Source organism: Acanthochromis polyacanthus, chromosome 13, assembly GCF_021347895.1.
Source record: "Acanthochromis polyacanthus isolate Apoly-LR-REF ecotype Palm Island chromosome 13, KAUST_Apoly_ChrSc, whole genome shotgun sequence".
Classification (NCBI taxonomy): Eukaryota; Metazoa; Chordata; class Actinopteri; family Pomacentridae; genus Acanthochromis; species Acanthochromis polyacanthus.
This window is the reverse complement of record NC_067125.1, coordinates 37,605,591-38,170,387: the sequence shown is the minus strand read 5'-3', so window position 1 is coordinate 38,170,387 and position 564,797 is coordinate 37,605,591. Positions and strand designations below refer to the sequence as shown.

Here is a 564,797-nt window from a genome sequence, read left to right as displayed (position 1 = left end):
CACTGTAAACATCCTCTTCATTTGAAGTACAGATGAATTATCAGAAACAAATTCTCATTCAACGTAGTTCAGTTTTAATTATTCTACGAACAGTTAGGTAGTCTAATTCAGTGGTTCTGGTCCCTCTAATGGGAAGAGGTGGAAGAAGTACTCTTACATACCATTTTTTAAATTTTGGTTCAGAAACATACAAAATGATTAGAATCAAAATATATATGTGAGTAAAGCACCAAAAGGAAAAATACTGAGGTTGCAGGATGAGATATTTCAAAATAATGTGTTTTTTATGACTGGATTATTATTAATGATGAATTATTGTGTTTAAAGCCTCCAGGCTGACACACATATTACTACCTTTAAAGGTTTATCTACTTGTGATAATTTACATTTTTGTTGATTATATTTTGCAATATTAAACTAAATCTGCAAAGTAGTAAAGTAGTAAACCAAAGTGTGGAATAGCGGAGTAAAAAAAATGTAATTTTTCCCTCTGAAATGCAGTGGAATGGAAGTGTAAAGTATCAGAAAATAGAAAGAATCAAGTGAAGTACAGTGTTTAGTCAATTTGCACCAATAAGTTACAAGATAAACCTGCAATGGGAAAGAATACATTTTGCTTTTACTTTTTTAATGTAAAAAGTAACTAATTAAAGGTAAAACTGTTAAGTAAATGCACAACAGAAACGTGATTTGAAAGTATGAAATACTAAATTACATAAAAGTAAAGTACAAGTATAAACACTTCAGCAAATCCACTTAGTTACTTTCCAGATCTGCCGGATTAATCAACTTTGATGAGACATTTTTATTAATAAACTTCAGCATCCAGGCTCCTGGTTTTTATTCCCAAAGGCAGAGAACTACCAAAGTAAATACCAAACTGAAAAAGGCTGGAAAATATTCATTTTCCACTGGATTCCCTGTGTTTACTTCAGCCTAATGATTCCACCAAACGCTGTAAGTACCTTGACAGACTCACAAGCTACTTTTCAGCAGTGTGAGCTGGTTGGTGTACGTCAGTTGTCTTCTTCTTCTCGTCAGTACTCATGGTAAGTATTATTCCTCCAGTTCACTGAGATGAGCCTCTCTCCTCTGTCTCTTGACAGTTTTCTTGAAACACAGTTGTTTATTTAGTGGAGTAAATTCTGACAAGACCAGAACCCATGAAAGCCTTTCTGTGTCTGTCAAACACACTACCTCAGACATGAGGAAATGCTATTTTCCCCTCACTCCCCTCACTCCTACACATAATTAAGCTCCAAATATATCCTCATAACTATTCCCTCTAGGGTGGAATGAGAGATCCAAGGAGTTAATCAATCTTCCCTTGGCATCAATCAGTTATTTCCATTAGTTCAGTGCCTGTAAATCACTCTATAAATGCTCGGATGGCAAGGCAGACAGTGACATCACTCCTTAAATGCAGAGTGGGCGGGTGTCTGTCCGGGTGAAGGAAAATAAGGTGACACTTTGACATTTGGATTAAAATGTCGTTAGAGATAGGGTGTAATGATGGTGAAATGATGAGGCTGTTAGAGATGGCACTGTGTACATACACAGTAGAGAGGCAGGGTCATAGCAGAGATTTTAGAAATGCTGAAAGCAAATATCCTCTGGCTGAGTATCACTGGAACATGGGTGGGTCTGCTCCCTAAAAATATCTCCAAGACATTTTTTTCCTAATCCTGTTCATTAAATAGGGTTAGATCCTATTAGTTTACATTAGTCTGTGTTTTCTTGTGCGTACATGATGATCTTAAAGAAACAGCCTCGTCTGCTGAGTTTCCGATCCAGTTCACCAGCAGGCTGCTGGTTTTTGCTTTGATTAGGAAACAGAAGTGCAACTTGAGAAACTTTTTTTTTTAATGTTTGTGTTAATTCGTTTTGAGTGTTGGAGTTACTGGAAGACAGATTCTGTCTGTGTAGATTCTCTGTCATTCAGTCATTTTAATCCTACAAGAGTCACTAAAAATCAACTCGACTTTTTTTTTGGTTCTTGAAAACGAGAAAATGTTTCTCATCCATGAGGCTTCATCAGTTCTAACTGACTGATGAGGAGTCCCAGATACATATCATCAACAACAAATCTCAAGGTTAATGGCATTCTAACAAACCAAAACTAAGATGTCTTGTGTCTTGATGGATGTTAATGGTGGTGGAACTTTTTAAGAGGAAATCTGATCTCAAGACTGACTTATAAGTACCTGATAAGTGGTACTGTAGGTCCCCTTGTTGCAGCATAGCATGGATGGTTTCATTCACTTCCTGCTCAAACTATTCCTTTTCTCTGTCCAGAACATTAACATTGTTGCCCTCTAAGGAGTGCCTCTTATCCTTCAGATGTAGGTAAACTGAGTCTTGTCCAGAGCAGCTGGTTTCTTCTGTATTTTCCTCCTATATGTAGGCCACTGCATTGTACTGCATATACAGTGTTGCTTTACTTGTCTTTAGGAGTTTCATCCTTCGGGTGAATCAGTTTTTATCTGTGTTACTGGGTGAAAGTTGTGCCAGTATGTTATGTTTGTAGAAAATTCCCCTAATATATACATTTCTCAAACATCGCTGCTATTACAATGGATGACGATGTTGTTCCGCCTGTTCTTCTCTTCTCTGTTCGCTATGGTGCCATTTTTCCTCATGTTTTTGCTGACTTGAAGAAGGCCCAGTCAGGAAAACCACAAGTCCTTAGTGCGCTCTTAATAGGAGTGTGTTTAATTCCTTTTCTTTCTGTCTTGGTAGGGACGTTCTCAGCCTGCTGCTAAAAGGTTCTGATGACCTCCAGTTTGTGTTCCAGTGTGGTGGCAGTCAAACAGTAGCTACTGGTCTCTCTCTCTCTCTCTCTCTCTCTCTCTCTCTCTCTCTCTCTCTCTCTCTCTCTCTCTGTGTGTGTGTCTTCCAGTAAACTTCAGTGTTCAGGCTTCAAGCACAACCCAATTCTGGCACCTTTGAACAGCGTTCAGTTTGTCATTTTCCTCTGTTTTCAGTCTTTGTGTGAAGCTAAACTAACCTTCTGCTGCCTGTCACTTTACATTTAATGCAGAAATATGAGAAAGTTGAGTGAGCTTCACATCCATCTCTCTGTAAGAAAGTAAACAAATATATTTCCAAAAATATCAGACTATTGCTTTAAGGTCTTTTCCACACTTTCATGGTCGTATTCTTGTTAAAAATCCTTGTGCAATATCGTGATTTCTTTTAATACTAACTTTAAAGATGTTCAAATAACATAAAATAACAACAGGATCAGCTATTACAACCCACCATGTGTACATCTTGTTTAATTACTGAACACAAATTGCTCCTTAGGTCAAATTCCAGAGACTTTATCATGACCTCGTGGCTTCTCATTTGAAAATGTAAAGCTTTAAAATGTATATGATGGTATTATGTGAAAGCAGAATATAAGAAAAACGAACTCACTTGGAAAAAAATATTAGAAATATCCATAATGAAGACAGTGAGTCATCCAGGTTATTCTTTCACTTTCAGCTTTTATATTCTGCATTCTACTAAAGTTGATGGTGCTACTTTTTCTCCAGCAGGGGGCAGTGTTGTATCACTGATCAGCAGCTAAAACACTGCAAACAAGTGTCGAGTATCCTCTCTCCAGACTGCTCGTGCTTCAACCAACTGTATCAACAGGCCAGAGTAGACTTTATGATGTGTGGATATTAAAATAAATCTAAACGGGACTGAGAAGTACATCAGGATTTTATTATTCCAACATCTGTCCCAGTAGCTACTTTCCATCATGTCATAAAGGGATTCCAGGATTTACTGAGCATATTCCCTTTAAACAGGATTTAGAGATGACAAGCTTAAAAAAAAATTAAGTGATTTATTTGAAAATCTGCCCCGATCTGCCCTTTAGACATTACTAACAAAAAATCAAAGGCATTCGGCTTTTTAAAGATTATTGTTATTATTATAAAAAAAAGATTATTTACAGTCTTAACTGTCAAAGTATCTGCATACAAGTGGACAGAATCCTCTGTATTCACACATAATATCTGAATAACAGTAAATGCCAAACTAGATGGATTATTTTCTGAAAATGAAACCACATTTATGATGCACCTTAAATGCAGAGTGGACAGATCAATAAGAAAACCAACACTGATCCGCTCTGTCCTTTTCTAGCTTCATTACAAATGTATGAAAGTTAGCGCAACATTAAGACTGCTGCTTTGAAAAATTGTGAATACTAAATGAAGTTCTGAACTCTCTGCATTGAGCCACTGGGAGCGGTTATATTCTCCACGCATTACCAGATTACATCAGCGGCTCTTAAACGCCTCCTCTCACGGTTTGTGTCACGGCACCATCCGTAGCCCTTATTTACCTTGTAAGGCAATCTTGCAAAGGAAATGATTTTTAAAAAGAAAAACTGTGCAATAACTGGAGAGTAGTACAGAATCTGATACTCAGGGTGGTTTCATTTTGAATTGGTGGTCAGAGAGCTACATTGGTCTTTTTTACTGCACACATTTAAACCCAAAATTGTCTTTAAATCTGCTATAAAAAGAAATGTATTTATGTATTTCCTAGAGTAGCTTACATTCTTCCTGAGTGGGTTCACTGGACATAAAAATATACATATCTTGGTGTGTTTTCTCTGCGCTACAGACTCATTTTAATGTTTTTAATAAACTAAATAACTTTAAACCCATTCAGGTTCATCCTATTAAAAAAATTAATGATTTTAAAGCATATATTTTGTATGTTGGATTTGCATTGATTTAGATTCACAACGTTTACCTAAAGGGTTTGTTTTCTGTTGATCAGTGCCAAAAGAAGTTCCTTTCATTCGATGTTATAAAACACAGAAGGGGTGAAAGATTTTTATAAGGAACTGTATGAAAATCAGCAACTGTAGATCTATTTATCTTTCCTTTTAGTTTTCATCCAGCCTCTAGCAATCCTTCTTTTTATGCAGAAACAGTGCATCGTTTCATTGCTTAACATTTGGCTCAGTCAGAGGGTGAAAGTTTAAGTACTGTGGGAGCTGCTGATGAGCCCTTTGACCTGATGACTATCATCCAGCCTCCTAATTTAAGAGTCACTGCTGCCCAAACATCACACACTGCATTTATCAGGATTATGTGGATCAGTTACAACAAACTCTTAATTACAGTAGAGTCTGTGTTGGGTGGAGGTCAAGTTTAATGAGCTGCGTGCCGCTTCTTTATCTCTTTCAAGTTAAAATGATTCCAAATCTCCTATTTTTGGGGTTTTTTTATCCAATAAATTTAAGCATCTCTTGAACTGGTTATTTGTCTTTACATCATGATGGAGTGCCGTGTCAGATTAGTCAGTGTCAAAACTAGAAAACGCTCCTCTAAAACCCTCTCAGATCATCTTTACAGGAATATTCTCCTGCTGTTAATGAGCGCTGTCAGAGAGAGAGGATGTCAGGGTCGACTCCGGAACATCAGTGTTTCTAGCTGGTGCCAATGCTCCATCTTTGACATTTTAACAAGGCAGAAACTTGCTGTTATATCGGCCTGAACTCTACTGCTTTAGCAGAAGTTTTCTCATTCATTAGGACACCAAGATTAAAGCTGAAGATGGACAAATAAAGGGTCAGAGCAAGAGATAGGGACAGTGCTCATAAACAAAAAAAAAGAACAGAGCTTGAGCGAGCTGGAGATGAGTGGACTGGAGTTTGACATTTTCCCACACTGCTCCCAGGCGGGACCAGCCGGGTCACAGCAAAGAGGTCGCATCCCCGGAGTAAAAAGCTCTCCTTGGTTTGCTCCTTCCTGCTCCTCTCCCGACATTAAACTTCCTCTCCTCTGTTAACACCATCCTCATTTGCAACCAACATATAAACACTGCTGGAGGTCGCACTCAGAGGCCAGGGGACAATAAACAGCCACTGGACTTGTTTTTGATCTGTAGCAGGGTGTTGAGCTTGTGGTCACGCAGCACAAACCTGCACACACCTCTGAGTTTAATCGATGGTCAGATTTCACGTCTCCTGTTGAGTCAGAGATGACATAAACTGTCAGTAAAATGATATAATAGCAAGATGAGTTGCACTATTACTGGACAGAACACACTGAAATATAATGTGTATTTTATATTGAGGTCACTGAGCACATTTTTTTTTTTTTATCTTAGCAGATGTTTAGTGTGAAGCTGGGAATATTTTTAGAGTCAACATTGGGAAAGAGAAGGAAGGCTCTGAAGCTGTAAACCACAAAGCTCTGATGAATCATCATGAGATTGTGGAAGTGGTCCCAGCTGACCATTAGGGGCCCGTCTCCTCTAGCCCTGCAAGCCCCAAAACGCTCATCCACAAAGCGACGCCATTATCTTCACAGAGGCAAGATGTGAAAGCTTACATATCTCTGGACACAACTGTTGCATTATGCCTGATGTCCACAAGTAAAAGGAATCTGCAGCGTTATGTGTCTAATCCCTGCGGAAATCCTTTCCACATTCCAGATGGTGAATTCTGCATCTAACATACATGATCCCCTGGGTCATACGAGCTGTGTGCCGTCACAAAAACACTCGTAGGAATGTGCATTCCATCTGATGTCTAATGAGGCCTTTTGTTACTTGTCGCATTGTGAGAAAAGCACAGGTGGCAGTAATGACAGTAATGATGGTGTGAAAGTGAGCCGCGATGAGCACCAGAAAGCCAAATGTAATTCAGTAATAATTTTATTATTTGCACCTGTGCTTTCTCTACTGTGACATGATGATATGTCGTTCTGTAATACAGGCCGTTCCTGTCCTGCTGTTCTGTTGTTTCTGGACTGTAAGCGACACACCTGCCTCATGTAGCCTCTCTGTTGTTTATGATGCAGCATGTTTACGCTCATTCAGTCCGGAAAATACATATATATGTGTTATTTTTACATCCTTGACACAGAGAGTGATCGGGAAACCTTTTATATTTACATTTGCCGTCGTTTTTTTCATTTATTTAGGCCAAACTTTCATCCACAGAACCACCATATTGAATAGCAGAAAATGTCCATTCACAGAATTTATTAAGCTTTATCTATATTTTTTTAGATCTATTTTGACTTCGGTGTTTGCTTACTTGCTGGTTTTCACACCTTCATGGCACACTTAGATGACTGTTTGGAGGCATGAAGTTTGATTATAGATGATAGTTTTCTTGATTATTGTGATAATTTCAAAGTCTCAGTTTGATCATTGGTGTCACGGCCACCAGTATTGGTGTGCCGTCTGGTTTCTTGATGGCTTTCTGCTGGGCCTTTGTGTAGGGAAAGTCCATGTGTGGGGTCAGCTGTAGTTGTTTTCAGAGTCTCTCTGGAACACCAGCTGCCAGCCATTCCACCTAATGGCTAAGGAGTAGATGACCTGCACTGCAGTCTTGTTCTCCCTGCCTTCTGACCGTCCTGATTGGGCCACCCTCCAGCTCCTCTCCACCACTATCCAACCAGATGCAGCCAGTGCCACAACTGCAGACTATATATCTGCCACCATGTCATTAGTCTGGGCGGCTGGTATTCATGACCAGTCCACCCTGGTGCCTCTGTGTGTGATCATTTGTTTGCATTTTGATGAGTTCTGGTCTGCAGATACATGTGGTTGGGTTGGTGGGTTCCGCAGACCACTTTGGTCTGTAGACACTCGTGGTGAGTGCTACAGACACTGTGGGCTTAGTGAAGAAGCCATTTGAGTTTTGAGTCTTTGTTACCTGTGTGGTCAAATGTGTGAATGTGAGGCACCAGTTTTGTTTAGTGTATCTTTCCACTGTTGCATTATTGTTCCTGGTGGTGGGTGTTGCTGTTGTACTTATGTTTGGCTAGGGAGTTCAGTTGCTTTGTTTTGGGTTTAGATAAGTTTGGGGAACTCTGTTAGCCATTCGTTTTATTATATTATGTTCTTTGATTTAGCAACACTCACCAGTCTTGTGTTCATTGTCATTTTCATGTTCCTTTGCCACTAAGCAATAACTCCCTTCACCTAAACCAACAACATCCTGGTTATTTTTGTTACATCCAGTCACCCCCTAGAGGTTGGATCATAACAATTGGTTAAACACGCAAATTTGCTCATATTTGAAGCTTTTGTCACGAAAATAATTCCCTTCTGTCTTCAAAATGGCCACAGTATAACTCTCAACTGCTGCTTTTTTTCCAGAATGTACTAATCTACATAGTTTTTGTCTTTTTATCTCTACAAACACTTCCACTATTTGCTGCAGCTCAATCACACCAGTTCACTTCTGACAATGTAAAACTACTCAACACTACACAATGGCAGGTTGTAATATTGGAGTAGTTCAGCCATACGTGTTCAAACCCCCAAAAATATTCTAAGGAAGGATAATGATACAGAAAGCTTCACTCCACAAGTTGACAGGTTTTGGTTTCTTCTTGCTGACTGAGGAAACTGCACAGAAGGACGATGAGGAAGTTGCGGAAATCAGCAGAAATTTTTAAATACCACTTGTGTTTCTTTTCACCAAACACTTGAGGATTTTCAAAAAGCTATATTTTCTGTAATTTTCTTTCTGATGCAGTTTTTAGCACAGCTGCCTCACGGTGAGGAAAGTTTGAGTCGGCTGGTTGAAGCCTTTCAGTGCAGATTTTGTGTACCTGTGTTGGTTTTCTCCAGTTGCTCCAATCTAAAAACATTCATAGTAGAGTAACTGGTGATTCTACGCTGGCTGTGTGTCTGAGCGTGCATCGCTGTGATGAACTGACTGACCTGTCCAGACTGCACAAGCAGCTGCTGGGTTACTAATGCTGCTGATGTTACAGATTTGTACTTTTGATTTACTACTCGGGTGTAAACTAAGCTTGAAAGTTGAAACTATTGTTCTATTAACTAATGGATTAAATGAAATTTAAGTGACAACTATGTTGATAATTGCTAAATAATTTTTAAGCCAAAAATCTCTTCTTTTCCCTTCGGGGTCGCCACAGTGAATCAATTGCCTCCATCTAACCCTGTCTTCTGCATCCTCTTCTCTCGCACCAACTACCTTCATGTCTCTAATCTGAGCTTTTCAGACGGAAATGTTTTTCTGTTTTTCTCATTGCTATAGGACAAAGCTCATCAGCTTGTGTGACCTCTGGTGGTGCTCACTTTTGTCTGACATTCTACTGTATAGACTAGAAAAATGATTGATTATACATGAAAATATTTGTAGGTTAATCGTTCGTTACAGCCCAAAGAAATGAGTTTTCAGTGTCTGTGTGTGGCTGAGAACATTTAACAGAAGTGTGTTGGGCTGATTAAAAAGGTCCCAAGACAGTTTCAGTGATTGTTGTTTTATTACGAACAGAAGATTTGCCAGCTGTGTGGCAGCCATTGCATTTTATAAAACACAACTTACATTCACGTCTTCAAATCACATTGTCCCTCACTGTTCACAGATGATGGTCACGTGAGCTGTTTTCAGTCCACTGCAACTTTTAGTTAGGAGCGCCATAGGTGTTTTAGAAATACCTGAGGGGAGGAGTCTGTAGTGAAGAAATCATCCATCGACAAACTTCAAAAACTGACATTCAGACCACTTCCATAAACAACGTCTGGGTAACACAATGTCAGTATTTGATATTACATGGCATAACTGCAGTCACAAAAATGTCCTCTAATCGTACAAAGTTATTTAAATGGGGGGGAAAAGCTTTTATATGCATCCATATAACAGATGGCACTTTCTTTTCCCTAAATCAGACTCCACATCATCCATCATCAATAATAATGACACATTAAGTGGTGTCACAAAAATGCCCTGTAAACTTTAAACACAGATCAATATTAACACCTTGGCTTAGACAGCAACATATGAGAAACAAAAGCAAATTAAATTGTAAAGCCTTATTAGTTTATGGTCCTTTTATGCAACAGAAATCAGTTCTATTACAATGTCAAAAGAAAGGGAAAACCATTTATGGATTATTTGTTGGTGGTGGCAGTAACACACCTCTGGTGGAAGACTGGAAAAGCCCTATCAATAGAACAAATTAAAGTAACAAAGGCTGACTGGAAAACCATACATCACTTTCCTCACATACCCAAAATCTGTGTTACTCTGTACACAGGGTTTTATGCAAAAAGTGAAAACGCAGCCAAAATGAAAGTGGTCATCATTTACAGACAGAGATTGAACTGGTGGAAGCTGGAATACGCTTAGATAGGTACAGCGTTCATACATACAGCATGTGTGGAATCATCGTTATACTCATGCAGTAAAGCACAGTGTGAGCGCTCCTCCTTCACAGCATGGCCCGCTACAAGCACGTTTTAAGACATTAGCGGTGGTAAACATTTCAGCATAAGGGATACCAACGGATTACCAGGGCTAAGACACCTGAAACTCAACGTGGCAAGACTGGAATATTTGACCAGGTGGATCTTAGTCTTAATCCATATTTCAAAACAGGATTTGAGCATACTAGAAAGCAAAAAAACAACTGTCCTATTAACTAACTAGTAACTATTTTCCCACAATGTAATTCTTAAAGTAAAGGCAAGAACTGTTCGGGTTGGCGGTGAAAAAGTTTAGTTCCATTTTTGAACAAAAAAACAAAAAAACAAAAAACAAAACACACACACAGATGAGCCACAACATGCAAACCACCCGTCTACTGTTTTATGTCTCCCCTTGAATTGAGTCCAGTCTAGGCATGGAATCAGGACCTGTGCAGGTGGCCTGTGTTGTTTGGCACCTGGATGTTGGCAGAGTAATTTGGGTCCAGTGGGTTGTAGAATGGAGCCTCTGGGGATTGGGTGAGCTCTGGTGCATCCCACTGACACTCAGCTGGATTTAGATCTATGAGTTTGGGAACAGGGTCTACAATGCTGGGGGAAACAATGTTCAGGTTGGTGGCGTGTGTCAAAGAAGCATCCACATGAATGCCTGGACTTCAGTTTTCCAAGCAGAACATTGCAAAATCATGAGATACCAGATGTTATAGAACTGTCAGTGGTTTTAATGTTGTGGCTGATCGATGCACACTAACTGCAAAACCGGTAAAAAACATTAGTGTGTAGCATATAGTGTATACAGTTAGTATATAATAAGGAATTGAGACATAGCATGTGCTTTCTTTTGTTTTGCTCTACTGCACTCAGAGGACACAAAGCTGAAACCAAAGTCTATGAGATCTACATATCTATCTTTGTTCCACTTTACGTTTTAGTTTGTTAACACGTGTCTAGTCAAAGTGCAGTAGTTTCCAATATTCACCACTTTTTCATTAATATTTTTTTTAAAAAACCCAGAGCTCAGCTGTTGCAGGGAAAAAGCGTTTTAAAAATAAAACAACATATTTATGAAACCGCCAGCTTCAGTAGGAATGGAAAGGTTTGAGGCTGAATGCTGAAGTCAGAAGAGGAGCGTTGCTATTTTTGGTCTTGACATGTAACAGCAAATAAAGTATCACTACGCTTATTTTTTACATGACTTAGTAAACACATCCCAAGTACTTCAATATGATTTCAGTGGTGGTAAACACTGTATATACTGATAAGCTGTGAGGCTCCTTAGACCTGCTTCTGTCGGTCCCTCATAGATACACGTCCATGGTGTTGAGGATCATATGACGACAGAGTGGGCAGTTCTGTTGGTAGATGGGCTGCCTCAGGAGGATGTTTGTACAGTCTCTACACAAGCAGAGGTGTCTGCATGGCAGCAGCACCACCGTCTTAATACAATCCTGGCAGATCACACACTTCTTCCTGTCCTCCTGCTCCTTCAGTAGAGTCAGCAGATTCTCGGCAGGCAGAGGTTTACCGTCTTTGCCTGAAGCTGACTGCTTCTTTAGCGGTCTGTCTGTACTGGATGAGGGCAAAACTAAATCCAACAGCTCTTGCTGGGCTCCATCTCCTGCCCTTCCATCTGGTGGGTCCCGCCTCTCCTCTCCAGGATCACCGTCGCCTCGCACTCTGTTGTTGTTGTCCCTGTGGAGCTGCGCCCGCAGTGTGAGGCCCAGCTGGCTGCTGTGTCGAGAAAGCTGCTGCCAAAGTCCTCTCTCCAGTAGGTAGAGGTGATGGAGTATCCTTTGCAGGTGCTGCACGTTAATGAGTACAAAACGTGGGATGTGCCACAAGTCTGAAGGGAGGCGGTGCAGAGCCACATACAGCCTGCGCAGTACTGGAAAGGAGTTAATGTAACCCATAATTCGAGCAGCTGCCTGTCGGGTCAGTCCTGGGTTCAGGTAGGCGGTGGTCGTCAGAGCGATAGCGACAGTGAGCAGAAGGCCGTAGATGTTCAGGATGAAGATGCTGATGAATATGTGCACCAGTGACACCAGGAAGTCCAACACCAGTTTACAGGGTGACCACAGGAAAGCTGACGTACCCACCAGGCTGCTGTACAGAAAAGTGAAGGAGGTCAGCGCCAGCTCAAGCACCTTCTGCAGCGGGCTGGACACTGTCTGCCACACGCTGAGCACCGCCAGGTAGATGTTCTGGGTGGCAATGAGTGCAAAGTTTACCACAGTGTTGGCGAAATACACCACCAGGCTGACAGCGATGCCGCAGCCCTCCAGCACTGACAGCAGCCCTCGACAAAGGTGCTCCTTCCCCCGCAGCAGGACGTGCATGGACAGGTAACCCATCATCTTCAGGCTCTCCAGCAGCCCCTCCAGGGCCAGCACCAGGCTCCCCAGCATGGCGACTGTACTGTGGGCCAGGTCTGATGTTGCCTCCGCCATGGACATGCCGCAAAACAGGATGAAGTTCCCCAACTCCAGCACCGAGGTGAGGAGGAGGGTGGGCAGGTTGTTTATGAAGGAGATAACCCCCAGGAGAGTCCGCACCACGGTGTGGACGATGACAAAGTTCAGGTCCAGCAGTAAACACACAGCGTCCAGGCATTTTCCGAAAGTGGAGATAACAAAGTTCACCAAACCCATCATCAAATATCCGTAACTTTCCCCTGTTTACCTCTCAGGTTGTTCCCACCTTCAAGTCCATCTCTTGTTTTTTAGTTCAGCGTGAGAGACGTTACATCTTGTTCACAGCGTTACCTCTTCAACTGGCACAGCTGCCTTACATTAATGTATTTCCCTCATGTTTTATCATCCTCGTGTCGCTGCGTCGACGACAGACGCATCATAAACACACGTTACAGAGGCGGATGTTTGGTTTTAAACGAGAGGCAGGTACTTCCGCTTATTTTGCGGGATTCACGGTTGTTGTCCGTTAATATAATTCCTAGCAACAGTCCACTAGTTAAACCGTAACTTTACAAAACGAGTAATCTGCAAAATGCCGGAAGGAAAATCAAAGAAAAGAAGGCAAAATGCCTCGCTGTGTTTACCGTCGCGACTGCAGCCGCCATATTTGTTTTGGTCGAGTCAGCTGACCTCCCACCTCCTTCCGGTAAGTTCAAACACCGAGGAACCGTTAATGAGTCATGTTTAAAATACATAAAACAATACTGTTCATGAAATCAATATAAAATGATATAAAATATAATATAAATGCACGTAGAATAAATCAAATCAAATTAAACTATTAAATTTATATTCTACGTTGTTTATTGGCAGAATATCATTTTACCAATACTGCCCCCAAAGCATCAAGGGAAATGTAATTAAAAACAAACAAACAAACAAACAAACAAATAATTAAATAAATAGTGCAATGTATTTAGCAAAATTTTAAAAAAATCAACAAAATGATAAAAGAACAAGAAAGTAGCAAAAATATATATTTTTTCAAAAAATATAATTTGAGTTGTTGTCATATATGTACAATAATAGCCTATTACTAAATATTTGTCATATTTAGTAATGTTTTATTTATGTGTCCCTCAACCTTTGACATCCCCTCGTATATGCTGGGCGTCTTTTTCCGAGCAGAATCTGTTACTTGCCAGACATTGGATAGATAAAAATGACAGTTTTACAGTCATTTATAAAAGTGCTGAATTTTCTTGATCATTCAAGATCAATAAATGAGTAACATTTTTTAAATGTGCTTAACAAACCTGACCATGATATCCACGGTTTTGGAAGAATCTTCCTTAATATTTTTATATTTTAAATCACCCCTCACTCTTTGCTGTCTTCTTTTTTATTCTGTCTTCAAAAAATATAATAATGTAACTGCAATTAATTCATACAGGATAAATTTTGCTTAAATATAACTTAAATTCATGATAGTGAATACTATTACTCAGTATAGTACGACTATGAGTACATCTACTACTACTGCTACTAATAAACAATAATTTATATTGTCAAATAAAGTTACCCTTGTGTTTATAGCACATTTAAAGCCATAGCTGTTACACCAAAATCCTTTCCAGCAGAAAAAAAGTAGGTTGACACTCCACCGTGTTATCTATGGAGTGAATTTGCCTGAATAATTTAAATATTAAGGATTACAACGCTTCCAAAAAAAATGACACAATACATTTTATTTCATAATAATTATTATAGCTAAGGCCTGGGATCTCCAGACATCCTATTTGACTTTGTTTAGACCTGAATACTGTTGAAAATGGGAAAGCTGAGAATTAGGAACCATTAATGGGGCCCTAGAAGAGGATATCAAACAACAATCATGAGACGTTAACAGACCAGAGATATACATAGACAGGAGGCAGACCATTCAGTGTTTTACAAACAAGCAATGCTGATGCAGTTTAATAATAAATATTTATATGATGAATGATAATGACCACATTCACATCAGCAGTTGGCACATTGTGTGTCCCACACTGCTCACTATTTTTCTGTTTATAATTTTTCAAAGAACTTATTGTTTGTTTATGCAGTATTTTAAAATCTCCTCAGGCAATAAATTACATTTTTTTTGTGGTTTTCTAAACTCCCTCTGTCTCCATGTGTGTGTCTGTTTCTGTGTGTGTACTTGCTGTACTTGCACAGTCCCATTGTGGGGGGTGTGCCGTCTCCCTTTTGGGCACAAAAAGCAAAATGTACAAGTAGTATGTCCCCTCTGAAGTGTGTGTGTGTGTGTGTGTGTGTGTGTGTGTGTGTGTGTGTGTGTGTGTGTGTGTGTGTGTGTGTGTGTGTGTGTGTGTGTGTGTGTACAGTGAAGTGAAAATGGTGACCACTCTCATCAATTTCAGTATTTTGACCTTTCATGCCAGGTTTTCCAATTTCCTTCGCCCATTCCATTTACATTAACACAGTCTCACTTGTTGAGATGTACTCTCCCATTACATCAGCTACTTCAGTGACAATGAAACACAAAAGCTCTGCAATCCTGAACAATATCAACAGCATTTCCTTCCTCACCTTGTGCCTCATCCTCCCCATCTGAGTTGCTCGGTGCTCGGCCTCTTTCTCTTGCAGAGGGGAAACTCTGATATGATCATGGGAAATCCTGTTCTGAACCTTTGGATGCTTGACAAACAGCATTTGTTTAAGCATTTAATGATGCAGCAGGGATACATAGGGGCAGTGCAAGGAGCTATAAAAGGTCTTGTGCATTACTTTGTCTCTGGCTACTAGACCTGCTCCTTTTATGGTAGCTAACCTTCCCTCTGGTCCAATAGCAGGCTAGCAGTCAGCTTCCTCTGTTTGTTTTCTGATCAACCAAATCCTTCCTCTGTAAAACACAGGAGGCTTCAAGAGGTCTCCTTTTATCTTCTGCAACCTTTCTATACGTTTCCTTAACAGACACTACTTACTGATGACTTCTTATTTGTCAGCAGTCTTGATGTTAGATTCATTCAACAGAATGACCAACCAGCAGCCGTAGATCCCAAGTCAAGGTTTCAACAACGTCAGTGAAGACAAATTCTGCAGTCAGTCTTGAACTCACACCTGAAAACCGTCCCTTCAGAACTGTGTCGTTAAAGTAAACTAAATATGTCAAATAGGAAAGGCAGATTGAAAAAAAAATCATACAAGGGCAGCAACATGGGAAACTAGAGGATCTTACAGGATGAGCCGGAGACAAGAAGACAAACCAACTCATTGACGTCTTTCCTACAAAGAGCCGAGGGTCCACAGATGACTAATTTACACCAATTAGGGCTTCTCACCCACTGGGAACTCGACCCTGCAAGGAACTTCTGAGAACATCCGCCTCTTTGTCTGTTCTCAGCCAAAAATAACTCTTAACAACACTTTTACTCTGTTTAACAGCTATACTTTGTGGAATATCTCTTATGTAAAGTTAAATTTTTTAACAGAAATATCACTCTGTTGCACCAATTTTCTTCAAACTTTAGATTACATTAAATCCCTGGATAATTTTCTTTGGTCCAATTATTGTGATATTTCCAATATATCTCCATATTGCAAGAGTATATTTAAAAGAATAGCCTGATATTCTGGAGCAGAGATGTTCTGGCACTTTACCCCCTCTAAAATGGAAAATTATTGGTTTTGCACGTCAGATTTTACACTGCTTAAAGAAACAAGATGCAGCACATCATATATGAGCTCCAGTGGTGCAAGTAAGCAGATTTTAATTCATCTGAACAAAACAAAACCAGCTGTTTCACCTTGTTTTCAGTCTTTGAAAGTTGGCCAACCATCTGCTGACCTTCTATTTACCAGACTGCCTTGAGTTTTTGTCTTTTCATCTTTCTTCTGAAAGCGAAATTTTTTTTCACAAACCCTGACCATAACCCAACTTGTTTGCTTGCATTGAAATTGTGCTTGATGTGCTACTTTAACCTCTATAACCTCACTGTAAAGCTCACTACATTAAAAAGGAGGCTGACTACTTCGCTTGCAATGGATGTAAATCATGAGCACCAATACGGACATAATCACAATTGTAGTGGATTAAAATGTAATCATAGGAGCTTCAGTAAAAATCAACCAGACTTCTCTTGTAGGTTCTTGAAGACGTTTCACCTCTCATCCAAGAGGCTTCTTCAGTTCTGATTAAAATGTCGTTTTGCACATTGCATTCAGATTCCTGTTTGATCAGGTGTGAACTACATTCAAGTTTCTGCAGATTATAGAACATACAACATGATGTCTTTAAATGGTCTGAGGTTCATTTTAGGAGACAAACTCCAGCACACAGGTGTTTCCCAGATAGTTTTTAGACTAATCTTTGTGTTCCACCAGCATTTGCAGCGACTGCTTTCTCCACAATCTTAAAGATCTGTCATTGCGGCTGTGACTTCATCTTTAACGTCGTGTTCCCAGATTTTTGTAGTTTATTTTGGGACTTAGAGTTCAAATCCCTTGCATCAGTGATGACTTTGGCTGCCAGCCAGTACACTAGACCCACATAAATTTGCATTCAGAATACATCTGTGTGTGTGCGTGTGTGTGTGTTTTAGAGAGAGGACAGAGGGTATGCGGCAGACTAGAAGCTTCTCTGGGAAAACACAAACTCCAAACAGTAGAAATCACTGGAGTGCAGACTGGTCGAGACCCGGAGCCAGACCCTGCATTCCTCAGTAAACCTCCGCCTCGAGCCTGTGGGCCTCTGCTGCTCGCTGAGAGGGCGAGCGAGGCGGCGAGGGAGCTCTGAGAAAGAAGGTGAGATAAAAGAGTCAGTGATGATTTTCCTCGTGTGACTTAGAGAGATATGAATAGGATGACTAAGATGGTGGACGTCCCTCAGTGTAACATTCCTGGTCTTTGAGTTGTCTTCTCAGGACCTCCGTCGGGGCATCTGCAGGATGTCTATCGCTTTACAAGCAGCAGTTGTAGCTTCCTGCTTCATGACTCATTAGTCTGCATCTGCTCCAGAAGATCCTTTGTGTAGTCCTGAAATTGATGTTTCTTTTTATTACAAATAAATCTTTTAATATTTTACAGTCATTAGATTGATTAGTTGAAGTGTCAAACAGACAGATCACATCACCAGATGTCATCCATCAACTAAAAACGCTCCCAAAATTTATAGCAAATACATCTGCAACTAATAATATTCATTGTCATTTTATCTGTTTGTTGTTTTCTTAGTTAATTGATTTATTTGTTTGTTCACAATACATCACAAAATAATGACAAATGTCCATCACCGTTTCCCAGAATCCACAGCAATAAGAGAAAAACTGTTTCTACCATTTGAAAACCCAAAAAACATAAGCAGTGATGGAAAATGATTTCAGATTATGTTTAATGTAACTAAATTTACCAGTTAGGGGAAACAAAGAACAGTATGGACTGCATTGACTGAAGCTGGAAACATCCAATGTTGCTAATGCTTCTTCTACTTCATCCTCTGAAATATAAATTATGAAAACTAGAATAATACAATCGATCAGTTGTTGAACAGTGGAGTCATTAAGCTACTTTCTAAACTGATTGATCATGAATCACCAGCACCCTTATAAAGTTCTTCTCCATTAGAGGAAACCAGATGCAAAACAGAAGAGAAGAGATCAAAAGTTTTAAGGAATGAAAATTACACTGCAAACCGACTTTTTTTTTGGATCTGTGTCACTTTGTACAGCAGCTGTTCTACAACAAGTGTATTCTGTTTGAAACAGGTTGAAATATTCTCTGCATTGGTTTTTGTTAACAGAAATTATTTGATCAGTTTGGGATTCTTTGCAGCATAAGCAGATGTTAATTCTCAGTAACTGGATCTTCCTTCAGTTCCAGATTGCCCCAAGAGATGATAAACTGAAATCATTAACATTTTCTTGCTTCCTAAATCTCTCTTCTTCTTCATACCAACATGTTCCCATGCTGAAACACTGAAGAAACATGTCAGTGGGTGGATTTATTGTGATTAATGCCACTATTAAACATAATCACCATGGAGAAGCAGTGTTTAATTCTTAGCTCATGAAGTTATCAAAGTGTCTCTTTGTCACAATCCCTGCTGTTGTGACGGAGTTAAGCAGAAATTCAAATTTCTCTCCCACTCTTTCCCCGAGCCCTCTCGCCATACCAGTGTCCACTGTAAAGCCCCCCGTCCTCTGGAGTAGCTCGGACAATAGATGCCTCTCATGCCGGGCGGACTACCCCCAAAACAACTTGGTCCTGGGTCTGGCTTCAGTGGCTCGGAAAGAATGACTTCTTTTCCTCTCTTTCCTTCCTTCAGGCTTTCCTTAGCCCATGAGCACAGCACAGTGAGCCCTGCTGAGATAAACAGAAGTCGTGTGTAATCATCAATCACAGAGGAATGGCACATACGGGGGTGCACGGTAGGGACAGTCCAGTCAGGAGTGGAAATCTTAAAGGAGCCGGGTTCAAGGATTCAGCTAAGTGTGAATGCTGCAGTTAGAGATAAAGGTAATCATCTGATGAGCCAGAGGGATATAACTAAATGAAATACGTGTTTAAACATTATACATTTTGTGTGCAGCAGCTAGTCCTACTTAAAGACATTATTTGACATTTTTAGAAACACATTTATTTTCATAGATCTAACATCTCTCTTTTCTCTGTAGGTTGAGTGTGAATCTTCTGCTGCAGGTTGGCCTCATAACTTGTCTTTGCATTAAAAAAAAAGGAGAAACAGCAAACCTGGCTGAGAAAAAGAAAATCAGCATCTCTAAATCTCCTGGATTTACTGATTTAATCTTGTTTGTTTAACCCTCTGAACCCCAAAACCCACCAGCAGGTTTAGAACATGATCTTTAAGAAACAGCCCAAACACACATAAATCATAACAAGAAGCTTTACAGTAAGAATCTCCAGATTTTCCACTATTTGACAGTTCTTAAACTACTCATCCATAATGCTGCATTCCATTGGAAGACATAGCCAAATCTATGCTTTAAATTCTACTGAATTCTACATGTCTCATTAAAAATTTGCAAAACAAAACAAAAAAATCTGCAGTCCTTAGTGAGACTGTGAATTCATTAAGGACTCAACTTCATGTGACAAAGATTCAGGAAGATTTCAGCTGAACTGCAGGTTGTGTTTACACGGAGCAGAGAGGGGACTAGTAGGGAAACAAATTCAAAATTTAAGTTGTAAAATATCTGTGGTGCTGTATCTAGAGTCACCATTTGAGTGTGTGACTTGTTGCAGTGTCCTCACAAATTCCCACAGTGAAATAGAAAACGTCGCTACTAACAAAACCATCAAGCTATCTTTAAAAAAACTTTTCATAGATGTAAAAACTACTGACACCAAATTTAAAGTCACATGCCACTTTACCACAAATGTGCCGTCCTTCCATTCTGCTGTGCTGTGATAACTTGCTGCATGACATTTTCCTTATCACTTCACCCACATTTCTGTTCTTGCTCCGCTATCTTGGCCAAATGAAGAAATTTAACTTGTTTATGTAACTCAAGTCTTAATTTCAGCTTACTCTAGATCAACTAACAGTCAGGAAACCTCAAATGCAATACTTTCACAGTTTTTGTATCAACTAAACAAAAAAATCCTGGCATCCTATTAGGGAAGTTTAATATCCTAGTAGGCAGATTTTTTTGACCTTGATAAACCCAGAGTAGTCCTGTTCCTCTTTTTTCAGTTTTTGTTCTGTGAGCTGCTGAAATTTATTTCTGAGAATGTCAGACAAGTCCTTTTAAAGACGCAAAGCTCAAGGGTAGGTAAGGGTGAGTATCTGATGCAGCAGACCGATAAACTTCAGTGTCCCGCTGGCGGTACACTTACTAATTTGCATAGGAATTTAAAGAATGTCAGAAGGCTGCAAACGCGATTATACAAACATTATACGCCGATGGAAAGCTTAGATTCTCATGAATCTGCCGGTATAAACCACTTTCAGATGTGATTACCACAGCGGGTGAGAAAAACACATTTGTCCGACAAAAAACGAATATCCATCCATCCGTTCTCTATACACAGCTTCAACGTACACAGCGCGACTCACATTTGCGGGTTCATTATTACACACAGATGAAAATATTCCACAAAAAACGGCCATAATCCAACCTTTTACATCCAGACGACACAAGCCAGTAAAATATTTTGTCCAAAACATGTCCTGAAGTCGGTATATAATCCACGAATCGGTCGTTTTCAAGGAAATGCACCTCGCGATGCGCGTCCAATATTCCCTGTATTTCTCATCATATTTTTATTTACAAATAGAATATTAGCGATTTTTTTGTACTGAAAATGGCTGGAATTGACTGCAGCTTAAAGGGTTAATTGGGGTAGTGTAACAGTTATAGCTGGAGGTTTTCCCCTGTCAGCAGGTTGAAACATACTCATATAAACTGTTTGGGGCTTTCAGACCCTGGGAACTTGATGGGGAGGGGACGTTGCTTTTCCTGCTTCTGTTTGCCTCATTCCCAAACCCAACGCCCCCCTGATATTCCCAAATGCCCTGTCCAGGATGTATCATATTAAATAAAGGGTGAAAAGGGGACATTCTTGCAATTTGTCCACAAGGATTTTTTTTTTTTGGGGGGGGGGGGATTCCCTAATTTCTTTAGGTTTATTTATATACTGTACTCTCTGTGCCACACCCAAGTTTGCAGCCCCGAAGAATCAGTCATACAGCCATGGCCATAAGTTTGGACACAAGTACCATGACGCTTGTGAATCTTAGAAAATACCACAAAATTGTCACTTACAATACAGTACACAACTCCTGAGAACTATTTTAAGTTTCATATTTAAGAAAAACATCAAAAGAGTTTGGTGTCATTTTGTTATTCTTACCAAATTCGGTTGTGAAAGTACTGCTTTTTTTTGTTATTTTCTTCTAATATTATGTTTTGGGAACAAAGTTGTTCCAGTTGTTGGAATTTATTGATAATATTATATCCCTTGTTGATTTGTTGACTAATTAAACTGGTGCTGTCAAAAAATATTAGTTATGTTCTGTAATAGACATCAAAACAGACATAGTAAGTCATGCTGTGTCCAAACTTATGGCCATGGCTGTAACTTACCGACCTTGAGTGGCAGAACAATGTGGTTGTTTTGAGAACAGCTAGTTTTCCACTATCAATGCAAACCATAAGGATTGTGCTTCACTGTAAAGGAAATGAAAGCATCAACACAAGTGGTTTACACCCTCCTCTACTTTAACATATGATCAGTTTTTAAATAGCATCCAGCATGCGTTGACTGAACACTTGCTGTCTTCTGTTGGTTACTTGGTCATTTTTAGATAAACACCGTTAGAGCTACATAGAAGTCTTTAATGTATGTTTCACAGGAACTCCACTGAACAACATTGAACTTATCTGGTATAAAGCGCATTGTAAAAGCCAAACAATCACGATTGTTTCCCGCTCTGCGATACAGCAATCCGGAGAGGATGTTGTGTTGAGTTTCCTTCAACACAAGAGCCAATCAACACAACATCACAGCAGGGTCAGAGACAGATGTTAGGAAACAGGCAAACTTCTGATGATGAAACTGCTGTGATGAGTTAGATTCACCAAAACAGAATTGGGTGAAAAACAACAATCCACTAGAAATAAAAAGGTAAAAATGAAGCTTCACCTGTACACTATAGTATGTTGTCATGTCAGCACAATCCCATGACATTTTTTAATGCTGGGATTACACCATTCCTGCAATTATTACCCTCCCTGATACAGCACAGTCTCACACAGAGGCCTTTCACATTTACTCTGCAAGAGTCTGGCAGAGAAATATGCAGACAAAGTTCCCTGAAGCTCTCTCACGGCCTCTTTATTTAGTTGCCACCAAATAAAAACAAATAAAACACATATCTAAAGAACACAGCTCGACATAGAGCAGAGAGATGGATGTGAGCACAGCAAGATCAAACCCAAAATTTATGATAAAGCAGAAACTACACACAAACTCTTCTGATCCTACCAGAATTAAATAAAGTACATTATCTGCTACACTCTGGACAATGTCCTTACTGTATTTCCTCCTTTCCAGACAAATCAAACCTTTAAAAGCCTCCAGCAGAAGTGCCCTCCTGGAAAACTGTCTCCTCCCCTGAGGACTGTCACTGTCCAGTTGTTTGCTGTCAGAAGCAGAGCTCGTGTCTGCTGCGACTCCTTAGCGGTGGTCAGTTTGGTATTACTGCCTGCTCCTTCCGATCTGGCTCTGACCTGCAGCCTGAGGCGAGCACTTGGCAGGCACAACAGATGGCAGACACGCCGGTGTTTTCCAGCAGTGAAGGTTACAGAGATCAGTGTACATGACACGTCCCACCATTCTTTGATCTGCTTCCAGCGGCACAGGCTGTGATAGTTCACACGGGATCAAATAATACTAGGATTAAACGACGGCTGTAGCTGCACTGACAGTCGGAGGTTTTATCACCGTCTGTGCAAAGTCTGGGGAAGTGCTGGATTGTTTATATCACACATCAGTCCCTCAGGTCTTCTGATTGTGATTGTACCAAACACCAGCGTTAACCTGGAGATTTTTTTTTACATCTGCAGCTCTGGATAATCAAACAATGCTCTGAAATATGTTTAACACCACCATTCCAAAATCATCTGGACTGATTAAGGTCTACAGCACTCTTTTCTGTGTGTGTTTTTTTTAGACTGATTCCACTTTATTTGTGTTCCTGGTTTGAAACAGTCTTCTAATTTTGATGTTGTATAATGTCTAAGCTGATTTCACCTTGTAGAAGTACTTTAGGTTGTCTTGACAACAGTGACTAAGACAATATTCATCATAATTAGAGCCACAGCAAATTAGGTTTAACAATGAAATGGAGTATATTGGTACATATGTTGGCCAATAAATGACAAGAATTTAAAGCACAGATATGTCAAAGATACTCAATGGACAAAAGTTTTGGGACACCTGGGACATCCTATATTAAATCCATCCCCATCTCCCTTTTACAGCTGCAGCAGCTTTGGACTCTCAGGAAGGTTTTCCATAAGATTTTACAGCATGTCTATTGGAATTTTTAGCCGTTCATCTCGAAGAGCATTCGTGAACTCAGGCAATGATGTTGAACAAGAAGGCCTCGTGTTGTAGCTCATCTCAACGGTTTCCGATAGGGTTGAGTTCAGAGTTCAGAAACTCATCAAACCAAATCTTTTTGGTCCTTGCTTTGTGCACTGGGGTGTAGTCATGCTGGAACAGAAAAGGGCCTTCCCCAAACTGTTCCCACAAAGTAGGAAACTTTGAAATTGTCTAAAATGTCTTGGTATGCTGAAGCTTTAAGATTTTCCTCCACTGGAACTAAGGAGCCTCAAACAACTCATGAAGAAACAATAATATACTGCCATCCCTCCTTTACCAAACTCTACAATCGGCACATTGCAGTCAGATAGATAACATTCTCCTGGCATCCACCAAACTCAGATTTATTGCTCAGGCTGTCTGACATTCGTCGCTCTATAGAACACATTTCCACGACTCCAAAGTCTTGTGACTGTGAGCTTTACTAGGTTCCATCTGATGCTTGCCGTTGAGTTTGGTGGTTAAAAGCTTTACATGCAGCTGCTTTGCCATGGAAACCCATTTAATTAGGCTAATGGTACAGAGTTTTTGTGGTGGTGTTAATTCCAGAAGAAATTTGGGACTCTGCAGTTTCTGAAGCATCGGAGCATTCAGGATTTTTACGTGCTATGTGTCTCAGCACTCAGCGACCCCAATCTGTGACTTTACGTGGGGGAGTTGCTGCTGTTCCTTAATGCATGCACTTCTCAGCTATACCACTTACAGTTTACTATGGCAGAGAAAAAAACGACACGAAACTGACTTCCTGCAAAGGTGGCATCATAAGACATCCTCACTGAGCTCTTCAGGATGACCTGTTCTTTCACAAATGATTGTAAATGCAGACTGCACAGCTTAATGTGGGATTTTATGCACTTGTGGCAATAGGTCTGAATGAAACACTCGAATGCATTGATTAAGCGATGGGTCCCATGACTTGACTGGGACATACTTACTACATGTTTTGTTTCAACTGTATGAAAATCATCAACATTTTTAAGCTCCTAAACTATTTTTTGTGTATATTTATGTTATAAAACAGATATTGTTTGATATGTCATCATAAGAGTTTATCAGTCTCACATATTAATATCATGTCAAGCTCAAAAATGAATCCATGATCAGACCTCCTGCACACAAACGCTGCCCCACAGTTTGGTCTGTGGCAATCAGGCCAGACTAAAATTTTGAATTGTTTTCACTCTGCTTAAGCAAGCCAGAACAACCTGGTATCTTGCCAGAGTGTCAAAGGCACGGCATTTTGTGTAATTTTCTTTCTGCCCTCTGGTACCCTGACAATTTCTTTTCATTGCGATCACACCATTGATTTGTGGGAGCTCTCTCACAGTTTGCAAATACTGCAGTTATCTGACATTTAAAACCATGTCCATGGTTAAACTTCTTTTTACTTATCAGAGAGTGCAGCCCTGCAAAGTAGTGCAGGTCAGTGTAAATGATATGATGTCCTCTGGCAGGCTCGCTGTTTTAACAAGGTTTGCTTTGGGAGTCAGTCTGATTCAGCTCTCTTGTTGTGTCCATATTAAGCTTGGCATCTCGCACACAGAAAGAGTTGTATACACAATTCGTTTGAGGGCCTTGATTACAGATAAAGATTATCTTGGTAATTGTAAATGATGCAGAGCATAACTTTGTGTATGTTGATGAGGTGCAAAGCATTTAAGATTACACAAAAACAGCTTCAGGAAGTGCTGCATATTCATGTGCACAAGAACAGCTTGAACTCAAATATCATTTAACAAACTCTGAAGATGCACATATACAATATCTGCACTAAAACCATTAGAAAACATTTGTGGATGAATGTGATGCATACAAATATTATTCAACATGACAAATATATTCTTATATAATAATAAAAAAATTACTGTAAGGATAGACCCATAAGAAATTTTTAAAATTTGCCTTGTTAACATGTCCTGATGATGTTTTTCAGTGTACTAGAAGGCCATTATGCACCCAACAAGCAGTCCTCACCACAGCTGAGCATTTCCCATTTTATCATTTAATTATGGTCAAAATGAAACGACTTTCTTGGCAAGAATTACAAAGAAAGACTCTTTTGTGTCAAAGTGACGGCAGATTTCTACAAAGTAATGTCAGTTAATTAAAAATAGAAAATGGTAAATAAGTGAGAGTCCATCCAGGTTTGACTCTGTGTTTTCAAAGCAGTCTGTTGACAGTGTACTGTGTGTTCCAGATAATTATGCAAATGAGATTTTTCATTATTGTGAAGAGGCTTTTTGCTTAATTTTACTAAATCTGCTTTTTTTTACTATTGCAAAGGCCTTATTGTGAGCATTATTTGGTAGTTTTGGAATATTTTTATTATTTAGAGGTGTAATAATCCAATTTTCTAGAATATGACTGTTCCAGATAATTATGCAAGTCAAATAAAAAATAAACAAAGTTCAGTTTTAAAAGTAAACATTACATGTATTTTATACCAACAAGTATATAACATGATAATCTTTATTTTTAAAACAATATTCAACAATGGTATAATAAAAAATAACAATTTTAAACAATATTTAATTGAAAATGTGGTTATCATGTTGATATAACCGCCTTTCTTCTGCAATACTTTTACCAGTCTAGAATCAACTGAGCATGTGAGTTTTTTGATGGTTTTAGAGTCAATGTTCTTGCTTGTGGTCAATATTGCTCTCCAAAGAGTGTCCTTAGAAGAAAACTGGCGGCCATTGGCGTACAAGTCCTGTTTGAGAATTAGCCCAAAGATTCTCTATTGGGTTTAGATCTGGTGAAGCAGGGGGCCATGTCATCAGGCGTTTGTCCTTGAAATTCTTCTTGGCCAGCCACTCTTTTGTGTACTTGGAGGCATGACTTGGCGCATCGTCCTGCATGAAGATGATGCTCTTCTTGTAACTGGCAGGCTTTGATTTGTACCATGGTATAAAATTTTGTTCCAAGAACTTGGTATAATTTTCCGAGTTCATTTTTACTCCTTCTTCTAGAGAAGAAGGAGTAAAAATTAACCTCAGCATGTTTTTTGACTGTGGGAGGAAGGTGGCATCCCTGGAGCAAACCCACGCACACACAGAGAGAACATTCAAACGCCACAGAAAGATCCCAGGCCCAGGACATGAACCGGGGATCTTCTAGTTGTGACACGGTGGTGCTAACAACTGAGTCATTCCTGATATCATCATTGAACAGTTAAAAAGACATTAAAGGGTATTAGGGTAGATTTTGGCAGCGACACAGGGGCTATGTCCCCCTCATTATTCAGAGCTGTGCACAGAGGTCACCAAGCTTACACAGCTGCAGATAAAACACACCACATCATCTGACTAAAGAATGCATGAAGTATCTGTACATTAAAAGTTGCATGATTGATTTAACAGAAATTACTCACATAGCGCATGATTCACATGTGTGCTTCTGCATTTGTCTTTTGGATTTGCATTGTTGTCAGTTAAGTGAATTCATGTAATGTTGTTTGGAGAGAACGCAGTGAATTAGCAAACCTGGAGCACATTAGACATGTAAATAAAACACATTTCCCTTTTTTTATTCAACATGTTTATTGAAATTGGACAGCTACTCAAGTACCAAAAAAGTCTGTTTTCATCATAGAACATTTGCTTAAATATGTTTTTAAAATTTACACTGTATGTAACAGGAAAATTATATATATATTTTTTTATTGCTGTAGGCATATCACTGACCTAAAAGGTCTGGATTCATTGCACCTTAAATTAACAAATTTAAATTTGGTTACAAGACACAGTCTGGGTAACTACGTGGCTTCATTTAGATTTACCAATAACAGGTAGTGTCCTACTTTTCCTACAATAGATACACATTTAAAATAGCAAATGTCATTTATAAAAATAATACGTTTACCATATAATACCAAAATAATGATAATATTTAGTTTTTTTGATGGGACAAAGACTTCCATTTAATGCACTGCCAGCAGGGTAAACCCAACCCAAAGCAAACCAGTCTATACTTCATCTCCTGACTACTAGATATAATCACTTGCATTGCAGGGGTTCTCTTGGTTGGTAGTGGCTAATCATTACTTTTTGGCATTTTGATGTAATATTTTGACAGCACATACAATATAAGCTTTCATTTATTTTATAAGAATAAGCATATACTAACTTAAAAAAAAATCTTTAACTATGAGAGTAATACTGAAGGCTATCCATTAGTTTAAACAAAAAATAAAGTGATTGAGGGAAGACGCCTCCAGATGCACATCAATGATTTTCAATATGCAAACTCATATTTCTTACAAATTATATGTGTAATTATAAACAAATGTATTAATATGTGCCATTAAAAGCTAACTAGATTTTCTTTTACCCAAGTGCAGTTACAATTATTTTACAGATGTGTTCCTCAGAGTGTAGTTAATAAAAGGCAGGACAGGACAGCTGCCACACCTCCTCACCCTGAACGCACCATCATTCATTGAAAAGTTTTGCTCAACCGTTCTTCAGCACTCACAGTTTGCTGTTGACAAAACATAAGTTATTGCACTGTTGGTGAGGAAATGCATCATGTGTGAGTGCAGGCAACAACAAATAAGCTGTAAATTACAACTTCACACTGTTTTAGCTCCAGACCTCCGCCCTCCTCCTCATCTCGATGAAGTTCCTCCTTTTTTTTTTTAGTTTCCCACTGCAAAAAATGTCAACCTGGATAACTCATTTACACTCAGATCTCCAGTTATCTGCCGTGAATCTGTGAATAAATACGTCGTGAAAGATTTTAGACGGGGTTATTTCAAGCAAATCTAAAAATGAAGAATAAACTTTGAAGGATTGTCAGACTGAGTGCATGTGTGTCTGACTGACTGCAGCAGACTGTGGTTTTCTTACAGTGCAGGATCTCCGTCTCTGCCCCTCCTGCATCATTTGCCTCCCCACGCTGCCCGCCGTGCCTCTTTCTCGCTCTGCTGCGCGTCTCGGACAGTTTTTCCAGCGGCTCCGCTTCTGTCAGACTCACCTCAGCTCGGACATCTGCAGCACCGACCACCGGCCATGGCTTTACGGGACACCGGCTCTCTCCTCGTCGGACTTCTGCTCCTCTTCCACACCTGGGGAGGTGAGACAAATTTGAGTTTTGATGGGCACAGAGACGCGCAAAAGCTCCTCAGAAACAAGATGTTTGCCATTAAAGATGTGAAACTGCAGTTTGTGAGCAGCTAATTAAGGTGGGATTCAGAAGCTTCTAAAGGGGCTTTTAAGAGTTAAATAAGTCAACAGTTGCCTGCACAGTAACTTTCCCTTGCAGCATTGCTCTCATATCGTTGTCCAGCTCCTGTGTCAGCTGCAGACACTGAGCAGTCCTCTGCAGCAGCAAACCTGTGTTCACTCTGTGACTTAAAATCCACACAGTAAACAGAGATTTTGCTTCACCTCAGTGTGCAAAATGTGTGTTGCCACTTCCACCCCTCCTTTCTTAATTGCAATGCTTCTCTTTTGCACACTTGGTTTGCTGATTGCTCATTTGCGGTGCATATAAATTGAGGGATTTAAAGTCTGATTAAAATATTTGTGGCACACAGGCTCAGTTTTGTTCACTTGCTGTGAGTAAAACATACCAGGATTGTTGGACACCTTTGCTGTAAAGATTCTCATTGAAATTTCTACTCTGAGACATGGTGATTTATGTTGATGTGTGAAGTTATGGTCAGTTTTAGCAGTTTGTATTTTTAGATGGAGCTGTGGTTGTAGTGAAGGAAGGAGCTCTGCCTCTGCTTTCTGTCGGCTCTCCCCTGTTCCCAGCAGTGATCAAGTGGCTCAGTGCTGCCCAGGCAGCGGTGAATAGCTCGACTTTGTTTCTCACACAGAAACATGCAGTCAAACACATTCCTAGAGTGAGATCCAGCTCTAACTGTGCGACATTACCGTGAGATATTTGCATGAGAGAAGGACAGAATAATCGATTACTCCTATTAAATCAGTCGTGTGACGCTGCTATAAAGAAGGCTGTGAGGTGCAGATGTATGTTTATTTTTAGAAAGCATATCAGTGTAGATTGAGTTATGTGGGTGAGAAGGTCATGGTACCTCGGCTGTCCACAGCACAGCTTCGTTTTAAAGCACTTCTCTCATGTTGGTGTGTCTTTTCTTGTTTGTTTAAACAGGACAGGTCCGCGTGTGTTTTTCCTTCTCAACCCTTCCTCTCTCTGAGCCTCACTTCCCTCCTCTGCTGCCCTCAAACTCCTCTCCCCGCCTTTACCTTTCCTTATCCGTGTTGGTCACTGTTAATGTGAACCTTTCCTACCTCATCACTGTATTGTGCTGATCTCCTGTTTAAGTTCAACCATTGTCTGTGATCTCTTCACACTCACTTTGCTCTTATCAATCCTCTTCCTGTACTTGACCTTCTTTGGCTTCTTTTTTTTCTGCAGTCACCACGAACACATTTCCACTCTTTACTTATTCTTCATCACTTCAAAAATAACGGTTTGACCAGAGAAAGATGTTTAAATCTCATTCAGAAGTTTGTCATTTGACCCTTTTTGGAGAGCTGATTCCACCATGGATTTGAAAATTGGAAATTTCTTGATAAATCTCTGAACAACGCAGGACAAAAATGATCCATTTAAGGTCTGCCAGTAATCCTCAGTTATTTGGTCTATTAATTAATTAATGATGTAGTCCTTATAGTGTGAAAAACATCAGGAAACTACCTGTCACGGTTTTGTTAATTTGATGCCTTGATTCTTCTTTTTTAGTTTCTGATCAACCAACAATCCTGAAAACCAAAGATCTTTAATTTGCTTCCAATTAATACAAGGAAAGGCGGTGTATGTTCACACCTGAGGGGAAACTAAAATGAAACCATTTCATTATTTACCTAAAATGGTGAATGTCTCATTTTAAATGCTAAGTAAAGTTATTTTAATTGAGTTGGATCAACTCCATTTACGAGTGCAAATTTTAGTGCTGGAAAATAAGTTGGATCAGTACAATTATTTGAAATTAGACCAACCCTTGGAAATAAATTCAGTCAACCCTAATAACTTTTGTTGACTCAACGCAACTACCTTACATTGAACCAACAGCATTAATTAATGCTGAATGAAAGATGTTTAATCAATCATATTTAGTATAATGTGTTGATTGACTACCTTAATCTTTAGATGGTGTTGGTTAACGCCCACTCAGACCTGCTGCATCTGCAAAGACACTCCGTTTGAATACGTGCACATGCACGTGGAGATTGAATGAGTGTGATTGTATCTTTGCTAAAGCTTCACCCCCCGATGACATCAGAGGAGAGTCGGACTTGCTGTTTAGCGCTGACCCTCGATAAGGATAGAATTCACTTCCTGTGACATCAGCTAATCAAGCTGGGCCAAAGAGCGGACGTCTTAGACCTCGCTCATTTAAAGGTCAACACTTTCTGCTGCGACTGAGGCGCTGTGACTCGGTTTCATGTGCTCAAAACAACTTCTGCTCTGCAGAAGAAGCAAGCTGGTCGTGGACAATAAATGCCCTTGTTGTGTCTCAACCGCAGCCTAGAAAACTGAGGCCCATAATCTGGCAGAGGATCAGCAGAGCACAGCAGTTAGAAATGGAAGTCCCTAAATTCAGACTTCTCTTGCAGCACATTTTTACTGTGAGGACTGTGACTGTTTGATTTCTGTGCATATGAACAGCCTGTAGTTTGTGCAGGAGGTCAGACATTGTTAGAACATAATGAAGTTTGGAGGTACTGGATCTTCTTTGCCCTGATTTTGCCACTCAGTCTTGCCATAAATATCATATATTCTAAAAGCCTCGTATTTACCTGCTGATGGAAATATTTACGATGCCCTGCAACCATGTCCTTGTCTGGAAAAAGCTTGTCATGGGCGCATGGTGTCTTATCTTTGTCCTGAGCTGTTCATGCTATGTTTATGTGTTCCCATGCAACAGACTCCTCAGGACACCGCAGAGGAAAGGAGCCGTCCTCCGCTGTTTTTGATCTGAGCCGTGACAGTGCAGCATCAGTCTGGAGATGTCTAAAATTGTTTTAGTGAATTTATGGTTGTTAGGATTAGTAAAACATAGTCCAGATCCCCAGTGAATCCTGGAAAAGAAACAGAACGAGGGCTAATTTTAGTATGAATATTACAGCACAGTGGAATCGTATAGGAGGTGACTAAATAATGCTTAAAACTGTTTTAAAACGAGAAAATCCTGTACAAATATCTTGATTGAGTGTTTGTATTCATAGTTTGTTTTTTTAAAAAGCTGCTAATGGACCTGTTGATGTGAACTTGTCAGTACAGGCTATATGACCTGCAAAAATAAGACAAATTGAAAAGTGAATGGTGATTTAAATGGAGCCTGGGCTTTCTCCCATCTCTTTTGTGTTTGTGGGTCACTGATTGTCCTGTTTACACCCACCTGTGACTCAAAGCAGCCACAGCCTTAACTGTGCAAAACTTTAACGATAAAGACAAAAAGAAAATTAGCTAAAGAGACCAAAATTGATGTCGTCCCAGACTGTTACCACTCATTTCCAATGTGACGCGGGACATTTTAACATGGGGGTCTATGGAAACGGATTCACATTTGGAGCCATCCTTTAGTAGACATTCGAGCAACTGCAGTTTAGGCTTTATTTTTAGGCCCCCGAGGTTGTTTCTTGGGTGTAACATGTGACTGACTTTGGCTTTTCAAGACTTCTCCTTCTGTGCATTGGATGCACTGCTTTAGCAGGTCAACATTTCAGGTCATTTATAAATCGTTGTTGTCTCCTGTCTGTGGTCTTCATCTGCATCATGTCTTAAAAGAATCTACTGTAATGCGGTTTATTCTTATCCTATAATCCAAACAACTCTGATTGCTACAACTCAGCAAGCTGTTTATATGTCGACTTTAAAGGAATTGCATTCAGAATAAGAACCAGAAATGCTTGTTTTCAAGTGTTTTGATGCAGTGTAGAATCTCCCAGCTGAACCATATAATGGGCTGAATCTCTACACGTGGGAGCACGAGTTGTAGAAGCCAAAGGTTTCCTTTTACTGTTTGATCTTCCTATTGATGCGAATAACATCCATTATCACCATTACCTGGGTCAATAGAGCAGACCAGCGATGGAGAGGGTGGGGGTCTGTTTCTACCGGAGGAGGCTTCCACGACTTTGTGCTGTTGTCATCGAGGCCATTTTGTTTGCTGAGTAGCAGCAAATGATTGTTTGTATAATGTAGCCAGCAAAGAAACATTGTGCAGTCAAACCTTGTTGAATGATATCTTAATATCAACACTTTCTGTTGTTACAGCGAACGCTTTAACTTGTGTTTACAGTTTGAAGGGAAGGAAGGAAGTTGATATCAGTCGTATCTGAATAGGGTAAAATGCAATCTTTTGTCAACATTTTCTGCCGAAGAAAAATACCATTTGTCTTGAATATCTGCAAGGAAAGCAATTTCACAACTGGCACAACTGGATTAGTTCGAGAAAAATCTGATTTGTTTCAAAGCTTCTTGCAACATTTTTCATCACACATGGATTTCACGAGAAACGCACCCTCAGCGATGCCCAACAGAAAGCCTCAACAGCACAGCGGCCAAGTCTGCAGATGTGCAGTGAGGTGTTTCATCTGTAAGTCATACTGGTCAGCTTCAGTGTACTCTGATGAATGGCTCTATATTTGACTGCAGGGCAAATCCATTCATACCAGGCTGTCTAGAAATCACCTCAGCTACACAACATCTGAACATCCAGCTCTCCTCCGACTGTAACCGCTTACTCCTGCTTACGGCCTTTTGAAGTTCCCTGATCAGACGGACAGCTGCGTACACCTGGTGTCTTCACAGCCCTGACAACACACTCCCACTCACAAAGACACATACAGACACACGACTTAACGACCTGTTGTCATCACGTGTTATTTTTGTTAAAGCGGGGTTACTGTTTCACTGTGGGTGTCACAGACAGACTGTGGAGTCTGGCTGTCTCAGACGTGTGCAGTTTAAAGTGTTTAGTTCCTGATTGTGACCGCTGTCTTTACGGTGGCTCAGGCCTCACCTTGTGTTGTGTTGTAAACGAAACACCGTCCAATCTGGAGAGCCAATAAATCCAGCTGCAAACAGTCTGTGCGAAAAGGTTGGTAGCTCTAATATTTACATAGTTAATAAAATAAGCAAACTAAGATTGAAGAGAGTCCTTGTGCTGCTCAAATGGTTGCTCGAAAGGGAATCATTGGATTTGTCTGGTTTCTCTCTGTAGTATGATGCTGTAAAGTCTTGACCTTACTGTGTGAAGTGTCTTGAGATGACTTATATTGTGAACTGGCACTATATAAATATAACTGAATTGAACTGAGCCATACAGAAATTAATTTTAACCCTTTGAAACCCAAAACCTGCCGGCGGGTTTGAAATACATGTAATTGCTTTAAAAAATTGCCAGAATTACATAATTTATAGCAGAGCCAGAAACTGTACAAACAAAAAAATAGGATTCTCAACTCTCCGGTTGTTTTTAAGCTTTTTTTGTGACATTCTGGGAAATGTAACTAAATCTAAGATTAAAATCTTGTCTCATTAAAATTTTCCAAAAATTGACTATTTGCTCTCACTAGATTCTGTAAAATACTTAAATTCTGCACTCCTCGGTGTGACCCAAATGCTGTTAGTTACTCAGCTGTGGTCAACAGTCTTATGACAAAAATTCAGGGACTTTTTGGCTGAACTGAGCTAAACTGCAGACTCTGTTTACACAGAGCAGATAGGAGACAAACATGAAAACAAATTAAAAATGTAAGTAGAATCCAGAAGGTGCTTGTGGTTAAGAGCATTAAATGGTAACACAGTAAAGTCCTGTTACTCCTCTGCTGGTAGAATATACACATTACTATTGCTTATATTACTAGTTGGTTGGTTTGCTCTTTGTTAATGTGCGTAGAGGTCTAACGACTAATAATTTCAGCTCTGATTATGCAGCAAACTTATAATTTCCTACAGAATTTTAATTGAGTTTACTGTATTGCACTGTAGCTCAGACATTTTGGCACAAAGTTGATCAAAAACCCAAAATTTGACAAGTGAGGTGTCACAATGCATGAAAGTAAAGACTTGGCTCCTCGGTATTTTGCCTTTATCAGACTGTTGATGGTAGACAGAGGCAGAAAGCGTGTAGTAAGTCCATATGGTGACATGGGACAGTGAGCAAGCTACATGCAGACTCAATATGTTGGAATCTTTATTATTTTTTGCAAAAAATGATACTTTTTGTAATGCACAATGTCTACCCATTTAGACACAGATGGTCTTCTTATTTATAAAGTCAGTAGTTGTATCTGAAATGGACAAATATTGAAGATTTTATTAATTCCCTGTTGTCACATGGAAGCAGTCAGAGCAGATTAATACATCTACAGATATTAGCTTAAAAAAAGTTAATTCAAAACTCTGGTGTAAATAGAAGCACTTTGTGAAAAGTTTCAGACTAATGAGCTCAAAAAACAGAAGCTGCTGTGACTGGATCTGCTGCTTGAGCCCTCAGACATCCGAAATCTGAGCCGAAACGGAACAAGCTCACCATTAAACCTGTATGACCTGGGTCATAAAAACTGCTTTAAGTTTGTGTGACTCTGGGAAAGCAGAGGAACTGTCATTAAAGTGACATATCGCTTTAATTTCTTTCAGCGACCTCAGACCTTTTTTATTGGTGTGCGAGAGCTTAAGAGGCCGGTTAGGTGGTGCGTAGAAAGTCACGGGACGAAGGGTTTTGTTTCATCTGCGGGACTCATTTTCTTACTTTTTTAAGTTTTAAAACAGTCTGTAGCAATCAATCTGACACACTGAGTTCAGACCAGACTTCAAGTGCAGCAGGACACTTAATGTGATGCTTTTATATGTAATTTTTAGGTCATGATCTGTTTAATGAGGTTGGCTTTGAAGTGGAGAGAAGTGAAATCTATTCTTTCAGGTCAGTCCATTATCAAAATGGACTCAGTTCTTTCTAGCAATTATAAATAAGATAATTGTTCTTTCTATCCCTCCTGATTATGTTCTGCACACTGAGTGCACTGTGGTTGCTGTAATGAATGCAACTCTGCTCTGTGGGATGGTTTGCTGAGTTACAGTTGGGTCATGGCTGAAATAACAAACCAAAGCGTTCTGTTGTATCAGCCCTGAAATGCACTGAAGCCCTCCTGTGAGGTTTTTTTGTCTGTAGACAAATTGAGAAAACTGTCATCAGCCAAAAACATCCACACCATTTGGTATGTCATGGAGGAAACGTCTGTGCTTATGTAAGAGGTGGAGAAGAACCAGTGTTTGGTCAAGATCTGCGTAAAAGATTGTTCTAATTACATTGTATTTAACTTTTTATTTAAACTGTCTCCTCCAGCAGTGCAAACGATAGCGAAAGATGCTGGCAGTGTTGTGTTTTTCTTCCCCACAAGTATGCTGTTTGGGTTTTTGGTATGTCTTTCTGCCTCACTCTGTTACACAAAAGCATTAACAATTATGGGTTTGTGTTTGGCCACAGCGGTCTGTATCGCTCCTAAAAAGTGGACTGATGGGATATTTGTCCAAGAATAGATACAAGGAAGAGAACGGGTGGTGATTGTTGTGTTCTGTATCTTTACAGTCATTAATTAAGAGCCCAGACAGTGGTGTTAATAAGTCAGTGCACATTAGGGTAGCAGCTGCACAAACAAACAAGACGATGTTGGCAGCTTTTAGTTACAACTCTGAATTTATTGGGGCTAAAAAGAAACTCATTGCTTTGATTTACACTCATTCCAGAGAATATTTTACTGTTAGGGTGTAATTTTACCAATCTTACATGAAATCTTTCCAGGATTAAGAGTAAACATCTTCATCCGTTTACTCCATTTGTTTTCATCATGAAGTACAGAATTGTGCAGAACAATTGTACAGTAATTCTTATGGATACTGATTTGTCAAAGTCATACAACATACAGATAAATGTACAGTTTCACTTACAGCAGAGATGCAGAGATAAACTAGCAACTTAAATTCAACATGTGGTCACCATTAGGGCTGAACTGTTTGTGGGAAATATCTGATTGCAATTTTTCTGAGAGATATTGCAATTGGATTTGCGATAAAATTCCTTAAAGTCCTGCTTCAGTTCAATATTCACCGTGGATAGATTTAACACATGATAGAGCATTACTTCATGAGATGCCATCAAAAGCTTGACTGATTTTACCAAAGCATTGACACGACAGTTTGGGTCAGACCTCTTGCATAATGTTTCATCGAAATTGCGTTTTTTCCAGATTTAGTAATTGCATTGTTTTGAAATTGCAATTTAAAATCGATTCATTGTTCACTTGTTGGTCACAAAAAGAGCTAAAAGCTGCAGCAATGAAAGATAATTCTGGTTGTTACAAGAATCAAAGATGGAGCATTCATTCGCAGTGACACGTTTTTGTTTATGTGTAGTTTGAATGTCATTTTCAAGTGTTGCATCGGTCAAACACTTGTTTTTCTTGAAAAAGCTCCAGTAATTTTCTTCTCATTCTGGGTCAGAGGTTGCGTCGTGACCCTCAGCTGTTCCTTCTTGTCAGTCACACTGACTCCGATGTCACAGTGGCGGTTTTACATGATTCTTCGGCTTTAAGAAGTAATTAACATTCTTAGGCGTTGCAGGGTTTTCACCAAAATGTTGAAATCGACACTGTTCCCTCTGCCAGATGGGACATGTGATGGTTGATATATGGGCCATGTGTGTACTATAAAATGTTTCCTAGCCAGAATTCAATAACTTAAGTGACATTGTGTAACTCATTCTTTGCTTAATTTGTAAGAAAATAAAGTCATTTATTTCCCAACATACCACAAAACCTCCACACTGACATGACGAGCATAAACCATTGTGTTGCGTCTCCACAGCTGGACAAAATACTTTTGATTCGTAACTCTTCTTTGAGGATATTGTCAGCGCGTCTGTAGTTACTACTCTGCTGTGAGTAACCTGAAACCTGAGATGGAAATAATCAACGAGATGTGTGTGCAGCATCCTGGAAAGAGCCGCCTCGAAGTCCTGAATGAAGACATTTTGGCTGCAGCGCCTCCACTCTTGTTCTCGTCTCCAGATCTGCTTTCATTGATCAGATATTGTTTGCGCCAGACTAATTAAGGAATAAAATGTGGTGAGATTTTATGAGCCAAATTAAATTCTGCTCTGATAACGCAGTACCGTGCCAAGATCTGAGAAACTGCACAGTCAGAGCTGCAAGCTCAAATAGTCAACCTGCACACACAGTGACATGCAGAAGTGTGTTCAGAACATCTACTAATGTCAGTGGATAGGTGATGAGAAGATGAACTGATTTCCAAAAGTTAAAGATGCATTCTAGTCAGCATGTTCTGCAAGTTTATTGTATTATAGAAAAGAAGGGACCGCCATGAAAACGTTTCCCAAAAGAGACTCTCAGATAACTGTTATCGAGGTCTCAGGCCTCAGTCAGCTTTTTAAGGTTATTACTTGTTCAGTTAAGGCCAGATGAAGCAAATATCAAAGCATTATATAAAAACAGCCATCAGCTCTTTTAGGCTTAAAAAAATCAGAGGGAACTGTGTGAATACAGCAAAGCTTTTACAGATACAGCTTCCCTCATGTTGCAATGTCATTAAGAAATAACAAGAATGATGGCGGTCAAGTTGTGGTGTGAAAGAAAAAGCTTGTGACAGTGGAGTGCACAGCAGATCAGCACACCAACACCTGCACTAATACATAAGAATTAAAATCTTTCCTGTGTCCTCACCATGAAATTCAGCATCAGAAGTTTGTGAATGTAAAACTCAACAAGGCTGAGGAATTCTGGAAACAAATAAGAAGAGGTATGCTTGTCCAAAAAGGTGCAGAAAAGAATACATTTCCAACTTTTAAGCACAGGGTGGATTGATCATGCTTTGTTTCTGCAGTATTGACCAGGAGTTTTCAAGCTGTTGCTTGATACTGGAGACAGAGGCAGATGTACTGCTTCAGAACTAATAGCCACTTTATCTGAGTAATGAATGAATTAGCCATTTAAACATGTTTTATGCATATGCAGGTCCATTAGTAGACCTATAGTAGAGAGGACATAAAGGATAAGATAAGGCATGTGTGTGACAGGGCTGCACAGTGGGTAGTGGTTAGCACTTTCGCCTTGCAGCAAGAAGATCCCCGGTTAAACCCTGGGTTGGGCCTGGGATCTTCCTCCCACAGTCCAAAAATATGCTGAGGTTAATTGATAACTCTAAACTGTCCGTAGGTGTGAATGTAAGTGTGATTGTCTGTCTGTATATGTAGCCCTGTGACAGACTGGTGACCTGTCCAGGGTGTCCCCTGCCTTCACCTGAGTCAGCTGGGATAGACTCCAGCACCCCCAGGAAACTTCCAGCAATTCTTTCTCTATATAGAACGTTATAAGTGCCTGTCAGTGTTTTTTGTTTCTCAAAAATATTACCAAAGCAGAGTAGCTTTTAGCTTGAGTATCCACAGAGCTACAGACCATCCAGGCAGTGAATATGTGACCCTGGAAAGCATCAATAAGACGTTAAAGCAGCAGAATCCAAAACAGGATGTTAAAACAAAGCCAGATCCTGAGGAAATGGTATCTGATTCTGATAAGATGGGACCAAGTCCAAAAAAAGATGGGCTTGAATTGTCCAATGTATGAGATGTGGTTTCCAGACTTCACTGTGAGCCACGCTTTCAAAGCTGAAGGAGTACACCTGAAAAAAAAACACCTCTCTCTGTGGGATTGATTTTATCTATCATGATGTGTAGAGTCTAGTGTGTTTAAGAGATGGCAGGAGAAAAAGAGGCATGTGGTTTTGATTTGTGATTTCTCAGGGATGCCTTTGGGTTTGAAAGGCATGTTATTTTAAAAAAAATTTCCAAAATTGCACCACTTATCAGTTCCAGAAACTGTAGAAATGGAACAAATCATTAGATTTTCAACTTTCTAATGACTCTTGAACTAATAATCTGTGATGTGTGATTATATCGAGAAACGTAAACCAAATCTAAGCTTACAAGTGTTACATTCCAGCAAAATAACTTTTTTCATGTCTTATTTAAAAATTTGATACAAATAGCTTGTTTGTTCTGATTTGATTTTGTGAAATACACAAAATTGTGCACTCCTTAGTGAAACATGACAAGCTATTAGTGAGTCGACTGCTGTCAACAGTCACGTGACAAAAATTCAGGGACTTTTTGGCTGAACTGCAGGCAGTGTTTACACAGAGCAGAGAGTGTGGAAACAAACTGTAAATGTAAGTAGTTAAATATAAAGTGTTAAAATATAAATATGCTGTTCTACTTTTCCAGTACTGGTAACAACTGCACTTGGAGAAATTTGTGCGTGTTGATTACAGGTTTTCTCCATTTTTGCAAAATGAATAAACAAATGACATGCAACTTTTGTCTTTCTTTTTTCAATGATTTTTAAAAAAATATTTACTGCATTGAAGACATTTTTTATTTAGTTTATCTTTTTGCCATGGTTGCACTGCTTCCATAAAGGTGCAGGAATTTATGTTGTGTAAGTAAAAAAATGTGACCGGAGCAGAAATCGCAGACTTGTGAGGATTAAATGAATCGTTGTACATTCTAGAAAGCTTTGAAAATCTTATTTAATTGGTTTGAATAAAGATCATTGATCAGTAGCCATGGCTGCAGAGGAATGTAGTCAAATGACATCATCTCTGTCACAGGCTGCTCCTCTGGTTTCTCTTTTTCTTTCTAAAGGCGATTTATGTGCTGCTCCACCTCTTATATCAGCTCCGAGGTCAAACACACACAGAGCTTCTCTGTCCCTGTGCTAAGTTTTACCAGTGTGTGAAAAACACAGAGGCTGAGAGGCTTCTCCTGTTGCTGCTGGCCTCTTTTACTTTTTAAAGTCATGGAGATGAGACTGTAGTGCTGCGTGTTTACCAGTGACAGCAGCTTATAACTGCAGAGAGGCAGCTGAAACTGATAAATAAACCATCATCTGTCCTCCTGTGCCTCTTGTTCAGGGAAGTAACCAAAGTTATATTAGGAGGGAGCAGTTAAGTCTGGATAATTAGTCTGTGGTGTGCTGATGGGACTAGGAAGTGAGTCTCTCCTTAGACATGGGCTTTATTTAGTGACATGAGAAAAAGAGCAGCTAAAGCTTCAGACTCAAAGGGCTCAAACTGCTGTTGGTCTTCTATGATATTCTAGCACATAAGTACAGTAGAGCTGAGAGCTGAGAGCTCAATGCATTGTAACATAACAACACACCCTGGTTTGACAAGTGCAACTTTTAGAAAAAATACACAAAAAAAGGGAAATTTAACACAAGAAGTAATCTTACACTGCAAATTCAAGCCACACAACCAAAAGCAGAAATGCTGCATGGAATAAAATTAAGATAAAAAAAACTAAGTGAAAAAGCCAAAGTACAAATACGATGTTATGGATGATCTGTGGTTTTGTAACTTATTTAGGCTACACCCATCCTGCAAAAATAGCTGAATCATGCAATCAAAATGTAAAATCTTTAGTAAATGTACTTCATCTTAACTCGTGTGTGTTTTGTTGTGCTTTATGCATTTTTTTTGTTTTGGTAAATGTGAATTTAAATTTGAGGCATTTCCTTTTCTCTTTGAAATACCACTCATGCATGTTTCAAATTGATGAAGGTTTGTCTGTTATTTGCTTGCATTTTGTCTGTTTGTGTATGTTTTTGTGAGTCTTGCTCATTCTCACATCCAACATAGAGATGTGCTACAAAGACCAGACAGATTCTTGCAAATGTTTGAGCTCTACAACTACAAAGCTGGAGCTGCTCAGATTCTGCTTCATCCTTGGATCTGAAGTCTCTCCTGGGACAAGTGGAGACAAGAGGCCTGTTGGGTTCTCTGTCTTTCCTCTGTTAGTTCAACAGCCTCCTTAATAATAGATGTTGTTTTTGTGAAATAATGCTCTGTGCTGATCTAATGCACATTAGGATCCTTTTAACCTAATGCAACCTATCAGCCCTGAGACCGTGCAGCTGACTCCACAGAGCAGACTGCTGTGTGTGGGCAGTGGCTTCAATGTTTAGTTACAGCAGGTCACAGTTGCTAGTTAAATCTGACGGTTTGCTCTTTTCTCAGGCTTAAGTGTTGGTCTAAGTGATCATTTTGGCCTATATATGTGTTCTTTCTCTCTTAATGGGGTATTTCTGCAAGTTTTAGTTAAAACATCAGTTCTATTTATCCAGTTACTTCATTTCTTTTGATCAAAGTTTTTCTTATCTGATGATACTGAAGCATTTTCTCTATTTGGGTCACATCAGACCTCCAAGATGTAGAATAAGATTGGACTCGGTTTCATTCATTTCATTTTCTTCACTTCAGCCTTTTACAAGTAGGAACAGCTGATGCAGATCGAAGAGATCATTGTTTTTATCTCTCTGGATGTATGTGGGACAGTTTAAATCGACCTTGTTATTTGTGCTGCGATAAATAGGAAAAGCTTTTGGCAAAGTAAATCATGTGAACAAGGGATGAGTCCACATCAACACTGGTGCTGCTTTTGTGTCAGACCCTGAGATGACGTTGATGAGTGTGGTTAAAAGCACGTTCCTTCGGGCAGTTTGCACACGTCCCATTTCAGACATGAATCCTCTCCTGCTGCAGTGGAGGTTTGTACTTGTGCAGTAGAAGCCTTAAGTGGTGCCCTTACCTCTATGATGATGTATTTACCCACCGAAACAGGATGTTGTGTCTGAATGCAACGCACTAACAAATCAATTATTCATTCATTCATTCACTAACATCAGCTGTTGTGAGTTGTCAAGTTATGCAAATACTTGCAAGTTGTAAACACGGGAATCTCTGCCTCACACCCATCCGTCTCCTATGATGTGAACATAGGCGTGAGTTTAGCACTGAAAATGCACTTTTTTTTTGATGAAGTAACCATTTTCCATAATGTTAAAGAGCCCATTATATGAGTATTTAACTCTTCCAGCACACTAAATACATTAGAATGTGTTTAATTTTGAGTTTTTATTTTAAAATCCAAAATGCTTTTGAGTGCTATGGCTGGACTCAGTGTCGATGCATCGACTGCTAATGTGTCAGGAAAACAAATGATGCTCGTAACAAATCCTTGTTATATAGAGAGGCTATAGCATCTCATCTACACCTTTAAAATTTACAATTTGAAATTGTAATTAAAGTAGTTCCTTTCTTTGTACATGATCAAAAACAGTGCAAAGTTTTAATTTCTCCAGGAATCCTGTGTTGTGTCCACCCAGGGTGTTTGGCACACATGAGGAATAATCACATTAAAACGGTACAACAGCAATCTGTAAGTAGCTGCTGTATCCTGTAAACAGTGCGGCTAAATGGTCTGCACTTATAAAGCACTTTTCTGCATTAATGGTGCTCAAAGCTTTTCATGTGTTTCTCAATCACTCATTCACACACACATTTACACACCAGTAGTGACAGAGCCGCCATGTAAGGAGCCCGACGCATGTCTATTGTAGAATGAAAGAACCGTGTGCATGTTCACCGTATGCTTTTAGAGTCCATGATGGTCAGAACAGTGGATCAAGGTCGATTACAGCATTTTTTTTAAAATCTATGCTCGATCCTTTGCTTGCATCAGCTGTTACACAGGTGTCAGAAGGGAGACTAAAAGTTGTGGAAAAATGATATTTTGAATTAAATACACCATACTCTGGTCAGAGGACATTAAGCGTCACAGTTGTCTCTGTCATGGTGCCCATTGTAAGCTGTCCAGAGTCTCAGTGACCGTTTCCTCCTGTCACTGCGGTGTTTCATTCTCTGACATGTATGTAAAACAGAATACAGGTTTTTATTACCTCGATGCAAAGTTTCAATGATTGCCCAACTTCATAGCAAGTTTTTTGATCTTGATATACACTCAATGGATTCAGCAGATACTAAATATTAAATGACTCTAATCAGGACATCTCTAGTCTGTGCACACAAATGCAGAGAGCTTGAATTAGTCAAGAGATCATTTGTTTTTGTAACACTGACACTTTAACAGAGCTGAGTATATTATCATTATTTTTTTCTTCATGTTTGTTTTTATTAATAATGACTGGAAATCCAAGCAGGAGGTGATGTGCAATAGCCTAGCCGTGCTAGACCCAGGTCTGAAGACACAAGGGTCTAGGAACTCTCGACAGGGAGGGAGGCGGGCTAAAAGGTTGTCTATCAAATCACTCTGCAGCAATTGGGTATGTATACAACCAATCAGTGCGACGAATAGGCTGACGTAGTTCCTAGAGCGCCGGAAATCAGAGGATGCGGGAGTTCGGTGAAGCCTTATTTATACAGTCAATGGGTGAAGCTCAAGTATATTACAGACATGTTAACAGAAAGATTATTCAGAGTCGGTGCTAATGGAGCTCAACGACTGTTGTCGTTTTTGTTGTCGACCCTGGCAGAGAATTAAATTCGTTGCTGTGGGTTGTCTAGCACGGCTAGGCTAGTTGTTTCCGGTTGTTTCTGTCAGAATCGCCGCGCCTCTGTCGTCACTTAGTTATGCCCGCCTTCTGACTCTACACTTCATGGTGATTCATCGGCCAGTTTTAGGAGCATCCAACTTCGAGCCTTATGGAGGGTAACTGGACCCACCCTGGCAGAGAATTAAATTCGTTGCCGTGGGTTGTCTAGCACGGCTAGGCTAGTTGTTTCCGGTTGTTTCTGTCAGAATCGCCGCGCCTCTGTCGTCACTTAGTTATGCCCGCCTTCTGACTCTACACTTCATGGTGATTCATCGGCCAGTTTTAGGAGCATCCAACCTCGAGCCTTATGGAGGGTAACTAGACCCACCCTGGCAGAGAATTAAATTCGTTGCCGTGGGTTGTCTCGCGCGGCTAGGCTAGATGTGCAGCAGATTTGCACCCAAATTACTCAACAATTGTGTAATTTTAGCACGATTCACCTGAACACAAAGGAAGCAAAGGTGCTGTGAAAGAGCAGAAAACAACTTTATATTTCATTTTTGAGTTCTAATACCCTAAGTGAATGGGTAAAAGGCTTTGAGTATGTGTGTTTGAATGCGTGTGTCTGCAATCTATCTTTAGCCATAATATGCCAGCAGCAATGCACATCTCATACTTGTGAAGCCATGTCATGAGACCTCTCTCTCTTTCTCCCTCCCTCCCTCTCCATGTTTCTGTATCGTCACAATCAGCACTGAACAAAAATACTGTCCCTGTTGGCCTTTCCCATACTTCCAAACAGCTTGAGTTATTTTATTTCTGACTGCTCATGGAGTGGCTGATATGGAGACCATTTTGCAGTCTGGGACGTGGGAAAGAGGATGGAGGGGGCGTTTGTACCACCATGGGAGCAGGCATGAGGAAATGGCCCACAGAGATCCAGTCTAACACACACATATGGACACACAGTAACACAAGTAGGCATAGATTTGTGCGACTGTGAGACTGTTTCGACAATGTTTTCTTTAATATTATGGGAGTTGCGGAGTTAGACATGGGAAGATGACCTCATCCCACGTGAAGTCAGAAGTCATATACTGAACACATTTTTTTATGTGTGTCTGTGTGTGTGGGCACAGCGAAATAGCTGAGTGTGGAAACTCAGAGTAAAGGGGAGTAGGTCCTGTTGCAAAGTAGTTATCAAAAAGCTAAAGGAAGAGGGTGAACTCACTTTGAAGTGTAGCTGCTGAGAGAAGACCAAAGAGCTGCTTATCAAAGAGGGATTAGCCTCGGGTCAGAGGAACCTGCGCTGCTTCTCGTAGCTGAAGGCCTGAGCTCGCATCTTACAGCTGTGGTCAGAGACAGAAGAGGAGTTTTTAGCACTTGCAGCTGTCTTCTTTTCCCCGGGCTTTCACTGAAAACCATAAAACAATGCTGCACAGCATGTGGGGTGAAGCATAAAATTAAAGACTTTTTCACTCCAGATATTTTTTACTTGTTAACCAGAAGTGTAATTAATACCATTTTAATTGTTATTGTCATTATTATTGCTATTATTATTCTTATTGCTGCAGCAGAGACAATATTACTAGAATTAATTTCACTTGTGTTTTTCCTTTAGTGAAAAGCATTCACTGATCTGTAGACGATCAGTGGATCCAGTGTTTCCAGAGGTCTGTGCTATGAAGCAGCGTTTTGGTTGGTGAGGTAGATCCAGGTTTAACTCAGGGTTAATACAGTGGCTGACCTCTAACCGGGGTGCATCACCATGCTAACTTATGCAGTACACCTTACCTCCAGAGTGGATTATGCTTGAGATCAGCTCAGCATGTATAAAAGTTCTGCCTTCTGACCAACCTTTGGAGCCTCGATGTGCAGATAGTGAGAATGCCTCTTAGAGGAAAAGAGCTTTTAGCATCTAAACCCTTTTCTATCCTCACCAAGTATAGATATAAGAGATAGAGATTCTCAGTGAAGCACATTCCAAACTTGCTTCATTTTTTTTAACCCGTTGACAGCAAGCAGTTTATAAAGAAATTTTATTTTTCTGTATGACTTTACACAGTGTTATAATCTCAAAACAGAGGCTGATAAAGCCCTAAAACCTTGTATTTGTTGACCTGATAAGATTTGTAGTCAGCCTACGTATCAGTTTGATCAATGTTTTAATATTTGTTCTTTACTCTAAGACTGTTTAAGAAATAAGGTGAAAATGGTCTTTTAGGCTGTAAGAATAGGCAGCATGTTAACCCATAACAGTTTTACAACTGTGAGTAAAATATGAGTAAAATAAGTTGTCAAATTCAAACCATGTTGAGGCTTATCTCACATTCAAGTTCATTGTCAGTGTAGCAGGAGTTGTCCAGTATTGACAGAATTGTTAAAAATACATTTACTATACAAATCGGTTTAAGTGGACGGAAACCTGTTTTTCCAAATAGGAACATGGCAAAAAATATTGAGGAACCCCTGGCATTAAGTTCAGAGAAAACATACAGAAATGCTTTTTATAGCAGTTGTACAATTGGGTGATAAAATGAGACATTTAATCAATAAATTGAATGATTATTTTGATGAATTTTACTTTAGTGTGTCAGATTCAAATTGCAATGAAGAAATGAAAATACAAATTTCAGTTTCAAGAACAGATTCCAAGTTGTGTGGTGGCAGCAGAAATCTCAGTGGTGGATGTCACATGTTTGAGTGAACTTAAATTTAAATTCACCGTGCAGCTTCATTCTTCCATTGGTGGTCAATCATTGGTCTACTAGATCTACCGGACACTAATTGCTTGATCTTTGGCACCTTAATGCTACTTCTTGAGGGAAACAAAAGCATTTTTTTAAATTTCCAACATCCTTTAAACCTGCTTCTCTTCCCTCCTCTGACCTGAGCTGGACCACCACAGCCGCTGTCAGAGGGGACCTGTCTGGAGCCTCATTACCGTGCTGTTGTGACAGTTGTGAGTCAGCAGAGCCCCCCGTGAACGCTGGAGTCTGGCGTGTTGAGAACTGAGCCAGGTCTGGCCCCGGCTGATCTCTGCAACAGGTGGTCCGTTGAAACGGAATATAACGTCAGATCAGCAGGAGAAATCAGAGAGCAAAGTGGCTCCCTCCCCACCTCCCCTGCTGTGTGGTCCACTCTGATCCTCTCCACTGTATTTACATTCTTTGCATCCTTCGTCTCCTCTGCCTTTTGGAAATCGTTAATTCTGACTGCACGTTGGGTGGACGCTGCCAGCATTCGGCTCCAGAGCCCCGGGGATGTGTGTGCGTGTTTTAGGGAAAGTGTCTGGCAGGTCAGTGTGACAAGTTGACCTTGTTTTCTCTGAGGCATCGTGGGAATGTGCAGTTTGGTTGCTGCAGCTGCCACCGTCCGTCTCTTTGTCTCTGCACGCAGCAATTAAAGCATCACCTGAACCCCACGGAGGCTCCACACAGACGAGCGCTCTGTCTGCACTGACAATGCCGTGTACTGTGACCGCGTCTAATGGTTATTTGTATTAGCAGTTTTTCCATTAGTCACATCAGAGGGTGGTTAAAGGGTAAATCTTGTCGACCCAGGAGGTTAAGATGCACATCATATAAGTGCAGTGTGTCCAGTTTAGTCCCACTGAGCATCCTTGTTGTCATTCACTGTTCTCTTTCTGCACGTTCTCTGTCTAGTAAAAGTAAAAAATGCCTACATACATTAAAAGGAAGAAGGAAAAAGATGTCATGCATAGTTTCTCAAAAAAAACCCAAAGGAATCAAAGTTTTGCATCATTTACAGCAATAAATTCAAATTATATCATTCGTTCTAATCATTTTGCAATGAGAGAAAAAGCTGAGAGAAGCAATGAATAAAACATTTACATTCAATATACACCCCCCTGCCCCCAAAAACCTGAACAAACAAAAAAAAATCAAAACTTTAACCCCCCCCCCAAAAAAAAAACAAAAAAACCCACTGCGTGTTATCAGTATTGTATCAGAGCCAGAAACAGAAACATTGAAGTAATCACCAATCAGAGTTTGTCTGATGATCCTCGCATGTGTGACTTTTGGTTGCATCAGGAAAAATAGCCAAGTCTGAGCCTGTAATCATAATATTTCCTCAAAATCACTTTAGTCTACCTATCTCATTTAAAATTTTTACCCAAAAAAATAACGTTTAGTCTAAACAGATTAATGAAAAAAGAAAATTCTGTTACCTCAAAGCAACCGAGAAGCAATCGTAAGTGTCTCGGCTGCAACCAGCAGTCATGTAACAGAAATTCACAAACTTTTTGGTTGAACTGCAGGCAGTGTTTATATTGACAAGAACGGCAACAAATAGAAAATATATGTATTCAAGTCATACTAGCGAAACGACCAGAAACTAAGGGGGTTCAGAGGGTTGGATGGGCATTATTTGTCTTTTTTTTAATGAGACTTCAGTCTTCTTCTACACTCTTTGTTGGCGCCTTGCTGTGTGTCTTCAAATGTAAATGAGTGGAGTAATGTGAAACCATTGACAGGTTGTTTTTCATGTTGCTTCGTGCACAATGCAAAAACCAAACAGGTGGCTACTTGTAAAAATATTGTTGCTATTGATCAAAAATCCCTAAAGCTACTTTTAAAAACTGAGTAAGTGGACCCAGTGTTTAATTTTGTTTGATGAGTTAACCGACGACTCATTTCAGCACAAACTACTCGTCTGACATTTGGATTTGCTCATATTTGTTTACTGTTGCCTATTGGTACATTAAGTATAGTTTGATACTCATCAGTTACGACCGGTTTACTATTTTGTGCTTCATTCACGCCTACAACTGCTGCAAGTCCTCTGCAGTCCAGTTTCTAGATGGTATTTCTGCTTGGTGCTGTTGGCCCGTCCTCAAATCTTCAGGAGAGTTACTGTGTGCAGCCAATGTAGCAGGAATGGATCCATCCAGGCAGCCAAAGGTCGCAGCAGCAAGACGAGTTTCACAACTGTCTCCTCCTGATTGTAGCCTGAACTAGGTCACTGGAGTCCTCATTAATCAATGAAAGCCGTGCTAACTTGTAACAGATAATGCAAGCGAACAAGGATAAAAAGAAGCATGCATATTTATGAGGACAGACTAAAGAAACACTCGGGTCAAAGAGCTGGGGGGCATCCGGGGGGTTTATTAGAAAGATCACTAACGAGCAGCTTCATGCACTGTGGATCAAAGAAAACATGAATCCTCTGCAGAATCACAGCTTACATGAATGTTAGCTGGATGTGAAAAGTCTTCGCGCTGGAAAATAATGGCTGCACATCATGTTTATTTAATCATCTTGACTGTGGAAAATCATTCTTTTAGTTGGTGGCTTATTTATGGCGTTATAAACTCTGCTGCTGAGGAGAAATGTTGTCTCCTGTTCCAGGAGTTGTGTGGGGGATTCATGAGTCACTGAGTCTTTTTGGTTTGTCGTGGTGTGTGTGTGTTAAAATGCCTCGGGGTGCGTTACAGGACTAACGTGATTGATGAACGTGTGACAACGCCTTTAGTGTCTGTGTTTTCAAGCGTTTCTCTTAACATTCTTCTGAACCATTTAAATGAGTGGAGTTGACCCAAACTAAGTGGGGCTGCTGTTCTGCGTGAAGAGGGAACTACAGCCGGTCTGCCTCTGTCCATCCCTAAAATATGTCTGTAAAGATTATATCAGGAACTATGAAGTCAAAGACAATTAAAGTTGCATTTCAAGACCAAATTTGGGCACGTTTTTGTCAACCAATCCCTTATATTGCTCTTAAATTTCCTGTAAGTGCCTTTAAATTAATTATAATTACCTGCACTTTAAGCTTTAACATTAAAATCAGTGGCTAATATTGTATAAGTGCCACCAAAATCCATCAAAGCATTGTCTCTGAAGGTGTTTTGTGGTGTCAGGCACCAGGATGTTACCTGGAAGTTGTAAGGTGTGCTCTCCAAGGATTGTTTTTTCCAGCACATCTAACAGATTCTTGATCAGATTAAGATTTGAGGAGTCACCACTCTGGACTCTTTGGACAGTTTAGCAGTGAGCATTTCCCTGCTTAAAGAGTCCACTCCCATCAAGGGAACACTGTTGCCATGAAGGAGTATGTGTGATCTGCAGCAAGGTTTAGACACGCGGTACGTGTCAAGGTAACACTTACACTACCAGTCAAAGGTTTGGACACACCTTCTCATTCAATGCTTTTTTTATTTATTTTAATACTGGAGATTCACACTTCTTAGTTTACAACATAATTCCACATGTATTATTTTATAGTTTTGATGTCTTCAGTATTAATCTACAATGTATAAAATAGGGATGGGAATTTCGACTAATTTCCGAACCGACTAGTCGCAAATTTGCGACTAGTCGTTTTGGAGTTTTGGAGTTTACAGAGTTTGAAAACTGAGGAGACGAGACTCCCCGTCGGAGCGTATCAGAACGCAAGACGGCACATTTTAGAGTGAGAAAACTCACCATCCCGAGAGGTCTGGTCAACGCTGACAAAGTACTTTGTCAAGTAATGGCTTACTCATATTCTGAAGAGGAATATTCACCCTCTGATGATGTTCAGTCGTCCACTGAGACAGAAAGTGCCGCTGCGTCTGTGCATAACGGCAACGGGTCGGTGCGCCATGACAGTCCACGAGCAGCACCATACTGGAGCCGATGCTTTGCTTCACCGGGTCCGGGGTGGCAAGAGGGGACGTGGTGGGTGTAGCTGGAGTGGTCAAAACACCGCTAATGATGAGGGGGGATAGCGGGTGTTGGAAAAAAAAAAAACAACGCGGAAATAGCAGCAGACACGGGAGAAAATGCTAACCTTGCCAGCAAGTTGATTTCTCGCGATATTTGTGAGTTCACAAATCTCTCAAGAAACCATCTTGCTCCGCTCCCACATTCACTGTTCGTACAGAACCAAGTTGGTTCGGGCCAATCACGCAGCAGTATTCGTGTGTGGGGCGGGATATCCGGGTGTGAAGACGACACCAAGCGCCAGTATATCAAAACAAACATGGCAACGGAGGACAACGATCGTGTAGATGCTGCTATTAAGTCAGTTTTAGCTGAATCTCCTATCGCTTCTTTGAAGGAAGAACAACGAGAGGTGCTTTGCGCATTTCTGGATGGTAAAGATGTTTGTGCTTTTTTACCTACGGGTTTTGGTAAGAGTTTAATCTACCAATTGGCTCCGCTTGTTGTGAAGATCCCGCGATTGGCTAAAAACAAACCTGTCAGAGGCGGGACATACTGTTGCATTGTCCAATCCGTGCCTCTTTCCTCCGAACGGATTTACATGGAGCGGTCCCAGATTGATATTGTGGAGTACTATCAAGTACTACACAATTATTAATCTGGCTATTGCCAGGTTAAGAAAATGCACGGATAATAACGATGGAGGCTGCAGTGGCGTTCACGGCCAAGTCATAAATGACGATGATGATGGCTGGGTTTGCATGACAGATGAGGAAGAGTTTCACAAGTGGATCAGACATTTTGATAAGCCTGTTGGGTATCGTTGAGAGAGCGATCAAAGGAACCATAACTGATTTAATGAGCCATTCGCAGTTTCACTGTACCGGCCGTGTGTACTTAGACTTGCACGGCTTAATCTTTGAGACAAGCATATGCTGCTGAAATGAAATGAGCGTGTCATCCAGAGGTCGACCGCCCCCTGCTACGTGTGCGTGTGAGGGGAGGGGAGGAGGAGCAATTCTCTCCCTGGCTGCTCAGCCTGTTAACAAAGAAGCTGATGCAGAGGTACGAAGAACAAGGTGCATGATGCTTAATGCAGCGTTTAACCGACTAGTAAAATACTAAACGTTTAATAAATGAGTAGGCGGTTAAACGATTAAACGACTAGTCGCGCACATCCCTAGTATAAAGTAATTGCATCAAAAACCATTGAATGAGAAAATGTGTCCAGACTTTTGACTGGTAGTGTAAGTGCCAGAGAATCACACTGGCTTCACAAGTTTACCTTCTTCCCATTGGGCATCCTGCTGTCATCTCTCCTCCAGGTAATCAATGCGCACATCCAGTCATTTACATTATGTGACAGATTCGTCAGACCAGATCACCTTTTTCCATTTATCAATGGTTTATTGCTTCAGCTTTGGACAGTGGTCAGCACGGGTCCTCTGACCAGCCTGATGTTATGCAAATTCACTGCGATTCGGTCTGTTTATCATTGTCAGCGCTAAGGTTTTTAGCAGCTTGTGCTACAGTAGCTCCTCTGTGGGATCAGACCACATCATCAGTCCACTTCTCTGAGCCTTGTCCCCATGACCTTGTTGGCGGTTCACCGGTTGTCCTTCCTTGAAGCAGTTTTGGTAGCTACTAACCGCTGCACACTGGGAACATCTGGAAATGCTCTGATCTAGTTGTCAAACAATCCCAATTTGGTGCTTGTGAAAGTCACTTAGATCCTCATGCTACCCATTTTTCCTGATTCGTATTTGCTTAAATTGAACTTGAATGGTGTTTTGGTGTTCAGAGGGTTAATACCAGTTGTCTAAGTGTTTGGCACTGAGCTGCCGTTAGTGGAGTGAATGCAGCCTTAAAGAAGAAGGTGACATGACTAGAAAAAAACTTTACATCCCACAACTTGCCAGAAGCAAACAAAAGGGGAGAGATAGGGACGTTTTGGCATTTTGAAAGCCCTTTCTGCATCTAGTCTCACAGTTTGTGTCTCCAGCTTGACTGTATTTTCTTTTCTCTGCAAAATACTGTAAGTGTGTCATTTAGGGATTAGTGTGCGATAAATGTCAGAGGCCACGGCAGCTCTGAGAGAACCAAACAACTTCTGGCTGCCGGTTTGATTTCTCCCCTCACGCCCTACCTCTCTTTTCTTTTTCCAGCCTCTTTTATCAGTTTTCTCATGTTAACTCTACCCTCTATTCACTCTCCTTGGACCTATTTACATGCATACAAAGGGCAGCTTGACAGAGGCGCTGTTTTCCCATGCTCCCGCTCTTCTCACATCTCACCATGCTCTGAAGCAGAGCTGCTATTTCTGGTGCCAGTCGGGTCAGTGCACTGCGAATCTGCTGTATCATGTAAGCAAACAAGCCTGATAGGCCATTGTTATTCTTAGATGTGACAGGGCTGGAGACTTGTCCCTGAGCTGTCACTTCAGTCCACCAGCGTGTTTAAAGCTGAATATTTTTTCCCAGAAATACATGACATGTATTCTGGGTTTCAGCGCAGACTGCCAGGCAAGCGAGCAGATGTGAATCATAATTAAATGAAACGCAGGCCTCGTTATTTTTTAATATCATTATAGTTACAGTCCCGTGTGCTGTCTGTTTTTTAGTCCTCATTATGTTCTCACTGTCTGCCAGCAGTGTTGTCACCTGACAGAGCTACAGCTAAAACTGGACTCACAGAGACACACAGACAGGAAGACTCAGCTGTCCTCATATCTGTCCTCCCCTTCAGTAGAACATTCACAGTTCTCCTTTCATGTCTTTGTTCAACGGAGTGGAGTCTTTCCTCTGGAGCCTGCGCCAGGAGTAAATTTAACAGGAATCACAGACTAAGCAGGGGAATCCTTGCTATGTAAATATTAATATAGGACCTTAGAATCTAACCTCGTGATGGAGGAAACCGATTATATAAGGACACTCTGTAACGCAAACAAAACGGCATACTCTCTCGTTTAGATAAATGGAAAAATTTGCCCGTGTCTGATTTAGAGAGAGCAGAACTGATTCACTAAAATAATCTCTTGGAAAGCAGTGAATGAGACGCAGCAGAGTAGGACGTGTGTCATGTGCTTGTTGCAAGCCATGGAATAATGTGTTTAGTGCTGCTGGCAAGTGTCAAGTCCAGGCCAGCAGTTAGACACAGTTCAGTGTGTCAGCGTGTGTGTGTGTGTGTGTGTGTGTGTCCAGACTGAAAAATGTGAGGTTTTGTGTGTCTGCTTGGCCTTGACCTCAGCGATCATCCGTTCAGTTGTTGCCACTTTGATCGGATTTTTGTCTTTTTTACCGAAAAGTGCTTTCTTACCGTTCTTGCCTCAGTAGCAGCAGGATTTGTGTCCATCTGTCCATCCGTGTGAAAGGTGTTTTGACAGCTTGGGGCCAGATTGACCTGAAATTTAAGTAAGAGTGCAGTTGTAGACAGCAGGAAAGAAAAAAAATCACTGACCGTATGTTTAATTTTCCATACAGTGTTTGCTTCAGACGCACACAACAACATGAAGGAAATGCCGGATGAGAAGACTTAATTACATTTAAACTAAAAGCATGATATTTCCTTTAAGCTTGACCATTTTGTTGGTGAAACCTAATCTCAAGCAGGATGTACAGCCAGTGTTACAGTATGTATGTGCGAAGAGCATATTGATGTCATTTTTAGGAGGCAGGACAATCTTGTTTGGCCTTATGCAATGTTTATCAGAATTGCGTAATACTGACTTTTAGGCCAGTTGCTGGTTTTGACCGACTCTATGCAGCCAGGCACAGTCACACTGCCACTGATCGGTTCAAAACCCTCGACTCTGCGTTGTGTAAGTTTTTATATAAGGAAGTCAGAAGGCTGAGACGTCTTCTCTGTGCCATTTGTTCTGGTAAAATAAGAAAACCTCTGGTCAGCGGGCTCAGGCGTCCCATGCCCAGCACACTTCTGCACGCCTCTCAGGAACTGACAGTAAATTTACACAATTATACAATACAAGTTAATAAAACCGAGTATGTACCTGGTAAAATAAGAAAACCTCTGGTCAGTGGACTCGGGCGTCTGGTGCACAGCGCACTGAAAAGGGCTAATGCTCGCAAGATAGCTGGCTCACGGAATGTCTCAAGCTCCCTAATTACATATTTAAACAAATAAAAACATTACATATATGTCAACACACTCCAGTCAACATCCGGACAGATCATAGTGTGCAAATACTCATAAAATAACCAAAAGAACAAGAAAGTAACCATTTATGATCCCGCGCTGTGTTCTCTGACCTACCTCGTGCACGCCTCTCAGGAACCGACAATATACCATCAGTGTCAGTTACACACTACAGCTCCAGAGATGGCGCTATTGAGCCAACAACAATAAATGAAACCAAACTGCAGCAAGTGGAACTATTTATCACATATACGATGTTACATCTACACTCAAACCAAAAAGGGTTCTACACAGTTATGACATAGAAAAAACACTTTTAGTTCCAGAAAGAACCTTTCAGCAAGAATGTCTTTGAAGACCTATCTCTGAAAACATTCATTAAAGATCCCCCAAGGATGCCTAAAAAACCCCCCAAAACATAAGAAGTGGTTTCGTTATGTAGCATAAATGATTCTCCAAGGGACTTTAGCCGAAGTCAGCTCTTTATAGATTCTTTGTTGACCCACCTGATTCAGTAAAGAACATATTAAAATTGTTCTGTATTAATTTTTCAAAATACATGGTTCTTCGAGCATTTTAAATCAAATAATTATTGAAACACGAGTCTGTAAACGTGTAAATGACAAACTGAGGCATAATATTGTTGAAATTGTATTTATTTTTCTTAAGAAATTTCAGGTTGTTCATGTTTTCTAAAAAGATATTTCAGTAAATGCAAACATTTTCAGATTGTGCTTGGATTTTTTTTATCCTAAAACAAAGGGAAAAGTTCAGAGTTATTGTTGTTAATGGCTACTTATGTTATGAATGTAGCGGTCCGGCCCACGAGAGCTCAAATTAGCCTGTATGTGGCCCCTGAACTAAAATGACTTTGACACCCCTGCTCTTGATTTCCACTCATCATTTCTGGCACCAAGTTCTGAACTTCAAAGGAGCACAGAACAGTTATTCAGTGTTAACACCAGTTAACGTATTAAAGGTGTGCGTCATCTAATCCCTCCACCGTTAACCATCTGTGGTCTGGGCCTGCTGCCACAGCAAACAGTGGGAGTCTGACAGCAGCCTGTCAGTGAATCCATCTTGGTGAGAAACTCAGAGCAGATTCCATCCTTTGAACGACCACATGCCACATCTCATCTGTCTACTGTACCTGTCAGCCTGCAGCCTTTAAAATACCCTGTCACAGGTGTTTAAAAATACCGTATCCTGAATTAAGGCCATCACCTGGAAATAGTTTACTGTGTTTATTAGAGGTGCATGCTCTCATAGTGAGAGTTATAGAAGAAAATCAGGTTTATAGGGTGGATAAGCCTCCACAGACACTCCCAGTCTAGCAGGAAACTGTGTTATCATTCCTCCCCACAGACAGAAACTGATTGTTGTGTCCACAATGAAATCAAAGCTTTCTGTCAGGACATACAATGTCTTTGATACGACTTCCCCTTCAGATTATCTTATCCCATCTTATCCTGTCGGCCTGTATGAGGGCCGTGTTGTGGGCTTTATTTGATCTTATCTCTAAATGTGCCTAATTTTGTGCTTGAATACAATCCTCCCTCTCTGTGGGCTGTTCGGAGGGACGGCTGAGCCTAGACAAGGATTTCTGTTGAGGAATCACCTGCGGCTCCGACTGCAGCGTCCCTTTACGAGCCTAGAGAGCTCTTTGAAGATCCATTATCAGCGCTGACACACTTATTTAGATGTATAAGTGCATGTGTGTGACCCAGAGTCAGTTAGCTTCACAAATCAAAGCAAAATATCCCTTTTTATCATTTTTTTCTGCAGCAGCCGTCCTGTTCTTGTGAGGCTTTTCTGTTTTAGTGATAGTTTTATTAAATGATTCTACTCTTGGTGTTAAGTTGGGCCTTAATTCTAATTGAAGTTTTCTGCACTCTTTAAACAAATAAAAGCATTTTTACAGCGTGACAGTCCAAAAACTCCAGCCTGCCGCCTGTTTTCTTGATTAATCAATTAGTTGCCAATAGCCGTAAAATGTCAGAAAAGGGTGACAAATGGCTATCAGTGTTTCCCAAAGCCTAAGAAAATGTTTTCTCAAATTATTCACATTTCAGAGAGAGTCAATTTACTGTTCTAGAGGAGTAAAAAACCTAGATAATATTTAAGTTTAGGAATTGAAGAATTTATGCTCTTTAAAAATTACTCAGACTTTTTAATCAGTTATCAAAGTAGATTGTGATTAATCTAATAGTTGACGCCTAAATGATTTATCGTTGCAGCTCAAGACTCCAGGGTCACTTGGTTTCTTCATTCAAAAACTTTTTTTTTGCACAAATTTCCCAGAAAATGTCTGTGTAACTCTTGAATACATTTACTAGTGGAGTCAAGAAAGAAGCAAGCAAGTTTATTTATGTTGCACTTTGTCATGCTTAGCGGTTATTCAAAGCTCCTTACAGGCAAATGTCAAAAATAAAGTAAAATGCAATGGGTGACCAAAGTTGAATTCCTAAAATAATCATAAACACTACAGAGAAGTTTGGTAAACTGCACACAGATTTATAGAATAATTAAAACTGATTGACTAAAACAACTAAAAAAAAACAAGAGATGAGAAGGATGAGAGCATCTAAGAGATAAAGTGTACAATAGTAAGAAAAACTAAATTCAATGAATCGGTGAAAGTAGCGGAGTAAAGAACAGTTTTGGCTACATTTGGGGCAAATTATAGGAGACTTATAGCCGTTGAAAATTCATTTCTATGTTTAACAGGAAGCCTGTGCAGGAAACTAAGAATCAGAGTAACTTTTTCTCTCTTCTTGGTGTTGGTCAGTATTCCAGCAGCAGCATTTTCAATAAGTTGTAAATGTCTGAAGGTCTTTTTAAGAAGTCCTGTGAGGAGTTTATCACAGTGCTCCACTCTACAAGTAGTAAAAGAATTAATGAGTTTTTCTGAATCTTGCCGGGGCCCCAAATGTCATCAATTTGTTTTTAACATGCCGGAATGAGGATTTAGTTACAGCTGCTGAAATTCATGCAGTTAAGAGCTAAACAACTTCGTGCAACAGACAAATTTAGATATTTGACGCTTAATTGGATCTAAATAACAATCAAAGTCTATCTTTGTGAAACTGGAGCTGTGTCGCATGCCAACTGTTGCACGACTCCTTCATGTTTTTGTGGCTGAACATAATTCTTTATGAATCTGGCTGTTTGTCTGTGGCTGTTGTTGTCATGCTGAAACATGAACTTAAGACTGATCAAACGCCTCTCTGAAGATACTGACAGATGGACGGACTCCAAGCATCTAATGTGTCTGAGAGCTTCGGGCATGACTCTGATAGCAAGGATGAAACAAATACACTGAAATGGACATTTTCTGTCTAGTTTTTTTGATTATTTGAACAAATAATCAGCAGATAAGTGGATAATGAAAACATCCATTAGTTTAATTTCTGCATTTAATAGCGTCACATTCAAAGTCGGACTCCTCAGGGGAAGGAATACCGTTTTTGGAGGGAAGCTCCTGAAACTGGAGAGGACCGGCATTCCCAGCATGCTGCTTTCAGATGGGATGCTCAGCTTTTTGTCTGTCATTCTGATTTGAGGCTATTATCCAGTGTACATGGACTCGAGTATCTGCTCTCTCATCATCAGAGAGGATCGATGTGAGGCCTTGCAGTGCCAGCTCCTCTGACGGATGCACCGCCGAGATGAATACCGGTCAAATGGGATATGATTAAGATTCCTGTGAGGAAAGACACTCCAGCTGTCAGCTGACAGGATGGAGGGGAAGGAGCTTGTACATTCAGTCTGGGCTACACAGTAGAATCTGAATTGCTCGCCTTCATGCCCCACTGAGTCCCACTTACTGTAGGTGAGTCCTCAGGTGGGGGAGGGAAGGGGTGTTGCGGGTGAGTCAGCGTTGCCCTTCCATCGCTAATGGCCAGGAAATGTCTATGTTGGAGAAACTAATTGGATTTCTTTAACAGGAAAGCATCCATCCAGCTCCATTAGCCAGTAGTAAACAGCAACACACAGCAGAGGGAGAGGCAGGTGGGAGAGGATAAAGGGGGGAGAAATTCAAGGAGGGAGGTTGAGAGAAGAGACTCGAGCAAGAGAAGGGGGAGGCATGTTTGTTGCAGTAGTGAGAGGTTTAGTTTCAGAGGAAATCGGTTCTGAAACTGTGTGTTATCTGTGTGCATGATAACAGGGTGAAAAAGTGGGAGTGGAGCAGGGATGTGTCTGGATAATCAGCTCAGCAGCAGGCAGGTCTGCCGTTACTGTAATTCACTGAAACTACGGGACCACACACACATCTGGCACTTTATCCTGCAAGAAGTGTGTTTAGAGTCCAAACCCAGTTTAAAACACATCCATCTTCTCCATTTGGAGCATCAGTTGAACAGTTCTCCCTTTCAAGAAATACACAATGTGAAATAATTTGAACTTCAAAAAAAATTATAATTTTTCTTAGTTTTTAGCGAGAGTTGGATACTTAGAGTCATTTCTCAAAAAAATTCAGCTTTGCAGGATTCTTTTTTTTTTGTTATCTAAGTAGAAAAAAATATTTCAACAAAGAAGAAAAAAATAATCTGAAATGAGCCACAACCAGCGGCTAACCAACTATGACAGGAGCACATGTAGAGAACTATTGATCCTTTAGCTACAAGGATGTGATTAGTACCTGTTGTTTTGTCTTTTACCTCCTCATCCAGTGTAGTGACATGTTGCGTTGTGTAGACTGACATTTTATGCTTATCTTGTGATTGTGATTTGGGTTGAGATCTTTGCAAATATCTTTCCAGAGATGGACCGACAGAGCTTAAAGAAAGTGAGACTTTCTCTGCTACCCATTCATTCACTTACAAAAGAAAAAGGCAGTTCAGTACAACATAAAGACAAAAGTTTCCAAACTTTTGAATGAAAGGGAGCAGAAAGAAGAATATACTTATCTAATCTGACTCTTTAGAACGAACAATCAGTTTCCAGTGAGCATTAAAAACAAACCACAAACACACGTTCACCTGCTCGGTTCTGGCATCAGCTGGTCATTGATAATGACCGGTCAGAACGTTGTTGTATTTTTGTGTTATTGTGTGTTCAGCAATAAAATATTACGGTGGACGTTATCTGTGTTTCAGTTCAGAGCATCTAGTAGTTACACTATGAGTTATCTATGACATGAGCTTCTTATTGTGTACCACGCTACTTATTCCAAATTATATTACCAGTACAGTGTATACTGCATGATATAAACCTGAAACTTATGAATAATGTTTCCAACTAAGTTCCGCGCCTTTATGGAAACAACACAACCATGGCTGGAAGCAGAGATAACAGAAACATGTCAGTTATGCAGAATGACACAGTTCTAATGTTATAAATCATATAAGAGAAATCCATCCATCCATGAACCACCGAGCCACCGTGCAGCCGCACATAAGAGAAATCAAAAACAAAAATGGAACTTCTTATCATTCTCGTGTATTTTACAAAATTAAACAAACCTTACATCAACATGTAAACAGTGTCCACAGTTGTTACCAATACTGAGAGAAAAATCCACGTAGTAGAGATATTTTGCTTCTTATATTTAACCACGCCTGACGTACGTCAGCAGGGTTACTGCATTCACTTTGGTATCTGGTTGGGTGTGTGTGTATGTCCGTTCAGATATCTCTGCAAGTGCTGAAGTCAGGATAATCAAACTTGGCACTGAAGATCAGTCTAAGGTCCCCTGCTCAGTTATGGAGTTAGAGGTCAGCAGATCAAGTAGGAAGGCATATACGTAGGATGATCAAAATTGATAGAGTATCATGCATGGGCGTGGTTCTGCCCTCTAGTGGGGGCTCGTCTAGTTTTAATTTGTGTCCATCCTCGTGTCATGCTTGCTCTGTTAAACTCAGTTGGCCGTTTAATTCAGTTTATTAAAAAAAGTAAATAAGTTTTTGTCATTGGCTTGTCAGTTACAGCTGAGTCAGTGATAGCTTCAGAGTGCAGAATTCTTTCTTTTATACAGATTCTAGTACCGTCAAATGTTATTTTTTCCTGAAAATTTTTTAAATGAGGCATGTAAAATAAAGCCATTTCAATAAAATATGACTGAAAAGCTAAAGATCTGATGTTTAGATTTGTTCACTTTTCCCGACTGAACCAGAAGTCACATGGAATTAGTCCAAGAATTCATGTAAAGTTAAAAATTCAATGCTTCTTGCAGTTTCTGGGTCTGATAAATGATGTAATTTTGGTGATTTTTACTAGACGTTACATGCCTTCCAAGCTTGTTGGTGGGTTTTCAGGTTCAGAGGCTTAATAACTCTGGCTTGGGTTTACTGGAGCTGCCAATAGAGGGTGAACAAAGGAAAGTCACAAACATAAGTAAATACTGATGGTAAAAATGGATGAGTTGCATCAGACCAATACCGCCAGATGTACCAAAAGTTGGCTGAAATAACCACTGACTTCTGTCTTTTTATTATTATTGACAAATGAATAAATGTCTCTTTCGTTTTAAGTGGATAAACACATAATAACGTTCTATTCTCATTTCATGTGCTGATAACTGAACTAGCTCTGAAAACTCAGGCTACAAGTTGCAATCTGTTTGTGTACAAGGTCAGGAAAAAGCTTTTACACTCTCAAAAAACAAACTGTTTCTAATATACATTAATATATGATGAAGAATATGAGGCCTAATAGTGTGTTGTCTGGGATTTATTACTCGCGTTGAACACAAGCCTATTTAAAAACAATTCATTCCTCATCAGAGTAGAAAAATGGAAATGGTTGCTGAAGTTAAACTGAATCTGAAAAAAGGTCAGAGCAGGACACAGACGAGCCGCATTTACATTCTCTGGAGCAGCGCTTTACATAAACTTGGCCATTTCCCACCATCACTTCTCTTTTTGCTGTGGGCAACGCTTCCAACGCAATGAACAGACTCTCAGGAAAAGCCTAAATCAAACCTGTCAGCCTCCAGGCTACATCTCTGGCTGGCATCTCATACATCTGCTGAAATACTGCGGAGTAAAGAGTGACTGGGGTTCCTCCTATAGACTGATAGGATGCGTCACGTCAAAAGAGCCTAGAAGGGGAAAACCAGTCGTTCCTCGGAGACACATCATGAAGGAACAGTGGAGCCACTATGCTGCCTGTAAATTGGGCCTTTCTTCCTGTGAGAGGGTGACATGTTGGAATGCAGCACATTAATGTGGACATGGGTGGGCTCCTCATTCCTGTCATAGCATCTCTCTCTTCCCTTTGACCCACCATGGCTTTCTTCTCTTGCTTTGCCTCCTTTGAGTTTGTGGATGCAGAAGTGCTCTTTCCTCAATATAATCCAGCTCCTTGTCGAGACGATAATCATCAGTGGTGGATGTTAACGTCGAGGTTCTGTTGTATCACCATCTTGTCCATTTCAGGTTAATTGAAATGAAGCTTTGTAGTTTGGATTGGCCAAGCTGATACAACAGCCAGTGTATTGGTATGGTTAAAAAACTGTAAACATTTGGTTTATTGGCTGATATATCATTATCACATTTGTTTAAACTCTTAAATATCCACATCAGTGTGCTGGCCTCAAAAATCCAGCGTTGGTCTGGACTTTTCTCATGGAAGATATGATGACATGTTATCATAGGAAAAGCCAAGATATAAACAATAAAATTAATAATGGGGCTTTTTAGCTCACTGGTTTATTCAGTGGTGGCAGAAGTGTCTTCATCCATAAAAGTACTATTATGAGTAAATCATGCATCAACAGTGTGACTTAAGTCACAAAAATGTACTTAATAAAAGGTGAAAATACTCTGCAGAAAATGTCTCTTTTGACTATTACACTATTAAATATGGATTTTACTGTTGAACTATTTTGTATTAAACTTTAGTTATTATTCTCATTATGGATAAATCTCATTTTTTTTCTCCATTAATAAACAATCCTTTGGTTTGTAAAATTCTGAAAATAGTGAAAACGCTGCTCTAATTATCAAAATTTTTCAGTTCTACAGTGTAAAATGTTGGGTAGTTTAATTAAAAACAATATTTCATGTTATTTCCTTACCTGTGTTGTCTGCAAAGATCTTATTTTGTGAATTAACTAAAGCTGTCACATAAAAAGAGTAATGGCAAGAAGTACTACATTTCCATCTGAGATACAGTGGAGTAGAAGTAAAAGAGACATGAATAGAAAAGTAAAACACATTTCTTTAACACTTCCATCAGGTGTAAGCCCAGCCAGTGAGCCCTTACAGGTTGAAATGTCTGCTTTGAACAAGGAAGCGTAGCATCAAAGCTTCCGTTTTAGCCTGTAAATGTCAAGATTCTTATTTTCAACTACTGCTAGTAAAATACACACCTGTCCATGTCTTGTAAGCTGCAGTTACCTGTACATTCAACTGTTGTTATGGCAATGGAGTGGAGAAAATTTTCTGAAAAAGCCAAGATATTAATATGAGGTTTTAAAGTTTGACAGATAAAATGATGTGATGATAAAAGAAAATTCGACAATGGAAAAAAAAACCTGATAGTTATTATCTAGTTGAACTAGATAATGATGCATTTTAAGTACTGAACTACAACATCCACTGAAGAGACAAAATATTTTGTCAGACAGCAACAGCAAATCTGTGGAGCAACAAAAGGACAGTAACCTTCATCTAACAACATGAAGCACAAATGAATGAGGTCCATCACATTATCAATCATTTCAGGTTTGACTGGCACTCTTAATTATCTTTTCATCGACTGAAAATTTTGACAGGAGCTGACCTTGGACAGGAGCATCTGTGTTCTGTTCCATTCTATCTCTGTGCCTAATGAGAAATGTTCAAATATTAAACTTACTTTGACATGATTTTTGACTGCAGAAAGGAATGACTAATTCTCATGCAGCTGAAATAACAGTTTTTAAGTGAGAACTTCTCAGAATTAAAAAAAAAAACAGAAGGAAAATTCACCACTTTTCTCTGTGCAGTCACGATGCTAATAGCGATAAACAACTAAAACACGTTGGACACCTTCAGCAGCACCTGTGTTCTATTTCTCTCTTTCAGCGTGGTCCAAGGTAATGGTGAGCATGGAGGACAGAGTGGAGGTTTCCTTGGGACAAACGGCTCACATCACCTGCATGTTTACATCGGATGACGGCATCGGGGGCATGACCATACAGTGGTCCTATGTGAGTTTCATCAAGTCTTATACTCACACACACACGGATAGATGGGATGTTTCTGCACATGTGATGTTTGTTTGAACTCTGACCTTTAGGTGACACGTTCGGGTGAAAACCATAGGATCTACCACCAGGACTCTCTAATGACCAATGTGGAACCAGGAACACCGTACACAGACCGGATCAGCGTGACCAGCGCCGGAGACATCGTGCTGTCAATCAGAAATGTGAAGCTGGAAGACGAAGTGGAATTTGTCTGCCTTGTTTCAAGTCTCACAGATGGGAGTTCAGAGGGACGCACAAAGCTGTTGGTGTTTGGTAAGATTGCACCTGAGAGAGGGTGTTTTTTCTAATCCAAATGTTTCAATAACGGTAAAGACAGTGGCACTTGATTTATGCAAACATGGTTGCCATTTGAAAGGTATGTGCTCACTTCAACCCATTTTTATATCTTTGTATTTATTCCTCTGGGCACTTCACTGCAGCTTTCTTTCTCAACTTTCTCTTGCTGACTTCATCTAACCCTCCAAACTCCAGGAAGCTTCTCTCATTTTTCACTGCACTATAAAGTCCTGCACCTCTATGGAAACAACACAACCATGGCTGGAAGTAGAGAGAACTAAAAAATGTCTTGTGTGCAGTGTGACACAGCTATAATGCCGTCTCTGCATGTCATAGATATTTCACTGCTGACCTTTTTAATTTACATTCATGCTTGTCTGCTATTGGCTTTGTGTAAACACAGCCTGCAGTTCAGCCCAGGTCGGTTGAAAAGTCTGTATGTTTTTGTCATATGACTTTCTGTGTCAGCTGACTTACTAATGGGTACATGGTTATCCTGAGTGTTTTTTTTAACAGAATCTGGTTAGTACAAATGATGATTTCATTCCTTTGCAGCTTTTTCATTGTTCTGTTTCATATGCAACTCTTAAACATTCAACTTTTCACTTTTCTCAAAAACATCGCCACAGTTTTTACACTTTAGTCTAATTTTATGCATCAAGAAGTTGAAACACTCCTCCTCCATCACATTGATTCTCAACCTTTTTTCAGTGACGTACCCCCTGTGTACTATTTTTTCATTCAAGTACCCCCCAACCAAGGCAAAGCATTTTCGGCTGACAAAAAGAGACAGACATAAAATACAGCACTACGTCATCAGTTTCTGATACATTAAATTTTATATCAATGCAAAAAAATGCTAATTTGTAGTGGTCTTTCTTCAACTACTTGGAGAAAAAGACCTAAAAACTTCTTGAAAATAAATAATTGATTCAACTGTAAATAAAGATTTCTACACAGAAATAATCATAAACGTTAAGTGTCCTCTTACACACGTGGACAAAATTATTGGTACCCCTCTGTTAATGAAAGGAAAAACCCAGAATGGTCACAGAAATAATTTGAATCTGACAAAAGTTAAAAAAAATAAATAAATTCTATGAAAATTAACCGGTGAAAATCAGACATTGCTTTTGAACCGTGGTTCAACAGAATTTTAAAAAATAAACTCTTTTGTCTAAACTCTTCCATCAACTGGGTTCATGGTAATAAAATGGAATGGCCTACTTGATATGAAATTCAGTTTATGAGCTTTCATTTGTTGAAAAATTATTGAATAAATATATTTTATAAAGGATTTTTGAATTGTTGCTAGTTACCTCCGCCAGGAGGTTATGTAATCACCGGAGTTTTTGTCTGTCCGTCTGTGTGTGTGTCTGTGTGTGTGTGTGTGTGTGTGTCTGTTTGTCTGTTAACAGCATAACTCAAAAAGTCATGGACGGATTTTCACCAAATTTTTACAGGATGTCCAGAAGAGCAAGAGTAAGAATTGATTAGATTTCTCTGTCCAATTGAGAGATGGCCTGGCGGCCATCTCTCAATTGTCCTTCGACCTTCAAAAAATTCCTGGATCCAGACGGTGATTCGGATCACCTCCAAAATCTAATCGATTCTTACTCTTGCTCTTCTGGATATCCTGTAAAAATTTGGTGAAAATCCGTCCATGACTTTCTGAGTTATGCTGTTAACAGACAGACAGACACACACAGACACACACACAGACGGACAGACAAACGGCATGGCGGAGGTATGCGCTCTCCGAGTGCTTTTCTAGTTTTTAATGTTTTTTTTTTTTTTTTTAATCTCACGTACCCCCTGGCATACCTTCAAGTACCCCCAGGGGTATTCGTACCCCCATTTGAGAACTGCTGCTCTATCCTCTATCACACAGTGTCACATTTTGGGCAACATGACTTGTTACTTTTAAAACAACAGATGAATAAATCCACTCTCTATTAAAATACACTTTAACTAACATTTCTATTACTTGCCTAAAAGTAGACAGGTATTTTTGAAAACAGCTTTTTCCATGCGTTTGTACCTTTCGTTCACTCACAAACAAAGACATCCCTGAACGCTCTTTCCAGGGTGAAGAAATTCAGAAGCTCCATATGCTATGCTGGCATGTAGACAGGGACAATTGTGACGTAGAGTGTGCATTGGCAGCTGTGGCTAGAATATTGCAGATGTTTACTTTGCTAATAGGACTTTTACCAATAAATTATTTTAATGAATAACTTCACTTTAGTTCCATCTTTCCTCAATACACTTTTGTTGATAGCTTAACAAAACCAGTAATAGTAATAGCTTTATTTCTAGCTTCTGATTGGTCAATATTACTTTACGGTTAGGTAGTGTCTACAGATACGGACCCGCATCCGTAGCCCACAGGCTACGGGTACGGCACTTTCCATTTGCCAGACAGATACGGACCCGTACGTGAGTCTCGCGAGTCAAGAAGCTGCTAACCACTGCAAACTGTTGAAAGGTAAGCAAAGGTTAAGGTTAGGGTTAATGTTAGGGTCAGGTTTAGGGTCCGTACCTGTAGTACCGATGCTACGGGTCCGTACCGCTAGCGTCTACCGGGAGTCACGTGACCAGATCTCGCGTATCTGATTGGCAAATGGCAAGTGCCGTATCCGTAGTCGACAGGCTACGGGTACGGGTCCGTACCTCTAGCAACAACCTTAGGGTTTTATCGGTGCTTGTTGGTTAGAAGGATCTTTTTTTAAAGTATTATTTTTTTTGGCCGTTTTCTGGCTTTATTAGATAGGTGCAGTGTAGAGAGATTGACAGGAAACGAGGGAGAAGACATGCAGCAAAGGGCCGCGCGAGCGGGAATCGAACCCGGCCTGCTGTGTCTGAGACCAGCCCCTATACTTGGTTCACCCGCTTAACCTGTTTAGCTTCAACTTTAATTTTACATTTTAATTTGGACAAAGATTTTTTTGAGACCCATGAAAGAAAAAAAATGTTTTAAAACACCCCATATACATGTGGAAGAGACTTAACATTGATTTTTTTTTTTCTTATCTGATGGTCCAACTGCTCTTATGTGTCACACCTCAGTAAAATTTCAGCTGCTTTTAGTTTACACAGTTTAACTGGCCTCAGCCCTTCCTTCAGCTTAAATGTATTTCCTAGTCTGACCACCTCTGTTTGATGTCTCTTTTTTTTTTTATTCAATTGACACTTCCGTGTGTTAAACTGCTTTCAGTAACTAGTAAACTTCAACTTTTCAAATAAGCTCAGCTGTTAAACTCAAAACTGCTTAAATTGTTACACGTAAGTAGTACCTTCTCTCCTTTCAGTGCTTATAATAAGACTTCAAATGACACTTTAAATCCTCACAAGAAAAAACATCAACATTGAAAATATAACGTGCTTATGTTTTTACATTGTTTCAATTGACTCTTCAACTGCTTTTCTCCGTTTAAAACTGCCAGTTGTTGGCTGCCAGATGACATCAGTGTTCCTGAGGGAATGTATGTTTTTTTAATTCCTCTGCAGAAGCACCAAGCCAACCCACGATTGAGGGTGTGCAAACAGGAATCTCTGTCAGCGAACATCATCCGTCCGTGGTGAGCAAAGTCGGAGTCATGACCATCGAACGTTTAACAATTCTAAAATCCCAGTGGGGCTACAGCTTTATTCTTTGACTCATTTCTCTTCCTTCCCTCCCACAGATTGGGTCTTGCGAAGTTAAAAATGGATACCCCAAGCCAAACATCACTTGGTACAAAGGCAACACTCCACTTCACAGTTATCAAGATGGTGAGGCAGACAGACCTTTGTGTAATGCACTTTGCTGTTTTAGTTTGTGCCTAATGTGGTTTAATAGTGTTGTTTGTTTGTGTCTTCCAGTGGTGGACGTGATGTCCAGAACCACCGTTGAATCCAGTGGTCTGTACTCGGTCACGAGTGAGCTGAGAATGAAGGTGAAGAAGGAGGACAAAGATGCTCAATTCTACTGCGAAGTCACCTACTTTGTTCCTGGAGAAACGATGATGACTGAAACCGTCCGGATTAACATCACTGTCAACTGTGAGCTTCTCAAGTTGAAATATCACAAAGACCGTTTCAGTTGCAGTGATGCAGCTCTGTGAAGTTCTTCAACACCAAACTAAAAAAAAGCCTTTCTTTCTAGTGCTTGTTTGTGTTTAGTGGGTAATGCTGAAACAGGAAATGGCCCTCAAAGTGTCTCACAAAGCTGGAAGTGCACTATTTTCTAATATTAAAGCATATTAAGCCTCTTGCAGACATAGGATATGTAACATCGTTGGCTTCATCGCTCTGTTAAAGTGAAGACATTTTAGACATTTACTCATAAGCCACTTTTATGTTAGTCTTCCTCACAACTTCATTCAGATACCCACAACAGTGAACATTTGTCATACATGTGGGATTTAACAGTACATATTAATGCATTAATAAACAAATGAAAAACAATCTACACCAATAGCAGCTTATCAAACTGTCCAAATACATAAAATCCTAGATTGTTTAGGTTTTCCTAAACAGTGACAATTCCATGTGTGATAATAATCTAACTTCTACTTTACCAACAGTAAAATAAAAATATCCTGACAGCCATGATGGAGCTCAGGACTCAACCTGAAGATGCTGCTAAGTAGCAAATGATTCAAGTTCAGGTGATAAACTAACTATCTGTCTGAAGTGAAGAAAATTCTACAATGTGATTTTGACCTAAAACAAAATGAAATCCCATTCCTGCTCAAAGTTTCTGTTAGATTTGGCCTTGGAGTTGCTTGTCTGTAACTTCAGGGACGTTTAATCAGGAGGGCATTATGCCTTTAGACGCTCAGGACATCCAACTCACTGTTGTTGATTGAGCCAGAAGCTCTGTAGCTAGAGTGTTTTTAGACATCGCATTAACCTACAACCTGCTATCTTGCTATAAAAGTTCAGGTTTGTGGGCTGACCTTGAATTCCTCTCTCCGTTTCAGACCCCTCCACGGCAGTAAATATTTGGGTTGAGTCACCAAAGGGCCGAATCAAGGAAGGAGACACGATTGAGCTTCATTGCAGTGGCAACGGGAATCCTCAGATAGAGTCCTTTACAATCAAGCACTTGCTAGTAAGAAAATGAACGCTTTTGCTTTCATGATTCATGTGCCAAAGACAGCAGCAAAATTAGGGTTTACTTTCTCTATTTATTGAAGAAAACAAAATCAGCACAGAATCCATTAGTGGCTGTTTGGCAACTTTTAACTGCATCACACAGTCTTTTTCATTTTCCCGAGCCCTGTAAAGACTTCTTATTCATGATGAGTTGAAAGTTGTGTGTATATGTTGAGATTACTGTGGATGTCTGTAGGATGGCAAGACTTGGGATACCAACATGTTGGTGCTGGAAAATGTAACCCGTCAGAACAGCGGCGTTTACGAGTGCTCCTCTATGGACATGGACACCGGGGAGGAAATCTCAGCGAATACCTCTCTATTTGTCAACTGTAAGGAAAATGCACTGCAATGATTTATGATTATGGCTATAATAAAGTTTTACGCATAGGTTGTCTGTTAGATTTTTTCTCTTTACCCTGTATTTGTTTGTGCAGATCTCAGTCGGGCTAATGTGATATCAGAAAAGAATGAGGTTTACCAAGGAGAGGAACTGAACGCCACCTGCAATGCCGTCGCTTCTCTCAAGACAGAAACAACTTGGCTTAAGGTCACACAAAAACACTGCAGCACAATTACACAAATGAATCAACGTGCATGTACAAAACTAGATAGCGTCTACACACAAGCAGGGATCGATCTTTCCAATTTGGATACTGATAACAATTGTTGGCAATAAAAAAAGACCAGTAACTGATATTTGGAACCAATATGCATGAAATGTTTTATATGTTTGTATGTTTATTTACTTCGTTCATTTGTAAAATGAATGAAATAAAAAGAATGAATGAACTCACTGGAGCTGCTTTGCTTTGCAAATGTGCTCATCTGTCTCTGTCTGTATACTTAGCTTTCATTGTCTAATTGGCTGTTACCTGCTACATATAACAGCCAGTCAGACCATGCTGTGGGCAGGACATCGCTTGAGACCTCAAAGTGACTTCAGACAAAGTGAGCCGGCTGTACTGGAGCCAAACTAGTGCATTTGATTTATTGTTATCAATAATTGATGAATAGAAATAATGATACCAATAATCTAAAAAATGCAGAATATTGGGCCTGATAATTGTCAGGCTGATAGTCACTTGATCCTTACACAGAAGCTTGATGAGCACAGTGGCAGAGAAGTAGCAGCAGCTGCATTGATTGATGACGACTGTTTCCTGTTAGAGTCCAAAAGCTATCACACTGGTAACCTCTGTTTCATTTCTAGATGTTCACATCAGTCTGTGAGTTAATTGTGCTTTTTCTGTCATGGCATGCAGGATGAAAAGGTGGTCGCGAAGGGTCACATTTTGACCCTCCAAGACGCTACATTTGACACCGCAGGGACGTATACGTGTAAAGTGACTGTTCCTGACATGGAGGGAATGGAAACCAGCGGCACACTTCGTGTTTATGTCCAGGGTGAGTCCGATTACAGACACTGTAGGCTAAATGCTGCATTGCTTTCAGATCAAAGGCCAGTCTGTTCTGTAATGTATAATTTCAGTTTTAATTGTGGGTTCATACAAAGTTTATGCTGAGTTCTTAATTTTGTGTCGTTATGGCTTTATTTTTTAAGGAAGGTATAGTCAGTGTGTGTGATGTGCTGCTAATCAGAGGGTTATTTTTTTGTCACTCATCTCTCTGTAGGCCCACCAGAGATCATAGGGGAGGACTTCAAAGCGATAGAGACTTTTGAGAGTACAGTTGACCTGAGCTGCAAGGTCAGAGGCTTTCCGGTTCCCGAAATTACCTGGACCAACACTGATGGAAAGGTACAGCAGAGGGAAGTCTGTCATTCTACGTTCACTAGATTGTCCCTGTAGTGTCAGTTATCAGGTCCATGATGACAATGTCATTTTGTTACTCCGCCACGGCTTAGTTATGTGACGATCGGCATCTGTCTGTCTGTGAATCTGTCTGTCTGTCTGTGTGAAACATTACTCAAAAACGGACTAACGGATTTGGATGAAATTTTCAGGGAAAGCCAGAAATGACACGAGGACCACCTCATTAAATTTTCAGTGATGTGGCTTATAGTCTGGATTCACAGCTTTGTTAAGTATTTCCCATTGTCAGATATAGCTGCCGGCACGTTGTCGCTGTAACCATGACGTCAAAGTCACAGTTTACTATGTCCTCCAAAATGTGATGAAAACTTCATAGTTTAGTGTGTTGTCCCAAATGTCACCAAAAAATGTCGTAGTTTAGTATGTCATTCAAAATGTGTGAAAAAAAAATAAAAATTTCATAGTTTAGTATGTCGTCCAAAATGTGTAAAAAAAAATAAATAAAAAATTGTCAGTTTATTATGTCGTCCAAAATGTGTAAAAAAAAAAAATAAAATTGTCATAGTTTAGTATGTCGTCCAAAATGTGAAAAAAAAATAAAAAAAATGTCATAGTTTAGCATGTCGTCCAAAATGTGACAAAAATATCATAGTTTAGTATGTCGTCCAAAATGTGACAAAAATATCATAGTTTAGTGTGTCGTCCAAAATGTGTAAAAAAAAATAAAATAAAAAAATGTCGTAGTTTAGTATGTCGTCCAAAATGTGTAAAAAAACAAACAAACAAAAAAAAAAATGTCATAGTTTAGTATGTCGTCCAAAATGTGACCAAAGCATGTCATAGTTTACAGCGGTTCTCAAATGGGGGTACTTGAAGGTACAACATGTTGCAAAAACATGCCATATGAAGAAATAATGTAAAGTAACACGTGAAAAACACTATAGAGCAGTTTTCTTTGAAAAATAAATCATCATGAATTTTGTCAAAAAAAAAACGTCATAGTATACTATGTCGAAAAAAATGTGATTTTTTTTTCAACATATCGTAAAAACATGCCATATGATGAAATAATGTAAAATAGGCCATGAAAAACACTAAAAAACTATTTTCTTTGAAAAAAAATCATCATGTCCAAAAAAACCGCCAAAATGTGACAAAAACGTCATAGTTTAGTATGTCGTCCAACAAATATGAAACAGGTGCACAGGTAGCTCAACTGGTTGAGAGGGTGATTCATAAACAGGACTATGTCAGAGATGCAGGTTCAATTCCATCTTGTGGCTCTTTACTGCAGGCTGTCTCTGTTTTCCTGTCTACTTACCTACTGAATAAAACCAAAACAAAAGGACCCAAAAAATGTCATAGTTTAGTATGTCATCCAAAATGTGTAAAAACAAAAAAACAACGTCGCAGGCTTGCCAAAAGTGATGAACTGATCAACCGATCTTTATAAAAGTATTTTACACAGAGTTCGGTATCCATACATAATCCACACCTACCTGTGCTCAGTGCAAGGTCATTTTTATTAAATACCTTATCCGTTGGAAATGATGCGTCAACTGAGCAGCCTTGGCAGAGTACTGCGCTCTCTGAGTGCTTTTCTAGTTAGAATATGTGACCTACAACACAACAGATATTTTTTATTTATTTATTTATTTAAAAGCCATTAATGGTGACGTGTAATTGGTACGTCACTGCAGGTATAGTAATTTACCTGACTGAGACGTTATAATTTAAGTTGAAGTGTTTTTTTCAGCACGAGCAGGTTGACTCTGTGAATGACCGTGTTGATCAGTCAACCACTTTCGTCCAAACTGAAATATCAGCGACTACTGAATGGATTGCCATGAAATTTTGTTCAGTTATGCTGCTCAATGCATTGCAATGATTTCTATCCATTCCCCCATGTGATGTGACCTTTTAAACCCCCCAAAACCCAGCTGTGGTCCATTTGTCAGAACCAGAAACTGGAAAAACCAAAACAATCACGAGATTTTCACTTTTCTGACAGTCCTCAAACAATTCATCTGTGATCTGCCGTTTTGTTGGGGGAAAATATAAGCTTAAAATCAGGATAGTTCATCAAAATCATGTAATTCTGCTTGTCTCATTACGTTTTTTTGCAAACATTACCTGTTTGCTTTTACCAGATTCCGTAAAAAACATAAACTTCTGCTCCATAAACCCAACAATAACTCAGCTGTGGCTTAGTTATGTGACAAAAATTTAGCGATTTTTTTTTTTTTTTTTGTGTTAACACAGAGTAGATGCAAGACAAGTATAGGAACAAATTAGAAATGGAAGTAGAAACTGGAAATAGTATGCAGAATCACCATTTTTCTCTCATTGATAACACCCGAGGGGACTTGCAAATATGTTGTGCATGTTGATTGGAGGTCTTTTTATTTTTCCTAATTCATACATTAGATTTTCAACTCTCCAATGGTCCTCAATCAACTCATCTGTGATGTGCCATTCCATTGCGAAAATTAACCAAATCTAAGTTAAACAGGTGAAATATCAGAGTATGGAGAGCCACTTTATTGTTCAGTGTTGATAATACCCGTGCAGGAACAAAAAATTGCCCAGCAACTGTTAGATGTTCAGAGGATTAAACGTAAAAACTTTCATAATACAGATCGGATTCAGATAATTTGTGTTCTGTGTTTATAAAAGAAAAAACTCGCCGGCCTGAGAAAGCTGCTGTTCATGGTTGGTTTAGGTGAATTTCAGAAAGACGATGCACCTTTTTTCAGGATATATCAGAGTTGTGCTCAGTTGTTCGACTCTGACTTGTGTGCTGGTGGGCCTGCTGTCCTCTGTGTCTTTAACTGTGTGCTTGTTGCAGAACATCAGTACAACACCTCAAACCGTGACCGAGGAGAGCGCTGAAAGTGTCGTCAGCGTCAAGGTCACATCTGACATGACCGTTTTCTGCAACGCCACCAACGAGCACGGCACTGAGGCGGTGACCTTCAGCATCAAAGCCAGTGAGTTCCCCGCTGCTCACATTTCCTGTTTGTGCTCTTTGTCTTGCTGTTTGTGTGTTTGTCTCCATTTGTTCACTTCCCCTCCAACCCCTTCTGTTCCTCCCCGTCTTCTTTGTCTTTGTTTATTTTTCTTTCGTCCTGAAGGCCTTGAGCTCTGTCATGTGCCGCTGTATGGTGTTGCCTGTGATTCTGGTCATTTAAATGTATATTTGTTGCTGTTTCCAACAAGACAATGTGAAGCTGTGTTGCTGTTAAATGTGCACCCCTCCTCCCCCACTGTGGTAACAAGGAGTGTCCTCCCTTCTGTGCCCTCTACCTGCTTTCAGTTACACACAACAACACCACTACTACAACCACAACAGCCACAACAACCATTTCAACAACAATTTCCCATGTTCCAGGTAAGACCCGTCTGACTGCACCTGCACCGCTCGAACCAAATCAACAACAAACAGTAAAATGAAATGAAAAATCTCGATTGAGAGGGCGAGATGATACTTCAGGAGTCAGAGAAGTTAACTGTCTGCACATTCCGTGTTACATGGTTTATAGACTTCTTTTTCATTTAGTTGCCCGGTGCCTGTTTTCTGTGAGTTAGACAGAAAGAATGAGAGCCACAAAGGAAAACTTAGAAGGCTCTCGCAGGTACCACAAAGGCATAACTGTTGGGTCATTACAGCAGTTTTGGTTTGTGTTTGCTCTGATTAAAATCCTGTGGTTTCTACGGGGCATTTCTGATTTTAATGGGTTTTATCACTGAAGTCTGGTACCACTGCGAGGCGTCTTATTGACTCATTTGTTGGCGCCGCTGTTATTTTCTGCTTGTTAAGTCTTTACATGATGAAACTTTTTTGGGGGGGCCTATAAATATGAATGAATATTTACATGTTATGTGAAAATACAAGAGAAGGTTTCTACTTCCTAAAAAAGATCAATTAAATTAGATAATCATGAAATGTCCTAGCCACCTTCTAGAAAGAACAGTGTTATGAGTTCTGTTAAGGCCTGCAGATACGTACACGTTACACAACCACAAACGCACACATGCATCAGTGTGACTCAACGAAGGAGCTAATGCTTTAACTGCACTCAGAGGAAGCCTCCTGACTCCCATTATGGCGCTGCCTTGTGTTTCTCCTCTTTCTTCCTCCTCTCTCTATCTGTATGTCAATGCCAGCAATTTTCCAGCCCCTCAGAGGAAAACTGTTCTGGGTTGATATTTCTGAGATTAAACAGGGCTGCTGTGTTGTGCTGCTGACCACAGTTTGCATATCTGATTAGATATTTAGCTTCAAATCACAGTTAGGATTCTCTTAAATTAAACATTTATTCAGGCCTCTGTGGAAGTAGACCACCTGTGTGTGTGTGTGTGTGTGTGTGTGTGTGTGTGTGTGTGTGTGTGTGTGTGTGTGTGTGTGTGTGTGTGTGTGTGTGTGTGTGTGTGTGTGTGTGTGTGTGTGTGTGTGTGTGTGTGTGTGTGTGTGTGTGTGTGTGTGTGTGTGTGTGTGTGTGTGTTGACCTGACTATTTGCTATAAAGGTGGGGACTTGTCTTACGGTGGGGACCTAAAATGAGGTCCCCACGGGTGGCAACACTGTTTTCTTGGCCATATTGTTGTTAATAAAAAATGTAAAAGTGCAAAAACGTTTGTTTAGGGTTAGGCATTGATTTGGTAATGGTTAGGGTAAGGGTTAGGAGTTAGATATGAATGGGAGTCAATGGTAAGTCCCCACCGGTATAGAAAAACAAACGTGTGTGTGTGTGTGGCCTGATGATATGAGTTATTTACTGCATCCCACTGATAACTGCTCATTTGGTTTTTCTCAATCAAAACAGCAACACCTATCCCACCCAAGAAAATCAAGAAAGGTTTGTATGTCACGTTGCTGCAGTCTCCCACCTTTATGCAAAGGCACAAAAAAAAGCTTCCTTCCACTTCTCCGCCAAAGCATCTCCCTCGCTGTCGCGTCTCCCAGCATTCACGAGACTCCCTCTCCCCCGATGAACAAAGCATCAAAATCATCACTGAATTGTTCATCCCCTTTCCCTCTTTCTGTGCATGTTGTCATGCCGTTGTAAGAGCACACCTCTCCTCCTCAGTCCTGAACAACTTTGCACCTTCCTTTCTTTCGGTTGCCAGGTTTAGGTCACGTGAATGATGCTCGTGCTACACTTTCTTTCTACCGTACTTCACCTCTGTCAGACTCTGCTGCTGTCATCTCACTCATAATCCAGCAGCACAGAGTAACGCTGTGGATGTGTTTGTGCCTCTTCCCCACCAGAGGGCAATGGTGTTATCATTGCGGTCATCATTATCTGCATCCTTCTTCTGGCCATTCTGGGGAGTGTGCTCTACTTCCTCTACAAAAAGGGAAAGCTCTGCGGCCGGTCCGGCAAGCAAGACCTGTAAGTACAAGATGTAATAACACAGAATATATATAAAATAAAAGGACATATTAAAGAATAAGGTGTGGGGGAAATTAATTTCATAGCTTCGTGATGGCTCAGTTTTCACAACAGAGATGCAAAGTCCTTTATCCAAAGTGCAGTTTAGTACAAAACACTAAATGAAGTGGTAAGTTGTCAACTTATAATCACCTGGAATCCAGTGAATCCAGGATGTACTCTGCATTCTTGGAACTACTGACTTCTGTGTAACAAATTGCACTTTTTTAATTACATATTTAAAATCCCAAAAGTGTCCATTGTCTTTTGTATTTTTATTTTAAGAAAACAAGATTTTTTAAAAATGATTAAAGGTACACAGAGCATTAATATAGCAGCAAACTACCTTCTGCTGTATAAAAAGTGAGTCAAACAATGACTTCCTTAGCAGAGAATGACATAATGCTCACTTTATGTGTTGCAGTCTGAGTTTGTATTTATTTTTATGTTTCTGAGGCCAATTTGTTCACGTGGATATTGGTGCATCTTTGTGCATGTGAGTCCCTCCCTTTGAAACTCCCTGCATATAAACAGGCTGTGAGCGACCTCCCACATCCCGCTGTGAAAAGGAAAGTGCATCAGCCAATGCCCCAAAACCCAAATAATTTTAAACCAAAATATGTTATTATACTAAATTTATATGCACTAATTTCCTCTTAGCTCAGTGTGAAAGTCTGTACTGCTGTTTCACATCTCTTCTCTACTTCTTGTTCTTCACTATGTCTGTTCAGACCACAGTGGAACAGACACTACACAAATGAAGATAGCATTAAATAGGATGACAGCCAAGTCTTGTGACTGGATTCTTTCTTGTTAATTTTCGTGTACGCAGCCTTTCTGGGTATAAATTAAACGTGAAGGGAGGTGTTACAGTATGCCTGTTTGTTTTGATCTGAGATGCTTTAGCGCTACACCAGGTGGATCTAAAAGTCACATACAGCACCTTTAAAATTCTGTGATCAACTTTGCTTTTTTGTTGTGGTGTTCAGATAAAGATGTTTTGACCCAATTCTCTGTATATGTTTTCAGTTTGTGTGCAATACTGCAGGGGATTTGTGGGCCAAAATGAGACGTTTAGCTTTTTGTGGACATTTAGAGTGTGTTGATTCTAGATAAATCAAACCAGAGCCATTGTAAAACACTGTAATGCAAATGCTTTTTTGATATAGTATGGAGTAGAATAGGGAAGAAGCAGAAAACATGTAAATATGTGCTAATCTGTTGTCCACTGTTATAAGACCACCTTCAAAAATACAAAACATACATCATTTTCCAGAAAAAACACCATTGAGCATTTTTCTTTGGGGAAAAAATCATCATGAATTTAGTCCAAAAAAAAAAAAAACCCACCATAGTATACTATGTCAAAAAAATTGCAATACTTTCAACATGTCGAAAAAAATGCGATTTTTTTTCAACATGTCGTTAAAAACATGCCATATGATAAAATAATGTAAAGTAGGCTATGAAAAACACTACCCAACAGTTTTCTTTGAAAAAAACAATCATGAGTTTTGTCCAAAAAAACCGCCATAGTATAGTATGTCGAAAAAAATACGATTTTTTTTTTCAACATGTTGTAAAAACATGCCATATGATAAAATAATGTAAAGTAGGCCGTGTAAAACACTATAGAATAGTTTTCTTTGGAAAAAAAAATCATCATGAATTTTGTCCAAAAACACGCCATAGTATAGTGTGTCGAAAAAAATGCAAATTTTTTTCAACATGTCTTAAAAACATGCCATATGATGAAATAATGTAAAGTAGGCTGTGAAAAACACTATAGAACAATTTTCTTTGAAAGAAAACAATCATCATGAATTTTGTCCCAAAAAAATGCCATAGTATCATATGTCGAAAAAAAATGCGATTTTTTTTTTCTCAACATGTCTTAAAAACATGCCATATGATGAAAACACGTGCTTTTTTTGATATAGTATTTAGCAGAATAGGGAGGATGCAGAAAACATGTAAATATGTGCTAATCTGTTGTCCACTGTTACACACGTGGACAAAATTGTTGGTACTCCTCAGTTAAAGAAGGAAAACCCACAATTCTCACTGAAATCACTTGAAACTCACAAAAGTAACAATAAATAAAAATTTAGTGAAAATTAAATAATCAAAATCAGCCATTACTTTTGAATTGTTGATTAACATAATTATTTAAAAAAACAAACTAATGAAATAGGGCTGGACAAAAATGATGGTACCCATAACTTAATATTTTGTTGCACAACCTTTTGAGGCAATCACTGCAATTAAATGATTTCTGTATTTGTCAATGAGCGTTCTGCAGCTGTCAACAGGTATTTTGGCCCACTCCTCATGAGCAAACAGCTCCAGTTGTCTCAGGTTTGATGGGTGTCTTCTCCAAATGGCATGTTTCAGCTCCTTCCACATATGTTCAATGGGATTCAGATCTGGGCTCATAGAAGGCCACTTTAGAATAGTCCAACGCTTTTCTCTCAGCCATTCTTGGGTGTTTTTGGCTGTGTGTTTTGGATCGTTGTCCTGTTGGAAGACCCATGACCTGCGACTGAGACCAAGCTTTCTGACACTAGGCAGCACATTTCTCTCCAGAATGCCTTGATAGTCTTCAGATTTCATCGTACCTTGCACACTTTCAAGACACCCTGTGCCAGATGCAGCAAAGCAGCCCCAAAACATTACTGAGCCTCCTCCATGTTTCACCGTAGGGACAGTGTTCTTTTCTTCGTATGCTTGGTTTTTGAGTCAATGAACATAGAGTTGATGTGCCTTACCAAAAAGCTCCAGTTTGGTCTCATCTGTCCAAAGGACATTCTCCCAGAAGCTTTGTGGCTTGTCAACATGCATTTTTGCAAATTCCAGTCTGGCTTTTTTATGAGTTTTTTTCAGCAGTGGTGTCCTCCTTGGTCGTCTCCCATGAAGTCCACTTTGGCTCAAACAACGACGAATGGTGCCATCTGACACTGATGTACCTTGGCCTTGGAGTTCACCTTTCATTTCTTTGGAGGTTGCTCTGGGCTCTTTGGATACAATTCCAACGATCCGTCTCTTCAATTTGTCATCAATTTTCCTCTTGCGGCCACGTCCAGGGAGGTTGGCTACTGTCCCGTGGGTCTTGAACTTCTGAATAATATGAGCCACTGTTGTCACAGGAACTTCAAGCTGTTTAGAGATGGTCTTATAGCCTTTACCTTTAAGATGTTTGTCTATAATTTTTTTTTCGGATGTCCTGGGACAATTCTCTCCTTCGCTTTCTGTTGTCCATGTTCAGTGTGGTACACACCTTTTCACCAAACAGCAGGGTGACTACTTGTCTCCCTTTAAATAGGCAGACTGACTGATTATGAGTTTGGAAACACCTGTGATGTCAATTAAATGACACACCTGAGTTAATCATGTCACTCTGGTCAAATAGTTTTCAATCTTTTATAGAGGTACCATCATTTTTGTCCAGGCCTGTTTCATTAGTTTGTTTTTTTAAATAATTATGTTAATCAACAATTCAAAAGTAATGGCTGTTTTTGATTATTTAATTTTCACTAAATTTTTATTTATTGTTACTTTTGTGAGTTTCAAGTGATTTCAGTGAGAATTGTGGGTTTTTCCTTCTTTAACTGAGGGGTACCAACAATTTTGTCCACGTGTGTATAAGACCACCTTCAAAAATACAAAACATACATCACTTTCCAGAAAAAACACCATAGAGCAGTTTTCTTTGGGGAAAAAATCATCATGAATTTAGTCCAAAAAAAAAAAACCACCATAGTATACTATGTCAAAAAAATTGCAATACTTTCAACATGTCGAAAAAAATGCAATTTTTTTCAACATGTCGTTAAAAACATGCCATATGATAAAATAATGTAAAGTAGGCCATGAAAAACACTACCCAACAGTTTTCTTTGAAAAAAAACAATCATCATGAGTTTTGTCCAAAAAAACGCCATAGTATACTATGTCGAAAAAAAAATTGATTTTTTTCAACATGTCGTAAAAACATGCCATATGATGAAATAATGTAAAGTAGGCCGTGTAAAACACTATAGAACAGTTTTCTTGAAAAAAAATCATGAATTTTGTCCAAAACACACGCCATAGTATACTATGTAAAAAAAAAAATGCGATTTTTTTTTTCAACATGTCTTAAAAACATGCCATATGATGAAATAATGTAAAGTAGGCCGTGTAAAACACTATAGAACAGTTTTCTTTGGAAAAAAAATCATCATGAATTTTGTCCAAAAAACACGCCATAGTATAGTGTGTCGAAAAAAAATGCGATTTTTTTTCAACATGTCTTAAAAACATGCCATATGATGAAATAATGTAAAGTAGGCCGTGAAAAACACTATAGAACAATTTTCTTTGAAAGAAAACAATCATCATGAATTTTGTCCCAAAAAATGCCATAGTATGGTATGTCGAAAAAAAATGCGATTTTTTTTTTTCTCAACATGTCTTAAAAACATGCCATATGATGAAAACACGTGCTTTTTTTGATATAGTATTTAGCAGAATAGGGAGGATGCAGAAAACATGTAAATATGTGCTAATCTGTTGTCCACTGTTATAAGACCACCTTCAAAAATACAAAACATACATCACTTTCCAGAAAAAACACCATAGAGCAGTTTTCATTGGGGAAAAATCATCATGAATTTAGTCCAAAAAAAAAAAAAAACCACCATAGTATACTATGTCAAAAAATTGCAATACTTTCAACATGTCGAAAAAAATGCAATTTTTTTCAACATGTCATTAAAAACATGCCATATGATAAAATAATGTAAAGTAGGCCATGAAAAACACTACCCAACAGTTTTCTTTGAAAAAAAACAATCATCATGAGTTTTGTCCAAAAAAAATGCCATAGTATAGTATGTAGAAAAAAATGCGATTTTTTTTTTTCAACATGTTGTAAAAACATGCCATATGATAAAGTAATGTAAAGTAGGCCGTGTAAAACACTATAGAACAGTTTTCTTTGGAAAAAAAAAATCATCATGAATTTTGTCCAAAAAAACCGCCATAGTATAGTATGTCGAAAAAAAATTTGATTTTTTTCAACATGTCGTAAAAACATGCCATATGATGAAATAATGTAAAGTAGGCCGTGTAAAACACTATAGAACAATTTTCTTTGAAAGAAAACAATCATCATGAATTTTGTCCAAAAAAAATGCCATAGTATCATATGTCGAAAAAAAATGCGATTTTTTTTTCTCAACATGTCTTAAAAACATGCCATATGATGAAAACACGTGCTTTTTTTGATATAGTATTTAGCAGAATAATTCAATTCAATTCAATTCAATTCAATTTTATTTATATAGCGTCAATTACAGTCAACTCGTCTCAAGACGCTTTACAGAACCCATATGCCTGACCCCCAGAGCAAGCCCAAAGGCGACAGTGGCAAGGAAAAACACCCTTTTAACAGGGAAGAAACCTCGAGCAGAACCCGGCTCTATATAGGGGGGACCCATCTGCCTGCTGGCCGGGCGGGTTGAGAAGGACAGAAGAGGGCAAGGGGGAGGGATGGGAGAAGAGGGAGGGGTGGGAAAGCAAGGAAAACACAACACACATTTGGATACATGTATGACAGGATATGTGACACAGACAAAGTATAAGCTAACATTGAAAACTGACTCATAATTTACTCTTATGATGTACGGCTCTGACATTAAACATACTCCATATATAGCTAGCAGTAAAATTCAAACAGTATGTAAGTTAGCATAACAGTATAGTGAAGGCGATGCAGAGTTGACTGGTGGAAAAAGGGAGTTGGAAGCAGAGGGCTGGAGGAAGGTCAGCAGCAGCATCCCACAGTGGACATGGTGGAGACTGGACCAGCTGGTGGAACATCAACCGCAGATCTGAAGCATCCAGCTCTGGGACCAGGGACACTCGGAGAAATAGCACAGGGGGAAACAGAGTGAATGTACTGCAATAACGGTATACATATTAAATGTAAAGGTAGATAGAGAAGGGCTCAGTGCGTCAAGAAAAGTCCCCCAGCAGCCTATAGGCCTATAGCAGCATGACTAGAGGCAGAACGAAGGGACGTCCAAGAAGGAGAATAGGGAGGATGCAGAAAACATGTAAATATGTGCTAATCTGTCGTCCACTGTTATAAGACCACCTTCAAAAATACAAAACATACATCATTTTGTAAATAGATAACACAATGTGATTCCACTGATAGTGGGTGCATAATGATATTGAATCATCTCCCAGTCTTTATCACTCGCTATGGTTCCACAGTTGCATAGCTTACAGCAGTATTTCTAATTTGAGCATGTTCTCTGTATTACAGCACCAAAGAGAAGTCCAACAAAGATAACATTGTGGTGGAGATGAAGAGCGACAACACAGAGGAGGCCATTCTCCTTGGAGTCAATGGAGAAAAACAACCACCCAACGACCAGGTACATATCTAATCTCAACTGAAGTGCTTCTATCCAAACACAATACTGGTGTGATTATTACACCATTATCATATTTACACATCCTCCTCTGAGCCTCTCTTCATCGTTGCCTCTGTGTGTGTGTTAATGTGTGTGATTTGTAGTAAAGGGCATCGAGTACCTCCTCGTACAGAAGTGAGGAGGTGACTGCAGGCAAACAGACAGCTGCTCCGATTCTTCCCTCTCAGGCTCAGACCTTCATGCCTTCAAGCTTCCAGATTGGCTTCTTCTTCCAGAATAATGTCATGGAAACGCTCAGTTATCTGTCAGTGAGTGTCAAGATGGAGGACTGAGACTCAAATTATTCCAAAGCTGCAGCTTTTGCTCACCGTCCTTCACACCACAGCACACTGTTTCTGTTGGAATGCAGCTCCGTCTCATGACTCTGCTACTAAATCTTTCACCTTCAAAAACCAAGGACAAACCTTAGCCCGCACTTCTTGTTACTGCAAGCCTTGTATACTGCTGATTGTCCATAGAACAGTAATCTGAGCACAAAGTTGACCAGGGACTGTTTTTATACCCAACTAAGCACCACCTCAGGCAAAGCAATCACTGAAGAGCAGCCTGAATCAGCTCAACAAGTGTACATATTATAATCTATGTATATATTTCTTTATTTAAAATAACACAATAGAAAAAAAAACAACCAAAAAGAAATGACCAGATAGTATTTTTTTTTCATTTGGATACTCTTTAAGAGAAAGAAAGGGGAGCTTAGGTAGATGTTGTGTTTTTACTTTTTTTTTGTCTTTTTCTTATTTTGCTTAAGTCTGTACACTGAAATTTTGAGGCTCCAGCAAAGCCTCACCTCTAAAGCCACTTAACAGCCTCACCAAATGTTCACCTTTTAGCACCGAAAACAAACCTGGAGGTCATTTAATCCCATATCAATCACAGACATTGATTTTTTTTCTCTACATCTAACTCTCAGCTTTTCCACTCCCCAGCTTGTGTATATTAATGAGGATATTTTGTGAGACGGGTGAATAGTCTGTTCAGGATTTGCCATAGAACTGTTAACATTGTTAGTATTTCTCTCTGCATTTTCTGACCATCAGTTTAGTTTTGATATTTTACATGTGTTTTAGTTCAACTATTGCCAGCAGCCAAGTTACAGATGCCTTACAAATTACATTGAAAGCCATGTAGAAAACTCCACATTTTGTACTGTTGGTTATATTTAATGTTCAGTGCACTGATTTCTTTGAGGTTATTCTTGCAGTTGTGTTGTTGTGTTTCTCTTATGTGAAACAGCTGTTTCTTATACACACGTGGACAAAATTGTTGGTACCCCTCAGTTAATGAATGGAAAAACCCACAATGATCACAGAAATAATTTGAATCTGACTTAAATTTCTGAATAACGTGCAGCTGTAGTCACAGGGACATCAAGCTGCTTGGAGATGGTCTTATAGCCTTTACTTTTAACAAGCTTGTCTATAATTTTCTATCTCCTGAGACATCTCTCTCCTTCACTTCCTCTGGTCCATGTCTAGTGTGGTACACACCATGTCACCAAACAGCACAGTCACTACTTTAACCCTATAAATAGGCCGAGTGACTGATTAAAAGTTTGTAGACACCTGTGATGGTAATTAGAGGACACACTTTGATTGAACATGTCCCTATGGTCACATTATTTTCAGTCTTCTCTAGGAATACCATCATTTTTGTCCAGGCCTGTTTCTTGAGTTTATTTTTTTTTAAATAATTCTGTTCAACCATGGTTCAAAAGCAATGTCTGATTTTTATTGGCTAATTTTCATAGAATTTTTATTTATTATTACTTTTGTCAGATTCAAATTATTTCTGTGACCACGGTGGGTTTTTCTTTCATTAACTGAGGGGTACCAGTAATTTTGTCCGCGCGTGTGTGTGTGTGTGTGTCTGTATGTAAAGGAAATATTTCTCTCACTACTTTTTTTTTTTTTAAATGAAGGATGAGGGAAGAACAGATTATTGGTCCATGCTAATTATGGTTCACAGCATGAAGTTGCCCTCGTTTTAAGGAAAAGACAGTTTTCTGTTTAATAAGTGAATCACTTCATGTTTTGACTGAAACTTGAAATAATCTGTTGGCGCCCAGAGAGACACAGAATCCCCCTCAGACGTGATGCCTTAAATTGACGACCGCTCCTCGCTTACATGTAATGACAACTGATCTTCACACTGGTAACTACAGGATGTGACGTCTGAGGAGGGGGAATGACAGTGACTCCACATATGCAAAATAAGTCTGAAGACAATCAAGCAGCTCTGTGCAGCTGCCATACATACCTGCCAACCCTCTGTTAGTTTGTTTTTCTCTCTGCTGTTTTTAAGAGATACCACTGTTAAATGATTTTGAGTTCTGTTAAATGAATTTGCAAGCCTCGGATTTGTAAAGAGCATTGTAATTAATGTCATTCGAGACAGTCAAACCAATTTCCCAACACATTTATTGTTTGTAGTTTTTGAAAATTATACCAAATAAAGATTGACTGGCAAGAGAAAAGAATGAAAAGTGTGTCTGTTTGCTTTAGAAAATGTTCCTCAAACAGCTCGACTTATTACTTGGGTTAAAGATGTTCTATTTTTATTACTTTGGCAATTTAATCAAACATATCTTTAAAATGTTCTAGGCAATTTCCCCAGAAAGAGCTACTGTATATAACTTAATAATGATTACAGGATTTATTGGAAAAGGCCAGGTCAAGATGAAAATTATGACATTTATCTTCTTTCAATGACATAATTAATGTGTGATTGTTGATATGGGTTGAGAAAACTTTATAATTCAAATAATTAGACATTTTCCTAGAATTAGCACCAAACTGAAACCCTCTTTTCAGAAAGCTTCCCAGGAAATTCATGGAAAATACAGAGCTGTAAATAAAGTGCTCCATGGTCTCCGTCCTGTAGACAGAAACAGAAGTCTGCAGCAGGCTCTTTTGTAAACAGGCAGGTTTATTAGGTTACATAAGAGTTTTTTATGATGGTGATCTGATCTACCGGACGGGCAGTCAAATCACATTTTGGTTTTTAATGCAGTTGCCAAATGCATCCCAATGCATGCTGCAAGACGATCAACTGCAAGAAATGAAACTACAGCGCCGAAGTATTGAATCTGTCTGCTCTACAGACTACTTACAGATTTCTGCAAAACTTTAGCATCTTAAGAACTTTATCTCAGAGGCGGATCCAGATTAATTTTAGTGTGTGTGTGTGGGGGGGTACAACAGATATTTTGGGGGGCCATCGAAAAGCTGTAAGAAAAAATTAAAGCTGCAACCGACCTCTCGCTTTTACAAAGTATTTTTCATGTCTTTTGTTGTTTTTTTTTGGCTCTTTAACCCAATAGGAAAGCTGTATGTGACGTTTTCATTTGGACTGTTAACATTCAGATTATGATGGACTTGTTTCCTTGTTTATGTGAATTACAGCATCAGCTGCAAGATCTGCCTGTTATGTAAAACTAGTAAGCTCAACGACAGCATCCTGAGGGCAATTAAGTGACAAATAATGTGCAAGAACAGCACTTTATACAACCCTGTCAATTTCCACTTCTTAGAATGTTTACTGACAATTATCACACCTAAAATAAGAAATAATATTCTGTACTTGTAGCAACCAGTTCTCAGCTGTAAACCAGAAACATCACAGTGTTCTGTATGCTAATCAGTCTAAATCAAAATGAGGACTACCCAATACACAGTAAATGACAATCTGAACCTTTGATCTGTGGTAAAATAATCTGAATGTTCTGTGCGGTGATGTAAATTTTAAAATACAGTAAGTAGCACTCTGTACATTTGAGTAAACCTGAGAACAATAATAAACAGTAACAATACTCCATATTCTTAAATCATTTAATAGTGCACAGCTCAGCAAACATCATAGTGTTCTGCATAGAAATCACATAAAGCTGCTCTCAGTGATCTTCCACAGTGAGCAAATGTTCTTGTGTTGCAGGTTCATGGTCCAGACGTGGCCATCGAACAGGCCGGGGGGGTCTGGCACCGTGGACTTCCTAGAGCACCTCCTCTTTTTGCATTCTTCATATTTGATGGAAATAAAGTAACGTTGGTTTAGCACGTCCATCAAAGGCCTGCAGGTGTGAAGCAGGAAGCCCTCCACAATGAAGATGTGAGTCTCCTCCTCCTCCTCCTTGTGGTCGGACTTCAGGACAATCTCTGTGTCCAGGGTGTTATTAACGCCATGAGATTTCTAAAACTTCACCAGGTTCTCCAGCCACGCGTAGATCCTCCTCATCATGGCGTCCATATCCAGAGCAGTGATGACATCATACTGCTTAAAGCAGGGGTGTCAAACTCAGTTCCTGGAGGGCCACTATCCTGCATGTTTTAGATGGCTGAATCCCAAACCGCCCCCTACACACTCCCCCTCCACTACCGAGTGTCACTCCAAAAGAAGTCACACTCGCAGCTGTGGAGGGCACCTATTATTGAAGGGGGAGGGTATAAATACGATTGTCAGGAATGGGACGCCCTGTCGCCTCACCGGAAAACGGAAGACGTCATCGCCATGGTAACACAAAGACGCCTACTGTCATGGCTGTAGCGCTGTGGTACAGGTTGCAACTAACAAGGATCGCTGCTGCTTCCAGAAGACGAAAGCATCCCACTTTTTTTCACTCACATGTTTTCCAATCCTCTTATCTGGCATTTCAAATCCAACAAATGAATAAATGAATTCTGTCAGTTGTGTTCAAATTTTAAGGTGTCAGGGGGTGCACAATTAAATCAAACGTCAGCAGAGAAGAAGATTAGTTTCTTTTGATTTATCTTTTTACACCACTCTTTTTGTGATGTTCTGTCAGTGTGAAAAAGGCGTGGGAGAAATAAAGGACGCATGTGGAACTCACATCAATATGTTTGTTTCCTCCTCAATTTCGACGTTGCACTTCCTGAAAAAGTTGTCCAGAGTGAGCATCGATGCAGACTCGCTATTTAAGGGCTGAACAGTCCACTCCCCCTCCGCACTACGTGGTTTGGGACGGCCCTTAATATGGAGGACCCTCCACGGGAACGCGCAAACGGAGGAGTAGTGTGTAGGGATAGTGTGTAGGGGGCGGTTTGGGATTCAGCCTACGTTTCCCTCTTCCAACACACCTGATTCAAATGATCAGCTTATCATCAAGCTCAGCAGAAGCCTGATAACGAGCCTGATCATTTGAATCAGGTGTGTTGGAAGAGGGAAACATCTAAAACATGCAGGATAGTGGCCCTCCAGGAACTGAGTTTGACACCCCTGGCTTAAAGCCATCTTCACCAACTTCAATCTGATCTTGGGGCTTGAAGAAGTCACCCTGATGGACCATGCAGCAGTTGGGCAGATTCTTGATCAGGCGGTTGGTGAGGGTGGTTTTCCCTCCATTGGTTACGCCACCGATGTCGATGATGTACTTCATGTTCTGGGATTGGTCAGAGCTCAGAAAAAGAGTTAAAAACGTGAACAAAAACCTGGTCATCAGTGATTGGACGTGGAAGCTGAAAAAGAGAAGGTTGCAGCAGGAAATGTCAACTACTGGAGTCCTCCATGGCACTTGAGTTTAGTGATTAAGGTAAGAGCAGAAAGGGAGCTGCCACTCGGACGCGGTTCTTCCACCCAGAGAGGACCTCTTTCTGCTGTTACACATACTGCCCTAGTTGAGGTTTTAGGTGGAATATTCCTTTTAACCAGCCCCTCAGGTCTCTTTGAGGATTTTGGATGGAATACTGAGTTAAACCAACATTTTAGGCGCATGTCCAGGGATTTTTTGATGGAATGTTCCTTTAAGGTGGACGCGTGAGGACCTTGTAGGTGGAATACTTCCTGAAATAAATAAAAATAAATAAATTATATTTAAAAAAGCAATTAAATCAAAGAAAAAGAACTTCAAACTTTCAAAAAGAAAATTAAACATTAAATACAGTTAAATTATATTAAACAGACAAAATCTTTAATAAGATAATTAAACAGAAGATATGAAACATGTAATTATGAAATTAAACATATTTTTCAACAAAAATATTAAACATTAAAGATGAAATATTTTAGATAAATCACTGAAAAATTTTGTACAATTAAACAAGAATATTAAACATTTAAAAAATGATACACTTAATTAGATTATTAAACCTTTAAAAAGACATTTAATTAAAAAATAAATGTTTAATTCGAAAATTAAATCTTGAAGACAAAACTTTAAATAGGAATTAAACCAAAAATACAATGAAGCATTTAAAAAGAAAATTAAACATTAAAAGGTGATAAAACATTTAAAAAGAAAAAGCTTCACAAGGATTTCATCTTAAAATTAAACACTGGGAAAGAAAAGGAAACTTTTCAAACAAGCCGATAAAACATTAGAAAAAAACAACAATTAAACATCAAAAAGACAAAATATTTCAAAATCAGACATTAGAAAAGAATAAAAGGTGAGAAAAGAGCAAAACTAAACATTTAAGAAGAATCAAACTAAAGACAAAACATTTGAAACGACACCAGTTAGACTTTAGAAGATCAAATTAAACAGAAGAGACGATAAAACGATCAAAAAGAGCAAAAACAGACAAAGGTCTTCAAGCGTTTTCTAGTCTGAAATGAAAACATCAAGTTGTTTCTTCAAACATTTCCTCTTTCTGTGTTCTTGGTCTGACTGTGGACAGATTTACTAAGAACTCATTTCAGAAAACTGCTTTCCAGATAAAGTCTACTAGTAGCTGAAGGCATCGATCAAACTAATGTTACCTTCTGATCTCCACAAACTTTACTGTTCAGTGAAGAGAATCAAAGTTTGTTCAGGATTTCTAAAGAACCCACAGGTGAAGGTCTGAGAAGAACTCAGATGGATGGTCTAAATGTGAAATCAAGACTCATGGTCACAAGTTTTAAGGCTTCTGTTAACCACAAAGTTCAAACTAACAGTAAAGTACTGAGAAACTTTTCAGTCCTCAGACTGTCTGAAGGTTCAAACTAACAGCCATCTACTCAGGAACTTCTTAAATTTCAGTCCTCAGACTGTCTCAAAGTTCAAACTAACAGAGATCTACTGTGGGACTTAGAAAATTTCAGCCCTCAGACTGTGTGAAATCTCAGGTTCTGAGGACTCGGGAGGTGTGGAGGCTTTGGAAAGTCTTGGAACTGAGGGTTCAACCCTCCAGCACAAAGGCTGAAGTCCAACCTCCTGAGAAAAACGGTCGAGACGAGACTCGAGTTAAAAAAAAAACAACTCGAAAATGACAAAAAATAGATGATAAATATGCAAAAAAAGAAGACTTAGTATCTGAGCAAGTAGCTCAGGGGGTAAGAACAGAGCCTACCAAGTGGAAGGTAGTAGGTTCAAGAACCACCACTGGCACTTTTCTTTCTTTGTCTAAGTTTTTCAAAAAATTTAAGAAGGGTCAGATCTTGAACCAACGACCTGCAGCTCCATAGGCAAACCCTTAAGTCACTGAGCTACAGATCAGATAAAAATAAATAAACTCGTCATCCCTTTGACATCGTAGTTTCCGTTCCTAATAAAGTGACCACATGGGTGGAGCCAAGGCGGAGTCTGGGTGGAGTCAGGGCGGAGAGTAGGAGGGGAGGTGGGTGGCAGCCTCCCCCCTCTACCCCCCCACCTCCTCCCACTGCCCCCCTCTACTCCCCCACCGCCCACCACACCTGCCCGACGAGTTTTAACAAAATCTGAGTTTCGACAGGTTTCCCGAGTTTCTTGAGTTTCCAACAGGTCGGAGGCAGAAGAACTTGTCATGAAGAGGTGTTCAAGTCGGTGAGGATGGAGTAACTTTTTACAGCGACTAGAAGGAAGATGACTAGAAGAGCAGGTCTTTAACCATCCATCCATCCATCCATACACCGCTTTATCCGCACTAGGGTCACGGGGGGTGCTGGAGCCTATCTCAGCTGACTCGGGCGAAGGCAGGAGACACCCTGGACAGGTCACCAGTCTGTCGCAGGGCGGTCTTTAACCAGCATTCCTAAAATCCATGGAGTCAGCTCCAGAGAAATGAAGGGAGGTCAACTTCTATCAGCCTCCATCCAGATGTTCAACTTGATATCTTTACTTTGAGATTTTTAGCACCACAAACCTTTAGTATCACACTTTATGATCATTTATTAGGACTTTAATAGAATCCACCAACAGATTTAGTTTTTGTTGAGAAACTTTATTCTTGTCATCGTGGGACTGCAGGATTTAAAACTTTTCCTTCTATTTGACCTCGTGTTTATTAGTTTTAGTGGAGAAAGTTATTTTAGTTGTTGATTAGTCTCTTAAAAACCAAATAATAAATTGGATTCGTCAAGAGGATTAAATTTCTTACTTTGTCATATTTTAAATATGACAAAAAAAAATAAAGCGTCTTGAGACAATTTGACTTGTAATTGCCGTTATATAAATTAAATTGAATTTAAATTGTATGCATCGTGTAATGTTGGAAAACAAATTTTCTTTGTCCATTAATCTGTTGATTGTTTTCTCCAGTAATTCATTTCTTGTTTTGGTTTATAAAATGTCAAACCCAAAAATATTCAGTTTACTGTCATAAAAACAAAAAAGATTCACATTCACAATGTAGGAATCAGGCAGTTTTTCACTTTTATATAAAATATACTGGACATCAAATAAAATGTCTGCATAGTGAAATATATTTAGTCCATCTGCATTTATACATCATATTGATGTTTAAATAACGGGAACTGCAGCCCATGTTCAGTGAAGTTAGCGGAGTTACGGATAAACGACGTTTCCAGTTTTCTCTGACAAAATAAAAGCCGTGATTTTTTTTACGGAAAAATTACATGATTTCAAAAATATGACTTTGAAAATGTAAATCAAATTGTAATAAGCGTTAGCTAGCTGCTCCACTTGCTCTGAATATTTTTGTTTTCGTCTTTGTCAAGCCCAAACGAAAAATTAATCCATATTCTTTCTACATGTAGTGACCGGAAGTTAGCCGACCTAGAGGAAGTGCTAATGAGGTCTGCTTTGGCACGGATTATACCGTCACACTTGCAGCTTTTAAAACAAATCCTGTCCAAGACACAGAGCTGTAGCTCCGTTTCGGTGTGAAGCCTCATGTTTCTCTGTGTGACTATGTCTGACTTCCTCTAATGGGGATGGCTAGTGTGACGTCACGGACCACTTCCGTGTCCAAGCCGCGGCGCACCGAATGAAAACACAATGGCAGTAGCGAAAGAACCGGTCACCTTTTTCACTGTGACATCTTATTTTGCGGATTTTCCGAAGTCGGTAAAGCGAGGTCTTAACTCTTACAACTCAAACAGAGTTGTAAGAGTTAGTGTGCTGGCAGGTGGTTTTAAAGGGAAAGTGCAGGCGTCAATGAAAAGGAAAACGTACAGTGTTGAGGTGAGTAGCTAAGTAGCGTAAGCTAACAAACACAGGATGTCAGAAATAAAGCTAGCTTTATCATCTGTGTGAGGTTAAATGTCGTTTACTTGGCTTTGTTAGAGTTATGTTAGATTTGAAAAGTATACTCTGAAGATTCCCAGCAGCGCACTCTAGCGCTAACTTCTGCCGGGAGCACATGGCTAATTTGCATATGTAAATAACTACGCATCTCTTTACACTAATCATGAATCCATAACAGTTAAAATAATCTTAGCCAAACATTTTTAGCAAGTCAGTCCAAGTATTGGACTCAATTAAATCCAAGTCACATAGACCCATATCCTAGTCAAGTCGAGTATTTTGGGCAGATTGGTCAAGCAAGTCCAAGTCCCCAAAACTGGGACAAAAGTCTCCCTCGGCAGACTTTATTCTTATAAATTAAAAGTATAAACTTATTATCAGAGACTTTAATCTCGACCACTTTTAGTTTCTTTTGTAATGTGGCCCAAACACTCCTCATAACACAAAAAGACAACATAATTCAAGCGGCTAATACTTGCTAGCGCACGTTAGCTCCCGGCGCTAAATGTATTTTCTAAGATTAGAAATCCGACTTACCTTATCAGTGTCAGCCATCTTCTCTTCTCCTTTTCGTCCAGAGGAAAGTGGTAGAAAGATATCGTTTTATTTACATCATTTCTATTGTTGCAACACAGGACACAACACAGCACCATTATATCGTTGGTTTGGTAGGACACGGAAGTGACGTTTTTGGAGACGATGACGTAGTTACTAGCCATCCCCATAAAATCCTCCTGTTTACTGGGAGCTGCAGCCATAGCTATATATTTATCTACTGATTCATATCTATGCTCATTAGTCTGGCCCGATGCAGTCTCGATGATGACGTTTCACGAGTACGTGAGAACACAACGATGGACAGTTACGCACTGAGAAACGGCCACAGTCTTCTTAACGCAAAGATACAAAGCTGCTCGTCTTCTCCTCTGGCATTAGAAAACGTCTTCAAAACTTCTTCAAATCCAAATGAAATACAATGGAAAGATCATACTAACGTCATTGTTGCATTCAGGTGCAGTCGGACAACGAAGTTGCGTTCAGGAGCGTCGGAAATCGGAGTATCAGTAAAGTAAATTTCTAACGAAAATTTTGTGGGAGCACAGGGGTGGCCAATTAGATTACGGGGGAGGGGGGGGGGGGGGGGGACAACTGACCCCCCGTGCCCTCACGGAAGATCTGCCACTGCTTTATCTACAGTGTTGTGTTAAACACTTGTTTTTGTATCCATTTCTTCATGGTGCCTTCTGCTCGAGTCGTTTCTGGTGATCTGCGGTTTCTCCTCTTTTCATGGTCACTCCTTGCTCAAAAGGGAAAGTTATGTCATAGTATTTCAATTTTACATTATTCACGTTTTTAAAAGTCCAGTTTCTCAGTGTTGTACAGCATCTACGTACTAAAGCAAAGGCAACTGGACTTGTCTTGGTTTTATTACTTAGACATACCATGACCTGGATAGAGTCTTCACAACGTTGTATTTCAGATGTTATACTTCTCAAAATTACAAGTGTTTTGGGACTTTAACATGAGCAAAATACTTATTTACTTTATAAATGTTGTATATTAATCCCTAAATGTTTTTAATCTACAAGCTAAACATCCAAATAAGCATGATTATAGAGAAGCCAGACAAGTGATGGCTTTTGCTTATTTTATTAACAGCAATGTGCATACTTCCAAAGTGATATGAGCTTTAAAAACCATCAAAAAAATTAATGAATGCCTTTTACTGATGAGAAGCAACGCAGCTATGCAGAACAACTGCTCCCTCTTCTGGCAAAAAATTGAAATACCCCAGCATCAGGGCTGAGGGCAACAGAGGAGGGGCTGGTAAGCATCAGGCATCTCCGAGAGACTGAGCACTGATCTGGTAAAGGCGAACAAAAAAGATGCTCAGGCCTTTCACAGATGAGCGCTTGCACTCCGAGATGAGTCCCGATGTGGCAGAGGACAGATTAACACAAGCAATACCGCACAATCTCACCTTCAGAGATCAACAGGTACAGATCAATACCAACAGACTCTCTTCAAAAACAAAGGCCTTATTCTAAACATGGTGAGGATCTCTAAACATATGGCACTGCTCACAGAATTATTCACACAAGTAAACAAAACCTTTGGAACAAAATACATGTACAGGAATGCAAAATGAAATAAAAACAGCCATTTCTTTCCTTTTCATATCACTAACTTTATACAGTTTGCTTTTCTTTAGAGTGACAGTATCAAAGCACAAATTGGTATACTGTGCAAACACAAAATAAAGGTAATTAATACATGACAATGACATGCTGTCCTTGAAACATCAACAAAACATTGGTACAGTATTGAGGATTGGGGACGTCCCCGTCCATCACCCATCATTCAAGAAGTTTCTCAAGGCAACTAGGAACAGAAACAAAAGAACTAGAGGATGGCCAGACAGCGTGGAGATTGCTTCCAGTCAACACACAGCATTACCGAGAACAAGCTAGGGCTGATTAGCTATTGATGTGATTGACTCCCTCCCGAGAAAAACATTCTTCATATGCTGAGAGTGGTTCAAGTCAATGTACCTAAAAGCTCCTCGCATTAATTTTTCTTATTCATTCATAGTACCTGGAAATGAAGCTGCTGACTCTAGTCCTGCGAACACTGGAAATAATACAAAAAAAATGTGCAAGTTATAATGTGACAAAAAAATAGTAATAGGCTACTTGTGTGACTTCATTAAGCGGATCCTTTTGGCTACATGTCACCTGGATGAACAGACAGCTGAGCTGCCGTCTATGCCAGTGAGTCTCCTCCGGGTTTTGACAGCCAGGGTGAACGCCACAAACATTATTCCTGAGTTAGTTCTTACAGTTGGCCCAAACACTGATTTTTAATGTAGACTTGGGGGTGGGCCAGCAAACCCATGAGCCTACCATTTAAAAAAGCCTCAGCAATCACTCCCCCTCTCAGTGGGGCTAAAGCACGGAGAAAGGGAACCAATGTGAAGGAAGCCTGAATCTGTTACAAAATGGCTGGTTTCCATATCCAAAGCATTTTGTTTGCTTTATTACTGTTGCTAACAGAGTCTACCCACGGAGAATATACAACAAAAATGTTAAAAACACTGAAGAGTCGACAGCTTGAGAGGGCTGCAGGCTCACAAGCCGCTTGTACTTTCAAGTATGCTACATTATGGACTGGAGAAACAGATGATACTGTCACTTTAAAGAAACAAGATGACGATTAAACACAATATTCACAAATGTACACTTAAGGCTTAATTGTTTAGCACTAACAATAGTAGCAGCAGTGAAGCACTTCTGAATTAATTAGAATAACAATATTTATGATCATATTACAATAATATATTACCAAAGTAAATCAATGACTTTTTTTTGTTGTTGTTCTGTAACACCAGACTCTGCTGGAGGCAGAAACCCACCCGAACCAGCCAGCCAATCAAGTTAGACAAAAGACAGAACAAAACGTTTCAGCCGCCACGGATCACACAACACTAGCCTGTCTGGTACTGCAGGGTCGTCAACATTAGTACGTCCTCTAATAATCTCACTGCCAGGCTCTACAGCTACACTAAGCCCTGCCATATGAGTTAGAGCAGTAGTACGTTTACAGAGCACGAATCTGAGTATACCGACTGTAATTCCACATTCATGTTGTACAGGAGCAAGGATTCATTTAAGAGCAGGCCATGAGGAGTAGGTCTGGCAGGCAGACACACGCTCACATACACAATCACACACACTGCCAGCACAACAGCCCAGACCTCAAACCATCGTCATGCTACTTTTAAAAATACAACACGACAAAACGAGCATGTTTTTCTATAAAAGAAAAAGTACCAAAGCAACGTTGTTAATCAAAGGCCATAACTTACTGAATTCTCATCGAAAAAGTTCTGCTGCATGTCTTTTTTTTTATCCAAGCTGCTGCCGACCAACACATCCTGGTGAGGAAGGCACCTCGACTGGTCCTCTTCCTCACATGTGCTACTGCAGTCTCACAACCCTCAACCTGACAGAAAAGCCAAAACTCCATTTAATCTGGTCCCCGTCTACCCATGTCGCTTGTACCAACAGCGACCCTCAAAGCTGAAATCATTTTCACATACTATATATGCACGTACTGTATATATATTACACACATTTAATATATATTTACTCATATATTAAATTTTCATATAGACATACATTTTTAGTTTTATTTGTGAGGTGTTGGTTACACTTTTCAGCAAGAGGCTTCAACAAGAAAGATAAGAATCTGTCTTCCCAGGATCTCGACAAAAACCTTGCGCCATGTGGCGTCCCGTCACTGTTCCACACGCGCTCAGTCAGTTCCGCAGAGACGTTCTTGAAAACAAAGAGGCCTGCTGTAGCAGTTTAGAGAAGGCCAGACACTGTTGAAAGCGCATGGAGTGCAGGGCGCAGAGTCCCAGAGAGGCTGCGAGCTCACTGGAGTAACAGCCAGGTAAAAATCCACAGGGGCGAAAGGTTTCAGCCAGCACTGGAAGTAGTGCTGCAGGCAATGGGCTTTGGGTTATGGGTTGGTCTGTACCAACCTAAACCAAACCAGGCTTGGCCAAGCTAGGGCAACAGAGCAAACACATGGGCAGCACAGGGGTGTGCTATGTAAGAATATGCGCGGTGGAGGGAATGGAAACAAACTCGCGTAAGATATTCTTGGCCATTTCAATATTGTTCTGTGCAATCATCAGTGCTTTCTGGATGTCCTGGTAAGAGTATCCCTGACTCATGAGGTGCTCGATCTCGCTACTGATGTGAGGGTTGGCTTCTCCTCCTGTTGCTCCACTGCTGGGTGGAGCAGGGACGGGTGGGACGGGGCTGGGCCGGCGCTCCGAGTTGATTCGTCTGGGCAGGGGCTTTGGCGGTCTCTCTGGTGCTTCCACCGGCTCTGAGAAGGCTGAAGATACAGAGAGAGTGAGTGCACACGCTTTTGTCTGGAGCACTCTTTGGTTTTGGTTAAATTGGAAACAACCTACGGTAAAAGAAGACACCCAGTAATCATTTTGTTGGTAGATGTTAACTCAAAACAGAAACAAAATTTTCTTGGATAGAAGTGATTTAATGAGGGAATTGCTTCAGACCTTTAAGCACTGTGATTGTCAGTGTCTCTGTCACCAAAATCCTCTAAAACTATTGTTGCCTTGGAGTCATTTTCTGAATCCGCTCTCTGTGGATTCTTCTTCCTGCACCTGCTTTGCCCTTCTTGCACAGTGTGACAGGACACTAACGCTGTGGTAACTACAGTCAAACCTCCACACAGCCTTACAGTCCAAAGTAAAGGACATCTTAGTGGTCAATATGAGATTCCAAGAACACAGCAGGTCATTGCACATAAGGTGTGTCCAACATCCTGGAGGCATCACTTAGTACTTCTCTAGTTTAAGGTCACTAATGTTACAGAGCTCTGTAATTATTGGTCTTTACCCTTTGTTGCACACTGTGATTGCACATACTGGACAGCAATCAATCCCAGGCAATCTATAAGAGTCCAACTTTAAATCCAACATCAGAGACCTTCTGGAAAATCAGTTGTATGTTTAGGTCCCATAGCAGAAATAAGCAAAATGCCTTGGTTGACTTTTTCACTACTTCAGGGTATTGATTTATCAGCAGGACCTGCACATAGAGGCTGCAGCTATAAAATAGATATATCCAAGGTGTTTTATGAAACAGACACACAGTTCTCCATTTTTACCAAACATATTCTGTAGATGCCAACACTGATGTAACATTTCTACTTTTTAATGTCAGATCTCTCGAAGGAAGCCCACATTTGAAAGCGTCAGTCGACTTCAATCACATTTCCCACAGAGACTGATGGTATTTAACTGTTCAGACAGTTAACTCCAGACTAACAAGGTTCTCTCTCACCTGAGATAATGTTGGTCAAATAGGTTGTTATTAATTACCAAATAATCTGGACTTGTAAACAATACTTACTGCTACTTTGCTTAAGCTTTGGCCATAAAAGCTACAAAATGACATGTTCAGAAACACAACAGGCTGTTAGATACCCGTTAAGCAACAACACGAACAAGTTCTGCAGACAGTGAATGTCAATGTAAGAAGTTCTGTGACATTTTAAAAACTACTTGTAAGTTCATAAAGACGAGTAAACTTACATGCTGCAGCTCCGGCGTCTGAATCTAGAGAAAGGCGATTGAAAGCAGCTGTGGAGGACGAAGAGGATGATGAAGAAGAGGAGGACAAAGACCCTCCCATTTCTGACAGAGTCCGTCGGGCCGGGGGCAATGGCAGCCGGGGTTTTGGGAAGTCGTAGCCGTTCTCCTCCTCTTCCCGATCCTCAGCTGCATGGTCTCTGGGACCATTGGTCATCACCAGAGGGGGCAACTCTGAATAGTCTGCAAGGACCGAAGACAATATGTGAGCACTAAAGCATATAATATATACACAGTTACATGGAATTAAATAATTATGTCCACTATGACAGCTTCAGATGACTCATAACTGTAACCAGAAACATAATCACATTCATGCCAACACAGAGTAGGAGTATTTGTTCATCCAGATTTAGTTTTAGCTTAAAGTTAAAATGCAGACTGACTGATTGGAGTCAGTGTTGCTCCACAAGTGGCTCATTTTGAAGGCGACAAAACTAAATAAATATCAGCAGTATGGTAGACTTAGAAGTTTTCAAGATGGTGGCATAGAAATTTGAAACAATAAATGAAAGTGATTTGTGCTGCTTATCTTAAATATCCATGTGTTATTCGTACTGATGTTAGTGGGTTTAATTACCTGAATCTCTGGCTTGTTGTGACCTGGACTGGATGTTGTACATGGCTTCATACATTTGAGGTCCATCCTCTAGTTCAGCCAGTGCCAACCTGCAACAATAAATGGCTGTAAAATTAGCAGCAACAGACAAAACCCTGCATTACATAATAAAACACTATCACTCATTTGTGATATGCTGGAGGTGGATTCATTGAGAGGTCTGAGTACCGTGAGTTGAGTGTGGGGGCTTGGGTCTGTGTCTGGAGTGCCGATAGGGCCTGAGGCTGTGGGGGCCTTGGGACCGGTGGGGTCTCCCCTACAGGTGGTGCCGTGATCGGGGGCAGGACGGGGCGAGAGGAGGGGACCATGTACTCGGACTCCTCCTCACTGTCACGTGCCTCCTCTCCAGCCACTTGCCTCAAGGCTGGAGACGGTCTGGGAACAACCAAACCAAGAATATTTAAGTGGAAATGGAAATACACTTTTACAAAACAGTAACATTAAAAGGGTAAATAGTTGGGGCTGACTGGGTGACCCACAGGGGTTCGGCTTGTGTCTTCATTGCACAGCTGACTTCCTCTTGGACGTCCCTTCGTTCTGCCCCTAGTCATGCTGCTATAGGCCTAGGCTGCTGGGGGACTTTTCTTGACGCACTGAGCCCTTCTCTATCTACCTTTACATTTAATATGTATACCGTTATTGCAGTACATTCACTCTGTTTGCCCCTGTGCTATTTCTCCGAGTGTCCCTGGTCCCAGAGCTGGATGTTTCAGATCTGCGGTTGATGTTCCACCAACTGGTCCAGTCTCCATCATGTCCACTGTGGGATGCTGCCGCTGACCTTCCTCCAGCCTTCTGCTTCCAACTCCCTTTTTCCACCAGTCAACTCTGCATTGCCTTCACTATACTGTTATGCTAACTTACATACTGTTTGAATTTTACTGCTAGCTATATATGGAGTATGTTTAATGTCAGAGTCGTACATCATAAGAGTAAATTATGAGTCAGTTTTCAATGTTAGCTTATACTTTGTCTGTGTCACATATCCTGTCATGCATGTATCCAAATGTGTGTTGTGTTTTCCTTGCTTTCCCACCCCTCCCTCTTCTCCCATCCCTCCCCCTTGCCCTCTTCTGTCCTTCTCAACCCGCCCGGCCAGCAGGCAGATGGGTCCCCCTATATAGAGCCGGGTTCTGCTCGAGGTTTCTTCCCTGTTAAAAGGGTGTTTTTCCTTGCCACTGTCGCCTTTGGGCTTGCTCTGGGGGTCAGGCATTTGGGTTCTGTAAAGCGTCTTGAGACGAGTTGACTGTAATTGACGCTATATAAATAAAATTGAATTGAATTGAATTAAATGTCTGACGAGTAAACAAGTCTCTTAAAATATGTATTATACAAATTTGTGATTGCAAGTCAGCAAATGTCAGTCAGCAACGGGATGAATCCCTATATTTACAATGCTAGTACAATATACCTGTTTGCCAGTGAGTAGATGGCGTTGGCTGAGGCTGAAGGTTTGACTTTGGGGTTGTCATATTCCTGACCAACTACAGCAGCAAAACTCTGAAAAGGAAGCGGAGGCCGACATCTTAGAAACTTTAAAATGAAGGGAGTCTAGAAATCAAATGCATATCACATTTAGAAGACACACTGGACCGTTTAGTAAATATCCTAAATTTGCTTCTTGCTGGGAGTTGGATGGGAAGACTGAAGCCACATCCCTTTGAAGGTGATGCCAGCAGGAGGTTAGCATAAAGTGGCTTACTATAAAGACTGGAAACTGAGTAAACAGCTTGCCCAGCTCTTTACAGAGGTAACAAAATGTAGCACCTACCAGTAAATCTAAAGCTCATTAAGACGTTCTATCCAGTTTTATTTTTACTCTGTGCCCAAAGTGAAGTGTAAAAACGACCAGCTTTGGTTTAATGGGAGCTTGTGTGCCAGACTATTTTTTGACTTCCTGGGGTTTGTACAGGTTGTCTTATCTTCATTAAATTCTTACTTCTTTTGTCTGGGACTAAAATATGTCTGTGAAACTGGCTGTTGATATTTTAATTAGTGAGCTTTAGAGGTGTACTTTTTATTCCATTTGGACAGCTGTTTCACAGAGTTTTTAGCTTTGATGCAAATCTAAGCCAACAGCTCCTGGCAGTATATTCCTATTTAATGCTTCTGTCCAACTCTCCGTATCAAAAATATATCCACATATTTCTAAAATGCAGGGAGAAAGATGGCAGGAACAACATGTATTTTATAAATGTTCATAAAGGTCACAAATCCAGCTTAATTTCAAGTTTGGCTGTACAGTGACCCGTCAGGAATCTCCTCATAAAATTCAACACTGGATTATTTCAGTTTTGTTTGGGCAGTTACTGCTAACTTCACCGCTCTGTGTGCTTGTAACTGCAGCCAGTGAATCAAATAGCAGCTAAGTGTGTTGTGTGTTGTGGTTGCTCTGACCAGCTGGTGGTCCAGACTGAGGGAGCTGTTGTTCTTCTGTGGATCTGAGCGGGTGTCCAGAGCGGAGGGCAGCGCCAAGGGGAGGGAGTGTCTGTTGGAGAGCTCCCTGACACCTGCTCGAATGTCCACTCCCAGACTGGAGACTTGGGTGGATGAGGAGGAGGATGAGGAGGATGAAGAAGAGGAGGTGGGGGCCTTAGGAACAGGCCTGGAGTTCCAGTCAGTCAGGGGTCGGTTTGGGGGTGTAGGAGGGAGCTTATCTCGAGGGGGCTCCCCAGGAGTGCAGGGTAAGGGCCGTCTCTGGAGCCGCCCATCGGGGGCCGTCCCAGCTGTGTGGGGGCGGTCTGGAGGAGGAGGAGGGGGTAGATCACGCAGAGCTGGAGGAAGGGGAAGAGGCTTGTCTTTGTGGTGAGATGCTGCCTGGAGGGGCGAAACAGAGATGGAGAGAGCTCATTTAGACTACATAAAATATTGATGTGAAAGCAAAGAAAACTCCAAGCTCTTATCTTTTGCACTGTGAAATAATCCATTTAGCAAGAAAACCACTGCGTATGCATTTGTCATCACAGTCAACAATATATGTAGCTTAGACAAGTAGCACCATGGAAAAATGTTTATCCTCTGCAGACGATTGAAGCAGCTGTGCAGCTTCCATTTACCTACGTTTAAGCAGAAATATGTGGCAATATGGATGTTTGAGTGAATGGAAATGCACTCTAATATTTATTACATTCAGAATATAAAATACACGGATTATTGCAGCAGTCACTTCAACATTTTACTTGTATCAAGGGGGCAGTAAGAGCAAGCATTCCTTCAATAACAGAACTGGGCTACAAGTGAATATAGGCTTTTTGTATTGTGCTTTGAGTCCATAAAAGTCAATCTACAGACCAGCTGCAAAGCCGAATGTTTGATTCGTTTTACTAGATATCGCAAAGAAATGAAGCCACTTGTTCTGAGGTAAAACTGAAATTGCTTTAATATTTTGAGATAACACAGTCCACAATAAAAACGACACGTAAAATCCATCCATGCTAGGACAAATATCAACAAAGTCCCCTCATCTTGCTATGACAGCACCATTTCCTCTTGTCCTGAGGGCTATTACACACATTTCCATACATAAATGCATACTGCATGATTGTGAAACATAAAGACACCGTCACCAAAGTTACATTCTCTCCTGCCCGCACATAGTGTTAGTTGTGTATGTTCAGTTACCTTGCTAGTAACTCCAGGGCTGGAGGCACCGGGCGGGTTGGGAGGTCTGTGTGGTAACAAGTCTAGTCTGGGCGGCACTGGGGGAAGAGAGGACTGAGGAGGCATGGACATGGGTGACGGGGGACGCTCCACCTAGATTACACAGACACACACAGAAGAAGCCAAACACCTCTGATCAGTGACACCTTAGCACGATCAAGTTTTGTCTAAATGATACAAAAAAAATTCACAAGTCTCAGTGAAGCTAAAAATTTCAGTCAAACTTCAATGATTTCATTCTAAAATTTCTGGCAACTATGTGGTTAAGCTTTGCTACTACTAATATTTTGTGCAGACACTTGAAAAAACAACAAGAGCAAAAAAATAATAATCTAAGACTCGTTTTGATGAAACAAACAGCAAGTACACAAGTACATTTAAAGCACTGGTCAAAGAGGCTGGGTCAGCAATCAAAGCCAAAGAAATACCTGGGAAGACATCAAAGTGTATGTGATCTCAGGTATTCACCTCTCTATAAACAGATTAATGCGCAGAGTTTCTCAGAGGCACATAAAAGATGTAAGGTAGGAGAATGCCCCACATATCAAATATCAAGAGGCACAAAAAAGCTACTACCTTGGCACCATGAAAGATGGAGATGAAAGACTTCAGATGCAAGATGTAAGCTTCAAGCTCAAAAAAGTGAAAAGGGCAAGACAGGGAGTGTTTCATCTGTACAGGGATGGGTCTTTCAAAAAATACAGAAGATAAGAGGGCAGTAGGAACCCATGAGGTGCACCCAGGGTGCTAAGTGCCTCAGAGTTTTATCAGTGGAAAATAGCAGAACAGCTTGCCCAGTGCCATGACTGCAAACTGAAATAACTTCTGTTTCAATTAAGCCAAGGTATTTCCACAATCTTACTTTTGCACAGGCAAGTTTGCTCATCATGAGGTGGGGGTCTTCAAGTCTGTCGTCATCATCGTCATCATAGCTGGGCGACGGGGCACCCTCAGCCCCAAACGTGGCCCTACAGGAGCCCCCGCTGTTGTCTTTGGGGTCAAACGGATCCACAACAATTGGCTCTGTACCCTTAATCTCACAGCGGCAAAAGGGACATCCCGTTCCCTGACCTTCAGACTCCTGTAACACAGAAAAAAAGCAGATGTAACACCGCACAGAGATGAAAGAAGGTTTCGTGCTTTTATATGTCTGCTATGTCTGCAGAGAAGAGCACTTCAACCGAGAGTTCTTCTCTCATCAGGTAAGAGTTATGACACTTAAACCAACCCACACAAACCCCTTCCATCCACCCACTCTTGTACCTGCCAGGCAGTGAGACAGGAGGTGCACATGAGATGACCACAGGGCTCAATCTTCACATCCTTGTCATTCTCGGCACAGATCTTACAAAGCTGGAAAGTGGAGCCCATCTCACAGTAGAGCTCATATTGCTCCTGAGGGGAGAAAACATGACAAAACTGTAACATCATACGGAGGGTACACCACCTGAGATCATTTTTGAAAAGAGCCTAGAAGTATCTGAAGTGTTAGTTAAAATGTGTGGGCGTATTTTTAGTTTCAGTCCTCTGCTAAAGCAAAATAAGTGCACAACCTTTGCAAAAGTCTGAGAAGATAAGCAATCGGCAGAGAAAAAACTGTCTGATATACTATGGTTTTAAAATAATTCAGAAGTACGACAGTGATGCATGCTTCAATGTAATAGCAGCACAGATGGGATTTATTAAAATGACAAAAGGACTGATGTGCTTTAACTAGACAGCATTTCAGTTCAGAAATATGTAATTTATATATTTACAGCTGCTAAGAGCAGTGTCCAGCACTATTTAAATGAACAGTGACATAGCTTAGGAAAAGTTAACAGCTTCAATCTTAAAACAAGAAGCACAAGCTTTATATGTACACACACGATTTAATAAAAACATATTTTTGCATTTATAAGGACCATGCTTCTTAAAATCATAAAACATTAAGTGCTATTCTTTTAAGTCTTCTGGTAAGTCTGCTTGCTTGGCTAACTTAGTTCCTGAGGGCGGGTTTCATCTAATTTTCCTTCTGTTTCCTTTTGATCATACATTACACTGTCACATCACTGTTTTTACGTAAAATCTTTCCCCGGCTTTCACAATAAAATGTAAAACACAAAAAACACCAGCGAGAATGTAAGAGATGGCTGACTATGCAGACTGAGCAGCACAGTCCTCTGACCTGTGTGACTTTGATGTGGTCCTGAGGCGACGGCTCACACAGTCCTGTCAGGTCGGGGTTTTGCGTCCGCCCATCAGGGAATAAATAGCTGGAGATGCAGAGGCACGTAGAATTAGAAATTATGCACAGAAATCTTTTAAAAGCGTCCTTGAGTGGTTCGACAGTCATTTTAATTTCAAATCTATTATCATTATTAGTTAGTATGATTAGGCTACATGTATACCTAACAGGCAGCAGTAATGAAAACATCTGTTCAGTCTATTCATTCACTACCAGTTGATGCATGTACACTACGTGACTACTTTACAAATGGGTCAGAAACTGTAATTAACATTTGATAAATGTTTCATAGGTGCAGGCGATATACCTTACAGTTTAAATTAGCATTTGATTACCGGTTGGGACAGACCAACCGTAGCTTTTGTATGCATAAAAACATGAGTTTCACAGTCGGTTAAACCACTGACTGAGGTTCACATTAGAAACCAACAGGTCTATTCTGGTTAGGATAACACGGCAATGATGGAAACAAGCAAACTGATATGACTGGTTTGGTTTAGAGCTGAAAGGCAGATTCCATCTACAACAAGGCTAAATAGTTTACACAGAGATGCTTGCTTTGTAGAGAGGGCAGGGAGGAAAGCAGAAAAAGAGAAGTCCTGTGTATGAAATTGCATCAACGAAAGACCACGAACCAGTCGCAGAGAAACAGAACAGCAAACCAGAAGAAAAATGACAGAGTTAAGAGTGCAACACAAAGTGCCAATCTACTTACAATCCTTCCCTGAAACCATCTATGAGGGCCTGGAAGAGGGGTTTATTATGGGGAATGGTCTGGAGTATATTTCCATCTGCTGTCACGTAGCCGATGGCCCACTGGCCCAGTCGTGTGCAGCTCAGTCGGAAGATGTAACTGAAGAGAGAAATGAGAAATAAGTCATGATCAAAGGTCACACTCAAAATGTGATGAAATGTTAGACTGAAAAGATGAGCCATTTAGAGATAAGGTGACATAAAAGCAAATAACATGAAAGGCATTTTACCTATATGCGTAGGACATAAAAGTACATTAGCGTAAGTCACAGGTCACATAATACAGACACTACATTATGTACTGGAATGGAGCGAGTGTGGAAACAAGAAATAAGGTGCAGTTACAGCTTCATCATCAAATCTAAAATAACATGATCTGCGAGAAAAAGTGAAATTGTATCCTCGGTTTCAATATAGAGACAGATTCTGGTGCAGGAGGAGCATCCAAAGCAAAGACACATGAAAACCCACCAATGCTCATCAAAATAAAAACAAATAACCAACCACAAGCACAATTGGACTAATAAAACTGTGACAATGTTGTGGTGTGGATGGGAGTGCGTTCATCATAAGCCGGAGGTGAAGAGGAGAATTGGTTGCTCCTTGTTATATTTGCCTGTTGCACCATGTCTGGAGTCATTTAAAACACAGCTGCTTGAGCGAAAGAGTGGAAATGTTTTTTTCAACAGAAGCTGCAATGTACAAGATTTGTACTAAGAAATGACAGAAATATTAATCAGCTCTAGGAGGTATTGACTACCCTCGCAAAAGAAGCAGTCTTTGCTGGTATTCTGGCTCTAGCATTAAAGGCAATCTTGAGGTCTATAGTATGTTATTTGTGGCAACAAGTTAACTGGCACGAGATCAAACAGCATGATTAAGAAACTCTATCAATCATGGGCAGGATTGGACTGAGCAACAAAACATTCTTTGTGACATTACTGTTGTTTAGCGTAGAACGGGGAACCACTGCTGTACCCGCAGTGCCAACAGAATTCTCCTGACAGCAAGCTGTAATTTATAGTGTCAAAACTCAGCAATCACAGCAGGCAGGAACTGTTCGGATGTCAACGTGGCCCTACACAGGCCAGGCCTAAAGAGTGACATCAGCTTTCAGCATACAATCAGACCATTGATGCAAGGTACCAGTGCCACGCTGCCCTGGGTCCTTCGTACACAACACAACACAACACAACACAACACAACACACACACACATAACTGCATAAAACGGAATTTGAATCTGGCACCAACTTTGAAGTTATGTCATCTCTGTCTTATTGATAATGTAAAGCCTAATTTTGATAATTAACCCTTAAAAAGCCGGGACCGAGTATACTGAGTTTGAGTTTATTTCTAGCTTTTTTTTTTTACAAGGTAAAGTTTATACATGTTGTGAACAGTACTTTGGCAGTTTTTCTACTATTCCAAGATGTTTTGATACAATTTGTTTGAACCTCATAAACATATCAAACATGTCAATACAAAAAGAAAAAAAAACTAGAGAACTAATCGGTTCACGCTTACTCGTAGACACAGCCGAAACCGAACATTCTCGGCTCAACACGTGTGAGTGACTCGTTTATGATTGCTAATTAACATAAAATATGCACACACCCGTATGTTTGGTAAGATATAAACATTGGCCCCAAATTTGCTTATTTCAAACGATAAAGCCGTATGAGCCTTTATAACGAAGCCGCAATTACGAAGCTCTTATCGGGGCCGCGTACCGGCCGAAATTCAATATGGCGAACGTCTACGACAATGCGACCTTACAAGACTTGGAGGTTTTAGTATATGTACTTCTCCAGAAACATGGCCCTGTAAGGGTTAACTACACTACTATTCAAAAGTTTGGGGTCATCCAGACAATTTCATGTTTTTCATGAAAACTCACACTTTTATTCATGTGCTAACATAATTGCACGAGGGTTTTCTAATCATCAATGAGCCTTTCAACACCATCAGCTAGCAAAATGTAGCATTAGAACACATGAGTGATGGTTGCTGGAAATGTTCCTCTGTACCCCTATGGAGGTATTCCATTAAAAATCAGCCGCTTCCAGCTAGAATAGTCATTTACCGCATTAACAAGGTCTGAAGTGCATTTCTGATTCATTTAATGTTATCTTCATTGAAAAAAAAAATGCTTTTCTTTCAAAAATTAGGGCATTTCTAAGTGATCCCAAACTTTTGAATGGTCGTGTACATCATCTTCTGAACAGTGACAAAAATAAATTGTTTAATAGTTACAGCAAACCCGCTGCTGTGCTGTTGCCGATGGAAACACATCAGCACGTATATGTGATGCGTCTCGTTAATCTCCAACAACGTAAATGAAAGCCTCTTGCGCTCTGCCCAAACGTGTTAATAGAAGCTGAGGACAGACACTGAACATTTATTTCGAGTTGATGGGAGGTCACTGTGTCAGCAGAGCTAATTAAAATATGTATTTTATCCATATATTACAGCACTGGCTGAACCACATCTTGAGTACTGACAACAAGCAGATTTAAGCTGCAGCAGAGTGCGCGTCGGTATCTTTGCATGCATATGAGGTTGTGTATAATTATGTCCCACCTGCCAGGCTTGTGAATGAACTTTTGCAGCCGAGCCTTGACCTCATCGTAGGTGAGGAAGGCCATGTACCCAGGGTGAGTAACTGCCAAGCTGTTCCAGTTCCGCAGCAGTGACGACCAAGGCTACACACACACACACACACACACACACACACAAGAGAAAGAGAGAGAGAGTGAGTCATCGGATGTGTGAGTGAATGGACAGCAATAACAGTATGAGCACAGCAGTGGAGAAACATACTGCATCATGGGTGACGTTCAAACAACTGTTTGGCGAGAATCAGTGTGATTTATAACGGTTGTTCCAACCAGGGTCAAGCAATGTAAAAAGGTAGTTTAAGCATAATTTGCAATACTTAAAACAGCATGCAGCTCATTTGGCACCATCTGGAGTCACAGAATGATGAAGGTGAAATGGACAATAGACTGCTTCCAAAACTGTATATACAGAAGGCGAGTCAGTTTTATAAGTGCTTATGTTTCTTACTGTAGAGGCTACTTGATCCAAATCCAGCAGTCTGAACAATGAGGGGTAAAGACTTGAGCAAAAACTTTAAAACAATTCATATTACTCCATACCACGCTGACTGAATGCGGTAGCGAGTAGGTGGTTCCGCAATTGCTGTCACCAGTCTGTCTGGTGTGTGAAAGGAAGTAGAATTAACACATACGACACTGAAAATGAGCTGCGAGAGTGATGAGCTGAAAAAAATGTCAAGGGCAACTTGTTCTGTCCCATTTTGGCTTCACAATATTTGCGCAAATTACAATGTGTTGCTGGTTATTTATACTTTTCGCACACAGGAAATGACAAGTCACAAATGCCTTCTCTGTTGGACTAGATGTTGGATGCTCTGTATCTCATCAGTCTCGTGTGCATTTTTTTTATAACATCATCACATAGTAACTGGGCGAGCAAGTAAAAGAGTGGCGAGTAAAATATTATTTGCTAACAGTACATTTATTTTCCAATCGTCTCTTATTACCGTTTGGATGTCAACTCATTCTAGACCAGCGCAAACAGCCAACAGACTTTCTTAAACACAGCTTTATTCACCTCCTCATCTTTCGGCCCAAAATTACCGCATGGAATGACACATTTGAGGGTCTCTTAGCGTCATAAAAAAACAGCATGTCACCCCTCATCTTCTGCATATCAAGGACAGAGCTTAAAATGGCCACAGGCTCACTTCCTCTTTTGAGTTTGAGGACATTTAGAGGAGGACTTTTTCTGTATGAGGGAGTGTCATAGGAAATGTCTAATCTGTTTAGGCTTCATTAAGCCTGTCGGTGCCATGCACACAACTAGCCAGGGATAATGTCAATCAGGGAATACACAATGCTGCATACACAATACAAGAGGTTTTAGATAATGTAAATTAAAAGGTGGTGAGTATACTTATGAGATCAGCGGTTTCCATTTGAGACAATGCTAATTACAATGCCGCTACAAAATGCTTGCTCCACATAATATAGATAAGCTCTGAAGATGATGGTTGATAAACCCACCCTCTGCCCTCCCTTTCTCTATCTTTCCTTTTTTTTTCTGATCTGCCCTCCTTTCTGCTTCATTCTGTACTGATGAGAAGGAGTTTTTGAACTGCGGTGCAACACCTGCACCCCATAAATACACACTAAAATACTCCAAAAACAAATTGGCTGTTTCCTGCTGCCTTGTGTTGATGATTGCAAATTATAAATGACTGGTTGCATTTAGTGCTTTACCAAAATCCTAGCACATAATTTATGTGCTACTACTGTGGTCTATCGATTACAGAGTTAAGTTGGGCTTTGGCAAAATGGCACATTTCAAACTAAGCAGGTACTGACGCCCCTCCAGCACAAACTGCATGATTAGTATAAAAAGAATCTGCCAAAGAAATTATTCCACATATTTTCATCATTGCCATTTAATACTCATCCACACGTAAAAAGTACAATCTAAGCGCAACTCTGTAGTGCACATGGATCGTCTATTTCTCAGAAAGCAATAACAGACACCTAATAGAGTACAAAATAAAGCCACACATTTGTATTTGTACTGTGCAAGCAGAGTGGAGGACATTTGTTTTAACTGCAGTCCTGTCTGACTGTAAATAAGTTAACAGGCATCCTTCTCACAAGCTGATAGCTGAAAAATGATGTGGCTGATCAGTTTGAGGTCATTGTGCCCTGCTCAAATTGAATTTGTGTCCTACACCAAGGCTAATGGGTCACTATGAAGTACTCTCCATCCCTGTTTTCTCCATCGCTCTCTTTCTTTGCACATTTCAATTCCCACTAACTCAATATAAAATCAGAACCCAAAGAGGAAGGCTACCTGGAACAGCCTGGTGAAAATGTCAAATTCAAAGACAGAGATGTAGTCGTTGCAGGTAAGATCTATGGTGGACTTCAGGGCCATGGCTTCCAGACCGGAGCTGATGGGATGAAACTCATGGAGAGACTGACGGAACACCTTCCAAGGCACAATAGTTCTGTAGAGCAAAAATTAACGACAAAGCAGATGATGACATAATCAGAAAAACTTAAATACAGCATAAAAAAAAAATCAACACAGAAATAATGATGGTTAAATGCAGACTGCATCTGCATGCATGTTCTAAATAAAGGTGCAGTGACAGCTTTTATTCACACTTTGGGTTTGCTGGTCTCTCAAATGCTTCTTCAGTCTTTCAGTCTGCATCTAATATACCTTCAAAACTTCTGAATACAGGAATGAACTTCACTTCCAGTATAGCGGCCATGATTCATAAGTGATGAAAAAGAAATAGTATTGTGTTCAAGCAGTTTCTGTACTCCCAATTACAGCTTAGAAGGTCACTGCTAAAAAATACTAATGTGATGCAGTCTTTTAAAAAGTATGCTACAAAACACAATAGAGAAGAATATCAATGCATTTAAGGAACAACTGCAAAGTACCAAAGTTTCTAAGACGTGACCATGTTGCTGATCAGTTCCTGCTGATGATGCAAGAAACATAAGCCACATTGTTCTCTAATAAATAGGGGAAATCCATGTAGTTTTATATAATATTTGGAAAACCCAACTAATAAAAGTGCGATTATATTGACTTACTGTCTGTCTTGTGTCTGCATAGGGACTGATTCATGCAAATGTGTGCAATAGCACAGCACATGGGTTCCTACTTTTACACGTCAAGGATCAGTAACCCACCATTTATCCAAAAAAAGACATTTAATGTCTGTTAAGCAACAGCAAGGACACTAAAACTATGGTTCCTAAATGTCAGTTACATATTCTTTTTCTGTTAGCTTCTATTTAAGAGAATAAATTTAACATTTTTTCTTGAGAACACCCTCCAAGCGATCCCTCGGGGCTCCTGGATACCCATTTGGAACTGCTATTGAATTCCATGGATAAAAAGTAACATAATTGGGCTTACTTGTCCCCGAAGGCGCGCCTCCAGAACTCTGCAGCATCTGCTTTGGTGATGCGGAAGTTCTCGCCCTGAAACTGACCGCTGGGAAAGATGGCCTTCAGCTCAGCCAGCATGTGGCTGAAGATCAACGACAGCTTGGTAAGATTCCGCCTGTGGAAATCAAGAACAGAGGAGAGAGTGAGAGATTTCACATCTTTGTCGCTGCATTGCTGTTACAAGGTCATCAGCCAATGCAACGACTTCAGAGAGAAATGCAGAACAGCATCACGTTCATTTATAAATTTTTCTCAATAACCCCCAAGGCTAGCATTAGGAGAAAACAGTGTGTCACTAAATACATATGCATAAACTGTAGCTTTAATGTTTAGAAAGTCAGAGCCATGAACCATTTAAATGCATGGGAAAGTGACAACACAGTGAATTGTAATAATATTAGTTAGTTTACATGGTTATAATAAAGGATGAGCATTTTCTTGTGATGAAATACTAACAAAAGGAAGGTGAAAGAGAAAAAAGTAAGCAAAAATCCCCAACATTCAAATGCAAACATCAAGTTTCCTCACTGAACTATTAATAATAACATGTTTAACATTCTTGTTGGCTCAGCCATCTGTATCAATGCAAAAAATGCAATGATGCGATGTAGCTGACTGTAATTGATGTGTAAAATCAGCTTCCCAACTCATCTTGCACACAAATGTTACATGTAATATGAATTTACTTTTTTAATAGAGCAGAAGCAAGAGGGGCGTCTTTTGGTTTACAATAGAGAAAATAGTTCATCTGAAAATAAATACAGACATATATCAATACTAAAAGTGCACAAGGAACACATCAGCAAATAGAAATGATGACTCTAGTTAAACATGAAACCCTCATATCTCTTTATTTGGGTATGCTCTCTGACTACTTTTCATCTTTCCTCATTTGTTTGTGAGCTAGTTTCTCCATTACTTCCAGAGGAGATAAAAAACACTACCACTATTTATCTGTGGGGTGGATGACAGTTCTGAGATATATCATTTTACTCATGTTCCACTGGTAGCTTTGGAAAAATGCTCAAGCTGTGCTTTCAGTTTGACCTCCGCCCCACTAACACAAGTTTATTTTATCTGAATCGAGCTGAGCAACATCACAGTGTAAGGCAAATATCTGGCTGTCAACATCCACATGATCTCCACAGTTTAGTCAGACAATGACCATAAATACGGCACATAAAAACATAGCAGATTAAACTGATCACCATAACCATAAAAATGGGAGTTGCACAGTAATTGTCTATTTACAAGAAGATAAGAACAAAGTGACTGGGTTTCACACTTGTTAACTTCCGAGAAAGATACAGTGTGACAAGCTCAGCTTAACCTCTTAAAAAAATAGAGAGAGATTTGAATGTAGGCCGTACATTTCTATAAGAATAACAGGTTATTGTCTTCAAAATATGCAGTAAGCAGGACAATAGCTAACCGAGGAGGCTCTGAGGTGGAAGTATTAAAGCAGGAAATAAAGACATTTTACTCAGGGATGGGTTTTGCTTGGCGCTTTTTTTTTTCCCCCACTAAGAACTGTCCTTAGCCGTTTCCACAACAGAAATAGTCACAGGTTCAGGGAGAAAACACAGCAGCGCTCACAATCACACACACACTCAGAAACTGACTGAGATGTAGAGGCAAGGACTTCTTAGTGTACCATTCTGAATGCAGTTGCAAGGGGCTGGTCAACAAGTGACGGCGACAGGAAACGACTCAAGGGCAGAAGACGAAAAAAAGAAGACACAATAAAGAGAAGTGCATAATTGAGGAAGACAGAAGCGAGAAGGGAGAGTACGAAATAAAGGGGAGACGAGAAAACGAGAGAATGAATCCGCACAATGTCACCACAGCCCCGCACCCCATCACAGCATCAGAAGTGTTATGCTGAAAAAGCCATGATTTACGAGGCAGCACAGAGGGAGATTGTGCTTGGCTGTTGGGAAGGGTGAATTGACATGCACGAGAGAGACAGCAGTGAAAGCGTGGCTACACTGCAGCTGCCCGACACTACAGTACACACCCTATGAGCAAAGGGGGGGGGGTGGAAACAGCGAATGAGGAAGGAGGACAGTGACTGAAGATGGATGAATGAGATGAGTGTATATTGAGACCTTGCCAAAACAGACCACTGCGCGTTAGAAAGACAGCTTACCTCAGAGGGAGCATGCAAGAATCTGAACGAGAAAATGCAATGCTCGCAAACTGAAAAATCGTTGTATAAGTGCACCCTCTCAATGGTAGATGACCCTCAAACAGTGAACACTCTTGTAGTTGGATGTCTTATCTTTTGAACTGTCCTGCCCACTTAAAATCTACAGCAAAGACTAAGAGCTGGATGCAGCGACTGTTGTGGTCTTTGAAGTCGGGGCTACCCTCATCAGTGATGCAATGTGGCAAATGAGACCTTCAATTACTCGCAGCCGTTCCCTGAAGAGCTCGTGCGGCTGTAGTCAATAGCATCTTCCCCGTCCAGTGTCATCTCGGGAAATACAAATGTTTGTGACACTGCATTTCTGCATTTTTTTTTTTCGGCAGCTATCATCTCAGCATGAGGTCGCCCTTGTTTTCTTCTGCTTCCTGGCCACACTGGCCTACTGAGCCTTAAAGCTGATATCTCATCCACTCCCCTGTCAACATCTCTCTACTCTGTGCTTTAATCCGAGTTTCAACAGCCCCCCTGCTGCTCCACTGTTATCTACAACATGATAATATGAAGACAGTTTTCCTCTCTCTCTCTCTCTCTCGTTGGTGCAGAATTAATCTCTCCCTACTCTCAGCGTTCATTTGCACATCTGGGTGAGGTTGCAATACTATGAATCTACTTATCCACTCCTCATCTCTAAACTTGAAACATTCATGGAGGCTACTTAAAACTTCAAGCTTAAAAATTCATCACTGCAAACCCACAATTTCATTTTATTTCTAATTCACCAGCAAATGCTAATGATATGTTTGAAGACTCTCACTTAAGCGGCAAACTATATGGACACAATATGAACTGATATTTTGTAATCGAGAGAGTGCAATTGATTTAAATAAGTCTAAAAATTCTTATGGGCAATATTATATGTGTGGGAGCTCTGTGAGTAGGAGCTACAAGAAACCAATCCCAGCCAGTTCATCGAATCCCACAGTGATCTAAAGATAAGTTCAGACTGAAAGCAAAGCAAAAATAGGCAAAAAAATGAAACAGACAGGCATTCCTTACAGGAGGGCAAACTGAAGTTATGTTTAAGTCAATATTTTTTCCAATTGAATGAAAAGTTCTTATCCAGTTCTGGCTTTCGTACACATCCAGAAGATAGAAAACAACGCTATATGTACACGTTCTGGTGACTGTTCTTAGCTCATAGTGCTGATAATTAATATTATAAGGAGAGGCTGAAAATATAATAAATTATATTTTCACTGTCATGGCAAAATGAACATGGATACATGCGGTTTGCTTTCACACCATTTGGCTGATCAGATAAAGTCCCTGCTAGCCATCAGCTGGAGAGCAAGGAACCTGACAGGAAAGGGTTTTGTTAAATTGAGAAGAAAAAATATTTTGAAGAGGACAAGGGAAATTAAATATTTTTGTGCCACTTGTGTTCAAAATGTTCTAAATTATTCATTTCATTTTTTTCAGGTGGCAAAGGCTATTTAATGTTTGGGGTCGATGTTAGCGGTGTACTAACTAAAGAAAGAAAGACGAGGGAACTTTATAGCTAAAACACTTAAATATTGTTTGTGTTTATTCCAAGTTATAGCATCATCAAAATACTATCACACATTTTTCTCCTATTATACAGGTCAGTTAGCGCATATAAAAGCAAAACAATGACTTAGAAGGGCCTAAAAAGCTCCACAGACCTCTGGGAATTTCAAAACCCAAGCCTTCTGCATTATACAGGTCATTTCAGTCAGTGTTAATGATTCATAAGTGCAGCTTTAAACCCCCTCAACATTGATGCTGTATTTTCTTAAGACAATAAATATTTTGACTGAATTTGAAACAATTAAGTCAAATTTGAAAAATAATTATCTTCAGAAAACAGTTACGAATTTAATACTCAGGATTATGTGAGTATGACTTTATCTAAATTGATTAACAGTTCTGGAATCATAAGGAAACAATGTCTTGACTGTCATTACAGTTTAACTTCAGTGTTGCTAAATATCCACTTCAAATCTCAAAGAACATTAACAGTGTTCATAAAAAATAGATTTTTATGAATCATATCTCGTCATGGTTATGTAGAGGGAAAAAAATCATGAAAACGAAACAAATGAATGAATCATTTTTAAGTCTGAAAAAAAATATTTCCCCCACGTCGCTCAGTCATACTTTCCTGAGATAACCAAAATTGCCATAATGAGAACCAGCATGTAGAATCGCTCATAATAATCGGAATCTGACTGAGAAAACAGGCTTTCATGGCCTTTAAAGTAAGAAGAAACAAACGTAAGAAACGGCAACAAGCCTGGGGAGGTTGACACATGCAGAAGGAGATGTTTAGGCAAAAGACAGTCAAGCTTCAATACCTGCAAAAGCACAGGAAGCTTTGCACGAAATGGAATCACGTAATTGTTCCGTCAAAAAAATCCCCTAAACACGTGACTAAACACTTGTTTGTTCACTATGCGTGTGCTGGTAAAATCGAATCAAGTTTTTTCAGCTAGCACAGCCCGCCAATCAGGTCGTGATCCACTGATTTAGATTTTTCCAACCATAATGCACCCACATCGGTATGGCGTTTATCGTGCCATCACACATCCATATCATATGTGTGACTCAGACACTGGAGACTGAATGTGAAAGCCAACAACTGGCTTCAGCTACAGCCTGTCACAGCTGTCACTAGCTTGATATTTGCACCGTGAAAGAGACTCAGTTGTGTCTTTTTGTCGGGGAAACCATGACCAAAGCAGACCGAATATTATTTTTAAAAACTACGTAAAAGGTTACAGGATGCTGGTTCAAATCTGAACTCATACGTACCAAGACATGCTGATATCTTTTTAGCATCTTTCAGCTCCTCTCTGTCCTTGTCCTTCAACATCCTACAATAGCAGCTCTGTACTGTGTGTATGCTGGGCAGTAGCCAGCACTTCAATGGCCTACCCCTACAACTGTTACCGCTATTTAAGCCGCTGTGCCAACAGTGACAATGCAGAGTCAGTGGGCAACTACCGAAAAGAGTGGTTTGCTGACCTACAGTGGATTGTTATGTCTATACTGTGCTTTTTAAAGTGTCTTGCTGTCATTCCTAACCCCAACCACAGTAAAAAGCCAAACCTTTTTTCTGAACACTAGGTTTTTGTCCTCCATCCCCCTCATGCTATAGAGTGACCTCTGACCTTGCAGCTGGCTGCTCCCTTCCTGTTTCCTGCTGGCTGTGATAAAGTAGCGCAGCTAGCCAGCCAGCACCGCACTGCGCTAATACACCGCAGCACAGCAAGCAAGGGTCAGCCTAAGAGAATGAGAGCCTGTCTGGACTGGCAGAGTCACAAGTAGCTGTAATGTTATCATGCAGCTGTATTATCTTTTCTGCTCAAGACTAAAAGGGAAATGCAGATCAAACACAAACTGAGCAACAACAAAGCTACCATAAAGTTGTTTACAACATTTATTAGGATGAATTAAGTTAGATCAGGACTAATTACCTTGAGGTAACTTCATAAGCAAAATACAGAGACATGTCAAGGACCACTACTCCCCAGTAATTCCATTTTTATGTAAAGCAAGGATTTCTTTAGAAGCCACTGACTTAATTGCAATAAATCTCTCAAGATGCTTGTAAATCCCATTTGAGGAAGCAAGCACAGTAATAGAACCATGCGTCATATTAACACTGAGTCTATTATGATTATTACTAATAATTATTAACATTATATGCATAAATGTATGCTAAAATAACTCAGTATGTGAATCTACTGAATCAACTCAACCTTTGCTGTAAAAAAGTACAGCATAATTGAAGATTATTCATGCACTCATTCAGCCCATAATTACCTGTGTGTGTGTAAAATTCAACACTTTCAGTGGACCCTTTAATAATTAATTCACAATCCTCTAATTTCTGTCACCGCTTCTTTCTGAAGCAGCATACAAAGTGAAGATTTCCTATCTGTGCAATTAATGCAAATCTTAACGTGTTTTCATCAATTATTTTGATAATATTTGTAAAATACTGTCAATGACTCTCTGGTCTCTACTCTGCACAACACAATATGTCAGCCAAACACACACACGCACACACACATTCATACAGAGTTTGTGGTCAAAGAGGAGGCAGACGGATAGGCCCGTTTTTCTAGCATTGTGCTTATATTGTTGTAAAGTTGAGGCAAGTGGGGAAAGCGAGCACGTTCTTCATATGAGCAGGGTTAATAATATCTCAGGAACTGAATTTAATAATGTTGGGGAATGGTTCCACAAAAACATACACATGAAAAATGAACGTTGCTGATCTACTGGGAAACACGGTGGGTTATGTGTTTGAAATTCTGGCTTACCATTTTGCTCTAGTCATCACTTCATAAATTTAACTCTCTGGAACTTGCTTAAATCCAGATATCCATCAGGAAACAGTCATGACAGCACAAAACACACATCCACATGGCTCTACACTTAATCAAAAGATTAAATAAAATAATAATAATAAAAGAAAATGCTCCTTCACACAATTATTTTGTTTTAATGTGCATTATATTTTAATTCATCTCTCTTCCAAATAGCATTATCCCACTAATAAATCAGATAGGCTTACATTCAAACTACTGTAAAGAGGAAATAAAAGATTGTATTAAAAAAAATCTGTCTTAGCATAATTCTCTGAATACAGTTGAATAACCATATCTGAGTGCATATCAGAGCTCATTTATCTCTGTGTGCATAAACAGCTAGTGCTTGTTGTTCCCTGCAGGGCAGAGAAGATAGTGGGTTGCGTCATGCTAATCACCATAATCTAATAGTGTGAGGGCTACATGAGTCGGCTGCTCACTGATACCACCGCGACATAAATAACCACGATGCGCTGCTATTTGTGTGTGCGTCTGCATGTACATAGAGCCCCAAGCTACATGTGTAGGGAAATGAAGCCGAAACACCCACAGCCTCCGAAGTGTGAAGTGTGTTTTCCATTCCAAGCACCAATAGCCATTTGGCTGTTAGGCTAACCACTAAAAGCTCACCTTACTTTAATCCAAACTTCCTCACAAGCAACAAGCGAACTGGCAGGACTCCCTCTACAGCAGCAGACAGACGCAATACAGGAATGTCAGTTCAGTGTAGCAGGTTTCTCATTGAGCTATACAGCGACATGAGACCATCTGAAACATGTCCAAACTTATCAACATCTATTCAAAATTTGACTGGGTAGCTAAATCATAAAACTATCCCAGCAGCTACTGATAAGATGGGACTAAATGATATGCATGCAAATGTTTGCTTTTTATCACCTTGATCTGTAATGCACTGCTACATTTCCGCATGACTCCATTCAATGCTACAAACACAAAGTTTTCCTACAGTAATACAGCAGTACAGATGTGATAAGATGGATTTGCAGATAGTCAAAGTTAAGCGCGGTGCTCTCAGAGACAGACCTTTGTTTCACATGATGTCAGGTAAATTTGCAGAAAATAGGAAGTCATATTGGAGAATGGGGCTCTCTTGCTAAACCAAAACAGGAATAGGTGAAAATGACATTTGCTAATACCATAGACACTTTACTGCACAGAGACATGCCTTTTATTGTCCACGAAGGCTCGACTGCATCAATCATTGACAACTTTACTGTAAACACTTTCAGAATGAATTTCATGCTGTGATATTTTTTTATCCAGGTCTGATATCGTTACAGAGATGTGCTCCGTGCAACAAAGCTCTAAAACTAAAAATTATACTACAGTGCAGCCAGCCAGATGTGTCAAGCAGCAGCCAGTGCCATTATACAGAACAGTTCTAAGCACCTGTCCCAACCGACTGAAAGACTAGTGCTCCTGCAGAGCGTGCACGTCACCGCAATGCTTCAGATGCAAAAGCTCTTGGGGTTTTTTAAAATCAAAATTAAAGTATAACACAGAGAAGCCAACGATAATGATGATCGACAATTTCAGATGATGATATTTGCTCAAAAAAAAAAAAAAAAAAAAACACTTCTAATGTTCATCTCATTTTTTGTTATGCCCTCAAATATTCATCTGTTGTGAAGCAGCAAATACAGAAACATGGATAAGACAATTGAAAGATGTTGTGATGGAAAAAGAAATAAATCCAAATCATTGTTGAATGAAAGGCTGTACAGTAATTCACACGCAGAGCAGGTTGAATGAGCAGAAGCTTGAGGAAGTTGTTCCTGCTGACTATTGTAATAACATGACTGAAGCATGTCTGGAATGCATTTTTCTATTGTGAAAAGGATTGGAGGAATATGGCGTCAGTAAAGGAAGGTAGAGAAGTTGGAAACAAGTAAAGACGGGGAGGAAGCAATGAGGTGTGAGGCTGAAGGGTTTGTGTATTAAAATGTTAACTGTTAGTATGTGTGTAGGTACTGCAAATGACAAATCGCATGATGACAACTGTGATATCAAATTTTAGGAGAAAAAAAAAGAAGAAATCCTACAAAGAGACGTAGATCTGCTAATTTAACTGTTAGTTTGGGACACTCTTCACATCACAATTCTGGTCTACACAGAAACAAAAGAGGGGGTGGAAACAAAGAGAAAGAATAAGAACATGAAAATGTTGACACTGCTCAACCCTAGTGAGGAATGCTTAAAGGGTTTTCAAACAAAGACAACAGCCATAATGCCTCTCCAGCAACACATTAGGTGACTCAAGATAAAGCCTCCTTCTGCAAAAAAACATTCATGGCAGATCATTCGTCCATGGCCCAAGTGGTAGAGCGGGTTGTCCACAAATCACAAAGTTGGCCTGTCCACGTGCCGAAGCACCCTTGGGCAAGACAAGGTGTACGAGTGTGTGTGTGAATGGGTAAAGGAGGAATGCATTGTAAAGTGCTTTGGAATCTCAGGTAAAGAAAAGCAATACATAAGTGTGGACCATTTACAATTTACATGCCTATGACTTTCTGCGGTACAGTCTGTCCTTCAGTGCATCACCACATCCTGTATCCAGCTGGACCTATCAACGGTGGTCAGGATGCAATGGCAGCTTAGCCCAGGAAGATGATCACACAGACTCTCACAGAGAGGTCAAAGTAGTATCTGGTTTGATCCTAGGGAGGCAGGGAGGGATTTTCTGAGGACACATTGATCAACTCAGGGACTGTGTAATGTGTAGCATTGAACATGCATGTGTTGTATTTGACTGTCGCTACATTAATACAGTAGCCTAGCCGCGCTAGACCCATGTTCTGAAGGCACAAGGGTCTAGGACCGCTCGACAGGGAGGGAGGCGGGCTAAAAGGTTGTCTTTCAAATCACTCTGCAGCAATTGGGTAGGTATACAACCAATCAGCGCAACGAATAGTCTGACGTAGTTCCTAGAGCGCCGGCGGATTGTGGCTAAGTCCCATTAGCTTCCCAACCAGCGGAGCCAACTGGTATATTAAGGATTTGCCATATCTCGTCGGCATAAGTCCAAATACGTCTTTCTTCTCAATGAAACACTTCAGTGCCGTCCTTTGTTTATCTTTCAAGTTGAATTTTAGCTTCAAATCTTTAAGGGCTGTGGCCAAAGCCGAGTCGAAAGATAACTGTTTATTGTGCGCCGGTTGTTTCTGTCAGAATCGTCGCGCCTCTGTCGTCACTTAGTTACGCCCGCCTTCTGACTCTACACTTCATGGTGATTGGTCCGGCCAGTTTTAGGAGAATCCAACCTCGAGCCTTATGGAGGGTAACTAGACCCACCCTGGCAGAGAATTAAATTCGTTGCCGTGGGTTGTCTAGCGTGGCTAGGCTATTGATACAGTGGCTCTGACAAAACAGCAGTATTACCCAACAAGAAGCTTCAATCAACCAAACCTAATAAACAACAACTAGTTTCATCAAGATCTCACAGCTTCCGTTAAAGCGGAAGTCAAAAAAATGTATTGCACTGACATGCCTCATGTGTTTATAATGTCTAACTGTTTTAGCTCTACTTGCAAATGTGAACAATTTTTCAGGATAATCCGTTTAGGACAAACATCCTACTCTTCTAGCTTCACTTAAGAACAGACAGAAAAGAAAAGATTTTTACACTTGGGCAGAGAGAACAAAAAAATTGATTAAAGCTAACTCAATTCTGTGTGGGTCTTTGTCTACACTTCAGGCCAGAAAACGTCTCTGCTTCGCTGTGTAAAACCAGAAGAGGAAGTAAGTGAAGCGAACAAGGAGGAAGTGCTGACTGTGTTATGCTGATTCTGACTGAATATAGGCTCTCAGTGTTAATAATTAAGTCTTTCCCACAGTAGACTCACTTTCATCCAGATACTCATCCAGTGTGCAAAACAATGAACTCCTTTTTCTGACCTTCCGTATGTAAAACATTGTAAATATATAGCATCTCCAACCCACACAACTCAGCTGCTACTAAAGTTAAGATCAAGCTCAGCTGAGTGTTACTCAACAAAAAACAAAAACCCTGACTTAAACTGCACTACCTCAACTCTACTTCATCTCCAAAGCTAAACAATCCGTGCGGCTCATAAGGGAATAGGGGGGCTAGATAAATAGGGTCTCAATCTCTGGGGGAGACACTGTGGAGAAGTCTGCACGACAGCACAACATAGTATATCCACCCACTCTGTATTTACGGCTCCCATAACACGCTTGCATCCTTCGCTCATATTTGTGGAGTTCCAATCACTTGACTTTTAACTCAACAACTACCAAGTACTGATACTGGTTGAAATAAGTGTCAGTACTCTCATATTTCAATTGATTGAAGAACACAGTGAAATCAGTGTTTTATCTTTCTCCCTGTGTTCAGGCAGTGAGATTAGCTTTATCCTTACAGCTCGACTTTTCAATCCAAGTCATGTGCTAAGCTCAGCTGCAGCCTGACTACATACTAGTCTCTCTCTCTCTCTCTAGTGCCTCAAGGTCGTTGGTTAATTCTATAGCATTCTTAAGTGGGCTGATACCCATTGGTTAGTGTCACTGCCACTGCCTTCTCCATTCAGACAATAGCAGTCTTTGTGTGTAATGCCTGGCTACTGTGTGTGTGTGTGTGTGTGTGTGTGTGTGTGTGTGTGTGTGTGTGTGTGTGTGTGTGTGTGTGTGTGTGTGTGTGTGTGTGTGTGTGTGTGTGTGTGTGTGTATTTCCTCTGCTTCAAGCAGGAATTTCTTTCTGCAGAGCCTCTTGGTGCAATGGAGTGATGATGAAAGTGAATTTCACAGAGAAATTGCTACAATGCCTAAAAACAACTTCATTGGCTGATGATGAATACAGGAGAAGTTGAAATAGAAGCTTCCTCTTCTCTCTAGCCGCCTTAGTGCTTTTTTTTTGCCTGTAAGATTACGGTCATTGTAGCTGAGAAAGAACAATCTCAATGAGGAACCGAGCAACAAGATGAGGATGTATCTGTCAGGACTGGATAGATAAAACTGTTACCTAATTTTGTCGAAGCAAGAAACAGTATTAAAAAAAAAAAACAAGGTTATGTCAACACATGAAGAAACGGTCCAAATATTTCTGATTCCAGGCAGTTCAGAGGAAACGAAAAAAAGCCTCTACATTTCAAATTGTTTTAGTGGCATTAAAAATAAAAATCTTAAAACTCTACTTTATTGCAATAATTGAAACTAGAAAAGGTAATAACAGTATTCATGTTCTTTGTGCAATAATTGCTTCAGGGTCACTTTTTCCTCACCGTCAATCAGGTCTAACAAAAACCACAGACCATCATTGAAGACTTTTTAATAAATCTCCAAAACTCTTCCTCTCCTCGCTAAAATGGTAGGCTACTCAGATTTTTCTAGCAATTATCTCCAAGTCGTGATGGGAGTCCATAACAGTTACTTTGTTGAAGAAGGACTCCGCTTGAGAGTTTAGCTCGTTCATCTCAATGGACTTACTTGACTATTTCTTAACTGCTTAACCAGTTAATTCCACAGCGTCTACTTTCTTTGTCTTGACTGGTCACAAATCAACACATCAATTTTTGATAACTATGACACATTTAGACTATTATTCTAAAACATTGTTATTTACCAAAACGCTAATTGGACTCAAGCCTAAAATTGTGGTAATTAAATTTTGTATTTTAAACGACTTAAACTTTCAAGGGCTTTTACTTTGCTCCTTATGTATCAAAAGACAAAGACGTGGCTAAGGTAGGTGGTGGCCAAAAACTGACGATATTAGGAAGCTACGATGGGCTGAGTTAGAATTTCTTGCTCATGAAATTAGAAAATATTTTGCAATTATTCGCTCATTTGTCTTGTGCTATAATCTAAGTATTGTGTTTTCGGCCTTCCCTAAAAGCCCAATAAACAGTTGATGGTTAAAGGGATTGTGAGCTGGTGCTTTATGCTACTGATGATGTGTCGTTAAAACAGTAATCCAGCTCCGAAAGAGAGAAACTGCAGATTCAGACTTTTTTTTGGTGTATTTGCTAAGCTGAGGAGCTAATGTTGTGAAATTTCCATCTGTGAGATTATTACTGAACACCTATAAGTGAGAATCTTGACTAGATGTGATGATATCGTAGCACCACAGACCTTCAGTTGGTCTTAAATAACCAGCTTGCGACAGTGTAGAGCAACTGAAACGCTTGCAGATGACTTGGTTTAACATTTTTTCAGTTGAATTATACCTAAATGTCAAGAAAGTTTATGAGTTTTGCTTTCTTGTGATCTTATAGTGCTGCATTGTTAAAGTCTGACAACAATGATGAACAGTAAAATAACTCAAAACTACACAAAGCTGTGTAAACTGCTTTTGATTAGGTTTTGTTTCTTTTTTTTTTATCTCTGCTTGAAATATATGTTTAGAAAAGCTACACTTGGCACATGAATTTCAGGTTCTTATTTTGCTGGCTGCTGCTCCCCTCAGGCTATGGTTTATGTCCACTAGCTCCACATCCACTCAGTGTCTTTGTCTGACAGGCAAATCCAGAAGCTCCTGAAGACAGCAGTCAAACATAAAAAGCTACCTGGACAATACAAAGGGTTTTAAAAAATCTTTTGCAATTCATCTTGTTCGCTGCCAGCAAAAGCAATAAATCCAGAGGCAGTGGTAGTTTAGAAAGCCCTTCTGGTTCACATCATGTATGAAACTCTCTCTAAGAAAACCCAATGGAGGCTGTCTTACTATTTCATTTCATACTGTATATGATGACTGTTCTAATGATGTCTAACAGCGTTTCCTCAAAGCATCCAGCAAATCAAAAGGGATTTGGAAGGATGCAAAACAAGAAGGTAAGAGCAGCTCATCCAACATCTCGTCTGCACCTCAGAGAGGCTATTAATTAACACTAGTTTTGCTTTGAGTTGATGAAAAACTCCGGTAAGCCTTTAAACATTCTGCTCCATCTTTTGTCTTCAAAGGCTGTTCTTTCTCATTTGATATTTTTAAACAGGGAAAACAAGAGCAGTGTCTTATCAATTACCCAAGTTCCTCCTAACATAAAAGCAGGTCAACTGTGGCATTTTCGGTACAGACTGACTTCCTTTGTGCGTTTTCAGATGGCCAGGGAAAGATTACTCAAAGCAAAGAGGAAAAAAAGATAGCGAGTGAGGCACTGTGTGATTTTCAAACAGTAAGTCAGCTACATGAGGAGAACATGTTCAAGAAGATGGTGGAGATAAGGAGGCACAGAAACAAAGTGACAGGCAGGCAGCTGTAGATTAAGCGCCATCCTGACCACAGACGCTCACATGCTCAAACCACAACACGTCTCTCCTCTTGTTTTGATACATCTTGAGCTACAACTACCCTGGGGGCTGAGGATGGGTGCAATTGTTCACTCTGCGCCTGTAGAGTCATAATTATTCAGAATGAACTCCTGCATTACAAATAATTCACACCTCAACCATACCCATTTCAGATGGGCTCATTAAAGGAAATCAGCACAGAGGACCAGCACAAGAGTTTAAAAAGAGAACAGAGAAACCAAATGGAGCTATTTTTACACCATTCACCTCTAGAACCACTTCCTCTACGTTAATACTAGGACAGGTACTTTTACTCACCTCGGTTGTGAATTCTCCTCATACATGCGTTCCTTGCCCTCCTTGAACAAGCTAATGGTCTGCTTGGTCTTCTTAGTTAGATTCTCCATGAAGACCCGGAAGTACTCGTTGTCCCCCAGAGTCTCCATTTTGCCCTCGTAGCGGGACAAAATGGTGCGCAGGTACTGGTAGGTGTCTGGCAGCAGGTCCAGGATGTAAGGGGGGCTGTTCTTCAGAGCCAATTTGGGGTTTTGGCAAAGGCGCACCACCTGCAGAAAAGGGAGGATGTGAGGGGGAGGAGAAGATACGGTTAGAGACAAGAAATGGGTGCGAGAGGATAGACGAGAGAAAAGCAAGCTAAAAAGATGTGTTCGAAAGTGAGCGGTGAAAGGTGGCTGTCACAGAAACAACCACAGAATTATCTCATATGTCACTATGCATTTTCATTCTGTAAGCCTTTATTTATATAATTAAAGAGAATTTTGCAAAATAACTCCGTTCTGTATTAAACCACTTATCTTTATGGCACAATATTGTCAGTGGGCCCTGACAGGAGACATGCAGAGTGGAGAATGCCAACAAAGTTACAGAACGAGGAAAAAAAAGCCCATAAAAGCTCTGTCAAGTTCAGAGCTTTCAAAGGTTGGCAGACTTACACCTTATGTAACGGAATACATACAGTCAGTATGGTGGATTTAATTCCTTATGGCAATGTGAGTTTATCGTTTATACCGGTCACACTACATCCTTGTAACTATATGAAAAAGATGAAAGCACGCCTGCATTCATCCATGCAGAGTTTCTGCTCTCACTGTGAAGATGATCACCTTCATTTTTTATTCATTTACTATACAGATGATGCTTTGCAGACATCTCTGCAATCGCACAACTGGTCAGCTCAGCCTTATTCTCGCCTTCTTCAGCATGTTTAGAGAAGCTGTTGATGCATTTACACTTTCCTGTTTCAATCTGCACATTCTTTGCCACTTCTGCCTTAAAAACAAATTCTCTTTGCTCAACATTTGAATATGACTGCCTTGCAAATTTGAACAGCTGATGCACCGACTGTACTGAAAATGTGGATGAAAGCTTCAACTAAACTTCTTTGAAAACACAGAGTCACCCGGGCTCAATAACAATCATCACTACGGGGTTGTATAAAACATAACCTCCACTGTAAGGATTCAACTTCATGCTTGAGTGAAACAAGCACACTGGAGTGTATGAATTCATTCTTCATCCTCAGTAATGTTCAACCATTCCTCACTCATCTCACTGTTCTGCTGCACTGCCTGAGTCACTTGGTTGACCATTACAAAAGACACTGGCGGACAGCCTAGAACACTCTGTCATTAAGCTCTGTATGGACACGGTTGCTGTCATTTACCACTGGACACATTCAAGTCAAACTCGCTTGTCTAAGTTGGAGCGGCACAAAACTCCACTTCTGTTCAAAACTTCATGGTGTCATGTCCTGATTTGAACCTGAGCTGACATCGAGCTTGGCTGTCAGCTTCACTGGTGACCAAACAATTGCATGTCGACAACAGGACATGGCCCATTCTTTATAGACCAGGCCAAATTATTGTCTACAAATCACATGTAAAAGTAAGAAAGAAATATGGCAGGAACAGCAATACAAGAATGTCGTTTAGAATTCCCTTACCTCTACTACTTGTGAGATATTAGGTGTCATTATGGGAAAATTAAGACTTTGAAAGACTTAGAAGGATGTGGTTTTTCAATTATCTTCAAGGGTAAAACAACTTCTGAATGTAAACTACAGTGACCTTTAGGCTTTATTGTGACCATACCGACAATTTTCTGCAATTCGATGCCTCGACGATTTAAAAAGTAAGACTAAGTGTGAAATTATTTGTGCGCCGTATACTTCTTTTTAACACTCCATGGATCAACATCCACACAGATCTGCAATGATTAACTGCTTTATAAAGCTGTTGATTAGAGGACTGACAGAAAACTAAGAAGCAGCCATTTTCACAACCAATTAACTGTTGATTTTTGTCTTGTTATAGTAAATTGAATAATCTAGGATTTTGGCTGCATGGTCAGACAAAATATCAATATGATCACCATTCATCTTAACCATTAGGAAATTGCGATGACATTTAACAACCCAACCGATTAACCGGTTAAATGAGGAAGCAAACAGCAATTAATCTGTAATAAAAATATTCATTAGTTCAGGCCCTACATGTAATTATTAATCATTACTGCAATTTTGAGTTTTCCTGTCCCATTCAAATCTATGGTGTATGTCACGAGGAGACCGCTCATAAATCTAGACGTCCAATAAGCCATGCTTCATATAGTCAAAGATTAAATGTGGTGGGAATATTTGCTCTCAGTTTCTACGGAGCTCAGACCAGTCAGCTCATCATCACTGTATCAAATGCCTCTCAGAAAGAATCAGGTCACACTTGAGCAGTAGGATATTTTAAGCATTAAGCAGTACTAATTTCAAAACGTGTGAAAACTTTGTAGCTTGTGGTCCTTCTTCAAAAGGTCAGCTTTATACTGATACCGAATGGAAACAGACCATAGGCAAAGTATTTCTATGTAACAGCATCATGCCTAATTAATAACATTTTATCTCTTTAGCTAATTATAATGATCACATGTGCATAGTGGTATTCAATTGATAACAAGGATCACCAGCGCGCATGACAGATTAGCACCAGGAAATGCAACTAGCACAGTCTTCAAAAGCCTTGTCATATAAATAAAAACATCTTGATGGCTCTACCAATTGAAATAACTTCAATTGTCAAACTGAAATGCAACTGAAGTAAATGGAAGAAACTCAACAACTTGTACTGAATTGCATGATGGTTTTTGTACATGCTGCATATTGGAAAATTTGAGCAACTGAACTGAATACGCCTTCGGTATCATTACCAACCATCTGTCCTAATTCCTTTACCCCTTCTCTAGGCCTCCAAATGCAGGTGATCTATACTGGCTATGTCTGAGACCAGATAAGACCATTGCCAAGGTTACACCACTAACATTATCATCTGCCACGCAAACACATGTACCCATAACTCAGTCCAACACACGTTCATGCATGCACACGTACAAAGCCACAACAAGTGAGCGCACTCGCACATCAACATAAGTTAAGGCTTCGGTCTGGAAGTAAAATGCTGACTGCCTCCAAGCTAAACTGCATTCCACTCTGCTTTTTCTGTCTTCTATCTGTCTGAGTCTCTGTTGGCTGATCCTACACCTGGCACAGACATGGTGGATTTTCTGCATCAAGTGCAAGTCATTTAAAGGTTAACCAGCTGGAAGAAAACTTGGCTCTGGTTGAATTTTTTTTTTTTTTTTTTTTTTAAATTTAGCTGTAAACAAGCACTTTTGCATTCCCTTAGAAAGCTCTCCTGGAAAACATATTTTGCCTTCTGTCTAACAAAGAGAAACGGCACCTTGTTCCTTCCCACAAAAGTTTTCAATTTAACAATACAGAAAATTACTTTAACTACATGAGAAAATCTTGTGGAAGTTGTAATTGTTATTGCTGCCTTACTTCATGTTTAGACACAAAACAGCCACATGACAAATTAATAAGATCAAAAAGTCACACTTCAGCTTATCAGACTTTGTAACTCCTACAACACAGACTTAAAATGACACTTTTCCGTATTTTGACGGCCAGAAGCATTGGAGACAAACTAAAGATCTATACTTTCTACTACGCACCATCATACTGGCACACATACAGTACTTCGTGAAACAGGACAAAGTTCACGCCAGAAACCTATATTTGAGTAGCATTATGCCCTGAAATTCCCCAGCACTTTTCTGTGAAAATGTCTGGTTAAATGACAAGCCTAAGCATTGACAGCATTTCCTTACATGGCTGGTGATAACACTTTTCCAAGTATGACGTCACATTTAGATCAATGAATATCTAACTAGCCCGAGCCAAGTAACAATGTGAGAGCAGAGACAGAAATGCAACATCTACTTGTTAAACTTTGTACTTTAAACTTTAATTTGGAAGTTTAGAATTGACTGAGGAAGCTAACCTAAGACAAAATCTAAAATGCTGCACACTGCTAAATACAAGCTACATACAAAACAGGTGCAAACGTGCATAAAACACAAATACGTGACTGTATTCCTAAGCGACAAAACGCACTAAGTGGTGGTCAATAAAGTGGTAAACCATACTGAAAAACTGAAACACGAAAATATATTGAAAAAAAAACAGATGTCAAATGAGGAAATGTCCATCTAATTTATTAACACTGTCTTTGTTGCACATCTGGACTTTATCTTTCATTGGTTCAGTTCGTCTAACGTGCTTTCAACAACACACCTGTACTCAGCATTATGAAGAGAATGGTAAACTCAACAGCGTGAACAGAAACATTTAATTATTAACACTTTATTTGCTGATCTGTTAAAAAACAGGTAATGCATGCTACTGTGATGGAAAAGTTACTCAGTTTTTTATAAAATTTAACTTAAGTCCTGTGTGGGAAGCTTTTCAAAGAGAAACTACATTATATTTCTGCTGGTGTTGGTCTACGGTATGCTGGGCTGTGGTTTAACTTCCGATAGCGCTGAGCAATATTTCTTGTGCTATTTTAAACCATCTGGAGGGGTAAAAATACTTTTGGTGTTGTAGCCATTTCAAAAAGGGGAGACCCTCATTTTTCTTTTATCTTCCGGATGCTACCCCTCAACCATTTAACTGAGTCAGAAGTACATGGTAAATTATTCCCATACTGTAAAGTGCAAAAGTTAAACTAACTATGCAGGTGGTTTAAATGGTGTCAGGTCAGCTGTCCAGTCTTGTCAGGATTGTTGTTCAAGATGTACCGATAGATTATATTTCTCGAGGACTGTTAAACATTCACTGAGAATAAAAAAAATTAAAAAGACTTCTGTTTCAGTGTCACTTCTGTTGTCTTATTTGTATAAAATACATAAACTCCTAAAATGGTACCTGTACCACAGACTGCGATGGAGCAAAATTAACAGTAATGTGATTGTAGTAGTTGAGTAAATGTCTTATTACAGCTCAATACTAAGGCCTCAAATAGAAAGAGGAGAGTCAAAAAAAACTGTGTGAATCTCACAGGAAACTGAGGGTCAAACAGTTACAGCCTTTTTTTCCGAGAAGTAAAGCTGTGAAATGAGTCGTTCCTGTTAAAGAGCATAATTGGCCTAGTTTAATAGACATTTCTTTTTTTCTCAGTGATTTGATAGTTTCTAAGAGCTGACAGACAGCTGGCTGTGTAGATTTCTCAGCAACAATATACAGGAGAGACTGTTACACTGTTAGCACCAGTTATACTTTCAGAGCACTGCCATAAATCCATTAAATTCAGTTCTTGTAAGACATGCCTTCAAGCACAATAGCTTCCTAGTCAATGTAATGTAAGTACAGACTGATTAGTCAATGTAAAAGTTAGTGATACACATAGTCAAACAAGCTAACGCTGTGTGTCACGGTATGGTAACTAACCAAGTTAGCAGAGAGTGTTAACAGGACTAGCAAACAGGTTAAAGAGTCTTCCTCCATGTCTATGAGGTAACGTTCTTGGTTAAGTGCTGTAAAAGTCTCGATCTGGACACATACGATACAATAGAGTTTAGGTTAGCAAATTAGCTAAAGTTAGCTAACCATGTCTTCTCCCAGCTGACTAGCTAACTTAACGTTAGCATCAACAGACCAGCAGCAGAAGATTAGCTAGCTTATCGCTAGTTAGCTGCGGTTAGCTATCTGTCGCCCAGGGCGTCCAATGCGTAACTTCACGACTTGTTAACGTTGATCAATACAAACCTTGTCCATCAGTTTCCAGCATTTCTCCACCGTCTTTTTGTCCACGGCCCCGGGCTGGTGATGGGAGTGGAGGTGGTGATGGTGTGGCTGGAAGGCATCCTTCATCATTCCGATGAGCCCACCGCCTTTCTTCAGGTTCCCTGCCATGTTCGGGCTCGGATAGGGGCGGCCAGAGCGGCAGACAGGCGAGGCAGGGCAGGGGTCAGGGGGACCGAACCGCCGCCTGGAGTTAGCAGGGCCGGGCGGTGGTGATCCGGTACCCCCCTGCGAGGACAGCGCCCGACTGGCGGATCCAAGCCAGGGTCCGACGGGGGGTAGACGGAGGGAGGGAGGACTATCGGATAAAGGCTCCCATCAGTAAAGCTAACGTCAGTTTGCCAGACAAATGTCACTAATTGTGGATAAAACGAGCCCAACTCACACCCTGCGCAGGTCGCTGTGCTGCAGCTAGCTGCGCTGCTCCGTCTCTCTGCAGGGACCCACGCAGGCTAATTAGCGGAGCAGCAGACCTGTCTCTGCTCGCCCTCAGCTGGAGAACAAAGGCACCGTTTCTCTGACCAGACGCCTTGTTGACTCGAGTGTCCTCCTCTTGACAACCCCGACGTCGTTCCTCTTTTTTTTTTTATCAGCAGCAGCAGCGGCTCTTTTCGGCTGTGTGCCTGACGGGAAGTTCAACGGCTGTGACAATGTCAGCGCTCCTCTGCGGGTTGACGACACGGAGCTACTCACCGAGGACACGAAGTCACACCGAAACCTGTGGAAGCTTCACGCACACGGGAACGGAGGTGAATAAATAATTGTGGGAATTAAACATTGCCCAGCATTTGTCTATTTCCCCCCGTGACGTGTATGTGCGGCCCTTTCCTTTCCTGTACGTCCCCTTCCGTTCACCCCCCTCACAAACCCGAACTCCACGCCTTCTCAGTGCGCGTTCACGAAGCATGAATGTGCGCGCCTCGGCCTTTTGCAGCATTCATAAAACGCTGAAGAGATGCTGAATGCAGCCCTGGATTCTCGCGCCGCGGACCCTGGTCTCCCCTGACGACAAAGGACGCTTTGACATGTCCCACTAAACACAAGGGTCCAATGACACGGCCTGTGTGCGTGAGCTGTCCACACTACAGTGCAGTTGTGATTGGCTGCTAGTAAAGTCAGTCAGCTATCAATTTAGCTGGACAGTGGGTGTCATGGCAACCTACCCAGCAACAAGTGCCCAGCAACAAGGACTCATCCTCATAAAGTTAGTGTAGGCCTCATTTGCGTGTAATAGTTTTAGCCTTACAACAGCCAAACATGCCTCCAAAGAAAAAGACTAAAAAGACTCCGAAGAAGAAAACTGCAGAAAAATTTAACTTTGCATATGAGATAATTCCACATTCTTTTGATGTGCATTTCTTAAAAGCATTATTGCCTTGTTGCAGGTGAAAATGACTTGGAAGAGAAGTACAGGCGCAGTGTTCTGGATATAGCCGTCCTGCAGGATCACATCAGTGAGCTTTTAAGTTCAGTTCTCTCATGAGTAATGCAGGACAGGCTTTAATTTATAATTAGGACAAACTACTGTATCTCCTCTTACTTACAGGGTCAAACTGAAGGTGGCTCTTATTTAAGTTAAAAGTGCAAAAATCAGAGCTTTAAGTGTTCTAAGGCTGCAGCTAGTTTTTTGTCATTACTCCTTTAATCTATTAAAAGGTTGAATGAAGTAAAAAGATGCCTGAGGTAGTGTCTTAAAATGGCTTATTATGTTCAACCAAGAGCCCACAGTGAAGCAAATTTACTCATTTGAGAAACCAAATACAAAGAAGCGTTTGGCTTTATTTCTTAATATGTGCCTTTACAGCTGCTGAATTTTCTAAATGTTAGTTGGTGGTTAATTCTCTTTCGATTGACAAATTCAATAATTGAATACTCGCAACTCCACCGTTTTCTATTTCTTTAAATTGCCTGTCTGAGTGTGCTCTGAAACCAGGAACTACAAGAAAAGAGAAATCTAAATATATTTGCTCAGTTTCCATTTGTAATCTGAATTTATATGATTATGGAGTTTACTGTGTAGATTCTCAGTAAAAGGCAACTGAACACTATAGCTCTTAAGGAAGCTTTTTCAGGTCTAACTGTCTCATTAGGGGTTCTGTGGCATGTATAGTGACTCCTGGATGACACCACTTATTAGGTACTTATAATGCAGTCTTGAGATGTTTTCCCCATAAAGTTTCACCACCACTAACACCTTGACTAATTCCTCAATGCATGCAAGTCTTGGAGTGTTAATGGGCCATTTTGGTGGTGTTCAGGGTGGTAATATAATATACTTGGGACTCTCAATTAGTCAATTAGAGTTGAAGAAGCTACTTGGATGAGAGTTGAAATGTTTTTAAAGAACAAAAAAAGAAGTTCAGTTGCTTTTTATTGAAGCTCTTTGCGTAGTTGTGTTACTGTTACTGCATATGGCACGCACAGAACACCATTAAGTCATATGTTACTGATTAAAGTAGTCAGAAGTCAGAAGTGCAGTTACTTCCTGCTTCTATTTCGCTACATTTCAGACATGAACATAATTCTCGACAGCCACAGTCACCATTCAGGTGCACACAATGTGATCGGTTAGATGTATTCTTATAGGTCACATTTTAGCTTCACCTCTACCAGCTGCAACAGTAAAATGTAGCTTACACATATTTATTCAGTAAAAGTAGGGGCCATGTTTCTCCTTCAGTCCTTTAACTTTAACTGCAGGATTTAGAATGAAGTATTTTGACTTTGGTGTAGTTTTGCTGCCACAAAAGTAAAGTAACCAAATATTCACACACCAGTGGAAGCTCGACAAGCACAATGTGTTCCGGTTACAACAGTAAATCATCGCTCATATGTTAAAGCTTAACTGAACTTCAGGCAGGTTTTATGAATAACAACGGACTATAATTGAGTTATTGCCACTCCTGCTTAAGAACAACAATCTCCCCCAGGTCTGTGCGCTCATGCATGCATGTGCTCCTGTGATTAATCACAGCCTTACAGTGCGAGTCGGTAAGAAAGGTCCAGGCTGACAGAATCGACCTGAGGAGTCGTGTGAGAGACATGGAACAGAAGCTGCAGCACGAGAGACAAGACCACAGGGACGTCAGCTCCGGTACGTACAGACGAGGCAGGAATCAAAAATGAATCACTCTTTTATTAACCTGAGCAAAGTGTGAATCCCTTCAGGAGGGAGGACAAGGGGCACATTTGCCAAGGTTAGGGTAATTTTTGAGGAACAAAAAGTCTAATTAGCTGAGTGCTTAAGCTGATTGATGCATTAAACTTACGAAGCAAATCTGCAATGAAGTCTGACATAGTTGACATGACTGTCACTCCAGACCTCAGTCGCCAATACAAAACCATGCAGACAGAGCTGACCAGCAAGGTGGAGAGGCCTGAGAAGGAGGCGAGCCAGCTAAAGGAAGAACTTGGTACGCCTAAAGCTAATTTTAAACTCTGTACTTGAATCCAATTAAAAGTGGTGACCTGTCTGTATGTGCTTGTCCAGTCTTGAGTCAAGAAGAACTGAGCAAAGAGAAACAGAAGCGTGAGCAAGTGGAGCAGGAGAAGGACGCCATCATTGTAGGTCTTCAACACAAGCTGGACAACCTGGAAACAGATTATGAGAAGATCCTGATTGCGAGTTCCAACATCAGACAATTCAAATTAAAGACAATACAAACTACATCTTTAAATCCTGGTCAGATATGTGCCATCCCATTCAGAAAGCACTAACCTCATTGCTCATCCATTTTTCTGTGGTGACCTCATGAGGTTTGCTATTTTCCTTAGATCAAACCTCATGCGAACCTGATCTCTGTTTTTGTTCTGCAGAAGTGATGGACAGGGATTAGCACTTCTACATAATGGTTAGGCCTGTATCTGGGAATGTTTTGCAATGAAATCACGGAAGTGTGACAGATTGGTGCAGCACAGTCGACCTTGTGTGAGCTCTGTGCCTTTAGCGACAGTCGGGCTTTAGTTACTGGATGTCTTTTTTCTGAGCAGATAACTTGGTATAAGATGATAGAAGAAGCAGTTACATGGTAAAGGTTATCATGTGAAGACTTTTTATATGGTTAGAGAAACTTTCAAATTTATGTGATTTCAAAACTTTTTGGTTGTAGAATAATGAGACAGTTCTAATAAAAACTGTCAGAAATACTATAATTATATACGTGTGCTTTAAGACCTCAGCAGGGCTTTAACAGGTTGGCTCCATTTAATCCAAAGTATGTGTCAAACACAAAGATAGCTACATATTATACCTGGTACGATAAACACGGGTTCAGTGTTGTAATCAGCATCCCGTCTGTTCAGCTCCTCACACGAAGGGGATTTTTTAAGTTTTAGTGTCACAGTTCTGTGCAATTAACCTTCAGGTTAAAGACATTATACAAACCAACATCACTTGCTGAGAGCATGCTGAGAGTTTCCTGAGCCGTTAACAAACTGCCAAATGCAGGTAGTTTGAAACCAGTGCAAAGGTGAAAATTAAAAGTTGGTTCTCTTATAATTTTTCAGGACTGTGTAGCTTTGCAGAGCCGCAGAATGCCAAAACGGTCTGGCCAGCACAAATGAAAAATTCAGTAAAAATGAGAAGCCAAAGGGGGAACGTGTTAGGATTATTCATGAGTGCTCAGTAAATGCTCAACACAATCTGACACAATTTCAAGTAATACAGGTTGCACTATTTAAAAGTAAGAGCAAACAAGACGTGCTCTGGTTTATCAGCGCAGTGCAACAAATGTAAACTCAAGCTGGCACCATTACAAGCACATTCGGACATGAGCCAGCCTCCACTCATCCTGGACCTCTGTGTTTGATTTCCACTCACAAGCATTTGATAAGCAACAGCAGCCTGACTCACTTGTGGCCATTCTGGAGTGACACTGTTCTGAATCTAGTAGTGAGAAAAGGTCGGTATGTGTGAGCACTGTGTGAGTTACAAAGTGAATTTTGCGAATATAGAAGTCTGATCCTTTTGGGATGTGGCTGAGAGAGCTAACCAAGAGCCCTGATTTGAAGCTAAGATTCAAGATTGCAGGATAGAAGAGAGTGTTTATTGAGGAATAGATTGATGTTGGCATATTTAAAGGGAAGGTGTGGGATGAATGATTGACAATATTAATCCTGTAACAGTGGCAGCTGATATATATGTTTACTTATTTGTTTTATACACATTTTCCCCTCTTGGGTTTTGCTTGTTTTCCTGCATGAATCTTGTTTTTAGCTACTTTGCCTATCGATGCCTAATAATTATAACTTTAGGTTATTTTATGCCGCTATAATGTTGTTATCGAAAGACAAAAGGAACCTACTCATGCGTGTACCAATGTGGTTGGGTTTAAACGGTAACCTGCAATAAAGGTAGTCTTTAAAAATAAAATGAGAAGCCATATAAATGATGCAAATGAAGCGCAGGAAGGCCTTCACCTGTCATAGGATTGCATTGTCTATTGTAGAGCAGTCAACACAGTGTGCAAGTTTATGATACTCATGGAAATGAAAACAGACAATTCAATACAAGGTGCAGATAATTACTGAAAAGCAGGACATTAAGACTCGAGAACTAAAAAGCAGAATTTTCCATTAGGGTGTAATGAATGAGGAATGGGGTCACTGTTGACCTTTTATAGGTGCAGCCCAACTGGCAGTGAATGCAAATTTTCAGGGCTCAGATCTTCAAACGTAAGTGGTCGAGCCTGGAGCCCTGTTAGAGGGATCATCCAGCGATTGTAGAGATAGCATTTTAATATGCAATTAACATTATTTCTCTCTTCCCCAGCATGACACAGAATCTAATTAAGCCTCCTCTCCATCAGCTCACTCCTGAAACTCATCAGAGATATAAGTGGTTAAGAAGAAGAGGGGAGGAGGGAGAGATATCAGGTTAGACAACTGGGTGAGTTAAAGGGAAAATCTTAGCTTGCATTTTAATTTTACTGATGTTTTCCTGCAGGAGACTCTCGACAGCCTGACATCCCAGCTGTCTGTGGCACGACGGGGATGGGAGGACAAAAGTACAGCGCTTCATCAAAACTACAAGGAGCTGCTAGCTGAATTTGGCCTGAAAGCACTGGACATTTAAAAAAAAAAAGTTCTTCTCAGTGAGACGCACTTGTTTGAAGTTGTTTCTACAACTTCACTCTATTCTGTCAAACTGCTGCTTGAGGTTTTGGCTCAACTGAAAGTGAACTCTGCAGCAGCATCAATTTGCAGCCCACCGTTTTGATATGCCTAACACATGGATGGATGCTGTCATTATATATTTTACAGTCAGAGAACTAAATCAGTTTAGTTACCTGTGCATATATGCAGTAGTTCATCATGTAGTGTCTGTAATGTCATGTAATGCCCACTAGATGTAGCAAATGACTGTTTATGGTCGGGAGTTTGCAGTCAGAATACCCAATGATACCCAGCTGCTTCTACAGTGTGTGTTCTCTGTTTTATATGTTTCGATACATAGTGTAATTGGTTGTTTATGTAATGAAATATTTAAAAGTTAAATAAAAGCATGTGAGGACTACACTAACGTGGTCTGAAGTGAATGAAATAGTGTAAAATAATACTGTCTGTTAGCAGGGGAGCATGCTAGTAAAGGTGACAATGTAGATACGGCTTTCTCTGGCTGTGTTTTGGAGGCCAACAGACAAGAAAGCAAAAGGTAAAAGTGGCCATGAATAAATATAAAAAGTAATCTCAAAGTAATGTTCAATATGAAACAGACTAACAATAGAAAATAACAAGAGAAAGGCAAAATAACAGTTAATGATGCAGGAAATATGATTTAGCTGGCCAGCATCAATAAAACCTGACTTCCCCCGCGGGGAGCAAGATAAACAGATTTTACTTCCAAGCCTGTCATTTGTGCATCTTTTTCATGGCCCAGTGCAGTTTTTTTAGCCTCTCATCTGCAGGGTAATGAATCATTTACTCAGGGATTAAGATAATTCTGTGCTCTAACGACCAATTAACACAGGAACTCAAGAGGCCTTTATCAGAAAACCAATATTTTCTCCTCAAACCACACCGAGTTGTTGCCTTCAGAGGGTATGTGTTTCTGTTTGTTTAGAGTTTAATGGGGTTGACTGCAGCCACTTAAAATGAGATAAGCACAGAGGGGAACAGAAAAATGATTCACTAGCAGTGTGCCTTACAGTAAAATTTGGGAAAAGTTACTATAAATACACCACATGGTAGTCAGTGATGGATAAACGGAGAACCCAAAGGTCCAGCGGGTGGGAATTTTGGGGAGATCTATTGATAGAAATGAAATCTAGTTTTTCGTAATTGTTTTCATTAGTGTATAATCAACTGAAAATAAGAATTGTTGAGTTTTTATTACCTTCGAATGAGCCCTTTGAGGACTCAGTCTCAGAGCTCGTGTTGCAACACCATGTAGCCCAGATTGGACAAACCAAACACTGACTATGGAGAGGACCTTTGGTGTTTTCAACATTTTTACCACAACAATAGTTTCTCCTCCATATCTGGAATGTGAGGGTGAGGTAAGAGATTGACTGATACCTACAACCTGACTGTTTAAAGTAAAAGTACCAGTACAGAAAAAGCAAAAACGTACTAAGAGTTAAATGTAATTTAGGTATCAAAAGTATCTGTATGACATCTCCCTATCAAACACAGAAGTATAAAATGTCACATATAGCACAATACTAGTTAACATATCCTTAAGGTGAACATGATTAATGAACAAATTCTAATTTGAACTCTGTCATCGAAGCTCAGAGACAGATGAAGCTCTGTAAAAGGTGCAGTCATTATGTAAAGTGACTGATGTTTCCTTCAGTCTTTGGAACTTTAATCCAAGGTCAACAAACTCCAACAATGCAGCCGACATTCAACAGCACTGTGTTTTGTGACTTTTCTATCTGTAAAAAAATATCTGATGTGGTTTTCTTACGAGGCAGCCAGTTGACTGATTTCTACGATAAAAACTGGCTGCTTTCGTTTTCTTGGTGAATAATTGAGAAAGAGTGCTGGCTGCAACACTTCCAGTGGAAATGTACTTGGCTGTCTGTCTAGCTTTTGTGTAATGATGCAACAAAACGGCCTCCAGTGGATGAATCAAGATGCCAACACTGCCATTGTTCATAGAGGCACATATACATGGAAACACTTATTCTAAATCACCTGCCCACACACACACAGACACACACATGCACAACCAGGTAATTGATGCTTCCTGATCTGTAAGCTATCGATCAAGGCAGGAATGAAAAGTGAGGCAACATAAATGAAGCTCCATTTTATTTCTCTGAAAGACAAACAATGTCAAGATGTTTTGGTCAATATGTTCAACAGCCATCAGTGAACAAAAGGCTGTATAACAGCCTTGACAGCTTCTCACCTTGTAGAGAATTCTTGCACTCTGAATACCTTTTCTTTGAGCACACAACAACAACAAGAAGAAACTTTTTTGCAATTAATTGCCAGTAAATCAATAGGAAAGCTCTCACTTAAAATGTGCACCAGTCTTGCTGTGAATTCGGTAGTTTCCACTCCTAGTTGGTTACGTCTTACATTTGGCGTCCTCAGATCCAGAGCTCATTAGTGGCTGTTATGAGGTGGATGTATACACTGTATGATGTTAACCTTGAGAAATGATCTGTCGTAGAACACAAAGGTTGTGTTTCACAAAGGGATGCAATCTTGTGACAAATGCGATGAACAGATTCAACAATTTCTGTTAGAAAAACAATAAAATCACACTGACTGCAGGGTGAGTTACGAACCCACAATGTTTGAAAGATTTCTAAATATCTCAGGTTTAATGTTTTGGTCTCCTAAAACTAGACACAGAGCTTGTGAGGTTATACATTTTATGCCAGCAACAAAAAAAGAAAAGAAAAAAACACATGGAATGGGCAGATTTGGGAAACAAAAACACCCTCCCTCCTCAGGTACATGGGATGTGAGCTGCTGGCGAAGTGAAATGCATCAAACTCACTACACTATAACTCCTAAATCCTTGCAAAAATAATAATGAACCACGAGTAAATTGGTATTGCTATGTGCTACAACTGGTTAAGCTCGAGGAGTGAAGCAGATTTTCACACACCTCTGCAGGCACTCAATGCTCATCATGGGCTCCATAAATCCAACAGCAGCTAGGCAGTGGTGGGTAGAGATGCACTTAATTTATGGACCTGGAGCACCAGAGGCAGAAGGAGAAGCATGAGCACAATGAAATAAACTTGACACGGGAGTGACTTACAGGTGGGGGTGAGTGTTTGCGTGTTTGCGCTTTAAGACTTACGCAGGCAAGTGTGTGTGTGTGTGTGTGTGTGTGTTTGCTGGGGATATGCACGGTGACATGAAGCTCAGTGACACACTGAAAAAAAACACTTGTCATCTGTAATGCTGCAGTGGTACGATTGTGAGACAGGCACTCAGAGAGGAGAGAGAGAGATGAAGTGTGAATTAAACTGTAAATCAGACGCCGGGTGTTGTGTGGTGTTCACTCACTATCCTGAGGGGACAGAAATATCCACAGAAAATCACAGTGATAGATGGACTACGGGTGAGTAGATGCTTATATAGCACATGAGTGAGTTGTTAAACTCATTAGCCTCCCGTAGACTTCCTGCCCACACAAATTCTCAGCTGTTCAAAGGATTTCCAAGTGTGCAGATGCTAATTCAGTTTATGGGAGAGAAAACAAGAGGTAGATGCATCGGATCCTTCTGGTTCACTCAACAATAATGTTTCCTCAGCCAGAAAACCATACATCCTCATACAACTTCCCCAAATGCGAACATGTCACAACAAAACAGGTGCACCGTCTGAATATCTCTCCCACTTGAATAATAAAAAACTTGAAATAACAAAGTGCACTCAGAAGCTATTTAGCATGACAGATCTAAACAGCTGAGAAGGTCAAATACATCAGAGTAAAGAGAGGACAAAACCAGAAAAGCCCACAGAACGGAGGTTGTAATAAGAAATGTATTTATAATGGAATAAAAATGTCAACATAAGAAAATAAAGCATATAAAATATAGCAGCCAAACCCTGCCATCTCCCTCAGTGGTCTCCCAGAGAAGGTCGGCCAGTGTTTCTGAGGGATTTGTTTTAATTCTTACTCTACTGCTCTTCATGCCTTCAAGGTAATTGGCAATCTCATTCCAACTACGCTTGATTTAGCACCCCTGTAAATGTTTTCAGTGTTTAATAGGTTAGCATTGAGAGCAGCGAGCGCCTTCAAACTCTCATGAGTTTCTTAGTGACATTTGGCAAATGGATAGAAACTTCTTTTATAAAACAGTAATGGAATGTGGGCCTTTTTTTTTCTTTTGCTATTTGCTAGGCAATTTGACTTTAACAAGTTATTATATAAAGAAATGTAGATAGTTTACATTAATGGTCCGTGAAGACTGTTTTTATGCTCACTGTCTGTGAATGTGTTCGTGCTGCATGAGCGATAAATGTTCCCATATGAACACATGTAAGTGTGCACCTCTCTGCTCTATTAACACAATCAACATCAAATGACTTTTGTAAAAACAACACTTCAGACCATTACTGTGAACCCTGTCGATCACACTCTATTTACACACGTCCCATGGATCAACAATACTGAAGGATTAGATGCATTGGCGATGACTGAAAAACACAGAGTCAGTTGAGGAAAATGTTACTGTGCATATGGAATGGTAAAATAAACAATAGAATGATTTAACCACAACTGACAGTGTGACAGCACACACACAAGCGTGTCTAAATAAAAAATTATGTGTTATTTCTTCTTGATTTTATGTAAACACACTTAAGCATCGATCAACATGATGGACGTCTCCTCGAAACAATCACCCGTAATGAAAAGAGCAAATTCTGGGAATTTCTAACCATGACAACCTGCGGGGTGAAAAATGATGGAGACAGAAAGTGAAGTTGGCTAATAAAAGTACAAGAGAGACTGCAGCGAGACCTTGGAGCTGCGTTGAGATGGTGGCCTAGTTCTGAGAGACGGTGATTGACAGAACCTGATGGGCAGATTTAAAATGATGAACACATCAGAGATAAGCGAGAAGCAGTGTAGAGAAGTGGGTGACCACTGTTTCTCACTGTGCAACAGTCAGACTATCATACAGTAACACCAGCACGAAAACAGATAGTCATGTGTCTCTGCAGTCAACACACAAAGTAACTGGATTTTGAAAATCCTGCTGCTGGTGGTTTGCTGTCACTGTTTCACTCCTGGAGGTATAGCTGATATGCAAATCAAGACAGCGGCTTTCTCAATAAATACAACCAAATTGAATTATTTCAAGCAGTCATTGAAAAGTAAAGTTTCATTTTAACTTTAAATTATTAGATTATACTAACTTCAAATGCTGCAGTGAAATGGAACGGAAAAAAGACTGACTAAACCATTGTTGAGCCTTTTTCTGTGTCAGTCTGCATTAAAACTCTGTTTCTTCTGAATATAGAATTAATATATTCCAAGTTTGGGTTGAGGTTTTGTAAAAATAAAAGTATGAAAATGTCAGAGCGTAGCTAGGCTGATCTGAACTGAAATACTCCTCAAAGCAGTGCGTAAAACATCACATTCAATAAAAGTTTAACTGTCTTGACATTTAAAAGAACCCAAGCCAACTGCTGAAAGAAAAATCCCTTTACTTTACCAGAGACTATATGTTTTTGGTTGGTTCTAATATACGCTGGGTTTCATTCATACGCAGGCTTGTAATCATGAAATTGGAATCAGTCCTGAATACGTGACCACGAGAAAAAGACTTTTACAGTGCACAAGACTATGTATCTATTTTAAGTGAGAGATTATAAAGGTGATGGGACAACAAATGTGCTAAATATGGAGGATGGCTGGAGAAGAAAGTAACGCCAAGACACGAAAGAAAAGGGAATTAAGTGGAACTGCGTTTGTGTGTGTGTGTAGCCATCATGTGTATAAGCAGGTATTCAAAATGGAAAATCCTTCTTTCAGTTCAGCTGCCACTTCAGCAATGAGCACCTGCCAACACCTCTGGACATGCATCGCTGTCTTTCAGAGATACCAACAATTAAAACATTTTTTTAATAGAATATCACTACTATAAAAGAAGTCTGTATGTTTGTTTTCTTGGTTCAGTTGAATTTGTTGTCTTCTCAAGGCCGTGGTGCTTTCTTCAGCCACAAGATAATACTTATGGTTTTTGGCACTTTCAAAATAAAAGGATTTGAAGGATGACCTTGCATTAGTCTGTTCATCTTTGAAGCTCTTCAGAGGCAATATACGTTCATACAGTAAATTGTCAGATAAAAAAGGAACTTGTTTAAAGTTTTTTTTTCCTTCCCAACAATAGAATAACAATATTCAGTACTGATAATCCAACAGAGGACAGAAATAATTTAAAAAGGAAAAAGAAACAGCACAATGATAAATGACTGAAAATACTGCATAGTACAAATGCCCCATAGCTGTTTGTGTCCGTCCTGTTTTACACGGTACAGAGGGCCAACAGGGACAGACCACAACGAGACAGACTCATCAGTTTTTCCTATGACCAAGGAAAAATTTCACCCAAGGATATCCAAAAACTGACTGCTGGCTGTTGCCTCTGGGGTAAAACAAAGTCCACAGCATTGTCCTGCCCTTTAAGAACAAGCTCTGAATGGCCTGGTTCAAAATACCACACAATCTTTGATCCCTGGAAAGAAGGGAGGCGGCTGCTGGGGAAGTCAGTCCTTCTGGAATTGCTGGGCGTTATTCAGGTTCACTGCTATTTGTGGTCTTGTCCCACTCTATGCTCTCCTCACTGTGTGTGGGAGACGGCAGGGCTCCGGTGGCCCCTGCAGGACGCATCCTCAGTCCCTGGAAACGTCGGCATTCCGGGCAAATGCGGATGTGACTGCACCCCCTGGCGACCAGGGCAGCCTCCTGCGCCAGTCTGTGGGAGAGGGGTTCAGGCAGTCCGGTGCCCCCGCACAGTTTGCCATTGCTGAGGCTGACGGCGGCGGCTCGCGCCCGACGCTCCTCCAAGGGTAAGGGCCGCGGCCGCAGCATCGACGCAGACCGCCGACGCCTCACCTGCAGGCTGTCGCGACACAGAACAATCCCCTGGAGCTCCCGCAGCATCTCCTCACAAACCGACTGCTGCAAGCACACACACAGGAAGAAAAAGATAGGGCAGAGGGGGATAAGAGAGGGAGAGAGAGGGAGAGAGGCCAGACAACTCACTGACTGACTTGATCAGGACAGACTGATGGACATCGCAGACACATGTCATGGTTATATAATCAGTGAATAGTGGGGACAGCAGAGAAATGGCTGATGCAGAGTGAATAAACCAGCAGTAAAAATAACAACACATAAAGTACATATGGAACATTAAACATACTTCTCATATACACACACATTTTATCTCCTGGACTGATGATCAAGCGCTCCACTGGGTATATATACAGAACATAAACTCAAATAATTACAATCTCAGACATGGTACCACAGCTCAAACATAAGACGGGAGAAGCTAATTATCAATCCACACAGGCTGCACATACGCACGGTGACTATACGGATGTGCACAGGTATAAATACACACATACACACACATATATACACACAAAAACACACACAGGGTGCACAAGTTAGAGTGAAACTTCAGTCTGTGCTGCTCAAAAAGAAGAAATCACATGAGTTGGTTTTTGACTTTCACATTCTGAATGTTTATTGAATTAAAATCACAGTGTGGAGGCCAGACAGTTGTCAAGTATCTTTGAGAAGAATCACACCAGCAGTAATGAGATCACTACATGCACATCTTTCTCTGATTACTCAACCATTTTTTGGAAATAATGGTGCTCACTGACACTAGCCTGGCCTTTTCCTGATAAAAATGCTCCAGAGAGCAGCATATCTGGACACTTAACACACTTCTCATCTTGCTTTCTTCTTACTCCAGATGCAGCTACATTGAAATCTATATGATTATATACTTATATAATTTGTATTTGTCATTCATACAGTTTTTTTTAGGATTATAATAATAAGACATTGTCACAGTAAACTACTTTAAACTTTTCATCTTGAAAAAAGACTTGTAACTGTTTCTTGCTCTAAATGAAGTAAATCTTTCCTTCTGCTTCCCACATCTGGTTGTAGTCCAGTACTATGGTTGTCTGCCACAATTAGTCCATTACTGTCCATCATTCATCCTCTGACGGAGTGAATGAATTCTGGTCTCTGACAAATGGATTTGGAGTGCAGACGTGTGAATATGCCAGGCATCTTGTAAATAGGCAGGCGACTGGATTAAGGCAAAGAATAAACTGTAGTTATGAGCAAATGATTCCTGGCAGCACCCACAACCAGTCAGATATAGCTACATTTGAGATTATATTATATTTTAAGTACATTATTAAGTATGTTCTGTGCACTATACAGTACCCAAAGGTACTTTATAAAGCTCTCAGCCTCACCTGAAAACAAGGGGTGTAACTCCCATTTTGGGGCATAACTGTATTCTATAAAGCCGTATATCACTGTCCACAGAAAATCTAATGTTTGAAGCAGTTAAAGAAAAAAGAAAAGGAAAGCTATGGGCTAACGTGCTGTTACTCCAGGGCAATGTGTCTGTCCACACAGCACAGGTGACAGAAGCAGCGAAATGTGTCTGTGCTCCGTGAACCTCACTCGCCCAACCTGGGGTGAGAAAACTTCTCAAACTAAAATGGTACTTGGGTAGTCGCCATTTTCAGACTGATGATGAAGCCACCCACGCTGCTGAGAAGTATCTGGAGCCTCAAAATGTTACTTCATCCACAAAGGTACAGTGAAGCTTGAGCATCAGAGCATTAAGGTATAAGAGACTATGTTGAAAAATAATGTAACCAGAAGATCGATCTTTCTCTTGTGACGTTTTGTGGTGAGACTGAGAACGTCTTAAAGTACCCTAGTATGTTTGAATTTTTCACTGTTCTAAATAAAACATAGACCATATATTTATGTACTCTGAGAGATAAAAGTGAGGTATATCTTTGCTTTGTGCTGATTATGTCTTAAAGGCTGTATGGAGGAAGGCAAGTGGAACCCAGAGAAGGAAGAAGACCTCTGCTACATTCCTGTCAAAGCTGAGCACTGTGGGAAAACCTAGCTGCTCCGCGGGGGGAAGGTGCCAGGGAGGGGAGAGGGAGACAAAGCAGATGCAGGTTAGATAGCCCTCTCTCACCTCATTTCCTGGCGCCTGCCTTAACATCCAGACAAACTCCAGCACTGCCATGAAGATAGCCACCAGCAGGCCACACACCAGCACCACGAAGATACCGCCGATGTTCTCCATGCCCAGACCTGGAGAGACGCCAGGAGACATGAGGGAAAATGGACAAAATGCGCGATTGATGATCAAACAAGATGAGGATTAGGTGGAGACAAACCTTTGGCGCGGTGGTCCTCTTCTTTTGGACACTTGCCACCATCCCACCACTTCCTCTTGAGGATCTCCAAACGATTGTCCTCCTGCAGTTTCAGGATGGCGAGGTCAAACTCATCACGGTACACTGACCCTGGAAGGAAGGGAGAGGGAAAAGTTGACAATTTTTTTTCTAATGGCATAGTCACAGTGAAACACCCACGTGCTCCCAGCGCCAGCATGCTTATTTGTCACATCAAGTCACATTTTCAAAACTTCTCCCTGTGATTTGCTTTGCTAAATGTGGATTTATGTCACTCCATCACTTTTTTTTCAACAAAAAGCAGTCTTCAAAGATAAGATTAAAGGGTTTACAATGATTTTGCAGAGTTGTACGGCCACATCACAGTATGGAGTATGAAATATCATCCACTAAAGAATTGGTTTATATCCTTTAAACATCAAAGGGATTCAAATTAATCTTGTTTACTTTAAAGGTGTGTTTTTCCCCCTGTCTGCAGTTTGACTCAACCTCAGATCAAAGTGTAAGTAAACCCTGTGTTTCTACTCTCAGAGCAGCAAGCCAGTCGTACAGAAACACTTTCACATTCAAGTGGAACAATATTTCAGATTCCTTTTCTCTTGTCCTAACTTCCCCCATCACAGCATGGAAACCGCTGCTCTATTAAAGTCCTGCAGTAAGTCTCTTTTAGTTTCTCCCTTTTTGCATCATTTTGCCCCATGATACAGCTAATAGTTTGGCTTTGCTGGGGCTTTGCTTTTCAATTTAACTCTCCAATGTGACGTTTATGGCGTATCCTCCGACTAATGCCGCTGCTCTTCATTCCTCTTTCCTAGCTTCACTATGAATTATACAGTGCATTTAAGTGAAACCACAAGCTCTATTTTACAGCAAACTTTTCCCCGCTTCCACTTCGCTAATAAACCCATCTTCTGTCTTAGGATGTTACACCCATCGGATCTCCAAAGTGCCTGAGTTAAATTCTCCCATAAATTCTCCTTACCTCCCTCTGGCCCTCCACCTATAGTTCTTCACTCACCCAGTGGCATGCCGATGCCGTAGCCCTTAGTGTCCAGCAGTCCTCCGATCTGCGTCAGGTTGCAGTTCCTCTGGCGGTAGTACTCGTTCATGGTGCTCTCCAGCAAGTAGGCATAGTTAGAGTTGAGGACGCGAGCGATTCCTTCCTCTGTGCTCTTCACAAACACGCTGGGCTGCTTTGAGTGCATGAAGTTCCACATACGCTGGTAGGTCTGATAGCGAGAGTTCTGCACGCCGATCAAGAAACAGATACAGATAGATGTGGCAGATAATCAATAAAAGTTGCAGATACGTACTCCCCACTTTTGAGGTTTGCACTAGCATTCATTTGTTCTTCATTTTCTAGATCGATTTATTCAGATTAAAGGGATGCTGTTTCTTTAGCAGACATTTTCCAAGTAGAATAGCTGCAGATCAGAACAGACACTTCACTTAACACCCCAAACTGTCTTCTACTTTCTCTTGGTCTGTCTTCTTTGAGTTATTCAAGGTCCAGTGGATGTAAAAGCGCCAAGGAATACAAGGCCAATGTCTCTCTTCCCTTTCCCCAATATCATCCTTCACTGTCTCTCTCCCCCTGTAACACCCTCATTCTCTGTTTCTCACTGTCTGTTTCGTTCTCTCTGAGGTCAAATCTTGAGAAGATGAAAGAGGATAGCGTGGGACCTGGACAGCGTCCCATCTCCCTGAGGAGAAGGATATTGAATGGTTGTGGCAAAGAACAGACAGGAAGCAGATAAAACTCGTAGTTAGAGGTGGAAGACAGGAAGGACAGTGAGGTGATGAAAAGGATAACATCACTGATGGCCCACTGATTGTAACAAGCTCTGACATGTGTTTATGTGAATGTGTGACCTAAGATTTAAGAGAAAAAACAATGGATCATAAACAGTGATGTGTGCACCCGCTGACCTGGAAGAAGGTCATTGTGGATCCTCCGTGCATGGTGCCGTACTCTATCGCCGTCTGATCCGCCAGGTCGTCCACCGACTCTATCGGCACCTCCATCCTCTGGACTGTTAGGAAGGCAGCCAGGTTGGCAGTGTAGGATGAGATGATGATTAATGTGAAGGCCCACCTGTGCAGGAGAGGGAGAGGACAGGAACATATGTGTTCACCTATAAATGTATGTAAATGAGCAAGGGGATGTATGAAGATAGATTATCTGGGTGAAAGTGTGGGAGGATTAAAATAACTGCGCACCTGAGTGGAGGAGACACGACAGGGTTTTCAGTGGATACTGTGGTGGATGGATGAATGAGTGGGTGTGTATGGAGAAAGGTGACAATGGTGGGTTTAGATGAAGTTTTAACTGTAAAGGTAGACATACAGAGATGAACGCATGGACAAAAATCATCACTGGTCACTTGTCTTGAATGCTGATGATCTGCAAATCTGGAATGAAGCTTCAAGATCACATAAAAGATGAAATGCATTCCATGGCATGACAGAACTGATTGTGGATGTGAAAGCTGAAAACATGCAAATGCATTTGTCTGTGTGCAAACACTAACCACACTCCACTGACGCAACGCGTGGACAGAGCTCTAGGAGCAATGGTGGATCCTTGCTGCATGAAACCTCCAACAGGGAACCAGAAACTGTTGCCCAGTGAGTACTGGTTGATCAGCAGGTTACAGCGGCCCTTTAGACAAGGGTGGGGATTGTACCACTCGTAAGGTGTCAATCTGGGGAGAACGAGACAACAGGATGAGACAACAGAGGGAGTCAGGAGGGACCTTTGGCCAAAAACAGCAGGAATAAAAGTGGGATTTAGTATTCAAACAAGAGCAAAACTCAAGAGACAGCAGGAAGCGAGAGAACTGGAGACAGAAAGTGGAGTGAGGGACAAGGAGCCAAACAAACTCTAACACTCAACTGAGTGCAAAGTCACCTTGGCTCTCTAGAGAGAGAACCAACCTGCTTTTCACTCCCCAAGTGCTGCCTACTTTAACAGTGGGGGTACAGTCGGTGTAATTGGTGTGTTTGAGTGTTGCTGCATGAAGCTAAAGTCGTGCAACAACTCTTTTATATGCTGGATTGAGGCAACAATTCATTTGTCTCTGTCTTGAAAATGAACAGAAAAAAGTTGCACAACACAAAGTAAGACTGTAAAGAACATGGAAATTGAACATATTTTCCACAAAGGAATCTTCTTCTAAGGAAACACAAGCAAAACTAACAGTGCACATATTACAAATCACTTAACTGCCATGATCAGATCACAGGGACTTTTCTACTGACTATTCTACAAATGTTGTTCATATATATACGGTGCACTACATACCACCTATACAACAATCTTGGGAGACCAAATACACTTCCTGGTCAGTGGACTTCAATTTGCATGTTTGCATTGCAGTGTTACTTAGTAATATTACTATACTGATGTGCAGCAGAAGTTTTACTAGTTCCCTCCCTGAGCAGCAGGTGGCACTGTGATGCTGGAGACCCATCAGTGGGAGGAGAACGTCTCTTTCACTGTGATGTGGAAGATCAACTGCAGAGACCGAAGGAAAGCGAGAGCGCAGACACCTGTTTCCTCCTCTGTATACCCCCCAAACAAATATTTTCGTGTTCTCACTCTCTGTACCCAACACCTTTGTTTGTCTCTCACTCTTCTCTCTCTCTCTCTCAGATCTGTGCAGGCTGTGTTTTTCGGATTCTCTCTTTTACCTGGCTACCAGAAAGAGGACGCAGCTGACAGCCAAGTAGGCCAGAAGCATGAAGAGCCAGACACCAGGGGAGAAGGGATCCAGGAAGGAGAAGTAGCCTGGCCTCCGTCCCTGAAACACAACACGCACACAGCACAGAGTTGAAACCATTAAAGCTTCCTCAGACCAAGTAACCATTTGATACCATGTTCAAATCACACAAGCCAGTCCAACAGGGGCATTTGTTGAAGGACGAGGTAAGAGGTTGCTTGTAAAGGTGATACTGAACTAAATAGCATGCGAGAAAACAGGTTCCTACCATCAGCTCCATATAGTCAGCGCCAAGATTAATTAAAACACAAAATGTTGCTGAATTTCGTGTTGATTCCTTTGCCCCAGTCCAATTTGGTCTGCGTTAACCAACATTTACTGCTGCCTGTGTAATTTGGAGATGATGAAAAAGGTGACTGTGACTGTAAATAAAGGGATTGTAATGTGATATGCATAGATTTCCCTGTCCTAAACTGATAGCACTGCAATTATATGAATCTCATTTGCATGTAAACACTCAGATCAACACTGTATGAAGCACAAACTCAATCTCCCATGAATTGTCAACAGAGTGGCACAGGGCTGTGTACTGATACAACACCGCAGATAAGGGGTTTTATTTCCCAGATTTGGGCGCTAAAAAAACAACTAAATATAAACAAAACAAAAAAATACCGATAAAAACTGACGACTGTTTCCCGTTAATTGGTATTTATGACGCTTTTACATAACTCTGTATTAAATACGGCATTATGTCCAATCACACAAAATAATTAGAGGTCAAAATGATTAAAATAGAAAAAAAAACCAACAACAGTTACTGTTAGCATTCTCTGCACGGTTGCATGCAGTAGAGAAAGGTCAAGTAATGACCTAAACCATTACAGCTACATTAAATAGAAATTCATTTTTGTGACCTATAGTTGACTTGCAGTAAGACTGGGAGTGCAATGTCCCAGCTCGGAGAATAAGAATAAAAAAGATTAATAGCTTTGGCTTGAACAAAAAAGGCTAGCAGTGTCGAAACAGCTATGTATCATTTTGGACTGGCAAGCGGGAGATAAAGTGGCTAAAATAAGGTTGGCAGCCAGTGGACCAATGGGAATATAGGGCCTAATTCCTAAGGTTTCATTGCCGAGCACCAACAGCTATTGTCCTCTAAATGAAACCAATCACTGATGAACCAGTGTCAGAATGATTGTGCGCGCCTATTTATATTTGTGTTTATGTTTTGACATATTTCTTGCGTTCATGTTCGGCTCATGGCCGGTTTGACTGAGCGTCAGCAAGAGAATATTATCCATTTACACACACATGCACGTCCACCATCTGTTCATGACGATGAAATGAAGGTGGCTGTCAGGGGCCAACAGGACAGTCAGATAGCGGAGGTGATCAAACAACTGTCCAAGTGTTGTTATGAGAAGAACACGCTCAGCCGTAGAGGAATTCCTTATCGTCTATTTCTGCGTCAACAGGCAGCAGCGTGGAGCCAACCTGAACAAGCCCAAATCACTTTTATGCAAAAAAAATACTCAATTAGGTACTCCTGGGAGACCTCACGCATGCCAAAACACTGCAGTAATACATTACCGAGGCCCTGCAAAATTTAATTTGAGGCAAAGAGGGTGAAATTATTTTGGTGGGCATTTGTTATGATAAACGAATCCCCATTTAGACTTGTGCAGAGATGAGAATTCATTAATGCGTCTGTAATCACTTGCATATTAGCCCGACTGGGTAAAGTAGGAGTGGTGCAGAAAGCAGCAGAAGAAAGTGAGATTCAGAGGAATTTTTTTTTTATAGCAAGATTCAAATCAGCCTGCCAGTCAGAAGATATGTCAGTCTATCTATAGCATGTAATTGCTTATGATGATGATGATGATAATAGCTGCCTGAAAATAGAACAGCACAGAGCTCAAACACACAGTGGCATTCTCAGAGGTAGAGTGCTCGATGTAAAGTGAGTATCACGGCCAAGGTGCTTCTAGTTGGCATGACTCGGGTAACAGCATTATGTGCTGACATGAATCCTCCTGTTTGCTGGTCTGGTGTGGCGCATGCTGAACCAGCGCTTTGTGAACTGCTCGCCCCGCTTGCCCACATCTTAAGTTTCCACCAAGGTGCTATTATTAAGATGAAGAGAGCTGCAGACACCCGGGACTCCCATGCTAACAACAGATGGTGGAGAAAGAAGTGAAGGTGCAGGAGAGCAACTCAGAAATAGAGACAGAGAGGAAGGCAGGAAGAGACGAAGAGTACAAGGACAACAGGAAAACAGTGGGAGTTGTGCTGCTCAGAAATCTTGACTTTTGAGTTGTAGTATATTTGCTTTCGTACTCAGAGACAAAGTTTGCATGAGTCGAAGGGCAAATTAGCCATGGCGAGGCTGCAGCAGACACACTAATGAGCACAGGGATCCAGCTAGATGGCAACTGCACAAAATTTGTTCAATATCTGTGCACAGACTTCCCAAATATGTCAGGATATTTTCTCTGGAAACGTTTGTTTTTGCAGGACAAACTGAATGTTAGAAAGAACAGACTAATGAAACTGTCTGCAATGATCATCTTGTGACAACTAAAAACAGGATCATTGTTGTCTATGATGTCTGATGTAATTTAATGTTTTCAAAAGCTGCTCTGACAAGCATTTTACACTAACAATGGAAAAAATGACAAAGTGAAAAAAGCTGCTCATGTTGAAAAACCAACAGATAATCAGTACCACCTCTTATTCTAAAGTGAGCCTTGATGCTTTCAGCCAATTGATTTGATTTTATGGTGGCCACTTTGCTGTTTTAGTTTTACTCTCACTCTTACCGGCCCAATTTCCACTCCACTCCCAGCAGACACACAAAGTTAGTGGATGTCTGGTGAACACAGCACAGAATTTAAAAGGCTGCAGGAAAGAACAAGTCAAGAGATGCTACTGTGGCTCTCTGTATCTGCTGAATGCGCAAATAGGCAACCGTTTTCTAGCATGCTAGCCCTAAGGCGGCAATATGTCAGCGATGGGTTTGTAGTTGTGCATCCAGAAAAAATCAATCAGTGCAGATTTTAAGTTGCTTTGCCAAAGCTTCCCAAGTTCACATAAAATTAAGTGCCCTGCTGAAGCAAATGTGCAAATACAGAGTGTATTCAGTAAACAGTCACATTTTGGATTTTTGAACAATTGATCGTTGTTTTTCCTGTTTTGTTGAATCACAGATAATAGCAAGAAAAATCACTCCAAAAACTATTGATTGACATGTTACCCATAAAAGAAAATAACAACAATGTAAACAAATAGAAATTAATTTTCAACTGATTTTTCTCAGGTATTTTATGGTAACACTGTTCTAAAGGGATTCTCTCATGTTAACTTACAGCTTTATTTCTTCATTTTTCCAACAAACTCTCAAGTATTGACAGTATTTTGTTGTTATTCTTGATGATGTGCAAGCTTGAATTATTTGTCATTTCAAGTAGTAACTATTGTGAAGTTGAGAATTTTCTCTTTCTGTTCATTTTTCATTAAATTATAGTAATTACCTGGCTAGAGAAGAGCTCTAACTGTTAAATAACTGCTAGGCACTGTATTCAAGGTAAATATAGTCACTGTTCTTTATCAGTTTTTTTAATGCACTGTTTTCACTGCTTTTACATGTTTTTCTTTTATGGTGTAATTCATTAATTATCGGTGATACAGTGGCTGTTGCACTGACTTGAAAGAGCATTTTAATAAAAAAGAAATACCTCCAAGTCTATCCAAATGGCCTGGGATTACTGTTTAAACAGTGATCTCAGACAGGTGGTCTGCTCTCTCTTTATTTTGGAAGGTGAGTCTGTGTGTGCAAGACAGACTGTCAGCAGCTTTGTGTTTGTGTGTGTGCCTGTGTTTCAAATCTTGTCAGCAGCTGTCTATGCTGTCAGTCATCTGCAGCAGGGCCGGTACGGTACGTGCTCGGGCAACCCGGTGCGCATGGAGCATCGCTGCTGAGCACAGAGGCAGAAGGTAGGCGACTGCTGGATGGGGAAAACACAGCAACCGGAGCTCATCTTGTCGTTAATGTTTAATGGGAGATACTGTAAACATTTGGAAGAGCCAGAATACTCTAAAACAATGACATAATGACCAAACTAATAGCTGCCTGGGTGCATGAATTAGATAGTAAGAGCAAACTCGTTTCAATAAGCACCAAATGTGATTATGCAATCGGAGTGTACACTATAGCAACATAATACTCAATGTTTCCCAACCTAAACATTGGCTGCCATGTTTAAATTACTTTTATTAGAGGTTATATCAATGGTTTATCATCATGTTAAGATGACAAGAGGCCGTGAGGCAGGTCAAAGAATATTAAAGAATGCAGACGCGGCACAGGGGGTGAAGCATCCTTTATGGCCTGCTTTTACGAGTTCATCTCAACAAATAAAATTGCAAAGAATTGCTGCCTATTACAGTATGGGTATGTCCCTTCCTCTTCTTATCTTGCAGATGAAGAGCTCATTCATTTTACCTTGCGCTGCCCTTGTCTCTCAACTTCCCACTGTCCCTTACTCCATTCCCTCTCCTCCTCCCCCTTCGTCCCTCTCAGGGGGATTGCCTTCATGCCAGGAGGGTGGCTGAAGGAGCTGGTGAGGTTATCCAGTCAAGGATTTCACCTAGTCATCCTGCCTCTTGGTATTCATACCACACAGTTGCCCCCTGAGGCTGCCTGCCTGAATACTGACTCAGTGAAGGAGACTTCCCATTGTCATTTCAACTCTCGCACTCTCCTGCTCGCTTCTCTGCTCTCATTTCTCCGTCCTCCCTTCACCTCAGCTGCTTCTCTTTCTACCCGTTTCCTTGCTCATTCTCTTTTATGTTGTCTTTCTTCCTGTCCCTCCCTGTGTCTCCCTACCATCTGTCTTTTATTCTGTGCTCTATGATAGCGTTCACATTTCTAATTGTGTCAGAGCAGATGCTGTCAGCTGTTACGGCTGTTGAGATGGCCGCAGGGGCAATCTGTGGAGAGCTGTTGATTTGGCAGAGGTCACAGGGTCGTATTCAGAACAACATCTTGCTGCCTCCTGGGCTCACCAGGTTGTCTGGCTTTACGTCTGGGTGATTTGTACACGTGTGCGGCTGCGTGTTACTGTAGGGTGTCGTTGTACTGTATGTGAAGTGTGAAACTGTGTGGGTGTGTGTCTACACGCGCTCGGCAGCACGTGTTTGTGCAATTTTCTACGAAGACGTGTGTGGCCAGAGAGTCAATAAAGCTCGTTATGTCACGCTCTACCCTCAGGGCAGCTGCTCAATCTGACACAGCTTCCACACACCCCTAATTAACTCCTATGTCTAATTAAGCACCACTCTCTCTTTCTCTTATACACACAGAAAAAAAACTCCGCTTTCTTTGTCGCACAGTCCCCAAATTAATGGAGATGTTTAAATGATGGAATTGGCGCAGACATAAAGTACCTCAGAGTGCTGGGATCTTGAGATACAGCTGTTTTTTTGTAGTACAAATGATGAATGTAATGGGAGGGGAAGGCTTTTTTATGAGATGAGGTTGACAGTAGCTTTAGGTAGTGTCTGGGTTCGTAACTCTGATGTCTGATTTTGGCCAGCAGTGACACATACAGCACTGGTTGCTCTTTGATAAGTGTATGAAAGCAAATCAGTTTTATATATATAGCCTCAAACCACATGCTTGTCATGCATCACACTAAGTAACAAACACCATCTTATGGCTGCATATAGTACCAAAATATACAGAACTAGACACCAAACAACCAGGCGAGACAGCTGAAAAACTTAGACAGGTAGTGCTTGTCGTCTGCAGACGAGATGCAAGCTGTGTGAGATTTGTTCCTATAGGTTTTTTTTTCTGCAGAGTCAGTGCCCCAGAAATCACACAACAGAAGAAGCAGACAAGGTAACAGTGGTCCCCTCCAGAGAATCAGGTCCCCTGTCTTTGTGCAGCGTAACACACCAACGCAAAATCATGCAACGGGTAATTAAGTGCTGTGATTTACTGCTGTTCTCAACACTCCACAGAAAGCTTGACGATGACAGTTGGCAGTTTTCACCGTAGAGGAAGCAGTGGAGCTGTAGTTCAGATCTGCTCCCTGTGTTTTGCAGTTTCAAACAGGAAATGTATTTATTTTGTTCTGCTGCCTTTGGTCTGAATTTGTCTCAAAGGTGGCCATATCTACAAAAGTTTGAAACAGCTTTGTAATACACATGAGCAGTTTCACCACAACAAGATTAGGCCTTATACTATTTACTGTCGCAAGAACAATTCTCTGCATTAATCAGACGGTGGATAAGAGTCATATCCTTAATAAAAATAAATAAATGACAAGACAAAAGGAATAAACAGCAATAGCAACAATAAAAGAGAAAAACAGTGTTTGTGAGAGAGAGAGAGATAGAAAGACATGCATACTGACAAAGAGGAGAAATGGAGATTAAATGGCCAATAGTCTGAGGGTAATTAATACCCAACAGGCAGCTTTATTTTATTGCATTCGCCATTGTTATTGATCAGACTGAAATTTTCATTTAAAGTTTGAAATAAGCAGCAGACCCCCTTGTAGAAATCACTGTGCCTCAGATCAATAGTCAGTGGATTAGAACTAAACAAGTGCAGTCACAGAAATTCAAATATCGAATTTTAGAGCATGCTGAGGGACTGCTCTGAATCCGACCTAAGAAAATGCCAAGAGGCAAAGGGAAAGTTAAGAGAGCATGAGGAAATGAGGGACAGAGAAAGAGAGAAGGAGAGGGAGACAATGACAGAGGATACCTGTCTATAATCCCCCTTGTCTTTTACTGCCATCTTTTCTCTCTAACTCTTCAAACACTTCAAACACCTTATCTTCGTAACAACTGCTTTCTATATATCTCTCTTATTGACCTCTTAACCAGGAATTTGGGTCAAGCCTGTGCTAATTCAACTCTTGGACATAGTGTACCAGCCCTGCAGGATGCCAGCTTCACATCATCTCCTCAGGCTGCCACCCGCCTGCCTGCTTCCCACTTCAGAGGTCATACGCTGTCCGGCAGCCCATTTAACACTGCACCTACTGCGAGCATCGATTGATTCTCCCCAACTGTTGGCACTTAATTGAGTCCCTCACTGCTACACCTATTGGTACTGTGCACAAACTATGGGATGGTGAGAAGGAGGGAGGCTTACAGGGAGTGGGGACAGCAGCACGATGGACTGGGAGTGTGAGTAAACGCCCTTCTGGGATTCTACACTAATGTTAGCTTGCGCAGGCGCCAGAACACCTCGGTGCGGACTGTGTCCAGTGTCATACTGGGCCCCGCTGTGTCACCTTGGGTTTTGGGGGAGGACTGATGATTAATGGGCCACTGACTCTGCAAACACTGGCTCATTTCCACCTGCACTGCTGTTGTTTCACTGTTTCTTGCTTGGGCTTGCGCTCTGTGGAACATGGAGGGCATTGATAGTGTGAGTAAGACGGCAAAATGCAATCAGAGAGCAAGCAGAAAACAACTGTGAAACTGCGCCATTCATCAGGAAGTTCACACTATATATAAAACAAACAAAAAAATAGACGGCATGTGGTGCTGGCAGAACGGAGGGCAACAGCAGGAAGAAAAGGGGTGGCCACAGAAGAAGTGAAAAGAACCGGACACTGATGAAAAGTTGACACTGCAGGGAGAGAAGAGGACAGATGAAGAAGCAGAAAAGTATAGGTTATAGGAGCAAAGCAAGAAGAGTATAACATGAAAACACACAGATGAAGAGGAAAAGGAGTAGCCGAGAGGTGAAAGAGGGCGATAGAGTGCAAAGGAAGAGAAGTTGCAGAAGGATTTCAACAGGCTATGAGAGAGAGACTCTCCAGACCAGAGGGGAGAGTGGCTCTTTTGCAGCCATTAGACATGGCTGACAGCTGTGGTATGTCCACAAGCTGTATGAATGGCAGCTCAATTGTTTAGAGTGGCTGTGTATGTGTGTGGGGGACTCAGGGGAGGTAACTCACCAGGTGGACGCGGTACATGATGCTGATACCGAGGGTCATGAAAGGCTTGGAGAAGTCAATCACCTTTTCACGCTCTGCTGTGATGGTCAGGCCTGCAACTGCCAGGTCAGCTTTCTGAAACACAGAGCGGTGAGTGGTATCACATGGTGTCAACACAAACTGGAAGGCACACTGGCCGCAGCTCTGAGGAGCAACATAATGTTTGTGACATAACCCACGATTGGAGCACTTAAAAAGAAAAGATGACATAAGAAGTGGGCTACTGGGTGCTAATTCCCTTATAATGCCCTTTTGTATCCCATTGCCTCTTTGTCCACCAAAAGCGATATCTGTGGTGAGGATAATCCAGCATTGGCTCTCTGTGTGTGTGTGTGTCTATGTGTGTGTGTCTATGTGTGTGTAGGGCAAAAGAGAGCTCAGGGCAACCATTGTGGTGGGCCAAGGGAGCACTGTCAAGACAAATCACTTGACAAAGCAGAGGCTGGTGAAACACACTTCCACACACACATATAGAAATGGTCAATGTAGCTGAATACTGGATGGCTCTCTACTAATAATACAGGCCAGCAAAGTGCAACTGCAAGGGATTTTTCAGCTCCCCGAGGAGCAAAGAGTGAAAGCAGCAATGCATTGCTCTTTGTCTGCTGCAGGAGGACTAAGAGGATTGGGGAGACGGAGAGGAATGGGAGGATGCGAGTGAGGAGAGGGGAGCTCTGCAGCAGCACTGCAGACGCCACTCAAATCCACAACACACTGTTCAAGGAATGAGCCGGACATCTGACATACATGAAAGAGTTTTTTTTTTACTACAACATCCATTTTGATGTGGTGTCAAAATGAATATGTTTTTCCACAATCATTTGAGCCTTCAGAACAGGTTTAAAATGCTTCATCAAAGAGCGGCAGCCCCACTACGGCTGTATTTCAATTAGCGCATTACGCTAAAAATTTCCACCTCTTTAACCTCGCCCCAGCCCACGCTCCACACTGAGGCTGATGTCTCCTGCTGCCCTATCCTCAGCCTGCAGGCTCCGACCCTCCATCATCAGCTGTCCCCTGCCTCTTCTCTTCTTTTTTTCCTCCTCTCCGTCGTTTGAAAGTCTGATTCGCCCGCCCCCAGCGCCGGAAGGAAGCCACGCGCAGGGGGAACGACCATGCAGGCAATTTTAACAAAGAAAGTCACTGATCCTTTGAAAAATGAACACAGTCGTAACAGCCACTGAAATATTTATGTGATGATGGAATATTAATATTGATTACTGGATTCCTCTCCCTGCCTGCTGTTATACCTTCTAGTATTACTGAAAAAGGACAGTGTAATGTTTCTGTTCAATATTGCATCATATCTGTTTCCACTTGTATTCAATCACATCATGCTAACCCGGTAAAAAGGACTAAAGCAAAAGTGGTAAATGTGAGAGATGAATTAAACATCACCCTCCAGGAGATAGCATTTGACTTCAAAAGTTTAGATGCTGTATTCTCTAAATGCAGCACTGTGGATTAAGGAAGCAGCATATATTGTACTTGGACTTTAGTCCTGTCAGACTCATTGTTAGCTCAGGCTGTCTGACACCCATCAAACTAATCACCCCATACAGTGAAATATCGTTCAGTCTGAATGGTACTGGCAGGGACACAGGTATCTGTTGTCCAGAATATCCTCAGGCTGCCCTCTTTTGCTGCTATATTTCATATCCCTTTCAAAGTTGCAGGCGTGGCTGCTCCTTTGTTTTGCTCCATCTTTGTCCTCTGCCATCTTTCTTATTCCTGTCTAAGCCTTTAACCAAACAAGCTCAAGCCTTTCTGTCTACTGTGTAACATCCCTCCAGATGTTCCTCGTCCCACGACAAATCCCTCTTAAGCACGTCTCGACTTTTTGCCTGCCCCCCACCTTGCCTCTGCACACTGCTGTCAGAGACACATGTTGGCTTCTGCAACAGCCCTTCAGAAGGTCAACCTTCCAGACGCAACATACAGGGGGCCGAAGGGGGTGGCAGGTTGCGACAGTAACAAGTGCAAGCACTTCATGCTTTACATACTTAATAGCTTTGCCCTCCATTAGCCCACAGAATTAAGACAGATCACCTCTTAGGAGCGACGTCTTTTCTATTCCACTTCTTCACACTTCTTTCCCTCCCCTTCTTATCCCTTCAGCTCCCTTATATAACCTTATCTGCCTGTTAACAGCTATACAGCACGGCTCCAAGAATGTAAGACCTCACTCAGAGATTTAACTGCAACAACACGGACTGATTCAGGAACAAAGCCTGCTAAGGTCAGTTCAGACAGCTTAAGGAAAAGAGCTGACAGGAAACAAGCCACCAACAAGCTGTGACTGTTTGGAAAAATATGATGTTTAAGCTGAAAAGGCCAACTGCTGAGAGGAAAGAAAAGGATGTATGACATGTAGGAAGTCTGCTAGGGGTGAGCCAAATGAAAACTGAGCGATACACTTTGTGTATTTGTGTATATGAGTGCCTCTAGGAATTGATGCGCTTACTTGTACATATGAAACAGCGAATATGATAATTTAGGGTTGCACGGCTTGTTTGTGGGCTACAGTCTGTGTATTTATTTACATACCCTTGAGATGAGCTCTCCGACCATGCCAGTCCACGTTCCATTAGCTCCGGGGACCCCATACAGCCCGTCCCCCACCAGCCGGATACGATACTTAAACTTGAGAATATCCGCCAGCTCCTTCAGCATATCCACACAGAAGCCTTCATAGCGGTCATTTCCCTCAAGCTCCTGGTGGTTTTGCCGCAGCATCACATACGGATTCTCCTGAAAAACACACACGGTTTGCGTTGCATTAAAACTGTCTATAAATGCTAAAGCAATAGGGAACATAAATGAGAAACAGTAGACGAAGCTTGTGTAAATGTAAAATATCTCCCGCTGTTGCTTCAATTTCAACAATTCTTCTTATAATCTATCTACGAAAAGTTGACAATGGTGCATCTCTGCACCATTAAAGTGCCACATTAATGTTTAATATGGCTGTTTTACAGGATCAAACTAAAGATTTAGCAGTAAAGAGGAATGGTGGAAGCATCCCATATGTCCTTTGGGGGTCATGGTTCACATGAGGTTTACTGCCTTCAAGGAAAACTTCAAATTTGTGGATTTGGAGCAGAGCCAGGCACTAAAACCAGGACCACGGCAGGTGTGTGCTAATCTGTTGGATCCAGTGAGAAGGGGATAAGAAACAAAAGCTATTTTCCTCTAATCACACACACACAAACCAAAACACACACCTATTTACAACCTGTCTTTGAGAGAACCAACTCTCTGTTCAGCTGACTGTTTATTTATGTCTTGTTTTGTCATTTAGCTGAATTGTAGGAAGATTTAAAGAGCCCTGCAGTAATGTATTTTGGAGCCAACCTTATTGTGCTATTTTTCAAATAATGTAACTGTCAAACCGGCATGCTCAGGCTAAACTAGATCACAGAAAAGACAGCGTTATGTACATTGCTGTTGTACCATCCCTCCACTCAGCTTGTGAATTCAGATACACTATCTTACTTTGCCCCTCTTATATTAGATAACAGATTATTAAGTCTAAACCTGTTCTCAAATCAAAAACTTTTTAAAGGGGAACTTCGTTTTTTTTTTCAACCTGGGGTCTGTTTTCATATGTCTTTTCATACATGTGAGTGATGGAGAAATGAATTTTCGACATAGCTCCAGTATTTAGCCAGGCAGGCAGCTTAGCAGCTCAGCTAGCAGCTCAGCTAGCGAAAAGTATGGGGCAATTTTCCCCCCTCGTCAAAGTCCGCCCTAACGTGCTTTTTTTCCCACACTGACCGGCTCAGATAGTCTCAATGAGTGTCCCACAACATAGTAGAGATGAGAAGTGAACGAAAACCTCCACATTACCTGGCGATCGCTCTCTGTTGTGGTCTGTATCCAAATCTCGAGACCCTAGAAAGCAAATCTCGTTCCGAAATCGCGCGACAGCTCGCGCCAAAACACTGGTGGGGGAAACAGCTGTTTTGGCCACCAGTGTTTTGGCGCAAGTTATCGCACGATTTCGGAACGAGATTTGCTTTCTAGCGTCCCGAGATTTGGATACAGACCACAACAAATAGCGATCGCCAGGTAATGTGGAGGTTTTCGTTCACTTCTCATCTCTACTATGTTGTGGGACACTCATTGAGACTATCTGAGCCGGTCAGTGTGGGAAAAAAAGCACGTTAGGGCGGACTTTGACGAGGGGGGGCAAGTTGCCCCATACTTTTCGCTAGCTGAGCTGCTGAGCTGAGCTGCTAAGCTGCCTGCCTGGCTAAATACTGGAGCTATGTCGAAAATTCATTTCTCCATCACTCACATGTATGAAATGACATATGGAAACAGACCCCAGGTTGAAAAAAAACGAAGTTCCCCTTTAAGTGAAAACCAAAGTTCTGCTTTCTTCATGACTGGGATCTTTCTGCATGGAGTTTGCATGTTCTCCCTGTGCATGCGTGGGTTTTCTCCAGGCACTCCGGCTTCCTCCCACAGTCCAAAAATATGCTGAGGTTAATTGATTATTCCAAATTCGCCCGTAGGTGTGAATGCCAGTGTGATTGTTTGTCCTGCTTTAAGTTTCTGTATTGTTTTTAAATTATTTTCTTCCTGTTTTTTTTTTTTTTTTTTTTTTACTGTGAAGCACTTTGGTCACCCTTTGGGCTGTTGTAAAGGGCTATCTAAATAAACTTTGATTGATTGATTGATTTTTAATTGTTGAGAACAGTTTTATTCAGTGTTTTCCTTTTTTTGTTTTCCCAAAACAACTTTATGTGGTAATATAGTAGTTGACTAATTTTTGTTGAGCCACAAGCTTGTTAAAGAGATTGTCGACGACTTGTGTTAACATAAACGCCTACAGCGGGATGTGTGTAATTCACCACAGAGCTTTGTGTATGTGTAATCCTTTCAAAGCCGACTGTGACAGCGTTCAGGAGGGTAAAGCATCAGTGGTAATGATGTGGGGTGCTGTATTTTGAGAGGTGGAATAGAAGAGAAATTGTTTTGTCATTGCCACAGCTGGAAATACTTATTTGTGTGGTAGCTGGGCTTGACTAGTGATAGATTTGCCTCACAGTGAAAGCCACAAAAATAGTTACACTGAAACTGGGAACATTTGAGAACTTGCTGCACATACGGTATTACTGTGATTTGCCCTGTTGTTGTCATAGCAACAGTTTGGTTCCACCTGTAAGGGAGCAGCGGGGGGCATCACTTTGACACCGTGGACTGAACAGCTTTGCCTCTTTCTCGCTGCATCACTGGACAGTAGAACTGACACCCTCCTGCACTGCTGTGATAAGAATGAGAATAAAATGACTGCTGATCAACTCTTGCTGCCTGCATCACTCTGCTCCCGCAATCGGGACATGCAGTCATTTAATCTAACCGGGCTCACAGTTCGATTTAACGGGCATGCTGTTTATTATTGACGCAAGAAGAAAAGGAAGTTGACAAAGACTGCATTACAATATAGAGTAATGTGAGAGCAAAAGGGCTGCTGTGTTTATGACAGGAAAAACGTGGTAATATTCCTTATTTTGTTACTGTTGAGAAATCCCAGAAAATCACGAAGCTCCACTGTAAATTGATAATACCAACAAGTATTGTCACAGCTAGCAATAGCTTTGGTGTAATACATACAACAACTGTATGATTTAGTCCTCCGAAGACAAATACAAGTATTTTCTGATCTGGAACGATTGTCTACAGGTTTCCCTTCATCCATACATAGACCTGCTTTGTACTGTGGAGTGTCATTGGAGTTGCAGACTAAAGGGTGCGAAGTAAGAGCCCATCACAGAGCAAACATAGGGAGACAGACAAGCATAAATCCTTACACCTTCAGTGAATTTAGACTCATCAATTAACCAGCCGTGCATATATTTGGACTGTGGGAGCAACTGGTGAAAACCGATGCTCTTCACAGGGAGAAAAAGCAAAACGGCAGGTTTGAACCAGAACCTTAGCGCTAACCAATGCACCACAATGCCACCTTATTTTCAAAAGAAAAATCTTTTCTGATTTCATCCTGCTACTGTTAAGATTTGGCTGTATTTGAGCAAAAAACCAATCTGGTTAGGGCCCTAGAAAAATCATGGTTTGGTTTAAAGTAACAACTTTGTTAACACAGAAAAATATTGCTGTTCAGAGGACAGACCCTGTGTTGGAGTAATTTTCAACAAAAACCTGCAGTGCTCAGCTCTTTGAGAATGAGATTTGGGCATTTATAAAAACAAACTTTGGTATTTGTGACCTGTTTCTTTAACACTTATGTCTTAAGTAGGAAGCCTGGTGTGGATTAAGAGCCACAGACACGCTGGGAAATCAGAAAATATTGAAAGATGGACTGAAACCTTTTTGGTTTGTGTGCTTTTACTGGTTATGTTGACAATAAAACTATGGAATATCATCAGCTTTGTCCTTTTGTATCTTGGCTCAGAGTCAGTTGAGCTTTTAGCCAGCCACTGTTTGTAAATGGTCTGTACTTTTATAGCGCCGTTAACCTTAAAGTTCAACAAAGCACTTGAAAATTTGCTTTTCATTCACACTCTCACACAAGTGGTATGGAGCTGCGATCAGGAACAGCTTGGGGTTTAATGTCTTGTCCAAGGACACGTTGGCACATGGAGATGCCAGGATTTGAACCAACAAATGTGCAAATAGTGGACAACCTGCTCTACTTCCTGACACACTTAATAAAACAAACTAAAGCCTTTCAGCAAGTGAAAATGTCACCTCTCTGGCTTGACTAACATCTATGTGTGCTCATGTTTCAGCATGCACGAGGTAAAATACACACTGCTGAAGCTTTTCCAGAACGGACTTGCAGTCAAGCCAAACTGAGTTGCTTTCACTTCACACCTCTTTACAGCTGCACAGCAGAGGACCAGTAATGTGAAAGGATGAGGGTACGTTTGTGTACTACTACAACGCTTAATTATGCAAAAACTAATTCACTTTGCAGCGTCTTGTTGATTTATGTGTGTGAAGAATGGTGAAGCATTCTGTGTCTGTAATATATAGCTGTTGTCGTTGGGAAACTCAGCCTCTTGAATCAAGGCTAGAAAATATTGCCTTTCTATCTTGTATCTCTCCATCCCTCTGTGTTGACCTGGTTAAGTACAGACTAATAAAATCAGACCTGGAAACATCAATCACACCGGTAAAAATCCAACAACAATCAATAACACAGGAGCTGTCTGACTGTTATGTGCCTTTTTCCCCCTCCCTTTTACACCTTAGCTTTTTTCTTTGTCATTCGTTCTTAGTTTCAATTTGACCCTGTTTCTCTGAGCTTCAGTTGTTCTGTAAAAATGTCCAGTCAAAACTAGATCTGTGCTGAGCTGCAGAAATGGAAACACAGCTGCTATTAAAAGTTGATACTTGTCCTAAAACTTCCACCAAACACTGACAAGAACCACTTCTACCAGAAGTCTTTGTCAAGTTGAGAACAAAATCATATAAAAATAACTATATAAAGGTATGAAAGGTCTATACAGGGCGATAAAAGTGCTGTCTTCCATGAAGGCAAAATCACAAGGAAATTCCATCTACCTTCTTTTGCACACCACAGCAAAACAGCAATAAAGCTATGAGTTTGAAGCTATAAAGAAATGCAGACTTTTAAAGCAGCCTCTTATTCCCAGGCCATGAGGAGTCTGGTTGTGGACTGATAACTTTGGTGAAGAAGCACACTTAGATATGCACAACCAAGTACACACACACACACACACACACACACACACACACACACACACACACACACACACACACACACACACACACACACACACACACACACACACACACACACACACACACACACACACACACACACACACACACACACACACACACACACACACACACAGAGCGCCAGGTGCACTGGTGGGTGTTGTTCACATTCAACTTCACACACCACAATGGAGTTTCCCCTTTTAAAACCTCGGGGTGTTCAAGATGTCTTCACACAGCCCTCCTCGCTTTCCTCAACTGTTTTCTTATCCTTAAAAACTTACTCTCCAGAGCAGAGCAAACTGGCAGCTGAGATATAATTCTCTCACAGGGCTCTGTAGTCCCGTTTGAAGAGGATTCACAGATGCTCTGACAATTTAATACTAGGTCAACAGAAAGAAGGTCAGGTCGTGTTAATTTTTAATAGAGCAATTTCTACAAACTGTTTTGTGTTTCCCGATAAATTCACGGCAGATGATACAAATACAAACGAGTTGGAAACACAGAGCGAACAAGTATACACAAACTTTGAAAAATGGGGACAGATCTAGTGTCAGTGTGTGCAAATTCATGTGCACATGCCTCAGTGCCTCTGAGCCCGTGTGCCAGAAAATCTGCCACCGCGTCTGCTTTTATCAGTCGGCACTATGAGCACTGTTGAAATCTTACCAATACGTACGCGAGTGGAAATGAAAGCACTCAGTGACACAAGGGTAGTCTGAAGGGAAACCGAGAGAATGGCCGCAAGTGCTATAGTTGAAAAAGGCAGAAAATGACTCTTACAGGAGAGACTTAAGGCATTAACAGCAAAAATTGCTCGAGCTGGAATGTAGATTTTGGAGAAGTTATGATTTAACTAACAATGGCAGCAAGCCGGCATCAAACACAGATGTCTTTGCCAGGTAAACTTTGGTTGCATTTGATTTGGAAGTTGAATTCTGTTCAAACTGAGTGTGAGCAGCATTTAGCCTAATTAAATGAAACATATATTAAAACCCAAGGCTATTAAATGATTTGCTGCTGGAATAATAACTACACATATTAAATGAGGCCTGTGGAAAGAAAAACTGAATTTATTTATTTTTTTTGCTAGAGGCTGTTTCAGTGGAGAGGGCTTGAAATCTGCACTAAACTGTATACGGTGCTGGTATTTACTCTCTATACTGTTCGTACATATCAAACCCTGTGTGGTCAACCACAGGCTGGAGACTATGTATGATCTGTGCTTGAACCTGGACTGATGCTTATTGATTGCATGTTTAACCTTGGAACTATTCAATGGAAGAGAGTTCTCCTCAAAAGAGTGAAAGAATCTGTTCCTCAATCTGTTATTAAAAAACTGCACTTGATAACTTGTAGCTCTGAAAACCTATCAGGAGCAAAGTCACAAATCAGCTGTGATCAGAAAGAAGTGAAACCAAAGAAATGAAAACAGATGGTTCTACTGATTGACAACCCCCCCCCAACAATACAACAGGCAATTTAGAACAACACAACCAAGAGAACAGTCTTTTTTTCTATTACATCAATGTGGCTACTGTGGGTGTAAAGACATTTTCACTAAGACCTTAACAGTACCTGTAACAAACTCGATCAATGATTACAAACACATGGCTTGTGGCCCTGCGGTAAAGTGATAATCAATTCTATGGCTTTTTTTCTTTGTTTCTGGAGCTGTACGTGAAATTGAAGTGGGAAGATGACAGCCATGTGTAGGTAATGAAACTGCTTCATGCAGGCCAGTTGGACGAGTGTACAGAAACACAAACACAACCGATGTACACACACAAACACTTGGAAGAGAGCATCCATAACTACGGTAAGCGTTTGTGCAAGCACGCACCAAAGCACACACACGTTCTCCCAAGCCGGCGCTACAGGTAAGGAATTCTTATGGAGGCTTTCAGCTGTGGTTCGTCTGCCGCCCACAAGCGAGATAACAGCGACACAGCAATCACACCATGATGAATGAGCTGTGATAGGCACTGAAAATTGCTCCTTGGTGGCTTCCGAAGTTTGGTCCAGGGACTCTATATATCCAAAGTGAAATAAAAGCTCTGTGCTTGGCCAATTCTCTCTTTCACACCCTCTTTCTGTTGTGAAAACATTGTCTCATTTGTACTCCAGCTCAACCCAAACACACACACGTCTCCATCCTCCCCCCCGCCCTGAGTCCGTTCTCTCCCGTGTGAAATGAACCGTTCCATCTGAATCCCAATCAGTCTCAATGAGACCAGTGAGTTGCTCAGTGGCGAAATGTGGCAATGTGTCCTTCCCTCATTCCCACGGCTCGCAGCTGATAAGCCAGCCACTCAGAATAACACAGTGGGCCAATTGCCTCTGCTTACAAGCTACTTTGTGCCTTATCATCTGATTCATCAGCGAAGAGGAGGAGCTGGACGGGTGACAGGTTTGTGTGTTGATGCGTTTGTGCAGAGCGACGAAGAAAGCCACGGAACATATGCAGCCGACTGCAAACTGGACTGGTTTCAGGCACTTTCAGCATAAATCACTCCTGATGATCTACAGTAGTGCATCACAACACACAGAACTGATATCAAAGCTACTGAAAATACAGAAAATGGTGGGCTTACCAAGATCATTATAATATTCTCAAAAGCTCTGTGAATTCCTAAAGCATCTGCTCGGGTAATTAAAAGAAGTAGGCAATTATTAATAGGGAATTTATCACTGTTAAGGATTTGATCAAGAATTTATTAACAGCAGCTTTTGAGGATTGCTTATGAATTAGAGTTTCAGGGGCTGGATTTCTGCATATATATATGCTAAGTCAAAGATTTTGCTTTCCTTGAAGACATGTTGGAGGTTTAAGATTATTCCAGCTGGACTAAGTACCTTTTGCCTGCAGCTTTCCATTCCTCTTTTGCAATTATCTATTCCAACACCTTCAACATTTTTTAGTCGTGTGAAAAGCTAATAGCTCACCACTAACGATGCTCATCAATAATAACCAGGAGTTGTAGCTGGTGTATCTATAGACATCTGCAGATTACAGGTATTGGCCAGCTTTAAACGAAGACTATGGAACAGCGTTTGAAGCCTTTAGGTGGCTGCATATGGTGATTTTTTTTAACTTTCTGAAGGCGACAATCTCACTAACATGCCCTCTTCATGCAGCGCTTAACTACATGTCAAAACACAGGATTTTTGAATTTTTCTTCCAAGACTTTTCTTTACACAACTATTTCAGTGCAACTTCGTGAATGCTTTAATGAGGAGACTTCACCAGTTTAGTGCAGGAAGCCAAGAAAAACATGCAGAACTGTTCTGGAGTGATTGTGGAGGCAGTGAGATGCAGGCTTTTTGCTGCACCTTCAAGCTTGTCCATTTAGATGAGCTACCAACACTTTTGCTTTAAGAAATGGTTGGATGAAGCGTTGTATGTTGAAGTTCCAGATAATTCCCGAGTTTATTTCATTTGTGTCTGCAGGGTTTCCCATTTACTCACTCTTCTGTCAATACGGATCCTGTCAGTCCCATCTGCCCTGCAGTAACCCCAGACTTTACCGCTATTCCCAGTCATCCACCTTCTCACCTGCTCTGCTTGCCTCCAGTAGCAGCCCCACAGCACTCATACCGATCCAGTTTGATTAATTCCCTGCCAAATAGCTTTTCAGACATTTTCTTGCCTATTTTGGACTCTGCCTTAGCCGAGCCTCTTTGAACTGTTCTCCTGTGGACTTTGATCCCTTGACTCCCCGCTTCTTTTTTGCCAGCAAAGATTCCAGTAAAGGTGAACTGCTTTAAACTACTCCCGCGTCTCCGTGCATTTGATTCAAACCAGCTTCTCTGAGCCGTGAAGGTACAAATGAGTTTGCTTTAAGCATTTTGAACCTCCATCTGCCTGTTCATTAATAAAAGAATGTGTTAGGCTATGTTTTAGGGGCCCTGCATGCTTAGTCTTGTTTAATTAAAACCAGTAAGCTGCATAGAAATTTTATGATCAGTCACTTTGAAATACGTACAGCCATTTGTTAAGTAGTGACAATCAGTGCAGTACCACATTTTCTGTGAAAATATTGTTGCCTTTCCTGTCTTATTTAAACGATTTACTTGTGTTTGTTTAATTATTCATATATCTAATCTACTCAGGTCCTGCTGCTCACGTCAGTTGTATAAATAATGCTTTCATTGCAAAATGCATGCATTTTGTTTATTACTGATTATTGATCATTGAACATGGCAGATGATTAAGGAAATCACAGAAAGACTGTTCCCTTATAGGAAGTGAGACTAGAGAGAACTGGCGCTTGCTGGATCTATATTTACAACACGGGCTGAGGATGGCTGACGTGGTAAATTATTTGCCCCTGCTGATGCATTGTGACGCATCCTCATCTGAAATTCTCAGGGAGAAACAATTGCGCAGCATCAGTTACTTTGATCCCAAGAGGGCTGAGTTGGGATCTGAAAACACAAAATGGGTTTTTGATATGGTAATTGTCTGTCAACTACAGAATGTCAGCCACAGGTAGATCAGCAGAGGACTGGAGCTAATAAAATGGCCCCGACTACTGATAAGTGTGTGCCAGTATGCATACAGTACTCACCAATATTGTCGTGATGGTAAGAGTAGTGTTGAAGAGGGTGTCTGTCACATTGATTGATGGAAGCTTTTTCTCCATGGACAGTCCATCTTCGGAGTGCCACAGGCCAATCTGCAAAGTGAGCGCGCACACACACATATGCACACACAGATATAAACAGATCAGTCACTAAATCCATCAACTGGAAAAGGCCAATAGAAGCAATCTGTGCTTAATTTTCCTCCCTCTTTTCCAAAGGAGAATCATTGTGACCTTCACAAAGGACAGTGCAGGACAAAGAGGAAGCAGTGGACGGATCACCACGGCGTGAGACAAGGTGACAGCCAAAGTTAGTGAGACGGCAGGAGGAAACAAAAATAATGTGTGTGGCTCCTCAAGGAGCGTGCACAGGGCATGTGTTCAATCAGAGGCAACAGAACGCATTCATTAAACCAATTACCGGCAAATCCTGTGGCGCAGAGCCACATTCTCATTACAGCTTGAGTGGGACTTCACACCTCCACCTCACATGGCGTCTTTCATTGCATCCTCTTTCAATCTGTCTCTGCCATCTCCTGTTCATTCATTTATTTGCTCGAATCAAGTTTGTCAGCCCCAAAGTCCGTGATGGCAGCCTGTGTAAACATGAGTATTTGGTATATCAGCTTTACATCAAGCTACTGTCTCTTCCTGTTACCCTTATTTTACCATACTGGTATTGACAGGGAAAGACCTTGATGATCGGAACGCACTGACCTTGAAAGACTTACATGGCTGCTCTAATGGTAAGAACTAAATTTATTAAAATCTATCCAAGTAAAGCTGCTCTGTAAAGTGTAGTGTGTTACTTAGTTTTGACCTGACATCAGAGGTTGGACTTTTGTGTAGCTGGTTTACTATCTACTGGTGCTGTGCTGTAGGACATCTTGAATATTCATTCAAAACTGAAATACATATTTCTTGAGGACATTAAGGTGTAAGGTAACGTTATGTTACAGTGGTGACACAACAAGGGCGGAACTATCAGAAGTTTTGCTTTCCTTATCATTGCAGTTTCACAAGTAATTTTCTATTTATGCGTCTGATACAGAAACCTAAATTTCAAGGTCAATAATAAACGGAGGAGTTGACGTACGTGTCCAGCAGATAACCTGAAGATAAATTAAGATCAAGATAACATGCAAAACATTTTTTTTATTAGTTTGTGTAACTTTTATTGATTCACCTTATCTCTTGTTTAGATTTAAAGAACTTACGAGGTCAATCCAGTCCACTGAGATCACATTTTGCCTTATTGTTATGGAAACTAGATTCAAAAAAAGCAGCAGCACTATAAGCATTCATTAACCATTTCTTAAAACAACATGCAAACCTCACTGATGAATAAAATGATGACTCAAACATGCTGTTTTTAAGTCATTTACATTCAAACTCTGTAATCTATCTCATTGCATAAACATTGCCACCACTATCTCAAAGGCTTTAGAGAAATAATAACCCTTATCACAATAATCAAGTTCCCTCCATTATGAATATTATATAGGATGAATCAATGAGAGAATATCGCATCTAGTTCAGCTATGACATTTTATTGGTACGATCCAAACCATGTCGGTGTAATGAGCTCATTGATTACATTTTATAAATGCAGTGGGAATATTCTTGTTGTAAGTGGAGAGGATGAACTGTTAAAGGATGTCTGATTGAAGCATGATTAAAAACAAAAGAAAATACAGTAAACAAAGCTTTCCATCTTGGCTATGGTTTGTTTCAGGGCTAAATTGACAAAATTCTCAAGAGATTTCTTTCTACTGATGTTGAAATGTGCTACATTTGACGCCATTTAAAGACTCTCCAAACAGTGAAGATGAAGTCTGATGTGATGCTACAATTAGTATATTATATGTTAATACTTATAATATTGGATATGATATATATTATATTATATTATATTATATATAAATAAAGTAAAAGAGAGAGTTCCGTGAAACAAAGATTTCCCTCTTGAGAGCCCATTTATGATCTAAAAAGATTCTGGCCTTCCATTTCCTCTGGGTGTACTTGTTGAGAGAAACAAGCACCTTTGCTCACAATAGACTACAAGTTACCCAACTCTTCCGCAACATGCCACATTCCACACTCCGCTTCTGATGGCCTCAAGAAACAGAGAGGTGGAAAAATGTGAACATACTTGCAGCACCAAGGAAAGGGACCGGGCGAAATACGCTGCCTCAGCATCAGGCGTTACACAATCAGCTGTCGGAAGCCTGCGGAGGTGGTGGGAGGTGGGAGTCTCTGGCCTGGCTGGGCTCAGCGGGTGTCAACAAAGATCTGAGCATGCGGGTGACTGAGAGGGTAATGGGATGAGGTGGCACCATGACTTCAGCCCGGGAAGAGTAGGTGGAGAGAGAGGGAGACGGGGGAGCAGCGAGCAGGAAGGGAGCACAAGCATATGCTGGCGGGGGAGGAACTGGCCCTTTGGTGGCCCTCCCGTCAACTCTGTTTGAGCTGGAAGGGGGATAAAGTAGAGCTGTACTGTCTGTGACTCACCTCCACTGAGAGGAAGGAAGACGTATACATTAGCAAATGCAAGCAGGGAAGCACGCTCAGGAGCAAACACACTGTGACATTTATCAAACAGACTGAAAACCCTAAATGCTGTAATTATTCTTTGCAGACATCTCGCAATAAATTACACTTGTTGCTATTGATTCGAGCAATAAAAGTGGGAGACGACTCATTATATGGCACAAATAGGATGAAAAGATGACAACAAAGTGTCTGAAAGTTGGAGAGACACTAATACACAACTAATTAAAATGATGAAACATTAATCAGTGAGCAAAGCAGTTTGCCATTAATCTGAAGGCCAAGGAGGAACATTAGTAATCTTACATGCCATTTCCCTTGAAGCACATTTTACTATAATTGTACAGTTCACACAAACTGTGAAATGAAGGAAACCCTAAGCATCGCATTAATCCTGGTGAAGCAGCAACACTGTACCATTGCATAAAGCCTCATTATACATGCAGTGCAACCCAAGAATCTATTAGGCTCATGAGCTTTATCATAAAGAGAGGAAGCTGCTCATTGCTATACACCAGACTGTGTTTGTGTACAACAATACAAAGAGCAGTATCTTGATATTTCTCATTTGCAGTGTCATTAATTGGTATTTACACTGCAGTTACAATAAATACATACTGTGTGGCGCATCCAGCGAATCTAGGAAACTAATTCAGACTAAGTTCAGACTGTTGATGATGAGTGCTTTGCACTGTTTACTATCCTGAGAAACTCAGAGGCAGCAAAAAGAACAGGGTTTAATAAGGGAGAGGGGAATAGTAGAGGAGTAAAGGAAAAGACTCAGAGAGAAAAAGAAAGAGTGCATGGGAATGTCAATCACTTACTGAGTAGGTGCGGTGAGGCTGGCGAATGGAAAGAAAATCAATGAGAAAGTATGAGGAGCAGCCAGCTAGGGAGCCAGAACATAAGGTAGAAAGAACAAGGGAACACGACAGCAACTGAGAGACTGAAGAGAAACAGAGAGAGAGAGAGAGAGAGAGCGAGAGAGAGGATGGGGTGGATATTTATGTGGGTGCAAAATAAAGTGAAAAAGAGAGCAAGGAAAACGGAGAGCAAGAGTGAGACAGTGACAACAAGTGGAACGACGCATCCTGTGAGGATTACCCAGGGTTCATTCTGCAACCTGAAATTACAGCATGAGGAAAAGATTAGGGTGGCTGCTCACTGAAGCGTCAGGATTGGCTGATTTTCCTGTCAGAAAATGCCGTATCCAATAGGGTGTAGCAGGACTGTGCTGTGACAGACGCATCCATCATATATGAGAGAAGCAATAGCTACCATTATCAAGCATAATGTCATACAGCCCACTTACACCGAGGCTAAAGCATTCAGGTGTCACAGCGGAGCAAATGAGTTTGAGGCGAAGCAGAAATGTGTGTCTGTATGCCTGCATGTGCCTGTTTGTGGCTTTATGTGCTGCAGGAGTAAAGAAAAACCCTCACAGGCCCCTGAAGATGGACCTTTATTGCTCTCATAGCAGCATTATGCCGCCTCAGCTCCAAGAGAATACACTGAAGTAGATGCAGTTTCTACCTATGAGCGGACATTACCACCAGTTGAATCAGCAGCTAGTGCCTGGTTAGAACTAAACAGAGGACAGTTATATTTAGAGCGCGCTCACTCTGCCTCACAATGATCAGAGTGTTCAAATGAAATGTGTGCATTGCGTGTTTGTGTGTAGCTGTTGTGCATGTTGTTCTCTATGGAATAGCGAGTGGGAAAAAGGGCTATCTTTTTACAGAAGCTCTCTCTGGTATGACTCATCATCAGCAGGAATGAGACTAATCAGGGTGGCGCCGCAGGCAAACTTCAGGGGCTAGACAGACACAGGTGGTGGTGTAGGTGGTTGGCACTGCCAAACAGTAAGGAGAGGATTGGGGAAGGTATACATCGTGACTGTTGCTGACTGATGAAAACGAGCCTCAAACTGTGGCTTTTCTTGCTAATATTTATTTCTGGTCAAGAAAGCTCCAAAACCGGTGAAAAAGTCAGTCTGGTCTCGTTTTTCGAAAAAAAAAGTTGTTTTATAACTATATAAATTGTGATTTCTGCTGCATTTCTTATGTCTGAACACATAAAAAGTGAATGTGTCGTGTTTTTTCAGATCTGGTAATTCATTTCAAAGTTAGTCAGCGCATTCATTATTTGGCATTATGATGGAGAATGGCATTGCTAGTTCAATAGCTGTAATGAGACAAGCTTTGGGTTGAAGAGAAGGTCTTTCGGCGAGCAGAGCAGATCTTCAAAGCGGTGCTGCATGTTCTCCAAGTGATACATCCCCTGTAGTGACGATGGCTAACAAAGGATGCCCTGGCAGCCACAGTCCCTGCTCAGCCTGCACACCCAGACACTGCGGACCGCTCAAATGTCTTCATCGCTAACGATCACGTTAGTGGAGATGTACCCAAATGCTGGGGACAAAGGAAGACCTTTAGGGGTGCGTTCCAACCCCAACTTGCTCATTACATCCATTCAGTCTTGCTGTTTTCTAGTTTTTCACTCTTGTGTGAGTAGAGTGGGAGATGAGCGATAAGAATCACTAAAACACTGAGGGGTCATGGCTGTCGGACATGGAGATGTAAGAACATTTACAGCAACTAAAAAATGAATTGTACAAGTCTGCTCTGATTTCTGTATCTAAGTTTCAAAGGCTTCAGAGCAAGAACAGATTCTAAGAGGCTGCATTCATAAAGCTCTGATATGTGTAATATAACCTGCTTAGGTCCTTCTGAGGTGGAGTTGTAGGCTATGAGTAGCTAGAAGACCAACTTTTTTGCTGGACTATAGCATTCTATTTGCTTATTTGCTCTTTTATATCTCTTTAATTTGCCAATAAATATGTTGCTTTTGTTGAGATTAGTCCCAGCATAATTTTGAAGCAAGCGTACACTGCACAGTGTAGCAGAGCAAATGTAAATGTTTTATTGACCTGTGAAAAGTTACAAAATAATAAAAAGCAATGATCACATAGAATATGATATCAAATGGGAATCCTTTGAAGAATTTAAGAAGAACACGGATGAGCAGACTGTGCCTAGAAGAGAGAACAAATGGAACAGTACCTATCAGGGTACAAAGGATCGTTGGTAGTTCTGCAGCTACATTACAGTATGTCGAGAGTCTTGGTAGGAATTCAAGGGTGCACTGTGCAGACTGATAAAAACTAAGACACAGAGGCAAACTTGCAGGCACACAGGCGCAGAGGCACTCAGGCACATACACATAAATTTGCATGTACATGCATATTACACACACTCAAACACTCGCGCACACACAGACACACACGCACACCCAGCCAAGCAACACATACACAGCCTCACCCAGCCTTGAAATCCGTTAAGACTGGGGGATCTTGCAAAACAGCTCATCCATTCTGCTTTTGATCTATTCCCCATCTCCAGCCTGCAAAGTGCAAACTGAGAAAAACAAAAGAGGAAAGGGGACTGCTGTACGTCTCTGAGAGACCAAACAAAGGAGAGAACTAGAGACACACACAAAGGATGCCGGTGTGTGCAGACTAGTGATGTGAGTCTCTGCTTTGACAAATTCAATATGAATTTCAATACGTAGTCACAGATTCAGTAGAGGGAAAATCATTTTGAGAAGTCTGATGATTTGGTAGGAAACACATTGATTTCTTATTTGATTGGCTGCAATTCAACATGCTTTGCTTTGACGGGTGTCAAAAAATTTGTGTGACATAAACATACTGCTTTGAACTTGCTTTGTATACACACAGGGGAAAGCAGCTGCATTAAACCTTGTCTTTGGCCAGCTGAAGAATTCCTCCAAGGTTTGAAATGAATCAAGAAAAAAAAGTGAAGCACAAAACGTCTCGAGGGAGAACATGTCAAAAGACGACTAATATGACTTGTAAACAATGCTGCCGAGCTTTCCCCGAGTCCCAAACATTTAAATCAACAGCTGCATCGTGAATCTGACACAGTCTCCATGACTGCTAACATCCCCGATGAAAATGGCTGCGTGCGTGCAAAGTCTGAGCAAAAGAAATAACCGCGTCAGACAGCATTAGCTTATAAAGTCTATGCATGCACATGGTGTACAAATCAGAATCAGACCCATTCATGTTCGGCCAGACATTCTAATTATCCTTCAAAAGCGATACATTACATTACATTTATGACTTTCAATTAGTATTCATTCAAATTGGAGAAAATTAAACGAAATGAAAAATGAAGAAATCTAATAAAAGTAATGTGTCTCTTTTGCTCGTAGACAAGTTATTTTTATTTCATTTTTTCTAAAAATTCATAGCTTCTCTGACCTCCAGGACTGTCTGCAGCATTCAGGACATTTAACTCATAACAGAGACAGCTTTGTGTGCAATAAACCAGAGGGGACAAAGCTGCTCATAAACTGATCCGTGGCTTTGTGGCTGAGCTTTACTGACGTTACCGGGAGGGCATGTGGCTTTTACGCTGTCACTAAACTTACATACAACAGCTATCTACATCAGGATGCTTTTTTGAAACATGCCTAAAAATAATCAGGATACACTGAACAGAGAGTATCAGGAACACCAGAGAGCTAGCCCAAGAATGAGTGATTATGCAAGAATGAAGCAAGCATGCAAAAGGCTGTTTGAGGAAGTGATAGAAAAGATGATGGTGACTTCACACATTTAATCCCTGCTACAACACAGACTACTTTGAGTCACCACAGTAAAACAAAGGCAGACAAACACGGTGCACGAGAATCTTTAGAAGTTAATGTGGTCTGACATGGTGTAGTTCCAGTGGCTCGAAAAGTAAACTACACACACACAAACTGACATATTCACACAAAATACACACCATCTATGCTGGTATGACAACTAAATGGTACTGTAATGTTCAGTCCTGATGCACTTGAATGTGGTTACTGGGATGCAGCTTGCAATAGATAAAACAATGCAAGTAAAATATAAATCTAAAAAGCCTTTCCAGTATGCAGGCTTTATAGCTCCTTGATGTGATCCTCAGAGATGCTCTGCCGGTTCTCAGGGACAATTTTATTTAACAGTGAAATAATACATCTGCATTGCATACCGACAAATAAACACCAAATTTATGTCACACCAATGTCTTTTCCCCCTGCTGGCAAATAGCACTTTTATCTCTGCATAACACTTCTTTGCTCGTTATTACAGATAATAAATTTCATTTTCTGTTCAGGACCATTTTGTCCTATTAAATTGTGACCCTAATAAAGTGCCCGATGGAACGGGAAATGTCTATATGACAACACATTCTGGAGCCCTTTCACTTCTGTTTGACGCTGCCACTATTTGTGATGTGACAGTTGTTGTAATTACACCACTGTAACAAAGATAACACCTATTATTCTTGGATATCTGGCTTCCTTAAACAGATACAAGGACACATGCAGACAAAGACTGCAATGTATTTAGCTGGCATAGTTGGAGGAGATCTAAAGGCCACATCAGCAACAGCTCTGGCGTATTTAGACCCTGTACGTCTATCAGATCTGGTTAAGATGTACTCATCTCTGCTGGAGCCAGAGGCACAGACAGAGATCCAAGCCATGTCATGGTGTGCTGAGCTACACCAGGCTCCTATGATAATGTCCTTCAAGGAAAGGAAAAAAGGGTGGAGACAGTCTTGAATCTGTCAACCTGCTGTGTGAAACCCCACACCCCTCAACCCCTTTACATTTCCCCCTCTTTCTCTGGCGCCTGCTCTATCCGACTGTACCTGTCCCTTCCCTCCCTCCTTACCCTTACATTGCTGCAGTGGATAGAAATTGAATTGAGTACATCTGCATCTGCAGCAGCGGGGGCAGCTAGAGTAATAGTGTTCTCAGAGATGGGTTGGGAGTAAAGAAGAGGGGAGGGGAGGAAAAAAGCAGATTCCCGTAATAAACATAGGAGCAGTGCTGACAGGAAATAAATAAATCCAATAGAAAAGAGAAAGAAATTGAACGAGCACATCCACCCTTTAACTGGAGGAAGTCTTGTGTGAATAACACAGCTCAAATCATTTCATGCAAATCGAAGTGGTGCACATGCAGCATGTGTGCATGTCCGCAAGAGTGGAAACATTTGTTTGTGTGTGTCTCGGATATTCCAGGAACTCGGCGTCCCCTCAGATAGAGGGACGCAGACGAGGATATAAAGGCCTCCTCTTACTTCATCACCTCCACTGTTTGGCTCCACCTCTGAAGACCTTGACACAAGGACACCAGGGGACTAAAGTTTATTAAAAAAGCAATCTGGCTGTAAATGTTTGAATGACAATTCTGGAAATTGGAAAGGATATACAAGGGCAGGTCCAGATGGTTTAACAGTGTATTGATGATCTCTTCACAAAGATTCACTATGGCGATATACAAATGCACAGAAATGGACTGGAAATAAAATGTGTGGGAGGAAGACAACAAAAAAAACAAACAAACAAAAAGAAAATCAATATCCAAGATAAAAGAAAGTGTACTACACACACGGATTGTTTATTTACATCTGATGAATAGTGCTTGCTGCACCTGTAAGGATGAGAAATGAGGCAAAATAACCAAATGAATTTGATTGCAGTGTCAAACAAGACGAGAGTATTCTCTACCTGAGCTAGAAATCTAATCAGTTCTTTGTATTTAGACAATTCATTCTTAATGCGGCAGCAAATATAATCTACCCTGATAAACCAGAAGACACTTGCTTTCTATTTCTATTTAAATCTGCAGGGGTTGCCAGCTTGTGCAGTCGCCTGGGTGGGGGGGTTTCTGTTATTTCAGTGAGAAATGAAAAGAATGATGAAAAAAAGAACAACACATTTTTTATGTTGTGTTGACGGGATTAAGGAAGCAAAATTGCAGCTGCAGAAACAGTGGTACGGTAAATCCCAGACTCCATAAGAATGCCTCAGATGCTCTCATTCCTCTTTGACCTTTGTTTTATAGCTACGGAATTTCCGCTCAATTCAAAGCCTGATAGCCATCAACCTTTCAAGCTTCAAACAAACACATTATAAGTGTGCCAGAAAGTCAGAGTCAAATCTATTCCCGCACATCGAATTTTGCAAAGCACCTGTGGACTCAATAATGAGAACAATTTGCTTTGAGTCATGCTGCAGTCGGCCTTTGGCCTTTTCTGCTCCTGGCTGGGGCACACTGCTGTAACTCACTCATAGCTTACTGCATGCTTTGTGGCCTCTTACAGCCTCATCAACTGACTCTAGAACTGGAAATATTTCTCTCTTTTTCCGTTGTTTCGCTTTCTTTTCCCTCTCTCTCTCTCTCAGGTGGTTTCTATACCGAAGGAGTGATTAAGTGCCTCCATTACAAAACTTAATTAGTGACTCTCCTCTCTCCAGGAATTGGCCAACAGAGTTTGCGGCTCACCATCCTCCTGCTACGCACAGCAATGCACACGTGTGAATGGAGAATGCGCACGCACAAACACTGAAACTCTTGCAGCTTTGATAGCAACCTCTTCTGCACTCGCGCACTCTCACACACACAACACTGTTACAGACAACAGCTTGCCTAATCCAAACTGCAATAATTACTCATTTTACAGCTTCCTCCAATTAACCGGCATGCTGCTGTCAATGAGCTCCGTGCTGAAAATGAGGGCCAGTCCACGGAGGCCAGGGGGGCTGCAGAGAGGCTGGACCGGATCTGTCAGCATGGCGTGTGCTGTGGTGCAGTTGGCTGGCAGGCTGCAGTGTGTTTGTTTTGGAGGAGACTTGAGCCTCTGCTAAACCAGCATAGATGGCGGTGGGCTTGTTGTGTGCAGAGCTGAGAAGCAGGCAGCAGGGGATGGTACCAACCCCATCAATGCTCACACATAAGCCCTGACGCACACACAAGTACAAACATAAAAGGCAGGCATTCAGATGAACAGCCACACGAGAGCACACGCATACTGTGGACTGATGTCAGCTGGATCAGTCAGCGGTCGTACAGCTGCGACGAGCCAAGTGTCACAATAAATGACACTCTGATATTTCTGATCCAGCCCTCCCCCATACAATAAATGCTTCAATCCATTCTAGCAACGAGGGTGTGAGTTAGGAAACTGCTCGGCCCTTTGTGATGTTCCTGGAGAGAAGAAAGCAGCCTGTGTTCAGAGGAACAGGTTGAGTCATGTTATCCATTGGTATATACCCAGAATGATACTGTTTTACAGCGTAACCCTGGTGTTCGCACCATCTGGAGAGTACACCCTCAGAAACATGTTCACATTCAAGCACAAGCCAAGAACTTCTTCGTATTAGGCTCCTTTATCTAACTCATTACACAGACTCATAGAGGGATGTGGTATAGGATTCAGAGGATTACACTCACTTCTCTTCAAATAATAACATGATTAGTCACTCCGGTGAGAAACAGGGGTGAAGGTCACCATTGTTGCCTTAAATATTAGGTCTGGCGGGGCTTCCAGATAGCTCAACTGGTTGAGTAGTCGACCCACAAACAAGGTCTATAGATCCCAACGCAGCAGCCTAAGTTCGATTCCAGCTCACGGCCTTTTGCTGCAGGTCTTTCTCCCATTCTTCTGTCTGCCTCTACTAACCTGTCTAATGAAGCCAACGAAAGACCAGAAACTATATATTAGGTCTGGTAAGGTTGGCTGTTATTTTCAATACAGAAATATGATTATACTGTTTGTAGCTTTATAGCTTCATCCTCTTTTCTTTCTGCTCAATTTTTTCTCCCAAGCGCCCTTTCTGTCTCATTTACTTTCTGCCTGTCATCATTGCATCCTCCTCCCTCATCACTCTTTTCTTTCTCCTCTCTCTCTCTCTCCGCCTTCCTCTCTCATCTCATCTGTGGATTGTTGTTGGTTTACAGGTACCAGTGGTGCCTTTGCCAGAAAGCAGAAAATGCCATTCCAGCTTCACCATCAACACTGGCCCACCTGACTAGCGGCACAGGAGCAGCTGGAAAATTTTACTTTGCCTGCCAAAACTGAACAAATAACGATTATTGCATTATGCCGCCAGATCATCCAGTCATCTGGACATGAGGCAGGCTAAGTGTACTCTCATCTGAAATGGTTATTTTCAAGCTTTATGCAATTATTTGAATTTTCGGTTTATATCCTGTACAGGTATTGTGCTCGAATGAGCCGATTTTTAAAGCACACATGCATCCTTCAGTGAAATGAATTTTGCACAAAACACATTTGGTCGAATGTACTTTTCAATACTCTAGCACCAAATAATTCAAACTAAAAAACAAAAAGAATCTGGTATCTGGTTCTCCAAATTAAAGTTGAACATTAATAATAACGGAGCAGCTACATCACCCTTTGGTTTCTGATGAGGCCAACACTGTCTATGTCAAATATCATATTTCACACTAAATTAGCCCTACAGTTGATCTAGAGGTTGTGTGATTTGTTTTGTCTTTTGTAACAGCAGGAATGAGTGTAGACTCACTGTTAGTCATTATTACTGATATGGCGGATGGATGCTTAAATAAAGCATGGAAGACTCTTTCTAAAGCCGGTCGTTGCACCAAAGATGCAGAGGATGCTCATGATTAGGTATAAAATAATGCAGAAAACAAGTGGATGGATGGATGGATAGATAGTCAGACAGATAGTGAGAGCAGATCAAGCAGCAGGAAACTGTTCTAATGTGTGAAAATGCCTGCCAAAGAAATTCAATTTGTGACGGTGATTGGCTGAGCAGTGCTGAGCCCCCGGGGAGATGATGATCGCATGTGAGCAGATCCTCACTGCAGCCACAGAAATCACAGGAAAGAGGGAGAAGTGGAGAAGGGTGCAGGGCTGGAGGTCAGTCTGTGTACAATACACCTCATTACTGTCTGATGGAGATGTTCTTTTTCTTTTCCTTTCACATTTTGACTGAAACACCTCTTCTTTCAAAGCCGAAACACATCCCAGGTATTGTAGACAACATCGTCGCTATTGTATTTTAAGCAAACAAAGATGTGAAGTATCAACTTGTCATTTGCTGTTTTGCAAACATTCTGTTTAAGGTCTGAGTGTGTAGGTGTGACTGTGTGTGTGTGTGTGGGCAGGGAGCCATCTTCCTTATCGCTGCCAAAGCCCTGGCACCTCCAGTGTCTGCCTGGCTGAAGCAGCCCCAACCCAACATCATGTGGGAGGTGTTAGTCAACAAAACAAACAACACACCCATCCTGTCACCCGTCTAACACCTTGCCTCTTCCCATTAACATAACTGGCAGGACTGCTTTATAATACTTCTGGTTGGAATCGTCACATTAGGCCTGATAGTGTTATCCTTCTGCTTGACTGGCTGCGAGCCAGTATAAAGAGGGGACATGTGGAGACACAGACAAGGTTAATAAAGGCAGATGGGCCACAGTCTGACTGTTTCATGGGCTTCTTGGGCAGGTCCTCGCTCGCCTCTTTCATGGAGATCATCTCAGCTGAAAGGGTCAGATGCTTCAAAGCCCTGTAAAACCTGCTCTTTGTATGACCAAACTGTGTCTTGTCTGTGGCGCAGCAGAATAACAGCAACCACTGAAAATTCTGCAGATTGGAAACACACATATATGCTACAGAACAGTGGTGACAGTTTGTTGGATTACGGATAAGTTATTAACTGCTCTGCATAATGCAGCACCGACAGAGAAACACAATAGTTAAGCAACAGGGAAATGTACACTATAGCTGTCAGAGTAAGAGACAGGTATATCCAGGGGAAATGCGGTGCACACTTTGCCAAAACATCATGAAAAAACACAAATAGGAAAAACGCATGTAGCAACTAAAAATTTAAGGGGGTATTTTAGTTGGACAAAAGCAAAGGTGATAATGTTTTCTGGCCTGTTTGTCTGTGTGTGTTTATACTCAAGTCATTGTTATTTATAGAACATTTAAAACAGTACAAGCCGACCCTAGCAGAGCATCTACTGGCCACAAAACCCTAGATACAGAGAATTTATATAATGGGACTCACTTTACTAGATGCATGCTCTGCCAAGCCATATACCATTAAATCCCTGAGGAAATTACGATTTGTTTTGCTACCACAGACATCTGTGTATATATTCAATCATAAACCTGCCACTGTTTTACTGTGGTCTCACATATAGCACTGACGTCAAAAAATGCCAAAGTCACCAAAAGATAATCTGGTATTTTTCTTTTTGGAAAATGAAAGATGTGATTTCTCAGTTAAGTGGATAAAGTTAGGAGCACTTTACAGGGTTTATTCAAGAAAATATAAAGCAGCATATAATAGATATGCTGTATGTTTTGTTCTGTATTTGAAATGAATGCTTATATCTGCATTGACACATACAAGCACTTCATAGTCTTTATTCTGTAGGCTTCTGGCCTAAAGCTCAAGGCCACAATGAAGCATAATTTATGCTTGATGGCTCTCAACAATCAAGGGCTGTGCTTTGGGAAAAATGACGATTTTCTTTGAAAACAATGTTGTAAGGCACGACTGTCACTTTAAGTATGTGTACAAATTTGTTATGTCACAGAAAATATCAGACTGTTGCACAACAAGGTTAGATATTTTGTTTGCAAGAAAAACGTCTTTAAAATGGACTCCTTTAAGAAACTGAAAATATATTTTTGTTTACAGTTCATCCATATACATCCCCATCCTTTTGATTTTATTTTCTGTATTTTTCCCCATCGTTTTCACAACGTGAACCAATATAGTCTTGCTTATCCTCACATACACCACGATCTCTATCTGTCACAACACATCAGTAACCAAAATGAAAATTTTACCTGTTTTGTGACTCATATGGAAGATGGTATTTTTTATAAATATTCTAAAACCCTGAGTTATCCAGCTATTACCATAAAAGTAAACATGACCACAGACAGACTTTTCATCTTAATGCACATCTCCATCAGTCATCTTTTCAAAGGCCCCGCACTTTTGTGCTGATGTTTACCTGCAAATCCTTTTTGCCTTCCATCCATTGCTCACAGACAACTGAGATTTTTACCTGGGAGATCAACCACAGATTTTCACAGCCGGTGACAGCTCAGCTCCGCTGGGGCATTTGGAGATGTAGTTGATGGATGGAGGAGTACTGGGTTATCACTTTGCCCAAACAGATTTTCCCCAGACACTCCTGAATGGTCTTGAAACAATGTTCTTGTCTTTACCTCATTTACTAAACCGTTGGTCACTGGTTCTCCGTCAGAGGGTTCTTAGAAGTATTCACAGTTATTGCAATTATTTCAATATTTAGGAATTGTTATATGTCCACAATGTACAGTGGTGACAATTTAGATTATGGTTTTATGTCTACTGTACACTAACAACCAATTTTTTTTCAACACGGTTATTGCAAATCAGATATTAGAGAGCAGAAGCCTAATGGTTGTAAATTTCTGAATCCTTGTAACAAAGAATTAGAAACTCTACAATTCTACAATTTCATTTGGCAGACGCTTTTGTCCAAAGCGACGTACAACACAAGCAAGAATTCAGACATAAGGAAAAACCTGTAGTAAGTGCAAGAAGTGCTTCAAGTGCGATTGGTCAAAGGTGTTGCCATCAAGTTGCAGAAGAATTGCCAACCACGCCCCCCCCCCCCCCTCCACACACACACACACACACTTTTTTTTTTTTTAAACTTTGTCAGCGCTAAATAAGTGCTGGGTTTTGGACCACCTGACTTATTCTACCTCTAAGGTGGAGTCAGATTAAGTGCCAAGGTGTTCTCTAAACAATTGAGTCTTCAATTGTCTTTTAAAAGTAGAAAGGGACTCAGCAGAATGCACAGAGTTTGGTAATTTGTGCCACCATTTGGAAACAACAGAGGAGAAGAGTCTGGCTGGAGATATCGAGGGTTTTGGACCACCTGACTTATTCTACCTCTAAGGTGGAGTCAGATTAAGTGCCTAGGTGTTCTCTGAACAATTGAGTCTTCAATCGTCTCTTAAAAGTAGAAAGGGACTACAATATCACATTTCCCAACAACAGATAGAGCACATAGCAGGAACGTAACAGCAGCACAGCCATCCATCCGCTAACAAACAGTTCTCTAAGCTGCTCAAAGCCTCTCATCCCTTACAGTTTATTACTGTCTACTTCCACCTATTATAATCCTTGTAAATGTTCTTAATCTATGACAAACTGTTAAGTATTTCAGACTTTGTCCTCTGATGCAAACCTGTGGTGCTTGGGGAGACTCCACTCAGGGGGTGTATGTAGAGTATTTTCACTAAATGACAAAGCACAACAGGACTGCTGTGTTGGAGGCTTGAAATCCCAGCACTCACTGAGGCACCACTGGAGTGGTGGATGTTGACGAATACCACCTACAAATCTCTGCTGACACATTACAGTCACTTTGTAAAATAAGGCAGCAAGACATGACTAATTGCTCTTTTATTCCACAAAGAATCCCAATCCCAAATTTGTATCTAATATTTATCCGAGGACATAGTTGTAAAACCAACAACAGGAAGAGCAGCAGCAAAGTGACTTCTGCTTCAGGACTGGCTTCTGTTTTAACCTTAATTTATTTTCCATAAAATTATCCATCTCTCTCCTTCAAATCACATCTCTAATATTTAATTTTTGTCCTCTGGCACCTCCACTCTTCTGCTAGTAGGATAATGGAGATTGTTTGCACCCAGAGATGTCAGCTGAGCAAGTGTTATCGCCGCTCCCTGCTGTACGATCCAGCTCCAGTTACCTCAACACCATAAAGACAAGTGCAACATTTGCCAGAAGTAGTGCCCTGTTGGGAACAGGACTGTGCCGGAGAGCTATCAGCTCTGTAACGGTATAGCCAGTGTCTGAAGCAAATCTGTGTGGGTCACTTCAGAAATACAAGATGATTTATATGTAAATTCTTCAGCCAGTCACATTAACTTCATGCTATTGCAAGGCTGTTCTGGTATTGCCTGAATCCATAACACAGGGTTTGTTTGAAGACAGATAATTTTAAAGGTTAGATTTGAAAGACTGGGGGTTACTTTACCTGCCTTAGGCCATCCTTGCTGTTTTGCATGATCCTCAGGGCGTAGTTAGACCGCTGTCCTTTGCTGTTGAATTCAATGTGGCCTGTTAGACCTTCCAATTCTACCTATCCAACACAGAGACAGCAACATGTTTAAAGGTCTCATCAAGAAATCCATCTTGCTTCCCATAATGGATATGACTTGAGGGTACATTAACTCCATCGGCTCTGCTTCATCCTTTGAAACACTATATGTCACATTTACAATAAGAACAGTGAGACAAGGCTGTAATAACTTCAATTTACAGTAAAAAGAAGAGTGATTAGTCATGCCGTCTTTCTCTGCGTAAGTAAGACAAACAGTCTGTGTAAAATGTGTAACACTTAAGCATTTCAATCACTTACAGCCATTTCTCGCTAACAGGAAAACACATTTTATTCAGTGACAGCACATCTTTATCTCTCCTCCTCCGTTGTCTCTCAGTATAATGCCGAGATGAGATAAACTGACCGAGTGGATAGGAAGTATATCTTCATAAGAGATGACAGTTCAGACGTTATCTGCTGTCAGTGAAACTATCTAGACTCTAAAATAACCAATTAACATATACGAAGAGAAGCGATGATGAAAATCTCAACAGGCTTGGCTATCTGACAATATCTAATTAAGGCTACTACCTGACGAAATATAGGCGCAGTAAATATGAGATGGCTATTTAGTGTAGCTTAATGACTGGAAATACAGGAAATGTCGATTTTAGCGTTCTATAAAAGCAATAAAATCCCTCCACCAGAACCTATAAAATTAATTAATGCACTATATCACATTGGCTTAACCCTGTCAACCCCAGCATCCACCAGTCTGTCTGAAATGCATGTTGTCTTTTAAAAAAAATCACCAAAATGATGCCATTTATCAGAGCCAGAAAGTGTGATAACAAAAAGAATAAAAGGATTTTTTGCTTTCCTTAAACTACTTTGAATTATAAAACTTTTAGTAACTCAGCTGGAACCAGCAGTCAAAGAGACTTTTTCAGCTAAACTGCAGGCAGTGTTTACACAAAGCAAAGCAAAAATGTGTAGTAAAATATCAATAGTATGTAAACCAACAATTTATTTGTCTAGTATTGATAACTCCTGTGTGCACATGAGAAATATTGGACATGTTGATGCTATTTTTTTCAACTTCGATAAAATAAATAATCGCAGAAATCCGATTTTCATTCTATATATGATTTATGAGATTTTAACCGTGTCATACTGCAGAGAAGACATTTTTAAGTTCTCCACTTTTAGTTGTGGTTGTGCTCTTTCAATAAATGTGCAGGACTTCATGCTGCAGTGAAAAATGAGCCCGCAGTCAGTAAAAATGTGACAAACACAAAACGGAAAAATGGAAGCTTCTGGTTTTTGGCTGGGCACAGAAACCTCTTGGTGTGCCTGCCGCCCTCATGATAAAAAGACCAGAATTTTACTACCCTCAACCAACACATAGTTAGAAAAGCTAAACAAATCCCAACATTTTAATTTGTGATGCTTGCTGTTCCCCAAAGTTTCACTCTTCATTCTAAGTCAAGCTAACTGGCTATTGGTGTGTAGTTAATAGTGGATCTATGTTTTTTTTTGTGTGGGGGGACTACATCGGCATTACTTAGATGATGATTATGGAGACAATTATTAGTAATAACACTGCTTACTGGTACATGTGTTTTAAGACTTAGGGCTCAACATTTTCACTCACAGCAAATAACAATATGAGATATAATTAGTTATTTAATAAGGTAGTTAGCTAATTAACAGTGAACTTGTAGGACTTTGGGTTGCTTTTCCTCTGTTTCCAGTCTGAGCTAATTGGCTGACAGCAATACCAACGTCCTTATCTAACTCAAGCCAATAACCACATTTCCCAGAATGTCGAACTCTGCCTTCCAGCTCAGCAGTGGTCAGTCCTGTTATCTTCATCACCTCCAGCAGTGCTAATCTTACCATCCTCAGGTAATTCATGAGGCTGGTGCCGTGCTCCCAGATCTTGGAGGACTTGCAGGAGAGCTGAGTGGCGCCAACGTTCTGGCTACGGTTCAGCTCCTGGACCGCCGCCACCACAGCGTACACCGCATCAAAGAGCAGCGCTGACGAGAGCTGCAGGGGGAGAGGGAGGGAAGAAGGTGAATACATTATGCACACACTCTCTCAAACACACACAAAGCTGGAAAAACTCAAAGCACACAAGCTGCAAGTGTAACATGTCAGTGGTTAGCGGTCAGTGAGGGGTTAATCTATCCCCCGAGTGGCAGTGAGATTATTCCATTAGATCATTAGAAAGACTCTGATCTGCTGACAGTGTTGAAAACCATCTCTCTTTCCCTCCATCTCTCGGAGAGACTGTCCTTCCTGCTCTTATCCCCAATGAAGCTGGCACACCCTGACCATTCCAATTACTGCCTGTCTCTCAGCGACGGCCAGAAAACAGTGAGAGAGGCAGCTTTTCCTCCCATCTCGCCTGTACAAACAGCCTCATCTTCACTACCACTGCATTCTGCTGTGTACATTTTATTAAAATGCAGGATGCCCTGCATTAGAATCCAGGTTTGAGCTGTCCATCTGTGTAATGGAAGTAGGGAGAATTGTCCTGATGTTTGGTGGATATTGATACAAGGCTGAGAGGGATCGTGATGCATAGTAAATTTGGGAGGCCACAGAGATCTACAATAGACCATTAAACTGCAAAACTGTGATGTACAACAGCCGTGAATTGGCCAACATAATTGGTTAACTGCACATTAAAAGCAACACTCAATCTGTGAAGACATTACAGCCACAGGTTGATGCATAGAAAACAAAGTCACACAGTTCAGTCAGCGTTACAGAGTGAATGAGAAAATGTTACAGCAGCATTTCTGACTATTTTCCACTCACTTCCCCTTTCTTTGCAAACTACTATATCAGAGTAATTTCGATCAGAGAGTTGATAATGTGTGATTGAACAGGTCTGCACCAAATTTTGTTTGGCCTTAAACTGAATTAAGGGCAGCAGAAAACTTGCTTGTATGGGGGAAAATGTTCAAATCAGAGGCTTCTGAATGACACCCACTGTCTAAGCTGAAGACATATAGAGATAGAGCAGAATAGAAACTGATAACAAAAACACATCACTGCTGCTGACGCGCACCAGTAAGGTGTGCACGCTTTAAAAGCTGCTGTCTACTATATTAACAAATAGCAGCTGCAGACTAAAGGGAGCAAGGTGCCATGTTTGTCTCACTATCGAAAGCTGCAAATATTCAGGGGAGGTTTTGTGGCCGTACAGTTTCAGACAGGTGTCGAACTTCCAAAACATATTTTTATTCAGTGACGCTTTTGTGCTAGACCTTTAGGGCAGATTGTTTGGTTCATCTTAAATACTGAGCGGCTGCAACTTTGCAACCACTGAGCATGATCCACATTATGGAGGCATGGATTTACAAAAATGCTTTCCCATTGAAGCTTCAAGAACACGCAGAATGTATGTATGTATTTTTAGATATTAATCATTCTTTTTTGCTATTATTCTGTGAAATTTCTTCGATGCATTCTGAGTCTAAAGTTTTTTGAGAACGTGTTTTTTGCACTTGGGTGTTTAAAGCACTCATACCCTAGGATTTGATGCAAACAATTTTTAAAATCTATATTTATGCATTATACTTTCTGAATGTTCTTCAAACTTGTCAATAACATGTGAAACCTGTGTAAATAGATTTACTCGAGAAACTCCTTGTGTCACTGTCCATATGAGCTGCACTCTCTATTAAATAACTGTTTGAGTGATCACTGCGCGATACCAAGGAAAGAATATATATGGAATTACAGAATTGGAAGATATTTCTGTGCAACTTTCTGCTAACCAAACCTTCAACCTACCCACCTACACTGTCTGAGATGAACTGCTGCCAGTCTTTATCTTTAAATGCGCCTGTATGCGATTGTTGTACACATGAGAATGAATTAAAAACATAGAAAACAGCATATTACCTACGTGCAGGTCTAACTGGGTTAATCAGTTTCTTGGTCTGCCGTTGTCAGCCTTTATTCTCTCTTGTTATTAGCTAATTAGTCACAAGTCCTAATTGCTGCGGGCTCACTAAGTATCTGAGTGACCTGCTGTGCACAGAACAGAACATTTTTCCATGCTGTGCTCAAACTATTCTTAACCTTTCATCGCCCAGCGTGTGAAGTAGAAAGGAGGCAATGAATGCATGTACTGTGTAAGCACGTTTGTTTCACTTTCTACTTCCTCATAACTTCAAACAAAGACGATTCATTCACTAATTGACTGTACTGAATTACTTGTTCTTAATGAAGCCCTTAAGCAAACAAAGATTTGCAACAGTGGTTATTTTTTGGTACCCAGATGTATTATTTTTGTATTTGTTAGGAGTAATTTCAAATTATTTTAGACATGTTTTGAAAAGAATAAGAATCTTCAAAGATAACAGAATAATTCCTACTATTATAATTATTTTGAAGAAACTGAACTGAATATATAAACTTGCATATTGACCTATATCCCTTTGCACTTCAGTGCGCTTCAGTGTCCCGCCCGCGGTACACTTTGAGATGCGCTGAAGTATTTCTCTTAATTGACCGACGCTGCAAACTCAGTGATAGAAACATTATACACCGATGGAAAGCTTAGATTCTCATGAATCCGCCGGTATAAACCACTTTCAGATGTGATTACCACAGCGGGTAATATAAACACATTTGTCCGACAAACAACGAATATTCATCCATCTGTTCTCTATACACGGCTTCAACGCACACAGCGCGACTCACATTTCCGGGTTCATTATTACACACATATGAAAATATTCCACAAAAAACGGCCATAATCCAACCTTTTACATCCAGACGAAACAAGCCAGAAACATATTTTGTCCAAAACATGTCCTGAAGTCGGTATAAAATCCACGAATCGGTCGTTTTCAAGGAAATGCACCTCGCGATGCACGTCCAATATTCCCTGTATTTCTCGTCATATTTTTATTTACAAATAGAATATTAGTGATTTTTTGTACTGAAAATGGCTGGAATTGACTGCAGCTTAAAGGGATATTTTTTTCTGTTTTGTCCAATATTCATGTTAGTCTCAGCCATTCCCATTAATATATTATAACTTTTATTGTACGCTATGCACATTTGTACAATTGCACTGTTTGGTTAGTTTTAAAACTAATAAATTATTTGATTCAACACTTTAATGCGTAATAATGATGCTATAAAGTTTTAGAACCTTTTGTTTACTGGTGTCTGGAAGCAGAAATTCAGTCTAACAGCTAATGTAATTCTTCGTGTTACTTTTAGATGCTGTTTTTATGAGTGACACTTCTGGACAAACGGGTGAGAGTGTTTTGCCTTGAGAGGGACTATTGGGGAGCCAGATAACACCCATACACCTTTTTTCCCATAAACAGGCAGTAACTTACAAACTAGTATCCCTCATCGTGTTTATGCAGGTCATTTATTCCACGATAGAATTGAGACAGACAGCTCAGATAGTCTAACCTCAAAGAACAAGTATGACAGAAGAATACAGGTTTAATATTTCTATCTTGTATGATTAGCTGAGAAAAAAAAACTCCTTCTAAGCCAGCATGAGGCCTGAAAAATGTCATTGCTTTAGTGTTTTGCAACACAAACCTGAAAACATCCTGAATTATCCACGTTTAAATCATAACTTGATGATTTGAGGCTGTTCTGAAGACAAACACGAAGTGTGCAGTGTGTGAAATATTAAGCTACAGACACCGTTTAGATGAGAACAGTGGATGATTTAAGGAGGTTCTGCTGTGAAGGTAAGTAGCTCTTTGCTGTGCATTTCCTCTGAAGCAAATGTAACAAGGAAGACGCCATTATAAATGTAATAAGGATGGTGCCAAACGCTGCTAATGAGCTGTCTGGGAAACAACAACTGCCTAGAGCAACACCTGAAATTACAGCAGTTAACTGGATAAATGTCATCCCTGTACATTTCACAGGCATTTTTGTGTCTCTGTGACTTTAGTGTTTTACTTAGCCAGTTTGCAGTACAGAAGTCTAATGGAATAAATAATTACTAATGCCTAAGAGGGTGCTGTTTCGACGTAGTACGGAAATAACCAAGGGTCTCATCAGTTATTCTTATGTGTATATATTCGATCATGTATTTGTGTTATGTGTACTAACTGGGGTGCCAGCGAAGGGTGCGTGGTCACAGTTCTCTTGCCAGGAGCGATTGAGGCTTAGCACAAAATCTTGGAAGAAGGGATGAGTTTTGTTGAAGACAGAAAAACCGACTATGTTGACTCGTTGGTCCACCACGTCGTCCAGTCGTAGTAATGAGAATTCCTGCAGGGAAAAAGCAAAACAGACAGAAAGAGACAGATGGAGATTATTGTTAAATGCTTCTCATTTAGATGGAAGCTGTCATATTCCGTTACAATCCACCATAATCAATATAAATAACACTACATGATATATTGAATTATGTAAAAAGGGCATGTGTTCAGCAAAGACGTTTACATCTGATTCCATCTGTTCGACTCACTTTTCATTAAGTTCCATTATTCCGGAAGATTGACATTAGAAAGTGGCAGCAATTACTTAATTCCCTCTATTTAGCACAAAGCCATGCATTAATGCCATACACATTTCCTGCTGTACAGGTCACTGCATGAACACCAGCTTGCAAAGCTAATGAGCTAGAATTAGAGAGGCTAACCCATAATAGAGACAGTGAATAGGGAAAGAAAACAAAGTACTCTGAGACAGATAGATAATTTGAGACAGAAATCCATAGCATATTGAAATGCTCCAGGTCAGGAGGAGAGGAAGAAAGAAGTCATTTGTTATTTGACTTTTTTGCTCTGGGGACAAGATGCTTTTCGGCAGCCTGCGGAACTGCAAACAGGGGACAGGGTGAGATAGAGATGAAGAAGAATGGGGGAAAAAAAGGAGGTGGGGGGTGTGACTGCAGATGCACGTCTCTGAAGGTTAATAGAGGTGTCAGAACCCAGTCCCCCCTCCGGTGGCAGCCGTCACCTGCCAGCCCTCTGTGCCACCTAGCTTATGACAGCCAGACCAGGCCCATCCCACCTATCTGCCTGTCTGCCACCAAGGCCCATGACTCTGAAGATAAGAGGGGTTGAAGGAGGATGGTAGAGGGAGAATATGGTAGAGTTGGTGGTGTGGGAGGAAAACTGACACCGAGAATAAACTGGAATGCGGTATATAACAATGGTAGATACACTGAATGTAAATTAATGAAGAAAAAGAGCTTTCTATAAATATACTGTAAATGCATGTTAGATAACAGTTGTTTATTAATCGAAAACAATGACAAAAGCTACTAACTGCTGGGCATTCTTTGAAGTAAATTCCTACCAAGCAGTAACTCAGCTCATGTGTGGTATCAGCCTGAAGGACTGGCTAAAATTCTTATTCCAAAAAACAAACAAGCAGCGAACATATTTCAGTCAGCCAAAAAGAAACCTTGACGGCCTCCTGGAGATATCAAAGCTTATGAAGTCTGAGACACTGAACAACAAAAAAAGAAAAAGAAAAACTGAAAAATGTCCTTTTCATCTGCAGGAGGAAAATGGAGGAGAAGGGATTAGGCAAATCAGATAATGGACATTCAGACAAAAAGAGTGAATAGGTCAGAATTAAATAACTGATAAGCACGTAGGTGGAAAAAGCTCTCAGACTACGAGAAGACCAAGCGTGAGTCACTCTACTGTGAAGACACCGGTGGGTGACTGAACTGATACAGAGCCAGAGCAGAGCAGAGCAGAACAGGAAGAAGCAGTGGATATTGACTTTGAGTGGGAGGCCTATTATCCCCAGTGCCAGCCTCCCGGAAACCTGGAAATCCCAAATGTTTTGTTTTGTTGGTGTGCAAAAGGGCATTTCTGGTGCTTGTTAAAAACATCCAACGCTGGTAAACTCTGTTAAACTGCTAATAAATATATTCCTCAGGGTGAAGGGGGTCACACAGGGCTCAAGACACGCAACGAAGATATAAAAAAATGCAAGGGAAGAATAAACATGTGCATAGAATATATGAATGATGTCAGTAGTTGGCAGCAGGGCAGATTCTTCAACAAGAATAATATGGAAGATGCATCTGTTAGCATAATCTACTTTCAAGGTAGGAGATAACATTCCAGATGGACCCGGAGAAGAATCAACAACAGTTTTTTTTTTCCACACGAGACAATGCATACAAATAGTTCCTAAGCACAAATATTTCTTTTTGTGTCATTCAAAAATGTGAAAATTTGGAGATATCATCCTGTTGAAGAGTCTGCCTTGCTTTCATAATGAGAACACCTGGCTGGTTAAACTCCACCTGCTGATGGTGTTCTCCTCCTACTAAAGGGCACCAGTTAATTACCTCCGCCAGGAGGTTATGTAATCACCGGAGTTTGTTTGTCTGTCCGTCTGTGTGTGTGTGTGTGTGTGTGTGTGTGTGTGTGTGTGTGTGTGTGTGTGTGTGTGTGTGTGTGTGTGTGTGTGTGTCTGCATAACTCAAAAGGTCATGGACGGATTTTCACCAAATTTTTTACAGGATGTCCGGAAGAGCAAAAGCAACAATCGATTAGATTTTGGAGGTGATCCGGATCACCGTCTGGATCCAGGATTTTTTTGAAGGTCGAAGGACAATTGAGAGATGGCCGCCAGACGGTGATCCGGATCACCTCCAAAATCTAATCGATTGTTACTCTTGCTCTTCCGGACATCCTGTAAAAATTTGGTGAAAATCCGTAGATGACTTTTTGAGTTATGCTGTTAACAGACAAACAGACAAACAGACACACAGACACACAGACACACACACACACACACACACACACACACACACACACACACACACACACACACACACACACACACACACACACACACACACACACACACACACACACACACACACACACACACACACACACACACACACACACGGACAGACAAACAAATATGCGCTCTCCGAGTGCTTTTCAAGTTTTTAATGTGATCATGGTGGGATGCTTCTGATTATAAACTGACTGTCTTTTTCAGACTGACTGGGCTCAAGTGGACTGAATTTTGAGCAGCAGGAACAGAGCAGTGTTGCTTGGCTGTAGGACTTGTAAAATGATCAAATGTTGTAATCAACATATTGTTAACTGCAGTTGTAGCCAAAGCTACTGTAGTTCATACTGTTCATACTTTATAGTCCTGCTTATGCTACTTCCTGTTCTGTCTGCTTGTGAGTACATTTTACCGATCGAAATCTAGCCAGACCGGACCGCTTCTTGTCCTGCTTCAACATGGTTTTCAAGTTGTGGGGTGTAAAACACATTTGAAACCAATACACAGTGTACGGCCTAATTAGAGCATGTGGCAGTTTAGTTTAAGCAGCTGCTAGTTGCTCTCGAACTTCAGGAGACAATTCTGTTAATGACTAGAATAATTGTCTAATGGTGTAGGTAGAGAAGGGGCTGTCGTTGCAACTGTTGAATTTCAAAAGTGTGATTTAATGAAATGAATGGCCCGGCTCTTGATTTTTCATTTCACTTTCGAGTGCAGACAATTTAAAACGCGAGCTTACAGTTACAGTTGCTCTAATTGCAGCACTGGAACTAAATTTAGAGTTTTACAAAGAAGAAGAAGAAGAAGAGAGCTACAACAGGGATTACATGTTCCTCAGCTAAGCCTGAGCAAGACTTAATCCCTATGTCAACTATAACCACCTATGTGAACACTGCAGAACAAAAAAGTCCCTCTACCAAATTACTTTTTAATTCTTTTCTACATTTATACATTAAAAGCAAAGTTTAAACCATAACATTGTTGATTCCTGTGCATTACAGTAAATACGTGGGCTTTTTTTTTATCGTCTTCTCCTCTCTTTAGCAATCCCTTTTGAGTTCTCATAAGCCTTTTGGGACTGTCCATATAATTACTGGCTAAGTGTACTTTAATAGATCATTAGAGTCAGAGCTGTGCAAAGGAGCCTATCATTAAGCATGCCCCTCAAGGGTGCCTGAATGTACGCATGTGCACACATGTGCAAGAAAACGCACAAACACACAAGCTGGAGAGTGCATGTGCATGCTCACACACACACAGGAAGATGAAATCCCTGTAATTGCGCAACACATGCACATACTCACTGAAGACCAAGGTCACCAAAATATCCTGAGGCTGTGTCTGAAGGAAACTAATGTGCTGCATTCGAAGGCTTTCAGGGCAGTGACACACAAACGCATTTAAATTCAAATACACATACACACACACACAGGCGTCTGCATGATCGTGTTTGCATTGCTTCAGAGGACATTGCATTGACTTACCTTCATTTCCTGCAGGCTTAACTTAACCCTAACCGCATCTACTACTGGGTCTTCATACTACAATTTATTGATTGAAATAATGAGGATTTACTTTTTCATCTAAAAACAAGCCAGGTCCTCACAATGGGATGCCATAAACAGATTTATGCCCCTGCAGCATGAGTAACACCAGTACACACAGACACGAGAGGACACAAACAGACTACAGCCCTTCACGCGAGCAACTCTTGCAGAGTAAAAAGATGGTGTGAAGTGGACAGTGCTTCGTAGAGGACAGTTGGTTCGGAGCGGGGAGGGAACAAAAAGGCAAAGTTGGAGGGCAGAAGAGAAACAAACTGTCGCCAGTGAAGGGTTGAAAAAGGGCGGAGGAACAGAATGATGATGAAGAGCACGGAGAGCGAATGAGCGAATGAGCGAGCTAGAAGTTGAATCGATGGTGAGGGAAGAAGGTGACAGATTAGCTGGCAGAAGTGAGAGCTTAAAAAGCAGTGGGGGAGAGAGAGTGTGTGACAGAGCGAAGATGAGAGAGGGTGCGAGGGTGGGAGAGCGCGGGGGAATGACAGCCTGGCCGAGGGCCCCCGACACCGGCTGTCACCTGGAGATCAATCAGCATTCAGGACCCGAGCCAACCAACCAAAAACTGTTGCTTCACCTCCTCAGTGCTTGCCCTTTTCCCTCTGAAAACCTCACAATCTGGAAGTCTCTGTCTAATCTATTCTTTATTTCCTACTGCTTTTTCATTCTCTCAATGTCTCTTTCATCATTTTAGATGGATTTTTATATCCTTTAGCACTCAGTGATTTCTCATTCTCTTCTCATTTCAACACGTAATGGATCATTCATACGTGCACATCATGCACACTCACCTATAGAAATGCCCCAATGTATGGTCACTTGGTGGTTGTAACAATGTAGTCAGCCTGAGCAGTGAATAATGAGATCCCTGGAGGACTGATGCTGCTGATAGTCGGATACGCTGTCCTGAACCCCACCCCTCGCTCATTCACACACATAAACAGACGTATTTCTTTGTAGGAGTGAAAACTTCTGTAAAGCCCCCATCCTCAACAGATGCAAAATGAAGCAAAAACTTCCTCAAATCAGTCAGGTTCTTTCAGCTCCTCTGCCATTGTTCTCATCCCCCTAAACAGTATAGAAATGCTGAGGTTATAGCGACTCTTTAGAGACCAAGGACATCCACTGAATCAGGATGGATCTCTGCTACATGCAAGGTACAACCTCCTGTAACTGAAACTCAGATATCTAATCCAGAAATGTGAAATCGTTAGATAAGCCTCTAAAATGCAAGTTTTTCTGTACAGGGAATTTTGTAATATGTATGCATGCTGCGCAGGGAATGTTAAGGATTGAGAGCTTCTTCATTCTGTCCCCTTTTTCATATTGTGAATGGGAGAAGTCTCAGAATTTCAATGAGTTTGAGTCATCTGAACATTTTGTCTGTTTGATAAACTTCTTAAAAGAAAAACTGTTAAAAAGTGGCATTAAAATTAATAGAGTTTGCTGAAGTTGAGAACAACTAGTCAATGGCTTTTTAAAGGGACAATGCAATAATGTCAAATGAGTCACAACAAAGAATTGCAGTTGCACATTCAATGACTCATGACTTTTTACATAAATTAAATGAGTGCGAAGGACTGTCACACAACTACAAATGGACTTCTAGTTAGCATTACAAGCAGGAATACAATTCAAGCAGCAATAATTGAGTTTTGGACACTTGGGATCAGCACAACAAGCTGAAAACAAAAAACCGAAAGCTTGACACCTGTGTTAGCAAGCAATTAACTGTCTACACATCCGGTAGATGACAAATTTAACAAATTTAGAACTAATTCAGAGTCTTGTTTTTGTCAGTCGAGTGAATGTGAGGCAAGCTTTGACTTTATTTTCAGCTTTGTTTTGGCTGCTGCTGACTCTTCATGTATGTATGTGGTGTGATCACAAACACCTGAGACTGTTCGTGGTGTGAGCACACAGAGCCGGACTGTCAAGGCAGGTTTCTACTGCAGCGTCCTGAGGTGTCTGAGGGAGAACATTCAGCAAGAAAGACCTGAGCTGTGGCACGATTTCACGTGAATGCTACAATGTGGCATTCGGTCGCTCATAGCACGGTGACTACACAAAGGTTTTCAGGCCACACAGTCGCTCCCTACCTGCCCTATTTACTAAATTTGGCTCCTTCTGACTTCTCCCTCTTCCCAAAAATGAAATTCAAGTTGAAGGGTTGACATTTTGAGGCAGCTTAGGAGATGGCACATCCACCCCAGATGATGCTTGACATGTTTACATAATGGGACTTTCAGGGAGTGTTAGAAGGGTTGCAGAAGCGCTGCGAGCACTTTATCGCCGCACAAGGAGACCTCTTCACCAGATTTGACTGTCAATGTTAAATCAGGTGTGGTTGTTGGTGTTTGTAGGTACAGTCTCAGAATCTTTTGATGGCGCTGTTGATTTAGCTTTTTTAGCGGCTAGATGCTCCCCCATGTTTACCGTAGTTTCTAACTTTTTGGATCTGCTGCTTTGTGCTTGGCAGGTCAGAGTGTTCGCTGCTGCAGGGAACAACGATGATGACCGATGAGATGATTGAAGATGAAACAGCTCAGGCTGTAAAATGAAAATATCTGAGCTGAAGAACGCTTTTAAAAAAAGAAAAGCTTAGTAGCTATGAAGGAAACTGCAGAGGTGGCAAATAAATCTTTATGGATCTGTCACTACAAATAATCTCTTCCATGCTGCACTAATTTAATCCATTCTTAATGTAAAATGTTGATTAGTGAAGCCTAAAGGAGATGTGTCATTTACCTAGGTTGCTGTACACTCAGATGCTACAGTCATTTTGCTCTGTATAATGTGCCCCAGATAAAGACAGAGCTGTCAGTGGTGATAATCATCACTGACAATTTGAAAATGAAAGAAAAACCATCTCCACTCCTTATCTAGCATGGCAGCACAGTGAGAGCACCGACAGACTCCAGTAGCCTATGATTGAGTAACATTTCTGTAAATTACATATTGATTTTTCTAATGATAAAGTGCTAATTAATGACATCCCTCCTGTTACACTGGGGAAGGGTGTAACACGCTAAAACCTTTAGGCCTGAGTCCGGTCTTCTCTCTGTAATGAAATCCATTTCTAGTGGCATACTGATTATTCTCTAATCACTGGAATGTTCATGCAGTGTTTTTTGGCAATAAGTCATTTCATGCTTGTATCAATTGCCACGTAAATTCAGGCTGAGCTCTAAAGCCTCCTGCAGCCTCTTAATTACGATGTTCTCAGTGAGCGTGGGATGGGAGGAGAGGAGGAGGAGAGAGGGAGCATTACCAAATGTCATGCCTGCAGACTTGTTATGAACCTGGAATGTAATAATAACAAAATTGGATAAGTGATTTACTGAATTTTCTGTTCACGAAATTCAACACACTAGTCTTCTGCAGCTGGACACGAAGACTGTAATTGCAGCTCCTCCAATTACTCGCAGTTACACAGTTGCTTTGCGGATACTTCACGGTGCTGTATGTGCATGGATTGCACCCAAGTCATTCCTCTTGCACAGGGCACTAACCTGTCACTTACATCACTTCTAGTGGCCAGCTAGTTTAATTCACTGCGAGTTGACCATGAAATTAACACACCGTATATCTTGGCGCAGAATGCTGGGGTTGATGCATTAGCTTTGTTTCAAAGCATTTAATGGGCGCATACATCAAAACAATCTGGCAGCATTCCTGCAGAGTGCTGGAAACAAATGAGCAATTTTATTCCATTATTCATAGAATTATGTCTGACCTGCAACAGTAACAGCCTATTTGTGAGGCAGAGACCTTATGCCCAGAATAATTCTTAGGCTGGCGGAGGCCAAAAACACCATGAATATTGCAGACACCAGCATATGTTTGGAATCTGAAACAGTCTTTCTGGAAAGTATTCATTTAAATCCCAGAAGAATTTTATGACGGAAGAAGAGAGCTGAAAGCACAGAACAATAAGAAATATAAAACAGAAAACCCCTCAAAGTGAAAAAAATAAAGTATTTAAATTGCATGCGGCTGCTTCTTTTAATTACAAAGCCATGCATCCAAAGAGCAAATTATTTTTCAGAGAAATCAGAAACATGCTCTGGACCTCGAAGGCTGCACTGTCGGCAGTGGGTGGCTGAAATACTGACACAGGAAAAAAAAAAAACTATACAGGAGGTGAGCAGCAGATAATGGAGATGAGACTCTATCTAACCTGTGCTCATCTCAGTGAAGCCCTGAGTGCTTCACATCGATCACCTGAGTGTTTCTCATCAAGACCGACTAACCCCTCAGCTTTGAGACTAGATATCCCTTTTGTGTTTGAAGAGCACAGCAGGACAAGAATACATGATACTGTGCACAAGAAATGTCTGCACGGCTTTAAACGGTCATGCTGAAATTTGTTTCATATTGTACTGTGGAATTTATTAGCACATTTTTCCTCAACTTGTCCTTTTTTTTTTAAAGTGAATTTGGTATTGATGAGATGAAAAGGGAAAGCAGCTCACAGAATTTCGTGCTCTGATCAAAAACAAACTGTAAGCACATTTGATCTATGCTGACTAGCCATGATGATTATTTGAGCTTTGCTGGCTCAGCTCTGTAGTTGGTGAACTGAAGGTGACAGGGGGGCTCACTGTGGTCTTCTGTACCATCGCTGACTCTTTCAGATGTCATTTGAATACAAATTTTTCCCCCCGTTTTCTATTTAATTCCCTGCCTCGTCATTTCACGTCGCAGTCCCTGCTTTAATGCAGTAAATCAATGTCATCAATGTGAATGCCTTTTAGGGCTCTACTATTCTGTGTTTGAGTCACTTCATTTAGTGTGTTTGTAAGCTTTTCTCCAGTTTATTCATTGGGCTGTGGACTGAATGTAAGTGTGAGCATTTTTCCTATAAATTCTTTGTGCTACTCTCAGCCCAGTCAAAAACGCAGCCAAATCTGCCACCAATTTAATTGGATCAGCAGGCTGATGGGATTGGAAGCTGTTAAGCATACAGTATACACAGGCATTACAAACAGCTCAAAAATTTAATGAAAGCCATCTGGTTTAGAAAGCCATATTCGTATTGTGATAGCGAGACAGATAGATGGAGCTAAACTTCCAAATCGTCTGCAGCACTGAATCTTAAAAAGAGGATGCTTCACCCCAGAAGAGTCAATTTGAGGTCCATCCTCATTAACCTAATGCCTAGTTAATGTCTTAGTGTCAAAATATTTCTACTGATCTAATCACAAACAACACCTGTCTGTACAACAGGACATTGTAGAGACAAAGAACTTGTTTCACATTCCCTCACTAATCCTGATTGGATGCGATCAGCTCAGCAATCAGCTCAGCTTGATTGCGTATCGAACTTTCTGTTTGGATTTCTTTGTCTGAGCCGATGGTGATAAGCAGAATAGAATACCAGTTATGTGTTTCATTAAAATGAAAGCTCCATCAGGCTGATTAAAACAGCCACGAGCTGGATATATCTCCTCTACATATCACTAATGACTCTCTGTTAGGCGCTAAATGTGCTACAAAGAAAAAGCTCTGTCACAACCAGTCACGTGGGTTTCAAACACACATTAATTCAGTATTTATTCAGAAATATTTAAAAACAATTAGTGTTCAGAAAATCTGGGTAATTGTAGTTGCTGACCAAGAGCAGCATACCCTTTTGAGTGTTTATTTATAGGAGAGGAATAATTAACAAAGTGATGAAAAAGCGTACACACTTGTTTTTGCTTAAAATGACTTTTTTTTAAGTTAATTAGCAATTAGCAAGTTCATTAGTGCTAAGTGTGTCTGAGTCACAGTGAGAAATTCACTCAACAGAAGCGCTCTCAACAAAGCATGACTGTGTGAGGTGTTCGATAAATTTCACATGAAGTAGTGTGAAAAGTAAAATGAATCCCGACTGGTGGTGACCGTCTTGATGACTGATTGTCAAGAACATGGCAGGTTTGAGCTTGGCGAGGGAGGAGAATGGGGGGAAAAAAGGGCAGGAACAGAAAGAGCAAGAAGAAATAAGTATGAAGAACAATGAAAGTAAAGGGAAAAGTAAGAAAAAGCAAAGGTCAGGGAGGGTGTGGAGGAAAGGTGGACATGCAGGGGACTGTGGGATGATGGCAGAAGGAAAGTAACGGAGCATAGAAAGGAAGTCAGGTGTGAAGTCGGCACGCAGTTTTAACTTTCCAAAGCAGACCCTACAGTAAGCTGTGATTCAAGCCTTGGGATTTGGAAGATAATAGACTGTAATACAATTGTCAACACTGAGTCATCCAGACACGGGGCTCAGAGGGGGAGTCGGTGGTAATGGGGCTGACACAGAGTAATCAATATGCCAGAACTCCTCACACATAGCTTGAGTCTGAGAGGTGGAACACTACACTAAACTGTTTACCTTCATTCACACAAACATCCCGCTACCGTCTGCTAATCTGGAAGGATCAAAAGAGACTGGGGAAATTCAGGTCTAATAAATTTATGTTAAACAAGCGGTCCCAGTGTGCATTTTCATAGTGTTGGAAAGTTTTGTTTAGGGGAACTTTAAGGAGGCGAGGAGGTCTGACTTATGTATCAAACATGCCAGGTCATTGGTAATCTCTCACACAGACTCTACTGATCTCAACAATCCACTCTGGTTTCCACCAATATCAATCAGAATCACAATCGGAAAATCAGAATGCTTTCGATCACACTCGTCTTCTTCATGAATCCCAATCAAGTCATAATCCTTCGACTGTGAACAGACCTCAAGGCCAAACCTATTAACCTTCAAAATTAGCAATAAATGATTAATGAATGGCGTTCATGAATACTGATACTCAAGTCATTCTTCTCTCTCTGAGTGAGAGAAAGTCAGAGCTTAAAAGTTTCTGTGAAAGGTATGTGCCATTTCTGCTCCTGACACGTTTTTCACTCACTGTGGGCTCATTATTTACTGCAACGAAAAGTCCTGCACATCTATGGAAACGGCACAACCACGGCAGGACGCAGCGAACTTAAAAATCTCTATTGAACGCGACATTTATTCGCTCCGAGTGGAAACACATGCAAGGAACTGTGAGGTCAGCTAAGTCACACTGATTCTTCAAAGGTTTTGCCTGACTTGGCTGAAGTGGCTATCTGTGCGCTTTCAACCGCTGCACCTTTCAAAACTAGCAAAAACGCAAAATAACAGCAAGCCCTTACAGATTCAACAGCTGCTTATTTTCTGCAATAAGTGGCAACAAGTGAGGTCACCATTAAGAGATATTTTAATGGACTGTTTTCAATGGCAATAAATAAATGATTAACACACGACTGTTGCTCAGATTGTTAATGGTCTGTGCAAACTGGTATTGTGGATGATGAACTGATTGAAAGTACCAATGAGGCATTTTACAGTCTCCATATCAGAGAAATCTGCATATTCACTCTTCAAAATTGTCTCTTTCTACAATGAAAAGCTGCTAAATAACTGTATAATCACACGGAAGATCAACTCCAGCTCCAGGTGTTACTTCATGTTATTGCAATTTGAGATGCTTATGTCAACTTGTCGTGGGTAAATGTCGCAGGAATTCTGACTTAGGCATGGATGATAAGCTCCTCAGGGCTCTAATAAAGGTAGCTGCTGTTATGACATTTGTTGGTTGATGAGTGGTGACTTCTATTACATGAGCTCTTTGGCATTCAGATTTCATCTTTTTAAATCTGCTTTTACTGAGCTAGCTCCACTGTCACGCCGCTTTTCTCCATAATAGTTCATCGCACAGAATGCTCCCTTTATTAATGGCTTTATTGGATCGTTAATGGTGCATGGAGACTATGGATGAGACAGATCAGACTGGAAGACGAGTGGTGGACTCAATCAATTATCATCTAAATCAAAAGCAGGATGGCAGAGAAAAAGGATACGCATCCTATCAGAGCACCGAGTTGTCCACAGCTGATATGCCTCAGAAATCTAACTACACCTCAGAGCTACGGTGGCTGCGGACCTATGATTTGCAAGCTTGGGCTGATTTGGTCTCTAAGGTTGTTACAATTTGCTGATAGTGAAGATAATGTTTACAGAGTTGAAGAGGACATTTACACATGCTAATTTTCTGCTCACAGAGATCGCTGCTCTCCATCTCAGGGAATGAGGCAAAGTAAATACGGCCACTCCACAGCAGCAGCATAAGTTACTCGGATGTCACTTCAGTTATGTGAGTGGCCCGCTGTTGATCTTTATGGCAAATTCTGAAATGTAAACAGAATTACTGTGAGGAATGTAATTAAACCCAGTGCAGTCTGAACAGATACTGACCTCTAAATCAACCCTATGCCATACATAGACTGACTTTTACTCTTTTCATCAAGTCTAAATCCAAATTAAGGATAACTGAGTAAATAATCTAAGATCCTGTCCACCTCCTGAATGTCAATATGATCTTGAATACATTAATAAGTATTTCAGTCAGAAACATCACGACAAATGCCTCCAGTGGAAGTGAATCAATTACAGCCGCATAAGAATTTCTGCCTTTATCTGGTTACTGCCTGTGTTTATGGCGAGTATTCACACCACTCTGGACTCAATAAATGGGATTCTTAGCAAAGTTGAGATGGCATCTTTGCTTTACAAATGAGCAGCAAGCAGACAATATTTGGTGACACACACTTGTTGTGACATAATAATGACATAGTTTATATTCTGGCTGGATGCAGCTCTCTGTTGTCACCGTCCACGTAGCCTATTACCTTTTCTATTACTCAGTTGATTGATTCTCAAACTCTGTGTCTAAACAGGGAAATATGAACTTTACATAAGCCGTGGAGGGGAATTAATTAAATCCCAATCATTTTCACAGTCACAGTGGCTGCCCTCTAAAGCAGTTTGACTGACAAGACTTTTTTGGGGGTTTATAAATCTTCTGTACCACAGTGCACACAGGAGATGGAGGGTGAGGTTGTTGTGAAGTGTTTTTTTCTCGTTTTTTTCCCCCCCATAGGAATGCTTCCTCTATTCATTCACATTCACAGATATGGGACAAGAAACTTTACCAGAACAATAAACTTGTGAAATTGAATTCTGTATCACCTAGACAGTATTGTTATCAAGACCAGACACGCCCAGACAGAAAGAGTGAGAGACGCTAAGAGGAAAAGACACGGACAACGAGAGAGGGGATGCAGGATGCAGGTTTTGGCAGTGAAGAAAGAATTGAAATTACAAGGACGGACAGCAGCTACACTCTCTGTTCAAGTAAGCTCTACAAAATTAGTTGGGAAAAAAGAGACTTTGATGAAGACATAAGGAGAAAATTAGAAAAGGATGTTTTTGCAGGTCGGGGAGGCGGGCATACATTTCATCTGCTCTTCAGTGACACATCCAATCATAAAACATTTTATCATTTGACAGTGTTGGGAGGAATAATTAGATACATGGAGCATGTCGAGCACAGAGCCCCAACTGGCCAAGAACAAATGGAAGGGAACACGTCAGTGTCTCCAAAAGAAAAGGGATTAACTCCTGACTAACAGCATCAGCCATGCTTCAGAAGTAAAACCTCACTCCCCTCATCACCCTTTCATACAAACCTGCCAATCAGCTCTTTAACTAACATGAATGGAGAAAGGAGGAGAGAGAACGATGAGTTTAAATTAATGTGTTTGGTGTGTGTTCGCTTGAGGACTTGTATTTGGTCCAAGTGAGGAGATGCAGCTCATTTCTGCATCAGTGTCGCTGGTTTATGACAGCAATGCTACAAGACAAAAATTACACAGCTCATTTCCGTGACGCAGACAGACAGGCAGGTAGATAAGCGGGCCAAGATGTTACAACTGTATGGATGCGTGAGAGATGGGATGTTGGGTGGGTGAGCATGTTCATGAGTTTATTTGAGTTTTACCATTTGTGTGTGTGTGCGTGCGACAGTCAGGAAGTGTTGGCAGCTTTTCAGGCATGGATGCATGACAATGACTGCAGTGACAAGAGGGATCACGGGTGTGTGGAGGGGAAATGGAACATGAAGAACAAAACAAACAGGCGGAGGAGTATGTGGGGGTTGAACTGATGGCCCCCGCTTTGCAGAGAGGGATAATATGTCAGCCGGCGCTGTGTGTCAAAGCCTGTTTTTGATTGCTTTGTGTGCATGTGAATGTGTGTGTGTGTGTGTGTGTGAGAGAGACAGAGGGAGAAAGTGAACCCGCATGCTTGCATCAAAACTCAAAATGACATCACAAAGTGAATGTGTGTCCAATCCCGTGCTCATCTAACCTTCAAATGACATTAGGCATCTCGTCAACATGTGATGAGTCACTCCCAAACTGATGTGATTTATTCAATCCTGCAGAGTAGCTTGGATCGCGGGACACAAATCACTTAGATGGGAGCCGTGGAGCGGGGACTGACTATGCGAGTGTCACAGATGTGTGTCCCCCCCGTTTGTTTTGATTGCTTTGTGTGCATGCACCCATCAGACACGCAATATGTGCGTGCGTGACTCTTGTGCGTGTTGCACTAAGTTAAAGCCGAAGAAGCTGCATGATGTCGGCTGCAAAGTTGTCTTTTCACAGAGAGAAGCAGTAAAAGCCCTGTCTAGCTCCTCAGTTTCCCAGCTTTTCCACAAATCGTGTTTTTGTCTCTCCACTCACTGTGACCCAAGGGCCAAGATTTGTATTAGATCTTACAATTAAGGCCCAGGATATTAACAGCTGGTATTAAATGGACTTAATGGGGAGAGAGGAAAATAAATTGGCGCTGAGAGCAAAGGAAACAGTGTTTGGTACGTCTGAGTGATGCCTGTGTGCTCCTTTTCCATCTCATCACCTGCGTGTTTAATTTTGATCAGCATCACCAACTAAAGGGAATTCGTGTTTCTAGATTAAACATTACATTATCGAGGACCGATGCCTCTGGAATCACAGAGCAGAATTAATGTAGTGAGAAGCATGTTTTAGGCATCACTACAAAGCACTACTGTCTAAATTGTATGACTGTTAATAAAGAAACAGACAAAAAAAAAAGAAAAGAGATTTCACGTCTGGCAGCATCCTCTGAAGATCATTAGTCCATCTAATGATAACAAGTGAAAGGTCATTCTTTCAAATCTTCTCTATAGAGATCTTAGCATTAAATGGCTATCATTTACAAGTAAAAGCGCAAACAAACATGCAGACAACATTTCTGGGGAGTGAGAGAAACAGGATGGAAACAGCTCACATCGTTACCATGCACTTGAATCGAACATTACATCAGGCCGCATTCACTGGAACGCAGTGCAATGATTCCACATGATGATGATGAGAGAAAAGAAGCATCTGTACCACTTGCTCCTTCCCTAATTTCTCACCCCAGATTAATAACATCAACACATGACAGAACAAACCAAACAAAGACAAAATGAAGACTGAAAGCACTCAAATCCATAAGTGGGCATGACAAAAACCCTGACTCGAGATGGGTAGCTGCGTGAGGACGCTGATGAGCATCTTGAGATGATGATTCAGGGGAAACAGATGAGGCAGGGGAGCAGTCTGGCAGATCGTTAGTCAGGGATGTCAGGCCCAGATACAAATGAAGTGTCAGCAGAGGAGGAAGACAGAAGCAGGCGATGGTTGGACAGAATAGGGGGACACAAGGGATGCAGCAGACGCAGGATGGAAAATTAATCAGCGATTAATGTTTATAAGCTTCACAATTTATGAGGCAATTGTGGAATATCACAGCAGTTTACGCAATTACCCACTATGGTGATGTACATTGTTAGAAAACACAATAATTAATGTTAATACATCCATAAATATTCTTACATGTCCCCCTCTTTAGAGATCTTCATATTTACAAACAATTTTAATAATGTCGAATGATTGATTAACGATAACCGTTTGGTATTTGGCCATCAGATGATACCCTCGTGGGTACCATCTGATGGCTGCCAGACTACCAGACTATCAGTGTAAAAATAGTATAGTGTGTATTTACAGTACCAATCTGGTATAGAGCTATCAGATGCTACCCTCGTTGGTACCATCTGATCGCTATCACATCTACGATCTACGAAACTATTGTCTCGCATACAACTCTGCACTTTAACTTTATACTTTTGCACTCTGTTTTTGTCATTTAAATGCACTTCAAATACATTGTAATTGGTTTGAATACAGTCTTCCTCGTTATACTTTCGCATTTTGATAATTGTACTGTAAACCAACAACGTTGCACACCTATTTGTTAATATTTTAATATTGATTTTGTTTTGCTTTGTTAATGTAATGTGTTTTATATGCATTGTTTTAAATAAGGAATGTTTGTTTTTATGGACCAAGGACTACAGATGGAAATTAGCATGATGCTAAATCTGGTGCAGCCATCTTTTTAATGTAACTGCACGCTGTCCTTTTTCAAATAAACTTGAAAGAAAGAAAGAAAAAGATTATTACGAGAGGCAGCTTACATCCCTAAGAGATTATTTCAAATGGGACACTGTATGTATGTTTAATGCAAATATTCTTAATGTGACAGCATGTTTGCTTACACATCGTTATTATTTTGTTGCTATCAGTTTGTGAAGCAGACAGGTGTCTGACATTTTCTCTCTGAAGAGCTTCTAATCGTTTGTGAAAGCGCCGTAATTATATTCAGAATGATTTAAAAGCAGAGTATGTGATTCTAATTCAATTATCTTTTTGCCAAATTCAGTGATTATTTTCTCACGCTGAATAAAAAACAAACAGTTGCGGCTCACATGAGTCCACACAGCATTATTCCAGCATGTCCTGTGCTAGTTTGTGTTTGTGCTCATGACAAGGTTAAGGAAGTGGAAGGAAAGATGAGAGAAAGGTGGGAGATAGGAGTGAGGAATCTAAATATCCTCCATAGCTAAATATCATCAATGTTACTCCAGAATCACAGACTGCACTTTTAAAATATTATTTTTCCTTCACTGATCAAGAGAACATGATAAGAGACTGAGAGAGAAAGATGATAATTCATACTGATCAACAACAGGGTCTTCAGTTTTATGTTATATACTTGTGGTAACTTTGAAAAATCTTTTAATTTTAACCTCTTGAAAGATAGTACTTCAGTTGTTTTGATGAACTAGTTTGAGCACAACGTGCTTTATTTGTATAATTCAATACTGCTTTACTCAAAGAAAATCCCACCTGGATTACATCTCAGAGACAAACACAGCTTGATGAAAAAAAAAAAGCAATAAAAGTGACAATATGAGAGAAGCTGCAGGCTGAGCTATTTAAAAAGGTCCAACTAAATGCTCAGGCAGATTCCATTAGCCAGTTAATGCGTGATGTTATTGCAATATTTACATCTTTGCCCTATAAACTGAATTTCTTGAGCTGTTGGCTTTTCATTTCTGCCCCGCCTGTTCTGCCTGGATGAGTGGGCAGTGTGAATACATGCTGCGGGTAACCTCAGTTAAAGTTTTTTTCTTCTGGTGAAATGATTAACGTTGTGAATTTATTCTACAAAAAAGTCACGTACGAAGTTGTTTGATTAATGTAGCCACCGTATCATGCATGCTGGTAGAAGCTGCTCCCCAGTCAGCATTAACCACAGCGTCTAGTTCTCCCTAAATTACCACAAAACTGCAACCCACTGATTAGCCCTCACCACCTCCATCATGTAATTACAGCCTAAATGGAAAGCCTTGACAGCAGTTCAGATGGAATACGCATTCTTTTGATTAGTATACATAGTCAACATTCAGCCAAGATGCACACTTTAAGACGGTCAGTGCCTCAGAATTTAGCATTCATTTTTACAGTAGTTTAATTAGGTGCCATTGGAAGGTGAAACCTGCTGCCCACATTAGTGCAAAAGATTTCTTTAATTGTAACAAAGTAAACTGTGGTAGGCTCAAACTAATTTAAATTTAAGAAAGCAGAAATCACATTACAAAAGCTTTCAATGAAATATAAGCCACAATCTTTGCGGCACTGGAAAATAAATCTCAGGAAAATGTTAATAAACCCAGCCGAATGAAAAATAAATACTAACACCTCTGAGTTTTATGTGTTATTTATGGCATAATCACACAGAACCTGGTTTGCACAAGTAAAAGTACAAGAAAACAAACCGTAGATATACACGAAAACATTTTAGAAAAATAATATGCAGTATGACTCCATTAAACTAGTGATCGCTACCCTGAAAAATGAGTCAGAATCAGAATCAGAATCACTTTATTTATCCCCAAAGGAAAATTCAGTTGTCAGGGTTCTTATCTGTTTAATTTTGAATTGAATAGTCTGACTGCTGATGGCAGGAAAGATTTCCTAAATCTTTCGGTCTTGCAGCGCAGGGATAGGAGCCGTCCACTGATGTTTCGTTGTTCTTTGAGGTAGATGTGAAGTGGATGATCCATGTTTATCAGAATGGCCTCCATCTTGCTCAGTGCCCGTCTCTCCACCTCATCCTCCAATGTGTTCAATCCGATTCCAACCACAGAGCAGCTTTTTTAATCAGTTTGTCCAGATGCCTTGCATCCTTCTGTTTTATGCTGCCTCCCCAGCAGACTGCAGCATAAAACAGGACACTTGCTACCACAGACTGATAAAACATCTGCAGCATCTTACTGCAGATGTCTAGTGATCGAAGTCTTCTGAGGCAATAAAGTCGACTCTGGCCCTTTTTGTAGATGAAGTCTATGTTTGTAGACCAGTCCAACTTATTATCAAGGTGGACACCTAAATATTTATATGATGTCACCATCTCGATGTCCACGCCACAAGTGTTCACTGGAAGAAGAGGGGGTTTGGATCTGTGGAAATCTATGATCATTTCCTTTGTCTTTGAGGCGTTGAGTAGCAGGCACTTTTGGTGACTCCAGTCACTGAAGGCATTATCAGATCTCTGTATTCAGCTTCATGTCCATTTCTGATACATGCCACGATAGCAGTGTCATCAGAGTATTTCTGAATGTGGCAGGACTCAGTGCTGTATTTGAAGTCAGATGTATACAGAGTGAACAGGAATGGAGCCAGAACTGTTCCTTGTGGAGCCCCAGTACTACTCATTAATGCCTGTTAAAACTCTGTGAAGCTTAAAAAAGTCCAGCTGACATTAAAGCACAAACAATAATTTTACTGCAGTGCCTGCACAATCAAAGACATGCCCTACTTAGACAACTGGCCATTACTGTTGTATTTAATTCACCTTAACATAATTTGTCACATTTCTAGAGCAAATAAACACATTGAGTCGGTTGCTTATTTCCCAAAACCGGCATTTTTCTCATCATATTATTTTTAAAAGTGATGCTGAACTCCTTTTGCCCAGCACTGTTTTTCTTCAAATAATCACACTCATTAAATTCACTGTTAGGAAGCAGCAAAGTAAATACCAGGTCACAGGTCTGTGAGTGTAAAAGCTTTTCAGGGTGAAAGGTGAAGCAGTAAAGAATGAGACTAACTTTTAAATTGACTAAAGAAATGTTACTTACTTCCTGCTATAATAGAAATACCAGGACCTACTACATTCACACACCTACGAACTGACACATGCATGGAAAGATTAGTGACTGTACAATCATCATCTTTATCATCTATCTTGCTTCCTGTATACGTGTGACTTAAAAACCAATCAATCAGAAGGATAACTTACATCCCAAGCTGAAATAATTTGAACTAGTAACAAACGGAAAAAAAATTCTAATTTGTCAGGACTAAAGAAACCCTCTATATAAGATTTCCAGATAAGAAATACGACTGTTTCTGATTTGCTGCCCCTGAAGTTGCATTTAAGCAGCAGTAGATTGCAGTTATAGACCCTATGAAGTCCTATTCTCGCTAGCCACTGTTCTCCATGCTTCAGTCATGCTATGTAATTTCTCTTTTGACATTATTTTCATCTCTCTCTCCCTGAAAAAAAAATCTATTTTGAAGGCAAATCTGCACCTCCTAGCTGCCAACAGAAGCTGAAACCTTTGTGATTTCAAGTTTGGTGTAAACATCGATCACTTATTTAGTACAGAAAAGAAGTATAGCTTCCAGGAAAAGCACAAACAGAGCAAGGCAGAAAAATACATCAATAATAATACTGGGTTTCTTCCATATCAATAAATTTCATCAAAACACTATTCTAAAGTAATGCATTCAGCTTTCTAGCTATATTTCTATTTTTTTTTTTTTTTTTACAGTTTTAGCCTCTTCTGTCCGCAAGCCCCATTCACTTTGCAGGACTTCTGCACTGTCTGGAAGTCATTCAACATTGTTTCAAACACAGCTGACCTAAACCCCTCTTGTTTTAAAACGCAAATGATTCAGCACAATTCAAATCTGTAGTAACCAACACAACAAACTGAGAGTTTATCTCTAAATATGCACACACAGTGCTAAGACAAACTATTTTGTTGCTGAAATCAAATAAGAACAGAGGATGTTTTTAAAACTGATTAGAAAAACAGATGGTAATGTAAACTGCATGTATGCCATTTAAAAATATACTTGAAAGATGTGATATTAGACTATAAAAATAAATACTTAATACTGTTACATTAAATGGTAAATGGTCTGTATAGCGCTTTACTATACCTGCAAGGTACCCAAAGCACTTTACAAGATACGTCACATTCACCCATTCACACACTGATGGTGGAAGCTGCCATGCAAGGCGCTAACCATGACCCACATGGAGCAATTAGGGATTAGGTGTCTTGCTCAGGGACACCTCGACATCAGCACGACAGGCTGAGGATCGAACCGGCAACCCTCCGGTTGCAAGACGGCCACTCTACCCACTGTGGCATGCCGCTTGCCTGGGGACCAGACAGCCTTTATATTGTGTATTACAAATACACATAAAGTCAGTCTGGAACTGCTCCATTGAACCAAATCTAGCCCAGAGGCGGGACTACTGATCACAGCTTGAATTGGAGAGAGCCAATCAGCGTAACACATGTGTGACGCAATCACTAAGCGACCTAACAATTGCCTTTCCGCCATGATGTTTTGTAGTTTTAACAGCTTCCTTGGCCATACAGGGGTCCTGAGGAAAATCTAAGCTCTCCCTTTCAACAGTGGAGGGCGGCATTACGCATTCTATCGTACAGCCTGCCGGAATTAAAAATACATCCTTTTTTAAAAAGAAAAGCTTTAAGAGCTGCTTCTTGTTGAGGTTTTAAGGACAAATTCAGCCCGTGCAAAACAGAGGAAAGCGCACGAGAGAAACCTCGCTCTGTTGCGGTCGCATCGTTAACTCCCGCCTCTGGTGCTCTGATTGGTTCGGTCTGATCTGCTCGGAGCTTGAAAACCTGTCAAAATGTGTCAATGGAGGAGGGCTAGACCGTATTCCCGTATATCCCTTATAACGGGAATACAGTCTAGCTAAGCTAGGCTAGCATGCCGCCCCATCATTAAAAAACATTTAAAAAAAACGTTTTGGTTGTGATGTGCACTAGAGTCTCAAATAAATTCTGTCAAAACTATACTTGTAGTATGCCAGCTAAACAGTGTGATCTGCATACCTGTACAGTTCTTGGCGCGATGACAATAACATGTTTGGGACTGAATGTTCTAAGTGCTTTATGCTGTTGGAACAAATGACTGATGCTGCCGTTTTTCTGGACAGAACGGCCTCATGTAATGATAGTGTACTTTAATGAAAAGATGAAAAAGCGACCCTGACATTCAAAGTATTATTTTCATTTTCACAGACGTAACTATCCCTGTGAGTTTGGAAAATGGGGGAAGAATGAACCGAACTGTGAGAGAACATAATGAAACTTGTCCCTGTCCTATTTTGTGCCTGTGTGCATTTACGTACATGTGTGTGCAGGACGTGATGCACAAGCGGCAAAGCCATTTAAAATTACAATAAATAGGATGAATCACTTACTTCGACTGCTAAGGGGACAAAAGTGCTTCTATTTTTCCGCTCCCAGCTTTTGCATTATATCTCTGGCTGCCAAGGGCATGCTGCTGACCATTTTAATGATGTTAGCTGAGGCTATTAACAGCGTCGTCACTGAGAAATAGCTGGATTTTAAGAAAATGGTGGTAATGGTAGTGGGAGGGGTCATCCTCTAGCATCTATCTTGAATGTGGGTGCTTTGCTGTGCCCTCCAGCAGACCTGCGGACCAACACCATGGGAAAGTGATGAGGACGATTATTTAGGTGTGGAGACAAAGCATAAAGCAAGCAGGTCAAAGAAATGGAAAATAGAAAAGAGAGCTACAATAAGTGACTATGTCAAGGGCTGTGGAGAAAAACACGAAGATGGCATCAGCCCACTCTTAATGAGTCATAAATCAGCTTGATATGAATCATCTCTACAGAGCTATTAGAGCAAAGTGTTTTGAACCTCATTAATTTTCATTAGGGAGAAGCTATCTGCTAAGTTTACTGTAGCATCAAATTTTCTCCAAGCGGCTATCGTTATGATCTTGCAATAACTCTCATGGATCCTTTAGCCTCTATTTGACTAAACACCATTATTCTCAAATTTGAGGTCATTTCCTCTGTTCATAGACAGTTGGATGGGAAAATGTGTTAAAAAAACGGGGAACACCTTATCCCCAGCTGTCCTCCTCCTAATATTTGCACTGTAGATCATATAAAACAGCGTGTAAAACTCTGTTTACCGTCAACGCAGCGTTTATGAAACCAACAACCTTCCATAAAAGATTTTTACATTTAACAAAACCTGCAGAAGTAACTTCTGTGTATACCGAGTGGAGATGAAGTACTTAAGAAGTGCCTATTAGATATTTCACTCATAATGATTCAGCGGTTCGCCTGCTACTGCTTCGAAAGCAACTTTGCAAAGACACATTTCCTTTAGGTGCCTCCTCAGCTCTTTTTCTATTTGCCTCTGTCATCTATTTTGAGGACACTGTCATTGTAAACAATATGCAACATACAGTACGAATCCCCATTTACATAGCTACAATAAGTTTACATAATCGCAGCGCAGCATCTGTGCATTCCATGCAATGTGATCAAATCAATATGAAAGAATTCACGAACACAACCGAATCTTAACGTATTTATGTAAAATTCAAGGACTACAGCTGTAAGATGCTGATCACAAAGCTAAACACAAATATATGCACCACATGATGCAGTCTAACGGAGCAATTAGAAGAACTGAGTGTCACAGTGTAAGATTAGTCTGCAGGAGAAAACGCAAACCAACTTAAACAAAAAGTAAATCACTGAAACGCGATTATTTTTGAAATGTCTGTCATATTCATTCACACAGAAAGAAGGAAAGAAAGAAAGGGAGTTCTAGAGGAAGGCTGTGTGGAGCTCGTCTCAGCTCATTCATTCACTCTGAGGATGATGACTTCATCCTTCATTAAATGGGAGCTTGGCTGGCGTTCCACAATCATAATTATAAGAAAGGCAGCAGCAGAGATTGCACAAGCAGTAGTAATAGTGGGAATTATAACAATTATTAATATTTGTTTGGTCCAGAAATGCATTTGAACTGATGAGGGCAGTGACCAGAGCCACTGCAGCCACGTGAACTCGACCTTTAATTTGCAGTCACATTAAACGAGCGAGAAAATCGACATTATACAACAAATAAATTGATCTGTGATACAGCGCCTCCGACTAAGCTCCATCCAGTTATTAAAAGTGAGAAGTAGTAATCAAAGTGTACTATTTTAATTCACAGCACGGCTCCTGTAGGTGTGAAATTTATATTCTAACACCATCTCGTTTACTTACCAGAGAGGTGAAGATGTAAGTGTAGTAGACGGACAGCATTCCCAGCTCTGACGCCTGCAGAGAAACACAAAAGAAAGAAGGGTGGAAGATAAAGAAATATGTTGGAGGAAAAAAAAAGCACAAAACAGAAATTTCAGGATTGAAAAGATGTTTAGTTGGAGATCAGATAGACACAGCAGGGATGGGGAGGGAAGCAAAACAGAAAGCACAGAGGGAAAGAATACAGGGGGGAGAGAAGTTGAAAGGTCAGTGATTTAGTGTAACTCTAGCTCCACTCTGAGCCGACAGATCAAATCCACATCTTGATAAGACCCGACACATTCTTATCTGACGAAGGCTCTCAATGGAGCAATTAATTTTGGTGGCACATTAGTATGCTGCTCGACACTCTGTCTTACAATTTGATTAAATCAAAGTCAGAGCGAGAAGCAGTTGTGAAGGACAGGGTGAACTTTTCATAGTTTCATTTCATTAAAGTGATTATCAAAAAAGAAAATCATTCAGCTATAGGCTTCAGTTTAATCGTGCTGTGGTGGTTTCTTCAAAGAGCATCCTCTTTTTCCAGCAATTTTTTGCTATAAATCATTTTCATCTGAACTGCGAAACTTTTGTCTCCATCTTCCGGCAGTGAGAGTAATTTCCCAAACGCTGTCACATATGCTCATCATATATGCATTTTCTACACAGTAATCCTTCCTCTGAACGCTCAGGTTATTTCATATCTGCAGCATCAGAAGGATTCCTTGGATGCCTCCCAGGTCTTCCCGGCCGTGCCCCTAGCTGCTGCAGCCTACTATACCTTCTTCAGCTCTGGAAAACCAGTAACTACTGTTGACATAAAACAGATTACTACCAGTGCACCAGTGTGCCGATGCTGCTGTTTAAAAGGCTGGTATACTTTAAAATACAGAGAGATTTACCTGCTGCAGGTAGGCAAAGGCTTAAACGCAGGAGATGTTCATTTATATATGAAAGTCCCGCTCTCTAGCTTTAACCCTGAGTGAAATTCTTCTTGTGCATAAATAAAACCTCGTGCCACTTTTGAGACACTGCTCAAAGCGTTACTTTTTCACACCTGGTTGGGCTGAAATTTGCATATTTCCATAATAATTACCGCTGCAGTGACATAATTCCAAGGTTGTGTATCATCAGAAGGTGTTTAATAACAGATATTTAGCTGTCAGATCTGGAAAAAGTGTAGTGTTTGCCACTCGGTTGTTGAATATGCAACCGAGGTGTTCTTTAGGAGCATAAATAATAAACCACTAAGATGTAGAAAGGCGCCAATTATTACAGCAAAAACATCTGAATACATCTTTCATTATTAAACTCCAAATAACCTCTCAAGATGTCTTTACAAAGCTTCCTCCTCTGAGTATATATAGTGCACTGTCATTACTATAACCTTGTCTATGCCAGGCAATTATATGTTCCAGAGAAGTTGTTTGCTAGCATCTGGCCTGCAGTTATACAAAACTAGCAAATGGAACAAGATGGTTGAGATTTTGCTTTCTTCACACAGAATATGGAAAGTGATTTTTCAGCCCACTGCATGCTGTCTTCCAATGACCTATGCCTTTCTTACTATGAAACACAAACTGATATTATAACCTAAATCGCCCACATTTCATTCAGAATACACAATACCACACAAACAAGCAGCTGATGAAATATCCTTTGTGTTTCCTTTCGCCGCATTCGAAATAAGCTCCTCTGCCTTTTTTCTACTCTGGATCTCCTTCTTCAAACCACAGCTTTGGTCAGAGTGCGCACGGCTTCCGCTGCCCCCCATATACTGGGCTCACTATCTAGCCCACTCTGGTTCTGTACATCCGTGTACAACAGCGGAGGCCTGACTGAACGAGATTACATTCAGAATGCAAACACAGCTGACCTAAACCCCTCTGAATGCTAAAACCTTAGAGAGTGGGACCTTTGTCTGGAGAGGGTTTGATGTAAGATGTAAACAGACAAATAGGGGGAAATGTCTTGCGTGACAAAGGACGATTCTGTCCCTCTAGACTAACTGGATGCTCTTATCAACATCTGAGACTTTTAAATATGCCGGCACGCAGCTTTGATATGTTTGGCATCTACGCACTCCACATGAGAGGTAGAACTGCCAACTTTCCAACAGTCTGTCTAAGGATTGTCTCTTGACAGACAAAGAGACAGACCGTATGACATCCAAAGATGACAAAAGAGTGAGAGACAGACGGATGGATATGCAAAACCACATGGTGAGGGAGGTGTGAAGAAATAAAGTGAAATTGTTTTCTCTGAATTTGGGCAGAGAACATGGAGAGAACAGAGAGTGTGAAAAGAGAACAGCTCCATACTGAAACTGAAGATACAATCAAATGGAAGAAAGGGGACGGACTAAGGGAGAAAGAGAGACATCCCAGTGTGGACTCCTGTTGCTCTGTGACTCAGGGCTGCCTGGGTTGCTATGGTGACTGGCTGACCACTGATGGCAGTCTGAAAACTTGACTGAGAGAGAAAACTGCTGAGAGATATACAGTTTACAGTATATAGAGCCTACGTTAGAGAATCTAGAGGAAGATGTCATTATCCTTCCCCCTCTTCTGAACCCGTCTTCCAGCTCCTTCTGAGGCAAACCAACTCATTTCCAAATGCCAGATCCGATATGTGATCCCTCTACTAGGTTCTGGGTCTACTTGGGAGTCTTGTCCCAGCTGGTTGTGCACAGAAATCCTCTAAGGGCAGGCTGTCAGGAAGCATCCTAATCAGACGCCCAAACCACCTCAGCTGGCTCCTTTTCATGCAAAGGAGCAGCAACTCTACTCTGATCTCCCACCGGATGTGTGAGCTCCTCATCCTATATCATAGGCCTGGCTGCTTACATTCATGATCTAATTTTAATATCTCGTTTGCAGCACTCGGTGGGCATCAGTGGTAGTGCACTGCAGTGGTTTAGGACCTATTTGTCTGGAAGAACTATGAGTGTGAGCCTCGATATCTTTGAACCCCCCTTGCTCCATTGTCTTGTGGGGTCCTGCAGGGTTCAATTTTAGGGCCTCTCCTTTTTTCCTTATACCCACTTCCGATGAGATCCATCCTCAGGAAGCACGGCATCACCTTCCATTCTTATGCGGATGACACACAAATTTATGTGCCATTGAAAAAGAAAGACTGCCAATCGGTCACACCACTTCTGTCCTGTCTTGACGACATTAAAGCCTGGATGGCCTTAAATTTTCTATGTTTTAATGAAAAGAAAACTGAGGTAATGGTGTTCGGTCCCAGTGGCCCTTGTGAGTCTCCCCCTGTTGACTTGGGCCCCCTGGCTCACTATGTTAAGCCAGTGGTTTCCAATCTGGGATTTAAAATGGACTCTGATTTGAAACTTGACCATCAAATCAGTGCTTTGGTGAAGGCTAACTTCTTTCACCTGCATCAATTAGCCAAGGTGAAGCCCTTTTAAACACAAGAGCACTTTGAAATGGCCATCCATGCTTTTATTACTACCAGACTGGATTATTGCAATTCATTGTAGCTTGGAGCCAGCCACTCTGCTCTAGCACGTCTCCAGTGTGCTCAAAATGCTGCTGCCCATCTTTTAACCAGCACTAGAAAATATGAGCACATTACACCCGTTTTAGCCTCCCTCCATTGGCTCCCTGTGCGTTTTAGGGTTGATTTTAAGGTTCTTTTATTTCTTTTTAAAGCTTTTAATGGTCTGGTCCCTCCCTACCTCTCTGAGCTGCTCCATCCTCATACCCCCTCACGAACCCTCAGATCAGCTGATCAGCTGCTTCTGGAGGTTCCAAGGTCCAGGTGGAAGCTCAGAGGAGATAGAGCCTTCTCTGTTGCTGCTCCCAGATTATGGAATAATCTCCCTTTGCACATCAGAGAGGCTCCCTCACTTTTGGTTTTTAAAACTAAACTTAAGACCTATTTTTATTCACTGGCTTTTAACACAGCATGAAACTCTGCTCTTGTTTTATTGTGCCACTGTTTTAATATGTGTATGTTTTATTTATTGTTTTTTAATGTTTTAATTTATTATTTATTGCTTATTGTACAGCACTTTGTTTCAGTGGCTGCTGCTTTTAAAAGCGCTTTAAAAATAAAGTTGAGTTGAGTTAATTTTATTGGTTAATACCCAGAGCTCATGACCAGATGTAGACTTGGCAGAGAAATATTAGCTATGCGTGTTTTTTAATGCATTATTAGAGAAGAAACCAAAAGACGGACAACTGAAGCGCAGAAGATTTCCACCTAATTTGCTGACTAACAGAACATCTCCTTAAAAACACGACAGATTTGTATTTATTGATTAATTTAAAAGCATCATTAAAATGTTGCTTTTTGTATGTTGTATATACTGTGTTATATGCTCCATTTTAATTTGAAGTTTGTACATCTGCTACTTTGACCAACTTACTCTTTAGAGAGAATTGTGATCCCAGTAGGGCTCCCTGGTAAAAGAAAGGTTAAAACAGACACTTCTTTAAATTCATAATATGCAGAGGATTAAAGAGAAGACAAAAGGGCTCCTTCATTTTATGACTGTGTTCTTAATCATACTAACCCATAAAACCTTGCAGAATTCTCATTTATGGACAATGAATCATTGGAATATGGCTTCATTTAATGCTGTCATCCATATACAGTAATTTGCTGTAGCTGGTCTGTTTGACAAGGTCGCCTAAGGTCATTTGCCTTTCATTTTGAACTATGTTTTTAGAGTTTAAACTCTGCAAAACTACAGGAAAATGTACCTTTTATTCAAGGCTGTATTAAATGATGATAACAGGATGAACAAACATTCAATGCATTATTTAATATATTTGTTTTCTGTGTGAATTTAAAAATGTCCATTTTCATGTTTAAATTGGCAACAGAAATAGAAATTAAACCAAAACCACAACACAGCTTGGTTTCTGCTTTTATTGTTACAGGCCTAACAATGTTATCTACTGCAGCGGAATTAGTTTTAGCTTGGATATTCGACAGATATTCACTCCGGATCCAGCAGCGTCTTCTTACTCAGTTGTACCCAGTGTTGGCAGTATGAGGACCACAAGATATCATCAATAAATCACCACTGAACAACACAATAGCAGGGTTACCATCAACACCGTTCTGCTGACTTGCCCATATTAGTGAAAAATTATGTAAAAAAATTCTACAAATGCAGTACATGCATGCAACTCATGCAGTGAACCTATTTTGATTGCTAATGTGCAATTAATTTATTTAACATAAATATTTAAAAAAAAAAAACGGTGACTCCAAAACCATACCAGGTATTTTACTATGTGGCCTGTGGAGGGACACATTTTAATACTGATTTGGAGCCACTGGATTGTATAGCATGGAAGTTTCTGAAGGAAAAAGCAGATCCTTCCATTGAAACAATCATATAAAATAGAATAAAACACTGAAATCATATAAAAAAGTCACCTATTTATTAAATATATTTAAAATATGTGGTGCGGATTTAAAGTTACTGGATCACATGACATGAAAGTGGTCTGCTGCAATGTTCGACATCATTTTAATTACACATTAGCAAAATCAAACCAAAGTAGGTGTGCTGCATGAAGTCAATTTCGTATTAGTATAATTTATTGCTGGTCCCTCAGTCAAACCCCCATGGCTAAGATTAAGGGCTTGGGAGCTAATAGTTCTCTTCCTGCCAACATAGAATGAAACTGAGGAAGAAGGCTTTGCTGGATCTGGAGTGAATGTCAGCCAGTAACACAGATAAATACAAACCAATAGAAGCGAAGAACAAGCTGTTCAAGTCCAGTTTTAGTGTAACTTCTATTCCAGTTGCCAGTTTAAAGACAACAAAAAACTACATGGATTTCATGTCACAACACAAAAAGTGTAAAAGCAATGAACTGTAAATCTATTTGTGCTGTAATGTTAAGACTTATAGAATTATTTTTAGTCTTGAAATCTTGTTGCCACTGGCGACTGTACTTTTCAAACAGTTATATAAATGTAGATTGGCTTTAAGCTACACTGGTATGAGTGAAGATGTGGAATAAGAAGAAATCAGTGCATGAACAACAAGGCGATTATGTGAAGTGTACGAACCCGCTCCAAAATGATATGTGACATGGTGGCATTGGCATCGACTATAATCGTGGCAGTCTTGTCATCTCGAATCTCCTTTAAGAGTGGAGTTGGGTCCTGGCTGTCATCAAGCATGCGCACAGACAGAGTTTCCTTGGAGATGAGGAACTGCCTGAGGAGCTGCTCCAGGTTCAATAAGCCTGCAGGTAAGACACACAGACACACACAGACACACACAGACACACACACACACACACACACACACACACACACACACACACACACACACACACACACACACACACACACACACACACACACACACACACAGGAGAGAGTTACTTGTAATTAAGGGGAGACTCTCCCAAGGAGATGGTGCTTTAGAGTGTTAAGTCTTTTGTTAAAATTAATAAAATGCATAACCAAAAAGTTAAGGAAAGTCAAGCATATTGTGATACTTAATCCTGTAATGCGCCATAGACTTGCACATAACCAAGTGTCCATTATTTGTTTTTCTGCTGTTTTGACAAAGATGAATCCATAAAAAAATTTCAACGCAGAACAGCTGGACTAATCACTTTTAATTGGAATTATTGTAAAGCTATCGAACGCAAAGGGACGTTTCAGCAACTTCTCTTGTAATCTATCCCGTGGTAATAGACCACTTGACTCCAGTTGGGTAAGTGGGATTTGCCCTAATTAAAGCACAGCCGACTTAATCAAAACAGTCCCGGCAGCATTTTACCAGTCACTTTGCATCCATATATTAGCAGATCCTGAGAGGTTATGGGCTAATTTTCCATATAGGGGTTCAAAGCAATTTGTCAGGTGTGCTACAGTGAAAAAAAACACAACCTGAATAAATCTAAAGGCCCTAGTTAGGTGGCGGCTTAGTTTGGTATTTTTCAAACTTAGATTTTGCCAATCTGTGCGGTATTTTGATGCCAAGCACAGAGCGAAAGGTGCCCAGGTATGAAGAGAGGCACAAACAGGAGGAAGTTTCAGTTAAATGAAGCAGTGCAAACTGAACTACTGCACTAAGAATAGTTTTACAATTTTGTCGGTCCTTTGTATAACTTCAATCCACTGCTACTTTGGTGATTTTATCAAGAGTCAACTCAATACATGGACCAAATGTGCACCAATAGCGGAATGTAAATAAATTATTTTAACAACAAAAAAATGCATGTTTAATATAGCTGAAGCATAAATCAGTCTGCATTTATCTGTAGCTACTTTATACTGCGCAGAAGAGCTTCTCCTTCAGTTCATTAAATCTCTGCCGCAATGTCAAGTCAGCAGGACACATATGTTAATAAATCTGCAGCCTCTGATTTCAGAAATGTTGAGCTAAATTGCAGTGCCATTAGAAACAGATATGACACTAGGCACATATGTTTAAACAATAAAACTGTTGTTTCATGTGTAATGATGCAATGGTTTCAGGTGTGTCAAATTTAATGATATAGTTCAGTCTTTTAAGATACAGATACAGTAGAAGAAAAACTAAAATAGCATTGGAGTGATGCAGTCTTACAAATGGATTCATCGCCTTTATTGATTTTTTTCTAACATCAATGTTCAAGTTGTAAATAAAAAACCTCCACCATCTGTCTCTGGCTGCAGATTTGTGGTGTGATGTGTTCATGTTCTGCTGCTCTGTAGCTTTGTTGAGCTGCTATGTTTTCCTGTGACTGGCGCAGCTGTTTCTGTCCAAAGAGACCAAGGATGTGACTGGCTGAGAGTGTATTTTATTAATCACCACAACCGAAGATTTATATTCCATTTTAGCCAGCTTTATTTTTTCACATTGCGTTTCCAGAGTTGTGTCTTGGAGACGGCCACATAGTCTGTGTGCCCAAGAGCTACCACTTTGCACTAGGGGGATTAAAATAGGGCCCTAAGAGTAGTAAACTACAGCATGTTGGCGTGACAGTTATGCTGGCCTCGCCTTGACAGTTTGGCAGAGCTTATCACACTCATGTATCATTTCTTGATACTGGCAAGTAGAGTTGTACAAGATGGAAATAATGTTGTCAAAAAGAACTTGCATCAGTACAGCCTTTGCCTGCTTTATCCATTATTAAGCAATAGTAAAACAGCACTCTAGACTTTGGCACATATTTAATGTGATTTTTGTCACGGTGACTGCCAATTCAATTCATCTGTCACTTGGACACCAGCTTTGGTATAGCAATTTTAGGTTATCAAGCTCACTCTTTTTACATTTTGCTCTTTCAGTTTTCCAATTGTGCATTACCCAAGGCAACAGTACCGGCCCAGTCACCGGCATCATGTCTGAGAGCGTCTGTAATTATGTCTCAGGGTCTGCGTGTCTCTTAGCCTGTCTGTGAGGGAGTGAATCAGATGTGTTTGTCTTTCTGTTCCTGGCTACCTGTGTCTGTGAACTCATGAAACATCACTCCTGGCTGCTGCTTGCGTGCCTCCTTGTGACTCAAACCTGTCAGATCAGCTTGCTCTGTAGTATAACACAGAATAACTTTGATGAGCTTGAAATAGCTTCTGCTAGAGCGCCATCCTTGCCTGCCTCCTGCAACCACTCTCTATTGTGTCTTGCAGGGCATCAAATACAATCAAGTTGAGTTCATGACATTAGACAGCGCACTGTACGAGATGTTGTTGGCTAAACACTCAAACAGAGTGACACTCAGAAGAAAGCTCATATTCTCTTTAGTGTTTGGGCTGCACAGGATTCAAAGGGGCGTCAGAATCTTATTTTTTTTTCCACTTGGGTGCTTTACAGCTGCCATGTTGTTCCATCACTGTTTCAATCAAATGAAAAACATGCAGCTGAAAGAAATATTTGTTTTTTGCAGTCAGACTTGTATATGCCCCTGTACTGAGAAAACAGACTTTGTGGAAATGTGTATGTGTTGTCCTGTAAATTACAAATGCATTGTTTTCCACAGAATTTGAAGCCGCCTGGGTGTCTACACACTTGTTACTTTTGTCTTTCCAAGTTTAAGACCTTCAAAATAAGAGTATTTTTGTAAAGTGAAAATATTGAGGACAGTCAGAGAAAGTGGAAACTGAGACCTGCTTCAAAATCAATTAACAAGGACCTTATTTTAATGTCTCCTGCTGTGGTTCAGTGCAACCTAAACTCAGTGTTTACATCTGTTTGCTTCTCTCCTGCTCTCTGTGTTCACATTTACCATATTTTAATACAGTCAAATTCTCAATACATGTTCTCATTTGCATATTTTCTTGTTTCTGTTGTCAGAAAACAAAAAAAGTATAAAATAGACACTGAACACAGCTCAATAAGGGGTAATTTCTGAACCATTTCTGTTGCGCTGCCCTGCTGGAGTACTGATTTTACAACCACAGTGTCGTCTAACAAACTCATCAAACACACGAGCTAAACTAAATGACAGTGCTGTGAATTCAGCAATATTTCGATGTGAACTGACCACTCACTGACAAAGTCAGAAGCACTAGAAAGTCCTGGTGTCCTGGAAATGACACAGAGAGAGTTTTCTTCCTGAAGGGGGCATGAGAAACAGCAGTTCAACTGCATTTAAAACAACAGACACTAAAACAGCCTGTTTAGAACTGTGCAAAAACCAGGGGTTGTAAGCTCATGGTGAAATTAACCATCTTTGTAGAATTTTGTGTTAAAAACTGAAAGACACATTCTGGGGGCATATCCAACTTTAATGAATTTGATGAAAAGGCGCACAATATGGAACCTAACATTCTAAAATTTGTTCTCTCTGACCTCCAGTGGTTTTACCTCTAAGACCATATGACATCACACTGTGGCACATGTGGAGGTACAACAAAGTACACACAACCAAATTCACCAGCCTGGAAATAAGCAACTCGTTTAGGAATATAACTTAAACAGAGAAAGAGTTGTGGTTAGCTGATTAAAAGTAGGGCGAGGATGTAGGGAACACACTATATCCTCACAAGTATAGATGTACACAGTCGTCCGTGTGTTAGCGAGACCAAACTTGCTCATTGGCATGGATGACACGTGGCCCCGACTTTCTCCCAGACACACAGATAAAGGTGAGTGCTGACATTCAACTTAGGCAACCACTCATTTACCTTTCACAACCATCGCCACAGGATGCCTCCAAGATCTCACACCCAAACACAGACACACACAGACACACAGACACACACACACACAGACACACACACACACACTTGCAAAGTACCGCTAAACAAATAGTGCTGCAATATAGAGGCAATAGCAGTGTAAAAAACATTAACCTGTGAAAATCACACAGGAGCTGAAATGAATTCCTTGTCATGTGTAGGTGATTAATCTACAATAAAAACCCTTGGTCACCGATGAAGCATTTACCCAAGGCCCAAAAGCTATTAGAACAGCCCTATATAATGGTGACTCATGATTTAGCCTTGAGCAGAAAGTAAGACTTAGTTTTATGACTTTGCCACCAACGGGGCCATCACTTTAAAGTGTTGTAGACAAGATGACGTGTCAAAACATTATGTATGCATGCTAAGTATGTCTGAGCGTATTCCCCTTCCCATTAACCCAAATAACCACATAAGCGGAGCCATCAATACAGCCTGTCACAACATAGTGGTAATCTGATGTGATCCTGCTGATCATTGCAGCCTTCATACACATTCTTTATCTGAAATACGGAAACCTGCAAAGGACTCATCTTGAGAAAAGGTTCATATATGGGTTTATAAGCCTTGTTATGATATCAGTGTCAGTGACCACTAAGGGGCCGTTTACACGAGGATCATCCTAACAGAAAACGCAAAAGTGGCGTCTTGTCATTTCACGTTTAGACGAGCGGTTTTGAAGGAAATCTGCGTATATACGGTGACTCCATAGTGTGTGGAATTCGATTGGATATGCATGCCAGGCAGCTGGGTGGTGCTGTGATAAAACTCCGCCATGTTTACGCGCATGCGTACTATCTCCCTTTTCGGATCTCCGCCGCGGTAAATGTTCATGAATGGAATCTGTACAGATTCTGTACGTTTGTTGGTACGACTCCTGTAGTGTACATAGAGCTGCCAGAGTTGCTTGAAGGTACGAAGGATGGAAATAATCACACATCTTTGTTTACGTCCTTGTACCGGTCGGCAAACCAAAGCACTGGCGCACATATGTGACGTAATCGCGTACGCGACGTGGTCAGATCTCGGCAAAGTTTTGCGTTTTGCTGTTTAGACGGAAACGTAACAGCGGAGCGTTTTCTACTTTTCCACTCTGGAGGCCGGTTTCAAATTTTTGCGTTTTCAAGCCCCCTCCTCGTATAAACGATAGGGTGTTTTGTTGAAATATTTTGACGTTTTTACCTGCAAGCGTCCTCGTGTAAACGGCCCCTTAGGTTAAAAATGTTTGTTGATGACCTATTTTTTATGGTAAAAATTAAACTAAACCTATTTTCAAAGTCAGATTTCACAAATTAAGACTAAATGAACAAGTTCAGCATGGATGAATCAAACTATAAATGAACTTAATGGTTTAAAGTCTTTTTTACTAACTTGCAGCATCTGTGGAATCACTCTGCAGCTTCTTATAAGTATCTTTTGTACAGAAGCAGCTGACCTATTGTCCCACTATCAATAAGAAGAACCTTTAACTTTTTGTGTCTGTCAGTAATAGTATTTGAAGCAGATTCTTGAACTAAACTCATCAAGAATAAACAAAAAGCTAAAAGTCTGCAGGCACCATCCAACATTTATAAAATGGTAGGCCAGCATTAATCTGACACTGCTAATGTAACACAGGTGCTATGGATGGAACATTAATGTTCCTTTTAGTCTAATATCTTAAATGTTGCTGTCAGAAGGAATGAGTAAGTTCCAGGATTAATGAAGTCATCCTTAAGACGCTCCTGACAGAAATATCACTGAATTAATGCTGTCTACCTATTCTTTTCTTACGCTAAACCATGACACTAAACTCTCAGTGAATCATCTTCTGAATGACTTGCTGCTTTCAGTGAGGAGAACATGTATCTGTGCTAATGCTAATTTAATGCTAAGTGAGCAGGACCAAGAGGAAGCGATACAGAGTTTGGACATGATAATGTTCACCAGATTTACAGCGCAGAGTCTGTCTGTTGTATCTCTACAGAGCAGAGGGACACAGATGCTGTGTGTGAGCAAGTAAACTCAGCTGACTGTGGCTTTTCCATTAACCTCACGATGGAGAATAACATCTGTAACCATGGTCACAGTGGCAGCAGAAGCATACATAGAAGACATAAAAATGTAAAACCCTCCACAAAACTTTGACTAAAATGTTTTAAATGTATTAAAATACAACTGAAACAAAAACAGAAGTCAACATGAATACTGTTCTTCGACAAGTGGCAGTTCTACATTGAAAAAATGACCATGACAGAAACGTTGGTAGAAACAAACAAACAAAAAAAAGCAAAGAGGCAAAAAAAGGAGGCAGATCTCAGGTAAACATTATTTTAGGAGGAAAAAAACTGCCACAAAATATTCTTCTATCTGATAGCTCTGATTTTGTCCTCAAAGTACAGGTAATAGTGCAACAAATTATAGGGGAGAGAGGACAGATTGAAATGCTCGCAATTTGCTGGATTTAGCCTCTTAACATTCATGCCCCTTCTTACAAAAGACTAAAAGCCTTGAAGCACTTTGCTTGTTGGACTCTTATGGTGAAAGCAGAGCATGGCGCACACTGATTTGTCAAGTTAGTGCCCCTATAGATGACATTAGAGGTAAGAAACAATCATTTTGTTTTGTGCACACTTATATTACAAGGTAAGGATTTATTGCTGTTGCTGCTTCTGTGGCATTGGAATCTGAATTATGAGGCTTTTGCTTTCAAAAATGATGATTCAAAAAGGGCCAATGCCATTCAAAATACAGCACCTGTCCTAAACACCTGACAAACCTCTGCAGACTACATGAGCATCAGAAGAGCTCTCTGAGGGTGTATTTTGAAGGTTACGTCTGACACAAGAGAGAAATTTGCCTAAATCCCACTTGGCCTTTTTTTTAATTAGACAGGAAGACTAAGGAAAGGCTTTGCGTTTTACCCTGACAAAGACAAATACTACACATTTGCACCTATGCACACAAATTCCACCCACCCTCTACAAATCCAAAATCTCATTATTCTGAGTCAACAATGTGTTTTTTTTCAAAGAAGCAGGAAGAGAGTTTAAAGCCACCTGCCTTCTATCTATTCAAGGAGGAACTTTTAGATTACAAAGCGCTATAATAAGAAACTACTTCGACTTCTGCCGGCATCACTTTTACTACCAACACTGCAGTCCTGTGCATCAAGATCATTAGCAGCAGCATCATTACTATTATCAAAGCCATCACAGAATCTCCCCTGCATTACTATGTTCCCATTACTCTTCAACCTTTGTGTACATTCCTGTCTACAGATCATAAAGGCATCTCTTCCACCAGACTGACACTGATTACAGTTTAGTCACAGCAGTAAAAAGAGAGAAACTGTGAAGCATCAGAAACCGTAGTCATCCCAAGAAGCTCAAAGTAATGGAGAATTGTCAATTATTTGATGACATGAGCCTGCAATCATCACCGAAGAAAAAATAACAATCAGCCTAAGGCATTCTGCATAAATGAGCAGGTTATAATGGAAACATGAAGCAATGCCACAAAGCAAAGGAGTGTTGCTTCCTATTATATCTGCAATGAAACAATGCAGTGAGCTGAACTAGCAAACCTTGCTCTCCAACTGTGCCCATCAAAGGTGGAAAAAATGCTCTGTGAACATTTGAGGCCTACTGTTTTGTTGAACTGAGAATTCCTGCACTGCAGCTCTAGTTAAATTTCAGAGCTTACTAGATGTTCTTGTTTTTTTTGAGCTTGACAGCTGCACCAATCACCTCACTAATGAAAAGTGCTACGCTGAGGCACGCTGCCTGTGAATGTGGGAACGGCATGTATGTAACGTGTGTGAATCCTGTGCATGCATTTTTTGTGTGTGTGTTGTGTCTTTTTATACACCAAGCATACAAAAAAATGCACAACATGTGGAGCCTCCCTGCAGGTCTGAGGACTTAGCCACACAGACTGTATTATTTCTGGCAAAGAGTTACAGAGCCACGGCTGCTCCTGCATCCACTGCCATCGATAGTAAGGGTTAGCTAGATTAATGTCCATCCTGGTGTGCACCATGCCTTTGGGCACTGCTCCACCTCCACTCCTGCCTCCTCAGCCATAGCTGAAAAATATTCATGAATTGGCCACGCTCTATTAGGCTGTCACTGGTTTAGGTGATTAATGAGGCTAGCACATGTGGACGAGCCACCGACAGCAGGCTGCGAACCGACCAACTGACTGTGTGAGCTGACGGAGGAGGGTGAGGCTGGTGCAGCTGGAGTCAAACTCAAAAGAGTTTCAGCTGATGCTGTTGTTAAACACACGCATACCAAAATACAAACACACACATGCACACAAATCCAGGCATCCTGCCATTTGCTGCATTTTCTATTGACTGAGTGAGGGCCACGTAGGAGTGCAATCAATACAGCTTCGTCATTTCCTGGATCGTCTCCCGCTTGTTGCTGATGTATGATTTCAGCGTGGTAACCTCCTCCCCTTCGATCACCCCAGTTGCCACATCTCACCTCTCCCACATCTGCCAAATATCATCCTCTCCCTTCCCCTCTCTGACTCCCCCTGGTCTCTTCTATCTCACTCTCATCTCCCCTCATTTCACTTCTTTTCATTTCAATTCATTTCCTTTCCAGGCCCCTCTTAGCCCACTGACAGAGTAGCAACCTCCCCACCACCCGGACGCCCGCACACAACCACAGGGAATATGAAATTTAATGTTAAAATTAGTTTCTTTTCTCCAAACTCGCCAATATTAAAGTCAGACGGTGCCTAAAAGGTTCTCTTGTTATCACGGTTCTTGGCAGAGCTGTATTAATCAACTCTCTGGGGAATAAATGTCACAGAAACAGGATCTTAGCTCTGAAATGGAAATATGACTGACAGGTACAAGAACACCTTGAAGGAAAAACAACTAAGGACATATTTTTTTGACACCTTAACTTATAATAGCTGATTTGGTTGAGGGTAAAGTACAGTTAGATAAACAGAAATTTATTTTACTAAGTTTAATTTATGCTTTCCAGCAACATTTTGCAATTTCTTCATAATCAAATGCCGTCTTGGACAAACTAGAGAAAAATAACTGCTGAAAAAAAAGGTATCCTTGCATTTGCATTAAAATAACTGCCTTTGCATAAAAAGCAGTAAAGACACACATGTTTGGATTTGAGACGCAAAACATGGTTCTTTGAGGAATAAATCAAATCTTACAGATTGTGAATGAAAAGAGACTCCGAAGTAAAGACCAAAAGACTGTCAAAGAGGGAGTTGAAAAGCAGAAGAACTGAGAATTGAGATAGGCGGGGTGGGCGGTTCACAGTGGCTCATTGCCATCTCTAGCTGTCTGACACATGGTTGATGTCTCAAGCCTATTTCCTTTCTTCAAAGCCTCGCGCTGATTAGGAAAAAAGGTTAGCTGGTGCCACTCAGGGTCACAGTGCCTTTGTCTAGGGAGTTGTAATTACTGTGTGCTGGACTACAAGAGGGTGGGAACAAGTCATGATTTAATCTTCCTGTCTATTTACGAAAATAACTTCCCTGGAGGAGATTTTCAAGATTTTTTAAGGTCATCCAGTTAAGTATTTTCAGAATCTAACAAGTCTTTGATGGGAAAGTCGTCACATCACTGGTCGTTACATCTTACATCCTCGTGATCTTTTGTTTGTCTTAGAGATGTATTTTGATTAGCAGGCAGTGTACACACAGCTTTGCAGATATTACACTGACTTTGAAGGCTGAATGCAGATTATACATGACACAGCATAATGTGCTCTATCGTTATTCTAATTTAAGGATGACAGTGATGTTGAAAAAGGGAAAGAATCTGCAGTAAATGTAATATATTTTGGGATGCAGATGTCGGCTGTACTGCTGTGAGGGGGTTGTAGCAGTGGAGCGCAGCAGCTGCTTCAGAGGGAAGCATGTCGCGGGGTGAGACGCTGATAAGCGCCGCATCTGTTTTCAGAACACAGTCGGCACGCGTGCAAGAAGCCTACGTGCGCTAACACGTGTTAAAGGGTAGCAGACATTAAACAAAAAAAAATGTCTGCACTTTGTTGGCAGATGTCGGGAACACAGCATGCGAGCATTCTCCACAGGTGTGCACGACTGTGTGTTTTGTCGTGAGGGTGTGAAGGCTGTACTCACATTCAGCTTGGGCACAGATGAGGCAGGCGGTGGTGCTGTTGAAGAAGGTGAGAAGGCCGGCCACAGCCAGGCTGATGTCGGTGTTTGTTGGTCTCAAATCCAAAGTGGTGAACCGAGGGAACTGAACCTTTAGAATGTCCTCTGGAGCCACCTTGACATAGGGCACCTGCACAGAGATGTTGGTGTCAGACTATCGGTTGGAATTTTATCATTTGTTGTTTTATAGTTGGATTCTGACCTTTACCAATCATGTTCATGTTTAAAATGCAGCAGATGTCTGCAGACAGGACAACCATGAAAGGAGATAAAAACAAGAAAATGTGTGTGTGAACTGCAGGACAAAAATAGCGAGATGCCAGTAGACAGTCAAAAGAAAGAATAGCTCTGAGGAAATCAGCTTTATCTGTTGTGATAAATTGCGAGCAAGGATAACCCAGGGGTCTGTGGCAATGTGCATGTTCACAATACGCACATTTTTCAGAGACTGAGGCGCTGAAGCTCATGCTAAGTACAAGTCTGGATGTAAAAACTTATTTTTGTTCCACCCACACAAACAAGCCCTTGTTAGAGAAATCTTCAGTGTAACTCCCCCTCACCGACAGTTAAAAACATTTGTTTACCCGGCTCACTGTGAAGCTGCTCAGCTATGCGCTTTTAGGTGACACTTTAATACAACAAACGCACACACACACACTTTCACAGATATAAAATATCACAGCATTTTTGACCAAACATCCGAGGGAATGCGATGATATTCTGGGGATAAGTACTTGTGCTGTTCAGAGGCTATTATACAAGAAAAAAAACTGAGAAGTCATTAATAGTATATTGAATAATTTATTGTTATTTCCACTCAGCTAGAGTTAGTAATACCTTTGAGGAAACAATACAGACCATCGGTATTTCCATAGTCACATATTAATTTTGCTTTGGCTTCTCACTCGTGAACAACACGAAATGAAAGAGCGACAATGAAATTCAAGTGCTTAAATTTGAGTATCGGTTATAGTCTTTTGTGTTAAAAAAAAGCCCCCCAAATTTAGCTGAAATTTAACTGAAAGCAGCAACAATGGTGATGTCTGTCAGCCCTGTACAGCAGGTTCCTTCTTCTTCTTCCCTACTTACCTCCAACAACTGTCACACGTGTTTAGTTGAACTAAGGTCACATGACTAATATGATCAGTCAAATATTTCCACTGTTTGGTCATAAAAACTGTAGGTTTGTGAAGATTTGTGATCCTATTTGGGACCCAATTTAGGAACAGTGCGTAAAACATCTTTAACTGCAAACGGACATGAACCACCTCACACACCATTAAAGCTAAATCAGCATCTGAAACAGTCTCTTTGTACATGGGGGCTTTTGTGATATCAGGTTTTCACTGTATGATTATTGTGGCCACAAAAATTCATAGTAATTATACATTTTTAAATACCTATTGTCAGAGAGAAACTCCGCTAAGAGCTCCCACGTAACATAAGAAGATCTTCACCAGGTTAGAAAACACACAGAGACCAGTAGTTTCACTTGCAAGGGTAACAGCACAGTGTAACAAAACACGTTAGTGCAAGCTACAAAGGATTGCTCCTATACATGGTTTATTTATACAGAAGCAGGTGTGGGTACATGGCTGCACAAGATAAGAAGTGGCTCAAGTTACACAAGTGGGTGTGCTAACATTTAAGGAGCTGAGAGAGTGGAAAAGTACTAAGGTATGGAAGCTAGGAAAGCGAGAAGTGTGTGTAGGTATTTTATAAAAATTATCATGTAAAAACACTATGTACAGACAGTTAATGCCCTAGGGCTTGATTATGATAAATGTATTTACAAGTTCAACTCTAACACCTATAGATTTAGTAAGTTTTGGCAAATGCATTAAACTCAAAATGTGAGTGTAGGAATGTGAAGAAAGAGTCTGCAACTATGACTGTACTGAACGTTGTCACAATGCTGGGGTGTTAACCATAATCATCGGTGCTGGAATATTATGTACAATATCATCATATGCATCTGTTTTAACCAATGAATCAATATTGTAACATCTAAATATCATAGTTTAGTCAAAAGCCTTCATGGTAGACCGCACTGTAAACATCAAAATCATGCCCTCACATGATAAATAATGCACTTATAATGAGGAATAATTCTGTTTAAGTATTAATGTAAACTGGAGCCGTTTCATATTACAGTACATTAAAGAGCATAAACATATGTACTCAGGTTCATGTGATTTACTAGCAGTCAGAACAAAGATCAGTCAGGAGGAGTGGGCATAAGGAAGCCAGTCAAGCTTTCACTAAAAATCAATAAATATACAATTCCTCCATCCCACTCTCATTGTGAGTCAATGCAATACAATCAGGGAGATTGACTGTCGTGTTTTTGCAATGCTGATTTGCCGTAGCGGTATAAATGTCTGCATTCCCCAGATGCCCCTAATGAATTTATCAAACCTCCCCCACTATCAGGTATGTTTAACACTGGCTGATCTCCACTGTCAGGAGGGAGGTTAAGTACACTGCAGCAAACCTTGCAGCCTTCAGCGTTCCCCGAGCACAGTATCAAATCTGGAGACTGGAGCTACCTGCAAATCTGCTGAACTTCAGGAAAATCATAAATTACATTGCACCCAAATTCAAACACTACTCCCATCTATTTCCCTCCGATGGAATCCATCTCTGCTTCAGTTCTCTGTGCGATGATGTGAATGGAGCCATGCCGCCGTGGCTTACAGTGAGCCCTGGGAGGAAATAAGCGGAAGAGGCAGAGTGCGAATGAGTGTGGCAGGTGTCTGGTTGGTCAGCTGGCAAGGCACTGCAGCAGAGCGCAGTGGGGCTTGAAGGGGATACAGGAGGACATGCTGGGTCCGAAGGGAGGAAAAGGAAGGGGAGCCTCTTCATCATGGCAGATTGCCTGTCTGTGTGGTTCCCAGTGCCCATACATTGCTTTCCCCCTCGCACCCGTATCCCCTCGATTGGTTTTCCATCCCTGCCCATCAGGGTGTAATGGAGTCCCGGGGTGTCTGGATGGATGGAGGTGCGGGGACTACTGACAGCCCTCGCTGTAACGCCATTCGTTCCTCCCAAGGAGTTCTAAAATCTGGGTAATAGCCGTACACCACACTGGGGAAATGTGCCCCTATTCAGGTGTGTCCTTCATCTTCCCTGTTGCATTAGTACAATTTCTCACTACCCCTTTTTTTATTTCTGCCCCTTTCCCCTTTTCCCAGGATTGTTTACTCTTTTTTCACCTGTCCCCCTTTCCTATCCAGTTTTACCTTCCTTTCGAGCACTGCGGACTGATGCTACCCGCCCTTTTTCACTCAGGAACCTGACACGCTTGGATAGGCTGTATCTGAGGCAGCGGGGGTTCAGAAAACTGCTTACACAAACACACACATATTCACTCACAGACACACACACACACACACACACACACACACACACACACACACACACACACACACACACACACACAGATACATACACTTTGTACTTTTCAATTGAATTGGTCCACTGGACCCCATACAGCTAGAAACGCAGGCCTCTCAGGGGAACTACTTGGCTTAGGGTGTTGATTCATCATCAAATTCCTCAGCACGCAGTACTGAGTCACACAGAAAACCTCCAACTAAATTTAATTTAATCAACATGCATTTGCTTACTAGTGAAAATTCACTCAGTCATGATAGTGACAGTATCAAAACTATAAATAATATACAGTAACAATAAGTGTGACTGTATTTGGCAGGGCAGCTCTGGGCTAGAAGTGACTTACAGCAGGGCAAGAAAGGACACTATCTGTATATCATCCCACCGGTTACAGAGACATGATTAATTGTTGTTAAACAGAAGCAGTCACTATCCACTTTGTGTGACAAAGTGTTTAGTATCAAGACTAGAGTTAAAACAGGGGTACTCCAAGCAAAGAAAATCAATCTCCACATTACTAACAGCAAGTTGTCAGCCACATCAAAGTCGCTTGCCAGACTTCTTATCTCCAACCAACAGCTAGTATCAGTCACTCTGCTGGTCGATTAATCCCAAAAATAAAAACAGAAAAATCGTTCTTACATGTGTCTCTGCGAGGCACAGCATCAAAGGCTCTCTAAACCTAACAGCTGCATAAGTTTCAGTTAAGCCTGCCAGAAACTCACCAGCAATTCTGAGGATTCATCTACGCCGAGTCAATTTAGTGCCAAACTGGCGCATCTCACCTTTCATGATTGTTCTGCAATTAACAGCAATCTTTGTGCAAATTTGTGGTAATGGTTAAAGTTTCATGATGGCACGACAGCGTGGAACGTGGAAGGTGTTGCTAATCTACAGATAATTATCTCCCAACTCAGCAATACACAGCCTTTGGTTATTACTACATGATTTTTTGTTTATTCTCACAGCTTTCATTAACCATATTTACAGCTGTAGGAGTCAGTGTTTTCTCCATTTTTAAGCAAGCCCGATGCACACTACCTGCTTAGCTGGTGAATGTAAAAGAACACCTGTCTATAGAGACACCGTGTAAGTACCATGTTTAAAGCTCGGTTTCTTTACCCCAAAATCACCAAAAACAACACAAATAAAAAGCTAGTGCTGCTTCAATCTTCTAAATCTTAGAGGATCTGCAGGCCAGATATATATGCTTTTCTGTCAACAAAATTACACCATTTATCTGAGCAACAACTTGCAAAGACAGAAAAAAAATCCTCATATTTTTAACTTTCTGATTGTCCTTCAACTTATCATGTCTGGATTTTCTTAAAATTTTATTTGGAACTATATTTTATTTACAGTTTGTACTTTATTTTATGTTTTTAAATAAAAAAATACAGTTTGTACTTTACATTGTACATCGAAATGATACCGTGTTACAGTGTTGTGTTTGTCTTTAAACAGTAGCCTCCTCTAACATCTAAGCGCCTAGCAATCCCCTCCTTGTAGAAAAAGGAAAACAACATACAGCAACAATATATCTAGCAACGTTTCTGCTTTAAAAACTAAAAACTAAATAAATACAGGTTGCCAACTCATTAGGGAAAGAAACCAACCACGGAAATGGAACACGGGTGGAAAACAAACACACAAAAAACTGAACAAGAACAAAAAAAAGAAACAAGAGGAGAAAATCAAATGCATTTAAAACAAGGAAAACAAAAATAGAGAAAAAAAGAGGAACTAATAATACACATAGTACAAATAGTCAGCATGTAAACATGATTATATGAACTTGTTTTACCCCACTTAACCAAATTTAAGCTGGAAGTCATAATTCATCAAAATTACTTTATTCTAAAATTCCTCATTTCAAAATCTGACAAATGACAAACCAATTGCACTAACCAAATTCTGTAAAAAAATAAAAATTCGGTGCTCCTTAATGCAACTGACAAGCTTCAACTGGCTAAGCTGTGACCAACATTCACATGATAAAAATTTAAAAACTCTTCAGCTAAATTGCAGGCTGCATATGGGAAAAAAATGGAAGTAGTTAAATATCTATAGTATGTAGAGCCACCCTTTATTACGATTTATCAAGACTTATGTGCTAATTTGATTTTCTTTGTCTCTTTTTTCATTTTTGAGTTCTGTCTACTTATACACACTGTTTGTGCTGTTTTCATAGAGGCACAGGTCTATGAACTTTAGTGAAATTTCTAAAAAAAAAAATCTGTCTAAATTTTTATACATTCTCATATTTTGCTACAGACATAATGCTTCAACAAACATCTTCTGTATTGAGTCCAAAATTCAGTTGTTGTCCATTTAACTTTCATGACTGTATCACTTTCCAAAACAAAGGGACTACTTTGCTGTCATGTTGCAAGTTACAGTATTATTTTTTTCACAAAGAAAATTTTATCAAATGTTTATTGTTTCATCATAGGCACAAAAAATGTCCAAAGTCATTGTAGATTCTAATGAACAAGCTGTACATCAAAATTAGACGGAGGCATCTTTTGAGAGCATCTGCCCAGGGCCACTACAGACGTGGGAGTGAAAATAATTACATACATTTGAAAATTGTGAAGGGAAAACGAAATTCTGTGGCAAACACTAAAGCCCAAGGTAACCGCTCCTCTTTTAATAATTTGGTGGATTCACTGTAAATAGAGCTAAATACCACAGTGGAGAAAGACAGGCGTGTGTCAGGGGAATGAAGGGCGGGTGAGGAGGGGGAGTCGGTTGGTGTTTAAGTGAAAGACAGAAAAAGGGAGAGAATGGAAAGACAGATAGGAGGAAACTGACAGTCTGACTGACAGAAGAAGAGAGCAATGAAGTGAGTGACAGAGGGGAGGCTGAGACAGGCGAAAGAGCACATGGGAGAGGAAAACATAAGCAGACGTAATGGACGTAAACAGGGAGTGAGGAATAGCAAAGGGGTAGCAATCGGCAATCATTAAATGGCGCCACTGAATTTAGCAGTGTGAAATTTGATTCTGTTGTCAAAGGCAATCTGTTTGATGTTCTCCCCTTTATTGGTTCATTTCTCAAGACATACAGTTTCAGGGGATTCAATAACAACATCAGCATTTAGCTTTGTTATTGTTTGGTCTCGGTAGGCTACAAATACATTCCAAGTTAAAGCAGAGTATAGTGGCTCTCATTTATTATTTACAAGATGCAGCATTTATGTGCTGTTAGAAGCTGTTTATGCTGTATTCACTATGTAACATGAAGAGCTGAGCATTGCACCTCAATACTTTTTTGTGAAGTGAAATATGTCTCCAGCACTAAGTATCAAAAACACTGTCGAGCGTGCAAAGTTTCCAAAGATATTTAGTATTCAAGCTGAAAACAGAGGTACCAGTTATGCAGTGAAATGACATCGAGCACGTTCAGTTTGAAGACTTACCACTGGAAAGTTGTCAAGTCAGCAACCATTATCATCTTTTGTTGCTACTATTGTGAAGTAAATAGTAAAAATATTTAATGTACGGCACAAAATAATCCAACAGGAATGTGACTGGCCAACACAGGCCTCTGCACCAGTCATCTACTGTGTAAACCTCAGTATTATTTACACTGATGAGATATTTTGTCATTCTGATTAGACATTTCCTAGTGAAACTCTCTGAACCCCAAGCATTTTCAGGCTGTTTTTTTGTTTTTAATTCTGTCACATTTTTACCCAGTGTGGACTCATTTTTCACTGCGAGATTAAGTCCTGCATCTCAATAGAAACAGCACAACCATGGCAAGGAGGAGAGAGAACTTTAAATGTTTTCTGTGCAGTATGACATCGTTATAATGCCATAGATGCAAAAAAAAAAAAAAAAGGTAAATTTGTGTAATCAATTGTGGTGAAAAAAGGTGGCTCTACATACAAGATATTTTAGAACTTTAATTTTAAATTTGTTTCTATACTGCTATTGTATTAAGTGTAAAAACAGCCTGCAGTTCAGCCAAAAAGTGACTGAATTTTTTACCAGCAACTTTGCCTCGTTTATGGGGGGATTATTTTTTGCAAATTTTAAATTACATATGTAAAGCCATTTCAAAGAAATATCTCAATTTTATATTTGATTAGTTTTTCCAATGTAACAACATGTCACAGATGAGTAGCTCGAGGACTGATGGGATCCTGAAAATCCAACAATTTTTTCTGTTTTCATAGTTTCTGGCTCTGATAAATGGGGTCTTTTTCTTTTTTTAAGACCGCATGTCTTTCAATCCTGCTGAAAGGTTTTAGAGTTCAGAGGTGTAAAAGAATAACCTGCAACACTGTGGGCTGCACACAAATGTACTGTTATTTAGTTAGGTAGAAAGAAATCTGTCTGGCAGGTTTTGTAAAGGGCAGTCTTTTGGTTTTGAAAGACCAGGCAGGAAATTGGCAACAGTCTTAAAGAGTTTCAAGCAATTTCAAGCCTTAGTAATGATGAGCCAAAAGAGGCCATCAGTTTCAGAACAAGGTGCACAAAGTTGTACCTTTTTGTACGGCCCAACCACTGAACGCACCACTGCTTTTTTTTTTTTTTTTTTTTAAAGAGTGTGTATGACACAGAAGCTGCTCAAAGAGTCTGCTCACTCCAGCTTGGATGTGTGCTCTTGTCCGTACATTTGTGTATATGTGTGTGTGTGTTTCCTGCAGTGTGACAGAAAGGCTGGCAGGTCTGCAGACAGAGGTTTGACAGGCGTTTAATGAGGAAGCTCTCACAGGACACAGGCTTTGCACAAGTAACACACACACACACACAGATGCACACAGTGAGCAGTGGAAAAGGCACCTTTATTTGGCAGCAAAAAATACCTCAAACCAATTACAATGTGCTTACAATATACTGGCTTTAATTACACTGAGACTGCACTCTGATCTGCTCAGATTAGCCATTAACACAAGGAATAAAATGAACCCGCACATTTTCAAACTGCCAAGCCAGTGATGCGCTGTTGGCTGTTTGTTAGAAATTGCTTTGTAGAAGCTTAGCAATAGATAGCCCCTCTTCAATAGAAAATTCTAGGTTACATTCGAGGAGGGTAGTTTCACATCTGACCAGGCATTAGTGAGGAGGCCGAGGCTCTGAGCTGGAGTGAAGGTGAAGGCTAATTTCCCTTTCGTCCAGCCCAACAAGCTCCAGGTTGCCTCGGTTTTTGAGCTGACGAGTGGCTAAGTCATTCTGCTACCTGTCCACTGCGAACCTAACAGGAGACGTGATGGGAGGGGGGGCTCCAGGCGAGGGGAGGTGAAGAGGAGGTGGATGTGTAACGGCGCCATATGGAGAACAGAGACATAATCAGCGACTACATCTGCTGGCTGGGACTCAGAGGGGCCACAGAACAAAAGTCTGTTTAATAAAGTATCACAGCACTTATGGGCCTTGGAACGGAAGTTAACATTTAAGGCAATTTATCAGGGATGTTAGAAGTGACTGATTTACATTAACACACGTTGACCTGGCCATCAATTAGTATACAACACATGCTTGGCAGAAAGACCCAACTGTCCTTGAAAACACTTAACACTTCGGCCAAGTGGACAGCAGCCACTCAGTCTCAGTGAGCTGAATACAAGGTTTTGTGTAGCCAGAGGGAGAACAGTTCGCTTACTGTCAAAAAGTGGACATAGCTAATCAGTTTGGAGATCATGAGTTGCAGAAAACCAGCCAATAGCAGGACAGAGAGTCTGAAGCCTGGCTCGATGTGGCCTATTGCAAGCCAGAGAATTATGTTGGCCACTGAGCATTAGAGAACAGATGCTGCTGGAGACATTGTCCATCAGTCAGCAAGTGTGATGCCAAGGCTGGAACACCAAAGTGGAGTTGGCAGGGATAATGTGCAGGGTGGCAGGAGATGGAGGAGGGCAGGTGGTAGTCTATTATGGCTACCTGATCCCCTTTCGAACCAAAAGGTTTATATCGGATTTGGGAGGCCAGCTGTTGGCATTCAGAAAAAAGCAAATAAAAATCTCGGGGGAGAGAAAACGGAGATGAGACGCTGGAGATAAGCGAGGGAGTGTGTCAATGCCGCCCTCCCAACAATCTCCATCCCCGACCGCCAGCTCATCCCAGGCTCAGCCCATGCAGCCAGATCTCTATTTGTGGTAGTAATGAGCCTGCATCAGGTCCCTGCGGTCAGAGCAGAAGCAGACCAGTGATAAAGATGAAGTGGGCTGCGGATCCCATGGTGCCTTTTAGGGAGTGGAACATTGACCACGAGATCTCTATCTCATTGATCAGCCAGTTCAGACAGAAAAAAAGTTCCTCTCCTCTAGAGAGGCCCGTTCCTCACTCCACTGCCCTATTTCAGGGGCAAATTTCTTTAGAAAAAAAAGAGAGAGAAATGCTTTTAAACTCCCTGTTTGGCTACCAGCTGTATTGGTATTATTGTAAGCTGTAGGGATAAAATGAGAAGCACTGAGTCGATTTGGGGAGTTGTCTCAAACTACCTACCTCCTGCTTAAATTAAGTAAGATTTTTACAAGTAAATATGACTGTAAATCCCTACTACAAGTCTATGTATGTTTATTAAGAACACTTTTGGTATTGTTAATCCAAAACTTGCCATAGGGAGCTTTGATTGGACTTTATTTTTTTTATGTTACAGTGGGATTAATTCAGTTCTGGGAATCTGGCCAAATGCTTGACTTACATCACCCAAACATAGCACAGCTCAACTTTATACAACAAAATTGGCAAACTGTTTGGGCAACAAATCTTTCGGAACCCAGCCTTCGAGCAAAACACAAACATGTTGATTGAGAGACAAAAGATGTTCTTGATGAGTTTCAGTTCATAGAGAGAAAATGGTAGTGCATTAATTCAGAGAGCAGCTGGCAGAAAGATGAGCAAAATCAGCTGGGTTGGGTATTGTCTTCTTCCACACAAGACAAGCAAAAGCTGCTACTTGACACAGCTGATAGAGATGTAGAAACAAAGCTACAATGTAATACTGAGCAGAGTCCCTCTTCATACAGTTGATGACAACAATCGCCTAAATTGAAATTCATTGTGCTCGCTGCTCACCTGGGAGTCACTCTGTTTTTCCTTGCTTTCATCTCAGTGATCAAATCACGAGACTGATTCCTGACAAGACAGTGGATATGCACATGCGGGCTCTGCTGGTGTGGCCTTGACAAGATAGATCAATAGTGTTGTGAGAAAAGGGTCAGCAGAGGCGCAGGCAACAGCTGTGCTCTTCTAATTATGATTACAAAGAGACAGAAAAAGCACCTGCATTTTGTTTGTAAGCAGACTGAAAAGAGGAATCCTATACTGAGTAACAATTCACTTAAAAATCACAACGCACTTCGAGGTATATTACTCTGCAAACACCCACAGACAATCTTGACTCATGGCCTCATTGTGTATTATTTATAATTTTAATTAAATAACTATCTCATTATTAATGCATCCATGCTATTTTATTCCCAACAATGTTCTTGCTGTAGTTTGTAAATATGTTTTGCTTTACACATTTATACACATTCTTACTGACTGTAGGCTAATTTTTCACTACAATATGAAGTCCTGCACCTGTAACAGCGTGATCATGGCTGGAATAGGCAGGAGCTCAAAGCTGTCTATTGTATATAATACCCATCCGAAAAGTTCAAAAAGATTCTGTATGCTTTTACAGTTTCTGGCTCTGATAAATGGTCTAATTTGGGTGATTTTATGAAGCTTTTGAAACGTGCTGACAGATTTTGGAAGACTCAATGATAACCTTTAACTTTTACAGCAATGACTGCGGCCCTACCAATAATGCCAGAAATGCCAAATATAAGATGAATAAATTAGTGTTCCAGTATAATTAAACAAATGAAATTAGGTTGTTTATTTCACTGACATGGTATCCTTATAGAAAATGTTGAAACTATATTAAAGGGAACAGTCACAGACTGGCCATTAAGGAGCACTAGAAGTTTATAAACTCTAGTTTGAGGGAAACAGAAAAGCTCTTTATAAGTCCAAGAAGGGAAATAAATGTAAGAGGGATGATGCAGCTCCGCTTCTGATACTTCTTCAGCTGAGCACCTGCCATTAAACCCTTTTTACTTTCATTTTTAAGTCTAATATTTAATTCCTAAAACTTTCCAACACAGAGACAGATGGACACAAATACACACAACTAAAATAGCAACAGACTCCTAACAAAAGTCTTTGTAGGACTTCTTTTTGGTGTAGCTTTTAAAAACACACGCAGAAGGAAAGTTTGATATTTTCTTTAGGTCCTAATGAATCCCAGTGATGATAACAGCCGACAGGAGGGAGTAAAAAGAAAAAGCAAATTCAAATAGATGAAAACTTCAGTCCTGGAACATGAGCTGTCTTCAGTTTTCAGCTGACATGTAATATTCTGCAGGAATCAAAAGCAAATTTGCCCTAAACGTGGCTGCATTTTGTTTTCTCTGTACAAATACTCAGCTAAGATTGTCTACAAAATGGAGCAATCCAATTGAGATTCAACGGGCACCTTACTGCCCCTGCATTGTTCTGAATAAGCAAGCAGCTGCTAAACGTTTTCAATTCATCTATACAAACCACAGCTATGTGGCTCCTCCAGCTGGGCGTACTGTATTGAAGAAAATGCTGATCAGCTCGGTTTAATCAGATCAGACTTGTGACCGGTAATGTGTCGCTTGCTGCCTAAACAACATTGCTTGCAGCTGGGGATAGTTTTGCATATAGTGGTTTTAAAGCCCAATTACAGTGGCGAGCTGAACCACAAGCTGACCCCGCCGAAGCAGAACAAGACCGACACAGCAGAACTAATACCACTACGCAGCCAAACATGGAGATTCATTGGGAGACTGATGGAGGGTGATTAGGGAGAGGCAGAGAGACAGGCAGCTGGCTTCTTAATACTACCCCCTTCCTCTCTTTGTGTTAGTTTTCTGTGTTGGATCTTGAGGCTAGTCATCTGTAGCAGCGATCAGACAAAGAGTTAGGTACAAGGGAAATAAAGGGCAGGAAAGCGACAGATGGAGGGGATGGAATGAAAAGATACGAAATAAAAGTAGACAGGAGAGAAAAAGAAAGAGGTGGTAATAAGGACAAGAAAGTAGTGAGAGCTGAGGCTTGCCAAGAGCAGTAATAGCAGATATTAAAGGTGGGACAACGGCAGAGAGGCGAAAATTGGTTAAAACTGTGATACAGTGAAAGGAAAGAAGAAAAATAAAGGAAAAGTGGGGCACTGAGTTAGAGGGGAACAGTGTGACTAAAAACAGCTAAGGACAAAGGTATTGGTAAAAAAAAAAAATAAAGATTGTTCACAGAATCTGTGTCAAGATTTTCCTCACTTAGTTTATGAAATAAAAACGGGCTGGGCTTTTCAGAACTGAAAAAGAACAATCAGGCAACAGATTCTTCTCTCTAGTGTTTGACAGGTCTTGTTGAATTCTCAGCTCCTCCATCAAGACCCAACACACCAAATATAAGCTCTCCAACTTTGTGCCAGTGCGATCGGATGAAATAGTTATTTGCTGTGGCAACACCAATACCAGTCTTCCTGATGCTATAGGCTAGCTAGTGTGGGGGTATAAGAAGCAGCAGCAGAACCAGGAGATTGACTGATATCTAAGATTGTCAGTCAACCAAGTCAAAATGATCCTGACAGCTTCAGTAGAGAGCAACTAGACTTCTCTTTTTAACTCTTGATGGTTCATCTCTCATATCAGATGCTTCTTCAGTTCTAACTGATGGGGAGGCCCAGATATATGGTAGGTTAATGGCCCACCAATGACTTGAGAGTCACATGCCTCAAGGTGCGAATGACTGTGAAACGGTCTCATCAGGTATGACTTAAGGCGTTAATGGTGGGGAAACTTTGTGGGAAGAGATCCAAAGACTGCGTTCCAAGCACCTGATAGATTATTTCATAGAGCAGCTCTTCTGTTTAGAGGCGGCTGCTGCAGTTGAATACAGATGGCTTCCTTCACTTGTCTCTCAAACCATCTGACTTCATGATGTCCAGAATGTGACAACTGCAGTTCTCAAAGGAGTATTTCTTAACCTTTGGATGTAGGTGGACTGCTGAGTCCTGTCCTGTTGTGTTGTGGAGCGGTTGTTTAGCCTCTTCTATATATAGCTCTGTGCAGTTCTCGATACAATGGACTGCATGTACCACGCTGCTCAGCTTGTCTTGGGGTATTTTGTCCCTGGGGTGAACCAGTTGTTGTCTCGTTGTGCTGCTGGATCTAAAGTGCACCATGTTGTGCTTGAAGAAAATCCTTCTAAGGTGTGCACTGAGGGCATGTGAAGAGACGTGAGCTATCTCCATGTGAACTGAGCAAACGAAGTCTGCTGAACAAACTGTGATGTGGTTAAAATCACTAGAAAAAAATAAAGCTAAAAAGTGTACCTTCAAGTAAGATTTCTTTGGAGGTTAAACAATGAAATTGGCTTATATTGCCAGGTTGACAAAAACACATGCCGCCCTCATCCATAATCTAAGCTGGTTGATTAACAGACAGTTGAAGAGAACACCTGCAGCGAAATGAAGTTGCTCTAAAGCCGCTAAAACTTTTAAGACAGCCACAGCTAAGATTAAAAGAAAACTACATAACGCAATGATATGTAACACTGCATGAAATCTGCGACTAATGGCATTATCAACTAATCTGAAATCAAAGGATTTTTTGGGTGACAGCCATTTATTCTTCAATTATTTGCAACACAATAAAAAGACGAGGTGTTTTGTTTCACAGTAGCAGTTTGTATTATCATAGAAACTATATGATAATTAAACACCAATATCAATACACGTTTCATTTGACAAAACAGTGATCAGGACATTCACAGAAGTACAAATTAGTTCAGTCAAACGCTTGTCACAGTAACAAAAAAGCGTGGCAACCGAGGTAAAAACTACCGCCCACTGTGTATTGCAGAGCTGGTACAATATTTAGATAATATTAGTGTGCACCTGTGTGAGAGGAAAGCTAAGCAGAAGTTGGCTGTACATGAACAGGAAATGTGGTTTGCTGGCTTTGCTACTACGACCAACTGTGGTGCAGCATCTGGAAGGGAGACCGTCTAAAGTGAGCAGAGCTACCGTGTAAACGGTCTCTGGCCAGAGAGGATTTGCCGGGTTGGCGAGCTGGCTTATCAAGTGACAAAAAGCAATTCCACACCATGTGTAGGGCTGAGCTGCTGGACAACTCACCCATTTAAATCAGTTTGGACAGCTCTACACACGCTAAACACTAACACAGCAGGATGACTATCTGGACGTGTGAGCGGAAAAATGAATGAACACACTCAGATTTATGCCCATTATTCACTGAGTGAATTTCCTGTGAATGCTCCACAATAATGACACAAATGAAGCACTGGACCTGTAAAATCTTCTTCTCCGAAAGCAAGAAGAAAAGGTTTTCAAATTTGTCAAATAACCATTCACGAGCAATCAACTGTGCTGCAGCTTTGTGTGATGGTCCTGTTCAACAATTGCTCCTGTCTGGCCATGTGGACGAATCCTAGAGCGGAGTTCATTTGCCTACTAATAAGATAATCTTGAGAAACACGTTTGGCTTCGAACAATCTTGGAAATAAACTTAGTCTCAGAAAAGAAAGGAACAGATTCATTTTTACAGGGGCTGAGTGAATGAGTTTTCCAGTGTTGCCTCAACACAAGCACTTACAATGCAGCAAAGCACTGTATCACAGGAGGCAGGAGAGAAACGGGCAGAAAATGAGACGGGGAGAGGTACTGCAACAGAGTGAGGGAAAGATAAAGACTCTTTAAAAGCGCACCTTATCTCGTACTTGAGCATCTGCACATAAATGGCATTCAAGTTGCAAGCAATTTTCTGATTATTTAAAACATTCTCTGATACTGGGTGGCCGCATTAAAGTGCATTTGTGAGATGTTATGTGTGCATGTGTGTGTAGGAAAGCATAAATCTCTCATTATTGCCTATTTTCAGGGCTTCAGCTACATAAGTGACCTCCAATCTCCATCCAGCATCCTCTTTGTTTGCCTCAGGTTCACCTCTAAATCCAGCCTCAGCACTACCCCACTGAAACGTACTTGTATAATCCCTCTCTATTTCTACAAGCAGATGGCTTTGCAAGCCCGATGCAACCCCTGTGTGGACATCAGACATAGCATTAATATTCATGACTGCTTCCGACATATGTTTGAATCATAAAGGAATATGTTTCCTCGCTTTAGCAGACACGTGGATACAGCACATTTTATCCTTTATCATAGAGGAAAAAAGCTGGGTATAAAAATGAGGAGTGAGAGCAGTTAAACTGAGGTGAAGGTGGCTAAGAGCAGTGGCCTACAAGCTGAATTCAGGTGGAATAGTGGACATATGAAAATTTAATCACTGACATTTACTTAATTTAGTTTGAAAGCTTCCTATGGCTAATGGCTAAATGACCTTAATTGAAGGCCTTGTATGAAAATAACAGTTTAAGAGGGGGATTGTAAATGGAGTCTTGGGAAAATCTGAAAGGGGAATACAAAGTCCTTGAATCTATCCCTTCGTATCTAAGTTACCACTTAAAAAGTGGTATAATGTGCGTAGTATAAATAAGAGTCGGAATTCTTATCCTTGACTTTCCTTCACAGGAAACAAAGTACAGCACAAAAACTGCACAGCACATTCACGTTTCTATACTTGGCTGCAGCAGCCAGCAGATAAGTACTTGTAAAGCAGCAGGAACCCTTTATCCAAAGCCTCAGTTAATGTTTCTCATTAGTGGATATTAATCTGCCCTTCTTTGAAATTCTGACCCCAAGGTTTGCTTGTCACGTCGCCAAAGATGGAAGCAAACTACCGCACAGTCAATCCTCTCTCTGCAGCGGCTGTTTTTCTATTAGTCACTATTAGTGTGAAACCCAGATGGGCTCAGTTCCACTCTGTCTTCACAGTGGAAGTGGCCACTGCAGCAGCAGGGGAACACGGGCAGTGATTGATAGAGACTGGTAGATGATGTGCAGATCACCTAGTGGGGTCTGTCAGCTGCAATATTGCTGCCGGTGTCCTGGGCAACCAGCCGTTGGGAGCGCCAGCATATGTGGCCTGATGCACACAGTGACGGATTAGCTGGTCAGAATCAGGTATGTACAGTGGCAGGAGAAGACAAACACGCACACGTTATTCTCTACAGCTGCGACGGTTCAGGGTGACCTGTTTTCAACTTCTACAAACAGATACAGTGTTGTTGACAATGATTACATGACAATATCAGTAACGGATGCCACAAATATTCTAGAGCTGCCTCAATTAGTTCTCAGAATTATGAAGTTGCTGAAAATCCGTCAACATCAATATTTTTAATCAACACACATAATGTTTTTCTCAGATGACATGACATTGGTCGTCTTCAGCTCCTGTCACCATCAGCTGCAGTCAGCGCTGAGGTTTAAACAATGATGGTGGCAGCAGCAAAGTCAAACTCAGTAAAATGAAAAAGTTTCCAAGGCTTCGAGAACCTGGTAGTATTTCAAATGATCACAGAACGAAAAGGTGGTTTGTACACTGTGCAGTTTGGATAGTGTACCACAGCAGCACATCACAATGCACAAGCACTTGAACAGAAACTCAGGCGCACTGAGGCACTTTACAACTGTTTGCTTCTCTCTTTGCTCACACATACTGTATTCTAATACAGCCAAATTCACAATAAAGCTGTTCTTATTTGCATATTTTTCTGTTGAACTTGTCAGACAATGGAATGAGCATGAAATAACGACTGAAATACAGCCCATTAAGACTACATGTTGACCAAACCGTCTCTCTGCACTGCTAGAATCCTAATTTAATACCATTGTCTGACAAACTCACCATACACCAGTTTAAGATGACTGCTGCGCTCTGAATTCAGATATATGTTTTATTGAATTTGGAGCTACTAGCAAAGTCAGAGAACGGTTATCCAATACAAGGGTTTGACAGAAACGTTGATTTCTTTTAGTATGCGACTATTGACTAAAAATAATGAGGCGTCTTTTTTATTTATTTTGTATTATGTTGGAGTTTCAAGCTGAACTTGTAACAGTTTTGCATTTTAACATGTAAAAATTTATTTCCATTTTGAAACATAACACATTTTACAATGACATACGATTTGTCAAAAAATGGGAAGTTTAACGAAACAATCATCTTGTTTTATGGGAGAAAAATAACTAATTTAGACTGATAGGCTGAGAAGTAAAATATCTGACAGAAAACCATTTTTGGTGGCAGCCTTAAAATATTCAGCATATTAGAATAGACTGTCTGCTTTACACTTTCACTATATATTACGGATGATAAGTTACTGATGCATTAACAACTGTTGTTGATTGCATTAGGCATGTCATTTAAGAAACTGTTTGTTCGTTATGTGAATTTTTTGACCCATTTGTATAAAATCAAATGAACATCTATGGCTGCTTTATGAAATGGCTTCTGTCCAAAAATGTCTATCTGTTTGCTCATAAAGCTCCTGATGGTTGGTTTTATTCTGCTGCTGCTTATTTCCTCCTCTCCTCCTGAGCAGTCCTCAGAGGAGTGCTGCAGAATATTTGGCTGCCAAGCATAGAATAAAGGTTTACATTATTTCCCAAAGCATTGTTGTTTTCTCTCCTGTGCCACTCGATGAGTCTGAGTTACAGAAGTGAAAGATTTGTGCTGCTCATTTCATCAAGGATAACTCTGGCTTCAGATCAACGCTCTCTCCCAGCAGGGAAACATTTTCTTGCTGTAAAGTTTCCTGACACGATGAACCTTCAACACACTTAGGACTGAAAAGGTTTCACTTACCTCAGCCCTGTTCATGCAGGACTATTACTGCCAGTGGCTCTGCGTGATTGTTAGTAACAGCAGAGGTCGACTTTGTTGTTACCTTTCATATTTTGCCTGAGGTCAGTAATTCTGCAAACTACATGCACTCCACAGAGCGATAGGTCAAAAAAATATTAACATCTACGTTTTGATAAATGGCATTATTTTTTTCACAAAAGTGACAGATTCATACATAATTGTCCTTACATTTTGTATTACAAGATCTACTGAATCCTAACATCACGGTTATTTTGGGTAGTACTGCATTGGTACTTTGCTTACCATTTCTATTAGGCAATGGTGGTGAAGGCCATTAGCCAGGCATCCCCATCAGAGTAATCATGACAAGAGCAAGGTGACCTTCTCTGCCAGACAGCATGCAGACAAACACACACACACACACAGATACACACAGATACACACAGCACAGCAGCTGACCGTGTTGATTTGCACACCTTAAGCCTGAGATGGAGGACCTAATCAGTGGAATCAGCTGGTCTGGCGTTTGGATAGAATACAAATCCACACACTCTTTGCTCTTGATAACATCCGAGTGATGACCATCGAGTTAAAGGAAAATTCCGGTTTTATTTCACCATGGCACATTGCCCACAAATGGGGCAATGGTGGCTCTATGGGTGCCTTTGTAAGGACGGAGGGAAAACAAGGACTCAAGCAAACCTCCCAGAGCATTTAAAAAAAGGGATTTTTACACGAGCGATATCAAAATCTTGTCTCTGACAGAAACACACAGACACAAAGAACGGAGGCGACTTTCTGAGTCTGCTTTCAAGTGTTTTAGATGATTCATGTACAAATTTATCCTCTAATATCCTCTAAGACAGTAAGTTCTGTGTGCTGGTTTTCTGTTTTTTGAATTATGCTTTTCAGGCATGATGAGTAGAATAAAAAAAAAAAACAGCAGCAGGGTCCTGATAAACACAAATGAGAACCGTTGAGTTGATTACTGCTTTAACTGCCAGATAGCCTAGAAATAGTTATTAATGCATTTTATATAGCAGAGAATGAGATAAGAGGATCAAGGTGTTCCCTAGTGAACAGCTTTTCCCCTGGGTGTAGTAATCTGTTGTCTATTGTCACGACAATTATGTGTCCAAAACAGCCTCTGTGTGCATTTTCATCTTGCAGTGGAGGCGAACACAAGCTGCATCTAATAACATGTCATTAAAGCTTTCTGCTTATATAAAAGCACAGATCTAGTAAACAAAAAAGAATAGACAGTTGAGAAAGAAACAGACAAAACTGCTAACATAACTTGATGACTCTCCTACTTTTCAACTGGTGGTAAAAGAGAAAGTGTAGAAGAGAAAGTGTGTGATTCTTTCTACACAAACTACCCTTTGAACTCTAAAACTTAATTCTCCTTGATGCTATGTAAGGTGAGATATCATGTCAGGGAATAAATGCTTCAAACCACTTTATATAGTCTCTAACACATTTCCAGAAGCAGCAAAGATGACCACATACGGGCTAAAACACTTCTCGCTTCACAACGTGCAATAAAGCAAAAAAATATGTTTACAGCTCTCACAAGTGTGACTTACGACTTAAAACTCCCTCTTAAGGAGGTCAGTGCAGCAGCGGTTTTCTTCCACATACAATTTAAGATCAGATATGTTAAAGGCAGTGACTCATTTGGTTCAGGTGCTGAAAGCTGCATTTAAATACATGAGTATTTCCATTTTATGCTACTTTATGCTCCTTCTCCACTACACTTAACAGACAGTACATAAAACCAGCTTCACCTTGACTAAATACAGCAGTAAAATGCTACTTTGATATTTATGCAGTAATCAAGTAACATATTATCCTGTATAATGCACTTATGTGAGCCAAATTTTTGCTTGATGGGTACTTAAAGGTCACCGTGCTAATAAAATTTACGTAATTTTACTTAAGTGGCATTTTCGGTGCAGGACTTTTACTTATAATGGCGTGCTTATAAACTGCAGTATTGCTGCTTTAACTTCAGGATCTGAACACATCTTCCACGACTTGTAAAATGAAAAAATAATAATCCTCTGTCAGTCTTCTTAAGTTGCAATACTCAGTGTCTACTTGGCATAATTTTGAGCACAGGCGTGTTTAATGTGTTGCCATCATTTCAAATCTAAATTCTGTACACTTTATGAGGCTCTGATGAAGAAGGAGCTTAAAGAAAAAGTGATCTGGAAGCGCACACTGCTGTGGTAAACACAACTATCACAGCAAGTAATGAAATGAATAATACGAGTGCGGTTGCAAAGAAGCTGAATTAGGGGTTGAAGAAAACAGGGATTAGAAAAAAAACAAAACAAGAGTAAGTACATGGATTGAGTCGCAAAGCTGGCAACAGACTGCAACTCTCAGCACAAAAATCCAGAGTTGAACTACCTGGAAAAGTAGTAGCCTGGTTGTATTGGGAGAATTGCCAAGGGTGGAATGTGGCTGTAGAAGTATTACATTTACAGAGCAGATGAAGATGGACACCCAGGTGGCATACCTTGTACAAATACGTCTATGAAGCTGTCAAATTATGTGGGATAACACATTGCATATTTTTTCCCTTGTTGCTGTAATAGCACTGAATTATGTGTTAACCTAAATACCGGAGCAGCTCAGACTGGCATCAGAACTGGCCAAGGCCGGATGCAAATTACTGCTTAATGAACTGTTACGCAAGGAAAATACAAAGATTAATGTAACATGACAACAGTAGACCTTCTAATCCTGTCACTTTCTGTGACAAACACGTAGGACTGGCCATGCTTCAAAGTATTCTGCTGATCCAAATAACTGCTCCACCTCTTCACATGTAGAGTAAGAAGCAAATAAACAAAGATGAAATAGGAGCCAGTCCGGAGAGACTGTGAATGTTTAAGGTCAGTATCAATTTCTTAGACTATTTTATGATTACACAGTGTCAGTTATCAGCTCAAAAATGTGGGTTTTCTCTTAATAGGGTCTTTAATATTCACACAGTGATATTATCACAGTCAGTGTTTCAAAGCAGTCGCCGCCACCAGTCTGTGCCACCAGAGATTTTTGAACAGCAGGGAGTCCTGGTTGGTCTACCACTATAACAGACTGATGTCTCATTAGAAAGGCGGGCTCTACTGTAACAGAGGACATTATAGAAACCAGAATGGTAATGGGATGTCTTTCAGTAGTCATGCTGATCAAATTCAGGCAGTTAAAAGGCGACTTCTCTGTGGACCACATCTAATTATGGTGGGAAGCACAGCAGAGAACACTGGTGAAAACTCAATGACTGATGAAGTGGAAGACAGCTGACATGGAGATTTTTAAATCTGTATTTAACATACAGTCGATAGCACAGATGTCATTAATTTTATAATCAGTTCTGTCAAAAGGTTTTCTGCAAATAGTGTTAAACATGAAGTATTAAATTTAGCCCTAAAGTAAGTCAGTAAAGCTGTCAGAGATACATCTGCTAATACACAATAATAATGCATTAACGCAGAAATATTAGCACCATTATCACAGATTCTGTTCTTCACAGTTATTAATTATTAGACACAGTGAATGTATAATTAGAGCTCTGACCCGCGTTCAATTCCAGTTAGCATCAGTACAACACTGTCTGCCAACGGCCATAGATCAAACCTAGAGTTCAAGCTGAAAACTACATGTTAGACTTTAACCTTCAAGTGAATCAGATTGTTTGAGAAGTCGTTCAACACTCCTTAAATCCCTAAATAATGAAAAGGAGCATGTTGATTGACTGGCTTGACAAACCTAAGCTGAGATGTAGTTACTGTCAGGCTGAGGCTGGTCATTAGCAGAGTACATTCAGACTACGATAGCACATCCAAGCACACATCTAACACCAACAGCATTAGCTCTGGTGTTATGTGACTGATTGTGCTTGACAGAGTTAATTGGAAAACAGTGGCTATACCGCCATTCAGCAAATACAGTACCATTTTCTTATGCTCCGGTTACCTTAACTTGTTAAGTACTTGGTATGAATCATATTGTGTCCAAACGTCTTGATATAAACACATTGCATGTAAAATTCTATTCTCAATTCAATGAACTTTACTGGCATGAAAGTTTCAAGAGACAATATTTTCAAACCATCAGAAACAGTTCAAATTCTTGCACAGCACAGAGAAGCTTAATTTGAACACTATTACAGTATTTGGACTAACATACCCTAATTATATGCAGTATGCACAGTATAGAACTTTCATGTGTGTGTGGATGTGTGTCTAAGTCTTTCACGTCCCTCAGATTGTGTGCTGATGCATAATGGGCAGCTAGATATGCTCCGTCTCCTTCCTCTCCAGGAGTGGTTTTAATTCGGAGGTTGTTCATCTCTATGAAATCTGAAATTTCAGAGCTAAGCTTCCATCAGTCTATCCATTAGTCAAATCCGCTTTATTCTACAGAGGATCGCAAGGACCCAGATGACTCTAGGCAAAGGTCGGGGTACAACCTGGACATTGTTGCCCGTCTATCACAGGATCAACACACAAAGAGAGACAAAAATGCACAGCCAATTTAGAGTCAGTAATTAACCAATCATGCATGTGTTTGGATTGTGGGAGGACAAACCCAGAGAAAACCACAGGGAGAGCATGCAAACTCCACACAGGAAGGCGATGAAGCATCAGTGTTAACCACTGTGCTGTCTCAATGGTTACAATCAATTAGCTCATTGAAGATTTTGCAGTGTAGGAAGAAGTGTTGAATAGTGACCACACATTCTGCTTTCTTTCAGTTGCCATGATATTTCTGTGTCTTCCTTCTTTGATTACCAGCTTTTGGTCTCCGAGAATGTGCTGCAGGTTAGTTTCTGTTTCTGCGTTCTACCTCCAACACTACAGAGATATTCTGCCAATTCATAATCTCCTTCCAGGGTTAGATAACATTCTAATCTACTTTGGCTTTTAGTTTCTTCTTTTCAATGTTCCAAATAGGTTTCTGTTATAATTTGATTTATTCTGATTGGTGTTTGGAAAGCGGTGTAGTTGTGTGACTGGCCATAGTGTGTGTGAGAGAGGGCAATCAGTCTCAGTACCAGCTAACACTGGGAAATCTTTTTCTGGGCTCAGCTCTTGGATTTGGAGGGGTTTGGAACTGAGGGTGTCTTGGGAGCTGGATTTAAGGTGATTAAAACATTTGAGTGCTCTCTTTTGAATGTTAATTATCAGTGGATGTCTGAATAACTCTGGTGTACTCTTTGCATTTGTTGGTGTTTTTCAGTGCATGTAAAGATTCTGCTGGATGTTTTCCCAGTGGGTGTAGTTATCTGTAATTGGGGTAAAATTTTAACAGATTAAAAAAATTAAATCAATTTGTGATTAATCACGATTAAGTACACAATGTCATGTGATTAATCATGATTAAATACACACATGGCTTCTTTTCTGTAATTGATTTTGATCTACTTCATGGTTTGGTGTAATTCAAAGGCGCTCTGTCTCTAGACACCAGACAGCAAAACACACCATGTCAGAGTTCAGACAAGCCAATTAGCATCCAACTGGGATCTGTTTACATGCAGTCAAGCTCTGAAGCCAAATCCACTCAGTCACGTCTGAATTGTGGAAAACATGTTTTTCTTTACTGTTTAGATTTAAAAATATGCCTTTTGTACAATACGCCAATAAAACAGCATCTATGATATCATCTATCTATCGTCTATATCCTGATTTCAAACACCAAATGTGGCGATAACAGGAGTGGGTTGTTGACAACACATCAAAACTACAAAATGTGTGCTTTTGGTTGTTTGCATTTGTCTCTACGAAAAGCTCAAAACAAAGACAAGCGAGGAGCCTCAGCGGGCTAAACTGCTCCAAGCTAATGAGGGGAATAGAGGAAGTAAAATGTCCAGTGGTGCTTTGATTTAAGTGTGACTGGAACGGATAGTTACAACACTGTTAAAGCATTTCATCATTTTCACTAACAACTTGGATTTCATTCCCCCTCAATCTCATACAAAAACCACACAGCCGCTAATGAGCATCATTGTTCCAAACTCTTCATTCCTGCTCGTACTGTGAGCAGCCAGCTTAACATGGGCCCCCGGCTACAGGCCAGTTGGGTGCATAAACTCACCTCTTTCTCTCCACATATATTGCTGATAATGGAGTTGGATGCCGGACTGGCAGACGGGCCAAGGACTGCCACCACCCCTTTAGACATGATCTGGCACACTGAAAGAAAACAGAGAGGGTGTAGCGAGGAAAATGGGGAGAGGAAGGGGGTGAGAGGAGAACAGAGATAGTGAGAGACAAAGTAAGACTGTTAGCGTTAGGAAAGCCATTTAAAAAAAAGGACCTCTTCAGCCGGATGTTAATGGATGCAGATGCTGACTATCTCAACCTCTAAACAGAAAGCGGTCTGAACCAGCGTTTTTCTACTGTCTCAAGGGAGCCTGAACCTACACATGTTACTGAATTGTGCACAAGGACAAATGCATTTGTCCATATTTAATACGGCCAAACTGATGCACAAACAAGAAAAATGAGTTTTCAACTCATGGGAGTTTGGCTTGTGGGAGAGACTGATGGTAATACGATATTCCCTCACATATAGAGACAGAAAGATATAAAAATGGAAAGAGACACAGACAGATAAACAGAGTGACAGACAGTGAGAAAAGCAGCGAGACAGAAATAGTGACAAGCAGCGATATCTGGAGGCTTAAAACAGAAAATCTGGTATTTGAACATTTGCACATGAATGCAAAAACATCCCCAAAACTGACACACGCATCTCATTTCATTTTCAAAATTCTACATTTACAAGGACTGATTTAAAGGCTTTACCTTTAGGGATGAAAACATTTCTTTAGACAGAAACATTGCGATGGAAGTTAGTTTTGCTCCTCTCTTATATACACAGGCCGTATGCTTTAATCTTCTATACCGGAAAGATGGATGCCGTTTCGTGTGAGTTTATAATCCCCAGCTTGTAATAAAAACACTACAGTCAATGGTGTGAGGCAGACACAATTACAGACATTGTGTGCTGTTCCTGCGTGTGCACAAAGTGTGGGCGTGATGGCAATTTGGGGTTGGTTTACTGGGTCAAATGCAGAGCAGTAACCAGCCACGTGTGTGAAACAGGCAAAGGGGGAACTGTTTCCGAGCCTGTGCGCTGAATCGAATGATTAATAAGTAATCCCCTAGTCACCCATGGGGCCTGTAAGACATGAACACACTGGCACCTTACACAAATAACAGCATACACATGCATGCACACATTTACAGTGAATGCACACACATGCAAACACACACCTTTGCACATGTCTGCATGGCTTCATTGAATTATGAAGCTGAATGATTTGACCACAGGCCAGCAGACTCCTGCTCTTGGTGACACTTTTATTTGCTCCTTTTCTGCACAGCAAGCACTGTGTGTGTACATATATAGAGTCTAGACTGCAAGGCCTTGGACACATACACATAATGTCAAATAAAATATGAAAGGCTACATTAAAGTCTCAGCTTAATTTAAGTGGGCTAATGTCAATAGAGGCTATAATATATTAACTGAATGTGAGATATGGGCCTTGTAAAATAAAGTGTCTAAACTGAAAGAGGTTCAAAAGTAATGATAATAAAAAAGGTCAAACTAAATTGTGCCTACTACATATTTCTTAGTTTTACTTTATATGAGTAATAGAGAGGTGACCATGGAAACAGCAAAAGCTAAAAAATACCGAGTAGCAGAGCATCACGTTTTAATGGATGACCAGAAAATTATATGCATGCTGAAAAAAAAAACTCCTTTATGATTGAAAAGCAGACCAGTACTACTCTTCATGATGAGGGTGTACATGTTTCCTCATCAAGGATCAGGAGAAGACTTAATGAGCACAACCTCAGAAGATATACCACAACATGCAAACCCCAGGTAAGCCTCAAAAAGAAAAAAGAAAGTGAATGCAATCGGCAAAAATAAATGATACCAAACCGAAAAAAGTTTTAAAAAGAAAAATTAATGTTATAAATGGACTGACGAAACCAATTCCAGCCTCAACAAAAATGATGGACAAAGTCAATATAGTGATTTTGTTCTACTTATTGTATATCTGTCCAATTACCTTGGGAACCTGAAAAGGTATCTGTTACTAACTTTCAACCTGAATGTGCTCATACACTGAGCCTCAAGAACAAACATGTTTAACAGACCAAATCCTTTTTTTTTGTACATGTGCGAGTGTGAAAAAGAGCATCTAAATGTAAAGTCTGTGTGAAAACTGCTACATAGTTTTCTGTATAGCAACATCACTGTCAAGATATCCATTAATGTCGTGAGTTACTGGAACAGTGCTGTGCTGCTCACTGCGGTACGATTGTGGTCAGCTGGTCACAAGGTCAGCTGAAGGCCATTATTCCTGCTTAACATTGATTTTAACAGATCAATGCAAACTACTGGAGCCCTGAAATGATTAGAAAGCTTTAATGAGTTAGACCTGAGAAATGCTTAAAGTTAGCTAGTTGTAAGATAAAAGGACAGACACACCAGACAAAACAAAACATAGCATAAAGGTAGACATACTATTAGACAGTCGTGCAAAAATGTACAAAGAAACACATGAAAATGATTTGGGTTAAAAACAGTTGCCTCAGTTTCCTCAGGTGTAAAGTATACCTGGTGCTTTGTAGCTTTAAAAGAAAAATATATATCAGTGGAAGAATGGCTGCTGGTGAACAAGAGTGCTGTCGTGGGGTGTTTTTCGCTGTTAAAAGCAGCAACCTACCCAAGGAGGCATCTATTTAGGAGCTGCATGCTACACAGGCAGGAGTGGGTGATTCAAAGGTGGGGGTGGGACTTTTCTTTGCAGGTAGCGCTCCCTCTGTGATATTTCCATCTAACTGCGGCCACTGATCCGTCCCTAATCCAATTCCTGGCTCTAATTACACACTCACACTTGCACACACAAAACATTTGCACAATATGCACACAATCCTGCTTGCACACACCTCCACACGCTGCTTTACACACACACACAAACGTGCACACACGCAGACACACAGAAACACACTGCAGCAACCACATTTAGGAAGGGTTTTTCTTAAACCAGGCAGAGAAAGTAACACAGTTTCTTGTTGTTGTGGTAAGTAAAGCGGTGTTTCCATGGATTAAGCGGCGTCACCGAAGCTCTTATGTTTGTGAAAGTGGGAATGTGTCATATTGAAAATCAATCTCTCATGCTGTGCTATATTGATTTAGGAGCATTCTCATTAAAAATTCAAAAACTGAACCAACACGCAGTGAAGTGTGAGGCAACAAGTCACCACACAGCGCACTGATGTTCAGGGAATATGTTGCTGCAAAAGCACTGACAGTGAATAACAAACAGGTACTTCAGCTTGGGGTAAGGGAGTCACTCTCAGTGATGCAGCTGTCACACCATGTGACAAATTACTGGGAAGCTCATAATGGCCCATTTAAAAAGGTCCATAGACCTCTCTGGTGAAGGTCATCCATAATTGTGACATACATTAAGTCTTAACTACATGACTATCCATTTTCTTCTTTGCTGATAATGTTGTTTTGTTCTGTTGTGCAACAGCCATGGACTGCACATAAAACATGGATGTAACCTCTTTGTCTGAAAGTGGTGAAAGTGATTTAAATGTGCACATTTTCTAATGGCCAGCAGGGGGTGACTCCTCTGACTGAAAAAGCAAATTTGATTGTATTGTAGTATATTAGAAAATTACTCCGTTTCTCACTTGCTTTGTTATTCAGTCAGCATTTTCCTAATGAGTTTACAGACTCAACAACTATTTTCCAGTCTCCTTCAAAACAGCATGATGTTCATTTTGGAAATTACAGTATCATTTGGAGGAAAATAGATGATAAAGTGGGATAAGCTTCGGGGTGTTTGTACTATTTGATCAATGTTTCAATCAGACACACCCCTCTCATGTCAGAACGGGTGTAAAAAAAAAAAAAAAACAAGATGGTGGCCAAATGCCAAACTCCAGACTTCAGAACAGCAGTCCACAAGCCAACAACTGATGACACGACGGTGACCCAGGCAGTTGCCACAGCATAATGAAAAATTTGCCAATATAAAACAAAACTAAATACAACTAAGCACACTCTGACTCTTGCGGGTATCAAAATACATTATGACAGCTCATTTTGTTTTCCCACATCACACCAGTGTGTCATCTATTTTTAATAATTTGCTTATTTTTGACCAAAATATTGTTACGCCAGACAGACTTATCTTGTATACTTTGAGGAAGAGCATAAAGAGAAAGACTAAAAAGAAGACAGTGGGCTTGATTTGAAATGACAGGCTTGCTGATTTTAAAATGAGCGCTACTCTTTGCCTGGACGCAGTTCTGCTACATATTTATTACTTTCTTATATTTTCTCTGACACATATACTGTGCAACTGATTCACACCCACATGAACAAACACAAAAACAACGACTTTTCCTCATCAATTAACTGGCATTCCTTCCTGGTGTTACTTACTTGTTTCCCCCATCTCATATTCACTGTCTCTGAGCAGTTCAAAGATGTCCACCTCCAGCTTGCCAGTGATGGAGCGGTTACTGTTCCTGTTGATGCTATCTTTGGCCAGCGTGATGGCCAAACGCTCCCCTCTGCTGCACTCCATAGGGTCATCAAGGATGGCAGCTGAGGAGAAAGGGGAAAAGAGCAAAGAGGTTGTCAATGTGAGAGTAAAGAAAGAGAGGAGTTGTATTTACCCACACTGGTAACTGTGAAACGTTTTTCCAAATAAAAAAGAGCCAGTGTGGCCTGTATGCCCAGTGATCATTCAGTATAAGAACCCATAAAGACACCCTTTTCCCTTCTACAATAAAAGTTCAGTCCATTGAAAGCTGCTCCCTAGGTGCATGGATTTATTAGGACCAATACTTATGTGACATTTTGTGAACACTGCTCTCCATTAATCTAGAGTACCTACAATGGCATAGCATTGTTCTTAATAAATCCATACACTTTGGGAGCAGCTTTTAGCATGACTAATACACTTTTGCTCTAAAAGGGTGAGCGCTACGTAATGCAAATGTGGGATCTGTATGATAAAAATTTGAAAGCTTAAAAGCTGTAAATTCTCTCACCTATTCTGAGACCTATTTCTTCAAGAACACAACAAAGATACAAATTCACAACACACTGTTTACTGCAGCAAAAGGATTCAAAACATCTGTCGGTTGTTTAGATTTCATAAAGGCACGCTAGAGATTTAAAACTCCAGTCACTGCAGCAGCTTTTCAGAGATGCTATGCCATGGAAGTTAACTGCAAAACTAAATCAGAGAAATGTAAAACAATGTGTTAGGCTAAGAAATGATTTATTTGCATTCTGTAAGCAATATTTTGTTGTACTATAGTCAGAAGAACAGAGTCCTGTCTTGTATATAGCTTAGCAAAGCCAATAATAAAGGGATCGGATGTAGATAATACACTCTTCTCATTTTTATGCAGAAAAAAATAATTCCAGCACAACAAGACTGTAGCAACTGGCTATTGAAAAGGATTTTAATCACTGCACAGCACATTATAACTAAGGAGTGGTATATTTGTATGCATGCATGGGTGTCTTTTTTGAATAGCATTATGAATTTATTCTTTGACCTTTCACAGCACAGATGTCAAACTGTCATGATGGGTAATTAAACTGGCAAAGCAAACATCATCTGTTTACTGTGATATCAAACCACAAAGACATGGAACGATGTATACTTTCACATTTACTTACCAAATGATCTATTTTAGTATAAGTCTGACCACAAACGGGCATTTTCGGTAAAGGTGAGGTTCGACTCCAACAACTTTCTGTTGCACCAGTACCAATCTGAGCCACCAGTCAGTACGATATCAGTCAATAATTAAAAAAAAAAAAGTCACACCACCCACTAAATCATGTTTTGGTCAAATTAGCCCAGCAGGCTGCAAGAACAATCAACATTTATATAAAATATATCACACCTCAATAGGCCAATGCCCAAGGTAGAAATAACAATAAAGTGAGCAGCAGATGTCTGAAAGCAAGCTTTGTAATTAATGTAATTATATTGAGCTAGCACAAAGTTAAATAGATTAAATTTACATCTAAAGCAGAGGCAGGAGATAAAAGTAACCAAGCCGGAAAGTATGAAATTAATAAGGCACAAAAAAGACACAATTAAGTACAACGTGGCTTAAAGGTAAACGCAGTGATTGTCCATTAAAGAGAAAAGCGGTGAGTCGCCAGTTGTAACTTCAGGTCTAATCATCTAAATAGAATTAAAAACGCAGAGATTGAACATGTTTGAAGTGACCTTTTCCTTTCTTGTACGGCTGAATAAACAAAAACTAACTCTTACTCGTGATGACGAGACATAAACACTCATCTGATATCATCATGAGGCCGAGTAACAGTAAGCTATTTAAAACAGTTTGCGAAGAAACAGAAACTAGCGATGGAAGGTCATCAAGACTACTAATGACTAATGGGGTACTAATTTTGTGTGATTGAAAACATCACACAAAGACATATTAATTTCTTTATGCACTTAACAATTTCCCCTGACATAAAATAACTGGCATATTATTTTGATAGTATAATAACATCAAAAGCCCACATTCAATTAGAGTTGTATGTGTATGGAGGCCGGGATACTTCTCTGCAATAAGTAATCAACTTCTATTGTAATTAATGTGAGAGTCTAAAACAGTTTCAGGATTTTAAGTATATCAAAATTTTCGTGGCTTTATTGTGTAGTAGAAAATATTTTTCTTCCACTCTGGCCAAACATCTTACACCATAAATGACTTTAGCATTCAGTCCAATCATTGTTAAGCATTTTTCCAGAGAGTTTTCAAATCTCTCCAAGTGCACTGATTTTGGAAATCTGAACCCATATAATCTATCAGCACTGTTTTCAGAGAGAGCAGACATTCTTTTGGTGTTGCTGTGAAAAATCAACCCCTACACCCCACTACAGACTACTTGTCCAACATCAGACAAACAGATGTGCAATATCAGCGACTAGCTGCGGAACATATTGGAGCATTTAGCAGCTTAAGAGGTCAAACAGGCTCTTCACTGTGAAAGCAGAAAACATCTTAAATGAGTGTAAAAACTGTGACATTTACAAAGTTCCCTATAAATTTGCAAATGTTATGCTTCATAATGCACAGAAAGCATGCCTCGCGACCTTAAGTGTTTCAGCCTTATTTTCTTCTATAAATGTCTTTCAGAACTGTTTCTCCTGTAACAAGGCTCAATAATAACTTTTTACACTGGTTGCACTGGTGGTGCACCTAACTTTTGTCGTTTAGGAACCTCTGGCAAGTAATTTAGGTGCATCCAAAATTTTCCAACATGAATAACACAAAAAACACACAAAAAAAGGGAACTTTTTAACATTCCAATTAAACCAAGAGTGATGGAAGAAAAATATTTTATTCATAGTAATTGAAACCTTAAAACATGCCATTTAAGAAACAATGATGGAATTTTACTTTTTAAAAATTACTTCCTGTAGATGGCGTCCTCCTGTACAAATGCATTCTTGAAATCTACCTGGGGCTATCTCAAGAGTAAAGTGTACACGACTCCACTAAGAACTCTGGATGAGTTAAAACAGAGAATTCAGGATGAAATTCACAGTATCCCAGCTGAGATGTTGCAGCGGTCAATGAGGAATCTCAACAGCAGATTTCAAGAATGCATTCGTACAGTAGGACGCCACCTACAGGAAGTCATTTTAAAAAAATGAAAATTCCATCATTGTTTCTTAAATGGCATGTTTTAAGGTTTCAATTACTATGAATAAAATATTTTTCTTCCATCACTCTTGGTTTTATTGGAATGTTAAAAAGTTCCCATTTTTTTGTGTCATCCTGTGTATTTTAAGTGTTGCCTTTGTTGTCAGTTCTCATACACGCTGGTAATTTCATACCACATTATGTGATTGTAAACATTATTTAAGGTGAGGTAAATGTTTTGTATATTTAATCTATTCATTTTCATAACAATGACCCGAGACTTAAAGTTACAAAAAGGTGGATTTTCTTACATTTTAATATCATTTCTGACTCCTCACTCACTGTTTTTGATTTGCCGCTGCCAGGCGCTGAAATGCTGCATGAAGCTGTTGTCACATCACAGGATGAGTTTCTTGGAGACATTGTGATTTTTGGAATGTTTCAATTCAGAATGCTTGAACAGGAAAAACACTGTTCTCAGTCATGCTTTGGCTGTAGACTTGAAAACACAAAGCATAATGTTGACTGTTATCATTTGTCAGTGTTTCCCAAAGGATGAAATTTACTTGTGATGGTGGGTGGTGCAGCACGACCGATGCGCATGCAGAGACTCGTGCTGTTTGGACGCTTTCCAAATCCAGGATGCTTTCTGTAGTTACGATTCACAGATGTCTCCTGAATGCCACACATGCAAACTATTAGATATGTTACAACTTAACAATGTCCCCTAAATGCCTCACACGCCTTGGTAGAGTGGCTAGACGGCTGAACACAGAGAAGCCTCTAGTCCCCACTCAGCTATTGCAGAAAATGTAACTCAAACATGGGTGGCAAACAATTAGATAGTATGAAAAGAGTGAAATAAGGTGTTCTGATGTAATATTTATCAAAGTTAAAACCCGGTGATTTGGTCTACTACCTGAAACACACACAGACAAATCTGTTAAATGTCAAATGCAGCTGTGTGACCAATGAAAACACTTTGTTGTTCCCTGAGGTAAGATGTATATGACAATGTTTTTGTGTTTTCCTTACTGTGTTTTGTGGCTATTTTCATTGTCTTCATCTTCTTTCACAAGAATAATACAATTAACAACAAACGTAGTGAATCATTCAAATTAAAAGTCTCAACACACAACGTAAATCTATCAACAAAGGTGGAGTGAAACTTATAATTCTGACAGAGCTTAGTCTCATGGGAATTGACATTTTGGAGTGGTCAATACATGACAGCTGGCAAACAAGCAAGGCTGCTTTCATACTGGGAAAACACGAGCTGGAGTTTGATCTATCGAAACAGATCAATGAGTAGCCAGGAGGTACGTTGACGCGTAGTGGGCCATGAACTATGGGAGAGGCGCTCTGTGAATAAAAGGTATGAAACCAGAATTCCTCTGAGACACTGCGGCTAGCACGGCGATGTGATCTCATGAGGTCTTTCAGCATCTCCCACAGATGTGAGGCTTTTGTAAAGATGCCAACTCCTGACTTATTTTAGCTGCAATACACTTGGAACATCAACAACACAAACAATGCTAAACCATACAAACTATCTATTGTAAACTCTGCTAACCTTGTCATTCACAATAATAGTCCAGTCTAAAAGATTGAAAGCCCTTATTGTATGGAGCAAGGGAAACACAAGCATACACCTCTTTGTGCAGATGCGTATACACACTTCTACTGAACACATACGTACACACTGTCTTTTAAGTATTCTGTCAGTTTGAGTCTTGCATTGAGAGGTAGAAATTTTCCATCTTGAACATGTGATATAAACCAAAGGAGAACCACATTTAAAGTTCAACTCTTCACTTGCTGCAGTTTTGTAGCTCCTCTTTAATCCTTAGGGGCAGAGCTTGTTTGTGATGTGAGCATACAGAAGCTCGAAGTGTCTCTGGAAAGTGGTGGTCAAGGGTAAAAAACTCATTATCCTATTGAAGGATCTGCTGGCTCCTCTATTAACTCGATGGCTGCCCCTCTCTTTCCATCAGACCATGTGCTAAACGCAAATCAAATGAACTAGATCTTCACCTACTGTATGGAGTAATTAATGGTAATGTGCTCGCCAACTCATGGACTTTGATTGGGGGAGAGCCTATTACCTGACAGGAAGAAGGGGGAAGAGTTCAGCGGGACTTGGACTTTGATCAGATAAATGCTTTTAAAGTGTACAGACACTGTAAGGTGATTTAACACAGCTTTCATTTGAATTTGAAATATGACACGACAACATGATCTCTATTCAAATAGCCACAGTAGCTATTATTTTCATGTGGGACTGCTGCTCTTCACACAGGTAAATGTAAAGCTAGAATCAATACAGAGAATGAAGAGTGAGCACACTCATGCTCAATATAAAGCTTTTCATAGAAGCAAATGCCATGAATTGTTCAAGTATTGACACAAAGTAATTCTTATTGGCCCGGATGGTCAGAATACTGAGGGCGTTAAAGGTCAGACAATAAAAACTGTTGAGGTTTTAAAATGCATGTTTGGCCCGTTTCTACTGAATCTCTTTCAGGCTCTCTCTGCTAAAATAAATCATCCATCTACAGTATCTACTTTCAGTATGCATTGAGGATTTTTGCCTTCCCTAAGACTGAGCATATGTTTTATTCAAAACCTGAGCTTCTGTTCTTTTCTTTTATATTCTGGAAAAAAACAAGACTCCCTCCTTTCACTTTTTGCACAGATCTGAAATTTCTTGCAACCAAAACTGCAATAAAAAACTGTCACTGCTTTTATTTTATCATATCAAATATCAGAACTTTTATTTTTTCAAATTACATGCAGCACCTCACCTTATTGAGGGACAGCTGCTCTCTAAGTCATTGCTGTCAACTTTTACTAAATGTCTAATACAAACATGAGCCCAGGATGCACTGAGGGACTTGTCACACACTGTTTTGTTAGCATTGGAGTGACTCTGTTGTTCCACATCTGGAAACTGACAGGAGAACAAGGTGAACTTGATCTCTACTGCTCTTTTTCTTTTATTTATTTTTTATTTTTAAAGAAACTGCATATTGGCTCTTTAGGTTATTAATTGCAAATGCTTCTTTCCTGGTATTCTGGCACTGACTTCTACTTCAGCAACTTCATTAGAGGTCTGCTTGTTTTGTTGTAGCTGGCTGATTAGCACACCCTATCATGTTTTCAGGATGGATCACGTTTGTTTTTCCTGAAAACGTGCCAACACACAGAAACCGGTCTATGTGTTAATGCAGGTTTGTATAGGGCTTAATGGAGGCATCAAGAGGCACCTATGGACCACGCTGTGCACTTGGATGCCCTTCAAAAAACACAGAATAACAAAGTGGCTCATAAGCTATTCAAACGCTCCTGCGGGACAAGGACTCCGGTTCTCTCTTTATAATTCTCGCCACCACTCGTTCTCTTCTTTCTTCAATATACCAGATTTAATTCACTGGTTCATGTGTTGCCAGAAAATTAAAAAAATAAAATAAAATCTTACAGATACTCTTTAAAAAATATGTCTGATTTACACTGAAACCACAACAGTAAACCAAAGAGTGCAAATCAAATAAACAGCTGAATTTATATGAGAAGTACAGAACAGTAAATGCGAAGGTCATGGACCTCACAATTGGAAAATGCAAAGGGCTGCCCTCGCTCAGCAGCTCTATTCAGCTGCTTTTCACTTTAATGGATTTGTACATTTTACCCTCCTTTTGCAGTGAGAGGCCAAAGGGGCTGAATAGAGTGATTAAAATGTATTTTTTTATTTTCTTTTAGCTGTGACATGCAAGCACTGTCAAGGTTCTATCAGTGGATTGTATGCCATATTTTCTCTTTCACTGTGAACAAAAAGGTCTTTGTTCACAACACACATTTATTAAAATCACATCATTTGAAATGTATTCATCCAGTAGCAAACAGCTTCTCCCTTTCATTTCAGTCATCATTAAAGCGCCTTTATTCCTTTTGCAATTTTCTTTTTTTTTTCCAATCCGTGTAAATAACAGTTGCAGATCAAACACTGAACTAATCAGATTTTTCAACATGCTAAAAACAACATTTCTCATTTATTAGATGACTGCTTTGACATTAATTAGAGAAACTCGACAGCCGTCCAGCTACTCCCTGCGTGTTTGTGAGTGTGTGAATGTGTGCTCTTGTACCTCTGTGTGCCTAAACATGCATGCACTTGTGCATGTCAGCAAATGAGAATACCGTGTGCAATGCTCGTCTAATAGCTGTTTTATTCACTCGGAGCAGCATGACTGGGAACTATACCATAGCCAATCTGCTGCTTGTTTGACTTCATGGCAAATGGAATTGTTGGTTCCACACATTAATCAATCTCATCTGCAAGTCCTGTGGTGTGAACAACCGAAGGAAGTGGAGGTGCTACCTTACATAATTAGGAAACCTTGCTCACGGAAGACCTGCTGACAAGAAACTGATTTCTTGGTGTCACATAATGTAATTATAGCCTCCACACTAGTATCATAATGCGTGCAAGTGGACTGATGTGTTAAGCCTCATTAATACGAGGCTGACTTACTGACCTGCATAAAGTTTGACAGTTTCACTTAAACCATTTAGTCTGCAGTCTGTACATCTTCTGATACAGCTGGAAGTTAGTAGAGGAATAGTTAGAACTGCAAACACAGACATCAGTGGGACAGAGCCAATAATCATGATAACTGGTGTTGAAATCACCGTTTTTCTGATTAAAAAAAGGCTTTAGTCCCTCTGGACATGTGATTGTAAAAAGTCTAAATGAGAAAATGTTGCCTTTGTTTTCCAAACCTCCTGGTACAAAGAACCTGTGAGGCCTGGTGACAAAGAATGAATGGCAACACAGAGATAAAGAGACAATAATTAGAAAGCTGTAATCTTACAGTTCTTGTTGATGGTTTCTGACAGCATTTCTCTACAGATCGCCCTCAGCTATAATAACTCAGACATGAGAGACATCAGAGAATAAAGCTTCTGATGTTGTTTCCACAGTAGCCAGGTCAAGTAATTATCGCATAATAGGAGATTGACACCCAATGTGTGCAACACGGTAATGATGATAAATGAGAAAATACAATGATAGAACATTACAGGAGATGGATGTTTAAATACAGATGCACCATTGTCACCCTATGACACTGAGCACCGTTGCTGCAAATGACTGTTCTTTTGTTGGAACTCACTGAAACTTCAACAGCATCTGTGGATAGAGAGAATACAGTCAACAGTGATTGTTTATTTGTGCATAAGAGAGACATGAGCGTGACTGAAGCTCTCTCAGATAACAATTGTTAGTTGTTTGTAAAATATCAAAGTCTCCATATCCTGTATTATCTTGCGTGCACTGCTGTCATCGTACACTGTTTGCATGGGAAGTGTGTTTACATTAAATTGATATTTCAGATCAGATTTATGATTGTAGGCTTATTTCACTCTTACCGTCTCATACAGCATGTATATGAGAATTTATGGGAAAGAGAGTCTATTCCTGTTACGTGTTGTGCAGCACACTGAACCTGAACTCTCTCTCTCTCTCTCTCCATGGCAGACAACCCTAACATCTTGCATACGTCACTGTGTGAATGCGTGTGTGAATAAACATTGTAGAGTGTTTTGTGCACAGCTAAGGTAAAAAGCACTATATAAGTGCAGTCAATTTCGTGTATCTCGGTGTGTGCATTATCTGCATATGTGTCTTGGGAATAATTGGACTCTGTTTAATTTCTGCTCCACTTCAGCTTATCACCGGACAGTACTGCAGAGCCACATAGTTTGAAAACAACAGGTAGTGCAAACACACAACCAGCTGATGCAGTACCAAGGAGGCTTTAGGAGCTGCTGAATGTGCTAAGGTTTAAGCAGGGACAGTCAAGAGTGCCACAGTGGCACAGGGTTCGATACAAAATTGAATAACACCTAACATAACACAAACAAGTAAAAATGCTATGCACTGTACTGTGTACTAATGGATAAAAGTAAAGGACAAAACAGAATATTTGGCAAACATTGTATTTGGCACAAACACGGAGGGACTGCAGATGGTCGAAACGCTGCAGATGTTGACATGAAGCAGTAAAGAACGAATGGATGCACACCACAAGATTTTCTGCCTCTCACTGTTAATATATTTACACCAGCAGAGCGTTGCCAGCGGCTGCACAATGACATCAGATAAACTGGAAGCACAGAAGTTGTTTACTGAAGGGCTCCACCTATGGGACCCTACCAATGTCAGCATGATTACAGGACACCCACAAAGCATAAAATGGAGTCAGTGGAGAATCTGTCACAGGAGCACATAGATTGATGGAAATGGACATGGATAGGTGGGTTTGGGAGTGGCGGATGCCAAATGAGAATAATGGTGGTGGATTACCACACAAACAAGCAGTTGGAAAGGCTGGCTTGGCATCACCATGTTGGGCCATAAGTTCATCCTCTTCTGTTTCATCCATTGACAGGCTGATGCTGCTATTTGCTCAGCTCCACTCCCACTAGGTGGAAAAGTCTGAAAGCAATTCATCAATGCAAAGTAGCCCGCCCACTTCTATTTTTCTTTAATCAACTGAGCCAAGACCAAATTCTGATGTCTTTATGCCAACTAACGGTCATCAGAACTGAGTAGATGATAGCAAACACTTGAACTTAAGAAAGAAGGAGTTATTTTGGATAACATGGTGGTAGAGAATGAGTAATGGTTGTGGATTCACTGTAGCCTGGCCACTCTGGCATGGATTTGCCTCTAAGAACACACACACACTGGGTGCAAAAATGTGAAGCTCACAGAAACAAGCTGGTTTTGCAGCGAGGAATAGCTGCTGCATCACAGCCATACTGTTGGCATTTACAGAATTGTTTGAAGATTGGCAGAGGAAAGAAAAATGTGTAACTTCAACCCATTCTATTGTGTTATTTGAGAAAGAAGGCCGGCACAAGGAGTCATTAAGCATAAATTACATTTAAGCTAAAAATAATTATAAAGGCTTACACTTTCTGCTGTCCCCACTCAGTAGTATACTGCTGACATGCATACTGAATGTAATGTGACAGCGCACTTTAAAAAATTTACACTAGTTAAAACTGCACTGCTGAACTGGTGGTGACACAGTGAAGTAGGTACTGGCGAGACAACAAAATACAAGTCAGATTTGAGGAAAAAATATTTGAAGCCCTGCACCAACAGTTTTTTAATCCTCTTGAAAACATTTGTCAGTTAAATTGAATAATTCCATCGTTGCAAATTAACTCTAACTTATAATGCAAGAATTTTTTTGCTGATTGATACAAAAAAAATACACAGTTTTCCATAACTGATCTACAATAGAAGTGTGTCTGATAGAATATAACTCACCCTGATATGGATACACTAAGTTTAAAAAAAAATATTTACAAGACAGAGAGCTTGTTGTGATGCAGGCTTTACGTACAGCAAAATGAGCAAAGAACTGGAGAGAAGCAAGAGGAAGATTTGGTTGATCTGGTAGAATATTAATCATTATCATGATTGCGGCATCAACTTGAATAAATCTGGCATTAAAATGTTTTATTTTGATCACACAGCTGTCTGAGACGCTCAGCTGAAGCGCCTCAGTGGAGACTAGAGGTTTCTCTGTGCTTGCATGTGAGATATAGGAAACATCAGCACACTATAGTGTCTCTTGATAAGCAGATGTTTGCCAAATGAAGGCGTTTAGGAAACATTTTATTTAGATTTTGTTTCTAACTGATGCAAAACCAGGCTTATTTGGTTGCAGTGGTTTGTACATAAGAAGGGAGGACACACAAGAAGTAGTGCTAAGTCAAATTTATGTCATTTGTAATAATAACAGAGATGGGGACTTGAGACTTGATGACTTGGACTTGAGTCAACTCGAGTCGCTGTTTTAATGACTTGTGACTTGACTTGAAAAAAATAAAATACTTGCGACTTGACTTGGACTTGGAAGTTAAAGACTCGGGACTTGACTTGAGACATGATGACTTGAATGACTTGAGTGTTATTATTATCATTCACATCATGTTTTCAGTTTGAATGACGTTGTTGAAAATGCTGGATAGTCAAACATATGCTTTTAATTTGAAATCGGCTTGCCGTATCAATCAGCCCCGCCCTCTCTACATTGGCTACCTTAGTAGGCCTCCACGGCAGCGCCCACCGCCGGATATCAACATGTCAGCCATACCCAAGGTAATCATCACCTTCGGGTATCAGGATTTCTATCAAGACGGTAAACGATGAACAGCAGTTTGCAAGACGTGCAACGTGAAAATCACAGACAGTCAGACGACAACATCAAATTTCGTCCGACATTTGAAGACCTATTTGGCCCAGTTAGTGCTTGTCAATTTGTTTTTAATATCAGAACCTGTTTACATTGTCTGGTTAGTTAGCATTTTAGCTAATGTTAGCTTAATATAACAGTAAGGAGTGGGGGGGATTAGCTGCTGCCTTGGGTAAAGTGCGCCGTCACACAATCAATAATACAAAAAAATGTAATTCTCTTCATAAGTGCTTGTCAATTTGTTATTAATATCAGAGCCCGTTTACATTGTCTTTTTTAACATGTTGGGCACATTAGCCAGTGGTGTTTACTTATATTTTGTCTTTTCACTTTATTAAGATCATATTCTGCAGGTAAAATTAAAATAATGTGACTTGACTTGGACTTGACTTGACCTATTACAGGACTTGACTTGATATAACCTGTGACTTGACTTGACTTGACTTGCCCAAGAAAAAAATACTTGGGACTTATTTGAGACTTGAAGGTTAAGACTTGAGACTTACTTGAGACTTGCACATGTGTGACTTGGTCCCATCTCTGAATAATAATAATAATAACAATAATAATGATAAGAAGAAGAAGAAGTAAAAGAAGAAGAAGAATAAAAGAAGAAGGAGAAAAGAAGAAGAAGAAAAGTTCTATGCAGGTCAAGTCTTATACAAAATCATTCAAATTATTCTACAATATGTATAATTCCTGTATTTTTCATTTTCTAATATATATATCACAGAAAAAAAACAAACAATGTCATTTCTTTTCAAATATCATGCAATATACTACAAATCCAGAAGGAGAGGGAACATTTACTTGGCCAAATCAGTACCACTGTGTCACAACCCTGCAACCCTATCACTGAAATTAATGATGGGCCTGTGTTTTTCATGCAGCACTGCGGTCAGCCTGAACATGCGGTTCACCATGCACTGTTGGTTACCTTAAAAATGCACTAAAACTACTTAATGACAGTTGGCATCTGTTTGGGTAGGAGTGGGAGTGACATTCACAGCAGAGTCAGCAGAGTTCGAACTGACAAGAATAATGGCCCATCGCTCACTGGGGGTGATGTGAGCAGATTCCAAACATGAACAGTAACAGCTGTCTGATTGCCAAGGGCTGGTCGAAAGTCACATTGTGACTGTAAATTTAGGAGCTCACCATCTTGACTGGGTCAGTCATGAAAGCACTGACAAAAAAAAAACCACACAAAATGTACCAGTTTGCTGTTGCTGCTTTCAGCTCTCCCACAACACCTGACATCCAAAGACAGACAGCTTTGGAGGCCACCCGATCATAAGCTGGTTGACAGCTCTGTCTCTGTCACTGCCACAAGTGTGACGCTCCAATTTCATTCAGGTCTCAGGATTTAAGAAAGATGGAAGTGGTAGTAGCAAAATAAAGCACTGAGAAAAAAGGAGAAAGAACATCCATTCCTTCATGGAAGGATGAATTCCCTTGGGTCACACATGACGACAGAAAAAGAAATATGCAGTGGGTGGTATTTTGCCGGCTCTTGTCAAAGCTGGACACAACGTAGGAGATCATTCTTTAAAGGCTGTACAGTCTCTGGAGGGACATGACAGGAAGGCAGTAGAAATAGATCCTTTCTAAACCACTTTTGTGAATTATGCAACTGTTAATACAGATTAATGTAACAAACACGAATAAATATGCTTTTTTTTCTTTCCATTCTACTGCAGGTGAATCAATAAAAATATGGAGGCACAGTTTCATAAGTCAAAGACCATTTGGAGCAACAGACAGAAAACACTGAACCCTGACAGTGCTGGTTACATTTGATAAACTGTAGAAAAAGAAAATACAGTTTTTTAATAAAAAAGCAAATTCTGTAAAAGGATTTATATACCGGTTTATGTGTGTGTATGTGTGTGCAGGAAAGTTAATGAGCCTTTAAACAGTTTCTTTACGTCAGAACATCTTGTAAGTTATGCACACCTGGACAGTTCATTCATCGCTCCAGCTCCTGTTATGCAACAAAATAGTAATATGTCTGTGAGGTTCTTTAAAAAGGGCAGAGAAAAACGTAAACTCTATTTCTCTATTGCTTGAGAGAAAATGGAAGCACCGGGTACACAGTCTCTGCTTCCCATCAATTCTCAAGGCAACGTCAAAGAAATATGACTCTATTCCTACCTTTCATACAGCCTGTCATACATCTACATCTACATTTACTTAGTCTTCCTTTAAACCACAACCACCTCACAAGTCGTGGTGCCACAGCAAGAATTAATTCAAAGTAACCGACCCATACTGCTAAAATGAGAGGAAGGCTGGAAATAGAAGTCAAAAGTTTGATTTCATTTGGTCTTCCAATCTAAATAAGGGACATGAATGATGGTTTGGGCTGAGCCTGAGAGAGGAAGATTGACAGACACAGGAGGAGGAAAGAGATTTAAAAGGAGAGTCACAGACTGAAAGAAATATAAAGAGAGAGAGAGAAAGTGACAGGAGGAGATGGTGACAGAGGGAAAACCCAGGGCAAACCTGTTGCAACAAGCAACAAAGTGACAGATTGTTACAGAGGCAGGCAGTGAGACGGCTGCAGCATGACGTCTGTGGCACAAGGATAATCTTGACGACGATGATGATGGTGAGGATGATGATGATGGTTATTATGATGAAAACTGTGTTGATGTGGTGGTTGTAGTTTGACTTCTGGACCCAAGGGACAGGAGACAGGCAGGCGGGCCAGTTGGCAGGCAAGCAGACAGAGGATCCTGGGGGAATTCCAGCTCTCAGTGGGTGTCATTACCTGTCAGTCAGTATATCTCCCTCAACAGGCCTGGCCTACAGATAGAGCCACTGGCATGTAATTGTCTGGAGGGGCACAGAAGACCAGCAGACATTTAGATGAGAGGGGAAGGTGGGAAAGGTTAAGAAGGAGAAAGGAAAGTCCAGAGTTAAAAGGAAGAAAGGAAGAGAGAAAGAGAGAAAGAGAGAAAGAAAGAGAGAGAGAAAGAAAGAAAGAGAGAGAGAAAGAAAGAAGAAAGAAAGAAAGAAAGAAAGAAAGAAAGAAAGAAAGAAAGAAAGAAAGAAAGAAAGAAAGAAAGAAAGTCAGCTAGTGAGAGGGAAGGGAACTAAATGCTTGTCAGCTCCTGGGAACCCACTAGCAGAGACTGTACTCTATACATTACTAGCCTGAGGTAACATGGTATCCTATAGTGTACGTGTTGTTATGCCATTCACTACCCTGATGTAACATTAGACACACAATAAACCAAACTGCTGACCATAAACTGCCACGTCCAGGCTGAGGAGAGCCTTTGGCATTTTGACTTGGCAGCTTAACCTGCAGAAAGCTGACCTTTATTATTCCAGAAGATTCCTTACAGTGGATGACAGACGCACTTCTTTCAGAACAGTCTGATGGACCTTAGAAAAACCTCATTCATGCAAAGGTCAATTCAGATACCATTCCTGGACAAAAATGGTGTATTTAGAACTGCAACAACTAGGAATTAATAGATCGATGGACAATTAGTTGGGAGCCATTATGACAGTTGGTTTATTAAAAGTGCCAAATATTTGCTTCTGAACTGAGAATTGGATGCTATAATTTGTCATTTGTCTAGTATTAAACTGAATATGGTTGGGTTTTATCTGCTGATTAGAACAAACAATGCAAATGATGACTTGGTCTGTGGAAAATTGTCACGAGTTTTTTTTTTTTTTTTTTACTGTTTACTGGCATTTTACAGACAAAATAATTTACCTTGAAAAATAACAGTTTCTGATTTGATTATGAAATCAACCTTACATTGCCAATCTTGATCCATTTGTTGGTGAGCCTGAGTCCAATCAGTGGTTAATTAAGTAACAGATGCCAAATCTGAGACACAGAATAATGGCGTTTGATCACAAAGGCGACAGCTTGTCCCCATTGCTGACAACCTCCACCAAGGGAGGTCTGCAGGTGAGGATGAGGGTGATGAAGATCCCAGTCAACAACAGACCTTAAAGCCACGTGAAAATTGCAGAAAATAAACAAATGTTTGTCTAAGATGCTGAAGAAAGAACGAGTGTCACGCCCCCTCCAGCTCTTGTACTCTGGCTCATCAGGCTAAGGATGAGAGTTTCTGTGCAAAAGCAACCGAGTTACTAGGCTTATATGGGTGAGAGAGAATGAGTTATTATTGTATGCTGGACAGAATGTCACTGTGTGAGGTATTAGACTGAAGTACTTAGCCATGGTGTAGTTCTTCTGTTTACTAATTCTGTTTCAATACAACGATTTTCCACAGTATTTAAGTGAAATTAAAGCCAGCGTGCTGTCTTTAGCACAGCCATCGATTGTAGCAACACATTGTAATGCTGTCACATATTCCACTTTTGCGCTGCTTGTTGATATTAATTATTTTACACTGTCTTCATTTACTCAGAGAAGACTGTTAGTTAAAGTCTCAAAGCATGGTTCTTCCTCTTTATCAGTTTCTGCATCATCAGACACAAACAGAACATGACTCAGACATTTTTAAAGATGAGTGGTACTTTGTATATCATGTGTGTATGAGATAAGAGTTTTTATAGGAATTATTAGTTACTGAATGCGTAAGTCATTTTGGAAAAGGTTGACTTTTTAGCAGCATTGCAATGTGCTGCTGCAATGATGGCTTTGGTCAAATTCATTATAACTACATGTTTGCACACTCTCTTCTGCAAACAGCACACAGGTTTTAATCTAACTGAAACGCTGCAAATCATTGCATTGTATCATGTGAAACAGAATTAGAATCAGTAAACAGAGGGACTTCATGGGGAAGGTTCACTTGTTCTCCCCTTCATAAACGTAGCAGTCTTGTATCCTTTCTCGCAGACCAGGTGAAAAGAAACACTCATTTTTTCTAACTTGTTATTATTGTGTTGCATCGATGTGCAACTGAGCAGCATACCTTTCCATTATCAAGGGATATGATAGGCAAGGAGGGACCATGTGTGGGAGTTGCTCATGTGACGGCACTTTGCGTTTTTTTAAGTCCTAATGCATTTGATTTTACCATCCAACATTCCAAAATACTTTTTATTGATATTAATGAGGTGCCCTTTGCTGATACATACTACTATTGTTCCATCGCAATGGTGTAATTTGACAGATGTTATGCCCCCAGTTGCAGACAGATCCAGAAGCAAAGGATGCCACTGCAGAGAAAGTGGTATAGCTGATATACTGGCAGGTCGAACCCATAAGCTGACAGCGGTTTGAGAGGGGAGGAAGGTGATAGCCTATAGAACGGACAGATTTCATGCATACAGCTACATACAAGCTCAGGTGAAGGAAAAGTTTCAAAGGGAAGAAAGATCCCAATAACGGAGCAGTTTCCAGTTATCTGTTATTACCATACGTCTGTGACAGCCTTTGATGTGACAGTCCGAGGAAATGGTCAGACATTCAGCCACTCCGATGGATTGAGAGCACCCAAGGGGAGGGCAGTGCTTATCCTGTTGCTTTTGGGCGATGCTCCAGTATAAATGACCACATGAAAAGGAAATTAATAATCTTTCTTTCAATCACTCATCTCTCACCCCTTTACTTGGGTTCATTCTTTTGCTCCTTATTTCTCTTTCTCTCACACACACTGGCATGTAGTCATATTCTGCGATTCTGACTGATGGCTAGAGCACATGAAATATTGACTTTTTATCATTATTTCAACTGGGCTGGCAGGGACACAGCTAAAGTCATGGACTACAAGAGCATCCATCACCCGAACACACAAAACCAAAGCTCTGTAAGCCTTTCAACAGTATTAACACTGATATGTACTGGACATCCCCTGATACCGGCTCACAATCACATTTCTCCTTCTTTCTTCCTTGATCCCTTTTTGTACATTCAGGGGATGAAAAGAAAACAAATGCATGCCTCATGACCACGTTTTGCACCTGATCTGATCTGGCCAACACATTAGCTTGCATTACGGTTGAATGTTGTTAACAATTGTTCAAAATAGCTTCAGGAGGTTGCATAAGTTGAATTAAATGTTGAAAATGAATACAAACACCCATTTTCATAAATATAAAGTGACCACAGAAAACAAAACAAAAATTTAATGAAACAAGCAGAGGAGCCTACAGCAAGGTTCTATAATAAATTCATGTTCAGCATTATGGAGTATCAGTTAGATTGAATTAAGCGCGGTGTCAGAGACAGATACTGGCGAGGCTGCGTTTATATCTACAGCGAACAGGATGGTGTGAGAGATTCACACTGGGCTTCAGGGTAACTCGGCTCTACTCAAGAGACTAAAAGAACTTGGAAAAGATAAGAAGAGAGGAGGGAACACGCAAATGTATAAAGAAAAGGCATGAAGAAATGTCCAAAGGGAGAAAGAGCAGGACAAGTCATTTGCGAGCGTTGGGTTGTGCAGCAAGTGCAGGATGTATCTGAAGGCATTCAAAGTTTCCAAAGCCTGGCTTAATAAAGCTCCAGGGACAACAACAGTGCACTCTGTGGCAAGAACAGTGTGCAGGTCTGCGCTGGCATATGTGTCGTCATCATCCTCTCAAAGTCACTGCTGTGGTTCATCCTTTCTGCTTCTTCACCCACAGAGCCCTATAGGCGAGGTTTCTGTCTCGCCTTTGCTATCTAGTGCATCAACTAAGGGTCACTTCTGCCTCATTATACTTCCACCTAAAGTGCACATGGGACCCAGATGGCTGGCTGGGGCCCTGGAGGCCATCGAATGCCACCACAACAACTCTTGATTGTGTACAGACATGCTGCTCCATAAACGAAGCCTGAATGTTGAACAGGGGCTGGATGTCCTCACGCAGTCACAGACGGTAGAGGCTTCCTGAGTGAACAGCACAGCAGGGTTAACAATGTAACCAGTGGACCCCAAGGGATCTGACAGGGTAAACACTGTGTGCTTCAGTCTGATGTTGAAAACACACTGTTCGTGACTGTGTGTGTGCACAAACGTGTACAACTACTTCAGTGAATGTGCAAAAGAAACAAAAAGCACAATAAGCTTTTGTCACTGAGCTTGTAAGACGACCAGCAGATAGAGTCCACATGGGAGCTCCTGGTGGAGTGTGTATGTGGTTGATAAGGTGAGGGAACCGGGGACAGTGCAGCACACAGGTGAGCAGGAGTGGACGGTAATCCACGGTGCCTCCCTACAGAAGTGCACTCTGTGTAATCTGAGGTAAGGAGATGGGGGGGGAATACAAGAGGGACAATCTTCCACTGACCCTGAACCGTCAGGGAGCCGGTGACAGAGACCGGAGAGGCAAGAAAAGGAAAGGAGAAAAGGCATGCAAACACACGCGCTAACACATACTCTGAGACCTGGAGACCTGTCAATTGATTCAGTGCAGAGCGAGTTAATAACACAGTTGGCTGCGCAGTGAAAATAGCCTACCTGTCTGTACACAGTTGATAGAATGCCACACGGCCCTACAGGCCCAGTTATATGTGCATATGTGTGTTTAATCATGCTTGTACCTATATCATCAACTGTGTCCATGAGGTCCAATCATGAAATATGTCTTTTCTCCACTACCTGTAATTTGTGAATCCGTCTGTTTCTCTTCTTACTGGTCTGAGCTTCTTATTTTTACTTCTGCTCATGTGACTCTTTCTTCAAAAAGAGTTGACTGACTGGATTATATTAGGATGCAAAGCACTATGCAATGGCCCATTTAAAATCTGCAGAGATTTACATGAATGGATATTTTCCTCTTCTGTTACCACGTATTTCATAATGATACATAATGGCGAATAATGTTTTAATATAATGACTTTTATGCCTCTGTCCCATTTTCAGTGTCCATCTAATTATACTGTAGAATACATGGCTTAAAAATCCTAGAAAATAAAGTTACTGTACCTCAAAATTGTTTCCTGTTTTTGACTTATGTAAATGTCTTGTCATGTTAACCTGATTATTTTGATTTACTGACATGATAACGATTCCCTCAGAGGTATTTATGAAAATACAGCATTGTTGATTCTGTTTTAATGTGGCATAAAGTTTGAGTGCTAAGCTGCTGTTTTGAGTCAAAATAATCAGATGTAAATACGATTTTGTGAATAGACTCACTGAGCTGTTCTCAGTGATCTGAAGGAAAGAATAAACCCATCACAGCACTTCTATGCATGAGTCGAAACTGGAAAAACAATGACAAAACTTCAGCACTACAGTTTACGGCCAACATCTAAATGCTTTATTATAATCCAACTGCCTGTATTTTTCCTTTCCCTGTTTTTTTTTTTAATCTATTCTGCCAAAATGTTTTCAGACAGTTTATTTCCCATCATGCATCCTCAATTTCCAGCTTTGATTGCAACTTTCAAACCAGCTATGACCTAATTCATGATTTCTTTGCACTAGCTGTACTTTAATGTTAAAGCTCTGTAAAACCAATTCACTTCCATTCAAGTTCTTTTATTCCTCCTACAGTTGTCAAGTTCTTAAAAGCCATCATTGAGACTCTTCCTATGATATAATACTCTAAGGTTTTGACTTTAATAAGTGAAGGCCACCGAGATGATTTATGTGTTAAATTGATGCCAAACAAACAAAACTGAACTGAATGGTATGATGCAGGGGTCTCTTTTTCTCCAACCTTCAGCTCTTACTTCCACTTTAATGTGATATAAAATTAGACTTCTTTCTTCATTATTCAGATGCTCTCTGTTTGCTGTTTGACCTTTTGCATTGTCATGTACAATATTAAGACTCAACACTCTTACTGCCATCTGAATCTTGTAATAAGTCAACATTCCCAGATACAACATGCTAGCAAAGTCTGAGATTTTTTTTTTTTGAAAAAGAAAAAGAAACCAAAAAGAACAACAGTTGCTTCTCTGATCTCACTACCACCATCCCTCATGGCTGAATTCTGGCCCCCTGTCTCATTGATCAGACTGACCTGCGTGACAAGAATCACTGAAATGTACGGCAATGTGAAATACACCACAGGTTTTCTGTGACCACATAACACTTGGTGAACTCTGCTGTTGCTTGTGTCCTCACAACTAGACACATATGTGGTATAAATCCACTTGGAACTGGGAACAAGCCAGCTACTAGATCCTCCCAGGGTTAGTTAGCCATTAGGCAAGCAGCCGTCCCTTGCCTCTTGGAGAAAGGCTTGGCTAATTAACCATTACCACATGGTAATGAATTTCAAATAGATCAGCGGGCAATGCCACAGATGTGTACGCAGATAGGAAGATGGATGAAGGCATGTGTGCAGATGAGTGCACACATGCGTGTTATCACACACTTACAGGTAGCACAGGTCCACATACACACATCTGGCATCTGTATAGCCAGAGGTGGTGCTCAAGGCAAGGGTGGCAGCTGCCGATGGCTGTGCCAACCGATTGTAATGGCAGAGGGCTTGGCAACAGCTGGGAAGGGGGGCTCTGAGGGCTCGCCAAACTCTTCACTGGGAGCCGTGATCAAAGATGAGGCATAATGGAGTGGGACTGGCAGAACTGGGTGTCAAGGGACAAGAGTGCATATCTGCCATGGGAGAGGGGTCTCCATATCTTGTGTGTGTGTATAACTTGCTCATTCGAGTATAAAATGAACGGATTAGATTTAAAAAAGGCATTTGACACCAAGGCACAGAAACCAAATCAGTGTGCAAAGTCACAACCTGATTATATGGAAATACAGAATAATAGAATAATAGGACTGACCCTGTATAACGTAGGGTGTGCATCTTTAACATTTTTTTAGCAAATGTTAAAGTCGGTAAGCAGTGCTCTGAATGTTAATTTCTAAGATTAAGTACTTCCATTATAGAATTATTTACATCAATTGTGCTGGTCTCTTCCATCTTTGCTTGCACACCAACCAAAAATGATAAGACTACACCTTTATTTATCACTTAAAATGCCTATCCACCCAGATAAAACTTAATTTAACCAAATTTAGGTGGGTGTCTGGCTGGCCTCTGCAGAAATTACAGGCATTTCCTTTTTCAGCAGTGTTAATGGATAAAATAGGATGTCCTAAAAGACTACTTTGCTCTGTTAGGCCAACACACAATTTCTGAAAGTTTTAAGGTAGCTCAAAGTTACAGAATAAATAAATACAATTAAACACTGGCAGTTCAGTAACTGAATGTGTCCATGAATTTTCTAAGTGACTAAAAAATAGCTCAGTGTTTACGTCAGGCACTATCTACCTAAGAAGTTACCTTTAAATTGAAATGACCTTTCTACACAAATTTAAATATATAAACACTTGAACCCACAATTTTGTGTTTGTTCTGTCTGTTGTCTTTCTGATGGACTCAAAACACTATTATGGAATAATGCCTCATGTTTACTTTGAATAAGACAGTTGAGAACAACAATGTCAGCAAGCACTGAACTTTGGCCTAACATTGTTTTACACCACTGAGGACATTCAGGTGGCCCAGGGATTGAAGCACTCTTTCATTTTCACAGCACCCAAAAAGGGATTATGTCGCCTTTGCACTGGCGATTTCTACTAGTCAAAGTTGTGGTAGTGGAAGGGCTGAGACAGAGGGGGATACCTCTGGGAGGTTCCGTGCTGTCAGGTGAAAAGCAGCACCTGGTGTCTTCATGTGTACTGGAGGAAAGACTTGACTGTCTTTTACCCTCCATGGGTCAACAGTAATAAGCACTGCAGGAGGAATTGGCCAATCCGAATTGGAGGAAAAAAGGCAAAACCAAGGTGGGGGGATTTATTTCTTCCTACAGTCTGCAGAGACTAAAGTGAGACAGAGAAAACAGGAGAAAAAAAAACAACTCCTATATTAGGTCAATGAAACTGCCTGGGCATAGCACAGTGCTATATCTCACCAGTGCTCTAATCTCTGCCATTACTGGTGTTTTTCTGCAGTAATAGAGCAAATCCCATACAAACCGTCTGTGATGATCCAAGCTCACTGCCATTAGCTTCAGCATAGCTGCCATCAATGTGAGCTATAGAGTCAAACATGCTTCTCTGCCTGTAAAAAAAAAGACTTATTTCTCTTTTGTTCTGCAAGGAAAAGTGTACTTGTGCTTTAAGTGTGTGTGTGTGTGTGAAGCCTCTAATCTGGAATGAAATGGACATGGACAGTTCTCTGTAATGGCAGCCATTTGTGATCTTCTTTACCCCCCCACTACCAGAGCTGGAGGAAGGACAAAGGAAAAGGCACAGTCCAGGTTGTGAGAGTGTTGTGTACGTGTGTGCTTTAAACCTGGTTGTATGTTGCAGGTGGTCAGGGCAAGACTATCAGATTTTTTATTTCTGATTGATTTGATCCCTAAAAAATAATCTCTGTTTATCAAAATTGCATATTTAGAAGTCCTTAAATTCCTTCTTGTCTTAAAAGGGCTTAGATGCAAGTCTACACCATTGTTCCATCTAGAATGTGCAGATCTACAAAGTCCCACCTCTGTCTCCTCCAACCTCATCATGACTTGCTGCAGCTTAAGCACACCAGCTCATCTACAACTCAAAAGCTCAAAGCAGACCAGTTTTAACATTATAGTTATTCAGATATACATGTTCAAACAGACACTAATTCTAAAGAAAATAATGATACAGAATTCCTCGCCCTGCACATTGACAGGATATGTTGCTTAGATTTGTCACCCATAAAACTCTGGCTGTTTGTTTGTGAAGGCGTCTTTGCTACAAAGCAGCGTCGGGGCAGAAATGCTCCGTCAAGGTGTCGACTGCTAATTTACCTCATGACATGTACTTGAGCATATTAAAACACCACACTGACATGTTAAAAAAGCAACAAAAAAAAAACTTGAATTTGACTGAAAATATTAATATGAAGGTAACTCTTTTCGAGTTGTCCTTTCCAGTGATGGCTGGCTATCGTGGCTCTAATTTTACACTCTCCATTTCTGTTGGAAATATTTTTCAAAATGAGGACTCCTACCAAACAGCATGTGTAACAGTGTAACTAGGGTGATTAGTACAAGCTCCCTGCAGCTTTCCAACAAATGTGACTTAAACATGAATCATTTAAAAGGTTTGTTTTCTAGTCTGACCCAGAGTAAACACAGAAATGGCCTGAAATGAGCGATTCTGCGAGCTGAATTACGGATCTCCGCCTGGGATAACTTGCCAGCTGACCTAATAACCCTGCACTACATCAGCTGGCATATTTAGCTGGGCTGTGGACAGCTTTCTGTTAAAAGAGGTAGAAGCAAATTAGATATCCAGCACATAAAATTACTATTTACTTGATGTGATAGCTTTTAGTTACCGTAAAGAGAGCTGAGTGTTTCGTCCAGTCATTTTTGATCTTTTCCTCCAGTTGATTATTGGGGATGTTATTAAAATCACAAATATTAAAGCCGCATTGTTGGAAAGCTAAAGGGAACAAGTTGTCCTTAAATATGTGGTGACACTGTTTTTGCGTAAGTCTTTGTTTCTCAAAATTCAGAGACCAAAATTATTCTTTAACATGCAAAACTGCTGTTTTGTTGCCCATAGTATAGGTGACCATAGGAAGGATGTTTTTTTTTCTGGCAGTTACAAAACATGAAATCTAAATTGGGAAATTGTAGTTTTCTTGAAATCAGTCAATAAATAATATTTGAAATTAGTTTCAGGTTTGTTTATTTCATCATAAATGCTGTGGTCAAGACATGTACTGTGGCTACACAATACAATACATGACAATAGACAGCATTTCTGCAGCTATCTGAGCATAAACATGTTATCACTGCAGCAGAGTAACAAGCAGCTGAATGAGAGAATATCAGGAAAGTTTACTGGCAGTGCAGTTAGAGAAGGAAAATGCCTGTGCCTGTTGATGCTTGTATACTGTATATGCATGAGCCCGTATATGCATGCGTGTGTGAAAGTGGCATTGATGTTGTGTTGTTTCGCCCTAATCAAACCGCAGTCAACAAAAGCTGTTTTTTCCCCCGCTAGCTGCCAGGAGATAATAGCTCTCCACAGGACAAAAAGCAGAGCATTTTCAGCATTTATAGCCATATTTTCATGAGTCAAGGCATAAGCACAAGCACTGGCACAAGTTCATGGAGCCTGAACGGTTGGCCCTGGCAACACATATTTAGTCATTTAGAGACCAAAGGCGTTAGCACAGCAGTGGTGCACACGTGCTGCAGGTGTAAAACGGTTTAACAGGAGGAATAAATTACAATAAGTGTTGGGCTGGCATCAATCACAACTAATCAAATCATCTAGTCTAATTCCCTTTAAAAGCAGCACTCTCTCCACAATGCACTATAATGGATGAGGAGAGTCAAGATCTACTGCACAAACACGGCAACTCCTGGGAGGAAATTGATGTCCTTGTCCAGGGGCTGCAGCATTGTTGGGTGCTAATGTGGGATGGATAAAAAAACTGTGGAAACATTTCCGCACTTTCATCTCGAGAAAATGCAATAAAAAATATTAAGTGGTAGTTATTGTAAATTATATACTTTATATACAGTAGGGGCTGGACAATGTTTACCAAATTGCCATATGAGAATGTTTGCAAAGAACTGTCACAGTGGACGGCTACATGGGGGGGCTGGGGTCGCCTTATAGGCTGCTCCTTCTCCTCCATTTTACAGTATCGCTACTCAAATCTTACAAAACATTACTACTAAAGAATTGAGCTCCCAGATGACAGCGTCATACGGCTAAGTAGCAAAAGCAACACTGAGCACATGGCTAATTAACATACTACTACATATGTATATTACTGACATACTGTTTAGATCAACAAAAAATGTCTTTTGGTCTGTTTACATTCATGTACGGAGCAGTTTCACTTAATTTTTTTATAATTTCTGCTTGGTTTCTTCGCTGTGGACTGCTGGCTCTGTATGATCTGTTTATGGACAATTTACATGCTGTAAAGCTGCTCATGTAACATTTTTCACTATTTCCGTCCTTCCTCTGCTTTTGCTCTTCATTTCTTTGCTTCCTCAATTATTATTAATATAACACATTGAAATTACAGCTCATGCGTATGGCAGGATCCATCCCAATGTCAGGTTGCACCGTGCTTTAACAGAATTTGAAGCCTTCCCATGTATTTTTTATTGTATTATAACACACATTAACCTAAAGAAACAGAAAGAGGACATTTCTGAAATAAAGCTAATTATGAATAACATTCACTTGATTTGATTCAGCCAGGCTGCTGAAACCTCATATTATCTTCAAAACACTTAATTATAGCTAAATATAGTTTGTTCTATTCCACTCGCAGCGCACTACAAAGGCATCTTTCAGTGGTTAGTATGGCCATAAATACAACAAGCAAGAACAGTCTTATTGGACATATGGCCATGTGAATATTGTCTTCAGACGATCTTGGAACCAAAAATATGAACCTATATTTTAAGACTTACACAATATAACAGGAGAGGACTACCAGTTGATTCAAGCTCTTGCTACAGAAAAGGGGTACCATGATTAAGATGGTTACATAAGCTGTTGTATGGTTGTTGTTTATTGTGATCAGACTGATATATTAGAGTCACCTTGCCAGGATTCAACCTATGTACTTGTGGCGATTCTACAGTTGGGGGACCAATCAGCTTCCTATCAGGAACTACAGGCAGCTACCGTATGAGGGTATTTTAGGTGTGAGTTGCCTGTGACAGACAATGATAGAGAGATGGTTCATCCAATCATCTGTCAGTATTTATTTATTTATTTATTTGTATTTTGTCTTTTTTGGTGGAAGCAGTAACATTTGCACCAATGTGTTCTGTATCTTAACCACTCAGCAGTCAGATCTTTTTCCAACAATTCCCAAGACTTGTCAGAATATTAAATTCTGTGTAACAAATCATCTGGAGCTTGCTTAAAAGGAGCAAGAGCCTGCACTTCAGGTTAACCATGATTACTTTTGTAATTTCTACTAACACATTACTCTGTGCAGACATAAGCGGACAACACCACGCAATCAGGTCATCAAGGAGTTAACCATTTACTCACTTTTACAAAGGTAGCATGTGTTTGCATTTAACTGCACATTTTGTATCATATCTACTGTGTTTGTATTGCTGAGTCAAAGTTATTGCAAGATTAAAATACTGACATCTGTTAGGTTTATTGGACATTCAGAGAAATGATATTATGGCTCCAGCATTTGATGTATGCAATGAGAATTAATGGCACATTCCACATTACTCCAACCATCCCCGTCATTCCATTTAAGGTTCAGCCGATGCCCCGGTTATGACCTTCATTCTGCAGGACTGAAAGGGATACAGCAATGCTGCTCATTCTCTCACACTTGTAGGAACTACACTAGCGCCTTCCATCTCAGCATGTGGCAAGTTTCATTACACATCCACAAACATCACCCTGTAGCTTGTAATTAGTCTGTTGATAATTTAACGACCAATGTTTTTATGTCTGTGTGTAACCGATGATAGCAGAAGCATTTTCTACGAGAGCACATACAGTGGAGTATGCACATGTGCACAGGCAAACATTTATTTGCATTTGTCTTCATCAGTTCCAGTGAGAATACATTGACTCAGGACCCTGTGTTTTGTGTCTGTTTTGGGATGTGTGATTAAAACTAACTACATGCACACTACATACCTGTGCACTGTGACTTTATCAGATTCACTGAATAATTTATGTCCTAAGCTCATGAGCAAAGTAGTGTGCATAATTGCATAACATCACTCCTATCTGCCACTCTTGCCATTAACTAAACGATTGGTCCCAGCACCTGCCCTGGTTCAGCCAACGCCTGAGGTTGAGATTTGTCTCTGCATGTACGTGGGCTCCATTCAACTCACAACAAATTATTTCCTTCCAAAAATCCTGAGCAAACATGTTCAAACGAGGCGACTGACTTATACTGTAACAAAGGACATTTTTTGCCTCCAGCACAAGCTCTATTCGATAATTAAGCTCCCTTGTCATTCTAATATGTCCTCATTACCTTCACTGAGTGAATCAAAGAAAACTGGGCAGAAGGCTCGTGTAACAGGTGGTCACCTAAAAGGAGGTTTAGCTCAAACGTGTGATGTAGCTTCAGGGCTGAGTACACGTGTCTGTGTGTCATTAACCTAATGACTCACACAGCACATGGCTGAGTAATTAAAAGCAGAGAGATTAATCATGAAGTCACCTCTCACGGCCCCTCTGCTTTAGCCTCTGAAATGTCTAAAAATGTCACTAAAATTTTCACTGCAGAGGAGGATACAATTGAAAGGATATCTCAAAGCAAAACACGGGATACTTCCCTCACAGTTATTTACTCTCCTTCCCTCCCAACATGCCATCTTCTCTGCTCTTCCCGTAACAGGGAGTTAAATGAGTTCATAGATGCCAGCTGAAATCAGAGCGTATGAGGGAAGAATGAACCTGACTGGAGGCAAGGGCACAATGACTCAGCCATGGTGGCTCTAGCAGCCAGCCTTAATAAGTCACTGTGAGCGTAGATGGAGCTGAACCGAGGGAATTGACAGTATGGTGCTGCTGACTTGTGGGCATTACCTCAGCAGGGCTAATTACACTATTAGACTCTACCTGTGGGCTTCCGTTTCACTGATCCACCCTACATGCCCTTAGTGTCTCGACACACATAGTTAACACATGTTTGTTCACATATACACGGACCAACAGAAGCACACAGGAGCCCAGAAAACCTAGAAATGATGTTCACATTGTGTGACTAAATAGACAATGCTTAAACCTAAAGTATAAAGTCAATGGGACTATTTCATCAGCTTAATTTTTTTCTAAGTTTAAGAAACTTGTATGTGCAAATGACTAACATTTCTCAGCTTGCCTAGCCCAAGACTTTAATATAGCCAGGTTACAGATGTTTAAATTTGAACAAGCTTTTGCATTTATCATGTGACATTTGGTAGAAGGATTGTTACCTTTGGATACAGCCAAGCATTTTACCTCGCTTCTTACATTCCCCAAAATGACATTCCCTTTAAGTTACTCCTATTTGGCACCGGGTTAGTGCAAGCAGGTTTAACAGTTCCACCAAAAAAAAAAAAAAAAAATTAAAATAAGCTATTGTAAACTTTGAACAGTATGTTTTATCATTTGACATGTTTTGTTTGTTTTTAGGATGACTATTTTACATCTGTCCAGGGACTGCGGATGAAAAATAGCCTTTTGGCTAATTCTGGTGCATTGACAGAAATGTTCATTAATGTACACTGTCCCTGTCAACTAAATAAATAAATGAAATGAAATGAAATGATGCAGCATGATGTATGTCCAGTGTTTACAGTTAAAGAAAGAAATGCTGCAGGTGAACATGTAGTATGTCTGATGCTGGAGAACAAACATTTTTGAAAGATTATAAAAATTAAACCATTAATCAGAGACAAAAACTAACAAAAAGAGAGAGAGCGGTTGAATTGTAAATCTTCAACTACTCGTGTGATTTGCCTTTAGTCAGAAAAATTCAACAAAATCTACGTTTAAGATCTGAAAATTTTTATCAAAATCACTTTACACACCTCAGTCCAAAAAAATGTCCATTTACTTTTGAAAATGTCTTCATGATTTTTCCATGTCTTCATTATTTTGTGGCATTTTAACCTTGTCATGCTGCACAAAATGTCATTTTTGAGTTCTTTCTCTGTCTATCCATGGTTGTGCTGTTTCCACAGAGCTACAGGACTTAATGTTGCAATGAAAAAAATGTGAGCAAAAATTTAACAGGAGCATAACAAGGGCCAGAAACATCTGTCAGAGGGTTTAAAGCACTACTTTTGCTGAGTTAAACAGTTAATAATTTTCTTGCTAGCCCAAGCTTTACTACACCTTAACTACAAGGCAGTTGGCATATTGTTGGAATTTTAAAAAAGCAAAAAAACATATTTCACAAATGTAAAAAATGTCTTTAGCAAAATATGATGCAGCTTTGCAAACCTATTTCATACGTGAAATAAAAATATAGGACAGAAATCGGAGCTCACAGGGTGTGTCAGGTACAACTGCAAGTATTTGTGTTTCTGATAGCGTGAACAAATGCAAACATGGGGCGTGTTCTGGTTCTTACTGGACGATCAGTACATTTTGCCGTCTATCGCAAAACAAACAGCATTCTACTCTACCTAACAGCTCCACTGACACCAGTCTTGGTAGGCCAGGTAAAGATAGTGTAGGCTCAGCCTCTGCTGCTGAGAAAGGGAATCCAATTGAATTCATCCCTCTGAGAATCCTCTATCGTGTTCTCCCGTTGAGTGTGGAAAAGGGAGCAAAGAAAGATTTGTCTGACTTTTTCCTGTGGAGCCAGTGTGGTTTCTGCTCCCTCAGTACTCCAGGATGCTCTGCAAGTGTTTCTCAGGGTAATGTAAAGAAATGTGAAAATTTTGTGTTTAAGAAGCCTCAGGCTTGATCTCTTGAGGTGTGAGTGTTTGAGTAAAGCAGCAACTTTAATGTATCTTATGTGTCCCAGTAGTGACTTATTACTAAATCGGAAGTTGTTAGAATATCACTGAGTGGCCATAAGTACATGTCAAATTTAATTGAAGACTATTTATATAAATCAGTTCTCAGCTAATGAAAGGACACATTCCAGCAGTGTTTTTTTAAGTGCTCTAGCCAAGCAATAGAAACAGTCATTTATTTATTCATTGGCACAATGTAAAAAGAAAATCGCAAAAATATTACCTGTTATCTGAATGTGGTAAAGTAGAGCACAAAGCTTCCAGCTGGTATAGAAGCCATGGCACCCAATTTTTTGGATTTTGACAGCTGTTGTGCCTTTTTCTCTGTTGTGCAATTGTATTGATGGATAATAATAGCTATTTACACCTCCCTCAAAAGTGGAGCAATTTCTGCACGCCTGCTGACATTTTTGTGGATACTTAACAGAATGTAAATGTAGTATTTAGCTCTAATTCACCTTTTTGAGCTGAATCATAAAGTCTGCTAAAAACTAATTTTACTTTATGTGTGTATCACTTGGGCATTCGTCATGAACACTTGGTTAATGTAAGGTTGTGGTAGGGTTAGGGAAGTAGTAGTTACAATTATCCATCCATCCATTCTCTATACACCGCTTTATCCTCACTAGGGTCGTGGGGGTGCTGGAGTCTATCCCAGCTGACTCGGGCGAAGGCAGGGGACACCCTGGACAGGTCACCAGTCTGTCACAGGGCTACATATACAGACAATCACACTCACATTCACACCTACAGGCAATTTAGAGTAACCAATTAACCTCAGCACTCCGGCTTCCTCCCCCACTGTGGGAGGAAGCCGGAGTGCCAGGAGAAAACCCACGCATGCACAGGGAGAACATGCAAACTCCATGCAGAAAGATCCCAGGCCCAGGGGATCTTCTTGCAGCAAGGCGAAAGTGACCACTACGCCACTGTGCAGCCCCTAGTTACAATTATGAAGAAATTAATTTAAGTATATTTAATGTCCTCTGAAATGATGGGAGTTTGTGTTTGGCTCATTTGTGTGTGTACTTTTGTATATTGCCAAAGCATTGTGAATAATTGCCCCTCGGGGATAAATAAAGTTTATCTGAATCTGAATAAAACATTAATACATGGTCATTCTGGTAAAGCATATTAAATATTACCCTTCATTTTTAGTCTCATGCATGATTCCTACATATATACATTAATAAAAATGCTCCAAAAACCAGGGCATATGGCTCAGATGTCACTGTTTTAACAATGACAGTAAAGGTAATAATATTGTACTATTGTGTTAGAGGAGATTTAACAAAAGAAAAACCGTCAATATTAAAAAGGGAATGGGTCAGGGTTTTTGTAGGACTGTGCTTCAAGAAGCATACAGAGTTGGGATTATCTGTAGCAAAGTGGAATCAAGTCTTCTGTAGAGAGAGACAGTTGGGGGATACAGAAGGCCAACGTGACATAGTACTGTGTGGTACAGTGTGACGTTTAACAATTTGGGGTGACCACAGTATTGAGTTACTGTCTCTGAGAAAAGCAAGCTCATGACTTTCAGGCATCTGTTAAGGATGCGACTGGGCCTCTCCCTCTGGAGATATACAACTGGCAGGAGACCATCAGGCAGACACAGGATATGCTGGAGGTATTACATCGCCCAGCTGACCTGTGAGCGCTAGGGCATCACTAAAAAAAGAGCAAGAGGAAGTTGCTAGAAAATGATGCATAATTTTCCTGTCCTTTGTTATGACCCTGACTAGAGAGCAAGGCTAAAAAAAATTCCACATATAAATGGCAAAATATAACCAATAAACATAGGCATCTTGGTTGTTGAGTTATCCCCAAGGACATAACAGTCTGAGTAGTGAGTATTCAAATAAATGTCAGTGCCAGGAAAATGTGTTTTTTCCAATACATCCCCTTGCTGCCTGCTGCACAAATTATTCCAAGAGTTATATTTTGACAAAACGCAGAGGTCCTGAAATGAGTTTTAAAGATAATATATGAAGCAAACTGCACACGTACAGTTAAAAGAGACTCAGACTGATGTCTATTTAAATATTTTGCTACGTCAAAGGATCAAAGATTTAAATGCTAAGGAATAACTGTGTACCATGCACCAGACTGTCCTGTGTCATGGAGGTGAGCTGTTGGCAATGTTCAGTCACCCATGTGATATAGATTTTTGCTGCAGTACAATTCAGTTAGCCATTGCTTATTGAAATTATCATACATTCAGAACAAACACTAAAAATGCACATGCGACTTGTCTATTTTCCCCAAGCAGTTTGTGGAAGTTTTTTTGCTCCTGATAAATTTTCACTCACAGCTGGCTCATTATTCACTGCAAAATAAATTATTGCACCTCAATGACATAGCTCTAGTGTCATGAATCAATAAAATAATAATTAAGTAGAATTTTGATTATATATTTCACGAAAGTTAAAAAAAAAAAAAGAAGTCAGCATGTACTTTTTTCTTTAAAATGCCTACAGATAAAACCAACAGCGAGATGAAAATGTTGGCTCTCATACAATGCATACTAAAAAGATATTTTTGACGACTGCTGGAAAGTTGAAAATCCGACACTTCTTTCTGTGTTCACAGTTTCTGGCTCTGATAAATGGTGTAACTTTGGCAATTCTTTAAAGTTAACATGCCTGTCAATCCCGATGGTGGGTTTTGGGGTTCAGAGGGTTAAGGGTATTATAAAAGAACACACAAGACTCTGACTGAATCCAAATGCTAGTGTCAGAGACATTGTGTAACGCTTACAACAGATCTCAATGAAAATAAATATAAACTCTTAACCGCTGGTTAAAGAGACACCACACATGCTCCGAAATTAAATCCAAAGCCTGCTCTCTAGCAGTATCATAGACAGAACATTTAGGGTGAGCAAAATGGTGTCTGAGGGAATTTTTATAGCGTTTGAGTGAGCTCAAAGCCAATGGGTACCAAAGGCTAAAATCAGTGGTCATCCAGGGGGTGGCCCAGCCTGTGGTTAATCCCAGTGCTGGAAAGCACTCTGTGGACTGAGATAAGAGAGCCTCATGTAAGTACCTGTCTGGATTATTATTAGTTTTTTACATTAAAAAACAGATATGTTTTCAACCTGTCTATGAAAAGCAGTACAGATTATTACACTACGTCGAGGCTCAGTTAACAGTGAAATTAAAAACACGTTTAAAACCTTAGTGATCACTTTGCACCATTTGTCCAGCTCCCACTACTTTTCTCATTAAGTTAACTTCAACAGGGGCTATAAAACCGAAAAAGAACTCATCTAGTATGAAACCTCCCACTGCCTTTGATTTACAGACAGCAGGTAATTGGCTTTCATATTCAAATATTGAACTGGATGGCAGCAGACCGAGTGAGCGTGTGGAGTGGAGAGTGAAGGCTCTGCAGTGCAACACAAGTTGACAGTGTTGATGAATGTAGCTCTAATGATGGATACTGTGAATCTCCTATTTTCCTACATTTTCTCATGTTGTAGTAATAAAAACAGACATTGGCTCATGCTAATGATGATGTATGTGTGGTGGATAATTTCACCAAATTCGCATAAGCAGAAGCTTATTGGCTGCATGTAATTAGACGGCAGACACTTCTTCACTTTACTAATTTGGGAATACCACCCACAACAACAAGATGCACCATATGGTAGCGAACTGGATTTTTATGTAACATTATGCAGTACATCTTCTTGTTAAAGTGTTCTGTAGTATATTCCCAAATTGGAAGACATCTTTTCAGCTGGTTATTTGATAACAGTATCTACCTCTCTTTGCTTCACGTGAGTTTTTCTCTTTGATATCATCTTATGAATTACTTTATTTAAGGTTAGTTAAAGTTCCTCTCAACCAAAAACTAATTTGATCAAAACTACATAATTGAACATTTTCTCAGTCAAAAATATCTCTTCATGCATTTAAATATCTTAGACATATTAGACTCTATACTACTGCCATCTTTAGCAAGCATGTGTCTATAAATACGCAAATTGGACCTTACGTCTTTCTCCACCAATCCGTCTACCATTTACCTGAAGCTCAACCTTCCAGCTCACTTATAACTAATTCAGGTCAAACATGCACAGTATGTTTGACCCAGAAACCTGAAAATTTTTGAGGAAAAATATTGATATGGAAAGCTCTACCTTGTAAATTGATGGGGTTGGTTCCTTACTACCCTTGCTCTTTGAATCTGTGTTTTGAAAACTGTCATTGGGAGCTGCAGTCCCATGGTGGAAATGCTCAGTTATGGCGTTGACTGTTTATTTTGCCTGACTTGTCTTCTTGCATACACCACTATGGCTTTTGCAGTTCCTCTTCATCGGGGCATGGATCTGGGACCTCTGGGAGCGTCCTATGATGCTTGGAACCAAGATGTTGCAGGATCTGGTGGGTCCTGTGGGTTGCAGGATGAGGCCTCCATGGATGATGTTTGTTCCGTAGCATCCCATAAATGCTCTGTGACATTTTGATCTGGTGAGTTTGGATGCCGGTACCGCTTTGGGCCTTTAGTGGTGTTCCTCAGGGCATTACTTTTGTATTACTGTTTTTGCAGCATGGCTGGGTGGATATTCCTGCTGGGGGAGGCTGCTGCAGTTGGGGAGTTTCATTTCCAAGAGGGTGTGTGCTTGGTCTAAGGTGTGATTCCACATGAACATTCACATGAATGTCAAGACCCAAGGTTTCCAAGCAGCATGTATTAGTATGAGATGATCAATGTGATTCACTTTATCTGTCAGTGATTTTAGTGCCGTGGCTGATAGAAGCATGAAATAACATCACATGGACGTGTTAACAAGGTTCAAAAATTGATTTTCATCAGAGGGTTTTTTTAAACCTCCTTGTGCGTTGATATTTCTTATTAGAAGGAGTTTTGAAGCAAAATCAATAATTTATACTTTCCCAGGTCAATATAGAACAGCATTGCAACCAACACATTTCTACCACTGTTGCAACAGAGAAGTGAACAAAAAACAACCCTATATCTGTAACAATTTTCCCAATTTGAAATTCTATACAAAAAGGATGGTATGTAGATTTACTGTAATACTACGTGTAGATGAACTCATTTGCAAACAAAAGTCCATTTTCATCCTTGAATTTGCCAACAGCACAGGACAGACAAAGAGAAGTTCCTCAGTTCACCTACACTGAGCTTGCTGCTGGCCACTGGATGGTCCTGGCGGGGAATGTGGCAGGGACGGGAGGTTGTTTTTGGCACTGATACATTCAGAGAAGGCCAGACAGTGACATTATGCCAGCCAGGCAGGACTCGAGGGACAGTCATGTTAAATACCATCTCCTGGAGCGCAAATGGCAGAGAGTTTGTGGTGGTGTTTGGGGGTATGTGTTTGTTTGCATGCCTTGGTGTGCTTTGAAATGTGTGTGCCGCAGTGCGTGTCTGCGCTTGTGCATATCTGTGCCCTGTACTGAAAGTGCACTGGCAAAGAGATGGGTGCTGTGCACAGATGACATTAGAAGAAAAGGAAAAAGCAGGCCAAGCGCCTAATTATCCATCGATGATGCAATACGACTGAGATAAACACAAACCACCACTGCAAAGGGGCTGCTTTTGTACAGTCAGGTGGAGTGGGGTAGCAGAGGGAAAGTAAATACATGGGGCTGCTAATAATTTATCGCACAATATTCACAGACGAGGAATGATGTGTTCTTGGTTGTGTTGATGCGGTGAATTCTGAAACTGTGTTGTTTTCAAAATACAGAACATGGATCGAGGCATCATATGCCAATCCACCAAAAACTCTGCAAACAGTAGCTGTGCTGTGGCGGCGCTGTGAGACAGAGCAGACAAAACCAAAATCTAGGGAGTGATAGAAAACTGCCTGTTTCAAAACTGTTCAAAGATGGCGGTTTTAACTGACTCATTTTTGTCAATGTTTGAAATACTGGAAGGATGAAGACACTTTTTTTTATTCGCACAACAGGAGAAGAAAAGGGAGGAGGCAGAAGATTAGAAGGAGGTTGCATTAAAGTTCCAATATGTATTTATGAGTCTGTAAGGCTGGGATTTTTTCTCAAACTAAACAATGTTTTCATCATCATGAAACTCATCTTGCCAGAAAAAAATACACTTAAGTGTTATCACGCTGGCACCAGAATACGTGACACTAGACGAGACTAGTTTTCATAAATTTTCCTACATATAAAACTGCACCATCTTAAGAAGCATTCATATTTTTTATTCACCCTTTAGTTATATTTAATGTTTTAATAGCTTTATAATAACCGCAGGAGGGTTTGTATACAGCTTATGAGCTAATAACTTCCTCTGCCAACAGACATCAGTCTCAGCTCTTCCTGAAAGTTGATTACTGTGCTATGAATGTAAAGCTGGCCGCTGAGAGATCCTGATGGTGAGCAGCAGAATCAGTCTCATTCTCAATCTATATTTTTATCTTTATTTCTCATATACAGTGCATACATGCAGTTTCCCATCTCGGAAAATGGGGTCCATACATAAATAAAGAAACAGTCAGTCAAACTTTTGGTAGATGGGGAGCTAGTGACAAGGTGTCAGAGAGCTGCTCACACTTTGAGAATAATAACAAGAAGGAACACTCCCCATTGGTTACCAGCATACTTTGGCAGGTTATGAGACTTCTGAACCATGCCCTCTCAGATGCAGTGTTGAGTAAGTTTCAGCCTTGGTCCAGTGGTCTGCCACCATTTCCATGAACAGAATATCACTGTGGTTTCTGCTCGATTTTTCAGTCATGGTCTCAAACTGTTCGTGCTTCTGGTGGAACAATGCCATTAATTTAGCCTAAAGTAATGGTACTAACGGTGACGCTGCACCTACAGCCATGACATAATGCCACAATATGTCATGACATGTCTACTGAGTTGAAAGATGTAATTGACAACAGTGCAAAAAACAGACCTACAGATACTAAACATCAAAATTAATATCAAAGCTAATACTGGGATTTAACAAGGGTCAGATTAAGGTTTGCCAGAGGTTATGCTAATATCATGATTATGGTACATTTATTGTGTGAGAATTAAATAACAAAACTCTGCTACTGAATATTAACCCATGATGCCCATGCAAGAACCAGATGCTATACATTAACCAATTGGCAAGCATAAACAACCTCTGACAGTTTCAATGTGATTACATTACACTACTAGTAAACATGTAAATATCTATTAGACGTTTGAGAACAAAAACAAAAAATCATGTGCGTGCAGAGGAAAACAAGGTGGGAACATTAATTAAATAAAAAGTAAACATGAAAGATTAGCAGCTAATTAAATACAGAACTCGACTCATTAGCTAAATTACTATAGCCATGTTACACAGTCATCTAATCAGAACTATTAAATATGTTCAATGTTTTGACTGTAGTTCCTTTTTTGGTGACGACATAGCTACACAGTGTCAGTCAAAGCTGTCACATTGTGCATGAATGAAAAGACAGCAGAAAGTATGTACATTATGGAACTTCTTCATCCACATATTTTTAGATCTAAAAAAAAACAGGTAACTGTTGCTAGGAATGTCTATGGTATATGGTCTTTCAGCCTGAACTCCACAGCAAATGCAGACCATTTAATGTGTAGGCTGATGATTTCACAGCCTGTCAGAATAGTGTCATGAACACATGTATTTTGGAGCATTTTGATGCCTCAAGCCAAGTGTGACTGGGAAAATATAGGTATTTCTCAACACTACTTACTGAATTTCTCTTAAGAAACTGTGGAGTTATTTGAGCTAACATTTCTGTGGTAATGTCATTTCAACTTGAAAGTCGCTCATGTACTCAATTTTCAACGAACATGTTAAAAAACATCACTTGTATGCATGGAGAATGTGAAGTTCTTCCAAATGTGAGTTGCTTTGTTCCAGAATCAACACAAATAACATATTTCCAGCTGCAGCATGTGTTTTCCATCATTGCTAAACTGTACATTAGAGCAATTTGGTTTCACAGCTTACCTATTCGGAAGGAGAGCGGGCCACCAGAGGTGCTTCTCACCCACATGGCTAAGAAGAGCAGAAGCGCCCAGGCTGTGAGCATCTTCTATGACTCCTCATGGGTCCTGCCCCGGGGGTGCCCCTGTCACAGCCACCTGAAAAACATACAGAGGAAAGCACATCATCTATACATCAGCCAACATCAAGGATACACACACAAGCAGCATACTGATAAACCTGCAGATACACAGCACTTTGCCTCTTTTTTCCTGCTAAGTGAATATGGGGCCCATGGGAGTTTTGATGATTTTGCTTCCTTGGTGCTGTTTTTTTCTGTATTACTGGGTAAGAGCAAGTTTGTTTCTTAGGTCTTTGTTATTTGTGTCACAGATGGAAAGATGTTACCGCTCTTTTTCTCTCTGGCACGCAGTCAAAAGTCAAATAAGGTGAGTTATGTCTCACTCTGTTTGGACTCCAAACGTGTCGTGAGGAAGAGTAAAAGCTTGTCTTTATTTTTAAATTCTTGCATTGAACTGAAGTGTCCAAGTCCTTCTTTTCTTCATCCTTTGGTCACTTATGTCACTGTGTAGGAGGTGGAAAATAAAGTCCTTTCATGCATGCAGCACGTACACTTCACACAAGCATTTAAGCTGTAATGTCTTTCTTACTGCCGGGGTGCAGGCGGGTTATAGCCGTGTGTGTGTTCATCACGTATGAATAAAGCTATTGTCGCCTCTGTTGTCGACCTCTCACGCTTCACTTCTGTACAGTTTAAGTTCTCGTCTCTGACATTTTGATCTACTGTTGACGATTTTCTATGTCAGTGTTTGCCTTTTTTATTCCACACTTTATTTCCCCTGTTTCAATTTGAGCAAATGTGTGTGATGGCTCCCTCTCACTGACACAGGCAGAAGATTGGTGAAAGCATTTTTTTTTAAACATAGTAAAAGTGGCTGACCAATGCAGGAAAACAAATTTACAGCATAACTGCCTGATATCTGCAACAGAAGAACAACTGTCATGGTTGAGTTATCTTTTTGAATTTAACACATTATATCATGTGCTGTGTTTACACAGGATGCACTTCTGAACAAAACACACATGGAGCAAACGAGCCACTTCTTTAAAGAAGGTTCACAGGAATAAAATGTGAGGAGAAGGAAAATAAAACTACAATATGTAAAAAGTGGAAATGTTCAGTCATGGTGGACTATTTTCTCTCGGATATCATTTCTAGCTTCAAAAACACCACATGAACCTGGTACCAAGGTAAGGAAGAAACCTGATTTTCACCAAAACGGGTCTTTAAATCATTTTTACATCGAGATTAAGAACAAGGCATTAAAACATTAATGTTGGGAGGTGAAAGCCGAAAAGAGCTTTAGCTGCAGAGATAATAAATCAGAGACAAGATGATTCTAGGTTTTTCCTTTTTAAAAGGCCCAGAGCAGTGAGGATAATGAGGTACAGTGGGGCCTTTAGATGGGGTTAGTCTTGGGAATAGTACAGGAAAAGCAAACCCCATATTTATTGAAGCGTGCATAGCGGGAAAATCAGTCCTTGCTGACTTTCGAGTCACCTCATGAAGGATACGTGTGTCTGGCCCTTCTTTTAGGCTTTGTAGTAAATGCATCTCATCAACCCTCTGAACCTAAAAAAATACTCGTATCTCCCTCAGGATTTAGGAAAGCTGGAGTGCTATTAGGATTTCTAGCCAAGTGTGACAGGAAAAACATGCACTTGTACTCCATGTGTGAAAAGATGAAGAATGTTTGCTTTATAAGAACAAGCTTTTTCAAACACAATGATTGGACTGAAACTTCCTTTGGCTGATTTTGTCCATGTTCAGGATAATTGCTCTGTCTACTCCTCTACGAAAAAGGGAACTAAAGCCATTCTGATTTGGTGGAAGCTGTGATTGAATGTAGTGCACCAGCTCCAGCAATATGCAATAACATGGTCGTGTTGTAAGGTATGTCGGTTCTGTTCTTAAACACAGATGGGCCACAAGGAGCATGCCAACAGCAATTTGCATTTAAACGATGTCCAAAAAAATTAAGCAGCCTTTCTCATTAAACAATGCAAGAGGTATCATTTGGCTAAATTTAGTTGGTATGAAGCAGCTATAGCTGATATTTTTGGCATATCTGCCAGGCAGCTGTTCTCAGCATAAAAGCTCCAAAGACCACCAGACAAAAACAGTTGGCAATTATCAGGAAAACACTGAGAGGAATTTACCAGCTCAGGAGAAAGTGATTTCCCCATAGGTGTCGATATGAACCAAAGACAGACCAAACGCAAAGAAAAAAAGAAAAATCAAAAAACTAGATGGACAATAATTTGACTCTAAATGAATGACAGCAGTATTCCTTTACAGGTGATAATACATCTATGTTTTGTGCCTGGAAATGGCCAAATAAACGTAATCATTGTGGTGGTTAGCACTTTCGTCTTGCTGCTATGAGATCCCTGGTTCGTGTCCCGGCCTTCCCGGGATCTTTCTGCATGGGGTTTGCATGTTCTCCCTGTGCACGTGTGGGTTTTCTCCCGGTACTCTGGCCTCATCTCACAGTCCAAAAATGTACAGAGGTTAATTGATTATTCTAAATTAGCACATATGTGTGAGTAAGAGTGTGACTGTTTGTCCTGTTTTAAGTTACTGTATTGTTTTAAGTTATTCTCTTGTCTTTCACTGTGAAGCACTTTGGTCACCCTTTGGGCTGTTGTAAAGGGTTATAGAAATAAACTTTGATTGATTGATTTGATTGTAGGCTTAAAATGAACTAGTTCATTTTATCACACCCTATGAAGTGATTAATTCAGTTTTTGCCAACGTGCAATTACAGATGTGACATTTTTTCATTGCTGTTAAATTTTACTTCATGAAATTACACGAGATTCCATCTGGTAGTCTTCTGAATGTGTGCAGCGCACATAAAAAAACACAGATGCCATCATTAATTTTAGGAACTTGATTCACTAATATAAAGCACTAATATAATTTACGGTATTTTTAGCTTTATTGTAACTCATCACAGCTTGTGGAAGCAATTCTGTGATGCTTGATAAATACAAGTTCTGTTCACTTCTCATCAAGTGTTGGCATTATTTAATTTGACATTTACGCAGCGAAGGAGTGGGTGGTTCTGGTGAGCAGAGATAGAGGACAGCGTCTTCTCTTTTGACAGTGTTTTATGTTCATACAGCCACTCTATGCTTTTTTAGCAATGCTGGGAGGGGTTAGTGACAAGGTCAGTGCAACCAGAGTGACTATATTGGACTAGAAAGTACACTGGAACTGTATAAAAGACTTTATTTTCGACAGGACAAACAAAGAACCTCTTTTGACTAGTTCTCCTAAATATAGTAAGCTGGTTTGATCTCTTAGGGTGCACAGAGGACAAGCATCCAAATGTCAGACAGTACACCTGTGAAGATACCAGACTGAAAGATTAGTGCAACCGGACCACGCAGTGCTTCTATTTTCATACAGGCACAAAGCCAACAGAGGTGGATATGCAGCCCCAGTCTCATTTTCATCAGGAAGAAGTCCACTATGTGTTTGCACCTGTTTGGGTTTGTTGGAAATGTGAGTTCATTTGTCTCTCGAGAAAGTGATCTCTGGATGGAAGAAATGTTTATCAAGAATGTCTCAACTGGCTATCCAGACTTCAGATGTGGACAGTGATTAAAGAGAGAGAACTGTTCTCCAGGCAAAGTCTTACAAAAGCTATTTCAATTCACCTTAAGGTTGAGGAGAGTTTGTTGCAAGGCGGTGGACAAGACTTAGGAGTGTAACCTCTTATGGATAGTGGGAGAGTTTTGTGCAGAACTTTTTCATTTAATTTCCAGAATTTTACACAAGTTTTGGTTTGTGTTGCTTCCTTGTGCCCATGAGGTATAACTGTAACACCATTTTTGATCAGTAGCTCTCCTTCTTTTCTGCACAACTTCATGTTGCTGTAAACATCATGATAATGCAACTCTATGTATCTCTCGCATCACTTTTTTCTGAGGGCAATATATGTCCATTCAAGGTAGAATCCATGCAGTAAATACACAAGATGCTTCATCAGGGACTGATAATTAATTGATTGAGGGCTACCATGCGGGATAGAATGCTATTTTTTTTTTTCTGGGCTCGTACTGATTATTATTAACTGATGAGACCAGTATCTAGAACCAATATACAGAGTATTTGCCATGAAAATAAAAACAACAAACATCAACACAAAACTTCATTGGCATGCATATCTTTACTAAGGGTTTACAAAAGTTTAATAAAAATAGGACTTTCTAGTGATGTGTAACCAGTCAGGCAAGTGCTGTAGGCAGGACAGTACTTAGGACCACAGAGTAGTTACTACAGACGGAGAGAGGTGGTTGTATCAGCACCATGAAAGTGCGTTTTGTTTATTTTATCAGACACTAATCAAAAAATATCAATGCCAGTACTAGGAAAATGCTGAATATTGGCTCCAATAATAGGCCAGCTCAATAACTGATCCATAGCTAGCGAAAATCCCATGTGATGGGTAGGCCGAGAGAATGTCTGCAGTTTACTGCAGTTGTTCATGACAAATAATCCCTTTTAGTGGCATTTTGTTAACATCAAGACATTGGGAGGGGAATGGAAAAAGTGCTTTTTCTCAGAAACCCACAGGAAAGTATTGATAATTAAGTGTGAAACCATATGAGCCAATGTCACAGTACAAGTCTATGAGCAGCATGCAAGTCAACTCTGTGACTGTGTGTGTTTGTCTTTAACTGTTGTTACTTTATGAAAAGATTCCTCGCTACTGCATGAGTTATTTCTGCTCTTATTTAAAGTTTGGGTATTTTATATATAAATAAGCATTTGTTACATTTTAGGGCTTACCAAATGAGTCCACACAGTGCTGATTAAACCTATCAGCAGGTAATACTCTTTGCATTTCACAGTATATTAGACTTTCAAATCAGACTTTTGCAACACGCTGGTGCACCAGCAGTGATGTCTTATTTTTACCAGTAAAGATTGGTTTGCCAGAGCTGAAGAGGGGAGCAAGCCAGGCTGTATATCTAGGAGTAACAACAGAAACTGGGAGCAAAAACAGAACACATCCACAGTGTTTTTGTAATTACTCTCACTACCAAAAAATGGGACAAAAGTTCTGCACTGCAGGTTTAACAAATAGGAATAAAGTGGAGCAGATTCCTTTTTAGTAATAGAAAAGACTTTCACACAGTTATTTGGCAGATTTTTCTGGAAGTGGGAATTATTTCAGACCTAATGGACCACACTGGCTAGAAGAAACTAAATCCCCAACCACTGCGATGTGAACACCTGAGAACCAACCATGTGAAATAAGTAATTACATTAGGTTTACCTTAATCTGCTTACTGTTTATTCTGTTAGCATTTAGGCGACGTTTGGCTGCTCACTGCTGAGGATGGCATTAAGGTAGGACTTGTGAGTTTTCACACTGCCTTTCATAGTTATTGCTCAGGAGAGCCCTGGGGAACAGTTGGATAGGACTGTCAACACATCAGGATCATTTCACAGACCTCTTCTAGGAAAACTATGCAAATAACAGCTGTCAAAAGTCTTCCCTCGAGGTTCGGAGAGGAGAAGAAAAACAGAGAAACAGTATCAAATGAGAGACCCATTCCAAAATTAATTGAGTACTGAAAATTCCTTGCAGCTTATATCGTTACGCACACGGGGGATTACAGCACTTTATTGTTCAATTAGCCTGACTTTACAGCAGCATGTTTTCAACAAAGTCAAATGCTTTCATAGAACCAACACCTGAGCACATGTTTTAACACAGAACAGGAAAGATTCAAGAACACACAGATTTCTTTAAAATACTTTGATTTCCAACACAAACAATGCCACTGTGTTTGTTAGCAGCCGGAAGCTTTCCCACTTCTACAGACAGGATCCTATTTCTTTTATTGCACTGGGAAGTTGGAAAAAATACACAGACAAAGCCGATCCGATACCCTTGAAAGTAAATATGGCTGATCAATGTCAATGGTAGCTCAGATATGTAGCAGCGGCCTTCACACGCTAAATCACTGCTGAGTAGAGACAAAAGCCTTGGCAGGCTTTAGACTCATAGTCAATGCAATCTGTAACACTAATGGCTCTTCACTGAGATCAGCTCATTCGTTTAGAGTTCAGCACAAATTCCAATACACTCAATATGGAGGTAAAATGAAAATTAAGTTCAATGATTACCCTCATTTTTCCACTCTCCGCAATCTATGATATCAGTTTCAGTTCAGCTCCTCATCTGAGAAACACAAAGACTGATCTATATCCCTGCTACAGAACCGCAAGCGTACTCAAGCAGAACCACCAAAATTGCATAATTCCCCATTTAAAACATAGGTTATGTTTGGGAGGCAAACGAGTAACATTTGTGACTCCAAGAAGAAAAAAACAAAAGCAAACAAATGGTGCAACGAGTGAGAGGTGAGGACATTTGGGAGTAGGAGATAAATTATGAAATACCTAGGTATCCTTAGGCGTAAATATTATTTCTATGAATTTTTAATCTGTGCCCATACCACAGATTGCATGTACCAGCTATGTGTGTTGCAAAGCAACAGAGTGCCAACTCCAAGAGCGTGTTTGATTCATTTAATTTTCTTTAATTTCCTCCATTTTTTCTGAGTGTTTCTTTAGACATTCTATCCAAAGCATCCTCTCTCTTTAAACTCATTCTCTTCAAGCCTGGAGTCCAAACAATCCTGGCACCAATTTATTTGACCAATTTCTTTATTTCCTTAAAGGCAGGTTTAGTTCTTCCATTAAGACAGAAACTCGTAACTCTGTAGACTGCTTCTTTTAAAAAATCTTCTGTATTCTGGAACATTTTGGAAAAGTAGAAAGCTTCAAGGCAAAACTGTCTGTTTATAAGATACAGAGACATTAAGCTAATGCAGAAACTGATAGTATATTATGTGTTTTGATGAGTGATTTTGAGGTTTAGTAAATGCTCACGGTGCCTGTGCTTCATCAAAGTCTAAAGAATAAATATTAATTGCTAGATTTTGACTGGCCACTGCTGCAGGATTTATAGATATTTTTAGCCCCTATAACACTGACACATTGAAGAGATACCTCATGGCAATATAATGCTGTGATGATTATTTCTCAGCGTCAGAATCCACAACAAGTCTCCCTGCAGAAACCAGATTGTACAGGAATGACGAGGACAATGGCACAGATTACTTTTACAGTGAGTTGGCATGAATAGGTAGACAGACAGGCAATCATACTGTATAGAGTTGTATCCATTGCATTTTCAGTGTAAGCCTCCCCTGAATACTGAATAGGCTGAGGATCGTGAAATAAAATGTCGGCTATTGTAGCTCTCCTTTTGTTTCTTTGCTCACAGAAAGCCGGTGCAGGCTAAGATGGTGAGATGAAATCAGAGAAAAAGGATTGCAGTGTAATCATAGCTGTGCTGAACAAGGCTTTAAAAACAGTTAGAAGGTTTGAGATGTAGTATACAGCATAATAAAGATTGTACACTATAATTTAAAAGAAAAAAGTGAGTCGCTCCCTTTAAAGATTTCAGCTGGAAAATATGGTGGAGAGGGCTATTTGTATGTAAGGAGGCTACTATTTGCTAACACAGTAACCAGAGCAAAGAATGCTTTTATTTTTTCTCTTTCCCTTAGAAGCCAGAACAGAATGAATACAGCTTTAAACGATTTATTAAACTCAAAATTTGTAATTGGTTGCAGCAAGGGACAACATATATCTACAAAATGAATGTTTTCATGCTACTGGTGTTATAAATAAAGAACTGTAACAATATGCAAAAGACTCAGATAAATAGGTTATAGATGGCAATAATTATGTGGGAATAATGTGGGGATTGGTTGAATTAGCATTAATTCTTTCGGCTGAAACACTGGAAAAGACTGGGAAAACTGATAAAGGAGGTCTTTGGTTTGCAAGAAAACAACACATTTGCAATATATTCAAGGATGGTGTGGTAATTCTTTCTTGTGACAAATTATTAATATGACTCTCTCCACTGGCTGGACTATGCCTGCGCAATAAAAAACACAGCCAGTCACAAAATACACACAAACACATACACCAAGAATAATCTGAGTTAAAATCCTATTTTCATAAAAACACAGGGGGGACACTGACAGTCTTGCAGCAAACTGCTGCTAAGTATCAGTGTCAGACTTGACAAATAGACTTTTGTATTTATACAGCGTGAGGAGGAAAACAGACACTCCAAAGCAATATAACAAATTTTCCTCAATCTCATTGTCAAATCTCAGTGCAGTGCCTCCCCTGTTGTCTGCATACAGTAGGTATGTGTTTGAGAGCAGCCAAGTGAAAAGTGCAGGTGCAGCAGACAGTTTCCTCTCTGTTTTAGATGAAAATTGAAAAAACCGGGAGGACGGTTTAATATTGGAGAGATCTACTGCGCTTAATGACACACACAACACTTTTCTGGAGATTAAAAGCTTAGAGGAGCATTAATGGTTTTGGCAGTGAGTTGCCATACACAGTTGGATGTACAAAAGTAGTGGCCATATTTTATTACAGGTGGGCATTCAGAACAGTGCTGGAGTAAACTAATATAAAGCGAGAGCAGCTCTGGCTCCACAGAGGTGTAGATGGCTATAAATACAACAACTTCTACTCTGACCCTCACCTTAAATATACTGATGGGGGGGGGGGGGGGGGGGGTAATTGCTGACTGACTAGCTGACATCAATGTCAACCTCAGATATTAATCATGTTGATTGCCTGGCAACAGAAGCAAGTTGCTCTGCATCCCGATTCACCAATCTGGTAATAATCACAATTCTCCTGCCACGAGTATTCAAAAAAACTGATCTGAGGAAATACGAGGAGAACTGAGTGAGACGGCTGATTGCCTTTTGATTTAGAGGAATTTTTTAGCATGTAAAATCTGGAACAATGATGGGATCATTCTACAGCTGTTTTCCTCGTGTTATCATTTTTGCAACAACAGCAGGTGAACACAAAATCACTGCTGCTTCACTTCCTTCTACAGAATACCTACTTTCATGTTCCAGTGAATGCTAGCTCACAGACAGTTATCAGCTAGGTGTCCCACTAACATTTCTTATTTTTAAATACTGGCAAGAAAAAAATGCATTATTTGAATATACATCGAACACAATGAACCATTCATTGAGAACACTGCAGTACGAGGTTTCACAATCTGACAAGCGACATAGATTGTCTGCACTGTGTCAACAGGCCAACATGAGGGAGGATCGGCGAATGACAGAACAGGTTGGTCTGACAGCTGTTTGACTTGCCTTGTCAGAGCAACAGCTTACACAGTCCAAATATCAAAACTGTCAATCATACATCAAACTTTGTGTAATTCGGTTGCAAATGGACTATTAAAACTGACAGTTTCAACCAAAGACAAGTCAGATGCATAATGAGACACATATTTGCATATATTCATGTACTGTTGCATTGGGAGTCACAGAACTGGCACAAAAGCAACTTGTAGATGGAAATAAGTGATGTGTGACCGATGTTTGAGAAGGTTTGACTGTCACAAGCTGCAGGAAATGAATATGCATGTGGGATGTATACTCCTTGGGTCGAAATTTTCAGTGAGTTCAAAGAGAATATCTATCTGTTTGAAATGTCTAGACATGAGTAAAAACAATGAACTCAACAAAGGAGAGGGAAGAGGTATTTGGATATGAAAAATATCAGTTACTGCTCCATTATTCAGTGCTCTGAAATGACCTCAGAGTTTCTGCTCTGGAATGAACTGGATTGTCACAGCATGAAGTCGACCAACATCTCCCAGCAGTAAACACACATTTTATTAACACCAAATCTCAGCAGTCTCCCAGTGAGGGGCAATACGAGACTGACGGAAACTGGCCTGATGCTGCAACAGCTCATGAGCGGCAAGTCTAAGAAAACCAGACTTACTACACACTAATCGAAGAGGTTACATCAAATCTCCCCTCAATCTTGACCAGTGGGGAGTCCATTTGAAGACTGTCACAGCTTTCACAGTGGTGGTCTATCAGGAAATTTTTTATTTAAGTGAAAACTTGAAATGCTTGGTCAGTTTTCCTACACTGCTCTGCAGATTATTTTTCCTTTAACAATTTAACTGTATCTGAAATGGGTTTCACCTTTGAAAATCCCACACTCCCAGAAGTACAAACCCCGTGTCCAACATCCTGTGCTCCATAACCAGAGTGAGAATAACTGAACGCTGAACTTTAACAGTAGACTTTGGGAGTCTACAAGAATTGAAACAAGCAGTCAAGTGATATAACACAGCTAAGGTATAATGGAATAAAAAAGTAGAACCACAGTCTAACCTCTCATCTATTTTTACTGAGTATATACACGTTATACAACAATGTGTCTGCAAGTACCCAGAGTCTCCATCAGAAGCACAAGCGTCTATTGTTTTTCTGTCACTATGCTAGATATCTTTGCTATTGCAGCCGGATCAGTCCTGCCATCGTGCAGCTCCAGGTTGCAAACCTTCTGCAGCCATATCAGCACTTCCAGCTCACCAAGAGAGAAAACATGCTTTATTCTGCAGCAAAGCCACTGACTGATCAATTCAAAAAACATCATTCGTTCATTTTTCACACGAGCTATTTCAGATCTTGAAAGAACTGGAGTCTTACTCAGCAGGTAGAGGAAACCCATACCATATTCATTCTTATGGCAATTCAGAGTTCCAAATGTATCCAACTTGCACGGTTTAAACAATGCAAATTAACACACAGGGGGACCTTTTTGTTCTGCAGAATATTAAACATGTCAAGATTTAATGCGTAGTTGACATATATACATTCAGATGCACAGTGAGTAATTATATACTCTCACTAATAGTGTTGTATTGCATCTCATTTACACAGTACGATTACTGCTCTCTACAAGATGTAAACTTGAATAAACATGGAATTATCATTCAGTGTGGACCTCAGCATGTGGGTAGTTTCGTAGAGTAAAAGGAAACAAAATTGTGTTGTCAATAACAACAGCCTGAAAATTGAAGGCAAGGATGCTGATGGTCTAAGATGGGAAGCAAAGTTGCAACTAAAGATGGATAAACTGAGAAAATGACCAAATCTGATGCAACCCTCTAGTCAAGGCTGAGCTCAGCTGAGCCCATCCCATCAATATTTAACAGTTTCATAGCAGGTGTTTAAAAAAATCACCAAGCTGTTTTGGAATTTAGGAGGGGATTTAGCACTAAATGGCTCCATATTAAGATGACAACGTGGAATTATCCCTGAAGGATGGCAATTTGAATTTTAAATGAAATGGTGGTCTCACATATTTCTGTGAAATGCAAGTTGAAAAGTCCAAGTTTCAATAATCTCCTCACATAAATGAAGTGTCAAAATGAGCATTGCCCTCTGGCTACTTAAATACTACCAGTTTTGGTGGATAAATTAATCCAGCCTTGGTATTGTCTTCGAACTCATCATTATTATACTGCAGGACCAGCTCATCTGTTGTTGTGTCAAAAGTGTATTTTGTAATGCTGTGAGCTCGGCACTCACCATATGATCTCATTAACCCAGTCTGCGAGGATGGCTAATCCAACGCAGCTGCAGTACATAACAAGTTGAGGAGAGGACAGACCATAGATGGCAAGCAGATATGGAGTAGGCTATCAAGAGCAGCCTCCCATTTCCCCTTGTTCATTTATTGTTAGTCAAGACCACAAGCAGATGGGAGTGACGAGTGGCAGATAACAAATTGCTAATCAATAGCTCTCTCAATGAGGGGAAATGTACACATGTAAACAAAGCTCTTCACTGGATCAACATTATTTCCTCTCCATTTGTCTTATAAATGATATTATTCAGCTAAACATCTACTTAACAAATGCAAGATGTACAGTTGGCTTGATGACAAAAAACGCAACATGTCAACAGGCTGAGTGACATCCTAATGTTATTTGCTATCTTTTGCCTGACTTGGATTTCAACTATTCGTTGCATTGTACACTATTTTAATGTATCATGCCCTAAACTAAGACAGATGAACACTACTTAAAATAATACAGTGGATTCCTAGTTGCATTCTTGTGCAAACCATACAAGAGACTTTGCATGGGAAAGGCTGTGCTGTCAGGAGTCTCCCACAGAACAGCTCAAAAATTTCAAAAGATCTTCTACTAGGTTCATTCACAGTTTCTGTGAAGATTGATCGCTTTTTGACAGCATGTAAATGTTGACCAAGGTTACTATTGCCTGTATAATTTTCTCTGAAATAAGTTCTAGCTGACGAGAGTAACTGCCATCCACTATTCAGATTAAATCAAATAACACAAATGTAAAAATTCTCATAATAAAATGGATTGCATGGACAAAAATAACTGAACCTTCAATCTAGTATTTTCTAATACACTCCTGTGAGGATGTTATTGCAATTTAGCACTTTTTTGTGGCTATTAATGACATTTCCACACTTTTCAACTTGTACTTTTGTCTAAATCTGCTTGGGCAAACTGCTCCGGTTCTCTTTGGTATAATTGGTGCTTTCTCTGAAAGGTTAGGCTCTTTCTATAAATTGTCAATAGGATTAAATTAGGATTCCGGGCAGGCAACATGAGAATGGTCCAATGTTTTCTTCTCAGCCGGACCTTTCTGCTGTACGTTTTGGATCATTACGTCGGTGGAAGAGCCATGATCTACAACTGAGACAGAGCTCTCTGGCACTGGGCAGTATGTTTTGCTTCAGAATGGTTTCATTGTGTCCTGCACAGATCTAAGCCAGTGTGCCAGATGCAGCAAAGCAACCCTATGATACAACCGAGTCGGCGTGGTTTTTCACAGTGGGGATGGTGTTCTGTTCTTTGCAGCTGATGTGATGTGTTATCAAAACGCTGAAATTCAGCAGGACACAGGGCACTCTCCTGGAACCATTGTGATTTGTCATCCTGTAATTTACTCCAGCTAGGGTCTTTCTGTTTGTCTTTCAAAGGTCTTCTTACATGGAGCCCACTTTCATTCAGAAACCAAAGTATAGTACATTCAAACACCACTGCTTTTGGCCTTGGAGGTCAGCGTGTATCTGCTATGAAGCTGGTTCTTTCCACACATTTATACAATCATTCTGCTCAGTCTGGGCTACATTTTACTCTTGTGGTCATGTTCAATGGCATTGGATATGGTCCCATGGTCCTTAAACATCCTAATAATATAAGTAGCTGTGGTCAAAGGAACATCGGGCTACATGGAGATGGTCTTGTAGCCTTCACTATTCTTGGCAGTTATTCCCCCTATTATAGCCGTTGAAAATTCTCATCTTTTCCTTCTTGTGCTCATGTTCTCTGTGTGTACAAAAGCACAATGACAAGTTCTGGGACTAGTTTCTCTCTTCAAATAGGCTGAGTAACTGATTATAGGGTTGGCGACACCAGTGATACTAATAAAAGACAATAGCCTGCTTAAAATATCATCACAATCTGCTTGTTCATCACCACTTCCCGTGGTTGACAACAATTTTATCAAGGCTACCTCAGAAGATCTTTTGTAGAATAAGCACAAATTCAGCTATTTTTATATCTTCCCAGGCACACCAAAGGCAGTCAGGCGTGCATGACAAAAGAGCTTTAAATGTCATCACTTTTCACAAAGAAAGGGCCATTCTTTCAATGAGATGCAAGAATGCAACCACTTTTGAACAATTTGTGTACAATTATTAATGTTCAGTGAGTGTGGAAAATATTGACTTGATAATCCTAAAACACAGTAACTCAGCTTCTTTTAAAATACTGGCTTTTTTCAAGTGGTTATTCGTCTGTATTCTTTGAATGGAGCCACTGCGTATTTGTATCGAGCAAGGTCAGAAAGTATTCCAAAATATTTTTGATTTTCTCAAAAGATTTCTGAAAAATATCTGTACCCAGCTGCTGTAATATGTAAATTTCCCCGGCGAGGGATCAATAAAGTTTATCTTATCTTAAAAGGTAAGTTTGTCCTCAAAGCGTAACTGCCACAACCTAAAAAAATACATTATCATATCATCACCTCAAAAGCATCCTCACATGACTGTTAGTGTGTTGTACTTGCATAACACATACGACTTCACAATTAATTACAGCCAAGAAATAACACAATGCCTATAGCTTTCATCATTGCTCCACTGCATGTATAGTTAAAGAGCTGTACTCATTTAAGCTTTCAATAAATCAAGAGAGCGCAATCCACAATCAGCTGTAATGAGTTCTTACAATCACACCTACAATTGAGTAGGATTGGTGCTTTGAATTTTCCTGGAGGTGCCCAGCGGAATTATAGACAGGGTAACCTCACAAGTGGCCTGTGGAGAGGCAGAAATGAGTGTTATTTCATGAAGCGTAAGAAGAGAAATGAAAGGAAGAGAGAATGAGAGGAAAAGGGCATGGCTGAATCAAAGATGAATGGATGTGGAACAAATGCTCATCTGATCTATCTCCTCTCAAATATCTTCCACCCCCAACATGCTCCACTGCCGGCAAACCAAAAATTCTATTCGAGGTATAATATTGGCGATGTTTTGTACGTACGAACCTCAGAGGTCAAACTGGTGTATATTTGACCCTGATCTGTGTGTGTTAGCGTTCATATAATGCCCTTCACACTCTGTGCTAAATGACTTTGACTCACCGAATACTCCAGGGGGATATACACTCTCAATCATACTGTACAACACTGCAACACCAAGGGCAACACAAAGGGAAGCAGAGAGAGAAGCTGAAACAAGTCATAAGCAGACCGGCAGTGTAGCTGGAAAATCTGTTCCTTGGCAGACTCGGGCAGCAATGGCTCCCAGTTGGCAGAACACATTGGAGGGAAACAAACTTGATTTCAAAATCAATGTCCCTCCAAACCGTAACAGCTTGTCACTCCGGTTAAACAGCTGTAAGGGTCAAACTGGAAGGTACATTTGCTACATAGGTGTTTTACGTCTTTGTGTGGTTTTTGAACGTCAGTAGCCTAGCCGCGCTAGACCCAGCTCTGAAGACACAAGGGTCTAGGAACTCTCGACAGGGAGGGAGGCGGGCTAAAAGGTTGTCTTTCAAATCACTCTGAAGCAATTGGGTAGGTATATAAACAATCAGCGCAACGATAGGCTGACAGTTCCTAGAGCGCCGGAAATCAGAGGATGCGGTAGTCCGGTGAAGCCTTATTTATACAGTCAATGGGTGAAGCTCAAGTATATTACAGACATGTTAACAGAAAGATTATTCAGAGTCGGTGCTAATGGAGCTCAACGACTGTTGTCGTTTTTGTTGTCAACCCTGGCAGAGAATTAAATTCGTTGCCGTGAGTTGTCTAGCGCGGCTAGGCTAGTTGTTTCCGGTTGTTTCTGTCAGAATCGTCGCGCCTCTGTTTTCACTTAGTTACGCCCGCCTTCTGACTCTACACTTCATGGTGATTCGTCCAGCCAGTTTTAGGAGCATCCAACCTTGAGGCTTACTGAGGGTAACTAGACCCAGCCTGGCAGAGAATTAAATTCGTTGCCGTGGGTTGTCTAGCGCAGCTAGGCTAGAACGTCAGTGCAATGCACAAAAGCTAATGGAGCGTAGACGAACTCAGAAAACGTGAATGAACTCAGGGATGTTTAAGAGACAATGTGTGGCGAGCTTATGTCGGTGAAATAAAGCAGTGGATCTTTTTTTTGTTGGTATAGCTGCTCTCCATGCTCACAACATCCCATGACTACTGCTGGTTTGTCGTCCAACTGTTGAGCCGAAAAAGGAGTTGAAGAGTTGGGAAAGTTAAATGTCTTCCTGAAGGACGCATGGTGTGGTGAAAATGAGTGATGGGCAAGTGATGCTCGTGAACGCTCCTGAGAGAAACAACTATTACAAGCAAAGCCCTGTTAATGGTAACAACTTCTCCCTGCAGTAAGTAAAGTCTCCCTGTGACAGCAGGGAAGCATAATGAAAAGCAACATTAAATGCTATAAGGCTCTTTAGGTTTAAATGGCTGTTTAGCAATTACAGAGGAAGCATCATGAGACACAACTTGTACAATATTGGGGTTAAATTGGCCTTCAGGAATGTGCTCTGAAGTGCTCATCTGCGTCACCGAACTTTAATTGTGATTATATCTTAACAAGGCATTGTAATTTGCACCTGAACATGTTTGCAGAAAAAAATTCTCTCTTCAATAGTGAATCACATCAAGATCACAATGAACACCAGGCAATCCAGCAGCTACAAAGAGGAGGCCGTTGTTGTGCTAATGACCCTAAAAATCTGACTCCATTGTGTGTGTGGTTTGGTTATTTCTACACAAAAAGTTTGTCAAATTTACTTACTGAGAGTGAAAACTTTCTCTGTTCTCATCAGCGACATCACAGCAGGCTTGGAGACTAATTCTGGTCCAACTGGCAACTCGAAGTGTGATGCATCGCACATACACTGAGAATGTACTTCCAGTAATGTCAGACAAAGTTAACAGATAAAATATTTGCATTGCCAAAGAGTCGGGGTTCTTCAATGACAGAGGTGGTGGAGATGATCATTTGATGAATTTCTAACCAAGAAAACACTATCAAACACTAAACAGACTATTTTGCAAACATATGTTAAGAATGCAAACATTGTAATGGTAGTAAAAATTCTTACTTTGTTAAGATTAGGTTACAGTAATAATAATAATAATAATAATGATCAAGCTTCTATTTTAAGTTGCTGTTACAAACTACAACTGAATAGCTGTCTCCTGTGTTAAAGTCCAGAGTTGTAATGTTTTGTAGACCCACTCCTTTACTCCAACAACCATGGACATTTTCTTTACTCAAAAGATTTTAGTTTTTATTCCGTAAGAAGAGAAATGAAAGGAAGAGAGAATGAGAGGAAAAGGGCATGGCTGAATCAAAGATGAATGGATGTGAAACAAATGCTCATCTGATCTATCTCCTCACACACATTCAGTGCACATGTAAATGTAGAACATTTACATGTGCACTGAATTGCGAGACTACATTGTAAATTTTGACAGAATATATATTTAATTTTGTTATTCTCCACTCTTGGCTATTGGTAATTAAGTAGCAGATCATTAACTGAACTGCACCTGGAGGCAAACCCAGACTTAGTAATCAATGCCATTATTGCAATCCTAGCTCTCACATACAGGAACCACACACATGGTCAGTCTGTACTATATATGTGGTTTGATTTGTACTGCATATCTGTGCTGTTATGCGTGTGCGTGCGTTTGTGTAGTTAAATAGCTGTGGTGTTGTGACAAAGCAGTCAATCTCTGTCCTCCTCTCAGTTTGTCATTCTCTGTCCTCCCCGTCTGTCATGAAAGGCCCCAAGGCCCTCAGTGCTCTTCTCCTAATGAGGTACATGCCAGAGCTTCTTCTAATACCACAATTACAGGCATATCTATGGGTTGTTCGGTTGTTTTCTTTGCCGAGTAAAGCCACAGACATAAAGGACAGAGTGCTCTTACCCCCACACTTTCCCATGGCACACATCAAAATTACACCCATTAATATCAGATGGCTGACAGGCCACCCTGCTCACACTCAAGCACTGTCTGGCTAAACCACGAGTCATTTGTGGTACATATTCAACATGTCAAGCTCTTTTTTCTTGTTGACTGATTTTAAAATATGCTCTCGTATTAGAGAATTACTTTGAAATTCTGAATGTGTCTTAATATTGTGAACAAAATCATTTAACCCTCATGCAATGTTTGGACATTGTTGAATATTTAATGCAGTGCAGAGCACTATAAAATAACTATTATCACAGCCACATACTCATTAGCAACCTTTCCTCCAGTGCAATATTGGTATTTAATGTTTGTAATGGAGCAGAGAGACAAACAATCACAAGGTGATAGACAAAGACACATAAAGTCCATTTGCTAACTCTTGCATGACAACAGTCAAATCTGGTGCTCACTGCTGAGGGTGTTTGCTTATGGAATCAAGAATCTTTCAAATGTAGATTTGGTTGTCCATTAATTAATTCAATAGGTTTAAACCATGATGCCGATACGGGTCAAGTATCTTATGTAATTAACTAAAGCCTATTCGTTTTGGCACTTGCACCCTCAACTAATTACTGTGTAGCTGCAGCTGAAACTGTAATGACACGAGTCAGTGGCAGAATGCCTGATTCTGCTTTTAAGATACTGCCACACTAATGTCTCCTGGGAATTCAAGTTGCAAAGTACCATTTATAATGTGCTGGGGGAGAATTAAAGGCAAAAGTTTAGTTCTTGCATTGTTAGAAAACATGATATGCCATAAAAGGTTTGAGACTGTTCAGTAATTAGCTCAATTAATCAATCTGGAGCTGTTCTGGGAAGCCAATGAAGTGCACCCAGACTACAGTAGTACAGTACGTGTGCTGGCAAAGCAGGCCATCATTTGCAGAGAATACAAGACATTAATATAAAACTACCACAGTCAAGTCTGCTAAAGCTGCCCTAACAGTCATTATTGATACATTCAGACTTCCGACATGTTTTGTGATTATATACTATGAGGTACACATCTCTTGTAGTACCAGCCAGATTGTGCCCAGCATTAAATTGAACCCACTCAGCACACCACCCATCACTGAGTTTAATGGGAGATGGAAAGCAACCCAAGCAGTGAATGGAGTGCATCTGCACACACTTCTTGGATGTATCTGTGGTGTGTAGGCATCATATTCAGCAGCCATGCTAGTCATCCATCATAGAAGGCTGGCTGGAAAACAATCACAGATTCAACCTGCCTCAGTGGCAGTGCACAACCGGCGAGAGAAATGGCTTGTACCTGGAGGGTGGTGGATAATGGAGGTGAACATCAGAAACAGCAAACAGTGGTTCAACAGCAGCTCAGACTCTGTCCTAAACCCAGGCAACTCTGAAATAATTCAAGAACCCTGTACGCATTAATAAAAGCTATGTGAATGCCAACTTTCTGATTCAGATGCTAAAGCAGCTCAAGTAGTTCTAAGGGCTGCTTTTCATTCAGCTTGAGATCAATGTGATTTATTTTTATAGTGCCAGTGCTCCAGCAGGCACATATCACAAGGTTGTCGGCACAAGGACGATGAATTCTAAACATACTTCTTTTTCTTTATATGTGCTTAAGATCTGATGCCAAATTAACACGATACCAATCACACACATGACATAAGTGGCTCAACCAATCCGGAACACACTGCAAATTATTATGTAAAAGAAAGAAAAGAAAATAATTTGAGAGAAGTGGTAAATCAGTGGATATACAGTGAGACTAGGGGAATTAGTTGATTGCAGGGTGGAGGAGCAAGGACTGTTGTCCACAAGTGTGTTATGAAACAGTTTGATGATGCAAAGCGGTAAAACTGTTCAAAGAATAAAAAAGAAGACTTTTTTTTTAAAAAGAGCATTGTAGTATAACTTTATACAATTGCTACAGGAGTCACATTCTACTGAAGACTGCTAAGATGAAGATGCATTTCCTGGATGAGGGTTAAGTAACGATGAGATTTTCAGAAAATAATTTGACTAATCACTTATGGCAACAAGAAAATGTGAATGCCTCTGCTTCTAATCTGAAAATCCTCTTATTTTATCTATCTGCCCTCCAGAGGCAGCTGGGCTGATGGTCAGGCATGAATAACAAACGTGTGTTTGGCGGAAATAGCTGCTCGGCCAAAATATAGCTTTACACAATTGCAGTTACAAACAAATGTGGCCTGAAGGCACAAAACTCATTAACAAAGAGTACACGGCAAAATGCACGGGGACAAAATAAGATATGGAAACAAGCAACCTTTTAAAGTGACTCACATCTCCATCAAATCCTATCAAACAAATCACAACATTTTCTCAACTGCTACAACATTTAGCAGGCATTAGTATGTAAAAGGCCAAGGTTAGGCTGTCCTGACTCGTGAATTTATGTGATTGCGGTGGAAAAAAAAAACAACACAACCTTGACTTCAAAATATTTCTGTCATTATTTGAATGGCTGCAAGAGATTATTTGTCAGCAAAAGCCCAAATTTCATTTCCCTGTTACGAGCTGTAAAATAGTGACAATTCGGTTGCAACTTCCTCAATAAAAATAGTATCCTCCTACACAAATTACAAGTAAACGAATTAACTTGCAGACATATACACTACCAGTCAAATGCATGAACACATGTTCATTCGTAGTTTTGATTCTTATAGTGAGAATCTACAATGTAATTAGTCATGAAACTAAAGACATACTATTAAATGAGAAGATATGTCCAAACTTTTGACTGGTAGTGTATGTAATAGGAGGGGTGTTGAGCAAGAATGTGATAACAGAATACAAATGGGGTGAAAAGGAATAAAGAATTATTATTAGTTTAGAAAAGACTGACAGATGAAAGACAGGATGAAAAACATCCAGTTTCCCGGAAAAACAGAAGACAATCAACAAGCGTTTAAAATTAATTGCAATCTGAAAGGTATTTCTCTTCTTGTTTTAATGCTGCGTTCTGAGCATTCTAATCAAGCTGTTAGTTGTGGCAGAAAGGAGAGCTCAGAGATAAAGGCTACCAGCAAGGTTTCCTGTTTTCCGTGATCTTCAGCGTAACCCAGATATGATTCCCAATCCTACAGTAAAACAGACGGTGTGCTGAATTGCGTTCGATACTTATTGAAGAGGCACAGTCAGGGAGGGGAGGGAAAGTGCCAATGCAGGAGAACAGAGCTTCTGGGTTTTAGAACGGCTTTCACTTCCAACTTATCTTTCTTCCTCTCAACTTTTAGTTCTCACTTCTACATAAGGACACATGAGGATACAGACTGGATGAAGCTGTTCTGTAATATAGTTTAAATGAGACAATGAGTTTGTAATTGATTAGTAGCTTTAATTGCTAATTTGGAGATATCTTGTTTCAAGTAATTGCAGATTTGAAACATAATTGTTCATTTTGTTCAGTGACAGAGACAGAAGAGATGTTATTTTTAGGAATTGGTAACTGCATAACTGAGCTCCCTTCAGGGAAAACCTATCAGGTACATGTTATTATTTTAGGAAGAATTGGAATTAGATAGGTAGAAGGCTAGACATGTACAGTCTATGATGATATTACGGCAGGTGCTTCTTTGCTGATTGCTTAGTATGACATAAAGAAAAGCAAAACTTCTGCCATAAGGTCAGGTGTCAAATTTTTTTTACAGGTGTCAAAGGTACACTACCAGTCAAAAGTTTGGACACACCTTTTCATTTAAAGTTTTTTATTTTTTATTTTTACTACTTTCTACATGATAGATTAATACCAAAGACGTCAAAACTATGAAGCAAGATACATGGAATTATGTAGCAAACAAAGAATTGTGAAATAACTTTAAATATGTTTTATATTTTAGACTCCTCAAAATAGCCATCCTTTGCTTTGATTACTGATTTGAACACTCTTGGCATTCTCTCTATGAGCTTCATGAGGTAGTCTCCTGAAATGGCTTCACTTTCAGGTGTGACATGTCAAGGTTGATTTGTGGAATTTCTAGCCTTCTTAATGGGGTTGGGACCATCAGTTGTGTTGTGCAGAAGTCAGGTTGGTACACAGTTAACAGCCCTATTTGACAACTGATAGGATCCATATTATGGCAAAACCAATCAGCTAAGTAAAGAGAAATGATCGTCCATCATTACTTTAAGAACTGAAGGTCAGTCAGTCCAGAAAATTGCAAAAACTTTGAATATATCTCCAAGTGCAGTTGCAAAAACCATCAAGCTCTACGATGAAACTGGCTCACATGAGGACCGCCCCAGGAAAGGAAGACCAAGAGTCACCTCTGCTGCTGAGGATAAATTCATCAAAGTCTCCAGACTTAGAAACAGCAAGTTAACTAAACAGCACTTCAGATTAGAGCACAGATAAATGCCCCACAGAGTTCTAGTAGCAGACACATCTCTACATAAACTGTTCAGAGGAGGCTGCATGAATCAGGTCTTTATGGTCAAATAGCTGCTAGGAAATCACTACTAAGGATTAAAAAAAACAAGCAGAAGAGATTTGTGTGGCCAAGAAACACAAGGAATGGACATTAGACCAGTGGAAATCTGTGCTCTGGTCTGATGAGTCCATATTTAAGATCTTTGGTTCCACCCGCCATGACCTTGTGCGGCACAGAAAAGGTGAACCGACAGTTTCTACAAGCATGGTTCACACCATGAAGCATTGAAGAAGAGGTGTGATGGTGTGGGCACATGCCATCCCATCTAGTTTGCGTGTAGTTGGACCATCATTTAATTCTCAACAGGACAATCACTCCAAACACACCTTCAGGCTGTGTAAGGGCTATTTGACCAAAACGGAGAGTGATGGAGTGCCGCATCAGATGACCTGGCCTCCACAGTCACCTGACCTAAACCCAGTCCAGATGGTTTGGGATGAGATGGACCACAGAGTGAAGACAAAAGGGCCAACAAGTGCTCAGCATCTCTGGGAACTCCTTCAAGACTGTTGGAAAACCATTTCAGGTGACTACCTCAAGAAGCTCATCAGGAGAATGCCAAGAGTGTGCACAGCAGTGATCAAAGCAAAGCATGGTTATTTGGAAGAATCTAAAATATAAAACATGTTTTGACTTATTTCACACTTTTTTGTTTACTACATAATTCCATATGTGTTCATTCATAGTTCTAATGCCTTCAGTGAGAATCTACAATGTAAATAGTTACGAAAATAAAGAAAAAGCATTAAATGAGAAGGTGTGTCCAAACTTTTGACTGGTAGTGTGTGTGCTGATTTGTATAGCTCTGGCATGTTCTAGTTATTATTACTCAAATATGACTTATAGAGGGGGACAAAATAACTTATCTGAGCCTTGTCTGAACTGATGTAGTTTAGGTTGTATTGTAGCCACATGCTAAACAAACACATTTTCAGAAAGTAGAAGATGCTACCTGTTAAAAAACAAACAAACAAACAAAAAACATCTCACATCCATTTTGGACCTACAGTTCTTCTCTTATGTGCTTTTCCATTTGGGCATATCAAATAGCCCAAAATTCCTTACAATGTTATATTGGATGGAACTATAAGGGATATTTCAAATTCTAGGCACTAAAATATATGAAGTTTTCACTGTCCTGTCCTGACAACCAAGTCCTGAGAGTAAGCCTAATCGGGTGACGTAAGTAATAACATTTACATTGGCAAAATTTGCTTTTACAGTGACTTTCAGCCTAAATCTGTTTCAGCATTCAATGTCCTTAATTTAAAGTCCCCTTCTACTCAAATCTATGTTTATATGTTTGACCTCCACTGTACAGAATGATGTATGTTCAGGGTTTGAGGCTATAACTGTGTTTTCAGTTGAAGCAGATGTTATTTTAAGGATTTCCAGCTCAGTAATATTTTATTTATAGAAAAAATAAAAAATATGATTCAAAGCTAAAAATGTGTATATTAGAACATGCCTGGAGGGGATCTTTAAAGCTCTCCCACATTAGGTACGATTAATTTGTAGTGTACCAACGGAGCGCCGAAGTCTTCACATCACCTTAATGTTCCCGAGTACATTTACATCATCGTCTACACAGCACTTGTATACATGTGAGCAAAATGCAACTGCTATAGTTCCTGGAGTAGGCTACTTCTGCTTTTGTTTTGTGGTGAACAGACAAGAAGGGGGACCATCGACACACTCTCACCTGTCTTCACACCTCATCTGTCATTCAGTGAAGCAGTGTCCAGCTCAGCACATACACCAACATTTCTAAGGATGGTCCACAGAACAGACTTATTTTATCACTTGAAAAACTGACAGAAAGTTGAGTGACACTGTCATCTTACTCGCATTGGTACACTTCTAGATTTTGGTACAGCCAGACTTCACACCCGATGCGCAACAGAGTATGTCTGATCTGACGCCATTTCCAAACAAATTCACAAACAGTGTGATAATCGTCACGCAATGTTCACACTAATCAAACATGCCGGACTTTGTGCTAAAATATACCCGAGTATGTTACGGAAGTGTGGAAACGCCCTAAGACAGAAAGCCACCTCTCTCTATTTTAATGTCAAAGTTATATTTATTCTTAAAATGACATTTCAGACGACCAGCTGAGCCACATAATTACAACAGCAAACAATTAAAAACACAATAAGACAACAATTAAATAGACAAATGTGACTCAAACAAAGAAAAATAAGAATAAGAAGCTACAACACAATAAAAATATGATTTCAATGTGTCAAGCTCTAGAAGACAAACAGATAATTAAAGTCTACCGTGTCTTCTCAAGGCTGCATAATAACTACTCTAAAATCTGATCTCGTCTGTCTATTATTCAAACTTTCAGAAATACAAAGAAAAATATCACTTAGAGCTAACATTTACACCACATGGAGACACACAGTTATATATAGAACTTCAGTTTTAGGGGTTTTATTCAACAATTTAACCCCTAGGAAGATTAATTTTCTGATTAATGAAGTATGCCTCTGTAAGGGTCTGTGTGGTTTACAGCAGCACTGGATTCTGGAGGCTATGCACATAATTTTGTGTCGCTACTGTGCGCTGCTCCGCTGCAAAGCCTCTGGTAATGTTACAATAATTTTCACAGTGATTCATTTCATGAGGATATGTGATCTACGGTTGCCGTAGTTTATTGTCACTGAAACAGGATTACTCTGCTTAATTACTGCTCTGTGTGTGCTGTAGTCAATGATGCAGGGCAACAGAAGTGTTGGTGCTGCTCCAGAGAAAAGAAAGGAAGAGAAGAGAAGAGAAGAGAAGAGAAGAGAAGAGAAGAGAAGAGAAGAGAAGAGAAGAGAAGAGAAGAGAAGAGAAGAGAAGAGAAGAGAAGAGAAGAGAAGAGAAGAGAAGAGAAGAGAAGATCTGTTTCACACATTTTCAGAACTATACTGACCCATTTGAGAGACAAAAAACATATTGGAAGCCTGTTGTCACAAAGAAGGGCATGCTGAAGGACTGCAGATAACAATAATCAGAACCCATTTCCTCTTTTATGACTATTCAATGCGTTATGCTTTGACCTTGGAATATACCCACAGTTTTTATATGAGATTGTTGGTGCCTGACAAAAAAATATTCTGGGGTATAGATATTGCATTATATATATATTATTAAGGCACACAAATGTAACCTTGATCCAGCCTTTGTGAACCTTTCCATGATATATTTCAATGCTTAACCTTGGGTATTCACAGAAAAAGGCTGCTTTAAATGCTAAGACCATCAAGTAGGGCTAAGCAGTTTGAGGGAAGTAACCAGCTGTAATTTATCCTAAGGACATTGTGATTGCAATAATTTTTTAAAGGTAAAATTACATTTCGATATACACTGCATAATAAATCTCAAATATGTGGTGGAGCATTCCCACAAGCGATCATCAAAAGCGTTGCTCAATGAGGACGGCAGGAATTTGTAAAACTACAGACACCACACTTTAAAGCCTGCCTTTGCAATTTGCTAATTGCATTGTTACATATTATGATTTACCAAAAACTGTAAAAACTGGCCAATGAATAAATCAAAGGATGAGTAGAAACTTTGAATTAAACACACCTTCCACATCCTTTAAGCCCAACCTGTGTGTGCTCACACACTAGCACATGGGTAAAGTCGCAGAGATTAATCAACGACTTCAGAAACATCATACATTTATTGAATTAAAAAAAAGAATTAAACTTGTCTTTTAAACAATGTATTCCTCTAAATATAATTTAACTGAAGATATGGAGAAATGAATGCCTGAAAATTCTGTTAAAAAGAAGATAAATCAATCCATCTGCAAGTGATTTAACGTCGAGTTCTCCACAAACATAAAGTGTGACACCAAATGTCTGAATTTGCTGCTCCTCTCGCACTGAACAGAATTACCATTGTCACAACACATCATCAGCAGGGTAACAATTACCTGTCACACAGACATCTAAATGTAGCAGTATAATTGCTTTATTTTGATTACAGCATCATAATCATTGGAAGACAAAATTGGAATTTAAAACTAAATGTAGCCCTATTAACCACTTGAGTTTTCTTTTTTTTTTTTTTTTTGGTCATTTCAGTTTAATTGTCTCAAAGTGATTTTAAGGATTCGATGTAATGGGAATGAAAATGCCTGCTTTTAGCTAGTTTTGGGATTTAGGAGTCTCAAGGGGCTTTTAATTTTTCCATCAGCCTCTTATTAGAACTTCGAAAGGATAAAGGTTCACGAGTGAAGGTTTTAACATGTGATTAATACCACACTGTGTTAAACACCTGTGAGGACACCAACATGTTGTGGGCATATTTCATGTTCACGTCTACATGTCTTTAATAGATTTGTTCCTCGACTAAGCATCACTATACAAGTCTGTTTTATGTGTAGCAAAATTGCTGGAGGGCAGGTAACTGTGGGGCAGAAGTAGGTTGATGAGTCAGCACTGATGGCATTGTGAGCATGGGGAAATACTGCAAGCAATACTGTGCAGGCTTCAGGAAAGTTGAACAGTTGAGAAGGGCAAAGTGGGCAGGGGAAAAGGGCGATGAACGAGCAATGAGGCAGGCTGTGGTACATGTTTGTGGATGAGAGTCGTGAAAAGATCTGCTGGATCAGGAGGAGTCCAAGGGTGTTTGTGAAAGTGGAAAGACAAAACAGGAGGGAAGGAAGTAGGAAGAAAGCCACAGATTAAGGAGGAACAGAAGGAAAAGAGAAGGTAAGATAAAGGTGAGAAGGTGTTGAGGGAAATGGGAGGATTTCTGCTGAGTCTCACACAGACAGGAGAGGTGAGGTGAAGAGTGCGTATGCGATCACAGAAAGATTTTGCCATAATACACGGTAACTCATAAACAGAGGCACAAAAAGGCTTGTGTTGATCCTGTCAAAAGACAAAAAGTACAGCTCTTAGGATCTTTTCAAGCTCTTCTTTTTGTGTGATCTTCATCAACAACCACCCCTAAGTTAGGTTCACTAACAGTCTAGCTCAGACAGGATACCCATGACAAATAATTGGCTTTGAAAAACTGAGGAGAAACACACAATATGGACAGTGACAATGGTCCCCGTCTCATGTACTGTACATGCACAGTTAGCACAGTCTGTAATTAACCAGCTTTAAAACTCAAATTTTAAATCAAACCATGTCGTCAATTTAGGAAACAACAGTGATGACATAAATGGGCAAACTGAAGCTTACGTTAGGACCTGAATTCTAGACATAAGAAGCAGAAAGTGGGTCATCAGGTGCCACTGCATTGTCCTACCATGTATTTTCTGCAGTGTGTCTGGCAAAATCCAGCCCTTATCAGCAGCTATTCAACTGACTGTCATCAGCAAGAGAGAGACTCCTTACTGCTCAGACTGGAGCAGGGTGTCAGTGAGTTTCCCTCTGGGCTACAGTTTGATATGCAAAATTAGCTATTAGCAGTACCAATGGATGTACAGACACCTATCACTAGACCGGGTATCTTAGGGATTTCAGAACATTAGATATAATGATAATCATCCCCCAGAAAGTGTAAGTCATACTGCATCGAAAGATATGCATTACAATTTGACTGTTTGGTTATAACTGTATAAATACTGCTATAACTCTGTGGAAAATGACTCTTTTTTGATGAAAATCATGCCAGTAGGTGAAAAGCACTTTCAGATACTTGAACTGTCAGAACTCCAAGCAATTTCTGTGTTTTTTGCTCCTGTCACATCGTTTTTTTTGTTCAGTATAATAAAGTTGCCTTTAAAAGAAAAAAGAAATGGAGTGAACAGACGCAACATTAACTCTAACCCTAAGTACCCACATGTATCACTAATACTGGAAAAATGGCAACAAGTCCTCAAATTCATACGACCACATCGGTCATATGTAACGTGCACCGGAATACGACCCATGAGAGCGTATTTACGTTAGCGCCCCTACAGGGAAAAGGAACGCATTACGGGATTTAATTCGAGAAACGGCTTTTCCCTCACTTTCCCAGCACGGGTTTAGGGTTAGGGTTAGGGATAGCGTTAGATAAATGTTTGTTCATGGTGACGTTTTACCTGCGACACCAGAGTGTCGATATTTACTCAACCGCCAGAGGTCGCACAGTCAAAACGTAACACTCGGTTGTAATACGGGCGTGTACAGACGACCTATGTGGTCGTTTTTGGTTTGAGGACAGGCTGAAAAATGGTGGTCCTACATATTATAAGAATTTTGCCACTTAGAATTTTAATTTGTGCCATCTTTGTCTCATAACTACTCTGTGTAAACACATCCTTCAGTTCAGCCCAGTCCAGTCGAAAGGTCACAAAATTTTTGTCACAAAACAGAATTTTTTGTTTTCATATATATATATATATATAGTTATAGAATCTGATTAGTGCAGATAATTTATTCTTGGCAAATTTTGAAATGAGATGTAGAATAAAGTGATTAGGAAAATATGAAATATCCAGATATTTGCCCTTGACTTGGTTATTTTATACAACAAAACCAAAAGTGTGTTTACTTAAAGGACCACTGAAAATTCTTCCTGTTTTCACATTATTACTGCTGTGATAAATGCTGTGATTTTGGTGATTTTTTTTCAAATAGCATGGCTTTCAAACCTGCTGAGGAGTTTTGGGGTTCAGATGGTTAATTGCCTCCATGAGTTTTGTGTCACACTCATCACACGCTGCTGCTGATACTGCTGACCATGTTAATATGCAGGTCAACCTGCAATAAGTGGCATGTAACTTAGAAACAGTTTTCTCCAAAACGTTCACATCTTTCTCTATGTTCCGGATCTAATAGCTAAATTACATCTAATTGTTATCTAGTAGGTGTTTTCACATTTTTCCTTTACTGTCAATTTTTTACCTAGCTTGTCCCATACTCTAATGAGCTCCATGGCAAAGTAAATGGACACTAATCTGACTTGTTAGCATCTAATCCTGGTCTGCAAATGCTTAGGAAATCAACCACTCAGTGAGTCCATGGAAATGACAGGAACCACACCAGGGAGAACAATGGAGGAACGAAATGTTGTGTCATGACTAATGATGGGTGTAAAACATCAATTTCTATGGTGGATTATAAGGCACAAGTAAACAGTGGTATATAGTATGTGCAACGGCTTGCTGTTGCCTCTCAAAACCAAAATGTGGCACTCTGATATCAAAGGGGTAATAATATAAAATTGAGTGTGGTGTGAACTCAGCAGTTCATCTGTACAAGCTTGTCTTCTGGAATATAAATATCCACAAGAGCAGCTGGTATGATAGAGAAAGTGGCTCTAGCCTGATGCTCTAAGGTGAATTACAAAACCCCAGCGAAAAAAACGAAAAACAGCACATCCATCCTGCACTCTATGATGAGAGGGGGGTGAAGACAGAGCGATGCAAACAAATGTACATTGCTATGCCTGAAGCAGTTGTTTATAGATGCAAGAACAGCATCTGCATGCAGCACAGTCTTACAGTACTCATGCACTTGAGGCGAACAGGATCATTAACATGGAAAGTACAATCACTCTCTACAACCTAATCCCGGCCCTTTGTCAAAAAATGATGATGAGGCACTTAGCTCGGCAGAAGTTCTCCCTCTCCGCATTTATCTTTTGCACAGTAACAATATATTCATGCAAACCATGCTATGGTCTTCATTAATACATTGGGTCATATTCTCTTCTAACCCTAGAGAGCAGCAGTAAATCAAGGCCAGTCTGACATCATAATGGTCAGAGAGGTAGCTAACCCAGCTCCTCTCTGTAGTACGGCTCCACAGGATGTCTTTCTACTTGAGTGTTTGATCAAAGGATTCCATGTTGATATACTGTACATGTCCTTGATTTAAACAATGTACACAAGTTGTTGAGCATAATTCTTTCTTGAAATTAGGGTCATCTTTTCAAGATGGTACCCTTGGGAAAACGCTCAACTAGAAAGGAAAGCACAGCAGAGGCTGTAAGTGACAAACAGTGGAAGAGAGAGATGTACCTACTCAGGGGAACTTTGACTTAACTTAAGCTGGCAGGCATGCACAAAGAAACCATAAATATTCAGAAAACAGATGGTAATCTAAGTGTTTTTATCCACTGAGTGAATTTAAAAAGGTTTTCCTTTGTATTAAAATAGACATGGGGCAGTTTACTCTGATCAAGATTTTCACTTGAAACATAGCTGTTCTTATTCTTTCAGTCACCACTAAGAGCCCATGATTGTAGGTGTGGGTTGGAATGAAGATTGATAGATTGAGAGCCTTGCCCACATGTTTAGCTCCTTCTGTACTACGATAGTCCAGAACAACGCCAACATTACTGAGTGTTCTCAGTGGGTGTTGGACTCTACTATGACTGTCCCTTAATACCAGTTCTTTGGTAACAAGAGATTTTTGAGGACAGAAAAGAGCGTGGAGTGTAGAGCCCAGCTTGGTGACCTCAGGATTGCATTATTGCTTGAGGATATGCAACTCTATGTTTTAAAAATGATGCTTCTATACATCTAAACAGCATTCTCATTTAAATTTTGAAAGAAGACTAAGACATAGCAAGAAATGCTGGCATATCATTGTTTAAAATACAACCCTTTCATTATAAGTTTGATGGTTCTATATTTCTCTTGTTATCAAGGTGACCTGAAATATATGAGGGCTGGCTGACAAGAAGTGATAGCAAAACAGTAAAATAAATGGAAACTAGACAAGCCCTCAGTAGATGGCAGAACCACGCCCATGCAGATACTCTGTATCAATTTTGATCATGCTACGTATATGCCTTCCTATACAAATGATGCAATATGCAGGAAATGTGCTAAGTGATACCTGTGACCTTGACCATGATCTGCTGACCTCTAACTCCACAACTGAGCAGGGGACCTTAGACCGATCTTCAGTGTCAAGTTTGATTATCCTGACTTCAGCACTTCCAGAGATATCTGAACGGACATACATACACACACACTTACCCAGCCAGCCAGCCAGATACCGAAGCGAATGCAGTAACCCTGCTGATGTACACGTCAGGCGTGGTTAAAGAAAGGGTGATTAGAAAGGCATTTGTGATATGTCACAAACATGCAATCCAGGAGAAAATACACTTGCCTTAAAAGATTTTGGAGAATGCAGTTTAGTTATATAGGAATTTTGTGAGTCATGGCTGGCAGAGATGTAGTTCTGAAAACTTCAACCTCCTGCTGTGTTGTCTCGATCCAAAACATTCTGCCAAAAACAGTGAATTATTTTCTTTGGTTTGGCAGTCTTGTACAACAATTCAAATAATTCTGGATTTATTGCTTGAGCTATATCTTATGGTCGAATAGAAAAATGCAGAAATTTACACTCTTACACTCCACATGAAAGTCGTACTACTACTATTCCTGAACATAACATGGGTTTATATGAATCCTGCTGCATCTGTGTCTTTTTGGAAACTTCATAGCACCGACAGAACATCCAGACAGGAAGCAGCTGAGGATGATGATCAGGCAGCACAGTTTAATGTTATTCCTTATGTGGCACAGCATTCAAATCTGCTCGGAGCCGCTATTATTGAAAATGTAGAGATTATAAAAAACATTTGTCGGCAAGCACACGTAAACCTCTCAAAAAACAAAACTACTGCAGATTGACATGTGAATCCTAATCCATTTCTTAACATGGTGGAGGGAGATTCTGGGTGAGTTCAAACAAAAGGTGCTATCTTCTAAGTTGTGTATCAGATTCAGATGTAAATACCTGGAAATGAAAGCTGAAATGTTGATCTCTTGTCTCATACTCATCTTTTGTTGCCACGCCCAAATATTTTCAGTCTGCAGCAAAAATAAAAGAATTGGCCTCACTGTTCCAATACTTTTGGAGGGGAGTATATCTATATTCATCACACAGCAGCAGGAGTGACGCACGTTTTTCAACTACAGCTTCTGACATGAGTGAGAAGGTCTGTGGAATCGGCGAGGGCAACATAGTGACAACTGCATTAATTATTTAAATATCATGACATGGCAACAAGATCGGTCAGGATCTGAAGTAAATAATGCTCAGTGTTTTTCTAAATGTCACATTAGAGAGCTGTTTTTCACGGATTCAAAGCGTAATCGTAAAATTATTTTTAGTAGTGTGGCAGAGGTCTGAGCTCTATCAAATCTGTGGAGACATTTTTTATTAAAAGCAAAAGTATTAATTTTCCATTCATGTCAGGAGGATTATTACAGTTAGCTTAATATTTTGCCACTTGCAATCGTGTTCACACATATTTGTAGCCGTGGCTTGCTGCATATGGCTCCATATAATCATTAACACCATAAAATGACCCAAACATGCTAGTGAAAACGAGCTCACATATGAGAGGCCTTTATTTTAACCCGAGAAAGACATTACTTCAGGATCCAGCAAACCTGTATCTGCTCCACACCAGCAAAGCTCAAGACAAACCAAATTACCTGCAATTGTCTCTGAGCTGACGTACAGCCTCAGAACCTCATTTTGGGTAGTGAAGACAAAGGCTCAGGACACAGGATAGTGTCAGTGCACACAATGGCGAGAGGTAATAAGGAAACGATAAACATGAATAAAAACACAATGATACCCTCAGAAGCAGTAAGCAGAGGCATCATTCATACTTTCAGAGGATTATCATTTGCAGTGCTTGCTGCTCATACCAACTGGACGGCATAGACGGTAGCATGCCTCTCTGAATCTATCCATACTTTAACGCACATTTAGCTCTGCATAGTTATCTTCATCAATTATTAAAACCTCCAGACAAGACACTGGGATTTAAAGATAACCAACCTTGTGCAATTTTATCTAAATATGAATTAATCTCAAAAGGACTGTTCAATGTCATTCTTCGCAAATGGATGAATTAGGACATGGATCAGACCTTTTATACATGAAAAGATCTATTGAAATATGTCGACAATGAGAGAAACTACTGCGTTTAAATGAAGAAATGAGTCCTTATGTAACCAGAGGCACCAACAGTCATGCAGCTGCAGCACAAATCCTGCTCCTTTTTAGCTTTAACAGCATATTGGATGTGATATAAATTAACATCTGGTGTCTTGCATTTGTTTTCTAGCTTAGAAGTTCAGGCACTTAATGACAATGAACCTGTTTCTTTTGTCTCTCCGCCACACTTCAGCCAGCTGCTGTTATTTTCTAAGGTTTCTTTGTTTTCTATTGAAGCTTGAACCAACTCCATCTGTGGATTCTGTATTTCAATTATGAATATTGTATTCAGCCTTGCCTCCTGTTCAGTTTTGCTGTAGTTTGCAGTCGGGCTCAAGAAGTTTGCTTATTAACTCTCACTTATGTTTGGAGACTTTGCTTGCATTTGCATCTGCTCCCTGTTTCAGGATTATACAGCGCAGCATCTTGCACTGAAAAGGGCAGGGTAAGTAACCAATGACATAAAATCTGCTTTAACGGTTTAATTCTAAAAGGCAGGATGAAGGAGTCCCATTCTTGATCTGAGTCCTTTAATATCGGCATCAGCTACAGTATGTCCAATATTCTTCAAAAAGATTACAGTATATTGATTTTCTCCACGTCACAGAAATAATGGATTTGTTACTATCAGAGCTTTGCAAACCCGGGTGACACAACACAGTCAATCACTGATGGGATCAAATAGTTTTTCTCTTTCACATATTTTAATTTTTACTCTCGTATGCAGTGAAATGCTCAGCCAACATTACATAGAGCAGTGCAAGCAACACTGGCAGGCCGAGATTAAAAACACAGAGCTGAGTTGAGTAAAGAATAATCAGATTTTGATGAACTTCATCTTAGTTAATACTGTCCCATTAAAACATCCATACATTAGCCTGATGCTGACCTTTAGGATCAGATTGAGGGATCTCTTTTTGTTAGTGTTTTATATGCAGGAGAGTGAAGAAATCTAAAATAAACATGTAGACAAGTGAAATTGCACAAACTTTCTTCTTTCCTACTTGTCAGTAACAAGAGACTTTTCAGTATTTTTTCTGTGAGTATAATGGAAAACGGCTTTACTTTTAATTGAGCAGAGATGACGCACACACTTCCAAACATCACTGGATACATCACCATTAAATTTAGAAACCTCTGCTGGTCTATTAAATCATTTAGCATCAAGAATTAGAAACGCTATCTTAAATGTGTAATAGTGAATCCTGTTCTTGTGTTGTGTTGGAAAATATAAAACAACGCGCTGTTGGCCACATGTTCAACAAATGTGAAACTCTTATCAAATACAAAGTAGCAAGCTGTATCACAGAAAATAGTACATATTTCTTCAGCCCTAAGAAAAACTACCAAACATAATAAATCCCATTTTAACCTGTGATCACCAGAATGTAAAAACATTTTATCAACAGGTATGCCTTGTGTGTAAAATGTGCAAAATTATTCACACACAAAAAAACTTCTTTCCTTGAGGTGACAATTTCCTAAGTGTGAAATTAAAGCCTGTCAAAGGTGCAGCTATAAAGTGAAATTCAAACTGTTCACTAAGGTCATGAAAAAAAGGATAAACACAGAGGAAATGGGGGTTGTAAGTGGTTTCAATGGTGATGTCTTAACCCCGCAGCTGCAAAGTCATAACTACTTTGCATATTATTATTGACTTGAGCCGATGATAATATCATTTTTCCATATGTGCATTCATGAGCAGGCAGACACAGATGCTAAAAAAACCTCACACATACACAAATACAAAGACACACATGCTTATATATGTGCACCCACACACCAGGACTTATTATGAAATTTCACAGCTCGTCTGTGTGGAAATTTTTTCTGATTAAATTTCATTTACTGCAACTGGGGTTTCATCACCCAATAAGAGGCAGAGAAGCTGAAGCGCTGATACATGCTTGGCTCCACCAGGCACCAGGAGAATATCAAAGCATGCCACCTATCCTCTTTTTGCGCATTCCCTCCATCTTTAACTTCTTGCCTCGCTTCAGCCATCCCCTTCGCACATCCTGTAACCTCACCGCCGACCTTCCCTGATCGCTTCATTCTCTCAGCCCTTTTATTCCCTTAAAATCTCTTCCACTCGTCTTTGTTCCTCTTGTTCACATCCTTCACACAGAGTGTCGGTCTCGCGTAAGACACACTGCTTGGCCAAGCAGCATGACAACAGCCTAGAGAGGAGACAACAACATCTTGACAGTCTACAATGACAGAACATTCCCTGGCCATCAGGCTCCCATGGGGTATAGAGGACTTTTGCAAGAGATGTCTAACAGACAGTGGACCTGCGTGCTTCCACAAAGAACTACACATCAGCACATATGGTTTTTGCACTACAAATGTTGTGAAGTATTTGAACTTAATTCATCAGAAAGTAAGAGTGCTGCTAACAACGATTTTGATCAAGGCATCGATCTTCCAATTACATAGATAATTAATCAATTAAGCATTTGGTCTACAAATGTCAGACAATATTGACAAAGGTCAATCCTCATGTTCCAAAGCTCAAATCACACAATTAAACTGTTTGTTTTGTTTAAGCAATGTTCAGAAAACCACAGATATTTAGTCATCCTCAACACACAGAAGGAACGATAAAACTTTAAAATGTTGGACCAAAGCATATGTGGCATCTTCATAACAAAGACATAAAAGAGTTGTTTCTTTTACCAGTTGACTAACTGATTAATAAATGATGCATCGATTACCAAGCAAAGTTGCCAGGCATTGTGTGAATTCTACAAAATGTGAGAGTATACACTTTCTTTCTCAGTTTCATCAATGATATTTGGGGTTTGGTGTCCTGACTAGACAAAACATATGGATTGCAGACATATTATGGGTTCTGTAAAATTTGCAGTATGAATCTATTTAAATCACTCGTCATTTGTGTGTTGATTTATTCCCTAACAAGAGGACAGGTCTGTATATTACATAAAGTGCAGACACCAAGAAAAGACAAAGACGAGTGGGATGGAAAGTAACAGGATTAAGTATTTTTAAGTATTTTAGCAGTGCAGCCCCAACTACACAAACTGTACCTTTTCTTCATGACAGTAACCAAAGCAGTCAGTTTAGATTTAAAAAAAAAAAGTGGAGCAGCTATATGGCTTAGTGGTAAATGAATCTCATAGATGTGACAACACATCATTCTCCCAGTAATTAGTAGTGCTGTGACAGAATAATAAAAACAATCATTAGTTACAGCCCTGTATGTTCATCTCTATCACTCATCTAGGTGCTACAAAAACAGAAGTGATTGGCAGGCCTTAATATAGCACAGGTTTTAAAAATGTATTAAATGAAAACAATATTAAAATGAATTGAACACTCAAGGGCGTCAGTTTGTTTTTAAAAGTGGGGGGGATGGAGACCACAGCACTTTGAGAAAATGTCGAAGAACGGCAGCAAAATGCCACAAGCTGGGCTTGAACTCACAACCACCACACCAAAGGCGGAGACTCAACCTGTTGAGCTATCAGTACATGCAGGTAGAGGGGTCTGTGGGCCGCTATAGTACTAATTCTCGGGCCGAAATTTTGCCCCTGCACGCCTCTGGTCGGAGCTTCCACTTGGCACGGGCGCAAATTTAGCATCTGCACGTTTTTTTTAACCTCACGAAGGTGTGCTGCATGTCTGTGCAACTCTCGCCGAGTGCGGATGGTGCGTTCAGGAGCGTCGGAATGTTCTATACTGCTGAAAATAACTGGGTTTACAACGGCTTACATGTGAAGAATTTGAATGTGTTGGAGACAAAATGACCCCTGACAAAAAGTGGGGGGGACAAATCCCCACCGTCCCCCCATAAACTGACGCCTATGTGAAGTCAGCACATATGTAAGTCACTTATCTGTGACTTTTATACAGTCTATGCCAGCTCCAATCAATGTTTCCGCTTGCGTAATGCATTTGTATTTTAAAAACATCAGTTTTATCAACACCTTTGTTTGAGTGACCAGAAACACACAGTAAATTCACTGACTGGTTGGTCTGAGCACAGCTGCCCACCTACAAATAGTGTGGAGTTACTCATATCGATAGCCAGCCAAAAGCACAAATTTTCAAGCTGTTTGGGTAACACTGGTCGATGGCCATGTGCCTTTCTGGAAGCTGATCTTGACCACAGCTTGGAAACATGAGGCAGTAGAACATACACAAGCCAATGAACACACACACACACACACACACACACACACACACACACACACACACACACACACACACACACACACACACACACACACACACACACACACACACACACACACACACACACACACACAAAACACACACAAAACAGAAAAAAACAACAGTTCCATACTGAGCTGTCGAAAATATGGATTGATAGTTCAATATTTTTCCTTGCAGTCCTTTCACAATCTTGTCTAAGCTTTAACACAGCGCCTTCATGCTGTTTCCTAACACTTGTTTGTTCTTTCTTTCTTTCCAAAGAGTGTTTACTGGCCACACAGCATTTTTCTGCAGAGATGACCTGCTTCATAAAAGGTTTCACACAGTCATAAGCAGGAAATTTCCCAATGCCTCAGTATGGTGGTAAGTGATTTTGCAACTTCAACAGCAGTTACTAATCGAGGTGAGAAGGAAGTTAGTTTACTTTACCTGCATAAATAATTTCTGCTCATTAAAAACTCTGACAAGAGAACATCACAATACCACAATAAAAGTGCGAACCATTTACCATTTTGATTACTTTAAGTTTCTATCTTAGATCCTATTCTGGTGCTGTGTGTACCACTTTCTTATGTAATAATAGCTTTTATTCAATTCATCCCTGCATACTAGGTCCACATAAGCACAAAACAGAACAGGAAAAATTCACCAGAAGACTGGGAGAAGCATTTTTATTAATGATTTCTAAAAATACCCTCCATTGGTTTGACTGAGAGTCATAAAATAGCAGCAGTCTTATAAAAGTATTGTCTGAAGTAAGTGTGCACTGAGCACAGGAACTGAGAATTCCTACACCCTCACAGTTCCCAACCTCGAACACACGATCAGGGAGTGAATGCACATATAAGAAAAACGCTGACCGGTGAAGTGACTAACATCATGATTGTCTTGTTCCAGCTGTTCCTGTCAGGTGGTAGAATATATTAGACAGCAAGTGAACAGCCAGTTCCAGAAGCTGATGTGTCAGAAAAAGGGAAAATGGGCAAGCATGAGGATTTGAAAGACCTTGACAAGGGACAAATTGTGACGGCTAAATGACTGTGTCATTGCATGTCTATAAGCCAGGTTAGGACAACAGGCCAACCAGTGACTGCGCCATGGGCTCAAGGTTCATTGATGCTCATGGGAACTACAGGTTAGTTCATCCAGGCTAATGTCACAGAGACAATAATGTATCAGAACCTGCTGAAAAAAACCTAATGAAGGCTATGGTTGATAAAACACACAGTCGATCACAGCTTGCTGCATATGAGGCTCCATTGCCACAGACCACTCAGAGTGTCCATGCTGACCCCTGTCCACCACCAAAAGCATCCCTAATGGGCTTGTGAGCATCAGAGCTGGACCGTGGAGCAATGGCAGAGAACAGCCTGGTCCAGTCTTTTAGTTGCAGGACACCACACTGCAACAGTTGTTCAGGAATGTTTTGAAGAACACACTAAAGAGTCAAAGCTGTTGACTTGGTCTCCAAATTCCAAATTGGACAAACAAGTCAGATCATGGAGGCATCAGCTCACAACTTACTGGTTTAAATGTTGTGGTAGATCAGTGTACACACCAAGAGCTCAGGTCCGTACACTGCTCCTTATTCCACTTTCAGATACAAGGCTAGCATTCAGACTGTGAATTTTTTTGTCTAAAACAAACAAGACTGAGCACCAGAAATGGTTTTAGTGGCATTTCAGCACAAATAATTGATTCTCTTGTGCTTCTCCATTTGCACTATAGGCTAAAATGCCAAGGCATTTTAAAGCTCCCTGATTTGCATTTTTCTCTTTCAGGGCAATGAAAGGGAACATATATCTGAGCTTGATCTTCCACCACACTAAACGCTCCCATGTGTAACATGAAGATGTTTTTTCTGTGTTAAAAGTCTGAGCATTGAAGTAATTGGAGGTTATAATATTTTCTCAGGGAAATTCTGGAAATGAAAAGTAGTTGCTAAGCAACTGCTCATACCAATTTATTGACTTATATTTTCTAAGTACAATATTACAGAGTATTTACATTAAGAATGTGTTGAAAAATAAATGCTGAGAATTTTCTTCGGGCATACAATCTGCAAAAGAACTAACAAAATAACTCAACCAACTATTGAGATCAACAAGAGAAATCAATTTTTAAACAGAAGGCAAATAAAACACTAGAAAAAAAAACAATACGGAGATGCACTAGGCGCAGGATATTTCATATTATCCAAGTTGAAGCAATTTTCCAAATAGGTATTCCGTGAATATTGTACACTAAGCACATGGTTTTATAACAATTTATTCAATGCATTGTATTTAGTAGAAACAGCAACAAACAGAAGTACCACATCTTTCAAATAGTACACAATTGTCAGCTCAGCCAAACAACAGCTACTCATTTAAAAAAAAAAATCTAATTGAATTGCTGTTAGCTTAGTAGAAACTATTATCTGTAATAAATTCACTTTTGTTCAATTAGTGGCAGCAGCAATTCTATCAATGCTATTCCACCTTTAGTACTGGAATAACAAATTTTGTTCAATATCCACAGTAACGAGTGATAGTTTTCCATTTAATACATCCAAATATCAATGCATCCCTTGCTGAATGTGACACTTTGCTACCAGACACTCCCTCCGGCAATTTGCTTTTCATCCTGGGACCCACCAATCATTTTTGATCGACTGACATTTCGAAGACCCCTATAGAGTAGTTAAGTGACAGTGCTCAAACCAACGCATGCACGCACACACACGCACACACACGCACACACACACACACACACACACACACACACACACACACACACACACACACACACACACACACACACACACACACACACACACACACACACAAGACAGAGTGATTAGAGGGACGATGAACAGAGTGAGAAAGATGAAGGGAAAAAAATATCAATCACTGAATTTGACATGTTTTGCCACAACCTGTCAGCTTAATGTTTGTCAGGGTTTAGAGGACATGATAAGACAGGCAGGGTCATGAAGAAAGCATACAGCCTCATTACATGTGATACAAATACTGGAGGTGGGCAGGTAAAAAATGAGAAACCCCACCTTATCTCGGGTACAGATGAACATATGGTACATTCCAACCTGTCACACACACAAACCCATGTAGTTATGAAATGCCGAATGCATCATGTTGTACAAAATAATTCCCAGATACAAGAGCCTATTCATATTGGATAATTAGTCTCTTGGAACCATTGTCCACAATAAATACTCTGAAGTCCTTGACGTCATCAGTGTATGACATTTTACAGGCAACAATTATAAAAACACTGACAAAGGACCGTGCAAAACATGATCACAATGTCATGAACAGATGAGGCACTCTATCAACAATCAATTTATTGGCACACAGAAGCAAACAATGATCCTGTTGTTCATGTAGATCCCCAGTGAGAATCATCCCCACGGAGTTCATTGAGACTGTGTCATATTTGTTGGCATCATGTACACACGTGGACAAAATTGTTGGTACCCCTCAGTTAAAGAAGGAAAAACCCACAATTCTCACTGAAATCACTTGAAACTCACAAAAGTAACAATAAATACAAATTTATTGAAAATTAAATAATCAAAATCAGCCATCACTTTTGAATTGTTGATTAACATAATTATTTAAAAAAACAAACTAATGAAATAGGGCTGGACAAAAATGATGGTACCCATAACTTAATATTTTGTTGCACAACCTTTTGAGGCAATCACTGCAATTAAACGATTTCTGTATTTGTCAATGAGCGTTCTGCAGCTGTCAACAGGTATTTTGGCCCACTCCTCATGAGCAAACAGCTCCAGTTGTCTCAGGTTTGATGGGTGTCTTCTCCAAATGGCATGTTTCAGCTCCTTCCACATATGTTCAATGGGATTCAGATCTGGGCTCATAGAAGGCCACTTTAGAATAGTCCAACGCTTTTCTCTCAGCCATTCTTGGGTGTTTTTGGCTGTGTGTTTTGGATCGTTGTCCTGTTGGAAGACCCATGACCTGCGACTGAGACCAAGCTTTCTGACACTAGGCAGCACATTTCTCTCCAGAATGCCTTGATAGTCTTCAGATTTCATCGTACCTTGCACACTTTCAAGACACCCTGTGCCAGATGCAGCAAAGCAGCCCCAAAACATTACTGAGCCTCCTCCATGTTTCACCGTAGGGACAGTGTTCTTTTCTTCGTATGCTTGGTTTTTGAGTCTATGAACATAGAGTTGATGTGCCTTACCAAAAAGCTCCAGTTTGGTCTCATCTGTCCAAAGGACATTCTCCCAGAAGCTTTGTGGCTTGTCAACATGCATTTTTGCAAATTCCAGTCTCGCTTTTTTATGAGTTTTTTTCAGCAGTGGTGTCCTCCTTGGTCGTCTCCCATGAAGTCCACTTTGGCTCAAACAACGACGAATGGTGCGATCTGACACTGATGTACCTTGGCCTTGGAGTTCACCTTTAATTTCTTTGGAGGTTGCTCTGGGCTCTTTGGATACAATTCCAACGATCCGTCTCTTCAATTTGTCATCAATTTTCCTCTTGCGGCCACGTCCAGGGAGGTTGGCTACTGTCCCGTGGGTCTTGAACTTCTGAATAATATGAGCCACTGTTGTCACAGGAACTTCAAGCTGTTTAGAGATGGTCTTATAGCCTTTACCTTTAAGATGTTTGTCTATAATTTTTTTTCGGATGTCCTGGGACAATTCTCTCCTTTGCTTTCTGTTGTCCATGTTCAGTGTGGTACACACCTTTTCACCAAACAGCAGGGTGACTACTTGTCTCCCTTTAAATAGGCAGACTGACTGATTATGAGTTTGGAAACACCTGTGATGTCAATTAAATGACACACCTGAGTTAATCATGTCACTCTGGTCAAATAGTTTTCAATCTTTTATAGAGGTACCATCATTTTTGTCCAGGCCTGTTTCATTAGTTTGTTTTTTTAAATAATTATGTTAATCAACAATTCAAAAGTAATGGCTGTTTTTGATTATTTAATTTTCAATAAATTTTTATTTATAGTTACTTTTGTGAGTTTCAAGTGATTTCAGTGAGAATTGTGGGTTTTTCCTTCTTTAACTGAGGGGTACCAACAATTTTGTCCACGTGTGTATCTAGTGTCATCTGTGGTGAGATCAAAAATCCAGTCGATGAATCAGTGCAGAATAGAATAAAATACAATAGCTTTATTGTCATCACACATGACCAAAATATAAATAACTGCCACTGGACATGGTGTCATGTCTAAGGTCCAAGATGTGTCAGATTATAGATTATGACATGGTAATATTCGATACACTGACTGCCTTCCCCAAGACTGTCTCACTCTTCAAGCATGAAAGCAGCATGACTGGAGCTACTTTGTTGTACCGTGTCATGCACCCTCCAGGAGTAGCTAAAGGCAGGTTTCCTCCATGAATACAATAATGCGCTCTGTTTAGTCGCCATCTTTTCCAATTATGCAAGTGTGGAGTTTGGCCATCCAACCAAAAGAAGTATAAATTGCCGAAAACACAATACTTCTCTACACAAACATGCCTTTGTTATGAAAGCCTGTACATAGTATCTTCTTGCTTATTGTGCACAGCTTTTGGCTGCAGGCTGCAGCTGCATTTTCCAACTACTAAATGCTTTGCCAGTGAAGACAGGACTTTATTGTGGGAACTCTGAAACTGGAGAAGAAGAGAGACAGAGAAAGCAATCAATAAGAGCCAAGGGAGCAAGATTGCTCTGTTTCTTTGTGGTAGCACGCATAAATGTACATGTATGCGGCTGCCTCAGAAAGAGTGTAAGCTGTATTGTGGCCCCTTGCCCTGTCTTTGATCTGTCCCTTCCTAAGAGATTTCTGACAAACAGGCCCAAGCCTTCTAGCTAATGCAAGGCTGGCTAAGCCAAGTTGAGCCGCGTGGGTGCCACCTACACACTGCAGCTTTCTTTCTCTACTTCTTTCAGCCTCGCTTCCACACCTCCTCACAGCTCCCAACGCTAAGTGATCACTCTCATCTTGGGATATCCATGCCTTACCTATAGTATGTGGTGCCTGATACGGTAAGGAGAGAGATGGAATGTTGATTATTTTATCTGATACTAACTCAATTTTGCAGAGATTCACTGATCTCAAAACCCCATTGCTGAAGCATAATTTTAACCGACCCAACGGAGCTGATTTAGGATCAGGTTAAGCTGAATTTTAAAAATGTCCAATCATGTTTAAGTATTTTATTTTATGTACGAGCTTGTGGAAGTCAGTGCAGTAAGTGATTTTTACTGAAGTAGATTTATTAACATACATTTTTGGCAGCTGGATGTCCAGCTTAAATTATTTATTATGAGCACTACTCTTAGTTCTACATACACAACCTTCTAATTGTCTAGAGCCAAGTTAGCTTTTGAACCTACAATCTAAAAGTTGATATCCTTACTTTTCATGTAGCAGCTTGTTTTAGATCACAGCTACTATTTCATTATTTTGGTGTGTGACCAAATACTTGCAAAGTAACAGAATTCCCATCAGTGTTGCGTAGTGTTCAAAACAATTTAACAAATATTAAGCATGCAAACCTGCTGACATCAGATTTAGCTCAAACCACTGCTATGCCTATAGGATACCCAATGCACATTGTGAAAAGTCCACCTTTTGAGCTTTGCCAACAATAACTGGGTTAATTCATACTTGGTCCTACTTAAACTACTATATCATTTGCTTGGCACACATGTTTCTGCCTTTTAAACCTCAGAGCTTCAAATAAGTGTCAAAGCGTACTGGAGGTCATGTACCAGCTTGACATAACCCCAAATAACATCAAATTGCTAATTAAGACAACGCAAGTGACATTTATGTGAATTAAGTCAAACAGCGGTGCACAGTCAGCACAATATAATTCAATCCATACTCAAAACAGGTCAGACTAGAATACTGAGGAGCACCGGCTCAAGAATAACAGTGTTTGGAGTTTGAAGAGCAGAAAATATAAAAAAAAATATGTGCTCTTCAAGGATAGGGCAGTGCTCAGTGAAGGTGGAAAAATAATGTCTGTTCCATTTTTTACTAATGGAAGTCCTTAGTAATGGTCAGCAGTCCAAAGAGGATCCCTAGCACTCTCACTAAAAAATAGAAAGCCATTCTGAATACAGACAATTATGGTAACTTGTTTTCATTAGGGCATAGGGTGCGATGGGAACAGGGGTTGCATTTAAAATTCATTAAGAATCCTTCAGACACTTGATATGTGACTATTGTGGACTAAAAATACACAAACAATACTTGACATGATGCAAGTATTAACATCATATCAAACTGTGCTCTACAATACTGAAAAGCTCAAAACAAAACACCTCTGGTATCTGCCAGAACCAGTAGCCTACGTTCACAATATTGGCAGCCAACCAAAATGCTTCAATTGGGAGAAATATAGATGATAGTGACATTGTTCAAGAAACAATATCACAAAACATCACAAAATAGTTCCTGCTACAAGTCAGACTACAGTGTAAATCTAAATTATTTAAAAATAGAGTGGAAATAGTTGTGGACTCACGGGTTGGTTAAAATAGCCGCTAGTCAGTGGGTAATTCATTATGCCGAGACCTTGCTGATGGTCAAAATGCCAAGCAGAGGTCTCCCCAAGGTGCTTTAACATCTACGTCCCATGAAACCAAAAGCGGATGCTGGCGTGGGTTCTTTTTCCGAGGTAGTGGGCAGGCACGAATGAGCGGTCACTTTGTAATGAGCGATCACAGTGTGGGCTGGATAACCTTCAGATATTATTCCGGAGCTTACCACACACAGTATTTGGCAACATGTGATAAATTATATCTAATGACTTCATCACGCTGGAAGAGCGTTAATGGGACGTTTTTATTAAGCTTGTCAGTCAGTCAACCCTCAGAAGTCATTCAGTGAAATGAGAAGCTAATTGGTACAGACTCCAGACTGCAGACTGGTGGACGAGACTGGTACAAGCAGACTGCAAGATGAGGATTATGTCAGTAAGTCCTCAGAGCTGAAAACTGTGAAAATGCTTCAGCTAATCTTACTTTATCATTTTGCAGGAATCAGATGAGTGCGAGACAGATTAAGCTTCATTCAATACAATGCATATGCAAATGAAAGGATGTACGACTTTACCAGATTTACTCAAAAAAAGAAACTTTTTGTTGCTCTAATTTGACTGGTAACTCCTACCTATTAATGAAACTGACTCCTCACTTGTACACTGTGAGCCTTTGGCATGTTCAAGTAATGGGTCTATACTGTAATCAGACTGAAGACATGACTAGGTAGGGTGAAAGAAGGGAGCAGGAAACATATTAAAACATGACTGTGTGGGACCGTGGGTTGAAGTTTGATGTGCTCTACATTTTAATTGAGAACAAGTTAAGCTGCTGATTTAATCTCTCTGTCCCCTGTCTGCAATGAGAGGTAGCCATGCGTGAAAAGCTTGTATCTGCACCATAACCCAACTCTGTTTCTTTGTAGATAGTGTTTACCAAGATAGGATTTGTGCCCGTGTGTGCCAGTGTGCACATATATCTGTCTGTTTTCTCTCCTATTCCCAAACTCTCTAGGGGGTGAACTTGCCTCGTCTGCCAGCGCCTTTTCCCCTTGAGGTACTGTAAAGTAGCATTGCAGCGTAGGAGGCGCCAGGGGAATTCACAGCAGCTGCAGCCCCTTTATTAGATATCACTCTGCAGAAAAAAAATGAGGAGTAACTTGACATAACAGTTCTCTACAAGACGCTTTCTTTTGTCTGAAGAACAAAGTCATTTTTTTTCCATGAGTGTTACTGTACTGATGGATAGATGGTATTATGTTCTGTCTGGGACTTTGGATATTATGTCACATAGAAAAGACCAGCATGGAGAACATCAGTTCACATTGCTGTTGCTGTGATTTCCATTAAAAAATAAACTAGCATCAGCGTGTGTGGGCTGGGACCCTGTGTCATTAACAACACCAACTTTTGGTCATTAAAATCCAATTCATCATAATGAACAGACCAGCTCATTCATGCCAGAAGTCTTGGCAATGTATTGCATCGTGTATTAAATTCATCAGTTATTTTGACAAAATCAAATGCTGTGCCGGGAAATGGACAGAGAGCCCAAATAATGAGACCTCAACCTCTAGGCCAGCTGGCCTGTCTCACTGCCTCGACTGCCACTCATCTTCTAAAACAGCCACTAAAGGTCCATGTGAGCGTGTGTGAGTTAGAGATAGAAGAGAATGACAGAGAAAAACAGCTGTGTGTGTTTCTCAAAATACATCTGCGCAATTGTGTGTGTAAGAATGGAAAATGATCAATTTAAGCAAAGGTTTGCACAGAGGAGGGAAACCAGACCCAATCTTGGCTCAGTTACAGATTGAGTCAATATGAAAATCATTGAGCTGCTGGGAAAAAGCTACCCTGTGAATATTTTTTCATCCCACTGAAAAAAAATGCAGCTGTGGCACTTTATCAGGCCTTCTTTTCACCAGGATTCAACACATTCAGAACGCACTTTAACCAAAGGCAGGGACTAGTGATGGCAAAGCCTTCATCATTTTTTAATAACAGCCATAATAACTTTGTGAATAGGCATGAATATAAAGCGTGTGCTCTTCTCAAACACCATGTGAAAAGCAATATTCCACCATTTCAACACCAAGCACAATAACCCCAGACAAGGTTGACTGAAATAAAATTCAGCACAATTCAGCAATTTAAATGTGACTACGGAAATGTCAGCAGCTTTTCAAGGAAATGTAAAATTCCTGCCAAGAGAGGAATAAGGCACCGTGGTACACCTTACCTTGGATAGATTTTGCACCTTGATTTCATTTTTTCACGGTTTTTCACACCCTCTAAACCCGGCTTCGTACAGAATGCTGACGAATTTCCCCAAAACCTCCACGTATCAAAACGAAGATCTCATTTCTGGGCGTGAATGCTTCTCCATAAACGAGGTGTGTGTACTATAAGCTACACTCATTACTGAAGACAGGCATCTTGAACGTCCCATGGGGTAGTGCTGCACAAAGAGGTGAGAAAATCGTGCTTCGAGTGATCTTGCCATCTGTTACACTGGGATTGATTTCTGCAGCATCTGGCTGGATGCTTGTCTACATTTCAATGACCTGCATCACTCGGTGCCTCTGTCCTGGCTACACACAGCCTGGCATGGTGGGACTGGTGTTGGGGTCTTAACTAAAAAAAATGTTTAAAAAAAGCCTATCGTACATTATTTTTAATAAAATGTAATGCATTTATCTCCTTATTTGCTCCCAATACAAAGCAATTAATCACACTATCTGCTACATTGCTAAGACATCAACTGTAATGCATTGCAATGTAATTGTCAGATACAACACCATGTTAAACCTAACATATGCCCATGTATTAGCAGAAATCCCTCTTCTAATAACACACACAGGTTCTTTCTTTGATGCTCTTTCATAAAATCTTCCGACAAAGCCTGGGTTTAGGAAAAGCAATGCCTCACATGACCGTCTCAGACAAATGTAATGTGATTATAGTAATGTGTCACTGGTACAACCAGCATGCACTGGGCTATCAATAGGCTAATGAATCACACATCAACTAAGAGTCACAATTCTAAATTCAGCAATAGCAATGAAATGGGATTCAATCTGATCGATGAGTCGGCCTGCTGATGAAGAGAAATGCAGAGCAAAACGGTTTAACAAGCTCATGTTTCCACGGCTTCTTACAGAGTTCAAAGACAGCAACACTGACCATAAAATTACATAACTGCACACCACACAGCGTGCAACTTAAGTCAAGTGCTCTGAAATATTATATTCCTTAAAAATAGCAACTGTTTGTCTGATAGTGATTTTTTGGGCCATATTACAGAAAACATGTCCAAACTTTAAACGTATACTATCACACAAGTTGACCCAGAGGACTTCAACTGTACAATTAGGACAAACTGCACTCTATCTGAAATATGTGCTACTATTTATGTTCACTGCATAAATTTTAATTAAATGAATTAAATCTAAATTTGTAAAACAACCTTTAACATGAACAGAGCAATAAAAACAGCATAATTCACCTTAGTCTCCAACAGAATATATACGTGTGCTGCTGTGAATACTGAATGTCTGATTTAATTGCAATCCACTGCTTTCAACAAGAAACTATTTATGAGGCATCTAATAAGATTCAAAACGCTGCATGCAAGTCAAAAACTGTTAAAAACTACAATCACACAATCCCACATTGCTTAAAAATGTGACTTTTTGTTTCAGATAGCAAGTTATAGAAGTTATATTTTATATACCAAGTTATATTTCCAAGTTGTTGTGAATGTTAGGAGCTTAGAAAACACAAATTCTAATAATTCCTAATAATGTGTGCAGCATGTGGAAGTTATAGTCATCCGCTTCAACACAATCGCTCAATAAAAAGATTTTTTTTTGTGCAACACATAATCGCAGAATCTAGAAATTAACCTGTTTTCCAAATGCCTGGGCAATAAAATACATTTAACTCTCTGAAAGATTCCCGTTGTGACATCCAAACCCTCTCTCTGCATAGATACATCAATGTACTGCATTTCTTCCAAGCTTTGGCCACATGGGAGATTGGTTGAATGCTGATCTGAGGGAGCAGGGATGTGCTGTGTGGGATACCGAGTTCCGTACTGTTCAGGGGTGTCCAATTGAAGTCCTACTTCAAACGCAACGTTACCACATTATGTGGGAGTGTTTGCACATGTACTCCTCTGCATGTAGAGCTATTTATTTGTTTGGTACGTTTTCCAGTCCATCTCATGTGAGGGAATACGAGAGTTCAAGAACAACACTCACTCCTTTCAAAGTTGGGATTTGATGGAGGAAAAGAAAGGTAGCTCGAAGTGGTAAACAATCCTTGACCTGACATTATCTTGAAGAAGAGCCTGCAATCAGCACTGAGCCTCAGAAAAGAGAGTGATGGGGATGGTGTGGCTACTTGTACGGGCTATTTCAGAATGGAGTGCACTGGAAAAATCTAAAAGGAAAAAAAAAAAGACCGACACACACAGACACTCCTATTCAATACACTCACATTGCTACTAAAGCAGAACAAGCTCCTATTTGAACATAGGGTCTCTAACCTGCCAATCAGTCTACTATAAAAGCGCATAGACGCAAACCTTTGGCTTGTAGCTATTTAAGCATCTTGGCTCATTTCACTGTGGAATTTTCTGCATTTTAAAGAAAGAGAAATGGATCCTCCAGAGAGTGAAACCACAAGATTTATATTGTGATATTTTAAACAGAGGACACAAAAGGCCAGCTTCTGGCAGACAGCAAATGATGGGGGTGCCAGGAAGACGAAGGAGAGCATGATGAAGAGAAGGAGAGGCAAAAACAATTAAGTGAAACGTGTAAATGGTGCGCCTCCTTCGATTTATCAATATGTACCATTTACTTGCAAAGGCAAACAAGTTATGACAAGTTTGAAGAGAAGACCTCTCCAAAATCACAAAAGTACACCCATTCAGTTTAGTTTTACAGTAATCACTTTATAGCAGCACTATGCCACTTATGCTGAGCAGTGGCAACCAAGGCTTTTGTGGCCACAAGTGGTAATTACATGATTTTTGTGCCATAAATTCAGCTGGGCTTCAAGTCTGAGCAGCAAAGACTACAGGGTACTGGAAAATTGCCTGTCAACTGCTCATGCAACAAGCTCATAATAATGTGAATCAGCTTTTTTTTTGTCCACAGCAACAGGTAACTTAGTGCTACATGTCCTTACATTGAAAAAAGCTCATCAGTTTACACATTGTTAGTTTAACTTACACCATTCACTCTCCTACTGTCAGGATATTGAATCTTTTCCACAAACAGCAATGAAAGAAAAATGGAATTCCACATCAAACTGCCACTGCAATGCCAGCCCGATCTCACGAGGATTCGTGAAACTGTCACGTAAGTTTTAGTTTCGGTTTCGTGCGCACCAACACGATTTCGTCATGTTTTTCGTGCCGCTCACCACGAAATGCGCACCAATGTATTTTAAACGGCGGACTTTTCGTGCCACCCAGAACGTATTTCAAACGAATGTGTGTATTATATTTTTAATGTAAAACCATGGCGAATCCAACGCTATATTTTGCATGACATCGTCCCTAACCATAACCCTAACCATAACCATAACCCGGTGGTACACTTACCTTTTTTTTTTTTTTTTTTTTTTTTTTTTTTTTTTCCCAATTTGCATAGGAATTTCAAGAATGTCCGGCGGCCGGCGGCCGCAAACGCGATCACACAAGCAGTATACGCCGATGGACAGCTTAGATCGTCATGAATCCGCTGGTATAAACCACTTTCAGCTGTGATTACCACAGCGGGTTTCGTTGTGAGCAACACGAAAAACATTTCGTGGTGAGCGGCACGAAAAACATGACGAAATCGTGTTGGTGCGCACGAAAAAGAAACAAAAAATTTACGTAACAGTTTCACGAATCCCCGTGAGACCGTGTTGGCAATGCACTTGACCAATACACAGCCATGGAAAAAAATTATTAGACCACCTTGTTCCGCAAGAACAGTTTGAAACTGACTTCTTGAGGCTGGTCTGAAGACACACAGTGAACGGAAGAAGCCCTTCGTCAACAAAAGGCAGAGGAAAGTCCGGTTACCCTTTGCACAGGGATTGAACTGTTGATGATTGGGCTAAGGTTCTCTTCAGCGATGAATCCAGTTTTCAGTTGATGCCCACTCCAGTCAACTTACTAGTTAGGAGGAAGCCTGGAGAAGCTACAAACCAGACTGTCTTGCCTCTACAGTAAAACAGAGGTGGGTCAGTGACGATTTGGGGGTGTTTCAGTATGGGTGGAACAGGACAAATGCAATTGTGTGAAGACCGAAAGAATCAGATCATGTACAGGACTACTCTTGAAAACAGTCTTCTCCCATCAGCTGGAAAACTCATTTCTGCCTCGAATTACTGAATTTTCCAACAAGACAATGCCCCTTGCCACATGGCAAGGTCAGTTCAAGCCTGGATGGAGAACCAGAACATTGGAACCATGCCTTGTCCTGCTCAGTCACCAGATATAAATCCAATTGAAAGCCTATGGAAAATCATCAAACGCAAAATGGAGCACCACAAGCCCAAAAACAAAGCAAATTTGTTTAAATTTGTGCAACAGGAATGGGCTGCTGTGACAGCAGAACAATGTCAGAAGCTGGTGGAGAGCATGCCAAGACGCATTGCTGCAGTCATCAAAAACAACGATTATGCAGTCAAGTACTAACTCCTGTGAGTATCATGTGACTAAAACAGACAGAAAAGAAAAGATGAAATGCCTAAAAGCACTGTTTTTGGCAGTACAATGCTATAGCTATTGATAGAAGATATTAAGTGATTTTGATTATTATCAAGAAAAACATGGAAAATGTCTAGATATCAGCTCTTAAATTAAACTCTGATGAGCTATTTTTTGGTATCATTATATTTGTTCAAACAAATGCAACTTTAGTTGTATCAGGCATTAAAATAATCAAGAAATTGACAACAAAAAAAAAAGGTTGGTCTACCAGTTAGGTACAGCCAATGCAGTACCTAAATCCAATTGAGCTGATTTGCTTATGATGAAAAACTAGCAAACCAATAAAAACTGCTGTCACAGGCAAACACCAAGCAAGTCCAACTACACAATAGCAAGCCAGCTAATATTACTTACTAATCTAACAGTATGAAAGATGAGCCATTCTCACTATGAGGAGTCAGTTCACCACCAAAATTATTTTGAAGCCATTATTATGAGGTAAAACAATTACACAACGTTAGTTTAGTAATTCTGTATTAATAACACTAGCATCTATAAGAAAGCAGAAAATTCTTTGTCACATAAATACCTGTAGCCATCAGCAGCTGGAATATCTATGCTGGAGCTGCAGTCTCCAGTTTCTGATCCACAGCGCTTTACAGATTGATTTTCAAGCGTTTCCTAGGCTACATCCCCATTCAGCAGGGATACAAACCAACATGGGAGCAGCACAGACACATTAGCTGGTGTGGTCTTATAAGCCAGTCTTATTATCTCTTTTTTTCTTGGTTCTCTTTTTGGCCTTTGTGGGTGTACAATGGAAAAACAGGATTGTGAAAAAGTAGAGGAGGACTACATTCACTGTGTCAATAGATAGCCATGGCCTTTTGTCTGAGTCAACACTTCCAAATCGTGGCATTTAGATATCCAGAGAGGATTTTCGCCTGTGCTGGCCTTCTCATGATCAGCGCTATTATTACCTAGCATGAGATGAAGCCACACTGACTGCAGATAAATATTTATTTTTTCACCTTTTGAATGTCGATCTATTTTAATGACTAATGCACAGTGCCTGTTCAAAACCAGAGACTTTAATATGAGATCCACCCATGGGCACACTTGAGACAGCGAGGATTAAGACACATTCAATATTGATGTTTGAATTGGAGCCGAGAAGAGTAGCTACTGCTGCTGCAAAGGTTGGTGTTCTTTCACACTTTGACTCAAACATATTAGCAAAATAAGCTGAAAGGTTTGGGGCATGATATGACTATAATCCCACTTAAATATCAAGAGCTTGCTTGTAAGCCATGTGTAAGGGCAGTGTGCTGTCTTTCTAGTCAAGGTGTTACACATCCACACACGCCTTGTGACATGCAGCAGATGGATTGAAAATGAAAGTGAATCTCTGAACAGTTTTTCCAGTGGAGAGTCACTGCAGCATAAGAGCAGAAGAATCAGTGAGCTGTTGCCATGAACAGTGATAATGAATGTCACTCTTCATTTCCATGCAGCTGTTTGCCTACCAGTAATCTGCATCTAAATTGGTAATGAAATCCTCTATTATCCAGGTTTATCCTAAAGTACCAAATGCAAAGCACAGCTACAACTGCAAAACACATGGAGATTTTTTGAATTTGATGGTAAGCAGGACTACTACTATGACTACAATATTCATCACTGATTCATGACTGATGATACTAAAGAGCTGTAATACCTACGGCACTGTATGATGACTTTGTGGAGTGATGTAGTAGATGTACAGCATACTATATATGCCATCTCAACATTAAGTTAGACCAAGAATATATGTAGAAAGGTAAGCCACCTTAAATGTGTGGGTATGAGTCACTTGATTTTATCACCATCCATGATAGCACAGCTGGTAGTGTTGTCACCTTGTGAGTGTGTATGTGTGTCATCATGGCCAAATGTGGCTCCAGAGACACCTACTGTAGCGGGAACTACCAGCAAAGGTGGTTTGCCAGGCTTTGGCAGGTGTTTATGAGTCTGTCTGTCTTTCTGTCTGCAGACAGATATTGTCAACACAACAGAGTGAGCAGCAGGAAAGAGGCTGTCACAAAACTTAACAGGTGTGTCATCATGGGTCAGCATGTTGATGGGTGTCAAGGCTTGTCTATGCCCACGCAAGATCTCCAATTGATTCATGTTTTCCATGCTCTATAGAATGCACAGAATTTAAGACTTTCAATTAAAAGACTATTTACTGTCGAAGGTCACATAAATTCAATGTTATTTGTCTTCTTTGTCACTGCATTCCACTCTTTACTAAATAATGATTATGACTACTACACCAGACCTAGTATTCCTCTGTTTTTGTTTTTAAAAAATCTTTGCTACTCACATGACACTAGCATTAACATATTTTAATTGACAGTAAAAATACCTATCTATTTAGATTAAATAATAAATAATACAGAATTGGATGTGAAATGAAGAATTAAAAAAAAAAAAACTGTACACATAATTATCCACTGCATTATATAGGGTGGTTTTACATTTTAACAAAATTTGTCGTTGTCACATTTGCATCTAACTGAAAAATATGGAGTAAAGTGTCAGTATGTCACTGTGGTTACCAAGGTAGTAGACAACTTGTAAAAACAGATTTTAATTAGCAGTGTAGAAAGAGGAGAGCGTTAACACAGATCAGTCACCAAAAAGCCACAACATAGTCATGTGGTGAGACAGTAGATCTCTGTGAATTAGCTGCTACTTTAACTGAATATACAAGGGACAAAGTCAGCTCAGGCGTGTTCCTTGCCACTAACTGTACACCTGCAAATACAAAGTCAGAGCAGAAAAGTGTGAAAGCACACCGAGCAGGCCACATCACTGGGTTTAACGGACACCCTCTGGCCTGTAAGAAAACAGTATTCACTCACATAGTAAAGCATAACCTGCTGTATTTGTTTAAACTTTCTGAAAGAATATAAGGGAAGGAAACTAAAACTTCACAACGTAAACAGAGAACTCATAAAATAAAACAAGGTTTTTGAAGAAATTGGATATTGAAATGAAATAAAATAAGGCAGCTATGGTAAAATCACTAAACTTACAAAGTCGATGCCACTAAATTTCAGGCCGCTACCGCTTTCAGACCAATACTGGAAAAAAGTGCTTAGCTGGTAAAATGCTACATATTCAGCACTGGATTCTGGCAGGCACACCAACCAACTCATTAAACCTGTGCTCTCATCTTACGATGTGCACCATCTATTCTTTTGTTTCACTAAGCTTGAGAAACAGGTTCTTTGCTACATTGCCAAAAGGAAACTTCATTCTTTGACGTATCCATTAAAATGCAGCAGTGCGCCACAGCTAATAAAAGGAGACAGAGGACAACAGCATGACCACCTAACGGCATCATAAAGTTAGTGAGGGGAGCATAAATAATGGAACACTCATTTTCTCAAACCGCCTTGGTCTAGTTGCTAGAGCTTTTACCGTTGCACAGATTTCTGTCGGGCAGCATGGAAATCAGTTTGGAATATTGGTACAAAATGTATGAATGCCACGTCACTGACTATATAAATTAGATGCATTGAAGCTGTAAAGTAGTTCTGTCAGAAAGGAAGATAAAGTGTAGAACCAAAAGGTAAAAACAATGTGTGAATGCACTCCGGTAATGGTATAATGCAAGCCCGCCTCACCAGAAGAGACATTCTGACTGATGGCATAAATTTCTACAAAGTCGTACCTAGACCTCAGTCTGTCTAACAAAGACCTTGCTGAGGCTGTAAGATGAGTTATCTATGTGAGGTTGCACAGGCACTTAGAGATGGCGCTAGAAGAAAAGCAGGATCAAAACATGACCGTGTATCAAGTTTCATCGGAATCAATCATATAATTATTTTACTAAAAACAACACAGTAAACCTCGTGGCAGCACTTTAGGAAAAATCCATAGGATAGATCATCATCGAGACCCAAAGTTTTGAGCGAATCCATAAAACACATATAATAAATATTTAATTGGATATGTAAGATTTTGTCCTACTGGCAGATGACAAGAAGATTCACTGAAATCTGGAGGTTGCATGCTCAGGTGACTCAAAAATATATTTACAAACCTTAATGGCAATCCACTAAGAGTTGTTGAGATACACTGATCAGCTAAAACATCATGACTATTCACAGATGAAGCACTTAAAGACTCACCATCCAAAGCGCAAGCAGCACTTTTGGACCTTAAAGCGATGGAAGGAGGTTGTTTGGTACAGTAAGTTCTATTTCTTGAATGACTGACCAGTGGTGTGCTGTGTGCTCAAGAAAGTGATGGCATCCGGATACACTGCAGGAAGAAAACAAGCTGATGTAGTATGAAGCTTGGAGCAATATTCTGTTCAGAGACCAGGGGACCCGGCATTAACCTCTGAAAAGGGATGTTGTCTTTTTTTATCAAACTGCCAAAATTAGACCATTTATCAGTACCAGTAACTGTAAAAACAGAGGGCATTAGCAGACTTTGGATCCTTGAAATACTCTCTATAGGACAAGTATGGAAACAAATTACGAATAGAAGTAAATATCTATAGTAGGTAGAGCCGCCAATCATTCCAGTATGATAACACCTGGGGGCACCTATGTAGAATAATGTTGTATATGTATATGATTCCACATTTTTTAACACTTGTAAAACAAATATTATTAAAAAGAAAAAATAGCAACAAGAAATATAACTTTAGTTATTTTCTTTATTTTTAGGATTCATGGCATCATAAATACTCATACATTTTTGAGTACTTTCCACTTCTAACCATGGCTGCATTGCTTCCGCAGAGGTGCAGGATTTTACTACTGCAGTGAAAAATGAGCCCACAGTGAGGAAAAATATTACAGGAGCAAAGAAATGTCCAGAAATTGCTTGGAGTTCAGAGGGTCACTGTGGACATCAGTTAGATATGTGGCATCTGCCTTAACACTGGCAGACCAGGTGAAATCCAGGTGTTGACAGCTCAGAGCTGTTGTGGCAATACACGCAGAAATAACAGCATATTAGGCAGGAGACCACAATGTTTTTATGATCAGTGTATTTTCTGGACCAACCAATGGATCAGCATTGCCCTTCCTCAAGTCCTGCCACTAACACAGTCAGAGAAAAATGTTCAAATAAGAGCATTCAAACCCAGTGTATGCTGCCTGTCAGTGGGTCTACTGCAGTGCAGTGGCAACTAAGTTTCCAAAGTGCTAACTGAGGCATGACAGTGACCTGTCAAACACCACCCTTCCATCATTTCCCTCAACTATTGGACAGAAAAGTGGAGTAAACAGACATACTGCAGGAACCACCAACACCCCTCATACCCAGGATGCACCTCTGCAACCTCAGCCACTGATCTAAACCTAAGGAAGTCCCAGCAAACCTCATTGCAACAGAGCAACATTCTTAGTCAATAAGAATCAATCGAAACTACAGCCTTAAACCCCTTCATCGTACAGCCACTGAAGTCATAGTAGTAATGTATTGCGACAATGACTCCATTTCCCACTACCCTGCACTATCCCAAAAAATCCCCAGATGACTGACTCTCTCCTTTCTTCTTCTGTAACTACTGGAAAACTATACACCAAACCACATGCATAAAACATTCAGGCATCAAGCAACTAGTTCTCCTAATGTAGCTCCTACCTAAGACAGCAATGTATGTGTTACTGTGTGTGAACATTTATTTCTAAATGTGTGTGGGGCGTGAGATAGAGCCCTCACGGTGGACTGCCACTGTCACACTGATGGGGGAACAAGCCATGTCAGGGGAGCGGGAGGATAGTGCTGCATTGGTGAGACTTACAGCCAGGATAAATCTGGCCTGTGTGAAAAAGAGCCAGGGGTGCAATTACACAGAGACAGAGGGACAAAGAGATGGCAGTTTGTTTGCCACAGCATGGACACTGTTGCTCAGTGAGAGTGAGAATGGAATCTATTTGCCATAGAGAAAAGACACCGCTCTCCCTTTTTGTCTCTTGGCATGTCCATCCGCTGTCCCACAGCACATGCTCACACACTCCATTGTTATGGCCCTATTTCTCTCTGGACACCTCTTTGCGTCTATTAATGGCAACTGTACCGTCCGATCTTTCATGTAGTCCCTCATGTTTGAAGGTCAGTGGCAGCCTGACATGCACTCAGATGAGGGAGAACTTGGCTGAAACAGATGACAAATTCTGATTCACATACAGGAGAAGAGAGAGTTAATTAGTTTTGAATGTGGTCTAGATTGGACATGCCAAATCAATTTCATTAAATCTAAAGCTAACAGCAATGGGTAATGTTCATGGAACAGCTCAACTCCCTAGATGTTGTCATTTAGGTGCCATGATTAATAGAACAGTACACAATCCATCATGGAGAACTGAGTTTTTACTGTGGTCTACATAATCTTGTCTGCTTAAAAACTAAAAGGATGAGATGTGATTGATAAATGTGATGATTACTGTATGGAATGACATCTCAAAAGTTTCACCTGTAGATTTAGCTTAATGTCATTGAGTGAAAGGTCTGTTCATTATTTTAGGCAATTTATTTTAATTCCCAACACAATTCTTATTTCACTACATTGTCACAACATCCATCCATCCATCCATTCTCTATACACCGCTTTATCCTCACTAGGGTCGCGGGGGGCGCTGGAGCCTATCCCGGCTGACTCGGGTGAAGGCAGGGGACACCCTGTCACAGGGCTACATATACAGACACACAATCACACCTACGGGCAATTTAGAGTAACCAATTAACCTCAGCATACTTTTGGACTGTGGGAGGAAGCCCGAGTACCCGGAGAAAACCCACGCATGCACAGGGAGAACATGCAAACTCCATTCAGAAAGATCCCAGGCCACACTCCTGGATTTGAACTGGGGATCTTCTTGCTGCAAGGCGACAGTGCTAACCACTACTCACTGTGCATCCCGTCACAACATACAGTAGTCTCTATTTTTATAGACATTTCTTAGGCAAACTTTTGGCTCACAAGATTAGTTTTAGAAATATTGCAACAAATAATGCATTAATTCCACTACACAAATCATTAGAAAGTTTGCCCAAGTTTTTATATTAATCATGTTATACAACCTTTTTAAAGGCCAAGCAAACGCGTAAGAAGGTAAGCCATTACCCAAACTATCCATCGCAGCTGTAAGTTATACTTTGCATATCTACCTCCTATCTCAGACTTTATCTCCTCATCATAATGCAAACATGAGTTTTTTCAATGCAATATTTAAGTGTGCGTATACACACCTTCTCTCCCTTTACAAATAACAGATTGTAATAATTGGCTAGAATGAGGAATCTGTTTAAAAGCTGTCTGGTTGTCTAGGAGCCCAAGTTGCTCCCTCAGGTAGAAAACAAAGTCATAGTTGGGTTTAACTGTGTCACTACATCCTCAGATCTCTGTAACAGCATTTGATAGGTGGCATGTTTCATTACCATTACAAATGATTTCCAAAACTACACAAAAAACAGACCAAAGATGTACAAACCCATTTTTATCTAAGGGTTGATCGGCTTCATAACTAAGGGTCAAACTGTAGCCCTCTTTCCTTTGATATATGAAGAAAGGTACTATTTTTAGTCAAAAAAAATCACTCTGATATTTTAAGTCTCATTAAAACAGGAAAAAATGACTTTAATAGAACTGTTGTAGTAAATACAATTGAGATACCTTTCAGTGCTTTGTGCAGATGTATTTAGTGGTGGGGCCAATACCCTAATGCTTAGCACAGAGTATACAGTGAAAAAGGCAAATCAAGCTTTATAAGATGTTCATCACAAGTTGATTAAAATGATTTTATTGTTGACTAGATTTACTGTTCACAACTGTAGGAGCTACTGTCCTGCTAAAATTTGTTGTAGAAAGCTATCAACTGTTGACAGGTCAAGGTGCTGCTGGGTATTCGATAGTTCTGTGGTATACTCAGAGTGACAGTGAAACACTGTTTAATATGTTGGAGAAACTTTTTGGGAACAGATATTCTCTATAAATAGCAGTGGAGTTTGAAAACAAGAGCACTGTGTGTATGAGCTTGCGTAGGAGACGCAAAGAATAAAAAAAGAGACCCAATGTGTCAGAGAGAGACAGAAAGGCAACAAGAGTCAGGGAGAGAGTGAAGAGGGGATACAAAGGCTAATGTATCAGAGAGAGATATCTTGTCTTTGTTCACCTGAGAAACTTTGCAGCTCAAGGACATTGTGTGTGTCTGTGTTGCTTGGCAGGAAACATACGGAGAGGAATGAAAAATTGCTTTTAAGAAATGACGCTTCTCGCTTCTGAAAACATTCAAATCTGAACATAAAAATATTAAATGGGCTCCCGTCTTAATCTGATTGCCACCGCACAGCATCTTGGATTGACTCAATTTGAGAGCTGCAGTGAAAACGCCCCTGTCTATTATCTATTTTGTACAAAATGTACGCCTAATGGAAGTGGAAGTTTGGCAAATGAAGGGTATTCATTAGTTATCTGTCACTGAACATCTATTTTGAAAAATACTTACTGATGGTGTTTCTCAAAACTTAAAATTGTCGGGGGGTTTTTCATGCTGCTTCTTTATTCTCCCTGTAACCAACAGTTCTTGGCCTGCTACTCATTACACTATCAGCTGGAAACCTAAGAGGCAATGTTCTCATATATAACAACAAGAAAGCACAGCTGAGGCTGAGGGGAATGTCAATTTGTTTTTTAAATGTTTATCCATAAACCAAAGAATTGGACCAACAGAAATTCTGAGCAGATGTGGTGCTGTGGTGCTGAAAGGAAAAGTGAGGGAATCGTCCAGATTGCTGTGATTCATCCTCTGGGGACCATGAATATTTTAATGGCAAAACTCCCAAATGCTGTTAAGAGAGACAGACTGACCGTCACACCAATATTGCCATTCAAAGAGTCATGTCTCTAACATTGAAAAAAAAAAGAGAAGAAGACGAAAAAGGAACAATATAAGCATCCTGGTTGTGCCTAAACTGAGAAGCAACAGCTCTGAGCAGAGATTACAACGGCATATGTATACAGTAAAATGGACTATCTAGTGTGGGTAGCGTTGTTAGCACATTCACGGTAAGAACCTAAAGGGACAGCATATATAACAAGTGTATACTCTAAGTAAAGGTCTGCAATGACTGTTGTGTTGCAGGATCTGAATTTCAGTCTTACTGTTTCCACTCAATGATAGGTCACAGAATTACTTTTAAAAATGTTAAAGCTGTTATCAAATATGAGCTTTAGCAAGACCATTACTAAACCGCTGATCTAATTTGGATATGAAGAAAGAAGATTGCAGGTGTAAACACTTTCTTTTTTTTCTGGTTAAAATGTTGACGCTACTAAGTGCCTGGAGCAAAATGTTTCAAAACATATAGCGTATGAAGTATCAGTAGAGAGCTGGCACGCTTGAGAGAAGGTGAAGCATCAAATCCTGGAGTTAAGCCTTGGCCTCAGAGCACTGTCTCCTGTCTCCCCAAGGATCCACTCCAGAGCTGGATCAGCATGCTAAGTGAGATCCTGTACAGTCGGAAGAGAAACTACTAGAACACAGGGGGCTTAAGCATCCACTTCACTGTGAATAGCCAACAACAGGGTTTAACTTCATACTCATCCACTAAAGGCTCTGGCACTAGACATGCGGTTTATGAATTTAATGAGTTATTAATATGATGAGTTGCTACTATCAATTAAAAAGTACAACTGAGCTTTTTTAAACTGAAATAAAAAAAACATCAAAATAGTTAAAGGTTGAAATCAGCATAAAATGATTCCTTTAAATTGATTATTACCTTTGTACAAATTCTGTTATGCAAACATCTTTATTTACATATAAAAAAACCTTAATCTGTTTAATTCTAGCCATCTCCATGCTGTTCATGCATGCATTAATATATATGTAGAATAAATAAAGTATAAATAAACTGAGAAGCTATACAGATGGACGGCTGTTTTACTACCCTGAAGTCGTTCCACTTAATAAATTCTAGAGCGACGGGGTCATTTTGCTCATCAGTAACAGATGTGTTTGGTTTTGTGGATGCTCCACCAGCGGTAGGCATAGCTGCTGTTAAATGGAGCTTAACAATAGTTCAATCAGGAAGACGACTTCATTCACTCTCCTCCGCACCTTCATTCATTACTTCCTCTCCAGACCTCTTGGCTCGTATCCATTCACATACTCACCTGCTTGTCTTTCCTATCCTATCACTTTCAAATCCAAGCAGCAGCTTGTTACAGCTGCACTTCACAACACTGTGCAGGTCTACAGTACAGTCTGAATGAGCCCCTGCAAGGCTGACAGATCGCATAAAATCCTACCACAATCTGCATCATGTGTGGCCAGATCAGTGTTTTACTGCTTGCTAAATTGTTTGAGATCAACTTCACAAAGGCCTCAGTAGTGCAAAAGCTGTATATGAATTCAGTTTTATATCAATACCCTCCAATCTACAGTTATTTCCATTCCAGCCTACCTTTCAGTTCCTTAACACTCCAAGATCCTAAGATTATGTAGGAAGATCCACCATTTGAAACTGAAAGTGACATGGAAGTATTAATACCACCGTGGCCGCCATGTTGGGTCTAGCTGTACCCTAAGCAACCACTGCTCAAAATCACTAATTACAAATGCCTAACATTAGTCCAATTAGCGCTCTGTTCTATTTTCTGAGCTTTATTTACATTTCTTGAAATTCGTACAGTATATGTGGTACTACAAGTTTCTGCTTTTTTTCAGACAGAACAGCAACATCGAATTAAGCAAGACAAAACAGTACAGATGAACAGGAAAAGAAAAAGAAGGAACAAAACAAACAAACAAATAAACAGAAATAAATAAATAAAACAAATTCCACTCCAAATTTCTGAATGAATCCCTGCAAATTGTCCACTCTCGGGTATAATAGTAAACCAATAGTCTTCAAGCAATGACTGTATATGGTATGTAGGCATGAAAATAAATGGGCGTATCCTTAAGAGATAATCGTCAGTGAATCAATACGAACAAGGCAGGATTCCATCTTTCAGTGAACACAGATTTTTGGAGTCTTAGTGCTTAGAGGTAATCTGTTTCATTTGGTATATGTCCCACACCTGATGGACAATTAGCGCTCTGTTGAGCTCTGCTGACAGCTCCTGATTCATGCATCCAACCTCCACTCACTCCTCCACTGTCAGACTCAGAGTAGTGACAAATCTTTGTGGTAATGTTACCACAATATAGGTGTATAATTGATATCTGACTTCAAAAAATGTCATCAATATGTACTATCCAATAACAAATCAAAAGCATCAGTTTCCTATATATGTCCTGCTTGCACCCAGTCTAGTCCTTCAGAGGAACAAACGACTTGAACCCTTACAGCTGTTGTAATCTGCTGGTTTAAAGGCGTCTGCACTGTGGGCTATTAAATTGCTGCTGCAATCACCTCCAGGAGCTTCCCCCTCAGATCGCTGCTGACCTGAGAAGCGATCAACCAAGGCCTGATTAATGGGTCTCTAAGCCTCCTCGGAGGCAATCACGCTGAGAAGGCTGGGCCAAACAGTAACAAATGGGATACTCAGCAATCATCCTTTATTGCATCAATAACCCCAGTTATCGATCAATCAGCATTAAAATTTTAGAGGAGAAACACGCCTTAATTGTTGCTGTGCGACATGTCTTTATGGCACGTTTAAAGATTTGTGCTTGCATTTTCACACACAGAGCCTTCGATTCATTCAAGGGTTAAGAGAATAAAGATCTATATCACCCCATTTGTCTGGGGGTAACATCAGGTTGCCATAGTGATCAGCATGCGCAGAGGCTAGCTGTGACTGATGACTTTAAGAAATTGAACTTCTAGGTAAGCGGCACAATACTTAAACTGATTTTGTCACTTGAAGCTAAGGTGGTGCAGCAAAGATTTCCCTCCTTTTAAGTCTCCAAGGAAGTATTATGGGTCATTTGGGCTGAGAAGGAGAGACTTGTCTCTGTCTAAATGGTGTGGTGGTGGCGGAGGGGGGAAGCTTTTGCTGGTGCATCTCAGGGAAGGAGGCAAAGATTGCCCTCATCAATCTAATGCCTCTTCTCCTGAGGTAATCATTTCCACAGAGAAACATGGCATCTCATTAGGGTGATTCGTTCTCAGTGTCAGTCAGCCTCAGACACCTTCACAACGAGAACTCTGGTGCAAGAGAACACACACTCTAAGATTATTAGACAACCTGATAGCACAGGGTTCACACCTACAGTACATTAGTGTTATTGGTGAAGTATTACTTTCTATTTCCGAGCAGCATTTCATCGTAGCTGGACAAGCTGAGTGGAATCTGTAAACTAAATTTTAAAGATATATTTTTGAGAAACTAGAATAAATCAATGTCAGTCACTCTGCTGATTATCTACCAATTAAAACGATCAATAGGCAGCAGTAATATATAGTGTAAACTACATATTTTTTGCTTTCAGACCATTACAAGATATATTGCCAAGGGGCACACATAGGACATTTTTTAAACTTCAATATGTTACTGTTAAATTTGTAAGAAAAAATAGAGGTTATATGCCACAGAGCACATAACTTTATGTCAGCAATATGTCACAGCAATGTGTAATTTGGTTTTAAAGAGCTCAAAACTGCAACTGCCCGCTGAGAGAAAACCTCAGCAAAGTGATGGAGTCTACATAGCAGAGCATGACCTGACCTTTATGACACGCAAGAAACAACTTAAATGCCCTGCAGGAAAACACAAACACATTTGCACACATTCACAAGCAACCCCAGAGTCTCTGTTCTCTAACAGTGTGTGGAAATCGCAGACTTGAAAAAAGTCGTATCACAAAGGCAAAGTGTGAGCAGGCTAAAACACAAGAGGGCTTTTATGGATGTCCCATTACAAGCTTTATTTCTTTGCTTGGGGCCTTAGCCTATCCATCTTCCATACTCTGCTTTCAAGTGAACAAACTCCTACTAAAATCATCTACTACTATACGGGTGGGACTTTCAAGCAGAGATAAAAGTAGAACAACACACCTTTGCTTGTTACAAAACACACAGAGACTGTTTAATAATTTATTCTCTAGTATCAGGTGAAGTTCAACTCATGGGATAACACACCTTTACCCTTTTTTTCTCACCTCATCTGCATCTCACCTCTCTCTTTCTGTACCTAACTCTGCAAGAGCAGATAAATGAAATGAGGGTTGGCGTGTTCCCTGGACATTTTAATTAGCTGCTCTTTAATTCAGCCTGACCCTCTTTCCACTTTGATCGGCCAGCGGGAGCTCTGATAAGGACCTGCCACTCACATGCAAACACTAGGGTTACTCAACAGCAAATTGTTTCTTTGCCATTCGCAGATGCTCTCTACCTGTGCTGTCAGGGGAGAGCTGTTCACGGCTCAGTGAAACCCAAAAGCCCAGTGAGAATCGAAATATGGCACATGAGCTGTGCTCATTCATCCCAGCTTTCCATTCACTCCAGCATAGACCAGGACAGGATTGAATACAAATGCACTCCTTGATTATTAGGAGTCCGGAGATTAAAGTGTAGCAGCATTAGGTGGCAGCTCCAAAGGCAAAAAATGTGTTTCATTTACTCCTGAAATGGCATGAGTCCTGAGCTTCAGGAGAACCAGCTCAAAGCAGAAAAATAAGAAATGAAACTTTGTGTATTTGTGTATCATCCCTGGAGACAGTTACATCAGATACCTTTGATCATGTCAGGCTCTTCAGCACCATAAAATAGGAAATAATTCGTGTCACACTGTTTAAGACTGAGGGCCTTTGGAGTACCTCTTCCCTAACTTTAACAGTATGTATCAGAGGCACACACAGAGTAACAGAACCATAGTTGCAAGACAAAACCTCTTGCTGCTCTGTGCACACTAAGCTGTGCCAAGCTACTCTGTTTGCCCCCTTACGGCAAAGAGCACAGCCGACTGAAATCCCCTGATCACAACTGTCTCATTGTATAAATCAGGCTGTTTAAAAGTGCAAGTTTCCAAAAAAAAAAGTGTTATTTAAAAGAAAAATTATTTCAAGTTATTTCATTTTCCAACACTTCTCTTGAAATGTGTTGCTGTGTACAATTATGGGTGATGATCTCTACCAAGGCAGGAAGTTTCTGGCTTTACCACTGCTTGTACAGATGCATTTACACTTCGCTCATACTTAGTGTACTCAAAACAAACCTTCGACATTTTAGAACCAATCTGATTTTAGGACATGAAACCTATTTTTTGACCCACTAATACCTTTAACCAGCCCTAATCAGTCAATTACAAGCAGAATCAAACGGAACACAGTGTGTTTGTCGACTACAGTGCACCATCAGCACCACTGTCTTCATGCTATGATCCAAATCTGACCTCCTCAGCCCCATTATCATTAGATCCAACAGGCAAAGCAGACCCATCTATCAGCCAGCTTACCCGATGACAGCAGCCAGTTTCTGTGTGACTGTGACTGGTGGTCCTTCCAATTTGTAAATGGGATTGGAAAGTGTCTACAAAAGCTGAAACAATACCACCCCTCACCACACTCTGCTGGAGCCAGCTGTCGCGTCTAGCCTTTCTACCCGCCGTTGCCCTTCACTCTTGCACTCCATTGTATCTGGAGATGCTGTGTTGACTTTGCTTGCTACACTCACTCATCAAACTCCTTCTCTAGTTCTCCCACTGTTCCTAATATCAGCAGTATCAAGTGTCACTCCCTGCCTCAGTTCTTCTCTCCAAATCCTCAGACGGTCTCCTTTTTCCTCTTTCTCTGAACCCATCTCTCTTCTCCTTATTATCTCTTATTCCCTTCAGGTGTGCCTCACACCTACAGTCTTTAATTTTTCTCCCGCTTGGTTTTTCCTTTCTTCGCCATCTGTTATTTTGCCTCTCCTTGAAACTCATCTCCTATCTCCCTCTCCGTCCTGTGTTTCTGATCACAGACACCTGTACCTGTAGAGAATATTCATTGCCATTCAACAGGTACTATGGTAGTCTAGAATATGCCATGGTTGAAGACTCAAAGACACGAGCACTGAAGAAAAACAATAAAATCAGTGAATTACGACGACAGATTTGTGCCACGTTGTTTAACAGTGAATATTTCATTTACTTTCATAGACAAGGTAGCAGACATTACAGTGCACATTCATAAATATCAGCGATGCAAGTGGCAGAGAAGACCTTATGGAGGTGATGTTTCATGGGTTTGGATTTTCCAATTATACACTCTGTGTCCCGATAAAGCCCAGCAGCAGCTCAGAAGGCTGACAAAAAACACTGCTCCATGTTCACTGGTTGCACAGCATTGTAAGAAAAAAAAAGGAAACCTATAGTTGTATCCATTTTTTAAACATAAAGTCATGTACAGTATCTGTGAATGAAAGCCATGCAAAACATCATCCATCATAGGCTTAAACAAGAGTGACCTGCTGTGTGTTTTTCACCACATCTGCTGCCCTAAAAAAGAATCAATTGGATGAAATACCAGACTATAAGCACAGCAAATTTACGTTGGCACGAGTATTCTTAAATTAAAATATATTTGCTACATTCATTTTCATCTTTTTTTGCTGAATACAGATTGAAATGTTTTAGCTTCTTCCTACAATAGAGCTGTCTACTGCATACTGACAGCTTATTACATCTAACTGATGAGATGCCACCACTTAGTGCAAGCTGAAAAGACCAGTCTTCACTGCAAATTCTTTAGCCCTACATAATTCAACTCTGCTAGGGATGCAATGACTCACTTTATGTCAGGCCAATTACAAGTGCTTACATGTGGGTTCTTGCTGATACCAAGCACAAATACAAATACTTCATAATAATGTTTCAGTTCTGACAGTAAGGTGTTATATCATCAGAGACATTGGGCTGACACTACTAGTCCAAATATTCGCGGTGAAGCTGAAGTCCTAATTTTTTTCCAACAAGCTGTTGTGCTTTCTCACAGAGTTGAGCAGCTTTGGTAGAACAGTTTCTGCAACAGCTGTGAAATTCATACTTGTGCTCCAGTACACTGAGAAGACTACGACAAAACTCCATGTTTTTTTGTTTTTTTTTACAGTTTTATATTGTTAATGAGAATGTGTTTTAACTTGTTTACTTTATAAGGTGTCCTTGGGTGTTTTGAAAGGTACCTGGAGATAAAATGTGTTGTATATCATGCACAACTGACCACTTGCTCTTTTCACTCCTCCAGTTCAACAGAGAAAGTACATAAGTAAAGAATTAGACTTCTGGAATTCTATTTAATATTGCTCACTCCTTACTGCAGTAACTTTATCATACAGTAATCCAGATATTTGCACTCATAAGTCACAGCACTAAAACCACCTTCCTAACACTGTGTAAGTCCCCCTCATGTTACCACAACATGTGTGAATCACCAGGACATGGGCATCGGACCAAGTCTAGTTTGTTGCAAGGTACACTCTAAAAAGTTTTTGAGCTGTACTTAACTTGAAGTACTGTTTGGTGTCTTTTTTTCTGAATTCCAACGATATGAAATTGCTCTTTGTCTTAAACTGGTATAGGAGTTTAAGAAAGTCTAAAAGCTAGGTTAACTGCTCCTTCAGCACTGTGCAGCTGGTGCCCACAGTTCTTCAGATTTTTGTGCTGCTACTCAACCAGCAGGATTACAAAATAAATACAAGGAAAAATGGCAAGTCCAACAACATATTTTACTTTTTATGTAGATAAAGTAAATACTTCAATTGGAAAAAGTGGAAACTTCAAGTTGACCTTACTTTAATTAAGCTGCAGTAATGCTCATTTGAAAGAACTCAAATGATTGAGATACATCTAACTTAAACCAGTACCAATAATATTACTTGCTTAATTAATCTGAATGAACTGATTTCAATTTCATGTTACCTATGAAGCAAGTAATAACAATTCTCTTTTTCAGTGTGGGGCCTCTGTGGATCTTGTTTGTTTCAACACATTTCGCAAATCCTCAATGGGATGAAACCAGAGAAGTTTTGACGTCGGATCAACACAATAAAGTTTCTGTTGTGTTTCTCGAGCCATCCCTCCAGTTTTCACAGTGACTGCTGCAAGAGTGGATGACTTCATCCATGGTGAAGTGTCCTTGGTCTGCAATAATGTGTAAGTGTTTAAAAGTAACATTCACATGAATGCCAGGTCCCCAGATTTTCCCAACAGAGCATCGTATTGTAACCAATGTTATTCACATTACCTGTGGAACTGATGGGTGTGCATTTGAACTATTTGACACAGTAAATAGTCATGGAAATCGGGTGGTGTGAATGTTTCAGTCAGAAGAAGAGCTTAAGCAATTTCACAGAATGTTCTGCAACTCTAAAATACACATACACAGAGCTGTGCAGCTATTTCATGTATTCTTAAATAAATTGTCATTCTGCTAATCTGTCAGTCAGTGACTCAGTAGCTGTTACATCGGATAATTCAGTCTGAGCTCCCTTCATAAGCTGTACTTCACCTTGTAAAAGTCTACTTCTTAACTCTTTCTAAACCCTTAGATCCCTTCTACATTTTCTGCCCATGTAAATTTGACGCGCTGCACCACCGAGACATTCTGTGTGTGAATCATGTATTATCCCTTGTCCTCTGCTCCTGCTTGTATGTCTCTCTTTTCCTCTAATTTCATTTCCCAGTGGAGCTGTCAGGCATGTGGAAGGACCTGTCTACCACATGGTTTGGGGGGGGAGATGAACAATTTATATTCTGCCAGTTGGGCCACAATCACACGGCATCTTCATAATTGGCTGCATAAATATTGAAACAACTATTTAAACAGTTCTGATTAAACACAAGTCAATCAAACAGAAACAATGGGCACAATGAGGAAAAATGTGTTCACATTAGAGAGATGCAGAAATCTAGGCAAGCCTGCAGTGATCAACTAACAGTGTGTTTAAAATAACAGACTGAGAGCTGAAGTTGGGCGCTTAAGCTTCTAATGTTTGATAAAAAGGAGTAAGCATGGCAACGGCTCTGCCTGCATTAGATACAAGTAATACCCATTTAGTGAACATAAACACAAAAAACCCTGTGATCCTTTTATAAATATTTTTTACACTTTGATCTCCTTTCTGTATTCTCACTTGTCCCTAACTCATCGTCTACATTTTTTCCCTCTTTATGACCCTTTTGCTGCCGCACATCGACCATTTTACACTTTAAGTCTCTCAGCCATTCTTTTCTCGACTGCACCTTTTAACAGGAGAGCTGTGTCCTTGTTGATGAAAAAAATACAGCACTGACTTTTGCAGAAGACCAAAGGTATGATGCAGATGAAAACAAGACCTCTTCAGGACCCAGACCTCATCTTTACCATCTCTGCCCTGCACTCTGTGGAGGAAGTATAGCACTCTTCTCCGAAAGAAGCATTTAAAATGTTCTACACTGAGGCATAAAAGGCCCAATGAATCAGTCCCACACCTAGCCTAGCCGCGCTAGACCCAGCTCTTAAGACACAAGGGTCTAGGAACACTCGACAGGGAGGGAGGCGGGCTAAAAGGTTGTCTTTCAAATCACTCTGCAGCAGTTGGGTAGGTATACAACCAATCAGTGCAACGAATAGGCTGACGTAGTTCCTCGAGCGCCGGATTGTGGCTAAGTCCCATTAGCTTCCCAACCAGCGGAGCCAACTGGTATATTAAGGATTTGCCATATCCCGTCGGCATAAGTCCAAATACAGCCATGGCCATAAGTTTGGACACAAGTACCATGACGCTTGTGAATCTTAGAAAATACCACAAAATTGTCACTTACAATATAAATACCAGTCATAGCCATCAACCACAATGAAATATATTTCATTTTGGTTTTTCCCCTCATCTTCGCCACTCTAGTATCCTAGCTCTCAGGACCTGTCATTGCCATCAACCAAAATGAAATATATTTCATTTTGGTTGATGGCTATGACTGGTATTTATATTGTAAGTGACAATTTTGTGGTATTTTCTAAGATTCACAAGCATCATGGTACTTGTGTCCAAACTTATGGCCATAGCTGTACGTCTTTCTTCTCAATGAAACACTTCAGTGCCGTCCTTTGTTTATCTTTCAAGTTGAATTTTAGCTTCAAATCTTTAAGGGCTGTGGCCAAAGCCGAGTGGAAAGATAACTGTTTATTGTGCACCGGTTGTTTCTGTCAGAATCGTTGCGCCTCTGTCGTCACTTAGTTACGCCCGCCTTCTGACTCTACACTTCATGGTGATTGGTCCGGCCAGTTTTAGGAGAATCCAACCTCGAGCCTTATGGAGGGTAACTAGACCCACCCTGGCAGAGAATTAAATTCGTTGCCGTGGGTTGTCTAGCGCGGCTAGGCTACCCCACACCATCACTGTGCTTTAATCATACCTTAAATGCCACAGTCTGGTGATGTAAGGGTGAAGATACAAAAGAAACACGTAATTGTTTACAATTTGTACGATCTAACACATCACCCTCACAAAAGTTTTAGGTTCTGCCGTCTTATATAGCTCAAACTGAATATTGTAATCCTATTTAGCAACGGCAACTCCAAAAAAAAATCCACATCATAACTTATGTTATCAATTATTTCATCTGTTTCTGAATCTTGTAAATCATATTAGAAGATCATATTCGGTCTTCATCATCGCTATCAGCTGATAAAGTTTTAAAGTGAACACTGGCCCAAAGAATTACTGGCATCACTTTTCCATTGGCAGCACACTGGTAGATATTTTTTCAGTTGTTCAGTTTTCAAAGTGAGAAACAGTTTTTTAACACTAGTACAGCATGTTACTACCACTATTAGTGTGGTTGTTGTCAGATAATCTAGTTTTACCCCAGTGTTTTCTGTGAGGTTGTTTCATACAGACTGGTCAAAGGTGCTAAATATCTGCTGATCAATAGCCCCAATTTAAACATCTTTCCTAGATTTCACATATACAGTAACTGTAACTAAATTGGCTGTTTTCTCAGAGCAGAAATTTCTATGCTCCAAGATTTTACCGAGCAGAGCATTTTTAACATCAGTACTGCGGTCGACTGTATTCATTTAATTGTGGGAAGCAAAAATCTTGATCGCAGTTAATACTAATTTAATTCTGCAGTCCACTACTGTGCGAGCCATTGTGATTGACAATAGGAGCCTTCTTTTTCTTCTTCACTGCCTTAGCTGGTGTCCTTATCTGCACCTGCACTGGCATCGAGCTGTGTGTCAGAGTCAGGACCTCTTCCTCTCCACCAGCCTCCTCCTCTCTCCCCTCATTTTGTTTTCTAAGATAATCAGCTGCAGATTGCTTCATCTTTGGAAGACGCAACAGTTAAATGGATTGTTTCACGCTTCAGGTAGAGAGGTAGAGACTGTCTCAGCAAGTGAAGAAGGAAAAAAAATAGCAATACATTTCACCCACAGCAGTTATCTACCACCAGGAGAGGCATCAAAACGGCCTAATGATCGTCATGCACTCTCACCAATGTGACCGAGTAAAAATTAACTCACTTATGAGTGACTCTCATACTGGCAATCGGGAGCCTTGCAGGTAAATAGCGCCTGTCAGGCTAAAATTTAAGTTTGAAAATGGTAGAGAAATATATATATGATGTGTTTGACATGTAAGTTGGTGCAGTTTTCTTAATTTTGCGTAGTGAATGCGTAAATTGATATGTCTGCATCTGCATGTGGGCCATAACAAGCATAGATATAAAAATATAATTCCACTGCAGGAAAAAACTGGTCTTCTCTGTATTCATGTGCAAAATATGTGCATACATTGGTAACATCAACAATCGTTTGAAATGAGATGAAAAATATAGACAAAAATCCAATTTGTGCTTATGAATGCAAGTTATCTTCACTTTGAAAAATGTAAACTGGTAACGCAACAAACAGTTAATCTGAAATGTTGATACTAAATATTTAGAACCACATAATAAGTAACATTAATTTGACATGTAATATGTTACAGACTTCATCCCAGTTGCATTTCTTTGTACTAAGGAAAATGGGAATTTAGATCTTCCACAAAAACACTGATAACATTGCCATCTCTGATAACCTTATCATTTTAATTACAGTCATTGTTGGTGCAACTTATGTTTTACTGATAATTTAATCGCTATTAAACAGCAAAACAAATAAAAATCATGTTTGACTATTCACTATCATGTAAAGTTTCTGGGTCTAAAAATTCCCACATATTTATCATACTGACTCACACATGTTTGTCGCTGAACAGCAATTAGCTAAGCACCAATAGTACATATAAAGACGCCAGATGGTATTTAGGCTGAAGTGGTGCTGTGGTCAGCTTAGGCATCCCAAGCAAGTTCTACTCTGGCCTGCAATACACTGTAGCCGTCTGCCAGAGTCCTTGTACCTGTCTGCCTCAGTAATCTACCAGGGAGCAGACAAACATCAGTGAGCCTTATCTCTACTTCTCAGGAGCAGCCGGGGAAGGAGGCAGGAAAAAAGCAGGTGGCCCGGCGGCAACACAGGCAGACTGAGGCAGACCCGTGAATTCAGTCAACACACCAACAGTTCATGAAACACATACACACACACAAACACAAAAGCACATCAGACTTCCCCTGGAAAGAAAAAAAATTGAGTTCATGAGGTACACGCAGTGTTGTTTCTGCCAAGCAGTTAAAGAAGAATTATCTACGGCCAGTGCTGAGAGCATTGGTGATGAAGTGCAGCGAAGATTAGTTTAATGAGCATGACGTACCAGAACCAGTTCAACATTTTCAATAAGGCGGAGCAGAAGGATTTACACAGTAGCAGTAGGGACTGCTGCAGTTGACACGTACTGAGGGACTATAAAATGCCATCTGCACCAAAGTGATATTTAATACTTGCAACTTATACAAGATTGCACATGTGGGCAATGAAATTGAAACCATCTCACAAACCACTTTCCTTGAGCCAAAGTCAGTAAAAAGTCAAATTCTGTCAGTAGTAGATTTCACAGGGCACTGGTCCCTCAGAGAAATTCAATGTCTTTACAGCATACTGTGTGTTCTGCCATTTGTATTCACAGCAAACTGGAGCTGCCTGTGGGGGAATGTGGTGGCTTAAAAAATATGAAAAGCGTGTTATTCTGCATATGAATATGAATTGGGTTTTACTGTCACTGATACACAGAAGAGTTGGTAATATGGTATAGACTGTATCAGTAGTCCTACTTTCTGAGGTGTGTCTGTGGAGTGTGTATCTTGTTATAATAATTGTACATGCTGATTGTGTCTATCTGGTGTAAGACCTGCACCAACATATGCAATGTGTCAGCGTTAAAATCAATTTAATATGGACTTAAAGGAAAACGCTGTGCCAGTATGAAGGAATCAAAACACTGCTTGATGCTTCTAACACCCTGTTTGATCCTGTAAAACATGATGACTTGATTGGTAATTCAGACCCTCTGAGCATTCACCTATAAGCCTCCTGTGACGCTTTGTGATTTTTGTCTTAACAGAGCCCAGCAGGTAGCATTTGGCGAGAAGCCCCCAGATGATGATGTATTCTGTCTGTGAAATAAAACACCACAAAAACCATACTGAATCATTTTTAATAGGGTCCTGTCTGGCACCTTGTTTTTGTCTAAAAATACAAAATTTCTCCAGCTTTTGTGAGCTGGTTTTGTCAAAAATTAACCAAAATACGAATGTAGGAGAGATCACAGAGAAAGAACAGAGGTTTCCCTGAGAAGAAAGGAGAAAAGAGAGACGCTGCATGTTTAAACTGTCTGTCTGGTTTTATGCTGTCAGTATGAAGGATAAAAAGGTTATATTAATGTCGATACAACACCGTCATCTGGAACTTGCTCACTGACACCTACAACAGGCATGGGCACACAAGCATATACATCCTCACATCTTGACAGAAGAACTGAAATAGACGGTTTTAAAATCTGTATTGATTGTGTGACCTCGGAGATTAGCCTGAAAGATGCAAGATTGTGAGGTTTTGCTGAAAAACTGCTGCGTAACTGACAGGTCAGCTTGATACACAATCACTCAAAAACTGGCAAACTTATACAACTCTGAAATACCGTATATTGTATCACCTTTTGTTAACTCGTTCATGCAAAAAGAGCATTCGTTTTGTTTTTAGCCGTGGTTTAATAGTTGGCCTTCTCTCCAAAGACAAAAGTCGGGCTTTCGTCTCCTTTTAAGGTACACAATGATAAAAACGACAGAATTACTGTGGCAGTTGTTAAGAATTTAACCCATTTTCTTAGCTTGTTGGAATAAAAACTTTGACAAAGTCTGGAGGTAAGTCTGTCCCCATTGTTAAAAAGACACTTAAGCATTATGCAAGTTCTACCTCTAAACTAGAGTGCCAGAGAGGAGCATTGTGCACTGGAGATTTGCAAAATGTTGGATGACTGACACCGACAATTGCTCCTGCAAAAAAAAAAAGAAAAACAAATTCCGGGAGATATGTTCCTTAGCTTTGGATGGAAAATGTCTGCTGAAAATTTGTCATGTTGAAATTGTGAGAAAATGGGAGAAGGGAACTGGAGGAAAAGGTCATCCGCTGTGTCTGTTAAGATCTCATGGGGAGAAAACCTAAAAGCCAAAAAAAGAAAAAAGAAAAAAAAATGCATTTTTCATGGACTCATTTTACATGGACGGACAAAAACCTCTCAGCTAAAGAAATTTCAATAAAATAATCCTCTTTCACGCAAACAGGGCTGAATTATAGTCCAATAAGCAGCTTTTGTTGTCACAACTAAGTGCGGTCAAAACATTTTGTGGTGACAAAAAAAGTCCACTTTTCATTTTTACACACTGTGACGCTCACAGAAAAGAAGTGGTAGGGTGCAGTGAACTATATATGAGCTTTATAAACTAGAGACGCAGACACAGTTTGGACTCTTTAATTACAGGGACTGCAATCAATATTGTAACAGCACCTCAAGCAGCTAAAAGGACAACTTGATCCTGGTACCTGTTTAAATATTACAGTGCATCAGCCTGTGATGTGTTCAAGGTGTTATTGCGTGATGTCAGACTTATTTCCTTTTCTTTGTCACAACCTTATTTTTCCTTAAGCCCTTTCATCTGCTTCTAATTCAGTCAGCATTTTCCGAAATTACTTTCAACAACTCCCAGAGAAGTAGCCCGGACTTCTTGTCTTCGCCAATGCTTTTATTTATAGATAGAGCAAGCAATACAGCATACTAATCACCATAGTAAGAGCAGAAGCGTGCGTTTTCCTGGGCTCGGTTGTGTCTCTCACAAGAGCAACACTTTTGGAATCGCTGACAAAATTTTAGACGTGGGCGGTAATTCAGAGGTCGATCCTGATGTTTACCAATCATGTTGTAGATTGCTGATATTTTACCACTTAAATTAACCTCTTGTTCAGTAAAGAGTCAACTTTACACAGCAGTTTTGGCACAATCTACAGCATAAACCCATAAAAAGCACATTTTCTCTCTGTTTGTGCTGCTGCTTTATTTCAATGATGCTACATTCCTGTACATGATTCTCATTTCAAGTGAAATATTCTCACCTGATGAGCCAAGTTTGAGGCATCACATTAAACGGGAATGGACTTGTGTATTATTTTAGTCAAATTTCAAATAAATTCGGCAGACCTTATTACAAAAAGGTATTCTGTGGATGTTTAAACCCTCTGAAGCCCAAAACCCACAGACTGCTTTGAAAGGTGTGCTATCTTAGTAAAGGTGCCAAAATTACACCACTTATCTGAGCAAGAAACTGTAAAAACAGAAAGAATCATTGGATTTTTAGTTTGAAGTAATCATCTGTGACCTGTCAGTTTTTTCAGGAAAGTTAACCAAATCTGAACCTAAAACTTAGTAACAGTATGTGACAACAATAGAGGGATTTTGGCTGAAGCGTAGGTGAACCATATCATTTTTTTTTCCTTTTTTTGACACCTGTGTAGACCTGGTAAAATGAAAAACTTGACTCTGGTATTCTTCAATGTGTTCAAACAAATAATCAATTAAACTTTTTATTTTTAAACAATTATTGTCATTATATTGTTAAACTGCGCAGGAGATTTCTTTTTAATTCTAGCCGTGTCTACGATGTTTCCAGAGATGCTGGACTTCATACTGTTGTGAAAAATGAGCCCACAATGAGTGAAAATGTGAAAGAAGCAAAAAAAAAAAAAAAAAAGGCCCAGAAATTGTGTTGAGTTCAGAGGGTTAATGATGGATTCATAAATGGGACCTGCAGGGTAAAAACTGGTGACATATCTTGGATTATAATCATTAAAATGAGATATCAGCTGCAGCATTTTCTACAGCGGTTCAACGTTTTAAGAGGAATTTGCTTTAGACTTTTACAAATTTCAACAGCACATACAGTATATACACACAGAAAGTCGATTTACTTCCATTAGTCCCTCTTACACACATGGACATGACAGGCCTCGGTGTCCAAGCCGAGAGCACACAGATGGCAGCAAGCCCTCAGCCTAAACTCATTGTCATTCATTATTTTCTCTCCCTCCGTCACTCTCTCTATGGCGTCATTGAACAGGGCAGGTGAGTGGCTGACAAACACCTTCTCCTACCTTTGATCTCCTGAGGTGTGGGGCTCTAATCCATCTTGCAGCGCAGAAGGCTGTCTGATCTGGGTGGTTGCGGTGGCCACTTAGCTTCTCCTCATCTCACATACACATATAGTATGTGGCCCTTGGATCTCACAGAAGGTGTGTGTATATATATATAAATATATATATATATACACACACACAAACAGTTTGGGCTCTGCACGCTGAGCTGCTGCACACAGGCACTCTGCAAGACAGAAAAAAAAGAGAGATAGGAAATCTGAGTAAAAACGGCAAAGACGATAAATGTGATTTTAGAAAGAACACACATAAGCATATTATTTTGGATTGCAATCAGTTTCACTTTGCAAGCAATCCTTAGACACAAAGACATCCCATTGTTGCGAACAGGAAATCAAAAGGCACATAAAAGCAGGGCTTATCCTTCTTACTATCATTACAATGAACGATACATTTTCAGAAGTGCCTTCAGAACAATGGTATTGCATTATAAATCATATTTCTGGTCCGGTATCAGCTTCTGCAGTCCTATTACTAATGCTGAGGACAGTCATTTATTCAACAGAGAGTAAGTTTAAAATCTGCACTGTAAACCGCAGTCTCAAAGTTCATGGTCCCATTTTGCTGATGGCCTTGTTTTACTGTTTGTCCCTTACTCAGCGAGATACCCTTCCTCTTTATATAGCACATCCAACATTTTTCATACTGTCACTGCACATACTTTGAACAGCTTTTGAAACTCATCAGCATTCAAAACAACGCCTAGCACACAATATTGCAAGACAATTTCCACAGTAAATGAGAAAGTAAATGTCACTTACAAGATGAGCATTAATCTCATGTCATTGCATTTTAATGGCACCCTTACTCGGAGGAGAATTAAACTTCTCTCCAGAGATCAACCTTATCACTTAGCACCAGAGTGAAATTCATCCTCCTGCGTCACAACAGATCCTGCACATATCAACTTCATACGTATTCTGTCATTGCATTCACACACAGCCCACACAGAGACATTTAAATATAAAGTCATGATGTGACCTTGCTAAGTGATCAAATCTTCAGTCATAAGCAGGTTTTTCTAACTTTTATTGCCCCATCTGCGTATGTACTCTCACCGTGATGGTCAAAGATTTAACAAAGGTTGAACTTAAATTATTATTAATGGTGACATAAAAGAAGACAGGTTGATAGACAGCAGTACATGTCAAACCCTCCCTGCACACACCTCTTTCAACACTGAAAAGTTACAGGCCTTTATTGCCAATAAACAACAATGCAGCTCTGGTGGCTTGTCTTTTGCAATTTTTTTTCAGATCTCATTAATCATTTGGTTGATTCCTCGGTCCAGTCACGAATGCTGCTACTTTTGCAATGACAACAGACAAACAGAGCTGCCGATAGCACTGCTACTTTACCAACTCAACTTTGCCCTCAAAGTCCTCCAATGGCTAAAGCTTTTTTACAGGGATGAATCAACTGTTGTGTTCAAAGCTCCGTTTAATTCAGCTAGGAAATCCACTTGTCTGTAATTACTTGCAATAAGTTTTAAAGAATACATGTATCCAGCCTGAGATAATTTACTGTAGGAGCAGAATAAAAGGTTACATCAAATGAAAATCTAAGCTGGTAGAGGGGGATGTGGGGTAAATAGTAATGGGGAAACTTTTGAAGTGCTGACATATGTAAAATCTGAGCAGAAAGGATATTGTTGCTGAATGCTCCTTCAGCCTGCTCTCCTCTCCAACTCATTTCCTCTCCCTTTTACTCATTCTCTTCTTCTAGCCCTTAAAGCTTCAGCCTGCAGTATACAAACCAACAGTACAGAATCCATTTCCTATTAAACAGTGCCCAAAGGACTAAAATCCCTTTTGTACTACCTGCCATGACCATTAAAAGAAGCCCTGTAACATTTACATCATTTGAGTAAAGACACTGCATTGCAAATCTGAGCTCATCAGAATCATCAACACATCAAATGAACTTTGCTGTTGCTATTAAATGTCATCATGTTGCTGCTTCACATCATGCACTGCAAGGTGTGATTGGGATTTTAATACAATAAATGCAGTATACGCAAAAAGAACAATCATATTTTTAATCTGCACACATGTAGGTACAAAAATACCAGAAATGCTAGTATCTAGCAGCTAGCTTATTTATATATAAATATACTGTATATAAATAGAGACGGACGGACGGACGGACGGACAGACGGACAGACGGACAGACGGACAGACGGACAGACGGACAGACGGACAGACAGACAGACAGACAGACAGACAGACAGCTCAATGTGTTTAAGGTAGGTCTAAGTTAACTGCGGAACATGCTTGCAAACAGTTACACCATGACAAGCGCACAAATCATGGTATACTAAGAGAAATATGCAATTACGTTTTGGTTCAAAGATGTTTGTTATTTGTATGCTTGAAATGTAGCGAAAACACTACTTACTGGCTGCAAGGCACATTTGACAATATACACAACCGCTGTTTGTGTAAAAAGCTACATTATGAACAGACTTTATGAAATTGCTCTGATGTATTTTGGTTCATCTGCACAGATTACCCTTAGGCTTCAATTTTTCTGCAAGCTCACAGGCTCAACTACAATTTTGTAGAAACAGTAAAAATAATGGGTAGACAAATCTTGCACTGACAATATTCATCTATTTCACAAACAAGCTTTTGCTATTTACTAAGAGTCATCAAAACAAAACTTCTGACAAACGCATATGTAGTGTTAACTTAGGAAACTGTAAAACCTGCTTACTCACAAACTATTGAGTTCAGCTTTGTCAAGTTGTCAGACTTTGTCTGTATAGTACGTGCATACTTACAATGTAACACACACACTGCTTTACAGAACATAAAAAAAGGATTAATGAAAAAATCACACCCTAACAACCCCCTCCCCTTCTTTTCCAGTCCCCCTATTATGATATACATGAAGGACTCAATAAAAACAGGGAGGGAAGAAGCGCTATCATAAATACATCTCATAAATTTCATCAATCATAAATAAAAACAGGGGCAGGGTAAGTGTCAAAAATTCTGAATAGCAAGGAAGACAATTCTAGCAAAGTGAAGTCAACACTACATAAAACTGAAGTTGTTCACTGCCTTCTGTACTATTCAGTCCAAATGATGATCAGAAACATCCATATAATAAAGATAATATGCCCAATACAACTGTTCAAGCTCAGTCTAGCTGTAGAACAAGTTGTTACATAAACAGTGGGTGACACATCTACTCTGAAAAACAAGTGTCATTTTCAGCAATAGACAAGAATGTCAAGTTTTTTATGCAAGGTTTAACTCTGTTTGGTCCGTGCAGCCTTCACATATTCTGTATTTTCACCAAGAAAAGAACAAACTAGCACAAAGTCAGGATAGTCTCACACAGTCAGGCCGATCTACAAAACGTTGGAGGTCTGACTGCACCCAGTATCATTCTGTAACGGGGAAAATGCTGTGGTTTGTTTTCATTTCTTTAAATCATTCACAGTCATTTCAGGTGGCCATAAACCCAGAATGCAGCGATGGTACCCCTGCAAAATAGGGTTGGCCAATAGGAATTGTTTTTTTGGTGCAACAGTTTCAAGTTGGAAAGCGAGTGCACTGTTGAACAGCAAATGGAAACACCCTCTTTCCAGATCTTTACAACCATTCACCAGAAGAACCACACAGTCCTGCGTTCTTGTATCTAAATCAGCATCAAAACTTTCCATTCTCAGTCTGCAGGTTGCTGCTTGGAGGTGGTTTCCCATAAGAAGGGGGGGGGGGTTTGAAATTGGCAGGGAAGACAGAACGCCTCATTAAAAACATAGCTCCAGTGGCAGGTTTATGAACACAGTCTACATCCAGTAAGTCGGACTACATTTGTATGACGTGCCACATCGGGAGTTTGCAATTAATAAAATCGGTGATGGCTGAATTCAATTGAACTGCTTTGTTTTTCGCGGTTCATGTTTTCCATAACGCCTTTGCTTTTTGCTCTCCTTTAATAAATCATAATGTCATTAATTTTGTCACACTCTTACTGCAGTTGCAAAGCTGGGTGTAAACTCACAAAGCTTATCTAAGGTGTGAATGTGGAACATAATTAATGTCATTTATTCTCATATTTCATCTCTGCAGTTTACAGATGGCATCTCACTCTTGGTTCTTGGTGGACTTTTCACCATGCACTCTTATAATTATTTTTATGTCCATTATAAGGTCAGTTTCATTCAACTCCTTGATGTTGACAGTTCATTAGGTTACTACAATTGTTAAGGTTGTGTTTTTACTTGTTTCTGCTTGTTTGTTCGCAAAGGAGCGTAATATGTTTCAGTTGGACATCAGGCTGTTCTTCATCTATTCAGGTAAGTGTTGTGAAAAAACTGGCATGCTATAGGGAAAGTTACATGTAGCTTGTTACTAATACGATCCCATCGATAACTAAACCATTAATATTTGAAAAGAAGTGAAAAATATTTTCTATGTGTGCTATTTTTCATAGCTGTCAACACAGCAGTGACTGACTATGTTAATGAGCTTGTGTGTGTGTGTGTGTGTGTGTGTGTGTGTGTGTGTGTGTGTGTGTGTGTGTGTGTGTGTGTGTGTGTGTGTGTGTGTGTGTGTGTGTGTGTGTGTGTGTGTGTGTGTGTGTGTGTGTGTGTACGTGTTTATCTATACCGGTGGGGACCCGGTGGGGACTTCAACCTGACTCTGTGCTATATAGGTGGGGACTCGTCTCACGGTGGGGACCAAAAATGAGGTCCCCATGGGTGGCAACAGCGTTTTCTTGGCCATGTTGTTGTTACTAAAAAAAGTAAAAGTGCAAAAATGTTTCTTTAGGGTTAGGCATTGTTTTGGTGAAGGTTAAGGTTAGGGTTAGGAGTTAGATATGAATGGGAGTCAATGGTAAGTCCCCACAATGATAGAAAAACACAGTATGTGTGCGTGTGTGTGCCCATGTTTTTGCTATATTGAGGGGACCAAATGTCCCCACAACTATAGGAAAACCGAAAACTATGTCACTTGTGGGGACCTCATTTCGGGCCCCACAAGTTTAAACAGTGTTTTCTTGGCCATGTTGTTGTTACTGAAAAAAGTAAAAGTGCAAAAACGTTTCTTTAGGGTTAGCCATTGTTTTGTGTGTGTGTGTGTGTGTGTGTGTGTGTGTGTGTGTGTGTGTGTGTGTGTGCTGGTACCATATGTACCATCCGGAAGCACTATTCCCTGGGGTTCTATCTGCATGGACGTAGCAGGCCCAATGGGGGTTGCAGGGAGAAGAGGTGAGAAATACCTTTTAGTGCTGGTGGACTCTATGTCATTCCATATGGTTACTAAACCAGTGAAGAAAGCTAACAGCTACAGTGTGGTTGGCATGCTAAGAAGAGCTAAATACGAGAAGCCTGACATAATAAAGGAAGTTTTAGATAGCAATACAGTTTTGCTTGAAAGAAGAGGAATCCAAGAAGTGGAGCAGCTAGAGCCAGTTCCAGATTAAAGAAAACCAGGAACCAGAAACCATGGCTACGAGCACACAAGGCTTACCACCCTTCGTCGGAGTAGCCAACGTTAAAGGGGTGGTTACTATGTGGAGATCAACGAGGCTCTGGGCAGGCAGAGCTCTGAAGAAACTGGATGATGCTGAAAACAGAATCCTGTCAGATGATGCAGAGATGCAAGTCATCGGCGGCTGTGAGGACACATCTGATCTGTTGCAGATCGTGGGGGAAGTGACCGTCACCACTGAAGACGATGCATGGACGCAGCTGGGTGATGTGGTTAACCTGTCTGCTCCAGAGGATGATGAGTATCTTTTAAAATGACCTGGTGTTAGCTACCTGTGATCTCAAGGAGAGGGTGTCAAGTGGGGCCTAGTTATTTGAGATCCCAGGAGCAACCACCACCTAAATAAAAGCTTTAAGCAAACCAATGAAAAGTTAAAATGAGAAACTATATAAGTTAACCACATGATTATGCTTATGCTTGATGCAAGAATGATTTTAATAGGCTGATATATATTCTGGAAATGATGATTGCTATAGAAGAGAATGATTTAAAATAAGTTATTTGATCATGCTAAGAAAAATGATTTAAAGAAGTGATTCAGTGTAACTAAGTGAGTTTTGACTTGAAGTAATCTGTGCTGTTCTGAGCTGTATGCAGGCAGGATGGGAAAAGCAGAAGTCTCCTCAGAAATGAGGAACTTGGAGTTTCCACAGGATGACAGGATGGGCTCAGGCCTACATTGTCATGACAACTGAAGTGTGTGTAACAAGTGGATGTGTTAACAGAAAAGATGGAAAGAATGATGTATGCGTGATAGGAAGAAGGTTGTGTCTTAAACCTATGAATTAATTACCTGGGCGACATGGCGTCCCTGGGTGGGCAGGGCTCGACTAAGACAGACGCTAAAAAGGGACTCCTGTCAGATGAGACTGACCGACATGGCGTCCCTGGGTGGGCAGGGCTCGACTAAGACAGACGCTAAAAAGGGACTCCTGTCAGATGAGACTGACCGACATGGCGTCCCTGGGCAGGGCTTGACTACGACTAAGAGAGAAGCGCCCAAAAGAAGATTCTGAGGGTCCAGACCGACACCAAGAATCAACCGCCAGAGCCTTTCAGTGGAAACTGGGGAAGAGAGGGCGAATCTCTTCTGACCGAGGGTCCACAGCTGCGGAGATTGGGGAAGGAAAAGGACGAGCCCTTCTGACCGAGGATCCACAGCACGGGTGATCAGCCGACAGAGAGACACGGGATCATCACGCCTGACGGGAGGTACAGTGAGAACCGCAGGCTAGAAGAAGCCGCAGTGACCTTGGGCCAGCGCACCCCAGGAAAGAGGCACCGCGGAGCAGCCAGACAGAGTCTGCACTCATCCCTGCTCAACGGTCCTACGAGAGGTTTTGAGGAAGCAGATAACTCGAGACGACAAAGACGATGGCTGAGAGCCAGCCAGAGAAAGATGTACTCGTCCCTGCGAAAGAAAAAGAGCCAGTTCAAGAAGACGCGAAAGTCGGAGGCTCCGATGAATCAGAGGAAGAAGATTCATCTTCCAAAACCCCAGTGCCCGGGTAAACAACGATCAGTGAAGTGGTAAGAGTCCGCTTCGCAGAGCTTCACCCAGGTTCCACTCCGGTGTACCAGATCCAGATTGTACTGGTAGGAGAGGGATGGAGCAACTGTCTGCAAGAGACACAGATGAGGAAATGAGAGTTACAGGACATGCTGCATCGCAGGGTGAGAGCTCAGACGCAGATGAGGAAGTAAGGCCAAAAATAGAGTTGGCCACATCAGCTGCAGGCACCCCGGCTGCAGAGGCAGAGAAGCGGCTGTAGAGGATGGCAGCGTCACTAGGGAAGTGAGAAATTGAAGCACCAGAGAGCCCAGACGAGATTGGGGGGCTCACTGATAGGAAAACGACGAGATAGATCGTTTCGTCCAGAAGAGAAGAATTGCTGTCGGGATCGAGGAATGGGACCAAACCCCTAAAAGAAAAATTGTCCCAGAGAAGTACGTGGAAGAAGTGGTGCGGGTCGTACATGAAGCGCTTGGCCATGTGAGCACACTACCTACCCGTAGGGAGCTGGAGAAGCTGCAACTCTTGATTCCAGAGCGCCGTATACGACAAGTGCCGAGGGCCTGTGAAGTATGTGGTCGATACAACGCAGGATGCTGAGGGCGAAGAGTAGACGGGCTCACCATCCGGAAGCACTATTCCCTGGGGTTCTATCTGCATGGACGTAGCAGGCCCAATGGGGGTTGCAGGGAGAAGAGGTGAGAAATACCTTTTAGTGCTGGTGGACTCTATGTCATTCCATATGGTTACTAAACCAGTGAAGAAAGCTAACAGCTACAGTGTGGTTGGCATGCTAAGAAGAGCTAAATACGAGAAGCCTGACATAATAAAGGAAGTTTTAGATAGCAATACAGTTTTGCTTGAAAGAAGAGGAATCCAAGAAGTGGAGCAGCTAGAGCCAGTTCCAGATTAAAGAAAACCAGGAACCAGAAACCATGGCTACGAGCACACAAGGCTTACCACCCTTCGTCGGAGTAGCCAACGTTAAAGGGGTGGTTACTATGTGGAGATCAACGAGGCTCTGGGCAGGCAGAGCTCTGAAGAAACTGGATGATGCTGAAAACAGAATCCTGTCAGATGATGCAGAGATGCAAGTCATCGGCGGCTGTGAGGACACATCTGATCTGTTGCAGATCGTGGGGGAAGTGACCGTCACCACTGAAGACGATGCATGGACGCAGCTGGGTGATGTGGTTAACCTGTCTGCTCCAGAGGATGATGAGTATCTTTTAAAATGACCTGGTGTTAGCTACCTGTGATCTCAAGGAGAGGGTGTCAAGTGGGGCCTAGTTATTTGAGATCCCAGGAGCAACCACCACCTAAATAAAAGCTTTAAGCAAACCAATGAAAAGTTAAAATGAGAAACTATATAAGTTAACCACATGATTATGCTTATGCTTGATGCAAGAATGATTTTAATAGGCTGATATATATTCTGGAAATGATGATTGCTATAGAAGAGAATGATTTAAAATAAGTTATTTGATCATGCTAAGAAAAATGATTTAAAGAAGTGATTCAGTGTAACTAAGTGAGTTTTGACTTGAAGTAATCTGTGCTGTTCTGAGTTGTGTGCAGGGCAAAAAGCAGAAGTCACCATGACACTGCAGAAAGGAGGACATTGAGGAAGTTCTGTGGCCAAATATGGTCTTGGCAACATGTCTCAAGCAATGTGTGTGTGTGTTAACAACGGAAGGTGGATGCTGTGTACTTGTTGGAAAAACATGATTTCTGTATTACTGATGTATGTGATAACAAGTTGATTGCATGAGTTAGACGGTGTCAGGGGCGTACCTAGCCAGAGATGTGTGTATTAGAGGATGACACTATAAAAGAGAGAGTCAGAGACACTGAATTCGGAGTTCTCCCCCGGAGGGGGAGATGCTGCTCGCCGGAGCTGCTGGGGAGCATCGCCAAAGTTCTGAAGAGTCGACACCGGACTCTTTTGCCCAAGAGACGTGAAGACAACGCGGGACTTAGGCTCCAGAGTTCACTGAGAACATCGTTGGAGGCAAAGTCTTTGTCTGACTTTGTTCAACAAGCGAAGACCACACTCTGCCAGACAGAGAGTCCTGAGAGGTCTGCAGTTGTCCAAAGAGATGAAGAGAGGCAAGCACCCATGGCATCCAGAGAGGCGCAGGAGGCAGCAGCAGAGGGCTGCTCCACTCCAGGGGCTGGAGGACCCAGTGACCCACCACAGCCTGATGAGACGGGGGCTTTCCACCACCACCATCCGACTGAGAAGACAGCTGAGACGCCCGCACTTGTGTTCCAGCTGCTACTAAAGATAACTGCCAGACCAACGATTGGCTATCGGGACCTCTCCACTCCCCCTGCCTATGAAGAACACCCTCCATCCACAAAGAAGACTTCGTACCGAGTCTACTGGTCGATCAAGTGGCTCTCCCAGATGCAGGTGAAGACCGGGCGTGGCAGCTAAGGCCTGGCTGTCCGCTCTCTCTCCTAAATTTACTAATTAGAGAAGATTCTTAGGTACGCTCAGCTTAGTTTAATTTAGTTAAGTTAGAAATAATCAGAAATAATTAAATTGTTTAATCATGAATAATGCTGTGCCCCTGCTAATAATTGCTTAATAAAACGCTATATTGCATTTAAAGAGAAGTCTAATGAAATGATTATGATTCACCTATTCTGCATAGTGGTAAAAAGTTAAGTTGATTGTGTGCATTAAATCTAATGGTTCTTAAAGGTTACTTTAATCCAACTAGTTATTTAAACATTACCCCTGAGGTTAGTTTTCCAAACCTCTAAAACGAACCTAGGAATATCAACAAGTGCCACAGTTTTAAGAGGAAAGCTGTCGTTAACAAACGTGTTCAATAAATCAATTCTACTACTTAGGAGGGCTGCTTAGTAAGAGAGTATTTATTGGAGTAAGAGGGGTAAGACGTTTGGAAGAAGACAGTTAGGACCTAGGCGAGTATTCCTCGACACCAGCTTAATTATTCTGCTGAAACCTGTTAGGTGGAATACTAATAGGCAGATAGAATCTAACCCTTTAAACGGAGAGCTGGTCCTGATTTAACCTGAGGCAAGGGTTAAAGAAGGCTATACTGAACGACAATGTGTATTCATGTGTGTACATGTGCACACAAATAAAAGCACCCAAATTTGTACTTCATAACTAAAATTTAACAGTGCTTGGTTTTCAATGGATTTTTTCCCCTTTATCACCTACACAAGAGAAGTAAGAAAAAAAAAAGGTCTCCCAATGCAACTTGATAAAATGTTGTCCTGAAGTAACTTCATGTTGATTTCCTTCTTAACATGTTGTACCATTTTGAGCATTGGAACAGTACATGACATATGCAGATTGATATTTCACCATGAAATCAATGCAGTATGGAAAGGGCAGAGGAGTAGTATGGATTTTTCAGTTTTTGCTTTGGCAACACCATCAATCCCTATAGGTTATCTGCGAAAAGGGACAAACGGAGGAGAAGGAGCAAGACAGCAGCTAAGAGGTGCTGCAGCTAAGGTGACGGCTTAGGAAGGCTGTGATATATCTGTCCAGTACAGTGCAGTGAAGCAGCCCACCACTCCAACACATCTTCAGTAGGAAACACACAGAAATTGCCATTACTGCAACTGTAAGAAGTAAAAACAACAACAGATTTGCGAATGATTTGAAAAGCCAAATATTCAATCGTTATGGCAAAAATAAACATTTTCCATTTCTATTCTCTTTCACAACTGGAGTTACAAGGTGTCTTAAAAAACATTAGATAAGTCATTTTGCCAAACATTACCTTGCTTAAGCTTAATTTAGACAATTTGATCCTGTGCTTTGTCTTCTGTGACAACAAATCTTTTTTTTTATTATTTATACAAAGAATATGAGCAGTCTAAGGATAATAACTTAGGCTAGCAAGAAATAATCAAACAATGAGCTGAGCTGAGTTTTAGTTTGCGATTGATAAGACAGAAAAGTGGATAGCTAATCCTTTTTAAATACATAGTAACAGTTTATTTGGAAGCTGATGAACTGGTCCACAAGAGGGCATTCTCTGAAACTGATAAATCGCAGAGTGAATTTAAAGGAGAAACTCCGGAGAATGCGTAATGCATCACCGCATTGGATTTCTTGTTTATGTTTACCTCTTTTTAGGGATTCCTGATGTGCCTGTAAACTTGTGCTTTGACTTGCCAACTCTCTACTGTTGTTCTTAATACTGAACTCTGTCGCTTTGCGTCCAGATATGAAGGTATATAGCTTCCTATCGGTCTGTGCCGTGACCCCAATTGGAGAGCCATATTCAATGCAACACACAGGAGAGAAGAGAGGCGGCAGAAAGCTGCCCAGGCCGGCTGCAGGGGCCCGATAAAGCTTTTAGAATTCACAAGCTGTCATCACACCGTCCCTGATACTACCCTATCCAACTCCTCTTCCATCAACCCTGAGGTGGCAGAGGGACATTAGGTGAAAAGTTGTGTACAGTGACACCCCAGATGTGCAGACATGAAGAAGCAAATCCTCACCATTTCCTCCACCAACCCACATGGACATTAACAGATAGTAAACATTATATTCAGACAGGCAAACAGATTTAATCTAAACAAAGCCATAATCCTTCCATTGTTTTTAATCGAGCTGCGGGGAACATTTTTGTCAACATTTTCACTGACAAATTCGAATTTTTTTTTTTTTTGAAAACCAACGCAGTAAAGTCCTTTAGCTAAATACTGTCACAATCACACTTGCAAAGGATGGAAAAAGTGCACAGAGAGTAAGACAAATGGAGATCATGGAAGGTAAGGAAGAATAAGTTATAAAAGGCAGACAGCAGTAGAGTACAAATGAAAAGTAGGAGATAGACACTGAAGAAAACTGTTCTAAAAGGAAACTGGGTAAACTAGGGTGGTTTTCATGATTAGTTATGCTAGCAGACAGTACTATTGTTTAATTTCAGCAAGATACACTTGAATTGCTTCACTTTATGGGTCATGTCTATCTGTATCTTTGTTAGTCAGTGGAAAATATTATGATTGACAAGACCTTACAACAGAGTCAAGTCACAGTCAAACCACGAGAGGAGTGTAGATTTTATTTAAAGATGAAGTCTGCCAACAGCCAGCACAAGTAAATACAATTTTTTTATACAAACAATCATATTGACTGATGAGGGGAATCACGCATATGCATTTACACAAAGAAGACTTGAAGAGCAAAGCAAACAGAGCAACTTCAAGAGCTTCTTTTGGATCGTGTCTCAGGCTTGTAGCTTCGTGTTTGGCAGATGTTACAGCTGTATGGTATAGTGAAGGCTACACATTTAGGGATTTGACAAACTATGACACCTTCAGACAGGCTTGTAATCATGTGAGATTGGTGATTCCGGCATGGACCTCGCATAAAAGGACACTAACCAAACAGAGTGTAGTAACTGGACATGATGAACTCCAAATAAAGAAAAGGTGACAGAAAGATTAAATGACAGTTTAGGAATGCATGAGTGTGGGGGAGCGGAAGACACTCAGACTGTGAAGGTGGAGATGTGAGAGACAGACCGAAAGAGGCAGAGAAAAGAAGGATGAACTGCAAGAGAGAATAGAGAAGTAGCAGCAGGAGGGGGAGGGCATATTAGGAGCTCTAGAACTTGAGTAAGTGGCGGACTGCCACGTTGGGCATTGCAGGACAGAACAGACTCATTTAGGCGTCTGCAGTCGATGCTGCTGAATGGCAATAGTGCTTCCTCTGCTGTTGGTTTCAGGGACGTGCCTGGAGTGTAGAGTAGCCCCTTCCTTGTGGCCTGGGGCCTTAAATCAGTTCTGCACTACACACACCAACGAGCAGCTGCACGCACACTCTCTCCCACTGTTTCCATCTCACTCGCTTCCTTTTGGCCAGTAGAGATGCTCCATTTGCTCACTGTGACCCCAGGGTGAGACTTAAGAAGACAATATTGACCTTGAACTTCACAACATCAAGACATAAAACACACTAAAACAGATTTGGTAATAGAACAGCATGGAGAGGCCATAGTCAATGGGGGACCCAAAAAAGGCATCCAGATATGACAGTGCTGAAAATGAGGTTAGGAGGGGCTTTCACAAAGCTCTAACTGATGCAATGCTAATGGACATTCAAGAAACTGATGAGAGAGGCCTGAGGTGTAGTGTCCAGCCAGAAGGGAAGAATTTCAGAGGGACTTATTTGATCCAGGCATCAGTGAAAAATATTGAGCTATAACGAAGGCAGGCCTCCACACAAGTAGTGTGTCCTTCCTTCTGTCCCCTAGGTGGCCAGAATAATGAAAGCAACATGACTTTGAATCCTGTTGGGTTTAACCTTACCTGAGGATGCCAGGTGTTCCTATATCCTACAGTTGTTCATGTTCATTTATAATGCATGACCTCGAGTACAATATTCTTCCCTGAGGGTACACAGGTATATGCATAATTTACCACAGATTCCATGAAAGCAGACCTCTGGAGGAATGTGTCTTGTCAGGAAATCCTGCTGATGACAATACCACCGGCAAGAGACATTTCAGTAATTTGTCAAAAAAGAAAGAAGAAGCTTGAATTCAATTCAACAAGATTCAAATTCCCTCCTTATATCCATCACTGAGACAAGAACACAGACAGTTGAGTTATGACCAGCACACAAACCAATCTTCTTGTCACAAACCAAAAAATGACCGGTATCTGTTCATCACATACGGGTCCGGTTTCAGCCACAGATGGACATTCTTTCTCATATCAGTACGTCAATCAGCTTAGGATTTACTTAAGTGAGTTTTAAACATCCTTTGTCTAAAAATTAAAAACAAATTTCATTGAAATGGTAAATCTCTGCATGTGTTGTTAACTAAGGACAGCCGGGAAATGATAAACATATTATATTTAGTATATTATGTTTCTAATATTGACGGGCTCCTTTTTGTAGTAAAATATGCACCGATGATGAAGCCACTTCAGTTGTGACCGAGTTCATTTCAATTGTTATGACGAAGATATTTCATTATCATCTGCTTCTCTCCCTCCCAGCCTCATCTCCCCTCTTATGAGCAATGATTCATTAGCGTCTTTGTGTGCTATAAGCTAATTTACACACTCCTGTGATCATTATGAGCCGCATGCCCTTAGCGCTTCATAAAGTATCCATCCTCTCTATTGATCCAAGTCTGTCTGTTATTCAAGTCTCCGGGTGCTTCCAGTTTTGTTTTGCAGTCTGTTTCCTTCCCAACCTGTTTGGCAATCACCGCCAGCTGACGCACACAGACAACATCACGCAATAACAGACGTTTGATGAGATGCTTGACCATGAAGACGAGCCGACATTGAGAAAGGGCCTTGAGAGATGCACACCGGTGTGGTCAGCAGCTGAGGTGAATTCAGAGTTAAATTTATGAATGCATAAAAAGTTTTAATGTCAAAAGGCCCTCGCATTTGCTTGGGAATCAGGTTGTAAATCACATAAACACAATCATGAATGCAAAAGCAGCATGCATACACACACATGGACGGTGGCGGCTCAAGGACAAGGGCCCAAATACTAGATGCGGTAATAATTCCATTCCTATAAACATTTAACATCCCACCTAATGTGTAATTTACACATTTATTGATTGCACAATGTGAGCAAACATAACAGGAAGCTATTTTTTAAAGTACTGAAGAGGTCAAAACTTGCATCGGATGTACAATACCAAACCAACTTAACAGATTGCTATAAATACTAGTTGCATGTATACCGCCTTGATTATTGTTCAATCTGTAAAATGGGACAATATATAATGAAAAGAAACATTGTTTATTTGATCAAAAGCTAAGAACAGGCAGCCTCTTAAAGAGTTAAATCAAATATTTCCTCCATTTTCCTCAAATATTGTGGAAAAATCAATGATCACTCTGAAAAACAATATCACAGGGGCTTTAGGGGGTAATATTTCATCTATTCAATTCATTTCATTAAATTTTCATGAGCCAATTCTTTTTGGTAAAATTGTCTCCTAACCACCACAAACCATCATCTTAATTATGATTTGAAGCTTCAGGCTTCAGTTGTATGGCCTAATCTCAGCTAAATCAATAGTGTTGATGAAGTGTGTTAATGAAAATGTGCTTTTAAATGCAGTTATGCATCTGCTGTTTTGTTCTGCTGATGAGCCTATACGCATGCTTTTGATCCATCAGAGTTATGTGCTCACGTGTGAAGGCGAAACAGCGATTCACACTTTAGGCTGTTAACAGTTTTCATTCCAGTCTGACCTTGAGATCTTTTGATATTTTGGAAACAAAGACAAAATGGGTTTATTTTTCTCTGCATGATTTTCTTAGCAAGAGCACACATGGGAACATACAAATGCAGTAATCCTTGAGATGCAACCCAAGCCGAGCTGTTTGTAAAAAGAAATTTGTGTTGAAAAATAAAACGGACCAATGATCCCTGCATAAGCTCAACAGTCTGCTGCAATAAACATCCACTCTAACAAGTATTGTGATCTCAGACAAAGGCTTCAAGACTTATTTGGTTAAAAATCTGTCGCAGGTGGTAAGATATTTCTGTTTGCGCTCACTAAACTTTGGCCTTGAGTACTCGTTTCCATATGACTGTCAAGCAGCTTTTAGGAAAAATTATTTGACATTATGAAAAATGTTTTGAAAAGGTGAAATACGGTATGCCCATTAACCGCTTTTCAGTGAATAAACTAGGATTTATGATGTCATCAGATGGTGGTATAATCTGTTATGTTGTTTAGCAAATGCCAAAAAAAACACAAAAAAAACACAAAACAAAATCAGTCATTGTAGCCACCTACAACTGCAAAACACTGACAAGGGTTCACGAATTTCATTAATTGGGCAAATTGTAAATATTCTTTCATGTCAGCTAATACTGGCCATGTTTCATGCTGTCCAGAGTCTCTACTGGAAGTGGAAACAGTTGTGCCATCATGTGAGTTAAATGTTCACTACGTCAGAACCAATTCAGAAAAGGTGTTTCCATCCCCCAAGAAGCACAGGAACTCCTTTTTGAGGAGCCAAAAACCACCTCAAGCGAGCGTAAAACCCTTGATGAAAAATTGAGCAGGTTTTTTTCTACATTTGTCATTACAGCTAAGCTTTTCTAATGTGATACTTCAAATGTGCATAAAAAAATCCATCATGAAAACAGAGCTACCGACTCCACCTTGATTGTCCTCCAACTTCCTGTATAATTAGGTGCGTGCACATATGTGCTACATACCAGTACAACCTCAATTTTTCATATTCTCACAATGTCACTTGAAATGGTATTTACTTCTTCCAGATAAGTCTTTGTTTTCCTGCTTGTATCACAGCTCAACGTCATTCACTGAAGCCATAGCAACCAACAGTTGGTGATGGGGGTGTAATGGTATCATTTAATATCATAATGAACACAGGTATCTGGAAACTTATTCTTAAAATCAGTCATAGTTTAAATAACACCAATTAACTGGCAGTGATGTTGACAAGCTTTCTGTCTCTCTAACAGATAATTTTGCACGTGGTAAAAATGAGAACACGGGAAACAGCTTCAGGCAGGTTCTTGACTTTTGAATACCCAATTCTCCGATTAGTGCATAATTGTCAGACACAGCAAGATTAAGGATGAGGATGTCATTTTCTCACATTTATGGAAAATAGCAATCAAAAGTTGCAACATGTGGGAGTGAGGTTAAAGCAGCTGGATAAATACAGCTTTTTTTTAAACATTTTATTTCATTTCAATATACACTGTCAGAAGTTTGAACACACCATCTCACTCATTTGTTTTTATTTAATTATTTTACACATTGTAGTTTAATACTCAAGACATCAAAACTATATAAGAATACATATGTAATTATGTTGTAAACAAAAAAGTGTGAAACTTCGGTATTTTATCGATAATGCAGAAAATAACCAAATAAACAAAAAGCACTGAATGAGAAGGTGTGTCCAAACCTTTGCCTGGTGGTGTTTACAGGAGAAAAGGCCAGAGATGAGGTAAAGAAAAGCTCTACAGTCAGACTAAAGTTAAAGACATTGCAGTACATGGTTGAAAGGAAATTATGTAGGGACTGATGGGTCACTGACTGGTTGGGGCAAAAACAAGACAAAACAACATCCTATTCCAGGACAAGAAATCAGACAACAGGAACACAATGTCAGGCTGAATGAATGAGGTGAATTGAAAGAGTAGTTCAGGTTGATTGTAATTGTCTTGTGGACAAAATCCAGAACTCAAAGAGAGCAGGACAAACTGACCTCCTGACCTTGTTGCTCGGTCTTTCATTCTATCTAACTGGATTTCATCTCACTTCTAATGTCCCCTGCCTCCTTGGCCTGGCTTCCCTTTTCATCTTCTTATGTATCTTTTTTTTTGTCCCACCCAACCCTTCATGACTTCCACCCTCGCTCAGCCTCCCAATAATTGGATCATCTCAATTGCGTATTGTCTGGCAGTAATTGTTTTAGCTCCTGGAAAATGAAGTTTGAATTCACATGAGAAGCTTGTGATCGGAAGCTCAAAGTTGGCATAGTACACATTGATGTCTATGACACAAACAAACAACAATTAATGTTTCAAGACGCAGTGCATTTTCTGGGTTCATTTCCTATTTGTCTACTTCTAACTAGCACCGTTTTATTGCTGCACCCAAACTATGGGCCAGGAAATTTGTGTGGGCAAACCATAGACCAGGAAATTAGTCTTGGAGTAGCGGATAAAACACAACACGGAGTTAATGAATGCTTCATTTTACCCTGCAAACACTTCCTGGCATCTCTTAAAGGCACACCACTGATTCAATGGCGAATGTAGTAGCTGTGTTGAATATCCACGGTCCAACAGACTACTGACAAAAGCTGACAGAATAGGATCAAGAACATGGGAGCAGGCATGAATGATGAATTTCATGAACAAGTGATAATGGGTCTGTATTACGGATGTTCACTGAATGCAGACAGGTCTATTTATAGCTGCAGTCCAGGGTGGTCAAGACATTCTTTTAAGAGCAGGGATAAACAATTATAAAACTGACATGTTTGGTAAAGGCAGGACTTCATGCTGATTGTCACATCTAGTCAGTTACCATCAGGTCGAAACTACAGCCTGTAGGAAAGGCATACAGACTTGAACAAAATTTACTACACAAGCTGACCAATAAAATGTTGAAATCAACATGGCATAAAAATATATCAGTTTGCGCCAGCTTTGTTTTATTTTTTTATCTCAACAATAGCAGAGTACAGAAGCAAACCAAGCATATAACAAAATTATAAAGCCGTGTAAAAGATGCTTTCAGACGCTGGTGGCTGGTATTCACAGCTATTTGTGTGTACTCAGACATGAAAGGAATATGCTGTTCATTTGCTTTACAAATTAGAGTGTGGTTGTCTCCATCAATCACCTTCTCCCTCAAAGAGCCAGTCATCTCTGGCTGTGTGCTCCAGGAAGGGCAGATCTAAGGCCTCAATCAGATCAGCCACTGGGCCTCCCAGTGATTTTACCCCAGGCCACACAGCGATTTTACCATCATGTGCTGCTGAGCTGCTTTCCACTCCTCTTGCTCATCTTTGCTCCTAGTATGCACTGAGCCACAGGGGCCAGCAGTTTTCCTAAGCCATTAACGCCACTGTCTGCTGCTGGAGTTTACCTTTTAGCCATGCTACCAGCATGGCTAGCTATGTTGGCCTGTCAGTTTATCGGCTGATCGACCACTTTGCACTCGCCTGGAATATCTCAAAAACTGCTGGCTTTTTCAGAATTCTGGGATTATGATACACGTCACATTTTCAAAGAATCTTTCACCTGCACTTATTCTCAGAAATACATTCAACATCTATTGCATCAAAATTGTGACTGGACAATCAGGTGTTGAAAAGAAAGAATCCTAATGACTTTGGAGATTCCCAAGTTTTAGTCTGCAGTAGGCATGAAGTCAACACTAGTTTTAAGTGAAACATCTCACAACTATGGGATGAACTGCCATGACATTTCTACAATTCTACAATTTCATTAAGCAGACGCTTTAATCTAAAGCCTTTAATCTCGTGTTGTAAATACAACACAAGCAAGGACCTAGTCAGGACAAAACAACCTTGATAAGTGCCATAAAGCAAGTTCAAGTGTGATAATGGGACCGTAGTGCCTACAGGCAGCGCAGACGAAATAGGATTTTTTATTTTTCTTTGCAGTCTGTCAAGTGCAAAGGTGTTCAGTGAAAAGCTGGGATTTTAGTCTTTACTTAGAATTTGGTAACTCGCTCTTCCACCGGGGAACCACAGAAGAGAAGAGTCTGGCTATCGACCGGCCCTGCTGTGGTGGTTGTATCAGGTGCCTTTTGTTGGCCAAGCGCAGTGAGGAGGGACTGTAAACCTGAATGAAAGAGTTCAGGTAAGAGGGAGCTGTTTTCATTGTAGTTTTGAATGCAAGTGTCAGAATTTTGAATTTTATACAGGCTGCAACTGGAAGACATTGAAGTAATCTGAACAGTGGGGTGACGTGCTGTTTTTGGCTGGTTGAAAACCAGATGTGCTGCTGCATTCTGGATCATCTGTAGAGTTTTGACCATGCATGCAGGGAGGCAGTATTCAATGCATGATATTACAAAAGCCTGTCCCAGGAGTTGAGGCAAAGGAACGAGCCGAATATTTGTATCTGATCGTAACATATGACAGGGGGTGGGGAGGGATCCGAATATTCGGATCTCAAAAGAAATATTCAGATACCACCGGAATGACTGAATATTCGGATATTCGGGTCCAGTCCTACTACAGTCTGGATCCACAGATTTGCTAAACATTTCTGTATCATTGCCATATAGCAGGATGGTGTCACTGTAGCTATGACAGTGAACACTACATCAGCTGTCTGCTGACGATCACAATTGTAATCGTACTAAAAATCGGCCGTTGCGGACTTATCTGTCCGAACTTATACAAGGAACAATTGATTAAATTCTGGGGTTGGACATGAACCAGTGGAGAGCTGATCATGAGATGCTAAGCTCAGTGAGTGTGGAAAGGAGGATTTGATGTTTAACCATGTCAAAAGCAGCTGACAGATTTAATTTCAATAGAGCTGAAAACTGTCCAGCAGCTCTAGCAGAAGGCAGTGATTCTGTTACCAATAGGAGAGCAGTCTCAGTGGAGAGACCCTGTTCAAAGCCAGACTGATTCAGGTCATACAGATTGTTTTTACAGAGAAAAGTAGAAACATTTAGCCCAAACATGCATGTCAGCTTATAAAAATTAAGCACCGTTATTGGTTCAAAGTTGCATTTTGCTCAATATGTTTATGTTGATGTCCAGATACCTGTAAAATTAATGATTTCTATCATTCTCAGCCGTACTTCATGCAAATTAACACATGATATCATGATAATACAAGTAATTAAGATGGTTGACATGGTAAACATTTTAAATCTGCTAAATATCCACATTTTAGCATCGTCATTTTGAGCATGTTAGTCTACTGATGTTAGCATTTAAGCTCACAGTGCCACTAACACAACTGCAGAACTTTGAGTCTGATTTAGTATTTAAAGTTTAAAAGAGCTGCATGGACACAGAAACCAGTTTTGCCCTCATGTATTTGGGTTAATGTCTAAGTATTTTCGTTAGTCATCTTCATTTGCCACGCTAAATGTGCTCTATTTCAAATGATAGCAATCAGAAAAGGCATCAGTGGGCATGGAATCAGTGATGATACAAACCATCTTGTGTGCCATAAACCCTAATTAAGTTTATATGTTGCAATTAGTAATCTTACAGAAAAGCAGCTTGTATTTTCAAAATCACTGTTAACAAATCCAGTGAATTTAGGAATCTGAAACTCACAATTTTGGCTAGAAAGCGATCAATTTAAAACTCTCTAAAGTCTATGGGTTAAAAGGTTCTAAGTCCTGTAAATCTACACTACCACCCTTCTGATCCTTAGATTACGATAGCATTTATGAGCAGGTTAGCTACTTGAGCAGTGCACATATCGATAGTACATGACAGCGGTGCCATTCATGCTCGCCACAATGGCAACTGTTCCAGGCAGTGACGTCTATTACACTTCTTCAATGCAGCAGGACATCCGGAAAACTTGCCATTACTCACGGCATGGGACACATGTCCAGCACAGAGTCTGAGGGCATCACTCGTCATGTCGTCAAACAGGGGTGATTTCCCTGAATGCTTTGTAAACAGCATAAAATCAAATCCACAAAACATGTCAGCTGCTCCGGAGTCCTACTTTAGTGATTAAAGGGGATGACACCCAGAGACAGGCATCACACTCCAAGCCTGGTCTCCCTCCCTCTTCTCCTCTGCTCTTCTCTGCTTTCCCTGCTACAGCCGTTGCAACTAGTCAGTGACTTGAATTTAATCAGCTGTCATCCAAACAGAGAGGTGGCCCCAAGCAACAATGGTAGAGTGGGGAATTTGTGAAAGAGGAACATGGCCCGTTTTCTAATTATCAAAGCAGGGCGAGACAGACAGTGCTAACATTGTTGTAATGGTCAATCGCACATAGAGCATGTGAGAGTGTGTGAATGTGTGTTTGAGAGAGAGAGGGAAAGGAAGAAACTGCCAAGTGGGGTGAGGCCAAGGCCAGTCCATTTTAAATTCAAAGTGCTGCTAGAGAAAGAAATCAAACCAAGTGACTGGAACCGTTATCATCTCTCCCATTTAACAGGCTATTATCTCATACTGAAACACAACATCTGCCCAGCATAAGCAAATCAATGCAACATTCCCCATCAAATTTAACACTATGAAGTGTCTGCAAAACCACAGAGTTCTTCAGTCTAATTTCTATTATTAAGCTTCTCATTAATTCATCATAATGGTACATTTCTTCTGTGCCACATTTTAAAATGTACATCATATTTTACAATACATTTCTCAGTTTTTGTTCGTTGTTCTAATCATATGCATCTTTTACTTTTTTCATAAATTAAAGTCAAGGGAATTCCTGTTTCAGAATGAATCACAACCCATAACATCCAAGGCGCGGTTCATTAGATAGTATTTTTCTTTTCATCTTGTTTGCAGACTTCAACCATCCACCCACACAGAAAAAAATGTCAAAACACACGCTGAAAAGCAGAATAACCTGAATGCTTTAATCAGAAAATTAACATAAACATTTGAATAAACATGATAAAAGCAAATCTTCCCTGTGCAAATCCACCGCCGTAATTGCACTGAACGAGATAACGGTGCACCACCCATTTTATCCTGTTTGAAATTTAAAAACAGCCTGTAGAATCTCTGAAATTTTTTCAACCTTGAATGTGGGGGCATTCTGCTGACTGCCCCACAAATGAAATTCATTGGAATCTCCACCTCTTCCACAGCCACTCCATCATGTTACATGTGATAAATGGTCCCACTCTCCAGAACAAATAATTCTTTTGCCTGGAATGCCCAATGTTTCATTTTCCTGAATTTGCATAAGCTCGAGTAGATGGATGCCGTTCTTGAAATAGGTCTATCAACGCTCTTCGCTATCACCCAGTAAGATGACATTTCACAGTAGCTTTCTTTTACATACATTCAAAGAGTTGGCAGTCATCACACACAACTGTATCCCCTAAGGTCTTTGCACCCTCATAAAGACATATATACAGGCAGAGCGCCCCACCCACCCACTACTTGACTTGTCCAGCCCACAAGAGCCGGATAATGTGTCTGACTAATAGCTATGTCGACAGCAGAGCACAATATATTTTTAAAGGGATGACCCATTGTGTGTAGAATCAATCTGAAGCAGGATAAGATGTACAATTTACAACCTTAGACAGTTTTAATACCCTGACCACTAACATTATGGACCATGTCTGACATTATCAGTGTTTGAAGGGGGTATTAATACAGCCTCATCAACAAAATAAGAGATGATCAGGAATTTAAAAAAAAATCTGCAGGCACGTATTTCATCATCTCATTTTTCGTTCATCTTGCTGTGTGTGGGTGTGTATGTTTAAGCATGCATACACATCACTGTAAGTTATTCTGGATGATAATGAACATGTGAAGCAGGAAAGCAAAGGCTAGCATAATTACTAGGACGTAGACAAAGTTGACCTCCTTGTATGTCCCTGCACTTTGTCAGCACAAACCTGTATTAGTTAACCTCCAATTAATGGTGTACTTCCAGTTTCAAGGGCAATATCAATGACTGAAGCCTAAAATATAGACGGCAGGAAGTAGGGGGACAAGTAGTGCTTCTTTAATAACATGCCATTAGCCATCTTCTTCCTTCTTATTTACACGGTGTCTGTACATTAAGTGCTTTCGTGTTCAGAGGTCGGAAATTGTATTCAAAGCGGTCATCACAACCTTCCAGCTCACTCACATACTTGGCTCTGTCCTAAACTCTCCTCACTTTGGTTGTGTCATTCATACTCTCTCTCTACTTAAAGTGCCCATTAATATCTATAAGACTGGATAGCGTCCAATCTCCTGGAACAGGGCTGAACTGTAGACTGCAGCAGTATTGCACTCACATTCACAGAGTGTGCCATAATATTTTCCATTACTATGGAGGGAAACTGGCTGCCATCTTGAAATTAAAAGTTATGGCATCATAAATAAGGCCTGTGCAGTATTTTGACTTTGATCTTTGTAATATTCAGTCCAACTAATGATTCATTGATGATAATCAAATATTACATTGATTAGCATAGCTAAATATTAAGCCGTATCCCTGACAGATTGTTTGGGGGAGAACGTAAAGTACAGTATATTTGATGTGTACAAACTATGACCTATTCTGTCTCCTCTGCAGCTTTCTTTTAAATAGGTAACAAATGAAATGGATTTATTTGGATAGAGATCTTGTTTTTGCAGTGCAAAAGCAGTAAATGAAAAAATATGGCCTTCCTTTATTCTACCATAGATGTAGTGGTACCTTCTTTTTGTCTGTCCAACTCCTGACATTAAATACTCTACACACTGTTAGAGGAGATGACCAGCACTGATAACTTACAACACCTGTACCTGTTTCTTGACAAATGAAGGTTAATGACAGCAGAGTGACAAGTAGATTAATGGGAGAGCAAATGAAATCACCTCCAGGTTGTGTGCCTGTTATAATGGGCATTCTGCAGGAAATTCAGTTTAACTGAGAGACAATTACAGATACATGTCAAAATACAAAGTTAGTGAATTCACAAAGAAGCAGTGCATAAAAGCCTACACATGAGCATACACAGGAAAACACATGACCGCTCACTCTCTGTCACTTTGTACCTCGAAACCAAATATTTCATCACAGCAACAGCTTCACTTCAAAGCATGCCTGAATAAACGCAACAAGAAAAAAAAACACATCCAAGAGCAGAGCATGACTAGAGCAAACATTACATACCTCCAGGATTTTATCTTGGCATATATCAGGTCCTGTTTTGTTTACCCAGAGAGCCACTTGCACTTTGCTGAACCATTACCTGACGTCACACCGGGAAAAAAATAACAGAGGGGAACAACAACTGTCCAGCCTGTCAGAGAATAAAACAAAGATGGCTTATAACACAGGCCAAAAGCAGTAATTCTCCTACATGCTCAAATGTGAAAGCCGCTCCAAGGGTGCATGTGTGCATCGATCAGCTGCATCATTAAAGCCACTGACAAATGATGTGAATGACGTCGAGCATCTCGTTGCAATGCAATGTTCTGCTGGGAAACCTTGATCCTGGCATTCACATGGATGTTATTTCGACACATACACACGTGGACAAAATTGTTGGTACCCCTCAGTTAAAGAAGGAAAAACCCACAATTCTCACTGAAATCACTTGAAACTCACAAAAGTAACAATAAATAAAAATTTATTGAAAATTAAATAATCAAAAACAGCCATTACTTTTGAATTGTTGATTAACATAATTATTTAAAAAAACAAACTAATGAAACAGGCCTGGACAAAAATGATGGTACCTCTATAAAAGATTGAAAACTATTTGACCAGAGTGACATGATTAACTCAGGTGTGTCATTTAATTGACATCACAGGTGTTTCCAAACTCATAATCAGTCAGTCTGCCTATTTAAAGGGAGACAAGTAGTCACCCTGCTGTTTGGTGAAAAGGTGTGTACCACACTGAACATGGACAACAGAAAGCGAAGGAGAGAATTGTCCCAGGACATCCGAAAAAAAAAATATAGACAAACATCTTAAAGGTAAAGGCTATAAGACCATCTCTAAACAGCTTGAAGTTCCTGTGACAACAGTGGCTCATATTATTCAGAAGTTCAAGACCCACGGGACAGTAGCCAACCTCCCTGGACATGGCCGCAAGAGGAAAATTGATGACAAATTGAAGAGACGGATCGTTCGAATTGTATCCAAAGAGCCCAGAGCAACCTCCAAAGAAATTAAAGGTGAACTCCAAGGCCAAGGTACATCAGTGTCAGATCGCACCATTCGTCGTTGTTTGAGCCAAAGTGGACTTCATGGGAGACGACCAAGGAGGACACCACTGCTGAAAAAAAACTCATAAAAAAGCCAGACTGGAATTTGCAAAAATGCATGTTGACAAGCCACAAAGCTTCTGGGAGAATGTCCTTTGGACAGATGAGACCAAACTGGAGCTTTTTGGTAAGGCACATCAACTCTATGTTCATAGACTCAAAAACCAAGCATACGAAGAAAAGAACACTGTCCCTACGGTGAAACATGGAGGAGGCTCAGTAATGTTTTGGGGCTGCTTTGCTGCATCTGGCACAGGGTGTCTTGAAAGTGTGCAAGGTACGATGAAATCTGAAGACTATCAAGGCATTCTGGAGAGAAATGTGCTGCCTAGTGTCAGAAAGCTTGGTCTCAGTCGCAGGTCATGGGTCTTCCAACAGGACAACGATCCAAAACACACAGCCAAAAACACCCAAGAATGGCTGAGAGAAAAGCGTTGGACTATTCTAAAGTGGCCTTCTATGAGCCCAGATCTGAATCCCATTGAACATATGTGGAAGGAGCTGAAACATGCCATTTGGAGAAGACAGTCATCAAACCTGAGACAACTGGAGCTGTTTGCTCATGAGGAGTGGGCCAAAATACCTGTTGACAGCTGCAGAACGCTCATTGACAAATACAGAAATCGTTTAATTGCAGTGATTGCCTCAAAAGGTTGTGCAACAAAATATTAAGTTATGGGTACCATCATTTTTGTCCAGCCCTATTTCATTAGTTTGTTTTTTTTAAATAATTATGTTAATCAACAATTCAAAAGTGATGGCTGATTTTGATTATTTAATTTTCAATAAATTTTTATTTATTGTTACTTTTGTGAGTTTCAAGTGATTTCAGTGAGAATTGTGGGTTTTTCCTTCTTTAACTGAGGGGTACCAACAATTTTGTCCACGTGTGTACCACCCACATAAACATTGCTGCAGACCAAGCACAGTCCCTCATGGCAACAACATTTCCCCCAACAGGACAATGCGCCTTGCCACTTTGAAAAAATTGCTCAGAAACAGCTCAAGAAGCATGACAATGAGCCCAAAGTCTTGATCTGACCTACGAAATTCTACATCCCAATTTGATCAAGCATGGGCAAGAGGCACCAGAGCAAGTCTGATCCATGATCCACAACCCACTTTGCAACCCACAGGACCCAAAGCATCCCCTGCCAAAAAATATAAGACACTGCAGAGGTCCTGCATCCATGGCACGACGGGTCAGAGCTGTTTGGTAGTACAAGGCAGACATGCGCAATATGAGTGGTTTTACTTATTTATATAGTGGGGCTAATAGACTAAGAATGGTATATGATTTACACAAAAAAAGTTTGAATAGTTCTGAATAAGAACCAGACAGACAGACAGACAGACACCATAAACAACATACAGTAATGTACTTCAAACCATGCATTAGCACTAATGTGATGCCTTACTAAACGTTTACAATGCTTAGTGCACAATGGAAAGCAGTGAGTGATTTCACTGACTGCAATTAATTTCACAGAATAACAGCAAAATTATAACTATTTGTGACCCCAATTACTGAGAAGAGAATGACCCAAATCATTGCCTCTAATATCGTGCTATTACTTGACACCTCTAAAGTCCTTCATTTGAGTTTGATACGGCCTTGTCAATCCTGCATATTTTTCTACACACATTTTTCTTCAAGGACTATCATACAGACTTAAGGAGAAAAGAAGGAAATGTATGAAAGATGACAGTAGAGCAGGAATCACATAAACCACCATCACAAAACACAAAAGCTGGCCGTGGAGCTGAATTCAGGACCGTTCTAATTCAGATGCATTGTACTCAGGTGAACAGAAATCTGCTTGCGAGCTCCCGTCAGTGCTTTAGTGACTCATTCTGCCTAACATAATTTAAAAGCATTTACTGCACTGCAAAAACTCTGTACCAGCTTCAACACTGAACCTTAAAATATTAAAACTGCTCCTCTCTTAACCAATGTGCAGATTTAGACGACGACAAAGTTTTCAGTGTCACTGTCTTTTTTGTGTTCTTCAGCAAAGTCATCTTGCAGTTTTACATCGACTTCAGCAGGAGGAAGGCACCTCAGCCTGCACCGGTGAACATCCGGGGAATGGACATGGAGATAGTGGAATCATACAAATACCTGGATGTTCACCTCAACAACAAACTGGACTGGTCACACAACACAGAGGTCCTGTACAAGAAGGGCCAAAGTCGTCTCCACCTGCTGAGGAGACTGAGGTCCTTTGGAGTGTGCAGGACTCTGCTCCGGACATTTTATGACTCTGTGGTAGCGTCTGCTGTTTTCTATGCAGTGGTCTGTTGGGGAGCAGGGAGCACTGGGAGGGACAGAAAGAGACTGAACAGACTGGTGAGGAGGGCCGGTTCTGTGCTGGACTGTTCCCTGGACTCCATAGAGGAGGTGGGTGAGAGGAGGATGTTGGCAAAGCTCACATCCATCAGGGACAACCCCTCCCACCCACTGCATGACACTGTGGAGTCTCAAAGTAGCTTTTTCAGCAGTCGACTGAGACACCTAGTCTACAAGACGGAACGCTATCGCAAGTCATTCATTCCATCTGCTATAAGACTTTATAACACCAGCATCACTGGCTGATGTTTACACAAAAATGGACTGTTTCACACAATCCCTTACCACATAATATGCACAGTTCTCTCGTTCTTCACATCATTCTATAAGCCACCTTTCCCATCCTACACTCCTGGACATATTGTGGTTGTTATTGTGATTAACATTATATTGTTGTTTATTGTTCCTATTGTTGTGTGATGTATGCTGCTGTAACATGGGAAATTTCCCCAGAAACAGGGAGTAATAAAGAATTATCTTATCTTACCAAGCAAGGGTATTTTTCCTTGATATTGTCCATAGAAGTTGATAGTATATACTGACATTTACTTTGTCAGACTAGGAAGCCCTTTGCCCAGTCTGACAAAGTAAATGACTTGGATGAACAAATGGAGATAGATCTTCCATTATATGAGGTATAAAATTTAAAACTTTACTTCTACATAACTGAAGGCAAAATGTACCCTGACATATTTTCTATGTTCCTACATATCCCTTTCCAGTGGGCAAGTTGAGCAAAGAAAGCATTTTTTTTTGGAAATCATATTTTAAAAACAGTTTATTTTAGTTGCAAACCAATTATTTGTGGGATACCCCACATCCTTAAGTATCCTTAGTACATATTTTATCTTTAGACATTGATATAATGCCTCCACTGTAATGATACCTCAAGTCAAATGTGCCTCATTTTACCCCACTCTCCCCTACTGGTCAAAAGTGCAGAAACATGTACTCATTCAAGGGTTTTTCTTTCAGTTTTTCCCACATCAATGACCAACACTAAAGGCATCAAAACTACAAAAAGCACATATTAAGCAAAAAAGTGAGTCATATTTTACATTCTTCAAGTGAGTTACTGTCTGCCTTGATGACAGCTTTGCAGACTTGGCAACATCTTAACCAGCTTTACTTGGCATTCAATTATTAAGTGTGCCTTGTCTGAATTAGTGGAAATTCTTGCCTTCTAATATGTTTGGGATCATCAGCTATGTGTATTTGAGTGCTGTACTAATCCATATTATGACAAAAACTGTTCATATGAGTGGAGAAACAACAGTGTTTCATTAATTTAACACATGAGGGGTTAGTAAATCTGGCAAATTGAAAGTGTAGTTGCAAAAACATCAAACACTCTAATGAAACTGGCTCTCATGTGGACTTCCCTAGAAAAGTAGGAACAAGAGTCCCCTCTGCTGCAGGGGAGGAGTTTATTAGAGTTACCAGCCTCATAAATTGTAAATTAACAACACCTAAGATACAATGCTTACCAGAGGTAAAGCAGCAGACACATTTTAGTGTGAATCAGGGCTATATAGAAGAACAGCTGTAAAGAAATCACTACAGAGAGACCAGTGAGAAGAAGAGAACCACTTGGCGAAAAACACAAGGACCGGAGACTCAAGACGTTTTAAAGGAAACTGGGATTTTGGTCTGATGTGCAACTTTGACATTTTTGTTTCCAGCTACTATGTTTTTGTGAGATGAAGACACGATGAACGAATAGAATCTGCATGTGTGGTTTCCCCTGTGAAGCAAGGAAGGAGAGGTGTGATTGTTTCGGGGGCTTTGTTGGTGACACTATCTGTGATTTATTCAGAATTTACTACATCCTCAAGCAATATGCCATCTTGCTTTATTGTATGATATCAGTTTTTCCAACATAATGATGCAAAACACACATCCAGGCTCTCCTTTTTCATCTTTTTGATGAAGGAGAGTGCTGCTTTAGATGGCCTGGCCTACACAACCACCAATCTGAACCAAGTGGAGATGATCTGGGCAAAAAAATGAACTGTCGGCAAACGAGTGGTCAGCATACATGAGAATTCCTTCAAGCCTGCTCAGAATTCAAAAGACGAAATCTGCCCACAAACACTGCATATGTCCAAAGAATGCTGGTCATGACTGCACGAACAAAGAAAGAGCTACTGTATAGATTAAACTGCCAGGTTTTGGTCATTTATCTATGATAACAAAGGTTTGTATGCGTGACTTGAATATAATGATCTGTGTACAGATCTCAGCTGTAAAAATGGCAACAACAGAAAAGGCACAAACGTCATTATGTAAATTTCACACAAAGTCGATCTTCAGGCTTCACAATCTTGTTCAGTGCTTTTTATTTATTTGTGTTATTTTCTACATTGTAAATTAACATTTAAGATTAACACTTTTTTGTTTACTACATAATTCCATATATATTCTATTACAGTTTTCATGTCATCAGTATTAATCTACAATGTGCAAAACAATTAAATAAAAAAGATTGAATGAGAAGATGTGTTCAAACTTTTGACTAGTAGTGTAAGTCAAAATATGTTTTATATTTTAGACTCCTCAAATTAGCCATCCTTTGCTCTGTTTACTGCTGTGCACACTCTTGGCATTCTCTCCATGAGCTTCATCAGGTAGACACCTGAAATGGTTTCACTTGTCAAGGTTGATTTGTGGAATTTCTAGCCTTCTTAATGGGGTTGGGACATCAGTTGTGTTGTGCAGAAGTCAGGTTGGTACACAGTTAACAGCCCTATTTGACAACTGATAGAATCCATATTATTTCCAGAACCAATCAGCTAAGTAAAGAGAAACGATCGTCCATCATTACTTTAAGAACTGAAGGTCAGTCAGTCTGGAAAATTGCAAAAACTTTGAATATATCTCCAAGTGCAGTCGCAAAAACCATCAAGCTCTACGATGAAACTGGCTCACATGAGGACCGCCCCAGGAAAGGAAGACCAAGAGTCACCTCTGCTGCTGAGGATAAATTCATCCAAGTCTCCAGACTTAGAAACAGCAAGTTAACTAAACAGCACTTCAGATAAGAGCCCAGATAAATGCCCCACAGAGTTCTAGTAGCAGACACATCTCTACATAAACTGTTCAGAGGAGGCTGCATGAATCAGGTCTTTATGGTCAAATAGCTGCTAAGAAATCACTACTAAGGATAAAAAAAAAAGCAAGCAGAAGAGATTTGTGTGGCCAAGAAACACAAGGAATGGACATTAGACCAGTGGAAATCTGTGCTCTGGTCTGATGAGTCCATATTTAAGATCTTTGGTTCCACCCGCCGTGTCTTTGTGTGACGTAGAAAAGGTGAACTGACAATCTCTACATGCATTGTTCACACCGTGAAGCATTGAAGAAGAGGTGTGATGGTGTGGGGGTGTTTTGCTGGTGACACTGTTAGGGATTTATTCCAAATTGAAGGCACACTGAACCAGCATGGCTACCACAGCATCCTGCAGCGACATGCGATACCGTCCAGTCTGCATCAGATGACCTGACCTCCACAGTCACCTGACCTAAGCCCAGTCCAGATGGTTTGGGATGAGATGGACCACAGAGTGAAGACAAAAGGGCCAACAAGTGCTCAGCATCTCTGGGAACTCCTTCAAGACTGTTGGAAAACCATTTCAGGTGACTACCTCAAGAAGCTCATCAGGAGAATGCCAAGAGTGTGCACAGCAGTGATCAAAGCAAAGCATGGTTATTTGGAAGAATCTAAAATATAAAACATGTTTTGACTTATTTCACACTTTTTGTTTCCTACATTATTCATCGAAGTTTTGATGCTTCCAGTGAGAATCTGTAACCTAAATTGTCATGAAAATATGGGGAAAAAAATCGTTAAATGAGAAGGTGTACCTCCAAACTTTTGACTGGTAGTGTATATGCAGTATATATATAAAAGTTTTTTAACTGACATATCTTGAATGCATGCATCTGTACAGTGGAAAATTGTACACCACAAAACTAGCCCTATTACCCCTGCTGGTGAAGCTGTCCAAACTCTCCTAGAGGATGATGTGCTGATCGATTTCACCTGGCCAGGCGAACATTTCCAAATAACTGCTCGAGACAGAGTGAACGCTCAGATCTCCAAGTTTGTATTTTACCACACTGAAATCACCAGTAGAAGTTCAGTATTGTATCTCAGTTGCCATTTCAAATAACTTGGCTGCTTCCACAAAACCTTCAGCAATGATTTGGGTAGTTTTCCTTTAGTTTAAAGATCATTCCAACCACTTCTTGCTATCAAAGACAATGACAGCATGTGCTTTTAGCATTAGGGGTTGTCTGTGCAGCTGCTATATACTGAAGAGTCTGTCTGAACTTGTCATCCTCTGGAAAACTCCATTACCTGCTTGCCTAAACAACTGTGGGGCATGTGAGAACTTGATTTCACAGCTATGGCGATCTCCAGCCTAATCTGAGCATATACCTAACTCCGTTTAGTGTGAGGGCCAGATCTACAGTATATAGAGATTCAGAATGTCAATGGTTTGGAAAATGCTCTTGCTTCTCTAAGCGAGGAAGTATTTAAATGGACAGGCTTACACTCCTACTGCTAGAACTGGTCAAAGTCAATAAACTCTTTCATCTACTAAACTCAGCATTTCACCTTAAAGCTGCAGGGAACACAGATAAAGACTAGCAGAGACACAGCGAGCTGGAAGGTGCAAAGATGAAAATGTAACATAAATACCTACTGTGCAATCTAACAAGCATCTTTTTAATCTTTCTGTGTTATGGTGTGGTGTTTCTATTTATCAAACTGACTCTTCAATGAGGTGTAAGGGACTGTACGGTTGTGTATTCCACCGTTCCACTTGTTTGATGCTAAAAAAAAAGTCAAGTCAGGTCAGGTAAACATTATTTATATTATTCAGCATCAAAACTGACAAATCTGCACAGCATGTGACAACCTCTGTTTTTCAACCCAAGTTGTTATTCCTATTTATGTAGCTTTAATATTTTACAACACACTATAGAGTCCATGCGAAGTAAAGGGTACTGTAAAACTAAATCAAAGTAGTCATACTACTTGAAAAACAATCCCCAGTGATGGAGGAGATTTCACAGTTTAATCTCAACCATTACTTCTTAATTTGTTTTTATACTCAGACAAATCTATATGGCAGTCATAGCACAATAACTGTTGGCAGTGAAATAAGTGTTATGATTACTTTAAGAGTATGTTTGTTTTTACAGCACAAAGACCAGTGGCTGCCCAGGGAATGGATAATGGCTGGTAATGACTAAAGCAGTGTGGTGCTGTGGTACTTAAGTGTAGGACTGGAACAAAACGCAATAAGGGCGGTGTAATATTAACAAATGGGTAATATATATATAGTATCGCTGTGCAACATCACTTTGTTGAAAACACATTATGTGATGTTGTTGTAATCAGAAGAGGGAGAAGTGCACAGATCATAAATCTGCATAGACGTACCAATACAATGAGGTAAAAATACACCACTGTAAGTAAAAGACCTGCACTTAGGATCCTACTTCAGTAAAAGAACAAGCATATCAGCTAAAGTGCTTAGCACATTAAATGTTCTGCAGAAAATCTTAAATCTGTTAATGCTGTCATCCCTTTAATTAAAAATTACTAGGGCTGGCCCGAATAGTGGTTTCTGGCCTCCGAATATTCGAGCCCTATTAAAGATGAATATCTGAGTGATACTTGGGTGTGCACAGCCCTCAATGGCATAATGTAGGAAACAGTTTGAAATAAACATGATAGGTTAATTTGCCATGAGGGCAGGTGATGGTCACAGTCACAAATAAGAAAAAAATTGCATGAAGCTTAAGTAATGACACCATGGGTGGTTGGTGTCATTTGTGAGCGGATATGCAGACCAAAAAAAAAAAAAGACGAATATCCGAATATTCGTTCCACCCCGTAACATCTAATGGGGGGGGCGCGGCGGCGGAGGTGCGGTAGTGGCGGCGCCTGCGGCTTGTGACACAGACAGCCCGAAAATTCGGATCCTTTTTCATTTTTAGAAAGTTCTGGCCAACATTTCCTGATGACAGATTGAACCCAGTGTAAACCGACCTTCGTTGCCTTCGTTTTGTCTTCAGCAGGTCTTCAGCATCTTGTCTTGTGTTTATGCAACGAAGTGAAGCGCGACGTCAGAGTCGGCAGCCACCCGGCCATTCGGGTGGTGTTTACAAACACGAATGGAGGAGCAGAAATGAGCCGAAGAACACGGCGGGATGAGCCGAAGTGGGCCGAAGGCGCAGGGAAGAGACGAGCTCCGAATATTTTCGTCTGGGGGAAGGAGGGAGTGATCACATCGACATATGTGTATATGTTAGAGACATAAGTGTATATGTTTATGTGATCACATGATGAGATGAGCCGAAAAGTGCCGATGTGGGCCGAAGGCGGAGGGAAGACAGTAACGCAGCATATTCTTTCCGCCTGGTAACGTCCGACGGGGGGTGGGGGGAATATTCGGATACCAAATTAATATCCGGACAGTGCCGTAGCGAACGAATATCCGGATATTCGGGTCCAGCCCTAAAAATTACATTTATAATACTAATACATCAATGTGAGAAACATTTCACCGTTATAGCTGAAACTTATCAACATTTTACAAACAGTAAGGTGTGGTTTTCACAGGGTCATCTGATAAATCAGGCAATTTGTACAATGATTTAAAACAGGAAGCAAAATAATAAAGGTTCAGAAGCACAGACCTGATGATCCGATGACATTTTCTAATCTTTGATTTATTTGTGACATTTTAGGGAGTTTTACTTCTCAGGGCCAAAGCTTAGAGGAGAAATCTGTGAGGGGCTGTTATGGACATTACTCTCACACACTGAAGTGAAATGCTAAAGTGAAACACATTACTGGATCGCATAAAAACTGAAAAATTGTACAGTCTCACACACACACAGCTGAGAAGCTCTCATGGGAACTATTGAAAAGGCTTTTATACATGCATGTCAAATGTGCTCATATACATAGCTGAAAAATGTCCCCTTGCATACACATGAACTCATTCACATACTGTAGTGAAAACCTCACACAGAAAAGTCTAATGCTTTAACATACACCACTGAAAAGCTCTCATAGGAACTAGATAAATGTTTTACATAGACTATTAAAAAGCTTTCACACATACTCGAGGGCAGGATGGTTTCAGTTAAAATGAAGATATGGAAGAGAGCCCGTTTGAAAACACAAGTGAATGATGTCTGGTTAGTAACTTAACAAAAGCAGGACTCAACAGCATATTAGCCACAGCAGAGACCATCAGAACACTGTCAAATGTCACAACAATTGCGTAGGAACCAATCGTGTGAACACGCAGGATCACTCTTTGCATCCCGCCAATGTAAAAGCATGCTACTGCCAGCTGCTACTCCAGGTGAGAGAATGTGAACCATGGTGATCCAGTGTCACAAACCTACTACTTGAAGAGAAAATATATGTGAAACAGGGTTTCTCTGCATGCAGGACGAAGTCTGAACATCAAGCATTTCCCACATGTAAGCACCAACACTTGTTCATAAACATCTCATAGAGCACAAAATTAAATTGGCAGACGTTTATCTGACAAACACACACAGACAAAACATCTTCATTGTTAGCTTTCTCCTATGTACTGTGAGATCGATAAAAAATACATTTTTACCAGAACAAGGACAGTGTTAAACAGGTCAGATTGATGAGACTAACCAATAACTAATGTAATCTGGTTTTGACAGAACAACATTAGGAGCTGGGAGCTTTATTATGTAACAGACAGCAGCAAGATCGTTATTAGTGTCTTCAGGATCTACATTGAATGGCATTATGTACTTTTGTTCAATTCAAACAGGAGAGCTCAGTCCCAGTTTATTAGCTAAAATCTAATCATTTGCAACATAGCCCACCTTCAGAAACAATTAAAATAAAACAAATCAGTTTGCTCAATCCCAAAATATGTTTTCTGTCATGCCATGTGCTTTACTGCAGAAGTAATTACCAAAACACAAGGGCTGATCAAATAGTTATAAGAATGTGATTATGAAAATCAAAGACCATACCCGATTTAGATTTGGTCATCATCTTTGTAAAATAATGCTCCTTGTGCACTTCTACATTGCATGAAAAACAATCCCTGGTAACGCCATTTTTAAACACAATCTATGATGAGCTGTATCTCTTAAATTGTGTCAAAATGATCACCTTTTAATCCGAATTTTGTTTTGGCAAGAGAAAAAAGTCACAAGGAGCCAGTATGGTTGGTGGATAGTGACAAATGTGCTGTTAGGACCAAAAATCTTGTATATAATTGCCATGCTGCTACCAAGTGTGCAGAGCATTGGAGCAACCACATGCCATCATGCCACAGTTTAAGGGATTTGTGCCAAATGTTTTCCCACAGACGCCTCGGGACATTACAGTAAAGCTCTGCTTTGACAGTCTGACCCCACATGTTCACAGTGTGCTCCTGACCAGTATAAATACAAATGCATTTTAGGGTACCTTAAGTTGTTGCATTTAGATAAATTCTCATTCACATCACAGGGACGGCCTCCTATCTCTACAGGACATCAACCAGCAGAGAGTTTTAAGAAGTGCCAACAACATCATCAGAGAAACAGCACCACCTCTTCACTGCTGCCTGGAAGATGCTATAGGAGTCTGAAATGCAGAACTTTAAGATTCGAGGACAGTTTTTTTTTTACCCCCAAGGCAAGACTGAAAAGCATTTCCAACCAATGCCCCATCCCTGTCTTCCTTCTCCACACATCACTGGCTGGGCCTTAATGCAATCTTGCACCATTGTATATATTTGCACACGTTGACCTTTGCACCATAAACATTCTGCATACTTTATTTATCACTCAGTTTCTTCTGCACATTTCCTTTTGCACTGCACCTTTTATATTCAACACTGCCTCCCTCTATGAGAATTTTATTACACTGATATACTTGTTTATTGCTGCAAATGACAGTCTTTGAGTCCTTGAGTTTTGCAAATCATTTTGTTACGGGGTGTCATGCATGAACTTTTTACTATCAAATACATCACAGCATCTCTTCTGCCGGCATGTTTAAAGGATCAGCTCATCCAAATTAGAATTGGATTAAAGTTCTATTAAAACTTAACTCTAATAAATCTAACAAATATATATTTAACCTCCTATTTATCTAACTGCAGGCTTACCACTAACATATTTTTTTCAGAATACCACTTTAACTTTTAGCTGGAAATTGGCACCAGTATTAGTAAGTGCAGTAGCGCTTTGGCACACATAGCAACGCTGCTTTGGTCACATCACTGTGGCAAACAAACAAATAACAGTCAAATCGCCTGTAATTTGAAACGCATTTTCTTTGCTCAACCACCTTCCATTTTAATCGAAATCCCCGTGCCTTCTAGTATGTGTGAAAGCTTTTTAATAGCCTCTGTAAAACATATCACTAGTTTCAATGAGGGCTCTTCAGTTGTGTATGTAAGCATATTATTTTTCTGTGAGTATTTCAGTTTTGCATGTAAAAGTACACGTAGATTTTTTTTTTTCAACTGGGAATAAACACTTTATTTTAAATATATCATGTGTTTTTCAATGTCAAGTTTTAAAAGTAATTAGTAACTATTGTCAGATAAATCTTTTAGAGTAAAAGGGATAATAACACTTTCTGGAGTGCAAGTATTTAGTCGTATAAAATGAATACACTAAAGTAAAGCACTACAAAACTTAATTCATCATTGTACAGTGCTTCAGTGTCACTGGGTGAAACTGTCCTCTGGCTCCTGTCATTCATGGTTAAAACAACTTCTTAGACTTTTGTCAGTTGCAAAACATTATTGTAAACACAAAAACAATACTGAGTGTCTGGACCTATTAAAAGAAATCAAATGCATGTCTTCTTTAGAGCTAAAAGGCAGGAAGTATTTTTAATGAATAATATGCAACTCTGTCAATAATAACCCTTTGGTCAAGTTAAAAATTTGACACATTCTCTGGTTTCAACATTTTAGACTGCAGGACGTGCTTTCCATTTGTGGTATAAGAGAAAATATCTTCTGCATAGTTGTGGCAAATTTTTTACCATTTCATAGGTCTAACATTTAACTAAATTATTGGGGGGAAAAGATCTGTAAAGAAACTGATCATGAAACTATGCAATAGTTAAAGCTATCATAGGTTACTAAATCCCACCACAAGTCCAACTCTGAAATGAAGGCAATTCCTACTACTTTGATCAAAATTTGCACACTACCTTTGGAATCAGATGTTCCTACGGAGTGTTCTAGCTTTTCAACATTCTATTGAACTTGATATTTTTTAGTAAAATATTGCATTTATCCACTCTCTCCCTTTGATAAAGGACTGCTTCTTCTGCCAGGTGCTCTCTGGTGTCTAAGAGCATGAGCATGTAATTCAGTAGAGCCACAGTAAACTGTTCAGCAGGACAAACCAGCATGTCAAGAGCAGAGGACCGGAGGGATTTTGAAAGAGGTAGTGCGACAAGTCAAATGAAACCGGACAAAAAACTGTAATGTTTGCACTACTTTGTGTAGCTCAAACACTACAAGGAAGCTGACCTTTGCATGTCGCTGTATAACAACATGATTCCAAGTCTAGTGAGCACTGAAATACTGGAAAACCTTGACAGCATTGTGTACTGATAAACAGTCTTCTATAAAGCCTGTTTCTTATGTTTCCTCATAACTAAAAGTTGCTCTGTTTCCTGCACTAAGAAGGAACTGCTGGTTCACAGTAAACTGGATCCTTTTGTGGCAATGACAGATAATATGATATTTTCAGTAAAAAAAGAGTGAGTCAGAAAATGAGGAGGAAACACAAAACACGGCTGGCTGTGCAGCAGATTTGTCCCTCCAACTACTGAAACTATAGAACTGAGTAAAAAAATATTACCCTCTAACTACATTTTCTTACTAATTCAGTCCACTGAATTACAGAGAAAGGGAAAAACAGTGAACAGCATCCACAGTGATGCTGCATCATTCCTCTTTGTCCCGGATAAAGATTTATGTTGCAGATATATCTCATAGCGCATACAAAATTAAGTGTCCATCAGATGGATTAGAGCAGGGGATGTTACATGTGTGTGGCTGCTGTAGAGTCACTGTTCTGTACCTGCATGTTTCTGTCCCTCCCCTGGGTCCCATCTCAATGATCCAGTAACAAGCCATCTGTCATTGTCATTGTAATTAATCTGGTGCTATTTAGTGGATAATGAGATGCTGTCGTGGGTTTTGTGCAGCTTCACTTCCCAGAGACTTGTTTCCTGTCTCTGTCACAGCAAGAAGAAGGAGGAGGGGAAACTGATGGAAGAGAAAGGATGTAATAGAACAGTACTGGAGCATGGTGGCTGCTGCTGCTGGTGTACAGATGGTTAAGACATTTATATACGAACATTCACCTGCTCTAACAATACTGCTTACGACACAAAAATCGAGCACTCATGACATGAGTGCTGGGAGCAATCAACAAACAAGAGGATTTATGTCTTATGTGGCTACTTGTCTTCCCTCCACATGGGAAATGTCAGACATGATTGGGGCGGAGATGGCTTCAAATTATGCGGGGAGGCATAAAATATACCATAAGTATGATTGTGGTGACTGTTCCAGTATTTACCACATTATTTATGTGAAAGGTGCCAATTCTATCGAAACTAATCTGACAGAGTCTGAAGACCATCTTGCTCTCAGAAAAATCTTTTTCAATCACAAGTGAAAATTAAATGCTGGACTAGAAGGGCTGCTCCTGCTCGGGATGGAAATTGCCCTGCCACATGTAATATCTCATGCTAAGGCACCGCTTTCAGCATTCACACAATTTGCCTTCTTCACTCGAAAGAGAATTCATGCAATGCTGGGGAGATGAATACATTTTCACTCGCTGACAGGGACAGTCGATGTCAGGACCTGTGAAATTTCACACGTAAACACCATGAATACAGGTGATCTTTCTCAACCTTTCACTATGAGTTGTATGTATTACCTGCCACAGGTTTTATTATTACACGTCAGTTTTTCTAACGCTTGACAACAGATACATGAATATACCTACAGAACATATACCTACAGAATGAAGGTATAAAACAGAGCAGTGAAGGCAGAGCATAGTAATTTGATGGATCTAAAAATTGGTCTATTACCTTACCCAGAACTCCCTTCTTTTAAGTATAACACAAAATCGATCACTGCTGTCAAAGAAATGGAGAAATGTAATGCTACCAACAGAGCCGTGAAAGTAGAATGATGAAGTGAACGCATGAATTTTGACAGTCAAAGGAATGAAGTTATTAAACACAATTTACTTTATTCAGTATGAAAGGCAGTATCACTTTACTCCTCAATCATGTTAGCTGCTGACAGCCACCCGCAACCACCGTGATCCAATCAGCTCAAGGAAATGAGGTGAAGACATGACGAAGCACAATCTGAGCAGAATTTTGAGGCGATGAACAAATGATCTTCGTAAGCCCTGCTGGTCTCTTCATTTCCTACTTATTTACTGCCAAGGGCTTCTATTATCAGCATTTGTTACCAAACTCATTTCAGTGATAGATCTCACCCATACTCTCTCTGTTTACCAACAGTGAGGCAACCAAGGTAACCCTCTGTCAAATCAACAAGCATTTCACACATGCAGAGAATGAAACACACACACACACACACACACACACACACACACACACACACACACACACACACACACACACACACACACACACACACACACACACACACACACACACACACACACACACACACACACACACACACACACACACACACACACACACACACACACACGTAACAAAATTTAGAGAAATTAGCCTTATACGCAGGAACCAAACAATTTCGTTTAAAGTGTCGGCTGCAGTACACCTAATAGTAGAAACTACACTTTATGGTTAAAATTGCACTCATTACTTTAGGGGTGCTATTGTCAGATTGCCCGAGAAAATGCTCAATGTAGACAAAGTCAGAAAGAGATTTGATGAAAAAGAAAAATTGATCAGTCTGTTATCTGAAAGCTTTAAGTTCTGATTTCACTGACCTCCAGTTCCTAAACAAAGACATACATGGTGGAACCAATGGCAATTATGCACAAACATTTATAAACTAATACTACAAGCAAACAATTAACAAAAATGATATAACAACAACAGTCAGTGAATAAATAAATTAAGAAATGTAGTTAAACTAGTGAGCTGTGATTGTCACTGGAAGCAGTTGGTAGGAAGCTGATGAACTTAGAACTGCTCTAGAATTGGAAAATCACATGTAATTTGTAAATTCACCCGTTTCGCAGAAAGAAAATGGTTCTTGCACAGCCTTTGTAGGAGTGAGAGAGAGGCCGCTGTGTGAAGCTGTGCTGATCAGACGGATAAGTTGTTGTTTCAGGAACGCAGAGACAAGGAGGCACTTTGGCAGGTTTGCATTGCAAAAGTGTGCCAAAGTAAAAACACTATGAGTCGAAGCTCATTGTTATACAGAAAATATTCACGCTGTTGTCGTACTAAAGTTGATTTAAGAAGTCAAACTTTAAGTAAAACATAAGAAACTAAAGCCCTAGTTTAAAGTTAAGTTATTCGTTTGTTGAAGCCATCGTCATCCTGAATTTCTCTGAGCTTTAGTCCTTTTCTTCTATTTTCAAGAGTGTTTTTCAGGTCCAAGCACAACTGCATTCCAGAGACTTTCCTCTATACAGAATGTTTTGGAGCCAAATTCAAATCAGCATCTAACCAATCGTGGATGTGTTCCTCCCAAGGGATGGTGTTGAGCTTCACTGTCCAGGAGAGGTCAGATGCCAAATGCCTTTAGAATTTACTTTTAGTTCATTCCTTAAACAAACAAATCCAATTATTAAATATCTATGATGATGACAGATCTAAAATACCACTGAATAGGTGATTAGAATGACACCAAACATATATATAGATAATAATAAAAGGCGTACACATAAAAATAAAATTGTAAATTGTGGACTTTAGGCTACATGAAAATAAATTTATAGCATAGCTAAAACACAAGCATATATATTTTGAAAAACAGAAAAAATAAGACAGGAAGGATGCTTAGAGTAAAAAGTCTCTCTCTGCTTTTATGGCTGTGGTTTGTGACAGAGAGAAAGGGGGTCTTTGTGTCTCATGTGCATCTTCTACAAATACTTCAGATTCAGTGTGTTCTACTCTGGTGATGCTGCATTTTCTTAATGTTCTGATTTATACTGTTCAATTCATTCTTGCATACCAAGTTCTGTCTGTTCGGTATGGTGATCAGAAGGTCACAGAATGCCAATCCTCTTCAGCAAAAGTGTAGTTTTCCTCACAGTTGACACTTCATGACATTTATGGAGGCAGAGGGCATCCTGTTGTCTCCAAGAGTGACGTGACTGGTCCTTTAGTAGTAAACATCTGATCAGCAGATGTTCCATTTGGATGGGAGTTTTAGGTGAGATGTTTTCTGAAATGGTTTCTTACCAAATTTACAGCTTTGGGAAAGGGTCTTTGGATATTTGTGTGTTGCTCTGGAATGTTCTGCTCCTCAGTATGCTACATATACACTCAAAAAGCATCAAATAAGGTGCAATTCAACAAAAGAGGCAGCTGATATGTCTCCATCTGCTCTTGCTGAACTCTCATTGGGTAGATTGATGGTTGACACTGGGAGCTAGTCTGTGGGTGCTGGAGTCAAGCATCATTACTGCGGCCAAGCACTCCAGGTATGTGGTTAATGGCAGTAAAGAGAGCAGTGTGAATGTGTGCCAGTTGCTCAATGAGGCTCTGCAATGTGTTCGAAAAAAATAAAAATAAAGAAAACAAGTGGGGTTCCACAATGTAAAGTGATCATCCAAAGTCATTCAAACCTTTGAGCTGAATTCAATTACATCATTACAGACTCAAGATTCTCATTAGTTCTACATTATGGTGTTCAGAGTCTAGAAACTGACCAATTTTCATTGGCCCTTTCAAACTTCATTTTAAATGTGGCTTTCTGTGAGTTTTGGCTGATGATTAGCAGTCGGAAAAGACTCTAAGATCAAGGCAGCATGAAAATGTGCTCCACAGTGCCAACGTGTGTTCTCATTAAATGTGTATAAGGATGAAAGCCTTAAGGAGGCTTACTAGTGAGAAAAAACTCTTAATAACTCTTAGTACAAACTATCCATAATGACTCCAAACAGGGCTGTTTCCTTAAAAATAACGATGCCGCTGGGCAACCGATCCCAGGTGAAATGTAGAATGTGGTCCTGATGAGGGTTGATACAAGGTGACATGGACAGCGATATGACAGTTCTTGCTGTTTGTTAAATAGACTCTGTGCGTTGCTTCTGCCTGGCATAGGCAGCTTGCTGACGTCTGGACACATTAATCAGAGTGTCACCACTGCAGAAGAGTTATGAATGAGCTATAGTACCGCTGGAGCTGGAGGCCTCTGGGACATGTACAAGCCTGCTGCTAGCATCTTGTAAGCAATGCGGGAGGGGCACTGCTGCAAATATTGTGTGCTCCATTTTTTTTACATATAATACTTGGTAGTCTTTGCTAAATAAATTATCCATCTAGATGCCTGCCCAGTGACAGAAATACAATTATTTCACAAAATACATGTATTCTCAGAGTCTGTGAGCACTTCATAAAATCCACTGTGAAAAGTCAGAGCAAATCTCAAGATTTAACCATGAGAATGTCTAACATATCACACTTTCTGACACTCTGAGCTTGTAAATCCTACCATTACTCAACCCTTCATCCACAAAGACCCACCAGCTGACAAGTCCAATAACTCATAAGAGTTCTGTTTACACATAAATATCACTACCCCAGATCTTCAGGATACTATGGGTGCCTTATTCCTGTTTGTGTGTTTTTGTTTTATTTTTTTGCTTGAGAATTTCTTGATCTTAAAAGCCCCACAAGACATTCATTTTGAGGTACTGGGTTGAGATGAATGTATAACTAAAAGCAGTAAAAGTGTCTTTGTACAATATATGTGGCAAATGCAAAGACATAATGGAACAGTTACGAGTGGAACACAGGATAAGAAACTTGTAAAATGTATTTTCACTGGGTCGACACTATAAAATGATACAGCATGTGTTTCCTACATAGACAATACTTATTAAAAAATGGCATATTATTCTGAATATTTCAAGGTAAGACATTTCAATTAACATGCCATAAAAATGTGTAGCATCATCAGTTAGTGTTTATCCATGCCAAATCTGCTTGACCTTTCAGCATAAACGCACAAGTAAGGTTTGTACATCTACTAAGCCAACCTGGAGAGAGCAACACAGCCACAACAGCAGGTAAAACTTTCCTCTGTCCACTGTGGTTTGACTGTAAGAAAAGAGTTTTTTCTAATCAGACCCCAAAGACAGTACAGGATTGCAATGTGAGAGCAGCCAATACTGCAACCTGTAATCCTTTCTTCCCTCATCTGTTGCAGTCATCCTTGTTTCATGGCATGACATGCATGAAGAGGTACGTTGTCGTGGCCATTAATAAGGACAAGGGACCCGAATTACATTTAATCGATCGGTATGTAGTGCCACTGGTGTTCAGCTCTACTTAACACTGCAATTACATGCTAACGGCAATTAGCCCATTATGCAGGCCAGCACAGGGGGAGAGATACTGCACTGATGCACATTTAACACACGGTCACACACACACACACAACCTTCTTCGCTCTGTGATTTTACATATCTACATCTCATATCCTGAAGCCCATTCAGCTTCTTGCAGCATCCGACTGGTTGAATAGTCACATCTCAATTGGATTAGCGTGTGAATGTCAACAAGCGCCACAGCAACAATTAGCACAAAACTTCAACTGTGTGTGTGACTGCGTTTGTGTGCACGTGTCTATGCTAAAGACAAATGAGTCAGTAAATGAATAAGTTCAGCATGAAACGTGTGCTGAAGCAAAACAAACACAAACTGAATGTGTGTGATGTTTTTATAGTATGTTTTTCTCTGAGATGGCACCTACTGATTCACCATTAAGTTTTTTAAATTATAGATTATATTTTCAGTTTTTCCAATATGCAAAATGTACATATTAGAAAAAAAAGGAGAAAGAGAAGAAAAGCAAAAATCCTTGAATACCTCCTACCCCACCTATATACAGCGTACAGTAGCCTACATAGTATACTGCAAAAATTGCAAATAAACTCCACAATAAGCTGAATAGGCAATATCCTCTGCAAGAAAATGCCCATGCAACATGCAACAAAAAAAATCAGCAACATCAATTGTTCATTAGCCAGGGCAAATCTGCCTGACCTCTCAGTATGAACACATCAATATTTAGTCAATGCATTTTATTTTCTCGGGTCAACGCTACAGTGAATTTCTCAAATTCAAATTTACTGTCAACATAGGCCCAGATTTCATTCTTCTCTGTATGCAAAGTATGTTTGTTCCCACCAGAATTCCTCCTGTTGAACACTAATACTATATCCACTATTAATAAACAGCGTCCATAGCACCATCATAGCAGATGAGAATAAGATTGTTATACAAATGCATTTTTGTGCGTGTGCGTGTGTGTGTGTGTGTGTGTGTATACTATGTGCCAGTTTCAGATGAAAGTAAAAAATTTACCTATCCCCTCCATCTCCAGATGAAAGCTACCTTAATGACGTCTGATTACACTGCTATGAGCTCTGTGTACTTACATCTTCAAATGAGTTTCCATCATCATAATGGAAAATCAAACGTCCAGACATTAAAAAGTTTGGGAATGTAGATATTTATCGAACTATGTCAGCCGTTTTTCTCTTCACAAAATGTATTTCTACAGGCTTCATTACATCTATTTAGTAATTAAATGTAGCAATTTCCTTCAACTAACCTTAGCCATTTTAAATGGTTGTTCATCAATTCATCATTAAAAATTTATAGAAAACAAAATCTCCACACTTAACATGGTGTATTTTCACAGTACAATCCAATTAAACGGTGCATTTCACTTAATAATTAATGTCACAATTTATGTCAATAAATAAATAACAGTGCTAACAGTAATAGCAATATCACTGAAAATCATTGCTATTGCTACCGTTTTACTTGCTGATGATAAACAATTGGCTAAAAATAAAATTAAGAAGTTTGAACAGAACAACTCTATTTATTTAAAATCATTACTGGAAGGCAATTAAAACTTTCCGATGTCACTGTTTTTACATAGAAAAAATGATTTCCTTAATCTAGCAGAACCCTACATTGGGCTGTCCACACAGTCGCATTGTAGTGTGTTTATTGTGCCATTGCTGTTGTACAGACAACTACTTTGTTACTTACAGTACAGCACTGCAGACATCGTATGGAATATAAAAGTTCTGCATTAATATTAGCCATTGTTAGTTTATATATATATATAATATATGGTCACAATCCCTCATTGTGGAGGAGGCATTACATACGATCAATTAACTGAAATATTGCATTGACATTGTACAATGTCTGAACAGTGCACCTGACAGCAGGTCTCGCTCTGTATGTGCTATTTTTATTTCCCACCCACATTCTGCAATACATCGCTGACTGGCAATCATCTAATTCCACCGCTGCTCTATTATACTGTGCTACTGTGCTCTTTGCTTGAACCTACAGTTGCTTGTGTAGTTTGTGTTTGTCTCATAAGACTGAGTCACGATACTCTGGTGTTTTTAGCTTCATGAAATTTTGCGTACAAACTAAGTAGTGCATGCATTAGTGAAATATGTTCATTTACTTTGACTTATTAGAAACTACAGTGAATTATAAAGTTATTTTTTTTTAGTTTTAATGTCTTTGTTTACTTTCATCCGCTCACTTGCACTGTTCTGTTTCATTGAGTCACAGTATTATCCCATCTGTCTGTCAATTAAAAACACAGGAAACTGTTTCATTTGGGAGAGGTACTAGTCCTATGGGCTAATTCTATCAAAGAATGATTACTGCTTTTCATATACTATCATAACTGTAAATTAGTATTGATAAATAAATTCATATCTTTTTCTATTTTATTCTTTTTTTTAGATTTGACTCCATTCACAAACCCTCCTGATCTACTTACCCTGTCGTTCACTACTTTTTCACTTTTGATGAATCCACATTAAGCATATAATCTGATCATAAAAGTACTTTTAAATACTGCTCATAGTGATGTAATGATGAAAATGGTGCCACTTCATCCATATTGCAGTACTTTGGGTTTTGGCTAAAGAAAAGAGGACAGTCAAGAGACACTTTTGAAGTGGTGTGCAGGATCTGTGCTATAATCTGCACTAAGACGGAAAGACAAAGAATCTTCATGACCATTTGCAAGTAAATCCATCCTTCATTTTTTTTGTGCTCTCTGACACTCCTTAAAAATTGAATCCTTGGCAAATCTTGGCAAATGAGTCTGTGGAAAAGTGCATCTCACTGTATCTTTGGATGGGAAGGGGTAAAGGAGGGACATCATGATGTGGAACCACGGCTGATGATAAAGTAATCTTTCAGAAAAGCTATTGCAAAAAAAAAAAAAAAATTAAAGAACCATGGAAAATTTCCGCCAGAGAAGATGGTTGCAATACATCCTGCATCAAAACAGGAAATGTGATGGCATGTTTACACTTGGGTAATGGAGTCTGCTGCCAGACAGAAGCCAAGAGGATTTATTCATAAAATGTACATGAATTCCTGTGTTGCCTCAGTTGATTTAAGCATCATAAAATGATCTGCTTGTCCTGGGCTGAGATCCAGAGTGCAGATGCTATAAAACTAGAGCCATGCAAAATTAACTGTAACAAGGGTTCTGAAAAATGTGTAAACTGTATATTATTCCATTGCTTCTACACTATATTTGTACTATCTAAAATGAGCCAAGGTGAAATGGTTAAAAGCAATGATGATCAGGAGATTCCCAGAAAGGGTGATAAAATTTGTTCTACTGGACATTTATTAATTATACTTAGAAAAGGCATTTGTGTTTGGCAGCCCTGTCTTGTATAAACAGATTAGGAACCAGGAACCCAAGAGGGATTTTAAACATCTGTGATGTCAGTGGGCACATTAGCACAGGCAGTGAAGAAGAGTGTGACCATCAAGAGCACCAAGAGTGAATGCTAACAGTAAAGCTGAGCAATAGAGCTGAAAATCACAATAAAATGGTTTCTCCTTCAATCAATATTTTATAATTATTGGAAACAATGACCTATTTTTAATGAAAAAATTGACTGAGTGACCCATTTTTCTAAGACCAGGAGAATTAATTTAACCACATCACTACGAACATAACCTCCTTAGCTATGTATCGTGGTACATACTGTAGATAATTTATACAAAAACACATGCAAAAAATAAACGGGGATAAATCAACTTTAAGGTAAAACTTTGTGAAAGCACGCCCCACTACAGTAGTATAATGCTGGTAATGAGTCAGTCAGGTAGTTTTCATGAATTTTGCTTTTGCTTTCATGGAAGTTTGCATCTACTGCACTTAAGTGAAATTATTAAACATTTAATCGGATCAGTTTCTTTTTGCCATTGATGAGGGTACACATTGCTACAGCCTTGTCCAGGTCTGATTAACAGAGTGTAAAGCCAGGTGAATATTATTGCAGCCTTTCCACAGTAAATCTCTGGTGTTTCATTTAGATCAACCTGCTCGCGACACCCCTCTAGGTAGCAGTTACAACATGCAAACAAGAATTATTGGCCTGAAACCCTGTGTGGAGATAAGACCAGCCTCTGTGTTAAATGGAATTTAGGAGGAAATGTCAGCTGGACTCATTTGGGTGATAGAAGCGCAGTGGAGTGGCCATTAAACAGTAAAACACCTCTCTTTATTTGGAGGCTGATAGATGAGGCAGTCATCTTTATTCACAGCCTTCCTTGTCAAACAGAACACATCCTTGGGTGGCCTCGTGTTCCTTCTTTCTCGCCATGTTTTTCTCTCTTTCATGCAGACACACATGCAGCAGCCTTATAGAACAGAAAACTCTCAAGACTGGTAATTAATAACCATGGTGTAATCAAATTAAGGGCCGTCCTCTACTTTCTGTTTTTTTTTTCTTCTTGCAGGGTAATGATTATTCTACCCTAATGAGTTTGCACCATTGCCTGCACCCGGCGTTGATCTTTAAACCCCACTGCAACAACCAGGGAACTTTTGATAATGAGGTTGGACAGAGAGGACGGGGTAAGGCATCAAATAGGGTGAGCGTGACAGCATGGTTGGAAGAACAGTCTGTCTGCAGGGCGGCAACATGGGTGCAGTGGGGTGCCATTCAGAGGAGCTAAAGAAAGACAAGTCAGGCGAGTTAGTGAGGTTGAAATGAAACGGGCATGAGTGAGGAATCAGGGACTTAAGTAATTAAAGTGAGACCACAGCAGTGGGGAGAGTGACGGGTCATGTCAAAGACTGAGACAACAGAGAACATTACACAGGATGAGTCACACAAATGGGAAAACATAAGATGTCAGGGTATAAAGCGAGACAAAAAGGATGCAACACAAAAGGAGTTACAGGCTCTCAGAAACACTAAAGGAGAATCGCATTTGGCTAGCTTTACTTTTCATTTTTTGATGCCAGTCAAAGCTGCAAAGACAAAGGGCATGGTGCTCAGCGGCCTGCAGAAAATAAGCTAATCATGTTATCTGCTTACTGGTGCACACGATTTCAAACCAAGCTCAATTCACATTTTAGGATCATTACTCACATCAATACTCGATTAGATAAGGATCACATGTCTGGGGTCAAGTGACCCTCTCAGTCTCTAACTCTTCTTCACATCAGGATTCAAAAGCAAGTGGATGGTGTCAGTAGGCGTTTCTGCTTTAGAGCAGTATGTCTGGTCATTGCAGTGTAATGCCAGGCCAGACAGTTGATATATCTGATCGTCTGACAGGAATGAAAACTCATATGTACTCCCTGTGGCGCTCACTCATGAAAGCATTCATCTTGTAAGTCATTCATTGCCAGAACCTGGTCCACATCCACTGTCTATAATGGTCAACACTGTGTGACGAGAACATACGGTGGCAGATTCAACGAATTGTTGAGAAATAAAAAGACAGTTCTGTTTTTGAAATAGACAGGTAGACGTAAGATGGATTTCAAACTGATCCTACTTTTGGACAATAGCTGTTGTATTTGCTCAAACAATGCAGCCACTGATTATACCTAGTGTCTCAAAGTTCATCTAAAAATACTAGCTTCCACAGTGGGCCTTACTTTTCCCTCCCAGGTATTGCTGATGTCTCTTCCATCCTAACTGGCCCTGCCTGTTTCTGTGGTCAGTCATAATAAACTCGTCTCTTAAGACTGGCATTTTTATAGCATGCATTAAAGACACCTGGAGATGTTGCTATCAAAAAAGTAGTCTTGACCCGACTCTTCAAATCTTAAAATCCCTAACAAAGCATGAAGGTTATTTATCATCAGTTACATCAGTACTTTTTTCTTAATATATATATAAAAACTCAGTCAGCCACAGAATCAGTTCTAATAAAAGCTGATACTGACTTGTAAACTCAAAAATCTTGACTTTTGACACTGATGATGACATAGAGGTCTGAGAGTAAGATAATTCTGTCTTCCAGTGATACTAATTCTGTCAGTAACACCTACTTTTCACAGTTGTTCTTTTAGGTTAGACATTCTATGATGAGCACCAAAAGGATTTATCATTTACCATTTTATCATAATTATGATACAAATTTTACATTTCACCACCTAATGATAACACGAGGACCTGAGAATCAGAGGAAGTAGGCAGATCATTACCACGATGGAGTCAAATTGTATTGCTGTTAGGATTTTGTTCTTGCTTTACACTGGTATAATTATCTCAATAATATTGCCTAAAGACAAACAGGTTATGGGCATTACTTGATTTTTAACACCATGATTTTTGGTTATAATGGAAACAATAGGACATTATTGTGTAACTGCACCCAATTAGTGGAGCAATAAAATGAGTATTATACTTGTAGTTTTTCAAGGTTTTCTTCTAGGCTATTCATTGTGTGTTGAGAGTCAATGATTGCTGAAGTACATCTGTATTCTGCAGGTCATGGCTAAAGGAGCACTTTCCATTTGACCATGAGTGCAAATGTGTATGAGAAAGAGAGTCTATTAATGGAGAGTTTATTTTTTCAGTTATTCACTTCCCACAGTACTTGATTAAATGTGACACTGACAGAGACTTGGATCCAATCAACGTCCTCTCTGTGAGTTTTTTAATAAGTGTGCCTGATGACACACCCACATAATGAACACCACAGTAATTATCAAGGCCAAGAATCCATCTGAGAGAAGATAATGAAAAGATCTGAGTTGTGACTAATGATCTTACTTTACTTCAATCACTGACCTTTACAATTTAACATATACTGTACAACTATCCACATTATTAAACATTTTCATGTATTATTTATGCAAATATTTGTACATATAACATTTTTCTAGTTTAGTATTAGTCTTCGGTATCTTTTGGCTATGTCTCCAATGTGACAAACAACTGAGGAAAACGGTTGAATCACAATTCAAATACAATGGTCGAACAGCGCAAGAACTATTATGATAATTTTCTGTGTGAGACAGAAGAGGAGACTCAGGGGCATGTTGGAGAAGGCATGGAAAATTATTTCTTTGTTGACAGCATAAACTGCAACAGAGTAATTTACACATAATAACAACATCCGTTCAGAAGGAAATCTGCTCTGGATGATACAGGGCCGATCAAAGGCCATTAATACAACCAGCTAAGCTGACCTGATAGAAATTGCACTCAGAATCGCTGTCTGTCACTGAAGCCCATATAACAAGAGACGAGTGAAGCACAGAGTGAAATTAGAAGGTGGGGCCCAAGAAACTGACTGGGGCTCAGACAGGGTGCCCTAACCAAACAACCTATGTATTCCGACGGCGCAGCAAGCTGCTTCTAATTAAAGGAGCTTTCACGTCCCATTCAGCAGATTGCAACCCTCCGTGGACCAAGAAACAGTACATATGAGAAGATTCACCTTAATCCTGAGACACATACACTTATCTCTTCTGCAGAGTCCCAGGAAAGCAAAGGAAGCGAAGAAGCAAGGTCGGGAGAAAGAGGGTTAGGGGAAGGGAGAGATAGAAAAGGAGATGAGTGGGAAGAGGATGTGAGAATGCAAGGCAGGGCAAGAATGCAGATTGTTGGAGCGAGGAAAGGAAGAGATGGCATGAGCGGATGAAAACAGAGAGAAGTGGAGGTGCAGTGCTGAGGAGAGATGGCAGAGAAAGGAGAGAGCCGCTCTCCTCTCTGTGATTTTGAATATGAGCAATCTGAGCATCTGATTAATCAGGTTGAGTCACGGTGCCACAGGGGGCATCTGCTCTGTTTCGCCCTGTTCACACTGTTGCACTCGCCAGCGGGACGAAAAATCCACTCACATTTACACCAAAGCCCAGTTCAAGCACATACACACACATCAAAATGCATGCATATTTCAAAACGGACAAAAAGACGATAATAGGTCTATTTTAATTAATGTAAAGCATCACTGGGTACCCTGAGAAGAGCTCTCAGAATATAATATATTAATGTGTAATTCATTCTGATTGTGTTGGTTCATCAAGTACATAAACTTGCAGTAGATACAGAAGATTTACAATTTACACCTAATTTGTCAGCTCACATTTATTTTAGTAGCTTCACTGTGGTTGTAAGTCTTTCAGCCATGCTTGTAACCCTATACCAAGGTGCCTGTTTAACAGTGATGCCGGTTTGTCATTCTAGCCATGGTTGGCGTCAATCACAGGCAAAAATTACCTAATTAGTTTTGGGTTTATGGCCTTGTTTTATTCATGTTGCTATAAATGTAAAAATGCTGATTCCCCATCCAGTTACAGCTATGTTTATGAAGCAAGCAGCCTAATTAAGTGTCTCGACCCACCACTTCCTTTTGTTTCCCCACTTTCTTTGGGAATCGCACAGAAAAACAAACTCACCTTGTTAGCCAGAATGTATACTGGTTAATAATAACTGGTTTTCTCATTCAAGACCCAACAACGCATTGTGATTTATAATGACAGGTTTGTGTTTGTTTGGTAGTTAATTAAAAAGGCATCTCAACATGAGTGTGAGTATTTGTGGTGAAGAGACACTGAATCATTGCGATTGGATTGAAGCCGGCAAACTGCTAATTCTTCACAATTAGTTTAGAAGACCACAGTAGGCTTCATGACAGAGCTATGAGATGATCATTTATCACAGCAGGTGCATAATTCATTGTTCATGGAAGACTCAAGGGAATTCCAACAATTAAAATGATTTTAGGATGAATAGGAAATCACTTCACCAGAAAGGAAGAGTGCAGTTTAGAAAGCTGAATACAGTTTTTCAAAACAGATGTGACGTTGTCTGCATAACACTGGAGTTTTCAAAGTCTGACACTATAGGTTCACCATTCAGACAGAATCAGGGCAAGTGTGTCATATGCAACACCTTAGAAATGGTAAAAAAAAGTCACGACCATACTTCATTAGAATTATTGTAAGCTTTTCATGCAACTGTACAGAGCTGAAATGTCATAGCGGCAATTTAATTTTCAAAGATTCTTTCATGTTACAAGTTACAAGTTTGGCATTCCTTTGCAACGTTTGGTGTTATTTTATGATGTGTTGCATTCCCTCTGTTCCACTGAGTAAGGTCGCGCTCAATGTAGAATCAACTGAATTACATTGTGGAGCGCCACAAAAGTGATCTGGCCAGCCTATAGGAAGGGAAACAGGACAGATCAAGGCTAGCTGGATAGCAGCGACTGAACTTTCACAATTGAATACCCATGTATGCCACCTTTAATGATAGTGATATTCATGAAAATGCACAATTATGGTGTACAATACCTCTGAAAAGCAGAGTATAAGCCAAGTTAAGATTGTCCACAATATAAGATCCTCAGATCAGCCAACACTAGGGGGATACTGCTTTGGCTGTGCTTTAGTTGGTATGATTATGGTTATGACACACTGGTTTATAATGGCTGTAACACTAACAAAACACAGGGGTTGTATGTTTCTTTGTGTGAAGTTGATGAGTTGTTTGTGTGAACTAATATAGTGGTGCTTGCTGAGAATTGCACTGGAGCTACTGTATTACTTGGCTCCTGTGGTGTATTAAGTACCATGGTTTTAAAGCCTGCTTCGAATAATGATGTGCTCTTGAATAATATTGCTAAGAGCAGCAAGGAAGAGCTACAGTACAGCTACCACAGTCACATCCAAAGCATGTTAGATTCAACCACAGATGCAGCTCCAGTCCAAGCAGCAACTATGGGTGCATTCCAATACTCACTCACAATTTTACAAGGTTTGCCAGAAAATGATTTAGTTTGTCCCCATGCATAACATGTCAAATGCAGAATGCTACAAACACCAGGACTTCCTACTGCATTTGGTCTGACTTTGCAATATGTAAGCCGGCATGCTTTTCTGGCCATTCTGACCCACAATCCTTTGCACAGTTACATGTCACGGTGTCTCGCACAAGTACAGACACAAGCCCACAGACAGATGAAAGCTCATTTCACACTAGAGATTGCGATAATGAATTTTTAAGACGCAACTTTATGACTAAGTAGTGTGTCCTGATTGTGTGCATATACAGCTTCACCCAACACGTGCTACACAGCACAAAGGCAGGCACATTTACAGCCAGTAGCTATAAACAACTGTAGTTCAAGCTTTAAAAAGAAGGATCAAGGAATAAATGCATGATGTAAAGCATCACGTGATATCTCCTTTCTGTTGTGTTTGCAGAACATTCCCCAAATTATCAAAGAATTAAAACAGGAGAGAGAGATTCAACATACTAATTTTGGACCCCAGGAAGACTAGCTGTTGTCTTGGCGTCAGCTAATGGGGATCCTTTTAAATAAACAAATAAACAAATTGTTCCTATGGAATCAATTTTCACTCTTCCTGCGTTCACCTATTAACTCAAGCTGAGCTTTACAAAACACAAGTAAACAATAGGTTTTTCTTAAATGTATTTTGTTTGTCAATATTAGCCTCAATTAGGCAATATAATATTTTGGAATCCATTACTCTCAGAGATATAGGAAGTCTTTGAGGATGTGATACACAAACTCCGCTATCATTTATCAGTGGAAGTTGGTGTGCTGTATGACATTAAGTCCACATACTAATTATTCCTTGATAAGGAGGAACACACAAGGAAGTTTGAGTCATCTTTGAAGGTCTGCCTACAGACATCAAAATCTTCTACAGATCTTCATCTATATTGGAGTCTACACTGTCAGACTCCCTGCACTTTGCAGCAAGTAACATCTTCATAGCTTCCGGTTAGAAAAGAGTCCAACCCCTGTCTCAAAACATTTGTGGGGTCTTTATGCCATCCCACAGCCCCTGTGATCCAAACAATGGTTACATAAGGTTCAGTAAGAAGAAGAGGGATACTTCAATTAACGTTAATGAGTTAAAATGAATCATATTAGCAGAGCTCACTGGTGGTGATTCACTGACTGGAGCCAGTTACACAGAAAGCAAGAAAGCTCATCATCGACCTCGCCTCCTTTTCATGTTGTCACATACTACGCGATAATGGCGTACCATAGAACAAACCATTACTTCAGAGAGCATCATGTCACGGTATGCTGAACATAACTAATTTTATTTAGTGCAAACTTGAGCTGTATGTTTTCTCTGTGCTTTCATGGATGTAAAGAGTCTATAATAATGAGTCTCAGCAGAATGCGACACCCCAGGCTCCAAAGCCACATTCTGCCTCAGACAATGACAGCAGGCAGATGTTTTAATACACTGTTGCTTTACTTCTGTATAAAGACTTTAGTTTCAGTGTGAGATAAACATGAAAATAATGAATTAATTGCTTCTCTTGCACAACACATGTTTAGGGCAAGACATCCTGTGATCAAACATCAATATCTTCTCAGCTGGAGTCTTGTGCTGCTGCTAAACTCCAGCCTGCGGCAGAAAAGACCCGTGCAACACTTTGCATCAGAAAAATATACTACTGGAAAAATTTCACTGATGTCAATATGTGAATTAGCCTTTTGATTTCCCGCTTGGGTATGCATTCGCTAGCACGCACACACACAAAAATGTAAATATACCCGTGCGCAGACGAGTACTGAGGTGGGAGGAAGTGTTAAATTTCTGAGCCTACCTCCCCTTCCCCCCACCCTCGCTCTTGGGCTTCGTTATCAATCGTGCCCAGCACTCCCAGGGCTCTGTAATTTCCAAATAAATAAATCATTAGTGACTCCAGCATGAGGATTAATCAGTGGCTGCTGCTGCTGCTGCTTCTGCCTCTTCGTGGGAGTGTACCGTCACTCCCACCACATTCACATCAAGCCCCATCAGCACCAACTAGCTGGGCTACGTCGATTGGCAGCGCTGACTGTGGGGGATTAGACGTGGCAGCCTGGAACCTTCACAAAATGCTCGTTTCAGCTCTCTCTTTTCCCCCTCAATCAGACACTTTCTTTCACTTTTTGATCATTCTTAGCTCACTGGTTAATTCATGCTCTATTATGGACAAAGCATAGCAGAACTGTATATTTACAGTACTTTCATATGCGGGGCTTATCTATAATGAAAATCTAGGATTTGTGGATGATCTAACTTTGAGGGACACGTGTTGATAGTCATTTTAAGAGCTCCGTGTAATTGAGTCAGTGAGTAGAGGGGGATGGGGTTTATAAGAAGGGACTGATGCAGTGACAGAGAGGGGAGATAGGAGAAGGGAAGACAGGTTAGAGAAGGATGGGGAAGAAGTGCTCCGCTGGATCGAAGTGGAGCAAGCCCAACTAATCGCTCACAGAACACTCAGGACACGGGAACAGCTAATGGATTGTTTGTTGTCTCAAAACCAAATGATTCTTTGACACGCCCCAGATTTATTGCATACGCATGGAGTGAATAATAATAACATAATGTTTACGTTTGATGCCCTTCTTAACAGCTTTTTAAAGTGATTTGCAAGAAGCATCATGAAAGAATTTCCTGAAAACAGAAAAAAAGTAAATTGTTACAAAATTTAATATCTTTTGATGTCAGTGATTAAACTACTAAAAGTCATCTCTGTAGATCACAGCTACACAGTTTTTTTTCCATGTAAATAATCCCCTCCTGCCTTAAAATAGCTTAGATGCAACTCCACACTGCTGCCTTTTCTAGAATGTGCAGATCTTTCTTCTGTCTCCACTCCCTTGTCCCTATTCTCTTTCACAACAATACTTTGTAATACACAGTGGCAAGTTTGAATACTGAAATATTTCAACTATACACTGCTAAAAAGGAAACTATTTTGAATAGTTTTTAACTGTTAGTTTGTTTTTTATCAGTTACCTAATATGTTACAGATTTTCTCTGTTTTGTTAAACTACAGATAACATGTCAACATTAAAACCTTTTAATTGTGTTTATATATATATATATATATATATATATATATATATATAGTAAGTATTTGGAGTTATTTGAAAGAAAAATAATGTCTATAAAGAATTGACAAATGGTACAGATTTTTTCAAAATCCCATTACAGAAATTTGCCTCTTTTTTTTTTCTTTTTTTTTTTACAGTTTTGGAACATTACAGCAAATCATTTTTAGTGTATTTTTGTGGCTCCTTTGATTAAAAATAAACTTCAGAAGAATATGAATGATACAGAAAGCCCCATCCAGCAAGTTGACAGGATTAGTTCCCAGGGTCTGTTGTATATGTAACCGCTAAACTTTGAAACCATGTTTTTCAGACTGTCATCAGTAGACTGAAGTTTTGAGGTGAACATTTTCAGGAATGGTGATGAATAATGCATTGTCTAGCAAAAATGCCATAGGCACATGCAACCTGAATAACGAAGTATAGTAGAGGACAAAACGAACCTTACTGTTAAAAACTAAGAGTAAAATTAAGTATAAAGTACCACAAAACACTACTTAAAAATAGATTCAAAGTTTCTCAGTAAAGGTTTATTCTCAATTGGTTGGAAAAGCTTTTTTGATAAAAGCACATCTTTTATTTTTTTGACTATTTTAAAAGAAATAAATGGTGAGGAACTCCAGCACGAATCAGTGGTTTTGTAATTATTCCTCTGTGTTTAGGTGACCAATTGGAGCCTCAGTCATGGAATTCCCAATAGGCCACTGAAGGAATTCACATTAATAGAGCAAAGGATTTATTGCAGCGTTCTTGCCCACCAGGTTGCCCTCTCTCTCCCATGTCACTCACATGACACCTCAGCCAGTAGCCAATAGGATCGCATGGCTATTGACAGTAGTGGAGAGAGGAGGTCAGATATATATAGTGGCTGTGGGAAAAACAGAACTGCACAGAACATGCATGGTTTTACTTGTGTGCTTTCTTTCAACACGAGTTGTCAACAATGATTGACTGTGTAGAGTTGTATTCTTCTGTTGGGGTTTAAATGTTTAAATTCATTACAGGCTAACTCTGTTAGCTTGTGCATTTATTTAGATTGTTGGGCTAGGCTACAGAGCAGCTGTTATTTCACCGATGTTACTATGTACATATAAAGGGAGAATGTTTCATTATTAAGAATCTGGTTTGTTTGTCTCTGTAGAACCACACACATCACAACTTTGAATGAAGGTGCTACTTGTGAGGCAGTGCTCAATAAAGACGTCAAACTACAGTCTCCTCGTGTTTCTGACTGAATACATTGCAGTGAACAGCACATAACCATCTCAACGTTGGATAGTGATAAGATCCTGAAATCACTATAACAAATATGCTTTTGTTTTCTGGTGCATTGGTTTCTCACTAACCCTGCCATTATCATTCACATTTTTTACAAATTTATTACTCACCTGAAATTTAACAATGCATTTTTACCACATTTTCTATGATCACTGTTTTTGGATTGATTTATTTTTTGGGAAAATGAAAATGGAACATTTAGCTTCAAGTCTAATGGATTTAAAAGAGTCTCACACGTTGGGGACAGAAAACACTTGCCATGAACACACAGTTTGCAGCAAGGTAAATACGTTCAAAATTCTGCAATCGAGGCATAAGACCAAACTGTTTCATCCTGAAAATCTACCCACAAAGTAGCTGGTGTAAACATGGTGCAGACATAATATTTTAGTTGATCTCTGCGCAAAGAGAAAGGATTTGATCAAAAATGTCACAGCAACCCAATTAGATTTTCAGTAGCTTCACATCTAGTTAAACCCTTAGAAGTACTTACAGTGCCAACTTTACTGGCAAAACAAACTTCACAGTGATGACTCTGTAGCTTTATTTTTAAAGCATGTACCACGTTTGTCCACAGTATCAACAATTCAACCCCCACACACACACATACAATTTCTATTTTCAGAGCTAATAGCAATAAAAACATAAAGACCAAAAACTACAACTCATACAAAATCAGCTTGATGACATAAGTGACATAAGCCAACAATTTTGCTTGTGTTCACATGTGCTGGGATGCCAAATTCCATCCAATACAATCACAGATTCATTAGTGTCTCTGAAGGAAACCGAGCCAGCAGGTTTCTATTCAGACTTACGGGACTACAGGGCCAGAGCGCTCCAGTATCTATGCAGCCATGATTTCATCATGCACACTTTTTAAATCCTGAGAACAATAATTTGAACTGCTGACATTACCTATATTATCTCCTCATGTGCGAGTACTTGATGGGAGAAGATAAACCTAATATAAAGCTTTTAGCACATCACTCATATGCCATCCTTATCATCTTAAAAAGCACAAACAAATGAGTTATGGAGGGCACTACAAAATGCCAATATATAAAAAAAATAAGTCTATTGTCAGCCCTACATTGTAAAGTTCATTTCTAAACTGGAGGACACCTGTATGTCTCCCTAGTTCCTAAAAACTTAACTCACTGTGATGAATCTATGTAGGCTGTTTTACATTTCCACACAGAATGTTTTTTAATTAGCGTTTGTTGTATGATAACAAATTACTATTGTTATTTAGTGAAAGTAAGCTGTATTATTGAAAATGTGTGACATGATGGATGCTCTGTGCACATCATGTTGAATATATTGTGCATTGCTGCATGCATTTAAATGAAAAGGCAGTAAATGCTAATAATAATAATTTTGCCCCTTTTTGTCACCTTAGGGCTTGCTCTGGGGGGTTAAGGCATATGGGTTCTGTAAAGCGTCTCGAGACAATTTGACTGTAATTGGCGCCATGTAAATAAAATTGAATTGAACTGAATTTAAATTTCCAAACTCATTAAATAAAATCTTATTAACACGTGTACTGGCCATTACCATTAGTGGATAACTCTTCTTTTTTCTCAGACTGAATACACAGCCCTGTAGTTATCACAGCCTGTTTTAAAGCAGTAAAATCACCTTAATAAAAGGTACACCATCCCATAACAGAGTACAACACTGTCCTATTTTCCAGTTCTGACTCTGGGAACCAGTTCAGGAAAGCTCTGTTGTTTTCAAGCTGTCTCCTTTGCTTGGCATATTCCAACTCATGTACTTTGATTTCTTCTCTTGTCAAGAGACACCATGTCTTATTCTGTGGTCTTGTAGCTTTCAAAACGGAACAGAAGAAACTTATTCTTGAGGTATAAAAATATAGAAGCATCTGTGACCTGCAGTCCTGGCATTCTAAAGATAATACTTAAAAAGAGAAATCCTGGTGAACACTGGCAGAAAGACAGTCTGTTGCGGTAAGAAATCACATGAAAGAAACACAACCAACTCCCAAATCTGGGGAAGCATTTCAAATGTACTTTATATGATAAATAAAACTCTTTATTTGTCGCAGGGTCCAGCTGCAGTGAATGCCAGGGATGTCCAATGATGCAAATATTGTTGTGGTGGTTGTATGTTTTTGACTCAAGACTTCAGACTGTTCAGCGTAATAATTTTATCAACAATCAGTCTACAAAAATCACATTTTTATTGGTTGTTTTTTTTGAAGAATGTTACTGAGAAAGTTAAAAAAAAAACACAATATACATATATGTGTGTATCTGTATTTCAAAGTGTTGCATTGACATCTATTTCATGTATGTTCCTCCTGTTGTCCAAAACATATTAAAAAAATATCCAAGATAATCATCCCTTCATGTCTGACAATAGGCTGCCTCTCTCTCCACTCATCCAACACCAGCTCACCCATAACTCAAACACTAAAATTACACAGTAGGAAGTTCATAGACAGGAGTACTTCAGCCATTTTTCTATTCATGTTTGAATTGGAAAGCAGTACTCAAGAAGAACACTAATATGGAAAACTCATTTGTTAAAAATATGAAATCCTTGTTTCTTACAAGGTCATCAGTAAACTGCAGTTTCAAGGTGAAAAAGCTCAGCCATGGTGCTGACTTCTTATTTCACTCGTGTGTCTCCCAGCACATAAAAAATACCACAAGGGCATGTTAACAAGGGAACAGACTAAATTTTCACCACAGGGGATCTTAAAGGCCTTAAAGTGCGAACTCACTCATTAACGGTGATTGGTACCTTTAAATGTGAAAATACAAATAAAGCATAATGTTAAGTGTATACCTTTAAAGACCGTTGATGAATTGAGTGTTCTTGGTGCAGTGAAAACTTATGCTTGCTTGGTTAAATGCAGTTGGTCTATCAAAGCTTATCAAAGCTGAAAAAGGCAGACAGATTTCAAATGTACTCTGAGCTCCTTGAGCCATAAGCTGTGCTTTGCCTGTCTGTTTGCCAAACGTGATCCAGCAACACTTAAGGATTACAATTCTACTAGTGTAGAAAAGCCTGAAGTTGGAGTGAAGTCTTGTTGACAAGAAAAGACACCGGCAAGGACATGACATACACCTCAGACTATATTTGAACAGTGAATGAAGGATTTGTCATTTTTCTATGTGCATGCATATTTACAGTATGCACTCTTTGTGTTTGCGTTTGAGTGAGAAAAGCTCTCATATTGGTTTAAAAGAGGACCCCCCAATATTTAACACAGACACTCAACACTGACATGCTCTTCTGTTTTCCATTTCTTCAGCTGTCCTTGTATACCCCAGTGGGCTTATTGGTTGTTATAATTCCTTAAAATAAATCACTACATGTACCTAGGGCTGGGCGATAAATCGAATTAATTCGATTAATTCGCCTTTTTAAAACCTGACGATTTGAAAATTTGCCACTCGTACAATCGAGGCGAGCTTAAATATATAACAATACAGATTCTTCTTCTGCCTTTCACGACTTGTGCACTGGTGTTTGCTTCTGCCTCTCATCTCCTTCCGCCAAAACACTCACCCCCCCGTCATGGCGGACAGAACAGCAGACGAAGAGTCGGTCGCAAGAAAAGGGCCTCATGTTACATCGATTGTATGGAAGTGGTTCAGCTTTGACAAGACTGACACAGAGGAAACTACAGTCATGTGCAAGGTTTGCAAAAGTACTGTGAAAATGAAGAGTAGCAGCACAACTAACCTCTTTCAGCACCTCCAGCAGAGGCATCCTAAAGAATGGGAAGAGTGCTGCAGCTACGGGAGTGCGGCATGGCTAGCACTAGCCATAGCAAACAGACCGCAAAGAAACAACAAAAATCGATTAAAATCGTAATCGTAAAAATCGAGATTTTATTTTTTGACCATGTCGCCCAGCCCTACATGTACCATACCTCAGAAGCTAACAGGCTTTCATTTTATTTTCCCCAAGCCAAGTTCTGTGCTCTTCTTCCCTCAGAGGTCTCTTTCACTCCCCTGTCCCCCCTCTATTTTTCTCTCTCTATCTGCAAACCTTTCTCTCTGCCTCTCTTTTGTTTCTCTCTGTGCCCATGCAGACGTCAGAATGTCAAATGATAGGGGAGGAGAAGAGACAAAAACGATAGCCTCCATTTTAAAGGAAGAACAACAGTGAGTGAAGATCTAATTACTCTTATGAGCTTATGCCAGCACACTGTGTGAATCCTAAACACAGTTCCCGATCACCATTGGCATTCTGCTCCAAGACAGAAGCCAAAAACGAGGAAAAGATAGCGGAACAGAAAAAAAGTGGTGAATAAACAGCAACTCGGTCAGGGGAAAAGGGCAAGGATGGAGAGAGGTAAGGGGAAAGAGGGACAGAGGGAGGGGACATGCTGCAAAGATCACAAAAGGGGTAATAAACGAAGAAAAAAAGAGAATGAGTACTACCTCTGAGTGAAGAGAGGGACAATTTCAATTATCATCAGCTAACACATCACACCAAGTCTGTACCAAAGTCACTCTGCTTGACTTGAAGAGTGGAGCAACTCCGTCTCTCTTTGATCTTTTGATAGAGCACATATTGCAATCACTCGGAGACATCACTTAAGCAGAGGAGAGTGTCACTGTGGGGATTTTCACCACACTTATGCTGTCTCTGTTGACATCTATGTCCTTCCAAGTTGAAGAGAGTGCATGAATGAGTGTGTACACAAGCACGTACCTGCCCCACCTCTACTTCACCCAGGCCACCTACATGCACCAACACTGCACACATAGGTCATTCATCCTCGATACTCTGTCAGGAGAGAATGCATGATGTGTCTCAATGGAACTCTGTCTGCATTGTCAATCCAATCAATACTCACAAGGCCAGGCTCATGCCCTGGACTACCGAGCATCAAGAGCTAACAAGAAGGCTCTGTGTGTCTAACACACACTGAGTCACTTGAATAAAGATTGCTGCTTCGTTTCTGTTAGTAATATTGTGTGAAATCATTTTTAAATGCACAGATTTTCCCATCAGGGCCGCAAAGCAACAATCAATACCTATCTCTCAGGTTAAGTGTCCCTAGACTAATTAATATCGCTTTACCTTTATCAAGCAGGGCAAAAGATCTCAACTGCTAGAAAAATTTGTGTCTGTACATACAGTTCTATATTCTCTGCAGTACTATTGATATGTACATGTTTACATGATATAAAATTGAGTCCACAAAAGTCTCTCACCTTCAGAGAAAGACTCAAGCGCTCTTTCAACAAGGATATTCATTGTGTTGAACCAAAACCGAAGACAACTGAGGTTATTCACTCTTGTTAGAAAAATGTCACAAAAAGCACACAAGCTTCTCAGCTGTAGCATTCTTCAGCTAATATTTTGTCTGCATACATAAAACAGTAGATGAGATCAAAAATATTTTCATGGCATAATTATTTAAATTATAACAACAATTAGCAATGAACCTTCTGACCCCAACCCTCATTTTTCACTGTAAGAAAAGTCTCCTTTGGAAACAGCACAATCATGGCCAGAAGCAGAGAGAACTTAATATTGTCTTAGACTGCGTGACAGTTACAATATCAGAAATCATTAAAAAAAAAAAAAAAGAAATAACCAAAGCTGATTTTATTTATTTATTTCATGAAAATGTGCTTACCAAAATAAGGGGGGAAATGGATATCTGAACAAGCTGCAGATGCTTAACTCTTTCCATTTCTCACTCTACTCTTGCTCATCAACTCTGAAAGATGTCATGCTGAATGTATCATCTTTCCATAACTTTGCTCCCCTCTACATTATTGATCAAGTATGTTTTCTTTTGCCTTCACTGTCTAATTTGTTTCCATAACCATCTCCTTTCTGCTCTGTGTAAACACAGCTGGCAGTTCACTGAAAAATTCACAGCATTTTTGCCAGGTGACTGTTGTTTGCAACCGAGTTAATCATGGCTTCTCAGTCGCACTGAGGAGCACAGAATTGCATGCTTTTTACAGGATCTGGTGCAAAACGGATTACTTTTGGTTCATTTTTGAATGAGACGTGGAATAAAATGATTTTTGATGAGCTATCACAATTTTAAGCTTAGATTTAGTTAATTTTCCTAACAGAACCACATGTCAAACATGATTAGTTTAAGAACAGCCAGAAAGCTGAAAATATGATAAAGGTAATTCTTCCTTTAACACTCTGGCTCTGATGCATGGTTTAATTTAGGTGGTTCTTTTAAAGATAGCATGCCTTTAAAATTTGCTGGCAGGTTTTGGGGTTCAGAGGATTGCAAAAAAAATAGTACAAGTTGGGTTTGGGTCAATACGGGTCACTTGGTCTATAGTCACATGACATTAAGGCCCCTAATTTTATCTTTTTAATTAGAAATACCTTAGACAACTGTGAAAATGCTATTGACTGGCATGTTAAAGAGCCCTGCAGCTCACAAACCTGGTGTTGCTCATCACCACATTAACTGGTGATTCACGTCTCACAACAGCCATTAACTCTGTGTGTGTGTGTGTGTGTGTGTGTGTGTGTGTGTGTGTGTGTGTGTGTGTGTGTGTGTGTGTGTGTGTGTGTGGGGTAATCAGCCACAATAGTAAAACTAACATTAATTATCTCATGACTGAAGCACCTTTTAAGGGGTCATAAGCAGGCAGTAAGTCAACAGCACTGGGTTCTACAATCTAAAAGTAAGAATATTCTCAACACAGTATTATCAGTTTATTTTTTTCTCCGATTAACTTCATACAAAACGCAGTAAATGGAACAGAAACCGAAACTTAAATAATATTGATCTTTGGTGTGGGCACACTGTGCTTTGAAAACAGCATCAGTTCTCCTTGTTACATTTGCACACAGTCTTACAAGGCACTTGGTAAGTACGTTTTTCCAAGTACCTTGGAGAGCTTCCCACAGTTCCTCTGGCTTTAGGCTGTCTCAGTGACTCCATAAAGATGAGCTTAGGGCTCTGAGAAGTCCATACTATCTGGTGCAGGACTCCTTGTTCTTGTGGTCAAAGATTGTTTTTGACGACTCTGGTTGTGTGTTTTCATGATGCAGAAGGAATATGGAACTCATCAGATGTCTCCCTAATATGAATAATGTTTGATAAGAATCCAAACATGTGAGGTGTTTGGCACACCCCTGCATGTGAAACATGAACTGACTGGACACATTATTGTGGGCTGATGCAAAAGAGCTACGTTCAAGTAATTGACAAAAATTGTGACCAGTAAGGATCGATCATACTGTACAACAGAAAGACACTGCATTTTGCCTTGGAAACGGAATTTATTCAAGAATTTAATTCATCAACAATTTCAGGAAAAGGTTATATTAAGCAAACATACAATTCCAACTTAACCTTTAGAGGGACATACAATGTTATTTTTCAACAAAACAGATTGGGGTTTTTTAAAAAAAGACTGTTTTGGTGGCACTATGAAACACTGGTCTGTGAACCGTGCAGTGCTTCCTATAGTGTTGAATAGGACAATCTGCTTTTGCAGAAACTGCAATGTGTGTAAAAAAAAAAAAAGAAAAAAGAATATTCTGTTGTATATAATGATTTTCACATTTGCATTCAGACTCCCCGAAGTGAGAAGAAGGTAAAGGAAGCACTAAGAAAGAGTACCACGGTGCCTGAACTAACACACTTTCTTATATCTTTTTAAATTATGACACCTACTGTATTTCCTTGCCAAAGTCATTTGATTTAGCATTCATAATCACACATAAGTGCACAGATAGCATTTTAAATGACCACTGTTGTAATTTGTTCTAGTGTTTTAGTTCACTGGAAGGAAATCACAATCCTTCAAACACATTTCACCCATCAACACTTTTTATGCTGCAAATACAGATGTTTCCGCATCATCCTATTTGGATGTTTGTGTGTACCTCATAGGGCTGGACCCGAATATCCCGAATGTCGGAATATTCGTTCACTACGGCACTATCCGGATATTAATTTGGTATCCGAATACCCTAACCCCCCCCCCGTCGGACGTCACCGGGCAGAAAGAATGTGCAGCGTTACTGTCTTCCCTCCGCCTTCGGCCCACATCGGCTCATCTCATCATGTGATCACATAAACATATACACATATGTCTATAACATATACACATATGTCGATGTGATCACCCCCTCCTCCCCCCAGACGAAAATATTCGGAGCTCGTCTCTTCCCTGCGCATTCGGCCCATTTCGGCTCATTGCACCGTGTTCTTCGGCTCATTTCGGCTCCTCCATTCGTGTTTGTAAACACCACCCGAATGGCCGGGTGGCTGCCGACTCTGAAGTCAAGCTTCACTTCGTTGCATAAACAGAAGAGAAGATGCTGAAGACCGGTGTTTGGGAACTCTTCAGTTTAACTAAAGACTAAACGAGGGCAAAATGTGGACCCGGGAGACCAGACGAACGGATCCGAATACTCGGGCCGTCTCCACGCCCCCCCCCCAGTCGGACGTTATGGGGTGGAACGAATATCCGGATATTTGTCTTTAATAGGGCCCGAATATTCGGAGGCCAGAAACCACTATTCAGGCCAGCCCTAGTACCTCGATAGATAGGGTCTGGCATCAACACATCAAAGGAAATGTCAATGTGTCTGAAAGAAAGAAATACCAAGGTCTCTAAAATGACAGTCTGTTACATAGAGCTGGACCTGAATATCCGAACATTCAGTCGTGACTAGGGCTGGGCAATATGGCCAAAAAATAAAATCTAGATTTTTTTTTAGTCATCTTGGACGATTACGATTTTAATCGATTTTTGTTGTTTCTTTGCGGTCTGTTTGCTATAGCTAGTGCTAGCCATGCCGCACTCCCGTAGCTGCCAGCACTCTTCCCATTCTTTAGGATGCCTCTGCCGGAGGTGCTGTAAGAGGTTAGTTGTGCTGCTACTCTTCGTTTTCACAGTACTTTTGCAAACCTTGCACATAACTGTAGTTACCTCCGCCAAGGAGGTTATGTGAAACGAGGCGTTTGTGTGTCCGTCTGTCCGTCTGTCTGTCTGTTAGCAAGATAACTCAAAAACACCTGGGCAGATTCACATGAAATTTTGACGGGATGTAGACTAAGGTAAGAGGAAGAGCTGATTTAATTTTGGTGGCAATCCGGAAAGGATCCTGGATTCTGGATCACTTTGAATTTTGTAGTATGTTTTAGTATGTGGTCTAAAATAGGACAAAAACATCATAGGTTAGTATGTCGTCCAACAAATTGGAGCACGTTGTCCAGACAGCTGAACTGGTTAAGAAGGCGATTCGTAAACAGAACCGTGTCAGAGACGCAGGTTCGATTCCAGCTCATGATCCTTTACTGCATGGGTTTCCTGTTTTCCTCTCTATCCTTGGTGGAGGTCTGCACTCTCTGAGTGCTTTTCTAGTTTGCTCTGTGTCAGTCTTGTCAAAGCCAAACCGCTTCCATATAATCGATGTAACATGAGGGCCTTTTCTCGTGACCAACTCTTCGTCTGCTGTTCTGTCCGCCATGACGGGGGTGTGAGTGTTTTGGCGGAAGGAGATGAGAGGCGGAAGCAAACACCAGTGCACAAGTCGTGAAAGGCAGAAGAAGAATCTGTATTGTTATATATTTAAGCTCACCTCGATTTTACGATGTCGCAAATTTTCAAATCGTCAGGTTTTAAAAACGTGAATTAATCGAATTAATTTGATTTATCGCTCAGCCCTAGTCATGACGGTGGTATCCGATCCCACCCCTCCGTCGGACATTGCAAACCGAACCCAATATTCGGGTATGCTATTCGGGCCAGCCCTACTGTCACAATAGCCTACACTGTGTGCAAACTATTTTCATTTTACTACAACATGCTTTTCACAGCAGAAGCACTATAATCAATACTGAATGTGTGTGCAAGACCAAATAGACAATGAGAGGGATCTGATCTTTTAACTGGAAGTGTTTCACTATTAAACTGAATCTTTCATTATAAAAAAAAAAAGCCCAACAACCAACAACTCCCTCCAAAAAAAAAAAAAAAAAGTTAACATAAAACTGTTGGTTAATGGCATTTCAAACCAGTGGAGAAATGGCATAAATCTGTTGTTCTTCTTAATGACAGAGCAATGTGAGCAAAAACATGGCTCCATCCCAACGGAGCCGTGAGCATTCATGTGGACGACCACCCTATTACAGGTGTGAGATGGGGCTAAATGGAGAAAAATGATGTCCAGTCAGGCGGGCAGGACCTTGTCCCCAAGCAGTTGTTCAGCAGTTTGATCTACAGCACGGGTCACCTTGTCCACCCACTTACAACAAAGCTACAGCACAACTAAACCCAATTCACAAAACACAGGGGAAGGTAAGATGAATCATTGGGTCAATATGATCGGGCGGCCTTCTCTCACCTCTGTTCTGTGTCCTTATAACACTTAACCTTCAATTGAGAAAAAAATGGTTTGAAATGCCCCATGGAGAAACCAAGGTATGAGCCAAATGATGTGTTCATTCACCCTTGGGTACTAGAACTGCATTACCCACAATTATCTTTGTATGCAGAAACGCTGGCTAATTAAAGGCACTCTGTTGTGTTTGGCTGGGAGCCTCTAGAAGTGTAAAACTGTAAGAAATACCACCAGGAAAATGGTTAGGAAATATAAACCGTAACACTTTCACACCAGCATATTCATCAGCAGATTAATGTAGCTTGGGCAGCTCCATCCGAGATGCTGTCTGAGGCAGGATCATAGCATCCATGGAAAATGTAATGCATGTATATTATACTGTAGGTATAAACAGTACACAGTAGACTCTGACCTATTAATCATCAGGGACCAGAGACTGGCCAATATTAGATTAACGCAGATTAATACACTGACATATACTGTATGTATAAGTAATTTGTCATCAAGGGAGCACTGACAAGTTCATTCTTAACTGTAAAATAAGCCTGTAAAAATATTATGAAAAAACACAAACATCAATATCTGATTAACTTAAAGATCATTATGATGTCATTATGTCAAACTCTAAAATCCATAGTCAGTTCAACCAATACCGCTTATTATATAATGATTACTTTAAAATATTATACTTCAAAACTACACTAGACTTTCAAGAAAAACAAAAGCATATTTTAGTGTCCTTGGGTGTCAAGAAAGGTGCTTACAAATAATATTTATTATTATAAATATCTGGGTAGCAAGCTTGTCAAGTATATTTGCATTTGAACAATTATGGTTGTAAAGCAACTTGGTTGTCATGATCTGATTAGCAGGTTCAAACTAAGCGCTCCTCCTAGCATCCCTTTAAACTAGTCTGAGTATGACAACGTAAGAGGATCAGACAGTGTAGTTTAAAATCCCATGGAGATAATGTTATACTTAGTAGAATATTTTATTTTACAAAGACATCATGAGAAACATCTGAAGGATTAGGCTTTAATAACTATTATACTGTATTAGAGGCAAGTTGACAATATGTGCAGACTAAAGCAGATCCTGAGAACTTACCAACTCTTTTTGTAATATCACTCTAATAAGCACTACGACAGTCTAAAGTTTGACCATTTCTGAGGTGAGTAACATAAAATACAAACTGCTGCTTGCACATTCAAGTCTTGTCCCTGTGTGGGAAGCTAGTAAGGGATCACAGCCTGCAATACTGGTGTCAGTGGACCTTGGCACTTCACTTTGAGGTTTTGTGCCAACAAATTAGGTAATGGTCAGCTGAAGAGCTCCCAATAAAAAGGGCTGCGGGGTATTTCCAGGATATATGGAGTAATGGGTCTGGTTGTGAGAAAGGTGTCTTTTATACCAATATGCTCCTGACCAGAATGTCGCGCTGATGGCGTAGAGGTACAGTATGTCAACAGTTTTCAGATACAAGATGACAATGACATATTCCAGCAAAAAAGAAGCACCAGGCATTGCCAAAAGCACATGGCACATGACACATGACATTTGCGACCCAATAACAGACTTTAAATATATAGTAGGATTCAATTCTGAGAAGTATGTTAATGTGGCATATTGTGCTACAGATATCTGCCTCCAAATGTACCCACTTTGGGCCCTTTGTTAAAGCTGAAAAGGCTTTTTGGATGGAGAATTGCATTTGATAAATGCTATTTTCTGAGCTTTAGAAGCTTTTGATCCTCCTTGCACTGGCATCACAATTAACCCCATGGTCATATCACTGCTCCTGATGAGTGCAGAAAGCAGCTAGTAGTTTCTCTCTCTTTTTCTCTCCAGCACAGTAAATCACACCATCTCTGCAGCATAATCATCGTAACATTGTGCAGAGGGACTTGACATGCTTCTAATGAGATGTCAGCAAAAGGGGGCTGAGAAAGATGCAGAGTGTACACTTGGATACCTGTACCAAATGAGCTCCTATCCTGATAAGGAGCCATACTTGAGGCAACCTCGTCACCCCTTTTAATTGTTTTCTGAAGATATTCAACGTATTTATCAAAGGTCCTACTTGTACCTGTCCCATCAATGCTGTAAATAGGGGCAGAAAAGGCTGAATGTCTTACTGAGTAGTTGTGGAAATGTGTGAATTCATATGTTTGCAGGTGCATACATGAGCCTGAAAGCATAATCCTAAATGTGTATGGATGAGTGGTCTGTATCTCTGGGGAGCTATTGTTCAATGCGCCCAACCTATATTGCACTCTTTATTACTGCTTTATTAAGTGTGCTTTCCATTTTAGCACAACTTGGCCAGATGCCCTCTCAACCACACACTACCTTTCCCAGAAGGCCCACAAGCAATCACACTCAAAAGTGATTCATTATGGCATTACTAATAGACCTCTGTACTGTGATGAAAAGACAGGATTGGAAAAACAGAGGCCTGAAATGTTCAGAAGCACTTCTAGCAGGGACATCAGATATCCAGAAAAACATTTGATCAGCTATAGTCAAATGCAAATTTCATTTGGATCACCTGTTTAAGACAGCTGTCCACACATTATCCTGAGATTAACAATACAAAGAGGATATTTCTCACATAGCACAGGAAAAGCAAGATGAAAATTTTGTATAAATAATCACAACCTTCCTGTTAATGAATTCACTTCTGCTAAAGTAACCAGTGACACTTGGTGCTATTAATACCTTTAAAGACTACAGTTCTGCTGGAAGGATTGACTGCTGCTTAGAGATATGGAAACAGTGGAAGGTATTTTATGAATTGTAAATAAAAGTTCTCAAAGTATGCCCAAAATGCACTCATTAAAACCTGATGCTGACATTTCTGCATCATAAAATGCTCTTGACATAAACCACAAAAAACAATGCTCAAGTAAGTATATGTGTACGCAGTCTATTTTGTTTATTATATATTACATACAACATACTCTTGTCTAAATGCACTTGACACAAAAAGGGTATTTATTTTCCAACCTTAAAATGTGTTCTTTTTGCAGTGTTAATTTTCCTAGGTATGTGCATGTGCTAATTTTTGATCAAGTTAAACCAGACAATGAATCAGGCCTCATCTTTAAAGGGGAACTTCATTTTTTTTTCCAACCTGGGGTCTGTTTTCATATGTCTTTTCATACATGTGAGTGATGGAGAAATGAATTTTTTACATAGCTTCAGTGTTTAGTCAGGCAGGCAGCTTAGCAGCTCAGTTAGCAGCTCAGCTAGCGAAAAGTATGGGGCAACTTGCCCCCCCCCCGCGCGTCAAAGTCCGCCCCAATGTGCTTTTTTTCCCCCACACTGACCGGCTCGGATAGTCTCGAGTGTCCCAAAAAACACCGGTTTTGGCGCGCGATTTCGGAACGAGATTTGCTCTCTAGCGTCCTGAGATTTTAATACAGACCACAACAAATAGCGATCGCCAAGTAATGTGGAGGTTTTCGTTCACGTCTCATCTCTAGTATGTTGTGGGACACTCGAGACTATCCGAGCCGGTCAGTGTGGGGGAAAAAAACACGTTAGGGCGGACTTTGACTCGGGGGAGGGGGGGGGGGGGGCGCAAGTTGCCCCATACTTTTCGCTAGCTGAGCTGCTAGCTGAGCTGCTAAGCTGCCGGCCTGGCTAAATACTGGAGCTATGTCAAAAATGCATTTCTCCATCACTCACATGTATGAAATGACATATGAAAACAGACCCCAGGTTGAAAAAAAACAAAGTTCCCCTTTAAGATGTTTAACTTAACAAATGCTTCTCAGATATTTGATAATGTGTGACTCAAAAAAGAAAATGTATTTATTGTGGATCAATGACATCATGGCTGATAACCAATCTGCTTAATAAAGTTAGGTTGGATGCCGATACCAATCAGACATATTGTGTCGATGCATTCCTGACATGAATAAAAATTTATGTGTAATCTATATTTTACACCAAGAAAGTGTCAAGTGATCAGATGGAAATTTATGGAAAGCCATAACAGTCAATGTGTGGCAAGAGAAAGAGAAAGTAATTTACACTCTCTTTTACACAGCATCCATTAGTTTATTGCTTGTCTTCCATGTGTAATTTTCTTCCAGCACGCTAAAACACCTGCATGTAGCACTAGTTCATATTCAGTTTTCAAGGGTGACATTTTGGAACTTCACATCAGGCCACAAGTTCACAACAACTTCAGACTCACAGTGAGCTGGGCCATGCATAATACTCAATGAGTCTGTCTCTAGCAATACATAATTGCTGACTGCACTAGATGCAATCTCATTTTAGTGGTAAATTATAAGGATGTTCTTAGAAAACTGTTTATTCTATCAAAATTAATATTTCGAGTAGTCAATTGATCCAAAAGTAAGAAAACAATTGTTGTGTTCCAACCTAGGTGTGATCATTTTCTGCCATGGCACCATATATTTGGACTAAAGCTATTCCATTAACTTGTGGAAACTTTTGCCTTCAGCAAAGTTGATGGGAATCATATCTTGTCCAGTCATTTCCATGAGGGCCTGCGTTGTACTAAATGTTACCATATTGGTTTGTATATTGTTGTGTAGCTAACAACAGCACCACCAACCTTCCTCCATTGCAGGTTAACGCCCACTTTCCTGTGCTGAATGTAGTAATGATTTGCCCCGGATTAGTGGCTGCAAATCAATTTTTTTATAGACATACATAATCTTATTTGTTGGCTCAAACTGCTGCCAAACAACGCTGGTTTTACAAGATGACATTTATCCCACTTTGCAAGTTGCTGGTTTACAACATCCACAGTGAGTGTGGGGCAGTCATTTACCAAGGTTGCAGTCCAAGCCAGTGGTAGGTAGCAGGAAATGTCTCAGATGCAACGGTTAGCTAAAGTTGTACATTACCAAATTGTCATCAGTAACGATTGACTTTGATGTTGACTGTCCAGGGTTGCAACATTTAATTATCTAGTCGACATATCACACACATCCCCAGTAAACAAGTGTCATAACCTAAAACTTTCATAGGTTTTCTTGAAATTTCATCTTGTAACATGAGTAAAGTGTGTTTTAAAAAAAAGTTTCACATACCACATCAGAGTGTCAGTGCTACCACTTGTCATCTATCTAAACAGCTATACTGTGGAAAATATATGCAGGCAGCCACAGCAGAGGTACTGTAAGCTTAATTTATTTGTGTCCATCTGTGTTTGTTTTGAACTTTCAGTGGTCGTCATGAGGTACAGACACCTGCATTGCAAATTTGTATTAAACAAAGATTATAAAGACCTCTGTTTATGTATTTTATCTCTCATCTTTGACATCGAAGTAGAGCTGTCGCTGTGAATGGGAACGTCTATTTATAAACTGTATTTCTATTAGAAAAATTGCCAGCATAGTGTGGGTGTGGGGTTGGGTTGGAGCCTTGAGATGGGTGGTGGGTGTGAGAAAGAAAGAGAGTAAATGTAAGCGCAAAGTGTGTGCCAAGGACTGGCTATAAATCAGCTGCCACACATAAATTTGGTGATGTTCATGCATTGCTGTGTAAGTGGTACAGCTTTTGCCTTTGATGTAACCATGGTAATTTACAATAATAAAACAGCATGACCACCAGACAAAGGGCAGAGAAAGCATGCATTTACAAAGACAAGACATGCACTCAAAATTCAGTCAAGAACAGCAGAAGCAAAGCAGGTAATAGAAAAGGAGGACGCAGTCAGAAAGGCTAACACTGATGTGGCATTTAATATATCAATCCATTCCACTGACTGTATGGAAGCGATCACCTCAAGCAGCAGCCACAGCAGCGACTGCAAGCATCCCGCAAGCAAAGAACATCAAGGTTCACTAATCTCTGTCTGCAGCCTCCTCCTCCTCCTCCTCCTCTTCTTCCTCTGCTCCTCTAATCAATACCAGACTCTACAGCACACACCAGGTTCGAAGAGGCTGCTAGTCCACTGATCCCAATCTCCGCCCTTCAGCAGATAAGGCCAGTACAGGAAGGACAGTACAATAATTGCTTGCTAAAAAATCGTCAGCTTTTGACTTTTTTTTCCTCACAGCTCAACTCATTAGGCTAATTAAGATCTTAATAGGAAGACAAGTAGATCTGAAGAACCCTTTAGTCTCAAACTAAACCTAGAAGCTACTCTTAGACACAAAAGACCAGATAAAATGCCATTGGGCACCATTTGTTTACAAGTTCTTTTGTCACACAGACACCTTTCAACCTCCAATCTGCCATTCTCCCTTGTCCGTCTCTTTTCTTTCTTTAGCTACCCAGGTTTCTCCTCGTCTACCCAGATCCCCTCCAGGCCCAACATAATCACCACAGGTGTTTCCTATAATAAACCTTAATACTTGTTTTTTGTGAAGTAATGGAGGAAAATGTAGCAGCAAATAGCATTTCAGAAAGTGAAGAAGCAGATGTTTCCTGTAGGTGAAACAAAATGCACAGAAACAGATGTAGCCTTGTAACGTGCACACAAGGCACGTTATTTATGTGAATTCAGCAGACTCAATCTGTGATAAGAATTATGCAACTAGTCCCTCAGCACATGCACTGTGGCTGCCACGAGAGACTAGTTTTCTATTGATGAATATATTGACTATTTCACAGATTAGTCTATTCATCAAAATGACTAAAAGATACTTGTTCTGAACCCCAAGTAGTTTCAGGGGGTTTCTGGCTCTTGTCACATTTTTACTCACTGTAAGTTCACTTTTACTGCAAAATCAAGTCACTCAAAAATGTCCATTGTGCAGTATGACAGTATACCATTTCAATTTTGAACCGTAAACAAACCACTGTTCTATTTTGAGATAACAGTACTCCAAAACTTTCAAAACCCTGGATTTCTGGATACTTATACATTGAATTGAACTAGACTTTAGTGCTACTGAGCTTATTCTGCTGCAGCCAACATTTTCCACAACAGTGGCGCTAAGCACAGCTGACCAGTGGTTCATCATGACATCATAACTAACAGATTTAAAATAATGATGTTGATGCATTTTCAAGTCAATGCCATTGAATTTGACAACTGATCGCATCAGCCCTACGTTGTACAGAGTTGCACCTCCCTGAAAAAGATTTTTACTTGCTATCCTGCATTCTACCCCCTTTATATAAAGAAACTGAAATCGTCGATTTTATCACATAACATGACCAAAGAGGACAACAAAAGAGCTGAAGGTGTTTTCACAATGGCAGTTGAACACAAACTTGGAAAGAGTTCAGCAAAAAATTGTGTGCAGCTGTGCTATGCAGATAAACATTAGCTTACAGAAATGGTATTGACAGGGCTCTGGCAAAAAAATAAAAAGGATATCGCCAAGAGCTACAGCTATTGATTATTTTAATAATCTATTATTCTGGCGATTAATCAAGTAATTGAATTCCTCATGTGGCATGCATGTTACAGCATCAAAAACGGAAGTGAGCGCACTGTGCAACAGAAATAACCGTCCTGGTAGAAATTTAAATTCCTTACAATTAACTGATTATAGGTATGGGTCCATATATGATGAAATATGGGTCCGGACTCGGATGGCGGTCCACCAGTTAGTGACCTGGGGTCCAGTATGCAGTGGATTAAATGAAGCCTCGATGCAGAGAATTTTGCCACGAGGAATTTTAGTAATCAAAAAATGACTCAAATAACTCGAGGAATCATTTCAGCCTTAGTATCCACACAATACTAATCACCGAATTTGCCAGTGAGGCTCTAGTTATGACAACATAACTGACATGATTGCAGTTTGGAAGACAAGGAATAATGTAACTTGTGATTAAGGGTTCCATCCAACTGAGTACTACTCTCTATTTTTCCTGTATACTTCAAATAGGCACCAGCATTGTTGCCTGGCAGTGGTGGTAGAGAACAATAATTATGTTTGAAAGCAGACCAGAGGCTCAAACGCAGACTGGAATTAACCATACATATTTTAGAGATTGCTGCGACTGCTCATAATACACTGGAAAACTGTTAAAACAATTAAAAACCATGGCGACATTGACCTGTTTCACCAGCACAACTTCCAAACTAAGTATACACAGTAAACAATGTGCTTTGTCCATTAACGGCTTTAAATATTTAATTTTCCACTACATAAAGTAGCCCATATTAGGGTAATGGCAAGTCCTGTTTACAGGTTTTTTGGTTAACAGAAAATGGCTGCAATGTATAAAGTCAGGTGTGTAGTGAGTGGAATTGTGCAGTTTTTGGGGAATACTTGAAGTCTGTAAAAAGATTTGGGCTAGAAGTATGTGTAGGAACAGTTCTTACCAATTATTTCTTATTTTTTCCAATCAAAAATTCAAATTCAAAGAAACAACTTTTGGCCAGTCACTGCTCCAACAATTTCTGTCCACTACTATTCAGGTCCCAGAGTATTTGAATAGTGACACTTCTTTTTAAAAATTCTCTCTCTGTACACCACCACAATGGATATGAAATGAAGCAATAAAGATATGACTTAAGTGTAGACTTCCAGCTATAATTCAAGGGGTATAACAAAAATATTAAATCAACCACTCAGGAATTGCTGCACTTTTTCATGCATTCATGAGTTCATCCATTTTCACAAGCTCAAATGTAATCGAACAATAACATACCAACACAATTCTAAATACAAAAATTATTGTTAAGACTTGGGTACAAATCTTCTGCAGTCAGTGACTGCCTAAATAGCCTGAGTTTGCTCCCTTGAGATACTTTGCTGGGGCTTTGCTGCAGCTACTTTCAGCTGCTGCTTGTCTGGGGTCTGTCTACTCTGAATCTTATCTTTAATAAGTGAAACGCTTGCCAAGTTAGGATGAAGTCAGTTGACTGACTTGGCCATATAAGAACATCCCATTCCTTCACCTTTTGTTTTTTGCCAGCCCAGTCATGGTCTGTTTCTCTTGCATCGACACGTAAATAATGCAGAAATTATTGCATTATTTGAACAAGAAAAGCACTCAGAGAGCACAGTGCTCCGCCAAGGCTGCTCAGTCGTGGTATCATTTCATTTTCAAGTCTTTAAACAATTCGTGGTCAGCAGCGGTCAATTTGTTGTAGGATCGCAGTCATGTGATCATCAGCAGGCAGCGGACATAGTGTTCACTTGTAGTCATAGTTACAGTGACACTGTGATGCAATCTCACAACGATACGAAAATACTTAAATCTGTGGATCCAAACTACCAGCCGCATCGCTGCCAAAACGTAATCACTTGGTCCTTGGGTCATTTCTCACCTTCCCTGACAATCTCATTCAAATCTGTTTGCTTTTGAGTAATGTCGCAAATGGACAGACAGACAAACGGATGGAAAACCAACACCCATCGTCACATAACTGTGCCGCGTTTCTTGGTGGAGTAATTAAAGCAGAATATCTACATGTCAACCTGATATTGGCTGCTTCATTTCAAATGCACTGTGGTGGTGTACAATAGCAAAACTACAACAACTGTGTCACTCTGAACACTTGGATCCCACTTTATATATTCAGGCAAGGATGTCGTCTTTCGTCATGTTAGTTTGAATGTTTGAGTGCTTGAATGTTTCTGTAGATTTTCTTCTTCTACTTCACACAAGTTCTGCAAATGTTTTAGACTCAACCTTTAAGCTGCTTTGAAATTTTACTAGAGGAGATTTTGTGAGGCTTTTATCCATCTGTTGATATTTACTAATTATCACAATGTAACTCCTAATAGGAATAAAAGATAAAGTGTTTTTCAGCAGGAAATTTCCATCATATATGTTAGGAACTTAGATATCTTAATGGCTGCTAATGAAAGTTGAATCATCAGCAAGAAGTCCCTAAATAAAATTGAGCATAGTTTTGCTAATCTGATACATTTTGGGTTTTTTCCCCACCTCAGACATTTAAGTGCATTTATTTTGATGCAATGAATGTCCTAGCTCATACAAACACAGCAGAATAACTGTCACATAGTAATGCATTTCAATTATGCATGCAACCCCAGAAAAGTTGCACAAAACTTGCAACTGACAGGGAGAGATTGACACTTCATTGTCTATTGCTGCTTCTTTAACATGGACAATCACCTCCACTTTCATTGCTCTCTTTTTATTGTAGTTGCTCAAACACACTCAACAAATTCCCCAGCCCACCCAACAAATTCAACAGCCAATATCTATAGCCATAAAACAAAAGCAGTCTCACAAAAATTAAACATGTACACTACATATAGGATCACTTTTACATAATGAAATTGCTTTACTGAAGCACTACAAGTAATTGCAGTTATTTCAAACCTCTAGCACACATAATCACAAAATGAACCCCTGCACCACTTGCCTCCAGATAACACAAAGAAATGATTACCAGAGATCATCAGCATACATCACTGCATGACTTCAGTTTATTATCCATCCATCCATTCTCTATAAACCGCTTTATCCTCACTAGGGTCATGGGGGGTGCTGGAGTCTATCCCAGCCGACTCGGGAGAAGGCAGGGGACACCCTGGACAGGTCGCCAGTCTGTCACAGGGCTACATATACAGACACAGTCACACTCACATTCACACCTACGGACAATTTAGAGTAACCAATTAACCTCAGCATGTTTTTGGACTGTGGGAGGAAGCTGGAGTGCCAGGAGAAAACCCACGCATGCACAGGGAGAACATGCAAACTCCATGCAGAAAGATCCCAGGCCCACCCCGGGGTTGGAACCGGGGATCTTCTTGCTGCAAGGCAAAAGTGCTAACCACTACACCACTGTTGGGTTTATTATATATTCTTTCTATTGGCATAATTGAGGCACTATAGTCTAGTCGCAAAAAAAACACAAAATATTCATTCATTTGGTTTTATCACCTACACATATGCCCACATTCAAATCATGTCCAGCTCATGACACAAAGAATCCTTGTTAACCATATTTTACAATGTAATATTTCTCCATAATTTCAAAAATGACTGAAATGAATGAGAGTCAAATTAGTCAGTGAGCTGATAACTACACTAAATAGAAATCCTTCCTAAAATATTATTCTTAATGTAACAGTGACAACTTAATGTAGGCTGTGGTGAAAAATTATCCATATATTCATGAATATCATGCTTGAAAAGGTCAGAAAAGATGAATCTGTAATGATAAAGGATCTCGTGCAGCAGAGACGCAAAGGGCTGTTGTCTGCATGTGTGTGTGTGTGTGTGTGTGTGTGTGTGTGTGTGTGTGTGTGTGTGTGTGTGTGTGTGTGTGTGTGTGTGTGTGTGTGTGTGTGTGTGTGTGTGTGTGTGTAGCAGTGTAGCAGTGTAGGTTAGAAGTGTGAACTGGGCACATATATTGCAGGCTAAATGAAAAGCTTCAGGCAGCAAGACTTCAATTTTCCAGTCTCCTCATTGCAGGTTACATAATGTGATCAGTGTGAGCATACAGGTAATTATAAGCAATCTGTTCTGCACCTTTTAATCTCTCCATGCATCTCTACTTATAAAAGACATGCATGAAATAGAGAGCCAGAGCCAGACAGGGAGGGCAGAGAGGGCACTTTTAAAAAAATAATCTTTGAAAAGTATGAACATTCATAGATGCACGTAGGCGAGATTTCTTTCAGAATGACTATACAGGATTTGTGAAAATCTCTGGATATTTATTGTAATATATAAAGACACAGACTGATCCTTGTCCTTGTGCAGTAAGAAAGGGCTAATGTCCAGAGAAGTCTGTGGTTCAGGAATATAATCATATGTCTCCATTATCTACCTCCAATTTCTTTTTTTTTTCCTTGTTATGAGCTGACTAAAACACAGAGCATGGATGGCAGTTACAGCAGCTCTTCCTGCCACTGTGCTCATAAAATAAAACAAGCCATTTCAAAAGGATGCAACATCCAGTTCTGGAAAACATATAGATAATAGATATACAATAGGAGATCCGGCTCCTACTATTTCAAATTTAAATACACTTTTTGCATATTTTTATGTCACTATGTACTACATAAAATATCCATTACATCATGAATGTATGCACAGTAATCAAATGTAGTGCAATCTACTGCAGCAATATACTGTAATGTTCCTTTTAGAATATTTATAGAAAAACAGATGCAAATAGCTTATGCTCATAAATAAATGGTTGAGTCAAGCACTGGGAACCATTAAGCCATGTGTGGCTGACCATTGTGTGATTTACCGACTGTTCGGCCTAGTGAAGGACTGATTACAATGATTTAGTGTTTCTTTCTCCTTAATTTTCACCCCCGCCTCTTCCGTACCTCTTCCACACACAAAACGCACAGCGCCATTTGAAAGCACAACAACTCAAAGCGTTACAGTAACGGGTTTTTCTCAGATATAAATGATTTATATTTGTGTTCCCAGCATATGACCAGATTGTTTAATCAGATTCTCAGTGACGTTAGAGTGGTCGACTAGTGTGTCTCTATAAAAAGACTCTTATCTACTTACCTCTCACAAAAGGCACAAAAGTCTGTGGTTAGCTGGTTGTCATTGCAAAGCATTCATGTTCATCTGTAAACACAAGATACAAGGTGACCTGAGGTGATGCATCAGTCCAAGCCGGCACGCCAGAACTCCAACATCAAAAGGATTTTCACATCTACAGTACGACATTGTTTACATATGAGCAATACATTTATCTACTTATGTGAAATGTTTAAAGCTGGGAAATTCTACAAATATACGCAAAATGTACATTTTCAAATGTAAAAATTGGTGAAATTTTTGGGAATGCAAGATTTTCTTGACTTTCCTCTTCATTGTACATTGTGATAAGTGACCCCTGGCTCTGCCTTCCCAGCCAGTCAGTTTTTGCACAGCCCAACATGCAAAAGTGGCTGTGCTATTTTTGGGCCTTTTTGATCTCCCTCTGTTTAGTACAATACTTCTGGAAATCAGATAAAAAGCCTAGAAACTATCAGAGAGGGACAGACAGTCACATTTCTTCACACCTTTTATACAGAAACATTGCCTGAGTTCATATCAGTGCTATTCATATATTGAAAATGAAGTGGGAACAGAGTTTTAAGGTCAACCAAGCTCATCATATCCAAAATGCTATTAACACCCTTACTGTCATCTGCTGTGCTCATCAGAATGGAATGAGTTCACAGATTACACACAATCCTAGGGCATTCGATTCGCGTTCCCTGACGGAGTGACTCTCTCTTCTCCATTCCAAATCTCTCCAGTAACTCTGTAACCCCTAAGGAGACTACCATCTGAATACTGATGTATTCATTCCCCGAGTCTGAACGCAGTGAAGAGCCATAATCCCAAGGCCCCTGCACAAGGACGTCCTCCTTGAACCATAATCACCCTTACATCTCTTATCAGCCCCAGCCTGGAGAGCATGATTAAAAAGTGGCCAGGACATACTGCCTCTGCACCTGGGATATGACTGCTCCCCGCTGCCGCATGTCAATCAAGCTGAGAGGTCCAGATGTGAAACGACTCACGACCCCCACTAGCCAATTAGAATGACTGGAAAGTCATATAGCATATGCTGTACATTCAGGGGTCTTAGCAGAAATAGTGGGGACCCATAAAGCTACAAGTGCATGTTGATGAGGACTATGGGGACAAAGATAGCAGCTCTATAGGACTAAATGCTGTCAGCAACAGAAAGGAAGAGTCCGTCTGTAGCAGGCTGGGACAGATTAGACAGAGTAAAGTGGAAAACAAAAGCAGGAAGAAGCCTTGAATGAGCTAGAAGCAGAATTAAAGGAAAACTATAGATGCAGTGGCCTCCATCATTCACGTAGATACATCTAAGGTTAGAGACATGGAAAGCATAATCACCAAGCACTTCACCTTAGAGACAAGTGGGACTGCAGGGACTGAACAGTGTTCCACAGTAAAAACTGAATGGAAAGTGGTGAAACTTGTTCCCATGCTCAATCAGGATGACGTTGGGGAAAGAGCCAGAAGGGAGATTAAGGTAATGAGTGAGCATGAAGAAGAGCAGAAAGAAAAATGCAAATGGCAAGAATGGCAGGAGAAACAAATATTGCAAAAAAAAAAAAAAAAAAAAAGAAGTAAAGGTAGACAGTGCACTTTAGACCGCCATGTTAAGCTCCAGCACCTAGGGACCGGGCCAAATGGTGGGTTTTTTTTATCACAAGACCAAGCTTAGCAGTTGTTGAAACCTACATGAGAAATGAATGCAATTTTTTCTGCAACAGATTACACTCTGCATGAGGTTTAAGACTCCACTGAGGACTGCTTCCAAAACAGGAATTAGAGAAGGTTCTGGTCTTTGGTATTAAGGTTGCACTTAAGAACCACAATATATAGAAAAATACAGTATGGTACTCACTGATTGTGTTCTTATAGCCAACTGAAGGCAAGTGGAGTTGTAATGTTCAACTTAAAGAGCTAGATAAGGAATAAGAGGTGTTTGGGCAACAATATTGAACAGAAAGCTCATTTCTTGTGTGCACCACCATAAAATGCCCATTTGGACATGATTCAAAAGAGAATATTGATGTTTTTTAAAAAAATCCTGTTCACAAATCAAAGTGAAATGCAAGGCTGCAAGCCATGCTGGCTGGCATGGAGGCCAACAAGGGGAACTGGGTAGGCACGGAGGAGTGGTTCACAAGATGGGGAGCTTTAGAAGTGATGTATGAGGATCAATTCTAACAATGTTCATTTTCTGCATACACTATTGGGACAAGTAGTCAAACAGAGCTAGATTAATATGATAGTCTTGAGGGCTGAGAACTGGGGTCATAGCTTAAGTTTTAGCTGAATAAATATCAATGTAAAATTTCACTGTTTACCATTCATATGCTTCTGACATCACATTTGTGTGGTGACTTTTTATTACTTCATGGAAAATTATCATTTCAAATAGAAAAAAATGTGGTCCCAAACATGTCGCAAAGCTGTGCCATATTGAGACCGTTTACCCACAGCTTTTACTTGTGGCTGTTAAACCATGAATGGAAATATGTAAACACTGGGACTTGCTTTACATTCTTCAAAAAACTGTCTGGTTTCACAGTGGCTGACGATATACAGTTTGCACTACTGCTTTTGCTCCTCAGCAACGGTACTTTACCTAGAAGCCACTTGACCTAAAAACAAAAGGTTCTGCAATCTGTGTCCAACAGAACAAATTCATAGGTCCTCATGTTCAAGAAAATTCTCCCTCCCCTAACATAATGTTACTGGAAGGATAATAAAGGTGTAAACAACAAATTCCCCAGTGGAGAAGAAAAGAATCACATAGTAGGTGTCATTTTCTTAGCATTTCAGTATATTTCTACTATTCTGTTTTTTCCTGATCAAAGTAAACAACAGCCACAGTCTGACAACATGACAGCGACTAATTGCACTGTGTTCTTGTACTGACGGACCTCTGCATTAGCTTAGATTTTATAGCTCATCAACACAATGACACAAAGTGGTAGGTAGAGACTGGCTGCTATGGCAACAAGTATCATGAACAGGAAAATGAGAGGCTAATCACACACACACTGAAATTTTCAAGCCAAAGTTTTGCAACGTTTCAACTTCAGGTCTTCATCAGGCAAATAGGTTCAAACTCAAAAGCTTGCCAGACAAAGAGCTTGAGGATCAAATCGTTCATTTCAACTCAATTATTTGTATAGTGGCAATTCACAGCATATGTTATCTCATAGCACTTCACGTAGTAAGGTTTGGATTCCCTCAGAGCAAACAGGTGGGAATTAACCAAAAAACAAAAACCCTTTAACGGGAAAGCAGGAAAAAAAAAACCTCTGACAGATCCAGGTTCAGGGTACGCGGCCATCGGCCTCGACTGCTCAGGGTGACAGTGGGAATAAAGGGGGTGGGGGATAGCAAGAGGGGCTGAGGTAGGACTAGCAGGACAGCAGATGGAGAACAGAGCAACAATACAAACAGAACAATGAACGTCGCTGAGGTCGGTGAGGCCAGAGACACCAACAGAGAGTGCACAGGAGCTCGGTGCACAATTAAAAATTTGGAAGCTTAGAAATTTCAGTTTGTGGACAGTCCCTCTTTTCTGCAGTAGATGTTGTTTGTCCTGCACCTGTATCCAGCTGGAGTCGGTTGCGCACACTATTTGTCTTATTGCTTTGTCCAGTATTGTGCAGCCAGGAGCACCCCAGTTAAAAGCTACAGAAGGTTCTTCGCTGTACACAGGCAATTGTACTTCACAGTGTGTAATTTACTTGTTTTCCTGTCAGACCTTGGACATCAGAATTACAAATTGTAGTCAAAATGCAGCTTTTTGGGAGGCATATCAAAGAGATATCAAAAGCAAAGCTTAATCATGCAAATGATATCATACTGTATTCATCTCAAACACAAACCCCTGGCAGTTCAAGACATCTGTGAAATTAGACATTAATCATGGATGATTACCTCAAAAAAAGTGAGCAAGAGCTGTTCAGTCCGCTTGTATATCCTATATTAGTTTACAACTTTAATGTGTTATTGATTTGCAGTGGTGAAAGTCTAACCTCCCTTGTAGCATAATAATGAGGATGAGGCTACAGCAAGAAGACCATTTATCTGTGTCAACATAGCACAAAGAGAAATTACACATCTCTCCCCTCCTTATGGTTTAGTCTAGGACTCAGGCCATTTCAGAGCCCATTACACAGGTCGTCTTTGAAAGCCACCCAGATGTACACTGACCTAAAGGGCTTTGTAAGACTGTGTGAATAAATGGCTGCAAACTGCCTGAGTCAATGCACTAGCTTTAGTTTACCTTGGAAGAAAACGATCAATATGCCATCTCATTTGTATTTTGCATGCCACTGAGCGGTACATGAGGAGAAGATTGAGGAGACAACAGAAAAACAAACTTTGTTATTAACCAATGAAAAGTTTTAGTTTCACAGACCAGCAGGACAAGATATAACACACAAACAGTCAAAGAGCCCAATTAATTTCAATTAATAACTTTTTCGGCATTGGTCCTTTACTGGATGTTGTAATGATAGAGATGTGGAATGTGGGGAAACAAAGCAGGGGAATAATACGGAGCAAGAACCTGCTGGCTGGGAGTCAAACTAAGAACTCAGCTGCTCCCTGTCAACTCCAACACTGGGTTGTACCCGAACAGGCATTTTTAATCACAGACACTTATTGTTCGCAGGTACATGTGCTCATTACGGTTTAAATTTGTGGGAACGGACTAATGTAGTTGACTTGGTAGAGTTGCAACAGTTAGACACCACTGATAAGCTTTTAATCGATAACGTCAGTTTCCAACCAAATTGCCCCACAATAACTATAGTTTGAAAAACTTCTTCACCCATGCTTAAGGTCCAGCGGAGGATCAACTTCGGAGGCTGCTTAGCTTGCAATACACTGACAGAAACCTTGGTTATGATTATTGGTTGATCCAGTGTTCACTGGTTCTTTTGTGTTGAGATTAGTAGGAAACTTGGTCTATATGTCCCCAGACTATGAGAAGGTGGTCCATGCTTTTATATAATCACACCAGGTAGTGACTCATGCTGGGTATTGACACATTTCACTTTAGTAGGCAGTAATGCCTTCGTGCCAGATCATTCCAAATCAATGTGAAAAGCACACAGAATGACCTCACCAGTTAAATTAGTTGGCAACTAATTTGGTCATCAGTCTTAGTCAAATAATTGACTATTTGTTGCACCCCTACTAGAGAGAACATCAAAGTGATAGAGCAGTGTCTTGTCAAAAGGTTAAGTGTAACTAGGGCTGATACCTGCTGCAAGCACATTACCCAGACAGCCAATATTTTCATTTATTAAATGGCTAAAACTGACTGAATTTGCCACCAACAGCTGTCATAGCTTATAAAATCAATGGTTGCAGAATTATTCTGTCATTCCATTTAACTTTAAAGGCCCTTACAGTTACAGCTTTAAAACCCTTGCTCTTGCAACTTAAAATTACAAGAAACATCACATTCCAAACTTTGATTTAAAAGTACTAATATAATCCCAAGTTAGCTTTCTATATGTTTAGAATTATCTTTATACCAACAAGGACTGAGCGAGTCTGTGGCACCACTTTGGTAACTGTGTAGACAGATAAGGAACACTTCAGTATAGTGTGTCCATCTAGGTTTTCATTTTGCTATTGACCACAGGTAGGTCAGAATTTCTGCAAGTGCTTTATCTATGGCAGCCTGCTTTGCACATATTCTCCTTCTCATCTATCACTGTCCAAACAGTTGACAAGTAGTGCAGTGGATATGGATCATTTTAGACGGACAGATGAACCACTCCCAGAGGCACGCTGTGGACACAGACAGGCACACTGCAGTAAGAAAAATGTGAAAAGAGATAAGCCCAAGAGGAAGCGCATACATATACTGTAGTCCATGACCTGGTACTATGCTGTGCTGTGATGCACATGGGTCCTAAAGATGACAAGGGATGAAAGTAGTCAATTTCTGCAAAAACTGTGTGCAATCTGTTCAGCTTTTATCTTCTAGGATCTGTGGGTTTACAATTTGCCTAATCACTTGCTTTACTTCTGTTACATTTTGAAAAATGTATCTGAAAGCAGGATTTGTCTTGAGTTTATCTTAGACTGTTAAATGTAACGTGCAAATGCCCCCCCTCACTGCAGCAGCATGTCTTCACTCGCACTATGGTTAGTTGCTGTGTGCATGCTTCAAAGGCTAAAGGATGGATGTGTGGTAGCTGGTTAACCTTCACAACTTTAGAGAGTTGGGCTCCCATGTCCAATCCATCAATTGATCAAGTACGCAATGAGACCATGAATCTTACTTCACTTTTCTTGTCAGCACATTGCAAATGGCCCATGCAGATGTAATATCATGTTTGCTCGGCTTAGCACTTATTCAAAACAGAGTCAGAGAATTCTCTTTTGCTTTCCACATCCAGAACTTTTCTCTCCTGTGACAAGACTTTAAGAGTTTATTTACTTTTACGTCTGACATTCTCGCAATCTTCTCATTCAATGGATGCAGACAAACAGATCAACAGATAGATTGGCTCATATGGAATAATATTTATCTTTTTGCATAAATGTGTGCTTAAAATGTAGTTTGGAAAATACACTCCATGGCCACGTAATAAAGTACACATATAAAAAGAAAATCCAGCACAACAGATCATCTTAAACCTTTTTGACATGTTCAACTATATGTTTTATCGTGCTGTTGTATGGGGGTATTATTGTAGCAAAACTCTTTGTCAATACGAATCGAGAGTTGTCTGTCTGTATTTCAATCCATGTGTCCAAAGTGAGATTTGTCAGTGTGTAAAAGAATTTGTCTATGTAAACTGAGATTTGTCAATGTGAACCGGAATCTTCAAAAGTCGTCTGAAAATTTAAAATTTGTACATGTAATAAGAGTTGTCCGTGCGTAAAAGGAGTTGTCAATGCGTACAAAGGCATTCGTAGTTGAAAAATTTACGTATCCCACTACACATCAGCATAAAATACAGACAACTCACCAGTTACGAGTCGTTCGGTTACACAATTGGCTCTTTTATTTCACGTGACTTTTGCTACACTTCTGCCGTGAGTGAGATTCGTGTCTGAAAAGGTCTGGGTTTTAGCTCCCTGACCACAGGCTCACAGGCTCGTCCATGGTGGCTGCGTTCCGCTCTGCTGCCCTGTACCACGGCAGTTCCCGGCATCTGCAAGCCAGAAGTTGTGTGGGACGGGGGACGGTGTCTGGCTGAGAACAGGGCTGACTAAAAGGCGGACCGCGGTCCGGATCCAGACCCAGACACCGTCTATACGGGTGTAAATTTGACAGGTCACTTCTATTTTACCGGTGCAGCTTTCCAATGTTTATCATTGGTCTATCAGCTCAGAAACACACAGACCAATTATGTACGAGTTCAGGCATCCCACGTGACGCTACTCAGCCAATGACGTCACTGCATTGCATCGCAGCTCTGCCTTCAAAAAGCAGTTGAGAGATGAGCGACAGAGAGGAGGACAGTAGTGATGGAAGTTCAACACTTTTCAGAGCTTTTGGCACGGCTTCCAAAGAAAAGCCGGTTCTTTTGGCAGCAGGTCAGTTCTCCCATAAAGCAGCAGAGATATAAGGGGATTGATATAAGACAGAAAAAAATGTGTTCAAATGTTTACATTTATTAGATTTATGTATTGTTAAAGATGTTAATAAGTTGGTTCAGGTTGTTCAGCCACGTTTTTTTTTCAAGGTCTACACTTTATTTTTTAGATATACAGTTATATATAAGTTCTTTATTAATAAATGTCAAAATGTTTTTGAACCGTACTGAATTTATTTGACGGTCAGTTTTTGATTACAGGCAGACTCTAATAAAACTACCAGGTTACAGCAACATATATCACACAAACTTAGTTAGACATTATGATGTTCTGGACCTTTGCTTTAATCCATTTTCTCTGACTGGACCTCTCTGAATTTTAGCTGAATACCCCTGGCTTAGAAGAAGAGGGACATGAGTCAACAACCTCTAATGATAAAACACCAGTCAGTGGAGAAAAAATAACAAAAAGAAAGCAAAGCTAAATGAAACTATTTCAATGTTTTAATAAGCCTGCTGCTTGTCCTGTGAATACTGCCGCTTTAGGAAACACTACAGCTGGAGATAAGGTTAAAGTTTAGGAAAGGGAGCCTGATGAAGAGGAAACATCAGCTCTACCTGATGAAGAGGAAACATCAGGTCTACTTGATGAAGAGGAAACATCAGCTCTACCTGATGAAGAGGAAACATCAGCTCTACCTGATGAAGAGGAAACATCAGGTCTACTTGATGGAGAGGAAACATCAGCTCTACCCGATGGAGAGGAAACATCAGCTCTACCCGATGGAGAGGAAACATCAGCTCTACCCGATGGCAGGAGGAGGAGCTGCTGACGCTATAATGTCTATAAGTATCTAATTGGTAGTTTGAAATAAAGGAGCTGCTGCGTGCGTGCGTGCGTGCGTGCGTGCGTGCGTGCGTGCGTGCGTGCGTGCGTGCGTGCGTGCGTGCGTGCGTGCGTGCGTGCGCACACATATATGAGAACCTGACCTGGCTTATGAGGCTGGAGTATACCCACTAGAAAAAACTAGACTACACCACTGATCTTGTCCACACCCTGCCCCACAATGTCGCGAACGCTCAAAGACTCTGGGGCATAGCACCACCTGATGGCTTGCAGATGCCGGGAACTGCCGTGGTACAGGGCAGCAGAGCGGAACGCAGCCACCATGGATGAGCCTGTGAGCCTGTGGTCAGGGAGCTAAAAGCCATATGTTTTTCAGATACGAATCTCACTCACGGCAGAAGTGTAGCAAAAGTCACGTGAAATTAAAACAGCCAATTGAGAAACCAAACGACTCGTAACTGGTGAGTTGTCTGTATTTTCTGCTGATGTGTAGTGGGATATGAAAATTTTTCATCTACGAATGCCTTTGTACGCATTGACAACTCCTTTTACGCATGGACAACTCTTTGTATGCATGGACAAATCTTATTACATGTACAAATTTTAAATTTTCAGATGACTTTTGAAGATTCCGGTTCACATTGACAAATCTCAGTTTACATAGACAAATTCTTTTACACACTGACAAATCTCACTTTGGACACATGGATTGAAATACAGACAGACAACTCTCGATTCGCATTGACAAATAGTTTTGCTACAATAATACCCCCATACTGTTGTACTTAGTACATGGTGTTATAATTATCTTGATTGTGTTTTGAATATTCAAGATCTTGGACGTTTTAATCAGATGAGGAAAACATTAGAAGATCTTCTGAACATGGACTAGTTTAATGACACTGCAAACTAAAACCGTAATAATAAACATACAGTTAAATGAATACCTCTATCTAAACAATCAAATAAAACAAAAGAAACGTATTTATTGCTGTTCCAGTGTACTGCATTAACTTTTACAGGTCTATCAAAAAAAAGGCCACTGAGTGCATATAGCACATTTTTTGAAAAAGTAGTTTGTTTAAAGTAGTCTTATCTGAGGACACAAGAGAAAACTACATCATTATTGCCTACACAGAAAGCAACAAAGCTGCTATTCTTTACAAGTTGGCATTGTTCTGTGGGGTAACAATAAGGATTAACAAGCATTTAAAGAATGGACGAATAAGAAATAACCAGTTCTGAGATAATGCACAACACAGACTTACCTCACAATTGGTTTCCTTTTAATTTTTTCATCATCATGGTAATTCCTGTTTTGCTACAAACTGCACTGCACAGCAGTTCACAGCATGCTGTGCAACAACTTCAAAAGTTTCTTTCCTCCTTCCTCAGTTTAAAAGTCCATCACATACAGCAGACAACAATACTTGCTTGCAGAATGTAACCCTATACGACCTAACTTTGATCCCTGCAAAGGTAGCTACAAATTGGGCTTCCCCACGGCGTTTTAGCAGCAAGATTTCTCTCTGTGTTGTATTTTTGCACAACACAGCCAGCAGTTTTGTTGCAACATTGAACTCTGTTTTGCTTTGTCTGAGCATGAATCTGTTTGACTGAAACTAAATCAATTCTGACTTTCTCGGTTTTGTATTACCTTAACTAGATCAATACTGACCTACAAGGGCTTGGATGACAAAGTAATGTCACCACATTCATCTCAGTCAAAATATTGGGCACAAAGAAAATGTCAGCGCTTTAACAACGTGCTCCACAGCGCAAAGAGAATCTGTAGGCCTGAATTTGTGATTTACTAAGGTACATAGTTGGAAAGCTTGTCGTGCTGCTGTCTTGTCTTAGGCGACTGCTATTAAAAAGTAACGATAGCCTCTAAAGGTAAAGTTTCAAAGGCGTCATCTATCTTTGCTCAGAGAACAAAAACATCATCATTTACATCTTGTCTTAAAGTTCACTTACAGAAAAAGCCAAATAAATATTTCTAACTTGCATTATTGTGTAGTTTGGAAGCAATGTGAACTGTACTTACCTTGGAAATAAAGCTTATTGCAGGGTAAAGCTAGTGTGGCTCCAGACCTCTGAATTGCTGGCCACATCTCAGATTTGTTTGCAATTTAAAGTGATCTGGTGATTGTGCATTGTGTACTTGCTGAAGTCCGTTTCCTTTGTTAAAAACAAGTGGCCTCTGACTTAGAAAAACGAGATCAGCAAAGTTATAACAGTGTTTTAAGCCAACATACATAATCACCATCACTTTAATAGACATACTTGTTCAATGGTTGTTAAAGATGTTAAATTAATTGCTTTGAGAAATTGCTAACATAGCGTCCATGTTGACTGCAAATGAACAAAACAAAATACAGCCACTTTAAACAGAAATTGGCTAACAAGAGCTTAATGTCAGACTGAATGATTAAGTGAGACAAAAATGGGAATTCAATGTCATTCTCAGGTTAGGTAAAGTTCAAGTTAAAATGCTAAGGATGGAAGTGAAAACAGGCAAGGACTTCCAAGGAAAACTAACTAGAATTAAAGGAAAGTGTCCATATACAAGTAAAAGTACAAGGGATTTAAGGGATTTTGTCCCAATATCTGTGGATCTATGCCAGCTTATACTTCACTGCAGTTCTTCAAGCATCTGCCCTGAACACTCAACCTTGAGCACTGTCCTGTAATGTATAGTATTGGTGGAAATGAGGAAGGTGGAGAAGCATATCTGAGTGTCATTAGGATGCTCTGTTTATCATGTGAAGGACACTGTTAGTGTAACCTTGAGTGAATAAGTCCACCATACTAGCACGATGAATATGCTAAGCGTGACCCCTGATAGCTAAGATGAAAAGAGGAAGCCTGCTCAGCAGACAGACAAAATCACCTCAGCTTTTCAAAAAAATCCATATTCAATGCATACCGAATATATGTGTGAGCATTCAGTCACGAGTGTAAGCAAGCGGCAGTGACGGCTGGCTAAATGAAGTAGGGCAGATGCAGAGCACGACAGCGCTGTTCCTTCCCACTCGCAGGAAAAGAGACTTTGTTAAGGACTAATGATTGTCACTCTGTCCCTCACTGTGAGGCAGAGAGTGGTTGATGATAATTAACCTTCAACACAATCAGACAAGACCTCAGAAGCAAAGTCACACAAAGCCTGTGAGTCAGGCCATGCATCCACTAATGTAACACACCTGTAAATTAACGAGAGTGCAATACCAACACCTCTCAGATATAAAAGCACAAAGCTAAAATGAAAGCAATGTTCTTGCATTAAAATATATATTGCAGGCATACTGTATACTGAGTTGAGATATATACATAAGCCAAGAGTAACTACAGGAGAAAAATATATATTCTAAGGCTGTGGTTTAAGCTTCAGTGTACCGCCGGCGGTACACCTACTAATTTGCATAGGAATTTCAAGAATGTCCGACGGGTGCAAACGCGATTATACAAACACTATACACCGATGGAAAGCTTAGATTCTCATGAATCCGCCGGTATAAACCACTTTCAGATGCGATTACCACAGCGGGTGAGAAAAACACATTTGTCCGACAAAAACAAATATTCATCCATCCGTTCTCTATACACGGCTTCAAAGCACACAGCGCGACTCACATTTCCGGGTTTATTATTACACACAAAAAAAAGATTCCACAAAAAACGGCCATAATCCAACCTTTTACATCAGATGACACAAGCCAGTAAACTATTTTGTCCAAAACATGTCCTGAAGTCGGTATAAAATCCCCGAATCGGTCGTTTTCAAGGAAATGCACCTCCCGATGCGCGTCCAATATTCCCCGTATTTTTCGTAATTTTTTTTATTTAAAAATAGAATATTAGCGATTTTTTGTACTGAAAACGGCTGGAATTGACTGCAGCTTAAAGGGTTAAAGAGACAAGATGGTTCAGAATATTCTATTATTCTGGGTGACAACTGCACAAAACACAAACTTTTTTTCTCTAATTTTGTTCAAAATGTGCTTATGATTAATTGCACTCATCATAGCTTTTTCAGCAAGGGTCAAACTGACGTTTTTGGCGATACAGCCATTAGTAACTCAGCTCACGTGACTGAATTTTTTTAATTCATTCTTCTGCAATTGCAATATAACTTGTTTAGCATGGATTATAAAAGACATGTTTAGAAGAAAGAAAATGAAAGCTGCCTTGCATTAAAAAGCCAGCAGTTTCAGGAGCCAGCAACAGACAGCAATCTGAGGATTCAAACATTCCATATTGACTGACTGACCATTTCCTTGTGATTCCCTTTTTTCCAGCCAATAACATGATTCTTAACATTTTGATATTCAGATTTTGATTGTTGCACTCAATTCTACCAAAAAATAGTGTCCCAAATTTCAAAGGAATATTTGCCTGTAGTACTTTGTCAATACAACTTTTGAGCTCTCTCCAATAACTCTTTATTGAAGGACAGCTCCAAAAAATGTGGACGTGATTTGCAACCGTTTCACCACACTGTCGCCAACTACTTGTATCCCTATATTTTGTTTGGGATGGGGTTCTAAATAATCTTACATTTTTCCACCCATGCTCCCTCCATATCAAAGAGCACGTTGTTCTCCGTATTTGTTGATTTATATTATCCCATTGCTCATCTGCAATTTGAATATTTGCCTCAACTTCCCACTTCTTTTTAATATAATCAGTGTCATTTCATTTCAAGTTTTCCAATCAGATATATATTTTGGATATTATTTTTATATTTAATTTGGATTGATAAGCCAAGATAAACATTTTGACTATTAATTGATTCATCTCAAAATTTTCTTTTTTTATATCATTCTCTAAATAGTGCCTCAGTTGCAAAAATCTGTATAAATCCTGACACACCAAACCCCAATGATCTTCGACTTCTCAGAAGCTTTTACAATCATTATTTTTAACCAACTCCCAAAACATATGTGGGCCATGCTTCAGATGTCAGATTTCTAACCCCTAAATAAACTGATTCAGATGTGTGGATCTGAATCACTGCTCAATAAATAGCAGGCTCCTGTTTCTGCAAATGAGATGCTCACTATTTCTTTTCAAGTGCTGCTTCTTTAATTAACAATATTTGTTTTGCTAGTAATCATGCAACCTTCAACAAACTGTAGCAGTGGAGGGCACATCAATTACCATAATCATAAATATTCATCATTATAAAATGTTGTATACCATCTTAAAGTTGAATTTCTTACAAGAGGTTTGCTAAATCAATATCAAGGCTAATGAAGGGATATCTTAAATGATTGCTGTCCATACTGAGTACAGCAGAAAGTGTACAGGGTATGTACATTGATTCCCTTCCAGACATTTGTTTATTCTAGTCAACAGTTCAGTGCATCGCAGTCTGAGAGCCCAGCCTGGCCCATGGCCAAATGCTATATATATTATAGGTGCTATGCATCAAAGATAGATTATGTGTGGGATATCTCTAAGTACATTATATACATTAAGATTCAACGAACTACATGAACACATTAAGGTCTATGTCACTGCACTGCCACTGTAACAATCAGTGAAGGCCCCAAACGTACTGAAAAACTGACCCTCGGTTCAACCTAATTGCCAACTACTACTCAAGGTACACCGGCTGTCAACACTGGTCCACAGCGCTCTGTTAAAACAGTCACACCGTTTTGTAAGGCACAACATTGCAAACGAGTGAACTCTGGAGCACACATACAAATAAATAGTAGCCAATGAGTGAAGTGAGCAGCAGCGCTCCACCCATCTCTCAAATGAGACCATGAAACACAGCTGAGAAATTTACAAACAGGTACAGGAATTAAATTTGACCAAATAAAACTGTGTTATCCAGCCACATTTACATGTCCACCTAGTGCAGCACAAAAACAGAGCCATAAAGTGTTGCCAGCATCACTAAAAATAGACCTACAGCATTTGTGTGAGAATTCAAAAGTGGTATCCCCATGGTCTGAACATCTGTGACAGAGACTTTACCTGCAGGCCACTCCTCTGCAGCTGGACTGGGACGTGCAGTAGTCCTGTCCGCCGAGTCGTGATGCAGAATTCTGTTGCATATACCTGAGCTTTAAAGCAAATTGAATATTTTCATGTGTCTGTTATAGGTGAAAGGCTTTTAAAAAGTAATGTCAAATGCAGGAAAACATAGGGCTTTATCTGTGTGCAGCAAGTCAATTTGAGTTTGACTTTTAACTAAAAAGGTCTTTCAATAGAAACCAATAAAATGTTATTTCTTCCACTAATTATGGCAACTGCAGCAATATTTCAGTCTCATTGTTTATTAACTTTTGGTTGACAGGATTGTGTGGTCATTTTTCATATTCCTCTTTACCAAATGAATGATTTCAGACAATTGTAGCTGTGAACTAACAGGCCATGCAAGATTTTGCTTGACATAAAACACTGAAACACAAGTTGCTGCATTACATTATTAATCCAACTGATAACAGAACAGAATTTCCTGACAAAAGTTGCTCCAGTTTGTCTCTCTTGTTTGTTTGTTTTCACTAAAAGGCAAGACTAAACAATAATATTTAACGATGTAAGTTATTTTACAAGTCCATTATTTATCTAACAGTAGCCGGGATTGTTTAATGGTTTGCTAATGTTGGTTTCAGGCAGACAAGTACACCGCTAATGTTTGTTACGGCAATTTCCGGTTAACCCGGCTGGTACACAGTCGATGCTGTGAGCAAGAGCGACACCTATTTTTGTTTTAAAGAGATTAAAAAGTCAAAGTCGTCAAACTTCGACAGATATCGTGGAAAAACATGTACATTTTTTTAAGTAAGTCCTGCTAAATTCAATTAACTTACCACTGAGAGGAACACGGCTAATGTTAGCTCAGCAGCAGGTGTGACTATTTCACTAATCAGTGTACAAAATGGAGATATTAACGGACATTTAGAGCTAATAAATTGACTTCAGAATCTACCGTCTGCAGGTGACAAAGGAAAAACCAGCAGTAAGCTACAAAGACTGCACTTCCTTCAAAAAAAAATTTACTAGAATAAACCTTAGAACTAACATAATTCACTTTAATTTACTTCGACAGACGTTGCACCAACCGTCATTTCGCCCTAAACTGGCAGCACGCACTTCCATGAAGCGTTCAATGAACCTCGGACAAAATAAACTTCCGACTTAGGCTTCATTTCAATACTGTGGATTCTGGTGAATTTTTATGTACCTATTTCTGCCTTTTCTGCAACAGTTTATGCTGGAAAACACTGAATTCGCGAAGCAGGTGAAAGTTAAAAATATAATGGAATAAATATATGTATGTAATTAGCTTTTCCATAATAGATTAAGTGACTGCATGGACCTGCAATTCATATTTTTGTGAGAGAAAATACCCAGCACTGCATAAAAATAAATAAACACAGAAATCACCCCTAATCATACCCCATCTGGATCTCTGGATCAAATCCTCCTGAATGTGTCACACTGCAAGCTCAAACAAAGAGCAAACACTAAATTATGCCACAAACTTCAACAATTTCTATTCATGTTCATGTTCCCAGTAATTCATATGACATCAGTGGTCTTGACTAATTTCACAATGGACTCTCATGCATGTTAAGTGAATTCTTGACCCTTAAAAAATTATCTTAATTCCAGATGAATTTCTTAAGCTTTCAACCCATTGTACAGTCTCCATCATTAAAAGGCGTTCGGTCTGTCGTCATGGAGCTGTAATCTCAGTTGTCATCTCACAATATTTATGTTTTAACTATGCTATTTGGCAGTGCTGTCGTGTGATTTGTGTCAATGCTTGTCCAAAACCATGAAATTATTCTTAATTTAATCATCCTAATGACTAATTCCCCCACGCTGCTTTTTCTGGCTTCCAGATCTCTCTCTGTTTTGGAACAAAATGTCTGCTAGAACTGGACTTGCAGGACAATAAATACTTGATATGCGCCCAGTTCATAATTGCATACAGGCTATCCAATATTATCACCATTCCCAATTACTGAGCTGTCAAACCTAAAGTGTTCCTTTGAGGCATCAGCTGTAGCACTTGGCATCGCACACTGTGAGAACTTGAATTGCCAAGCTGCAGATAAACTTTTGAACGTGCAATTGATTCCGTAGAGCAAATATCTGACTTATAACGAGAGAGAAAGCCAGCAAAGCAGTTTGTGTTTATGGATGCAGCATTTATGCATTTTGAGATCAACACAAAGCACTTGAGTTTGCAGAAATGTTAGCGTCTGCTGGCACCGCTGTGGCAATAACAGGTGGTTACCATGTGGCTGCCAATAAAGTTCTCAATAAGTAAAAAGCGGATGATAAGCAAAGCAGAAATTATGTTTTTCAAAATTAGGCAAATAATTCTGAAATACTCTTTATAGTATTCTTAATATCTGTAATTAAAGGAAGGAAAAAGCGTTTCTTTGAACCACATAGCGACAAGAATAGCCTGCATAAATCACTAAGTTGACCACCTGGATGAAACATATCTGCTGCTTTCTATAGATATCCATTGCCTCAAGTAAGAATGATTCTCTATTTTAATCTACTACTGCATCACTGCACATCGTGTTAACTACTTTAAACGACAACAGAAGGGTTTTCTACCAGCATGCTTTAAATAACAACATCAAAACCTGTGGATGGCACCAGTGGAGTCGAAAACAGAGCCAAAGTGAACCACAAGGTGGAGCCAAAAATGAGCCCATTGTGCATGTCCTCTCTCTAAATCTCACCACTACACCACATTCAGTCATTCCATCTTTGCTTCCTTGCAATAATAAAAAGAAAATGTAAAAGTCCACACTCCAAGCCTACAGGAGGTGTTAAATCAACACGTAGCTCCAGCAGCTATCGATCAACCCCTTTAATGAATTTGCACTTGATCTATATCACTCCACTTAAAGTGAATAGTTTATCTGTGAGCCCTCCTGTCATCTGTCACGACGGGGAAACGTCCTCGGCTTGTGCCTCCTACCAACTCATGCTTTGTGAGCTTTTATTGACACGCTGCTCTCCACTCACAGCTGCACAAGGACAGTTTCCATTCAACCCCAGCATGCAACAATTAGGCTACAGCAGGAGTTTGGTAGCGTGGCTGGAACATAAAACCGGAAAAATGCTGGAATAATCTGCCAGCTCCAAATATTCAGAGTCAGAATGAGGCAGGTTAAAGCATCGTTTCATTAGTGGCCCTATTGTGGATAACCAGTGTCTCAACTTCTCCTGCGTAAAAGCAAATTTGTTAACGCAGCTTGATTCTTTTTAAGCATCCTCACCGCGCTGCATGTGATTCTCTTTATACTACTGCATGTTTCCATTTTAAAGACGCAGTTGTCTTACCTGTGCTGCCTCTTTTTTTAAATTCTCTGCTACTTTGACACAGCTTCTCCCCGTGTTAGTGTCCGCAGAAACAGGAGGCTATACGCGGATTTGCAAGAAAAACGGAATTGCAGAGTAACTCAATTTCCCCCCTTGGTTAGTTCTCTGGATCTTGTTCCGCGCCTCCCTCCACCGCCGACACTCTCTGGACAGATAGATGGGCAGATGAAAAAAAACTGAAAAATAATGCGTTACCGATCAGCTCAACAGCAGTCCGGTTAAATATGATCTTTAGGATGACCCGATCATCTCCAACAGTAAATAAAAAGACATCCACGTCCCAAATAGTTGGAAAAAAATATCCCTGCTCACTTTATCTCCTCCCGAAGAAAACCAGTCCTTTTCTCCCTTGCACCGGTGGAGAGTTTTATCTTTTTATACGCTTTCCTGCTCAGTCTTTACTCGTCCAGTTACCTTTCATGTATAAAAATAAATAAATAAATACAAATCTGACAGGCCAGCTGAATTGGAATCTGTTTATTCTAACGATGCCGGTGATGCTGCGTATCCCGCATCCCACTTACCACTGAGGCAAGGAGCGCAAAGGAAGGGAGAGGAAAAAGCAGCCAGGCAGTGATCTCGCTTTGTGCGGTCGCTTCTCCAAAACAAAACGCACTCCAAAAGGAGCACCTCTTTTACATGTTGTGCTGTAAGGTGTAGTCCTGCACAGTCAGCTGTAGCTCTCCACTGCAGTCCGGTAGGAAGAAAAGATGCAGGGCAGATTGAGATGCGGGCGAAGTCTCGTCTTTTTCCCCCCCCTCTCCTCTTACGCGCTCAGAGAGAGGATTTTTCCTCTGGTGCCTTCCTCACACAGCGGCTGACCAGACGTGGAAAGGCAAGGCGCTCCGGACTCGTGGTGCATTTATAGGAGCGTTACAAAACTCCGGAGCATGTGGGAGCAGCCTGGAGAGCTCATCTGGCAACACAGGGAAAATCCATGTTATTAAATGTTGCTGCATTCTGGCATCCTGGTGTAAATATATATAAGCAGATCATTTTATTGCAACTTCCCATAAATATTTATGCTCCTACCTGTCTCCTTCAGGTTACAGTGTAAACACATTTTTTATTTCAGTCAGCCTGGGTATGCATCAGCTGCAACAAGGTGTTCTCCCTCCTGGGCAGGTGCAAAGTATAACCTCCAGAGCAGACTCCCTCTGACCTTATCGCCAATCAACAAACAGCCCCCAGCTCTGGCTTGCACTTTTACATCTGTCAAGATCTGTGGGGATTTAATAGGTGAACAGTAAGGTCACTCTGATGCTCTCTTTTTGCCCTTTGACTGCTTGTTGGCTGTGGGGAATTTTTTTTTCCTATTTTCATAGCATTTCTTACACTCATCAAGTCTCCAGAGTTGCAGAGTGGGAGAATTGTTGAGGTCATACTGTTACAGGGGGATGAATCACAGGCTCAGCCGACTTAAGCGTCTGTTTAAACACCAAACATGGCAGTAAAAAGGTGAAGGTTGATGCAGCAGCTCGTGATGGAACAGCCTAGAATAATGTCTTGACATTTTCACCCCCAGCCCAACACCAGACCCTCAACACATCCACCAATCACGTCATGCTGTCATTACAGCACCAAGGCTGCAGAGAAATGTCCACACACAAGCCTTGAAAAGGAATTTTTTTGTCTGTTCATTTGGGTTATTTAACTTAATTATATGTCTATATCTATCTGTCTATCTATATTTATATTTATTTATTTTTATTTATTTTATTTTTATTTTAATAAGGTCCTCTGTCAGGGAATGCTTTGTTTTTTGTTTTTGTTTTTTTGAAAACTAAATAAAAAGTTTTTTTTAAAAAGGGAAATTGCTTGCAGAATCCAACAACTGCATCATGTAGAAGCAGACTGGAGGAGAAAGAATTTGGGAGGGATGTTTTTCTCCCTAGTACAGGAGACTGGGGATGTTTTTTTTAGCTGCATCGCTTTCAGATTACAACTACACGAGGCCTTTATTCCTTAAAAATCACCTGCAGGTGCTTTTAGATATGGCCGCAGGAATAACAGTGACTGAATGAATAATCCTGTAATATGCACAAACACGGCAGCATATTTGCACACGTCCTGAAGAGCATTATCACTAATGCAATTTGCATACCATACAGTCAGTATGTGTTGAGTGATTTATGATCTATTATTGACAGAAAATGAAATCAGCGTGCTCAAAGTGGGATGCAATGAAGTGGTACCCATCATCCACATTCCATTATATGTGGCCAAAATGGAACTGTAATGGGATATTTGTGTCTAGTAATGCAGGCGGAGAGTTGATATTAATTTTTCATAAGCCCCATGGGAGACACACAAAGCTATGCAGAAAGTGTATTCGGCTATTTTCTACTCTCCAAACGTATTGGCTAAATCACTGTTATTATTTTGAGTGTCAGGAGTTTAGTCCCCGCTAACACAAAATCCAATCACAACAGGTTGATGTGTCAAAGACAAGCTGTCACTCAGTGACAAGGAGGAAGTGTCACCGGGTGTCAGAGAAGTGTAAAGCTGAAGCAGAAACGGGTAAGGCATCCTTTTCATGCCCTGCACAGCTCTTCTTTGTCAACCTGGCAGTTGCATTACCAGTAGTGCAACATGATTGGAAACAGTTTGGTTGGATGTTCAGGCTATTTGCAGCCCGTGCAGCCTTAAACCACTATGAGTCGAAATGAAGATCATGAGAGAGTTACAGAGGTTTGGTCTTTCTCCACATCACCGACTTTGTTTTTTTAAACTGAGACGCAACAGTCATATCTCTTGGGGAAATTTAGCAGATTTCTTCTGCAACTATAAAATGCTTTTTTCGTATACGCAGTAGCAGGGTAAGACACCATAACAATGACTATTTTCTTTTAAAAAATATGTGTTCTGAATAGCAATAAAACATGTGCACAACAAGTATGCTTACCCATTTAGAAAGTAAATAAATCAAAACAGATCACAACTTTGACATTATAAACCTAAATGTAAAATCTTGCCTCAACAGTCACTTTGAACATGACAAACATGTGCATAAGATTACCTTTATTATCACATGTTTGTACTGCTCCAACTTCAACTGCAACATAAATGTTCAATAGAACAAACACAAGTCAATTGCAAATCTTGCAAATCTAATTCAAGTGGTTCAATCATTGGCAACTAACTTTACTGTATCTGTATCTTCATTGTCCTTGATATTTAAATTCCTGATATAGCAGTTTGTAATCAGAAGGGATGCTTAACCTTCAGTAGCCAGGAATTATTTTTTTTATTTTTTATGCTCAAATTAAGGAATGCCTTCATCTAAAATCTCATGGAAACAACCAAAAAAAAACCTTTCTATATATGTATATAAAAATACAGAGACTTATTTTGTAATTGTTGAAATATTACACCAACATACCTTGAAATCACTTCTTTTGATTCCTTCCCAGAAGTAAAATAATGTTAGTGCTATTTAGAGATGGGCAGGGTCTTTATCATCCAAGAAAAGACCTGAAATGAAAATCCACTAACTCCATTGGTCATAAGGTCATAGTGGGGGTGGGAGTCTTCTTATATCAGGGGGGACATCTTACCCTAGTTTGCCCTATTCCCAAAACCTGTTAACAGTTTTTGGCATAAAAAAAATCAAAAATCTGGTGGTATATGCCTTTAAATTTCTATGACACTCCATGTAAATATGCTGATTGAACAATCATTACAGTTACTAAAATTATGATTGGATTCTTGCCTCTGCATATGGCCGAACACTCTTTTAGTGCACACAAATGCTGTGATTTTAACACCTTTTAACAAATATTGTAGAGCTCTGGGATGATATGAATGACAAACAGTTAAAATACCCTCATCTGCCTTCAATTTTTTAGACTATCTTCTGTTTAACCTTGTAAAATAACTGCCACTCCATTTTATCACCTCCTACTTTCTTATCACATTTGTGCAGTGAGTCCCCAAATAGAGGTGAAATTCTGAATTTTAAGTACCAAAATATGTGTTTTACAGAACACGTTCCAATGCAATGATAAAAAAACAGATGACTAATCAAATGTGACCAAAAAAAGTACCAAAAACATATCAGGAATATCACAAAAATGTAAAGTGAACAATTTCCAATATTTCCCCTGGTATTGCAGGATTTCACCCTCTACCAGCCATTAATATGATACCGATCACTGGTTTGAGCACACAGCGGTCGACCCCCTTCTGAGAAAACTCCACTCAGATCCTATGATCTTTAATAACTGTTGGCACATTTCAAAGCTGCACATCAAATGAAAAGCTCTAGAAAAAGAAGCTGAAACATACTATTACATCTTTTGAACAAATTTCAGTCGGAACAGTCCCGTGCTGTCAAAAAGATTTGCATTATTTTATTGATCATTTTTAATGTATCTGCCGGTCCTTTCCCTCCACATCTCAGACCTGTGAACCTCATATGAAATAGTCTGTAATCTTTGGGGCTGAATTTCCTCAGGCTAAACTGACAGCAAAAGAAGAACAGGAGAGTTTTTAATCTTCTGTTATTGCACTTTCTTCTTGTTTTGTGTTCTTGTCTTTGTGCTTTCTAACAAAAAATACTATGTTTGAATAATGCTTTTAATATCAAATTTATCATTGCTAGGGTGATAACAACTGGCTGCTTTCAAATCCAGAGTTGTTCAAGTGCCTATGAAATTGTAGCCTATACAGTATTTGATTCAACGTTTGCTGAAGTCAGAACATAAATAAGAAATTCATTTTTGACACAGTAAACAACCCCAGGGCTTCAAAACACTAAATAACCAAGCTGAAAGTACAAAATATATCAAAAAAGTTGGAACTGTACAGATCCTTCTAGTCCTAAGTACAGTATGAAATGTAGTATGTTGATACAGCTACACAGCAATTATGTATATCACTCTAGGAGTAACTGAAAATCCTTTTCAAGTTTGGCAAGAATTTTCTGTAATAAACAGTTTCATATTTCAAATTTTCATAGTCTAAATTGATTTTTTAGAGGAAAGAAGTAGATATTTTATATTCTTGGTTTGTTTTCTTATTGCTCATTTGCACATTTCCGTATTTTTTTCAGTCCCACAGAAACATACTACTTGACATATTACTCTGTTTGTCTCACAACAGGATATGTTGAATGATTTCTCTTTTTAAATGCTAATGCTGCTTGACTCCTCATTACATCTGGCAAAAAGGTGGCTCTGCTTTCTCAATATAATCTATTAACTTATTCATCCCATCACACACACTTCGTATAAAAGGATATGAGAAGTTAAAAAAATAAAGCAGCATTAGTGACACAGTCAAACACTGTTGACATAAGTGCCCTGTCAATCCTTCCACAGCTCCAATAACCACAGAACAGGACTGATTTGCTGTGCGGTGTTGCAGCTTAAGGGTGCCTAGAATTTGAACGGGCATATCTGATGTCCCATTTCAGGCACAGTCACAGAGGTGTGCATCTCCTGATGTGAAATAGGTTGTTAATGGACCATGGGAAAATTCCTAATCTGACTTGTGGAACTGGCACATTGACAGCTACATAGCACTTACTGAGGCACAGTACAGTATATGCTTTACTGAGTACCATCTAGAGTTGCATCGGAACTGTGGAACAAGTCACTGAAGCAAGATGGGAAATCAGCCACATAAAAATAGATGTGTTCATGAAGAAGTTGCATTCAAGACATCCCGTCTGAGAGTCAGCCACTGTCTCTCAGCCATCTGCCCTTAGTAATAGTGAATCCTGTATGATTTTATTTATGTTTGCATGACCACATCTGACTTCGTACAAACCATATTTGAGTGAGAGCCATTTTGTAATTAGACAGCACACTGACACTGCGATAGACATTATTGACAAAGTCTTTAATCCCCAATGAGATGCAGCAACGTGTGGGTGGGATGGATGTGAATAAGGCTGCTGATGCTGAAGTGGCAGGACGAGGGTAGAGTCACCTCGCTATGATGTGGACAACGGTGCAATGTGCAGCTCACAACGGATGACACATTTATGCTGAACTCAGGGAGTGGGTGCATCCCTACTGGGGTATTGATTGAAGGAAGCTGGCAAGGTGCACTAACAGGGAATAAAATTCACTGACAAATCAGAACATGGATTGTCAGCAATTTCCCTCATTAGCATTCAAAGCGTTATTCTATTGACAGCTGTTTTGGCATCGACTCCTTTATTCAGTCGTCAGCCTGAGAGGTTCCTTTTCTCTGAGAAGAGTAGAGTGAACTCTGCACTGAACTTTGTAAACCACAATCAAAGATCAGTCATGCCGGTGAGTTTACTGTATTCTCCAATTATTCTGCAATCTGATTGTGAGAGCTTCTGACGATGAGCAGAGGAAACATGAATAAAAATCAAACAAGTTGCTGGTTGCTAAGAACTTCTCAGCTCACTTATATGACATGTGCATGAAAAAAGTCACAGATTTCTGTTTACCAATATGGATTTTGAAATATTTTAATCAATACAGTATGACAGTTGTGGGGTTGTTTTCTAATGGACACAGGCCCTAGTCAATCAAATGTCATAAACCGCAGTCCTCACTGTGAGTTTTCGACTGGCAAACCACACTCAGACAAACTTAGAATTCCCATGTTGTGCCTCTTGTCAGCAAATTAATGAAAGTCCCACATATCTCTATAATGTGTCTTTGAGATTCTCAGCTCAAAATACTGCAAAGATAGTTCATTTTACCCTCACTGTATGAGCCCTGGTTTTATCATTGTTCTAAATGAGCTGTTTGAGTTGCTGTAGCTTTAAATACAGCTGAGATATTGTTGTCCACACTCCTTTCAGGAAGAAGACTCTCTTTGCATCTATGATTGACAGCACAGAGCAAAACAAACACCAGCTGACCCAGATGGTACTGAGTGTTTAAGACCAGGACTTTATATCATTTTACATGGAAATATCACAGATTTAACAGCACGGCCATTGTTTTTAACTCACTTGCAATGGTGAATTTGCCAGACAGACAATGCAGTTATATGATCAGTAGTTTAGCAGTGCAGAACAGCAGCCAGTAAATGGCTCTGAAGTGACTGCTGGTTAACATGATGAACTGCATTTCAGTCACTATTTCTTGTTCTGTTGTCCGACAACAGAAATTGAAAAATATGTAAATGAGAGCAGTTTTATTGGGAATTCAGTTGTATTAAAATACAGGATATGTGAGCACAGAGAGCAAGAAAGAAGCAAACAGATGTAAAAACACCAGCAGAGTTTGAGTGCTATGGAAACACGGTAAGAGACTCTGTGCTTGTTCATTGGTTCTAAATCTGTCCTAAAATTCCCACCAACTCTGAATGTACTTCAGTGTCAGAGTTTCCACAGGGTTCTGACCTGTGGGCATATAATCAAAGCAAATGGTAATATTGTTAGCTACATTGGCAGTACAACGTGTGACCACTGACTATTTTCATGTTGTTCTGGTGGCATTGCCATTAATAGTAAAAGTAATCCAATGGATTTCCAGTTTCTCATACTCAGGCACAGGGCCGGAGTGGGACTCATTTTCAGCCCTGGACTTTCATGCTTCAGACCGGCCCACTTTAGATCGCGACCTATTAATATGGCTCCAAAAATGAAGCCCACCCGGAAGTGTCAAAAACTTGCAATATCACGCCGTCCACTAGGGTTGGCTCCAAAAAGCTTTTGCTCCATAGACCCCAATTCATCACCGGCAAAAATAAAATTTGATAGACTGATTTTCTACAGCTCAGGATTTTTTTCCCGTTAGTTTTCATGGTCAAAATGAGAGATCAGGTGGCCGATCTTAAAATAAATCAATACTGAATTTTAAATAAATTGTTAAAGTTGGCGGAGCCAGGGGGCGTGGCTATACTTGATAGACAGCAACAGAAGCCTCTGCGGTAAAATGTGGGCGGGATAAGAGAGTCCTCAGCCAATCCTGCCCCTATTTGCTCTCCGGTCCAGCCTGTTTGATGACGCTTTTTACGTCACTGGCTCCAAAAAATCCAAAATGGCGACCAGGAAGTAGCAAAATCCGGGCTTCATTTTCTCGGCGTTGAAACCAACGGGTGACGTCACGGTTAGTTCACGCCTGGACTGAACACCGGCCAAAAAAAAGTCAACACCGGCCCAAACATCAGATCGGCCTCCCGGGATTTGTTCCAGTGCTCAGATTAGCCACCCCGGGCCTGTTCAGGGAGTGCATGAAGACTCTTGTGTCTGCTTTTGCAGTCGCCAGGAGAACATTTGATGGGCTTTGCTCATGGCTGAGACATTTTAGAGTTAACAGAAGCTGCTCAAGCAGTTAATCAACCTGACAGACTGTGAGGCAGCTGTTCTTTGGCTCACCTGGAAGCAGCAAGCAGTAAAGGTGGAGGATTATACAAATTCTGAGCTCAACAACTATTGATTCCTGAAACTGAATAAAATTTTGACCTTATGCTGAAATTCTGATGTCTGTAAAGCTGGGGGAGGCTGGAGGGCCTTGAGGATTGGCAGTGGTAAGCTTCTTTATATTACATCTCCACATTTTTAAGATATTACAAACATTAAAAGTGGATTTTCACTGTATAGGACCTTTACTGTTACAAAGAAATACTTCAGAGTTTGAAGCACAATGTTGAAGACATTAAAGTTGCTGTAAAAGACCGTTATACTATTTCAATAAAGGCACTGAGAATGTTTCATTTGATATTTTACAAAGTTTCCAGCCTTTCTGGTGCAAGGGAAGGCCAACTCTAAGATGCAGTTGTGTTATAGACATGCATTTATGCAACACATGGAGCAGCTATTTCTAAAGGATTACATTCCGGCTGCTGGAAAGTTAAAATATTGTGCATTTAGGGAGGCATATTTGTCATATTTGTTATATTACTATTCTGGTGAACGATCAAACAATCAGCCTCATCCAGCACAGATGGTCAGTGTTTATTTCTTAGTCCTTAGGGATGATCAGCTGTCAATCACACTAGACCTTGTCAGAGCTCAATGCAGATAGAAGGCATACAGTGTATACAGTGCCACATACATATGGACACATGCATAAATATGTCCACAGAAATGTAAAGCCAATACGCACCACTGCATGTCTACATGTGCATAGAGTCAACTCTTCACCTTGACAGCTGCTTGCATTAGAGATTGATTTACAACTTTCAGTCACTAGTGGTTCAACACCTCTGTTTCCCCCGAGAGCCGGTGCCGTTTCAGACATGGCATGGCCAGCTGGTAAATATTCATTAGCTATGAATCAGACCACTGCTGCACCAGTGCAGCACTTCTGTCTCGATGTGTCAGGTTATGTGGCTTGGCTTCCGTGTGCTCGCACACAAACACCGTCTTTGTCTGCGTCTACTGCATTACCTTCCATCCCCAAAGGTCCTCCAGTATTGTGCATTGTGCGACCAAGTGGTGCTGTTCATTTTGCATCAGCTAACAGGATAGATCCTCCTCCTCTCCCAGACTGACAGCAGGCTAATGGCTCTGGCTTCCTTCCAACGGCCAAGAGAGAGATGGGAAGACATAACATGAGGGATGAGGAAAAAAAGAGAGGCAGGGTAATAAGGGGTAAAGCAGTGAAGAAGAGTAAAGCCACATGATTTTGGAGCAGCAAACCAAGAACTTATTCCCCATGTTTGTGCTGAAGCCAGGCCAAGCCAAACTCTAACTGTATGTGACATATCTGACATCAATCATGCAATTAAAAGATTGCTGAACTGCACGTGCTACGGCGGATATGTCTCTCTGTAGAAAAGCTGTTGTTGAGAGTGATGAGGGGAACACACAGGGTTACGTGCTTTGTTTGGACAATTTCGTCACTCGTATCAAACCATTACCCAGCCACACAGAAGAGCTATATTGCACTCAGCTAAGGAGAATGGGCAGTTAAGTGTTTCTCTTACTCATTCCAAGGCAGGAGAAATGAGCAATGAGGACAGGTGGGAGCCTTTAAGTGACAGTAATAGTTTGAGGAAGGACTCAAATCACTGTTTGTGAGGCATCTGGCTGGCAAGTGGGACGCAATACTTGAGTTGGTACGCAAACACAAAACTCTCAGAACCCTTCATGTGTATCGAGTGTGTGTGTATCATGATCATAAAGGGATGTCTGGAAAATATTGTGATCATTGTAGTGTACACAGTCCTACGCACCTTCTATCACTTATATCAGATACAAACCATTTTCGTGATTAAACTGATCAGTCAGAACATTATGACCATGCCTGCCAAATGCTGTTTGTCCTGTTTGCTCTGAGGCATGTGATGTCTGGCATTTTAAAGGCTGATCCTTTAAGTCCTGTACGTTGTGAGATGGAGCCGTGGTGAATCAGACTTGTTCCAACACATTTCCCAACAACCTGCCACGGGTGCACGGTTTGTTCTGCCTCGGACTACTGCCGGCTTAGAGCAGCGCATAAGCCTTGGTGTTTTAGAGGTGCTCTGACCCAGTGATCTGACCATATTGATTTGGCGCTTGTAAAGTCTCTCCTCCTGCTCATTTCTTCTGCATCCAGCACACTGTGAGAATCGACTCCTCACTTACTGTCAAATATAATGTTGACGTGCACCAGTGAGATAACAATCATTATTCGCTTCATCTGTGAGATGTGATAATGTCCTGGCTCATCAGTGTGTGACTCGAGAAGGAGCATCTGTGACCCAGAAATAAGAAGGTCAGCTTGAATTTGGGAAGATTAACCCTCTGGTTAACATGCAGACACACAACTTTCTCTCTTATCTTCATGTTCCTCAGCTCAGGAGTAATCTGGTCTGGGTGTCAATCAGCAGTCCTGACTTTATTAGGGGTTAAATAGCACAGATCTCAATTTCCCCTCTCTGTAGAATACACTCTATCAACAGAGTGTATTTTTGTAATCAGGCAACTACATCATAGCCACTGGCACACTGACTGTCAGTGCATGACCTCCATAAACAGGGGCAAATAAAAAGGCCATTCCAGATTAGTTTTTACCTAAATAAGCCGTCTCTCAAGAAGAGGGTCTTCTGCTTGGAAAGTGAAAAATGAAATGAGGGATATCATTTCAGTTGGTCAAAATACCTTGACACTTGACAAAGACCCGTATGCTGTAAAAGTGGTTTAGATATGGCGAAAGCACCGTTTACCCAATTTTCAAGGTGAAGATGATAATGCAGTAGAGTCGATGCCTCTCTGTGGAGCTACCACTTAATAGGCTCCCTTACTTCCCCTCTCTGCCAAATAGTGACCTTGTGAACCAGTTTAGTGGGATTAGCAGAGCCCTTGACTGGAGTCATTCTCTGCAGAACCCCTGGGTGAACTTCTGCTCCAGTAGGTCCTGAGAGACAGCTCACCTTCAGGTCTGACCAGGGATTATTAGCGTCCGCCGAATTCGTGCCCTTTTCAAAAGCCAGCAGGATGCTGTCAGATGAGTTAAATCGGACGGCAGGAGACCCTCTTGGATGTTCCAAATGACTAGTTTAGGGCCTCCAGCCTGTGGAGAGAATAGCAACGCACGACCAAACAAAAGAGGCATTTTCAATTCCACTCAGGTCTTGTTATTCTTTTTGTCTTTGCTCGCTCTTGGGTATTTTGTCTTCAGGTAGATTCTTTGCTTCCTGAAGTTGGCATTAGTATAGGAGCAATATTGATCAGCACTCTGCAGGAGCATGTCAGGTAGATTAAATCACCTGACCCCAGCTTGGTCTCTCAGCATCCATTCAGGACTCTCAGACAGCCGTGCATTACTGCTTCTTATCTAATGCTGAGATGCAGCTGGAGCTGTGAAAGCTGAGTGAGTTGAAGTCAGCCCTCCTTCCCTTCCTCTCGATGTCTCACTGGACACCAGTCACACTGCTGATACAACTCAAACACACCAAGCACTTAAATTTAGTTTTGATGATTAAAGATTTATCATGCGCTGTGATGATCACTCTTGTGTAGCTTGTAAATGTTTCTTCAGATATCATAACACTTTGAGAAACTGAAAGTAATCAGTGTTGATCACACTCTTTAGCTACTTGGGAAAAGCTGAAATGAAATCCACGCAAGAGAGAATTAGGAAAAAGTGAGATTAAATTGTGCTGAATTGAAGCTCTTTGGATGCACTCCCTTTTTTCTCAATTAATTTAGCCTTAGAAATTAGCTTCTGGTTCCTTGAAGAGCTTCACCTTTACCTTAAAATATGTGTTTTGTTCTGTTTAATCTCAGGTTTGAAAGTGTTTTTTTTTTAATGTGCTGTTTACAAATGCTGCCAATGTAAAACAAACCTGTTCAGCTTCAAAGCTCATGTAAAATTCATGCTCATGCTTAAAACATAAACCAAACCCATGGTGGGGGCATGGGCAGCTCATGAGAGGACAGCACGTTGTAATTATGTATGTGGGCTTTAAAGAGGACTGCAAAGGCCTGTTTATACTGTACGTGCTCACCAAGAATGATGACACAATTAAGGAAGCTACGTACGCCCCATGCAAGACAAGAGGACTCATGATTCCTCGATGACTCACACTTAGTGACTCACAATTGTACTCTGCAAAATTAAAAAAAGGGAGAATGCCACACACTGCTTTTAGTACTGTCAGATTTACACAACAATTATATAATATTTCATTTCTAGGTATGCTTTTAATCAAAACTGAGCACAGGAGCAGCTGCTTTAAATCATTTCTTGGTGGTTGTGTAAGGTGCTACTGGCCGCTAAGTGACACCGAGTCCTAAATGCAGCTATTCATAGTTTACAGTATATGCTGCTCTTCTGTCTCTGCAATATGAAAGACAGCCATTAAGCTAATTATTTTCAGCTCCATATTTTAAAGGAATACTTGGACACTTTTCCGATTTAGATGAACACACCGACCAGATTGTGTAGCTATAAGCTTATCAGCTTCCATCCCCAGCTATTCACCACGCAGACATGACAGTGGCATCAATCCTCCCACCTGACTCCAGACAAAAAAGGGAATAAATACCATTTGATAGCTTCAGAAAAAAAGATGCACACTACTCTGTTGTGTACTCTGTTGAATTACTCCTCTCCTGATCGTGGGAGCTATGAATTAAGGATGATAAATAACTAATCAATTCCTCCTCTCAACTAAATCAGCACGCGGGCTCCATTCATTGCCATCACATACTCTAGCAGAGGGCTCATCGCATGCCCAGAGGACAGCACAAGGCAGCCGACTCCAGCCATATGCCCGTCAGCCCACTTAAGCTTTAAACATCTTGCTTTGTGTTCGTATCTGATTTTATGATCCCCCTTCTTTCCTCTGTATGCATGCCATGGATGCAAAAAACATCCGCTTCCTGCCCAACAAACCTGGCAGGACGCAGGCAGCAGCTGTGTACCTTGCCAGAGCTGGTTACCAAAATCAGCAGGAGCACGCCTGCCAATAGTGTCATTGATTTCTGCCGTGGCTCTGAGGTATGTTAAGCCCGGGTGTTGTCCCAGGTCACAGCTCAACAGCTCATACGCCTGTGCGATGCCCTCTCTGGTTTCTCTTTCACAGCAGACTGAACCGGCTCGCCCAATGCCAGCTGGACTGCCGCAAGCTTTTTTACCCAGATACTCCATCAAAGTGTGGTGTGGTAATTAGACAGGGTTAACGCCAAGCAAAGCCACAGGTGTCTATTCATTACGGGACAGGTTGATTAAAAAGTATCTCGCAGCAACAGCCACTGAATAGGCTCAGGTATCCTTTTTTGGAGTTCGGCATGCATGATGAGCTCATTCACTGGTGCCTTTTTTAGCACATCGCTGCCATTTAGAGAAGTCAGTTCATTCATCCCTCAGCGTTGGTTTAACACATACCCTCCACGTCCCGTACAGCTCATTGTTGTGCTTGGGACAGTGATTACTCCAGAGAGGCTATGGATTAAGCAGACTGTGGAGAGCGCATTGATCTTCAGTCCAATCCATCTGATATTGGTTTCTGCTCGAAAGAAAGCAAGAAGTCCGGCTTGAAAATCAATGCCATAAGGTCAGGGGCCCCGTTTGGGAAACAGGTTATAATTGAAGGGACCATTTTTGTATGGATATATCCAATGTCACTGATGGAGTACGACATGGATTTGACAGTAATAAGAAACTAAGCAATTCACAGGTACATGTGTTTTCGATTTCAAGGCTTGAGGTGTATGGTGAAATTTGTAAAATGTAAATATTCCATTTTGAGCCAAACGGCAGCTAGGGAAATACAAACTATTTTTTCTGGTCTGACAGGCAGCTATGAAAACATCTTCCTTCTCTCCCCTCCAAAAGAATAGCCAAAGCCATAAATCACAATCTGAAGAGCAGATTTTTAAAATTCAACGTTAACTTTGAGAGGCTATTCAGATTATTTTCTTCTTTATTCATTCCCTCCACAGTTTGAAATATAATAGCCTTTGATGGGCACCACAAAATAAGACAGTGATTTATTGCACGCAAAAACAACCCCGCTGTGTCTCTGCTAGAGAAGCTACGCAGAAGCAAGGGTTGAATATAACTAATTATTTTGCTGACTGATCTTAAGTTTGTCCTCACACAATCTTCATACTGGTGACTGACTGCATATTGGGAGCAACAGCAGCTCAGGATGCTGCAAGCGTGCATCTTGCTGCAAACGCACACGTGAATACTGATGAACGGCCCACCCCACCAAACCTGTAAAATGAAACACACAGAACAGAGGAGGAGGAGGAGGCCCATTCAGTGCATGATTTCCTCAGTGAAAACTTCAAGTGTTATTATAGGTAGTGACACTGAATACGTCACTGTATGACAACAGCAGCTGTAGCGAGCAGTCATGCAGCAACAAAAACGGAATAATTCTGTACAGTGAAGTAGTATGAACACTGGCTACAGACAGGCAAGCTGATGTATAAATATTATAACACCTGAAACATCAGAATGGTAATAGATGCACTTGTAGATGCATTAGCATATTGATGAGAACCTCTTGTTGTATAGAAATGTACACACCTTTACTGTATGTGCACATGTGGGCGTTCACGAGGAATTCAGTTTCAGTTATACGTATACGCTGTTGCTCAGACTTTGATTATTGCAAAGCTGTTTGTGGAGATGTGGATGAAAAAGTCCCCCATTCTAAAGAAAAAAAAAACAACTTATGTTTGTTTCCTGTCACAGGTGAGTTATTTAGTCAAGCATCCTTATCTTGGAATTAAGCCCCATGGCAACAACCATAATAATGTGCTCTGCCACAATCATCCGCAGCAGCTCTTTGAGGTACGCAGCATCAGGTAAACACATCAAATCCTCAACTTGATTTTCAGCCTCGAACATGTATCCGAAATTTATGCAAATCAGTATCTGAAAACATGTGGGTGAAGGTTTTTAACGCTATATTTAAAGGATGACACAACTTGAAAGGTCTTGTGGGTGAAAAATAACAAAACAACAATGTGTGCTTTTGCCTTTGGTCGTCACCAAGACCAATCGTGGATTCCTCCACAGGGATAAAGCTTCATTTTCCTCCCCTCTGACTAAAGCACTGTTGCTCAGGCGAGGGGGAGGAGGAGAAAGGCTCGTCTCATCGGGGCTTGACACGAACTGCCCTCCTGAAAGGCCCTGATGTGACTGACACCTCTCTCCTCTTTGTCTTTGCCACTCCAATTAGCTCGATGACAGGTGCATGTGGAGAAACGAGACAATCAATTACCGTCCCCCCTCTTCCACCTCTGTCTTCATCTTCCCTGGGTCTTATCACAACCCTGTCCCCCGCCACTTCCTTTCTATTACTCTTAATTTATCGGCTTTCCTTCCTCCTTTTACCATTCATACCTTGTCTGGCTTCTCATTGTCTGCTCATAACGTATCCTCTCTCTCTTTCCTTATCCCTCTCCTCTCTGTTTCACTGCAGCATGCCTACAGTGTGACGGAGGGAGAAAAAGAAGGAATGTGTCGTTCTGATTGTGAAGCTTCCTCCTGCTTTGCACACAGACACACTTCAAAAAAATCAGTCAGATGTAACACCACTAGAAGTAGCAGTAAACCCGGACAAAGTCACAATAAATGATGTGAAATCCTCCGTAGGATGCTCTTAACCCGAGCTTTGTCTCATTACGGAGGCCAGCGGAGTACATTTCTTAGTCCATTTATTCATCAGACACCGGAGTCAAATATATCTGGGAAATCGATAGGCACCCTGGGTTATTTAAAACACTGATGTCACTGCAGGTTTTAGGGTGGGTCTTCTCCACATGAAGTTTAATGGTGGAAGTTTGCCACCTGCTGGTAATGAACATCACCTTCTCTGGTGTCCTTGATCAAACCTCTCTAATGGCTTCTTTCAAACTACTCACCACCCTGACATTTAGTGCTGCCAAATATCTACAAAAACCATTTACTTCTGTTAAGGTCAAAGGGAAACTCTTGGCATTTGACCAGAAGGATGAAATTAAAATGTTCTAAAATGTCTTCGTTGTCAAAATTTCCCCCAGTTTTGAAGTTCCCTCGGGCAAAGTGATCCTCAGCATGTCATGTGTCATTCCATTACACACACGTACAAGAGGTCAATGTTTCAGATGTCACCGGTTCAAAAGTTACAATACACTGAATTCTAGTTGCAAAGTAAGAATCAAATGCATCATTATTGAATAGCTGCTGGAGCTCATTCACTTACATAGAATACCATGTGGAATTGGAGTTGAGTTTACAATGATTAGATCAAAATCTATGCCATCCTCCAGCTGCAATAAGATTGAATTGCAATTACAGTCAAATCCAATTTGATGAGCATACTATTAAATAGAGCTGTATCAGAAACACAATGACTCAAGAGACATTAGCAGTAGCAAACTAGAAAATTTGATTGGGCACAAGCCACTTCTGCAACTGTAATCCAGCCCAGAAAAGGCACTCAGATCTTTTCCTTAAATAAAAGCAATAATAACACAATGTAGAAGCACTCTATAACAAGTCAAAGATCTGCATTATAATTCAAAGTGAATGTATAAAATATGAAAGATCAGATCAAATCCAAAGTGGATCATCCTCATTTTTTTTCCATCTGGTGAAGTTGGTTAAAATTATTACAACTTTAAAACTGCAGTGCATCTTAATCCGTAATAATACGGCAGAATTTATCAGCTTGTTCTACTCTATTCCTAATATGAGTCTGTAAAGACACTACAAATGTAGTGGAGTGAAAAGTATAATAAATGAGTCTAAAATGTAATGGAATGACTAAGAGTGTAAAGTAAAACATGATAGAAGTGCTCAAAACGCCTGAAGATGGTATAGAACGAGAGTAAATGCATTTTATGTTCCACCACTATTAAAAACCACTCATTAAAGGACACTGTTATTATGAGGTAGCCAATTACTGAATTTGACTTTCAACTTTGTTAGTAACTGGGAATATTTTACGTTTGTGTTTGCCACTTAAACTGCCATTGTTATATTCAGAACACCCTGTAATATATAAGCAGGCTTCAAAGTGTCTAATCGACTTGTTTTTTAGAAGTGTAGCACAGTTTTTGGCTGCTGTTTCACCACAGACACCGTTCCTACATGTTCAACTTCAAATTAGCCACTAGCAGTGAGGTAACTGGTGAACACTGAGTTGCTTTTAGCAGTTAAATACATGTCCCTCAAAGTTAGTGGAGACTAAAGCTATAAGAAGAAACAATATAAGTTACTTACGTTTATCAGGTGGACACAAATGCGGCTAAATAAATGTTACTGTTGCTTCGTATTTTCTAATAGTGCAAACTGGCAATAGTTGATAACGTTTCTTCCGGTTCACTTTATAAACTGCAAACTACCTTAATCCACATTAATCCACATCATTTATCAGCTGGTTCTACTTTGTGTTCTTAACCTCAGTCTACAGCCACCAATAAAATGTAGTGAAGTGAAAAGTATATGTGCCTCTAAAATTCAACTGAGCGACTAAAAGTCTAAAGTATGTCTCAAGTTCTACACTATTTTTAGTGCAGAACTTGAAGCAATGCGTTTTATTTTCCATTACTTCTAACAACCACAGCATAAATTCCATTTACCTTATCAGGTAGCTCATAATTTAAATTGACATTTACATAGGTTGCATATGGGAAAATTTTGTGTGTTTAGACCAATTGAAGATTCATCAATTCTGTTACACCCAAGAAAAGTCATTATTTAAGGAGACTCTTAAGTGTTTAAAATCTACTTTATGGTTAAAACTCTTTCAGTTTAACATAATTTTAACAGTTATTTTCATTAGCAAGTTATAGTTAGTTAACTGAGGAGCATTTAGCCATTAAGTGGCTAGCTAGATGTTTACCTCTTGGACACCTGTAAGAGAAACAATGTTGTATGAATATTCTTCAGGTGGACACAAACATAACTTTAAATACAGGCTAATGTTGCTTAGGATCTTCTGAATGTGAAATTCTGTTACACCCTGTAAAAGTTCTTGGAAAAGGGGACTCTGAAGTGTCTAAAATTCACTTTATGGTTGAAAACTTTTCAGCGTCAAGTAGTCTTTGACAGCTGTTTTCACCACTCATACAGTTCCCACATGTCTAACATCAAATGAGCAACTAACAGTTTGTTAGCTTGTGAACACTGAGTAGCATTTAGCTGCTGGGTGGCCAGCTACATGTTCTATCACAGTTAATGGAGACCAAACAGCTGTAAGGACAGACACCATTAAACGTACATTCTTCAGGCACATCCAAACATGATTTTAAATAAATGTTACTGTTGCCACACGTCGTGCGAACAATTCTACCTATTCATTTACAATGCTAATGCTACTTAGCTTGTCTCCTGCTGGTCCCAAGAGGCTAAAACCGCTAAAACTCACTTACGGCAGGTTTAAATACAAACGATCATATTACGCAGGGTTGTTATTGCATGTTAAATTAATGAATTTGTGCACCACCCTAATGCAGAAGTTAATTACATTGGGAGGGAGAACAAATTCCCAGGAACATGGAGAAACGTGTTACACAACACACCATCTTACATGACGTCTGGAGGTGACATCTCATCAGAGGAAAGTGTAACAAGAACAATGAGATCTGACAGATTTATACCGTCTGACACCTGTAAGGACAGAGAGCAGCACAGCAGTACAGACACATCATTACCAGCAGGTTCACATACACTGGCAGATATCACTGACTCTTTTCAACAGGATCTATAATTCAACTGGAAAGATAAAAAATGGGGTGAGCTGGTTACAGTTATAATATCATGTCTTTGTTATTCAAAGTTTATAGATTAATAGCATAACTGAACATTTCTTTGTCACTCCGATGAAAAATTGAACCATTTTAACAACAGGGATTGTAAAAATTCAAGGATGGGCGACTTCTTTAAAGACAGCTGGCTGATTCATCATAACTAATACTAAGGTGTCCTTGATCTTTCTCATCATGCTTGAAGTGAACAAATGGTCTTTAATCATTTCTCCATTACTGAAACTGTCATTCAATCAGGACTTTACAAGTAAAATGTTTTAGTGGCCATCCGTGTAACAGCTTAGCAATTTAAAATCATGAGCGTCAAAAGAATAAATCCCAGTGTACATAAAGAAAAAAAAATGCAGAGCTTTCCTTTTTCAATGCATCATGGCACCATTTATTTCGTAAAGTTATGCATAACCTTCCAACTTGATCATTGTACAGTATATGTTGAACTTCATGGCATTATTAGAATATCCGGCGGTCAGATCAGCATCGCCAACAGTAGCAGGAAGAAGCAGCATTTCTGTCAGGAGCTGACACAGAAAGAGCATGACCTGTAGAAGAGTGGGAAGAGGGCGAGAAACCCAGAGGCAGATGAGGAAGCATGACATATAGAGTGTAGGAGGGGATAAATAAGCGTGAAAGCCACTGGGCTCCTAAGGAAGAGGAGAGGGATGACACCCATACATGTTCACAGGGAAAAGAAGCGGGAGAATCACACGCAAAAGGAGAAGAGGAGCAGACGAGAGGTGAAAACCCCTCACAGCGAGGAGGACGAAGGAGTCAGCACAGAAATGCAACAGGACCAGATCAGAGCCTATGGACTCTTCATTCTAGTTAACACCACACCTAGAATTTATCTGAAATTCTAGACTTGAACACAAATCAAGAGTTTTTCAACACAACAGGATCTATCCATCACCAGCGCAACTCTGGCTTCTATCAGTCTGAATATAGTCCTGCCATTCATCAAGGTACGCTAGGCTGCTTGTATGCTAGCGTGCAACTCAACGCTCACACTAACCCTGTGTGACTGAAGCAGGATAAAGCAGCCAAAAAGGTAACACCATGGCCAAAAGCATGCAAGCAATGTGGGAAACACTTTTAAAAAATGAAAGAAAGAAAATAAATACATCTTGGGATAAAAAAAAATCTTAATACATTATCTTAAAATTTTCCTTTTCTTGTTGTGTGTTTCATATATATATATTCTAAACACACATCTTTGTACATTTTGGTATAAGTTCTCTTTCTTGCAGGGAGTTCGAGGGGGAAACGGGTGTTAAATGGTAGAGGGGGTGAGGTTCTGGGGCAATCCCACTTCCCTGATTGCCTTGTGCTGAGGAGGGGAGGCGCAGCGTCACAAAGACGACTCCTCCCTTCAAACGTTTGCTCACACTCAGTCTCTCGTTCTCTGTGGCGACCGTGGGCGATGGAAAAAAAACAAAACAGAGGGCTCAGCAGTGAGAGGACAAGCTTATAGGACGTCCAGAAAGTCCAGGACACAAGAAGTAGGAACAGACTACGAGTCGGTACTTCCTCTTTGGGACCAAAGCCAAAAGCTGCGGCACAGACTTCAACTATCTCTTATCTGGGAAAAAATTGAGACGTCAGGTCAGAAAAAGAACAGATAACAGAAGTGATTTATTTATTAAGAACTAGTGATTGTTTTTAGTAACACCGAGGATGAATTGAGGCACCTTTGTTTCCATCCGTGTCTGCTGCTGACCTCTCTGGCCTTTGGCGTATTAGATTATTGTACTTAGCCTCAACGTCCTGAAATCCAAAATAGTTCACTGTCAGATCACGCAATAAAAATGAGCACTACACCTAAACGTCACGCTATTTGCTATGTGTGCATGTGTGTTAAATATTGATTACCTTCAGATAGTTGAGGTTGGTTTGAAGATTTCTAAGATGAGACAGGACCTGTCTGCTGAAAGAGGAGAGGCTGCCAGCCTGTGATGTTGAGGAAAATCTCAAATTGATGCCAGAGTCGGCAGCGCAGCCCTGTGAGGTGCTCAGCTGCTTCCCTGTGGTTGACGCCAAGATGTCGTCATCTGTGCTGCTCTCCCCTGGGCCACCGTAACCCTCCAGGACTAAATATCCTGCTGAGAAAACCAAAAGAAGCAATTTAGTACTGCTGCTGTAGAAAAAAATAAAACATCCAGAACCACAAGAGACACTAAGTACAGATAAAAGAGAACCTCACAATAATTACTTGAAGAAACTGCACTTTTAATCTCTGTAGAGCAACAGTGTGACGTCTGCCCAGGCTCACCATAATCTTCTGGGGAATCAAAGAAGCCGGTGTCCCCAGAGCCCAGGTCCTGAGCCAAGTCCTCTGTCTGGGAACTGTTTTTGTCTGAGCCGTTGTGGACCATCACCCGTGCACGGCTGTCTATGGGCGTTCGCAGAGACGTGGTCCTGAGGAGACGGGCCCCCGTTGAGCGCTTGGTTTGCTCTGCTGCCTCCTGGGACATCAGCTGGGTCACCAACACCTGCTTTAATGCTGCCACTGAGGGACAAGCAGCAGATAATGATAATTGACATTTTTTCATACCATGACTGAGGACAGTTGGCACGTGTTTGTTCTGTGTGCTTACATGTTTTCAGTGCTTCGTCTGCCCTCGAGGGAAACATGCAAAACGAGTCTCCTTCTCTGCCATCCTCAGCCACTTGATAAGGAAGCTCTGGGTCCACAAAGCCTTCTTCCTCCTCCTCCTCCTCCTCTGCCTTCACTTCCTCAAACGGATTACTACCAGGCAGAGAAGTCTGCAATGCACTTCTACAAGCTGGACCACTCTCTTTATCTAAGGAGGTATAATTACAGTTATCAAAGGAGATATAATTAAAGAAGAATTATCGACAGGGTAGAATAGGGTGGGCTATTTAAGTGGCATGAATAAAGCTATGAGTCGCTCCAGTTACCTGTGGACTGCGTGCTGCCGGTGGATGTGCGGTCTGGGTCTCTACTCAACCTGGAAACACCTGCTGTAATGATCTCCACACCGTCTCTCTCTCCGCTGTCACAAAAGCAGAATCTCATGTCAGTAACAAGTTCACACCCTGAGAACCTTCACGTCTGATCAGGTTGTAAACATGCTGAAGGAACATACTCGGTCTGAGGTAATGGGATAACGCTGTGAGGCTTGACTTTCATGGCATCAGCTCTCTGGGTGATCAGACGCTGCCACCTTTGTGCAGAGAAGAAAAGAGCGGTTATTAGCCCATTTAACAACTGGAGCAATAAAAATTACATGAATCAATCAAAGGGTATTTGCTCTCACGTTCTCTGATCTGAGACTGTGGGCGCCATTAGCTCATAGATCTGGGCACCGTTGTCTGACATGGACAGAACGAAGAAGGACTTGTTGTCTGGCAGGAGAAAGGGTGAACAGAAGGTGTGGGGTGAGATTAATTATTGTTATTCTGCCCTCTATGCATGGAGCCGCACATTTCGTGACACTTTTTTTTTTTTTTAACGGATATGGCTTCCATCTCAAATCATCAGAGTTTTCAAGCAGTTTCTGCTTAACCATCTCTGCTGTACCTGACAGTTTTATAGCATGTAATGTGGATACTTATAAAGATAGTTACTAAGTTTTAGATTGACACATCGACCTACTGCCAGGACATTTTTTTCCACACATTGAAATTTAGGGCTAAGTTAAAACAACAGAAATTTGTGAACTACTAAAAATAAAAGCCTGACATTTTCACTGTTATTTCAGAACTCCACAACTCTGTTCTACTTGGATTAGACAATCTGGCAGTATTTTAGCTTTTGTGGTCCATACCTGCTCAAGTAGTTCTGGTAATTCAACAAAATATTCATACTAAAATATCATTTCATGTTTTGTTTTGCATCATTGTGACATGCAACTCCTTATGGTTCAGAAAATCTCACTAATTGACTTCTTTTTGTTAATGCGTGCTCAAGAATGGGACTTTTAAGTCATGGGGCGGCATGGCTCAGTGGGTAGAGTGGCCGTCTTGCAACCGAAGGGTTGCCGGTTCGATCCTCGGCCCGTCGTGCTCATGTCAAGGTGTCCCTGAGCAAGACACTGAACCCCTAATTGCTCCTGATGGGTCGTGTCTAGCGCCTTGCACGGCAGCTTCCGCCATCAGTGTGTGAATGTGACGTATCATGTAAAGCGCTTTGGGTACCTTGCAGGTATAGTAAAGTGCTATATTTATTACCATAACATTGCAGATTCTGAATTAGCGACTTGATGAGAAATAACAGTGAAAATTTCAGGCTTTTATCTTCAAAGGTTCCTGAGATACTTTCATTCAAATTTCAAATTGTGAAAACACATCCTGAAAGTGTTTGATTTGGGTAATTTTTAAGAATGAATCTCAAAAACCTACCTCATACATCAATCCTAAATTTCACATTTGCCATTTTAAGTAAACATAATTAAGATTTTTATTAGACCCCGATGTGGACCCCGATGATGTGAGAAGGCGTAACCCAAAATGAGAACCAGACGATGCTTTTCACTTAGATGTAAGTGAACCGACCTGTAGCCACGGAGCGCACCAGCACAGTGTTGAGTTTGATGATGGGGCTGAAGATATGTTTGGTATCAGCAGTGCCCGCCAGGTTTTTGCTGTGACACTTCAGGATCAGACGCTCATCTTGTTTCTGTAGGAGAACCAGGATGTCCTCCAGGAGGAGGGTGTACAACTCTGAAGAGAGACAGAGAGGACGGATATATTTACTGTGACATGAACAGCGGTTCACTGCAGTCCCATGCTGTATTCTATGATCAATAATCAAATGCTTACGAAGCATTCAGTACAAACCAATAGTCTTGTCCTTGTTCACTTTCCATGACAGTGGACCCTCATGCACCATCGTTCTCTTTGTTAGATCCAGGTTCTGATGGATAGAGAACAGGGGAAGAAATTGAAATACTGAAACAGAGCCATTCCCTTGTAGTACTACCTTTTTTTATCTTGCAGGTGTTTCATACAGCTCATGTGGGTGTAGAACAAGTGAGTATGATTTTAGTGAAGCCAAAGGGGTTGTACAGATAGCTCACCTTTAGCTCCAGGATCATAGGGTTGTCTGTCTGCTTTAGAGAGGAGAGGTCTAGTCTCCTCTGATAGTCTTCCAACCTCTAGAAGGACAAAAACCAAAAAAATTCTGATAAGTAAGCGCTCTATTTTAGAGGAAACCATCGCCTGAGGAGCAGAGAAAGTAGTGAAAAACTAAAGTGTGGCAGAGCAAGAAAAAAAAAGGACTTTGGATGAGACGGAGAGGGAGGAAGGGGAAATCTAGGAAATGGTATAAAATGGAAAGAAGATTTTAAAAAACATCATACCTGCTTGTCTTCAGATTCCTTCACAGCCTGGTTGACGTGACTGAGGATCTTTCTGCAGCAGTCTGCTGCCTGCTTCACTTTGTCCTTCTCCACTGCATTGTCTGAAAGAAATTATGACATTAAGCATTAAGGCTTCCTTAGTTCTGCAGGGGGCCGTCCGACAAATTGATATTTCCTTCGTCCATTAACACACCATCATTCTCAAAAATTATGATAAAGCAGGAGGGGCATTATGGTCCCATAATAGCCGGTCATACTTTATCGTTAGTGCATTTTCTCAGTGTGAGACCCAAACCCCAGCCAAGACTAAAATGATGGACCAAATAATGAGCACGACATTTTCCAAACTGTACAGTACCGCTCCAGGACTATTAAAATGATAATCTCTTCATTTATCTCTGTAATTCACTAATAGTTGGTATATTGCCATAAAGAGAACTGCTTAAGATGTTGTTTGGTCACTTTTATCCACTTTTCTTCTGACTCCACAGTTGATTTCCATTTTTATCCATTGTATGACAAGGTATTCAGATTATTAAATGCAAATGAGGTATTCTTACTCTTTTTTTTTACACGTTTCCATGGTTACTTGCAACATGAGCATATTAATTTCCATACTGAATTAACTGCCTCATAGGATTTAATTGATTCAAGGATCACAGGAGAGAAAAGCTGGATACAATAAGTGATCTCCATTCAAGGAGGTCACAGGCAGGGCTGGTGCAGCAGGGTAGCCACATTTAAGAGCAAGAATGAGTTCTGATCAGATAATCAGAGCAGCTATTTTATATACTTCTACTGGAGCAGCAAGCCACCCTGCCACTGTGACGAACTAGAGCGCAGATACAATTATATCACTTATCAACTCAGTAGAGTCAGAAACTGTACGCATTTGGAAGAGAATGAGTATAACAGGGCTTTAAACTGTCACTTTTCATAGCAGATAATAGAGAATTTGTGACATTTGATAGAACCATAATAAAAACATAGAACAAATAATCGAGAAAACTGTTTGAAAATGAATTAAAAATAATTGGCAGCTGCAGATTTTCTATTATTCAGTACCTACCTCTCACATTTTTGATGCATTTCATTATCAGAGCAAAAATGACAACAAAACGCACAGTCTTTGATTATTCCACAATATGTGAGCAAGTTCTGCACAAACAACCTTGTCCGTGTGATTACACATTTACAAATCATTGCTAAGTAAAGTACAGGAGCTCCGACTGGTGAGAGAGCACTGCGGCACCTGTGTACTTGACGATGTTGTCTAGTAGCAGGGGGTACTTGGTGAGCCGCATCATCTCTATAGGAATGAGGTCCTTAAGCTGCAGTCTGCGACACTGTCTGTTGCTCTCTGCCTCCTGCAAAGCAACAAAACGCATGTTGGATGCACAAAAGCAGCCAGCCAGAATGTGAATTTTATCATGTATAAATGATGACTGAGCATCAATTTTTTTAGTTGACAGATCCATAGTTTAACCCTTCAGTATCATACATTCATACAGTGTAGGAGCTAACCAGACATTTCAAAGCCCACAACGTTTTCTCTATTGAACTCATTTCTGCATTAGCATCATTTCAGTACCTGAATGAACGAGGTGAATCTTGAGTCTTTCTTCTTGGTCTTTATGATTTCCAGAGCAAAAGGCTGGTTACTGCAGAAGGTCCCCACCGCCTGCTTGATCTTCTCTTCCTCTCCGCCGCCAAACTGTAACCACCAAACCCGAGACAGAACAGAGCAGAGATGGACAGAGGGTCAGATGATCTGGGGCAGGGTTAGTTGCCACGGAAAATCGTGCTACTTAACTACTACAATGAGTAGCCGACTCCCAGAAGGGGGCCGTCCTTACATCCTCACAGCAGAGACAGCTTAAGTTTCAGTGTAGACTGGATCAATGCTCAGACCCTCAGGGGAGCATTTACCCTACTTATCCCCCATAGAGAGACTTTAGACGAGGCTGCCAGCTGATATGTGGCTACCTCACATCAAATATATTACACATGATACTGAGATGTGAAGACGTCAGCCAAATCTGGGGCATTGTCTGACATAACTATTAACTGAGGAATGGGCTTCTATTTCTCTCACTTGCTTCTACTGTGATATTTCCCGTTACTGAGGAGTGCAGATGTTGTTTTATGTCACGTTTAAAGTTTTCTCCTTCAGGATTTTGATGCGAGCTTTAATGTTAAGTGTGACAAAAATGCCAATAATCCATCCTCCGTCATAAACAAACTGAACATAACCGAGTTGACATACGTATGAAGTGTCAAAATAACAGAATTGAGGCTGAGAAAGGCAATATTATGCCAACGTCAACATTTTTTTCTCGTTATAAAGCAATTCCGGGGGACAGTTGAATTTCTTTTTGCACAATGTGTTTTTTCTAACCACATCAGTCATCCTGAAATTTATTCAATATAAGAAATTGTTTGAAAGAGGAAATACAATTTTGGCCGAAGAATTGTACTCACCCAGGAGAGCAAGTCGTCTCCTATCTGATCAATTACTGAAGATTCATTTCTCTTCCGAACGGCAGCCATTTGCTCAAGTATTGAAACTGAAATTCAAAGCAGAAGCACCAGCAGACAGTCAGCATGTATGTGTGGAAGATATGAATGATGAAAAAAAACAATATGGCAGCGTGATGATGTAGATGCTGATGTAGTACTGCTTTCTTTTAAATTTCATATTAATTCAAACTATCTTACTTCAAATGTGTTTTACAGATTCTTAGTAGTTAAAAAACAGATGTGCATAGAGATATTTATAGATGCATGCAGAATATAGATGGATTTAAAGATGTGTGCGTACCGTGCAGCTGTAAAATCTCCTCCAGGTTGGTAAAGATGTTCTTGATGTCAGCAGGAGGCAGGATGGCCTCTTTGGAGAGCTTCTGGTAGAAAACGTGGTCCAAAACCTTCAGCATCCGCACATGAGCACGCTCCGTGTAAAACAGCTCTGCAGACACAATGCAAGATGTTAATTCACGACGACAGAAGATTTGCACACCTCAGCATTAGGCACATTTGACAGCAGCTTGGACTGGATCCCAGCAAATTCTCTGCTGCGTCTCTCTCACTTCTTCCACTCACTATTTTCTGCTGCACAACAGTATTTTAGGGCATGTGGAGGGGGGAAAACCTACTGAAGTCTTTGAAAATATAAATGTAGCTTCAGTTGATTTCACAGTGTCGTGTTCTTACCATTAATAACTTCCTGTCTCTTGATTTCATGAGGCCTGAGACCCGCTAGGACCTCTCGCCCCACAAGCTGCTGCCAGTTTGGAGGATCATGCTCCGAATCTGTCCCCTGGTCGTCCTCACTCTGGACATCAGCTGCACACAGTCCCTCGAGCCTAAGACAAGACAGATACTTGGCTTTTAATCTGGGTAATAAGGTTCACCACTGCCTGTCACTGCTCCTTATTTTTAAGACGGATTTAAGCTTGGGAAGTCAAAATGATCAAGTTTACCTTCTTAATGCCTTTGGTGTTCCCTCATGAGCTCTGAAAGATGTCAAAAGATAAACCAATGACAAAAACGAGACATTTTAATGTAAAGAAGCAGAAATATGACTATTAATGTACCTGTCACTTTCTCTGTCATCCTCTTGCAGTTGGTCCAGGCTGTACAGGTCAAAGTGCGAAGAAAACCCATCCAGAGGGTCAGACTGAAGGCCGTCACTCAGCCTGGAGGGGCCTGAGGTGGGAGTCCCACCTGGCAAACAAACAGCTTAGAAGGCATTCTTCTACAACAGGGGTGTCAAACTCCGTTCCTGGAGGGCCACTATCCTGCATGTTTTAGATGTTTACCTCTTCCAACACACCTGATTCAAATGATCAGCTTATCATCAAGCTCAGCAGAAGCCTGATAACGAGCCTGATCATTTGAATCAGGTGTGTTGGAAGAGGGAAACATGTAAAACATGCAGGATAGTGGCCCTCCAGGAACGGAGTTCGACACCCCTGTTCTACAACCACCGCCGCTGTCTTTTTCTTGTGTATCTTGTAGCTCACCAGTATCAGCATCTCGACTAGACTCAGTGCTGTAGAAGGCGCTGTTTGGAGATGAGGCGTTGACAGACATGGAGTGTGTGAGCTCAGAGCCCTCGCTCGACTGGCTGCCTCTTAGATGCCCAGTTTCCATGTGCTCACTTGCCCCCAGTGTAGGCTGAGACAACTGTTTCTGAGGCCGGGGACGGCCATCCAGGGCTTTACTCACTGAAGAGAAAGCAGTGTCAAAGTATTAAAAAGGTTCAGAGGCACTGTTGTTATTTTTGTGACTTCAAAACTCCAAACTTACCTGAGGCTGCCTCGTTGCGGCTGGGCCGACGCTGAGGGCCAAGGATACTAGGAAACCTGGGCTTTTTCACTTTCTCTTCTCCCTCCTTTTCTGCCTTGATGCTTTTCTGTAGTTCATCAAAAACACAGAAATACAAAGTGTCATGTAGATGATAAGAGGAGAGGAAGGAGGATCATGAGCCAAGAATATATAGTACCTTAATCTTGGGAAGAAAGCTAATTCGAACCCGTTTGGACTCCAGACTGCGAGGTTCCTTGACCCTCACACCAAGGTGCTTCATGTATGTATAGATAACATACTGCATTGTAGTGCTAAATGAAAACGAAAGTGAGAACACTTCAGTTTGATTGCTTTCTGAAATTATAACTAACGAAACAAGACAATGCTAAAATTCGAAGAGGACAAGTATCCATATTGTGACTTGTACCATATGTCATGCCAGTCGTTCTCACACAATTTCCACACAAACCATCTGGGCTGTGCTGCGACCATATGGCATTTCAAACAAGACTGTTTCAATCAGTCACACTTTTGAATTATTTAATATAAACATACTGCATAAATTACATGTTTTCTTTAAGAGACTGCCCGAGTGCTTAATTTGTAAACTTGTGGGGGATGTCGAATGGGGCTTAGCTGACACCAATATGCTGTTGTGCATTCTTGGTTAGAACATCAAAGCCTAAACTTAGAAGATGAAAATGACTACCACTGAGAAAATATTCATTTAGCACAAGACGGTTTCTAATTATTGATTTAAAGGTGCTAAAAGGTCTAAAAACAATCAAAAACATACTGATGTGACAATTCTTTGATGTAATTGTGAGACTTCTGGAGACAGATGGTTTGTGGGCCATGAGAGCTGTTGAAGCCCTTTTACACGCCTTAAAGAAATGCTCTAATGCTAATGAACAAATTCCTCCACAATACTAGTTTTCTTACCATTTCTCTTCCTCTGTGGTTTGAGTAGTTAACCTGTGAGCAATACAAAGAAGAAACTTGTCTGAGTGCACAGTGACAGGAAGAAACTTTCTAAGTATATATGCGTGGCCTGTCGGTATTTGTAACTGCATCTGCATGTGCTACTTACAGGATATCTTCTATCTTGGTGATGATGTTTTCAGCATATGAGCGTTCCCGCTCGAGAGTGACCCGGTCTCTGACTCTCTCTTGGTCCAGTCTGGCCAGCTCTACTTCAGCCACTGTTAGTCCCATACTGCGCTTCTGCCTACATTCATCAACACACCACGAAATAATGTGATCAGGTCCACAATTCCTCAGAAAGAAACAACTAAACAGACTGCAGGTTACTATACTTATACTGATTGTTTTTTTTTATTATTATCTGCAATGAATCTAAACCAACTATTATCACCAAAGCTAAAAGTTTACCTAAAATCCTCAAGGTTCCTCTGAATGTCAGGGAGCAGAGAGTCCTGCAGTGTTTGAACATGTTGCCTGTTTATTTCCTCTGGGATCAGCTCTGTCCGCCGCCGATCTGCAAACACACACACACAGTCACTACACAGCAGGTATCAAGGGATTGTGGCATGTGCACACTAAATAGCACAGTCAAGCAATATTTTCCGAACCATCAGAGCATTTGATTTCTACACACCTTGGTCAAGAGGGTGCATGGCTTACTAACAGAAGCAGGAAAGGTGGCAAAAATAATCACCTGCTCATAAGACTGGGCAGACAGCCAAATGAAAGAGAAGCAAAGCATGAACTACTTACCGAGATCAGAAGAGACAGATTCAGGAACTGCCACTTTTAAATTCTGCAACAAAAACGAACCGGTTTTATACTTCAATCACAAACTGTGAAAAAAGAGCGACCATCTTCAGTCCAGCATGAGCCATCAAGATCATACATCAATGCAAATATAATCACAGAATCACCTATGAATGGCGCATTAGCAGAAAACATACAACCTTTCTGTAACCTGTAAATGTGACTGCCTTAGTTTGGTGTCTGATGAAAACACTGCTTTGCTCATGGGTATCATTCCATATTTTGTCAAAAAAAAATCTCATTATTGGTTCTTCAGATGGGAGTTAGTGCAGGATTTAACGACATAAACAGATGTTTAGTCTTTTCTTTGTCTAATTAGTGTCATGTTGCAAATACTCAAGAACTGTGTTGACGTGCAACATTTTATCAGTTTCATCAAATTCTAATCTGAGTTGTATTGTGTGCTTGTTGTGCGACAGAAAGATGAATGAACAATGTATGAGTCTGAACTGCAGTATCTTTATACTGCATTATACTACGGGAGCAAAACTTTAGAAGACTTACTGCTCCCCGGTCAATGAAGAAGGTGTGGAGGTCCATGAACACCCGTCTGGTCTCTTTGGAGTTGGTCTGTTTGTAGAGGTCAGCGTAGAGGTAGCACAGCTGAAAACACAAGATTAGGATTAATAAAAGACTGAACCATGTAATCTGCCCGGTTAGATAAAAACAAGAAATTAAAACAACAAAAAAGATGTTAACAAGGTGTGAATGCAGAGCCATACCACAGGAGCGGGGTCGAACTGAGAGATGACGTGATGCAGGAAGGCTGCGAGGTGGGCAGGGCGAGACTTGAGTTGCTCAATACTGTTAAAGCTGTTGCACTGGCCATTTGTCTGGAACACAATCAGCAGTTTGGTCAAGTTTATATACCAAAAGACTGCTCGACTGGGATAGTATAAATAGCTGTGTTCAAATAAACGTCAAGCAAATTTGAAGCAAACTTTTGAAATGTTGTCTCCTTCAAAAAAAACAGAAAATACAAATTTGACTAGTTTCCAGCAACTGCTTGTGAGTAAAGAAAAAAAAATGCTGCGTCGAGATGTCAGAAGGTGGCAGTACAGACTACGATGTGCACAGCTGTAATAAACATAGAAGAAGCCAGAAACCAAAGCAGTTGTCTACCCCCGTTAAAAAAACAACAACAACAACAACAAAAAATAACACAAAGAAGAAATAGAAAAAAATCATCTTTGGGCATCTATGAGAGAAAATGAGTTCAGGAACTGTTTCAAACAGGAAAGTTGTCTTTATGTCCTCATATCAGCAGGCAGTAGGGCATGTTTCATGCCTTCCGTAGGTGAAGACAACAAAAGAAACCAAACAGCTAATCAGTCATGTGATTTAACTATTTGCTAGATTAAAACAGTTTTTGAAAGCTGCACAAGTGTTTTTTTGTTTGTTTTTTGTTTGTAATTTGGCATTTCCATGTACTTTTCTAATGCAACTTCAAGATACACATAAAAATACATTATGGAAACACATCTAGTGGCAAAGTTGTTAAGTTGCTCTGTGAAGAAATACCTGCTCCTGGTCTGAATCAAAATAGTCATCTTCAGCTCCAATGATTTGGGAGACAAGGCGAGAAGAGGAGGGACTGCTGACTGTGGTGGGAGATAGAGAGTCCTAGACAAGACAGTGATATATAGTGAAATTACTTTTCTCATTTGAATGATCATAGCCTCCCCCTGACAAGGCATGCACTTGCACTCACAGTCATGCAGTTAATTTGTCAAATATACCAGGAATGGGATGAATATATGTACATGTCAAATAGAATTCATACAAGTCCAACAAGTATAGCTACCAGATCAGTGGTGTCCTCTGTCTCGGGGGAGTGGCAGGAGTTGAAGCTGTTCCTGGGTGTGTTCTTTGGGCTGGGGCAGGATGAATCTCTGGGAAACTGGTTATCTGGAGATCCAGGCCCAAATATGCGAGATATCTGGAGATGGGATGAAACAAAATATTACATTCTCAATTCATCTCAATTTTACAAAAGAATCACCAACAACTATGAACAAACAGCTCATTTTGTTCTCTACAAAACATAACCAACAGTCATTTAAATGCACAATCAATGCATATATGTCTAGAGCGCTGGTATTTTCAAGACCTAAAGGAGTCTAAAGTTAAGCAGGGCTGATTCAATTTATTCAGCATACTGTCCTTTGGTGTTAAAAATCACATTCAGTCTTGGAATCAACATTTAATATGAAGTTCAAAAGGATTTTTTAACTGTTTAGCTTTAAACTGTGATAACTTACAGGACTGCTGGTCCAGGACAGGTCTGTACTGTTGTCTCCTTTTGGGGAAAAAGTACGCTCCATCTCAAACATGCTACCATCATCTGCATCACCACCTGGAACAGCCTCCTGAGCGTTTATGCAAACACATGATTTGTTTTTGATTATGAACAAGAAATGTACACAACTTCCACTGGAAGACATGTTCCAACATTTGCACAAGCTACGAAAAAACTGACCAAATTGACATTGGTAATGATTAGTAACAATATGAATTTATGAGTATTTCAAGAGAGTAATCTCATGAAATATGACAGTTCTAAAATTCACAGACGGCAGACAAATATGTTGATATACGTAACACAAGGCTGAGCGAGTGATGTGTATAAAATAAGCTGTCACACAGACACAAAAGAGTGGCTTCCCACAGAGAAAGCCTAATCCTCTGATGAGATTAGGATTTATGTTTGTCTGGAACGATCTCTAAATGCTCTACATAATATGATATAAAGACTGCGTGGATGTTGCTGGCAGATCAGTGTCCGTAGATGTCCTGTTCTCTGGGCTAAATTTGCATGTTAGTTGGTACCTGTGTTGTCCCAGTGGCCCTGAAAAGCTGACCCTGCAGCTGAGGAATGTGTTTTTTAGCTTCCTGGATGTCTTTCAGTAGTCTGGGGGAGGGGTTCCTGCTGTACTCCTCCTTCATGGCCTAGACGGCAGAAATGAGAAATCAAAACATGAACAGTAGTTCCTTGTCACTTGTATCTAGTCAGACGATAAAACTGGCCATATGTAGACTCTGGTATCAAGTGCAGAATCTTAGGTAAGCATTAAAACATCACTGCAGGAAGAACAGCAGTCTCAAGAAGAGTGTACATACTACATGCCTCTGACCCACAACAATGTTCTATTTAAAGACAAATGAAACATGAGCCTTTGATTTTCAACAGAGATAATGCAACATTCCCTTAAAGGGTTTAGATACACATAACTATGCAATGAGGGTGCACCTTGCTACTGCCAAAACCGACAAGGAAAACAGCATTACAATAGAAGACTGTAAGTGACAGTGATTGTTATGCTAACCTGCAGCTCCTGCTGCTCTTTACAAAGCATCTTCTGCAAGATGTCAGCCTTCTGGTTGCAGACACTGCTGTTCTCATCCTGTGGGGAACAATAAAAAGGCAAGTTGAAACACATTTGCAACTGTGCTTTAGACTCCAAACAAAAAACATTTAAGCACATATTAGACATACAAGATTCAGTTATATTCAACAAATATTTAAGCATAGAGAAAATTGCTAGAAAGGACTAGAAAGGATGATAAATATAAACACCACCACGCATAGCAGAACATTTAGAAGCAAGAGAAAGAAATAGACAACCATCTTCTTGGGAAGATGAATAAGTAAGACAAGTTTGTGGACAGTGAAGGCAAGAAATAGTAGGAGGGCAACAGAAGTATATAGAAGTCTTTAGTACCCATGGTGAATGTGCAGAGGAGAGGCGGTCCTGAGGACTGTAGGGACGCTCTGCTGCTGGGGAGTTTGGAGAGGATATGCTAACGCCCAACATTTCAGGCTCTGCTTCAGGCAAAGGGATCTGGGCAAGCCCTGGGGGGCGCCCCAACACTGTAAGGGCCACATAGGAGCCCGCTGGAATGAAAAACAAGAGGTTTTTCAATTTTATTTTAAGAGTTATGTTGAAAATGTCCTTTTTGCTAAAATCCAGACAGAGGAACTCACATTTGATAAGTTTCACCACTTCAATGTGATTAGAATGTGTAACAAGGGTCCCGTTAACCTGAAAGATAGCAGTGATGAGAATTAAAAACAGAAAAAAAACAGATGTCCAAAACCTTCCATTCCAGGACCAGTTGTACATAATGACATAACGCTTAATTCCCAGACAGTTCAGACTGAATGAAAATGCTAACTGACCAGAAGGTGGCAGCCTACTGCCTCTGAATGGTCTTTGGAGAAGAAAACAGTGACATGAGCTGTTGAAAGACATGGAGGCTGATGAACACAATACCTTGATGATCCTGTCTCCTGTCTGAACACCTGCCCGCATAGCAGCCCCATCTGGCAAACACACAGGAAAAAGAGCATTAAAGCAACAGAAAAGGCAAGGAAAGAAATCAAACAGATAGAAGAATGAAACAGTTTGGGGGCGGCGGGATAAGAGTGAAAATGCAAAAGACATGCAGCTTCATGGTGCAGTGGTTGATATTCCTGAACAATGAATACACCAAATAGCCTTGACAGACCAGATGCGGCAAAGTGATTATTTTGTGTGCTATTTTGAAAAACCATAACAGTGGTTATATTACGAGAAGGACCTGTTTCACGGCTCCACCCCAAACAAAGGGATTTAGGCATGAGACAGGTTATTATGAGAGCCACGTCTGACTCTATAGTCAGCAGCATACAGCTCAAGCATTTTGTAAAGCAACAACAGATACACATTTTGGGTATACTAGTTTGTAGAATGGGAATTTTCAGAAGTGTCTGTGAGGTACGAATATAATTAATTTGGTTTGATTAGTTGCTATAATAACAAGACAAGTATGACTAACAACCTGCAACTAAAGAATTTATCTATGAGTGATTCAATTTTTGGATGTGAACGAGCTAAACAAAAAGAGGGCTGAAAGCAAAAACTGCTGCAAGATTGCTACAGACACATTTTGTTCTCTATTGGCAATGGCGTGAAAAAGAACGAAAGAAGTTGTATAAATTATTCAGATGAAAAAAAGTAGATTGCTCTTTGTATTGAGTCAGTAAGAAAAGCACAAATGGGAAGCCATACAGGGATAGTTAACACTGCCATGCATTGATGACAGTGCAACAAAATTCCTTGATCAGTTCCTTCCTCTTCTGTCTCTTTCTCTGCCACAGTACAGACCATGCAGTGTTTTCTGTGACCTGATAATGGCCTGCAACATCCTCAACAGACAGTCGGAGACTACTGGGGATCACAGAAGCCTCCTGTCAAAGTCCCCTCTTTAAAAGACAACTTGATAAAGCAGAAGCTTCGGCCACAGTGAAACTACTGAGGAGGAAATACAGTATACAGTCAACAGCGTCACTAGTTGTGTCAGAGTGGTGGTGGCTGGAGAGTCCCAATTACCACCCATATCTGTGAGCTCCCAGCAAACTGTCACGACAGTTTGTTGTCAATGTATGAAAAAGGAGCCCACATCTCTTTTATGAAGGCTCAGACCAGAAGTAGTCATTCCAATAACATCTTTTTCTTCCTGCTTTTAAGTGTGAGACTCAAGCTTACCTTCTTTGACAAGCTGCACAAACACTGGGTTGTCACCGCTGACAGTGAGCCCAAAGCCATTTTCATCTTTCTGGATGATTACACATCGTTGGACGAGACCTGCAAGTGAGACAGACAGGACAGAGAAAAATGTCTTCAAAAGGACAAGGAAGTCACTAAAGAAAGTTTACTTAACGCAGTGAACTCAGCAACAGACATTCTGAAAATAAAACTAAACCTAATCCTTGTACTGTAGTCATTGCCAAAATATGACTTTAACCAGAATGAAACCTGATTCCACTGAGAGATACTAATCACACTTTGCACTTGATAAAGCTATGCACATCAAGCTTACACATTTTTTGGAACGACTTCAGGTACATTTGGTTTTTCTTACCTAGAAGTATATTAAAAGAATGAATTGCTTTAAGAAGAGTGGGCTTTGCGCTTAGCATAGACAAGGGGAACATTCTTTTCAAAGTGCAAATGAACATTGTTTTGAGACATACTTAAAAAAATGTGAACCTGTCCTTTCACACAAAGATAACCAATCCCCTGTAGTCTAGGATTCAGCCATCAGGATAAAGAGTGTGTACAGTAAAGAAAGCTTGTTGGTCTGAAAACATTTTAAGAGACAAAGGTATGGTTTCTATCGTTCAGGTGTAATAAGTTTTACATTGGTAACTGAGCCAACAACAAAACAGAACAATAACTCCTATTCAAGGTGTAAATATTATTGATGAACCGTCTATATGAGGTGATATTTGAGACAGATCAGACATCTCACACCTTTTGGATTGTTATCTCACAGGTCAGAAGGAGGAACGTTACTTTTCAGGTTCCTTATGCGGCGTTTCATTAGCATGGCGAGAACAGATTAGAGCTTATCTTGTGTCTGGCCCACAGCGACAAGGCTGACAGGATCGCACATGCTAAAGACAACACAATGTTAAGAATGCAAAACGCTCAAATAAAAAGAATAAGTTGTCTCGTGTTATTAAAACAAGAAGCCAGCAGTTTTTTTTAAGTAACAGCAAGCTACCATAAAACCTCTCTATAAAGCAGATATTTGATAGTGACCCTTGAACTGCTTTCTTGTGGCGTCCAAGATTTCCTGGTCGGTCTAGCATCAACGAGAGAGGTGAGTCGATCGATAAGGTCAGCGGGATGGGGGTTGGAGAGTGGAAGGAATGGCAGCTAATACATGGAGAGAGGTTGGGGGAGCCAAAAGCCCCAGGCTGGGGGGAGGGGTGTACAGAGAGGGTTAGGTAGAGCTGAGGGAGCAGGGGGAAGGGAAAAGGGGAGAGGGCAGGGGTGTCAAGGAAGCAGATGAAGCCATATGGGTTAAAGAGCTGGTGTGAATTTGCCTCTAGATGCTGATCTTTCGCCTGTGGTCTACGTTTAAACAGTATTTTGCAGATCTTCAGTTGGTGTTTGTACACAATGAGTAATGGGGGCGCTGACATGACCACAGATCAGGTTAATCCATCTGAGCTAATGTATTATTCAGAGGTTTAACTGATCTGTAATCAGCACCCTTTGCTGAAGCACAAGGAAATGTACACAAGAGAATGAACTGACCTTTAACAATGACATTGTACCTTTAGCACCACAATCACAAAAAGCCTAACACATGTCGTACTACTTTCCTTGAATCTGCATGTCTGAGTGTTTAGAGCTTTAAATGCTGCTCTGTGATAAAGGCTTTCCATTAGGGAATTTGTTCTCTTCTGCCATCAGGAACAGCTGAGAACAGAAAAAGCACACCTATGCGTTGCTGAAGATGACAGAAATGGACAATCTTGACAAACTGTCCTAGACAGACACTGGACTCCAAACTTGCATTTCTGACAGCTGTCTCACTGCATGCAAGATCAGAAATCCACTAAAAGCCATTTAGGTTGACAATTATCTAATTCAGGGGTGTCGAACTCCATTCCTGGAGGGTCACTATCCTGCATGTTTTAGATGTTTCCTTCTTCCAGCACACCTGATTCAAATGATCAGGCTCGTTATCAGACTTCTGCTGAGCTTGATGATAAGCTGATCATTTGAATCAGGTGTGTTGGAAGAGGGAAACATCTAAAACATGCAGGATAGTGGCCCTCTAGGAACTGAGTTTGACACCCCTGATCTAATTTCAATTTGCTTAAAGATTTATTCGTTTCACTTAGGCTGACAACAGCAAAAAAAAAGTACAAAAGAGCCCAAAATAATGTTAGAAAACTTGAGAGAGCAGCTAAAACATGGTTATACTCTCACACCACAGGGCTCCATAATGACCCCGGCTAATGTGGATTCTGAAAACAAGTCACTAAACTGATTGTTCTGTGGGTCCTGGGCTTTACTCTGGATGTAAGTCCTCGTAAGCATGTAAATACTGTATATCCTGTAAGAGCCTTTTCTCACTTAATTGAAAATCAACATAAACATTACGACCCGGCTCAAGTGTTGAGGGAAAAGTAAACAGTGGATTGGCCTCCTGGTAATCCATAATCAATCTGTTAACTAGTATTGAGCAAAGCTGCTGAAGCCTTATACACTGACTAATGCATGCACTGCAGCTGCTGGGAAGATTTTGCACTTTGCTATTGTGCAGAAAAGATTTAAATATTTCAACTATAATACAATTTGCCCCTGAAAATTTAAAGTGGAGATAAATGATTAGGTATCAACATTATTCAAAGTAGGACGCTAGATCTGTTGATTTTTTTTGTCTCATGTCAGCGAACAAAATATTTTGCAATTCCGGAACTACTTTCTGTTATATTGCACATCATGTACTCATCAGTTTTATCAAAAATAAAAATTCTCTTCAAGACATGTCTCTCAAAAACTGAGCACTAATTTTTCTTGTCTATTAATTCAACTGTTTATAAAACGGGTAAATCACATGTTGTTGGATCCCAGTTGGTGCTGATTCCGTGCACAACCTCTGACCATGCATTTTCACATTTAAAAATAAAACGCTTTCGCTGTTTAAAACAAACAGCTAGTGGCAATTTCACACCAGGATGTGAAGCATGTATAGATGCAGCTGTCACACCGGCCATCCCTGCAGGAGCATCTTACCACAGGACTCAGGCTTCCCTTCTGCTAGCACACTGCTGCTGCCACTCTTCTGCACCACCAGAGCTTCTGCTCACAGCCCCCACCAGGCAGAACACAGCGCAGACAGCACAGCAGCACACAAACAAACGACGACGAACACAAGGAAAGGAAACACAAAACAGGAAAGAGAAAATCATGAGGGAGAAAAAATCATGGGAGAAGAAAAACTAAATGAACAAATAGGCCGTTTAATAAAACAATGGTTTGGATAGGCACTAAAGATTGTAGTCGCTAAGAATTAAGTAGCTTGTTTCTTTCAGTATGTATTTCCTTTTAAAAATAAAACCCAGCTAATTCATTGTGACTCCAATAACAGCGGACACATTCTTCCAAATTTAAAACTGTATCATAATCATGACTGCAAGTGGTTAAGGTGCAATTTAGATTAAAAATATACATGCACCGATACACAAAGAAGGCTACAAATGGTCAGGATCATATGTGGGTTCTCAAATCAAAATATTGTGCAAACGATGCAATGACCATAAAGGGATAGCTGTACACTTAAAATGAGGTTACATCCACACTAACAATTTTTCATTTTAAAACACTGTTTTAAGACGGAACGATCTCTGTCCAGACAAGTGTTTTAGCATCCTTTCAGAAATAATATCTGTTTATTAGGAATATCTGACTGGGTCTATCAATGCAATGTTTTAGTGACTAGTAGTGGACTGGATGGTTGCCCTGTGCTAAAGCAAAAGACACATGATACATACTTTAAACATGGCTGTTCGATATACCGATAGAATACAGGTACCTATCCTAGTGGAGCCCAGGTTGATTTAACACGTGTGCTGGCCGGAGCTCATTAAACATCAGTGACTACGTTTATATGCCATCAATATTCGAGTTAAGGTCAATATTCGGGTTTCTGAAACATTTACATGTCTAAGCAGACAGAGTTACTCCTGTTGTGTGACACTGTGCTGGCGCTGTGTGGCGCTGCGGTAGTTGCCGTCGGTTGCAGTATTCAAAAGACCAAGATTCCTTTCGGATGAAACATGCGCAGAACGCAAACTAATGTTTCTTTCTATGGGGATATTCCCATGCGCGTTTATATGACGAGATATTCGGGTTAGAAAAGGAGTAACCCAGGGGTCTTATTCGGGTTTTTAAAAACCGGAATATGAGCACATTCGGGTTTTTGCGGGTGTTTACATGGCCGTACGCAACTGGGTTATTGCTAATATTCCGGTTAAGAAAGGGTTTTTGACTGCGTACAAACGTACTCACAGAAGACTTTGTCATGGTGCCCTCTTTACTAGCTAAATCCTCTCAGCGCACAGAACTGCCTGCCTCCTCTTTTTACAGCAGTATTACACAGTACGAGACACTACAGCTCATCTACAATACTTAACATGTGTGTTATGTAGGAAAATAGTATTGACAGACACTAAATATTACATAGCATAGATTGGATCAGGGGCAAAAAAAACTTCCTGTTCATGCCATCACACCTGAAAACGCACATCACATGACTATTTACGTACACTGGGCATAAGGGTGCCTTTGTTAAACATGAAGCACGGGGTTGGATGCTTAGTTGTAGAAAATATGACAGAGGAAGAACAGCAATAGTCGAAAGCACAACAGCTGCGAGCATTAACAACAAGATAGGCAGCACATGTAGCCTAATTTGAATTATCCATTGATAGCTAAGAATTATGTATTTATCTTTCGGAAAATTGTCACAAGATGAATCAGTGAACAAATGTAACGACAGTTTGGGCCAAATCCGAAAGCGAATGTGAATGGATTTTTACGGCTGCTTAGAGTGGTTCGTTCTGCCCAACCATGATTAAAATGCCATCCCCAATGTTTTCAAAATAAAACAAGGTCCAAAAATCTCTTCTTTAGGCATCCTAAAATTCCAGCATAGTGTGACACTAGGATCAAATGTAGAAGAAGTTACATATTTTTAAATGACAATATATTAGTGTGGATGTAGCCTGACCCTTCTTACAGGCTGCAGGTCCAATTATTAAAAAACTACACAGCCCTATTTTTCAGAGCACAATATCCGCTATATTTAAAGCCTTTATCGTTAATTGATAAGCTCACTCCACATAATCCATTCTTTTGAACACGTGGATCTTAAAAGTCTATTTCTAGAGTGTCTGACTACTTCTGCCCGTCTCTAATGAACCCAAACCACTTTAAAATTATGAGAAAAGAAGTGAAATCAGGAGAAAATCTAGGAAAAGATTGTTAAAAGAGTTCATGCAACTTGCAGATAAAAAAGGGACAAGCAGCAAAGTGCATCATGCAACATGCAAAACTTCATGACAAACACAAATGTGAATCACGTCTACACATAAGAATCAAATGTGAACAAAGTAAGTTTCAATTGAATAATCATTTGCTCCTCTGTGGGTATGGTGCACTTTATTTAAGCACTGCATCAATCCAAACAGCCCAAACCATTACAGAAATGCACACAGAAAGATTTTAGTGTGGTGTTACACACAGACAGGCAGTAAAGTACGAGTCTTGTGCAACCACTGAGGGAACACATTTCATCTATGTTTTGTTGCATCATACAGAGATAAGCCGCCATGTGGTGCAGAGGATTTTCTGTTTTGTTATGAATACAGAAGCTTCAGTCATATCTCAAATTACACTGCCCTGATTGCTTATAAATACCACAGGGAGTGTCACCATATCAATCTAGACTGCTTCTGAAACTTAACAATCTCCCCTGCAATAAACTTGAAGCTGCACTGCATAACAGTCTTTGTGGCTTTTTGTGCCCTTCAAGTATGCATGCAAGCATGAGACCACCCAACCACTTTGAGCATACAAAACCCACAGATTTATGTAAAACTACAAGAACCATGTGAACATTATACACACAGCTGCAGATTTTTCAGTCCATTAATCAAAGCACATTTCTGTGCTTATCAGCTTAAAACCAGCAATATTCAATGCAGCTTAAGCTTCTGCCAAAATGTTACTGTAAGACAGCATAATGCAAATGTAACCAATACAGACACATTATACTGTCCATTAGCTGAATTAGCTCAAAATAAAAGACAATTCCAAATACTGTTCACAATAAGTTGTCATGTTCTAGTGATGAGACTCAAACAATCACCTTAGATGAGACCACATCAGTAAATATTAATGTATTGTTATCTCTGACAACCGTACATCAATCAAGCACAAAACATGGAGTAATATACACACACAACACCGTTCACCATCCCAGCATGCCTTGTGCAAACCATCATCAGCACACTTGTTTTATGAGACCGTTGGTGTGTGTTAGAGAGAAAGAAATGGGTGAGAGGGACAGAAAGAAATACATGAGACAGTCAGTGATGCACACAGAGATAGAAGTAGAAGATGGAAGCAAAGCAGTGTGTGAAAGTTGAATGGGGAAAAAAAACAGGAATATAAGTCCGAAAATGAAAGTGGGAAGTTACCTGTAGGGTCAAACTCATTGGAGGGAAGTGAGGTTTTGTCACTTTTGGGTTTCTTGTCCGGGGGGTGGTCTTTACTGAGAATGCTGCTGGTTCTAGAGAAAGAGGAACATCTGTGAGAGATGGACAAACCAGGTAGCTGAACGGCACAAAAGCAGCATTTCTCCAATATGTGTGTGTGCACATATAACACTGCAGATTCTAATACTTTTTTTTTTCAAGGAAAGTCATTGTAATGCATGCATCTTGGCATACGATTACCCTGCAGAAGCACAAGCTTCAGGCAAGTGTGGATTCAGAAGAAATTACAGCAACAGAAAGAACCAACCATTGTTCATTGCAGCATTGAGGATAATGCGGCAGGAGGACCTCCTAGTGTATGAATCATGCTGAGTGTGTCTACTGTATAATGTGACAGCCAGAGAGGATGTGGAGCCGCTCTGCTGAGTGCCCAGAGAGCAAGGCCAGAGAAAGGACGCTCCTCAGTGGAGATGCCACAAGGCCAGACTCCAGCTTGAACCTCGGGAGGCTATGTATGGCTGCCTCTGCCTATACTGGCCCCAACTGTGAAAGGCCACTGTTCTGTTCACAGTGAAAGGCAGTGATGGGCCGCCCTTAGAAGAGGGACCCCTTTGTCCCTCACTCTGTGTGTGTGTGTGTGTGTGTGTGTGTGTGTGTGTGTGTGTGTGTGTGTGTGTGTGTGTGTGTGTGTGTGTGCGCATGAGTGGGGGTGGGTGGGGTATGTTTGGTCCAAACTCTGAAGACTTCTGTGTTATAGCACACCAGGCCTAGTAAAACCTGCCTCATTTCCCTCATCTGGAGCTCTGTGTATGTAGTGGTGTGTGTTCGTGTTACCACAGGATTACCAACCCATGAGCATGCATGCCTCTGCAATTAAGTTTGATAAAATAAAAGATTCCTACCTGTTTGCTTTCTTGGGAAACCTGCACGATAAAAAAGAACAAATATTAGTATGTTAGAGAAATGCCCTGACAGATGTAATACAGTGCACAGAAGCTGAACTGTTGATGCTTATACTGAGGGTGCAAAACAAGACACCACACTGACAGCTTCTCCTGAGACCCATAGAGTGGTAAACATGATAATCCTGATCTAACATCAGAGTTCTTCAGCTGCAGATTAAATCCTTTTCCAGGTCAAATGTCCTCCGCCTCTCAGATCTCAGCTGTGTGTGCGTGTGCCACGGTTTAGTTCCTCACAGACATCACAACTTGACTGTAATAATCATATCCTAATCGCATACATGGCTCGTTTCCTTCGAAGCGGCCTGCCCCGACACCGATTACTGCCACAGAGTGATGTAGTGATGAAACAATTTAAGAATACTGTCAGTCCCATATTGAAAAAGGCAATGTTTTCCAGGAAGTTCAGAGATCTGACTTGCTTCTTAGCAGAAAAAGCATGACGGAAAATTTATGATACAATGTTTAAGGAAATACTGGCACTGTTAAATCTCGGAATAGGAGTTATTTCTCATCATTACGATACAGTATTAAGGATTTAAAAGAAAGAAAAATCTTCATACACAGAAAGTTCTAATAAACTCTACATTTAAAGCTAAAGGTCAGCCTCCACACGCTGACACTGAATGGGGCTGAAAAGAGTGTATATTAGTATCGGTGGGAGTAAGCTTCTCACAAAACGTGACCCAGCTGGAGCTGGCAATTCTGACAAAAGAGACAATTTTAGCTCTAGTGTTCAGTAAAGATCAGATATAAATACAGTTCATGACAGGCAAAATCACGTGTGTGGTGTTCCCGGGTTCCCTTTAAGTCACTGGGGAACTCTAAAAACAATCTATACCAAAGCAATTTAAGGGGTAACGATGATGAGATTTTATTTTCAATCTACATTTCATTAAAAGTTAAGTCTCCTGAAAACTCATCAAGTTTGTGCCAATTATCTGGGTGGCCCCTCACAGCTACAGTATTCAGCAGTCCATGGTGGGGTCCGCACAGTCAGCACAGCTCATTTTTCTCCAAGCAAAGGGAGCCATGCTTTATTTCATTTAGTATGAAAAACCACTTCCAGCGAGTTGAAAGCTATATTGTTACATAGTTACCATAAACCCTAAATTTAGATTCAGTTTTAATATTTTTACTCTGATGAAGTGGAAAACATGGAACAGACTGACGTATCAGTGTGGTAATAATCCCACAGCAGTGAATCCATTTTCAAACTTTATTGTAATGCCCACATCTTTTTATTTGAGGCGTCGACTCGAGACGCTGTTAATTTAAAGCTATGTTTGACACTGTACTTACAGTGTATGATACATGCTTTTTGAAATGCTTGAAGAAATGAAAATGGTTAAAGACAACAGGAAACAAGTAAGTGGAACTGTACTGGCCCAGTTTAAAATCCAAGCACACAGTATGATAATACAAAACAGTATTATAAATGACTACACATTTCAGAACACCAGTCTTCCATAATGGGGGGGTCTCACGACTTACTAGCCCACATTAACTCTCTTTCTCTTTGCGACACTGTGTCCCATTCAGAGCCATGCAGAGGCAGCTGAATGGCCCGTTTATGAAAATGCCTCAGACTGTAATAAGTTCCAGAGCCTCCAGCAGAAAAAAAACTAGCTTTAAGTAGCCCACTCCCTAAGAAACCTCTGAATTGGAAAGATGGAAAAGTCAGGATATAAACACACACGCTGAAATGGCACATGCGAATGCAGTAGCTCAGAGATGGCAAAACTGAGTAGGCTGATGTTGTTCTTGGTTGATCATACAGGAACAAATGAAAACATGACAGGCAAAGCAAGTTCTAAAAGGCGAAAAGATGCGTCAGGCTGTCTATAATGTCTGTGCCAAACTAGGCTAATGAATCATGTTTTCAGAAATAATTCTGTACCACTACATGGTGTTTTACAAGTGTCTAGTATATGTTAAAACTACTGAAAGAAAAAGAGTTTTGCTTAGAACTGTAATGTAGCATCTGCACCCTAAATAATAATGGGATAAAACCAGCACCAGTCTACACAACAAAAAAATTACAAAAAAAAAACACCCAGCCTGGGAAATGTTTAAGGACTGAGGAGAGGGATAAAGGCAAGCATGTAAAAAGATCACAAAAGACACAAGTGAGAGAAAAGAGGGATGACAATATCTGAACAGCAGCATATTAGGTGTTGAAGGAGCAGCAAAGAATTAAAACACAGGATTAAAAAAAATATTTTTTCTTAAATTATAGGAGTCCTGAAGCTGCCAGGCCTCTGGTAGAAGTTCGTAAAAACACACAAACATACTCCTGCAGGGTTTGACTGTGAAACTTCCATAGTTGCCCCTGGCAACTAGATCTGAATCACAACTAACCATTTTCAAGGTCTTAAATCTCTTGTTTACAACAATGTGATTACAAAAATGAAGGCAGGTTTTGAAAAAAAACGGGTAGAGGAGAATGATGCTGGCATGTTGTTTTTTTGCACCAGTAAAATTGAGTGTGTGAAATCTTTGGGTAAAATTGAGTGTGTGAAATCTTTGGGCAAAAAAGTGAATGAGAACAACTTATCAGTCTGACAGCAAAACTACAACACAGCCTTACTGATAGCGAGGGCGTGAGACACCAAACCTGCTACAGAAACTCTGCTTCAGAGTACTCAATTGGTAAATGTGAAAGACGTCTGCAATCAGCTGTGAGATTTGTAGTTTTTTTTAAAGAAGTATATGACACCCAGCCGAACCCCAAAAAGGCGCAATAATCACAGAAAAATGGGATGGACAGAAAAGAACTCCAAAAAACAAAACAGACAAACCTATTGCATACAGACAGCTGACAAGTGCTGCTAAATGGTGGTAGAAAGATGGTTCTCCATACATCTTCCAGAAAAAGCAGCTGAAACATGTTTCGCAGCTCCAGAATGGTGAAAAGGCCATGAATGAAGCAGGGTGCTCCAGCAACCTTTCATACATGGATATAATTCATCTTTGTAGTAATGGTTATTTCATTTTGTTAAACTTTCATCGTGTATTCCTGTGTGTGCCTATGCACAGTAACGTCTATAAAGTAACTAACCCTAACCCTCCCATACAAAATATTGCAAAACATTATATACTGACAAACTTTCCTGTTCCAATCAAATCAAATGTTTCCTCAGAGCTACTGTGAGCGTTGCGTGAGACAGAAGTGATAAAGGTGATTTTGAAAAAGTGCAAAGTGACATTAAATAGGACAGTTGCTTTCAATGTGGAAGCAAAAGTGTGTAACAGAAAATGAGGAAATTAAGCGACGGATCAACCCTATTTTAGGTTGAACACCAGAAACTCAGTGTCTACAACGAGACTCTGCAGCACTTCACCTGCACGTTAGCCAACCAGCAAACTGACAACTAGTCATCATACTTAATCTATTAAAATTAAAATTGAAAAATTAACCAAAAGGCCTGACAGCTGCATGGATTCCCACTTGGTTTTGTTTTATTTTTTGTTACAAAATAAGCAAAAATGATTGATAAATACACATAATAATTTGTGCTGGCAATTCAATAAGAATGGAGCCTAATTAGCATATTGATTATGTTACTGTTTACATTGCTGTGCTGTTTGTTCTTTTAAAGTCCATGAAAATGATAGAGATATATTGCAAAGGTAAGACACGGTAATCAATAAATCACATACACAGTACATAACAGACTGACATAATGCTTGCTAACCTGCTTAGCATAAATGCAATGGATACTGACCAGAGGAGGCTGTCTTTTTTTAATGGTCACTTTCAACAAATAGTCTGACAGATTGCTAAAAAAAATCCAAAAATAATAAATCTCTGTTTTAGATAATTAGGAAATCACAGAAAAACATGTCAATGTCAGCAGTATTAACTCTATTCAACAGACCCCTGCAAAGGCCTGTAAGCAGTGACAGCAGTCTTTAATATTAAGGTACTGAGCTTGCTCATTTTCTGCTATACATTTTAAGAATTCAACCATGATTTTAGTGATCTGTGATATGGCTGCATTCTAACTCACAGCATCAATATTTTTGCTTTGTATAATTTCTGACGCTACTTTGGATTAAACATAATCACACATCCAATATTTTGAAAAAATTGAGAATTTTTTACAGTTTTATAAACAAGAAAATCTGTCAAAGTGCTGAAAGTTATTTTCATCTGTGATGGGCCAGAAACATGTATCAGGAACAACTAAAGGCCTTGTTGTGTCGTCCTGGCTTGTCAGTTTTTATTCTGATGCAATTAACTCACAATTACTTGAGCATTTCATGCAAACAACAGCATGCCTCTCAACACTAAATCAAGGTTTACTGTCCAAGGAAACTAACTGTCATGGTCATGTGAGCAGCTAAACAGCTTAATAGGCTGCATTGGGAGTTTTGCATCTTGGCTCTGGCTTATATAGCTGAGGTTTCTCTAAAGTCATCAGTCAGAGTAGACAGGAAAATACTGTATGTACACAGTTTAACTGGGAGAGAAACAGTCTAGTTGTGACGGAACAAATTCTGGTAGGAGATGTTTGCTGCAGAAGCCCTGTACCTTGACTGATACCGACTCCAGTGAATGCAAAGGCCGACTGGTCACGCTAAAGGGTCTCATGTCGAGGGCAATGTTTCTCTGGCATTTCCACTGAAATGCATCACTGACTCACAATCATAGCTCACACAACTGCACAGTAAAAGTCTAGTAAACTATCACAATGGCTCCATATTAGCAGTGGATTCTGTGTCCACTAGACAACAGTAGAGTATTGTTCTTTGTCCCAATGATAGTTTAAATATTCTACTATACAGTCTGTTATAAAGAAGTGTACACTACTCACACAATAATGAGGAAAACACTACAATAGAAACAATATGTCAGTCAATCGTCCTTAGCCGTTTATGTAAAGTTTTAGGTGAGCTTTTGAGCAAAAATGAAAAAAATTATTTGGCTTCTCAACTATGAAAGTGTCTGGATTTTTCTTATATTTTTAGAGATTTGGACATTGAGGAACCCAAAACAAACAGTTTAGGTCAGTAGCAATGGGCTTTTTTATTATTTACTGACATGTGATAGATTGAACAATCAGGAAAATTAATGAATTAAGAGTTTCCCGTATGATTACAATAACCATTGGTTGCACTACTAAAAAACACAAATTTATATGAAAAGCACATGAGCTGTAGTGATAAGACGATACAACTGCAGCAAACAAACTAAACTGATCTAAGTTGTACTATCACGCTGCAAAACAGCTTTTGGATGTCTGAATAACTGTGTGAGTCGAGTTAGATAAATGCAGTCTATAAAAGCTTTGCTTTGCTGCAGCACTTTGAATTATTTCCTTGGTTATACTAAGAAAAAAAATCACCTTGGACCTTGAAAATATTTCTACTAGAGTGCCAGTGATTATGCTGTTCTAAATGTGTGGGTTTAGGCATACATTTTTAAAGAGTGGAGTTGATCTGTAGATCTAGGAAAAACTCTGAAGCAAACACAATAAAATGAGACCTTTTTTTCTATAAACTCACGGACAAAATCAAAAATCACTTCCTCATTCAATTATGTAGATCCAGCTACAAAAGTTTTAGCTAGGAGCTCTTCCTGGATGTGGCCATTAAAAGTTTAGGGAGTGAGAAAGGGAGAAAGAAGGCAGAGTCAGACCAGGGTGGGATGGGAGGGAGGGGCAGCACTGGAGCGGGCCTGGGCTTGAATGCTCCATTGAGGTTTGGTGTTTTGATGGAAAACTGTGGCAGAGCTGGGCCAACTGCAGCAACAGTGGCAGCAAGAGAGGCCGGGACCAGGCCAGACCGTGGAGAAAGAAAAAGAAGAGAGGGAGGGAGGGACGAACAGCCCCGAGGGAGAAGGACTCTGACACACAGCCATTTCTGTGAAGGGGTCTCCCAAACTGAAGAGGAAGAAAAACTGTATGTAAGGAACTAAACCAGCTCATCAAAAGGAAGCACTTCAAGTTACTCTCAGTTCCTCTTAGCATCGATGTTAACAGATTTAAATAGATTACTGAAGTTAAACACTGAGAATGTTGGAATAAGAGTTGGCATGACTCATCTGACAAGTTAAGAAACAGATTTACCCTAGTGTTTCCTGGTCATACAATGAAGCTGTTGTGACTTGTACTAAGGGAAGTTGCAGATATGTGGAGTCCCCTACCCAGGAGCAGAACACTACAGTTCACAGCACAGGTGTTGCTGGGGCTGGGAGAGGTGGGGCCTGTCTAAAACTAGGAGAGGATTGGACAGTTATGGGAGTCGCCTGCAGGCTGCAGAGATCAGACTGAGGTGTGTCCATTCCAGGAGGTGAAATACAACATCACCCACTGCAACACATCCTCAGATGTCAGATTACGCTGGAAAATTTGGCAGAGCTGGAGCGTAAGTCTGTGGTGACGGCACAATGTCCTCAGCTGGATTTTGTGCCGAGTCATGCCACTGGGCAGCCAAGTACCTCACAGAACTGGCAATATCTGCTTTTGACCAGCCAGCCATTCACCTCTTTAAGACAGGTCTGTGATTCTATCTCAATGGTGTAATGATACAGTCTCTTGAACAGTCTGATTCATGCCTGCAGCCAGCCAGTGGCAGAGAGCACAAACACACTGCTTGTTATCTAATCTATATACCTGACTCACACAATGTGGGTGCACACACAAACAGTGTGTATGACGTCACTTCTTTCCACTCCCTGCCACTGAGAAAGACGTTGTCTACACCCATGCAGCGATATTCTTTTTTTAAACCACCGTGTCCACTACACTCCAGCCAAATGTCAATGTCACAGTGATGTCACTCTTAATATGTGATCTTAGTAGTGTGACCATGTACCACTGTGTATCCTGAAATATGGATTTAAAGGCAGATAGGATTAAGTAAGTGTATGAGACATAGACAGAGAGGAGGAGGGAGGTGTGGTGTGTGTTAGAGAGACGAGACCAATGGCTTTGGAGCTCGAGCTACAGCCTCAGGGGGAAAACTGTGCCCTTTCTGCCCCAATAAACCTCATCAGGATTCCTGACATGAGAGCCGGGGGATAGACATTTCTTCACGCTATGCTGTCTGCTGTCCTCGAGCACTGGGAAAGGAAAAAAGGTGGTTCAACATGCTACACGGTCCACACTGCTGCTAGTCATGAGTCCTGTCACAAAAACCTGAGAACTTTGCTAATCAATGAGTTACTTCTCTGAGCTGAGTAGACTCCTGAAATCTTGATAATGCATTATTTTCCTTGTTTCTTTTAGATTTCAAGTTTTTTTCCTCATACATTGTATGGCTGATTAGGCTACCTGTTAGCATTAGTTCAAGAGTGTATACAGGCGTGTCTGCCAGGGACACATAGACACCTGGAAACACAGACTTTCCGTGTATGATGTGGTGTCCTGAAATATTCTCAAAGATGTGCAAACAAATGTTCGAAGCAGACGTACACGGTGACGCTGATGCAACCTGTGGTAAAAGCACATTACTGACAGCTCATTCTCTCCAAAGGTATAAAATGTTCCATCTATTCCACTACACTCACTAAAAATGGAGCTTGATGAATGTATGATAATACATTAATATACTGATAATTCACCACAAGACAAGCAGCCTATCATTAGGACATTCACTGGCCAGCAAGAATATGTACAAAAGATTCTTATGGAAAAGGTGTGATAATTCACAGCACATTCACATCCTCACCTTTCTTCTTCTGTACTGGCTTTTGCTATCTAAAGAATTTGAAGTCATTTAGCAAATAATGTCAATCACTCAACATAACTGCAGGTAGGCGACAGAACCTGTGTTCTGACACTGGTTCTTGTAGAGACAGAGTAGGGGCGTGTTAGTCCGTCTAGTCACCCCTGAATCAGCAGAAACAGGCAGTGTAAGATTAATCACAGTGCAGCAGCATGTTGCTAGTCTCTCTCTCTACAATGCAGCCTCTCATAGCACACAGAGACAGCATTCAATTAGAAACATCCCCATTCTCAGTCCCAGTGAATAGGACTTTCAACATGCCACAGAAATCACATCTAATCAGCAACAGCATAGGAGCTTCTTTTTAATGTCAAACACCTATTCCAAGTTATTTCAAAAACTGAGCAGACATGCGTATTCAACTACAAAAAACCCAACAAATATGCAATACATTAATAGAATGAACAAAATATGAAACAAGTATGCAATCATATCTACTGGGCCATTGTGCAGTCTGCAGAATATCATGGCTTCCTAAGTGCCACGGTTAGCTTGAAGGCAATAGCCTAGTTTAAGGCCACAAAACCCTTACATGGACATGTGAGGACATGACACTTGGGCAAGACCGCTCTCTTTCCTTGTCCCCTTTTCCTCTATTGTCGTGATCCTGTCTTTTGTGGAGTGAAAGTAATGTTTGGGCCCTGGAGCTCTATTGGCTAACAGCGCAGGATTGTAGAGGGTGTCCACAAGCATCAACATCACCGAGCTGGGTGATAGACCCCAACTCCCCCAGTACTCAGAGCCCCAGCTAATGCCCAGGCTCCACCCACTCTCCAACATCACTACCCCTGGGGTATCGCTTGTTTCTTTCCTCTCTGCCATCTCCATTCCATTTCCCATTTATATTTCTTTCTCTCTAGACAAGCTTGACAAAGATAATTAAAAAAGATTTATAATCACCTTAACAAAATCCTGAATAAAGATCCAGGCTAGACTGCAGGCAAACCATTTCCACCTGTGTACTTGGCTAACAGCACATACCTTAAAAAATACTGAAATGTGCTTTTGAGGGGGGAAAGGGACACACTGACGCAAAGACTAGGATGAAAGATGAATGTGATTGAGAGAGAGTGTGAAAAAGACTGAAATGGGATCTGGCAAGAATGAACAGAGTATGGTGAGAGTTGGTGTGTGCCTGCCAAAGTGACATCCAGGTGTGAGCAGTCTTCCTAAGGCCCTCATTTACATTCTCTAAATAAACAAAACAAAGAATCTGGCCAGTCACTTAGTGCAGACATTTGGTGGTTAGTATGTTTAAATGCAAGCAAGGCAGCGAATAATAAAAAAAAATGAGCTCTGAAGTCCAAATTTCCCACAACTGAGAGCAAACTTCAACAATGTTGCAGCAGTTTTGCCGCATAGAGAATGCAAAACCACCAAAGTGTGAAAATGTCATCAATAACAAATCTCAAGAGCGTTGTGTTAAATGCATCGCTAATGACTCCAACTACAACAGCAGAATAGCTCCAGAGAGGCATGAGTTGAAAAGGCAATATGGCAGCATAATATAGCACAGAATTGGTACTCAGCCTGTAAAACCTCTAAGAAGAGTGGGTTTATGTGACAGATCTCACATAAGACAGAAGATAGGACAGCTGTTGCAGGAGTGATTATAGAAAGCAATGAGAGCACGAGTGTTATGGGTCAAACAGTTTCCCTCTTAACTGGTGGCTTGCCTGAATGTTTCTGAGTGATTGTCGTGATGGAAGTTGCTGACAATAAGACTGTCTGGCAAACATTGTTTTTATTACTGCACGATTTTTTTTTAAACTATAATCATTTAAAGCCTTGCATAATGACACTATCAACTTTGACATATTTGTGAATATGTGTGTTTAGTTGAAAATACACCACTGCACAAAATACATACAAATAGCTGCAGCAATTGAGTTCACCATTAAAATCCCTCTCCTTTTCCAATATGGATATGCATCTGTGTGCAATATAGCAAACTGATCAAATTGTAACAACTATTCAGTTCTACCAAATTGTTGTGGATTTCTTAGTCGTCTTTTTTGTTTTCCTATATTTTACTCATTGCAAACAAAATAACAGAAATATCTTTCAGTGTAATGCAGCACCACCACAAGCTGCAACAGCCAAATTTACTATGAAATGGAATAAACTCCTTTCTGAAAATATCAAAACCAGATCTTGAAGTGATATTCTCTATAAATAAAGCATTTAGCAAAGAACTGTTGTGGTTGATTGTGTGAGACTGTTCAGGTGTTCGTTCCTCTTCCTTTGACATCTTCATACCACACTACTGCTACACCGCACTACGGCACAGCACTGTAAAGAAGATTTGCTTTCAGGTGAATTTGTTTTCCAGATAAGATGTTCTCTGAAAGTGTTCCGTTAGGTATAATATATTGTTTCATTATTTATAAGCATGCACATTATGGCATTTATAAGACTAATTCATAGCTTGTGATCTCTAAAGGCAGTCCAGGAAAATGGTGCCTGACACACTTGCTTAAAATGTGTATATTTGTTTTGCTTTAAAATAAAATAGTGCATGACATGGTTGAAACACCTTTGTCACATTTTGGCCCAAGGCAAATACTGAAATGAAGATTTTAATGTAACAGAAAGACCCACAGGCCATCATAACTTGGGTTAAAGTATGGAAAAAATCATTCTGAGGATTTTATCTCTGTTCTTCGCTTGAATTCATTCACAATCTTAAATACCACTGGCTCTAGGGCAGGGGTGTCAAACTCCGTTCCTGGAGGGCCACTATCCTGCATGTTTTAGATGTTTCCCTCTTCCAACACACCTGATTCAAATGATCAGCTTATCATCAAGCTCAGCAGAAGCCTGATAACGAGCCTGATCATTTGAATCAGGTGTGTTGGAAGAGGGAAACATGTAAAACATGCAGGATAGTGGCCCTCCAGGAACGGAGTTCGACACCCCTGCTCTAGGGAAATCACACATTTTCCATGTCCATACATTATCTGTACAGGCAAAGAACTATTGCTGCAACAAACAATTATTAGCATTATCATTATTTAATCTGTATGTATGATTTAAGCATAAAATTAAAATTACACAAAACTGGATTTATCTGTTATATAGCAAATGGTTTAGCACATTTACTTCAAGAGACATAAAATTCTACAGCAGTGTGTTGACTGCCCTACCTGGATGTGACAAGCCATCTTGAAGCTTTAAATCATGCAGGCTGAAACTATTTATTGCTCAGTTAATTTAAAAAGTTAGTTTTCACTTGAACTTGAGTTTATTTCCCAACACACTGAATCTTATCCGTACACTTGCAGTAAACATGGAAGTACATACTGGTATTCTCCGCTTCATGCTGAGCTGGAGAGCCTTTGCACTTCAGATCAGAGCTTTAAATGACTTTTGGATGCTCATATTAATGCACAGTTCAGAGCAGCTGACACAGCTTCCTCGGTATCAGCGCTGACTAGATGGAATAGAGGCATGCTGCATTATCAGGGAGGGATGCCAAATAGAGGAGACGCATACAAGCAGAGCGGGCTGTCAGAACTACTCATGAAAACATTTATCATGAGGAAACAAACGCCACTGCAGTAAGGCAAATAACTTCAGTGCTATGTTACTATCAACTAGTGCTGATTAATTAGTTTACTAGTCAATAGACAAACGTGATAGTTTATAATTTTGACAGATGAGTACCCATTAAATTATTTATCCAGTTAAAATACCAAACAACTGCAAGATATAGAATCTGGTGTCTGTTTTCCCAGCTTCATTGTCATATTTCAAATGATGGCCAGACAAAATAAACAATGTGAGGGCATTACTTTAGGTCTTGTTAAGTTGTAAGCGTCATTCTAGTATTATAATTGACAGCACAATTGCAAACTAAATAACTGTCAAATCATTAATACCATTTACATTAGAATCAGTGACAGAGAACAAACTAACGGCAAACTCGTTAGCTGCAACTATACTGACCAGAAACTTTTCGTTCACAGTAGGGTAACAATACTCTGAGCAGCCTCCCTGCACGTACCTGACCTACACTGACAGACCTGGTGAGGAGTATACAGCGGACAGTCAGTTTGCTCCCACTGCAAGCTATTGTTTACTATTAGTGATGTCACCAGCACGACTTCCCGGGAGGGCCTCAGGGGGGTGTGGGGAAAAAAACGTGGAGATCAGCAGAACTCTATGACAAAGAGCTAACAGCACACTAAACTGACCCACCGGCTGGCAGCCCAACCCCAACTGATGCTGAATGCAAGCTCCCACCAAAGCCAACAGAGAAAAAAACAAAATGCACAAATGGAGGGGGTGAGGAAGCAAGGACAAGGAAATTATGGATGGACTTTTAAGGAGAGAGGCGCAAGCACTCAACACCATTAATCAATAAAGTCATTATCATCAACTATTGTCGAAAACAATCAAAAGCATCCTGAGTAATGATTTGGATTAAAGGTCAACTTTGTGAGGTACAGAGCAAGTTTCACACACTTCTACGGTCTCCTCTTCAACTGTTTTGCACTCTCCCATTTAGCATGAACATAATAGCCTGCATCATGCCCTACTGGTAGAGTAACAATTATGACTTCATGGACGCCAAGCTTGTGACACCAAAACAAACACATGAACCAGCTCATTCTAAAGATATCAACCCACATCCTCTGACTAAAGGGAATACGAGAAGACAAGAAATTTGTGTCGCCCTGGTTAAGCCTTCACATGCTGCAGCTTTTCTGTGATGATCAGTTGTTCTCCGACAAACTACACTGTTTGATACGAGCAGCAACCTAAGATTAAATGCCGCATCGCACTGGTAGGGTCTGTAATTTATTTGCTTAAGTGACTGTAAAGCCATAATTTGGTAGTTCTACTGATAAAAGCAACCAGAGTCATAAGGATTATCTATACCAGTTTACTAAATAGTGCCATGCAGAGTGTCGTGGTAATACCATTTGACACACACACACAGACACACACTATAAAATGCACCACAATAGCAGTTGGTGCCAGCCACTGTTGCCATCAGTGCAGTGGGGGAGGGGGGCCATGTAAAATGGGGTTGGGCTTTGGCCTCTAGCTCTAGCCATGAGGATATTTCATATCCCAACCTGTGCAGTAATCTGCCCTCTATTCTGAGTCACCAACCACATCCCAGTGTACTGGCCTGCTTTAATGCAGGTATGTGGGATTCAGGTGGGAAGGCTTGATGTAATGCAACAGCTTCACTTCTGTTTTGCTGCCAGAGTACATCAGACTGAGAATAGAAACGTCTTTATTCTCCAGGTACAAAATCACAAAGGAATTCATTCTTGTAATGATGCAATGCAGAGAGCAGTGAGTAGTACACTAGATCTCAATGAACTCGGGTGAAGCAAACTGATCCTTCTCTGCTATTTAGTGTACTCTTCAGGCCATGAGACATTATTTGACACTCTGGTCCAACCTATTGCGCTTAAGCTGACAGATGCCTTAGATAAGGTGATTACTTCACGGAGCTAAGGTTCTGTCTAAATCCAGAGATTGTTTTAATAGGTGTAGGGGAAGGTTAGCTTTAAAGGCTTAGAGGTAATAGTGATGTTGAAAGGTGTAGAGGGATCACGAATGACTGTTCCCTGACACACAAACAGTGGCAGAACTTCTCATTCGTTGGACAAGTAGTACTTTACAGTCTGCTGGGAACTCCATTACCCAAGCTGAGATGAGCAGAGTTTCCATTAAGATCTGATGTCCTTCCTTTGTAATTGTATAACACAGTTATTACGGTGCACATCAATACAAAGTAGTGTTTTGCTTGAACCATGTAAAGCATATTCTCATCAGACCGTGGCTTGTGTTTCAGATTAATAATCATCATCATAATCCAATCAAGAAACTTACCGCTAAATATTCAGCTTTATTAGCTTGAGGGCTGAATTTGTGCATGTGGCATGCAGATAATGCAGAATATAAGGTGGTTGCATATCGTACCTGTCAGTGAAGCTGGACTGTGTGTCACTCATTGGGCTTCCGATTCTAGATTTGCAGCAAATTATATCCTATTAACATTTTCCAGAGTGTGGTGAAGCGATTTCCTGGAGCGTCCTTCTCTGGCATTCGTCTGAAGTAGGCAGGGATTTTGAGAACGGTGCTGAGAATCACTTAACTGTAGGACACTGCTGGGGTTGTTGCAAGGCACATCCAAACACTAGGTGAACCCAAAAATACTGTCTATGCTCTCTGTCAACCAATACTCCTTGTGGAAAAAAATGAAACAGCAGCGAGGAATCTACAGTGCAGACCTTAAAAAATTAATCAGGGCCTCGGTCGTATTAGCTGCACAGTCAGATGATATCCTACACCGGCAATAAACAATATTTTGGCAACAACAATAAATATACTGCTCCAGCTGGCACAAGTTGTCGTGCATGTATGAACTCCTTGTGCGACTCCTCTTTTTTTGCATTCACATCCCAGGTTTGCGGCGATATGAAATGTGTAAACAATCCGTATTCCAATGTAACAGACACCTTGGCCCTGCGATGTAGTCCGTCTGCCACCACCCCTGCTCGGCCGACTGGCCTAAATGATTTTTGAAGATGCTGGAAATTCCTGCAGTCCCATTTGGTATTCCCTGCTCCCAGAAATGCCTGTCTGTGGCTGCGGGGACGAGTCTCCCGTGACCATGAGAATCGCTCAATACCGAGTTTAAACGACCCGTGTTACGAATTAGCAACACAACTGCAGCTAATGTTATACCGGTGTAAGACGGCGGATTCAAAAAACCAAAACGAGCTTAGATGAGCAGTAACAAAGAAAGCACATTTGTTTTTCAGGCAAATCTGTTTTTTAAACGGCAAGCTGGCAGCTGTTGAATCTCGCCAGCTACCAGCTAACAAAACAGATGAGCTCTTTCAGCAAAAAACTTTGCTTCGTGTGCAAACTAAGCAAACTCCCGTTCACAACAATGAGCCGGCCAACGACCGAAAAAATATATATACACACAACACCTCATGAATGTTGGGCTGGTTTGCGATATGTCTCCGTGTCGTGTCCTTCAAAAAGTCTCCTTGAAAGACAAGAAAAAATCCAGTGGAGTCGGTTAGCACAGCGCGACGTTCCTTGACTCCATGTTTCCAGAATTGAGTCGTTTCTCAGCAGAATTCCCGTGGATGGAAAGCAGGCTAGCTATGTGGCCAGCTAACGGGACAGAAAGTATCAACCACTCCTCTGTAAACAACGACAAAAACACCGCCGACGGTCTCGAAACTTTTGCCGGACGTCAAACGCTGTTTTTTCCAACGCGGGACGTTATTTGTGCGAGATTATAACTTGTGGAAAGGTACCAAAAATCCCACTTTCTGCCGCTAGCAACGCCCTAGCCAGCTAGCTGTTGGAGTCCAATAGCGCTTCCACTAACCACTTCCGCAGGGAGATGGGAAAATTTAGTTTCAGCTTAATGTCAGGGAGCGCTGCTGTAAAATAACACAAAAATAATCCTGCAACAAGAACGATGCAGTTACGGCTGCTACAACCAGTAATATCAGTTATCAATGTAGTATTTTTTTTTTTGCAGTATGTAATTTGTTCTTGCTTTCTATACAACTATTTATCGTTGGTTATGAGCAGAAACAGACATTTTATTGTTATTCTTACATCATACTAATGTTTACTCCATTCATTGATTCACTAAAAATTTACTACCAATATTTTTTATTATTAAAAAGTATTTTTGATTACATTTTATTTTGTATGTGTGTGTTTTTCCAAAGAAAACAAACAAGCTTATTTACACTACCAGTCAAAATTTTGAACACACCTTCACATTTAATGGTTTTTCTTTATTTTCGTAACTATTTACATTGAAAATTCTCACTGAATGCATCAAAACTATGAACGAACACATGGAATAATGCAGTAAACAAAAAATGTGTGAAATAAGTCAAAACATGTTTTATATTTTAGATTGTTCGAAATAACCATGCTTTGCTTTGATCACTGCTGTGCACACTCTTGTGCATTCTCCTGATGAGCTTCTTGAGGTAGTCACCTGAAATGGTTTTCCAACAGTCTTGAAGGAGTTCCCAGAGATGCTGAGCACTTGTTGGCCCTTTTGTCTTCACTCTGTGGTCCATCTCATCCCAAACCATCTGGACTGGGTTTAGGTCAGGTGACTGTGGAGGCCAGGTCATCTGATGCGGCACTCCATCACTCTCCTTTTTGGTCAAATAGCCCTTACACAGCCTGAAGGTGTGTTTCGGGTCATTTTCCTGTTGAAAAATAAATTGTGGTCCAACTCAACGCAAACCTCATGTCAACTCAACGCATATCGCTGCAGGATGCTGTGGTAGCCATGCTGGTTCAGTGTGCCTTCAATGTGGAATAAATCCCCAACAGTGTCACCAGCAAAACACCCCCACACATTGCACCTCCTCTTCAATGCTTCATGGTGTGAACAATGCATGTAGAGACTGTCAGTTCACCTTTTCTGTGTCGCACAAAGACACGGCGGGTGGAACCAAAGATCTCAAATGTGGACTCATCAGACCAGAGCACAGATTTCCACTGGTCTAATGTCCATTCCTTGTGTTTCTTGGCTACACAAATCTCTTCTGCTTGTTGCTTTTCCTTAGTAGTGATTTCTTAGCTGCTATTTGACCATAAAGACCTGATTCATGCAGCCTCCTCTGAACAGTTTATGTAGAGATGTGTCTGCTACTAGAACTCTGTGGGGCATTTATCTGGGCTCTAATCTGAAGTGCTGTTTAGTTAACTTGCTGTTTCTAAGTCTGGAGACTTGGATGAATTTATCCTCAGCAGCAGAGGTGACTCTTGGTCTTCCTTTGCTGGGGCGGTCCTCATGTGAGACAGCTTTGTCATAGCGCTTGATGGTTTTTGTGACTGCACTTGGAGATACATTCAAAGTTTTTTGCAATTTTCTCGACTGACTGACATAAAAGATAAACTCCACAACGCAGCAAACTAAAATTAGATTACAGAAATTAAATAAATCAGAAACAGTACACACAAGGTGAATAATGCGCACACAAATTCTATAGAAAAATTACAACTGATCCACTTGAAATGCAGAAAAACACAAAATATAAGAACATAAAAACATATATATGATAAAATATACAAAGACAATAATTCACTAGTTTCTGCTTCCCATGCATGTTATCTCTAACTGAAGATATGTGGGCTTTAGATTTTTGATCAGAAAAAGCACAATATCGAACCATTTTAGACCCCAAACGCCTTGTGATCGATTATTTGTTCCCATTTTATCCTGCTAATGATGATAAGCACATCCATCTGACAGAGAGAGGGATGTTATGTTAATTGGTCATTAGACCGTGGACGGAAACATAATCAGTAACAGTTTAGACAGTCAATTATTGTTTTATTCCTATTTGTTCACATTTTATTCACCACACGATTAATCAAAAAAGTAAATGGCAGCACCTAATGTATACTTATAGTATATAAGTATATATTAGATACTTATTTATTTGACTGTTAATAAATTTGATGATCCCATAATTGATTATTCTGCTGTTTACCACATCAGACATACAAAGAGACAGATGTTATGTTTATTAGTCAATAAACTCATTAGTTGATGGACACAAAAACAATCAGCAACAATTTAGAGAATCAATAAATTGCTCAAGCACGTTATCAAGTTTTATCATGCAACATTAATTCTTTGGTTCTAGTTTTATAAATGTGAGGATCTGCTGGTTTATTCTTTCATATATTATTGTACAAGACATCTGAGAGTTAATTTTTCAATTTGTAACAAGTGTTAGTTTTCTTAATGTTGGTGTTTTATTGGCTAAATGATTAGAAAAAATAGAGAAGCTAACCATTAGTTAGAGCCCTGGTTGTTTGGATAGATATTGCTTGAAGCACTTTCCTTTGGGTGCTCGATTAACTTGATAATTATGTGTTGCTGTGGGACTGTTTCATGTTTTTTACGGCTCTCTGTCTGTCTGTGGTTGGTCTGGGACCAGGATAGTCATTATGTTCATTATGTACAGCTTAGTCACGTCTTATGTCCATAATGTGCAAGACAACATCCCAGTTTTGACTGCTTACCAAACCGTGTGTGTTTGAGACAGAGTATGAGAAATACAATGAAAATATGAAAAGGTAAAGGTAAGTCTGTCTGGAAACATTTTTTCCTGTGTTTGAATTTATTTTGTTGGAATACCGTCTGTAAACTACTGCAGTTGGCACATGCAAGCTTTCAAGACTGTGATCCATATTCAGTGCAGTCAATTCAATCAATATTCACTGACTCCATTAGTAGTAATTAGTTTATTTAACTTACTGTACATTTGCATTTTTTTAACTTAAACCTATGAAAAAATTTAAGATCCATTTCTTTGATTGTTCTGCAATGAATCTGGCTACATAGTACTAAAATAAACATCCAGTGTTAGTACATATTTCAATAAATGTGTGTTTGAATGAAATATTCATCTGTAGCCTCTCTAAGTCCAGTTTGTCATCCCATTAGCACACTAATTGTGTGAACTAGCATCTGTTTTTTGTGTTTTGGTGTTGTGCTTTGCAGTCCAATTTCAATATTTATGTTTCCAGCACCTGACAATACACTGCATGTACTAAAATATATGCCATGCATACATGTAGCTGATCAAAAAACAGCATAAAAACATTTCCAAAACTGTTAAATTCATCCTAAATTAAAAGTATATGACACGATTTTTAGTTGAAAATTTCAAAAATGTGCTTTTCATTCCTTTTAATGTCATTATTTTAGAATTGCCAGAGGACCTTCCTCATGTTTCCTCATCGATCATTCATATATAACTGATATGACACCATCATGTGGACACCTTCGGTAACTTCAGCCTCAGTCCAGTATCTATCGTTTATCTGTGGCACTAATTGATTGAACCCACACCATTGTCTAAAAGTTGTTTTTCAAAACATACAAATAACATATCACATTTTTATTTCATTCTACACAGGAATTACAGAGGTCAATCTTGAAACCACAAACCGTAAATGGTTCTTCAGTACACCGACTCTTGTGCTGGAGGGTTTACAGTAGAGCCCAAGAGAAAAGAAAAATCAGGAAGATACATTCATATTACTAAGGCACACACCAGTTAGATTTGTACTTTCTTGGACATAACGGTGATGCACACGGATATTCCAAACAACAGGTAAACAGGCCTTGTATGAGAGGAACGCATCAAATATAAATGAGAAACATAGAGATGACGTGCTCTATGGCAGAAATACATGTGAACTAAAACAACAGACAAAACAATTTCATAGTAAACACAAACATGAAATCTGGTAGTTTCATAGTTTTCTTGGCATGGAACAATGGAGTGCACTCAGTCATTACATCTTCTATATAAATCAAGTCATCTGCCTTTATCCTGTCAAGTTGGCCTTGACAGTAGCAGAGGCATCTCTCAAAGACTAAGGCAAACAGTATAGAGCAGCACATCTCAAAGATGTTTACAGGTGCTGCATCGAAGAAGAAAAAAACTGAAGCAGAAGCCAGACACAAGATAGATGCACTGTGGAGATAGCTCACAACAAATGTAATTGTCAAGTCCTGACAATGTCTGACAAGATCTCTGTGAGACTGAAACAAATGCTGTATTAAATTAAATTGACTGGGAGCTTTCAGTACAGACTGCAGATCTTTTTTCTAAAAGATTAATCACGTAGGGCCACACTCACATAGTTGTCATAGGGGAAAGTAGACATTTCAAATAACTTAAAATACTATATAAAGTGCAAACCCGAGGACCATATCACCAAACATTTGAAGGTAATTATCATAACATCACCAGTGTAGACCTATGTAACTGAGAGGTTTCTCGTGTATCCTTTTACACAAGTGAAGTAAAATAAATGAAATGTTTTTAAGTGCGTGCTCTGGAGTAGGATTTCAGACGGCAGGAAAAAGCTTAGATGAATTACCATAAATTAGATGAAGGAAAGTAATGAAACACATCGCACACACTTCTCTGGAATCCACTCCAACTTCATGACATTACTTCATTTCCCTGAGTATACCTTTCATAACTGCTTAAAGTTTCACCAACTCTAAAAAAGGCTGACAAGAAAACCAATCCTAAATTTCTGATATGACTAAAATGTTTCTCAGGGACCACAGTCTTTACATGTAAACTATTTCTTTCCTAATAGTGAACTTTCCATTGGAACAGCAGCACCACATATGACTAGGCCACAGTTCACTGCAACATCTGCTCATGTGTTTATAGAAAGTGCTTTGGTTTTCATCAACATAAACTACATTTGTGTTTGTTAATTGCACCTTTTACATAATAATCCAACATGTCTAGCTGCAACACCTGTGTATAAAATGAATTTATTTTAAAATGCAAAGGTGTTGGACCTTAAACAGAGACGCCATAGTTTATTTCTTTTAAAAATCCCTTTTTAACCCTAAGTTAACATACACAAAGTTGATTTTCCTTTTTTATTGGGTGTCCAAAGGGAAAAACAGACATGATGAAACCAATCAGTCTTTCTTCCCTTCATGACCATTAGCTGTTACAGTCTCTTGGTCGTCTCTCTTCTGTTTTCGCCAGGTTTTACTCTTGCGTATTGTAAATCGAACAATGTCTACCATAAAGACCCAGGAGAGAGCATACATGGCTACTCCTCCACACTTGATAAAGAATCTGGGTCTAGGGGAGATCAGCTCACAATACAGCATTGTGCCTCCCACGAAGACTCGCATCACCACAAACAGCAGCACAAACAGGACGTCCACGACGTCCCCCAGCCAAGTCCCGTAACGTCCCGTCTGTTTGAGGAACCAGCGTGCCTGAAGGAGAGGGTTGGTGATCTCACTGCCAAAGAGGACAGCGCAGGACTCGATGCCAGACTCCCCCAACCAGAGGGTCAAAAGGATTCCCAGGATGCTCATGGTGTGGTGGGCCAACATAACGGGCCCCTCTGTGCGGAAGTACACGCACCAGGCCATATCAAAAATAAAGTAGCCCAGGCTTACCACCATGGCACTTATCTGCAGAGGAGTGTTCTTAGTACCTGGCATTCACAAACACAAACACACAGGACTTAGTTAGCCTTTTTTTCCATTATAAGCCAAAGCACTTACACAATCACTGAGACAAAACAAGTTGTCACTATGAAAGGATAATACAATTGTCCACATCAAGATGTTAAGACAAACGTCTGTGAGTTTTGAGCAATTTAAAAATAAAAACATCTGTTATGCAGCACAAGTAAAATTGTTTGGTAACTGCTTAGGGGTGATTTTCCCACACTTTGAAAACTGTTTCCGGTGATAGAAGTAAACTGCACAATAACAACTGTTTGAAGAAGCAAAGTTTTTAAAACTATACAGGCAAGCATAATATCACCTACACCCCCTGTCAAAAGTTTTGAGACACTTTGTCATTCAAATAAATTAGAACCCGTCTCAAAACTTGTGACAGGGGGTGAAGTTCCAGCTTCTAAATGATGAAGACTTACAGTTTTATAATTTGGCAAAGTGAATATCTCTGGTTTTGAAGAAAAATACAAAAAAATAACCAGTCGGTTAATCTATACTTAAAGTAATTGTCACCTGAACATATTGAAGAGGTACAGATTACTGTTGTCTGACATGCACTTTGCATCTCTGCAACCTTGTGACAGTCCTTGTTGCATTTTATGTTTAGAATTTATGCATAAACAAATACACACTGATTATCTGAATCCACACAGTGTCAATGTCCTACCTGGATAAGTGAAGGGCCACGGTCCATCCACGTAGCCTATGTATCCTGTGATGCAGACCGCCAGGATGCCGTGCACCAGGGTGACAAGGCGACAGTTCCATTCATAGCTCCTCGACCCGTTAACATTGCACAAGATAAAGTAGAAAGACGCCCAGCAGCACAGGCACAGGAACGCACAGACCACAACCACTGCCATCTTCCCTCCTGAAGACAAAAAGAAAACAAGAACAGCGGCTAAAACTAACTGAAAGTAAAGCAGTTAAACCAGCTCATCCACAGTCATTAAGCCAACTTTGAGTCACATTACACGGTAAAATAGAAATGCAAGAAAGCATTGCTCTGTAATATCGCTTACAGTAGAAAGAAACAGAATTACCATCCAAAGACTTGGACTGTGCACCCTTTGTAAATGACCAACAATTAGCCTTTGCTTGAACTATAATGGTACTATAGTTGGCTGGCTGAGGGTCTGGTGGGGTGAGGGGGACGTCTCTTCTTCGACTGTGACGTTTGTACTAGGAGGTGAGACCATACAGATGGACAGGCCCACCCTCAATGGACTGGAACAAGATGTACACTTGATTTACTAAGACTTCAGGCAAGTTTCAAAACTGGATGAGAGGTTACTAGGTGCTGGGACTCAGACAGTTCCCATGAGGGCAAAGGCTCTTTCATTAAGTGCCCTTTGAAAAATTATGAATCAATGCAAAAGGCAGTGTTGTTGTCTTGATTGGAATGCACAGCAAAGTTAACAGCTGTACGGTTGCATAGATGTGAGGATGGCATATCAAGATGAATTATGTTATACAGTGGGATCATTTGCTTTGGTTCCTTTCTAAAACAGCTTTCTTTATACAGCAGCATGCAGAATAGGATGGTGGCTGCAGATTGCAGCACCAGAATATAGCACAATAATAGTCCAAAAAAGATTGTCATAACCCCTACATTATGAAGTCACATTACTTGATTTGTTCACCCAGCAGTCCAAAACAAAAAGGTATCAGGTAAACTACTGTTCATCAAGAACAGCAATAAATCTTCATTTTGGACAGGAAATAAACTGTAAATATTTGGAATTTGTTGCTTAAAAATGACTGAAATTAAGAACCCATCATCAAATTAATTTGTCTGCTGATCAGATGATCTGGTAATTAATTTACTGTTTTACCCGAAACAGCTACAACAGTTGGGTTAAACAGCACTGATTATTTTTTTGTGCTGTCTGAATGAGGGAATAATTGGATGTTTAATTTGGTTTGACAATTTTTATAAACAGCTCACACACGACATTCTTATTAAATACTTACAGAACAAAAACAACTGGAAATACATCCAATCCAACATGGGATCTGGATATTAATAGCAAAAATACAGTGGCCTATATTTATAATAAATAATAAAAAAAGCTCGAAGCATTTACATGTGATGGACCGTGTGGTGTATAGTTAAACTCTCCTACATGTTTTGTAACCTCTGAGAACCTGTCACTCAAGATAAGAACATATTTGACTAAATTGGGCTCTTTCTTGGTTAAAGAAAGCTATATGTAAAGGTGATATCCTAGGGTTGCACGTATTTTACTAAATAAGCGAAGTGGAGGTAAGTTTTAGGTATTTTAAAATGCACATTAATTGCAGAACAATTAGGTTCCCATGGAAACCCTTAAATATAGGACTTTGGAGAACTAGCTGGTTTAACTGCAACGCTTTTATTTCCTTGCTGAATTAATTAATGCATGGTAACATCGATGGCAGATAAAAGTGAAAGGGCAACAGCAGCAGGAGCAGAGCTTATCCCCCAGTTCAGAAGAGGCAAACAGGCTAACTGACCAGTTAGCTGGATCAGATAGCCGGCTAGCTTAAGGGCTAACAAAGCTCTGCCATATGGGACCGTAACGCGTTCACAAACGGCGAGTAAAACATCTTTACCTTGACGGTACACATGTGGCTCTCTCTCCGTTTACATCCTGCGTGTTTCTGTGTCCTCCGATGATATGTTATTAAAGGAAACTACCAAAAATTTGCCCGCAGAAACACTCGCTGTTATTTGTTGTCTGAGCAGCGCCCGCTGGAAACAACAGCCTCCCTCAGCATCCCTGGATCGCTACTATGGCTTATTAGCTGCTGTGAATAGACATGTAGCAGCTAGCAAGTAGTAAAACGCGGGTTGTTCCCCAATTGTATTATCTCCTTGTATATCGTAGTTACAGATTCTGCAAGCTTATTAAATAACGAACAGAAAAAGCATGTTTCCATCCTTCCTGATGTCTCCCTACAGCGGGGGATGTTGTGTCCTCATTTCTGAACAGTAGTGACACCTTGTGGTCAATAGCAGGAACTACATAAATTCAAAATATAATATAATATAATATAATATAATATATTATTATATTATATTATATATTTATATATATATATTATAAAATCATTTATGATTTATATATATATATTATAAAAGATTCAGTCAAGCGTGACCAAGTATGTGTACACATACAAGAAATCTGACACCATTTTTTCTGTACTCGCACAATATTTACATAAAACAAACATGCGCTTAAACAAGTCCTGCAGGTTAGAGAGAGGACAATGAGTGTTTAACTAACCTGTGCAGGTAAACATGTGTGTGAAAGGATATGTTTAAAGTGAACAGAAATTTTATTGCAAATTGTGCAGCGTCTGATGATAGGAATAAATACACTTATAAACAATATGTGCTTTGTTATTGACATTTTATGTGGTAGGTGAACAATAGTGCAATGGAGCACAGAACAATGTTGCTGGTCTGACACATGGACAGATTCATAGTAACTGGTTTGTTTTGCCGTTCAGTCCTCTGTGTGCCTACCGAAGAGGAGGAGTTGGAACAGGTTGTGTCCAAGATGTTACCTGTCCATGAACTAACTTAGTCTAGCCCCAGTGACTTTCTCTGCAGTCCTGACTTGTTTTCTGTTACTGCCCTTTTGGCGGATGATTCAAACCAGCCAGTGATTGCAATGCAGAAAACAGACTGGATTAATGTAGCATAGAATTGTAGCAGCAGATACTGAGGCAGGCTGATCTTTCTGATCTGGCACAAATATTACATCTTCTGCTGGGCCTTTTTTGTTTTCAGGTTGAGTGTCCACTTCAGATTCTACGAGAGCCCTGAAATTTCCAAAATACTGGTAGGTACAGTTGATAGTAGTGAGGAGGTGGTGTTTGGTGACAGGCTCCTCTTGAGATCCACTGACATCTCCACATTTTTCTGTTCAGCTGCAGGTTGTTGTGACTACACCAGAGGAACAGCTGTTCAACTGCCCGTCTATACGCAGACTTATCACCATCCCAGATGAGGCCAATGACCATGGTGTCGTCTGCAAACTTTTACAGACGGCTCTCCTGAGATGCAGTTATTTGTATTGAGAGAAAAGAGTCGAGTAAAGTGGTGAGCACACATTCCTGGTGGGGCGCCAGTGCTGACTGTCCGACATTAGATGTAATTATGTTATATATGACATTTTGTATTGGCCAACTGGTGCAGAAAGCTGCGACAAGACTCCTAACTGGTGCTGGCATCCCATTACTGGCTACCTTTCTCCATCAGAGCTCCTCGACTTTGGAATGACCTGCCAGAAGAGATAAGGCGTGCAGACTCTGTAGCTTCCTTTAAGTCACTTTTAAAAACTCACTTTTATAGAATTGCTTTTATGTGATGCCATCTTTTATCTTTTATGACTTTCTTTTATGTGAAATTTACTTCTAACTTTATTTAGTTTTAGTGTTTTATTCTGTATTAACTCCTGTTTATCTTAGACGTCATCTCATTTTATTTTACTTTTACCTGTCTGGTTCTTTGGTGTGATGTTGTCTCGCACATTTTTTAATTCTCTAATTTTTTGACTTTTAGTTTTAATCCTCAGTCTTATTCTTTAATTTTCAAACTGCCGAGTTCCCTTGTTTGAGTTGCGTGCTAATCTAGCAAATTGTTCATTTAACAGAATTGATTTCAATCTCCTTTTATTAGTTTATTAATCCAAGCATGGGTTGACACTTGGGTGTCTTTCAGAAACTCTCTGCCTTTATTCTACCCCTTCAGACCGCTAACATCCTCAGAACTACTGTTTGTAACTGATCTAGCGATTGAGAGTTCAGGAGATCAGGTTTTTGCGGTGTCAGCTTCAAAGCCCTAAAACAAACTCTCTTTCATTAAAATGTTCCTCGTCCTTTGACATTTTCTGGTTGCTTTGTTGAATGTGATCTCACAAGCTGGATTTATATGTGTTTTGCTGACTGATTTCATGTCTTTACCTTGTCTTATTTTTTGCACATTTTGTTATTGCCTGTCTTATGACACACACAGCCAACTTCAATTCTTACACAACATGCTATATAAATAAGCTTGATTACATTCTGTAATATATTAAATATTTTACCAAACGTACTACGTGGCAGAGAAAGTAACATCTGCATGACCAGGATTCAAACCAGACTGTTCAAAACATTGTTTATGAAAATCTATGAGTCAAACCCCTGGCAACGAGCCCTGCCAAAGTGTCCTCAAGCAAGGTATTCAGACCCACCCTTTAATCCAGCTGCATCTGAGCTTGACCTCCCAGAAGTGGAGCAGCAAACGCATATTTTCCACATGTACACAATCACCAGCATCACCAGAATTAAAACTGATAGTTGCCAAGTAGCCCACACAAGGACCTTTGCTAAATGCTCCCTCTTCTCTTACTTCCTGCATACTGTTTAATAAAGGCATAAATACCCCCACACACCCAGAATAATTGATCAATTATATGTGCAGTGCAAAGAAAAACTTTATTTAAACAATTCATGTAAAACAGCTCTTAAACGGTACAATACCCAACTGCTTCATTTTCTCCTTACGGCAACTTTTTTACAACATATTGAAAACTCTTTCATAGAAAAAATATGTTTAACAGCTTAATCTACAATTACACAGCAAAAATATCAGTGGAAATGTTAAGGCACTTGATCACCATAGAAGGCCACAAAATAGAAATGTTTCACTCATTTGGTTCTTTAGTTAGAAAGACAAACGAACACACAAAACACAAACATTAACTTTTGATATGGCAGTGACGACTGACGTGAAGATGGAGGAAAAATCCTGCTCAAGCCTACTGCTCTGGAGAACAGACAGATAAATTTGGTCCCACAAGTTCAAGAAGTGCTCCTTGAATTACACATATGAGTGAGCAGGGGTTCGAAATGCATAAATTATAAACATTTAACTGCTGACACGAACAGACAAAAGCAGAAACCGAAAACCAGACTTCTGGCGGTGGGAACGGAAAACACAAGAAACGGAAACACTGGTTAACCAGAAGATGGCAGCATAGATTATTAAAACGACTACACCGCAGTTTTAGTGGCTCCTAACGCAGAAAAACCCCAAACTGAAGAGCTTGTTTCTGGAAGCTGAAAATCTGTACCCTTCTTTAGAAGGTATTTCTTTTGACTTTGGTTTGTTTGACACACTAAGAATGTGGGCATGAGATGTTCCCCCATGGGTACAGATGAGGCAGATCACAACTAAAACTATTAAATATGATAATAAACTTTTTTATCTACACTGCCTTTACAACAATGAAAACATGGCAATATAGAAGCATGGCAGATGGAGGAGAAACAACGTCCAATATCCAAGATATTTAGATGTTCTGTGACATGTTTGAATACTTCTTGTTACTAAGGACCTGTGGTTTAGAAAGGTGTACTTAAGAGTTTGTTTAATGCAAAAAGAAAGAAAACTGATGAGGTTATCCTAACAAAGACATACAAAAATAGTCCTCCATAATTTCACTTTGCAACCAAAATAAATAAAAACCAGCACTGAAGAAGTATTTTCTTTGTCAGCCTGCTTACATAGTTATAAACCGGCATTTAGCTGGTGATAAACTGCTTTTCACAGAGTTTGTAAGAAACTTGAATCCCCCATCCAATTTTTCCTTCACCAGGATGGAAGATTGTGTTTGTCTTTAAGTGAGAGTGGGACACTGTTGTTCCTCCGCTGGTGTTTAACTGACCAGAAATGCACTGTCCAGCTTTGTGCACACAATAGCTTGTTTAAGAGGTCATAGTTGTTATGTGTCATTTGTTCCTATAATTTCTCAATAAAAAAAAAAGGCACAAAAGTGACAGCTTCTCAGCAAAAATCACACTGAAGCCGACAGTAATATGTCATTTTCCCTCCTCAAGAGTTTTAGAGTTGGTGGCTCTGCTGCAACTGTCCTTCCTTAGAGGTTTTGGTCTCATTAAGAACCTGAATTCATCTCTGTTTCAGCATGAAAACGTGGATCTCAGCGCTTCTCCACCTGAGACAGCTTCACTTAGCATCCTATAAACCTAAGTCCAGTGTGACTTCGTTTACTTTGAATAGCATGGGTGGAGAAGCATTGGTTTGGCTTGGGGAAAAGATGTGTTTCTCTTTTCTCAACCATGCAGAACAAAATGCTAGGTCTCTTCGTCCCATAGACAGAGCTGTTTTTGGGGAACGTAGTAGGTGAAATGGTAGCCCTTGCTGCAGCTCTTTATGCCACACTTGTAGGTAGAGCCTTTGCCTACGGTATCCCGGCTCCGGCAGTACTTTAACAGACATGGATACCACTCTAGACGCAGGCTGTATGTGCAGAGACAGGGCTGCCACAAGTCTTTAGTAGAATGACAGGCCTGAAAGCTGGGCATCTCTGTTGTCTGGGGCAGGACCTCAAATATGGAGCCATCCACTCCTGTAGCACAAAGAGAAGAGGAGCATTATTATCAGTGGTTGTGGCATTTAAAACAAAAGTTGCTGTCAGGCAGTTGTGTGAATCACTCTCTCTGTGATTTCACTCAATTAAATACTGTATTGAGCTAGAGAGGGCAAACAAAGCTGTTAAAAAAGAGGGGAGATGGTGCAGTAAGAGGGCAGCTTTGTTATGCTAAGGAGATGCTACTATGATTCCCTCTGCAGATAACGGTGCAGAGTGCTTGGTGAACCATGACCATCAACATTGTTTCCTTTATAACAAAGCTGTCAGTGGACAATAGTGCTGTCACATGGATTCTCCTCAGCCTGGACAATTTGGACTTGATGCTGTAAAGAATCTGAATCCTGCTGCAAACTGCATTTTAAAAACAAATGGTTAAATAAGTCTTTAATGTGTTCAGTCTCAGGAACTTTTCATAGCACCGTCTCTGTTTCAAAAATGTTTTCATGGTAGAATCCATATGGGCTGTAAGGAGTCAAATAGGAGGGAAAACATAGATAGCAAGAACAGTCACAGAGCCTTATCAGCAAAAAAAATAAGATAATACTTGGAGTCGTATCAAGTGGAAAGAGGTGTCTAAGAGATAGAAACAGGGGAGATAGGCTGTCGGGGTGATAAAGAGTGTTGCTTCAGTGACACAGAGTACAGAGAGAATCTGGAGAGAAGAGAAGGAGATATGAGAGAAGGCAAACATTGTGCTCAAACCACCAACAGTGCTTATACAAGCTTGAATGATAAACGGAGATCAGATGAGCGCTGACCTTTGTCCAGCCAGTGTTTGACATCGGCCTCCCTGGTGTAAATGGCCTCCCGAGCCTCACTGCACGTGTTGTGGATGTGGGAGCTGAGCTGCCAGGCCCGACTTAGATTAACCGCCACGCTCATGGTCAACTGCTCTAGTCCTCGGCGCTCCTCCGCCAAGCGAATGGCCTGAGGATTTTTCTGAGAAGACAGTGGTCAGTGTTTAGTTCACACCCACAGATTCCCTGAGCAACATAAATATTTAATTCCTCTGAACTGAAAACGTTCATCAGCCATCATCTGCTGTCTCATACCTGTCTGAGGCGGGCCATGGACTCGCTGGGGATGATCTCATTGCGGCTGAGGCGGGAGATGAAGCACAAGGCCTGGTACTGGTTCTGCCCTCTTTCCAGCTCGCCCAGGATCAGCGCTCGGAATATCTTCACATCCTGCAAAACGGAACGGATGAGAGATGACTGGCTGAACAGATAAACAGATGATTCCCGGAAGACACTGAAGCAGTGTATGATGCGACATTATAATAACTTACTGTTTATATGTGCAGACTCATACAGATTAGTGGAAATATTCTTTCCACTTCGGCACTCAATGCAGCACTCTTCCTGACACTCTGAGTAATTCAATATGTGGAGTTCAAAGACGTTCAAACAACTGTCTGCTAAAAGTAAAGAGGGGTTTATATTGACTACACCCATAAAGCCTCATCTGACAGTCTGTTGATACTTTTTATTGTCTGTAGGCCTGTGGAGTGTTGCTCCAGCCACGCTCTGGTTATGTGCACTGTCAAATTAAAGCCTTCAGTCTGTTTCCTGACAAACTTGTCAGAATTTCTCACATGCTCTCTCACATTTTACCATGCTGTTTTATGTGGTAATGCATTAGTAAGAAAATGCCAATAGTGGGAATTCTGAAGAAAAAAAAAAGCGTTGCTGTTGGCAAGTTTGTGAGAGATCTGGCACCAAACCCAAGGCCATAAAGAGTGCTGTGAGGGGGAATGCAAAGCATGATGGGAAGCTCCAACAGTGGGGAGAGCAGAGAAGCAGACCTGTCTTCCTATTCATCAGACACCCACCACCCCCCTCCTTGGCTTCAACGCAGACACACAGTCCCAAACACCCCTCCTCCGCTTTTCACACACCCGTCTGAAGCAAACAGGCTGGAAGAGGAGTAGCAGTTAGAAGGCTTTCACTCCCTGCGCAGGAGGAACTCTGGGATAGATAAACAGCCCAGAGATAACCCCATTGAGTTCTCCTTAAGCTCTCTAGGCCCACTTCCTGTATGGAAAAGAGTACACACTGGCAAGAAAGCAATACACCCTGCCTCACAAGTGTTTACGCTCTGTAGTTCTTTATAGACTGCTTTGCATGATCACTTGTTCTTTAGTCCAAGAGCCACTTTTGTCTGAGAAAAGTGTTTCTGGCAGGCACACAATACAAGCATGGGTATTACACAAGACAATCATGCAATACTATTTGACCTTTGGAAAAGAAAATTACTGAGCAAATATTGATTACATCTCTGTGAACTGTCTCAGGCTTTAAGCAACCAGACACTCAAAGGACCATGGAAATACAGACAGTGGAAATTAGATCCCTCAGCTGTTCCCACACTGTGATAATAGTAAGTAGAAATGATTAAAGACAATGAGAAGACTAAAGAGAGGCTGGATATATCACAGTGAACAGAGAGTGAGATATATGGAAGAGAGACGAGCAGGAGCAGCCCTCGAGTGCAGGGAGACGCACAGGCCGTGACTTCCAGACCTCCCATATTGCAGACACATGGCACTACGCTGTGTAGGCAGAGAGAGGGAGAAAGAGGAGGGAAGGCATTCGTGTCAGCCACATGGATTTGCCCCAGGGCTTTCTGGGTAATTACAGACAAGCAGGGTAACTCTACCAACCCTTGCCTCTTTGGAACTGACTCAATGGCGAAGTGTAGACGCTGAGATCCCCTCCTCCTCTTGTGTCATTATGCGACCTGATTAATGATTGTCTACTGCTCCGAGCCTGCATTCGGACTGAGGCCAAAAGAGCAACAGTTCTTAAAGTGGCAACAACTTTTACTGATGCAACACTGTGTCAAAATGACTCAACTGACAATCTCATGGGAAAGGTGAGACATTCTGAAAAAAAAGCACTTGTTTTCTTATAGAGTTAGACAAAAAAAAGTCTGCAACCAGCTGACACAGTCAGAAAGGAACCTCTTCACATCACCTCTTGACATGCTGCGTCTTGTTTGTTTTGTCCACACAAAAACCAGAGTGTGAAGATGACAATTTGTGGCTGTATGGGAAGTACGTGCTGTACTTTTTCTTGGCCATGCACAGTAAGTATGTCGAGTCCTGTCCAGATTTCAGCCAAAAAACATCCAGCATTTAATTATATTATTTTACAATTTGAATTTAAACAAGATATAACATGTCTATTAGTGAACTCTGTAGGTGCCTGAGGCTGAAATGTGTTTCCTGTAAACTTCCCGTTTCTTCATCTGCTGGTGGTAGTGGAATAATCAATGTAGAGTCCAGCAAATATGATTTAGCTTCTCAACTAATTCTCTGAACTAAAGGGTCCTACAGTATATGGTATCATTTAAAAAGGTCTGTGGAAGCAGACCTCCCTATTGTAGCGGTCTGCTGTGGAACAGCCATAAATGCAAGCAACTGTTCGCACCATCGCTGTTGTTGATCCTTTTGTATTCCCTGCTGTGGAAAACACAGAAGTCGTAGGCGTGAGTCCTGAAGTGAAATGGATTGATAAAAATAAAGAACTGACTTCAGGGAGCATTACTGGTCAACCTGCTGCATCAACAGTCACAGGCAAATGCATGTGTTGGTTATCTTACAGAAACGACAACCTTTCACCCAAACAACATTTGACCTACAAACAGCGTCAGTGCCAGGGGGCGACGTGCCGTTGGCTGAATGAAGGAGTAAGTGGAAGCACGTCTCCATGGCCTCTGTGTTGGCTGTTTTCCCATAATCCTTTTCTATGTGTAAGTGGAGAGCTAGTGAAACCGACTAACAATTATTTTCAATGCCGATTAAATCAATTAGTTGCATGGTCTATGAAAGTCAGAAAGTGGTGACAATTTGTAAAGCCCAGGATGACATCCTCAAATATCAGAATCCAAAAATACTTCTTTTAATTTTCACAGAGTAAAGAAAACTAAAAAAAAAAAATCTTTTTTTAAATTACTCCAATCCATTAGTTGATGATCAAAGTAGAACCATAGAACAGCCATACGAGATTCATATTAATTTTCAAACTGTTTAATAACTGCACTAAACAAGATGACATGGTCACCAATATCCCCTGCCACGTGATGTCTATGAGTCTATATCCAAAATAGTGATAAAGGGCCATAACTCTGTTAAATATTATCGCACAGGTCTCAATTTTGAACTTAATCAAGGTGTCCATGGTGTGAAGCTACACACTAAATTTCGTAATCCTAGCTGTAATAGTTTCCGAGAAAAGCTGTCCCCTTCATCTCGGACGGACGGACGGATGCACAGACGGACAGACGGACAGACAGATGGAGGCCAAACCTATATCCCCCTTTTCCACTTCATGGAGGCGAGGGATAATAAAATGTCTGTCAGCAGCCTATAGGCATCCAACCAACTAAGATGAAGTTTTATTTTGTTTTAGATTTAACTGGCAACAACAAGCCAGTGTTGAAATCTTAGCAGTTTAGGTGCTGCTGTAATAATAGACAACATAGCCTTTAAAAGCAAATAGAATATTAAGAATGACATCATCTCAATCTAGACAGAAGCTGTTGGATTCAGCTGTTTGTTTGAACAAGACGAGACTCACTTCTGCCTGCCTGAAAACCAGCACTGGCACGGTACTTTGTGTATACACACTCATTTGTGCAGAAACACTCAGAGGTATGAGAATGAAAAAAGAAAACACTGCAAAGGAAGAAATGGCAGTGCTGTGATTAAACAAGGTTTTACACCTGTTGTTATGATGACAGGCGATATCTGAACACCAGGAGAGAGTAATCTGACAGATCAAACAGCAGCTACCTCTTTTAAAATCTATCAAGGGGTGTTTTTTTAAAGTCGGGGAATTATGCAAAGTGCTGACAGAGAAAGACACAGGTACAGTATCACTGACAGAAGATCACACAAATATGATCAAGCTCCGATAATGCTTGTGTGGGAGCAGTAGGGGGTAACGGTTTCCTGCTGTGGCAAAAACCTGCTTTGTCTAGTTTTAGTCTTTAAACTTCAAGCATTTTTGGGGCGTTTTCTGCTTCTGTCACTTTTTTTTTTTTACTCACCATGGGAATAGATAAGGACTGAGTGAGTTTCTGATCAAACATCTCACATTACCAAACAGTAGGAAAATTTAATGCTGGTGAAACATATGAGTAGGAAAACAATGGGTCAACTTTAGGGCATCACAGTCTGCTAGGCCTGCTAGAGCTTGAAAATGAAGGGTAAGGCCACTTAAATTCAAAACTACTCGTTAAAAAGGTGACGCCTAGATCAGGAAAATGAGTCACCCCCTGAAGTGCATTTCCATAGATCTGCAGAAATTAAAGGTCTGCAGACCAGCATTAAAGAAAATAACCAGGTATGGACATTAGGAATTAAAAGAGCAATGTATCTATGCCTTGAAAAAGACATAATCAAAGGACAGTGCAGCCTTGAGTTTTTCCCGACCAGAGCCATGTAAATGTCAGCACGGCTATAAATAATCCACACAAGTACAGATTCCTTAACGTTGCTCTGTTACACCCAGGAGTTAGTCCATTTGCAGACAAACTACCGCTGGCCTGAAGCCAAACACAAGCCTGTATTCATGCAACCTGACTAGTGGGTCATACTAAGACCTGTTAAACAGCAGAGAGGGTGGGGGCTCGTTTCATTGGTGGTTACCTTTGGTGGGCCAGATTATTTAAGAGGTGCACAAAAGCCCATTCAGCCACTCAAAGGGTGCCATTTACAGTGAACATTCTCCTTCACTGTAACCCAGCTAGCCAAATACGGTCTCTTCACAGAGTGTGTCTGGTTTACTGGCTGTGAAAATGAGTGCTATGTAAAGCCCAACACTGAAAAAAAAGTAGAATTATTTTTATGAGGCTTCTGCAGCTAAGAGAGGGTTAAATGTGCTCGTGAAATAACCACCGCAGGACATGTGCATCTCCCCGCGGGTGCCACACTAACTGTACCGGCTCACACTTGCATGCAAGGGTGGATATTCAAACTGCATGTGCACACAGACACACTCGCAAACACAGTGTGCCAGTAACTGTCCCGTGTGCAGCGAGTTCTTCCTGTTTTCAAATCCCCTCTAAGACCCTGTCTGTTGATAAGGCTGATGGCTGGCTGGGGAGGACTGCTGGTCAGCCACACTCTGATGAGTCATTTGGGATCAGTGCGGGTCTGTGTGGGTATTTGGCTTTGTCTGAAATTATTTTTTTATTACAATGTAGCTGGAGCTGGAGCCAAAACAGCTTGTGAAACTAGCCATTCAGGGGCTACTGCACTAATTGACAATATAAACACGCATGAAATCAGCATCCTGCAGCCTTCCAGCTGATCCATTTGTCTTACATTTGTAAAAGGCAAGTGATGAAAATGGTATATTTACTTTTTAGGGCCCCAAGTCTGCCTAAATGGATCTGACTACCCTTTAAAAACAACATATGGATTTGCCATGTTTGGCGATGGGATGGTGTTTGCCTTGGTGTGTGACGGGAGCCAGTCATAAAGCACAGGTGTAGGACAGGGATTAGAGATCATCTTGGGAGACAGAGGGAGAGACATGAGCAGACAAAAGGAGCGGGAGAAAAGCCGCTGAGCTAAGAAATGCTTGAGTTGAGGCTAATTACAGACGCTCCAAAGGCAGGAATGTGGAGTCACATTTGGGACCGGTAACACCTGGCTGGTCCGAAGAGCGACCCAATTAGTAAACACAGGCAGTGAATGGACAATCAAAACACTGGAGGTCATTGAAAGAAAGGTGTTCCCCTTGGCTATTCTGCTAATAACAATGGATAGTACTCTTACTCAGAAACACAGCCACGAAACTCCACCAACAGCCTCTAACTTGTATTTTAAACACTCCAAATGTGTGCAAAATGTACGCAGGCGGTTCACCATAAGGGAACTATTCATTTATTCACTCAGAATCTGGATACAATTAACCAGACACCCAAACTGTTTATGGAGACTTTGCATTCAGGAAATGAGAGGGAGGCAAACAGCGAGTGCTAACAGGAAAGGAAATGAAGCAGATAGATAAGGCATAAACAATAGACATGGCTATAGTCCCATTCAGTCACTAACTGTTGTCCCACGTCTTTCATATCCTGTTGCAGGAGACACAAAAGCATCTATTTCATGAAAAGGCATAAAAAATGATGTTATTCAAATTGTATACAGCTGTTGTTGTTTTTTGTGAAGGCAGGTATTTAAATAATATTGGATTTTTCACACAAATTTTCTTAGATGGATGTTGAAAAAGGTGTGAATGTGATTCATGTTTTTGACCTGACACGTCAGTAAAGAAAAAAAATCATTACAAACAGCAAACTCCATCTCTCTCATATCTAAACTTCCCCCGCTCTTTTTCAAACCCTTTCACAATACAAACCCTGTTCTATGACTGGAAAAGTGACACAAGATCAGTTTATTTGACAAGCGAAGGGGTGACGTAATGCCTCCCCAGGTGTCGACCCTTATATCTTTAACACCAGAGCGCTGACTGAACGGTCACTGAAGTAAAACACTATAAATTATGCTGAAACTGGCCAGGCTACGCTACCCAACAGGACAAAAGGACATTTTAGGACACTGCGTGGAAAACAGGACAGAAGCTTTGGCTTGGTAAACCCTTTGTTAGCTTTTTTTTGTTGCCAAGTGCAATCCTAAAACCTCCGTGGAGGTTAGAAAAGATTACAAGTATGTACACTGCAAACCACAAGTGCCGTCTCCTTGTCCATCAAAGGCTGCTGCCACAGCATCACGCTGTCCCTGATCGCTGGGACAAATCTAAAACGGCAGATGATAGCCGTCTCTGCTCTCTGCTCCGGTCTGGATGAATGTGAGAGACTGTGGGAATGGGAAGCTTTTTCTTTATCAGCGGCATTATAGATGAACATCTGGCCTGCTGGTGGGAGGGGGATGAAGGATAAAGACACTAACAGGGGCAAAGGGGCCACGAGAGGCCAAAGGGGGCCCATGTGAGACCTTGAAGGGCCACAACAAGGCCACAGATTCAGAGTCAGCAGGGAACAAAGGGTGTCTGACTGAAGTGTACGAGTTCATCTTTGAAGAGGTCCACTGCCTGCACACACAGGCAATCATAACTGCACATAATTAACAACTAAATCTTTTAGTCCAGTCCAGAGCAAACTTACAGAACTAATATTGCAGGTCAAGAAGCTAAACAGAGATTCTAGACATGTAAGAGCAGTGCGGCTCCTCTGAATCTCACATCTTGTTTTACTAAGAAGTAACTTATCTGTGGACTTTATCTCTCCCACACAGAAAAGAGATATGGCATAAAAATGGAAACCTAGCAGGAGTAGAGGTCATCTACATTAATGCTAAGCGTAAAAAAATCTTTAGTATCTGAGGATTCTGGTTTTGTGTTTACATTTTTACTCACTGTGGAGACTATTTATCACACGGATGACTGATAGTGACTCATCGATGACTCACTGCTACCTTTAGCATCACCAGACTGGGAGAGTTAGAATCCTAAACAACTTGCGGGGAAAAAACAAAAAAGAAAAGTCTTTCCCGGAACAGGTGACACTTACCTGTAAAAAAAAAAAAAAAAAAGGACTTACAAGTTTGTGCAAGTGACAAAGTGAGATGGTGTTTCAAGGTTGAGTAAGAGGTGTGGCGTGAGAGCCAGGAATAAAATGTGGTGACTGCACTGACTTGCAACTGATGAACAGTACCTGCAATCAGGGAAAAACAACTGGCTCTTGGCAAACATTCAGCATTTCCCAGGAACAAAAAAAAAAGTTGGATTACCAGCAGGCCCTTTAACACAGGAGTTTGCTTAGTAGTAAATTAAAAACACAGTCTAGGTCTAACTGAGCACTTTTAATGGGTGATTCAGTTTGAGAAAGCTCTGGGCATATATCAAAATGGGTCATACTGTGTATCCCAATGGGAGGGCACAATGAAAGGTGAACCAACCTGCCTCACTGCCCACAACTTTCATTTTGTGTTTGCAATAGCGCATTAGGGTGTGTACAGAATCTCCAGTTCATTTTTACAGCATGCTTATTGTTGGGCGTGACTCTAAAGTCTATGAAGACAATCAGAGTGAATGCTACAGTGAAGTGACATGGCTGAAACACAATCCTGTGACGTGAAATGAGAATAAATAAAATGGCCAACGTGCTCATTCACACCACAGTGCCTTTGTTTACCAAATCCAGACCCATTTAACATGAGAGTGCGATTTAGTGTCGGTGCCTTGACCCATTAGCACAACAAGAGGTCACTCATGTCATGTCTGCACTGATGTGGATTCATTTTAAACTTTACAGCACAGAAAAAAAATGACAGAGAGCCTTAAAAATGGTAGAAACTCTTTGATGAGTAGCAAAAATTAAGCTTTTGGGAAAGTTTGATGTGTGATTGCCATGTGATCAGTTCTAAACCAACAGCTGAAGCCGTTTTTACATCCTCAAACGACTATCACCTTTCCGCTATTTTGGCCATTTGGTGGGAACGCCAGACTGTTAGAGCTTTCCACCCACACTAATGAAAACAGCAGTGTGGAAAGCTTTTTGAATATTTAACAGCCCTCTCATATTATTCTACTGATATCTTTTTCTTTAAATAACTCAAAGCACATCTAGCTTGTAACTTGGATGTTCTATTGTAAGGCCAAGGTGCATGTAACTGTGAATGTAGAAGGATGTGCGCTACTGCATCCTAGAAAATAAACCTTTCTTCGAGTACTAACTCAGTCGAGAGCCCTGTGAAGTCACTTGCATTCCTGCATTGATCAAACCCACTAGTTGGACAAGAAATCAAGCCACACAGAGTACAAACTGATTAGCTTCTCTGTCTCTACATCTGGAAAGACCCAAAACAGCCCTTCGAATATGCGAGACATTTCCGTTAGATTTATCTCCAAGACATGGTTTATGTTCAGCTCAAGGTCTTAGACTGTGTTAGACCATAAATTGTTGCTGCGGTTTGTGAAGAAGAAAAAAACAAAAAGCAGATCTGTGCTGAACTGGCTGCTAACAAATGACTGTAGAGAAATTCTCAGTTCAAAGTCTCAACTGTGTTCAAATTTGTCTCGTGTTGCAAAACTGCACATTGACATTACGCATGTCATCGGGATATCAGTGAGCTGCAGACAGACTGCTGCAATTTTACCTAATTTAGAGTAGAATCAGCCGTAAATACTTCATGAAGAGAGCAGACAAGGATGGAAAGGTGAAATTACTGACATGGAATCTTTTGGTAGACTGTAAAAAGTTTGGAGAAAGACTAGCCACTTACAAATGCAATTACAGAATACGTGGGGGATGATCGACTCCCTCCCAGGATTCACAAAAATTATAATCTGTGCAGAGAAGATTATCTATTAGTATAGATTAGATTCAGTATATGTCACACAGGTGTCATGAGCAAGCTAAACCACATTATCTTTTCCATATGTCCACATGCCTTCAGAGCAAACGTAAACCTCCTGAAGTCACTGTGCGGCTGATACTCTCAGTGATTCATTGCTTGGACAAGGTTGACTAAACTTCCCTCTCACATCCAGCAGACTGCTCTACCAGTGTCTAATGGCTATAACATTTACCATCACATTTTTGCCACGTATTCACAAGGAAGCAAAGAGAATAAAAGCTGCTGTCTGATGATTATTCACAGAGTTCTTCTTGAAATATCATAAATAGCTTGTGCGTCCAGTTGCACTCACTAAATAACGAGCAAACAGGATTTATTCTTTCAAAGAGTGCAGTAACCTGTGCAGTGCCTGTCAAACTTTAACTGGGTAGTATTGTTACAACTGTTAAAACACTCTTCTTCCCACACGCCTTTGTCTGAATTGTATATTCATGGCAGCCCGCAGTGACAGCTCATCCAACTTTCCATAAATCTTGGAGATACAGCTTAAGAGTCGAATGAAAACCACATGCAGGAGGGAAAAGGAGACAGAGAAGGGACAGAGGGAGAAAGAAAAGAGACACAGAGAGCGAAGGAGGGGGGCAAGGAAGGCTGACCTACAACTGGAACAGATAAATCAGGCAGCGGAAAAGTAAAGGATCTAAGAGGTTCTGCTGGCTTTATTCAAACAAACAAAACCATATGTGCAGATGTATGTGTGGGTGCGCGCACGTGTGTGCATGGGGATGTGGCGACTCGGGGCGCCTGCATAAACCAAGACCAGGCTCTCTCTGCTCACAGATCAGTGTACGTCTCTTTCTGTTGGTGTGTCACCAATGATTGGGGGCGACGGCCTCTTCTCTTTCAACTTGAAATTAGCTGTTTTGGTTAGTGAACCAGACGCGCAGATCAAAAAGGTCAGACATGCCCACTTAATCCTGGTAAATCTCCCCCTTCACATCTCGCCAGCCTGTCAGCTTCTGTGTGACAGCAACCATCACAGACACATGCCTTTGCTCAGTGCGCCTCTTAGAGTACCCCACCTCTTATGCAAAGCAGTTGTAATTTTCCTTCCAGCACTGACATTTTATGTGTCTCCGAGGAGTCATTGTCATAAGTGGAACAGTGTCGTCTTTCTAAAAAAAACTGTTTCTGCAGTGCTGGCTAAGGGTAGGACACATGATCTTGTCTTCTACTTTTGGAAGAATGCTAAATATGGCAGCTTATGATCAGCTCTGGACTGAACCCGCACGATCTGCAGGGGCTTTAAGGCCGCTGGGGTCTGCGGGCATCCACATCTGAGAAGCAGCAGCTGTCTTGACCTTTGTGAGACTCGCAATGGAATAAGATGAATGAAACTTTCTTATTTGAACTCATGTATGAGTTACAGTAACTGCACCAGAGGAAGATTGGGCTTTAGGGGTGATTTCCTTTTATCTTCAGGAGTTGTGACCCTGCATACTTGTTTTTGAGGGCAACAGTTTAGAGTGAACCAAGTGGGCCTTGGAGCGAATCGATTTCAGCCTGAAAAGGGCTTTACAGGTTTAACGCCGATCTCATTGGAAAGAGGGGTAAAAGGTACCAATGTGTAGCAGATATTGGCTCTTATCTACCACATGTTGTCCTCAAGTGAAATTCCAGTATGGTCTAAATCAAACTAGGGGTTCCCAAGATGAAGGTAGGGGCTCATCTGTAAGTGGTTTCCAGGTCAAGGAACTGTTAAATTAATCATGTAGTGAACATCACACTTCAAATACACTATTCAGACCTAATTTCTTAATTTGGGACCCCTTGATGTGCCACAGCCTTTATTTTAGAAACCATGAAGTTCTGATTCAGGGCAAAATGAACATATTCTATCATTTCACTATCCAAAATACAAATTTCATATCACTAAAGTGTCAGAATGCGCAAACAAAACGTCCTCTCAAGGCACGACAGAGTTTAGTTAAAGTGTTTCTTCCAGGACCACCTCTCACCTGTTTGAAGTCCGCCACAAAAGTGATGAGCGTCCCATCTCCCTGCTTGAACTCGAGTGATATCAAGTCCCTCTCGCTGTCCGCCTCCAGAACCTCCTCGGTCACCAGTCCGTCGGAGAGCCGGACCCGGACGCGCAGCTCCGAAGCGAGTCCCGCAGAGACCACCAGCACCAGGGCGCAGAGACGGGTCAGTATCCGAACCGAAGCCGCAGAGATGCAACTCGCAAACATCCCCAAAGACGCAAAACTGAACCCGACAGAGGAAAAAATCGAGGCGAAATCCGAAGATCTGCGCTCATATCCCCCTTAACTGTGATCTTGGGTTGTGCGTAAAGTCATTTCCTTCATATTCAAAGTGGAGTTAAAGCGTAAAGCCCGGGTCACTGTTCCATATGGGCCAGTACTTTCTCCAGATTTACAAACACAGTCATGAAAATCAGACGACAATGCCCCCCTCAAAAATCTCTGCTTTTCACTTGTGGGAGTCCACTTCACTTCCCATTGAAAGTCTCTCGCTCCGGTGTTGTTGATAAGATCATGCGCAATTCAATTTCCCTTCGCACCGCAGCCGACAGTCCGATGATCGCACGTTGCTTCTCATTCTGCTTTGTGTTGATATTCCCGTCTTCTTCTCCTTTATTCCCTTCTCTCTCTCTCTCTCTCTCTCTCTCTCTCTCTCTCTCTCTCTCTCTCTCTCTCTCTGAAATCCACACAGTCCCGTCACTTCCTATCCGTCGGTATCCCACTGCTCGCTTGGCCTCCAAACTTTCTGTGGTGTGTGAGTGAGTGAGTGCAATGATGGTAGTAAACTCTTAAAGCCATACCACCCTCGGAAAAACTCTGCCCATCCCCCTAAAGGCCTCATGTGATCCTCCTGCACTCCAGCAAGTAGGCTAATAATACCCCCCAACAATTATAACAAAGGTGTTGTTAGGATTTGCAAATCATAGCTTTTGTGGATGTTGTTCTTGTCATATAGGGATAAATAAAGCACATGGGCAAACTGTATTTTACAGCAGCTGGTGATCAAAAAGCAAACAATAAGTAACTCTTGAAACAAAACCTCTACTTGTGTATTTTTGGAAAACGTTAATTAAAGATTTTACTCCTGCAGCAGATGTTTTCTTAAGTTTACAAACATTTTTGAATTAAAATGTATATGAGAAATGCAATTAGTTTATCCCACAGATGTGTTGCCTTATGTCATCTTATGGGGAAGCACGACAGAAACGAAACAAATCATCTTCTTGACATATCAGGCATGACTGTGGCTGATTTGCATCACAAATGTGAGACTATTTGTGTGACACTTTGCGCTACAGTCTACTGCTTCCAGCCTAATGAGGAAAACCAAAAAGGATGTAGTCTGCATTTTCCTGCAACTTCTATAGTCTGCTCTCAGAAGAACAATGGCTCCTGATTGGTTCTTTAGAAGGTTTTCTAGTTAATCAAAGCGCCTTTCGCTTTAGACGATGGTACTTCACAGACTTTGTGTTCCTTTAAAATGCTAAAAATTTCTTCATTTTTATTGAAGTTATTCGGTTTAGTGGCAGGTAATAAAATGCAAAATCAGAGCTGCAGCTACCCTTCATTTCATTATAGATGAATCATTTTTGTCTGTAAAGCATCAGGAAACAGTGAGAAATACTCATCACAGTTTCTCAAATTTCATGCTGGCATCTTGTGATATGAAGTTCTGTCTGATCAACAGTCCAGAAGCTAAAATATTAAATACATAGGACATCTTGCATTAGACATTTTTGGCTTTAAAAAGTGTTTAAACAAGTCCTATCATGAAAGTGCAACTAGGTGGATCTACTTTTGCGAAATTTCTTTATGGGGCCTTAAAGAACTATTTATCTATGTATTTTGAGACACTTTTGGGGGTTCTTTAAATCACCTCTTGTTAAACCGAAAAAGTTTCTTCTTTGACGTCACTGCACAGAACCATTTTTGGTTCCAGTTAGCACCTTTTTTTCTGAGTGTAGTAGCAGGTTTTAAAAACAAAAGCTGTATAAAACGATTTTTTTATGAGCTCACTTTCTTGTTTTTCATTTGTTTGCGTATCTATCTGATCTCACCTTTTATTCATGAATTTACCTTCAATACCTCCTGAAAATAAATCTGTCAGATAATTATTGCCTTTGATGACAACATACGGTTGATTCACAGGTTTTGACTGAGGGAAAAGAAAACAGTCACTCCTTTATTCTGCCCGTGTACGTTATTTCATTTTTATGATGTCCTCGAGGGAAAGCTTGACAAACCTGAGGTGAAAGCTGCCAAACAGATAAAAGCTGCCTATCTGATGGGAGATCTCAGAGCCACATGAAATGGTAGATTACCACTGTATGTGCGTGCGTGGGTGTTACAAAAAGCACGAGTGATGTCCCTGCAATAAACCACCTGAGCAGTTTTGCTATCTCTATTGGCTTCTGCGCGGCATTCTGGGTGGGCCGAGCTCAGGGTTGGTGACCCCAAATGTGGCAGCACTCTAGCGCTGCTGGGACCAAGAGGTGGTCGCTCCAGTGAAGGGGAAAACAAACAGAGAGGCCATAAAGCAGAGCAAATATTGTTAGGTGGGCCTGACAAACCGAGCTGGGCCCTAGTCCCTGATAGACTGAAGGAGTGGAGGTCACGCAAACACACCCTTTTGTGATAGAGTTTAGCTCTCAAGTATTCTCCCGCTACATCTTTGTTAGAGCATTTAAATAGATAAAAAACTAAACTTTGCGATTGTCTGAAGTCCCCAGTTAAGTACCTTCTACAGAAAACATGTAAACCTTGTTGCAACCTTCATTTCTACTAATTAGGAGCAACAACAGCTTTTGCTGATGGCTTGCTTCAGCATGAATTTCCATTTTATATCCGCACACACATACATAGTAGTCCAAAGTGCAGTAGCTCTGTCAGGCTATTTGCCTGAATTGACAGAGGCAGATAGTAAAGGACAGACACAAGCTACAGTGTACCGAAGGTGTTTATGATTAACCAGCAATTGCGTTGTCTTTCGGTAATTACTGACACAGTGTGGATTGTATGATTAACCATGTCAGGACCTCGCCCGACTGAATTTGTTGGAGAGAATTTCAGTTTCCACCAAAGCTCTGATGTACCTTGATTATTCCAACTGAGAAGCTGTTTGCATTCCTAAAGGTAAAACCTGTGAAAAAGACACCACAGTCTTGTCAGTCTCCTGTAGACTCTCCATGTGTTTGCTTTTTCATTTTAACAACACAGCTGCAGAGGTGCATTATCTTAACATGCGCAATCTTGATCTCCTCAATCAGTCGTGAAATCAGAAAACAAAGTTATATCGGAGCCTTTTATTAAAATGATCCACTGAGCTCTTAAACAGCAATGATACAAAAGCATAGAGTAACAACTTCATGTTTTCTATCCCTGTCAATAGCTATTTGGAGGGAAATGATTGTGGCCCCATTCCTGTAATCCATCAAGCTGCTGTAAAAATCACAACTGAAAACAGCAAAGAATGCCACCTGATTATGCAGTCCTCCTAGAGGCAACCATGTCGAATTTGAAAGCAGCAGCAGTCATTAAGAACTGCAGTCCAGACCACTGGAGGACTCGGTTATGAAATAATCCTTAACCGCTACAAATACACACATTTACGTCCACTTTACTGTTAGAAATGTGAGGTATTTCCACCCTTTGTTGAGGGAGTTTGTGCTCATTTGTCAGGTATTTGACTCTGACTTCAACCAGGCTACTAAAACTTCATTCCAGTCGTGTGTTTATGTGTGTGGACTTGCACAACGTTAGCTTAAAATAGTTTTATTAGACCAGTGCTTCATGCCACCCAGATAAAGCTTTACACCAAGCCGGCCATTTTTGCCAATGATCTGGAATAAAGGAGTAGACCAGTTCTTTGGCAGCTGGTCAAATTTGT

General features: G+C 40.3%; 8 protein-coding genes and 1 long non-coding RNA gene across 23 annotated transcripts; 2 read left to right on the top strand and 7 right to left on the bottom strand.

Moving 5' to 3' along the window:
* Positions 1–9,247: 9,247 nt before the first annotated feature.
* On the bottom strand, positions 9,248–13,316 carry rnf26 (ring finger protein 26). The gene has a single exon (XM_022200954.2). It carries the CDS (start codon positions 12,858–12,860, stop codon positions 11,508–11,510), a length of 1,353 nt encoding a protein of 450 aa, XP_022056646.2. The 5' UTR covers positions 12,861–13,316; the 3' UTR covers positions 9,248–11,507.
* A 150-nt stretch (positions 13,317–13,466) lies between these two features.
* Positions 13,467–22,880, bottom strand: LOC110955821 (uncharacterized). 5 transcript variants are annotated; one of them, XR_007946137.1, is made up of 3 exons: positions 22,679–22,880; positions 18,793–18,983; positions 13,467–17,657 (listed from the first exon to the last, which is right to left on the bottom strand). It is a non-coding gene; the product is annotated as an uncharacterized LOC110955821 (long non-coding RNA). The 5 variants fall into 5 exon arrangements; XR_002596011.2 differs by having other exon boundaries at positions 22,709–22,880; XR_002596012.2 differs by having other exon boundaries at positions 18,793–18,980; positions 22,709–22,880.
* Positions 22,881–28,634: 5,754 nt separating this feature from the next.
* mcamb (melanoma cell adhesion molecule b) lies at positions 28,635–85,735 on the top strand. 5 transcript variants are annotated; one of them, XM_022200956.2, is made up of 17 exons: positions 28,635–28,826; positions 63,960–64,084; positions 64,174–64,396; positions 67,931–68,001; positions 68,107–68,194; positions 68,285–68,464; positions 69,388–69,518; positions 69,759–69,894; positions 70,000–70,112; positions 70,828–70,969; positions 71,198–71,322; positions 74,186–74,327; positions 74,654–74,728; positions 76,163–76,195; positions 76,609–76,732; positions 83,085–83,196; positions 83,340–85,735. In XM_022200956.2, the coding sequence occupies exons 1-17, from the start codon at positions 28,763–28,765 to the stop codon at positions 83,340–83,342; spliced, it is 1,887 nt and encodes a 628-aa protein (XP_022056648.2). In that variant the 5' UTR covers positions 28,635–28,762; the 3' UTR covers positions 83,343–85,735. The 5 variants fall into 5 exon arrangements, with proteins under 5 accessions (XP_022056648.2, XP_022056647.2, XP_022056650.2 ...); XM_022200955.2 differs by having other exon boundaries at positions 76,154–76,195; XM_022200958.2 differs by lacking the exon at positions 74,654–74,728.
* Positions 85,736–94,290: 8,555 nt separating this feature from the next.
* On the bottom strand, positions 94,291–133,137 carry cbl (Cbl proto-oncogene, E3 ubiquitin protein ligase). The gene is made up of 16 exons (XM_022200961.2): positions 132,049–133,137; positions 126,252–126,499; positions 112,093–112,239; positions 111,007–111,163; positions 108,688–108,809; positions 106,068–106,205; positions 105,293–105,380; positions 104,389–104,520; positions 103,988–104,206; positions 103,087–103,218; positions 101,863–102,282; positions 100,877–100,965; positions 99,634–99,840; positions 99,427–99,515; positions 98,790–99,029; positions 94,291–97,564 (listed from the first exon to the last, which is right to left on the bottom strand). The coding sequence occupies exons 1-16, from the start codon at positions 132,193–132,195 to the stop codon at positions 97,269–97,271; spliced, it is 2,871 nt and encodes a 956-aa protein (XP_022056653.1). The 5' UTR covers positions 132,196–133,137; the 3' UTR covers positions 94,291–97,268.
* A 98-nt stretch (positions 133,138–133,235) lies between these two features.
* ccdc153 (coiled-coil domain containing 153) lies at positions 133,236–138,600 on the top strand. Its single transcript, XM_051958305.1, has 7 exons — positions 133,236–133,250; positions 133,336–133,393; positions 133,470–133,538; positions 135,059–135,178; positions 135,405–135,497; positions 135,575–135,705; positions 138,029–138,600. The coding sequence occupies exons 1-7, from the start codon at positions 133,236–133,238 to the stop codon at positions 138,155–138,157; spliced, it is 615 nt and encodes a 204-aa protein (XP_051814265.1). The 3' UTR covers positions 138,158–138,600.
* Positions 138,601–140,323: 1,723 nt separating this feature from the next.
* grik4 (glutamate receptor, ionotropic, kainate 4) lies at positions 140,324–477,641 on the bottom strand. 4 transcript variants are annotated; one of them, XM_051958364.1, is made up of 22 exons: positions 476,702–477,641; positions 458,969–459,031; positions 377,634–377,859; positions 300,862–300,995; positions 263,024–263,188; positions 258,635–258,732; positions 234,328–234,493; positions 224,107–224,285; positions 218,035–218,088; positions 194,182–194,343; positions 189,967–190,119; positions 188,002–188,106; positions 171,517–171,624; positions 161,777–161,980; positions 159,191–159,304; positions 151,177–151,286; positions 150,015–150,188; positions 149,413–149,578; positions 148,502–148,727; positions 147,466–147,594; positions 147,261–147,379; positions 140,324–145,186 (listed from the first exon to the last, which is right to left on the bottom strand). In XM_051958364.1, exons 4-22 carry the CDS (start codon positions 300,941–300,943, stop codon positions 144,797–144,799), a joined length of 2,904 nt encoding a protein of 967 aa, XP_051814324.1. In that variant the 5' UTR covers positions 300,944–300,995; positions 377,634–377,859; positions 458,969–459,031; positions 476,702–477,641; the 3' UTR covers positions 140,324–144,796. The 4 variants fall into 4 exon arrangements, with proteins under 4 accessions (XP_051814324.1, XP_051814323.1, XP_051814325.1 ...); XM_051958363.1 differs by lacking the exon at positions 458,969–459,031; XM_051958365.1 differs by lacking the exon at positions 458,969–459,031 and having other exon boundaries at positions 140,324–145,183.
* Positions 477,642–496,225: 18,584 nt separating this feature from the next.
* On the bottom strand, positions 496,226–535,444 carry arhgef12a (Rho guanine nucleotide exchange factor (GEF) 12a). 2 transcript variants are annotated; one of them, XM_051957928.1, is made up of 41 exons: positions 534,002–535,444; positions 520,265–520,285; positions 519,345–519,436; positions 515,878–515,943; positions 512,827–512,925; positions 511,573–511,622; positions 511,284–511,341; positions 511,021–511,193; positions 510,625–510,702; positions 510,128–510,247; positions 509,560–509,667; positions 509,103–509,237; positions 508,820–508,921; positions 508,021–508,131; positions 507,803–507,901; positions 507,242–507,284; positions 506,897–507,002; positions 506,595–506,732; positions 506,447–506,479; positions 505,701–505,815; positions 505,505–505,610; positions 505,219–505,422; positions 504,790–504,919; positions 504,676–504,708; positions 504,407–504,558; positions 504,015–504,161; positions 503,675–503,760; positions 502,785–502,907; positions 502,446–502,560; positions 501,194–501,294; positions 500,912–500,989; positions 500,673–500,748; positions 500,388–500,555; positions 499,151–499,238; positions 498,980–499,057; positions 498,792–498,886; positions 498,467–498,673; positions 498,142–498,378; positions 497,742–497,971; positions 497,561–497,636; positions 496,226–497,451 (listed from the first exon to the last, which is right to left on the bottom strand). In XM_051957928.1, the coding sequence occupies exons 1-41, from the start codon at positions 534,031–534,033 to the stop codon at positions 497,441–497,443; spliced, it is 4,320 nt and encodes a 1,439-aa protein (XP_051813888.1). In that variant the 5' UTR covers positions 534,034–535,444; the 3' UTR covers positions 496,226–497,440. The 2 variants fall into 2 exon arrangements, with proteins under 2 accessions (XP_051813888.1, XP_022066675.1); XM_022210983.2 differs by lacking the exon at positions 515,878–515,943.
* Positions 535,445–538,977: 3,533 nt separating this feature from the next.
* Positions 538,978–544,081, bottom strand: tlcd5a (TLC domain containing 5a). 3 transcript variants are annotated; one of them, XM_022210997.2, is made up of 3 exons: positions 543,705–544,081; positions 541,777–541,980; positions 538,978–541,081 (listed from the first exon to the last, which is right to left on the bottom strand). In XM_022210997.2, the coding sequence occupies exons 2-3, from the start codon at positions 541,970–541,972 to the stop codon at positions 540,549–540,551; spliced, it is 729 nt and encodes a 242-aa protein (XP_022066689.1). In that variant the 5' UTR covers positions 541,973–541,980; positions 543,705–544,081; the 3' UTR covers positions 538,978–540,548. The 3 variants fall into 3 exon arrangements, with proteins under 3 accessions (XP_022066689.1, XP_022066691.1, XP_022066690.1); XM_022210999.2 differs by lacking the exon at positions 543,705–544,081 and adding an exon at positions 542,132–542,648; XM_022210998.2 differs by lacking the exon at positions 543,705–544,081 and adding an exon at positions 542,153–542,642.
* Positions 544,082–546,559: 2,478 nt separating this feature from the next.
* On the bottom strand, positions 546,560–561,669 carry oafa (OAF homolog a (Drosophila)). Its single transcript, XM_022210984.2, has 4 exons — positions 560,888–561,669; positions 549,589–549,723; positions 549,295–549,475; positions 546,560–548,512 (listed from the first exon to the last, which is right to left on the bottom strand). The coding sequence occupies exons 1-4, from the start codon at positions 561,116–561,118 to the stop codon at positions 548,238–548,240; spliced, it is 822 nt and encodes a 273-aa protein (XP_022066676.1). The 5' UTR covers positions 561,119–561,669; the 3' UTR covers positions 546,560–548,237.
* Between the last annotated feature and the right edge of the window lie 3,128 nt (positions 561,670–564,797).

What these genes read in the sequence shown, in the direction of transcription:
- rnf26 (XM_022200954.2), bottom strand. Translation starts at nt 12,860, where the DNA reads ATGATGGGTTTGGTGAACTTTGTTATCTCCACTTTCGGAAAATGCCTG.
- mcamb (XM_022200955.2), top strand. Translation starts at nt 28,763, where the DNA reads ATGGCTTTACGGGACACCGGCTCTCTCCTCGTCGGACTTCTGCTCCTC. An exon ending in GATTAACATCACTGTCAACT is followed by an intron (nt 68,465 to 69,387) that starts GTGAGCTTCTCA and finishes TCTCCGTTTCAG; the next exon opens with ACCCCTCCACGGCAGTAAAT. An exon ending in ACCCAAGAAAATCAAGAAAG is followed by an intron (nt 76,196 to 76,608) that starts GTTTGTATGTCA and finishes CTTCCCCACCAG; the next exon opens with AGGGCAATGGTGTTATCATT.
- cbl (XM_022200961.2), bottom strand. Translation starts at nt 132,195, where the DNA reads ATGGCAGGGAACCTGAAGAAAGGCGGTGGGCTCATCGGAATGATGAAG. An exon ending in GATGGTTTCAGGGAAGGATT is followed by an intron (nt 105,381 to 106,067) that starts GTAAGTAGATTG and finishes CTGCATCTCCAG; the next exon opens with CTATTTATTCCCTGATGGGC. An exon ending in GCCCCCACACTCAACTCACG is followed by an intron (nt 99,516 to 99,633) that starts GTACTCAGACCT and finishes TTATTGTTGCAG; the next exon opens with GTTGGCACTGGCTGAACTAG.
- ccdc153 (XM_051958305.1), top strand. An exon ending in GAAGAAGAAAACTGCAGAAA is followed by an intron (nt 133,394 to 133,469) that starts AATTTAACTTTG and finishes GCCTTGTTGCAG; the next exon opens with GTGAAAATGACTTGGAAGAG. An exon ending in ATTATGAGAAGATCCTGATT is followed by an intron (nt 135,706 to 138,028) that starts GCGAGTTCCAAC and finishes GTTTTCCTGCAG; the next exon opens with GAGACTCTCGACAGCCTGAC.
- grik4 (XM_051958364.1), bottom strand. Translation starts at nt 300,943, where the DNA reads ATGCTCACAGCCTGGGCGCTTCTGCTCTTCTTAGCCATGTGGGTGAGA. An exon ending in ATATGAGATGGGGGAAACAA is followed by an intron (nt 258,733 to 263,023) that starts GTAAGTAACACC and finishes GTTTTCTTTCAG; the next exon opens with TGTGCCAGATCATGTCTAAA. An exon ending in GTCCTCTTTCTGGTAGCCAG is followed by an intron (nt 150,189 to 151,176) that starts GTAAAAGAGAGA and finishes CGTTCTCCCCAG; the next exon opens with ATTGACACCTTACGAGTGGT.
- arhgef12a (XM_051957928.1), bottom strand. Translation starts at nt 534,033, where the DNA reads ATGAGTGACACACAGTCCAGCTTCACTGACAG. An exon ending in CCTCTGCACATTCACCATGG is followed by an intron (nt 510,703 to 511,020) that starts GTACTAAAGACT and finishes TGTTCCCCACAG; the next exon opens with GATGAGAACAGCAGTGTCTG. An exon ending in GAACAAGGACAAGACTATTG is followed by an intron (nt 500,556 to 500,672) that starts GTTTGTACTGAA and finishes GTCTCTCTTCAG; the next exon opens with AGTTGTACACCCTCCTCCTG.
- tlcd5a (XM_022210997.2), bottom strand. Translation starts at nt 541,972, where the DNA reads ATGGCAGTGGTTGTGGTCTGTGCGTTCCTGTGCCTGTGCTGCTGGGCG. An exon ending in GTGGCCCTTCACTTATCCAG is followed by an intron (nt 541,082 to 541,776) that starts GTAGGACATTGA and finishes TGTGAATGCCAG; the next exon opens with GTACTAAGAACACTCCTCTG.
- oafa (XM_022210984.2), bottom strand. Translation starts at nt 561,118, where the DNA reads ATGTTTGCGAGTTGCATCTCTGCGGCTTCGGTTCGGATACTGACCCGT. An exon ending in TTGTGGCGGACTTCAAACAG is followed by an intron (nt 549,724 to 560,887) that starts GTGAGAGGTGGT and finishes TCCGTTTTGCAG; the next exon opens with GATGTGAAGATATTCCGAGC. An exon ending in CCATGGCCCGCCTCAGACAG is followed by an intron (nt 549,476 to 549,588) that starts GTATGAGACAGC and finishes CTGTCTTCTCAG; the next exon opens with AAAAATCCTCAGGCCATTCG.